Source organism: Passer domesticus, chromosome 1 (assembly GCF_036417665.1).
Source record: "Passer domesticus isolate bPasDom1 chromosome 1, bPasDom1.hap1, whole genome shotgun sequence".
Taxonomy (NCBI): domain Eukaryota; kingdom Metazoa; phylum Chordata; class Aves; order Passeriformes; family Passeridae; genus Passer; species Passer domesticus.
This window is the reverse complement of record NC_087474.1, coordinates 4,363,378-4,887,998: the sequence shown is the minus strand read 5'-3', so window position 1 is coordinate 4,887,998 and position 524,621 is coordinate 4,363,378. Positions and strand designations below refer to the sequence as shown.

Sequence of the window (524,621 nt, the reverse complement as noted above, 5' to 3'; positions counted from 1 at the left end):
TCCTGTGAGGAGAGGCCAAAGAGCAGCTCTGTCCTCCTGTGTGTGGCCTGTTCCGTGGGGTAATGGTCTAATTTTCCATCTCTCTGGCCTGGCAGTGTTCCTTCTTGGCCATTCCAGCTCCAGAGCTGCATATGGAGAAAGCCTGAGTCTTGGCACAGCCACAGCCTGTGGGAAGAGGGAATTGAGGAGCTGCAGGTTCTACCCTGTCCTTGCTGCTCAGGAACTCATCCTCCCGTGTGACAGCCCCCTCAGGAGGCACAGAGCAGCACATCCTGCACAGGCTGGGTCCTGGCTCCCTCACTGCGGGTGTTTTGGGCAGCAGGAGCCTCTGATTTCACAAGGGAGTTCAAAGTGGCTGAAGATATTTGATGGGAGACCCAAGCTCCAGGAAAAGCAGGAATTCAGGTACCCATCTCTGCCTGGTGCCTCCTACTCTGCTGGTTCATCTTCAGATTCCTGGTTTCAACCTTCAGAGATCTCCTCCTGCAGAATGCACAGGGATTTAGGCAGTCAGGATCATCCCAAGGTAAGAAGACATGATTTAGGCAGTCGGGATCATCCCAAGGTAGCAAGACATGATTTAGGCAGTCAGGATCATCCCAATGTACAAAGACATGGTTTAGGCAGTCAGGATCATCCCAATGTACAAAGACATGGTTTAGGCAGTCAGGATCATCCCAAGGGAGCAAGAAATGATTTAGGCAATCTGGATCATCCCAAAGTAGCAGGACATGATTTAGGCAGTCTGGATCATCATCCCAATGTAGCAGGACATGGTTTAGGCAGTCAGGATCATCCCAAGGTAGTATGCACACAGTATTTTTGCAACCACTGTGCACACACAAATCCCCTCAGCAGATCACCCAAATGGTGCCAGCAGCCTCTGGTGTCAAACCCTTCGAGACGTGCTTTTATTTAGGAGTCAGCATCAAGGACTGCTCTGCCTGCCATGAAACGTGCAATTATCTGCTCAGAGAGGTGTAATTGTAGAGGCAGATTTGGTGCTGATGGAAAAGGTGTGTGGTGACCCCCATGGGCTGATGCCAGCCCCTGCCAGTGGCCGTGTGCCCCTTCCTCCCCATGCGTGCCCTCCCATTACGGGCTCTGTCTTTAAAACAAAGGCAGGGATGACAACCTCGGCCCATTTTCCTGCATTAAACAATGAGAACAGCAAACACAGAGGCTTTCCATCACTTCTCCTCTCTACCATCAGTGTCTTCCTCCCAAATGAGTTTTTAACAGCTGTGTTGTTTCCAAGCACGGTGCAGCACCATTAGCAGCTTCCCATAACAACTGTATTACCTTTGAGCAGAGCATTACAGGGCTGAGCAGCGTTTCTTTCAGGGATGCAATTAGGCAGGTGATGGGGCGTGATGCCTGCTCAGCTAATTGATCGAGGGCTGGTCGGCTGCTGCCCCGTACCTACCAGCAGAACAATCAATGGTGATGATAAAAGTTTACTAAAAGAAATGGAAACGAGGGAACAGCGGGTGCTTGTGTGGTTTCACAGGCACTGCCCCCCTGTCTCAGGTGACAGGATTTCCCTGCCAGCTGTGCTGCAAACTCGGTTTGTGAAGGGCATTGGGGTACCACTCATCACCTGCTCCTTGATGTCTCCCTAGGCAGGACTGGAGGCTTGCAGCACGTCTGCAATGCAGGTCATCATTTTGAAGATGAATGAACAGATGGACAGGGCTGTCTCAAGGCCAAACGTGAAACTCAGAAGCCCTCGCCCTGTTTTGCAGGCTGAGCCACTTGATTGAGTTACTGCACTGATTTTCTCCCTTGTTTTCCTGTTGTAATGCTATTATCACCTGCTTAATAAACTGCACTTATTAATGACCCATTACAACATTCTGGAGAAGCAAAATTAGTTGGGAATTTCAATCTCTTGAAATTTTAACTAAAAAAATCCAAAAGGAAAACATTAAAGAGAGATGTTTCAGTTGCTCCCTTATTTGTAGGGGCCCCAAGGGTCTGAGTTGCCTTTGGTCTACATTTATTCCCTCATTTTGAGTTTATATTAAACAAGATATATTCCTGTAGCCTGTAAAGAAACCAAACCAACCAACAAAAACATACCCAACCAAATAAAACCTCAAAACAAGCTATGTATCTTTTTTTTTTTTTATTTTAGAGGGTTTTATGCACAGCAATGCAATTGATCTGGAACTTCTCTCATCAGCATGTGGATGACTGAGGTGTGAAGAAACTCATCATGTCACACTTTGACTGTATCATCAGTCCTGGTCAGTGACAGTTCACATCAAAAGAGCCCACTGGTGGGCTGTAAAGATATTAAAAAATATTTATGGATCAGAAAAAAGAGGTAAAAATTATTTAAACTATAACCAGGCAATGCATTACACCCTTCTAAAGGATTAAGGGCATTGGCTGGATCATTAACATCACAGTGTCCACAGTGGGACTCTGATTTTAGATATTAAACTTTTCTGCCGGCTGTAATGTGTAAGCATGTAGGAGAAAGGGAGAACAAGAACACAAACCTCAGCTCTGGAAAGTATGTTCTTTCTTGGCAGCAGCTCTGTTTCTGTGACATTGCATGTATTTAGCTGGATTTTGTTTTATTTGGCTTGATCTTGGAGGTCTTTTCCAAGCTTAATGATTCCATGATTCTGTGAAAAGAGGTGAATCAGGCATATGTAGCAGGGGGAAAAAGAGACTTGTATTAAACCATGGCTGGAATTTGTGGCTGAGTCATGGGAACAGTTTACAGATCAGCAAGGCAAATTTCAGAAGTACAAGACGCATTCATCCAAATCCTGTTCTCCCCTCTAAAAGTGTCTTGCTCACAACCATTATAAATGGAATTATTTCTGGTCAGGAAAAAAATGGGATGACCTCTTCCCATCTTATCAATCTTGTCCAATTTGTGAGACATTTGAGCCTAACTCCTGTTTGTGATCGTCTTGTGTTTCTTGTGAGGAAGCATCCACAGCTTCCCACCCTGAGAGGTTGTGGTTTCTGGGAGATTTTGGCAATGATTTTGGAGAAGCATTCCCAAAGATGTGCTGGGTTTTTCCAGCTTGGGCCTGGCTCAGTGCTCGAGTATGGGGGCAGCCTGGGACTCCTTTTCTTTCTCTTGCTTTTTGTCTCTGTTTTCCAACGTTTTTCGTGCTTATCTACATGTTTGTGAACAGAGTCACTTGGCAAGCAAAGGGACTCTTGCTTTGTAGTTTTTACAGCAGATTTTAGGGACTTTATTTGGTGCCCTTTTGGATGATGCTTGGGAAAACTACCAGTTAAAACCCCTCCCAGTGAAATGTGAGGTGAAAGGGCCAGAACTCTGCATCTTTCCAGCTCACAAATACCCCCTGACAAGCCACTGTCTGGGCTGACCCCAGCTTCAGACATCAGTTGATTGTCCTTCTCCTGACTTGAGGAGCAGCCTGAGAAGGGAAGGGAGATTTCTGAAGTGAAAAGTGCCCTGTGATGAGATAGGGGAGCTAAAGAGACACAAACTGCTCCTGGACTCCCAGCCTGTGGATAAGAAACTCCGGCTGACACTTATGAGTGAGAGGGGAAAAAATGCCTTAGACCCATGTGACACTTATGTAACTTCAGGCCTGGGATGTTTTTCTCACCAAGGAAGGACGAGTGTTGCCAGGGGCAGCTTTCATGATAAGAGCAAGCCAGTAACCTCTGAAAACAGAGAGTTCCCAAAAAACAGGCCTTCAGGAGAAGACAGAATGTTCCACATCAGGCTCGTGCCCCTCTTGTCTGCAGCAGGGTGCAGAGGCTGCTGGTGGCTCCCCAAACTGGTGTAAGTCAAACAACTGAGACAAGGGAGTTTTTGAGTGAAACAAGGAGGGTTTTTGATGTGGAAGATGCTGAAGAGTGGGAACACACAAGAAGAAGGGGAGGGAAGTGTGGGAATGGGGTCACTTTGGAGCACAGGAGACCTGACTTTGCTTGGCGAGTGGGCTCAAGGCAGTCATTTTTCTGGGAACTTCCTAAACCCAGAAGTTCCTCTTTATTCCTTCAAAGCCTTTAATTTTCCTTCAAGAAACAGAGTAAGAGAACACAGGAGGACTGGATCAGGTCCTGTCCAACCTGAGTTTCCCTCTGAACCATTTGGGATGGTGTAAAGATGTAGGTGCTTAAGAGAAGCCAATTAATACTGCACTTTTATAGATACAAAATATCTATAAAAGTGACACAGGCAGGGAAGGGAGGTGTGGAGGGTGGTCACCATGGGTTAAATGTAGACCTGGAACTGAACAAGTCTTTTCCCAGGGCATCCTCAAAAAGCTGCTGTTTGGTGGTGATTAGCTGGTGATGGTAAGAGTGACATGCTGCACTCAGGAGGTGACTGCCAGGCTGAGCCAAACCTTGCCCAGCCACATTTTGGCAATTTTGGACAAGTATTGACAACAGAGAGAGTTCAGACTGACTGACCACCTACTTTAGATGTTTGCTCCCTTGCTGGTTTTGTGAGAGCAGATGCCTCCACAGGGGTGGCTTGGCAGATCTCATGCAGGTGTCAATGGGTTCCTGCTCTGGTGCTTGTCTCCCCTCAGAGCTTTGCCTTCCCCCTCTCTCTCAAAGCACAAAAATCATCCCCACACTGGATTTCTGCATCCTTCAAACCATGTCCTGCAGCTCCTTCTGCTTCCCCAGCAGCGATGGGTTGACATTCCTTCTGCAAGTCACCTTCACAAGGACTGGTCTCCAAACTCCCCTGCCTGACTGCTTGGGTGCTGAAACACTATTTCTCTGCACTAGAGAGGTGTCTGGAGGCAACACAGGTAGCTGGCAGGAGGTATCAGAGAGGTTGAAAAAGGATGGAGCTTTGTGCTTTCAGAGAATTTGGTGTGTACCCTACAAACACTTCTCCATACTCTCTTCTACTGATGTTTAACATTAGTGTGTCCCAGCTTGTCCTGGGCAAAAAAGACACCCCAGGGCAAGGAGGGTCAGCAGGGTCGGTCTCATACAAGGGGTAGGTCTTGCCTCACAGACACATTTCATTCTCTGTGCTCTTGTTCTGCCTTGCAGTGGCTTCCCTGCCCTATCCCTGCGCATGCTAATGGATCCAAGGCAGCAGGAAAGCAGCAGTCAGGGGTGTCTGTGCAGTGACAGCTCTTCCTCTGTGAGCTGCACCTTGTCAGGCTAAAGTCTCCTGACCCTGGTGTGTGCTTGAATCACTCTCCTGTTCCTCCTCTAAATCCCCACCTGAGGTCAAGCTTTGAAAGAAAGGTCAGATCCATTTGAAGGCTGTCCAGAGAGGGGCTGAATCACTCAATCATGAGTCACTGAAAATTGAATTGATGCAAATGTTCATTTGACAACCTGTAAGTCTGGGGAGAGTTCCAGCCTGACCACAGGCTTTGTGCCAATGCAGCTGGGCTTCCCCTGGCTTGGAGGAGGTTTTTGCAGCAGGTAAACAAGGGGTGTGAGAGTCCTCAGAACACCAGAATTATCTTTTCATCCCAAAGCCTTACTCATGGCAGGAGGGGAATCTCTGCAGAGAGCCTTTGTCATCACTGTGTCACCGCCTGGCAGCACTCCTGATTAGTGACCCTGATTCTGGGCTGTTGGATTTTTTGTTATCAGCATCAGAGGTGCTGGGCACAGCGATGCTGGCTGACTTGAAAAGCAGCTGAACATTCCCAGCTCTCCTAATAAATCATTAACTACTCCAGAACCATCACTGAAGTGTAGTACAAGGAAATAAGCAATTACCTCGTGCCCTAGAGGAAAAGATCCTGTCCAGAGCTACGAAGTGTCTGGGGATAACAATGTAACAAAAATAATTAGGTGCTCTTTTGTGTTTGTTAAATTCAGGATTATATTCATAATTTTACTCCCCCTTCCCAAAAGTAGGGGGTAATTAGCTTTGGGGCAGCCTTACTGGCACTGACTGACCTTGCATGAGCACAGCTGTGACATTTTGCACTGACCTTTGCATGGGTCTGAATGACCAGAGCAAAAATAAGGAAAAGGAGAAATAGGATCTGTATTTCACAGAATCACAGGATCATTTAGGTTGGAAAAGATTTCTAAGATCATCAAATCCAACCTTTGACTGATCACCACTGTGTCACCAGGACCAAAGCCCAAAGTCCAATCATTCCCTGGACACCTCGAGGGATGGGGACTCCATCACCTCCCTGGACAGCCCATTCCAGTGCCTGAACACCCTTTCTGTGAATAAATCTTTTTCCTGGTGTCCAACCTGAACCTCCCCTGGCTCAGCTTGAGGCTGTGTCCTCTGGTCCTGTTTCCCAGGAGCACAGCCTGACCCCAGCTTGCTGCACCCTCCTGTCAGGAACTTGTCAGAACCCAGGACATCCCTCTGGGTGCCTTGGATGGCTCAAAATCCTGTCAGGGGCTCGGAGACTCTGGCAGGAAGCCAAAGACACTTGGGAATTCGATCTCAACCCATGGAGCAAATTACCAATTTTATATGAAGAATTACAAGTCACAAAAGTTTAAGTAGCCTAACAGTAGTTGTCACAGGGTGAAAGGTGGAATTTTGAAGAATTTCACTTTTGGGGTCTAGGGGACAAGATGGAGGGATTTGGGCATTGTCCTGTCCTTCTTCCTTCTCCTTCCTAGCCTCCATCTTCTTGGTGATGGGGGCAATCTGGGATTGGTGTAGAGTAGAAAGTCACTGTCTAACACAGGTGATAGGTATTGGAACATAACTGTAAATATCAAATATGCAGTTTATAGTATAAAAGACAATGCCAGCCCCATGGGAGGGCAGTGTGCCTCAGACTGACCTGCTGAACTTGGCAGGCCAGACAGAAAATGTTTTAGATAAGAAATAATAAACAACCTTGAGAATGACAGCCGAAGACTTCAGACTCCTTCTTTGACAGCTGGGCTGGGGAAAAGAGACTTTTAATACATCTGGGGGTCATCTTGACCAGAGGAGATCCCAAGGGGAGCTGTAGGGAGTGAGAAGGTCACTCCTGAGCCTCCTTTTCTCCAGGTGGAGCCCCCTGAGCTCCCTCAGATGCTCCTCATAGGGCTCAGTCCCCAGACCCTTCTCCAGCTCTGTTGCCCTTCTCGGGACATGCTCCAGACCCTCAATGTCTTCCTCAAAGTGAATATTTGCCACAGAGAGACAATGGGCTTCAGTCTTGTCAGTCCAGCTTAGACAAGTGGAAAAAGGGCAGAATTGAGGTTATCTCTGGGTGCTGCAGCAGAACATCAAAAGGATGCAGAGTCCTATAGAAACCTTAAAGAAAAATCTAGCTTAAGATAGGTTTCCTAGCAAAATACAGCCATGTCAGAGATCTACATCATTGTGACATTTGAAATGCCCTTTATTTTCAGGTTATGATTTAATGCAGACATAGGATGACTTGTTTTGTCAAAATAGAGTCCACTCAGAAAGCCTGAACTCCTCCTTTCTTTAGAGTGACCACTAAGCCTTGGGACTTTTCTTTGCCCTTTATCTAAAGAACAACTCTGACCTGATACATTCTGAGTTGCATTTTTCATTGCTTTTTAATTTTTAATTGCCTCCCAGCTCAGGAGGCAGTCAGAACATACTTTCAAATAAGATTTACTGTATTACTTGTGTACCTAATCAGACAATTGCTATGTTTATCTTAATCATGTATATTACTTCATTTATTTCAACACAGGCTCCCTTTGAATATAATTTCAAAGCATCATGACAGGCCTCCAGTCAGTAAAGAAGAGCTTAAAAGAACTTTTATGGGTGATATTTGTAATTAAAAATTAAATGAAACGCAGACCTCTCTTCCTAAAGATGCTAAACCCATATCTTCTTTATATTTGTAAAGTTTGCCTTTATACATATAAATAAATATAAATAAATAAATAAGAATAGAGGCTTCATAAAAGCTCAGTGGGTTTCTTATCCCCATGTTTTTCATGTTTTCTGACAGCTTTGGACTGTATCTAACTGTGTGGTTATTTCATTTGGGAACTGATAAATTGCTGCAAGTCAAACAGAAGCAGTTCTAAACTTTGGCCCAAGAGGTGAATGATATTTTAGGGGAAAGACTTTCCTGCCACTTTTCCTTGTGCAAGCTGATTTATTTGCTTTGGAGCAGGCTGCACTCACAGCATTTCCTGGCTGGAGTGGAAGTCCTGGGATTCCCATGGGGAGACTGAACTCAACATGCTTTCAAGACAAAAATTGTTAAAGACAAATAATTTGGACAAAGCTGGGAAAAAATACTAAATAGAACTGAAATCTCTGATATCAGCCAAGGGTAGGGGAAGTGTAAAATACCAAGGGATGAGTTGTGCTCTTTTATTCAGCATCATTTCTCTGCAAATAGCAAAAGTAACATTCCTGCAGGGCAGGCATGCTGGAGATGACTAAAATTTGAAGCGTTTAGTTTGCTTAGGCAGGAAAACAGGAAAGAACAAAGTTTCTCAGTGTAAACAGAAATTTCATGTCTGTCACACTGATTTTGTCCCAGAGAAAAAAAACTCGATCAGACAAACAGAACCTATGGGACAAAATGTGAAAACCAGAGAAGTAAAAATTTCCAGGCTCAGCCAGTTTATTGATTTTCTTTCAGCAACACAGAGATCATTTGCCACATTACCAGCTACTACAGATTTACCTTACATTGCAAAATAACTTGATGATTGACCTGGGGCTCCGAGCACCAGCAGCAAGGCAGAGCTGAGTCTGACTTTCATTGCAAGGTCTCACCCCAGAAAAAGCCCAGCTGACGTGGCAGAGGTGAAATAGGCACCAGTCTAGCTCTCTTGAAACCTAAATTCTCATCAACCAAAGAACAAAAAAAACCCCAAAAAATTAAAGAGAAATTCCAAAAGGAAGATAATTAAATGCACAGTCTCAGCCATGAGATCTTCACTTTCCAGGGTGCTCCTCAGTGAGGATGGGGTGGATATTGGTGGTGGCATAGGGAGCATCAGTCCTTGGAAGAGGATTGAGGGAATGCATGAGTGCTAAGAGCACTCTGCATCACCCCAAATTTACCTGGCAGTGAGCTTACACCCCCTGGGTCTCTGATTTGTTCACACAGATGAAGGCTTGGCTGGCTTGTGCAGGCTGAGGATGAGGATGAAGGAAAGGTCAATGGCAGTGGGCAGCACTGCCACCCTCACAAGACTCCTGTGGTCCTTGGAGGGACTTGGGGGGTATCACTGCCGCCCAGAGATACAGCACAGTCAGAATCATGCAAATCATCCAGCATCCAGCTCTGCTTTCACTTGTTTGTTATTGTCATTGCCATTACCCTCTTTTTGAAAGGGGGGGGGGGGGGAGGTATTCATTTTTATTTTATTTTATTTTATTTTATTTTATTTTATTTTATTTTATTTTATTTTATTTTCTCACTGAGCCTTTGGAAGGAAAGGGAAATGCATGTGGGAGGAGAGAGGGAGAGGTCCTGGCGTGGCAGTTACTAGAGACAGGGCTAATGGCTGGGACATTTGATAAATAATTCTGTTTAATTTAAGCCTCAGGAAATTCTAATCAAATTGCATCACCTGTGGTTCTGCTGCTTTTCCCCAGGCTGGAGACAGGGAAGAAAAAAAAGCCGACAGAAAAGCCCTGACCTTTGCTACAGCCAGCTGTGAATGGAGAATTTCCAAGCCTGAGCGAGCCAGGGGAAGTTGAAGGGAAGCATGTTCTCTCTAATAACCCTTTTCCTGGAGAGCCCAGGGGATGGATGCTGAGCCAAGGCACTGTCTGAAGGAGCCTGGGCAGCTGCTGGGGTTATCACGGGTACCAAGGCAGCCAAGAGCTGCAGGGGATGTGGAGAGACAGCTTTGCCTTGCTCAGTGGCAAAGCAAGTGGCACACGGTCCCCCAAAAAGCTCACCCCAAAATCAAACACCAGCTTTTGCATTTCCCTCCATCAGCTCGTGGGTAACATCAGCCTGGAGGTGAAAGGGAAAAAAAATTCCTTGGTGCTGCTGAGGTTATGTGCTGTAACATGGATTGGGCAATAATAGCCCATCCTAGAGCCATGGGGGCTACAGAACATCTGATTTTAATAGTTACTGGTCTTTTAAAAGGAAAAGCAGAGTTTTCAACAAGGAAAGGAAAGGAAAGGAAAGGAAAGGAAAGGAAAGGAAAGGAAAGGAAAGGAAAGGAAAGGAAAGGAAAGGAAAGGAAAGGAAAGGAAAGGAAAGGAAAGGAAAGGAAAGGAAAGGAAAGGAAAGGAAAGGAAAGGAAAGGAAAGGAAAGGAAAGGAAAGGAAAGGAAAGGAAAGGAAAGGAAAGGGAAGGGAAAGGGAAGGGAAGGGAAGGGAAGGGGAAGGGAAGGGAAGGGAAGGGAAGGGAAGGGAAGGGAAGGGAAGGGAAGGGAAGGGAAGGGAAGGGAAGGGAAGGGAAGGGAAGGGAAGGGAAGGGAAGGGAAGGGAAGGGAAGGGAAGGGAAGGGAAGGGAAGGGAAGGGAAGGGAAGGGAAGGGAAGGGAAGGGAAGGGAAGGGAAGGGAAGGGAAGGGAAGGGAAGGGAAGGGAAGGGAAGGGAAGGGAAGGGAAGGGAAGGGAAGGGAAGGGAAGGGAAGGGAAGGGAAGGGAAGGGAAGGGAAGGGAAGGGAAGGGAAGGGAAGGGAAGGGAAGGGAAGGGAAGGGAAGGGAAGGGAAGGGAAGGGAAGGGAAGGGAAGGGAAGGGAAGGGAAGGGAAGGGAAGGGAAGGGAAGGGAAGGGAAGGGAAGGGAAGGGAAGGGAAGGGAAGGGAAGGGAAGGGAAGGGAAGGGAAGGGAAGGGAAGGGAAGGGAAGGGAAGGGAAGGGAAGGGAAGGGAAGGGAAGGGGAAGGGAAGGGAAGGGGAAGGGAAGGGAAGGGAAGGGGAAGGGGAAAGGAAAGGAAAGGAAAGGAAAGGAAAGGAAAGGAAAGGAAAGGAAAGGAAAGGAAAGGAAAGGAAAGGAAAATACTTTTTAAAGGTTTTCTTCATTATATTGGTTAAACTGGCATCAGTGTCCCCAACTGCCTTACTGCAATATTTTGGAAATAGCTTGGACCTCAAGTTGGGAAAACAAAGCTTGGAAAGCAATGGTTGGAGAAAGGCTGTGATGACCTGGAAGATGACTGATATCCATCCTCACTCAATTGGCAGTAAATCTGAAAGGGATAACTGCATTTTGACCTTGGTATAAATTCTTCAGTTTCCAGCTCCACAGCACAGGGTTAGATTTCTGCTGTGCAGACAGAACTGGGCACACACCTTTTTTAGCTCTGAGTCACCCATGCAAGCTCTGCTCAGTTGAGAAGGGGCAGGGGAGATGTGGAGTAGCTCCAGAAGCAGATGCTGCTGCACAGCAGCCCTTGTCTCTCCTGCTCACACTGCACAGAATTCTTCTCTCTCTGTTACTACTGGGAAGTGGCTCAGCTGTAGCTGGGAGCAAAGAGGGATGCAGACATTATGAGTTAACCAGAAAAAGACATCCTTATTTTGGGTAAAGAAAAAAAAATAAAAGGGAAGTCTGGAGAGAGATTTAACTCTAGAGTGCTCACACAGCTTGAAAATGTCCCTGTTTGAGCCAGAGCTTCAACATTTGGTAAGTCTGGACAGTGAGGGGAATGATGTGGGAGAGCAGAGGGGATGTGTAGGAAAAGGGGACAGATTTGCAGAGGTGCAGCAGAGGGGGCCAGGAAACCCAGAAAAGAGCCAAGAGCATGCATGGCAAATCGGATTTGGTTGGGGGAACAACACGATGTGTCCCTGTTGGGGCACAGGAAGGAAAACCAGCAGGAATTACAGCACACAGCACACGCTCAGAATCAGCCCCGTGGCCCAAGGCAGTGCACAGGGAATTACTGAGAAGGGGCAGGTGAAGGGATATAGTTTTTGGGCCTGGGAAAGGGCAGAAAAATGCAGGAGCAGAGCCCTGTAGCTGCAGATGGCACTGTGAACCACCTGCAGAAGCTGAGCTGGGAATACCCATCCCTTCCATGGAGAGGAGATGGAGCAGAAACATTCCTGGTGGGTATCCAAGTTGTGCTGGGACCCCACCACCATGAAACTACTGCTTAGGGCACCCCTTCTGCCAGGAAGGGCTGAAACTGGGAGACAAAGGGTGCCTGAAGCCAAGTGTGAGGCACAGCTCTGTTTGTGGATGGGTGAAGCTTGTGCCAAAGCAGCCGAGGGCTCGCATCGAGTCCTGGCCCTTCAGACTCATTTTAAGGGATATTTTTTTCTCTGTTTAGAGCAAAAACCAGGCCAGCCCTCAAAGACAGCCCCATCCCAAGCAGATCCACAGCTGGCTGTCTCCTGCAATCAGATCAGGGCAGGCACAAGCCCATCCAAACTGCAGTGCGTGGGTTTTTGGAGGAGCCACGTGAGAGCCAGCCCTTGCCTTTGGGAGCCAATCACGGGGTGAGGAACAGGGTGACTTTTATTTTAGCAAGGACAGAAACAAGAAGACACCACAGTGATCATCTGATTTGCCTTTCTGCATGGTGAGGGAAGGTCATGAGGATGTGCCCAGCGATTCCTGCAGCATTCCCAAGCTTTTTTTTGTGAGGTGATGGGCACCAGCTGCAACATTTATAATTCCCTGCCTGCTCCCCAAGTGTGTGCCTACCCATAGCCCAAGGAAATGAGAGCTGAATGCAGATTTCAGGAGAATATCATGATAAAGATAATTAGACTAGAGCTGCACTGCTCATATGGATGGTTTGGGGGGTGCATGCCATCTTTTTGGAGGATGGAGCACAGGCTCAGGCAGCACTGACCCTGTCGTTTCCATGCCATTGATTTTTTTAAAGGAAACATTCAATTATAATCCCATTTAGTCTGGCTAAGGAGAAGCCTGTATTATTCAAGTGATGAAGAGAAAGTAAGGCTTCAGAAGCTTCACACTTTTTACAGGACTAACTGCTGCAGTTTGTGCTAGGACATAAATCCTCCTGGAAACCTGGATTTAACCTGGCTCACCTGGGTTAAACACTACAATATCCATCCTAACTTTTTATTTCCCTGACATCTCATGGACCCTGCAGCCTTGAGATGGGCATGAGGGAGCTGCACACAGAATCTGGAGAGGTTTGGTGCCTTTGTGTAGGACCAGGAGGGCTGAATGGCAGAAAGTTCCCTAGGCTGTCTTACAGGAGCGTGAAAAAAGTGCCACGTCTTCAATTCTGCCCTTTGCCAAAAAATTACAGGTCTTCCAGTGGGAGTTCTGCACACTCAGGCTTTTGTAAACTGTAATTAAGGAATTGCTGAACAGCAATTTTAAATAAGCAACATTTTCAATGTAGCTCTTGGAAATTGGATTAGTGATAATTCCTGTGTAGATTTAAGCATTTATAAAAATGTCATGCCTTCTGTGTAAGGAAGCCCTGGATCTGGGTTTCTTCAAGTGCTTAGACCTACATTATTAGTGGATCTTCAGTGGACAATCACAGGCACTGACCATTTATTTTGGTGTCTGTACACAATCTCTTTAAAAATGCAATCTAGTCATACCTGCATAAATTCCCCAAAAATAATCTGCTGATAAATGTCCCCTGAAGTCAAAAAATGCCAAATTTACATAGCCTTACATTCAAAGCTGAATTTACTTTCTTTTCTTGTATGTCAGACTACTTGAATTCTGAAACAATAATGGAGCTGGATTATTGCAACGTCTACATTCATATTTTAGTTGCAATTAAAACTTTCTGAAGCAATGCCCCCAGTTTATTTAATGAAACAAAACACTTTGTTACCAAAAAAAAAACCACCAAAAAACCAACAAAAGAAAGACTGTGCAAATACAATCATTATAATCCAATTCCAGAAGAACTAAGAAAAGGATCAATCCAGAATTCATTAAACACCTTATGTGTCAAGATGACCTTTAAGGTTTGCTGGTAATCTACATTTTTCAAATTTTTAGGGGCCTTTTTTTTTTACAGACTCTCAGAGCAAACAAAGCAGCACTGATCATATTTATTGCCTAGCAAATGGGGGATTTTCTCATCATTTTACATCTACATTTTTTTTATGCATTGGGATAACAGTTCTGGACTTCAGACTACAAGAGTCATGAGGGTGCCGTGGAAATGCAGGTTTTGTGAGCTCTTTTTCCACAAGAGTGGAGGAGAAAGAGTTGTTTCAAAGAAAAAAGCATCAGGGATGCATCTGCCACCCCAACCCCCCTGAAGGAACACACACTACACCTTTCTCATCCTTACCCCAGGGAGAAAGAAACTTTTCTGACCAGAGAACTAACTTGTCCCAAATCTGGAATCATCCTCAGGGGGTTTCCTGAAATCTGGCATCATCCTTGGGGCTGCTCCTGGGTGGAGTTTGGTCCCATGTCCTCTTTCCCCCGAAAACTAAACCATTTTGAAAATGATTTGTGTTTTACTGAGGAGAATTCTGCATCAATCTGTTACATTCTGGTGTCTCCCAGGATAGGAAATTATTGTAAAATTGGGTATTTCAGGTAACTGAATTCTAGATTAAATACAGAAGGCCAAAATAGGGAGACAAACTAAGGACAGGATTGCAGAAACAAGGCTGTTGCATGGGAAGTCACCCATCCAGAGAGAGGAAATGGTCTTGCTCCTGCCTTGGTTTGGATGAAAGCTCTGAAACTGCTGATACTGGTGACCAAAATACTGTCTTGTGGCCTGGTGTCTCCTGTGATGTGTGACACCCAGCCCAAAGCAGAATTTGCTGCTGGATCTCATGCCTGCTGAAAGTGGAGGTCTAGTTCTTCAGGAAGATCCTCTCTACTCCAAGGCATGTCCCATACCTGCATTTTTATGGGTAAGAAAATCAGATTTTTCCCATACAGCTGAGAAGTTGTGAGGCAGGGCATTAAAACCCAAGGCTCCTGGGCTTCTTTGAAAACCATCTTCCTCAGGATTCCCATGTGCCTCATCAGTCCAATGCTTGGCCACAAGAGAAAGAGAGAAAATAATCAATAATCATTTGCTTATGAGGGATGGGAAAATGGGATGGCATGGGGAGGCTTTGTCCATGGTTTCACATAAAGGCTGGGGCAGAGCAGGACACACATCCTGTCACCACATTTCTCTTCACAGAGAAATGCAAGGCACAATTCTTCCCAAGGATTTCTGAGATTCACACTCTCTGAACCTCAGAGAAAGGAAAACAATTCTTGTCTTATGTGCTGTGCCTGTGTTTGTGCAAAAGTACAATATGGAGATTGTTTACCCAAAGTGATGGTGTTTTGTTTCCTTGGCCTATCAGGGCCAAGTGTGTGTGTGTTGGCTGAGAGTCACGAGATTCTGTGCAGTTCTGTGCAGTTGTGTGCAGAGTTGAGTGCTTGGCAGATTCAGTTTAGATGTAATATAATATAGTATAATATGGTATAGAACAATATAGTATAATAATGTAATTAATTAGCCTTCTGATATCAATGGAGTTCACCTCATCTCTTGAAAATATATACTAAACACCCAACCAGTGCCGCTGTATTTTTCCTGCAGCAGAGACCTCCTCTGCCAGAGAGAAAGGGCCTGATTGACAGCACCAAGGGGCAAGACCTTGCTTTCCCCAGCAAAACAGGTACATCCCTCTTGTGTAAGAACCACCTGCCAAGCCCTCAGCTCTCTGCTCTGGCTATTAATAATCACTTCCCGTGGTTTCCACAGCTTTCTGAGGCGGATACTTGACCTCTTGTGATTGTGCCCAGACGCCCCACTCATGTTACAGGGATATCCAGCAGCCGTGGTGCTGGGGCTGGGCTGCAGCTCTCTGCTCCTCGCTGTCCCTGCCTGGAACCCGCTGGCCCCGCTTTCATCTCCGCCGCCCTTCCTCTCCTCGCTGCTCTGGCAGCTCTCCACTGGCCCTGTGCAGATTTAAACACCAGGCTGCACCTGTTGGTTGAGCTGTTGATTGGGAAGAGCCCCAGTGGAAAGTGACCCCGCGTGTCCGGCTGGGCCGTCCCTCCGCGCTAATGGAAGAGCGCAAACGCCACCGGCGTGTTCCTCCAGGCTGTTTGTACCCAGTGTTCCTGCCTTACTGACTGCCTCCTTGGGAAGGAATTCTGCTGCTTAACCGATTGTAACACTTCTTTCTTTCTTTTGTTTTTTTTTCCCCTCCCTCCTCTGCCGGTCCAGCAGCCTCAGGACTTGATTCCTCACATTTATTTGGTCACTGCTGTGCGGCCAGAGGTGACTTTAGGACAGTAGGCAGCACATCCTCATTCCACCATGTTTAAGGAGCTTGATGTCCCAGCACAGTGTCTTTCTTCAATGAAAAACAAGTGGGATTTATTCAACTCTGGCTTTCCAGGACCACTCTATTTACCTCCATACTCTGTTTTGCACAAAGACTTGCATTTTCCCAAGTAGTTTCCTAATTTTGTGGCTTCATATGTGTCTATGAGTGGGCCCCAGGAATGGGGCCTTCACAATGTGAAGGGTGTGAAAGAAACATTGGCTTGGGACCTTCACTCAAGCAGCAGAATTACAGAATAATCTGAGCTGGAAGGGATGGACAAGGATCATCGAGTCCAACTCCTGGCCCTGACAGGACACCCCCAGATTCACACCATGTGCCTTGAGAGTATTTTTCAAACACTTCTTGATCTCTGTCAGGTTTTGTGCTGTGACCATTGCCCTGGGGAGCCTGTTCCAGTGCCCAGCCACCCTCTGGGTGAAGAACCTTTTCCTGATATCCAGCCTAAACCTCCCCTGACACAACTTCATGCTTTCCCTTGCATCCCTTCACTGGTCATAGAGAGCAGAAATCTGTGCCTGCCCCTCTGCTTCCCCTTGTGAGGAAGCTGCAGACCATGATGAGATCTCCCTTCAGTCTCCCCTTCTCCAGGCTGAACAAACCAGCCTGCAGGAGTCCCTAAAAATGCCATATCAACACAGCAAGCTGAGTTCTCCTAGGTGGGAATATCCATCAGCCAAGAGAACCATAAACCTGGAACCTTGTGGCAGCCCAGAAGTCCCTGTGGGGGGAAGCAGGGACAATGCATTTTCCTTTCTGCTGTTAAAAACTCACATGTTAAGCACAGTCTCAGTCACCCTGAGGCAGCCTGTATCTGGATACTTCACAAGAGGCCATAAGGAGCTTTCAGAGGTCCCTCAAACAAGCCTCTTCCTATCTCCCATCAGCCAGCACCTTCTCAGGGTGGCTCAGCTCTGATAAGAGATGTCCTCATTCTCTTCGGGTTTGCAGTGTGACAAACGTATTCCTCCCAGTGCTGCTGAGGAGGGATGATACCACGGGTATTAGGCAACAAGGAGAGTGGAGAGGGAGGGCAAAACAGCCTGACAGCTGCTTCTCAAGTAGACCATCAACATCTATCTGCCAGGAAATTTAAAATAAACCAGGGAGTAGTTCTTTTCTACAACTTTCCTTCATTTTTCCACCGGCTAGCAGGCAGGATTTTGCATCCAGCAAAAATAAGAGGCATTTCCATGAGCTGTTTATTTGACAGGGTATTAGAGGAAGGTGAATGATTAGGTCTTGGGGGGTGTTAATGGGGCCATTTCATGCTGGGGTGATTGGTGGACTGATAGAATGGATTATGTGCCTATAATCATCATTTTTTGCTGCTGGGTGGTCACAATTTCCCATTGAAAATCTGCTTGTCAGGGCACCAAGACATTTTTCCGTGGGCGTTTCTTATTGTTATTTAAAGGTAAAAAAGTACTTTCAAAAGCACAAATTAAGCTTGCTTGCCAACAGGAAACAGATAAAGTTGGGGGAAAAGAAAAAAAAGGAAAAAGAAAAGAACAAAAAAAGAGAAGCCATTGGGAATCTGACAGCCCTCCCCACATGCAGCCACACTCCTGCAGGATGGGGGGATGCGTGGGCTGTCACCAGCCCCCACACTCTGCTTTGACGTGGAGAGCTGGGAATCAATCACTTTGATGTCTTATCTTATCCCTGAAGACAGACAGCAGGGCTTGCTCGGTGGCTGCAGCAGTGCCACTCCAAGAGCCCCTTTTGAAGTGCTGGAGCAGCACCCGAGCGGGAGCGGAAAAGCTGACACCAGCGTGCTTTGGGACACAGCCTCCAGGGACGTGGGGAGGCTGCTGCCTTTGTGCTGGGTGGCATCTCTCCTTGTCACCCATGGGTGTGACAGTGGGTGGTTTTTGGGCAAACGTCTCCCACCCACAGGTGCCTCTGCCCCGGGCACGCTGGCGGCTCTGCCGGGTTTTGTTCCACAGGGATGCGCTTGCTGAGTGTGGAGACGGCAGAGAAAGGCAGGGAGGTGTTCAAATGTTCCTCTGATTCTCAGGGCTGAGCTATCTCACTGGCATTTGGATATCCAAACTCAGCTGCTGACTCCATCCCCGGCAAATCTCTGAACTGGGTTCCTATCAATGCCCTTAATAAGAATCTTCTTCTACCCCTCCAATCTCTCCCTACACAAGTTGTTTCTTGTTCTTTCTGGTTTGTTCTTCCTACCATCCAGCAGACACAACCTCGCCTATGCTCCCACAGACCTAAAAGGCTAAAGTTTGCTCCAAATTTGCATTATCCAAATTTGCAGCAGTATTTTCCCTGGCCTGTGGCAAGCAGAGCCCTACTCTGCATTTCACCATCCTTTTTGTGTTAGCTGGCACACCTCTCTGCTTTTAACTTTCTCCTGCTTTGCCTTCCTTTTGCATCAGGCAGAGAAGTCAGATTGTGTTTTCAAGACCTCTCCTGTCTGTTTCTTTCTGCCTCTAATTCCCAGCTCTAACGTGCCCCACACCTTCTCCTTGTCACGCATAAAATTTTTGAACAAGCAACTTTGTGTTTCCCTACAGGCACCTAGAAATATCTGTAAAGTGCCCTCATTGCCCTCCTTTGAACTTGCCTTGCTGCAAGAGAGCCCTGGGTAGTAATTAAGTCTTTGATGGACGAGTATCATGGCCACGATGCTGACAGATACCACTTCATCATTTCCCTGTAATCCACTGCACCTGTTATTAAATGTTTTCTTTCCTTCAGCCTGGAAGCTCTTGTGAGGGTTTTTTTATTTGACGTTTTTAAACCCTAGAACAAAGATATCCTAGACTTTCTCAAGAGCTATAGGAACTTAAGTGCCAAATAAAAGAATAGTCATTTAGAGCTGACTTCTTCTATGTAGTTCAGAGTTGAGGATAAAAATCGGTTGAGTTGCTTTCAAAATTTTCTCCTTTATGCATCATTTGAATGGAATCCAAAGGCTCTTTTCTTTGTCAACGTGGCTACTTTGTTTGCAGTACCACTGTGAAAATTCCTTCCTTCTGGTGGGGGTTTTCTTGTTGGTTTTTATTTGTTTGTTTGTTTCTTTGCTTTGTTGTTGTTTTTGCTTGATTGCCTTCGTTGGGTTTTGTTTATTTTTTGTTTCCTTTTTTTTTTCCCAAAGAATTGAAGCCTTGAGGTTTTAACAAAAATCTTTTCCCTGCCTGCTCCCCACATCACTGCTGTGGTGCATCACAGTCCCTGTGTTACCATGCAGATCCTGAAAACAGCATATTGAGACATGACCAGCCTGGTTCACAAAGTATAAACTTCTGCCATCCGTCACCAGAAACCTCCTGAGTAACATTTTTTCCCTTGCTTTAAGTAATCAGTCCAAATGGAAAGCACAAAGCAAAGGAAAGCAGACTCTCCTTGGTTTAAAGAGAACAAAGTGCTGGGTCAAACCCCTGACAGACAATTGCTGAATGAATTTCACAGAAGGGCCCCATCAGCCTGACATCCAGATGAGATTCCAGCTGCTTTTTACAGCTGATCCATCGGTGTGTCTTGGTGCTGACACAAACCCTTTGCACCAGGAGGAGCCATTCCTAGGTCTTGTCCTATTTCAGAGAATAATAAAGTTGAAAAAGACCTCTGAGGTCATCAAGTCCAACCACTAAACCAGCCCAGCCAGGTCCACCACTAAACCATGTCCCCAGGCATCACACTTGCCCATTTTCTGAACATTTCCAGGGATGATGACTCCACCATTTCCCTGGCAGCCTGTTCCAGTGCCTGACCACCCTTTCAGTGAAGAAAGATTTCGACATCCTCCTTCCTCATCCACAAACCCCAACATTTCTTGCACACCCTGGTGGATCACATTGCCCATTTATCCAGCCCAGGCCTCCTTTATGAACTTCATCTCTGGTGATCAGCAGTAACAGCTGTCCAAGTGACATGCTGAATTAAATGTCTGCCTCCAGTACCCCTGCTGGCAGTATGAAATCCAAATTATAAATCTGAAGGCAAGATCAGGGCAGTGTCTCCTCAAATGTTTCTCTGTTGGCCCGGCTACACCTCATTTTCTCTTCATCAAACTGACTAATTTTAAAATGTCACATTTTCCTGGCCTTAAATGAGAGCATTCATAGCATTTTATTCCATTTTTTTTTCAATTTTTAATCCTATGGATTCTGAAAGTGAAATTGTTGAATTAAAGGAATCCAGTCCTGCTTCAATTTATATAGCCAAATATCAGAATATAATGCTGTGAGATGAAGTCACCCAGATCCCAATTTTCACCTGGCAAGAGTATTTGCTAGCAAATCATGGCTGTTTTAAGTTATTCTTACACTGTGGAGGAAAAGTGAATTGGTGGCAGGATTCCTTCAGGGGTCTGGGCAAAACTGATTGTATTTTTTACTAAATTGCTGTTTAACAATCCAAAGATGTTCTCTGTTATTTGCTGGCATGTGAAAAGACACACTAAATGGCACTTGGGGGTTAATTTTCATGACCCTGACTCTACCTCTCAACAAGATAGATTACATTTTCAATTCTATTCCTTGGTGTATAAGAGAGAATCATTTTGTAGAAAATGAGAATTGATCCAAATCTTCACCCTAAAGTCAAAATGCAGTTTTATTGAACAGAAAGGGGGAGGAAAAAAAAGAAAAAAAAAGGATGCATTCTTTAGAGGAGAGTTCCCTGTGATATCCTCCATGACAAAACAGCATGAAATGGGAGCAGAGCTGCCCCTTCAGTGGAGAAACCAAAGGCTGAGGAAGGACAGGCCGTGCCTGGGAGATCCAACTCCTCTTATGGGCTGGTTTGTGAGCAGTTTGTGTGCATCCTCCATGAGTTTTCTTCTCTTCACAGGATCTGCCTCCCTGCCCTTGGTGCCCCTTCCAGCCTGACACTATCAGGGGCCATTCATGGTGCAGATAAAAGGCCAAGGGGGTTTCCCAAAATGTGACATTTCCCCCCTCCTGCTGGAAGTCCCTGGGAGGTTCTGTCTGTGCTGCCCTTCATGGGGTGGAGGGAAGAGATGACTTTTGGGTGATGGGCACCCCACAAGAGGTCCAGGGGCATCAACAATGGGACTCAGCTCATGTACCCTCCTGGGGCCAGCTGAGAACAGCCTGCAAGCCAAGCAGGCTTGGGGACTTCTTCTGTGCTCCAGACAGAAGCACACATTTGACTTCTGGACATGCCCTGGGCCAGCTGTCACTTTGGGAGACATCATTTCATCGCCCTACTCCCACATTTCCTTGCTCAACTTTGGCTTTGCTGTGCTTATCTACATTGCTGGTCCTCCAGGAATGCTCTGGGAATCAGAGCCAGGTGTCTCTGGTGGGGTATTTAGGTCTGGTGGCATTTTATTTTCCCCTTCCCTTGAGAGATTCAACTTAGTTAAAAGCAACAAAAATGTTCCTAACCTTTCCCCTAGGAGAAAAATGCTGGAAAACAAGGAGCCTAAAGGGTGAAACAAGCCCAAATTTCTCCCTTTCATAAGACACATAAGAAAATCTCCAGGTTTTCCTTATTGTAGGGCTGAAGAATTTTACAGCCCACTCACCACATGGCTCTGAGTATTTGGGCTGGCACTACCAGTGCCAAGCTGGGCACGGCAGCGTTTTGCTCTCAACATTTTGTGTGCTGGCATGCAGCCAGGCTGGAGGAATCTCTGTAATCATAGGAGATGAAAATTAAAAACCCATCAGGTGCCCAACCCAGCAATAAAGCCTTCCTGCAGGAGGCAGAGGGCAGTGTTTGCACACACATAGTCATTAGCAGCACGAGCGGGTCAAGTTCATCCCTGGTGATTCTCCCCACGATTCTCTTTGGGGTGAGGGTGGTGGGGTTCTCTTTGGGGTGATGGTGGTGGTCCACTGTGGATTCAGTGAGATAAAGGTCAGCTTGGACGTGCCTGGGGAATGTTGTGGGGGTGGTTGTAGCACTCACCTGGTCTGAAAACCTGCCACAAGTCCCCATGGAGCCCCTTGGGACTGATGGCCACAGCTCCTCCCCTGGGACACCTGCATCAGGGAGCCCCAGTGGGTTTTTTCCCCATTTGGGGGAATTGCCCTGCACTGAGCAGTCAGAAGCTGAGTCACAAATGTTGCAGGCTTCACAGGAGGCAGCTGCTCACAGGTTCAGCTCTTTGGTGCTGTCCCTGGGGCACTGCTGGATCTGGAGAGGGGAAAAGCGCCCGCTGCGTTCTCCCTCTGGTTGTACTTAGTGAGGCTCTCTTAATGTTAGCCCAGTGCAGGCAGCTGATCCTGGAGAGGCAGGAGGGGGCAATGTGCCTGTGCCCATGCCCAGGAGGAGAATTTGATCTCCTCCCTGCCTCCCCCCTGCCTGCCACCTCAAAACAAACCTACAGCGTGGCAATGTGCCTCGCGGATTAGCAAGGGGAGCCCACGGCAGGGCCTCGCTTCTGGGAAATGACAGCGGCTCATGGCATGACAGGGCACTCACAGCCTCCCTTTGGCAAGAGTCTGCAGGTCTGAAATCAATACCCCTGTTCTTCCTGTGCCCCCTGCTCCCTGCCATCCTCTCCTGAGCCCAGCTTTGCCAGGGTCACCGCTCAGATCCGCCTCGTCCGGATGCTCCCTGCGACAAAACGCTTTCCAAGGCTAAACCTGCTGGCAAATGGAAGGAGAACTTTCCAAAGCTAAAACTCAGTCTGTGTTTACAAACAGGGCTGCTTTAGGAAACCAGTGAACGTCACACTTTCCTGCTGGTAGCCTCAGGGGAAAAATATCAGAGCTCTGAAGCGCTGTTCCTACAAAAGAAGTTTGTGTGTGCCTACAGAGACCACTGCAGTTTGTACCCATCTGAACAGGGACTACATAAATCTTCCCCAGGCCTCTCTTTGGTGTTACCTGCAAGAGGCAGCTTCCCCTCTCCAGCATAATTTCACATTATGGCAAAGACAGCAAAGGGAGACCCTGCTGTCACTCCATACTAACCATCCTGTGATTAAATCCATCCTTACTTTAGCTTCACTGTGCCACTGGAACTGAGTCAAGGTTTAATTTATCCCACATAGTTTACGAGGTCCTCATGAGCTCTCAGCAGAGGAGAAATGCATTCCCTGCCCGTGGTGTGCTCAAACAGCTGATTGAACATCCCAGCTCTGAGCTGAGCAGGATTTGGGAGGAGAACCCTACAGCAGGTGGTGTGTAAAGGGATGTGTGACACAGCCACAGGCCTGAGAAATGTGAAATTATCTCTGAGACAGCCTTTCCTACCCATCAGAGTCACAGCACTGCTCTCATTGAAGCATGGGAATTGCTGTTCTCCAGTTTGAGCCAAGAAGTTACTGAATGCTGAGGGGTCCGCAGGCTGCTTCCAGGAGGGATGGGAGATAAAAAAATGAAATATTGAAACATATTCTTGCATACTAACCATATATTATAATCACAATAGATTATAATTAATATTTAATTAGATATACTATACAATAAATAATACATTTAATAATAATTATCTCCTCCCCCAATTTTTCCTAAACACACAGCACTCTTCCAGCACCAGTGCACAGGTTTCTGCTCTGAATCCAGCCCTGAATCCAGGTTCTTCTTGCACAGTATAGTTCTCATCAGCCTCACATGATCCTCTGATCTTGCCCTTGTATGGAAAATCCCACTTTGAAAAGTCAGTGTTCACAAAGAGGAGTCCTGCTACTTTATTTGAATTAAAGGCACATTGTGCACTGGAGCACACACCCATGGGGTTTTCCCTCTCAGGTTTTAGAGGGTGCAGCCTCCTTTTATCCCAAACTCCCAGCCACACATTGCCTTCTTCCTTTCCCCATTGCTGAGGTTCCAGGAAGGCACAGCCTACCACATATTCTTCCCTTTAAACTTGCCCTTTTCCCCCAAAGTTCAGAAACTCGGGCTTGTACGGACCCTTTGTCAAACTGTCAAGGCTCTATAACAACCCTGTGGCTTGATGTTGGTAGAGACCAAGGATTAAGACCCATTTCAAAGTCAACACCCATCCCCTCACCCATGGAATTGTTTGTAAAGACATCAACACACATCTTTCCCATCACCCTCACACCCACCCCAGCCTTTGCCATCCTAATTACATTCATAGTTTTGGAGGTTTCCACTGTGAAATCCTGTCCAAAACTTTGCCCCTTTCACACCTCTTTGGGTTTTTTTGTAAGGAAAACTTCAAAGGCAGATCTGCGCCCGGTGGCCTCCTGTACAAACGTTAACTTTTTCAGTGAATCCATCTCAGGATTTCTAGTTTGCCTTCCTTCAGTGTTGTGGAAGTAAAAGCAGTCTCGGGTTTAAAGCATTTCACAATTTAAACTCATTCCCTCTAGAAAATGAATTAAACCCTTTTGCCTATGGAGTTATTTTAGCAAAATTTTTATCTCTCAAAATCCCTGGAGCAGTCATCACGAATTCAGAGAGTGATGATGGTTGGGAGAGGCTTGTGGGGCTTGGGGGTGGGGTCAGTGATATTTTCATGGGGCAAATTGTTTTCCCTTCCATGATGAAAACAGAGGGGCAGTGGGAATATGGAGGCCAGTGGGAAGTGAGGATGGTGAACGACTGCACAAGCAGGACCCAAGCAAAGAACAAGTCCCAAACTCCTCTGACAATCCCAGAGACGAATCCACTCCCAGTGAAGTGCTTACTTTAATTAGGTCAACATTTGTGGTCAGCCAAGCTTCCACTTCAGATGTTCTTCAAAAATCCAGCAAAGCTTCAGGCAGGGGAATTCTAACATTTGTAGCACAACCTCTGTGGTGCTGGGGCTGCCATGGTTGCTTACAGCAGCTCACATTGTTGGACACTGCTGGTCACACCTGTTGGGAGGGCTCCAGGGATGCTCAAATCACCTTGAAAAACACAGCATTTTCCAGGGTAAGATGTTTCTTGCTTCTATGTGTTGGTGAAAAGAAAAAAAAAAAAAGGAAAATATCTCCACTGGAGTGACTTCACCCAATCTGATATTCAGAGCTGGAGATAAGCCCAGGGGAGTGATGGGCCCCATGGCTGAGGATGTGTGGGAGCTCACAAGAGCTGCCTGCCCAACAATGCCTCAGCAGCACCCTGGGCACCAGCCTGGCAAGAGAGATGCTTCCCCAATGTGTGGGTTTCAGAAAAGCTGGATCCCCTTTAGTTCAAGGAGGAGGATGTCTTCAGAGCTCCCAAATCCACTTTTTAAAAATTTATTTTTATTTTCACTTTCCCCCCCAAGAGAGGCTCCTGCTCGGCTGCCAGCAGTCCAATACTAGCTTGGTGTGGCTCTCCTTCATGGGACACTGGGCAGGGAGGGCTCTGCAGCACTGGGATGTGACAGCTGGGTGGGAGCTGCAGCAGCCTGGTGGCAGAGCCTGGGGGCAGGACCAGGCTAAACTTCCTACGTGGCAGGAGACACCTCTGCCTAGGTGCCCTGGGACTCCAGGCAGTGTGCTGCCCTCAGGCACCGAGCAGCAGGAGCAGCAAGTGTGGTTATGGCATGTTGCTGCTGCTGCAGAGATTGAGGTTTACTCTGCATTTATCTCCTCACAGCAAAAGCCTCTTTTAGTGCACACTCAGAGCTTGTATACAAAGGTTTGTTTCTTAGGAAAAAAAAAAATCAAAAAAACCAAAAAAGCATCTGGTAAGAATCTGTTTGTTCCCAAAAGTCCCAAAGGGGAGCCCTTGTTTGTTTAGGTGTCCCTCTGTCCAAGAGCACTCTTCAGCTAGCAGGAGTGCTGCATGAGTTATCACAAAAAAGCTTTGTGGGAAGTCAGATCTGGGAAGAACACAATCCCCTACTTATTCTTGCCCAAGTTTTCAACATCTGTCTCAGTGTTCAAACCAGGCCACATCCCCTTTGAGCCATTCTGTCTCCAAAGATGGTGTTGGAGTACCCTGGCATGCCGGACCCCTGTGCCTCCAGGGATGCTCCACGCCAACATATGCATTGCATAGATTGGGATATTCTCAGCCAAGACAATAGATTTAATCCTTGGTGACAGTGTGTAAATAAAACAGATTTTAACATCTGCTCTTCTATTTTTTAAAACACAATGGCACTTCGTAAATAATACAACACTGTAACTCCCAGAAGGCTCTAACAAGTGCTTTATTAGGTGTCACGTCAGTGCCCCATTTTGCAGCAACTGCCCAGAACTAGATGTGCTATAATTCAGTTACACTGTAAGTAGCTACTAATGAGGCACATTATTATAAAGAGCCAATGCCGTGCAGCTAGACCGCAGTAAATATGGAGTAATTCCAGTGAAATCAGTGCTAAAGCATGGATATGCCCTTATGACATGAAAAACAAAGGATTGTTCAAAGAAAAGAAAAAAAAAGGAGGAAAGTTCTAAAGAACTGTGACATTTTGAGGAGGGGTTTGTGGAAAGCTCCTAATTCTTACTTTTTTGCCCTTCCCTCTTTTCCACTCAGTTCTCATCTGTCACTCATGTATTGAGTATCCTGACAAGCCTGCCTGATGATTAATGCTCCTGTTTTGTGGGTTTGCATAGTGCCTCCTGAGTACTTAGCAGGTCTTAGAGAGTTCAGCTCACTAAGCTCTCAGCTTGTCTGACAGTCCCAGTGGCTTAATAATGCAAAATCATAAACCAGTCTGCAACTGATTCAACTTTTCCTGTCTATTCTTTTATCAGGAGCTGCTACGTGGGATCTGGAAGACAGCAGCATAATTAGATGTGTGCTGACTGGGATTTCCCTCCAGCCAGCACAATTCTGACCTCCAGCTTCACATGTAAGCAGGGATTTTGGGGAGGTGGATTTTCTGGGGATAATAATGCCTTCTTCCCTGTAGGATGGAGAAGTTAATAAAGCAGCTTTTTGGGCATAGAAAAATTTCTGTCCTCTTTCCTGAAATTGCTCACTCAAATATGGTTTTAGAGCAGAGCTATATGCTCTCATATTATATCAAATGGGATGCAACATGGCTGCATGATGTAACTCAAAAATTACCTCACCCTCCTTAAAACCAGTCTTATTCATCCAGTTTCCAGCTGATAGATTTATTTTTAGCCCCGAATGGCATTACCTCCCATAGCAGACTAAGAGGCTCGCTTCTGATCTCTGCCTAATTAGCAGGGAGTGTGTTTGCAGAGCCCAGCCCTGGAGTGTGTGTGAGGACAGGTCACCTCTTGGGCATGTGTGTGGGTCCGTGTGCGTGTGCTGGCTGACAGCACACCCATCACACCCATCCTGCCAGGGGGTCACAATCCAATTTGCTGCTTCCTTTCGATCCCAACAACGTCATTACCTCCTGCTAATGTGGTTAGGAGGGAGCAGGAGATGCTCTGGGATGCTGGCTGGAGGTGGTGAAGCAGCACCAGAGCACGTGTGCAAACCCTGGGCTATGGGGGCAGTTGCAGCTTGCAGGGCACAAGGATGCTGACCATAAAATCAGGGATCCTGACCATAAAACTGGAATAATGCTGGAGCTGGGACGCTGAAGCACGTCCTGTGATGAGATTGCTCTGAGCAGCATCAGGCAGCAGCATGACAGCTGTGTAAAATTACTTTTCTGTTGTGATTTCTGCAGTTTAAGACAAATCAACTCTGATTCAGCAAAAAATAAACCTATGTGAAGCTTGAGCTGGGCTTCCCTAGGACTGTCCATGAGCTCCTGATGGGCAGATGCTCCCACAGACCCTCCAGAGACAGAAATGGTAGGCATCCATTTGGTCTTGCAATGCTTCTTCTCTCCCATGCTGGGACACCAAACTCATAGCAAAGCTGGACAAAACAAAAATTTTCCCTTATTAAGTAGTAAGATATTGAGTGGACTGGAAGTCTGCTAGCCTTCTTCCTAGGGGAGCACCCTCATTATAAAGATATAGGATCACACTTCACCTTTCCTGCCAGCCCAGCCCGGTTATAATATAATTATTTCAAAGACCAACACTGCATCAACAACAGGGAATGAAGTACCCAGCACCCCTTCAGCATCCTCTATGATTCTGTGGCCATGGAGCCCAGGAAATTGGTTCTTATATAATGGTTTGTGTTAGAAGGGACCTTAAAGATAATTTAGTTCTGACCCCTTCACCAAGGGAGGTTTCCCTCCTAATTTTGGAGGAAGAACCATGATTTAATTTTCCATAAATAATCAGCTTCCTCAGCTGTGGACCTTCAGGAGGAGCCTGAAGAACTGTTGAATTTTGGAGAGAGCAAAGTGTGATCTTGGAAGCATCTTTGAAGAATATCTGCAGCTGGTAGATCCTAATTCTGCTGTATGACCAGCTCAATGAATGAGCAAGGTTTAATAAACCTTTTAAAATTTTTACAGTGAGCAGTTGTTTCTCACTGTGTTGGGATATTTGGTTCTCCCAAGATGGGTGTGTTGGGAAGTGTTATTGTCAGACCCTGAAGTACCTGAAAATGCTAATTTAAAAAGACATAGCAGCTCTGAGCTGGAGAGCCTCCTGAGCCCTGCCTCTGCAGAACAAGGGGTTTTCACCTTGCAGCCCCAAGCAGCTGTTGAGGCCATGGGGATTCAGTGCAGAGGAAGGGATGTGCACTTTCATCTGCAGAAGGGGTGTGATCAGGTGAAAAACTCTGAGTGTGAAGGGCTTGGCTCTTTTGACAGTAGGAGCAACCAAATAATGCAGACAAGCAGAAATACAAAGAGTGTTTGTACTGTGCTCCAGCCACAGAGAAAGAAAAAGAAACCAGGTATCTGCTGTCCCAGCCCCTGAGTCTGGGTATAAAATCAGCCTCCTTTCCCTTTGGTGCAAAGGTGGACTCAGTTTCTACTTGTTCTATATAGGAGTTTGCTACACTTGTGTTTTAAAAACCATGTTTTCTCATGCATCTTTGTTACATAGCTGATTTTTACTCTTTTTCTTTTACAGCTTCTTTTTTTTTTTTTTTCTCAGCTATCTCATGCAAGGTCTATTTTTTACCCATTTCCTCTGGCTTGGCACAGTGAATCACTGTTCACACAATGCTGAATGAAGCCACTAATTAAATATGTGATTTTTATTAGACTGTAGACAGGCTATACTTACAAGATGGTGCAGTAAATGACTTGTTTGTACTATTCTTTAACTTATCTCCTGCCCCTACCCAACTGCTTTGAGTGCAAACATGTCTACACTCTCAAGGTATGATGGCAAATTCTCTCTGGATTCATACTTTTGTACACAGATCCACGTTCTTAAGTAAGGAAGCCTGGAAAAGTAATTACATGGCTGCTTGTGACTCATTTGGTTACCCTGAAGTAGCTCTGAGGCTTGCAAGGGCTCTCCCTGCTCATGCTGAGCTGTCTGCTGACTTTGCAAGGAGTGCACTGAAGGGAATACCTGCTCTGGCACTCACACACGTCAGTCAGAAAAAATTCAGGGTGGAAACATGCCCAGGAGCACAGTCTTATGCAGGTCTGAATCACAGAATCACAGAATGGGTTGGAAGGAACTTTAAAGATCATCTCATTCCAACTCCCCTGCCATGGGCAGGGCACCTTCCAGGTGCTTCAAGCCCCTTCCAACCTGGCCTTGGACACTTCCAGGGATGGGGCAGCCACAGCTTCCCTGGATAACTTGTTCCAGTGCCTCACCATCTGTCAGAACCCAGGACATCCCTCTGGGTTCCTTGGATGGCTCAAGATCCTGGCAGGGACTCGGAGACTCTGGCAGGAAGCCAAAGACATTTGGGAATTCGATCTCAACCCATGGAGCAAATTACCAACTTTATATGAAGAATTACAAGTCACAAGAGTTTAAATAGCATAATAGTAGTAGTTATAAGGTGAAAAGAGAATTTTTGACTATTTTTACTATGGGGGTCTAGGGGACAAGATGGAGGAATTTGGGCATTGTCCTGTCCTTCTTTCTTCTCCTTCCTAGCCTCCATCTTCTTGGTGATGGTGGCACTTTGGGATTGGTGTAGAGTAGAAAGTCACTGTCTACATAGGTGATAGGTACTGGAACATAACTGTAAATATTGAATACGTAGTTTGTAGTATAAAAGACAATGCCAGCCCCATGGGAGGGCAGTGTGCCTCAGACTGACCTGCTGAACAGACCTCTGCAGGCCAGACAGAAAATGTTTTAGATAAGAAATAACAACCTTGAGAACGACAAAGACTTCTGACTCCTTCTTTGACAGCTGGGTTGGGGAAAAGAGACTTTTAATACATCTTCCAGTCAGCTTGACCAGAGGAGATCCTGAGAACCAACCTCGTTGTAAAGAATTTCTTCCTAATTTTTCATCTAAATGTCCCGTCTTTATGTTTAAAGCCGTTTCCCCTTGTCCCATCATTCTGTGCCCATGTCCAAAGTTCCTTTCCAGCTCTCTTGGGGCCCCTTTAGGTATTGGAAAGGGCTCTAAGGTCTCCCTGGAGCCTTCTCTTCTCCAGGATGAACAACTCCTGCTCTCTCAAGCCTTTCCTCAGAGGAGAATGCCCCAGTCCTCTGACCTCCTTCTTGTCCCTCCTCTGGACCACACAGATGAGGTTCTCAGCATGGCTTCTTTCCTTTAAGCAGGAGCAAGGTGGCAGATTTCTGGCAAAGCTCTGGTTAATAATAAATCACCTTCCTCTGCTGGCCCTGCACACATGTGAGACAGCCCAGCCACCTCTCCTTTGTGCTCTGCACTGCCAATGTCTCACTCCAGACAGGGAGCTGAGCAGTAGCTCGGGGCACCCAGTGTTTTATCTACTGTAGTAAAAATTCATTTATCATGGCACCTCAAGGGGCCTGTGCAGCAGGTGAAAAATGGGTGGAAGTAGGCAAAGAAATACATGACTTTACAGTCAATCTTTCTGTGATGGAACAGATTAAAAGCAACTATGCAAGAAAATAGCATCCAAAATCCCAGCAAAAAAATAAAAATAGAGCCTTACAAAGATAAGAAATATGATGTTTGGGGGAAAAAAAGAAGCTTCCCTTCAGTTTCTTAGACAAACAGTCTTTTGTAGTGAGGATGTGTGCTATTTTCTTATGGCTTTTAAATTGGTTTCTTGATTTGTTTCTTTATCTGCTCCCCGAGACTTTCCTGATTAGTTGAGATTTCTGCACTCACTAGTTGATTAAATAATGAATACATTTGTTTGATTTGCAGTTGCTTACTTAATTAAAATTTCTTTTCAGCGCCCCAATTTCCATTATGATTTCAATTTTGCATTTAATCACTCTGTTGTTCTTTGCTGCCACCTCTCTTAATAGAGGTCTACTCTCCTCTCAGCCTTATTGCAAAGCCTGTCTCAGCTGCTCATGGGCAGAGAGAAAACTCCATTTGTGCAGTTGATTTAGACAGGAACTTGAAGCCTGGAGGGAGAGGGGGGAGGTTGAATTTGCAGGAATTTCCAAAGAGTATAGATGTGGTTTAGTCTAGGAAATTAATGAAAACTATTTCTATCATTGTCTGGTCAAGGTGCATCACATTGGCCTGTGGAAAAAGATCAGATTTTATATTTAACATCCTGTAGGCCAAGGCTAAAGGAAGGTTTCTCCATCTCATATTGCAGACAGAGTGATCACCACTGTTGGCCAGTGGTTTTGTAGCAGTGAGAAAATGTGTCTTTTACCAGAAAATGTGTGGTGAGCCATGAGCTTAAGGTTTTAGTGTCAATCCATCAGAGGATACTGCATTTTCTTGCCTTTTTTATTCTCATTTTCCTTCTTACCTGGATCTGCTCTTTCTTCTGTATTTGCTTTCTTGCAGCAGACACAAATTTTCTGCCCTGAACTTGTTTCTCAGTCTGAGCCTTTTTCTATTGTGGAAATAGATTTTCCATTGATCCACTGTTGGGATCACACACGAAATGGTTAATGTTGTGCCATCACCAAAGTTGAATGCCAATATCACAAACAGATTATTGAGAGTGAGGGGAATCCTATTTTTGATGCTGGTGGGGGCTGCAGACATGGGCACATTCCTCTGCATCAGTTCACAGTCAAAGGGGACCCTGAGTCAGGAATGTAATCTTGGTATTTCAGAAGAAAAGGCATCTGTCATCCCACACACAGCAAGCTCAGCATTTTTTTTTTTACAGGCAAGGCAGAAACATGGCATGACAAACCCCTCCCCAGGCACATGATAATGCTCTTATCATGGTGTTCTTGGAGAATAAAATATTTATTATATATTTTTACCATCTCCACAAGTATTGCAGTAAGAGTCATTGAAATGTGTAGCTGGAAAAACTGATCAGAGGTGAAGAGGGTACAACACAGAGGGATTCAAGGAGACAGGCACTGAGGACAACTGATACTTTGGGAAGCTGGGAGGAGGGAATGACCAGGGTTAATGGCTTAAATCCTTATCCACCCAGGAAATCCCTTTAACTCCACTGAAGTGAATATATGTCAGCTTAGAAATCACAAGAACATCTGGTTTATGTATTTGCAGAAGTAGGATTGGTTAAGGACTCAAAATTTTCTGTGCTTCCACATCTGCAGCTATTAATTCAGCAAGAAATACAAATGTATCCTTTAAAGCTGGCCACAAATAACTGACTCTTCTGGAGTTAGGAATTATTTTTGCCAACACCAAAAGCAGTAGGAACAGATCTTGTAATCTTGACAACTGTGTGTGATAAGTCTATGACAAATGTGCCTTTTCATTGAAAGTAGATGTCAGCTATTCGTAAAAAAAAGCCCCAAAAACTAACAAACAAAAAAAAAGCTCAGAGCTGAAAGAAACCTTGAAAATTTATCTTTCCTGAGCATAAGACTTCTGGGAGCCAGAATCAGAGCAAAAGCCTTCCTTTCCCTAAAAGCTGTCTTGTTTTTAGAGAAACACACAGAATAAATGAGTGAAAGAAAGCATCTCATCCATCACCTGTTTGAGGAGAGAGTAAAGTGTACTGAGGGAAGATGTTTTCAGAAAGGATGTAGTGGACCTTAAAAAAAAATACAAGATATCAAATGCATTAATCTAATTTGAACACTTATCCTGGACATTTCAATATCTCTCTTGCTCAAGCAGCAGCCACCCAAACCTTTCCTGCCCTGGTCTGTGATTTGAATCCATCCCAGTCACCAGTGGTAATGACTGTGAAAGTGGGTCACATGTGATTAAACATCTGACACTGCTGAAAACACCCATTTATGAATGATTTATCTGCTTTTCTTAGAGACAATGGAGTTTGGGAGTTAGAAGAGTACCTAGGTTTGGAAGCACAATTCACCTTGTCCTCTAAATCTGGTCAGATGAATTGTGTCCACAAAGTGAAACGTTCTCTGCATTGAGTGCAACAAGAGCTAAGCCTGGTGACATGCAGGAGCCTGGATGGCAAATGCCTGAAGTTGAAGGGAATTGATCTTGCATGTTGTGTGCCTCTGTAGTTTTTATGTTCTCTGTATTGATGGACCAGACAATGTACATCCAGGTCTTATCACTGGGAGGAAAATATACACATGTGCAGCAGGGAAAACAGGAGCAAAGACTGGCCACACAAACTGAACAAGGGGTTGTCTCCTCTTCCATTCCAAGTAGCATTTCCTTTAATATAATTTCTCCCAAGGTCAGGTACAAAAAGGTCCATTTGAAGTCTCTGATAAGACACAGGTGTCTCACAAAAGACAATTACGCCTCTCTTAAATTAGATAGCTCAGGTATGTGGGATAAATCAGACTCTGGAGGAATTTATCCCTCTCCACCCACTATTTATTAGGTTCAATTAATAATGTACAGTTTGGCATTTGCTGAGCAGTAGCTAAAGCAGCAAACTTGCTCCTGCCATTTAAATCTTCAAGTTAAGTTGCATGTAGGCTCTTGGTTAAAACTGCCTCCATAAATTTAAAAGCTAAAATGTAAAGAAAGAAAATCAGTCCAATGAGAGATTTTATTGTTTTTCTTAATTCTCTCACAATTCAACAACTTTCCCATTGTGACCTTTTGCAGCTCATACTGGTTTAACTTGTAGATTAACCACCTCTAAAAAGATAAATCTCATTTTGCCAATGAAAGGCTTGTCCCACTATAAAACATATCTGTAGAGCTGTTGAACATCTCTTGATGCCAACATCCCTGGGGAAGGCTTTTGACTTGGTATTAATCACAGTCTGAAGCACCATCAGCCTTAACATTTCAAATTCAATTAGCTCTTCCTCATGCAGTTCATAATTCAGGTGGTTTTGCTGTAAATCAACCACAACATAATAACCTGAGTCACTTTTAAGCACTCAGTGGACAAGTGTGTGTTCAGTTCTTCAATAAGTATTGATAGCAGGTTCAAGTCACAGAACAAATATTCAATTACACCCAGGACTAGCAACATCTCGAGTATTTCTGGTCAAGGAATTCATTACAGAGCGAGCACTGGAGAAGTTCATAATTGAATCATTTAAATGAAAAGGGGATGCTGATGAATGAAAAGAAAATGGGGATTTTGACACGGCAGCACCCCTGTGTCATATGGAAGGACCATAGCCCAAACCTGAAGGCATAACCCACTCACACAATGGTTTGAGTCAACCTGGAATTAGGGGAAATACTGGGGAATGTGGAGATGTTTAACAAATGCCTGACTGATGTAATTTGGACCCTTGGTTGTACAGACTATCTTGAAACCATCTTGGTAAAGCCTGTTCCTTGCACTGCACCACGATGGAGAGCAGCACTGGGAGGAAGCTGATGGCCTCTGGTGGTGTTTTGTGACGGGGTAAACTGAGAACATGAAATACTTTCACAGAGAGGCTGTCGTGGAGTTCCACAGGCTGAGATGTGGAGCGATACCGAGGGAAAGCCCAAATGCTGTGAAGGAGAGAAAAAACAGCTCGTGGCAAGAGGAGACATCTAGGAAGTGCTTGAAAATTACGTGTGACTGAGCATTAAAATCCTTTAAATGAACATTTGGGCTTGTGTTTACCCACTAAGGTTAACAACAAAGGAAACAGAGACAAGCACTCTAATGAGCTCTCATTCCCTGAGGCATGTGTTGCCTTTTTTTCAGGTAACAGCACCTTTCCCCTCTCCTGTGCTAATGATTTTCTTCTGTGTTGCATGGCAGATTTTCTTTTGCCATTTGCCCTCCACCTATTCACGACAGATGGTGTGATGTGCAGTTTTGGGAAATAGTCTAGGGTGCATGAACTGATATGCATTAGGCTCACAAATTCAATTGTGTCTTACCTGTCTGACCGAGGAATCCATCTACTAGAATAAGTAAAGAGCCAGAGAAAGGCAGCAGCTTATGTTTGTTTATTGTGTTTTTTAGAGGGGGAAGGGGGAAAGAAGTAGTTTTGCCTTTCTGCCGGAACTTTAAATCACATTTCAACAGAATATGTTGGGGGCTTAATGTCGTCCTCTTATGAAAGCACAGGCAGAGGGTCTGGGAAGTTTCAAGATTAAATAAAAGTTTCTTGTGAAAAACGCCAATCACTTGTTTTTGAAATTTTAAAACTTTAATAGCAATAAAATGGTTATAAAATAGTAATATAAGTAGAGTAATAAAATTAGAACAATTGAGATTAGGACAATATGAGACAATAAAAACAAAGAGATAAGGACATCCGGGTACCTTTTTCTGGGCAACACAAGCCCAAAAAAGGACACCAGTTAACAGAGGATTAACCCTTAAAAACAATCTTTCACATTTCTGGTCTAGATAAATTCAAGACATGCAGCAAGATGCTTTGCTGTCATGGATTTAGGCCCAAAGCCTGCAAACTCTGAAGTACTTAACTCACATGAGTAGATCACTCGATGCCTTTGTGTCCATTTCCGGGAGACAGGATAAGCATGTGCATAAATAGCAATAAATCAGGTAAAAATCAATGCTTTCCACCCTCTTTGGAGGGCTGTGCCTGCTCATTCAGTCATGATAATGATAATTCTAGTTGGTGCTCATCCTCCCCAGTTTTATCTCTGTTGTAGGAGGCATGGCTGAGGCTCAGGACAATATGTGTACACCTACACATGACCCACAGCTGACCTAGAGACTGATTAAAGCAGCATTGTGGGGCTCAGTATAATGTGATCATTAAAAGGCACAAATGTGGTAAAATAAGAGTATTAATCACTAGGAGAGGATTTGACATGTGAAAAAGTTTTTTTCTCCCCCAGATCATACAAGGCTGTATTGACAACAAGTTCACACTCTTTATGCCCTGGACAGACCTGTGCTCCTGGGGGATTGTTCCTTTCCTCTTGCTGGGCTGGAAGAAGAGTGTGTAGAGACAGGGTTGAGATGAGGTGAGTCCCTAAAGAGAAAACTGTAATAACTCGAGCCATCACCCATGTTTGGTACAGGGCTAAGCCAAACCATTTTGCCAAAGCAGGGAGCCAGGTGGGGACAGTCTGACCTCTTAGGCCAGCAAAATATTGCACAATTATTTGCACTGGGTTCAGAGAAATTGTATTATTGCTGTTTACACCCTCAATAATACTGCCACAAATTTATGGGAGGTCAGACCTAGAGCATCTGTTGACCAGCTCACAAATTCCCTTTTAGGACATATTTCTTCTCTAAGCACAAGATTTAAAAACATCTCTGGCACAGCAGCCTGGGTGGAGGAAGGCTCATAAATTGATGTATGTATTGTAAATACTCAACATTAGTGACTGTTTTCAATGAGCAATGAGATCTGGCAAGGAAAAACAGATGAGCAGTGTTGTAATATTTATTTGTCTATTTAAGCTGCAGCTCTCACTGGTTTTTTACACCATTCACCTCTTCCTAGCTGTCAAAATTTGTGGTCTGTGTTAAGACTTAAGCTCTAACTCAGATACTCATGTGTTCCCTCCTTCCTTCTTTGTTCACAGAATATGCTGGGTTGGAAGGAATCCATCAGCATCGTGCAGTCCAACTCCTGGCCCTGCACACAATGCCCCAAAAATCTCACCATGTCCCTGAGAGCATTGCCCAAATATTTCTTGAACTCTGTCAGGCTTGGTGCTGTGACCACCGCCCTGAGTTCCAGCTCCCAGTCACCTTCTGGGCAAAAAACATTTTCCTGATATTTAACCTAAACCTCCCCAACTCTGCTTTGTGCCATTTCCTCGAGTCCTGTCCAAAACTGAAAAATTCATCTGGGTCTTTGCAGTGTGCCACCTGCCCCAGCTTTGGCAGATCTTGGTAGGTGTTGGACATCAGCAAGTGCTGGGGGAAAAGTGTGCATGGAAGGCTCAGCTGCAGAAGGAAGAGTGTTGGAGTGGGAATGCAATGGAAGCATATAAGGTAAAAAGCCCTGAACTGAGGCCTTGCAATCTCAAGCTGCACTGTTTGTAAGGTCTCCTTTTCACTTTGACCCAGTGTGGAGGTCAGGATTGAAGTCTGGGATGTTCTTTTCTACAGTGTAAAATACAGAGCAAAAAACCAGTCACCTTGTTCCTCCTGCTACCTCTCCCCTCTACCTTGCAACAAATTTCTCAACGTGTTCTACGCAGAGACTCCTTCCTCTATGAGTGATAGAACAATGAAGGAAAAATTCTAATAAACATTTTCTTAAGGAAAAAATGGCAAAAGTTATTAAAATAGCATAATTTTAGATGGAATTTTCAAATCAAGCTGTTTCCTTGATAGTGAAACAAGAAAGATTTCTCTTTCTGCTAATCTCCCCCAGCTCAGGGAAGCACAGGCATAATTCCAATGGCACAATTTTTTCCTGCTTTTCAAAATTATGTTGCCAACATTTAAAAAAAAAAAAAAAGTCAGCTGAATAAAAACTTCTTATGGAGAGTTTTGGCCAAAAGCCAGAGGGGAATTACCAGTTATCCATTCAAATGGTTCTGTGCCAGACCAATCAGCATAAGGGATGTAGACCAAGCCCTGGCTTTTGAGGACGTTAAAAAAATCTGAAGATATTGAAGTGTGACTTTTTTAAAAAACTCTCTACTGGGGCATTATTTTCCCTGGTGATTAATGGTGTTCCTGTGACTCAATGCTTGGTGATGTCAAGACCTGCCCTTGTCCATCCCAGTCACCAGAAATGTAATGCAAAAGGAGGGTTAAGCCCAGAATTTCATGGAAAAGGGATGAGTACTAGGTTTAGTGTATTAATCACAGCAGTGTAAAGGATTGAGGTTGTGTGGAAGAGAATATTTTCTTAAGAGAGGGGCACCACAGTGATGTCCAGATGATTTCTCCTCCTTGACCCTTTGAGGGACCCTCATGCCCTACTCTAGAGACCAGAGCACATATATTGATACTTTCCTGATCAACACTTGCATTTGGGTCATTCTGCATACAACATTTCCTCAATTTCCTTCTCAAATCTGTGTCAAAATGAATGGAAAGATTTGGTACACCTTGAAGGTGTCCCTTTGAGTGTGACTGAGCTTGCACTTGGACCATGCCTTCCTCAGTGCTTGTGCAGGACTCAAATCCCAATCCTTTTATTTTATCACAGTGAGGAAGGGGACACTACCAAGAGTTCACCAGAAGAAATGTACCATTGAAATAATAATTATTCTGACCTTTTCTGCCTCCCCTGATCTGACATGACAACAGAGGTCTAAGATGGGCAACCTTTTTCATTTTCTCCATCTTTCAGTATTTTGATATTCTTACTCTTTTTCTTTGGGAACATGAAGCTCTTTACTTGCTTTCACCCACAGGAAAAAAAAAAAAACAAAAAACCATAAAAAACCCACATTGGAATTAGGTGATGGAATTTGGGATGGGGAGGTAAAACTTGGCCTTTTAGCAGATGTGGCTCCATGCTGCAGGATGAAGGGGACCAGGCACTGGATGGAGGTGCAGCCCTTTTCATCCCCTTTGCATGGAATGGTGCTGGAGAGACCCTGGCTCTCAGGGAGAGGGGTGAGCACAAGAAAACCAGGCCAATGTCAATTCTGGGAAAGTAGATTCTCTACAACATCTTCTTTTCCTTGTTGCACATCTTAACCCGTTTACTTATCATATGGTCTTGTGGGAACAGGCCTGTAATTCAAGCCATATTTATTTTAATTGCCTCTGGCTTTCCTTGCCATTTGGCACATGTACAAAATGAGGCAAGAAAAGCTTTTATGGGAGTAAAATTCTGTAAAGAATCACTCATATAAAAAACATACCACATGTTCATGGGGGGATGTGAAAGTTGCTTTGACCATGGGTTGTTTTGTGCCATTAACTTACTATTGTGCATCCCAGGAATGGGTGGAAAACCTTTCTGCTTCACAAAATCTCGCATTTGCTGTTCTACATCAAAAGCTACTACATCTTAGTACTTACAAAGGAGATTAGACAGTGCATTTGCCACAAATGAAATGAATCTTAGCAGTTTCATAACAACAAAACTGACCACACTTTCCTGGATGCTGGCACAAGGTTTGGGTGTTGATTTCTCCCAGAGATGACATGTTCCAGAGCTGATTTCATGCCCTGCATCAACATTTGGCCATCACCTACCTGGCACTAAAGACAATTATCTAACCAAACCACCCAATTTCTGAAGAACTTTCACGGGGAAGGTCTGGAGGGTGGCAAACCACAGACAGAGCCAGCTCCCATGCCAACTGCTCCAGCCCTGTGAGCATGGGGGGGTTTGGGGCTGGAGCCAAGCCCTTGCAGGCACACAGTCCTTTCGCCACTCCAAGGCACGAGCAGATGGAGAAGCACAGCCCTTTCCCAGCCCCTTATATGGAACAGATTTCAGTAAAGGAGATAATCCAGCCCGAAGGGGTTATACAGATAATACCCAACAGGCATGATGGAGACACGCTCAGTGAAATCCCTTATATGGCAGAGCTGGAAAGGCTCAGATCTCCCAAATATCTGGTGTATAAGGCAGCTCTGTAAGGGGTCAGACAGCAGGCACAAAGCCCCAGTGCAGTGACAGAGCTCATCTCCCAGCCACTGCCTTTAAAAGCTGATCCCAGAGCAGTGCAGCCTCTCTGCCTCCTGTAACCACCTTTGGGAGGGGATTAATCTCATTTCAGTTAAGGTGTCTACCATGCAGACACCTGCAGAAATGCTGCAAACTCCCACTGAGGTCACTATAGAGACAGGAGCACTTCTAGCACTGTTTTTCTGCCCTGGTTGGAGCCACACCATGGAGATCATTAAGTGTTTTATTCCTCTCTGGCTGTACCAGTTGGTGCCCCACCAGACCCAGACATTTTCCCTTAGACAAACAAACCCATCAGTTGCATGTGAAATCTGGCACAACTTTAGGTTTTTCCACCTTTTTCCCACCCCCACTTCAAAAATAATTACTCAGCCTTATTTTTCTGTTTGTTTTAATAAATGCGTTCTTTCATCTTCAAATAAATGAAAAGCACTTCATGTAAGTACTCCAGAACAAAATGACATGTTGTTAAGGCAGTTCATGAATGCTGTTTGTATCCAGAAAACTAAGCTTCTTGAAAGATTTTTTCATAAATATGAACTATTCTTTCCAAGTCAAGAACTTGTAAATTTGTGACAAAATTCCAGCCTTGTCAGACTCAACTCAAAACAGCTATTTTGCATTTGAAAGCAAAAAAAAAAAAAAAAACCAACAAAAAACCCAACAAAACAAAACGAAGAAAAAAAACCCCAAAGTGATTGGTTGTTACATTTTCTGACATACACCTCCTTTTGAACTTTATTATAGTCACTGTGCAGCTGAAGAACAGCTCTGGATATATCCAGCTTCAGAAAATCCATGGTGCTCCACCAAAGGATGTTGTTCATAAGCCAGACTCAGAGGGCCCAGTGTCAATTTCCCAGCAGGGAAATTCTCCTCTTCCCAGGAGAGGAATGCACCTTTCTCCATGATCCCTGTTCCTTCATGACTGTAACCTCTACCTTGTTGCTCATACACCAACATGAAATATGTCAGAAAGTGCTGTAGAAAGATATCTTAGGAATTGGTAATTTTTGGAGTGGAATCAGGATTTATATGGTCAGTTTTGCAAAAAAAGAGGTGTCAGAATATCAGGCTGGGCTATTGATAAACCAAAGTTTCTTCTGACAGTGGAGACAGTGTCCTCTTCAGCCTCTGGAAAGCTTATGCCCGTGTGAGATATTTTACTTTTTTTTTTTCCACATTTAATTGATAATTACAAGTATGGTGGTTTTGTAAAATGAAAAACCTGAACTGCTCTGAAGTTTCTGAAATTCCCAGGCTGAATTTTTCTCCTGGAGAGTGTCCTATAATAGAAAAGGAGCCAGTCCCTTGTGTCTCTGCTCCATAGGGGAAAGTAGGAGGGAACCTGGATACTGACTTGTTCCTGCCTGAAATTTCTAAAAGGGGGAAAAAAAGCTGAAAAGTTTCAGAACAGCTCCATAAGCAGTTTGCCTCGTTCCTCTCCTAATTGGATAATTTTCTGCTCACAAAATCTGTGGTTTGCACACGCTTGCAGGGGTAGGGTCTGCCCTGCTGCAGCTCGTGTTCCTTGAGCTGTTTATTTGTCCTTGCTTGCTGCTCTGCCATGGCTGCCTAGCAACTCCGTGGGATGAACCAGCTCCGTTTCATTTAGGTGTTAAATAATCTGAAGTGCAGTGATTTTTTTTTCCTTGCACAAACATCAGAGGACTTAATAACAACAGCAACCAAAAGCAGCACCGGAGTAATGATGATGATGATGATGTCCTAATATAATGGAACAAACTGATACCTGGTGTTTTTGAAACTCTGGTTTGAGAGGTTTTTTTAAAAGTACATATCCACAAAAATGAGCAAATTATTTTATGAGCCTTGCATTGGTAAATGTGGATGGATAGTGATCCATTCACTGCACACATTCCAGGTGTGCTCATCTAGGTCTTCATGAACTTCCCAAATAAATGTAAATGTTTAAGTTTGGCAGATGAAGTTTCCCCTTACTGTTGTGTCCCATTCCCGTGTGGAAGAAAAAACCCAAGAATGGTAGGTGTTTGTGGTTGAAAAAGAATGGGAAAAGCCAAAATGGTCCCAAAACAAAACTCACAGAGTTTTATTAGCAAACACTCAGCATGGAAAGTGGTAAGTTTTGCCCCTACCCTTTAATAATAAGAGGAATAAAAATATAAAAGAAAAGAGAGAAGAAAGAGACTGTGAAAGGGAGGTCAGGTAGGAGAGGAAAGGAGATCACAAGTCCTGGTTCCAGCAGTGATTCAGCCAACAGGGTGTCCATGATCCTGTGAGCACTGCCCAGGTTTCATGGGGGTACCTTTTCACAGGTAAGGTTTCCTTGCTCTGGGATTAGGTTTCTCACTTCTCTTGCAAATGCAAATGCAAATGCAAACGAAAATACAAATGCAAATGAAAATGCAGTCCATTCCCCTGGATCCTTCTAGAAATAGGTCAGAGGGTTTTGAGGGTCTTTGATGGTCCTAATGCCCCTCTACTTGTCTTTCCCACTCCTCAATCCCATTCCTGTGCTTGTGCAGTTCTGTGCTGTGTGGTCTCCATGGACCAGCAAATGGAAGTTGGTCCCAAGGGAAATGCTGTCCTGTCTCCTCACAGGCCCCTTCTCCATGTCCCAGAGTTTGAGACATGGCAGTGCATTCATTTCCACTCCTTGTTCCCCAGGGTCCAACACTTAAACCAGAAATTCTTGCTGCAAAGTATTGGGCTTTGACTTGTTAAAATTTGATTTGAAATTGTAAATTTTAATTTGCTATCAGAATAAAACCAGACTTAGAGGGAGAAAAAAATAACGAAAATACCTAACATTGCTCCTGCAGGGGAGGTGTTTGTGCTGCAGAGTCCTACCTGGGATGGACAGAATCTGCCAGGTAGAGATGAGGGACAGGAATGAATGAAAATAATATAGAAAAACCAAATCCACTGCAGTGTATGAGCATTTCATACTCCTGAATAGTGCAGTAATGCTGATGGTTCAGATGGTGCAGGGAAGGTTCAGTCAAGACAACTTTTCTACAATATATTGTGATGAAGACAGGAAACTCTCATCTTGTGAGGCTCGTGGGTGGCTGCTTCTGCTCACACTGAGAAGAGCAACAATTTGCTTAAAGGTCATGGCTGTGCCAGGCAGTGGGAATGCAGGCTAAGGTGGATGCTATCCTGGGACCTAATCAGCTCAATTCAGCTTGAAATTAATGAAGTTGCTACAGCAACCTGAGGTGGTGGCTGTGTTCAGGTGGATTGTAACAGGCAAGTTATTCCAGAGGTGTGGAGAACCAGGAGTGCTGTGGGAGAAATGGCAGTTCCCAGGGTCTCAGTTCAACCCCAGTGCTGCTCAGCCCCACACAATTCATCCTTCATGCACTGTTTGGATACAGGTGTAGTGCATCCAAGTGACTCCTCCTCAAGAAATGCACAATTGTTAACAGAACTGTTCACTTTTCCAATGAGTTGGCAGTGGACTAACACTGATGAGATAATAGAACTCAAAGCAGATCATGGCTTTGAGTTACAAGAAGCCTGAAAAATAGTTTTTATTTAATATTCTGCTCCCCCCTCTAAGTTTTCTCCTTTGCCAATACAGAGCAAAACCACCTATTCACATAGAGCTGTTGGAAATCAATAGTAAAGTCAAGCACACCTGTATAATTTCATAATAAGGTGTTTAAACAATCCTTCCAGAGGCAGAATCTACCTCAGAGCAGTGGTGCAGATCTTAGACTCTGCTCATCATGGAATGCAAAAAAGTGAACATTTCACAGGTCAGCATCTGTGTGAGAGATGGATTTTTCCACAGTAGTTTTAGACGACTCACATAAATGTTTTTCTCAAAAGAGCAGGTCCTCCTGAAAAACTGCTCTGTAGATGGAGGTCTTTGTGCCAAACTCCTTGTTAATCCTTTTTCCTTGTAAATATGTTGGCAGAGAATGCAAGTCCATTAAGACTCAATTTAAAATTTACAAATCCCTATTTATCTATAAATGCTCTTCCATCTCTATACCCATTGTTCTGTCATTGCCTGGTTTTCTGCTCCTTGCATAACATGTCATGCTGGAATATGGTTTGGTTTGGAAAAACCTGCTGCTCTGGCTTTTTGCAGAGCCTCTGCAACAGTTTGTATTACTTTAAAAGTGTGTTAAAACAGTGTGATGTCTCAGTTAAGCTTCTGCTTTTCCAAAGGAAATCCATTTATCTTTACCGTATTTCCTGCCAAATGGAAACATGAATTGTGCAGCCTGGGTAAGCCTCCTTTGGGGACAGCCCTTGCCTTTCCTTTCCACTTGCTACTGAAACGACAGCAAAATCTGCTGGCCAGCCCCCCCTCCCTTTTATCAGAGGCAAAATTAACTTGTCCCTCATGTGTTTTGGATTCCAGTCTAAATCTGGACACGGGGACTTCTGTGGTTGATGCTGACCTTGAAACAGGACACGTGGGTGTCTCTGAGCTCACCTGCGGCGTCCGAGCAGCTGAAAGGCCTCCAGGAGCAGAAGAGTTAACTACAGCCACCCCCAGCCTGCTTTACTTCCATTTGTCTCTGCTCCCTTTGGCTGAGAGACCTTTCTGTTCTGCTTTCTACCCCAATAAAATCCAAATCAGAGGTTTGAGACCCTGTCAGGGCTGTTTTGGGGGGAATTCAGTTCAAGGTGACTTCACGTTGACTTCACCCCTGCCCTGGGCTCCTGTTGTAAGTACAGATCCTCCACTGAGCATTTTGCAGGCTGTATTTATAAGTCTTTTACAAGGGCACTCTGCTGTTGGGTAGCCAGGAGAGTGGTTGCCATTCAGGTGATGATTTTTTAAATAATATCACTCAGAAGTGGTGAGATAGACAGCAAAATCCATACAGGGAGCAAGGGAGAGGTGGGTACCCTGTCTGTGTGCAGCCATGAATTCTGGTTGGCAACGTCTGTCCTGCCTGGCTCCAACCAGAAGCTTTTTCCCTCTTCCTTTTACCTATTTTTCTGTCCTCCCCAACAGCCCATAAATTTTCTGTTAAAAAAAAGCCTTTTTTTCCTGCAGTGCTTTGTCTCCTCCTCAAATTCCTGCCACATGTTGGGACTCTTACCCTTTCTGCAGTGAGAGCTGGTGATATCAGAGGCAGAGGACTGTGACCTTTAAGTGTGAAAAAGTCAGAGGAGGAGATAAGTTATAAGAAGGTTCCTGCATGAAATAATTCAGTGACAAGGTGTTTTGAGGGACAAAATAACTACTAATGCACAGGCTGTAATTTCACAGCTGAGGGGAAACCCTAAGTGATCTCCAAATAAAATGATAAACTAAAAAAATGGCTTTAAGACTCAAAGATTTATTTTGCTATCTGAGCCCTGTGCTCTCCCTGTGTACACAGGGATGTAAGGGCCTGAAACAATCCTGAATTAGAAGCAGTGATGATACTGCAATGTTTGAAAGGCCTGTTCTATGGAAAAGTGAAAGCCAGTGAAGGAGAGAGGATCAATGGTATACAGCAATAAAATATTGTAAATGAGACTGAAATAATTTGTTTACTTGCTGCATTTTGCCTAGACTAACAGCAGTGCATTATATCCCTCCAAATTTCACTAACACTGAAGAAACACGTGGACCTGCACATGACCAGGTCTCCAGCGAGCCAGAAGACTAAGGCAGCCCTGTGGATAACTTTGGGTTTGGAATTCTATCAGCTCTTCTGGCTACATCCTCTGTCCAGACTTCAGAGCCAGATTCTTCGTGCTGGCAACCTGGATCAAAGGCAGAGGGAATGTTTCAAATTTACATGGGCTTAGGTGGGAGGAAGATCAGAGCAGGCTCGTGACATGGCCAGTGATAGGACGTGAGGACATGGAGTGGAGCTGTGCCAGGGGGAGTTCAGTTTGGACATCAGGACAAGGTTCCTCATGTGGTCAGGGAAGTGGCCACAGCACCAAACCTGCCAGAACTCACAGCACAGTGCTCTTAGTCATGGGGTTAATTTTAGGTGGTCCTGCAAGGAGCAGGGAGTTGGGATTAGGGATCCTTATGGATCCTTTCCAGCTTGAGGTGTTCCATGATTCTACATTTTAGAAGTCCATCAAAATGGAGCTGCAGCTGAGCAAGGAGAGAAGGTAGTGCTGTCTGATCACCCCAAAGGGGAATGGTGTCCTCTGGCTTGGGGGTTATTTTAGAAGGTGCAGAATCAGGAAGCACATCAGTAAGGATTTTGTAATGTCCTCATAATGATGAAGGATGAGCCTTGATTTAATAAAAAGGAGGAAGAAGCTTTTGTGTTTAGGAGGAAATAGGAAGGAAAAAGTCAGTGTTGAGCTCCTGCATTTGCTCAGGTTTGTAGCTAAACCTCTTTTCAGAAACCCCCGAGGAGGAAATATGGAAATTACATTGGCTGGTCATGTGCTGGAGGCCCCTGACATGTCTGGGTGAGAACCGTCACAGAGAAGGTTTTCCAGAACAGGCAGATTTCACCCTGAATGCTGAGTCTTGGGCTCGGTCCTGGTGTGCTAAAACAGAGCTGTTGTCTGCAGATGCTGACAGGAAATTGCTCATTTTTGACAAATTAATGTCACATAACAGAAACATAACAATACCTGTGCTGTGCCAAGCCAGAGCTGTCCTGCCCAGGTCCCACTGTCACCTTGAGCAGGGTGGGCACACCGGAGCAGTGCCCTGTGACATCCCAGCAAAATCTCTGTGCTTGGCAATCCCTGGGGGATCTTTCATTCATTGCTTTGCACTGTCACATTTTGAAACCACAAAAAAACCCCAGAATATCTAGAGCATCCCCTGGTCCAAGCTCCAAAGCTGCAGTGCACAGACAGTGCACAATATCTAATTTTATTTCTATTCCACATGCCAATTTGATGGTTTATTTGACACCTCCCTAGTCCTTGGGTCAGAGGAGCCAGTCTCCTTCTCTATCCATGTTTTTCCAGGCCAGTCATGATTTTATAACCCTCTATCACATCCTCCTTCACTTTATCTGCCCTCTATTAAATCCATCTCCTCACAAGAGCTGTTCCATACCTTTGATCCTGCCTGTCACCCTTCTCTGCACCAACTCAGCAGCATCTTCTGGGCAAGGGGGAGATGGAAACCTGGTGAAGACTCCCCCCACATTTATGGAGCAGCATGTTGGTATCACTCCCAGCAATGAATGCCTAAAAGTCGTTTTGCTGCTGAAGACCACCAATTCAGCTGACATTTTCTCAGAATACCTGTTTCACCTCCCAGATTTCTTTCCTATGTGGCAGTTATTTCTCCAAAATAGAGGGGTTTTGCCCACCTCTGTCTGGAATTGCAGTGTGGTGGTGGCACAAGCCAGATTCCCAACTCAGCTGGGGACAAGATTAGAGACTTCAAAACTTCAAGTCACACGAACAAAGCAGCACACGTGGGGGGAAATCAATGTTTCTGTGTTTGCTCTGGGTACAAAAAGCAGGTAAATCACTGATTAAAACGACTGCTGCTAGCAGACATCAGGGGTGTGGATGAGAAGAAAGCAAATAACTCCATGTAGACCTTTACTCCAGAGCTGTGTAGGTGGGAACTAGGCATGATGGGCCCTGGTTGCTGTCCCCCTGCCAAAGAACTTGGGGCATTTATTGTTATTTTTAGCTTGTTTGATGAGGAGGACTTCCAGAAATAGTGCCTAACTCCAGAGTCTTCACAGGGTTTCTCTAGTGCAACTACTGCCTGGAATTCAAATTGTAGGGGGAAGCCCCAGTGCCAAACATGTTTCACCACCCTGCAGACTGTGCAGAACTGAAAAAAAAAAAAAACTTCTCAGAGAAAATGCTTTCCCTTCCCACAGGGCACAGGTTACCAGAAACCTCCAGGACTGTCAGAAGTTGGTAGCTGGAGCAGCTGAAATCTTCTCTGAGCTTTTTGCAAGCTCTGTAAGAATTATAAAATTCTTAAGTTATGTAAATAAATATCTTCCCTATATGTTGCTTGAACTTAATTGGGTGATGAAAATATTGTAAGTTTGTGCTTCTACAGCATCTTTCATGCAAAGATATCAGAAGTGCTTCGTAAACATTCACTAATTAAGCCATTAAACCATACAACACCCCACTGAGTCTGGAAGGATTTATAGGGATGTGTACAGTAAGAAGATTAAGTTTTACTCCTGGTAGTTTGGGAGGGGTTTTGGCTGAAAAATGGAAAAATAAATCCAGAAACTATTATTCTATAGAAATGACTTAAACATATAATATATAATGTTTTTATTAGTTATCCCAACTAATATATTGGGATAACATCAGCAAAGCAGAAACAGGCAGGTTGTGGGTGGGTAGTCTTGGGACCACATCAGTGAAAACCACACTGGGAGGTTTCCCCATATTTTCCCTACCCTGCACATGGAAGAAAAGTAGGCAGAGCTTGATGTCAGTCCCCTGAAGTTTAAAACAGCCCCTGCCCACTGGCACTGCAAAGTGCCTACACTTTGGAAAACACAGGTGCCCACACAGAGGGCCTCTGGCACCTTTCCCACATCCATCACATTAAACACATTGTGCTGGAGAAATACTTATATATTTATATGTTTCTATGTGCTCATAAGCTGATGGTGATGCATATATTCACCCCTAGGTTGGATCTGACAGCCCGGATGGGAGCAGAAGGGAGGATGGGGCTGTCACCTCCTGACTGTCGGCTCCAGGAGGATGAGTTCCTCGGGCCTGGGGAGGGGACAGATCCCACACTTTCCCACAGGATGCCACAAGAGCAGCAGTGCTGGGTATCAACAGCCACAACGGTGTCAGCAGACCCCACTCAACAGCTCAGGCTGAGCTTTTGGGTTCTCAGCCACTTCGGTATCACCCCGTGGCACGAAAGCTGTTGGGTATCGCCTCGGCCTGTCATCTGCTCTGAGCCAGGGTGTCGGGGCTGATGGCCGGGGGACTTTGGAAAGTTTTTCAGCTCACAGATAAACAGCAGCAAATGTTCTCAGGACAACACATTCTGGAGCCCCAATCTTATCAGGGCACTTAGGACACAGCCTGTATACACGTTTCAGGCCAGACAGTCAGAGCGCACACACGGCCATGAGGAGCACGTTGGAGGCTGCAGGCTTTTCTTGCTGCTTCTTTCTTTGTCTTGCCATCCTGCTTCAACAGAGAATGCTCTGCAGGGCTGTCAGAAGAGTGCTGAATAAAGCTTTGCAGAGATTGATGCCAAACCTCGTATTACTGAGTGCTTTTACAGCAAAAAAACTCAGCCAGTTGTCTCACGGGGGTGGTGGTAGAGAAAAGCAACTTAGGTCATCCACTCAAATTTTGAGGGGGGGATGTTGGACAGTTTTGAGTCCTGTGCTTCCTGCACACAGCTTAAAGGGTGCATGGCATGGCATTTGGGGAAGTTTGAGTTTGTGGCACTGCTGGTGTGCAGCCTCCATTCACTTTGCATTGCCCAGAAGAGGTTAAACCAGGCTGGCAGTGCAAGCGTGGGCTTGGGGCTTCTCCTATGGTTTGACCCAGCTTTGTCAAAGCAAGCTCAAACCTGCCTGCGCTGAATATTATAAACTTAGCCTCAGTCCTTGCTGTACATTCATGAGTGCTTGTGTAGTTTGTAAAAAATCATCCCACTGCTGTGACTCGGAGAGCACAAAAACACCAGAGACAGAAATAAGCTGTTATATTTCAACAAGTCTCATCTCATGGCTTTTGTTTGAGTACAGTCAGGGAGTTCAAACTGAAACAGAGGCATTGCAATTTGGGCTTGGGAGAATCAATGTGTTTCACACCTACATGCATGGTGTTACCTAAAACTCCTCCTCCTCCTCCTTCCTGTCTCTGCCTGGAGTCTTTGCTGCTGCTCAGTTCCTGCTGGCAGATCCCTGTGATCTTCCTCCACCAAAACAAGTTCCCCCGCTGAAATCCTTCCAGCCAAGGGATGTGATGGATGTGAGCCCACGCATCAGCTCCAGCTCCACGTTAAAGTCAGATGTGAACTCCAGGTGAACTCCCACATATGGTGAGAGATGCTGCCTGACGTCACATTCCTCTTTTCCACACTCTCTTCTGCAGCTTGGACACGACAGGTCTGCTCAGTTATGCCTCCACCTCCTCTGCTGGTTCAAGACAGAGCTGTGGTCAAGATCAGACTCAGCAAGGAACATTACTGGCCTTTGACAGTGACCAACCTTGAAAATAGAGACTAAGGCAACTCATTTGCAAGCAGAAGGGACAAGATTGTGAGGGGTAAAGGGTTCATCATTGCTTCTCAAACCTTCTTCCCAGCATTGTTTCCCCTAAATGCAGATGTAATTTTTGGTGAATGTTTGTAATTTTGGTGCTGCAAGCACTTTCTCTGAGCCTGCTTTGCTGCTGCTTGCAACCAAGCTCCTCTTGGGGCACCTGTGTGATCTGGTAAAGGAGCCAGTGGCTGAATAAAAGCTGAAAAATGAAAGGTCTGAAGAGTCATCAAAGCTAAGACATTGTACTTTGGGCTGATTTTTGTGTTATTCTGCTTGATTTGGAGTTGGGCAGGATGGCACAGACCCTCCAGCAGCGTTGTGATATTCCTGGGTATCAAAGGTGTTGCTGGGGATGTGTCTCTGTAACCAGAAAACCAAGCATAAAACACCATTAATTTTGTCATCAGTTTAGTTTAGTTATGATTTTCTCTTTTCTTCCCATCATCACTTATACTATGGTATTTTAAAATTTTCAGGTCCTTTTATCCTAACTGAAGCAACCTCCATTCCTACTAGCCACTACAAGCTAAGAATCAGATTCTGCCAAAACCCGTTCCTCAGCACCTAACACGAGGTTAGATATGGGTATAAAAGAACATAACTCACTTTTCCTTACACTTGCCTATTCTCTTCACAGCAAACCAGTGTAAACCTATATTGTTATCTTACAAAAATCAGCTTAATCCTGGTGTATTTTTAGCCCTTTGTCTCCTACTTTTTCATACTTCCCTGTCCATCATCTACCCTCTCTTTTGCCTCTTGAATGTTTGCAGAAATCCATACCTGCCAGGGAGTCTCCAAAGCCACAAGGGCTCCCTTTTGCTATGGCCAAGGACACTTCTGGGGCTCTTGTGGTCCTCAGCCTCCTCTGACTGGGGGTGGAAGGGCTATGGGGTGTTGCTGAGGGAGGTGGGATTGTTTGGCCTGGAGAAAAGGAGGCTCAGGGAGGACCTAACCATGCCCTAAATCTCCCTGAAAGAAGCCATAGTGAGATGTTTTTGTCTCTTCCCTCAACATGTTAATGAGTGACAGGATGAGAGGAAACAGCCTCAGGTTGCACCAGGGGAGGTTTAGATTAGACATTAGGAAATTTTTTTTCTCACAGAAAGAATTGTAAAGCATTGGCACAGATTCCCCAGGGGAGCGCTGGAGTCACCATCCCTGGAAGTGTTCAAAAATGTGCAGATACAGCATTTGAGGACATGGTTTAATGGTGAATTTGATGGTTGGACTTAAAGGCCTTAAAGGTAATTTCCAACATAAACAATTCTAATATCCTATGATTCTAAGAGGTCACAATTTCCTTTCATTACCAGAGAGATGGATATGCTCTTGCAGTGGGTGTTTCACATAGTTTTGTATTACTTATTTTTGATTTTTATCTTACCAAAGATCTTGCAGCAGGATCAGAGAGCTGAACACGCACACTGAGGCTTTTTTTATAAGGTCACTTGACATCTTCATTCCAAGCCCCTGGTATTATCTTGTATGAGAATGCACTTAAGATAAACATCTGTCTGAGACTTATCTGGGCTCAGATTATGTTCACAGACAGCAGGAGAAGAATACAGGGATTTAAAACTTTTCCTTCTGTTAAAAATTTGTTTAAACTTTACATAATCTGAGAAAGCAGAATGACAAACTTAATTCAACATCCAATGAAGTTGCTTAAAAAATTTCCTCCTAGGGTATGAACCGACCTTTTCCCAAATAACAGAATGCCAGTGGCTTCTGTCAGAGGCCCTCTTGAAAATGCCAGTTAGGTGTTTTTTTCTGCCATCTCTCCCCACAACTCCTATAGGAGCTGGTTTTCTCAAGGCCCGGCTGTGCTTGTCCTTGCAAAAACCCTGAAGGGAGCAGAGATGAAATCATTCCTACTTTACCTGCTGGGAGCTGAGACCTGGAAGGATAAATCTGGAATTTTGAAGCCCAGTGGAGCAATTTAGCTGGGCAGATAACAAACTCTGGGCATGAAGCACACGGGTGTAGACCCTCCTGTGTTTGGGCATGACCATGTGGACAGGCTGTCCTTGTGGTGACTGTGGTGAATTGTCACTTCAAGGGCAAGGAGCAGACATTGTGACTGTGGCTTCTCTAACACCACAACAAAAGGGGACAAAAGAACACAACATAACTCACCAAAGGGTGGACAGAGCCAGGGTGAGACTCTGCTCCCAAGGGGCCCATCTGAACTATTGCTGCAGGCTGTCTTTAAGTTAATGGAGAGAAATAGGTGTGTCAGGAGAGTGATCCATCTTCTCCTGATACAGCTGTCCGTGGGGAATTGCTCTCTGAAATTGCCTGTTTCTATTGGCTTCCAGTGGAGCTGAGAGATTCTGAGTAAATCCTCATTTTAGGTGAGGAAGTCAGAGAGGATCTGGCCTGGATTCTGCCAGTGACAACCACGCCCTGGAGCAACCATTCCCCTGGCTTTGCAGCACCCAGGGCACATCACCCCACACCTCAAAGCAGCTGGTAAAAATTGAGTATTCTACAAAGCAACTCTGTGGTTAAAGCAAATTATATTTCATGGGGAGACATTCAGCAGATTTACAAAACATTTACCTGCCTTCCAGAGAGTTTCCCCCTACCATTACACCTGTTGCCAAGCAAACTGGCAGAGTTAGAGGCAAAACTGTCCCACATCAAATATTCTGGGTTTACATTAATCTCAGTCACAAACAAACCACCAAAGGAGAAGAGGCTACATTGCAGTGACATAACCCATGGGCTGTGAGCATCCCTGAAGGTAAGCACTCAGCTATTCAGCCTTAAAAAGAGCAGTAAAGAAAAACAAGATCCATGTGTGAATTCTCTAATTCCTTTAAGATTTTCCACAACTTAATTTCATGAAGGCAGCTAAAGGGTTTCCAGCAGGAGTTGTAACAAGAGGGTAAAAAATGTCCAGATTACAAATACTGGCACAAAGTTTAATTGTAGGATTAAATTAAAAAATGTCCCATACTTCATTGTTACCATGATATTTTCTGAAAAATCTCTTTGCCAGGATTTTTTTCTCCTGGGAAGCTGAGAAGCATCAGAGGAAAAGAAAAACAATATTATCTGATTTGCTTCTCCTGTTCTGCTGCTTTGGAATGTGGCAGGTGCATCTTTGATTGGATCCATGTGAATTATTTCAATTTAATGACCAATCATGATCCAGCTGTGTTAAGGCTCTGAGGAATCATGAGTTTTTATTATTCATTCTTTTCTAGCCTTCTGATGTATCCTTTCTCTGTAGTTTAGTATAGTTTTAGTATATGATATGATATGATATGATATAATAATATAATATAATATAATATAATATAATATAATATAATATAATATAATATAATATAATTAATATAATATAATATAATATAATTAATATAATATAATATAATATAATATAATATAATATAATATAATATAATATAATATAATATAATATAATATAATATAATATAATATAATATAATATAATATAATATAATATAATATAATATAATATAATATAATATATCAGCCTTCTGAAACATGGAGTCAGATTCATCTCTTCCCTCATCCTGGGACCCTCACAACCACAACACTTCATGAGCACAGTTGCACCCCCTGTTCTTCATCCAGTAATGAGCATTACATTGGCAGAATTTATTTCACCCTGCTCCTCACAAACACAACCAAAGCAAGGGGTGGCCTCACTCCGTGTGGCTTTACTTGCATAGCTGACCCTTCCCTCAGGAAATCCCAGCTGGGGAATGGACAGATGTGTGCAGCTGCTGCACGGAGCAGCAGCTCTTGTCTGGCTGCATCTGCAAGAGAGATGTCACAGGGGCAGCAGCAGATGGGCTGCTGGGTCACCCTGTGCCACCCCCTCCCTGCTGAGAACAGGCTGCCCAGGCACCAAGAGCATCTCTGGGCTGGAAAGGCTCATTTTCCCTGGCTCAGGGGTGAGTTCCCAGTGTAGCTGGGAGCTGGGGGCACATCCCTGGGGCTGGGGAGGGGAGGATGGGAAGTGCTGTCAACCCAGGCAGGAATGAGCCCTGCCTTGGCAGCTGTCACCTAGCCAGGCTCCTCCAGACCAAATGGCACTGAGAGACACCATGCCCCCATCTCCTCAGCAGCCAGTGGGTGTTTGTAATACTTGTTCATGCTAATTAAGATCTGTATCACTGTTCCCATAATTATGGGCTCTGCAGGAGGCAATTCTCATGTCTTGTGAGGTGGTCCTAATTCCAGACACCCTATTTTATCCACAATAATTTAAATGCTGCTCTGAAGACAGGATATGGAGAGGGCACACAAGAGGTTTTTGTCTGTCTACTTTTCTACTACCAACATGGAAAAGATTGTTATAACAGCCCCAAATAGCAGCTCTTTTGAGTACACATAACTGTCCAAGGAATATTACTCTGTAGTACCTTTTTCTTGTGCTATCACCTCTGTTCTCTTAATTATTCTTAGCTGTAAAAATAGACATGCATTTGAAATGAGCCAGCCAGAACAGCCTGTCTGTTGTGACAGTCCAAATACTAGAACATGCAGCCAGTGGTGTGAGAGGGTTGACCTGAATGGTGGGAAATCCTTCACCTTTTTTGACTGGAGTACGAGGAAGGTTTCCAGATGAAGAAAACCTGCCTTGCACCTTGCAGCCATGCAGTGAGGTTTCTCCCACTGAGTGGCTAACAGCTCCTCATGTCTGCTGGGCAGGACACCTTCCCTAACCCCACGACCTCTCATCCTGCCAAACACAACAAATATGGGTCAATGGCTTTTGGAGAGGGAAAAACTCCAGAGCAATCCTCCACTGACGCTGAAATAATTCCAGTGCTTGAAAAGTGAGAGCAGCTGTGGCTGCTTCCACATCCACAAGCAATGCAGCTTGCTCATTGCCAGCAATCCTTAATCCTCTTTGAACTCCTGACTTTACATATCAGATGGTTGCTCCATGGAGTAATAGCTGTGTATTACTGCCCATTCACTGTAAGTATTTTACAGGGTGACACAGAGATGAGAAATGTATTCTCAGGAGGCTCAGGCACAAAGGTTACTGGATGCAAATCATATTTGTGTCGGCACTGGCACATGTTTACAAAACCAGGAGCAGGGTATCGAGTGTTAAAATGGGAAAAATTCCCTTTGCATCCTGTGAAAATGCTGGCAGCCCAAGGGCAGAGAGTGCCCGCGGGTGTGGCCATGCTGTACTGGCACTGCATGCTGAAAGTAATCATTTCAGACACCAAATAAAGGGGTAAAACTATTCCAGTGAGCAAAAAGAGGTCTGTCCTAGTTTGGGGAGAGGTGATGAAAACCTTTAGGTCTGTGTGAGAACCACAGATGATGGAGGACACTCTGTTAGTGCTTGCTCTTAAATTTATTTATTTTGCTGTAGCCTGTGTATTCCTTAAAGTCTTGGCTCTGTGAATGTAGTGATGAGATGTTTAAAACAATTTCCTCTGGAAGGATTTTGGAAAAGCAAATATTTTGTTTCACAGGGGAGAAAATGTCGTTCATGTTGTAGCTTTAAAATGTGACCTGCAGATACTGAAATGTCAGAAACAAAGAAAAAAAACCAGAGAATTTGAACTTTTTCCTTTTATTTTTTTTTAAATTTTAATACTGTTTCTTTCTCCCACCCTGCTGTTGGGGAAAGGAAGGGAATAAAAAGGGGGAACCTGTCATAATTTAGGATCATTTGTATTTCTAATTCCAGCAGTGAAGGGGAATGGGACCCCATGGAGATGGATGCTCCCCTGGACTGGAGTCACTCATGGCTGGGCAGAAGGATATTCCTAAACATATGGTTTACACACAAATTAAAAATAATTTTGATTTTCCTCAAAAAGATATTTACTCATTTGTTGGGGTTTCTTTCTTTTCAAAAAGTTGGTTTGATTTCTGGTGTTTGGTTTATTTTGTTTTGCTTGGTTTTGTTTTAATAAAATGACTTGGTTTCCTCACAAGACTGAAACTTGTTAATCACAAGCAAACACTTCTCAGAACAGATGGCTTCACAGCACAGTCAATTTCTCAGTGAAAGGGGATTTTGATGGACAGACAGTGCTCAGCTTTCCTTTTCCCTAAACTATCCCTGTTGTGCAGGAACACTGGCACGAGGGTTACATGGTCAGAAATGTTTCAGCTGTGTGAGCTGCATCCCAAGGCAAGCTAGCCTTGGAGTGGACACTAGGCTTGGGTGCAGGCTGATTTTAGTCCTTTGAATATATCTATATTTATACAGATATATTCAATATACCTATCTATATATTATATATATAGATATCTACAGCAAAATCCATGCCCATGCTTCAGGCTGCCAGTGCTTGCAGGGGTGCTGAGCTCTAGGGTCTCCACCAGGACTCAAAATCAGTGCTTGCCAGGTGATGTCTCTGAGCCTTCCTTCACACCTGCCTGCAGTGCTCTGCAGCTTTGACTGCAGAAGGAAGGTCACTGATCAACAGCTTTTTGTGGAAAGACATTTACCCAGTTCATTAATATTTCACAGAATCATCACAGACTCACAGAATGGTTTGGGTTTGGAAGGGACCTTAAAGATCACCTATTTCCAACCCCTACCTTCCACTAGATCAGGTTGCTCCAAGCCTCATTCAAACTATCCTTGAACACTTCCAGGGATGGGGAATCCACAGCTTCCTTCTCTGTGTTTGGGTCAGCCTGAAGAGCAACATGCAGGTTGAGTATTCCATCCCTATCCTGTCCTAGGAAAAAAGACTGGAAAGAAAGAAGTTTGCCCAAATCTGCTGCAGAAAGAAAAACCTGAAAGTATGAAGAAGGGTCAGGAGATCTGAGACCCTGTGCTGTCAGCTGAGTGTCAGTGTCATATTTTCTGAAAAATCCTTTGTAAACAATAACTATCTGATGGCTGTGGAATGTGGTCTGGAAGTTGTTTACCAACAGGTGCATCTTTGACTGGTCTCATGTGAGTTGTTTTTACTTGATGACCAATCATGGTCCAGCTGTGTTGGACTCTGTCATCAGCCTTTCCTTTCCTTTCCTTTCCTTTCCTTTCCTTTCCTTTCCTTTCCTTTCCTTTCCTTTCCTTTCCTTTCCTTTCCTTTCCTTTCCTTTCCTTTCCTTTCCTTTCCTTTCCTTTCCTTTCCTTTCCTTTCCTTTCCTTTCCTTTCCTTTCCTTTCCTTTCCTTTCCTTTCCTTTCCTTTCCCTCTGATGAAAACCTTTCTTCTACTCTTTTAGCATAGCTTTAGTACAGCATTTTAAATATAATATAATACCATAAGATAATAAATCAGCTTTCTAAGAAATATGGAGTGAGATTCATCTCTTCCCTTGTCCTGGGACAGCTGAGCAATTTATCACTGTCAAAATCCTTCCACAGCCCTGCTGCTAATGGCTCTTGAATGAGGAGCATGCACCAATAGCATCCAAAAGTCTTTCTGGGCTGAGCCCACAGTTGGGAGGCCTGGCCATAGATCACACCAAGGAGCAGCTCCACATCCCCATCCCAGGTTTTACCAAGCCTGGAGGGGCACGTGGGGACAGGCCTGTGTCCTGCAGCCCTCCCACTGCAGCTGGGCTTTGCCTGGAATGGAGATGACCCCAGGACCAAGAGGCAGAACAAGCTTTGCCCTCAGCTGCATGTGTAAAAATCCAAAAGTAGGACATTCTCCTGAGCTTCTGCCCACAAATCTGAGTCCTTTGCATAAAATACTGGCGGTGCTGTGGAAGAAGCAACCTGAAGGACTTGGACAAATTTTACTGATGGATGACAAATGACAGGGGTTTCACTAGCTAGGTACCAAGAATATGCCAGAAGAACATAATCCTTGTACTGCCACACAGATTTAGAAGTACTATTTTGCTCTGAATTTCACTTCCTCACATTTTTCCTGAATAATATGAAAATATAAGGTTTACAAAGGAATAAGGCAGTTTTCCAGAATACATCAGCTCCTCTCCTCATTTTCTATGCAGCCATGGTGTCAGTCATTGAATATAATCTGAAGGCAGGTGTGATCACAACAGCAAGAAATATTATAATTTTTTTTCCAAAGTCCATTTCTGAAGCTTACGATCCATACTGAGGCAAAAGGCAAATTAAAATGTGAATTTACTATTCAGATCCAGGGATATTCCTTCAGCTCAACACAAGTTAAATACTGAGGGGGTGCAATAAAGGGATCCAAAGCCAGAAGCAGTGAAACTGTAACTCATTAAAATCATTATTCACTAACAGGTTATCTGATGTCCTTACAGAGTAAGTCACACATACAGTAGAAGGATTTCTTTGATTAATGAAACACGCTAAAAAGTGAAAAGAAGCTGGAACTGCCAGGGCAAAGGTAACTTGAGGCTGCCTCATGCTGTGATACACCCCAGGGATACTCATGATTGTGAAACAGGGGGTTCCTTTCTGTCCTTTTGAGAGCTTGTGTATGCCTTACCACAGGACAGTGGTAGGAAAACACATTAAAAATAACATACATGGAGAAGGGGCTCACTTAGATGATCTAGAAACACAGAATCATCAAATGGTTTGGGTTGGAAGGGACTTTAAAGATCATCTTGTTCCAGCCCCTCTGCCATGGGCTGGGACACCTTTCCCTGTGCTGGGATGCTCAGCACCCCATCCAGCCTGGCCTGTGGGGCAGCCACAGCTTCTCTGGGCAACCTGGTGCAATGTCTCACTTCCCTCAAAGTTAAAAAAAAGGAAAATATTCTTCCTCATATCTAACCTAAACCATAGGCTTCAGGCTAAAGGACAAATAATGGGTTTGGGCATCTCCTTTTATGTGGCTTCTCTGACAGGGCTGATATTTAATCATGGCCTGTGCTGTGTGGCAGCTCTTCCCAGTCATTCCTAATGGGCTGGGCTGGAAGGGTAGGGAGAAGCTGTCAGTGGTGGTGTGCAGCAGCATAACCCAGATCCCTGGCTGCCAGCCAGCGTGGATAATGGACATTCACTCAGGGTGTTCCTCTGACAGACCCCAGAGAACCTTCCCAGAGCCTTTGTGGCCCTGCAGTTTGCAGCACTTCCACTGTACACAGGTGCTGCCAGCCTCTCTTGCTACCACCTCACTGTGGAGGACAAAATTCCAGGTGTTTCACAGTGTGCAGTGAAGTTCTCCCCTCCTCCAGCATCCACTGGCTTACGTGACCCTTGTTTGAAGATGTGGACTCCAGCCAGAGCACGGATGATTTTCCCTAGAACTGTGGATTTACTGCTTGAACCCTTTGTATGCCAAACCCCGTTCCTGCTGCAGTTCAGAGACATTGTGCAAAAGGGCTAAAATTTGTCTCTCTGGTGAGTTTCATCTGGAAAACTTAGCAGGGAGTAGGTTATAGCACATCTTGTCTGCAGGGATTGCCCCTGCACAGGGGAAAATCCCTCTTGCACAGCATCCCTAGGGAGCACCAAATCACACACATCAGTCCTTATCTCCAAGACACCAGCAGGTCCCTCCTCCCCTCAGAAGTCCAAGGGCTGGATGTTGACAGCTGTGCTCTGGAGGCATTGCAGAGCTGTCTGTGATAAGGGTGATGCCCACAAGAGCACGAGGAAGAGCTGCAGCAGAGGCCAGGCCCAAGTTCAGCAGGAATACAACCCAGGAGCTGATCAAACCTCAAATCTCGATGCCTTCTGCTCAGAGCAGGGCATGCTTCCTTCTCCTTGTTTACCCACAGCAGCAGCTGCCCAAACCCACATTTGGTGTCCTCAAAGCACAGCTGAGAAACCCCAGTGCTGGTGTTGTTGTGGTGCTGCTGTGCTGATAAGGGATCGTGAGTTTGCAGAGCACCCTCAAGGTGACAGCACCATGTGCAGCCCATCCCAGGGACATTCCCCAGCCACCAGAGTTGGCAGAATTTTTAATCCTGAGGCACGAGTGATGTGAGAAGGAAACTGGAGGAGACACAGGCTGCTGCTTGGACGGAATTGTGGGGGAAGTCTCCCATTCCCACCCTCAACATAAAACTCAAAACCGGGAGCCATGGAGGCTCTACATGCAGCAAACTTGGGTGGAGTGACTACAAACACTGTACTTGCTGCTCAGGCAGATCTAAGACAAGGTTTCATGAAGCAAAGGACTGGTCCAGGGAGGTGGGATTGATGCCTCAGGTTTTAGCTTTTCTATTTTTCAGATTCTGTGCTGATTCAGTGTGTAGTTCTGAGCTTCATATTAGGGGATGGTGAGCTCTGTGCACAGAGCAGGGAGACAAAACAATTCCTGCTCCAGCTGGGGACCAAGGACAAATGATCCAAATCTCAGGCCCAAAAGCATAAACAACGTGGGCTGAAGAGAGATAACAAGAAGGATGGGACTTGATGGGCTACGGCTGTAACTGGACAATTAACTCCAATATGCAAATGGACCAGAACTCATAAAAGTGAGAAACCCCACGACTGATTGTCCATTTTTTGCAGTCATTTTGGGTTGTGCTGCCCAAGGTGTATCCATTGAGGCCTCTTAAAAATCCCTACTTTATTCTTTAGCTCCATCTAGTCTCTGTTCTAGGTTAGCCTTCACAAGGCATCAGGATGTCCAGGGAATGTCCAGACATGCCCAGACCCAAAGTTAGGGAAGGCAGATTTGGATGTTGATCATGGTTGGCATCTTGACCACAGGTCTTGATACCTTCTGCTGCTCCCAGCCACTGCCTGCAGTTCCAAAAGCAGCTGAAATGCCAACACCAAAATGCCCAACCTCTCCTCCAACACCCACAGCTCTGTTTCTACACGTTGGTGATTGCATTAGACACCACCAAGTTTTGAATTCTTCTTCAAGGCTTTCAGGGAGCTGACACATGGAGATGTCAGATGTCTGTTCCCACAGGACATTCCACTGAAGCATTGCTGAAACAGCCTCATCCCTGAGCCACGCCAGCAGGTGCTGTGTTGAGCAGTGTCATGTTCCAGAGCTGAGACAGATGAGGATCAGGCCAGCACAGAATATTCAAATTAATGGATTTGGTCTTCAAGACACCCCTAACAACCCATGGTGCAAAGCTCTGTGATGCTGTAGCCTTTGCTGCAATCCAAAATATTCCCAGGGTACTCCTGAGGTAAAGCCTTAATCCCCTAATACTTTAGGGGATGCCTGCATGGTGTGGCTCTACCACAGCTTTCACTTTCCCCAGGTGTAACATCTATTTGACAATTTATTTTCTGAAAAGCCTCAATCATTTCAAAATAACTAGGCTTTTTATTTCTTTTTTTTTCCTTTTCTATGGATAATTAAACTTTGCTCTATTGAAAGGCTTTCAAAGAACAGCTGGCAGAAAATAAACCCTCAAACTCCAAGAAAAGAAGGAAGGGTTGCTTTTACAGAGTAATCTAAATTACCCACACTTCAAAAGCAGAGCACAAAGGAGGCATTTAAATAAGGGTCCTTTGTTCTGTAGTTGCTGTTACTGGACAGTGCTGCAAAGCCCTTTTTTAACTCAATATAAACAGCCTTTTAAAATCCAAAGAAGTCTTTAAAAGGCCATCAGATTAGGGCTTGAGAAAAATTGTTGCCAGATTACACTGAAAGTTTCTTTACAAGCCAGAGGGAATGTTTCATGGGTTTGAGTCTATTTGCTTTTATGATCCTCACTTTTCATTTCTGGCTTGCAGTCAGTCACAGAAGGTTTGCTGCTCCTTCCAGGCTTCTTCTGCAAAGAAACAAATGGGAAGATCTTTCCCTCCAGCGCAGTGCCTTGGGGATGCCTTGCCATCCTGCTGTGTAAAAGGCAGCATCACCATTTTCAGCCAATTCCTACATTTTTTAAAACCCTGCATGAGTTCACGTCAAGCTGGAGGAACAGGAGGAGGATAATACACAGGCTTTTGTTTGTAGAAAGGATCCCCCAACCTGGTGAGCCTCTGACCCTTTCAGTAGTTGTGTCCCCCACACGGCTCATTGCAGCAGGCAAGGAGCAGGGAATACATGTACAGCCACACAGCCCAGCTTGATTTAATTAGAGACGCTTTTAATTAAATTTTATCATTGAAGCTGTAGCAGGAGCATGCTTAGATAAAAATATAATGAAGATTTCCTTGGCATCAAAGAAGAAAGGTGTGACTTCAGCTTAATTACTTAGACCAGCAGAGGTAGAACTTGGTTGTATCTGAGAATTGGCAGCAAATTAAGGCTGCAAACAGAGGCATTTGCTGTACATCCTGTGGCTGTCCTGCAGCCTTTACTGGCATGGTGCCTGTGCAGTTTCATGACAGCTGAGATACAGCCCTTGTTTAGGTGGAACAATTGATTAGACCTACAATTACACTGTGATAATTGCTAAGAAGAGAGGCCTCTGCTGTAGGCAGGCAGGTAATAAATAGGATGTACTTTAGCATTAGGTTCCCTTGAAATCCTCAGACCAAGAGGCAGGTTTAGGAGATCCCTGAATATTGCTGAAATGGAACTGGGAAATGTGAATCTCATGGATTCTGGATAGCTGAAGTCCTTAATCTCTGTTGGAGGACACTGTTGCAGGAAAGGAGGTGCTGATGAATTTTCCCCCTTCCTGGTTTTCCTTCCAGAATGGGGATACTTCTCTGATTTGTGAGCCATTGAATGCTTGGAAGAAATGTCTAATTTGCCTCCTCATTGCCAGACACATCCCAAGCTCATCATCTTCTACCAGGAGGCAGAGAGAACAGCCATTAAACCCAGCAGTGAAAGAAGAAAATCACATGCACAATTTGCTGCCTCTGCCTCTCCCCTGGCACTCCAGGGTTTTAATGCAATTTGGTGTATCCCAGCCAGTGGTGCTTGGCTGCTTTTAATTAAAAAAAAATTAAAGGATTTATGTTGGGATTAAATGGGATAATTATTGATTGATCTCTGCCTTCTAAATTGAAAAGCATTTGGATTAATCAGCTTTTAAACAGGAAATCACTCGGTTCTGGACAGGAAGCCAACCTCAGGCCCTGCACTCTAGCAGGGCTTTATTTTGCCCTCTTCCTTTAAACTTGCTGGGAAATATTTTCCTTTCTTTTCTTCTTGCTTCATACCCAGAAGAAAACTGCTTTCATTGAGACAAGCTCTGGGTCACAAGTGCAAAGATCACCCTGCCTTGCAGTCCTGGCAGAGAACACCTGCCAGGCTCTGCAGCATCCTGATGGAGCTGACCAGGAGCTCTGACTCCTTCTGAGAGCCTTGTGCTGGGAGCTGGGCCAGCCACCTCCCTGGCAGGTCCAGGCAGGAATGAGATATTCCATGGAGGAGGGAGCAGCTTTGTACCAGCAGAGGTGTGGGTAGTTCCATCTTGCAGGCCAAGCAAAGCAGACACCCAAAGAGGCAGCTCAGCTGGAGAGGCTGGTGAATAAAACAGTGCAAAGCTGGCTCTTGCTCAGCTCTGGGACTGTGTGTATCTCCCCATCTGCAAAAGCAGCTGGAAATGAGATTAAGCAGGTGAGGAAGGTGGTAAGGCAACGTGAACTAAAAATAATAATAATGGCACACTCAAAATAATAATATCCTCCATCCCCAGCTGCAGAAGTAGGCCGCTGACCTAAGCACTGTGAGTTCAGGTTTCTACATTTATCCTGGGGCAGAGATTGTGTAGCTCTGTGGCTCTCATCTATACTTGGAGTATTCCACCTGCATGGAAACAAAAGTCTTCTTAACTCGCCTGAAACCCCAAGTGGAGAATTTGGAAGAGAAGATTTGCTATTTTAGGGAGTTCCAACAGGATTTTTCAGCCTCTGAATTAGAGGGTTAGGGTTAAAATTAAACAAATTTTTCAGTTCCAATTAGTCATATTTCCAGTGTTAGAACTTAAAAGCAGGTTTCAACTTCACCCTTTGTGAATGAGGAGAACAAAGTGAGAGCAATGTCCACATCACAATCTCGGTCTTTTCCCCAGATTTTCCCATTTTGTTTTTAAAATTTCTCCCTTCAAAACACTTTTATAAAGATTCCCCACATGGAGAGAGCAGAATACCCATCCAGAGAGCCTGCATTTTTCTAGGAAGCTTTTCTGCTGAAGTACTTCAATCAGTGGGATGCTGGTCCAGCAGTGACTCATGCAGACCTCCCCCACAGTGTCACCCACCAGAGGGAGGTGACCTGGCAGCAGGCTACACCCCTCTGCAGAGGGAAGGTAATTCACACTTGAAAGGATGATTTGAGTTTTTCAGCTCCTTAATAATTGGAACAAACAACCTTTCTTCCACAAACCTGGAGAGAAAAGCACCCATGTTGTGTCAGTCCCACTCTGCCTGAAATTCTCACCACCCTGGCCACAACCCCTGAATGATCCCTGCTGTAAATCTTCCTTAGGAAGGGCATACTCAGAGCTCAGCCCCACTCACAAGTGTGCCAAGAACTGCTGATGTGGTTATGGGAGACTTTATTGTCCCCTAAAACTCCCTTAAAGGGGAGGTTGTAGCCAGGTGGGGGCTGGTGTCTTTTTCCAGGTAAAAAGGGATAGGGCAAGAAGAAAAAGTATAATGCTGTACCAGGGGAGGTTTAGATTGGATATAGGAAAAATTTCTTCATTGATAAGGTCGTCAAGCACTGGAACAGGCTTCCCAGTGGAGTGGTGGAGTCACCATCTCTGGAGGAATTTCAAAGCTCTGTAGATGTGGTCCTGAGGGACATGGATCAGTGATGGACTTGGCAGTGCTGGGTTAATGACCAGAATCTGTGTTCTTAGAGATCCAGCATAAGTGGTTCTATGGTTAGGTAATGATGACATAAAAATGGATGAGGCATTATTTAAACTGCAAAGTCATTGTCTCATCTCAGGGTGACCAACTGGTGCATTTTCTAGAGTGGCCTTGTCCTCAGACTGACTTCACATGTCCTCAGACTGACTTCACAGTGCTCATGAAGAGCACTTCTAATGGACATTAGGAAAATAATGAGTTCCACCAAATATTGGCCAACCCAGCTGAGCCATTCAAGCTTTCCTGTATCACACTCTGGGTCTGCTTTTGAAGATGAGTACAAGGAAGAGCAGTTTTTTCCTACCTGTGTATGCAAACATATATGTACAAGCTATTTTCAGTATTTTCTGCTTACTCCAGGCCTACAAGATGGTAGAAAACAAACAGAGCTTTGTCATCCTTTTAAGGAGACACTATGCAAAAAAACTGAGGCACAATTAAATGAATCAATTAGAGAAGACAACAGACAGTGCTTTTATGCATAAGATTAATTACATTCAAAATATGTAAGAGCCAGTGATATAAAAACCCAAAGGGTAGATATCCTGCTTTGAATGCAGGCAGGGAAGAGTAAAATTCACTCCTCTTGCTCCCTTTTCCAAAGTAAACAAGCTGAGCAAGACTAGAGAAAGGGAATTTTTCAGAGTACAGAACCAACATCACCATCTTCTTAAGCTCAATCTTGCTAAGATCTTTTCAGCAAACTGATCTGTGCCATTGCCCATGGTGACAGCTAAATCCAGGTCTGTCAGTCAAAACCAACAGTCCTGAGCATCACCACACTGCTGTGTTCACCTGCCTGATGTGGGATTAATGAGAATATAGAGCCATATTTTTTTCCCAAGGATCACAGCAAAACATTAAGAGGCAATGACACAATTTGTGGCAAAACTACATGTAAAAAGAGAAAAAATCCCTGGAATAGTGATGCAGCCTGGAACAGGGTCCCAGGGAGCCTGTGCCATCCCTGTGCTTGCTGAAATTTGAAACTGAGTGGACAGGACTCTGCCCCACCTGATTTAAGATCAAATGATTGGACTGAACCCTGCTTGGGCAGAGCAAAGGACCTCCTTGGGAGGTCCTGAATGGTTTTATGATCTCATGGCACATTACTGACTTACCCAGCAGAGATCAAAGATGTAAACCAGGAATTTTGCTTTTGCCACAGGCGATTTTTCAGATACCTTTGGCCCATACTTTACATGCTTTGCAAGGTTGGGACTAAGGACTGTGAATTTGATCTGATAGTCCCCGGGCAGCACAGGAGTCCCAATGTCTGAGCAGGAGCTGATGCCACCAGGGACACCCTCAGCTCCCTGCTGTCTGGGGTTTCCCATGCCAGGCATGTTACACTGTTCTGCCTGAAAGATAACAAGAAGCATTAACAAACAGAGAGGTTCTCTGGTCAGTAGAAAAGGATATTTGGGCAGGAGAGAATAAAAAGACTGAATTTCTGGGTGATGCTCATGCCTTTATCAGGTGTTACTCATGTTAGGACACTGCCTCTTGCCTGAGGAACCTCTAAGACACCAAGATATTTGTTCCTCCAAGAGGCTGTAGCATTGAAAACCTCTTACCAGCTCTTTGCAGGCAGAAATTGGGGCAGGCAGCAGCTACTAACAGCTCTCCTGCCCACACCACTGTGACCTGCTTAAGCAGCTACCTCTGCATTCTAGGGCAGCCCTGGTACAGGATGACTACACAAAGGTAACCTTCACCCATCCCCTACGAGCCTCAGCATGCAGTTCTTTCTTCTCCTACCCTATCACTTTTCCACGACCTCAAACTCTCCCAGCAGACTGTCAGAGTTTTGAATGGTTTATTCCAGTAATGCCAAAAGCCCTGCAGAGTCCAGCCTCTCTCCTCAGCAGCTGCTGCTGTCTGGGACTGCTCAAGTCACCAGAGGGTGCTGCTGGTGCCCTCCAAGAGCCAACGTGGCAGCTGGAAGCCAAAGGTGCTCCTCTCCCCTGGCTCCTTTTCCCTGAGCAGTGATCTGTGTGTTTTCAGGCAGATTGGCCTTTTCTCCTGCACACTCCCTTTTTCTGTGGTGGTAGGCTGTGTAAAACCACCTTTCTCTGCAGTCCCAGGCTTGAAGCATCCTGGAGAGAAATGTGTGTGAAATCCTGAGATTTTGTTCATTCTCCTTCACAAAGCCACATGGCAGCCCTGGGTGCAAGAGATCAGTAAGGCTGAGTGGTTGAACATGGGTACACCTTGAGAGTGTTTTCCAACACCACACAGAGGAAAAAGAGAGGTTGTGTGCACATCTGTGCACGTGTGCTGAGCACAAGCACACAGAGAACCACTTAAAACCAGTGCATCAGTTCCATAGGACAGCAGAGAAGTCCATCTGGACCTTTTGGCTTCTCGTGCCTAAAGCTGTTGTTGTGATGGATTATCCCCACAGTTTCTGAGGCATCCTTGAATTTAGTCTTACATGTTTCTGTGCTATGTTTGCTTTCAGCCAAGTTAATCTTGGCTGTCACTTGAGTACAGTTAATGATGTTCTCTACTCAGAGATTTGCAGTTGTGCATAATGGGGCTGGAGTCCTTCCCTGGGCTCCTCACACTGCTGTCAGAGACCTTCTGTCGGGTGCACAGGAGTCACTGAGCATTTTGCAAAGGAGTGCCTGAAAATGAATGCTGCAGTCCTAAATGAGCTGCTGTATAATCCCTCTATCTGCCTCCGACTGTCTCAGATTAATTCTATTTGCCAGTCACTTTCTCCTCTCTCTAAAAAAGGGACATATTTTTAGCCTCTCAACAAATCTGACACAATGGAGTTTCCCTCGTGTCTGTTCTCACTGTCACCATTTCTAAGTGTTTTTTTTTTTTTTTAATTCTTCTTAATTTCTTGTAGCCCAGGACTGGGAATTTAAGATTTATCGTACTTGCAAGAGTCACAGCCTTCAAATTCCACCAAATAAAAAACAAGCAGTATGAGTTTGTAGAGTCACAGAAATGCTCTTACAAAAGACAAGCTCTGCGGTGGAGCCAGTGGCTCTCTCTTGCCCGTGGCTTTAGCATGCCCTGGACAGGCCAATTGTGGTTATATAATACTGGCTCTGGAGCAGATGCTGCTGTGTTTGGGCTGGGAGATTACAGCTGGCATGCACGACTGAAGGGAGCTTTCTGACAAATGCAGCCGCCTCTGTCGGGCAGGGATCGCAGCGAGGCAGCTCCGGGTGTCCCTTCCCTGCAATCCCGTGCGGCTGGGATGGACACAGGGACTGGAGGCTGTTGCAGGAGAAAACAGCCTTAAAAATAACAACAGGAACAAAAATCCTCCCCAGCAAATTCAGCAAATCTTGCTAAAGCCACGTGTGGCTGGAGGAGCACTGCGGGCTGTGACTGCGGGCTGTCAGGCACGGGTGTCTCGTTTGGGGGAGATGATCTACTGCACCCGGGATGGTTGAGGTGTCCCCGTGGCTGGGTGTCTGATTGAGCATTTCTCCATGCTCTGTTGTGATTCACCACATGTTTGGCCTATCGAGTGTCTCATCACCTTTTCCAGGGCTGTGACTCGGTGCTGTGGCATGTGCAGCAGGATGTCACCGCGGGGATGGGACAGCCAGCCCTTATCAGCGTGCTGGGGACAGTGCTGGAGAGGCTCTTACACCTCACTATCAAAAGGCTACCTAAACAACCCCAATCTGCTCTGACTCCATTCCAGGAAATCTCGTGAGCCATCTCTGGGTGAGATTTTTCCAGGTAGGAAGATGAGAGGGAAGCAGGAGAATCTCCAGCTGCTGCCCACAACAGCGCTGCTCCCCATCCCCACCCTCGAGAGCCTTTCCATGTCTGACTGATCAATGCCAGTCCCTGACATCCCCAAGGGGCTGCAAACGCAGCTTCCCAAGTGTCCTGCAGTTTGACAGACACAGCCATTGCTGTCTGCTGACTCCCAGCACATCCCTCCAAAATCCTGGGCTGCTACATCACATTAAAGTGATGGATGAGGAAGAGCTGTACCCAGCTGACTCAAACCTCTCCTTAGTGCTTAAAGGTTGCTTCACATCTGGATCCCATTAAAAAAAACTATCCAGTCTGGTTGCTAAATAAAGCTCATCCAGGTGTAAGACTAAATGAACAAACATTTCTAGTAACTGGTATTGTTTGGTTTGAGATATGTGCCACCAGTGGTGACCTTTACAGAAAAGGCTAATCCATACTAGGGATAGGATCCCACTGGATCCCTTTCCTCATTAAGTAAAATAATCATCAGACCACCTCCTACTCATCCCCATTTGGCCATTTCCATCTTCAGGCCTTCTGGTTTTGTTTTTTTTTTTCTGATATCTGGCAAAACCAATCTTTTGCTATTTCTACCTTTCTACCTGCACTTGGGACGGGCAGGGAGATGAGAGGAAGTGTTGCATTCTCATGGCTTATACCATGGGACATCCCATCTCTCCATATGGAACTGTGGGAGAATTCCCAATTTACCTCATTCATTTCCTAAACCCACGCTGAGAAGGGGAATTTCTGAGAAAGGAACTAAAAGGAGATCTGAAAGTTGTTCAGGTGCTTTAGATTTCATAGAATCACAGGAACATAGAGTCTTTCAGGTTGGAAGGGACCTCTATCACCTCATTCCTACTCCCCTGCCATGGGCAGGGAACCCTCTACCACTCTACCAGGCTGATCAAAGCCCCACCTAACCCAGCTTGAAAATTCCAGGGGTGGGGTACCCACCACTTCTCTGGGTAAAATTTACCTCATAATGTCCCTTGGGAAGGTCTCCCCAGGGGATTCTTCCTACTTTCCAGTCTCATCTGAGTAACAATCTCTCCTCTCACAGTCCTGAACAGTGACAGGTCAGATGGAGCCTCAGCCGAGGGAGGACTGGCCCTTGTTGGGCTGCAAACATGTGTTACCTCCTAATTAACACTGTAATTATTCCTTTTTTCTTGCCCTTCCACCTCATCTATGTACACACATTCCATCCATTTACCCACATCACAAAGGGCAGAGGATGCTGACTGATTCTTTCAAGGGTCTATTCTGCATTGTAACCCTTTGGTTGCATTTGGGTCTGGGTGCAAGCAATACCAGAGTTCATTTTAAGCCTGTTGACTTCCAGCAAGCAGGTTAGAACAGCACGGGGGTCAGCATGGGCTGAAACATGTCCCCAAGGCAGCAGATGAATCAGTGCACAGAGGGCTCTACCTCATGTCTGTGGTCACACTGCCATCAGCACCTGAGCTGTGCAATACCCATTTTCCATGTCCACACAATGCTGCAGCTCCTAGCAGGGGCATCACCAGAATAAAATCTTGGGCTCCAGCCACTGTCCAAACCACAAAGCCTCCCTTCTCCTGGTAAACAGCAGCTGTTTTCTTCCCAGAAGTGACCACACTTCAGCAATGGCTGTCGCAATGTAAATATTTTCTAACCCTCCAGAGACACGTGGGCAGGCTGCCTTAGGGGTTTGTGTCCTTAAAGTGTGAGATGCAAGTGTGGAGCTGGATGGTCACACGGGGTTTGTTCCTCCATACAGAGTGCAAGAGCAGGTGAACACATATTTGCTGTTTAAGAGCAGCTGCCAGCTGAATCCCAGCACAAATGATTCAGTAGTCACCTAATCAAGGATATTAGAGGTGCTGAACCACAGGAGGAAGAACAGTGACCTTTTAATGAGCCTGATTGTAGCAGAAGAGTGGCAGCTGCACGGTGCCATGGCACTGCTTGTGTCTTCAGTGTCTTCAGCCCAGCTCCTGTGGGAAAGCACAAGAGATGGGATTGCAAGTCATCATGACTCCAAGGCTGAGTCCCACAGACCCAGCAATACCCAGAGAGGCAATATTTCACTGTGTGGCTGGAAGGAAGCTGTGCAAGTGATTATAGAGATTATTGACATCACCATTGCCACCAAAATCCTCTAGGACAGTGGTCATTTTCTCAGGCTGTTCCAGGGAAAGCTAACATGGCAAAGGAGCCAAAAAAAGTTACAGCAGATTAAACAGGCTTGAGGTAACAGCTTTTAGTTGCTGATGCACTGCAGGATACTTCTCAACCCCCTTTTCAAATATGCATGAGGCTGGACACCGTTCAGTTGTCAATAGCATATTAAGAATATATACATTGAAGAAATATTAGATGACCTTGGTTCTTTGCATCAGCCACCTGGGACAAAGGCTGGTTTTGCTCAAGGCCAGGCTGGGCTTTATGTGGATTTTTAGGGAAGCAGGCTGGATCTGGGGCAGCTTTTCTGCCTCTGCAATCACAGTGCTGTGCTGCAGCAGCTCCCAGCTCTGCTCACTGCTGCATTAACAATGGAGAGGCATTTCCAGGTGCTGCAAAAACCCCAGTGGGAAACGAGGACTCCCACCTCCAGGACATGGCACAGTTACTACAGAGGAATTAAATTCTGCCAGCAGTGCCAGAGACATCTGGTGTGAGCTGGATGCCCAAGCCTGACCAAAGCTTGAAATTGCAGCCTGAATCTTAATGAAACAAAAGGCAGATAAAGGAACAGCACATTCAGAGAGAAAACTGAGGAGTCCAATATTGTGCTTGAGCACAATATTTCAATGTAGTGTCTTCAGCCAAAGCTGCCCTTAATGAATATAAACATAGTTTTGGTTCAGTCAAAATGTTTAACATAAAGTTGCCCAAACAATCTGAATTTGGGACTTTGTTCAACTATTGAAAGTAAACCATCTGTTGGCTGCACTACTCTCACTGAAAGTTAGGAAGAATCCTGGCCAAGAATTAACCAGTGTGGAGCTTCAGACCTCCGTGCCTGAGGGAGGGAAAGGGGTGAGGAGCTGTGGTGTCTCTGGAGAGTACCTTGGCATGGCTGGTACTCCTGGTCTGCCACGTGGACTCCCATGGCCCTCTGAGCTTCCAACACCAGCCACGGGCAGCAGGACAGAGTCTGCCCCAAGGCTGGAGGACATCCACTGCCACTGCTCTTCAGAAAACATCTTGAGAGCAAAAGGGGAATCCTCGACTTGTTTTCCCCTCTCAGAGGTCTGAGCACGCAATCTTTACAGAGATTTCAAGTGTCAGCAGAAAGCTCGCTCCTGGAACTTGCCCGCTGCTTCTCTGTGGCAGAAACTACATTTGCTCTGCATAAAAGCCTTTGCTAGCTCACAGCTGAGTGATCAGCAGCTTTTAATATGCTATGACAAGGACGGCTGGGTGTTGAACCTCTTGGCTCTGCTGCAAGATCACTTTTAGCCTGCAGTGCAGTTTGAGCCTTCCTGCTGAGTGTGGCAGGAGACATACCAAGATTTCTTAGATGCCTCTTTGCTGGGCACAGAGGGACAGCTGCTGTTGGGAGAGCTGCCCAGAGCACCCTTTGTGGCTCAGCAGCAGTTGTGCTGCACATGGGGAGAGGAGGAAAGTGGATTTACTGCTGAGTCAGGTGCATTTGTCTCACTCTGGCCTTGGGTCCTGGGGTGATGTTGCTGCCACACAGCAAAGTGAGCTCTCTCTAGCACAAGGAATATCACTGATAAATAAAGAGATTTAACAAGCAGGAATCAACAGCAAAACCAAAATACACTCACATCTTGGGTCATTGTCTGCTTAGGATGGCATTCTGGCCCAGCAGGTTCTGTCCCCAGCAGTGGTGACAGCAGTAGCCAGCTCGTGCTTCACATTCTCTGTGGTCATCTTCTGCAAGCCAGCAGATATTTGAACCCCACTACCATTAGATTTTGTGGTTATTTTGTAATGCAAGTGTAATTGAGCCCTTCTGTGGCTTTGGCTTCACTAATGTTGCACTCATTTTTTAGGGTATGAAATAGCTTACCTTTTCCATCCTCAGGAAATGAAGAACAGGCTTTGGCCCAGCAAAATGTCCTGAAAAGCCCAGGATGGAGATGAGGAGTCCTTTCCAGGTGACTTGCTTTCAGAAATTCCTCCTGGAACCACATATTTCCATGTATACACACGCATGAATATAGAGCTCTGCTTTTCTGGTTTTATTTTTTAAAATATTATGAGATTGGTTAGACTTAGTGGGGAAAAAAAAAAAATCAGCAGACATCCTTTCCTCAAAGCCCCCAGTTTCTAGGAGCTTACCAAGGAGAACTCTCAAACCAGCATCTATCACACTTTTTTGGTGGCTTGACAAGCCAGCCAGGTTTCTCACTGGGACCGAACAGATGGAGCAGCAGCCTGTCCTAGGGAACTTCCCTGGCTTCTCCCTGGCTGGAAGAGCCCTTTGTCAAAATGATTATTCCTATGCCACTGAACAAGACACAACCAGACGCAGAACTCAGTGCTGCCACACCATCATCCAGACTACAAAGCTGCTCTGAGCACTGCAGCACTTGCTCTCTCTGTGCATCCTGCTCGTGTTAACAGCTTGGTGCTGTCCCCATGCCACCCACATTTCATCCCTCTGCACCCTCATACCCTTCCCAATTTCTGATTGTCTCCCATCTCCAGCTGCCTGTTCTACCAACATTGCTGTTTCCAGCAGCCATTTCTCCTCCAGGAAGGTTTGGAAGTTTTGGGAGGCACTGCTCTAGCAGCATGCCCTGAGAGGTGAACAGGGAAAGATCCCTGGGACAGCTCTGATTTAGATCAGTCTCCCAGATGTGATTTTCAGGGTTCAGACCTACTAAGGACTGCTTCAGCTAAGCAGGTTGAAAGGTGAGACCCCACTCAGAAGGACTGAGTTTAGTCCTGCCATCCTATTAAGCCTCTGGGCAAGAAAAGCAGCCTGTGAGTGATTTTGGTATCCAGCAGGAATGTAACCTATATTGAGCTGGAAACACAATCCAAGATGGGGTCCATGCAGATTAACAAGCCTGACTGTCTCACTGCCCCAAAACTACTGATGAGTTAACAGAGGCCATGCTTTTATTTGGCTCACTTAAAAGCTAAAGACAGAGCAAAAAAACCCCAAACTCAATAGCTGGAAGTTAATGTATATCCTTACTAAGAGAAAAATTAGCAGAAAATTAAAGTTTGGAAGCAGCATAGGGCATCTCAAGTACTTTGGAGGTGGGAGGGGATGCAGCATGTTTCATTCTGGATGTGAGGTGTGCCTTGTGCCCAGGTCTATAGACAAAGCTGTAAGCCAGGGAACACTTTATTCACATTGAAGCCACCACCTTCTCCTTGCTTCTGTCAGCGACATGATGCCCTTAAGGAAATCTGAGCCTTGCAGACAGACCTGTCTGACCCCATTAGCTTGGGAGGGAGATGAGTGTTTGGAATGGAAAACTCTCATCCTGGATCTTTCAGAGACCAATGAGACAGAGCACCAAGGTGCAAACATGGGAGTGAGTCATAGCAAGCTGAGATGATATCAAAGCATTAATAACAGCATCTTCACAGTGCTAGGAAAACCAGCTTTGGTGATCCCATGGCAGGGGAGAAAACAGACTTACAGGGCAAAGAACCTGTTTGTGGGCCTGATGGAGAGCAGGAATTGTCCCTCCTTTAATAAAGGGATTTATTTGCTGAGTAGGTGATAACATCAAGCTGACACCCCTGGAGGGAGAGCATCCCAATTTAGGATAGCATCATGAGTATGTTTTGCCAGTCACTATGAAGGTATTTGCATGCATTTAATCCCCACAGTCAGCTGGTGTGAGAGTCAAAGCTCTCAAATTAGAGCTGGGTAAGGGCCTTAAGCTTCAGGCTTCAGGGATTTGGACACAGCTCTGAGACCAGAGCCGTGATACTTGCAAGCATCAACTGCCTACACCAAGAATGGAGAGGATTAAAAAAGCTCAGATTGATAATTGCAAACATCATCAGATAAAAAGATTGCTAGAGGATCATGTTTCATCTCATTCTTTACTCTGGGAAGGTTCTTTTAACTCCATTTGGAGTTTACTTCAGGACAGAATGCTGAGGATGGCACGTCCTTCTTGCCTACATGGAAGTGACAATATAATTTTACAGAAAATCCCCCACCTCCCACCAGTTCTGAGCACTTGAACTAAATTCCTTTCAGAGAGAGCTGAGGAGGGGAGTCCAGTGTGAGTATGAAGGAGTGTGCTTTGTCCACCCTTCTCAATACAAGCTGCAACACTGAACTGACTTGAGAGGGGTAAGGCAGCAAGTCATCCCTCCCTGTGTCTCTGCATCCTTATAAAGCAACAGCCTTACCAGCCCTGTTAGATTTGGACTGGGGCCATGTTTACCACCTTCTGGGGCCTGGGTAGTTCTCCACCTTCCCCCTGTCAGTGTCCAGGAGTGTTTCTATGCCAAACACTCCAAGAATGTGAAGGCTGACTAATCTTCAGGCTGATCTTCCCATCCTTCCCAGGGAGGCTGAGGTGAGAGGGGATCACAGCTGCTGGGTGGTAGGCTCACACTCTGGCTCCTGGAGCTGTTAAGACCTCAAGACCCTTCCTAAAAGTGACCTTTGCAGCCTTTGTGGGTGTATGGTTCCTGGCATATGCATACCATATGTGAAAGGCAAGATTTTCTTATGGTGCAACAGAATAGGACAAGAATGGGGTGAAAAACTGGAGCTTGGTGGTCACACCTGACCTGTGCACCCCTGACCTCAAGGGGGACAAAGTATCTTTGGCTGCACTAAGGCAGTCCAATGTCAGGCTCAGAATAGGGTCAGAAACATGATTTCAGCTGAGCATTTCCCTTTCTGGAAGGGAAGATGTCCTCCCTGAAGCCTAGAAATCCTCTGTGAGTGGGAAGTCAGGTGTTTTCTGGCCTCTGTTGTTTTCTCAATGAACAGTAGGATAATTCACTCAGCCCAGCTGTACTGCAAATTCCATTGCAAGGAGTTGCTTTATTCCCAGGCAGCCACTCCTGCCAAAAAAAAATTCACCATGGCTTGAGTGGCAAAAAACTTTGGCCTTAAACCAGGGCATTTTAGTTGTGGTGGTTTGGTGGGGTTTTCTGTATCCAGTAGTAACATTCAGCTCTGCAGCTCTGTGCCCTCCTGTAAGGAAAGGAGAGAAACAGCTTGGCTAATAATTGCTCATAGGAGTGGCATCACTGGGGTTGAATATTACAGAGGGGCTTTCCTCTGACAGTGAGGAGAAAGAAGACTTGAGTCCAAGTTCCCAACACAGCCATCAGTTTTAGAAAACAAATAACAAAATCTTATTTCCAGTGGATATATTTTCTAGCCCACCACATATTTTCTTTTGACTTACTGTATCACAGTGCTTTTTGATGAACTTTCTGGGAGGTGAATCCGACCATGGGAGCCCCACTGAGAGGACACACAGAGATTGCTGCCCTCTGCACCTTCTCGCTGCCTGGAGAGGAGAGAGCAGCGAAACCCTGGGGCTGCAGAGCTTGCCCAGCTCAGCCCTGCAGCATTTCTGCGGAGATAAATGATTCCTGGAGCAGCAGGCCTGCAGATAAGCAGTTATCTGTGCTGAGCACACGCAGAGGTGTCAGTCGTGGCACTGCACGCAGCCCTGAGCTGCTCACAAGCTGCATCACTGCTGATGCTACCCAGGTGACTGTCACCTGCTGTGAGAGATTTATGCCAGTGCCATCACCACTGAGCTTCCCCCCTTCACCTGCCCACCACACAATTCAGCAGCTGCTTCTAAAGCAAAACAAGGTACTTGCAAACTTCTAATTCCCACCTTGTCACTGCCATATTTTCTGAAAAAAATCTTTCGCCAGGATTTTCTCCTGGGAAGATGAGAAGCCTCAGAGAAAAAGGAAAACAAATTCTTATCTCATGTGCTTCTCCTGTGTTTTGCTGCTTTGGAATGTTTTTGGACATTGTTTACCAATAGGTGATTGTTTCATTGGTTTCATGTGAATTGTTTTTACTTATTAGCTTATTATGGCCAAACTGTGTCAAGGCTCTGGAGAGAGTCATGAGTTTTCCATTGTTATCTTTATAGCCTTCGTTCTGTGTCCTTTCTGTATTCTTTAGTATAGTTTAGTATAGTATTCTTTATAAAGATAATAAATCAGCCCTCTAAGAACATGGAGTCAGATTCCTTCCTTTCCTTCCTTTGTCTGGGAACCTCACAAATACAAGACCACCTTGCTTCTCCCATTATTTTCTCCAACTTTTTCTGAGAAGCACTTCACATCTGTACAGCTGTGGAGAGAGGTACAGGCAGGATCTTACCTGGAAAACACACAGTAAAATACCTTCCATCTCAAGTACCTTCCCATTGGATAATGAAGGCAATCCAAACAAAGCTCAGGGCACCAGAACTAAAACCATCTGTTTTTCAGTGTTTTGTGTCGTGGAATTGCTGGTCCTTGGTGGCAAAGCAAATACAAATTAATTGTTCCCCCTACAATATGAGGCATTTATATGCCTGTGTGAGGCACATATATGACCTACCTGTGCCTCTGTGTGAAAATGTTTTATCTTTCCTTAAAATATGACCTCTTTTTACAACCTTTCCTGCTTGCCATATTTTCACATCCTCCTCAGTTGATTATTTTTGAAGAACTCCTAGGAATTAATTTATCTCTGAGGCTTCCATCCCTCAACCAAACCAGACTGAAATAGGCCAAGGGAGAGACTCAGGCAGAGGTGGATGGACCCTGTGACTATTATTGTTACAGCAGTGGCCAGGTAGGTCCTGAGAGGCTCCTGCCCTCCTTTGAGAGCTGGAATCTTCCCTGACAGGGGTAAGCAGCTCCTTCTCCTAATGTACAGAAGAAACAGCTATTTTTACCACATTTCAATTATCTTTACCCCATTTCAACTGTCTTTACCCCACTGCAACCACAGGCTTTAGAGAAGACCCTGCACACGTGCAGCACAGTGTTGCTGAAGATCTTAGCACAGCTACAAACCTCCTCCTGCAACATCCAGGGCAATCCACCTCAAACCACAGCATCCCACTTCCTCACAGCGAGGACCTTCTCTGCTGCCTCCATCAAAGGTTTTCCAGCAAACCTGCCAGCAAATCCAGACTGCAACAGACCCAGCCAAGCCCCAGGGCATCCCTTCAGTCCCCACTCCTGCAGTAAAGAAAGGAATTTGATTGAAGCCCTTTCTCTGCCTTGTCTGGCCTGTGGGGTAAGGCAAGGACAGGGGGAGGTGATGTCCTCTCCTATTTAAGGTTTAGCATTGCTGTGGCTGCAAGTGGTGGCTTTTTTGATGACTTAAAGGGGACCTATAAGGAAGATGGGTATGGATGTTTTTAAGGGAGTTCTGTTGTGATAGGACAAGGAGTCTAAATTCTAAAATAAAAGATCGGGATTCAGACCAGCATAGGGAATAAATTTTTTACAGTGAGGGTGGTGAGGCACTGGAACAAGAGGAGCCTGCCACCAAGGGCTGAACTGTCCCACATTGCATTGAGCCCTGTCACTCTAGCTTTGTATCCTCTGTAGCAATTCTTATAATGAACACAGCTTGTCCCTGAGCTAAAAATGAAAATTATTTCATTTTTGCTTGGTCTGCAAGTTTTGAAAGAGAATTAAGACAAACTTGTGCAACTGGGACTGTCTATCTAGATTAAAAAAAAAAAAAAGTGTTAAAAACCTGGGTTCCCTATGGGAATTGCTAAATTCCCTTTAGTGTCAGAAAAACTGAGATTCCACAGAAGCCACAGAGGTTCTAAAGTAGAGCTACATAGTTCAAGTCACCTTTAAAATTATTTTAGAACCATGCATGGTTTGATCATAATTGTCTGTGTCTTTTTTTCTCTTGAAGCCCTATTTTTTTAAAAGAACATAGCCGTTAGAAAAACAGAAAGCTTGAAAATATGACCAGATCATATAAGCTTGAAATTTTGGGCATATTAAAAATAAAGTAATGGTAATAGTAATAATAATAATGAGAAGAAGAAGAAAATGAGACAATTCTTTAGAACTAATATTTAAGCCACTCTGCTGATGTTTGAACACCGCTTAGTGATTTCTAGGACTGCAGTTATTTTCTAGGGAAAAACCACCTCTAATGCTCTGACCTGGCTGGGACAACCCAATGCAAAGCACTGAAATTCCAGGGAAAAAACAACTGCAGCAGCAGTCTCAGAAACTTTGCCATGGCACAGGCACGTGGGCCAGGAGCTGCCCAAAGCCCTGTTTGTCAGCTGGCTAAAATAGCTCAGGAGGAGGTGCTGACAAACCCATGCCTGTGCTGCAGCCCAACACCTCCAGCCCTCGCGGGGTTATCGGTGACGTTCGACCGCGAAGCATTTTTCTTGCTGGCTGCCAATAGCTATTCCCCCAGGACTATTTGCTTTCACATGCTTTCCCTTTGACACGGCTGCTATTTCTTTGCAGCATGTAAACACTCAGAAGGATTTCCATGTTTGTTCTTCACCCAGCCTGGACGGTCTTTGGCGGCTCGGTGGGAGAATTGACACGAAGGAGCAGCCGCTCCGCGGGCGTCCGGCGCTTTCCCTCCCTGTGCTCTGCTCCTGTCTGCTTTCTCCAGTTATAAACCCACTTCTGCTCCAGTCTCCACACCCCTGGCACACAGCAGGACACTGCATTCCTGGTGCCAGAAACACAACTGCCATCCTACATGGGTTTCCTTTAGAGCCCAGTGGAGTCCTTGCACTGCAGAGCATTTATTCTTTATTTCTCCCCTTCCTACAGCAATGTTTTCTGACTTTAAAAAGCCTCTTTCAATCTCAAGCAAATTACTAATATGTGACTTTTCCTGAGAAAATTTACTGGGTTGCCTGTGCTGCTGTTAACTCTCTCTCTTAATTCTGACTTTTTTTCCAAAGGGATCTTGATATATAATAAGACAATTTGCATCAAAAGTAAAAACGAAGAGAAACCACAAAAAAAAAAAATCTCAAAATTAATTTAGAAATTGTAGGCCCTGACTCCAACCTCATGGATTGCACCTAGGCTTGATTTAATATATCTGCTGCTTTGCAAAATCAACTTTATTTTACTTATTAATGTAGTTAAGCTACAAGAGATTAGCTACAAGAGATTTAAATTGGATATTAGGAAGAAATTATTCATTGTGAGGGTGATGAGATACCAGAACAGGTTTCCCAGAGAAGTTCCTGCTGCCCTATCCTGGAAGAGTTCAAGACCAGGTTGCACCAGGCTTGGGGTAACCTGGTCCAGTGGAAGATGTCCCTGCCCATGGGAGGGGGGATTTGGAACTAGGTGATGTTTTAGACTCATTCCAACCCAAATAATTCCATGTTTTGTTTTTTTTTAAAAAAACTATAAAAATCCACATTTTCTGAGGAGACAGTCCTCCAAGTTCCTTGCTAGGGCTCGAAAACAAAAAATCCAATTGGCAAATTTTGGGATTTTTTAAATTTCATCCTGAAAACTAAAAAAAAATCTTAAATACTTCAGAAACTTTCCCAAACCTTAATGAAAATAAGGAGAGTTCTGTAACCCAAAGCAGCCCCTAGCACAGTGATGGGAATATATCTACAGAAGTTAGACAATTATAGTAAAAATCTAGATGTGAAAATCTTCCTGGTGAGGATTATGACACTGAATTTCCTCTGGGAATTTTGACCAGAAATTCTAACCAGGAATTTCTTTAACTAAGCTGACATATCTTCATGGAGAATTCTCATTTCAGCAAACAGCTCCTTCCAAACCAAAAATATCTTCCTGAATTTCAGACAGATTCATTCTATACATGTTGACTCAGAAGTCAAATTATTGTATGACATATTTTAGCAAATGCTTATTAAAAAAATTCACTTTTCCACAAGTCAGACTGCCCCAGGTTAATATAAAACATAATTATAAACCGATTTTTATTAAACTAATTCATATGTCTGACTGAATTTTTTCATTGCAGTTCAGACTAGTTTTCCTCATCCAGCTAATTCTACTGGGCAGGATGGGTTGAAATATCAATGTTGGGTTCATCCTCTAAATGATTCTGTTTGAAGAGAGACTTTTGAATCTGCTTTGAATTTATCTGATGTAGCTAGAAATTCTCCACTGATTTCAAGAAGCCTTTAAATCTCTGTAGGTTGCCTTCCAATGTAAGGTGAACTGGAGGGGTTTTCTTCAACAAACCTCCTAAAAAAGTCACCATGCATTTCCCAAACAGATATGTAGAAAAAGAGTCAGAGAAATAGTAACATAAATGTTGACAATATAACAGAAAAAATGCAGAGGAAATATTTGTTATCCTTATTTATTTAATAAAGAAACATAATAAACTTGAATTTTTCCAGGTACAAACAGCTTAATATGTCCTATGATATTGGCTGATATTTTCCTTGCTCTTTTTGTAGCTTGAGTGATTCATGTGGTAGCCTTTATTGAACAAATCAACAGAAAAAAATGGTAGCACTCACCATGCTTATAGACAGTGTGGGCCAGCTATTGAGTTAGTGTCTTAAACTAAATCACTGCACTGGGAGGTTGCATCATGGCTCGATTCGGATCGGCATCTCCAGTAACAAGGATCTACAAGTGAGGTTATTTGACATTTTTGAGGGGAGTTCTGCATACCATACAAAGAGACCATTCCCTCTTCATCCCTAAAGAAACACACCACAGAACAATAGAAAACCCAATAGAAAACCAACCTTCCAGTTACAAAGGTTTCTGAAAGCAATTTACAATTCAGTTTTAGAAAGTTGCACTGTAAACATCTAGAGTTAAGACCCTCTTTCAGATATTTTTTGCATTACTTTTTTTTTTAATAGAGGTTTTGGGTAAAAGAACCATTTGTAATTGCATCAGTACTATAGGGTCTCACAGCAATGACACTAAAATGTCCAACTCAAGGGTGAAATGACCAAAGGAAGGGCTCTTCTCTAATAAAATCAGTGACCAGCTAATTGTCTCTTTACATTCCTTTCATTACTGGGCCTGACTCTCTTAATAAGAACAGCAGTTGAATATTTTCTAAAATAAGCTGCAAATAATTAAAATATTGTTAAAGCAGCATAACCAACAACTCATTTTTGAGTGCAGGCTGGCGTTTTCCTTGGGTTTCAGACAGTTTACATCATACATGAAAAGAAATCACATGAGAAATGCTCCTTTTCCTCAGTACTTTTCCCTCTTTTTTTTTTATTCTAAAGCTTTGAAAGGAAAATAATTTTGCTACTTGTCAGCCAATAAATGCTTGTTCAGCAAGTAATGAATGTACTATTTTCTAATTAAACATTTTCATTATAGGCAGCAGCTTGTTGCTAATGATCGATAAATCCCATTGAGGAGAAAACATTTCAATCAGTAAGTCGTGTCCTCCGAGTGTCAGCCACTCTATAAACTCACAAGATACATATATATGTATAGATATACGTATGTGTGTGTGTATATATATATATGCATATAAATATAAAAATCGCATACTCTTTCTGGGTGATATGTACAGTCAGAATAACATTACAGCATAAATACACAGGGAATATAAAGTTTCTCTAATTTGAGAAGCCTTGAGCAATTCTGAGTTTTTGGGGGAGGTGAGGAGTGGGGAGGGGGGAAGGAATAAAGAATGTTTTTACTTCAAGGAACGACGAGTAGTCCCCTTAAGTTAGAATCTAATTACATACAAGATTTAAAGGCAACAAAATGCCCAGAGGAACAGCCCTATGTTATACACCATAGACATGGGGTTAAAAGGGCAAGAGAGCATGATTATAATAATACTTATATAGTATGGTTCATTCCCTTATAGCACTTTGCAATCAGAAAGTCTTACAACACCCCTGTGAGGTAGGTAAGTATTATTATTCCCATTTTACAGATGGGTAAACTGAGGCACAGATAGGTTAAATTATTTGCCTAAAAATCATGTAGTAAGAATCAGGAATAGACCCCAGGAATCCTGATGGCAAATCCTCTGAATTAACCAATAGACCACTCTCAAGTGAATGCCTGAGACACCTCTCAATGAATGGAGAGAATATATTAGCCCATATTTACACAGATACATTGTCATCCTTTTTGACATGTTGTCGTACATATTCTGACTTGTTTAGAGGACAGATAACAATGGCCATAGATAAACTTGACTGTAAGGTGTTGCTTTAATTCTTGTTGCCAACCCCATGTGGTTTTTTGACTCCTTCACAAACCGGGATGTAACTAAATGTTAATGACAATACACCTTAAATACATTCTTGATATCTTTGCTTCTCCAAGGTGAAAAAGCACAATTACTCTTCCTTTAAAGTGCAATGGCTCATTACAGAAATCTCAAGATTTTCCATGAAGTCCAACCAAACCCAAGTACAATCAGTCTGAAGGTGAAAAAGAAAGAACTTGTCTGTAATGATGGACATGTCTCTATATTCCATAAATAATTTCTCACATTCCATTGAGGCTGAAAGATAATAAATAATAATCTATGTTAGCACGTAAAAACCTCTAATACTTTTCTACAGCCACACATCCACCTTTCACCGCATTGTCATTTCTTTGGCCTGAAGCTGAAGGACACATCAACTGTAAATATTCCTTTGCCTACAGGAATGAGGATATAGCTATTATCTAGTAGATTTTTAAATCAGTTCCTGTATTCCTTGTCCTTCCCCAGAAATCTTACTGTACTATATGAGAAAATGAAAGATGGACCTTGAGTAGAAAGGATTCAAACCCTCAAAATTTGTGTACAAATGCAGAGGTAATTCCCCTCCCACCTTCTTGATCACTCTGTCACAGCTATTCTGCACAGCCCAGTTGGCATTGATTTATTATTGATACTATTAGTAGTATTCGTTTGGTTTTTTTTTTTTTGAGTAATATTGATTCACAGAGCTCCAAATAAGGCTGCTTAGCACAGTGTTCCTGGGGAAAATGTAACCTATCCCACTACCTTAACAGAAACTTTGCCAGCCTAGATGGTGCTTTGGATCACTACACACAAACGTGATGCGCTACTTCTATGGCGAGTTTGATTGCGGATTTCAAAGCAGATTCTTGAAACATACAAAAAAATTAGTGCTTTTATTAACAGTTTTACAAACAGAATCCATTATAGTCTAGTTTCCTGAAGGATAGAACAAACCATTTCTCTCATTATTTTGACATCATTTGCTTATCTGGTTTTTTGTTGTTGTTTTTTTTTTTTTTTTTTTGTGTGTGTGTTTCTGCTGATGTGCAGTTGCAAGTCCTAAGAGGGAGGGCTTAGTGTAATCAACAGTTTAAATGTTGCTAACTTGATACTTCAATTTGCAACAATTTTCCTCTTCAAGTGATGGGGATCCCACAAGTTTCTATTACCTTGACTCAGAGTTCATCATGAAGAGTGTAAGGATCATTAATCTCCATGGAAAAAGAGACTTCATTTTTTTTTAAGTAAAAAAATATCAAATATAATAAATTTATGAAAGACCATTCACAACATATACAGTAAGTGTTACATTTTGCTACAGCAGCTGTGATTTTTTTTTTTTCTTTTTAGAATGCAAGGTCATACATCGCCATAAGTAAACACACTAATATGAGTAAGACCTTAAATGAATGTATACAGCCAGGCTTTATCTGTGGATAGATATACACTGTGTTTACTGTTTTACAGTCTAGCCTATTCTTATTCACACCATTGATATAACAGCTATGACCCTGCAGAGAATCTTCCTGTGCATATATAAATATAAATATTGAGCCAAGTCAAAAAGAGCAGGGTCAAATGTTATATGACTTATTAGACTCCTGTAGTTAAGGGTAAAAACTCCACTGTTTCTTTTGCAACTAATTTTTAATAAGAAGGCTGCTTCAATCGTTGTGTAGTTACAGCATTACATTCTGTAAACAATGTTTTAAAGCATTCTAAACAAACATTTAAACAATTGATTCTTTATCCTTGTCGGGTGAGAGAAGACAATCTATAGCCTCATCGCTTTTGCTCACGTCCGTTATCTTCAGCTGGAGGTTTTCACTCGTGCCTCTGGTGACGCTGTCGTAGGATGGAGGGAAAGAGGTGGAGGACAGAGTTTCTGATTTGTCTATGGGCCTGCCGTAGTTTTCGTTCATCATGAACGCAATGAGACCCTCCTTCTCGGGCGCATCGTCCTCCAGGATGCTGCTCTCCAAAGTTCTGTGCCGGTACAGGTAGGATGCCTGCTTCATGGAGCGCCGGAACAAATGTCTCCTGTAGGCCCTCTGGATGACGATGGCGGAGACCTCTTCTTGTTTCCGCCTGAGCGTCGTTGTAATCGGCTCGTAGGAGATCTTGGAGGGATTGGCTGCCATGAACTTCTCTTCCATCTGTATTTTAAGGGCATCCATCTCTCCGGATTCTCCAAGCACCCTTTTTGTAAAAGCAAACAAAATATCCAAGCAATGGATCCTGTCTCCGCTGACCATGGGCAGGTCCATCGCTATGAGTTTGATTTTGTTTGGTTTCGCTATGCGCAAAGGTTCTGACAGCGCGTCTGCAAAGTCTGAAAGTGCAGAATACTCAATAAACTGAGTGGCTTCGGGGTCAAACTTCTCCCAGATTTCATAGAACATATCAAAATCATCCTCGCTTAGAGGCTCTGTACTTTCCTCAGTGGCTACACTGAAGTTCTCTAAAATAATGGCTATATACATGTTTACAACAATGAGAAATGATATAATGATATATGTGACAAAGAATAAAATCCCTACGGCAGGGCTCCCGCAGTCTCCCTTTGAACCATTTGCATTGGGAAGGTTTGGATCACAGAATGGTGGCCCAGTGTTTAAAATAGGACTGAGAAGACCATCCCAGCCAGCTGACGTGGTGATTTGGAAGAGACAGAGCATGCTGTTAGCAAAGGTTTGGAAGTTGAACATGTCATCGATCCCATACTCCTTCTTCACATAGGCAAAGTTAGCCATGCCAAAAATGGCATAAATGAACATGACCAGAAACAGCAAGAGGCCAATGTTGAACAGAGCAGGAAGGGACATCATTAAGGCAAACAGGAGAGTTCGAATTCCTTTGGCTCCCCGGATGAGTCTCAGGATCCGGCCAATCCGAGCCAAACGAATGACTCTGAAGAGTGTGGGAGAGAAGAAATATTTCTGGATGATGTCAGAAAGTACGGTGCCTTGAAAAGAAAAGAGACAGACAGCAAGTTAGTACATGGGAAATAATCCCAGGCTTTCCTTTTAAAGCAATCGGTCAGGATTATTGAGGAAATAAATGGAAAGTTTCCCAGAGTGGAAGGCTCACAAGGAAGAGAAAGGCATTGGTGCTTTTTCATGCCCATTTAATCCATAAGAACTTGTGAGACTGTAAGCAGAGAATGGTAGTGGCAGTCTTATTAAAGGAAAGCTTTTCTGTTGGTAATGAGAAACCAAGGACCAAGTCAAGACACAGATAACTGCAGCTTTTTGACCATGACCCTCCTAAGAAATTTGTCTTGAGTGCAGATGTCAGAATTTGTCTGATATGACATTTTTATCTTTAAAATAATGAGTCAGAAATGCTGATGTGCTTGGCCTGGTGTTTCTTTAGCTAGCACCAGAACAGTGTAGGTTTCTACTATGTATCCACTTGGTTGGTTGTTTGCTTATAAATTTTTCCAGTTTCCCTGATAGAGGGAACTAAGGGCTAAGGCTGTGCTAGCAAGGAAACGAGCTTTCACCCCTGTACTAAACTTCCTGCAGGAGCAGAGCACTTGGTCCAGCAAGTCTAATGCCAAGTCCATGGCTGCAGTGAGCCCTGCTGAGCTCCTGTCTCCCACAGGAAAACTGGCATGGCCCAAGACCTCTGATACTGAAACAACCTGGCTGGTCATGGGACAGCACTGTGAGCAGCACGACAGCTCTGGTTAACTGTGTGCTATGGGCATATCCTGAGCTCCTGACACCAAGGTTCTGGTGACAGCTGTGTGGCAGTGACATTCCTGAGTGACCCAAACCTGTGAAATCCAGGCTGTTCAATGCCCCCAAAGCACAGGTGGGTCTCTGAGCACCAGAGGTCTGCACTGGGATCTTGCAGATTCCCCAGTCCGCTACAAGGTGTTCAGAGCAGCAGGAGCATCAGCTGATGTTTTCCTAGCACAACACTTTTTCATTCACCTATTCCCTCCCTCAAAATGGAAACTTTTTTCCAGAAGAGTTGAATTTCTGAGCTCCTTCTCCTCACTGGATCAGTTGATCACCTTCCAGTTGCTGCGACTTCCAACTTTAGTGAAAACTCTTTTTCTAGCATTTCAGATTCATTTGACCTGCACTTCTTTAGCATCTAAATACATCTCCAGAACAGCAAATGGCACAAGTTAACAATAAAACTGTGTCTTTTTGTTTAATCCCTTGGATGTGTCAGGGTGCAGAGCTCTAGTAACAAAGCTGAGAAAAGTCAGATTCACTGCACTGCCCAAACCTGCCCTGAAAGACTATTTCAAACTTTTGTAATAAAAAGCAAATAGGAAAGCAATACCATTCCAAGTGTGCCCCTTTCATGTGTTTTTTTTTTTTATTTCTCTTTCATTGACTTTTATGCAGAACTGGTGTTAAGTGTATGTGGTGGCCAGTTTATGTTTTATCACCAGGTACCATTAAATGTAGAGTTTGATAAACCCCCTAATTTTTCTGATCAAACCACTTTTTGTGGTATGCTAGTTATAATTACATATTAAAATTGTGTTTAGGATTCAACTCTCTGAGTTGAAAGCATATATTGTTGCACAAAATTAATTTTGCCAATTAATTTTATGCCCGCCTTTCTAACCTTGGAGTCTGGGTGAAAATCCAGGATCACCTACCTACGATGGACAGAATCACCACCACAAAGTCAAAAATGTTCCAGCCGTTGGTGAAGTAGTAGTGTCGCAGAGCCAGCATTTTGAAGATGCACTCCCCAGTGAAGATGGCAACAAAAAGCATGTTGATTTTGTGGAGGATGTTCACTTTTTCTTGACTTTGGTCATCTGTTTCCACCATCATGGTAACCATGTTAAGGCAGATGAGAATCATGATGGAGACATCGAAGGCTTGTTTTGAGACGACATCGAAAATAAAACCTTGGTATTTGTTCTGGGGGAAAAGAAAAGGTTTAGTTGGGAAATTTGAGCCATGTAAAAATTATGTAATTGTCTCCTGATTGATCAGAAAGTAGAGGAAAACAGACAATATATTGCATCTGACTGGAACTTCATAAACTTTAAAGTGACGATGAGTATTTTTTGGATGGAGTTTCCAAACCCATTTCCTCCTAATGCTTTTTGAAACTGCTGTAAACAAGACACTGGACTGTGGCCATGAGTTTATTCAGTGAAGGCAGGTGGCCACTGGCATATGTAAATGGCACATGTAAATTGCAATGTTAGCCAATGCTGCAGAAGAGGGAATTTCGTACCACAGGTCACTGGACTTGTAAATATCATAAAAAATCAAAACACATAATTATTAAGTGCCTTTCATCTGGGAGCAATAAATCTTCCTATGCTGGAGAGTGGAATGGTGCTTATTCCAGTAAATAAACATTCAGCTATTACACAAAGTTCAACTGAATTATGCTGTTCTTACCAGTGGTCTTGGGATTGGCTTTTGAGGTTTCTTAGATCCCAGCTTTTTCATTGCATTATAATACTTTTTCTGCTCTTCTGTCATGAAGATGTCCTGGCCACCTAAGTATAGGGTGAGAACAACACTATTACTTTAGATGAAGAGAGCTTGCCTCTGCCCCCTTCCAAAGTTCAAGGATGAATCCTCTCCTACTTTATTTCCCTTTTAATGTAGCTTTCATCAGGTTGCACTGCTCAGAGGGAGAGTGATGTTGGTGCACAGAGGACACCAGGCCAGTCTGTGCCCCTGTGTCAAATTTTGTGCCAGAGATCCCCTCTGCCTGAGCTGCTTTGCTGCATTCTGTAGGGAATAGAGTCCCCCATCCTATATTTTCAGGATGTTTATGCTCTAGGGACACCAGGGACTGCCACAGCTGTGCCTTTGTGGAGGTCCTGAAGGTGGTTTCTGCAGATGCTCTGCCACTGCTGATCTCAAGGCTGCTGTGGCAAAGCCATTGCTGATAAATCTGCTCCTGGCTTTGGTCCCTGCAGCAGTCACAAGATGATGTGTAGCATATGCACTACTTATCTTTTTCTTTTGTTGGTTAAAATTGTCAATGATGACACCAATGAAGAGGTTCAATGTGAAGAAGGACCCGAAGATGATGAAAATCACAAAGTAAAGGTACATGTATAAATTACATTCCCATTCAGGCTGCTCCTCGCACTGCAAAAGGAAAAGGGAGAGTGTGAAAATGACACCACTTCTGCACACATCAAAATATTGATGCAGTCAAAACAAAGCTGTACATTGGAAACAAAAGTTACGAAACATGAGAAAAATACTGTAACTCCTGTGAGCAGTCAGCTCTCCTCTGAAGTTTACCACTGTCATCTGCAATGCCACAGTCACTTCAGCAACACTTCACAACACTGTCACAGCAATCACACTGCTCCAGAAAGTGCAACTCCAGAATAAATCCTACCAAATGTTCTCAGTCTGAACCCAGAAGAGGAAAATAATCCATTTCCTGATTATCCTAATGCCTGTATGAACTAATGGTACTTACAATAAAACAGAAGTATAATTGCAGTATAATTGAATCCTAATGAAAAACATTGCATTTTTAAGTGCAATTTTTTTAATGAGGGGTGAAATGGAATAAGGTCTGTTGCTGAAGAACTGAGAAAGAGGTGACTTGAGTCTGATAACCTCAAGTCACTTCTGCCATGTGCTCAGATTTGCCCCATCAGCTCCTGGTATGTAAACAAGATGCATTCCCTAAATGCCATATTTTCTTGTGGGTAATCCATGAGTTTCATTCAGCAGCAGGGAGGATACCTGTGCACATGTACCAGAATACATCACCAGCATGAGCTATGTTATGCAAAGGTACTTCTCTGCTCCTGTGGTGCCAGGAAGTTTTTCCACTTCTTATTCCTCCCCTTAGGCCTCGACTTTTGCCCTAAATTCAGCCTGTCAAATTCCTAGTACCAGACAGCTGCCTCAAAAATTAACAGTAAGTGCAAACCTGTTCCTCTAATACAATTAAAAGAAGGAAAGAACACTGTAGATCTTTCCATAAAAAGATAAAGAAACCACACATGGTGTAGCAAGGGAAATGCTTTTTTTTTTTTTGTTTTTTAAATTTATGGAAGCCTGAAAGCTGAGCAGGATGCAGGTAAGAACTGAGCTGTCACCAGTCACCAGCACATCTCAGTCAGAGCTGGAAGCTCACACCACCCTCTTTGTCTGCCAGGAGTTTCTCCACACTCCTCCAGTGCAGCTGCTGGCTGCAGAAAAGACACTTCCACACAGTGAAGGTGTAGGGAGGGTTAAATATTTGTCTCACAGGGCAATTCAACTTAAACCCAGCTCTTTTAAAGACATGTTATCAACAGAAGCTGGAAAATAAGGCAGTAAACAGGGAGAGGGGAAGAAATATAGAGAGCAATTTAGGTCTTTGATGGACTCAGACTAATTCTTGAGGTGCCTCTGTGTCATGGGAGTTCTGCAGGAATAGATAAATCAGTTGTGTAGGAATAAGGGCCACATTTACTTTAATTTCAGGGTCATCATGCTCCAGTACAGCTACCAACAATGAGGGTCTGCAATGTCCCAGACAGGGACTGGCACCCTGCATGTATTTAATTTTGTTGTGTTTGTTGTTAAGCATCATCAGTGCTGCAAAAGGCAATGGAACAGGAAATTATTAATTTCCTTGCAGAGACCTTACCTCTCTTGAATCCACTGCTGCATACATAATATCCATCCAGCCTTTAAATGTGGCCTGGAAAAAAAATCCCACATAAGACATAAGCATATTAAACAAGTACACCCTGAAATGATATAATCTCTGTGATGAACTTTCAAAATGCAATGTTGAGCATGTAATTCACAATTAATACATTGCCTGCCTTGCAATCTAACATGTGTCCTTGACTTTATGCTCATTTAGATATTTAAATTAATTCCAGTATGGTTTTCTCCTGGATTTTCTCATTTCTGTTTTTTGACTTTCTGCACTTGGAGGGATAAAAGAGAGGTTTTTAGTAGAGATTTTAAGAAGGAAAGAAAACATAACAGTTAAAGCTTTGGAAATTCTGACCTGAAAAACTTCAAGTAATGAAGAGATATGGATACACATAACATTAAAGAATGTTGTCTTGCACAAGCCTTGAACAGGTGAGATGGATCCCATCCATATCCTGCTGCAGGTTGGATCCTGCCCTCTTCTAAACCAGGGCAAATCATGACAATATTAAACCCCAGGGACCTGCATAAATCACAGCTGACTTGAAAGAAGCAAAGGCAATCAACACCTGCTGTGAGCCTGGCCCTGGAAACTCAATCTCCTTTACTGTTCAGATTTTCTTCTTATTAAGCTTTATGAAGCCAGTAGTTTTAATTTATTTTTTAAATAATTGTTTAAAGAAGAAAAGATTCCACAGAAGTCAGTGTCTCTCATTGGAATGTTCAATGCAGAAGGGCAGTGACAGCACTCCTAGGAGAAACACAGGGAAGTGATTTTTTACTATTCTGTAGCAAACCCACGACTCTTTGATCTCAATATGTGACTCCTATTAGGCACAGCCTGTGCCAAGCACACCTGGCATTAGGTCTGACTCTGGCCTAAGCCCCACTGCCTTTATTGGGGCTCTCTAGAACTGTTTCTCATTTCTCATTTGACTTCTGACCTATTTAGACCTACACTAACCTAAGTCAGAGTGAGCAGATAATGAGGCTTTTTTAGATTTATTCATTTCATCAGATTTACACTGACCCAATACTTTTTTACACCCTACTGACACTTAAGCTGAATTTTGCCCTGTTGTGTAGGCAAACAATTCCAGAGAATGGCAGCAGGAATTTGGCCAGGGGTAACCAAGAGAAACCCAGGCAGTTGGGCTGAGGTGGGTACATTCAGTGGTTTCACAACTCTCTGTTATCATATTAAATCCTGGAGGTAATGCTGCCTTCCCAATTCCTTCTGAATGCTACTGAGCCAAAGGAAAATGTACAAGAGATCAATGATATTTCTCACAAAAGTATACATAAAATAGTGTTTGAAAGCTTGCACCTATTCTTATCTACTGCCTGAAAGAGATTAACCCACTCACCCAAAGCAGAACCCTTTGGAAAATCTCTTCCATGGTGCTGTGTGTTAAAAATCACTTTAGATGAAGTATATACAGGAACAATCAGCAGTTTTATCAAAACAAATAATTATTTAAACCTGTCATGCTGATACTCCTTAGATATCCTAATATTTTCCTTTTTTTGCCATTCTCTTTCTAATCTGATGAAAGACTTTCTGCTGCCATTAGGGCTTTCAGCTCAAAGCTTTTCAGATTTTCAGGAAGGGTGCCTGGGATGAAATATGAAATCCTTTCCCAGTGGCACAAAATGATATGATCTTAGCCTGTACTTTTCTCCCACTTGGGAGGAAATCTTTTCTTTTGAGCAGCTATTTTACCCCTCAATGTGTACCACAGACTCCAGCAACTCTCCTGCAAGGCACAGTGGTTTGTAGTGATAAAGGATGATGAAGTGATCTGACAAAAATAAATATTAAGAGAATGAAGTGCTGTGATTTTCTGTTTCCCCCAGTTGCTGAGAAGCAAGAGAATTAAAAATCTGTGGGATATCTGGAAAGCTTCCCTGGACACTTCACCTGCAGAGCGTAACAGATACTGAGAATGAAAGAAATATAACACTGAGAAAAGAAATTATTTATCTGGAATTACTAACCACTTACACTCTGGATAAGGAAGTGACAAAATCTGTGCTTGAGTGTTTGTGATATTATCCTGCCTGGAAGCTATCCAGAGAAGCACCATTTTCTACTGAAACTGTCATGTGATGAGATTATCTACTGATAAACTCATCCTGGGATGGGATTACATTTTGTTATTTCACTGGTGGTTAGAGCTGCAATGCAGCAAATTAGTGGGGAGGAGGAAAGGTGGGATGGCACTAGTGCCCTCACACCAAATGGTGCCTTGAAGTAAAGCAAGTCTTTAAATCTGTAAGCTTTTGGGGTTCTTTTTCTTTTTTTCTTTTTCTTTTCCTTTTCCTTTTCCTTTTCCTTTTCCTTTTCCTTTTCCTTTTCCTTTTTCTTTTTCTTTTTCTTTTTCTTTTTCTTTTTCTTTTTCTTTTTCTTTTTTTTTTCTTTTTCTTTTTCGTTTTCTTTTTCTTTTTCTTTTTCTTTTTCTTTCCTTTTCCTTTTCCATTTTTCTCTTTCTCATTTTTTTTTCCCAGCAAAGGAATGGTTCAATAAAAATGTCTGCTTTTTATGGCTGAAACACTGGCCTTCACATTGCTGAAATGTTTCTTTGGACATAACTGCTAAGAGAAATTTCTGAAAGCTAAACCAGAGATTCTTTTGCACATCCACAGTGACAGTAACGTCAGGCATTGCAGTTCACAGAAGTGCAAGAGATGGTGTAATGCAGTAACTTAAGACACTCAACTCTGCCTCATGACCATTTTGTGTCTGATTTATGGGCTCAGTCAGGACTTCAAACCTGGCACGAGGGATTGCTTTAACTCTGCAGCTCCTGCTTGCTGTGCTGGTCTGGAAATGCTTCTTTTATCTCCCCACTCCTCACCTGGAGTTCCAAAGTGACAGAGTTAAGGGGATAAATTCAAAGATAAGTAGAATATAGTTAATCTAAGTCCATTCTGTCTAAGAAGAACTTTTCCAAACAAGCCAGATGCTGCATGAAGGACCACTTAATTCTTGGGTATTCTTCAATAGATGGCTGAAATTTCAAAATACCTTGCAAAAAAATATGCAGAGGTGATCACAGGGTGGAAGCGTGGGATTACACAAGGGAAATGCAAAACTGCTACTGGAAAGTTAAGATATTTGATCAGTTCAAATACAGATTTATAGAACACAGGTGCTGTGATACTTTAAGGAAATTTGGAATACAGAAAAACTATTCCTGAAGCACTGGTTGTAGCAAGACCTTTTTGCTGTTAGTCTTTTAGGAGTGTTAAATCACCAGGAAAGTGAATCATCCTTCTTGCAAGTCAAAAAGCTGTGATGACAAAGATCTTTGCCTCCCCCTGAATGAGGCATTCCTCTTGCTTGTAGACTGAGCAGAGAAATTACCTCTGTTATTTTATTAACCTGGTTTGGGACAGCCTGCTTTTAGTTGGAGGAGCTTGACATTTTGCCTTAATGTTTTCTCAAACTCATTAACCCAAAGTGGCAACTTCAGGACAGCACTATGGATCCCAATCAAGGTAGGAAAAGAGCAGAAGATATCTGAGGCAAAATTTATGCAGTTCTCAACTGCACTGTCAGAAAACTTTCCTCTGGGTAGATTCATATCCTAAAATTTCCACAGTAGCAACTTTCATTTCTTTCAAATAGGCTGCCGAAGAAGACAGAACATCAAGCAGATTTCTTTTACACATTTCCATTTGGATTTGCAGGCATTCCAAAGGAACTTCAGAGCCACTCAGATCCGTGCTGTGGCAGTTGAAAATGTCAGCAGCCAAAAGACAAGCCGCACTTGAACGCTCATGTTTTGGATCCTGGTGGGTTGTAACCCAAATGCTTATCTCCTCCTTGCCCTGCTGTGCACAGGGATGCACAGAGGTGTCTGACTCTCCAGAGGAGCTGGGCTGTCAGCTGAGCCCCTGCACTTCCCACAGGGGTTTGCCCATGAAATGTGACCCCTTATGGAGAATATTTGGCAAGGGGCACCTGCAACCGACACTCCTGGCAAAGGAGATCCAGATGTTTGGGCCCCTTCTTTGTGTGTGTCACCTTTTCACTTCATTGCCTGTGGTCAGCAGCAGACATAAGAGCTCCAGGTTCAGGATTAAAGCCAAAATCAATCCCCTAATGGAAACTGGCTCCTGCTCTTCCTCTGTGAAGAAGGAGCTGCCACCTGTCTTAGAAATCATACCTGATTTCCTGCTACAACCAGTTCTATTTCTCTCCTACCCAATACAGGATCATAAGTTTGAAAGAAAACATTTCCCCATTTTCAACTGGAAAAGAGCAGAATTAGTCCATTCCCTTCAAATGTGTGCTGAGATCCACCTTACAACCAGTCATGTTACTTCTGCCACCACTGATCCCAACAGATGTGACCAGAAAAGACTGCTTCAGGATATTCCTCAGGAAATGCCAACTTATGAACAGCTGAAGATTTTCAGAAAATTGGAGCTTGATTCTTATAAAAGAAATGGTGAAGGAATAGCTACCTCTCTGATGGAGTTTCCCCCCCCCCAAAAAAAATAGACAATTGTTATGTAATCAGAGGGATTAAAAAACTTCAGGTAAGGCACAGTATTTTAAACCTGGAAATCCTTGCTCATCTACATTGGGTGTTTAAATGAAAGACAAAGAAAACACTATTTAGAACAGAAAATCTAATTAAAGGCTTTCTAAGTGAAATAATCCACCCTGCATGGCTGAGCTGAATATCATAATTATGTGCAACAGATAAAAGCTCTCACTCTCAGCAAGTTTATGTCATGGAAAGAATCAAAAGTGGTTGTGCCCATTCCAAAGTTTCTGCTTTCCAGAGGGCATGAAAGAAAAGCTCAATGGACACTGATCAGAAGATCTCAGACTCAAGTGTTTGTGTACCAGGAACTGCACACATAAGAACAAGGATTCCTACCAGAAAGGAAAATTGCTTCATGGAGCTGTTCCATGCATCTGTGACAGAGAAAACCAGATCTGAGAAAAACAAACTCACTTCCTGGGAAGGAGAAGGGCTGGCAGATCTGATGGGGACCTGTGGGAGGCTCGTGCCCCTTTGGAAGAGCAGGAGGGGGCTGAAGGCAGTACCCTGCTGCATTGCAAAGCGTGGATTCTGTGGGTGACAAATGAATTAAGCTCCCAGAACACAATTTTTAATCCCAGAATTGAGGGATGAAGTCACAGGTGTTTCAAGAAATAAACCTCCCTGTCCAAAGATGTAGCGAGGAGCTTATTTAACTCTGCATGCAAAAATTGCAATGAGCAAACACTCCAAGTGCACATCCAGCCCCTGTCATCATTTGGCTCCAGATTAGAAACAATGGAAATAAGCATCATAACCACTACTTTACATGAGAGCCCTGTGGAACTGAAACACAAAACAATTTGTCTGAAATCACCCAGCAGTCCAGCAGCAGAGCCTGGACAAGGTGGAGTCTCCTGTGGTTCTTTCTGTTAGGTTGTCCTGTGTCAAAACACAGTGAATCTCAGTGCATGCAACCCATTTATCTATATTTTACATTTGATGGGGGGAAAGGTTCTAGGAGCAGCTTCCTTCTGCCTTTACAGCTCAAATATTGCCATCATCTTTGAACCTCAGCAGTCTCTTTTCTGCTGTGCTCTTGCCGCCTTCCCAGAGAGGCTGGGCTGGGGGCAGAGTCAGCAACCTGATCCTCACCACGACCCACAGTTAGATTCAATCTGAATCCTTATTTTAGCAGGTGGACACAAGGTGAGGAACTAGAATGAGAGGCACAAGTGTCCTTCTCAAAAATGGAAAGTGAGCAGAGGGACATAAATTAAGACTTCAGCTTTATGCAGTAACTTCTGCTGGGAAACTGAAGGCACTAGAACTTCATTTTTCCCCAGCAGGATATAGTGAAATCTCAGGCTGTTCATGAGGGCCAGTGCACTCTGTCTGCATGGACAGTCCTTCCTCCAGCACAGATTTCTTTTCTGGAAGTGAACTTCGCCCTGGATTACCATATTGACAAAAATGGTCTTTAATTAATCTCTATAGTCTAATCACTTCCTAGAGAACTGTATTAGTGACACAGCAGCAGAAACCCAAATAAAAACCATGAACTGCCATAATATCTCTAGGCCAAGTTCATATGCAAAATGTGATTTATTTACACTTGAGGAAAGGCACTGTCCTGATGGATAAGGCTGCAAAACCCAGAAAAGCCCAGAGATTAATCTGAGCTTTTAAACTGATGGTTTCAGTGAGAACCAGCAACATCTGCCCATGAGTTTCTGGCAGTCACACTTACCACTTGCAGCAGAGCCAGGTACCCAGCACCAACATTATCGAAGTTAACTTTAACTTTTGTCCAGTAAAACGTGCCTGACACATTGTAAAGTATGCAGTCACTCATGTTGTTAATAATTTTAGAGTCCAAAGGCATATCTCCTTCTGTCTTATTAATGCACTTCCCAAACTTCCCAGCAAAGAGGTTCACTCCCATGATGCTGAAGATGAGCCAGAAGATGAGGCAGACCAGCAGAACATTCATGATGGAGGGGATGGCTCCCACAAGGGCATTGACCACCACCTGGGGGAAGCAGGAAAGGGAAAACAGAATTAATGTCAGCACTTGCATGGACACTTCATTAACAAGATGTTGTGCACCCTTGATCAATGAGTCTGAACCCTCATATGGTTACAAGTGGATAAGCACTGACACTACCTCAGGAACTAGTCCCTCTAAAGGCTTCAAACACGACTATTTTTTCCTTTTGGTAATCAAAGAAGGAATCTGTTGGCATCCCACCCAAGGGTTGCTGCTTTTTCAAGAGGAATCTCTGAATTCAGAAGTCATCTTGACCTGTCAAATCTTTCTGGATAGTACACTTCAGTCAAACTATAATAATAATGTGATTAATTGGAAATGACTGGGGTGCACTAGAGTGACTCAAAATAGAGGAAAAAAGCTTTCTGAAATCTTTGAATCCACTCAGGCCTCTGTAGCCAGTGGGTTGTGAACTATAGCTGTGATAAATTTTGCTTAATTAAATAATAACAGATTGAGACATACTGTACTAAGTCAGCTTCCACTATCTGATCAGTATGCATGATTAAATGAGCAAAATCATTCTAATTAAACAAAAAAAAATTTTTTTTTCAAGTATAAAGCTGTAAAATTCCTACATATTAACCCAGGCAGGGCTGTAAACCCCTGCATAAAATCATACATTAAATGAAAAGCAGAAGGAGCTTTTAAGGTGTGTGAATGATGGCACTGGAAATGGACACCATGCTGAAGCCAAGCAAAAAAAAACAAAGCTCAGACCATCTACAGACCCTCCACAGCTGCCAGGTTTGAATGCAGTACTGTGATACCACCACATCACCCAGGCAAGGTGCACATCATTTACTGTTTTTGAGCACTTGTCCTGGATTGCCAAGCAGATTGTATTCTATTTGCCATCTGTATGGCAGCTGTCTCCTGTTCTGTGGGCAGTTTTCCTTATCTCTTCCAAACCCACTCCTCCTTTGGGACATCTGCTGACAAAAGGCTATGGAATGCCCCTGCATGGCTGATAAGAACTACAGCATCCCATTGGGAGATGATCTGCCCAGAGGGAGGAGCCAAGCATTCCTACCTGGATATAATCTTGAGTCTGGGACACCAGCCCAGCTTCTCCACTGGATTTTCCCAGAGGAGCAGCTGCCCCTTCCACTGGGTCTTCAGAAGAAGACTCCACCCTTCTACAGGATCCCTGCTCCAGCAGAACCACAGCTGACACTGCAGGAGGGCTGCAGCCACAATTCCAATTGGATTGGTACCAGCACCCTGACCAACAGGGTGTCAGGCTGTGTTCTGAGTCTGTCAGTGTTGTTTTGATTTACTGCATTGTTTATTTTATTTTTTTATTTTGTTCCCTAATAAAGCAGTGTTATTTCCTGCTCCTGTATTTTTTGCCTGAGAGCCCCTTAATTTCAAATTTATAACAGTTCAGAGGGAGGGGGTTTACATTTTCCATTTCATGGAAGGTACTGCCTTCCTTAGCAGACATCTGTCTTTGCAAACTGTTGGGGTTTAAGGTGGTTGAGGCATCTGTGCACATCAAACCTGACACTGAAGAATCAGAGAATCAATAACAGAATATCCTGAGCTGGAAGGGTCCCAGTTCCCAATCCTGCACAGGACATTCCAACAGTCACACCATGCAAGACAAGTTCTGAGGGAAGAACTCTATCACCAAATGTAGTTTTCCCCTTTCCTATACCAGACAGGTTTCTCCATGTTGACAGCCTTTGCATGGTCCAGGCAATGCTGCCTCCCAGATACCAGCCCCACAACATGAATTTCTCTCCATCCCTGTCTTGTGCTTTGGAGATTAAAATCTGATAGGAGGCCACTCAGCTCTTCTTCTTCTCCATCTACATTTCTGAAACTGAGACAAGGTGATATTGATCCATAAAAATTAAACTTTATTCAATTGGTGAATGTGATTATGGAAAATGTCAGCTCTTCTTTTCTCTTGTGTTAGTGTCCAATTTTCTGACAAGCTAATAACGTAACATTCACTTCTCCATCATTTTTGCATTGCTGTGGAAGAAAAATACCCGGAGGAGTGAAATGGTTTTCATGCATGTATAGCAGCAGCTTCCTCTACAGCACACAATACAAAATTATGTAGATCTTCCAAAACTCAGATTTATATTTTGTGCATTTATGAATGAAGCTGATTTTCACAGAGGAAAAGCAGTTTGACCAATTGTTTTGTTTTGTTTTTCTGTATAGGCCCATTCCTGATGACTTTTCTTGGGATTTTTTTTTGTTTTGTTTGTTTGCTAATTTTATCTTTCAGTTTTGGACTTCAATCAATTTCTAACCTCATCATTTTTAGACCAAATTTACCATGTTAACCAAAATGCCAAATAATTTCCAAATCAAGGGCTTGTTTGGATATAGCCTTGGCTCTTGTCAAAGTAGTTTTCATTTGCTTTTCTGCACAACAATTTTTTTCTTCAGTTTTAACCCATGCCAGCAAAAACATATCCATTTGTGTTACATGTGCTGCTGAACCCAGGTTTCAGCAGTACAAGTGGTGGCCATGCCCACATCCTGCTTTTTCCCTTCTGCTGAGTTATGTTCAATGGCCTGTAGATAACAAAACAAGACACGAGGCTGGAGCAAATCCTGCAACACCTCTCTGAATGAATTATTAACAAGGGGGTTCATTCTTCCCTTGCTGCTTCTGCTCTTACACCAGGGTGATGACATTTGTTCTGGTGGAAGCATTCTTGTTTTGCACTGACACAAGTGAGAGGAAGACCTGGATACATAAAGGCAGGCCATTATCATAAATTCATATTAAAAGTTGCACATGTTGCCATGGAAGGGGAGGAATTTCTGCTGCACTTTGGAATAGCAGCACATATATCCATGTGTAAGAAAAGGTTTCATATTTGTTGGCTTCCATCAATACCTTTACAGGTGAAACCACCTTCCAGGTGACTTCTTTAGGGACAGCCTAGAAACTGAGTCACCCTCTGCCCTAACTCAGAGTGGTGCAATTTATAACCTGTGTTTGGTCCCCAGCTCCCCTGATCTCACAGGCCACATCCTCGACCAAAGCTGATTCAGATTTTCAATCCAGAAATAGACTTGCATGATGAGTTAATCCTCCCTTTGCTCTGAGGGAGCCCATCAGACTCCCCACAGTGATTTCAGACCCAGACTATAACCCCCAGTGAAGCTCAGGCACAGCTTTTGCAAAGCCATCTAATTTACAGTGTCACGATGTCAAATAATGGAGGGAAAAAAGTATTATTAGATAATGTGCTCCTGGTGCCCTTTGTCCTCAGTTTTAGAAACAGTTGCTGCATTTTTTGGTGGAATTTGTTGAACTCATGATATCTGCTTAGATGTCTTCTCCTATCATTCCTATCTTCATTGGGAGGAGTTACCACTGCACATTGCTCTGGGTAATTAAAAAATCAGAGCTTCCTTGTAGCTATCATGTTTCTTTCAGATTTTTAATCACACTCACAGTTCCCTGCAGAGACTTTCCTATTTTGAATTCCCCCTTTCCAGCACTTTCATGGAATTTCAGTGTTGAAGCACTGCACTGTCTCTCTGTTTCCTGGGTTATTTCCCTGCATATTCTGGAATTCTAACAGTCACCTCATTTGTCAGACTGGCCCCAAAACCTGTGTCCTGTTGAACAGCCATCCTGATCCCTGTGTTCTCAGCTGTTTTCCAAGAAACATCCCCCAGAGTGACCTACATTCCTCCTCCTGAGGTAATCAAAGTATGTGGGTTTATTAAAATGTGTGTTGTACAACAGATCTATTTTTCACTGTGATCCAGATCAGCCAGCATAATTCCCTTATCTGTAATTTCACTTACACTGATTTTGAGTGCTGTCAGCAAAGATTTTGTATTTCCTTCCAGATGCTGTTAAAGTTCAGATTAAAGACAGCTCTCATTCTGAACAATCCCTCACCCTGAGATGCTCATCACCAAATTTACAGTGTGGTCACTGCTTACAATTACTTTTTGAGACCCATCACCCATTTTAAAATGTGTTTATTTGTCTTGGTACAAAGCTCATGTTTGCATCACAATATCTCATGGTATCAGATTCCTCTCTGAAATCCAAGGATTCTGTATCAGCACAGTTACTGTCATCAGCATAATTTGCAATCAAATCAAAGGCCCATATCAGTTTTACAAGAACTATTCCCATGAAATCATGCTAACTAGCATTAATTATGCTGTTTCTTTCCTGCATACATCTTGTAGCAGTCTCACCATGACTTCGCCCAGCATCATTTCCACATTAAATGGTCTCTCATCATCCCCCTCATCCTTCTAAAATACTGCCTGAAATACTGTAAATACATCCTTCTAAAATAACCTCCCTTGCAGGGAAGTGCCACCTCTGAAATAATTCCCTGATGGACACAAAATGAGGAGGCATGAGAGATGTCATTATTTGGGACAGGCAGATATAAGCTACTTTACACTCATGAGTGTAAAGCCTCTGGGTCTACAGTCCTGTCAGGTGGGATCCTGGTTTTTCTGGGGTCTTTTTCTGAGGATTAAGGGACAGGATGGCACCAGTTCATCCTTATTTTGCAGACCTCTCACAGCATAGGAGCTGCTGAGACTTGTGCCAAACTTGCAGAGCTCCCAGACTGTTTGAAGATGGGGAGAGAACTGAGGTCTGATGTCAACAGGTCCTCTTGGTCACCCAAGTGCTGCTCTGTGCCTTTGTCTCAAGGAAAGTTGTTCCCAAAATTTAGGCACAACATCAGTGAAATAAGTCTCTTACTGCAGTAAATGAGAACTTTCTTGCTCCTGTTCTAGCCCTGCAGAGATGTTTCAGTTATTCAAGAAGGAGGCATTATAATAGAACAAACTATTATTATTATTTTCTCACTGTCAGTGTTTGCTTCTCGACATTATCATTATTTAATCCATCACAGTGCTGGCAATTTTCCTGTGCATTTTGGAGCATATGAACTCCTAATAATGAAAGGTCTAACTGTCCCTAGTCTTGTTAAGTGTGGTTAGACAGTCTAAAACTAAAATGATTTGCTTTTCCAATAGCACGTATTCTCAATTATACTTTATCATGGTTTACAAGCTAATTCACCACCTCTGATAGCTCAGAACGACTGAATATATTTCAGCTGCAGCAATGGTACAGGAAAGAAAAGGGGATATTGAGTCAGGAACTGAGGGGCCTGTAAGAATGAGCATGCTGGGAAGGAAATTTGCTGGGCTGATCCATGTTAAGATCTTCACCAAGCCAGCCTCCTGCTATTCTCAGAGAAAAATGAGGAGTTTTTCATGTTACTTTTTCTCTATTCTACTAATGCTTTTCTGATGTTTTTGGCTCATTTACCCACTGCTATTCAGGTTTGAATCCAATTTATTTAAATTGATGTGAATTCATGAGTAAACAATTGTATGTCAGCTTAGAATACGCTGAGTTTTGCTTGGGCTTGTTAATCCACCAGTAAAAGCTAAGCCTTCATAAGCCAAGTCTAAACTGATTGGAGAGAATCTGTGCACAAATCACTCTGGTAGTCAAACTACTGCTTTTGCTAATACTGAATGCTGAAATAGTTCCATCTGTGAATGTTTAATAAAGACTTAGAGTGAGGTCATCAAACGACAGAGTGGGAGCTTTTATTATTGTCAGTAGTGCAACCTCACTTTGTGACTTTGCACTTTGCTTCTGTATTATTTGGTCAATTACCTGCAAAATATTGCCTGACTGCTGGAAAGATTGTGGTGATCAAAGCAGTTCAAGTTTGGGTGCCTGGATAAACAGAGCCTTTTTAATCTTTTTGCCTTAGTACTAAAACAGGTGGTCTGCAACAATACTTGCCTCATCTTCACCCATAAAAATAGCTAATCACAAAATCTTTGGAGCAAAGTGTTATATTGCCAAATCTGGTCATCCACAGACGAGGAAAAGAATGGATGTGGTGTTTTCCTACACTGCTGTATCACCATATTTCCTGGCTCATCTCAGTTGTTAGGTCCTCCAGCCTTCAGTCTCTTGCTGTGAGAGCATTGCAATGCAAATAATTCACTGCTGGGAGATCAGTGCATGAAATACACATTTAGTCACTGATGATTCAGACCAAAATTCTGTCTACAGGAAAGCTTTACCCTGAATATACATCGCTGTGAAATATGTAGCCTAGCAGAGAGATTTGGGATCATCAATATAATTTGACACAGAATTGTGTCACAGATGTGCTCTACCTTGCTATGCAATCTGCAAGGTTAGCAGTAACCTCAGCTCATACACAACACAGCTGTCACCACCTGCAAGTCATGCATGGTGTGAGGAATTAAATAAAGTGCTTATCTAAACAATAATTGATTCTTGTTAGCAGGTAGGCTTAACAAATAATCAGGTATGCTGTGGAAATATAGCCATGGTGGCAAAGGAATTCAGAAAAAGAAAGATATGGATGCACAAGATGGAGCAACAAGCACAAGTTGCATGATTTTAATGTTAATCCCAGCATTCCTCATTAAAACTGCAATCTGTTCAAAGGGGAAAAAAAATCATTCATTCATTTGCTTTCCCTATCTTTAGCATTTCTAATTTTTGCTTTAATTATTAGTGAAAACGTCCTCAAGAACTTTCTAATCACTCTCATTTTAACACATGTCAAAACAGGGAGCAAACTTTAGCTTGGCTGCTCCCCTGATACACCTTATAATGGAGAGGTAGTTGATAACCAGATGCTTCCTCATCTAAAAAGCTGATTTTTTTTAAGGTGTAGTGTGACAAGTTAGGCAGCAGGATTAGTTTATCAGTAAATCCACCCAAGGATAAAGATGTAATGATACAACCGAGACCCAGCAGGGATTTCTTTGTTGATAAAGCACCATCGTTCATTTGCTTTGGCTGACAAAACCACGAGCAGCAATCCCCAGTTTCACCTTGATCCACACAAGGGTGAGCTTTGATGGATGCTTTGTTGTGTCCTCTTACCCTCATCCCCTCAAACCGTGACAGGGCTCTCAGCGGCCGCAGGGCACGGAGCGTCCGCAGGGATTTGATGGGACCCATCTCGGAGTATCCAAGAGTGTTGGCAACCAGGCTGATCAAAGACACCTGGATGGAGACACAAAGTGAAAATTCAACCTGTTACAACACTCCTGACGTTTTCCTTCTCTTCTGGCTTTCCTCCCTGGAAAGAAACAGCTGGTTAGTGGGACAGGGGGGAAAAAAATCTTAAATGGGAGCTGTTACATTGGATGCACACAGAAGAAAGGATGATCCTTCACAAAGGGGATGAAAAAAAGATCACCATAACAGACCCACCACTCTGTGCTGTTTCCTGTGCACTCCCTGAGGTGTGTGTATGTTTCACTATCCAAAATACGAGCCAGGTAAGTGTTACAATTGACAGCTTTTTGGAACAAAGCACATCTAACCCTTTCCAGCAGAGATAAAGGATTTTGGTATTTACATTTAATCACTAGTCTTCAACTCAGTGATTATAAACAAGTCTTCTACTTTGCTGGCAGACATGACTAAAGCACAGACCTTAAAAGAATGCTGTGCATGGCTCTTCCATTCTGCTCTTATTCACTTTTTCTGGTTTCTGCACAGTCTCTAAGTGGAGATGGAAATTTGACAGGTGCTCAGTGTTGAGGCTCACACCTTTCAAAGACTTTATTTGAAATGAACTTCCTGAATCTGGAAACAGCATGGAGGAGTTCCTGTGCTCTTCATGTTCTCAGAGCTTTTGTAGTGGCCTAGTTGGTCAGAAATGTGGGTGGTATCAGGCACAGGACAGGATTCTGAATGAACTGAGTGGCAGTGGAGATTGTGAACATATGGAGCAATAGGGTTCTGCATGCTCAAATCAGTGTTCACAGCCTGAAATCTTACTGAGCAAAGAGTGAAAACAAACAGCTCTCCAACACTGTAGGTATCATGCCAATTTGCATGTATTAAAAAAACCCAGAACAACAAAAAAAACCCAACCAGAATCAATCACCACATACTATAAAACTATCTTTTCAGAAGGAGAAGCCTGTGTATACTACTTTCTTCCTCTTAATTTGTTGGGGTTTTTTCTCATTTACCATTCTCACAGCCCCAGTTATCACAGTATTGGATATCTCATACTCACCAAGGGGAGTGTGCAAAGCTCATCTGTGAGGAGTGGGTGCATTTTAGATAAATGTTGCCATTTTCAAGATAGCAGCTAAGCCTAAAAGCAGGCACTCCTCTACATTATAAAAAATAGGTGCTAGGAAACTCCAGCACCTCCTTAAACACTGACAGCTCTGGAGGGAAACCTTCCTTTTAATTTTAGGATGGGGTGATTTTTACTCTGAAGCCCACTGCTGGCTGAGCAGCCCAGCATCACCCACAAGGTCTGGGATAAATCAGGGCAAGACCAGCCTGGTCCCTAAGCCCCAAGGCAGTGTCCCTTATGGAGCAGCCTTTCTCCTGAATATGCATTTATTTACATACCAGTGCTGTCTGCACAGCTCAGCACTTTGTAAAAACTCACTCAATTTGTTAAATTATTTACCTGCTGATGGCTTTATTGTGTCATGTGGGTGGCTAAGGGCAGGAGGTCTCAGAGAAACCCAGCCTGAGCTGGGGTTTCTGCCAGGATAAGTCAGCTCCCCTCCTGCAGATGACTAAGTGGCACAGAGGCTGGCTGTCACCCTGGAACTTGTCACTCCTTAACAAGGTGTGACACAGACTCACCTCCTGTGCACAGACCCAGCAGCTGGGGCAGAACAAAGGGCTTCATAAACACTTCTGCCTTTTGGTGCTGAGTGCCCTGCAAGAACATCACACCAGACAGGCAGGCTGGGTTCAAGGTCTGATGTCTTGGGTCTCATAGACACTGAGGAGGTAAAAATCACCAGCACAGCCTTTGCTTCCATCTCTGGGAAAGTGGATCTGAACCTGTGACTTGAGCATGATGCCTAAGTCATTTTAGAACAAGCAATGCCACAGGGTTGACATGCTCCTTCCACCTGGAGGAGTGATGGGATTTCAATCCTGCTCACCCAAAGCTCACAGCTGAAGAAAATCTGTTTTTAACTTAAAAACCATCTTCAACTCACCAATGCACCCATTTTCTGCTTTCCCTGTTTCTTACCAACCTGGTTTACATCCTGTACCCTGGAGCTGCATTAACACAGAGTTCAAATTCTCCTTTTATTCACTCTTCCCACTAATTTAATGTTGCCCAAATAATGGTAAAGGGCTGAGGATTTGTCTAACAGCAGTAAGCAAATGTGCATTGTAGCTATATACTAAAGCCATTCAATTAAGTCATCTTAAAAGTCTAAAAAATAACTGGCATGAAGGAGAATACATGATAGGAGAAGCACTGTGGCCCATATTTCTGTCTTTGCTGGAAAGTTTAGTGCAGAAAACATTCTTAACCTCACAAAGCCTTGGAGGTTCCTGTCCAGAAAGGCTGAAGGTATCAAAAAGAACAGCTCAATGATTGCATGCTCAGAGACAGAAACCAAGCTCCATACACTCACATTCCAAGGGAAGCTCACTAATTTGTAAAATTGATCTGTAAAATCAATGTAGATATTTAAATGAAATTTAATCAAGTACAGGGTACCCAACAGCCTTCTTTGCTTGTTTCACCCATGATGACTGAAAGTCAGATCTTATCAAGGGTTTCAAACTGTTTTGGTTGGAGCATCTGTACAATTCCTCCCTCATCCTGGATTTGTGTTTCCTTAACTGCCCTTTCTGCCAAGGCAGAAGGCTTTTGGTTCAAATCCTGCAAGACCAGACTTGGATCTGAGTGGTTCTCATTTCTTTTTGAGTGGATCTGAGAGGGTTCCCATTTTCTTTTGAGAGCCACAAATGTCACCCTGAAACACATCACAGGTGGTGTTGCCCTGCTGACACAGATTTACACAGCATTAGGTATCACTGCAGAGGATTAGGTCATGAAGCTGTGTGATATTTGGCAATGATTTACAGGGCTGGAGTCAGAACAGAGTTTGAGACAACTTGTTTAAATGCTTGGATGTTGGTTTTGAAGGTATCCCTGTCAAATTTTATTTATAGGAGAATTACCAACGCAGGGACTTGGCCATTTGGACTTGATTAAAAGTGACCCAGAAGGTTATTTTTAGGAAAAAAAATCAAGCAGTTTTCAAAATTGGTGCTGACTGCCCCACATAATCACAACAAAAGGTGAAGTCAGCTATTTCTGTTATTTTTTTTTACTGTTGCAAGGCTGTGCAGCCCAGAGCTGCTCTAAAGTTCTGCTTTGCGCTATGCTCAGAATCAAAAATGTGCTGGCACCCAGAAAACACCTCTAGGGTCAATGTAACCTCCAGATTCAGAATAAGTCACACACACATTTCTAATCTGTTCAGTACCTGTTTGCAAATAGTTTTGTAGGTTTTTTTTGTAAAAACCTTCCTCTGAAGCAGCACTGTAATGTGGTGGAGACAAAGTGAATCCTAAGGATTCACTATTGCTTGGAACCATTTCCCATAAAACACCCAATTTGCTGTTGACCTTGAGCTTTCACCTCAACTTCACCTTTTTCACAGCAGGTTACAGGCAAGCTGTGGAATCCCTCATCCTCCTGTGCACTTCTTCTGAGCCAAGAAGATTTATCACAGCTCCCATTTCCCTCCAGCATTTCCCCTGGAGGTCTTCCCTGACCTCCAGATCTAAGAATCTTTCACAGCTTTCCATTTAACTTAATCACGGAACAGTTTCCCTGTGTTGGGTCTAGACTGTTCCTCATCCCCTTGACTTGCTGCTCATTTGGTGTCCCTGAAGTCTCCAGCAGGATGCTGTCACTGGAATTTTCTGCCTAACCTGAAGTCCAGTGGACAACCTGGCCAGCAATGAGGGTCCCTGAGGGGGAGAGAGGTCCTTATAAACCAGAGTGGGCAATCCTGCCTCCACAGACTTCAGCCTGGGGCACACAAGTCTCACAAACCTCATGGGCTAGAATGCCATTCAATTAATTTCCTACATTAACTCTTCCCTTTTGCATTCCCTGGATCATCTCAGCACAGCCAAGAACCCAGCCTGTCAGACACTTCCCAAAATTTATTCCAGCCCAAAAGAGTAGAAACCCTGAGAGAGTCAGCATTTACTGCCCAGCCCAATGGCAGAGTTTCCTAGCAAAGCTCAGCTCCTTGTGGATCCTACCTAAACAATTCCTCTTCTTGCTATCATAGTCAGGCAGAGAGGGTGGAGCTCTCTCTGATCCTGGAATTCAGGGAAGATTTTTGCCCCTGTCCTGACTTTCTTTGCCCAGGGATAGTTTTATCTTTGTATCTATAAGAATATTGTGTCAAGAAATATAGGCCTGTATTTCTATATTCTCACATATTTTTACATTCCTACAATATTCCTATATTCCCACATATTTCTATATCCCCACATATATCTACACACAAGTTTATCTGCATAGATTTTACGATCATTTGCATGACAGATGCCTGGAGCTTGGTGAAGGGAGAGATAAATGAACCCCCACAGCTTTTATGGTTGCCATTTTCAGTCTCGTTATCAAGGGAAAAATGAGAGCTCTTAATTCTGGTGCACTGGGCACTAGAAACACCAGCCCTGGGGGTTAGCAAACCTGTGGTTGGTGTTTTGAAAGCCAATCTCCTGGTATCTTTGTGCCTTGGTGACATTAGCTGGGGTCTGGAGTGTCCTACTCTATGACATTCATCTTTGTTTCCAGGGCAAAATCAAGAAGAATCAATTCATTTAGAGAGGGCTAGAGCACAGGGAAGGATCTCTGATGAAAGGTTAGCCTCCCTGATAGCTGTATAAATTATATAAATACATACATAATGTAACTATAATGAGAATAATTTTTGAATGCCTTAATAATTTTGACAATCCACTTCAAAGTCTTGTCTAGGAAACAGGACATTTTTTCAGTAATTTCCAATTTCTTGTCACAATTTCACTATTTTGCATAATATCTGTCATTCTTGAGGTAAGAAATATGACTTGTGCGTGTGTCCAGGTGGCACCTGGAGCAGTGTTAAATTCCCAGTGTGCTCATGCTGGTCTCACAGTCATTCACCAGTTACAGATGTGCAGCATTGTCTGACTATTTAAATTATTCACCATGAACACACAGAGATAAAATTCTACAATAATTTTATGTGCCTTCATTATCTGACAGTGACCTGAGCAATCAGTGTTGTAAACCAATGCAAACCCAGGAAAGCCACCAGAACAGAATTTTAAGGCGGCAGAAAAACAATTACAAAGTAGGGAGTGTGATAATGCAGCACAAGGAGGGGAAAAGACCTTTAATTAGAAGATCATAGAGGGTTTTTTTTCCCAAGGATTGATTGCATTTAGAAAGCAGTGGGTTCCTCCCTACATGAACCCATTTTAATATCATATTAGCATCCTCCACATACTCCCAATCCACAGGGGGTGACAGGGAGTCAAGGGCACAGAGTTTGGGAGCAGTGTTTCACCCAGGGCTGGTGGAGGTTCCTACAGCAAAGGAAAACTGAAATAAACTCTTTGAGCTGGAATAAAGGCTGCTGTTCTCTTTTTTTTTTTTTTTTTTTTTTTAATTCCTAAAAGCACATGATTTCAGATAACCTGGGAGCATCCACTGGACCAGGCTGGAAGCAGACAGACCTGAGCAGCACCTCAGGCAGGCACTGCCCAGCACAGACTGCATGTTTTAATTAACTCCTGGTCACCACTGAGGTGAATTAATAGCAGACCCCTTAAAACAAAGAATTCTGCCAAAACAACAAGCAAAAATCATCCTTGGATAATCATATAAATCCTAAAACCAACCAGAATCTCCACTAAATGCCCGCTGCTGCACGTCTGAGACCCTGTGAGTGTCTGTCTCAGGGAGAAGGGGAGACCTCCTTCCTGGTATGGGCAACAGCATATGCTTTATGCAGCCAGGGATTTCATCAAATTAACCTGCTTGTTCGGATTAGAGGGGAGGGAACAGCAGGGAAAAAAAAAAATTAAAAAGATATCTGAATGGAAGCACAGCAGCTGAGCTGAAAGCTCTGGCCACTGATTTAAATAAGCAGTTCCAGCTAATGCAGGCCCCTGGTGCTTTCAAATAGCTTTTTGTGTGCCCCAGAAACACCTGTCTCTCCCTCTCTAATTGTGCCTTTTATAAAAAATATAAATAGAAGAAATAGTGCTTGGATTGCTGTGCGTGCCTCTTTTCAATCCAGCCTGGCCTCTCCTGTCTTTTTTTGCCAAGGATAGGATCACTCAAGGACCTCTTCACTGTCCAGCATCTTTCTGAGCCAGGCCTGAAGTTACAAGTTTCTTCCCTTGATTTGAAAAGGAAAAAAAATCAGTCTTTACCTCAGATACAAGCTGGAAAACCTACAAGGAAATGGAACTTTGCAAACAAACTGAAACACATGGAAATACTTCTTTTGGCTCTCTGAAATATGGTTGGGAAAAAGGAGCTTGTAATGAGGTTGGCATTCCTTTCAGCATCCACCCTTTTCTGAGCAGACTTTTATTGTCATTTTATTTTTTTAAAATATCCCTTTGTCCTTTCATTCTGACACTGCATTTTCTGCCATACAGATGCCAGACTGTATGATTGTACCTGCCAATCCAGAAATTGCACATTATGAAAGAAAGGCAAAAAGTTAAAGGAAAGTCTTAAAAATAGGACACTAGAGAGACACTAAGGTGACCTAAATTCCCATCTCTGCTCCCTGTTTCCTTGAATTACAGTCCTCATGTTCAGGTAAAGACTAAAAAAATCCTTAAGGCTGCTCTGGGGTTGCTCCATGGCCTGGAGGTAAAAACGTGGCTGGAAATGAGCTATCAAAGGGCTTCCCTCAGTGCAGCAGTTCATTACTGCTCGTGGAGTGCTCTCATGTATCACAACATGATGGGCTACATGAGTGCCTGGATTAATTATAAACAAAAATTATCTCCTGGAAAGCCCAGTGCTACTTCCTATTACTCAGATTTAAAAACTCATTTCCTTCATCCAATCTTTTTTGTTGTTGTTGTTTCTCCAGGTCTTTTCCACCTTTTAATTTTTTTTTCTCCATCTACTACTCATACTAAGGCTATAAAATTCTGTTAATATTCCATGTTCTCAGCTTGTCTCCAGGTCCTCATGTCCAAGCTTTTCAAGGCAATGTTTCCTTTTCAGAGGGCAGCCTTGTTGCAAACAGCATGTGCCACTCTTGTTGGGTTAAATGCTTTTAAATAAATCATTCCTGCATCCTAATTGCTTCCTGGCGGTTTCCTGAAGAACCTCTTTATGTCTTGCTGTTCTCTTAATCTGTCACCTCCCCTACACCTGCTCAGGCTTTTCTAACAGCTCCAGTCAATTCCCAGGGCAGATGGCTGAGAATCAAGAATTAAACCTCAGCTAATTTCCGAGCGCGAGTCGACTGCGAGCGTTCATCCAGCGAGGCAGCAAACTGACTTATTGATCTGCAGTTCTCTCCCCATCACCATTTACAGATGGATTTTCAGCTTGTCTCAATTCACCTTTTTACTGCAAACAGGAACCTTTGCCACACCTTGACATCCTGCATATTAGCACTGGGTAGGAATCACAGAGTGACGGGATCTGCTGAGCTGGAAGGGATGCACAAAGATCATGGAGTCTCACTCCTGGCCCTGCACAGAACACCCAAAAAGTCACACCTTGTGCCTGAGAGCATTGTCTAAACTCTGTCAGGCTTGGTGCCACTTCCCTAGGCAGGCTGCTAGGGATTCCTGTGAATTTTGGGGATCACATGATGTAACTTGATCAGACAAAGCTTGGCCAAGTCCCAGGGGCTCCCTCCTCAGTGGTTGTGCAGGTGCAGATGCCTTGAAAAGTCTGGTGTTTCTGTCATGATTTAGAGCAAAACAATTTCTCCATCATCAGCTGTGTTCTACTTCTCATCCAGATGCTGTGTGGAGACAGCCTGGATTTAGGGCAGCTGGAGAGGAGAGACTTTCTCCACTAAAAAGATCTCCAAAGCCACCTCCTGTTTCATCCCAGGGAGCCTTTCTGATGCTGACTGCTGCAGTCAGGAGTGGACTTGGTTATTATTTATTATGTGAAGGCAGTGTTACCATGCCAGGGGTGATTCCTGACAGAACATTTCCCTGGGCCTCAGCCCCACAGACTCTGCTGCATTTCCATCCCAGCTGGTGGGAGCTGAGGTGCTGAGGTGAAGGCAAGTTTCTTTCTGGGCAGGATTAGGATCAACCCTACTTAGATATGACATAACGAAAACAGCAACAAAGTCAAACAAAAAAACCCAACAAAAGCCCCAAACCCAAAGAAAACCAAAACCCCAAAACAAACAAACCAAACCAAACCAAACCAAACCAAACCAAACCAAACCAAACCAAACCAAACCAGCAAACAAAACCAAAAGAGAAAAATCTGTTTGTGTTGCCTCCTCAAGGTGCTGTTCTGGATTTGCTGGTTTCCCCAAGCACTAATTTAATCAGGTGTTCCAAATCAATATGAAAAAATACCAAATTGTTGTGGGAAACAGGAAAGTCTTAGCTTGAAAATCAGCTCAGTTTAGTTGAGTTCTTGAGCCTGATTGATCCTGAATTTAATTGAATGTGCCCATATTTTATTAAATATTCCAGAGTGAAGAGGGACTCTGAAGAATTGTGAATCCCTGACTTCTGCCAGGAAGGATAATGGTACAAGTAGGAGTACATACCAAAAGTAAGAATGCTAATCTTCATTTGCCTTAGCTCAAACATCCCAAAGTCAGCCACACCAGGGCAGGAGGTCTGCACAAAGTCCCTACACCACCAAGGCACAGCTTTCAAGGTTCATCCCAATTCCTCTCATCTCTCCCTCACTAATAAAGAATCTCTGTCCCTTTGCAGGCTGCTTCTACACCTTTACGTCTTCCTTTTCCCTCTTCCTCAGGAGGAGTCGCTTGAGCTCCTGACCATCCTGGATGGTGGGAAGATGTTATTTTTGGTCTGCAAGCTGGGGTTTCAAAGATGCTGGTCACCAGGGAGAGGAACTGTGGGACAACTCCCCATCCTTCCCTGTCCCTGGAGAGTTTGTGAGACTCTGGCCTGTTAAACACAGCCAATGTGTCTCTCCCAGCTCAGCTCTTCCATGCAAGGGAGAACATCCCTGTGTATGGAATTTGGCAGCTCCACTCCCAGTGATGGAAAGGGCCAAGCAAGCTACATGCAAGAACTCCAGGATTTTATTAATTATTTTCATTTAAAGCATAGTCTTCTAAAAAAGGACATTGAAAAGTGCTCCATCTTTAAATAACTTTGAGAAATAAAAATGCTTGGTAAATCTAGCTCAGCGAAATCTGAATGGAGATGGTTTTTTTACAGAACTTTTGAAAGTTGAAAATCTGCTTTGATTGAAAATTGAAATTCTTCAGCATTTTCAGTAATTATTCATCTCCCAACCACTTTGCAAGGTTGCAGACAGATGGTGAACTAGGCTTACAGTGGACTTTTCTCCTCACCTCTGTTTTCCACACCTTTTCCTGCAGCTGCAGCATGTTTTGTCCTGTTGTGCCTTGTCTGAAACTCAGCTTGTGCTTCCTCTTGGCAAAGCTTGGGTTTTCCCCTTTCAGCATCCATGTAGTAACCAATATGAGGTGCAAACTAAGATAAGACCAGACATTTGGATGTTTTTGCATGTGCTGTGTTGAGATAAAGTGTGGGGTGGCAGCAGAGAGATTTACAGCCTCAACTGACCTGCTAACACATTAATACCACCTATCTTCATGTAGATTTTTTTCTTTTCACTTACCCTCAATTAGCCAATATGTAGTAAAAGAGCATTTTTTAAAATCTTTCCTTCTTTATTTTTATTTTTTATTTTTCTTTTCAAAACAGGGCTCCCTGGCTTCAGGAATCTCAGTCCTATTGGTTATTTGCGAGCTTTGTTTCATCAGAGAGGCTCAGAAGAATGTGCACTGAGACAACTTCAAAAAGTTGCATTTGCTATGAGGAACTGGAAAAAAGCTCATCAAAAACTGAACTCTGAAGTTATAATACTCTGTTGTACCCATGGACTTTTGACAGCTCACAGAGAACATTAATAAGTTCTCTCTTAAGATGCTGCTTCAATTGACAAGACATATTATCTTTAATTTGCCTTGGCTGTATTTTTGTCATTCTGCTCCTGTGTGCTTTTCTGAACACAAACTAGACAAAATTCACATGCTCCTAGGGTAATGTCCCAAGAATACAAATTGGATTTCAGTGCTGTTTGGGAACGACTCATTACAGCAGATTGTGTAATTACTGGTACAGCAAACAGAAATCACCTTGTTAATCAACAGGGAATACAGATGGAAAAAAACAATTAAAGTAATCATAAGCCATCAATATTTACTTCACACAGCAAGTTTTTAATTGTCACTTAAAGACAATCCGACACAAGGGCATAATTTAATTCAATTCAGTTTTAACTAGGGAGAGAAAGACTGTTTCAAAATGTTCATCTCAGATTCAAGGATATTAGCTGCTTCTTAGCTTGTCTGACAATGAGTGAAGTATTTGAAGCAGAAATCTTAGAGCAGGTGCTTTCCAGGAACTATCTTGAAAAATGTAATATCTTCATTTTTGTTTAAGTGTTCAGGGAATATGATGGTGCATTTAATGCCTGAACATCCATGAGCAGATCTCAAACAAGCAAACAGGAAATTTGGCAGCAAACAGGAAATTTGGAAAGCTGCTCAGTGGGGAATACAAATCTCTAGTTACCAACTGAGCAGCTCCAGGCAAACACCAGAAACATGCTGTGTTAGAACAACTCACAAAAGTTATTGAGGAGAGTGAAAAATACACATAATTTCATTTCCATAAAAGCATCTACAAAATCCTGCCTAGTGGATTTGTTGAGATGCCTGGCCCTCAAATCCATTGCTGAGCAGTGCTGGAGCTATTTTGCAGACAGATCTACCACCCAAAACTCTTGTGAGCCCCTCCCTCTACGGCAGGGGAGATGGAAAAGGGGTGGAAAGGACAATTTTCATCCCTAGTGAAGAGAAACTAGTGGGGCATCAGGGCAAAAACTGAGAATAGGAGATGCTCTCCCCTCCCTGCTGCAGGACAAAGTGCAAGGATCACCCATTGCTGGAGATGGCTGGAGGGGAAGGAGGCTGCCAGCATTCCTAACAAAGCAATTGTTTAGGAAAATAACTTTCTCTGCATGTGAAGGCTCAAAAGACAGTACAATCTTAGAATTGGTGGAGAAACCCTCACCTTTGAAACCAGAGCACGACAATCAGGCTGGGTTTTTGTAAGCCTGGATTGAGACTAATTTGGTCAATTGAATTGAACACAAAAGCTGCAATGGAGATGATGGATTTGTGATAATGGACTTTTGTGGAGTGATGACATTAGTCCAGGTTTAAGAGGATTTCTCTGTGAATACCACAGGCAATGAAACTTGGCTGTGACTTTTTTCCCTGAGTGTTCTTACTAATGAGTTGGGAGTTCACACCTCTCTCCCATGAACTTTCTGTGACAGCTTCTCAGGGGTTCCAGCCTCTCACTTCTGCCTTCAGTGCATGAACAGCAAGTGAAGAAGCTGTTGACTGCAACACCTCCTGACTCTGAATGATGCTAAGCCCAGACTGATGTCTTTCCCAAACTGACCATGCAATGGAATAATCCATCCGCTGTCAGCAGAGACTGGGACATAGCTCAGAATTAATTGGCTCAAGCTCAAGCTAGATAAGCTCAAGATAATATTTATAGGTCAGAGGAAACAATTGAAAGGAACATCAAGCTTGACACCAGCCTGCACAGCTGGTGGAATCTCTCTGCTCCTTGTTTCAAAGCTCTGTCTGCTTTGCAGGACAGGCCTGGTGGAGAGCAGCTCCCTCAAACATTCACTTTGGGTGCCACTCGCCTCCAGCCCTGGCCAAGTTCAGACTCCTCGCTTAATCTGCTTTGTCCAAAGAGGTTCTGATTGCAGGGATGCTTGGAAAATATCTGTTCTTTGTGGAAATACTTGCCCATGCATCCTAGGAAAGAGGATTGTGCATATATGTCATTCCTGATGGCGATGTTGATGTCTGTCTACACTTCTATCTGTCTGCACAGATAAACCACAACCTGTCCTTCCCTCATGTGAAAAGAGCTGTGGGTTGAGGGCTCACCACTGCAGTTCATGAGCACAGAGAGCTGATATTTGCACTGTAGAAGGGTGTTACTTTCAGCAGTACACTTCTTTTTCACAGGTAACTCGTATGGATGTACATTGATGTTGTTTGCTCAGTATGCCCAAATTCCAGCAGACATCTAAGGCATCTTCCCCAGGTGTCCTGAGCTGAAATGAGCCTGCATTTTGTGGTTTGAGTAACCCTTTTTTTTCTGCCAAAGAAATCTGTAGCAGAGCTGTTGATAGGACTTTATTGCATTGCAATGTATGTGAAAGCACTCTGCTACACTAGCACACTTCTTTGAGATCTGAGAAGCCCATTACCAGAGATCATCCTTTAGGGATTCTACATCCAGCAAAAATAGCTCAGTTTGTGGATTACTCTGTATTTTGATGTTTAGGCATTGCAAACCAGAATTTTCTTTAGTAATCCACAACTGTCAGATGGAGACTCTGCTGTTCCACTGGCCCAAATCAGTGTCAAAGGTATTTCACAAGGCAGGATATATAGGAAAAAAAAAATCAGCAGCAATATGCTTATAACCCCTCTGGGTTCAAATCCTATTTAGAAATAGTGAATACATGCAAATTTTGAGCCGGTTTTATGAATTATTCAAAACAGAAAATAGATTCAGAGTTGCATTTGTACAATGAGAAAACACAGATGAGAGATGGTTTCACATGTCCAATCAAAAATCGACCATTGCAGCTTGAATTTTGAATACTGATACCAAACCACTAATGAATAATTTGCAGATCAGGAATTTTTAAGTGAATAATTTTAAACAAATAAATTTGAGAAAATCAGACAAGTGGTTCATCTGCTTCTTTTGGAGCAGCTAATTCACCCATTCACTGCCTTCTGCAGCTCAGTTGCAATGATTTGGTTCTCAAAGCACCAAAAAGAAAATGTAAATTGAAATAAAAAGTGTGCTGGAAAAATTATAGGATATTACTCTGCCAATTCAGAGTGGCAGGGTTAGCAATAGGGTAGGAGAAAAGCATCTGTTAAACCTGCTAAAAATATAGCACCAGGTTCTCATAATCTGCACTGGGAAAATATTTTTAAGAGAAGAATAGTGCAGGGGGAAAAGATTTTTACACTGAAAACCCTAAAGAGCAAGTGATGGCCTAGAATCAATCAACAACCAAAAGAACTCAAGAGTGGAACTTTTTGGTTGGACTGGGAACTTGCAAAATGAACATTTAAATGTGGGTGGAACGTTTAAATGTGGGTTGAGAAAATAAAACATTTTGGGTCACTAAGGAGGCTCTGGGGTTTATTTTCTGGGGACAAGGGGAGTCCCAGGGCTGGTGTCCCCCCAGTTTTATGCCACAGGATGTGTGACAGGATGGTGAAGCCCTTTTCCCAGGCCATCTGTGGCTGCTTCTCCAATCTGCCATTATAAACTACACCATTAAAAGGCAAACATGCACCTAATTTACATTTGGACCTCGTGTTCTTATCTGGTTCCTGTTCCAAGGGGGGGTTTGCACATGGAGGACAGAATTCAGCTTAGTTTGTGTTTTACTCTCTTTGGTGTTAATGAGATGTTATTCTACAGGTGTGTGACTAATTTCAGACTGCAACAGAGTTCCAAACTGCCTCAGTGAATTGATCCTGCACAGGGTTGTTCCCATCAGGAAGGCCTCTGCTTATGGTTGTGCCAATATTCATCCCTCATCCAGCCCTTCTAGGCCTCAGAAGCTCACTGAACAACAAATTCATGGAAGCCCATCCAGTAGTTTTGGTGAGTCCTATTAGTCCCATTTTGGAGATGGAGAAACAAGAAAAGAAAAGCTATGTCACCTAAATCACAGTAAGAAAAGTTTTCAGAGCTGGGCTATAACTTAGGAACAGGTAGATTCCAATTTTGTGGTTAAATAATTAAATCAGACCTTCCTCTTCTGCTGGAGCTAATCTGAGAAAAATGAGTGCCTTCCCTTTAAAAGGTTTCTAAGCATATATGCAAAGAAGAATTTATGACATACAATTTATGTAAAGAATTTCCTTTTCATAAATCAATTTATTAAAGCTCTGGAGAAGCTTCCAAAGGCTCTGATCCAGCAGTGCACTTAAACATGACCATAACTTCAAACAAGCAAATTGTCCCATTGAAGTGCTCTCCTGGGCTGGGGCCAAAGAAAGTGCAGATCTTCCCAGGAGTCAAGGTTCAGATGTAAAATGGGGAAAAATAATTCCTCTGAAGTTTAATAAATTAGATAATCATGGCAAAGCTCTGCCAGCCTCCCACATCAATACCTCAAGGTAATAAGAAGTGTCCTCAGGGAGATTATTGCCTCCTCATTGATACACTGAGAATAAATGTTAGACTTCATCTGGAGGACGTGGTGCTGCTGACTTTTCCAAGATTTGGCAGATCCCCCATCAATTCAAAGTGAATCTTTGAAGGATCCAAATCTGGTACTAGCAACACTCCTGGGGCATGAGATTCCTTTTGTTCAGACTTCTACGGATTATCCTTAAATCAGTAGAAGTAAGCATGGCGGTATTTCAAGGATTTGGAGTATTTTGCAATGTTTTGAAGTAGTGAAGACACTTTGCCAAGAGGACTTTTCACACCTTCTCCTGGACTCCTGCACTGGTAAATATTTGGGAGCCAGAACTGAACATACTGTTACACACTGCTGGCAGCCTGGCCGAGGAGCCTGCCAGGGACAGCTCCTCTAATCTGCTGAAAACTCCTGTGCCCTGGTCACGTGCAGAGCAGGCTGAGGAAGCTGGACCTTGTGCTAGCTGGGAGTGTGGAATGTGGGAATCCTTAAATGTCATTTAATGTGGCAAAAAATGGTGCAATTAATCCCTAAAAGTAAACTCTCCACAGCAAAAAAGATCCTTTAAGCAAGTAATAAACAGATATACTATAGTAAAGCTGTGAAATGCAAGGTAGTTAATAAATTACATAGTTACAGAAGTTTCTTTTTAGTTGTACCAAGATGGAGAATTGTGGGAATCCATAAAATCAGAGGGTTTTAGGAAAGCTCCAAAAGGCATGGCTCAGAAACAGCAGAACTGCAATTAGAGCTATATAAAGTTATGTGAGAAGTAGAAAGTAAGAAAAAATAGAACAATGGTCTGTGTATTAACGCTTGGCTAGATAACTCCCTAAACTACAGAAATGTCTATCTAACAAGATATTAGGAACTTCTAAGCTTAATAATGGAGCTCTGTGCATAGTGTTTTAATGCTTACAAGCAGGTATTGTATTCAAAATAAGCAAGCATTGTTTTAACCAAAGGTAAGTGTGCTTATAGTGGTTGAATAAATCTACTGTCAATATGCTTTTGCTTTGTGTGATTGGTCAAAAAACTTTTAAAGTAAGTTGTAACATTAAGTTCTTTGTCTGCTGCCAGGGATGTGAGCTGCTGGCATCTTCCCATTGTCATTACCATGTAATGAAACTGATGGTGGAAAATAAAGAGCAGCTCCTCAGTAGTGCCAACCCATTAGTGATTCTGTACATAAACCCATGGCCAGCAATAGAATTTGATGTCAAATGCTGAAGGAAAGGGAGAATTCTTGGGGATGGGAAGGGGATGTGCCTCAGATTAGCAGGGTGACACATCCACGTCACGGCTGACGGCGTTCCTGTTTGCTTTGGGTCCTGGGGATGCTCAGTTACACATCCAAACCTCCTCTGGGCTCTGCCTAGGGTTGATGCTCAGAATCAGAGTGACAGCTGTCATTTCACAGATGCAAAGCTGCCAAGCTTAACAGCCCTTTCCCACCCACAGCAAAATCCAACACGAGAAAGTTGCAGTTCCAAAATGATACTCACGTCCACAATCAGGAAGTCCAGCCAGCACCAGGCGTTGGTGAAATACTTCTTGAAGCCATAAGCCACCCACTTCAGGAGCATCTCCAGGACAAAGATGTAAGTGAATACTTTGTCAGCATATTCCAGCATGGTTTTTATGTTTTTTCGATCTTCAAGGTAAATATCTTCAAAGGCCTGGAAGTACAAAGGATTGGTTAATAACTGCTCCTGAGCCCTGTTGGAAAGCATGGGTGTTGCACTGCAGGTCTGTATTTGATGAATTATCACGTACAGTCTGTGATTTCTGATGTATTTTAACATTACAGTTAAAGAGTGTTCAGCAGAAACAGGACTGACTCCGACCTGAGAGATGTGTTCAGCTTTGCCCTACAATGGACACAGGCTTGGTTATCCCTCTCCAGCCTCTACTGGCTGTAATGGCTGGACAACTTTTCAGTGTAGGAAGAGCTTCTGCACCCTGAATTTGGAATGTGAACCCATGAGCAGAGTGCTACCCCAAAATGCCCAGATTTATCCTGACTCATCTCCTGTTGGCTGTGCCAATGCTCCCCAGCTACCTCAGATGTCCCAGGGCACAGGATGTCTATATTTAGGAGGCAGAATATGACCCTTGCATTTAGCCAAATAGATCTTATTGCTAATGATGACAAATTAGGTTATTAACCTGCTTGTGTTATGGAGCACTGGAGTTCCCTGGCTTCAGTTCAGCCATCACATTTCAGGTGGCTACAGCTCTCTGCCTCAAGAAATGCTCATTATTATTCACTTAGCAGAACAATAATGTTTTAAAGGTCAAGGTATCTATCTCCCCATCTCATCCCTCTCTCCAACTAATCTCATGCAGAGCATTATAAAAAGAGTTTCAGTGTCTGTATCAAATACGAGTGAGCAACTGAATAACCCCTTTAAAATATTTAAGATCTAAACCAATATGCTTCCCAAAAGAAAGAAAATAAAGATGTCTCATAATTTAGCCTTCACTTTATAACATAAGTCAAATAAAAGGCAGGATCCTGGTGTCAGGTTTGCCAATATGCAGCCTGGGCTTCTGAGTCAAATTATGGTCTGCTTCCCCAGCTACTTTTTGCCACTGCTGTTACACAAGCTGCTCCTAAGTCCCAAGCTGTGACATATTACTCTCATCCCATCGTGTGACCCAGAGCACTTGGCAGCAAGAAACATAATTTGAGATGGTCTGTGCTAATCATCTGAATTATCTGCATTTACATATTTCCAGATCTGTAGCTACTTTCTGAGAAGCTTCAAAAAGTTAGCAAACACCCAGTGCCTGGAGATACAAGAAGTGTGGTACTTGTCACTCAGGCAGTCACATTGCTCTTTTGCCTGCCAGGGAGCAGTAATTAAACTGACAAGAAAGCTTTGGCAGCCCGTGCCAAAGCTTGTCCATTTGTCCCCACACTTTGGGGTGACGTTTTCGCTGCAACCCTGTCTCCTATCTTGCCTTCAAAAATGATATTTCAAGGGTGTGAAAGAGCTGTTGGAGAAAGCCTGAAAACAATGCACAGATTGGAGTTTATCACTTCTCGTAGGGGCTCACTCACTTTGTCAGATGACTTGCTGTACTTTGCAATTACTGCAAAAATAACAACAAACCATTTAAAGTGATTTCCTCCTCTCCCTCCTTTGCTCTCCCTACTTTCTACTAACTTGTCCAAAAGTACATTATGTTTTGTCTACTAAAAGCACACTGTCAGTCAGGAAGCAGCTTATTAAGGGATGAAAAATGTGCTATCTGGACACTTCTGGACAAGCTATGGATATCACCCAAATGACAAAATTCTGGTGCTTTGCATTTTTTTGCAGTGACAATGGATGAAACCTCTGCCATATAAAATATCAAGAAGGTTTTTTTTTTTTCTGCTTTGCTTTGTGTGTTCAAAAAAAAAGTTAAGCAGGATACCTTCAGTGTTATCCAAAATTACTATTAAAAAGCAGGCTTCCAGTTTGGGTGCTTATGGCTTAAAATCTTAAGAAAGGTTTTTGGATCTTCTGCAGTAAGCTGAAGATATATTTTGATGGTTTAACCACGTACATATATATATATTGGCTTAAAGATATATAGCTCTTCTCCCTTAAGAACTTAGGGTGTCCTAGAGGTGCAGCCAGATGAGCTCAGTTTTTGGAAGAGAACAACCCAGAACACCAGGAAAAAAATTTTGTGTGTTGCCTCCAACATCTCCAGTCCAAATACTGAAGCATGGTGCTGATATGTGAGAAAATGCAGGATAATTTGCCCTTATACAGAACTGCATTGGCTAAATTGAAAGCTGCAAAAACTAAATGAATGCATGCAATTTAAATTAAATGAGCTTTATATTGCAGTCTTCAGTTATCTAAGGCACTTTTAATTACATATGTAAGGAAGTGTATTCATCTAAAGCATATTATAGCAAGCGACATTCCCCCTCTAAAATGTATTCAAAAATTAACATTCTGATGCTCAAGCTGGTGCAAAAACTGTCAGAGTCCATTCATTTCAGCAAAGCTGTGACAATTTTCAGAAGCCTACTATTTACCCAAGTTTTTCAGCCTCTTATTTTTCATAATAAAATAAAACCCCCTGGGTGACATTTCAGCCTATTTCTGGTGGACCAGGAGAACAGTCCATTTCTTTCCTTTTTTGCATCAACATTTATGCATTTCCACCTTCATCTCTCCCTTCGGAGACTTTCTTTGAGCTACATAAACTCAGTACTTCTGTGTTTTTTCCTCTTTTTTTTTAGGCCACTGATAATTTGTGCTGCTCTTCTCTGGAGTTTCTTCAATTAGCCCATGTCTTTCCCAAAGTGCAGTGCCCAGAGCTGAAGCCAGTGCTCCAGCTGAGGCCTCCTTGATGCCAACTGGAGTGGAAGAATGGGATAATTTATACAGTTTGGGATGGTGGGCTTTTGTGCAGGGTTTTGATGGAGCTTATTCTGTTTGTTGCCTGCTTTGTCTCCAGTTTTTTTTTAGTAAATCTGCTCCCTTACAGCCATTCTTCATCTCACCTTTCTACCTGTGATTATTCCCCATGAGGGGAAGCAGGCATCTTTCTAAGATGATGTTTGCCTTGCTGCTTAAGGCAGATTCACCCACTTGGCTGGAGTCAATCCTGACCTCTGGAAATGCATGGATGACCTGTCCAAACATGGCACCGTCTGAAAATTTAATAAGTGTGTCTTATTCCATCACAAAGGAGATGACCACCAGACTAAAGCCTGGAGAACTCTCAATAGACATCTCTGCTCTAGGTCAGGACAAAAACCTGGGAGAAATCCCACCAATTCCAGGGACATTCCTGACATGCAAAAGAGAAATATAAATGCATCCTTTTGAAGAGCCCAGGGCTGAAAATACACAGAGGATAGTTCCAAAATGAAGTGGGATTTCAGGAGGAGAGGATCCCCTATCAGAGTCCTGGGCAATGACCAACCAGTGTCCATGGACACATCTGGGCACAAGCAGGGTCTGTGCAGGGAAGGTGCTGAGTGTTAACCTAAGGTGCATTCAAAACAGGAATACAGGCACCCACTAGCTCCATGGGTAGCACTGATTCACTGCCCTCTGTGGCTTTTATAATTTTGATTTGCTGGTTACAGAAAGTGCTAAAAAAAAAAGAGAAGAAAAGGAGAAAACAAAGCTACCCCTGGAGCAAAATGCAAGCCTCCAGATGGGAACTCTCAAGGAGAAGCAGCTATGGGATGTTGAAGCAGCAGCGCTGGCAAACTTCCTCACACAGACTTCCTCAAGGATTTTCTTTTCAAAACATGTGCAAGTCAGAATTTTATGTCACAGCAGAAGAAAATTCCCCACCATATGGTAGTGGCAGGTGAAATAGAAGAAAAGCTGACAACTTCTTTTAGCCCCAGACAAAATGCTTTGCTTTGAGAAATGACCACTAAGGGTTCATAAGATCTTAGAGACAGCTAAACTGGAGAACACTGGAGACCCGTGCCCACTTTTAAACAGTTAGGAAATGCTGTCACATTTACCAGGGCTCCACTGCTCAGCAGGATCATGAAGATTATGAATGTTTCAAACCAGTTGTGCTCCACAATTCTGTAGCATGTCTTTCGCAGCCTCCACCAAATTTTGCCTGGAAATTTTGTGATGTCCACTGAACAGCATGGGAAGAATCGTACACAGACTGTAAGAAATAAAACAAAAACAAAAGAATTGTTTTAAAAAAAGCCTATTTAATTCTTAAAGCTGCAATAAGAAGCTGCAAAGCAAAATTTCTTTTAGCAATAAACTGCTGCACAGTGTCTTTCCTTCCTCTTGCTTTTCACAAAACCTCTCTGCTCTGCCTTCCATTTCCCTCTCTCACTCCCCTATTAAAAAACACTCAAAATCACTTAAAATGTGTCCCAGGGAGTTCTCCCAATGATTTTTGTGATAGAGAATATATTGGCCATGAGTCACCAGTGCCCTAGGTCATTCAAAAAGTGTTAACTGAGCTCAGGCAGCACTTCTGATCAGGACTAATAACTCTGGGAGGTTATTAGTGATAGCTTCCACATCCTTTTGAATGGAGGAAGGTTATTTTCTTGCTAGTATAATACCACTGGAATTACTGATTAAAAGTGGCAATCTGATGAAAGAGAGATGATGAGAGGAGGTGCTACAGTGCAGATGGGACCAATGTGCTGAAGAGACTCAGGCAGCAAAAGCAGGAGCAGATTTTGATCTCTTGGACTCTCATTAGCTTAAATAAGGCTTTAGAACAATCTTGGAATTATACTGAGGCAGTTAAATCCCCTTTGATGTCACAGAAATTTAGATATCTGCTCCATAGCAGGATCCCCAATGATGCTTTGTAGCACTTTCTGACCTCAGTGACAAATAGTGTGTGATAGCTAAGTGCTGTGCTGGTAATGGGGCCCACATAAGGATTTCTGATAAGCAAGACCATGGCATTTTTAGTTTCCTTAGCAACACTCATTTGTTGTAGCAAAAAGATATTGTCATTGGTAACAGACAGATCCATCTCTCCTACTTCAAAAACACCATGTGCATTTCCTTGTGCTGGGCAAGAGCTTAAAATGGTGTGAGAGGACCCTGGGAGTCAGGAATTGTCCTGGACAGTCAGTCTTACGTCAGACAATCTGACTCAAATGTCACATTTGCTGATGAGAATGACCCTCAAAAACTATTTTATTTTCAAAGAGCAAGCTTCTTACCTTCCATTTATTCCATGTATTGTATAGGAAGAGACTTAACTATGCAGGTTTATCAGCCTCATCATGAGAAAAGAAGCCACAGGCCAACTGCTTCTATAGCTGGAAGGTGGCCAAGGTCACCACCACATCTTGAAACACAGAGCCAGTGGTCAGAAGTGACAAGGGAGGATGGATATCTTACCATGGTGATGCAATTAAATGTTTTTGTGAGTAGAAATAATATTTAGGGGAGGCAGCTTGGGGAGGAAAAAGGGTGAGTGCCAAGGTTACAGAGAGAGCAGATGCTGCCAATTCAAGGTGGCACAACTGAGGTGCCTGAGCTGCCTGTGATGTGGAAGGAGATCAAGTGCAGCTCCTGGGATGTCGGGATTCCCAAGCAGCTGGAAGTGGGGCTGTGCTGGCACAGGGCTCTGCCAGGAGGAAGAGAGCTGCTAAGTCTGCTGTGGCGCTCCTGGCATTTTTTGTGAGTTCTTATTATCCTAGATCCCTCCTATGCAGCAGCAGAACTGTAGGATACTTCACAGAGGAATTACCTCCAGAACTTTCCCCCTCACATTTCAGAGATTTTGGTTAGGTGTGGGCTCTTGGCTGTGCTAGCTTTTGGTGTGGGACTAAAAGGACAGTAAACCATTTATGTAAAGGTAATCAGAGCACATAACTACTTGTTCTCTAAATGCCTGCATCACACAGACCCACAGCATCTCCCAGTTTACCATTGTATTCTGAAACTCAGAGAAATTCTGGGCTCAGTTGAAATACACTAGATTGTCCAAACTTTTTAGAAAGGCATAATACTGGGAGAAGATGGAAATGTAAGAACCAGCTCTCTATCCCTTTGTAGGTCAGGTACCACTTCAGCAAAGGCAGGAATTATCCTTCTAAGCACTTCAATCCCAAACACTAAAGAATCAAGGCAAGCGATAAAAGGACATCACATTAGTCACTACTTTTTGTTAAACCCAGTACAATGCTCACAGCTGGCAGTGCATGTGGGTTGGGGTGTATTTTAGGAAGTAGGTACACAGAAAAGACTTCACAAAGCAGATTCTCTGCTGAGAGAGGCCCATCAGGAGAATCCCACCAGCACAACATGACCGAGGGCACTATCAGCTGCATCTCAGCAGTGCTGCCAGAAATCTCTTCAACTACTTCTCACCCCACAGCCCACATGGTCATCACCACCTTTCAGGTGTCTGGCTCACTCTCTGGGCTTATAATTCAGGGAGACTGCCCAGCTCATTGTCACCCCAGCTTTGAATCAGGAGGATCAAAGGCTTGGGCTGAAATCTCTCATTTATCAAATGAACAGCTTAATGAGCAGGTTGTTCACTCTTTAAGTGTGGATTTTTGTGTTAAGCAGAAATCTCCCTTTGTAGCCAGTAGCCACTGGATGCATCTATCCTTGCATCTATTTCCTTCCTAAAACTAATTTCAATTTGGAAAAAAAAAATCAGCTTTTTTTTTTCTTACTTAAAACATTATACAGAAACATTTCGCTCTTTTCTCTCAAGTTTCTACCTAGATGGTTACTTGGCTTTTTTATCTCTTAGACAAATGCTTAGGCCCAGCCAGTAACAGGCATGACATGCTCTGCCATGCTCCTACCGAGTATAAATGCCCTGTAAATACTGTTGGAAAAGGTTAGAATCTCCCAGGAAGCGGTTTTCCCCACTGTAAGAAAATTGGATGAATCATTCCCTGGAGGAGTTCCACTACACAGGGAGCCTACATGATTACCTGAGCCCAGGCACAGCTAAAATTAGGGATCACCTTCATATTAGAAACTAATGAGCAGGGCACTGTGGGTTCCAAAGTCACTTCATTTGTGATGGGAAATACTTACAACGCAGTTAAACCAGGTTATTACTGATTCAGTTGGCTTCCATGTGATAGTCTACAAGTACAGAGAGGTATTTTTAAAGACAGAAAGCCAGGTAGCACGACTAATTTTTTTTTTTAAATGCTCTTTGATTGCTTTCATGCAATTTCAATCTGAAAAAAAGAGTCCTAGTTACTGACAGTAATACCTTGAAAAATCCAAAATAGCTTATCAGATGAGTCAGCCTAAAATCACAGTGCTATTAAATCCCATGCTTTTGATTGGGCCCAATTCAGAAATGTTTAGACCAGATTCTGCTACAATTGCTATGTCAAGCATTACTTCCGTGAATAATTGTGCTGTCTGCAATTCAGATGAAATGCTTTTAACTATACACAAAGAGAAAAAGGAAAGAAGAAAAAAAAAAAAACCTGACCCCAAACAGGTCTTTTAATGAATTAGCAGAAACCTGTTTCTATTTAAATTTTGTGATTTTCCTTCCTGGCTGTTCTTTCCTGCCTTCTGGACTCTTTCTAATGCTGGTAGCCTACAGCTCTGGTCATTTTGACCTAAGCTTACATGTTGATTTAGAAACTTCACTTAACCAAACAGAAAAAGTTTACTTGACCTTGGTCTGTAGTCTAACACTTTGTTGGGTTTTTTCCCCCACTTCTATGAAATCAAAATATCAAAATAATTTTGATGCATCTAAGGCATGACCTGGAGAGGGTCTGAGCAATGCTAACTCCAGCTGTTCCTATAATAAGACAGGTGGTCAGCAAAGCCCAGCTTTGGTGCACTTTTATCCACACAAGGAGAACATTCATTAACACCTTTTATCACAGCAAGTGTCAAGGCAGGAATAAAACCTCTGGCATTTCTTAAGACAGTTACTCATCTTGCCTAGGTCCAACAGATTTGTGCTATCCCACTGAAATCAGTGCTGGGAGGGAATTGGTTGTGCAGAAGACTCTGACCACCTTGTAATTTTGCCAGGGCTTAGTTTTGCCACTGCAATTCGTGTTGGGCTGCATTGTTTTTGTGAGCAAACTGACTCATTTCCACCATGGTCTTTTGGCTGGTGGATTACTGCTCAGCAGAACACAGAAGAGGGGAAGAAGTCCCCCACAAAGGGTTGAATTATTTGCTGGTAAATCTGTGAAGTTGTTCTGAGCTGCATTTGTGGTCAAGTTGTCCAAGAACAATGTCTGTTTTCAATTGACATTCGGGTATTTCATACCATTTCTCATAAAGCAGAGGCCTATTTACCAAGAAACCTTTCCAAATGCATTAATACATCATGATATTGTTTACTTTTTGGTCATATTTCATAAAAAGGGAAATAGTCCCTTCAGTCATTAGGGTGTCCTATAGCACGAACTGAAGATTAAAATGTATCTTAAAAAAATAAAAAAAAGAAGGAATTTAATGTACAATGCATTCTGTGTAAATATCCCTTTTGTTCCATATTCACATTTTCTAGCCTGGTGCACTCTAATCATAGAGCTCTTAGATTTGATTGCATTACCTTGGTGCATTGGGAAAAAAAAAATCTCTTTGTAAATGTGGGAGTTATACTGCAAAACCTTCCTCCTCAATGCCTGACAGCCAAGCCTACTGATTTTAGGTTTATGGGCAAAGAATTTACAAATCCATTGCTTGTTCACACCAATATATATACTTAAGTTTTCATAAAATTATTATTTTTGCTTTGGATGGATTGGGCTGCTGGTTCTCTCAATAAACCAGGAACACCAATTCATTTTTTCCATTCTGTTGTCCAGCAAATGTGGTACCTTATGTTCAAACCACAGCAATTTTGTGAGTGCCTTTACACAAGAGTTCTCAATTATTGGGACATTCATTTTTAGAACAAAACAGTATTTTTCTTAGCTTTGAACAGTGGTTACAGCATCGCTTGGTTTGACACAAAATACAGCTTCCTAGGCATGAACTCAAGCAGGCAGGTACTCATAACATGGGTTATATATATATATATATATATATATATATATGCCAAGCTGAGTTTCTACCCAGGCTGCTACATGGGTATGCACAAATAAGGGAGCAAACCCAACTGTACCCCTTTGAAAGACCCCAACTTTCTCCCCATGCTGGAGGGATCATGATCTCAGCAGACTCCTATTTAACCCTTTCCTCATCTTCTGGCTCCGCTACTAACTCATGCAGAGGGGTTGAAATGGGATGACCTTTAAGGTCCCTTGCAACCTGAAGCATTCCATGATTCTGTGACTGCGCAGAATCTGGGTTTTATAGTGTGAAAGAGAGATTTATGATCACTGTCTCCAGCGTTTGGGTACCTGAGACACATCAGGAGATCTGAGATTTTACTTGTGTGCTACAACTGGGGGCTGGCAAGAGGGCGTTTGACAAAAGCACAGCGAGGTGTTTTTACCCTTCAAAGGGCTTAACAAGGGTACATTTCTTGTTTATCTGCTGCTACTCTCCTCAAAACACATCATCAAGGAGTGTGACGCCTTGGAGCAAAGGCAGTGGGCAGCCTGGCCTACCACTGATGTCATCTGTGCTTTGAGTGAGGGGGTGGATGATTTTTAAATCTAGAGGTCTTGTCCAACCTGTGTTGATTTCATTCTGAATGCGTAATAGGCTGCAAGAGTCTTATGATGCCTGAAAATTGTATACAACATAATGCCAGCACGCTGTTCCTTGTGGAAAAACACAGAGTATCTCAGGTAGGACAGCCAGAGAGAAGTGATACTTTAAAACTTGGGTTTGTTCCATGATTTTTTCTTAGGATGCCAATGAGCACATTTTGTTGAGTTTGGCTTGGTTTTACTCAGCCTTTAAAACTCATCTAGTGGCAGTCCCTGTAACTCTGTTCAGACTTTTTCTGTTTAATGGTCTGTTTTTTCTTTTCTCTTCCCTTTCTTGCTTCCAAACAGCCGCTATCCGCGGTTGGGAAGGGCAGGACACAGATCCCACCACTAATCAGAGCAACTTCGCTCGGGCACATGGCATTTTCCAGCTGAGATTTGGGCGTTTCAGGAGCGATAATGGCTCCTGCCATGGTCACATGGAAAGATGGTTCCTCGGTGTCACGAGCTGCGACCAACCACGCGCTGAGCGAGGCTGCTCACTCCCTCATGACCCTCTGGTGATATTCCCTGGAAACCTCTGCCAGCGGGCTGTGCCCGGGGAATTACGCCTGAGGGCTTGGTGGAATCTTTCTCCTATTAGGGTCTGGGAGAGAGGAGCGCGCTGTGGGCCGAGGGCTCTCTTTGGATGACCTTCTGTGAGACACAGAAGATAATGCCCAAAGAGGGAGTAAATTTTGCTGCAGAGAACACATACCGATGGGGGTAACAGCACTGGAGTGCTGCAAGGCATCTGGAGGAAAAAGTACCCAAATAGCTGGCATTGGATAAATGTTCCTTTCCCATCAACCAGAAATGGTCTCTCCATTTCTATCAGGTTCTTCCCAGCAATACTTGCTCGCTGCCAGGGCTGTGACCCTACCTTGCCTTCACTTTTCCTGACCTAAGAATGTTCCCTGTTGACCCTAATCAAAGCTATTTTGAGGTGATAACACATTAACAAGTCTCCCCAAGAAAAACGACCTATGGCTTATCTGGGTCACCCAACTCCCGGAAAACTGTGACCTCAGCAAACTTTCAGCAACTATTTCAAGAACATGCATTATCTTTGTTGCCTTTGTTATCTGAAAAAAAGGGGCCTGAATCTGGAACATATTTGTTCAGGACATAACCTATGCTGGATGCGTTGAGAAATGTCATAGTTTGAATTTAGATAGCTAAAGAAGTTAAGAAATTAACCCTTCCCCTCTCCCTCTTCTTTTTCACATAATCTCCTTTTTTCAAAAATATTAACTCTCATACTCCCAAACATACCAAATATTGTTGTATCTCTTTATAAAAATTCAGTAAAGACAGCAGTAGATAAACCTGCACAGTGCATGCCCTTCAATATTTTCATTTTAGTAGTTTAAACCCTTGCCATCTCAGCTAATTACTGCTGTTTGTTGGCTTACTTGATTTTAAACTAGACTGAAGTGACAGCTGCATGAGGTTTAATTGCAAGAGTAAGTTTGGGCAAAAGTATTGGAAATAATTAATAGCAGTTGATTACAGAAAACACTTTGTTTCCCTGCATAAATTAAACCTAATGTTAATGTCGTCGCTGTAACAATCATTTGGACTTTCAGTTTATGGCAATTTGGCTTGAAATTTTATGATCAAATAATCACGTTGTGTTTGTGCATTTTTGCCAAATCCACAAGCAATGTGATCACATTTAGCCAAAAAAGTAAAGTCTGAAAAATGTGCATGGATAACACGTGCTGCACAGGAAAGGAGAGCAGATGTGTTGAGGAGGATGTCACCTGCACCTGCAGGTGTCCCTGGACAGGAGAGCAGGCTCTCCTTCAATTCCCATCTAGAGCTCAAGGCCCAGCTGGCTGCATTCTGGGACAAAAGAAAAACACCTTAACTTGCACAGGCACTGGTGAGGAACTAAGAGAGATTGGGAGTAAAAACAAAATGCAGGACCAGGGGTGCTCAGGAGGAAGAGTGAAGGAGCCAGAACCTGGGTGGAAGTAACCCAAGGCAAGCTTGGGGTTCAGCCCACAGTGCCTTCATTTCTGCACTTTTCTGCTGCCAGGATGATCAACAGGCTTCAAAGCTGGTTAAATACTTCAAAGCTGGTTAAATACTTCCAGTGATCCATCTAGAAGAGCCCTGCTTTCCACCCTGCATCCCACAGACAGCACTGAGGAAGATCTGACAAACTGGGTTGGTTCCATTGTGGTTCTGAACTGAGGAATTTCAGGTAGGTCTGGTTTTTAAGGGAGATCAAATTACAGAGTGCTGCTGCTCTGGGAACCTGTTGTGTGGTGTCTGCCTCGTTTCTTTTAAAAAACTGGATGGTGGTCGTGGCCAACCACAGTTTCAGAATTTGTAAACTGGCATTTGAACAGCACTGATCTCACAGCACTGGCTTGTTTAAGCATCTGTAACATAATCACTTTGCAGAGCACAACAGAGATTGCTGCTCACTAGCCCCATTAAGAAATATATTGTGAAAGAATGAAAACACCAGATCTAATTTAGAAATGTTATTGCCTGGGCCTGAATAGTTACACCATGCTTTCTTCCGTCAACTGCATTAATTTTTGGCTACTGCTTTTAAGCAGAGCTGCCAAAAAAATGTTTAGATCCTAGGGACATTTGTAAGCCCTGCAGGGCTCCCTTACCTCATTCAATCATCTTTCTCATAGATATAGAGATGCACATTTTTGCTGACTTCAGGGGCATTCATATACCCAGCAAATCATCTCTGTCTGATCCCATCTGAGCTGCTCTGTTTTTGTTTATAATAATGCTTGAATTTTCAAGGGACTATTCTTACATTCAGCTAACCCTGGTTTTCCCAACCCAGATTTATAGGAAAACAATAAATTGACTGAGATAATATTTGGAATGGAACTCACTCTGAGAAGAAATAACTTCCGATGCTATTTACTTTATATATTTATTTTAACATAGATCTTCTGATATAGCTGGGTTTTACATCTGTGTTTTGGAGCATGCTGGTGTTAAAATATTAATAAAATGATGGTGAATTTCAGTATTAAAAGAGAGATGTAAATGTGGTCTGTTGTTATCTAATATAATTATGTTAAATGTCCCTTACATAGCAGTTCTCTGACTAGATGAAAGTTACTGGATGTGCTAATCTTGACACCCTTTAAAATAAATGGAAGACAGTCCCTAAGACTCATAAACCTTCCAGACAGATTCTATGAACTGCCTGGATACATTTAAGCAATGGAAACATCCTGATCTGGTCAGTTCTTTACCAAATTTGATCATGCACATATATTGGAAGGCAAAAATCTTCATTGGCCAAATGACAAAAATCAGCATTTGAAAAACAAACCAAGAAACAAACAAACCACTCTTTATGGCACAAATTAAAATTTTACAAGTCTAAGGCTTTAGAAACTGTGGAGCATTTTAGAGCATGCTCTTGGTTTGTCTCACCTTGGAAATCCAAAGACTAATGGTAACAAGGGATTTTGAGTGCGTGTTTGGAGCATTATAGTGCCTAAGAAACGAGGTGCATCCAGTGAAATACGACTGCAAGCAACCAGAGCAACATGGTGAGAAGGTCAGAAGATGTTCAGTAGGAGAAAAGAAGGTTTCTTGCCCCAGCATTGCAGTGAAACATGCAGGTTCTTACCTTCAGGGAAGCAATCTTCAGGCTCCATCAGCTCCTCAGCAAACTCAGGGATCTGCTCCAGCAGTTCTGCAGGATTTGTCAAATCCACTGTGCTGCCTTCAGAAAGACTGATTTCATCAAGCTTGTTGTCAACAAGAGCAAAGATGTGGAAAACAAATTGATCAGTTGCCCTGAAGGAAATAGCTGTGTTGTCATTCCACTAACCAGCACCCCAGCTGAAGCCACCACAACAGAGACATTGTCATGCACTTCCCAAGGTGCCCCTCCTTGGTGACAGCTCTGCCTACCCTGAGACCAGGGACTGACCCATCAACAACAACTTAACACACAGAACTTACTTTTTGAGACAAAAGAGAAGCAAACCACAGGAAGAGAGTGAACAGCCATTGAATATTAATCACAGAATCTTAGAATGGTTTGGGTTGGAAGGGACCTCCAAGATCATCCAGTTCCAGCCCCCCTGCCACGGGCAGGGACACCTTCCACTAGACCAGGTTGCTCTGGTTAATGGTAGGTGGAACCTTGGAATGATGGACTTAATCTGTTTGACATCCTGAAGGCTCATACCTTTGGGTGGGGGATACCACAAGTGGGACCTATCTCCTGAAATGCTGAAGGATGCATTGGATAACCTGCCTTGAGTTCCTGTCTTTTGGGCCTCATTCCTGAGGTTCCTCACCCACAGCTGGTGGGTGAAATCTGCACCTCCTCAGTCAGGACCATGCTCTGCTCCTGCTGACAGCCTCTCCTCCAGCACCCAGCCACAGCAAGCTAAAGTACAAATATGTTGAGAGGGCTCTTCCTCCTGTCACATCCTGTGCCTAATTTGTTCTCAGCACACGACATAGCCCCTTGCCTTTCTGTCACACCATTCTGATCTCCAGGTGATGTAGGAGGAGGGGCACATGGCTTTTGGAAGTGTCTCAAGGGCTCTACCATTTGCCTGAAATATTTGACACCATCATCTTAGATGCATTGTTTAAACTCAGTGTTTCTCAGATCCTCCTCTGCAAAATGGGGCAAGAATATTCCCACTCCCTGAAGCATTGGTTGTCTCATCTATTTAGAGCAGGAACTCTCAAGCAGATTTGGGCTAAAAAAAATTCTGGGGAATATATAATTTTCAAAATCTGTTTTGAAGGCTGAACTCATGATTAAAAGACATATGATACACGATTCAGTAAGTCACCCAAATATGAAATAGACATTTAATCTCAGGTTAAACTTTCCTTTAACAGAATCAAGACACTTTCTTTAGAAGAAAATAGGAAATGTCTCCCCCCCTATTTTATTTTGCTAGCTAAAATAAAGGATTTCTATTTTGTGTTAATCCAAAATTAAATTTTACTCTATTTCCTTTTAGATTTTACAAGCTAAATAGCTTTGCCACTAAAGTGAAAGACCTGATATTTGCCCAGTCCTGCTCACAGTTTGTTTCTGGATGTATTAGAACATTATCTGGTGTAAGTGGGCAATACCAAAACTGGTATCTTCTATGGGTCATGGCAATGACAAATAGCTCCAAGCAGGAGAGGTGTGTCATTTCTGAACTGGTTTACTCTGTTCTCTGAGCTCCCACTTAAAAGTTTTTGTGCTTTATCTTGCAGTACTATTGCCTTCATTTTAAAAAATGAGGGCAATAATACTTACCCAAGCTTTTAAACAGCCTGTGAGATAGTTATATGAGAGATGGCACGTAGAGATAAAGTATTATTTTCATAAGCATGATGGTGATGGAGTAAGAGACTAGGCACAGCTTTATATATTTATTATTAATGTGAAAATGGGTCCTCTGTTTTCCAGCATACACAGTCAATGCAAAATTTATAGCTGAATTCAGAGAAATGCTGAACCTGGGGTAAAATGGGCAAGACTGAACATTCCAGCAGCGCTTGCAAGCGGGGGTGGAAGCTACTTGTTTGCAATTAGCTGCAGCATCCAGAAGGTCACAGTCTTGGCTAGGGTTTTTAATGCTGTACGGAAAAGATCTGCAAACAATTGAGAGGAGACCTTTTAAAAAGAGAGAACAGAAAGAACAGAACAGGTCCGAGATACGGATAAAGCTTCTGAAAAGCCATATTCAGAATGCAGCTGTCGTATAGAGCCCATTTCCTACAGACTCACAACAGTGTGTGATGGTGGAAAAAAATGTCATACCAAGTTCTAGCACAGTCAGAACTTTATGATGCTGTTCATTAGGGAATGCATTTAGTCATTATGTGTTCTGTTATGAAGATGTCAAAACAGAGATCACTGAAATAGTCCTAAATAATATGCAGCTGTAGGATGTAGAAAATAGGGGTTCCAATGGGAAGAGAAGCTTTGTTGGGTATAATTCTTACCAATAGCCAGAAATCAAAGAAAACTGTGAGAGTAATGTCAGCTTGATAACATTTTCAACTAGAGAGCTGGATTTAGCAGAGACAGGTTAGGAAATTCACAGCACAAAATACAATGAAATTATCATAGACTATTTAGTCATTCATCAGGAGGAGTTTCCAGGAAATATTAGAATCCATCAGTGTCAAAGGGAGGTGGGGAGCATGCAAAGCAAACAGAAAGGTTTTCTTCTGAAAAGCCTTCAAAGAAGAAGAGGCAATGAACATGGATTCAGAAAACTGTAGATTAAGGTTTGAGGGTCTGAACAGGGACTAGAAAATGTAACCAGATGTATGAGAGAGAAGGAAAAGATTAGGGATAATTCTGGGAAGGAAGCAAAGGTTACCCTTTGCCAGAAAGGTTAAAGGGTTTAAAAAGGTTTTCATGAACTCAGGAAAAAGTCAGGGACACGAGCAATTGATGAGGGGAATGTAGCTAATCAAAATTCAGTTGTCTCAGAAAATCAACACGTCATAAAATCATCCAACAAGGGGATCAATAACAAGAAGGGGGAGAGCCTGTTAGAATTAATATAAATGTAAGTAGAGAAATAGCCAGAAAGCCTATATATACACATATACAAACCAGCAGATCCAGGCAAGGCACGCTGCAGAGCATAAAGAGATCCAATAACCCCAGTTAACACATCATTAGCAATCAATAGTGAATGCTCATGGAAAACTGGAAACGGCCCAGGAGAGCAGCAATAAGTAAACACAACACTGAGCTGAGAGGGGAGGAACAGGGAATAATCATGGGAATCACAGATCACTAAACACTTGCTGCAGCCTGTGATTAAAGTAAATTAAATAAAGACAGAGAGGGGAAAAGGAGAGAGCTTACTCAGAGTGAAATGTCATAGACATGAAGGCAGTGAGGTGGTTCTCCTGTGTGCTAAGAGAACTCTGCACAAACAGGGTGAAAAGAGCTCAAAAGAAGGCAAAAAGGACAAATACAGAATCTCCTCCTTCTTTCTTGGAATAGGGGAGTGGAGGAAGTGTGCCAGGCAGAGGAAAGGGATCTGTCAGAGACCCCTTTGGAAGATCTTCCCCTGGTGCATAAATTCATGCTGCAGAAGGCAGTTTTTAAAGTGTTTGTTGATGGAGTGACTGTTTTAAGTCCCTGGACAGGGCTTCCACACCCACTGCTTGTGCCTGTAATAGCAGCAAATTGATCTGAAAGTGTTTTTCAAAAAGCCTTTAGCAGTGAGATGCTGAAATCTCATCGAAAGTTGATGTTTGCTCAAGGCTTAGCCCTCTTACCTCCCTACTTCTCTGCCTCACCTCTGAAAATCAGAGCCTTAATCTATCAAATTGACATATGAGATATAAACCTTAAGAAAACAGTTGGATGTCTGTTATAGAAAAGCCTACTTTTAAAATAAACTGTAATTGGCTCGGGTTCACCTATTGCTGTGTGGAGAAAAGCCATTCCAAGGACCCAAATATAGCACAAACTTTCTCTTCAGAGGAGGAAATCTGTGGGGATTAGGGTCAGCATTATCTTCACTAAAGATACAGAGGAGGTCCTGACCGATATAATCCTCATGTTAGCTGATAATATTAAATTGGAGAGAGAATTGAAATCGAGGAAGCAGAAGGGAAAAGAGAAGGGAAACGTGGAGTGAATACAGCAAAATGAGACATGATTTAAGAAAGTACAAATAGGCAAGATTCAGGAAAATTTCAATGGACATTTTGGAAACCTGGAGTAATATTAAAAAAAAAATAGATGTGATTTTGCAGTGGGATATAACGATGTAGAAAACCATATGAAAGCATCATGTCTAGATAATGAAATATTATTTCTTATTTTACGGTTCTGTAGAAATTGTATTTGGAATATTGCACTTCCTCCTTGGCAAAAGAACTCATAAAAGGAAGAGTTGAGGGAGTTGCAAAGAAAGACGTAAAAAAAAGTCAGATAAATGGCTCAGAGGTATTAATTTACAAGAAATAATGGAATGAAAGAACAATGGTGCATGACTTCAGGGGGTAAACCCAGGCAATAGGAAGCAAGCAACAGTCAATTAAAGTAAGTGATATTAATTAATACAAAGAGATTGATAGATAAAACTGGTAAAAGACTGTAATGAAATAGCACTTTAAAAGGGGAAAAAAAGAGGTGAGAAAAGGCTGGTATTTAAGGAAATATACCCAGGCATGAGATATTTCTTTTTAGCAAGTGAATGATTCCTTTTGGTAAATGAAGAAATCTAAGTTGCCTGATCCATTTAAAGCCAGATTCCACAAAGTTGTGTGAATATTTGATGGGTCAGCATTTTGGCAGAGAAAGCAACCAGTCCGTACTCCGAAGTCTTCTCCACCCGTGACACCAATGATTTTATTTCTGCAGTGCCTTTCTGATGATTGATATAGAATGAATTTTTAATCATATAATGGACCCTTTACTGACACCAACAGTGTTTTACTCGGAACACATCCAGCATTTCCTGTTACTGGCAATCACTGGAAGCCCTGCCTCTTGGCCATACCAAATCTGTTACTCCCTTGCGGTTTTTGGCTTTATTTGGCCAGTTGCAACTTCTTGGGACATTCATCAAAAATATGACGAGCGTGTCCTGGCGTGCTGGCACCAGGATCACTTCTGCACAGAGGGACCTGTCATGTCCACACGAGATCTTCCAAAATAGCATCCTTTGGGCTTTGCTCTTTTGTGTCGGCATTCATAGCCTCGCGTGAACTTCCGTTTGATTTCAAGTCATCCCTGGATTGTTGCCATGTTCCTCCACCTCTTTCTAAGCAGCTGCAAATAGAACCAATTATACTCTGCTACAGAGAGGTGGCATTTGTGTCTCAGGACCCTTTGAAAGCTGAGGGAGGAAATGGGGATTATTTCTTTGTCACGATGTTGCTGAATATATCGAGGTTAGAATGTTCCTGACTTATCATGACATTTTGTTATAGCACTAAAAAAGGAAATAGTTTTCTGGCCTCTCTGTTAGGATTATAGGGTCCATTTGTCTTGAAAAGATATTTAAACATCAAGGATACCTAATCCGCTGAGAGAAAAATGCCTGACATGGTCTTCTAATTCTTCCTGGTTATAATGCTTCTTTACATTGTTTGAAAGTTTTGTATTTCTTTGCTAAATATACATACTTTTTTTCCCCCTGAAACCAAGATATCAAATATTTGAGTCTCCTTCCTCTAAATTCAGAATGTTTTCTTTCTGAATATGAATATGCCAAGAAGTACTCTGGTAAGGATTGCCCTTTAAAGAAATGCTTCACGGCTGGAGGATTTCTGGTTCCTGTGAGTGGAATTTATCTCACCTAAGAGTGCAACCTAAGTGCTCCCTTTATAGTTAATGGAGAGAAATAGGCACTTTTATGAGATCTGACCTAATGTAAATGCTGATTTCAGCTGGAGACACATTTACCTGCCTACATTGACTAAACAGAGGCCTCAGATGACAAGTCCAGATGCAGATTGTCTACATTTAGTTCAGTAAATTCCACCCATATGCCAACATGGATCAGCAGGCTTGGAGAAGGGGAGCCCTGGCTCTGGGATGGGTCTGTTTCCTGTTGTCCTGTCAAGATTTCTTCATGGGATTGCTCCTGCTGGGCACAAACTTGCCAGCAGTTTTATAGCAGAACTGAGAAAGGCGTGATGTGTGTGAGTGCTGTACCATCCTTTCCCTTTCATTAATTTTCATCTCACACAACAATCCCTGGTTCCAGTCTCAAGCAGCTGTGGAGTTCTCCAAACTCCCAGGACATTCCAAACCTCCATTTCCTGATTTCAAAGGGAGGGAATCCATCACTCTCTAATAATAAAGGCAATGTTATGTCAGTAAAATTCTAAATCTGAAGGGGAAGAACTCCAACAAGTCAGTAAAGAGGATACAGGCAATTACACGGCCTGGAGTCACTCAGTGTACAGTATAAACACATTATTTTTGATATTTATGTTACAAGGACAACATCATCCTACAACTTGAAAATAAATGTCAATGTGCACACATCAAGAAACAATTAATGAGCTGCACTTTGGCCAAATCAACTAAATAATACCAAGGCTTGCTCTTTAGTTAGTACCTTCACATCAGCTACTTAAATTGTTGAACCTTTGTTGGGTGTGTGTTAAAAGGAAAAGAAATGTTAATCTGTGACAGAGAGCAGATGCCCTCCAGTGAACTCAATACTCAGGTCTGCCAAGTCAGCAGATGACATTCCTCGAGCTGCTTTTCAGTGGGAAATCACACACATATTTTCTCCTAAAATGAGACATTAACATTATGTATGATTTTGTGGTTGTTTGGGTTTTTTTTTCCCCAAAAGCCTCTTACAATTCCATATTAATTTATAATGCATGTTTTCCAAGCTTTCCAATTATTTTTATAACGACAAAATCCTCTCTCTTCTTTCCTGAGACTTTAATACCTATTACACGCTATTGCTTTCCTCCCTTGACAAACATGTATTTTTACAAGCCATAAACCCCACATAAACCAGTGGCATGCACTATGGAGCTGGTGCAATGAATTTCATGCAGTATCAGGTAGGAAAGTTGTTTGTGTTACCTCTTTTGGCCCTACTGGAGGTGGTGGCTCAGCCTTCAACTGCTTATCCACGTGCAACTCACTTAACTCTTCATAAATCTCAGAGTTCTGACTCCGGACGCCTGGGCTTTGGCATCGCTGCCCCCTCAGCTGCAGCTGCTTTTCCTGCTGGAAATAATCCTAGATGGGTTTATTTCCTTTTTCTTTGATAGCATGCTTATTTCTTAAGGAGAACTCTCCAGCTAGAAGAGAAAACAGCCTGGACTATTCTCATCAGGGACAACATCTTAAAGAAAATGGCAAGAAATTACATAACACATGTTTATGTTGCATATTTTGAGCTTTAGCAACTTGGATATGCCAAGACACCTGACTGTAGAAAATGGACATACAAACAGACCAACTTTTTTTCTGAGCTTTTGTTGCTGAGGTGGGAAGAAATTCCCTTGCCATCTCCATTTTGAGCCTGGTTTTGAGACATAAACTTCCTCCAGTGACCTGAGACGCAGAGAGAGGTGGCTGCCAAATAACCAAGGAGTGTACTCTGAAAATTCACAATCAGATGGTGACACTCAATGTAAAAGCTGGACAAAGACACAAAGGGCAAAACCCAATATTGTTCTATGAGTCTGCTTGAATCAGTGTGAAAAATCCCCTCACCCGGAGAAGAAAAGACACACATTGCAGAGGAAGAAAATGCAAAGTTCACTGGAAAAGATAAAAGATACCTGAAAATAGATATGGAAAAGCTGCAGGTAAACACGCAAATGCATGAGGCTTCTATTCAGCAAAACACTTAAGGCTACTTTGCACCCACTGAAGCACACGGGGCTCAACCACAGGCTGAAAGGAGAGCACATCTGAAGCACTTCCCTGAAAGGGGATGGACTCTGGAAGCACAGCAATAATTTTTTCTCTCAGTAAACACATTTGACTAGACCTTGTGCTTGCTCTTACGCGCGGTGCCATTAAACCCAGCCGCTTCTTCCTGGGGTGGTGATTGTTGCTGCTGAGCTCTCAAGAAGTTCTCCCAGGACTAATGGCAGAGGAAAGGATGTTTGCAAGGCTGGTCCCTCCCTCTGGAGGCCCAGGTGCCCTGTTTGTGAGGCTTTATTGATCCACCTAAGGCAGGGATTTCACTGAAAACTCCACAGCTCATCACAGCACTACCACTGTTCGTGCCATTACTAACACAGCTACTAAAATATTAATAAAACTCTAGCAGGATTCAAAGGGCTGCGCTGAATTGCTTACAGAGGGACTTCCATGCTGAGAAAAAAATTACAAGCATAACTGGATTTCAATAGTAATTATTTAAACCTATTTATCTTTCACTTGTCCAGCTTTTTTTTTCTTTCCCTTGGCTTGACTGACATTTAGTGTTATTCAGGTATTAAGCAAATTTCCCTTCCCCAGGGAGCCCCAGACTACCTGCCTCAGTTTTAAAGCCACATCACTGCAGGAAGTCCCTCAAGAGGTAGCCGGAGCAGAAAAACACTTTATTTCAAATGTAACTATCTGAAAGACCAAATGACACAAAGGAAGCAGCTGGTTAAGCAAATTGCTCTCTGTAGAAATACTTTTGGACTGTCATATTCGTACCAGTCTTTTCAAATGTCATTGTGTGTGTTTCTGGGAAATTAATTTAAAATCAAATTACTTGTTTCCTGCTTCAGAGGGCATGTGGTCTAAAATATATTATAACTTTAATAAATCAAATTATGCATGTCCAAACCTATACCCTCTGCATAGGAAGGTACTACATACAATTTTTAGTCACACATTAGCACTGATCTGGCCAATAACCACAGAGTTACAGGTATGTCTCTGACAAAAAGTAACACTTTTTAAGGCTTTCCAACAACATTTATCTTTGGAAATAGTTTAATATTCAGGAGAGAATCCAATATGGAAGGCACAATACACACAACTAAGGCACTCAGCCATAAAATGTCCTTTTTTTTTTTTTTAATGCAATGTGCATACAACTTAATACCAAGTAATCTTAATGGCATGATATTGGTTGTAGCACTGGAACAGCAAAAACAATTGTTTCATGTTGAAAGTGCAACACAATCTGAGGTGACGTCTCAAGCTCATTTATGCTGAAAGGTTGTGCACTCAGATTCACTAGAAACCGTGCACTGTAAGAGGACAGACCCTGTAACTCAGCTGATCCGATAAATATTCTAATTGTTAAGCAAATTATTGTGTTAAGCTAGAGTCAAATACCAAACTTACACCAATTCTCTGTTTACTAATCCCTCTGTGTGGTACCAGGACTTAGCAACGCTTTCATAGACTCAACTCCAGGAAATTTGGACCTGGCTTCTTCCCAGAAATCACACTTGTACTAAGTATCCAATGAGTTAATGTTAATTAAAACTGATGAATATATCCTGGCAAAATATTCAATGGGGGCATCACGCACATGTGCTCAGACAAGTATTTGGTTCATCAACGTGTATTTTCAGACTTGTCCTCTGAATTTATAACCTGGGATGAAATGAGTAAGAGAAATAGACTGTTCCAAAGATTCTGGTTATGCAGACTGATCCCAAAAGGAGTGTTAGGGAATCAGCTGAGTTTTTGCAAGCAACCAATGACAGCACTGGTGAGCCATTCTCTTGAGATGTGACAGTCTCACTTCCAGCACACAGCACCTGAAAATCAGCAGGGACCTGTCTGGGGAAAGGTGCCTTTGGTTTATGTTGTTTTACTTTGGGCTGTTTGCTTTTGTTCTTATTCCAGATGATTTGTTCTTCTGGTGGCAACGGCAGCAGGTCTATCTCCTGTACAGCTTCCCACCGTGGGTGGTTTACATAATTTATGTTTAATTTTTGTATCAAGTGCCACGTTGCCAAGGCAATACACATTATGTTAATATTTATCAATTCAGTCGCTTTCTTCATTACTAAAGTAAAAACACTGAATTGTACTAAAACTTTGTGCATGCAAAGGGAGGGTTGGGAGCCCAGGACTGACCTCAGCATGAACCAAAAGTTTGCTCACCTCTGCTCTGACATGGGCCCTAAAAAGAGGTGATCTGCCAACACCATCCCAGTGATTAGCACATGGAGGGGGGTGGACACTGCTGTCCCCTCTCACTCTGCAGGCCAGTTGCAGCACCAGGAAAACAGCTACCAGACTGGAAACAGGGCATAATCTGGGTGACACCTCAAGAGTGCAGGTGCAGGGACCCACGTAGTTGTTAGCTGACACAAATAAATGCAAAGGCTCCACACTGCGTTGTGTGTCTGAAAAGCACAGATCGGCTAATTGTTCCAGGCTCAAAGGGGGATTAGTGCGAATGCCGCTCCTCTGGAAGGAGGACTTGCTGCTGGCAAAACAAGGCAAATACCTGTCATCAGCATGGATTCACTTTATTCCTTCCCTGTGGAAATATCATTTTTTCCATTCTGCGCACACAAATTTAGAAAGAGGATCCCAGGACTTGGCTTTCGGGTGGTGATCGGTTCAAATGGGTTCTCCTGATGCTTCTCTCACTCCCTAGATCATGACCCTGTCTTGTGACATTTGTTCCCTGATTCTCTGGCCCTGGCTGTTGTGAGAAAGATGTGCAAATCCTTTGATAGCAGGAAGCTTCCTGTCCCAAGCAGGTGGGGAGGAAAGAAATGGGAACTGGTTCTGGGGCCCTCCTCCCTTGATATTGCTACTGCAGAGCCAGCGAGCAAAAATGATGTGGATGGATGAAGTTAATTATTTTACTATTTTATGAGAAGGATAAGGGTTTTCCCTTTGTCTGGTGAGACAGTGCAAATGCAAACTGCCTTTTACTCAGACACAATGCAATGGGAATATTTGATGTCATGTATCCACTTCCCACCATACTCCTGCATCCAGCTGCTTCTTTGAAGCCCACTTTTGACACACTAATAGGAATTCAGGGGTGTCTGAGTTCTGCAATCACATTCCAGGAATGGGCTGGTCAGGACATTTCCAGGTACAGACTCAGGAGTGGAGGCTATGCCAGGGGGATCCTCCTTTACCTTGGGATGTTGTCCATCAGAGGAGCAGCAGAATTCTGACAGCAGAAGAATCCATTAATTAATTCATTAATGAGTGATGCTATGACATTGAGTCTCCTCAGGAAATCCAGCTCCTTTAACAGATGACAACACATTTTAACCTGCAAAGTTTCCTATACCCAAATTTTGGATACCATAAGGGGAGGCAGGGTTTTCCTGTATAGTAAACCCAGTTCAGCAGTGTGACAGGGATTGTTGCAACAGGGCTGTTTACTCTGTAAAGTGCTTGTTGATGTTTGTGTTTCTCCTTGCAGACAACTATGGATTTCACAAAACTGCCGTGCCTGGTAGCAATTGGCATCCTTTCTCAGCAACAGTTTGCATCTACTAACTGGCACCCTTCCTCTGCAAAGGAGCCAACAAGTAAATGATGGTGAAAACTGAACTGTTTATATACTACCTCCACATAAGTGGAGAAGCAAGCAGATTGCAGAGCTGCTGAAAGACGGTGAGCTTGCATTACTGCCTTGGTGGCACTTGTTCCGTGTGTAAAGTAAACAGGAGCCTGCAGTCTGCAGAGCTGTCAGGCTGACAACTCTCAGATATGCTGAATTCAGTCTTTCTGAAAAGCCTTGAAAAATCTGAGCTGAAATGGGAGAGAAATAAATAACCACAAACGGGAGAAACGAATCGTTGGTTCTTATTACCAGATCAGATAATTTATGATCCTGGCTCTTCTCTTTCACAAATAAATGTAAATCCTTGTAGCACCAACAAAATCAGTGCATTTATCTTTCTGCATGAAGAAAGATCACCAAATATATCAGGAAAATTCCCTTACTTCCATAATATGAGAAGGGGAAGATTAGTATCACTTATTCTGCTATGAATAAAAGGCTGGAGAGCAGCTGTCAATTTTAAATGTGCACATTTAAGAATCTCTCTAACCTGCTTTGAAGATTTGCTTCTGTAATGCAGAGTTGCCACTACTCAGTTTAATGGGCTATCACAGGAAAACCTGGAGCAATACCACACCAGAGCACGAGGATTATAGCTGAGACACAAAAAGGACTTGTGCTACACTGTGTTCATTTCTAAGAGCATTTCACTGGCCGACTACAACATTTTCAATTCCAATGTAAAGTGTGTCAAGTCCTACCTTAAGCTGACACACACATGTATCATTTAAGTCCTGCACATTTTTCATAGAGGGGACAAAGCCAGGAAAGTCTAAACATAATTATTTGGGACTGGTAATGCCCCCTCCCCATCCTATGCCACTTGGTCCATCATTCCACTTGAGCAGGAACAGCCAGACACCACAGCTTAGTACACTGATTTTTGTTCCATTTTGCAGCATTTATCCACCCCTCCCTGTCATTTCTCTTGTCATTCATCTATGCAAAATCCAGAAAGGGAGTAGTAAAACATCAGAATTAGAAGGTGCTGCTCACATTTGCTCTGTGAATTGATATGCATATTTTTTTTTCACTTTCTTGATGACTCAGCACTGTTATAAAAATCCCAATCACTAACACATATGTAAGAGCCACGTGGACAAAACAGATTAAACACAATAGTCTCTGAGTTCAGAAAGAGCAGAGTTTTTTGCCCAGCCCCTGGGCAGATGATGCCCCCAACCTGGAAGTCTGTAGGTCCCAGGTGATTTTTGTGTGTGCTGTCACCTGTCAGAGTTAAGGGCATGGAAGTCTGAAGTTACACCTATGCAAGTTAAACACAGATCTTATCCTCCTGTTTGACCTAAGAAACACATTTTTTCCCTAAAAAAGTCACAGGGTATTTGTAAGAAAACTCCAGTACCTGCTCTAGAAAAATACTGCATCTGTGAGTACTTAGCTGGATAAAATTATCCAGCCATTACAATTCAGGATGTCCAAGGCTAGGGCTGGCCAGAAACCACAGTTGCTCAGCAGAGGATGTTAACAGCAAAAACTCCCCTGGAACCAGCCTGACCTGGTATTTTCTTCTATTTTGAATAAAGGTGAACTAAAACTTTGCCAGACAAACCTCATCACAGCCACTAACTGCTGGTCTCTGCATGGGTGTTGGATGTTTTGCAAAATGTCATCCCTCAGAAGCAGCAGTTCAGCAGTGTTCCTTCTTGGATTAATCCATACTATTTTAAGCCTTTGAACTCTGGCTGCAGAGGAGCAAGGCACGTTTTTTCTAATGGCTTCTGTCTTCCTGGCCCTAGATCTTTTACCACACTGAGCAACACACTGCCCATAATAAAACAGAAATTCATTATTCCAAGGGTCGACTCTTAAAACTTGTCTGAGAGGAAGAACTTGGCAAAAAGATGGACTGCCAAAGTTAATTTATACTGTTATCAATTCAATAGGCTTAAATAGGCAGTGAAAGCGTTTCATAAGTGTTCATTGTTCAGAGTTCAAGCTAATACCTTCTGCTAAATTGCATTTTGAAGTTTAATCACAATCTACTTTATGTTTCTTTCGGTAATTGGGATTTCTCCACAGTATAATATGAAAACTCAAACTAATGGGCTTCTCTGATGGAAGAAGAATTTTGGAAATTTCAAATTTTGGAAATTTGCCTTGGAGTGCAGTCAGTGCGAGTGCCTGAAATAACCCAGAACCTTTCACCCAATTAAAATGTTAATATTTTGATCATTAAGAAAGTTTCATGTTATTATAGGCAACAGCAACAAAATAATCATTATTTGAAGTGCTATTTTGCAGTGTAATTAATGGGAGCAGTTTTACCCCTCCAACACACACACACTGCCTCACACGGCACGGGAGCTGTTGGGGAACTGGCTGCTGCTCTTTTTGCCCAAAACGCTAAATGTCAGCATTTTCTTTATCAAAGGGAGGAGCAGTGAGAAATGCTCATTTCTGGTCAGCCTTTTGCTCCGGGGAGGGACATGGATCCTGGGAAATGGCATCCAGCACGCTGTGACTGACGGACGCGCAGTCCCGCGGCCGGGCACTTGTCCAAACGCATGTTGTCAACTCTGCTGCGCCTGATTTCGGCTCTTCCCATGCCAGCCTGGCTTTTTCCCCCCTCCTTTCTCTCTCTCCTCCATCAGCTCCCTGTGCTTCCTGCACCTTAGGCATTATGCTGTGGAACAAATATGCCCAGATACATTTGCCTGGCATGGAGAGCTGAATAAGCACCCTAAAACCTCTGTTTGTGGTGTGAGTGCTCCAGTCACGTCAGCAGAGATCTGACACGGGAGTTTCTGCCCCACTCCACTGCCACGAAATAAACACAAGCACCTTTCTACATGCAGAAGCCCAGATGAGGACACAGGTGCTTTAAATCTGCTGCTGGAATTTACAGTCCCATTTCCTTTTTTCTAATGCCCTTGCTGCTATTCTTCTGATGACAATAAATCCAGAAATGTTCTCTTTTATTGCCAAAAATAATTAGCCAATAATTGAGTTCTACACAGTTTTCAGGAAACACAAAGCAAAAGATACGGCTTAAAAAGTGATAAATCCAGGCAAATCGTGTACAGAATAATAAAGAAACCCCCCTGTTATCTTACTTAATGATCAGAAAAATATTGGCCCAAATAAAGGTGACAAGAGGGATGCTGTAAGATTTATTGTGTGCAGCATGCATGTACACACGTGGGCTCACTCTCCTCCCAGTGAGAACTGGGGAGTCATCAGCAGGATTCAATGGTATTTTACCTAGTTATACTCAGAGAGAACGTGTCCTACAGACTGGAACTGCAAACAGGCAGAATATAAATACTATTTGAAAAGGGCATTAGGGTTCCTGACAGCAAAGTATATTTCCTGCAGTAAAAGGCCGAAATTAATGTAGCCTGTCAAATAACCACATGGCTTCATAATATCTCTGATTTATAGGTGTTAGAATTATTCGGAGCATAAGATATTGTCACAAACAATTCTATAACAAAATATTTGTGCACTGGCATTTTTATAGCAATTTTTCAATAATTTCAGCTACACTTACATCAACCTGGAATAATCCCACTGACTTTTACAGAATCCCTTCAGGTTTAGAAGCAGGTTTGTAATGAACAGGAATTGTACAATAAAATTTCCACTGTATACAAAGGAAACAGATGTGGGTCCACATGCAGATGGTGAACTTTCTGTTACCTGAGAAATTTCATTCCTTTTTTTTTTTTCATCTTACAAATGATGCATCATAGCTAAAATAAACTTACAGGCTCCCTGCAGAAATTAGCTGTAGTCCTTGACTCAGTGCTATGAGAAAGCAAAACCATCATACTTTACTGGTCCTTTTTGACCTCAAAATTATGAATCTCTTCCTGGTAGAAACTCAGAAGAAAAGCCATCAGAAACAGTTTCACCTTGTCAAATGAAATGAGTTAGTAATTCTGAAATATATAGGGGGAAGAAGAGAATAAAAGCTCGGGGTTTTGATCCATTTCAGGGCAGTATAGAGACTGCACCAATGGAATAGAGACCAAGGGGCAGCCAGCTCTGTCTTTGATGTGCACAGAGGCAGTTACTCATCTACAGCTGGGAACCTGTTCTCCCTGGGAAATGTGTTTGGTCAAGTCCAGACAAGGGTATATAAGGGGTAGAACTGTCAATTGAGAAAAAAACCCATATGATTGAGAGAGCAAAGTGTGCTCTGGAGCAAAGAATACCATCCAGTGTGCAAAATCCAGGTACTGACCAGCCCTTGGGTCCTCTGTGCAGACCCAGATCCAAACATCCCAAAAATGACCGTAGAGCTGCTGCTGTGCCCAGAGTAGTCTAGGAAAATCCCACTGAGAAAAGCATTTTTTCTAATGGCTTCTGTCTTCCTGGACCTAGATCCACTGAGAAGTGGAGCTGTGCAGGTGGGAAACTAGGAAAGCCTGAGAGGCAGTGAAAAACACAATCCTGCAGGAAATATTCCCTGTCAGGGCAGGGAAAGGCGAGCCCCAGGAGACACAGCAGCAACTCTCTGCAGTTTCAGGATTCCTGGAGCCAGAGGTGAGCCTGAGGCAAGGTCAGTCCTCCTTGGGATGGCACAAAGTGGCTGTGGGGGGAGTGGGGGCACAGCAAGACAAGCCAGGGCTCACGGGGCGTGCGTGCCTGGAGCCCAGGCTGGGCTGGGCAGCCGGGGAGTGCTGGGTCCAGGCAGGCGGGCAGCACTTTGTGGATGACCCAATTAGCCACTGCCTCGGAACAAATCAATAATGGCATCTTCTGGAGACAAGCAGGCAAGTGCTGCTGGCTCGGCAGGGCGCTGCAAGTGCAGGCACAAAGGTGTGATCTCTGAGGAAAATTGGTGTCCAGGCCGGGTTCTGTCACTGCAGAGGGGCTCAGTGTGAGACGTGGCCATGAGCCACAGGACTACTAGCCACTGCAGAGTGGGTTTTCTCCTCAGTGGCATGCTGGGTGGCCATAAATAAGAAGTTTGAGTAAGGCAACATATGTAGTAACTCAATTTAAGGAAGGGCAGAAAGATGTAACGACCCTGCTGGACTGACTCAAATGAGAAGGAAAGGGTAAAGCCATTTCTTTAGGTCGTACAACTAAAATTTCCTGGCTGTAGGAACTCATGGATGAACAGAAGGATCCAGACAGTGAGCCCAAAAACCTGAGTGCCCGGCAAGTCTCTCCTGTTGAAAAGCAGGCTGAGTTAATATTCAGGCAATGCAGACAAAGCTCCACTCAACAAAACCTCACTGAGTCTGTGGTAATAGGTACAAGATAGAGTTAACTGTAAGTGCAGGATATCACATTTTGGGGGCTGATTTAGGACACCCAGCATTACTCATCTGGAACCTCCTTTAGGTCCATTTATCAGGATTCCTCTGAACCAAGAAGTGATGTCACTGTGAAAAAGGCACACACTGTTCTGGGCTACAGCTGTGGGCCACTTGAAAGGGAAGCACAACTAAAGCAGAAGTTTTTGAAGATAAAAGCTTTGCACTTAGATATCTAATCTAAGTAAATGGTACAAATGTAAATGTAAATGGTACAAATTTGTAAATGGTACAAACCCCTCTGATGTCTGAAACTTTCAATGTAGCTAAATTGCAGGAAAGTTGTTGTAGAATCCATTGCATTAGTTGGACTGGACTGTATCCACTTATCTCATCACCTTGCTGTCCCCATAATCTATTTCTTTCTTCTTCAGGGCATTGAAAGGTTATGCCACATATGAAAAATGGTCATAAAGCAATTACAAGACATTCTGTGGAGACTCAAGATGGTAACTTCCACATTTTAATCATCTTGGAAGCCAAAATGAGAACCCAAAAGAACCTTGAGAAGATGCAGCCAGTACATTACTGTGGTTGCTGCTGAGCTCTTGGGAGCTGTTTTCCTGCTGGGAAAACCCATATTTTACACGTCAAAGACGGGGAAAAAAATTGAGAGTTATTCTTTTTCTCATTATGAGGCTAAAATCATTAAATCCTTAAGCAGTCTTGAGGACTGAGAGGGAGAGTCCTCCCCAGCACTACGAACAGGTCAAGGAGAAGGGGTTAGATAAAGACACAAACTAAAATGCTGCAGTGACCAGCAGCAACACACATATCACACAGCAGTGACAAATTAATTTAGCTCAAGGCAGCACTTTATCAGCCTCACTCCCTGTTTCTTGTGCCTGTGCTGACTTTCATTGTTCTGCTTTTCTTTTGGATCCTTTCCCTGTGGGATGTGTGGGCTACAGGTACAGGTACGTGTCCCCTGGCTCTCTGAGCTGGCAGAGCATCTCACTTGCATCTCAGTAATCAAAGGAGATTTGGGAGCCATCAGGTGGGCCCACTCCTTCAAAACCCTCTCAATGACAGTGCCACAAATTGGCAGCTTTCAGGAAGATGGCTGCTGCCAGTGCAAGCTTTGATAATAGAAATGGCAGCTGAAATTTAAACTTAGACATTTCTATTACTCAGAGGAAAATGTGCAGTCACAGAAGGTTTTCTCATCATCTGAAATTTCAAGCTGCTGTGTGCAGTGCTCTGGGGCCCATTTCTCATAGCCACAATGGCTTATTTTAGAGTAGCTTTGTGACTTTCTGGGAAGAACCTGGGAAGTACCCTTTCCGGTACAGGAGCTGTAAGCTGAGATGATCCTCACCCTAAAAGACCCCACTGAGATCAATAACTTTGTGGTTCTGCCCAAGACCAGCATTCCTTTAGCCTCTCTCTTTTAGACTGGACAACTCAGACAGATGGAAGCACAGGATATCTGGTCTGGGATCTTTATCTGACAGAGAATTTGTAAAGAGTGTGTAAGAGTTGTGTAGGTTTACTAGCTATGCACTGCAGAGGCATTCATCCACATTATCCCTTTTTATGCATCTCCTGTCACCTCCTCTTCCATGCTCCAAAATCCACTTGCAGGAGGAGGAAAACACGTTCTGGCAAAGCTGCCAAAGGGCTGCTCAATTCCAGGTCAGCCAACAACTTTAAAGGGAAGCAGGGTACTTTGTCTTCTCCTCAGAAGTAAATGTACATTTACACATTCCCTTTGTACATACTAAAATATTGAAATATGTAAAAATATGGATTGTAATTAGGGGGAAGTTGGAATAGATTTGAATGCTTAGCATACCCTTGGCATTTCTTGTTTGGTTTCTGCGTGATGCCCTCTGCACAAAATGATACTTCACCCTAATTGTGCCCTCTCAGTGCAATCATGTAAATTTTGCTCTTGTTCATGTTGTTCTTCCTTTGGGAGCTCTAATCTGGTTATCCTGGACATCCTGGAGGGGAGGAGGTAAGGACACCCATGGAGCTGGGGCTTGCAGGATTAAAGTTTCTGGCTGTGAGTGAGGAAGTTTACTCCCCACAGTCCCAGAGGGATGTCCTTGATAAAAGGGTGAGCCCACTGTAAAGTCCCACAACTCAATATCCAAGGAATTGGGATTTCATATCAGCTTTCAGATATGATAATTTCTCCTGCAGTAACCCACATGTGGATCAAGAGAATTTGTCTCTGAGTCCAGAGATCACACATCTTTGCAATGGGCACCAGTAAAAATGACAGATCCTTGAATTTGTTGGCATCTGCTTCTCATGGCTCTGCTCCTTTTGGAGATATTTACAGCTGTGCAAATTTATTAGGGTTTTGCAGAAAAGCAAATGCAAAGCTCATCACACAATTATAATTTCTGCTGTTAAGCTTCTTCCTATTTTTGTTTATTTATTATGCCAATGTATTTTGAGTTTTTGAGTCGGAACAGCCTTGTACACACTCATTTTCCCCTCTAGGAATTTGTTAAAATTGCTTTCTGGATATATGAACTCTCTGCTTATTTGGACCTTTCCAGCAGTAGACCCCTCAGACCTGCAGATAAAAACTGCAAACCATTGATCAGGGCTCTGCACAGGGGAGCAGCAGTGACCTGCAGCAGCTGTTTGTCCAAGCCTGGAAAGCACCAGTGACAAAGCTAATTAATGCATTTCTCAACTCCATGCCTTCTGTTTAATGCACATGCCAGCAGTGAACCACATTATTTCACTGCAATCCAAATATCTCGTGGTAATGTGACAATGCTCCTCTGATGTTTGTTGAGAATTTCATTAATAGATACAGTGGGAAAGCAGAATCTTGGTTTGCTTCTCCTACTGGGTTTTGTTTCCTCCTATTTTGTTTCACTCTGAATCCCCAATATTTCTATTACATGTGATGATGACGTTTCAATACTGTTGAAACTATTAGGAGTTTTCTTAATATTTCCAAATCAGCTTTTATCCATAATATTGTTTCAGTGAAATGCCTCTTTTTCTTTATCACCTCTTTCTCTCATGACTCTAATATATCTTACTAAAGCTCTAATTCCACATTTGCAGTATAAAATGATGGTAATCTATTTCTTCCACTAATTTACGCACACAGTGCAGCTAAAGAGAAATCTGCATTTCTACACTTTTAAAGCACATTAAGACATAAAAGTCCCAAGCCCTCCGTGCCCTATGCTGGGATTCATCCTGCAATTGTGAATGTTACTGTTTATCTTGAGAGAGGAATGACACAGTGGTGCAACACACACCCCTGAGCATGCACAGGCACACACTTCCAGAGCTCAAAATTGCAAAAAACTCTTGCTTTCAGTGTGAAGAAAAAAAATCTGAGAGTGTTTGAGATTGTTACCATCTGTCAGACACAGCAGAAAGGGGTGGGTATCTTTAAAGACCAAAGAGAAAAAAGAATCACCAAACACAGAATTCTATAATTAAACATATTATACACTATTATCCACATATACACTAGGCAATATTTACAGATCACCTGACACTAAGGAACAGCCCTGGTTTAAGCTGGGATAAAGTTACTTTTCTTTCCAGTAGCTGGTATAGGGGCGTGTTTTGGATTGAGAATGAGAAGAAATGCTCAGTATATAAATTAGGGGAAAATCTGGCCAGGGGTCACTGCTTGGGAGCTGCCTGGGCATTGATCAAAAAGTGTGAGCAAATGTCTTGGGCACCACTTGTTTTGCATATTCTAGTTCCACTATTATTATTAATATATCTTTCTTTTCTTTCCTATTAAACTCTCTTTATCTCAATTCATTTTTTTCCAGTTCTCTTCTTCATCTGCTGCATTCCTATTTCACTTTTCAAATGTTCTCTGCTTGTTGGTTCAAATACAGCCAGGGAATAGAGAAGGACTTCAAAGAGAAAAACTAGATATTATTCATACTACCACACTGATCCACAGATCATTTCAATAAAATAGTCCCTAAACAGACACAAAAAACCCACCCTAAAGGTGTTTACCAAAAACTGAAGACTTCTCTTTTTGTTACCTAGGTTTCTGTTTGGACAGTGGAGCTTGTGATTAGGTTTTCTGACCTCTTGCTGTTCCACTCCCCAGTGAGATGATCACTGTGAAAGACTTTTTGGTGATGCACTGACACTAAGGAGATTTACACAGCACAGCAGCAGAAATTAACCTTAAGCAGCTGATTTGTGCCCAGCTCCTGACACAGAATCCTTCCTTGGAGCTTTTTTAGGAGTCCTTCCTTCTCTAACAACTCTTTTGTTTTCAAACTTTCTTCCCCTCAACCATGAGATCGAGGATCCCTCCTGACAGCTGGATCTGAAGCAGGAGCTTTGATCCAGTGCCTGCTGAACTCCACTGGTTTCAGGCAGCATCAGAAGGTGCTGGATCAAGGCTGGAGTGTCTGGAAAACATTAACTAGATATGGTGTGTGGAGCTAAGTGATAAAGCTGGTAGAAAAGGGAGAGGAGGAGAAGGAGACAAAGAAAAACATTCCCATGAAGATGTTTCTTCTTCATTTCTTACAACACTTCAAACTGCACAGGATTTTTCAGCCTTTAATACTGAGTGCTCTGGAAAAAAATGGAAATCTGCCATGTCACACCAAAGAGGAGGTGAGTAACTTTTTCTTGTCAGAATACAAATCATAACACATCTCTCTTTTTCTGGTGCCTTGTCATATCATCCTCTGTCTTATTGTATTTTAAAGAGAACTACCTGGCCCTCAATTCTTGTTGCACAAATCAAACCAAGACAGAGTCCATTTTGAGAAAAATCCTCCACTAACCTAAGATTTGTTCTGTAGCATTCCCATGATTCAGCTGAAAGGCAAAAGAACCAGTCTGCTGTGTGAGAAAGGATTTGATTGCTCTGGTTAGAAGAATTAATCTAGACAAGCGCAAAGAATACAAAGAAAGGAAATTTCTCTTGTTGGAAACTGAATTTTGCTCTTGGATATGCATCTGTAACTTCTTCTGAAGTTAGCAGCATATCAAAGGCAGGATTAGGCCACAGGACATTTGCATCACTAGCCATGGATCCAGACCAAGGGTGGGAATAGAGGGCATTTAATAAGCTGAAATTAACAAATATTTTAATTGCCTACCTGCTCCATTTCCGTAAAGGTGCTCTGCTCCTCATCCTCCTCCTCGATATCCGACTCACCCATGGCAATAGGAACACAAATGGACAGGTCAGGATTGGTCATGAAATCATCATCCGTAATTGCTGGGTGCTTCTCTCCGCTTTTATTCACTCCATCCTCAGCACGGCTCTCCTTGTGGTTCTCCACGTCTTTGCCCAGCTCAGCGGTGCCGTGGCTGTTCACGCAGTTGTTGAGGGCTCCTGGGTTCTGGGCAGCGAGTTTCATCATGGCCTTCTTCTCAGCCGTGGTCTTGGGGTGCCGGAGGACGTTGCAGCAGAAGGTCCAGGCGGCTTTTTTGGCGTACTGCAGGCCCCTGTTGATGCGGGCGAAGGCGAGCTGCAGGTTGTTCATCTCGCCATCCTCGTCCGGGGCCGAGAGGTTGTCGGCGCTGAAGGAGCTCAGCAGCAAGGCAAGGAACAGGTTGAGCACCTGAAAGGAGTGGAGGCAAAAGGAAATCGGTGAACTTTAAATGTGGGGGGCATGTGTTTGTGTGGAAGAGGTTTTACAGCGACTTCTGTGGGCCAGAGAGAAGTTTGATTAGAGGATCCGTGTTTAAACCTGAAAGAATTTTCTGCCAGGGTCATTGTCATAGAAACCAAGAAAGAAAGAAGAATAAATAAGAGAAACCTGAAACTGCCTATTTCAATAAGCACTTTGTCTTTCGTGACCAATGAGTAAAGTTTCTTAGTGAACTAAAAAAACTCATGAGTAAACTCGTGAGTTTTGTAAGAATGTATAAAAAGCACGCATGCTGTAATAATAACAGGTTTGAAGCCTTCTGAAAATTGAATGTGTTGCTTTGTGTTGTGACTGTCCCAACTAAGACATGTTTCATCCTAGAAACAGGAGGGTCTGAGTTTCATCTCATCTAGCCCCATCATGGAAATCCCTCTAATTACAGGTGGTTTCATCAGGAAAAGGAGTCTGCAGGCATTTTCAAACACATTGACCTCAGGTGCAAAAGTTTAGCATGGACAATAACACAAACTGACATTTTCTTCCTCCCTCTCCACCCTCAACATCCCAAACCATGTAAAATAAAACGTAAAACTCAGAAATACGATAAAAAAAAAACCAACCCAAAACCCAAAAAGCTCTGGGAAGACCTCACTGTGGCCTTTCAGTGCTTAAACAGGGTCTATAGGAAAAATGGGGACAAACTTTCTTGTAGGATTGTTGTAATGGGACAAGGGGAAACAGCTTTAAACTAAAAGAGGGGAGTCTCAGACTAGATTTAGGGAAGAAATTTTTGAAGATGAGGATGGTGAGGAACAGGTTCCCATCACTGGAAGCATTCAAAGTCAGGTTAGATGGGGCTCTGAACAGCCTGATCTAGCTAAAAATGTCCCTGCTCACTGCAGGGGTTTGGACTAGGTGCCCTTTTAAAGGTCCTTTCCAACCCAAATTCTTCTATGATTCTATGACAATGATGTACATAGGCAAGGGACTTCAACCACATTGTACATTTGGAAACATTTCTAAACATTTGTATGCATTTTCACAGACAGTCTTGTTTTAAATGTCCTCTGGGCCATGAAGGAAATCTATTGTGACTGTGAATAAACACCTCTGAAGTCATATAGCTTCAAAAACTTCTGCCTCCAGGCTAAAACAAGCCATCACAACCAGATTACTGTGGCCAAATCTGAGCAAGACTCAATCCCAAAGCAGGCTTGGTCCTGAAAATGCTGTTACTAGTCAGGAAAAAAAAAAAGCTATTTAAAGATTTTCTGAGGTGTACGAAAAGATCCAAACTGAACTTGAGGTTGTGTGTTACCTTCCTCTTGTTCTTGCCACTTCAGAACTCTCTACTTTTGCTGGCAGTGTGTGGCAAAAGTAGACACAACTAGGCATTTAAGTGACATATATTTAATGGTTTAAACCTCTTTTTACACCCCTGCCCCAAATAAATACCATTATATCCAATAAATAAAGCCAGTTTCTTCACAAAGGCCATCCCCAGTAATATATCTCACAGGCTGGTCACCAGCTGCTGTATAGTGAACATTACATCTGCTCATGGTCTGAGAAGAAGTAAATTACAGCTTTTGTGCTGGATTTATCAGGGCAAAAAGCTCACACTGGAGGTGGATGCTTGGGATGACAGGAACAGGGCAAAGGTGACTCAAACCAATATCTGCTAAAATATATTTACCCCAAAACAAACCAATCCCAAATTGCCTGGTATCAACTCAACTGCTGCCTGTGCCAAGTGGGTGGGTGACAGCTCTGGGTACCAGCAAGGAGAGGTCAGTGCTGCAGCCCTCCTGCCATTTACAGCAATAAAATGGACTTTGTGCAGGTATTTTCTCTGTGATCTCTTAATGCTACCAGATATACCTGTAAGCCTCCTAACTTCTCTCTTTCTGATAGTACTTTAAGTGGATAACACCTGCTAGACCAACATAAACAGCATAAAAAGTACTTCTATTGAACTGGGCCTTACCAAAGAACCACTATCTTCTGCTATCATCCCCTTACCCTGTTCCCTCTTACTTCAAATATTCAGAATATATGGGATAGAATTCTGAAAACCTGGTCCTAATCACTCTGATGGCACTGTGTTTGAAGTGCCCTGTCAGTGCTGTTTTGTAAAGTGCCCTTTGCAATCACTGTGACTGAAAACAAAAGCAGCTGGTGGCACAGCAGATGCCCCTGTCCATTATGAACCACTGAATAAACCATTGCTGCCCCAGCACTGCCCTGCTCTAAAGTTAAGTGAGATTAAAGGTAATTGTTTCTTAGCTGGCCCACCACACTGAGAGCTTGTGTGGGTCTCCTCATCCCTGTGGTGGCCTGGTGGGAATCAATTTTTCCTTTCACACCCCACTCGCAGGTACTGCGGGTGATGCTGTGTGAAACCAGAGCAGTGGATGTGCAGCCAAGCAGGTGGGAGCCCACCAGGGAAGGAGGCACTGACAGATCCCCTTTAGCCATTTTCAACCCAGTTTGACAGCAGGATGAGAGATAACCACACTGCTACAAGTGTCCTGAAAATAAGCATGTGTGCATGTAAGAGGGAGCAGCTGGAGGAAGGGAGGGGATAAAGGAATCCAGAATAAAAATCTTGTGGACTGCATAGGTACAACTCATTTACCTTAACAGAGGTGTGTGCTGATGCTGGAGGGTATCTGAGATGCCTGCACCAGACCTACAGGAGGTCTGTGTCCTCCCAGATCTCCAGGCTGCCATCCAACCATGACATCCCATGTGTTGCAGACTGGCCAAATTTAGGGGACTGAATTGCTCATCAAGGATGGCAGCTGCCTCCAGCCTTAGACACCAAACCCTGAGGGTCTAATGGTGCACCTAAGCCTCATTTCAATCAAAAATTCATCTTGTGGACAACAGAGACTGACCAAGCACAGGTGACCAAGCCAGGGCTACGTGCATCTGCAAATATGTCTCATGCCAGCTGACCCTTCCATGCCCAGGTCACCCTCAGGCCATTGCCCAGAAGGTCACGCTGTTCTGGGAGATCTCTGTCCAGCTGGAGGCCAGGAGGGACACCTTGCAGTATCCCCAGAGGTCCCCAGGCAAACCTGAATAAAGCCCTAGACCTCTGTAGAGTAGTGGTAGCCCAGATATTTCCATACATTAATATCTCCTTATATGCCCGGGAATTTCATTATCTGAAGCTGAATTTCATCCTTTTCTTCATTAACTGCTGCTCACTAAAGGTTTGGAACATCTTGATTCACTTTTCTATATTCATTTCAGACATGAAGCTACATATATACATTAGATATGTTTGTCTAGATACACCTGCAGGTAAATGTAATAGGTGGTAGCATTCTCAGTGGTGTTATTTACCATGGATTATTAAAGCAATCTTATTTTCTTCCCAGAAATGCAGCTGACATTTTGCACAAAGAACCATTTGCATTTCATGCTTTTAGCCAAAAATAAATCTCAAATATCAAATGCTTTCTTCATGAGCAGGTAACCTCAGAGTTGCATTGCTGGGCATTCAAACAGAATGAACTGCTGAATAAGCACTTTATGTTTACTTATTCCCACATTTCATTGTACACTGCATTTTCCAGAAAAAAATATATGCCTAACCCATGACACACAACATTTCCTGTAAAAGGTTACTAATAATACCCAGTCCTCCTGGCTGCTAACACAGTGCTTTCAGTTCAAGTAAAAGCAAACTAAAGATTACCTCAGTTTCCAAAAGCAATGGCAGAGTTCTATGTCCACATGGATCCCCTTAAAAAGAAATCTGCTTTCCAGTGACACTGAACTGCCAGACTGTAAAAGCAGGTCGCTTTTTTGAGGTTGGGAATCAAATGACAGATGCACTCAAAGAACCCCAAATTCTTTTAGTATAATTATGTTAAGCTTTTAGCCTAATGACAATCCAGCATGCTTTTGTTGACCTTCTCACTTGTAATGCCTTTTCCAAAGCTCGTGACTCTGGCTGTGCCAGTATAAGGCACAAATGATCAGATTGATCCAGCCTCATGTCAGGTGCCTCCCTGAGGTGCTTAAGCTGGAGTTTTCCCAGAATGTCTGTAGACAATGGAGACAGTCTGGCATCCCAGGGGATGTTGAGGAATGAGCAGTGCCCACCAAAGACAAAGCAAACTTGGATTTTGTATCTCAGAGCTGGATTAAAGGTAGATGCAGGTCAAATAAGCCACATGGAATCACAGAGTATCTCAAGCTGGAAGGACCCATAGAATCATCAAGTCCAGCTCCCTGCATGCCTATCTAAAACTAAATCACATGACTAAAACCATTGTCCATTGTCACACTCAGCAGCCCATCTTGGTGACAATCACACTCCAGGACAGTGGTGACCAGCCTTTACAACCAGGCAGCTTTCCCCAGGGCAGGGGGAGCTCAGGGTGTTCCAGCCCCAGCCCAAAGAGCAGCACAGGGTGACAAGCCAGGCACTGTGCAAGGTGCTGCACCAGTTCTGTGCTGGCAGCACAGAGTGAAAAGTGAAAAGCACAGGGGTCTGGAGCTGGGAGGCTGATTCCAAGCTCCCCATCCATGGGAGGGAAACAGGCTGCTGGAAGCACCCATCCTCCCCAAAAAGCTCCAGGCAGGGAGACACATGTGCTGCTGTGGTAGGCTGCAGTCTGGATATCTCAGCTCCTTTTGTGTCAACACAGTGCAAAATCAGACAATTTCTATTCAGACGACACCTTCTCATCAAATCCTGTTTGAAGATGTATCTGCAAAGCACTGCTGCTGAAGTTAGAATACTTTTGGAATGAAAGCATGAGGCTACTTCTTCCTTTCCCTTCCACCTTTTTGTTTGCCTTGATTTGGCAAAAGTGGAGCAATATAAATCTTTATGTATTTAACCTTCCATCTGTCATTCAGTCAGACAGTGTGCAGGCCTCTTGAGCTCCTGTGAATTGACTCAGCACTGCATTCACTGCCCTGGACCCTCACTGGTGTCACCCAGCAGGAGGGGAAGGGATTTTACACCTTGTTTCCCTGGGGAAGAGAAATCTCCAAGCAGGTTTTGCTGTAACAACAAGGTCCAGAGCAGAAAACACCCCCATCAGTGAAATCTGCCATGCAAAAAGGAAGCCATTAATCCAAACTGAAACCCTGTGACAGCTCATTGTCACTTCTGTCACTCAGCTGCATAGGAAAGGCCAGACAGTGCATGTGAAGTACCTGCCAGGATCATCAGCTACTCATTTAATACTTTTTTCAGCTACCCATTCAATATTTTTTATTGTGGATAAAACAGGGCCCCTCTACCTGCAGTTCCTGGTAGATACAGACCAGCAAGAAGCTCTTCAGGCACTCTCTGACCAGTGAAAATATCTGATTTTCTTCCTGTTCATGGATGGCAGTGGACATCTGCACTGTTCTTTGGCTAGCACAGATGGGAGAGATGCAGTTTGTTCTTTGGAGACCTTCTAGCAAGCCTAACAAAACAGGTGCCAATTATTATATTTCTGTTTACTGCAGCAGAATCCACTAAGCTGCAAAGAAAAACTGCTCAGAAAGGGGATTTCCTTGCACTAAGTGTTGGATCTAAGTTAGAGATCTGCAGTGATAGGTCAGTAATGTAGTCAGTCTCTCTGGAGGATTATTTCCTTCCTTGGAAGTGTATTTTCCAATCCTTTGTACATTTTCATCCCAGGGCAAAGTCTACTAAGAGAGAGTATTCCTACAAAAAGCAATTTACATGATCAGTTATTTTCTATATTCCCTTCCTATTCTTTCAGCTATTTGTGTTTGGATAAGAAGCTTATATCCTCCCAGCCCAGTCTCCCTTTATCCTGCAGTCAATCTCATAATCCCATTCTTCTGATATCTTAGTTTCTCGCTGTCAAAATGATCATGATACCACAAGATTGGCAAGAGGTCCCTGCGGCCTGGGGGAGGGAGAGCACAGGTTGGAGCACCATCAATCTCCTTCCTTTTTCTTGCCCAAGACCAGCTAGGAAAGCACATGGAAATGGGGATATTAATTTCTTGTCTTGCAACCACACAACTTCCCACGTGGAAAGTGTTTGAACCCACGAGCAGGACGGGAGCTGCAGGTGGGAGGGTTGTGGGGCACTGCAGCACCACTGTAACACCAATTCTTCCAACAGGAACATTTTTCTCATCTGTTCTGTATCAGTCTCACCCTTATTAGGTGAAAGAACTGGTTTGTCTGTTTAAATGTAAGAAAATGAATTTTAATAAGAGCTAGGCAGCAAATACAGTCTTATTTCCCAAGTAAAATTTCTGAACTACTTCATGATGGTAATAAGAGTGGATGTTCTCCTTAGGAAAGAAAAAAATGTAAATAATATGATAAGAATAATTATTTCATATGCAAAAAGTGGCTGTAATTTCAGAGATTTCATGTGAATGATTTCTATTTACCCAGAAAAGGGAGAGAACAAGGCTGAATTTTACCTCTGGCCTATGAAGAACAAGTAGGGGGGATGATGCAGCTTCAGCCACCTTCAGGAATGGGGTGAGTTGAGGGTGTTCCCCCTACCCTGAATGGTTTTGTGGTATTTACAATACAGCTGGGGGTTTTACTGACCATTCTTCTCTTCAGGTACTGAACTTTATGTTTCCCTGCAGTTTTGGTGTGTCTGGTGCAGCTGTTTGTCTCTGAGCAGTGCAGAGAAGTGATGCTGGATGCCAGCTGTGCTCGCCTGCGTCTGATGGGGTGGGGAATGATCACCCAATTTCTCACTGCAGAGTTTAAAGGGGTACCTGTAATTACTGGGGCAGATTCCTCAGCCCTGTTCTCTTCACTTTGCACAGGAGGGACCAACCTCTGCCTCTCCTCATGCCCAGGTCCTGCAGCACCCCCCAAGCTGGAAGAGCGAGGTGCCTGTGTCCTTGTCACTTGAAACACAGCCCTGGAAACATCAATCTGAGGTAACCTGTGCATGTTTCCAAGACTTTTTAATTTGTTATTCACCTACGCGCTTATAACTCTACAGACAAATTGTACCACTCCAAATCTGGTCAAGAACTATTGAATTTGGATTTCTTTTGTAGCTGATGGCTTTCAGTGTTTTTTTTTTTTTTTTCCTAAGTATGTTCCTTAGAAGTATTAGAAGATGAGTCTTTGGAAACCAAGTGTTTTCTGATCTGAAATTCCAAGTCTCCAAATGTTATATGTGAGGAGGGAGAGATGATGAGTGGAGTCAGATAAATTCTTCCCACTACTGGAGCCACAGCATAAAAACAAACATGTTCCTGCAGGTTTTTCATCACATATCAAAACAACATTAATTCACCAGAGTAGCAAGGACTCCATCAGAGCTGCTGTGGACTTCTCAAACCACTGTCAGATAAAATGTGCTGCAAGACAAGTCCAGTTGAAAACTTCTCACAGCAAAACCAGCTGTGTTTGTGATGTTAAAGGCTCAAGGTACCCCAAAAACACCAGGGAAACTATGGAAAGTTTATTATTTGCAAACCAAGAGACAATTACCCTTCTGCTAAATCAACAAAAGAGTTTGGCTGTCCTGCTGAGGAGGATGTCAGGACAATCAGACAGCAAGACAGACTGCACAGTCTGGGGAGTCTTTGCTACTGCTGCTCCCTGCAAGGAGTGATGATCAGTGAGAAACACCTGCATTACCCTGGAATATTTTCACTGGCTGCATCAAATAACAGCTGCTCTACCAATTATACAATGACTAGATATAAGAAAAAACCCTCTAATTTTGGATGCTTAAGCTCTGCAGTTTCTACCTGAACACCACACCAAGCCTAACCCTAGGGGGCTCATGTGGAGGACACTGCCCAGTCCAGGCAGAGTGGGATCCCTGGAGTCATCCTTTTACAATTCAGATCCTGACATCCTTTTACAATTCAGATCCTACACCTCCACAGAGAGGGGGACACTCAGTTGTGACCAAGGACTGTGCTAAGTTTTGCCCTCAGTCATCTCAAGGCCATCGTGCCCCCTGGGCAGTCAGGACTGGAGATCAAGAGGTAATTCTCATTCACACATGGCAGAAAACAGCTGGGGAAAGGTAAGCCACAGACAACCAAAAGGATAAAAACCCCACACGTAAACAGAGTAAAATTGAAAGAAAACCAGTGATAATGGACAAAGTAAGTCATAGCTCCCTGTAGCCAATATATTACAACTAAGGAAAAGTAGCATGAGGGTAGGCCCAGAGGTTCAAAAATTAAATCAGACAGTCAAGAAAGAATCAATATTATCTTTCCCCCGCTTTTTTTTCATTTCAGGAAGAACATGGTTTCCTTTAAAAATCTTCCTTTCTAATCCATTTCCCATGTTTAATATTATAATTTGGGTTCAATCACAAAATCACCCTTTCCTATTAAGTGAAATGTGAAAAGGATACCTCTACAGTGAATTTGGGAGGTGTAAGGAGGTTCTGATTTGGTGCATTTTCCAAGTGCAGATTCCTGGAAGGGCAGAACAAAGTGACAGAGCTGCCTGCCAGCCAGGAGGCCTTCTTTCAGAAAAGCTCCAGAATAGATTTCTGCCAGTAATTTTGCACAGTATGAAATCCCCTGCCTTCACAGCACGTGGCTAGGCTTGTGGTTTTCACAGACCTCTGCTGGAGAAGCCCCATGACTCAGAAGTGGGACAAACCCCCACATTTCATTCAAGAAATGGGAGGATTTAGCAGCAGTGGTGCCAGCTACATCTCCAAAATGAAAGCCATGCCCTGCAAGGTGGGAGGTGCTGACACACACACCTCACTGCTGTCCTAAAAAGTGACCCATTTCATCTGCCAGCACCTTCTCCTGTGTCCCAGAGTGTCCTCAGTGGTCAGCCTTGGGTCTCTGGCTCAGCTGTGGCTAATTCTTAATGCTTCCGAAATTCCCAGGGAGATGTCCATGGGTAAGAAAATAAAGAGGAGGATGTCCTTATCCTACAGAATAAAGCTGGCTCTGAGCTGTGCTTTTCAGAGAAATATTACTAGAAACACAAAAAAAAACCCCACTCCAAGGAGGATTGGCTACCAGCATCCTTCAATCCAAATCCGTGCTCCACCACATGATCAAAGCAAGCTCATCGTTCCAGGCAAGATGACCACATCTCTGACTCCCTTCTTATATCAGAAAACAGAAAGGCACTTTGCTGATGTGGAATGAGATGATCTTCAAGGGCCCTTCCAACATAAATCACTCTTTGTTTCTAGGACAATGAAGCCCAGAACTAAGCAAAATGGAAGAAAACATATTTCAGGTAGAAGATAATTAAAGGAATGACAGATTTGGTTCTAGTAATATTTAGAACTAATTTAAATGTGAGTCTGGTTAAGAATGACCCAAACAAAACAGGAAAAAAAAATAACACATGAATCTGGAGTCAAGGAAATAGAACAAAAGGGACTTAAAAAGTAGCAAAGAAACAAATATTATAAGAGAGATGAAAAATCAATAGGTTTGGTTCTCCTTTCCCTTGTATTGTTTGCAGTAATATAAAATTTATGGAATAGATCTATATCTATTGGAGATTCTCCTCAGTAAGTGTGGGTCAGTCAGTTTATTGAATTTTGAGAAGTTTAACACAGTAAGACACAGATGAGTGGAATTTCAGAAAAATGAAGAGATGTGGAATGGTAGCAGGAGACCAAAGGCAGGACCCCTTTGCAGGAATTTCTTACTGTTCAATAACACCTCAAAAGGCAGGAAATTGGCATCTGATCCTGTGTACTACATTTATTTTCCAAATGCATTATTCAGCATTTTTCCTTGGGAAGCCACAGACAGTGTTGCCAAATATGTGCTGGGTGGAGAAATCCAGATATGAATGTGCACTGTACATGAAAAGACAAATTCCAGTGTCTCTTAAATATCATACACCTGCTAAGAAGGTTAAGTCTGTCATGACTCACTGGTTGTTTCACATATTCTTTTTAACAAGATATTTCTAGAGGCAACTGTTGGAATGAACAGCTCACTGCTTATTTTTGGTGAAGGAAAAAAAGTATTTGTAAGAGGGTTGTTTGTTTTTTGGTTTGTTTTTTTTTTTTTTTTTTAGTATAAGATGTTTAGGAGTAATGAATAATGTATGAATTTTGTACCACCTGGTCTATTTTAGCATTAAAAACTTGCCTTTCCCTCAGCACATGTTAGGAATAATTCTGTTGTCATTACCCTTTCAATGACATCCAGACAACTCACACTGTGACATTAATAAAAAGAGACACATTTAGTTGTACCTACCTTTGCACACTCTTGCCCAATTAAATTTGACTCAGTGCCTTCTAGATTTTAATAACTACCCAGTTATTAGCCAAAACTTAACCACTGACAAACCCCTACTTACACTATTAATCAAGGACACATGTAGTACAAAAAGTGGGCAGGTTTACCCTACTAATGCCTACTACACCAACAGGGCTGCAGTTTTCCAAATAATAACTTAGCTCCCCTTCAACCCCCTAGAATAAAACCAAATCTCAGCAAAGAACCCACTAGAATCTTCACAAGTAAAATATCTATGAGGACATTATACACACATATGGTGTATCTTATTAAAAATATTTCATCTTGTCAGGAGTTCATATAATGGAGTCAATGCTTAAACAACATTTTTAGAGAAATATCTTTGATTTGGAAACACAATTAGAACAAAAGGCATGAGGATGGTTTCCAAGGGGTTGGGTCAATTGAATTAATATATTGCCATACTTCTTCATATTTCCAAGACACCTCACACCCATAAATGTTAATGGAAGATAGTTTTGTGTTCCCTTACATACACGCCCATGGAAGAGCACTAGCATTGATAACAGATTTTATTTCTCTCTGATATATCCTAGTGACTCATTTATAGATCAAGAAGCAATATTTATAATTCTACTGATGAAAATCTGCACTAAATGCCAGAATCTGTCACAGTCCACTAATGAATCTGCTTTGGATTATTGCTTTGGGAATTCCTTATGTCAGAAAAAAAAGGAAAAAAAAAAACCTTAGTCCACTTTTGGTTTTCATCCTCCTTTGAGCTGCATCAGAAGCAAAAGCTCACTTCTCTTCTGTATGCCAACTTCTACTGGGATTTGAGCTAGCTGTGTTTCCAAATATCTACCTTTCTGCAGATGAATATTGCAGGGAAAAAATTGGAAGATTTTAGTATATATTCAACATGAGCACCATATAGCACCTTGAAAACACCCTTGTCCCCTAACAGAAGATGCAAGCTCAGATTTAGTCACCAAGTGCCAAGACTCAACTCTTCAGAAGAAACAACGGAGCCTGTAGCAGATACAGACTCTCATAAATCTGAAGTGACAAAAAGAAGCAGATTACTTTTTAAAGTAGGTTTTGAAAGTAGTCACTCCTCCCATCTATTTTCAGGTGCATTTCCCTCGCATATCTTGGGCAAAGCAGCCCGAAACCTCCCAGATTTGAACAGAATCCACTCAATCTACCATAGAATGGCATTTTTGAAACCCAGCAGTCTTTGATGGCTCATCATAAATACAGTGAGATTAATTTCCCCAGACTTTTTAGCACCAGCATCTGGTGCTATACATGGGAGTGGGATATACCTACCCAATAAAATAAATTATAGTTATTTATGTGGGTACTGATAAATCATACAGCTTTTAAAGCCTGGAGTTTCAGGCAAAAGCTTTGTATTTCAAGTAACCCACAAGAGGATGGAGGCTTTCCATCTCTGCTAGGAGCCATCAGAGGCAACTGGACTGATTGATGGTTAGTGTCAGGATTTATTTTTTTTAAGCATCAGATGATGCCATCTGTTTCTGGTGGACATTTCTTTAGCCCTGAGGATGTTTAATACTTAAGCACATACAGCCAGATGCTTGCCCAAAAGCATCGACTACCTGAGTGCTCTGCTTCCCAGGCACTTCTCAAGAAAGGATGGAGAATGGGGAATACAAATAGCTAAAATTGCTTTGGGACACACAGAGTGTTCAGGTAGCTGGCATGGAAATGATGAAGGGAGAAGCTGGGGATGTGCTGGGGTTTAGCTGCTTCCCTTGGAGGTTTGGGCTCTCCTGCATCACACCAAATCTTCCCGCTGCCAGCCGTGAGAACAGATGAGTAGGAGCAAGAAGGACAGCAGTGACATGCTGACAGTTGTTCTGACACCACTTTCTTTGTATCCCCAGCTGAGCTAATTGATGGATTCTGGGCTGCTCTCCTGCAGAGCCACATGTGACTCGGGAAAGGAAACTTGCCTCCCTTACATCCGTGCCCGAGCTGATGAGACAGACTCAAATGACACTTCCACTTCTTGCTAATGATCCCTTGGGCTCCCTGACTTCTTCTGGACCCTCAAACTCTCCAGCCCTTGTTGCCAGTATTTCCCAGCTCTCATTATGGCTCCTGCAGCTTTCTGATCAATCCTCCTCCTCCCTGGTGCCCCACGTGCCCTTCGCTTGCTGCTTTGCAGATTTTGTCTGTGCTGATGATGACTGCTCCTGACATGCCTATTCCTGCCTGTTTATCTGCTGGCCCTCTCAGCTGATGTAACCAAAACACAAATGCATATTTCCAGAATGTTGGGAGCTGCTGAAAGGGCAGATAAGGTGAACAGCAGCATCCAGGACACAAGCATTGGGGTGCAGAGAGAGGAGAGGGAAGGGAGTGTTTGTGTGAGACTTGGGACAACCTGAACTCTCTTCATATCTCCTGTGGCTTCCCTGCTCCTTGCAAAAAGCTGGTTTTCCGCAGCTTTCACGTAGTTGCATCTTATCCTCTCTTCTTTCCATTGTGCCAGAAGTGGAACTGAAGGACCCCAAGGAGAGTATGTGCTTAGAGGCAGAAGTACAGCATGTAAAGCTCGAGGACACTGCAGACCTCTTCTGTGATTCAAAAATTAAAAATCTGAACCCTAAATGTTGTAATTTGGGCTGTAATACCTTCTTCTCAAACCTGATTTAATTTCCAGCAAGCAGATCTAACCTAGTTAGATTTACAATTAGAAGGCACACAATATTTTAAAATTCTATTTCATTTATATTAATAATTAGATGCAATACAAATACTACATTTTCCTCCAAGGAGATTAACCTTTATTCACACAGTGGATGTCTTCAGTGGCCCCCATGAGTAAGTCATGTTTGTCATTAAATGCAAAAATAATTACTTGATTCAGGGCAGCAAGTCTTGCTGGAACCCTTGAGTTAAACATTTCTCTAGGGACAGACAGTAAAACCCACAAAAATGGGGCTTTGGTATTCTATATTTGTATATAATCTGAAAAGAAAATAAGGAGATAGTTGGAAAAGTGCTATCATATGTCATCAGAGTTCCATTTTCATTCATTTATTGACAAAGGTAGTTTGAATTAAAGAGGCTGTGTACTTTTTGGGGTAAAACAGTCCTTCATCACCCTTTAAAAAGTTTTATAGTCTTGAAATTCCCTGGTTTAATGCTTCCTGTCTTTTAGAAGTGTTGGGGTTTTGATGTATCTTCCCTCAGTGACAGCCCTGTCATGTCAGGCAGAAATACAAATCTCCATCTGAAGACCACCTTTGACCATCCTAATATGCTTTGGTTGTCTGAGCTCTTGAAATGTAAAATTGTAATCCACTTTTACCCAGGCCTGTAAGATGCTATTTTGCTATTACTTCTGGTTTTACCACAAGGGATAATGATAGTTCTCTGTACCCATTTCATTTAAACAAAGAGAAAATCTGACATTACCATAAGCCTCTTTCAAGCCTAGACGTGATCTACTGAGAAATTTGCAGTGATGGAGAAGCATCAGCATTGAGTGAGACAGGACTTTATGGATACTCCTACACTAATAAATTAAATGTGCTCAGGGATATTTTTCTGGCACTGAGGGCAAATGCAAAAGAACATCTCAATCTGTGTTATTAAACTTCTTCATCCTCTGCCCTGACCACAATATTCCAGCTGGGATAGACCTGTGCAGCTCCCACACAGCCAGCCAGCTGATGGATTCCCCCGGGGTGGGCTACCAGTTCTCCTTCACAGGTGGCCACATAGACTCCCTCTTATGTTCCTCAGTTAGAGATCTTGGTGCTCAATTAGTGACACTCAGTAATTAATTCTAGAAAACAGTTTATACAGAAGCAAAGCCTCCATGCTGAAGACCATGCAATCCAAATATCAGCCCTGTCTCACACATTTACACACTACATACTACAGCTGCCTCTTTTGTGGTTTTTTTTTTTTTACTCTAAACATTGAACTAAAGGCAACTTTAGCAAACAAAGCAAAAAAAGAAAAAGTATTGGATAGACACATGGGACCCAGACACCTTATATTGCTTAGGCTCTGTTATTTAGGAAAGTGATTCAGGGCAGGGAATTGCTGTGAATTTTTCCTCACACATTAAGCTTCACATAATGCTGTAGCCATTTTCTCTTCCCCACCCAAACAATCCTCCCAATCCCAAATCTCTCTCTTGCACATCTGTCAGGCCAGGATCTGTACTAAATAACCTTTCATCTTTCTTGCCTTTCTCCTCCTTCAAGGCCATTGTTCCCATCCAGGTTGTATTGGTGGTCTCAGGACAATGTTCTCATGGTCAGGAGGGAAACTCTTGTAAAAGAACAGGATGAAGTGGAAGTGCCAAGCAGTTCTGCATTGCTCCCATTCACAGAATCATCTCCTGCTTTGGGCTGGAAGGGACTTTAAAAATCACCTATTTTCAACCCCTCTGCCATGGGCACAGAACCTTCCAGCAGAGCAGGCTGCTCAAAACCCTGTAACTTGATTTTTCTTTCTTGCCCAGCTGCAGAACTGTGTCTGTTAGAACAGCTCTGGTAAGACATCTTATCAACAGATTTTGTCTGTTGAAGAGGGAAATGGTGGTGAATGACTTGTAATGAGGTTCTTTTGGTGTCTGACCAGTTTGAAAATCCACTGGTTTTAACCTGATGGAGGTTTAGTGGGAACAGAACACCTCTTAATGGATCTGTCCTACATGGAATTGTAGGAAATGCATGTAGGCAAGCACAAACCTCTTCCATGAAAGAGTGTGACATTTCCATATTTCTGCCTGTTTCATGGGCCAAATTATAACAGAAAAACACACATAAAGGCTCCCTGAGATGTGGAAGCAGAATAGAAAGACAGGTTTCAGGCACATTTGACTTTTTCAGAGAGAAGTTTCCACTGAGTTTAACCAAAGTGGTCACTTCAAATCTCATCCAAATCCTGCTGAGCAGCTCTGCTGCCAGGCACTGAATTTACCACAGGAAAACACAGGACCAGAAGGTCCTCTTGGGTCAACATATCCAGCCACATGGGGATTTCTACAACTGTTTGCCTCCTAGGATGGCAGGGACAGAAACAGGTAATTTTAGGGACTATTTAGCCTGAGATATTTAGATTTTTGGGGTGGTAAGATATTTTATGACTTCACAGACTCCATTAAGCAGATCTGACTATAAAGGCGCCTCCATGTAATTATTTCAGATGTAGATGTTCACAGTGACTGATACATATACTCTCAAACATTTTCTGTTGGTAAGCTACTGGATCATAACATAAATATTTAAACAGGGCTGAGTGCATGACCTTACACTTTGTATTTCATAATTCCATGCATCATGCATTAATTCAATAATGGTTATGCAATCCTGCCTACAGGATAGTGTGATACCCTAGAAATTGGTGGTGCTTTCTACCTTAGTGTTCTCAGAAAATGTCATCAATATTTTCCTGAGTGAATGGACAGCAGGGAAAAAAAATAAAAAGGCTAGGACTGATCTAAAGGAGGAATTCCATTCTTATAGTCTGCTTTTAAGGAAAATTCTTAAGGTGTCACTGTTTTGGTTATAGACCCTACATGTTTACATGCTTGTGACTCCAGTAATGCAAGATCCACCATGGAAATGCAGCAGTGATTTGCCAGTTTGTGGTGGGTTGGGGAACAGGGATGGATGTGCCATGGATGCACTGGGATGTGTGAACGGGACAGAGGTGAGACAACAGCAGCCCAGAACTCAGCCCTGAGGGCCAGTTAATGCACTGCAGCTCTCTGGATTTAACACTAAATGATGCTTTTTGGCTCACACAGCCCAGCTGGAGCAGGAGCAGAGACAGTGAGGGCATTTCAGGCTCTCCTTCCCTTGGTGGCACTTCAGGAGAGGCTGGCAGGGCCCATACTTCATCCTGGTGGCCACCAGAGGGTAAAAGTCTGGCTTGGCCAGCGTGTGTCACACACACCCAACGAGGTTGGGAGGTTGTCCTGCCTGTGATGGAAGTGTCACTTTTATTCATGCACGTTGTTAGCACCCAGCTCACACAGCTGTCCCCTGAGAAGTGGCTGGTGTCACATCAACCCTCACCAGAGCAGGGGGCACCAGGACCTCCCTCCTGACCCTCATTCTTCTACATCCACCTCAATAATCCCTGTCTTGGTGATTTTCCTTGTTCACCTCAATAACATAAATATACATTAAAAATACATTAAGCCCTTTTGAAAACTTAACAAAAAGCATAATTATTCACTTAGCTACTTCAGAAACTCTCTTCCAAATGAGAAAGAAATTCTTATGATCTGTCTGGTTTGGCTTTACCTTCCAAAGCAGCCTCAATGACTCTAAAATGCCACCTTGCAGTAGCAGCACAGCTTTATTGTGCAAAAGGCAGTTACACAGCAGAGTTTTCCAACTATATCGTAAAGTTTAGCTCCTTGAAGATGATTCACTCATCAGCTGACCAGACTTAAATATAGTTTTGTGTAGCATTGCACACAAATTGTCCCAGACATTTTCAGGATATATGAATACTACCCAAAGACTAAGGATATACTAAAATTTCTTTCAGCAACTGGACTGCTCTATAACACAACGTTGCCCAGGGCACTTTCTAAGTTTCCCGGCTTTCCTTTCACCATTCCTTTGAATTTTCATGTTAGTGAGGCTGGATAAGACCTGCAAACTGAATCACTGAACATACCACGGAATTGCAGTGGTTGTAACAATTTCAATACCAGCTTGCAGACTTCACAGGAGTTCAGGTGCAAGTTTGCTCCACAATCCTCAGCCTTGCAGTTGGGAAAGTGACCACAGACATCACCATAAGGCAGATGTGACAGATAAAAGTATTTAATTTAGATGCATGTACAGATATGCTACACCAAGATTTTCTGCAAGCCTCCAGATACTATGGAAGCATTTAGAGTCCAAATGAGATACAAGCTCAGGATAGTATTCTTTATTAGAACTGACTCCTGAAACTCAGAGGAGGAAAAAGGATCTCAGCAAGCTTTTTGCAAGTTTTTCTTTGCTGGCACACACGGCAATGGAGTTACAGGTAAAAGTTTTTCACATGAGTATTTCTATTTGAAAGGGCTCATGGTGCTTTTAAGCTACCAGAACTTTTGGGTCTGATGATGTTATGAGAGTGAGTTGGTGACTTCAATCCACTTTTACTGAAGAAAACAACACTTTTGCTGGTGCTAGAGATGTCAGATGGCCTCCTCTCTACCTGTTAATTGATATCTTGGAATCTCCATGTTGGCACTGGATGAATCTCATGATTCAGAATCTGCTGTTCTTTCACCTATAAATTATTCCCTTCTTTTTTTTTTCTATTAGTGACCCAAACACAAGAATTATTCTTCTTTATCAGTCTTTGCCACATCCTTACAGAGCTGTTGGCTGAAGAGCAAAGCTAGCAATTTTCTCTTTCAGCTGACCAATAACTTCAGCTGCTCCATGCAGACAGAGTTTTTCAATATCTGTTTTTACATCTGGGACAGGCTTTTTTTTTCAGCACTGAAGGTTAAATATACGTAGCTAATGTTAATGCAGTCTCTGCTGAGACAGATTTCATACTTAGCAGAACTTGTGCACACTAATGAGTGTTAATATCTAAGGGTATCAGATGTTGCTAATTCACATCTTTTAATAATCCATGAATATTTCAAATGTTAACATTTTCCCCAGAACTTAACACATATTATTTCCAGCTTTCATCATCATACACAGAACACATTGCTTAATGGCAGGGGGAAATTAACATTCTCGATCTCAGGCTACACTCTCCTAAAAGATATAATAAATAATGTTTTTTCCTAAATAAAGAAAGTAATATTCTGCTCCATCTCTTCTAATCAAATTTAATTCCAAGAAAAATGTATAGAAATAGTAAGTCACAAAAAACCATAAATAATTTCTCACTTTATGAGTAATTATAGTTTAGTCTTTTGACTTTTATTTTAAAAAAAAACCTCAAAAATATACTTTGCTCTTGCAATCAACATTTTTATGTAAAAATAACTGTTAAAATTTAAGTTAATGTAAACAAAGCAACACACTTTGCTTTTCTACAAGCTCTTTCAAGAACTTTTCTACCCCAGCAGCTGAGAACCAAAACATTGGTGACTTAAAAACAAAACAACCACTAAAAGCAATTGGTAGCAAAAAACCAACTTTTTTTTTTTACAGCAGCATCTTCTATTAAATAACTCACTACATAAACAGTAAGGCCATTAGAGCCACAATGTCAAAGATGCTCTGTAAGCTGAACAGGCAAAGCATTTCCACAATGACTGAAAGCCAGCAAAGCGCTCCTTAAGATGTCAACAGGGAAATATAATTCAGTCTTAATAGGTTCAGAGCTTATGTAAGCCATGCTTATGGGATAGTCTATTAAAAAACCAGCAAGTGAGCCAGTGACATTACTGTAAATAAAACCTGCAGCTTCCTAAAACATGCAGGCTAAGGACGTTCAAAACTCCTCTCAAAGACACTGTGCTGTGGTATGGTTTGTGTGTTCTGGGCCAGAAGTGAAAGGAAGTATAAATATGTCCCAAAACAGGGATAGTTGAGGTGTGTGATACACCTGTACAAAAAAGAGATCAGGAAAGCCTTCAGCCCTATGAACAGCATAAAATATAACATCACTGTGATCAACCCACGTGCCTTTAAAATATAAAATCACTGTGACCAACCCATGTGCCTTTCTTCTAGTAAAACATCTGCTCTTTGAAAAAACCCAGCAAGTCCTCATTCCCAACTAGTAATGCAGCTTTGGGATAGGAGCAAACTGTCTTGGTGACAACTCGGTACATTGAATTAAAATTGTAGAGCAATGCGAGATTTGCCATTTCTGGATTAAAAAATGGTACATTTGCACGTGCCCACCAGGAAAAGAAGAAAAGGAAAATAAAAAACATCTTGAGAACTCACCACCAGGTTTCCTATCACCATGACCAACAAGAAGACGAGAAGGCACAGTGGCTGCCCAGCTACTTCCATGCAGTCCCACATGGTCTCAATCCACTCTCCACACAAAATCCGGAAGATGATGAGGAACGAGTGGAAGAAGTCGTTCATGTGCCACCGTGGCAGGTTGCCAGTGGTGCTTATCTTCTTCACATTGTCCAAGTAGCTTTTCCCAAAAAGCTGCATTCCTACCACGGCAAAAATGAAGACGATGATGGCCAGCACGAGAGTGAGGTTACCAAGGGCACCCACTGAGTTACCAATGATTTTAATGAGCGTGTTTAAGGTCGGCCAGGACTTTGCCAACTTGAAGACTCGCAGCTGTGAACAGAACATAAACAACAGTGTCAGCTCACAGGAGCATCAGCCATTTCAGCCAATGAATTATTAAAGCGAGTAAAACGTGAAAGATGTTAAATGCTGCAGTGTGTGTGGTACAAGGTGATTTTAGCCATAACTTCCTGTTAACCTCATTACTTCTATTAATAAAACATCAGCTGGGCTTCTCAGATGAGAATTAAGTTTTCCTGAGCTATGCTCTGCCTGGTTAGATAGACATGGTTTTAATGGCACATTCCCCCACTGGTGGGGAAAGGATGGAGGGATGGCAACTATTTCTTAGTATTTTCTTTTGTGTTGCTTTTCCTCCTCAGAATAAAAATCCTGGCAGGCATCTGGAGGAAGGGATTTCAGGTTCGGTCCCACAATGAGAGAAGGAATTCCTCTGTGCTTCAGAGCAAGTCTCAGTCAGATGTTATTAGCTGTTAGCTCTCAGGGTGAAAATCACCTCTGTGCCGAGGATCACGCAGTCTGTGCACAGCCCACGGCCCACTTAAGACCTATTTTAAGGATGTAAAAGGTGCCTAGCACTTGTGCTGTGTTTTCAGCTCAAGGTCTAAATTAAGCCCTATTGAAGCAGGATTGCTCCAAAAAACTGGAGGGAGACAAGAGAGTGATGGAAAGTTTACTATTTTGAGCAACGCAGAGAATTTTATGGGGGAAAAAAATTATTTTTTTTTGGTAAATGTAACCACAAGGGCTTATTTTCCTGATCTTAAAAATTTTGAAGCCATATCATGGCCAGAATAATTAGCATGGACATCCTGGTACATGAAGTGCAACACAAATGTCAAGCTGGCAAGGGAAGTACTTTCCTGTTCCAGAATGTTGCCAGTCTCATTAATAGAACACCACTGTCCCCGGCTTAACAAAGGAGCTGACAGCTAAGGAGTTCCCGTGAAAGACAGATGCTATGTTATGCTGATCAGTTCTAGAAAAAAAAATAATTCTCTCTCTGAATAATTCAAAGACATTTTCTTTTGACAACATCTAAAAGAACAGTGGCATGTTTATAACGTAATTTAGAATAACAGCTCCTAAAACAACAAGTTATCAGCTCTTGCATTTCTTGGGCTATCAATTTTCTAGTGTCTGTGCTAACAGGTGTACAGGTATAAAATGGCAGATCTTTATTACAAATTGGAATTCAAATATTGTAAGTGTGCTACAAGTACCTGGCACAGCTAGAAGGAATCAAATTATGTTCTCATTTACCCTGATGTAAATCTGGAACAATTCCATTTATCCCACAGTAATTAGTGTCACATACTGTTCACCAGCTTGCAGCAATTATAGGCAGATGCATTTTTAAGAAAATACGTTGCATTCATGTCAGAGTTTATATGTAATTAAAAAAGATGGTTAAGAACAGAACAAGACCATTCATTACCAGTCGAAAGGAGCGTAAAACAGACAGGTTTCCCATGCTGGACAAACCCAGTTCCATCAGGCTTAGAATAACAATTATGCTGTCAAAAATATTCCAGCCCTGTTGGAAATAGTAGTAGGGGTCAAGGGCAATTACTTTGAAGATCATTTCTGCTGTAAAAATCCCAGTGAAGACCTGCAGAAAGAAAATATGAAGTCAAACTAACCTTTTAAGCACAACTCCTTGATTGTGGAGTTTCCACTGTCACAGGTGAACCCAGCAGAAAGCCAGACCCATTCTACAAACAAATACTTGGTTTTTTTATGGCTGACTCTTTATCTCTATTACAATTTTGTCTAGTCTTTTCACAATAATACCTGATACTGCTCTAAACTTATAATGACACCTGACTTCAGGATCTGGATTGGAACATACAATTCCATCTCCTTCTGTCATCTGAATAATCACAGTGGTAAAAAAAAAGGGACAAAAAAAAAAAGGTGTAAAGGTGTCTTTTATAAAGGTTAAATCTATATATTTCAGTGAAGAAAGCTAAGTGAATGGAGAGTGTTAAGGGCTATTTGGGTTGCAGTGTATCTTGTATTTTATCCCTTTTTATTTTGCTCTTATTATCAATAGAAGGGCAATGCACGCCTCCAGTCATTCTGAGGTTATTGCTGGCAGCAAAGACGATTAGAAACTCTAATTTGAGTCTTGGTGGGTCTGGTTTTTTTTTTATTTTACAAATAGTCATAGCAATTTTCTTCTCATTGCATCTTGGGAACACATTGGTTATTTATGACCCAGTTCAAATGTCATATGTTGGAGCTTCTAATTGGAACATTTTTCTTTAAAACAACATATAAATATTACCTATGAGGCAGAGGGAGCAGGGAAAGGAAGGCTGCTGACAGCAAATTCACTTTTAATAGATTCCTGTAAAGTATCCCAGAGAATCAGATTCTGTACTTTTGCACACCCCGCTTCAGTAATGTTTTAAATGAATAGTGCAATGCAACAATCAACTTAAAATGACAAAATGTGGGCACCAAGTTTGTCATATACTGTTTTATTTTAATGTCGTATCCTAGTACAAGCTAGGAGCTTTGTGTTTCTGGAAAATTCTGGAATTTCTGAAATAGAAATAGATACATTTACAGAAATTGATACCTTTAAAATTAAAATACACAGTTTTCTGTAAAACAATCAACATTAATGCACTTTGTTGGTCAAAATAGAGGGGGAAATCCAGAGGTCATGTATCACTAATATACAGTCAAGGAGAAATGTTTTCCTTCCAAGAAGCTGAATATTTGAAACATTAGCCCAGCAAAACTGATCAACTCTGAGCAACAGAGATGAGACACCCACTAAGACGTGAAATGGAAGGAGTAAAATCATAAAAGTATGATATTAAAGAATAAAAATGAATTATCATAGCCTAAATTTGAGGAGACCATGGCTTTGCTCTGTAAGTCTTCAGGAATTAATTGTTCCAAGTGGCCATTTTACACAATTCCTTATGGAAAATACCTTCTGTTTGCCCTTGGGAGAATGATATCTTGGATTGCAGCAATACCTTGGGACGGAGCAACTTCCCATCACCACCTCATACCAAGAACACAACAAACAACCTGTCTCATATTTCTAATTAGCAAAGAACTTCTGAGTCACAGGGGTTAGAGATACCAAAGATTCCCACCATAATGCTCGAATTTTTCCTGGGACAGAGAGCAAGACGAAACTGGATGTCTGTGAAATTCTATCCAGGGGACCGCCTTAAAAAACTACGAGACCACGCTGCACACATTATGCAACCCTCTTGCTGAGAAAATGACTCAGGAGGATCACTTTCTTTGCCTGAATCATTTTAATCAATAGCCTTCTGAGAAGGAAATGTCACAGCAAGGCAGCAAAATGTCTGAGGCTTCCTGGAGGCATCAGGAGTCGTGTGTGTGTGTACCAGCCACAAATTCCACACAGCACCTGCTCCACTGCACCTGCACAAGGGGCTGGGTGTTTCTTGTGATAAAGGCTGGAAAGAAAACAAGTGGCTTAACATCCCACTGGTGCTAAATATGACACTGCTGATGTGGAGCACTTTGTCTTAAAAAAAAAACCCAAACCAAACCCTTTTATCTGTCGTTTCAGCCATTTAGGCTTTAATGTTGCATAATGGTACCTCAGCTTCTAAAGGAAAACAGAAATTGAGGGAGTCTTGCTCTCTCCACTCATTTTTTAAGTGGTGGCACTGCGTGGGCAGATGAACTCTGCAGACGTGCTCGCCTGGACTTCTGATCACATTTGAAAATGTTCATTCCTGTAAGGGATGAACTAAAGGGGAATGAAAGTAGCAGATGCTGAATGAAGTAGATGGACAATCTCAGCAGGAGAGCCCCAGTGACTGGCAGATCCAGAGAAAGAAAATCCATATTCCATTTTCATTCTTTCATTTCTCTCAGAAAATCTGCTCAGAGTAAAAAAAAAAAAAAAAAAAAAAAAAAAAAAAAAAAGAAGAAAGAAAAGCCAAAGACCTGCCCTGTTTAATATTTCCCCTGTTTAATGCTAGCATAATCACTCAAAGAGGGTTAGATGTAATGGGAAGACAGCCAGGCAGGCAGTGTGGGGGCAGAGGGGGGGCTGCCAGTCTGCAGCTCAGGGGATGCAGTCACCTGGCAGCCTGCCCTGGAGCTGGGACTCCCTTCCCTTTCACAGGGAATTGCAAAAAATGTCAATTTTCATTACAAATGACTTTGCAAAATCTTCCACGAAATGGAGTTACCTTTCTCTGACCTGCTCTGCTCACAATTAATCCAGTTATGCGGGGGTTTAGAAAAGCTGGTGAGGGTGAGCTGAGACAGGCTGGGCTCTCACAGACCCAGGCTGGGATCTCAGGAGAAGGGGAGCCCCAAGCCATCAGCCTGCTACAAAAAATGCAGGCAGGCTGTTTTGCTTGCTTTACACTTTAGCAAAAGGAAGAGAAATAGCTCTAGGCAGTGCTAAGAAACTCACAGTGAGATTTTTCTTCTCTTTTTTTGGCAAAATTTTGCAAAATTTGCTTTGTGAAATTTCTCTCTCTGGAAAGAAAAAAAAAAGTAAAAAAAAAAGGCATCTCTCTGCAAAATTTCCCTGTTTGCAAAAATTCCTGTCTCTACGGATTGTCTAATTTCCTGATGGCACCTGGCACAGCCCTGCTCAGCCCTGGCAGGTCTGCAGGAGCTGTGCTGGCAGGAGGGAAGCCAAGGGCTAAAGTTTCACTGCCTGTGGTCTGCAAAGGGGAAAGCTGATCTGCCAAAAGCAGAGTGAGCAGCAGACACCTTGACTGTCCCAAGTGCCAGAGAGGGAAGTGGCAGCTTTGCCACCTGCTTTGATGGACGCAAAGGAATTTTTTCAAGTCATCTTAGAAGGCCACAAATTGTTGAGCAACAAGAAGGAATGCTGGCTGCAAAGTGAAGCTGGGTACAGTCCTGTGAGATGATCTCCAAGCTATCCTTACCTACTGCTTTCTGCAGAGGACAAGAGCATGGGTTTGGAGCAAGAGAGACTCAAAGAGATTTCTGCTTAGCACAACAACAGAGGGAGACTTGCCAAGACATATCAGATGAAAAGCTGGAGACAGGTCCCAAAGCTTAGGGGAATACCCTCAATCTGCCCATGGAAGCCCAGAACTAGAAATAACAAGGACCAGGGTAAAGAAAAAAATAAAATCTATGTTATATCCCATATTCTAGGGCTGATACAAAATGCCTGGTTATTGCTACTACCCACCCAAACCTGCCAGCATGGGAAGCTTCTCACTAAAGGCAGGTCTCACATCTGCAGTGTCTCTGTGTGCTCCCACTGAGGTCAGTGGCTACTGCAGTCACAGCCCTACAGGCCACTCTTCACCTTATCCAAAAGTAAATGTCACTGCAACCTCACATTAATGGGGCTTGAAACTGTCCATTTCCTTCCACTGACTTTAAAAGGAGACAAAGACAACTGGCACAGACTCCTACACTGTAAATACCTAAAATTAGGTGACATTAATCCAGCTTTGAGATACTGCAGCCTCTGTTTTTACAGAAATAAAGGGCTTTTTAACCTTTCCTGTGAGCTCCTCAAATGCAAGCTTGGCAGCATCCACCTTCAGATTCTCCAGACCACTTATGTTCCTATAGGATATCTCTGCTGCTACCACTACATTTTAGGGGCAATCCCACCAAGCCATAGCTAGGTGGCCTGTGCCTTTTCTAATTGAGACTCTTCTACAATTAAAAGGATTCTAAACATTAAATTTTAAAGCAGTAACACATGGCAACGTTTAAACATAACTTGAGAAAGATGACTGAAGAAAAAGATTCCATTTTGAGTGGCCCCCTGGGCCACAAATTGTATTACATTTCCCTTGGAAAGTCTTTTCTGCTGTCCCTGCAGCTTGACTGTGGATTGTCCCTCTGCTTTTCTTTGGACAAGTGTGGTCTCTGTTTGTTTTGCATCTCTACACCCACCTGCTCTGGCTTGTATATTAAATTTCCCTCAAAGCATTGGCCATGTTTTGCTCCCTGTCCCCTCTGCCCTGGGGTTTTCATAGGACCCAGCACATATAGAAGATGGACATCAGGCACCTTCCAACATAGATATCAACCCATGATCAAACACAATTCCATTTCCCTCCAAGATCTTGCCTTGCTTTTTTTCCTGTAAGTTTCTGTTTTAACATAAAAGTCACTATTAGTCACCACGAATTGCTGCCTTATGGGTGCTCTACCAGAAAACCTGAATAAAGCTCATTAACCTTTCTCTTATCTCACTTCCTCAAACAGATATCTAGCAGGAACAGCCCAAAACCATGGCTTTAATGGTTACTAATAACATCAGAGAATGTTAGCTTGATAAAAATAGACACTTGTTCTTCATTCAGTTCTCTTCAGAAAGAGGTGGCTGCGAGGACTTGCTTGACAAATGCAAAGCAATGCTGGCAGTTATCAAAATGGGACATTCCCAAGCAATGGCCAAAATTTTAAAAAGCAGGAAATTCACCCCTCAGGTGGCACTTCAAGTTCAGGCTGACTTACCAAATTGCCTATGTACAGCATGTGCTCAAACTCCTTGGTCATCTTGTAATGCTCCAAGGCCATGAAGAGCGTGTTCAGCACAATGCACAGCGTGATGGTGAGGTCGGTAAACGGGTCCATTACCACAAACTTGACAAATTTCTTGATTAAAAGCCAAAGTGGGCAGCAATCCCAAATGAGGAATTTAACAGCAAAGTGGTTCCAGCAGGGAGGACATTTCTGGTGCGATTCCTCAAGCTCTAAGTCACAAGCAGCAAAGTCACAGTCAATTCACACTGAGTTATACGACAAGAGAACACTTAAAATTACTCATTACACAGAGGAAGGCCCACAAATTACCCCAAACTTTTCTCAAAGATAAAAATATTCCTGTCCTAACAGGCTGGCAAATTACACACTTTGGGGTTTTAGCCAGTTGACCTGCACTTAGCAGACAGTGACCTGTTCTGAAAGTAAAAACCTTCTAAAAATGTCACTGGCAAAAAGTGAGAATCACACTGAATATGTGAAGTCTAGTATTATATATAGGCTTGGATTCTTACTCTATTTTCCATTTTGCCAATTTCAAATGGATAAGAATACACTATCTTCATTTAACTTAGATTGGAACATATATTTTTCATCCCTTGGTCACATTTTCAAAGTATACCTTTTAAAGCAGATAAGAGATAAAAGAGCTTAAATTCAATATTTAAAACTGATTTAAGTACTTGAGGACCAGAGTGTCACTGGTTGTCAACAGAGTTTCTGTCCTTGATGTGCAATCCAAAACAGCATTAAATATCTGATATCTTGACAGGCCCACAGACAATATCAGGGAGCAGATAAGCCAGTTTCAAAACACTACTAAAAATGTGCTTTCTAAAGGTGCTCTTAAATATTGCCTGTAATACCACTTTTACATTCTCATTTCACCTATGCAGAAAAGAATTGAAATAGTTTCATAAGTATAATTTGTGTTAAATGGTGAAAAAAAGTCAAGAAAGACAGTTAATGGCTAAATGACAATGATCAGCAGAATTGCTTAATGCCTTCCTTTTCTGATTCCTTTATGGGCATGGAATGCTGTATTATGGTTTTAGTCTATATAATTAGAAGCTGCACTGATAACAGGAAAACTTCAGCCAAGGCTGTTATTTCAATCAGTTCATAAACAGCCTCCTCTCCCAAGGCAGGAAGCATTTGGGACAAGGGGAAATGGCCCCAGGCTGTTCCAGGGGAGCTTCAGATCGGATATTGGGGAAAAAATCTCTTCACTGAAAGAGTGGTTAAGCACAGATGGAATCCCCATCCCTGGAAGCGTTCAAAACTGAGTGGACGTGGCACTTTGCAATATGGTTTGGTGGCATGGGGGTATTCAGTCAAAGGCTGGATTTGCTGATCTTGGAGAATTTTTCCTCAGATTCTGATTCTTTATCCAATTTTCTTCAAAGGACAACACAACTGTGATATTAAGTGTCTTCCATCAAGATTTCAAAATACCAAATGGTGTCCTACCTGCACAGGTTTTGCACACATATCTACACTGCTCTAAGATCTTTGGGAAATCAAACTGCTCCCAAAAAATTACTCTTTCCAGCCTCAAAAGAGAGGGTTAACAGGTAAACACTGAAATTATTTGAGAACCGTGGATTTCAAATGCAAATTTTATTTTTTTTTAATTTGCCTTTGAAAGCAATAAAGGCTTTAGGGCAATCAATTCCTTAAGGATCTAACTTTCCAGGTAAATCTAGAACACATGGATCTATATCCTTATTCTTCACAACATAAGTCCCTTTAAGTCCAGGTTGCTGCTAAAAGGTTTGGTTTCACCCTCTTCAGCCTCAGCCACATGTTATTTCTCTGTCCTTTGGCCAGGTTTTGTTCTCCTGGACCTTCTGGGTGAGCTGAAAACCAATCACACAAAGTGCAGGAACACAGCAAGGGAAGGAGAAGTGTAGGACTGTCATCTTTTGGCAGTGATGTGGCATTAAAATGGATTAAATCAATTAATAATCCACATCCTTTCCCAGTAAATATGATATTTGGAAAACACAAGATATTTAATGCTTTTTCTAATATCTGCAAAAGAAAATGTAAAATTAGCCTCTGTTTTTTCTGCTACTGTAAAAAATGATCAGAAAAATACAACCAGCACTGTGATGGTTTTTCTCTTATTTTTACATTTAAACAGAAATAGGTCCTTTCTTGTCTGCAAGGCTTTGTAATGTCTGGAAAAAACAGACAGTTGTTGACTGCCCAAGAGCTAAGAACAGAAACCAAATAAGTGAAGGGGAAGGGATTTCTGGACTGGCTGTTTCAAAGTTTGGCACAATTCTTACAGCCATGAATATGGTTAAATCCTGTGATATATTTTATTCTGATCTGACATTCTCTGTTAACAAGTATTCAATTTCAAAGACTAATCAAAGTCTGGGGGTTAGGAAACCTTTGATAAGTATGTCTTCTACATAGAATCACAGATTGGAAAAGACACTTAAGATCACTGATTCCAGCTGTTACTTCTTGAGTGCCAAGTTCACCACTAAACCACATTCCTGAGTGCCATGTCCTCTGAGTTATCCTAGCCTGGATGGTCTCTATTTCTGTGGTATAAAGGAATAGAAAAATACCATTAAACAAACAAGAGCTCCAGAAGTCCAGGCCTTTTAGGCATTCTTAACACATTACAAGAGAGCAAATCAGTCACAAAGCTAATTGCTAAAAACCCCACAGAAAACAAATAAAACCTTTGCAGAGTACATTAAACACTGGAATACACCAAAGCAATTATTTCCCTATTAACAACACAGCTCTTTATTCATTCAAACACAAATACATCTTGTGGCCACAATACTGCTGAATATGACCATGGGGAGGGTAAAAAACTGAGGAGGAGGAAGGGCTTTGTGGTTTCACACTGGGCAATGTCCAGGTCCTGTCTGTGAGTCCCTATCCACCAGTCACACAGAGAATTAGGCTGCAGGAGAACCTACAATTTCCCTTGCTACTGTGCTCTTGACTGACATTTTTCTGTGCTCTTAGGCGCTACCTTCTCTCTCATCTCTGTTTGCAGTGTAGGAGCCATGAGAAATTGCAGGAAGCCCTTTGATGCTACAAGTAAAAAAAAGATTGGGAATCTGGGGGTCTTGCTCTGAGTTGTCTTGCTGTCAATAAATTTGCCAGAGGAAAATGCAAAGTTCCTGCCTATGGAAACCCAGAGGAGGAAAATCCTCCTGCAGCTCATGAGAAGAGCAGTGGAAGAATTGGTTGAGAAATACTTGTGTGGTTAAATGGTCCTTTGAGCACCCTCAAATTTCATGGTGGGACTCAAACACACAGCACGCTGCAGTGTCCCTGTTGTGAGAGACTCAGAGACTTTCCTCCCCCCTAATTTGGAGGTTCTGCACGTGGCAGGCTTTCCCTCAGCCCCAGAGAGATGAGACACCAGCACAGGTCACCCAAAACCAGGCTGGTGCTCTGCTGCCCTGCACTCCAGTGAGCCCTGTGTGCCTCTAACACCACGACAGCACAGAATCTTAAATTTTACAGCTCCAATTCTGATTATATGGCATTTTTCCTGGATTTTTACAAGTCCATGGGTAAGATAAAGATTGTGCTGCCTGTGTTATAGGGTTTGCAATTACTACCCTTAGTGCCTTCTTTCAAAACGATATCAGGGCATTTTGTGTCACTTTTTCCTGCCTTTGAACACAGATGTGGTTTTGAGCTGGGAAACTGAGGACGTCTCTTACCTTCCAGGGCACTGGTGATGATGCTGACAGCACTCACTGCCCTCTGCCTCTGAAAGGGCTCGTCTGAGTGGTCCACTGAGGGCCGGTGGGGCATCAAAAGCTGTTTCTTGCTTGCCTCGTCCGAGGGGGAAGTCTGTTTAAAGGAACACACTGGATCAGCACAGTGAGACCAAGGCAGATACTGGGTAGAAATTTCAAAAACTGCCTAAGCATTGATTTTGTCATCTGAAGAGTCTAAAGCACACTGACTTCTGAGTTAAAGGCATGCTGGTGGGGCACAGCTTTCGAAAATGGCACTTTGAGCAATTTTGGAAAATTTGTTCTGCCCTTCACCTTGATGTAAACTGTGTGTGAAAATAAAGGAAGGCTCACGATGCCAGAGGAATAGCAGTGCTGCTTTCCCATGCTCTTGGCTTGTGAAAGAAGGCCTGCTTAATTACAGTAATTAATCCATTATTTCTGAAATGTGTTAAGTATTTAATTATACGGCTAGAAAAGGAAAAGGGCGTGGGTAACAGCTCCATTGCAGACCTCTGCTATCATACCAAGCAAACTGACTCCCCAACACATGTTTTTCCTTGTTCTGAAACACTGCCAAATCTCAGGAACATATTGTCATTGTGGTGATCTTTGGTGTTATGGATTCTGAAGCTCCATAATTAGGGGAGAGACTTAGCTTCCTTTTCTCAGGAAAAAATAAATAACCTAACCCTTGTTCTCATGTTTCTCAAGGAAAAGCATAAAAAAATATCCCAAAGAAATCAAATACCAGAAAAACAGAACTCCCAAACTGTCTTTGTTTAATGTCTCATTTTAAATTAGTTTTATGCTTTTTGTAGGCTTGGGTTTCTGAAGTCAGACAGAAATACAGTATAGCTGAAGACACACACTGCATGAAACACTTTATATTGTCAGCTCACAGGAGCAAGATGTTAAGGCTTTTATTATTACAAGCTCCCACTTCATATAGAGAACAAATCCCACTTGGTTTACTCCTCCAGATCTCACACAAGTGGAAAGAAAAGTGGTTGAGGTGCAAGAATCTGGGAAATTCAGGTTAAACATCATTCTCTGTCAAAGACCTCCTGGTTGAGACCCTCAGTTTCCCAAAATAAAAGTTCAACAGCCCCTGCCCTGGTCCTCAAGCATCCAGGCTGTGAGGTCTGAGACACTGCAACAAGACAGGTGTAGCTGGATGGATCTTGATGGCTCTGGTGTTATAGCTCAAGGAAACAGGAAATGAGAAGAAATCCCTACAAAGATGAGAAACTCTGGTTTATTCAGATAGCAGAGTAGCTGCTTTAGTTTCTCCATGGACAAATGAGCTACAGGAATTAGATTCAGTCTTCTGGATCTTCTCATCACCTGGGTCTGCCCCCCTGATCAGCACCTGGAATGCAAACTGAGATGTGCCAAAAGCAGCAGCTCCACAGCTCTGCTGTTTGTGCCCAGGGACCCAGGGTCCCTCTTCTTCACCATTTCTCTACCAAAATGCTCTTCAAGAAAAGCAATTCCACAAGAAAAGCAAGAAATAAAGGTGCTGAAGCTCTACAAACTGTCTTTCTGGACTGTGACCTCTTCAGGGCAGGAGATATCCCAGAAAAGGGCAAAGATGTTTGGCCACTGCTTGACAATGAAAATTATAACCAGGATGCTGGTCCCAGGTCACTTCAAGTACTGCAGTTAAAAACACGACCAGAGAAGAGTAAGGACTTTGAAAGCAAGCACTTAAAACATTAGCTGGGCCACAAAAGCAGTAATGCTTCAAAATAGCCTTTTTTCCCCCCTCTTAAAATGTCCTTTGAAAGAAAAACTCAACAGAATCTGCTCATTGTCCATTGAGTTACTGATTAAGTCATCTCATAAGGAAAGTTATAACCAGAAACTCTTCAAAGAGAGTCATGCAGAACAAGAAAACACTCTCTCCTTGGCTTAGGAGCCAGGGAATACCAGGAATGCTGTTTCAGATGCATTAGTTTGCTTGATTTCCTTCACCTCAAAAACATCCAAAAAAACCAATGAAACAACAAATGTTTTATTAATGAAGAAAGCATCCACAAAATTGCATAATCATTCACAGCAGTTTGGAATACATAACAAATACATGGTACTAAAAAGAAATAGCTAGACAGGGTGAAGAAAAACAGGAGGGAGACAAATTTTAAAGTAGAATAATTATTAAAAAAAAGGAAAAGCAAAGAAAAAGAGGAAAAAAAAACCCCAAAGCATAAGTTAGCCTCTGTAAAATGAACCATAAGAAAACCCCAAATTTCAAATCTCTGTGCATTATATCAGTCTTTTTAAGCTCTAATATCTCCCCATCCTATCTGACCTAAAGCATAGGATGTACCAGTAACATGTCATCAGACAACCTCGTTCCCAAGAGTCCTTTATCTGAAAGGCACATTTTACCCACAAGTGCAAAGCGGTAGAAACCCAAAAGAAAAACATTCACAGGCTCATTCTTCCTATTTTATTTTTTTATATTTAACTAAACCAAGCCCCTGTTCCCTGCCAGCCCCCTGGCACCAGACACACAGCAGAGTTTCATCCCCAGAGCCAGGACACAGAGTGTGGCAGCAATGCCACTGGGCAAAGATTTGCCAACAGAGCAGTAAATCCAGCACGTAGTCACTTTGTCACTTACTAGGAAGAATTTTTCCAGGAAAGAAAGTTTCCATCCAGGTGAATAGTTTAAAATTACTAAAGCTGCTTAAGGAAGGTCATAAGTTTTACCCCAGGTAAAGAATAGTTATGTGTGGGTTTGGGTTTACATTATTATTATTTATTTTAGAATAGAGATAGCTGAGAGTCACACCAGGAACCAGCAGCTTTGCACTGTGAGACAGAAACAATTCCAGGAACTGGACAAGCAGGCATCATAAAGGCTATTATCATCTCTGAGGAAACACACACAGGCACAGTTTCTCATTGTACTTATATTTCTATAGAAATTAAGCCTAGAATAACAGCAGTCCCCACAGTTATGCAAGGAGTGTCCCTGGGATCCAGATGAGAAATCACAATGGAGTTAAATATAGGCACCTCCAGCAAGAAAAGATTATTTGTGTTGCCCCCTGATTGACTGGAAAAGTTCCTCCTTTGGATTAGCTAAATTCTATAGAGACAAATATACTATCCAGTAATTTACATGTAAATGAGGATGCATAACAGAGATATTTTCTTCTCACTGCCTACAGTTTTGATCTATGTCAAAACGATTATGTGAAGATGGGCTTAAGCATAGCAGCATTTTTAAAGACCATTTTTGGGAACCAGGACAGGTTTAATTTTCCTTGTACACTTCAAAATTTTTCAAGCAGAAAAAGGTGGGCAAGCCACGCCATGAGCAATGGACCCAGCAAGGCACCAGCACAAATATTTAATGGAATTGGAGGTGGCCATAATAGAGCACAGAATTAAAAAGAAACCACCTAATTTTGGGGATGCTTGACTATTTAAAGAGATGCACCCTAAAATAATGCAGTTTGAAATAATTGCACCAAATCTGAGTGATTTACACATAGAATATACATAAGCAAAGTTTGAAATATGCAGAAACAGAGCTGTGGTGACAACTCTGTGTGACAGCATCAGAGGGAGCTTTTATCCACATAACCTGTTGGAGGATTTTTGGATGACTTATTCTGTTGACCTTTATTTCTGAACATGGAAACTGCTAACACTTTCCCTTTCACCAGTCCTGTACCAAAGCAAGAAATGAAAGAGAGAAATTTTACCTCAGGGTGATTTTAGGATGAACATGAAAACCTCAAACCAATGTGGTCAGCAAAAGCTTTTTATGCTTAGCTGAAACAAAAAGCAAGGTCCTTTTTTGTTTGTTTGTTTTTCTTTTTAAAATAATATCGTCTAAAGATAAATTCCTAAATCCTTATTTCAGTCCCTTGATAAACAGCTTGGCCACTCTCCAGGTGCTTTCCCTCCTGCCAATCTAGCAATGCTCAGCATTTCAAGTTTCCTAGAAAAGAAAGCAGAAGTGTGACCAAGAGGAAATTCAGGAAATCCTATGTGTGCAAGAGGGGGTCCCCAGGTTACTCCAGCCTCATTTTCCATCCCAAAACCATGTCACAGGCTGCCCTGCCCTGCTCCTGGACTGATGGGAAGCTCTGGTGAGGGAGTGCAAAGCAGAGGGGATCACCACCTAACAGCAGTGCCCACTTGGAAACCACCACTCTTTCAGTCCTGCATCCATTTCTCTTCCACTTCCCACCTCTGGAACAATTGTAAAGTCAGGTTAAATTAAAGATCTTGTGATTTCCCTGGACTGTCACAGGAAAGGCTGCAGCTAGATTTAGTAGGCAAGAAGGGATGGTGTTTTGTGTCTTCCTTAACCCTCTAGAAGTTCTTGACAGCCACAGATGAGATCTCACTCAGCCTCGTCAGAATCCATGGATAAATTGAGCTCCAGGCAAGAGCTCATTAATTAAATCAAATTCTGCACAAGCATATCAATACCTTGTGAAGGGAGGTGTTATTCTAACCTCTTAACTAAGAAATACCATGACACAACAGAGCAATGCAAAGCCACACATAAATTCTGCAGGAAGGTGCAGAACCTTTAGGTTGTCATGTGCCCTGAAGTTACTTACATAATATATAGACTTTCTCTAAATAAGGAAAAAGCCAAAATGTCACCCAGCAATCAGCAGGAGCATAAAAATGTAACATTTTTCAAAACTCTCAGTTTCAGGTCAAGACAAAACCAATTAGGACTTCTAGCATAATCACCAGGTCCTGCTTATGTCTTATTTACACTGGGGTAAGTTTGATAAAATCAGCAGCTGCACCACTTGAAGAAAGCTGGTGGGAGAACAGGACATCCCTGAGTAAGTCCCCTGCATTTCCAGAAGAGTTCCCAGGACTTGCCATGGGTTTCCTGGGACATGCTCCCTGATCCCTTCAGACTAGACCACCTCTTTCTCTTCCCCTCCAGGTGATGACTGTTGGACCCAGACCTGGCTTTGTGAAGGGTTTTTGCAGACCACACTTTCATACTGCACTACTTTGCTCTCCCTATGACCTCTGCAGGCCCTTTGGCTGCGACCCTCACAGCACTGAACCCTCTGTGCAGCTCCCCAGGCTCTTTTTAACTAAGAACTAACTTTCTAAAACTAAAAACAACTCCTTGTAGGAACTCTTTCGTGGCATGGGGACACTCATGGGTGTGGCAAAGTGTGCAGAGATGCTTCCTGTAGAGGATAGGATGTCCTCCTCTTGCTCAGGCTGTGCACTGAAGCCCCTGGGGACTTTCAGGACTCATTGGCAGGTGCCACTCAGCATGGACCATGCTGACCACAGTCAGCAAACCTGATGGCCATCAAGACTTCCCCAGCTGGTGGGACTGATGGGCTCTAGCACCATCCATTGGGATAACCTAAAATCCTCTCTTTTTCCTCAGCTGGATTTAGGAACTAGGGAGAGGAGATGGACAGTGCAAACACTTGGTTTCTCAGGGAAACCCACTCATCCACACGTGCCAAGCAGCCAAGGCAATCTGAAGGGCATTTGAAACTGGATTTTTTTATCTTACATGCTTTTCTGCAGCCAGGTGCCAGGATGTCACTCCTCTGAGTCACCAGCCTGAGCAGTGGGATAAACTGCTGCAGCCACTTCTCTCTTGGGAGAGGGCAGCTGAGCTGCACAGATGTTTTCATGTCAGCTCAGCTGCCACCTGCAGCCATTCCTGTGGGGAAATGGCCCCTGGCTGGGACAGGGGGTAGCAGTTACAATGGCACAAAGGCATGGAAGTTGTTCATTGTGGTCCCAACCCAACCACTTTGCCTGGGGTAAACTGCTCAGGGTGAATATTGCTAAAGCTGATCAGGCTAAAATGCTCAGAAGTGGTTAGTGACTGTTTGTGCTTTCCTGGAGAAACCTGAGGAGGACCCACTTTGGAATAATTTGTGACAGCTATGGGCTAAGTCACTGTTTGTGACTGAAGGCCCACAGGTTGAAAATTCAAAACCAGAGATGGTCAGATCTTGTTTGATGTTTGCTCTGTCTTTTAAATCAGAAGTGCTCCTCCAAGCTTTCCCCAAATCAGAAATCAGTGATCTCTCCTCTTAGTGGCAGTCTGATGGGTCTGTGTTATGTTCAACTGGTACTACTCAGCATCACAGAGTGACCTAAAAAAGTGCATCCTCAAAAATCTAATGCTGTAAATTGTGTTTTTTTCCAGCTCCATCTACCCAGGTGTTCCATTTGCATGAGCAAAGCCACAGTTGCACCTCAGGAAGCTGCAGGTCAGGGCTTAAGCCATGTTACAGTGATGCATTTTCATGGACTGGCCCTTCATTTTATTGCTCATGAAAGATACTACAGATAGCCCAAGTGGGTCCTTTTCCATAGGCTCACACTTGCTCAAAATAAATAACAGCAGAAGGGTCAGTGAGGTTAATGAGGTAACTGCAACATCTTTATTTCTTTCCACCTTCCCCAGGAAACTTATGAAGAGACTGTAAAAAGAACCCAGAGCTTCTAACAAAGAACAAAATTCACCTACAAATTTTAACATGAAAAAGGCGAAAATCATCAAATGCAAAGCCGAGAAACATGCTGATTTATCTCCAAGCACGCTGAGGGGTCAGATTTGCTGTTTCCTTCTGCCTGAGCCACAGCTGAGGCTGCAGTTTGTGCCCAGTGCTTACAACCCCTGCAGAGAATACATCTGTACAGCAATGGGCCCCTCGCCAATCAGCCTTCAACTCCAGCTCACATTTTCTGGATAGATTAGATACCAAACCTGTTTTGCAAAAGACACAACATCCTTCACACTGCATCACTGGATGAGCATCTGTCACTGTAGTGCCTGGGTGCTGTTTCCTAGATGTCCAGGGAACCGCCAAGTGAGCTCACCCACCCCAGCCACTCAATTTCCAACATCCATTTATTCAAAGGGCAGGAAGCTGAGGAATGAAAATAAATGCCAGCAGAGCTCAGAGCTTCCCTGTCACCTCAGGACCCAATCCTGTAAAATACTGATATTTTCTGTGAAGGGTTGAGTGCTCTTGTGCTTTGCTAAGCTTTTTCTGACAGCTGGGACAGCCTGCAGAGCTGCTTTCCTTACAGAGAAAAAGAGGACATCCTCTGCTCATCTACTGAGGTCTTACAACTTTGGTTCAGAATTTTTTTTTTAACAGATGCACAAATTTTCTTCCTCAGCTCCTTTAATACACTTTTTTCCCCCCCCACAAAGTTAAATCCAGTAAAACTTCCCTATCTACAGCATTTCTGCTGCTCAGCTGTTTGCAGAATTGTCTCAGGACTGGTCATCCTTGTCCACAGAGAGTAAAAGTGAGATTACCAAAGTTCTAAGTGAAGGAAGATGTGAACATCCAAAAAAGCAGCAACAGTCTCAAAACTGTCAACAAAACAGATAATTCTCACACCAACCAGGTTCCCACATGCAGCCTGGCCCCTTCTCTCATGGGTGGTGTGAGAGTCTATTTACAGAACCACAGGGAATGCCCAGATAGGTGAGGAAAAAAATTCAGTCCAAACCCTGAAAGGAATAAAGCTGCTTGGCTCCAGAGAAAAAAACTGCTTCTTAATTTACTGATAATCTGACACCACAGCTGGGATCCATCACACTCACCTTTCTCTTTAGGAGATACCTTGGCTAATACATGTTATAATCACATTTGGTTTTTTTCCCCCACCAACATAACCTGGTTTTGGCACCTTGTTACTCTGAGTGGGCTTTATCTCACCTAATGTAAGACTTGTGGTTAAAGTGAACAGAAAAAGGCACTTCCAAGGAAAGAGATTATTCTGGTCTGGTTTTGATCCCTAAAATGAAATTAATCCTGCCCACACTAACTGTAGTAGTGACCTCCACAATTTTAAAGACTGTTGAGAGTGATGAGCTTCAATGCAGATTATCTACATAAGAAAAGATAAATTCCCACTATCTCAAACTAGCAACCTCTCCAGATTGCTCTGCCAGTGTAGCAGCTATTTCCAAAAGCACCATACCATAGTGTTGCTCTGCAACAAAGATGCTGACAATCTGTACAAGGGCTGAAATCTGTTGGTCATCTGCTCATATTTCCTGGGTGTTATTTGAACTGGATGCTAAAGCTTTCCAGGAACTACCTCGGGACTGAAGGAACAGCCCTCCTCAAGTAGCCCAAGAGAAGACCAGAAGAGGTCAGATGCAAACAGAGACCAACCAGCAAGAGAAAACAGTCACAGATGGCAAGATTCACGGAATCATTTAAAAACCATAATTTTCTATCCACCAGACAATGTCAGGTATTCAAAAGTCAAAAGAAATCAAGTTTAACACTGTCCCTTCAAGAAAAGAAAGTCTCTGTCAAACTCAAGATTTAGGTATTTGCCTCCTGAAGAGAAAATCTCACCAGAAGGCATGAACCTCCCTGATGAGGCACTAGGCACACATTTCTCAGTGAATTAATTCATTGTCTTCCCACCCTGCCTGGAATGGTGGGTCCGGGTTTCTCTCTGTAGACTCCATATGGTGTAAATAAATTACAGCAATCTCCAACAACATTTAGAAGGAAACGAGAGCGCGAATCACGAACAAAAGTTATAAAGTACTCACCAGGTCGCCTGTCCCAGGCTTTTCCATAATAACTGGGGGGAGCAGTAACCCTGCAGGAGAAGTAGGGTCTGGGTTGAGTGCCCCGGTGCCTCCTCCTATCAGGGAAACCACACCATTGCAATCCACTGAGCTGTTCCTTTTGCCCGTCTGGGTGTAGTTGGGAGTAGTAGGGTGAGAACTATGGCTCACTTGACTTTGCACGCTTGGACGCCTCCCAGATCTTGGAATTAAGAGAGAGCCCCGGTGGCTTTCATTTTCCCCAGCGATGCTGATCTCATCATCGGCAAAATCTGTCTCGGAGCAAGTGTCTCTGCCACGGAGTCGGAAACTGAAAACGCTTCCGTGGCTGGTTCTGCGCTTCACCAAGTTTGCACTGGGACCATAACTAATGCCAAGGAGAGTCTGGAAACCCCCAGAAAGGAGAAAGGGGAAAGAGAAACAACATTTTGCAACACGTTTTTCAGGAGCGAGGAAGTTCTGGGGGAGAGCAGTAAGTTCCATTTTAAACCAAGCGCTTCAGAGAAAGAGAGGCTTAATTACAGGTATTCAGACTCCGCAAAGTTAAGAGGTTGGACAGTCATTCCTAGCCCTCAGGTATTTGTCAAACACTTGGCAATTAAAGATGTACTGAAATAGGAAGGGTCAAGGTGGCATTCAGCTCACAGCGTGATACTTCCTTTGCTTCTACTCCCCCCCATGGGACAAGTGCCAGAGGACCTGGGAAGGCAGCACAAGGAGTGGAAGACAGGAGCAGGGAAGGGGATCCAGCTCCAATCTACTGCATTATCACACATCTTCATAACAGCTAGGGAAGGAACAGTGCAGTGGGGAAGAATAGATAAAGAAATAGGGCAGGAAATGAACTGCAGGGAAAATGAGAAGAAGAGGGAAGAAGAAGAAGCAGAATACGACGGAAGAAGGTGATAAAAGAAAAAAAGAAAAAAACCAAAAAACAAACCAAGAGCAAGAAGAGGGATATGGTTTATTAGTTTGTAAAATGATTATCTCAATGCACATGGCTGCTAAGGGCTAGGTAACCTCAGTACACAGCAGTCTCCCTCACTTAAATATCAGCCTTGACGATCCACTCTGACGTCAGTTAGTGAGACTGCAACTCTGCCAGAGCATCAGCAAGATGTAGCCAAGGACTAAACACACCTAAAATCTGGCAGAACAAAATGGATCTTCAGAAAATGTGTAAGGAATTCAAGCCTATCCCTTTCTCTTCTCTCTAAAGAGGAAATTACTGGAGTAAGAGCATTTAGGCAGAGCATATTTTTGAGTTTATGCCTGCACAGAATTTCCAGCTTCTTCAGAACTTTCCCATGAGCCAAGTATCTATGAAGAGAGGTCAGACTGCCACAGCACCCACAAACCAGACAAATCAAATGAAGCCTGATTTCACACTGTGCTGTAGCTTACACCACTGAGTTATGTAATGATGCTATTTAGTGACACTGGTACATGGAGGAGTACAAATCCCAGGCTCTTTCTAACTAAAAACAACCCTTTTGGATTGCTACCAAATTTCAGCTGGTCAGAAATCCATGCCTGGGTTTCCATGGCACAGTCATTGAGACTGATTTCTGATGGCAACACACTTCCAGCTGCTAAGATAGCATCTGAATGATGACTCAGCCTTATTCCCTCCAACCATGCCAGACACAGCCTTGCAGAGAAGATTTACTATCAGCTTTGAAATGTGTCTCCCATGCTTCTCATGCATATGACATCCAGGGGCGAAAAGTGAAAAAAAGGGATATTAGTCTGAGAAATAAAACTGAAAATGCACAGCTCCAATCCATGGTGCTTCTGGCACGTGGTGTCCTGAAACCCATCCAGAATGAAACTAAAGAGCAATTCTGGGTTTAGAAAAGGTGCAATTTGTAACGCAACCCTCTTGACCAATGAGACAGCAACACAAACAATTGGATTAAAAAATGCATGTCATCTACAGAAATCCAGCTCTGGGTAAATTTTGTGAGCTGGGGAGTCATTAATTGGTCACATTTACTTACACCACTTAACATGTTTTTTATGAGCTTTTTATGGTTGCCAAGTATCCCTAAATTCACTGACAACAAAATAGAAAAGGACTTAGCCCATTACATGGCTATTCAAAATAACAAAACAAACTGATTTAAACTTTGCCCTCAGTTAAACAAAGACAAATTATCTGGAGCTATTTGTGATCCCTTGATACATACACCATGGGCAGATTCATATTCATGCATGTCAGGAACATTTACATAAAACCTTATTTAATAACACTGTCACTCTGTTTTTCTTTCCTGCAATAGAAAGTGGAAACAAGTGCCACAAAGTTTTGACTTGGAGGCAGCTAGCAAAAGAATATAAAAATGTTAATAATGTCTTTTTATAATATTTTAAAAGCCCTCAGAGACAAGTTTCCTCCTTTTATCCTCCTCTCTTTTATTTTTAAGCCTTGTAGGTTTCCACTAAGATTTTTTTTTATCTCTAGTAGGGATAGGATAAATATAATCAGATGAATGAAAGAAAATAAACCAGACTGAGGGTAATCTTGAGGAAGGTAAAAAAAGGAAAAAAAAATTGAAAAAAAACAGGTTCATAAAAATGTTTCATGGGCATTTTAAATTCATTTAAAAAATAAAGTGGTAATATGTTTCCTTCCACTGTTCTAGCACAGACTGTATGCTGCATCTGCTATGTTAATATCAGTTAAGATATTAAATACCTGTTTCTTCTGAAAGTTTCAGTGTAAATTGCCTTGCTCAGAGCCTGGCTTGTCCAGGACAGTACAGCGAGGAACAAGTGATGTTTCAGACCATGGCTTACCATCCTCCTTTGACCATCATCATAGTCACACTTGGGATTCTTTTGGTCTTCCCCATACTCGTCTGTCCCCAAAGATTTCTTTTTCTTTCTCTTATTTCTTCTTTCTTTCGCACTTTTAGGTGACATTTCCAATGAGCTGAGTGACATTGAATCAATTCCTTTAGCTGCTAGTGCCTAAATCAGAAGATTGCAGAAGGTATAAATATTATTATTTCAGGAATTCAGTGAAAACTACTACTGCTCAGAAATTACTTTTCATTTTAAATTTTAAGGTTGTACAGGAGAGACATTAAAAATTTCTGGAGGTAAGTAATCATAAAACTTAGGAATGGCTGCATCAAAGGATGGTTTTTATGTGGAGCTCCCACACAAGACTGTTTGACATATCATGAAGGAACAGCCTGTGTGCACACACCGTGCGCACATCTCTGGACTAACACTTCTGGTGCCAGGCAAGGAAAAATCTCAAGCTGGGGAGGCTCAGATTAAAGACCCCCTGGACCTCAGCCCCTTGAAGGGCTGGGCAGGAGGGCAGCCCAGCTGGCTGCTGGGATTTTCCCTGCCCTGCACAGAGGGATGCCAGGAGCAGCAGGCAGCTCAGCTGGCGCGTTTCTGTAAACACTTATCCCGATCGCAGCTGCGACCAGAGATGCAAAGAAAGAGCCATGGGCTTAACTGGAGATAAGGCAGCCTTTGCTGTGCCATGTGCTTCCATGCTGGGCTGGCTATCTGCTGGGATCTCTGCAGGAGCAGGCTGATAACACAGCAGCTGCAGGGAGCCCTACAGAAGCCCAATTCCAAAGTCTGAGCACCAGAACCACAGCCCTGGGAGCAAATGAGCAGCCAGGAGGAAGGATGGATAGGAGCTGGGGGAGCTGGGACCCTGTCCCCAGCACAGCCAGGAGGGGTGAGGGGACTCTGGACACAGGGGTCAGGTTTGGAGGTGCTGGAGAACCAGTGGTGGCCACATCAGTGGCCTGGAGACCAGCCCAGTGCAGAGCCCCCAGCTGAAACACCTGAAGAGAGTGAATTGTTAAAAAAAAACCTCTCTGGTTCCCCAGAACAGGAGAAACAGATGAATCCTCAGTGCTATTGTCTGTAAGCCACTAGAATCAAACAGGCAATCATCTCTCCACTGCAAAATACTCCCTTCCTCCCACAGGCATCAGTCCAAGGAAAGTGAAGGCACTTAACAGCCATGTAAAGAATCAATCATGTATTTCAAGGAGTAGCAGTAGCTCTATCAAGCTGAGAGCACAACAAAACTTAATTCCTGTGGGAAATATCTTTCATAAGCAAGCTGCTTAGAGCGGAGAGGAGGAGGGCTCAGACACTGGTCTAGGTTGTTTTGGTTGGTTTGTTGTTTTTGGTTTTTTTTTAGTCAATTGATTTAATTGCTATGCTGAAGTGCTTTTTCTTCATAAAGATTTGGCAAGTCTTTTGGTGTTAAGCTCAGATTTAGGAATGTGTTAGACCAGTTGTATAAATTGACTGATAGTCCCCAAGCAGGTCTATATTTCTGCTTCCTTTGTACTGCACATTATAAAAGCTGGCCTGAATGGTTTTGTTTTTCCTTTTTGATTGCTGTCATATTATGTTGATCTGGAAAATATTGCAGTTTATGCTACTAAGCATGCTGCACTCATACTGCAAAATAAGCTAATTTTTAGTTTGAATTGTTTCTGCATTCAATACCTCTCTCAGATATTGAAAAAGTATTTAGACTGAATTGTTCTTCATGGCATGGAGGACCACAGAATCACAGTACAGCTTGTGTTGGAAGGGAGCTTAGAGTTCATCCAACCCCCCTGCCATTGGCAGGGACACCTTACCAGTTTCCTCTGTGCTCCATCCAGCCTGGGTGTCCCCATGTCCTGCCTATCTACCTGCTCTGTTTGGGTTCCTGTGGCTGGACCACGTCCTGTTCCTCAGGCACTGCAGGCCATAACCCACTGCAACAACTCCAGGGGAAGGAAAGGTGTAGGTGACCAGGCACACCTGGCAAGGACATGGGATGGCTGCAGGATGGGAGGAAAGCTTAGTTCACATGAGCCCTGACATGAGGATTATGCAAAAGAGAGCTCTTGGGGCAAGAACTTAGTGGTACAGTGAGAAAGTCAAAACCAAGACCTTGATCAAGGTTTGAAGAACCAGATTAAAATCAAGTAGTTCTGACTGGGGTGAGATATCTCAGCAGGACATCTGAAAGCTCCATGGTGCAGCCACCCAGTTCCCCTTCCTAAGCCTCTCCTTTCAAATGTCTACTTTGAGACGCCAGGAGTTGATTTGCAGAATTACTGGACTTCATTAGTGAACATCACAGACCCAAATCATCCCACTCCTGAATTTCCCTCCCATAAAACTAGGATAATATTCCAGGAATATTGCAAATACAAAGAAGCATTTTTGAAGCGCATGGAGTCTGAGCAGTGGCAAGAGGCCCTGAAAAACCTTGGAGCATATTAGTCACTTCCTCTTCCAAGCAGGCTTTGACTGCCTGAGCTGGGAAGTCTGCTCAAGCTGCCCTAAGGCAACAGAACAAATGATGAGAAAGCAAAGAGCTGCTCTCCAGTCATGTACTGTCCACCCTTTGCACTGAACAGGGCACAGGGAAGATGAGAAATCGTTGGCTGAAAAAAAAGACTATTATAAAGCATACAGACAAATGGGAAAAATTCAGATTTTCAGGGGCAACTTAGTTTTTTTGACACATTATGCTTTCCAGGCTTAATGTTCCTTTTCTTTGTGTACACACAGGCTTAATTGAAATCAAAGCCTTCAAAATTAAATTCTTAAATATCTTTAATTATAGTTGGGGCTACCGAAGTTGACTGTTATTAGGAAGAGCCCAGCTGGAGCCAATACACATGAAAATTTGTACAAAATAGGTACGAGCTGGAGCTCAGTTTGTTCCCTTAGGTTATGGCAGAGTTACTCTGTTCAAAGTGGCTGTATATGGACTAAATTGCATTTACCTATTACTTAAACTATCAAAGAGGATCTTTAAAAGGACTTAAATGATTCATAAGCCTCTACTAGCACTTTGTCAAGAGTGAATTGCATTTTCTATTTTCTTTCCAAGGATTTAAATGGGCTTTGGATTAGGCCCTGAAGCCATTTGTACCCAAAAGAAAATTATGTATATTAGTTTATATTGTGTTTCAAGGATTTATTTCTCTGAACTACAGTGCTACGTGTTATTTCAGACTAATTTTCTTATTGTCTTCTTGTTCACAGCACCTAAAATGTTCTCTTCTGCTGTTTAATAAAAGCTTTCTACCCCACACAAACCACATGCAAATTAAATACTGTTATTAAGGCTATAAGGCTACATCCACCATTTGGCCTCCCTGGTTTGTTTAAATTTATGACATAACATTAAATCCATACCCTTTGCATAATTTGCAGATCTTAACCTCAAGGTCTGCCCGTTTACTTTTCCAGGAATGAAGCTGTATGTGCTCCAAAGAGGTTAATCTACACCTTTACCTTCATTATCAAACAATTGGATATTTACAGCAGGTTGAGCAAGACAGTGAAGAAAACAATGTGTGCTAAAGGGGTGGTGGAAGGAGGTTCAGCTGGGGCTCTGGCTGAGCTACCAAAACAGCTGGGTTGTGCTCAAATGCAGATGTAGTTTTACCATCATTAAAAAAATCTCATAACATCTATATGAATTTTCTCTGCTGGCATACATGGCATGGTTAAACCAGTGCACTTCTGGATATGTAAGCCCCAAATGGCCCCACTCCTAACAGGTAGAACAATAATTTTTCTTTCACAAAAAATATTTAATAACTTTGTCCAGTACAATAAACATTAAACTGCTTTCAAGCAAACTCTTACTTTGCTTATCACACAAATGTAAAATAAAGAGGACGTGAATCCCAAGGTAACATTTGTTCAAGTCACCCAAGGCTAATCATGTCACATAGTTCACTGACCTCCTGCTCTTTCTTCAACATCTCCATGGCTTCCCGAAACTTTCTTTCCTTCTCCTCTGTTTCAGCAATAGTGGCTTGGTTCTGCTCCTCATATGCCATGGCCACAACAGCCAGAATCAGGTTGATCAGGTAAAACGAGCCCAGAAAGATGACCAGCATGAAAAAAAGCATGTAGATCTTCCCAGCAGATCTGAGAGTCTGTACGTGCAAAAGTAAAATTAACACTGCTTTACCATGTTTTTAAAAAGAAAAAAAAATAAAGAAGGGGTTCCTTTTAAAATTAGATTTATAATATAATTGAATTCAGCCTTTGTTAATAGTTCAAACAGAAAGCCTTTGATGAGAAATGACAACCACATACAAGGAAATAATCTCCTCACCAATAAATTTTTATACCTTAATCAAAAATTGTGTGCCTTGCAGTGAATTAATTTCTAAAAGAATAATGCTTTCAATGATCTTCTCCTGTACCAAATATCTCTGCTGGTTTTTTTTAGAATAGATATTAGAGTCAGTTGCAGTGAAAAATTTCCCCACAGTTCAATCTGGCTTTATCTAGTTTGTAGAAATCACCCAAGTGGGATTCATGTTGGATCCCTTCAGATGTGTACAATCCAGGTCCTTTTTGAGGGAGAAAAATACATGTTTAGGGTGCAACTCAACCAAAAATCATTGAGACATGTGTCAGGATGAGAAAAACCAAACCTTGGGCTCAGTTGAATGTATCCCCTGGTTCTTCACTACATTTATTGGCATAACTGGAATTTAGGGGGACAGCTTATGTGTAACAGATATGTCGCATGCTCAGTGAGTTGATACTACTGACAGAAAACCCTCTGTGATAGTATAAGGTCAAATAATAAAATGGAGTGATGTTCATCCTTATTTCCTGTGACAGTTTCTGTCTTCCAGAGCTGTACACGTAGCTCTTTACCAAGCAAGTGAATACAGCTGCTTAAAGAATCTTCAGTTTCATTGTTTTACATTTTCTTGAAGTGAAATTGCATAACTGGCTGTATTTGAGGCTGAAATCCCCCAAATCTTCAGTGGTGTTTACCTCAGTACCTTCAGAGTGGTTCTGTCAAAGTTATCCCCTGACTTCCATATGATCACCTTCCAGATTTGGCAGGTTTGAGATGCAGCAGCAAATTGTCAGTGGCTTCATGGACAGAGAATGTAATTCAGTACCAAACTGGCAGATGTAGTTCTTTAGGGTTTGCACACATTTCAGGAAATGCATGCTGCAATGAGCATTTACTCAGAGACCACCTTGCACGTGACTGTGAGTTGAGTCTGGATCTGTTTGTGCCTCTGTCTGTCAGGTGTCCATGATGAAGAGCTTGCAGCAGAGAGAACTGAAATGCGTCACATAGTTTTGCCATTTTCTGGATTTGTGTTCATCACCACGCCTTGCAAAACCAGGTATCACAAGAACACAGGTGCTTCTCTGGCCTTTTCTTGAGCTGGACTCAAAATATTAACTTGTGTTACACCATCCACCAAAAAATCACCAAGTGGTGATGTGGTGATCTTCCTTAAGTGGTGAACTTCATTTAGAGTCAGGTGAATTAGTGTCTTTCTGTCAATACCACTTTTTCTCAATTTCCCCAAACACCCAGCCTAATGTCTTCAGACATCATCCCTCTCAAGAAAATAATTAATTATTAGAACTGATTTTCCTTCTCCAGAACATCTGACTGTCCTTCTCTAGAACGTACACAAAGCACGGTTTACCTAATAACCAGCAATTCTTTCTTGCCTTTAACTGTTGTATTGGCCACTATAGCAAGATGATGTCTTTATTTTTAACAGTAATAAAATGACCTCATACCTGCTGGTAAAGACGTTCCCAGTAATCTTGGGTCATAAGACGGAACAAGGAGAGAAAGGCCCAGCCAAAAGTATCAAAGCTTGTGTAACCATGGTCAGGATTTTCCCCAGCCTTCAGACATATATATCCCTCAGGGCACGTGCTGCAAAACAGCAAATACAATCTGTGAGATGCCTCTTAGATGGCCTCAACATGGAGAAACTGATTTCCAGGTAAATATATCCAAAGCCCTTGGTTAAGAGCACAGGTCATCCATGGTAAGCTCCTTCACTGGGTAAAACCCCAGGAAACAGGTGATATTACTTCACAATACCCAAGGTCTTGGCAACTTTATTTTTCATATAAACAGGAAAATAAAAACCATAGTATGAGCTGCAATGGCAAATAATCACCTAGCACCTCACAAATTTTGAATAGACTGGAATTAGGTGCTTATATATGATTCCTCTTGGCACTTATTCCTAATTAAAAACAAAAAACCTGGTCTCTCCTGTTACAGCTGCAGGTAACACTGTGATGGTGAACCTGCTCTTTTGGTTACAGTCTGACACTGGCTGGACACCACCAGCCTGTGCTATTGGAGAACCTTCCTGATTGCTTCCTTTGCCTGACCTCACTCACCCCCCAAAAGGATTAAATGTTTAATCTAAGAAACCCAGCCCTTTGTTCCACTCACCGACACAGTCTGGGGTCATGACATTTTTTCTATTTCTGCCAGGAAATGCTTTCCTTGTGTGTCTTGTAGATTACTGTATTAAATGGCATGCAGATAGCATGACTTTCACTGGCTCTCATTAACCTTTGAGGCTCTTTACAAGTAATTTTCTAGCCCCATATGCCAGGAGAGATAAAAAGTGCTCTCAGTGGTACTGTGTAAGCACTGAACTGCATCATCAAGTGAAACACAAGGTAGAAGAGATCCTGGGTCGAGGTTCCAGCCTCTTTCTCAGAACAGATTAGTCAAAATCCCCCACAGCTTTTGCACATCAGAAGCCACTCTCCAAAAAATAAGGTATGACCCATTAGAAACTGAAAACATAGAAACATGCAAAGACTTTCTTCTGCACGTATCCTAGGAAGAGAATATGAGATCAAGTGCCCTGGAGCCTTAAGGTATTTGGGAATTTTTTAGGTGAGACCATCTAAATATCTGGAGAAGCAGATCTCAGCACAATGTGCAGTTACACCAGCTCTCCCTGTTCTCAGAATTCTTCAGATAGAGATGGACCTGGTACAATTCCCTGCAAATTCCAGCTGCCACAACTGGGGATGGTTTGGAACATGAGGAATTTTGGACATGTCACCAGTCATGTAGATTGTATAGTTTTAAGCTTCATTTTCTCCCAGAAAAATATCTTAGAGTTTCTGAGCTTCTCAATCACTGCTACTTTTTTTTTTACCAAAGCAGAATATTGCCAGAAATTGAAATGCAAAGCAGAAATACAAATAAAGCAAACTAATTTTTAAAATGCCAGACAAAAAAAAAAATTATCCCTGAGAAAGCAGAGTGTGTCTCACTGTGAAAACCGGTGTTCTTTTTCTTTAAAAACTGTAATTTTCATACAGATATGAAATAAATTTTACAGCACAGGATAGCTGTCTGTATTGCATGTCAAAATGAGAATATGTTTTTATATAAATCTATGTTGTCTGCCACCACCATTAGACATTCAACAGCACTTTTAGAATCTTAATTTAATATCAGAAGTGAATCACAAATTTTAAAGTAAGCCTGCTTTGAACACTGATAAAAGGAGTGCTGAAGCATTGCAAAATGTGTGCAGATCCTTGTTTACAGTAGTTTTCAGAAAAAGCAATAAAAAATGAACAGCTGATGTTTAGTGAATTAAATGTTACACACAAGTGGGGGTATAATAAGTGATTCTGTCACCTTAGGTAGAGCCAAGTTAGCTTATACCAGTTGAGAATTCAGATAATAACAATTCTATCTCACAAAGAAAGAAAAAGAGTCCCTCCTAATTTTTGCCTGCCAGTCTAGAAATGCCTCCTTCTAGATCTTTCCTAGTTGAATACCTATTTTTTTCCTAATAAGAGTCACATTTCAATAAAAATACAGTAACAGTACTGAGTTAGAAGATAACAAAATGCAGAAATCTCGTATTGTTTTCCCCCTAAAATATGCAGATGCACAATGAATGTTTCTCATATATCCATGTCCTTTTTTGAGGCAGAATTTTCACTAAACCTCCTCTCTCCCAAAGGCAGCATCTGCTGTCACTCTGCTGCAGAGATGTGAGATTTCTGCCTCTGATCTGCTGCAGCAAAGAGCCTTCACAGCCCGTGATGTGCCACTCAGCTGCTCAGGAGCTCTGAGAAACGGATTCTCCAGGCTCCTGAGGAGGAAATTCCCTTTGCTGGCTCCAAGACCTCGTGTCTACACAAGACATGAACACTTCTGAAAGGCTGATTATTTCTGCCATGGGAAAACGACTTAACTCACACACTGGGTGTGGTTGGAAACTTGGTAATCGTGTCCAGAGGTGCAGAGCTCTTTTCTTCACCTCTCCCTAAAGAGAAATCCTGAGTGGCTCCATTGATCTGGTCTTATTGTTCTTATTTTAAATCACTAATGGCTAAAACAACCAAATGCTGCTGAGAGAAACTTTGCTGGTGGTTATTTTAATGGTGGACTTCAGCCTAGGCAGGGCAGTCATTTGGAAATCAGGCTTCTTCTAGAATAATAATAAGAATTTTTACCTAAAATCTTGGGCAAAATGGAAATTTTGCCATTAATATAAATTATTGAGAAGGGTGAGATTTTCCTCTGAATCTCAATTAGTAGGGAGAGTTTCCTCTTAATCTATTCACCCTTTTGAACAAGAGCCTGGGAGAAAGGGGACATTGGGAGCATTGGGATGAATTTTCATAGGAATTTCTGAGCACGTATTAGAGGATAAAAAGTCACTTGGGTTCACTGCCAATGTTGCTTTCTAGGGAAACTTTTGATGAAGAAGAATTTTCAAGCAAGTGCTCAAAGCACTTTATTTTGCTTGGGAGTCTGTAGGACATGGAGATGTAACCCCTCTGACTGTGAAAGTGAGCAGTAGTACCTCAGAGGAATATTTTTTGATTACAATAAAATTAGTATTATACACATAAAATACATTTTTTTCATTTTTCATTCTGTCCTTATGGGTCATTTTCCACTGTCTGACCCCACAGTGAGTGGTTTAACCCCAGCTGGCAGCCAAACCCCACAGAGCTGCTCACTCACCCCAGCCCCAGTGGGATGGGAGACAAAAATTGTATGAGTAACAGTGAGAAATCTCATGTGCTGAGATAAAGACAGCTTAATAGGGCAGAAAAGGAAGAAAATAACAACAACATGAATAATTACAATAATAAAAGTATTGAACTACACAAGTGATGCTCAGTGCAGCTGCTCACCCCTTGCTGACCACTGCCCAGCAAGTTCCCAAGCAGTGTCCCCCAGCCAGCTTTTCCCACTGTTTATATACTGAGTCTGGAATATCCCTCTGGCCAGTTGGGCTCAGCTGTCCTGGCTGTGTCCCTTCCCAGCTCCCTCTGAAAGTCTTTCACTCAGTAGAAGCACTTCTTAGCAACAACTGAAAACATCAGTGTGTTACCAGCATCATTCTGATCCCAAATCCAAAACACAGCACTGTAACAGCCACAAGGAAGAAAATTAACTCCATCCCAGCTGAAACCTGGAAAACACACTTCTCTAATATTTTTTTCAGCTTTAAGAGCATTCAAACAAGGTGCTGCAGCATGCGAAGCATGAACCCCGGCCCAAAAATGTTGTTAATGTTAGCTTACACCCTTATTATGGCAACCAGACACTTGAGACAGAATTTCCTACTTGTCAACTCCTTATTCCTGCTCACCCTCTTTCGTGGCCAACAGAGAGATAACCCACAGGGTATGGGAATGTGTTAAAAACACTGAGAGGAAAACAAAATGCTGCTTCCCAGAAAAACACTACAGAAATTTAGGTGTAAGGCCCTCACATGAGAATATTATTCTGCAACTGACACCATTTCCTTTGAGGATTTTTTTAAGGAGCCTCAGGATTTTACTGAACCTTCCTCCATGTATGACATTAAGCCTACCCCCTTTGGATTTTTTACCAAACTCTTCAGCTTCTTTTACCTCAGGGAAGCATTTGAGAGGATTGCACTTTCCTCTGATGCACAGGGATGGGCAACAAAAACAAGCTACATAAATATACCATCCTCCACAGGAGTGCCACAGGATGCTGTTCAATTGATCACAATAAAATTAGTGTCATTGATTCAGAAAAGTTAAAAGCAGCAGCCTACCTACCTATCCATCAGGCTGTAATCACCACTGCAAGCTGGCATTGGTACAGGAAATTAAAGGACATAAGAAACAGCTTTGGTTTAAATAACACAGGCTGGGAATGCCAGAGAGCTGTAGCTGAGGGGCATAATTACAAAATGCTCTGTCTCAAGAGTTTAATCTAGGCAAGCCAAGCAACCTGCTGATCCCGGCTACAGCGGCCAATAGGGTTGGGCAATAAAGGAAGGTTTGTAAAACATCCATGCACTGGATTGCAACATCCAGACCCTGAAAATACAGGGAGGGTTTTCCACGTGCTACCAGGAGTCAACACCAATGACATCTGTGAGGTGGAGACTGCACTTTCCTTGGGTTTAGCTTACAAAGGGACACTGTGGCTTGCTCATTACAGAAGCAGTGAAGCACATACCACAGACACAGCAAAAATTAAAAAAACAAACCCCTATTTTGGTAAGAGTCCCTTAGTGTCCCTGCTTAGGTCACACCTTAAGCCTAAGAATGCAGAAATCAAGCTGAAAAGTGTGTAGCTGATATCTTTGACATGTGGCTAAATCCTGGGGGATGGGAATAGCCCTGGTGGTTGAAAATGAAACCCCCAAGGAGGGCTTTGAAAGCCTGGCAGCCTTTGAAGGACAGACCTCCTTCACAGTAGATGTTCACAGTAGAGTCTTCCTCAACCTGCCTCATCCTGCTAAGTCCACAGACCACAAAAGAGAGGCTTAGATTTCCTTTAGACTACAGACCTGAGTATTTTTCCCTGAACTTTCCATATTTTCTCCTTTCCCTGGACTCTGAGGGAGGAGACAACAGTCAAAACAGAAGAACATACCGTGGGGAACAAGGATCCCTAGACTTTTGCTCTTACCCAAAAAAATGAAACTACCCATTCTAAAAGAGGAAAATATTTTTAAAAATGAATGTTGTAAGGGTAACTGGGCATGTAGGAGAAAGGGGCCAAAAGTCAGCAGCACTTCAGCCAAAGCCATTGATGTCAGTGGGTGCTTGATGCACTTGAAAGCCACAGGTTCTTCTCCTTCCCCTGCTCTTTCTTGTTTTGTAATATTAAAGACTAATCACAGTTAGTGTCTGACTTACAATTCCCCACTAATTATCATCTAAAAGCCAAAACCTGACTTGCAGCGCCATGCTTTGTCTGACCAGGAGCTCCCAGCAGCTCTCACTCCAAGCATCCAAATGGACAGAGAGAATTTGAAGGACATATTTAAAAGCAAGGGAAGGGGTGCCAATTGTCTGAAATGATGGAAGTGCAAGCAAATTGAACCATATGCTGCAGGGAAATGGTGAAAAAAAAAGCGATGATGACAAAGAAGAGAAGAAATGCTCAGAGTAAAGAGCAACATCAACCAGAAGCTGAAACTGGAGGAGAAAAGAGAAGGAGGTGCCCATGAGCAGGCTTGCTCACAGGCTCAGAGCACCTGTGCATGCTGCTGACTCGAATCCAGGAAAAGTTTCAGCCTCCCCCACTGGCTGCTGGCTCAGGCAGAGGGAGAAGCCGTGGGTTCAGCCCGCGACACCAGAATGATTCCCTCTCCTGCAGCCTGCCTTCCTCGAGCTCCACTCTGCAGCCAGGCAAGCAAGATCTTATTTCTTCTGTCTCAATCCAGTGGCTAGACACCAGAGCTTCTGTCTAACCCACCAAACAAAATGTAGGGCAATAATTTATCATCATAAACATAATAGTAGATTACTGCCTAATGAAGGCTGTAGCCTCTAGTAAGTCTGCTCCTCTCATGTGGCTGATGAGCTTATTACAGCTTTGACTAAGAGGTAATATTACCCCTCCTTAAGAACTGAGTGGATTTGGATTTAATCCCTACTGCTGCTGTTTGACCACAGACATGATCTTCCAAATACACCACTGATCCCTAGGAATGGGGATTGTTATTATTGTTCCTAAACCTGTATAATTCCTCAAGCCATGCCCATGGCCCTTGTAGCACCTTTGAGGTGTCATACTTGCTTTCTGTTTGTTGAGGTTTTCTCACCATGAGCAGACCATCCTCACTCTCCTGTCCCTGTAACCAGCTCAGAGTAAATGGAAAAGCTTATGTGATTTACATCAGGATCTAGGTAAATTCATTTAAGGTGTGCTGCATAGCCTGAAGGTCTGAAAGAAATGCACTAGTATTGCTTGATAATCTGGGCTGTAATTACGTTTTTAGCTCTAGCAGTTTAAGCAACACAGTTCTTGCCAAAATACCCTTGCTTTGGTGACATTTGAAGAGGACACATTTGGAAATTGTGTCCCCTTCTTCACTCAAGCAATCTTTATAGGCTCTCTCCCCTGTGAGTTCAGCTGCACCACATCAGGCTGCATTTGGAGAGGGCAATGCACACACCAATCCCATTAGGCACATGCCAAAGCTCCCAGTATCCCATTTCCTGGAATGGACCCATTCTGCAGCACGTTAAACGCTGGCAGACCATGACCTGCCTGACAAAGCTGGGTAGCTCTGACATGACTTGCAACCAGGGCTTTCCCCTGAACTGAAGATTTTCTCTCTCTTCTCCAAAAGTTACTTCCTGTTTCTATTGTACTCTGCTCCTTGTAAGCACAAAACAAATTCTTGCAGTACATCAAAGGGGAAAATGCAGCTGGATAAACAAAACGAAAAGCAACAAAAAAGTTCTGTCTGATTAAATGAAGAAAATCCAAATTTCAGGTATTGCTGTTGCTTCCCAGGAGTGTCTATGTGCAACAGCTCTGCCCAACTCATCCACAGACTGTACCTCTGAAATGCCCAACCTCTAAGCCAAGAGAGCTCTTCTCACCCTATTTGTCCAGCATCCAGCACCATATGGCCTGAATCTAGGACCTTCTTATAGAAACCAATTAATAACAACAGCAACAAAACCAGCAATAATAGTAATAACAACACAGATATAACTTGAGGCCACTTAGAGCTGCAATGGTCCCAGTTGCCAGCAGCAGAATAACAGACTCAGCTGTGTGCACCTTTCCTTGGTGCAGCTGGGGCTGTGCTGCTGGATGCTGTTTCACATGTTCTGGCAGACACACATTTTTCCAGCTCTCCCCTGCCAAGTTCTGGGTGAGAGCTGCAGTAGCACTGGTGGAAGCACTCTCCTCCTCAGCACGGAGCATGTTTCCTCTCCACCCTTCAGGGGTGTGATAAGCCTTTACAAGGGGCTTTAAATCAGTGCGTGGAGGATGCATAAAGGCAGGGGAATGTTACTGCAGCTCAGAGAGATCAAAGTGCTGCATCGCTGTACACGTAACAAGTGCTGACTGGAGGGTGATGGGGAGAGACTGCCACCAAAACCCTGCTTCTGGTGCTCATGGAGACTATGAAAACAGGCATCTGATGCAATTTTACATGTGGGTATTAATTACCTTAGCAAAATGTCACAACACAGAAGAAAACAATGTTTGTTTCGGTGGTTTTTTTCCTGATAATGCCTTAGAAAGAGTTAGGACTGACACAAAGACTTTGAGGAGCACTACAACACATGGTCATTCCTTCATCCCTTATATGCAATGAGCTCAGTGACAGAATTTATCAAACCATAGAGAATCTTGCCCCACAGTGTACATTATTTTAATGTATCCTGTTAAGAAAAATCAAGGTCATAGTAAGAATAAAGGTAGCTAAAGTTTCTATAGCAACAATTACTAGGATGCAGTTGCCAAAGGTGTTTTCTTGTTGTTCCTGAAGTAGATTTACTGGCTGCTTTTTCTTTCCTGTTCACTAGTCCTTTTTGGTAATATCAGTTCAGACATGATGCAAATATGCTTTCATTGTCAGGATGATTTTGTAGACTATTCCTGCCCATGAGCTGAATACACAGGACTTATCGTGTGTAAGGGGGAAAAAATTAAGCAGCAGCCTGATCCAAAGGGGGCACAACTGACTTAAAACATGTACACTTTTCTGAAAAGCTGGCTCCTTGTTGTAATTGCAAATGAGAAAGTGAAAAGAAGGAATTTAAGTTTCTCTTTTGTGTCTGTTTACTTTATACATTGACAGCATCTTGTCTCTTTCTCCTAATGGACAAATTTCCTTGCTGTTTCTATTGCTCAACCAAACCTTCAGGCAGGAGGGGAAATAAAAACAGCAGCCAAAGCACAGCAGGCAAACATCCCTGTGAAATTACAGCAGGATGAAGGTGAAAATGCTTTAGAGCTGAAATGTATCTTCCTTTCTTACAGGTAGATAATTCCATGCTGCTGCTGAAGCCCCAGTAAAAGTCTACTCTGTGGAGAAGCAGGGGACTCTGCAGTGCTGTCAGCTCACCAGAGTGAATGGGTAAATGCCATCAAGAAGGGACAAGCTGGAATTGCATGGGAGGGTTGGTGTGGCCTGACAGGAATGTGTTCCACACTGGGAATCTGCTCTGGTGGTGGTGGTGTGCTCCAGCAGGATGCCTCCTGGAATATTTATATATATTAATATATATCTATATATATTAATATATAAATATATAAACATGTATACATACATCTATATTTATATATTTTATATGTAAATATATACATAAATGTATATTTCTATATAAAGAAATACATATACACACACACACACATATATATATTTATAGGAAGTATGTTATGGTGCCTACTGTTACCTGCTGCTCTGCAGCTTTCACAAATCATGCTCCACTTGATGCCAGGACTAGATTTCACTAAGGAAAGAGCAGTTTCCACCTTCTGCTCCTACCTAAGATCTCCCAAATATTGTACTGGATCTTTACTGAACCTTCCTTGAGGCTGAAACAAGGCGTTCAATGTTGGATAAGATATGTAAATTGAAAAGCAAATTGATAGAATTTGTAATCCTTTTTAAAAATCAGACTATCTGAGCTTTCTCCATTTATTTTAAACATAAAATTGAAAATGCTGAAATTGTAAAGACAAACAATTTGTGTGTATCCCAGTGCAGCAACATCCAAAAGAACTACTAAATTTAACCTCCAAATGCATCTAAAAACATCAACAACTGCAAATGCACTACTTTTTTGTTGTTGTTTTTGTTTGTTTGTTTGTTTGTTTTTGTTGCTGGGTTTTTTTTTTTGTTTTTTGGGTTTTTTTTTTTGTTAAGAGAGCCTTACTGTTAGCACTGCTCCCAGTCTGACCAATCTGCCACATAGACCAAAGCATTTTTCTATCAGTGTAGTTTTCTGAATATGCTTGTTGTGAAGCACCAAGCAGGTGTCATTTTGAGCCAAAGAATATCTTTGATCACAATCATTTTATTTTCTCTCTTCTCCAAATGTTGCTTCTTGTTTCTATTGTACTCTGTTCCTTGTAAGCACAAAACAAATTCTTGCAGTACATCAAGGGGGGAAATGCAGTTGGATAAACAAAATTGAAAGCAACAAAAAAAGTTCTGTTTGATTAAAGGAAGAAAAGTCAAATTTCAGGTTTCAAGAAGAAGATTCCTGAGGTATCACATGGGAAACCCCACAGACAGATTAGCCCTAAGAAATTTGCCATCTCCCTGACATTCCTACCATGTCTCTGCAGCATGGTTTTTAAAGTAGATGCTTGAGGTTGATTGAGCATATCTAAAAATGCAAATAAATGGTTTTTTTCCTGCCTTTGCCAGGTCAAGTACTAGAGACATGTTTGCTGCAGCTGAGTGACATACATCTATTCAGATCCCTTCTGAACTGGAATCAATATTACCTAGATCCATTACCTCCTGCCTTATTGGCAGCTTGGGTGCTTGTTCAGAAAACAGTCCCTCCTAGTAATGTAATAAAGCCCCCACCTTGGAGATAATTAGATTGCCTGTGATATAGAAACCACTGATGATCATTTCCCTGCTGATTTTGGCTTGCTACTCCAGCTCAGGTTGCAGTCTCCATCACTACATGCTCTTACATTAGACCACTTGAGCCTCATCACCTAACAATTGCCATAGCAGATTTATTTGGATTTTTTTTTAACTCTTCCATAATAACAGCAACCAGACAAACCTCAGAGTGTCATTAACATGCTTTTAAAAATGCACTGAAATGGCTTTTTCAATTACCTCAAGATTTAATATCCTGGCCACAACACAGATATCCCTGACTCTAACAACAAATCCTTCCAGGAGAGAACACATGACACTGCCCTTCCCTGAATTTCCTTTGGGTCCTCAGCGTGTCCCAGAGGCTGATGAATTCAAACTGTGATCAAAAGCACACTCCACAAATGCTGTGAACACTCAGACATGGCCTTGCTACCTCTTTTTCCTTACCACACCTTCCTGATGCATTGATGGGTTCCCAATCCAAGAGTCCTCACTTGTCATGAATTTAATTCCTAATAAATGAGGGAAGAACCACAATCTCAAGCATCTGCTTCCTCTGAAGTCCCCTCCCTTGCTCCTGAGGTGAAATCTGCCCCAGAAGGTCCCAACCATGCAGATTTTGGTTTATTGTTGATCACTCTTGCTCTTGGCTTCAATCATTGAAGGGTGAGAGAAAACAAATCCACTTAGATAGGTCAGCCTGTAAATGATGCTCTTCCTGTCCCAACAGGTGGGAATACATGACTTTGCACATCCCCTGGGGCCTGAGGATCATCTTTCTAATTATCTTCATGCCTTTAAACAACAGCAGTGGATGACTGGCAGCAACTCTGTGCAATGTGTAGCAGATGAGACAATACTTGCTAATTCTGAGTTAAAAAACCCCAGTGTAAGTAGGAATTTTTATTACCCATTTTAGGCATTTAAACCTTACCCAGTGGTATTAAATACTTAACTAAAACAGCAAAAGGCTGAAGAAGAAAGAAACGAGGCATGAAGGGAAAGTTGGTTTCCCTTGATGTCACAAACATTGACAGTTTTGATGTATTTATCAAAACAAGTACAAGAACACTCAGTTTGAAGGTGTCATTTTCGTCCTCTTATACTCAAGAACTTCAAGTTCTCCCCTGGCTGTTTCAGGCTGTAACTCTTTTGTGGGCACAGTGCCTCTACCAGGGGTTTTCTCCAACCATGGCTTTTTGCTGACACACTGCAATTTATTAACTTTCACAGGAAAGAAAGAGGGTGGGTTTGCTCATTTGCCTTGCTACAAACTAACCCTTTAATCCACACAGGTTCCCAATATATAAATACTCCATGGACATTGGATTGGTATTTAACTTCCCACCAGCTGAACAATTCCAAAGCAGTAGCAATCAACTCTTTCAGCACTGCCCATGAGCAGCAGCTTTCCACCACCACATCTCAGGTCATCAGTGAGAACAATGAACATGACACACAAAATATTGCTGGTGTGCAGAGCACTTGTTTTTCCCAATATTGGTTTGTAAAGGCTGAGGTTCACCAGCACAATGGAGATTGCCAGATCCTGGGATTCCCGGGAAACATCCCAATAGTCTTGGAGTTCTGCCTGAGCCTGGATAAACACAATGTATTACAATCAACAAAGGCCTTAATTAATGGATGCTGACATTGTACCTCCCGAGGAACAAACAAAGGGGAAAGCATGGCCCTGTGCCCAAGGATTTTGGAGTCTAACTCAGGCAGCAATACAGATCAGACACACCAGGCCTGCAGAGGGAAGGCTGACACTGAGCTTTCCCTTTGTCTCATGTCAATACAGATACAGGCAGTGGCAGCACAAAGCTAAACATCTCTCCCTGGGACCTGAGGGCTTTTCTTGCCTTTTTGTCCACAAGCAAGTTCAGATTTTATCTTCCCTTCATCTCTCTGCAGACACATGCCATTTTTTTTTTTGACATTAAATTCCTTCTAAATGAAACTTTTGTTTTCTTTTTTTATTTTTTTACAGTCTTCCACATTTAGTTCTACCAGCTCAGAACATCTCCCTCCAGAAGTAGATCATCTCACCTCCTCCCCTCTCTTGGCCTAAGACACCCACCTCCCTGGTTCAAATGCTCTCATATTTGGCTCAAAAACTCCTCTGTCCCACTACTCCAAGGTATTTTCTACCTCTTCCTACGACTCCTAACAGCTTGCAGTCTTGCATGGCTTGTAATTTCCTCTGACCACAGAAGATCCCATCTCCTTCCATTCTGTCTGAGCTCTTCCACTTCCATCAAGATCATGAGAAGCTGTCAAATAAAATCACTTGCTCTGACTCGCTCTGACAGTGCACTTGGACCCTGGGGATGGGAGGCAGGAGGAACCATGGGCAGGGATATGAATAAAGTCCTTTATGCAGAGGGTGTTAGTGAACCCCTGGATCTTTCCACTATCTATATAATGAGAAAATGAAATACATGTAGTCTACAAGCTAATCAAGTACAAATGTAGATCACAATTCAAACCTGAGTACCTTCCCACTTACAAAACATGCTATTTTTGGGACATTTGTTGACTTGTTTATCTTCCTTTGCCAAAAGCCAGGAATTCATCATCAGTTTCAATCCCTCCAGGTGCTCTGTTTCATTTACATTAAAATACTCTCCACTCAGCCAAAATTTTACTTAGTTTTCACTATTTTTTACTGAGAAATTCAAATGTATTGAAAAAGAACTGTAATAAGGCCCCTAAAGATTTCAAACCTGAGTAAGTGACACATAGAAACTTCTCCTCCCTGCAGTTGAGAAAATTGTATTACTATGCACAATATTGTCATTATCCTCTCTCCTATTACGCCTAGACCTAAGGAAGTTGAAATAGCTACTTCAGGCTGGTGAAAAGTGGACAGAACTAGAGGAAAATGGAGTAATAATAATAATAATAATAATAATAATAATAATAATAATAATAATAAAGGCAACAAAACCAGACCAGAATTGAAGATATTTTTAAAGTACTTACCCAGCATCAGTGCTGTTGCCACACAGTAACACATCTTCTGTACCATTTTTTATGAAATAGTTCACTGCAAGAGAAATTGAGACATGGCTTTTTAATAAACACATTCTGGGAATGATAACTTTCAAAAATATTATCCAACAACCAGCATATTCAATTGGGACAGCAACTGAAAGATGAATGGCAGGCTTTTGCTTTGTTTTGCTAATTTTAACTTCTATAAATTGGAAAAATGAATATATTTTTTCAAATCTCTGCAAGCACTTGCTGTTTGTGTTCCAAATCTGACCTGTTGAATAAGGTGATGATGGGCTGTGGGCAATGTTTTTAGGAAATGCTATTCAGCCATGTCTCTCTGTTCAAACCAAGAACATCGTTACTAAATTCTGTAAATGTAATGAAACCAAACCATATGCTAGCCTGTACCTTTTAGTCTATACACTGATGAGGCACATATTAATTGAAGTTTGTGGCAGAAATTACTGACTCATAGGTTAAAAACGTAACCAGCTATAACTCAGAATGTAATAATATTAACAAAGCAGCCCACTCCCTCAGTCTGGTGGATTCTGCTCAACATCGGAAACACACAGTATAAGGCAAAAGAAACAAAAATGCACCCTGCTAAAGATCAAACAAACAAGGAAGTATTCACAAAGACAAATATTTATCACTGTCGTCATCTGTACAGGCAATGGAGAGAGACAGAAACTTCTCAAGGGAGCCTCAGAAGAGTAAGCTAAATTTAAGTGCTGTGGATCATTCCCAGGTTGACTCTCAATAAGGCTTAAGGAAATTAGCATCTCAAGGCTAATGAGAGACTTTGCATACACACTTCTTCTTCTCTCCCCAGCCAACCAAGTCTAACGTGCAGAGTAACAGAACAGGAGGCCAATTTCTTCTCAAAAGGATGAGCAAAATCAGTGTTCCAGAGGGAGCGTGAAGAAAAGGTGTTCTAAGGAGCATTTCTAAAACCTGTATGGTGGCAGGGAAGAACAGATAAAAGCATTGCTCTAGAAAACATAAAAAATGCAAACCAGAGGTGTGCAGCTCACTGAGGAGGGGTAAATAATCTGGTGTGCTTTGCTGCAGCAGAGAGGATGTGATCCCCTCCTGGCCAAGAGACGATGGTGGCAGCCTTGCCTGGTAAGGCTTTGTGAGCAGAGGGGCCTCTGCAGATGCTGCTCACAAGAGGTTCCCCATTCCAGGCTAACCCTGTGTTGTGAAATGTTTTAAAAATCAAGAGTGACAGCTTACCCAGACGGGCTATGCAGAGAATGCTCAGTGGCTCAAGCACTGAACAGATGTGCTGTGGCTTTCTCAGTAAGCTGCGAGCAGTGGAAAAGCCCTGCTCTGCTGCATGCCAAGAGGGAATTACTGCCCAGGAGCTTGTGGTTACAGGGGCACGTGATGGTGTTCGCAAGTTATCAGAGCACAGATCCTGCTCACACTGGATGCTTTTCCACTTTGTCTGTTCACGTGGGCTTTCTAAAGAAACACCTTGTGTGTCAGCAGCACTCGGGACTGGGTATGGTTGAGGATTGGTGGTCAATCCCCACAAAACAGGGAAAGATGACACATCTGCATCACCTTTCACCCTCCAGTTCTGCTGGGCAAGGACTTGGGCTCTTCTCAGGACAGGTGGCATCTTATTTGGGATACACAGAGTCAGTGACACAAACACATCAGACCACTTTCTCTCTGAGCTAGATGGTCTTTAAGGTCCTGTCCAACACAAACCACTCTATGACTCCAGGTTTGATTGAAATTCTGGAGTACAGTGTTGGTTGAAAACCAAAACAATACTTCATGGTCAGCCAAATCAGAAGACAAGAACAGTCTGAGCACAGGATTAAGGACAAGGATTCTCTGCGTGCAAACAAGAAACCTGAAATCTCAAAACCAGACAAAATACTGTTGTCTGCTGTTGACTTAAGTATTTACACTTCTAAAACAAGCAGCAAGGCAGGTGCCAAAAAGTCCCATGAGATGCAGGCTGAGGAAATGGCGTGTAGGTGCTGCTGGGAGAGCACATCTTCACCACAGGGTCTGTGCAGGGAGAGCCACAGCCACTGTGACAAACCTCGGGCTGAGGAAGAGGCGAGCTCCCGATTCCCCTCTGATAAATGAAAGGGGGATTAGAGCTTTACACCCAAGGAGACAAATTGCTGTGTTATCAAAAATGTGCACAACAATCAATCTTTCCTTCAAAGCCCGTTGGTTTGGGTTTCAATCAAGCCTGCTGGGCAATCAGAGAGCTGCAAGAAGCAAACAGGCGTCACTCTTGCTTTAAAGAATGAACACCCTTGGTACCGTGTTAACCCACGGCCTCAGCTTCCCATCAGTTAACTCTAACCTGGGCAAAGAACTAGGAACTCCTTTTTCATGCAGAGCAGGATTTTCCCTCTGAAAACTGCTCAAACTGAGCAATGCCGCATGAAAACACAATGATTTTTCATTGCCTTGGAAGATTGAAATTAATTTTTGCTCTGTTTTTCACTGAAAAATATCAGCTTGTGGGGTGAAAATAGGAAAATAATATGGAAAAGAAAACTGAAAACTTCTTTTTTATGTACTTCCTTTTTGGGTTTTTTAAATTTTTGAAGTAAAATTAAGCCAAAACCATTATATTTGTAGCAACTCTGTGTGTGTACATAAACTTTATGCAACATGCCATTCTTTCCAAAGATAATGCTAATTTCCTTTTTTTTTTTTTTTTACCAGCTTTACTAAAGTGTTGGTGTCACAATTATAGGGTACATGTTTCTTTTTAGGAATTTTTCTACAGGAGTTTCCAGAGTAAAGTAACTACCTGATCATATTAAAAGAAGTAAAAATGGTCTGAATAGCAAGGTCTCCTTCAGGTCCTTGTTCTGCCTCCCACACTTCTCAAAGCAATTAACAATGGCCATAATTTTAAAGTCACTATATGCAAGTGGGTAAAACCACAATTTTTCCATGTCTATTCTTGCAATATCATCCTTCCAAAGTCAGTTCCTCATCATTTTCTCTGTTTCATTCTACATTTTTTCTGAGTTCTCAATATCTTTCAGGTTTCTGCATTGCTCCCTCCTACACCAGATGATTCTAACAGAGTAAACATTCACAGTGTCTCCACTTGTCAAATTACCAGAGGGAAAAAAAAAAGCAAACTTCCTCAAAAAAAATCCAATTAAATATATGCTCCAGCTTGTGCTTTCCACACCTTTATCACACAACTGAGCAGAAAGCCAGTAGGGTACATAGACTGCAGGGTAGAAACCTTCTTCAGTTCTCTGTGAAGGAAAAGAAAATTTTCTCATTCAGAAAATTGAAAAATGTTGGAGTCAGATTAGAAAACACAGCTTCTGTCTCCAGTTTCTGCTCCTCCTTTGAAGGCCCTCCTGAAATGTTACTTTGACTCATCTTACAACATATTAATTCCAATTAAAAATAAAACCACCACAACAACCCCATATATTATCACACTTTCATAAAGAGCAACATTCAAATATCATTAGTCACTGCCCAGAGAAGAGTCCTCTGGCTGACTTTCTAACAAAAACTTCAGGGAGGTGTTTGTTATCTCAGACTATTTATTGCAGCCACACGGGCACTCACTGCTTGGAGACTTTCTCCCGGCGCTGGGGCTGGCACGGGGCACTGACAGCCACCCAACGTCCCCATTCCAAACTTAAAATGCAGTTCAGAAAGCTCCATCTCCTTACAGCTGTGATATGTGGCACGGAGGGGAAATAGACAACAGCCCCTCCTCGCCCTTTCGCCCACTGGCGCAAACGCGCTCTGCCTCCCGGTAATACGCGATAATTAAAACCAATCCTTGCTGCACTTGCTGTGTGCACACTGTGCCACACACGGCGAAGCCTCTAATAAATGAAATTGAGTCTGAAGATGAAAAACATGCCTCACAAAAGCCCCGGAACAGGCTGTGTTAAGGGTGTCATTAGGGGAGAATGCTTTGGGGGAAAAATGGAACTGCCGGTTAGTTCTTCCCGGCTGAAAGGGGTTGTAAATAATTATAATAATCAGTTGCTCTCCTGTTGCTCAGCCCCTGACAGGGGATCTGGCTCTCCTTTGCTGTCCCCTGGAATTTGCTGTTGCTGACCCTTCTGCTGAGTTTCAGAGGCTCTTGGGTGCTCTCCTCTCCTTGCTTCCTGTCCTCCCTCTTTCCCTGGTAAATCCCTTATAGCCCAGCTCTCTGATGCCTCCATACCCTGTAACCTCATGGAAGGACATTTCCTAAACTTCAGTTCAAAAAGGAATAGGAGAAGTTACAGCCAAGATGGTCGGGTGGGAAGAGGGAGCAGAGATCAAGGGGACAACTTTATTTACAGCACTGGCAACTGCATGACTTTGTGGTAAACACAGTCTGGAATTCTGGGCATGAATTGTCCTGCAGGAGATATGGAGGGGCTGGGAGGTTGTAGAAAATAATACAATCAGGTGGTAAGAGCAAAGTGGTCTCCTTCAGTTTGAGTCTCTCTGGTAGGCTCCTGTTAGTGCTTCTCCCCACTCTCCAGACAAGTCAGAGAAACAATTTCCCTGCCAGGCTCAGCAGTCGCCTCAGCACAGAAAATGTCTCCAATTTTGACAGTACAGCTTTTTCCCCCTTTGTGAAAAAGCCACTAAAAATATCAATCAAGCCCTCTTGAGCTAGATGGCTCCCGTGCACTAGGAAGAGGCTCTGAAAGCCTCAGAGATCCACAGTACCTGGTTTGTGCTGCTCACATGGTCTGAGGGAACAAAAAGCACATCAGGAGAGGAGGAAAAGCACATCAGGAGCTTTTGGAGGTGCGCACTAGAGGAGAACAGAGAATTTAAATGCTCTCAAATTGGCTTGGGGACCTTGCCAAGCCTAGGAGCATCCCCAGGAAGACAAGGCAGGAGACAATGACTAGCAATAAACACACATGCTGGCTTTTAAACATCTTCAGATAATCTCCTTCTATGCCTCTGTGCCTCACCAGTCACTCAGACCCCCACTCTTAGGGCTGTAGGGTGCATAGTAACTAAAAGCATATTTAGTACCACTTGTTTAGACATATGCTCCACATGAATAGGCAGAAAAGTGCTGAAGTGTGCTCTCTGGAAGTTTCGTAGAGGTTTTCTGTTTTGTGGAATTTTTTTCGTATGTTCCACACAAAAGAATTAAAATCAAAAGCTGCTACAAAGGTCAAATGCATTTGTGATTCCAGACAGATGATGGAAAAGTAGAAAAAAACCCCCCGACTTCTGCATTTACTGTGATAAAGAAAACAAATAAATTGGATCAAAAAATGACTGGGAGATAGAAAACATAGGTTGAGACAAAAAGTCAGTGTGCAGGATCTCTGTGGGCTAACAGAGGGCTGCACCTGCACTTCTTTGTTACATTTATAAGAACAAGGGAAAGAGAAGGTGAGCAGAGAGGTAAAAACATCTCCCATACACAGTATTTTCCAGGTAAATAAAGTCTAAGGCATGGACTGAATGAGGAGCACTAGAGACACCTACTCCACTAAAAAAAAGAGCAGAGAAATGCAAAATGGAATATTAAGCTGTCAGAAAGTGAAGTAAAGCAGAGAAGGAGAAAATCTCACCTATTCATAACCTTGCCAGCCCTTAAATTTCCTGTAAAAGTTCAGATAAGAGAGATGGATTCTTTTTTTGGTAGGGTTTCTTACTCAACACTTTTATATAATATGAAGCTATGATGAGAGAAAAATGTGTAATACTGATATACAGGAGGGCAAGGATGAAGTAATATGGACAAGGGGATCAAGCTCAGCCAATTTGCAGATGACACCAAGCTGGGTGGGAATGTTGATCTCCTGGAGGGCAGGAAAGGCTTCTCACTCTCTACAACTCCCTGACAGGGGTGCAGCCAGGTCAGGCTCAGTCTTCTCCCAGGGAGCAAGTGATGACAGGACTGGGGGAAACCACCTCAGGTTGTACATGAGGACATTTGGATTGGATATTAGGAAATATTTTCTCATGGGAAGGGTTACCAGGCCAGGGAGGTGGTGGAGTCACCACCCCTGCAGGTGTTTAAAAGATGTGTGGATGTGACACTTGGGGACAGGGTTTATTGGCGGATTTGGCAGTGCTGGGGTAATGATTGGTCTTGATGATCTTAAGAAAGACCACTTTTAATGCTTTCAATAGGGCACCTGCCAGACTGGAAAGTATTGAGAAGTAATGAGAATGACTGGGAAAATTTAGGAAGAGCAGCAATTGAAAAAATGGGCATCTTTTATCCTAGAAAAAAAGGTGACTATCACAGTGAAAAATAGCATGTATTCTGGAAAAAGAGAACAGGGAGCTTTGTGTGCTCCTAGTGACAAGAACATGATAACAATGTTTTTTGCCTTAAGAAAATGGAAGGGGGAAAAGAAAAGAAGAATTTTCAAAACTAAAGATAAAGGAAATATTTTTCACTATATTTCCCATTTGAACTGCTGAGGTTGCTGCTGCAGGCTGCCCCTGTGGACAAAACATTCAAAGGAAGATTTGTTGCCTGTGTAGATAAGGATATCCTGAGTTACAACAGTTATTGTTAATAGAAAATGAGAAAAATATCTATACTTTGAGCTCTACTAATCATTTGCTGGAGCAAATGGGACTGTTCAGTCGCAGAGAGAGATGCTGCTCTAGGTATGCCAAGGCCAGATTGAGCCTGGGAATTCCCATATTTTATCTCACACTCGAGGGAGTTCAGCACTGATGGAAATTATCAGGAGAAAATATATTTTATTTATTCCTTAAAACCAATGCAAGAAGAGTAAGCAGCAATACAAATTATTCTCTGCTCATGGAGCACCTGGGCTGTGTGCTCAGAGGTAAAAGCAGAAGATGCTCTTGCCTTTGCAATGCACTTTATTGCTGACCCTGGAGCATGGACAGGCCTTAATGGGCACATAGAAAGTCCTTTTAAATGCACATCACTGTTCAAGCCAGGTGGTGTTTTAATTCTGTAGTTTATGAACAATTTGAAGGTGCAGGAAAACTGAAAATGTTTAGTCTGAATTTCCCATGGCAGACCTTTCTTCAAGTAGCTCTTTCTATTAGCAATGATGAGAACAAAAGGTGTAAATGAGGTAGGAATCCTCTTGTTTCACAAAATATTTCAAATATTTACAATATAAGAGCATCATCTTTCACCACAAGGCTGAAAAAAATCTTCGTGGATGGTCAGGAAGAGACAGTATTGGATTCAGCATTATCAATTCCTATGTTTTTCTGATCCTTGCACTTCTGATGGGGTTTTATTTTTCTATTTAGCTTAAAAAATTAAAGTACACAGGTACAATGCCCATGTTAATAACGCATCAGAGCGTTAAGTTTTGAGCATTGATGAAGCTATTTATCAATAGACCCACAGTACTTGAACAAAGCCACAATATTTACAGTTAGAGTAATGTCAATAGATTCCATGCTGACAAGCACCATCTGAAAGCCCAGAGAGGTTCCTTGTTTTAATCACTGGTTCATTCACAATCATACATAAAAAAAACACCTATTCCAGTCCCAACTTGATTTATTGCTTCTCTCTTTCCTCTCACCTCCATAATTATTCATCAAACACTCGCTGTCTTCTATTACCACCTCAGACAACGCCTCAAACACTCCAGCTCTCCCCAAGCTGGCCATATTTATTATATGACTTGGACAAAACTCTTTTCTTTACAGTTCCTATACAGATTCAAAGTACCTGTTCATAGAGCTCCATTTCAGTGGTTCTGGAAACAAAAATGATTCCATCAGGTAGAGATAACAATGAGGAACAGAGCTTAGAGAAGATACCCACAGCCTCATCTACATGCAGATGTACATTTCTATATATTTACACATCTATGCCTCAGCATCTGTTCCATACAAGCCTTTGGTCCCTTCTCAAGTGCCCAAGAAGACCATGATTTGGATGTGTATTCCCAAAACTTCACATACTCTATACATCTTCCTAAATACAGAGCCTGAAGCAACCCTAAGTCTTCTGTGTCTAACTGGAGGTGACAAAAAATATTACATTAATCTTGATCTGGATTTCTTCTTTGAAAAGTTGTTTTGTTTTTTCCACCAGATCGCTGTTAATCACACAATTTGACTCCAGGAGAAGAGAAAAATCACTGCCATGAAATGAATGCCAGAAACTACTCGAGAAGAAAAAAATAACAACCCTGAAATACCTCTTTTAAGCTATAAAAATAGTAGCTGATTCCTCCCACTAAAAGGCTCATAAAGGTTGAACATTCATTTATTTTACTTGTTAATCTTTTTTAATGTCAATTGCTTGGACAAGACTATCTAACGGAAATTACAGGGTTGCTCTTTTTTACCTTAAAAGACTCCGATTTTGAGAGGAAAACGTATATAGAACAATTTGAAAACAAGCCTCTTTCAGAGTGTCTTAAACAATGTATTTAGTCTAAAGAAAAAGAAAATGCTGGGCTTTAAGACTATCATTCTATAAGTGACTTTATATAATTTAATTATAGTTTTAAAGCATTTTTTCTTATGCTTTCAGCCCTTACATTAAACCCTGCTCAACAAAAGGACTCAGATTTCTACTTACTGACTAGTCAATAATCCATTTTCATAATGGAATACATAAATGACGTTAAAGATTCTAAAATCACCAGCTACATGAACCAACTACACCCAGTCCATTGGTACTTCTCTAAGTCAGTGACACATCTGACATCTCATAGCTTTTAATCCGTTCTAACTCCCATGTTCATGAAGCTTCACTTCATCAAAAACGTCTTTAATTAAAACACCACAATCCAAGACAGGCTTTTAAGACTGGTATTTGGAGCTGCTTTCCTAGAAATCTTTACAAGTATTGAAATTAGGCTTATGGTTTTTTAGTCAGCTGGTATTTCTAAACTATTAACTCTCCTAATGATAACCAACAGCCTAATGACTTTGATATTGATATATCGATCTCATAATTTTCATAATGCTGTGGATGTAAACTATCATTATTTTCAACCTTTTTTTCCCCATCTATTTCATTTTTTATATACAATCACTGCTGCATATAAAACTCCAGTCTTCCAGGTTTGTTATTATTAATGTCTAAAAATAATCCTCCTTGGGCTTATTGATCACAATCTCTTACCAAATCTAGAACTGCAGGTAGGAAAATAATTACCTATCAGTAGTCACCATTTTCCCAGATGAATGATTGTAATTTTACCACTGGCACTTGACATGAAGAATTTTTTAGCCTGATTTTATCTGATGCTCAGCTGTCTCTCATCCCACAATCCATTCATTCAAAGAGTAGTTGCACAGAGGGAACTGGGAGACCTGATGAGCTACTTCTCCCTTAATCTTCATTTTCCCCCCTCTCTAGGTTTGCAGTGGTAAGCATTACTCATTGGAGACAAAGACAGAATGGAATAATTTTTCTGATAAGCCTTCCTCTTAGAAGTTCCTGTTTAAATTTTGAGTCATTTAAATGGGTAGAAAGAATATAAAAGTTCTCTTGTTCATCCCAAAGAGAGGTGCCCAGCAAAAGGCAGATTTTAGACCTGAATCTCCACTGTGAATTGAGGAAAGACTAAAATTTTGTCTCATCTTACCATGACTGCTGTGCCCAGTAATTAAACTGAGACACCAGAAGCACCTACAGTAACTTAGCAGAAGTTTCTTCCAGAGAGTTAAGCTGTTAATGACAATGCCTGGACACTTCCTTTCTTGATACTCTAATCCGGAATATTTGCTCACACTTTTATATTCTAGGACTTTGTATGTCTAGTGTTTAGTGAACATAAAGAGGAGCCAGTTTGAATTTTCCCACTGGATCTCCATGCTTACAATTTTGCCTCTTTCTTACCAAGTTACCTGGCACTTCCTCCAGCTGCAGAAGCCACTGAAATGATGGCAAGAACAAACAAAATGCTGGGCTGACAGGCAGGAATTCCTTATGGGATTTGGTGTGTGATCATCTCATGGCAGATGGAGGGGGAAACCCAACAATTCTCAAAAACATCAGCAACCTTGCAATGCAGGATTGACAAGATTTATAGAAAAAAAAGACTTTCCTTGAGCACACTGGTAGAACAGGAAAAGACCTGTAGGTCTTGAGTATGGAGTCAAGGGAAGGAGTTCCAGAAATCTAGGGTTGTGGTTGTTATTTCCTCAGGGATAAACCAAAAATCAAGAGCTACCACATAACTGTGGTTAAGCCAGTGATGACACAAAGTTTATAAACTGAGTTTTTTTCCCCCGTATATAAAACCAAAATGAGAGGATCGAGAAGAGAGGTGAGAAAAAAAAATTCCTGCCTGGAGGCTGAAAGCTGATAAGGAAAGATTACAGAACTTTGTCCAGATATGAAGTAAGTTTTGAATAAAAAAGCAGACCTGGAGCTATCCCAAGCCATCCCAGAGACACAACCAAAATGTCCTCTGTAGCAAGTGCCCACAGCACACAATTATCTCAAACTAAAAATGCCTTTGAAAGACTCAAAACCAAGTTTTTATCTTCCTTCACACCTCATGACAAAATCTCTCAACTATTTCCTCTGCAGCACCAAGCAATTCTTCTTTCCATTACCCTTTTAAGGGGTTTCACTGATTTCTGTTTTTCATTCATGCAAAAACAGTTATAAGGCACAGGAGGAGGCTGATGCCATTTCAGAGGTTCCCTGCTATGCTTTAAAATATTAAAATGTTCTTAAAGAATCCAAAGCAAATTTTTGCTTTTCAAGAAGAGCAGAACTATCATATCAGCCCATTTTAATTCTCCATTTTGGTGTTCTGACAAACAGAATTAAGAATTTCTCCAATTTAATTTTCAGTGGTTTGCATTCCTTTATATCTTTACATCCCCCTTTTTCTATAAAGTACTATTATGGATCTCTGACAGTCCTTCAGGTTTCTGTTTTCTGGGTTTTTTAGATTAGTATCCCTGCTCCAAACTAAATGACTCAGCCACATTGGTTTGGAAATCTCCAAAGAGCTCTTGTAATTGTCTGTGCTCCCTTTGAGTGAACTCTACTATCTCAACACGTTGGCCAATTTTCTTCTCTAGTTCTTCTTCAGAACAAACACTGACATGATTCTATTTCTTAATATATTCCTCTTTTTATCTAATTTGGTCTGCCTACACTTTAATCTAACTGTATGTATTGCTTAATTCCCTGCAGTACTTGAAATTCGGACTGTTATTAAATTGTGGTCAGTGCCTCTCCTTTAAACGGTCACTTCATTTCACCATAATACTTATGCAAAATGAAACACAAAGCACTATCCCATCTAGTCACAAAATGAGCCAGTCCTTCCATTTCTGAATCACTTTAGTGCAATAGGGGATGTTAAATGAAAATCCTACTTAATATTTTTCTCTCTTGCCTAATAGCTAAGCCTCCTTTTGAGCATTTTGAGGAAGACTTTCTTTGTACTTATTCAGAGCCCACTACTTTTTTCTCTTATAAAAATACTATTCTTCTAGGTCTTCAGGGGCCTGCTGCATTGCCTCAACACTTTCACAATTTTAAAAATTTCTGTCTATCCAAAGTAAGTGACAACTGTTTGCCATAATGGACCATGTCTTCATTTTCAGATATTATGAAAATACTAATTAATATTATTATAATTACTTCCTAGTAATACAACATGGTCAAAATTTAATTCACTTTAATCCATTATCTCTCCAAGTTGGTTGTCTTTGTAATAGGCAAATGTCTTCTAGTGACAGCAAGTATATTTGCATGACCCTCTTACCCATTACTGGATTTCCTATATGGATTTCTGGGAGTGTCTGCCCTCCTCCCCACAGCAGGACTACATAAATAAACTTGCTCATGGTATGAGCATTTATGAGCTGGAGCAGCTGTACAATTCCCCACATTTAAAGCAATGCTGCAGCTGGCCCTGACATTATCTGTATTTTAACAGACTATCCTGTATCACATTTACCCCATCTCCATTTCCAGAGAGCCAGACTATCTTCACAGCTCCATTTCTTCCTTTCACCTTTATTGCAGGGCTTTATGCTTCCAGCCATCACTGTTTATCCCTCAATGCCTCTGTGAGAGAGGGAAAGCAGCTCCTCACACAGGTCTCAGCTATCTCTGGGTAGAGGAGCCCTGAAGTGCCTTAATCCAGCACAGGTGCAAAAATATCTTTATGAGCTCCTCACTGGAAGCAGGGGTAGCATGGATGGGATGACACTTCAGCAGGTTCCACACCATCCAGCAGAATTCCAAGAGCTCTTTCCCCTTTCAGCTGATAAGGCTCTGATACAGGAGCATGAAGAAGACACACAGCCTGATGGTCAGGGCCAGTTCCAAAAACAGCCCTCACTCAGGCAGAGCTTTGTGACCTGTCCTTCCTTAATGCTGCATGGACCACATCATGCCTTAAAGACACCCATGGTGAGGAAAAGATTTCCTTAAAAATTTATTTATTTGGGGATTTTTCAGAGTAATAAAGACTGAATTGATTTGTTTTACCTTTTTAATTTTTTTTTAAGGCCATTAACTCAAATGTTGAAGTTTTTCTAGAAAATGCAACAGCTATAAATTGTCTTCAGAGAAACAGCATGCAAACCAGACCAACACATGCAAAGTTGAAATTTTCATGTGAATGCTCAATTCTAGAAAACAGAGTTTAAAAATATATAAGACCCCCTAAAACTGTGAAAATCATCATTGAGGCAGTTAGGACTTCATAAAAAAGCAGCAAAACTATTTTCAGCATGAACTGTGAAGGCACCATAGAGATTCAAGAAAGGTACCTCGGGCTTTCAAAACCACATTGACATCATGATGAGCCAGTAGTCACATTTTGCTGATTCACGTACAGATCTTCATCAATATAATTTAAAAGAAAAAAAACACAAACCAAACAAACAAACAAAAAAAACCCCAACAACAACAAAAAAAACCCCAACCCAAAACAAACAAACAAAAATCCCCAAACCTCAAATGACTAGAAACTGGATTACAGGCCAAAGACAAGCTTACCTGGATCATTAAGAAATTCCTCTGAGTTGTTCCACATCCTACCATCCAAGTAAAAGGAGCCATTGGTGAAGTTAAACATGGTGAAATCCCTGACACATTTGTGTCTCAGGTTGCCCATGAAGAGCTGGAGGCCTATGAGGGCAAAGACACTCAAGCAGAAAACGGTCAGGATCATCACATCTGCAAGTTTCTTAACAGACTGGATAAGTGCCCCTACAATGGTCTTCAGCCCTAGGGAGATAAAAGCCGAAAGTTTATAGACTGAGAGACTGAAATGTGTCTGCAAACAGCTGCTTTTCATGATGAAAATCTCCATGGAAAGGGAAATCTGAAGGGCTTTGAGTAAGTGTTTGCAACTGGACGTCAGAAACGAGAGACAAGTGATCACTATGAATGTCTAGTTTGGCCTGCTTTTGGACAAAAGTCCTGGAATTGCACAAACACTGGTTTAAAAATGGAGGGGAAGAACTGGATGGAGGGACAGTGAGATGTGAAACTATCCATGGATAAAAAAAATACGGAATGTTTTACACTTTCATGGAGCTGCAGTAAAGGCGGTAAAGCCTAAATCCCATTGAATTTTGAGAACGTGAATTGCTTTTAAATCTCTCAGGTGATTCTGATAACTTTATCCCTCACATAAACAGATGAAGAGGTATGGAAATGCTGTTTATTCCCTGATTATTTTACATATTTTAATGCCAAATCCAACATGCTGTCCTCATATGAATAATTCCTCTGCCTTCAATTCATTTGCTTAAGACAACAAGAATTTGGGATTAGAAAAAAAGCCAAATACAGGCAATCAAATAAATGCAGTGGAAATTATTTGAGTAAAACAACCTGAGGCTCCAACACTACCTGGGCAAAGTCAATCGTTTTATAGTATGCTGCCAAAGTAGATAAATAATCCCATTGCATAACACCAAAGGCTTGGGTCACACAAATTAGCTTCTCTTTTATTATTTCACCCTGTAACACCAGATTCAGTTTATTCTTCCATAAATATTCAGATAAAAATAATGATACAATTTTCTCAAGTGACAGTTCTTGCTTTTGAAGTGTTCCTGGAGATCAGCACTGTTTGAGCTGATTGAATATTACATGACTCCAACAGAAAACCCCATTCCTTTTTAAAAAAAGACCCTTCTCCTCTAAACTGGTGTGCTGCAGCTGGACATTAATATCAGCTGCGCATTGGTGGCAATTTTGTAATTTCTTTCCTATTTATATTTAATTAATTCTGGCAAGTAGTAATAAATGCTTCTGATAATCTGTGTCACCAGTATGGCAGCAATAAGAAAAATTTAGTTAAATAGAAAAAAAGAAAATGCAAAGAGGAAACAGGAGGAATTCTCCTGGGCAATATTCAGAAGCACATTGATTTGTTCACTGAATATGAACATACACATTAAATCTCAGCTCCTTGGAATTCCACCCCAAGAGTTTGGCAGCCACAAAGGCTGAGCCAGTGCTGTGTAATTGGAAATAATGTGAAAATGTATTTCAGGACTCATAGAAAAGCAAAATTAGCTTTTGGCTTTGCTTAAAAATCCCTGGTTAGATTGAGGGGAAACCAGGGTTTCTCAGATGAGGATGAGCTGCTGGAATGGCCAACAGGTGCAGTAATCCCTAAAATACTCCACTCCGGCACAGGATACTGCTAATCTGTGAATGATATTAACATCTGTAAAATGGCCTGTTTAACCAAAAGGCACCGACCCATCAGGTGTGGGGAGCCCACAGAATTCCCAGAATGTCTGGGTTGGAAGAGACCTTCAAGCTCATCGAGTCCAACCCAGCCCCAACAGCTCAACTCAACCCTGGCACCCAGTGCCACATCCAGGCTTTGTTAAACACACCAGGGATGGGGACTGCACCACCTCCCCAGGCAGCCATGCCAGAACTTTATCACTCTTTCTGTGATTTAAAAAAAAAACAACTTTTTCCTGATTTCCAGTCTATATTTCCCTCAGTGCAGCTTCAGACTGTGTCCTCTGGTTCTGTCAGTTGCTGCTCTCCCCACTAAATTCTTTGCTTGCCTCTCCAAAATTAGTTTGTGGCATGGTAAAGAGGATGAGGTTAGACAGCTCCCTGCTCTGCTCAAAAATAAAGCATAAATTGTTGCAGGACAAACATCAGGCAAAACGCAGAAAAAGGTTTTACAAATGAGGTCAGTTCTACTCAGATACTTAGAAAAAGGCTGACTTTTAATTTTTTTAACCCATCTGTAGGCTTGGCTGTCTGTTTTCATGCCTAAATAAAAATGAAACCTCTTCTGCTAATCCAGCCTTGAGTAAATTTTTTTACCTGAACAGGAAATAATTTTATATATAGCCCAATTCTGAAAGGACTTCTGTGGTGTCACCCTTGCCCAGCATTGTAAGACCTTTAGGACAGCTAGGTCTTACACAAGTAGTGAGGTGTAAATAAACTAGAATTTTAAATTTTTTTAATCTAATATTCTGAAATATTTTCAGTGATTCTTATCATTGTTTGTCCTTTGAATGCACAGATGTTTCTTCACTGAAGTTGGTTAAACTTGGGAAATTCAAATGCAAACTGAGTCTTAAAGAAAAAAAAACCTATAAATTCTTTTACTGTCATACTCGCTATGAAATCCCTGCAGAACATTTATTTGTTTGTAATACAAATACAAACTTGGAGTCTGTATTTGTAGCATCTAAGGGCACTAATTGATCTTACTCATATGGGCAAGGGCAATGGGAGTCCTAATATGAATAAGGATAATATTAGAGAAAAAACCCTACAAAATTCTAGTCACGAATAAAGACATTCTGTTTTCAAAATCAGGCCTCAGTATTGCCAGTTTCAAGGTCATTTCATAAAACATGTTTTTCCCAGATTACTTACTGGAGTTTTAAATAGAATAGCAATTCTATATTCTTCATTTTACAAGTTCATTCCGTGCAGGTATCAAATAATTTCTTTATTGAATGGGTTTTCTGCTTTATTCCCGTTTTGTTTTTTTTCCCCCTCCCCATAGCTTACAAGCTTCTGAACAATTTAAGAAGATGATACTTTAGTAATACAATTTCTGTAATTAAAGACCATTTAAAAATAACTTGTACTCTGCCTCCTGTACCTTTGTTAAAACTTTCCAGGAAAACAATTTGGAGAGTGTTATACTTACAGCTGAACTGTTTTTTCTCACCCTTTAAAACCAAAATTTTCTCAGAAAATTAAGTAGCATCCATCAATTTGGTTGACACAACTAAGTGCCAAGGCTAAGGAAAATATTTAATTCATTGCTCATTTAAACTATCTGTGCCTCTAAAACAGAAGGGCTGAGGGGAATTAAGGACACTCAGGACTTCTTGCAGGTGCTCTGCATCTCTGAATCAATCCCATGTTTTGTAAAAGCAATGCTAGATGTATTCAAATTTAGAGCACAGTTAAATCTTCTGGAGAAATAATCCTTCTTTGAAATAGTGCCAATGAGAGCACTGCAATATAGCTTAATAGAAGATATTATTTATGGGGCATTAAAGGCATTTACTTAATTCTTGCAAGTCAAACATCAAACCAGGCAGCATGCAGGAAAAAACCTGAGGATCTGATCCAAAACTGAGTAACATCTACAGCTGTTAATGACAATGGGTCTATAGATTACTCCCTGTGGAGTAAATCAATAACAGGCTTTTTCTGAATCACTGACTTCTTTCCACACCTCTGGGCCAAATCCTGCTTGCATGACATGAAAAAAACCACGAGATCCAAAATCAGAGGAATGAGGGCTGTGTAGGCAGCCTGACATCCGCAGAGAGCAAGGAGAATTTGGCCCAAATGTTCCTGTTAAGGCAGGTAGAAATTATCACATTCAGAGGTTAATCAAATAATCGTTTTTCAAATGCAAATCAGAAACCATAGAAAATGCAAGCAACACCAAACAATGAGAAATGGCAAGATCCCAAAACACCATCCATTCCTTATGTGAGATGTGAGGAAGTATTAGCATAATTCAGTATGACATCCATACCAGATGTTGGCAATCACCTACAGAACATCAGACACGTTCATGCATAGTCTGGAAACAAGCGGGAAGAAGAAGAAAAGTAAAAAAAAAAAAAAACACAAAAAAAAAAAAAAAAGAGTGAGAATTGCAGCAGGGTTGTCCTTATCGAGCCCATTCCTTTCCCTGAGGATACATCTGTGTCCTGTAAATGTCTGCACGAGTCACAGGCATGTAGGGAGAGAAGGGCTCACTCTTGATGAGTGTATTTTCTCATTACTTACTGAGACATGGGGCAGCAAAGAGTTTAAGAACGTGTTGGCAAACTTGAATTGGTGTCAGCATTCCTGCAGGCTGGCTTAGCGTGGAAAAGTGACTGACAGGCCAGTCTCCAAGAAAAACACAAATATGCCATATGTTCTCACCTCTGGGATAGCTACTTCTTGAGTTAAGTGATTTACCCACCAAAAGGGTGACATTTATCTCCCTGCAGCAGGATTTCAGTGAGACTGAAGCAGTGAACAGGGGTCAGTCTCCTCCACACAGTCTTAATTCTTGTTCTCCAAGCTCTGTTCTGGCTATCACAGAGGCACTGGATAACATTCACAGCACTATTTATAGCCTTTAGTCTCACACTAACTTAAATGGGAGCTGGATCAGGCCCCAAAGTGCCTTGGCCCAATTTTCTATGAGGTCACCTTTCCCTGGTACCCTGTCGTTTTGTGTGAGATGTCCGCGGTGTACGCGCCTGCTCCAGAAAGAGCAGGGGAGCTTCCCTGGATACAGCTGCACACAGGCAGTGCTCAGAATCCTGGGGATGATGATGAGGATGATGATGATGATGATGATGGACTGCTTTTTGTGGTCTTTTGATGAAGAGTGTGTACCTCAGGGTTTATCTCAATTAGTACTTATCAAAAACATTGGTGATTTCCATGAGGATGAAATATGATTCAAGACCCTCTGCTGTTGTTTCTATTGAGCCCACTGGGATTTGGATGCTCTGGTAATGGGATGCTAATGGGAGACAAATGAATGGCTTCAGTGGGTTGTTCTGTTGCTGACCATGGTTCCTATCTGGCTAGAAAAACAAATGAATCCAGTTGCCATGGGAACACGCAAGACGCCAATTAGTAAATCAAATCACTGAGAGTTAAAGGTTTTAAAATGCTCCCATAGAGAAAATGTTACCTATTTCTAAGCACCTGAACCTGTACAAAGCTTGTTTTCCTCTCGATATCATGGGCAACTGGAAAACAGGAAGAAATGGGTGTGTTCAGGGCAGGAAAGGGGAAATGGAGGGGTTCCATGAAGGTCCTCTGGCACTTTAAGGGCTGCCACAGGAGGTAAGGCACTGACCTGATGTCTTACACAGCTCCAGGGGAAAAAAGAGAGATCTGATAAAGCAAGAAACAGGGAAGCTGCATTCAGAGACAGGACCTGCAGGTCTATGCACATTTGGAGCAGGAGATATTGGCAGTCTGGCACCCAAACTGAGCCCCAGCCCTCCAGTGAGAGGGAAGCTGGCTGGTAGATGCCAACGTTTGTGTTGTTGGGTCTGGATCTGAACCATCCACCTGGGACAAATCTTCTAATAACAAAAACAGTGAGTCACTGGAACAGTTCCTGGACTTCTCAGGAAGACCCTGAGACCTCCACCTTTGAAGGGCTGCTCAAAGAAGTCAGGCAATAAATACCAAGCCATGCTTGAGCTGTGCTAAATGCAGCCTTAGGCCAGGGGAATGGACTCTGAATTTAGGAGATCTTTTTCAGCCCTCTGAGCCCATGTCCCCCTAAAGATCCCTGTGCCTGCCTGAGCACTTAGAGCCAGACATTAAAGGTAGGTGAGATTTTTAAAAGCACTAATTGTCAGCTTTACTGACTCCCTCTGGAGTCAATAGAGAAACTCATTGATTCCAAGTGAAGCAGAATGCCTTTGAAAAGCAGCCTCTAAGTGCTTTGCTGGACAGAAGCCTCGCACCACCGAGGACTTGGCCCGTGGCTTTCTGTAAACAATTTCACTGAGCACGACAAGTCCAAGCATGTTTGTGCAAATAGAAGTACCTGATGGAAAAGTGATCAATTTTATTGAGGCAAAGATATTTCCAAAGGAGAACACAACTTGGTGTTTTTCACCCGAGACGTGAAAGAGGAAGCAAAAATAACAAGCACCTTCTCCTCTCTATAACAATTAACCCCAAAATCTCATGAAAGATGTTAATGCTCATCATCTTTTCATTTTTAAGCCTGCTGGGAGAAAATATTTCACCTCAGCATAAGCCTATGTTATCATTAAAAACTCAGACTGATCTCCAGAGAAACCACAGCATCATGTCCAATATATCTTTTACAATATATATGCCTAACTGTAAAATGAAGTGACTCCTCTGAAATTATCTGTTAATATTAAAAAAACCCACCTTGTCTGTTTTTCACTGGCAGCTATGGCAATTTGTAGCTCTCCACATTTGTAATTTAATAGTCAGGACACAGGTAATCTTGATGATAAAATCAAAGGCCAGATATTCTATTAGCATATCTACATGCAGTTATGTCACCAAATAATTCAGGAACTTGTACATAAAAATGCAGTTATCAAAAAAACTAATCAAATATTCAGTCAGAATGAAAAAAGAGAATGTGAGTTATTATGCATTACTTTAATAAATAACACTCCTCTTTTTTTTTTTTTTCTATTAACCAACAAATGGAACAACTCAGTGTTTAATATCACTGAAGGGGTTTGGTGTATTTGAATATTTTGAATCTCAGCACTCAATTTTTTCCCCCACTAAGTCATATCTTATCATTTGATGTAAAACAAGTTTCATCTCCTCCTCTGATATAGGACAGCAGAAAATTGTTACATATATAACTCAGAAAAATTGACAGGCTCTGCTCTGAGGAGGCTCAAGCCTGAGACAAGATGTAAGGTGAAAGGTGTCCCCTGGAGACAGATGTCCCTCCAAGTCAAGTCTTCAAATTGCTATCAGAGGAATCCAGAAAATAAACTCTGCCTTTCTCTCTGAGTAGCCACTGTCATCTCACAGGACCTGTAAAGCTGTGCTCAGCCCTGTTTCCAAATGAAAATAAAAATCCTATCTCAACGGAAACCCTTTTACAACGAACTTAAAAATCCCCAAAAATCTCTGCTAATAAATTGTTCTTTATAATTTAAAGACAAAAATTAAGACAGGTACTGGTTTCGTACATAATGAATCTGTTTAAAATCTGATCACCTCCAATGAAAAGTACCTTGCTTTCCCAGTAATTTCCCTATTTTTCATTACTGTGATATTGGAATGAGGAACCAAACTCTAGACCCAGATATATATTTTTTTCTTAACACTTCCATTCCTGAATTCCCATTTCTAGCTCCATGTGGTAATGAGCTTTAATACATATCCCTGTAAGTTTACTACACACAATTTGTTTAGATTGATACTATAGTGTGTATAATAGAGTGGGTGGAAAAGCCTTTCTAACCTTAAAGATCTGTGAGTGAGAATCTGAGGAGTTCTCTCAATGTTTTGAATATTTTTAACAAGTAATTGCCAACATCTGTTCAGGATTATCACAGATAGGATCTACCATGCATGGTTTTTGCTATCTTCTCTACCTTGTCATGCAGGTTGGAGATGTTAAACACTGAGGCTGAATGAGACCTGTCCATAGATAATGCTCAGCAAGAAAGTTTTGTTACATGGTTAGTCCTCAGTGGACTCAACTCCGCATAAATTACTTAATAATATTTTTGTTTTAATAGTAAGAGATTATATAAAGAGCTTCTTTCACTACCAGATGTGTAGTAAAACTGATTTTTCTTCTTTTTTTCTGAGGGGGGAAGAGGGGAGAAATCATATCCTTGAAAATATGAGAAAACATCAGTTGAGGAAATGCTGAACCTACCAAAATAAACACTGAAATGTTTTCCAATCTCTTCAAGGCCCAAAATTTCAGCAGTGTTTCTATCACATGCAAATGGATAAACACCATGACAAATTAGGCTATCTGTGCCTGCAGTCTTGAAACCTCAGCTCATAGCACAGATTTAGATTCCTCTATCGATGTGCTCTTAAACATGAATATGCATTTTGAGGTCATTAACCTTCCATTTCTGAAAATCGATATCCAAAGGTTTTAAAAGATTGCCATCTTCATAGGGTTCACAGATGAGCACTTTATGTATGTGATTCATGAGCCACTGTTCTTACTGCAGCACTTGTGAGCTCCGCAATTTTGGAGGCACACTCATTCCTTCTGCCCACAAAAACCATTTTGGAAAAAAACACGCAAGAAAAAGTGTATTCTATTGACAGGTCACATTCCCTACATTCCTCCATTTCCTGATCAGTATCTATGGTTAAGTCTTTGGTAATTACAGTGTTTACTACTGGAAATGGCATGTAGGCTTTAACTGCAGCCCGAGTGTTTAACCTGATTTTCACCTGAAATGACTGAGATTGTTTTCAGCGCCCGCAGTACTCTGAACGTTCGTAAGGCTGAGACATTGCCCAGGTCCACAAATTCAGTTATGTATCTGTAACAAGGGAAAGTCACACACAGACAATGACAAAACACCAGCCAAAAAAACAACAATCAAAGGGACAAAGAGAGACAGAGAAAGAATCACTTGTAGCTGAGAGCCAAAACATAAGGATCAGGGCGTCTTACCTGGGATTACTGAAATAGTTTTTAAAGCTCTCAATACCCTGAAAGTCCGAAGAGGTGAAACACTGCCTACATTCACAAATTCTCCTACATACCTGTAGAATTAAGTCACAGTTATTTGGAATTATACAATAGAGTATGAGACTTGTCTGAATGTAGAAAGCATTCATACACAGTGGGAGTGAACGCAGCCAAATGAGAGGTGCATCCACTTTTCAGGCTGTTTCTTTGATGCCATTTGCCCCGGGTTTTTATTAGTGCACATCATTTCAAATGCTACTTGAACTATTAAACTCTTCTATTAGGCATCCGTGCTTTAAAACAACTGGGTGAACTCTGTTATTGTGCTGTTCAGCCATAAATACTTTAAAGATTTTACCATCATGTAGTTGAACAAAAAATAAAATTCTTTACATTATTGGAAATATTAAGAGTTATTTTGCTGCTTCAAATATTTAAGCAATTTTCACATAATAGCTTCTGAAAACTACATATAGGACAACATAGCAAAATAGTTCAAACATTTCGATTGGGTTATTTAGTTTAAGATGCTGTAGTTCTGTGGTAAGCAAATTTTGGTTTCAAGAGATGCTTTAAATTCTATTTTGTTTTATATTTCAATTTCATGCCCTTTGGCTGTGGGAAGATGGAGTCTAAATGAATATAACCACCATCCTACTAAAAACTCTTTATTATTAAAATACCAGTCCCAGCTGTTCCCTGCCTTGCCTCTTTTGGTCATCCTGGAGACTCATCACATCCATGCTAAATGCTCCCAGGAGGGAGCATTCCAGTCATGGAATGAGCTTCATTTAATCAGTGTTGTACAAAATTATTTCCTCCCAGTCAGAATGCAGAAAAACCATAGTCACCACTGCATCTTCAGAACAAAAGAGATCTTGGACCCTTGAATTTTACTTCTAAAATTCTACCAAATTTCATTCAACTGCCCTACTTATTTGGGGCCTTTGTTTCTAAATGTTACAGAAAAAAACTCACCTGGTTATTTTAAAAACCCTGCTTAAGTGGCCTTTGTCCAAAGGCCCCTGGGGAGGACAAAGCAGCCTCTCCATATCTACTAATTCCAGATTATAGCCTGGAAGAACAACATTGCTTCTCTTCATAATCTCACAGGGGAGTCTGGGCAACGATTCACCTGTTCCTTCCCCAGCTTTACCCTGTGCTTCTCTCCCAAATACTTCTTCAGCATGAAAGATGGAGGAAAAAAAAATAATTTGGGGAGAAGCACTAGGATGGAAATACGGCTTTGCTGACCAGAGAGTTGTAAAAACACATTAGAAATATTTGATCAAGCATATGAAGCAGATAATACTGCTGTTTGTAATAGTCAATTAGGATTTATTTAGGTCATTTTTTCAATTAAAATGCTGTTGATCAGTTCTATACCAGGGAGTGAGAAGTAACTGGAATTCCTATCTTGAATTTTCCCATTAGCCATGGGATTGCTTATTGTCTTTAAGATTTTGACAGGGCACTTCCCAACCCAGAGCTACAGCTGCTTCTCCCTCACGTGTCCTAGAAAGAGGAACTCACTAGTCTGGGAGAGAGGGATCTAAACAAGGGCAGTTTCACAATTTCCTTTGAACCCACCCCTGACCCGAGAGAGGGTCACAAGCCATGGCTGACAGCAGAAAAGCCCCAAGGACCTGCAGCACTTCTTATTCTCCAGTGTGCAATTTAAAATGACTCTCTGTGGCCCAACCTATGCTGTTTCTGCCCAAAAGACAAGACAAGAAGCTATTCTGCAACAACTCTAAAGCAAATTATGGCCCTCCCACTGTAACACCTATGAGTGAAATAATCACATTTTCTGTTAGCTCAAAACCCTCGGTCCATCTGAACCTCACGGTCCCTTATCAGGCTCCTCCATTTTGAACTCCCAGCCCATCTTTGTCTGCAGATACAGAAATACCTCTGGCAGCACACAGGCTACAAGCAAAGACAACACCAGAGTTACCTGTGTGATCCATCTTACTTTAAATTACTTGCAAATTGGATTTGTATGAAGGCTAAATCGTATCAGAATAGATTCCATTATCCAAGTCTCTGTACTATCTGCTGCTTGCATACTTGGGAAGGAGGTTTCACTGTACACAGGAATATCATATTGCAGCCACTTTTAACTCTCTCACTGCTGCCATGGGCTCAAGGAAACACTTTTCCATTTCTTTTTTTTATTCTAGAATGCTATTTATTTTCCATTCTTAAAGGCTTAGTATAATATACCTTAAAGTAAGAAACAATAGGAATGGATTCTGGTTCTGAAGAGATAGTTTGGTACTAAGAAAATAGTTTGATATTAAGAAGTTTGATAGTTCACAGCTGTAGGTTCCCATGTTTTAGGGATGTTCTAACTAAGATGTGAAATATCATTTGGAAAGAAAATCAAAAGATAGTTAGGAAAAAAACCACAGAATCCCAAGCCTCTCATAAGAAAAGGATTTAAGGATTTTTCATGATCCTTGGGCTGGAGCACTGAGTAGCCATCGAAGACTAGAAATAGAGAGGGATAAACCCACAATCTGTGGGCACCAAATCCTGGTTTCTACCAACAGAGTAAAAAATTCCCCTGTGGGTTACTGTCCACCTCAAGGACTGTGCAAACCTTCTCATCTTTCCTGCTCCCTACGTCCCAAACATCCAGAGATGATGTAGAGACAATTTAAGGGGTATTCAGGCCGTGTCCCCCACTGACTGTTCAGAACTGAATTTCAGTCTGAGATGCCCAACGTCTGCCCAAGTTGACAAGATGAGGTGGAGCAGATTCATGATCAAAGCTGGAAGCTGTGGCTCCTTTTGTCCTTTGCTCCTTTCTACCTTACTGTCAGAAACCTCCTTCCTTCTAGAAAAGTGAGAACCTGTGCACAGAAGTTCTCCACGTTGTGCTGAATTCTAAGACCTACAAATGAACTCACATCCTAACTCACAAACAGATGGATGATTATATCCTGCTTTTTCCACCTGCCTGATGGACAGGAGACAGGAGAGCAGGATGGTGACTCTGTGGTGTCAACTAAAAGTTGCAGGAGAATGGCACTCAGCAATGCTTGAGGAAAAAGTTTAGCTGCAAAAAATATCCAGTGTGTGCTGACCTCCAAAAGATTCTCTCCATCTGCACTGATTTGTTTTTTTAAAGGCTTATCATAGTGGCCAGATGTCAGTTCAGCCAAATCCATAGGAATGCAGCAACAGATACCAGGACCTGGCCTAGGGCTGGCTTAGATCCAAAGCCTACTGAAATAACCGGGAGTGTTCCTGAGGAAGTTCACTTAGGTTTTACACACCTTCATGCTTCTGCTGCTACGAACGACAGAATTATAAAATATCTCAAGCTATGGGAAGGGATCTATAAGGATCAAGAGTGCAATTCCTGCCCCTCACAGGACTACCTAAAACTAAACAATGACAAAGAGCATCATCCAGAGTCTCCTTGAATACTGATCTTGATCCCTGTGCCCTAATGGAGTTGTGCTTTCAACTTCAGCGTTTTAGCTAACTTTGGTTGAATATTCTTTCCTGATTTTGGTTCCATTCAAATTTCACAGTCCCTGGAGTTCAGCTCAGATGGTGGTGTTAACACACTTGAATCTCAGTTAATGATGTGAATTATGGGAGTTAAAGATGGCAGCAAGAGCTAACCTAAACCCAGAACTGAATACAGGTATCATTAAGCAGAAATAAAAACCAGAGTGATCAGATCAGATCCTTCTGTGTTTAGGAAGTGGAGCCTTTCAGGCACTTCTATGAGCTTTCAGTTCAAGATGGCACTCTTGTGTTCTTTGCACAATTTTATTTTGTGACTATGAAGAAATCTGGATTTCTGTCCTAGCTGGAGTACTGACAGTGTCAGACCTCTGCCTTTGGCTAGAGCTGGGGCTGACCCTAAGTCCCCTGTGAGTGCTGGCTGACTGCTTCTCTACCCCTGTGTATTTTTAGCTGTCTGGATGTTACAAATCCATCACCTTCTTCACAGCAGCAGAACCCCACATGTCCTCAATGAACTCTAACAATCTAGGCAGAAGCATACAGCTGAAGGGGAATATAATGGTGGGGCCAAATTTCTATTTCCAAGATAGATAAGTTTCAGAGTACTACAAATTAATTCTCTATAGTAAAATAATAATTACTTTCCAGGTGAAAAGGGTTTGTGAAAAGAGGGACGTGAAAACAGCCCTGATGATGTGATGGATAGATAGAGTATAAATAGGGATTTAAATACGTGGGTATTCAGTCACACTTACAACACTTTCTATTCAGGGGTCTGGAGCTTCCCAAAACTACATTAGATAGGCAGATATTATTACAGATATTTTACAAACAGCTCTCTCTGTGGAGCAGTGAGAGAGTAAATAATTTCTCTGAAATTGTGTAGTAAATTCAGAGAACAGAACTGAGAATTCCCACTGACTTCTTCCTCTGAAACCACTCAGGATAAAAATCCTCCTTCCTAATACACTTCAGCCTTTTCTCATTTTCAGTAAAATTTGAGTGAAGCAAAAAAACCCCATCCAGACAACCATTTAAAAAGTTCTATTGCATATAACTCTCTTGAAAGATATAAAGGAGCGCTACTTACGCCATAACAATAACACTGAAATCCAGCCAGTTCCATGGATCCCGAAGGAAGGTGAATTCTGTCATGCAAAATCCTCTTGCCAATATTTTTATCAAAGACTCAAAAGTGTAAATGCCAGTGAAAGTGTACCTGGAGAAGAGAGTGGCCAAGGAAGAAAGAGAATTAGCAAGCAGCAGACGGCTGAAACTGCAGGGGCACAACTCTGGGGTTGCTCATGTGAGTCACAGCTGCAGCACTGGGCTGTGCATGAACAGCCTTATGTGTGGACCAAGGAACAGGTAAGGAACAACAAAATACTGGGGACGGTCTCAGAATGAAGATAATTTCCAGCACAGGGTGTCCCTTGATGAATCCTCACTCATTAAGTCAAGCATGGACACCACGCTACAAAGCTGGGCAATGTCACTTCTGAACCTCTGCCATCTCCAGTGGACCAAGAGTGGATTAGGGAATCATGGAATGGTTTGGGTGGGAAGAGATATTAAAAATCATCTCCTTCCAACCCCCTTGCCATGAGCAGGAAACCTTCCACTAGACCAGGCTGATCAGAGACCCATCCAATCTGCTCTTGAGCACTCCCAGGGATGGGAAGTCCACAAGCTCTCTGGGCAACATTATGCCACACTCCTTGCTTTTCCAATTGGAAGGAGAGTGGTTGTTTCATTCATACCTCTCATCTCTTCCTGCTCAAGATATTTTGGAGATTAAAAAAATGTCACCATGTGTTTTTATCAGCTAGAAAGGGTAATTCTCCTTCAACTTCCCTTGTGTTTCACTATCCCTGGCAAATCGCACCAGCCTTAAGAATTAAACAACAAAATGCCCTCACTGAAAAAGAATTGAAAAACTCCCACCTGACTACTGTATGTAGTCATTTTTACCTGCCTGACTGTAAAGGAGACACGAGGCTAGTTTTTTTTTTCCCCCTGGTAAATTAAGTTATTACCAACAGCCTCTTGACTGTGGCAATCTGGGCTAGAACACAGATCTTACCTTTCATAATAAAGATGACACTTGTAATAAAATTTAGCCAAATCTCTGTGGAGGACAGTAATGCCTCTGATTTGTAGCTTTCAGATCTGTGCTCACCTAGGGTTCTACCTGCCATCAGAGACAGAGTTCAGGGCATACAACAGCTCTTTTTTAATGTTGCTGCCCAAGACATCTAACCCAATGGACTGGATACTCTAAGCCATATCTTAACAAAATAAATAAATGTCTAGTGTCTACCATGGGCATTCCCTACCCCTTTTCTCCTAATGAAGATGCAGATGACACCAAAGCCTATTAAAAAACTTCAAACATCTCAAATCCACTAAAACACAAATCTCATAAGTCATGATGTGAAGGGCTGTCACTGGAAACACTGGCTTGTGTTTTCTGTTCAGTGCCTAAACATCAGTTGGTGCCATCACACATTAAAAAAAAATTGTAACAGTTCAGATTCCTGTTTGGTAGTAAAAAGGTGTGAGTGACTGAAGGTGGCAATATAAGGAAGAACATTGTTCATAAAATATATTCAGCTGTATTTCACTGAACTGCAACTGGTCAAACACACAGATAGTGGCAAATCTCATGATCTCCTGCCATCATGTCACACAGTAGTGCTACTCACGTGTTATAAAATCTCAGTGTGTTTCATCTTAAAATAGGGATTAACAGGACAGTTTGGGTGCAGTAGTAGGCATTAAATGTATCTCACAGCTCCTCTCTGACCATGTACCTGAGCATTATCCTGTACCCAACTTTTTCACAGCTCTTATTTATCTTTGCTCTGGTATTTCGAATATAGGTCACCCATGTGACAGTCTCTTTAAGCATGTGTATTTAGTAATACACACAGAAAACACATGCAAATAACTAAAAAAAATACTTAACAGTACATAAGCTCATTAAAATGATAAAGCACTTGTATTTATTCAGCATGTCAGATGGGTTTAATTGATTGTATAATCATCGTCTAATTCTAAATGGATGGGGCAAAGTCCTCCAGCAATTGAACAGCTTCTTTAACAACAAAAGTCAGCATTCTTAAAAAAAATTTTAGTGGGGGAAAGTTGAATTGATTATTTTTTTTTTTCAAAATGGTAAGGAAAATGCTTTAAAGGAAGATCTAGGACACATATTTGAACAAGGTTATTCTTCTATCCCTTGTGAGTCTCTGAAACAGCAGAACAAAATGGATTAAATGTATCTTCTCCAAATCCAATATTAATCAATTTGAATTACAGTTCATTGGGTTATTTTGCTCCTCCAAAGTACTTGACTTTGATTTCATTCCATGCACTTGAGGAGGAAAAGCTGAGAGATATGAGGGGACACGGGGGAAGAGGAAACATAGAAGGATTCACTCCATGCTGCATGGGTCTGTCTGCATTTCTGCTCTATGTTTTCTGCATGCTCTGCTTGATGCATTGATAAAATCATCCACATTCTCGTGCTTGCAGAAGAGAATATTATAATTTATAGTATTTCCCTCCAGAATGTTTGAATTTCCAGCTGTACACCAACTGGCCAAATTTTGATGAGATCATCATGTGGATGAGATGTCTGTGATTCAGCAGAAAACATCATGGCAATGGTTATGAAAGTTTTCAATAGGAGAAGGACAACATCAGGGGAAAGGACAGCCACAGACATACTTGAAGGTACCACACTACACATGAAACATCCTGGGATTAGGATGTTGTTGTGATGGGATGAAATATTTGGTTCAGTGCTGCCTATAATTAGTAATTTATGGCCTAGAAGATGTGTCCTGCATGATTTTATGGAACCTAAATAAGGGCATTTTACTGTCTTTTCTTACAGCCCTGAGTAGACCAACCACCAGGCTATGAAGCAGCAGATGGCATTTATCATATGTCAGTCAAAAATAAAAAGTGTGTTCTGATTGGTTCAATGAGCCAAAATAATTGTTTAATGCACTGTAGGTTGATTAGCTTGTGCATCTGGTATCTGTTTCTAAAAGGAATATTTATAAGCATCTTAAAGAAATCAAGTGGGTTTTCTTTTCACTGAAGTCCCTTAACCTCTTTTAAAATTAATTTAAAAACCCAAAACAACAAAAAATAACCCCCTTCAAGCAGCACCTTTGATATTTTTCCTGAAGGCTTATCAAGCTAAAAGACAGGAATTCTCATAGAGGTATTCCCAGATAATTTGACGCTCATAAAGTATTCCTGCCAATGATTACAGGGGAACACTTCTCATCCTGTGCTCAGTCCAAAAGAAACTTTTTTTCTTTCACTAAGTTTCAGATCAAGGACAGAACTCAGTTCAGGAACTATTCTCTGAAATAATCCAACTTAAGCTCCATCAACCTATTCTGATGTGTCCAAGCACCAAATCTCTTGCATGGGAACTGTGGAAGGCTGACAAATTTCAAACAGGGTTGTCCTCAACATTTGATTTCATCCAGATGTAGCATAAAAGGTGCCTTTGGCAATAAGCATGAGATTCATGGACTGAAAATGTTTAGTTTGCTTACTAAGGGAGTTTTCACAGGCTGGAACAACTACCTGGAAAAACATTTTGAGAGGGCAGACACCACAGTCAGTACTACTGGAAAAAATGAGACAACAGCAAACAAGATGCAAATAAGAACACAACAAAAGGAAGAGGAAGGATGAGGTGAGGATGGGTCAGCTGTAAAGGATACTTACTCAACATATTTATTCCACGATGGAGTCTCTGATTGTGCCATGAACACACAATTAGTTAAAATAGTGCACATAATAAACATACTGAACAATGTAAAGAGGCAAATTAAGGAAAATAATGCATTTGATACAAGACTTCATAAATTTTTGTCTTTTTACACAAGATGTGACAGTTCACTCACAATTTGCAAGTTGCTTCAAGAACAATAAGCATTTGTTTGCAAGTGCATTTGGAGACAAATAATTATATAAACATAGAAAAATGAGGGAGGCTTCCCTGTTTTTTTTTTTTCTTTACCTACATCTTTTAAACATACTTTATACAGTAAACAAATGTACTGACTCTGCAGTCCTTTGAAAGCACAATACCCCAAATTTACAGCTGTGTTGGTCAGATGACAATGTGCAGAGGTGCACAACTTTGTATGAAAAGAAGGATTAGTCTCATTTAAGTATCCACAGAAAAACCTGTGTCTGCAAATTCCCACTTCATTTTTTATCCTGAAACATTTCTCAGGCAGTAGGGGAAAGTCACAAATCTGGTCTTTCTAATCTCTTTAATGGGCTTGAGGTCTCGCTTTCAGTATAAAGTTTCACCAAAAGCAAGTATGAGTTTCAGAGCACTAATTTTAAGGCTTGGTCTGCAAACCTGCTGGGCAAATAGGCAGCCTTGGTCTGCAGGGCTCTCTGCCTCTGCTGAGGGACCAGATTCCCTACTTGGAGCCTAAAACAATCCTCCCAGTTCACACACTTTGCTGCTAAGCTGAAACCATAAACATAAAAAGCACCCTAAATCAAATTCCTGAAATTGAAAACATAATTCACTGGATGGCTCTTCTAAAAGCACATGCCACTTTCTGTAAAAAAAATTACACAATCTGATGAGATTCTCCTGCATCAATAACTGGTCCCATGCAACTGGGAAAATGTAAATATAGAAGATAAGGCAAAGGCAAACAGCCTGCAACTCAGTCAACAGGCAGGGACCCTTCCCAGGCAATATAAGTAAAACCCAAAAATAAATTTATTTTTCTTTTTTTTTAAAATGATTTTAAAAAAAAGTTTGGTTTGGTTTGGGTTTTTTCACCTCCGTAGTTGATTCTGCTTGTGGTACTTTTTGTTTGAGAATAGTGATTGAAGGGTTTAGTTTCAAACCTACGTCCTGAAATGTTTGCATTAAATTTATCCTCATGCAGAGCCAAAATCTCTGCTGAATACAGAGTGGAACGTTTTCCAATGGGCCACATAAGCAACTGCAAGGTTAAATTGGTCGTAACCAACCTGAGGATTCCCCAGGGCCACCACTGAAGGCAGTAATTGAACTCACAGGGACTGCTCATCTCACAAACATCTTCCACTTCTGGGCCAACACCTCCTACTGAAGGGCTGGGAGGGATGCCTGATACCCACTCATATTTGCTCACATCAGCTTCAGATCTATTTCTGTAAGTTTTGTCATTCTTGTTAACATAATTATTAAGTTCCAGTAGCCTAGAAAACACTGGATTACTTTTTCAACTCCAGTGAAATGCTGTGGATGAAGCACAGGAAACCAGACAGCTATCTTCAGACCAAGTAAAAAAAATAGCATATTTCAATTCCAAGCAAATAAACTCCACTAGTGGAATTTAGGGCCACTGGTTTGATCTCTTTATGCCTGTTTCCTTGTGATACAAACTGAATCTAGCAGCTTTCCCAAATGCTCACTTGCAGGCAGGTGTCATCACCTCCTTATTCAAGCACCAAAGAGAACAAATCAGAGAACACAGGTTGAAAACGTAAGGGTCAGCTCTGGGACAACAAACACACTACAAATTCAATCTGGGTTTCACCATCAATCTGAAAACTACAAAGAACATGAAAGAATGAAACATTTCAGCTGGTTATGCACCAAAGTTAGTGGTCTGTGTTAAAATTAGAAAGAGAAAACAGAAATCCCCACGGAATGAAAATTAGCATTTCTACCTGAAATCAAATGCAATTGTTTGCATTAGAAAAAGTCCACGATGATGATCTACTCAAAAAGGACAAAGCAAAGAAGATAAAACTGAGATAAGCTGTATTAGCAGCATTGTCTATTCCCTATCTTAGAACTGCTATTAAATCAAATTTTCCAAAGCCTACAAACTAAATATACTAAGCTACTCATCAGGATCCTTTCTGCAATAAATTAAACCTATTATTTCCAATTTGAGGTTACAGAATAGCCTTTGCACAAACCAATTCTAAAAGTTATACATTTTATCTCCTAGCACAAAGATATTGAGTCAAACGCAGCATACTTCTATTCTAGACTTCATTATGATGGATAATTGTTAATTAGCAGACTGAATACTAGAGGCTCTTTAGGTGATCATTGCCAAATTACATATAATATGTGCAAGCAAAGGTTAGTCCCAATGAATAGAATGTATAATTGGTGCTTCACAAGATCTCATTTTGCCTTATGGAAAGTGTGCAAAATAAGATGGGAGGAAAGCTGCAAGCAGAAAATATGGACAAAGATTGGAAATTCTGTAAGAAGATTTTTTTTCTTTTTCTGATGTATCAGAATCCATAATTCTAGCACCAAGGAAGTAATTTTTGCCAAACTCCCAGCCCGGTTCAGTGGTAAAGTGACAAAAACTAGCTATAAAACCTAGAAAAACTAGAAATTAGAATTGCTACAGATTTTATACAGGCTAGCAAACACCACAGAATGGTCCTTGGCTTGCAGACAAGAAGAACTAAGAGGAGTCTTTTAAACAGAGGGCATCAAAGTAATGTTACCAGTGTTTTAATCTCATTAAAAGGTGGAGATAGTTAATAAAGATGTTAATAACAGCTAATAATGATGCAAAGGCAAAAAGTGCTCATCCCATTGGGGATCCAATCCTGCACTCCCCATGTCCTCTGGGACAGGAATGGAGTAGGGCCACCTTCTGGGCAGCCATGTGGGCCCTGAACCATCCACGAGGCCTCACTGACTCTGAATAAGAGGAGAAATACCTAGAAGGGCTTTAAAGATTCATTATTAGTTGTAATAAACATTACTAGGAGGCTGTGGGAGTTTCTCCCCTTGGAAGGGTGTATTTTTGAAAGACTGGACTTCTCAGTCTTGGCTGGATGAGCAGTGAACACAAAGCATCTATCCTCCCAGACATCTCAGAGGAAGAACTCCACATACAGCTACTTAACCAGGAAATGTGACCCCTCCCCAGCTTCTTTATAGGGTGATTTTACTCTGTCCTCTCTATTCTGTTCCACTGTTGGCGTTCGTGGTGAACTCAATGGCTGGAAATTGAAATATGGCATCCACTAAAGAAGCTGCTACAGATATTTACGTGACAGGGCACCATTTGCTAATGCTCCTTTTAGGCTTTTGCCCTGGGGAAAATAAAGATTGCTTGATTACAGTCACGCAAAAGGACAGATCTGGTTCCCAGGTCCATGTCTGGGATATTATCTGCTTCAGTACTTGTGGGTTTGGGCTCCTTTCTGCCTGGGATATTGACTGCCTGCTCAGCCACTTGGCCTTTGTATTTCAGGTTGATACAAAAGGGCTTTATTGACAGAAAACAAATCAGTGCCTAATGCAGGATCTCCGTTCTCACTGGGACTGGAGTTGTTGTTTCCTGCCTGTGCCTGCCAAAGATTCAGCTGCTGGATCTCTCAAAATTATCAACTCAAGGTGATGATTTCTGTCTTTCTGGAGCTAAACTTATGTTTGCATTGAGACCTGCCACTCCCAAACTCTTACACTCCTTATCTGACCATATTCCTTTCCTGACAGATATTTTAATGCCTTCCTCTGTGGTCTTTATCCTTGGAAGTAATGTGGTAAGGATTTCTTGCTTATTTATCTTCTGTGTGACTGCTACCAAGGGCATGTAGCTCCTCTGCTACACATTCCTGTGACCTCTTGGCTTCACCAGACAGTGTAGAAAAAAATGGAGGAAAAGACAGAATAAGCCACCAAAGCTGGAGGCAATACTCTCAACTTCTTTCTAAGAAGCTCAGTTTTTCAGATTCTTCCCTTAGCCATACCTGGGCAAATGCATTGACCTTGATTAACTTCAGCAATGCTGAAATAACTGTGCCCAAAAAGCTTGCTTGAGCTCTAGGTATGCAGCAGCATGTGCTGCATTGTGTGCACACATAATCTGATCCACCAGCTCATCTCTCTGCAGAATTCTGCAGTGTATTCTTAGTAACCATAATATCTTGGCTGATAACACATATTCATTTTTGCACAGATTTATTGCAATCAGAAGCTTCACCTGTTTTTTTCCTTTTGATAGTGGATCTATAGTATCACCTTTTTTTTCCTCCTCCCTGTATGGAGTGGAAATCTAATTTATTTCCCTGTTTGTTTTCCCTGAAATTTGATAATTAACCAATGTTTCTAAGATGCTGCCTAATTAATATTTATTAACTCTCTGTGGTGGACAGAGCAGATGAGGGATTTCCATCACTAAAGCATCCTGGAATGATCAGAGCAGCATGTGAAGTCTTTGAATTATCACTGCCTGGTCTCCCACGTGCACCCTAGAGAGAGCAGCCAAGTCATGAAAAAAGGTGTGTTTTTAGTAATGTTCACACAAAGCTGAACATTTGGGTCAGTTTGGCCTTCCAGAGAAATGTGACTGTGTCAGAATATAATGTTTCTGGGGTTGTGTGAAAAAAACAAGCCAAAACCAACCACTGCAGCCTGTTTTGCATGACTTCAGAACCAGAACTACAGGAAATCAGGCATTGCCCTTTCATTGGAAGGTCCAACAGGACAGCCTGTGCCTTTTATCTTTGTTGGATAAAACATCCAAATAAACAAACTAAAAAAGAATCAACAAAACCATTTTTGAAATGTTCTGTTTCAGGAGAAAAAAAAATCAGATCTGAACCAGTTCAAAATTAAATCATGTCTGCAGACAGTGTCACAGAGTTTTACCTCTGGGAGGGATTGCTGAAATGCTTGGTAGGAAAGCTCTCCATCAATGCAGATTTCCCCTGGTTGCCTTCCTTTCTGAGGTACTACACCCACTTTCCCTTCAGTAATGATGATCAGTCCCTTCCCATCTTTTAATCCTGAGTAAACTCACCAGACTCTCCAGTGCAGTTCACATTATATGATTCCAGCAGTATGACACAGTCACTTTTATAGCTCACATAACAATATAAAATAAAACAAACCGAAAATCCAAGTGCATTTCTGCTTGTGCATGCAAATTCAGCCAGAAGATTTAAAACAGCTTAATGAAATAAAATGGTTTCTGACTTCCATCCATCTGTGTTTAAAACCCATATAAAATACATGAGGAGGAAAATCAACAGAAAGGATATGAATGTACCAAAATTTTAATTGCTGCTCTTCTGATTGGATGGAAAGGACTAAGTATGTACAAGGCAGGAGTGGCACTAAATCGAAAGATTGTCTTCCCTTTGTTCAGTACTATAAATGTCTGGAAAACAAAACAGAAAATGAGAACATTCAGTATTTGCATTTATGCTCAGCTTTTCCAGCCCACATCTCACTGGGAAATTCCTGCCAGCATCTCATATTTCCCCCCATCTCCCAAGACCCCCAAAATCCTTCTCACTTGGTGAAAAGTTTTGTCCAAGGCCTTCCCTACAGAACTGACTGTCCTGTTGCAATATCCCAAGTATTTTTTCTTTCTTCAACCCTTAGTGGATCCTGTGCCATCACCTCCACCATAGGGCTGGGAAGAGAGCAGAATCACCTTTAAAAACAAGAAAATTACATGGAGACTAAAATGTGGGGGAAGAAATTATGTGATGCTCTTCTTCCCAGGTGCTGCAGATCTCACTGTGTTGTTGATCCAACTTCTCTACTTTGAACACTTTATTGCTCTCAATTCTGTCTCACCAAGCCAAAAGTTGTAGGAGGCACCTTTCCACACTAGGATCTGACCTTGGCACTGAAGCACTCTCATTGTGCTCAGGTTAATATGGCCAGAGAAAAACAAGTCTCTGAGTTATCTTAAACCCAAATAAAAGTGAAATGGATGCTGACCCAATTTGCAGAGTTCTGAAGATGCCCCACCAGGCACAGAGGAACTAATATTCACTCAGAGACAGAGAATTGAGAAACCCAATATATAAAATCTAAGCAATTCACACACCTTGAGTCTAAAAACTTCATGGCACTAAAACTGCAAATCTATATCCTGTTGCTTATGCCCAGGGATAGCAGGCAAATTAAAAGGTAAATTAATTCTGCTCCTTCCAGGTAAGTAATCTGTTTGCCTTTATCCATTTAACTTTTATTCTGTAGCTCTAGCACCTACATCTACACTGTTTTAATTGAAGTACCATTATGGTCATCTTAATTCATTGTTTACAGGAAATAGCATAGTCCAAAATCAGGAACAGCAGTACCTGAAAAAACTGGAAGCTGCCTAAAAATACAAAGGGCTTCCAAGCTTTATTTTGTCCTCTGTTTTGTGAAATGCTTGGAAAGGGGAATGAACTGTAGTAAGCAACCAGCCCAGCTCTGCTGTCAACAGCCTTTTGACAGAAGCTGTTTGCACTGCTGTGGCTTTGGTCCAGCCTGCACGTGATCCCTCATCAGGTGATGCTCACTTTGGGACAAAGTTCACCATTCTGCAAAGCGCCAGCACTGCACATGCTGCTCACACCTCCCTCCTGCTCTGTTTTGGTCATCTGAAAGGGAGTTTTGCTCTTCCTCAGCAGGAGCAGAGCCGCTGCTCTCCAGGAATGGCTGCAAAGGTGCCTCCTGCTCTTGTGCAGAGTGCTCACACAAGGCTCAAGTCACCCAGCAGCCCTTAACATTAAGGGGCTTAAGTGATAAACAACAGACCTGTGAAGTCACAGCTCATGCAGAAGGCAAGATAGGGCAGATAAAAACCTCTGGCTTAAATTAACTCAGCTACTGCTCTGCTCATTTCAGATATTGTAAATTCATTCTCAGGGTTATCTGAAAACACACAAGTTTAAATCATGCTTTTTATCCCTCTTTGCCTTCCTGCTTAGATGTTTTCCGGGAGCCCTGCCCATGCCAACATTCTGATCCTTAATCTGGGAAAGAATTATTTTTACTTTTTGCAGAAAGATAACAAGCAGAGCACTCAAAGCAGAGGTCACACTTCAGCAAAGGCAGAGGAGCAGGCTGGTGCTCACCTTACGATCATTGTAGAAAGGGTCGATGTCCTCCAAGGGCTCCCCAATGAGCTCTGGAGAAACAGTCCCATAGATATCAGGCAGCTTCTTGCAAGCTTGCAAGTCAAACTGAGGCTGAGGTTTCTCTTCCTCGCCCAGCTGCTCCCTGTATTCCTGCTTGGCATTCCTGGCGAGCTTCTCTGCAATTCGCTTCTCGATGGCAGCCAAGGACTCGGGCGTGAACCGGTGGAAGCTGTTAGTACCCGGTGGTAACAAGAAGTCAGCCATCTTTTCATCCTGCTTTGTCTTTACTGGTCTTTACTCCTAGTAGTGGAAACAGCTGAAATTAAAAAAAAAAAAAAAGTTATCAAAAGTTAGCGGCGCAAGGAAAGCAAGAAGAACAAAGCCAGCAGAATGAAAAAAACCCCACCAGACTCAACACCCAGGTAACTCGTTATATATTATCAGGAAGCTCTTCATCTGTTTTTATGTGGTTAATAGAACATCAAGGAAAACAAAAATTACCAAAATTGTAATTTCAATAAGAAATCACATATGATCAAATCTAAACAGACTTCATATATAGACTGTAATATTCTTCAGTTCATCAGTCATTTGGGATCCTAAATCCAAACTAAGAAGTAACTTCGATTCACACGGGCTTAAATTTCATTGAAGGACACAGAGATTCAGACTCCTAACTCATTTTTGAAAATTCAGCTCTGGGAGTGGATGAACAATGTTCCTAAGATGACTGCAAGGCAGATCTAAATCAGCCAATGTCTGGCCACATGATGCAAAATCTAAAAATGCCCCAGCTGTTCTATTCCAAATTTAAAGAGTGAAGGGTCAAGTTTAGATTTTTAAATCCCATAAAAAAATCTTCACAATCTCTGTCTTAGGCTTCTGTAACATAATTTTAATTTTCCTTTGGGATAGGAAATACCATCTTCAAGATACCTCCTCAGGACTTTTGAGCATTTTCTTTTCCTCCACACCCTGAAATCTGAAGGATGATGGAAGCTCAGATGTGCCTGGCAAAGCTCTGGGACCTTCATGAAAGCACATCAAGCTTCCAAGATGCTGAACAGCCGCTGCTGCCAGCTTGTCATATCTGAAAACCATGCTCCTTTAATCCAAGATCAATTTGAATATCCAGGAGTTGGACTCGATGATCCTTGTGCTTTCCAGCTCAGGATATTCTTTTATTCTATGATTCTAACCCAAACCTGTAAAGTTTGATCATCTTGTCCTGATGGTACTTCAATGTTAACACTTCCAGTCTCTGCCTGAATGAAAACAAGTAAGAGTTTTCCCATCTCTTCAACTTACATGAATAAAACCAAGCGTGAAAAGCACAGCCGAACAAAAAGCCTTCTTGTATCTGCACTAAACAACACGGATAGCTGTGAAAATTAATGTAAAACTACTGTTTGAAAAAGGATGAAGCTTATCCCTGTTCTAGCAGCCTGCACAAATCCATCCAAGTTCACTGAAGCCGCATATTGCAATTTAAAGTCACTTTAGAGGCATGTTTTTCCAGTGAGAGAAGCCCTCACTCCACAACAATTAAAACTCATTTCACAGACGAAACACAGACCTTGTACTTTTGCCACCACCAGGCCATTCATACTCAATCAGAATACACTCTGGTGACACACAAAATAGTAGATTTTGAGGTGGGCTACCCTCTTTCATTCAGCAACGTGTGCAGGATCCCACTCTTTGTTCAGCCACAACGTTTGTTTTCTGCTTTCAGATGGAATTTGTCTATTTACAATGGATAGTTCCAGATAGTTTGCGTCTATTAGGCTCTGTGATGACAGCATTTTTGTTAGCAAACAAGACTCTAACTGGACTCTGCATGACAAATAGCATATTTATTGACTCAATTTCTCTGAGTAAAGGACGCTTTCAAATAACTACTGTCTCTCCTGTTCTGACTTCATTTTAAAATGAATTCATTAAATTGTCATTGATCACAGTCTATCGCACAGGAATGATTTACTGAAGCTTGTACATTATGCTCTGAATTACAGCTGGTTTGAACAAGCAGGGCTAAAATAAATTATCCTTCCTGGAGTTTGGAGTATTCTGACATTCTTTTTTTGTTAGATTTATTCTTCTTTTTCCTTTCTCCGTCCCCTCCATGTCATTTGTTTTACCCCCTTCCTCCTGAAAAACAGGAAACCAGAAGATTTCCCACAAATCGAGTTTCCTACACCCAACACTTTGTGACTCAGCAAATAGAATTTCACTTCCTATAAATGACATCAATACAGGTGGCCAGAGAATCCTCTGAGATTTTTTTTTTGTCCTTTCCATTTTTGTTTCTCCAGAATGAAACCTGTCTCAGTGCTGAAGGGGACAACAAAAGCCAGTGGCTGATCAGGACTGCTGGAAGGGCAGAGAGGAGGTCTCTAAGCTGGAGATGAGAATGTTGTGGGCTGCTAGCTGAGGTCCAGATGATCATGAGCTCTGTCAAGGGAGTGAATGGGGAATAGCTGTTTGCTTTTCCTAATAATATGAAACCGGAAAAACTTCAAATGAAATCACAGAGCAGTGGCAAAAGGTCCATAAATGATTTTACACACAAGTTGCTGCCTCTGACTCAGGAACTTGGGTGCAAGCAAGAAAAGCTACTTATGCTTGTCCTATCTTAACACTCTTCCCAGTCTAAAGAAACCTAAATGTGTGCTTTGTCCACACAGTCTCAGACTTCCTTAAAGACTTCCAAGAGAAGCCATTCTGGCAACAGAACTACTCAATTTTTTCCTCAAAAGAGAAACAAACAGATTGGGGATGGTGAAGGAGATAAAGCAGCCCAAAAAACCTAATTGGCATCAGAAGTTTTAATTATTTTTTCTAAAGGGAATTATTTTTGCTTAAAGCTCTCTCTCATTAGAAAATTGAATCAAATTCAAACTGGTCAAAACCAGATCTTTTCAATTTTATCTACAATTTCCAGAAAGGTGGCTGCCTAGAAAGAACTGGAAAATCCCACACAAACTTCATTAGTGTTTTTGCTAGTCATCTATTTAATTTTTCTTTCTAAAAACGTATGTTTCAGCACCCTTACAACTGAAAATTTATGACATGTTTTGTCTTCATATTGTATATAAGCTAAAGTTCCACATTTTAATATATATATATTTAGCACAATTCTTTTTCAATTTCATATCCTTTCAGGAAATGGACAAGATAATTTCATGGGTCCTTTCTATGTCTAATTTGTTTTAATCTGTGAATTGCAAACATTTCTACAAATAGCCGGGGTTAGCCCAGATGTTTCTTAAAAGGGTAAGAAAGCACCACAAGTTAAAAAGGGAAATCATCAATGACTGAATCAAAGAGCTGGAATGCCATTTCTTAAGAGATAATAGCTGCTGTGATTCACGTGTTTACAATATGAGCCTGGATTTTTCCATTCCTCACAGGCACATTTTTGAAGTACAAGGCTTCAAACACATTGTTTCTGTGATATCACCACGCACAGAATGAAAATTTCCCTCTTGCTTGGTCAGTTAGCATCGGTTGCTGCTGATAAAATGCACTGGTTATGTAAACAAAACATGCATATGAAAATAAAGCCCCAAGAAGAATTCTTTCTTTGGTGTGGCAAGAAGTGAGAGCAAACAAATTAGGCATTGCTAGCACCTGTATTTATTCAGAAAGAAAAATGCTGATTTCCATTGCAGTTTTGACCTTAGTGTCACGGGCTTCAGCCACTCCAATTCAAAATCTCTTTCAGGTTCTCAGAACATCACTTGCATGCCCTGAAAGTCCCTCTGTTGTATCAAGGACTCATGAGCTTATATTTCAGGCCCTTGGCAATGGTAATAAAGGAACCAAACTGGAAGATCAGGGTTGTGAAAGTGTCTTTTAAAGGCTAAAGGCATCAGACATGCTCATTTTGAGCAGGACTGTCCCCATCTGCTGATTTCTGTGATGCCACTCAGGGAGCCACTGCAGACCACGGGCTGGGGAGAGGAGTGTTTGCACTGCAGTTCTGCTAGCCCAAACTCTTACAAAATACTAATCCCAGAGCCCTAAATTCTCCTTTTGTTGAAGAAATGTTTGTGATTAAATAATGATTTTGCATTGCTAACTGCTGTGGTAACAAGAACAGTCACGTGGATGGGTTTTCTTTCTGTCTGAGACTACATGGAGCACAGTCATCTTTTCCCCCCACACACTCCTTTTCCAGATAATCTCTTTGGCATTTTTCTTTGACCTGCAGAGCACAGCAAAACATGAGAATAGTAGGCTAGGGAAATAAAGAACAGAGCAATGACACATCTAATGTAATGTCACTGGTCTAGATTAATAAATTCACATGCATAAATTTACACATAAACTCAAACACCTAATCAGATTTAAAAAGATGACAAGTTGATATGGGATCGCATGGAAGTTTTATTCCAGCCAAGAAGTAATAGCTTCATGGAGAACTGTTTTTAATTCAGATCAAATAAAGAAGTTTTGCAAAAAGATCAAGAAGCTAAAGGAGTCTAGGTGACTGAGGCACACTTCATAATTTTACTGACAACAAACAAACAAACAAACAACCTTTTGAGACTTAATTCACTTACAGTTATATCATAGTTCACATTCCACAGTGAGGAGGTGTCATGGGAAATTCTCTTTTAACTGAAAAATTTCATTTGCTGTTAGCACACACTTTGGGGGCCTGTGTGCTCACATCAAGGCAGTCCTCAAAATTTTACACAGCACACTCGTTACTTCTGCTTAAGCTGATATTTGGTTTGTTTATTTTTCCTCCAACAGGCACAATTTTTTCAAGACCACAAACAATGCTTGTTTTTGCAGCACTTGTTCTTAACACATATCCACATCTCCAGCTGCTGTAGATCAGCACAGCTCTGCCCAGGGAAGTCACACCTGGGGAACTGATCTCTTAGGACCCAGACCATTTGGCTAGAAATGTTTCCTTTAAAAAGAGCACCTTCACACCAGAGCATGAAAACCAGATAGTGTGTAATTGAGGTATTAAACTAATGGCCTAGAAGGTAACCAAGCTTGCTGGAAAACCCTGAGCTTTTTGCACCCTGTGAAAGCAATCTGCAAATGCTTGTCCATCCAGAAACATTTTGTTGGGTGAGCTCCAAGGTGGAGGTGCAAAAAGGGCAGCTGGAGAATCCAGTGCCTGGTGGGGACTCCCATGGCTGGTCTGCAGGGGAAAACGACGGTATTCCACAAAAATCTGATAGAAATGGCTGAGGTGTTCAGCTCTTAGGGCTCTCCTAGGCAAAGCACAGTGTTGACACCTGTCCAAGCTGACACAGGAGGAGATGTGAGCCAGAGCTCCTCTTGCTGCCGTGTCACAAGGCAAACCTGCAGGTTGATGTGACATTGTGTAACACATTTCCCAAAACAAGCCCTCTTGTTCACCGTGGATGCTGACCAGGGGCAGAAATAAATACGTAAGAGAACTCACTGCATTCAAATCGTAGGGAAAATCCAAACCAAAACAGCACAAAATGTCCAAAACAAAACTTCAGAGTCACAGACCCACGGGGCCTTTTGTCACAACCAGCCCTGCCTAGGCAGTATCTTCTTTTAAATCCAGTTTAATGGGTTTTGCTGGCTGCTCACTCATCAGAATCATGGCATTCTGACATTGCCAATGACTTACTGAAAAAATAAAGTCTGCAGAAAGCCAACATGTGCTAAAGGAAATGAATTCAGAATATTTCATCCTGATATTGAAAGGGTATTTGGGGATGATAAATTTTTTTGCCAAGAATTAAATGCTGGCACTAAGTCTTCCCTTATGATAAAATAAATATTTTTAGTGAGCTAAAAATATTCTGCTTTCTTTGCAGGTGTCTTTATTTCGAATTACTTTGCAACCAAATGACATAAATAAGCAAGAGGGAAACAGCACATTATAGTTACCAATGCAGATCTCTATATTTTGCTGAGAATTATTAATTCTTTGCACCCAATAGGTTTTCATGTCTATTTTAATTAACTAGAAATTGGCCTCAGAGTTATTTTACTACGAACTATACAGCCTTCATATCCAGGGAAAGATTTCTCCTGTGCTACTCTGAACCAACAGAGCTTGGAAAGAGTTACCAAGAAAGAGGGATTCTTTCAGCTCAGAATGCAGTCACTACCTTTTGAACAAGAAATAAGAAATCTACAGGAAAATTCCATGTTGTGCCAAACATAATACACAGTGCTCACACCACTAGGTGCTTTGAATGCTCACATTAATAAAATATATCAAATCTGGTCCATTTTATTCACAGAGTGTTTTGTAAAGACATAAAGACGGATAGAGGAAGCTGTAAAACAGCTATTAAAATATATTCTGGTGCCATTATGGGATGGTTATGTCAGAGAAAGAAGGCAGCTTTAGGCTAGACAGCAAAATCTTGGCTGCATGCTTCTAGGGAAGAAGGAGCCACGTCTGGAGAGCTGTCTGATGTATTACCACAGTTATAGGTAAGGCTTTCCTGATCCCCTCCCATCTAAGTTATGGAGACACATTTCATCAGCAGAAAACAAACAGACTCATAAAAGCCAATCATCAGAACTGACATGTTTACATTAAGAGAGATGGATGAAACTCTGTAAGCAAAGCCAGGGCCTCTTTCACAATGGTAGCACTGAATTAAGAGACAAACATGACATAACAACTAAATTTCATTTCTAATAGTGAATAGAGCGATTTAGGTTTTCCTTCTTTCAAGGGACAGCAACAAAAAGAGGCTGTGGTGAAGGGTCAAGAAAAAATTGGATGTGAAAGGCTGGGGGAGACAGACCCAAACCACACAAAGTTAAGCTGTGGGAGGTGGCAGGTGCCCCTCCTGCCTCTGGCTGATATGAGGTGAAACCACAGGTCCTGCCAGTCTGCATCAGCACTTTGCTCCAAAACCACTTCCTGCACTAAACTCCACCCTATCCATACACCTCCAACATACCCAGCTTCCCATCCTTCTATCCTCTATCCTTTTCCTATGCCTTAGCCAAGAAAATTCTCTCCTCCTCCCACCTACTTTATTGCAGACAAACATAACCTTTTCACAAACCTGTCCTTGCCCACAGCAATAACTCTCGAGTGACATTCACACTGGTTCTGTGAGATTTTGTCACTACTACTTTATTCTCCTCTTTGTTCCATGCAAAGCATCTCTGTGATGGTGGATGACCCTGGAAAAGGATGCTGGGTCTCTGTCTGTGTTTTTTTGGATAATTTTCAGTATTAATGGAGCCCCAGCTACTGGCAAACATTTTCACTGCTTTGGCAACACAATACAAAAGAGAAAAAAATAAAAAGGCACAGATTTAGAAGTGCACTGGCAAAATTATCTCTTTAGGTAATGGTGATGGAGACTCAGGAAGGATAACAGAATCTATCAGGGAGTTGATGCTTCCTGGAATATATTGAAGATTTGATTCATTATTCAGTGCACTGTAAATTTGACAATACTATTTGGATAAAGCTGGTGGCTCTTCTACTGTGATGGAAGAGATTTCGACCCCCTTTCCCCCCCCGAGAGACAGAGAGGGATTATTGCTGTCCAGAGGGGAGGGATATTCTGCCTGTTTGCGATTGAAAACCGCCTGGGTTTGTTTGCCAAGTTTAGGAATCAGAGTTAAGAGCTTACATGGGTTCTGGGGGTGCAATCCTCAGCTCATGTCAGTCCAGGGGAACATTTGGTGTGGCTGCAGTAGGCAGTGGGTCAGACCCCTGGCATCAGAGAGGCTGAGTTATTTGTCTTCTGCCGTTCCTTTCAAAGAAGTTTACTTCAGCCACTCGGTGTAGCTCCATGGAAAAGATGCAATGGATGCTGGTGCTGACTGACAGTGATTTGATTTGAATTACATAATGTTCTAAACCATTATGTAAATTAGTCTGACAGAAACATGGAGGCAGAGCAGCCAGGGATTTTTCATTGTTTTTTTTTTAAATATCTAGTAGCCTTTTAATGTTATCACCAAGACTGCCGCCTTCCAGCTACCACATTTTGCTGGTAGGTTAGCTGAATTAAACTTTATTTCTCCTGACACTAACCAAAACCCAAAGTGCATCTGAGCAAATGATGAGGAGCATTTAAAGAGTGGTAAATGTGGATGATTTTAGAGGTATTTGAGTGAGTCACATTACCAGGAGTGGTTTTGGCTATGTCCCACTGATGCCAATGAGACTCACACTTCTGAGAACCCCGTGGCAATCCCAAGCATCCCTCCCATTCTCCCTTGTACAATTTCCTCATCTTTTCACATGGGAAGATTCTTTCAGAGTAAATAACTTGCTGCACAAACAATTCTATTCCAAAAGTCATGACATTTTCTGTTAATTAGCAATAATATAATCATCCAAACAAAACTGCTGGGGACATTGCATTTACTAACAGGCTACATCCAAACATGCATTTATGTGTCACCGGTGCATGCTCGAGTGGTTGGTAATTCTCAGCTGGGCCTGAGGCACAATGCACTGGAAGGATACAATAGAGGCCCAGTATTGCAAACCCTGCTGTGGCTCCTTGCTTAATTTAGCTTATGGGACCAAACAGTCAATGAGCAAACCAGAAAATAATACATCAAGTGGCCTGTGAAAGGGAAGTATCTGATGATGGTATCAATGCACAGTGTTTTCTAAATGGAAAATGCACTAGCTCCATATTTTGGGAACTTGCTTGCACTTCCTGTAAGAAAAAACCCAAAACAACCCAAAGAACATTATTCCTAAAAATACCTTTTTCATTACTTGGTTGGCCCAGAAAGCCAAACATGTCCTGGGCTGTATCATGAGAAGTGTGACCAGCAAGTGGAAGAAGATGCTCAGCTCTGGTGGGACCCCACCTGGAGTGCTGCATCCACATCTGGGACCCCCAACACAGGAAAAACTTGAACCTGTTGGAGCACGTCCAAAGGAGAGCCACAAAGATGGTCAGAGAACTGAAGCACTTCTGTTATGAAAACAGGCTGCAATAGCTGGCTAAGAGAAGAGAAGGCTCCAGGGAGAACTGACAGAACCTCCCAGTGCCTGAAGCTGCTCCCAGAAAGCTGGAGAGTGGCTTTAGACAAGCACATGTAGAGGTAGAACAAGGAGGATTGGATTTAAAGGAAAAATGAGTAGGCTTAGATTTTATATTAGGAAGAAATTCTTCCCTGTGAGGGTGAGCAGGCCCTGGCACAGTCTGGAAACTCCATCCCTGGAAGTGTTCAAGGCCAGGTTGGACAGGATTTGAACAACCTGGTTTAACGGAAGATGTCACAGCCCATGGCAGGGGGTTTGGAAAAAAATCATCCTTAAGGTCCCTTCCAAATCAAGCCATTCTGTGATATGATTGTGTGATTACTAATTGCAGTGATAAACAGCAATTCCACTGAGAGATCATCCAATATTTTGACCTAACCTCTTCCTACATACATATAAATACTGGGGCTAAGAGTCTCCAGATGACATTATGAGTTATACCATCACCTACCCTGACAGGGTCCTGAAATGTTGCAGAATGTACTGTTTGTACATTTGGATTTTCTTTTTGTTTATTCAAGACAATTTCAACTAAAAATACAAATTTCACAAGGCAGTGGAAGATTTTGATCAGATCTGTTAATTTTTAATCTGCCATGTATGAGTCTAATGATTCAAGTACTGCCTGCTCCTCTCTACATCCATCGTCATCCATCCTAAAGTTTAGTTCCTAAGCTTAGACAGGGCAAATAATGTATTCTAGATATTTTTTACTAAATATATATATATATATCATGCAACTCTTGTGAAATAGCCTCATATTCTCAGAATAGAATGAATCAACTAAAATTTAGCTTCCCTGATGGATTGGAATAGATTAGCCAAACCAAAGAAGCTCAGGATGTTACACATTCAGGGAGAAATAGGCACTGCTAGGGCATGAGTCATCTCTCCTGTTTCCAATGTCTACTTCAGAGAGATAAACTATGCTTTAGACCCTAGCAAAGCTTCTGGTGATTCAATTTGTTTATTGTGACGCCAAAATTCTGGTGTTGATATGTGCCTGTAGGTACCTGTGAACTCTGTGTCTACATTTGCCTGTTTGCTTTTCTCTGACACAGCAGGGGCACCTGGACTGAGAGATGTCTCCCCCCAAAATTCAGACCACTGTGGAATATGATGCAAGGTAGTTTTAATTCTGCCTTGACTCTTCAAAAATATAGACCAGCCACCTCCAGCCACATGATGGCAAAGGAATGGACCAAGGGGCTGTTCCATTCCAGTGTGTGGCAAACCCCAACACTTCTGCAACAACTTTCCAGGGCACACAATTACTTTAGAACACAATACAGATCTTCAATTTTAACAAATGGGATACATTTAAGTAGTCAATGACAACCACGTTGTTCCCAGAAACGGGGTCACACAGGTTATCCTGATACTCTCAGACTCACCACAGACTCACAAATCTAGAAAATATTTAATGTCTTACATTGTGTTTCTACAAATAAAAGGGGTGTTTGAGGTCTGGACTGTGCAGCTACATGAGCAGAAGTGGTTTTGAGGTAATATTTTTTAAAAGTAGAGTAAAATGTGGCCTAGTGGCACCCTTGACTCCTGGGGGATCACAAAAAACCAATTCAAAACAGAGCTGAAAGTGCACGTTTGTCCTAGCTCACAGCCACTTTCCTATTCCAGTCTTGGGCTTGTCTTATAGATTGTAACAAAACATATCATGATTTTAAAAGCAGAACAAGTGGGGTGGCACTGTTCCTCTCTCCCCACATAAATGTTTAGCCTGGTTCCAAAATACTCTTCCCTGTCTCTACCTTCCTTCCACAATTATTCGCAAAACTTCTAACTCTGAATAGAAGAGCTGTCTCTAGACCCCAGCTCTCTCCAGCCTATCTCTACTGTCAGACAAAGAATAGAGAAATGAAGTGGAGGAAACAGGAAAAAAACAAATTTGCATGGCATTTCACAGATTCCCCTTGTCCCTGTCTCCAGGATATATTTCACACCCTCCAAGGGCCTATTAACCATCTTTTGTGTATTAAATTGCTTAATAGCCATCTGTGGTGGGTTGATCCAGTCTGAGGAGGATGGAGTCAGAGAGCAGCTTGGTGGGCACCTGGCAGCCAGACAAGGTCAGTCCACACCATCCTTTATGGAAATTGTGCCTCTCCCTTTTCTCCGAGTCACTGAGCTGCAAAGAAGTTGAAGGATGTCCTGGAAGACACAGTCACAGCAGAGCAGATTGGAGCTTTGCACTGCAGCCCTGGGCTTCAGCATGACTTAGAATCACAGAACCATTTAGGCTGGAAAAGACCCCTGAGGTCACCGAGTCTGACTTCTGCCTCACCTTTTTGTCCCCTGTGGGGATGTTGCTGGCAAAGGGAGCTGTGCAAAACACCATCACAAAACTCCCAGGAGAGCCTGGAAGCCAGCCCTGAGGCCCAAGCAAGAAGAACATCAAGCCTGAAAGATCAGACCATTAAAAGCATTACTGATCCTCTCAATTCTTACAATTTATGATTCTCCCAGATGAATTGAAATTAAATTGAATACTCACATTAACAAAGTAATGGGAAATCCCAGTTCACATGCTTCACATTTAGCCTCACAGTGGCTAAAAAAGAGTTCTGCTGATTTATCTTAACTCCTTTCTCCTTACATACCCAAAGCACATCTCAGTGCCTGGCCTACTTGTATATGTTATTTAGGTATTGCCTGGGTAGGACAGACATCACTGCCTCAGTGCACACAGAATGATCCCAGATCTGATGGTTTCAGAGTGCTCTGCTTCTGGTGGCTCAGATGGAGAGCAGAGACACAGGCCCTGCTCTTCCAGGCTTTGTGACATGACTGGTGATGCCATCAGCACCAACCAGCTCAAATCTCATGTTTAATCTCACACAATCTGAGTTCTTCTTCACAAAACTGCCTCCAAACCCAGGGCCAGGGCTGTACACCACACTGACCCTGCTTATTCTCACACTTCCATCTTCATTTGGAGGCCCTGGCTTAAACTGGCTTTGCTACAAACAAAATAGAAAAGTTTTACCATGCATGTCTGAAAATAGAATTGCAATCATCTATGCTTCCGTTACTTTAAAACTAAATTTATCAAGAGATTATTCTTCTGTGAGGTTTAGCACATAAGATGTCTTATGTTTTAAAGTTCAGTCATTTCACAGTTATTTATGAGCAGAAAATCTTATGGATTAATTTTATAAAGAAGCACAATGAGTTTGGGGATCAGAACTCCTTTTGGTGTAAAGGGTCCCAATAGCTCTGCAATCCATCAAGACAGTTTTCAGCTATTTTTGTAATATTGTTTGTTGTGTTCACAGATAATGTGCAGCTGAGCACCAACAAGGTGAAATATCAAAGGTTATAGTTTAGTGTCAGAAAAAAATCTTCCAAGTAACAGTTAAGAGCCTGATGACTGAATAAGGAAGGGGGAAAAAGCCATATAATCCTCTAGGGGTTTTTATTTGTTTAGTTTCTGCATTAGACAGTTCTTTGAGTGCAATTGATTTTGTAGTTTCCTCTGTAGTTTCCAATTAATCATCCTCCCTCTTTGTGAGGATGTTTTACACAAAAACAGGAGACAGGAAAACATTTCAAAATAGGGAAATGTGCTTATAAAACCACAGCACTGGTATGGATATGCAGAAGTGAAGGTTCTGTATGAAACCACCCTTTGGAGGGGAAGGGGGAGCAGCATTGCCTGCCGTGTGGAACAGCTGACTGCAAATTTCCTATTGAAACTCTATTTCTATGGAAAAATGCTTTTCCAATAGAGCAGCGTTTAAGTAAAGAGCATCTACTTTGAGTTACAAATTTCTTTCTGCAACAAAGAAGCCTCCAAACTGAAAAGGGAACAGATTTATCAGAGGAAAATCACCATTTTTCATAGGGGGGAAAAAACCCACTTTCTCTCCAAGAATGATGGGAAACAGGCCAGAAATCACCCTAATCACATCCCATTGCTGGTTCACCCACTGGCTTGACATTCCTGTGTTTGTGTTTTTTAAATATATGAAAAAATTGGGAATTTTACATAGTCATCATAATCCAAATATAAAAATCAATTTTAAAATTACTTGCTTTTCAACAAACACATTATATCTCTTTAAATCACAAAGCAAAAAAAAATGACAGTACCTATTCAAAGCCAGGAAAACATGCTTTTCTTCTAGAAGACATCATTACAGCCTCATCCAAACATGAAACTTTTGATTGAGGACAAGGATCTTTTGGAGCTTTGAATGAGTAACAACAGGATTATTACAAAAATAAATAAAAGATGAGCAAGCTGCCACTTAAGCTATGGATTTCCCACTGCAACAGCTTCAAAACTTTCTTGAAACACAACAAATTAATAAAAAAAAAGGAGAGGCAGACGATATGGCTCTGTCTAACTGATAGCATGAAAACATCAAGCACTTTGATTCAGATGAATAAATAATGACGGCGTGTTATCCAGGAAACAGCGCAATGCCAAGTCTGTTTGATCTCAGACCAACTGTTGGGTAAAAGTATTCTGAAATGCTCTCCTGGGCACATGGGCCAGCTGCATCTCAGCTCTGGGACTTTGATTATTTAAATGGGGGTCTTATTAAGAGAAGGAATTTTGTCCTAGAAGAAATTTTATACCATGTCACCTTCCTGAGGGGAAACTCCAGCGTTACTCTGCTTATTCAGGAGGCTGGGGCTGTGAGAGTGGGGATTCCAAGCACCCTCTCTGATTGCTCTCCTGCATCCTAAATTGAGATGCAAGCAATGGGAAAACAAAACATGAGGGAAGCTTGTGAATCTTGTCTCTTGCATTTCAGGGCTGCCCCAGAAAAGCCTGGAAATCATCCTCCCTGCAGGTTCCAAAGCCCACACCATGGGATGTGAAGCCCCAGGAGCATCTCCTCTCCCTCATCACTGCCCTCATTTCATGGCTGGGAGCACATGCCAGCCTGACTGAGGTGAACAGGGGTGCAGAACACCCGGTGTACAGAGGGTGGAGAACAGGACTGGGGAAGGACATACTTCCTTCAGAACTTCTGGATCTTCTCCTAAGGTATCCCTGTGGCTGAGACACCATGTGGTACAAGGAAATGTTGTGGATCTAGAAACTCTCCCCTGACTCCAGCTGCCCTATAATTTACTCTGTTTCAAACTGTGCTTCCAAGCCTCAGTGCAACCCCTAAATGCCTGAGAGATCATTTAATTGCAGTCCACTTCAGACAGCAAAGTGCTGCCTTCTCCCAGGTCAGTCTGACACAACTCACCTTCTCTCTAAGGGAGACTCCATCATCTCTCAGATTGGCCCCAAAATTCCACACCCAGCTCTTTTACAGGAAAAGTTATTTCCCTGCCTTTTCAAAACATAAAAAAACCCTCAAAGTTTACAAACATGCACTGCCCAGGCAGGTGCTCTTGGACGTGCTCAGCTTTTTTTCAGTATAGTCATTCTCTCCATGAAACACTGCACTGGACACGTGGTTCCTTCCCTAATAAACAGGGCTTTGGGACCCTGACAGCTCAGCTGAGGAAAAAAAAAAAAAAACCCAAGCACTGAAGCAGGAAGTAAAGATATCTGAAAAATGCTCCAAAGCTTCAGCTTCCAATAAACATATGAACTATAGCAACTGCCAAGAATTATGACTGCATGACATTACAACCAGCTCCTTGCTCTTATTAAAAAGTGAGCCCGGGCATCCGATGGGCAGATGGGCAGCACCACACAATCTGCTCTGAGCCACCATCTGAGCTTTAATGGATGCTCAAAAGTTGCCACAAAGCAAAAGTTTTCACCTTCAGGAAACACGTGAGCTCTACAAACAGCTGGATGCTGGGATTTGGTGGTGTGTGTAGACTGAAGTGAGGAAATTTGGAATTTCAGACTGTTTTTTGTATGGTCTGGAATGTGATGTCTTTCAGTCTTCCTGCTACAGGAATATAATGGGTCCTGATTGCTAGTTTTAAATAGAGGAAGGTAATTTGCACATTTTTTGTAAGTGAAAGTTAATTGTCTTGGAAAATGTTAAACTGATGAACTTCTTTATTTCCTGATGAGCATGAGAGGTGACAAAGTGAGACCCTCGGAAGCATAGCAACATCACCAAGATACTCCATGCAAATCTTGAGAGATCACCTCTAGCAAGATGAGGATTATTTTGCATCGACAGTCCCTGATTTTACAAAATGCCAGCTTTCTCAGTTGGGATTGGGTGCAGGATTGCTGAGATCTTTCTGTGACCACACCAACAGCCCTTGCTCTCTGTGCTCATAGATAATAACAAAGAGATGATATTTTGGAGACTGTAAACATTAAGCTGGTGCTAGTCAATCAAAAACTCTTTGCACTGTTAGGTGCAGCCCTGAGCCATAAGAAGAATATCCTGTGTCTTTTCAACACTATTTCTGAGCTATATATCCTCAAATTCCCAAAGCTATATCTGACCTAAGGTGGGATAGATGGGCAGAAGGATGTGGACAGGAAGGAAAAGAAACACCATGAGCCTTGCTGTGCTGTGGGGTCCAAAATAAAGATGCAGCACCAGCATCCAATTTGCATTTCCCAAATTTCTCCTCTGGAAATGCACTTCAATTGTGTTGGCTCTTACCCTGAGTAGTGCTGCTATGAGTCTTTGTTGGGAGTGCTCAGATTTTCCCCCTGCTTTTATAGATGTTCTTCCTTGCTGTGCTTCTTAGCAGAAGAGAGAAGCATAATTTATTAGGAGGGATGGTATTTTGATCTGTGACCATCAATAAGTCTGTGGCCTTCAGATCAAACACCATTATCAAGACATCCATTGAACTAGAAACAGCATTAGAGGGGAGACAGCTAACTCAGCATTAATCAAGAATTTATTTTCTTTTCTTGCAGTATCTGAATATTTCTGATAGCACCAAACCTCTGGCAATTCCAGGCAAACCCATACTGATTTATTAAGGGGGAGCACGCAGGCAAGTGAGTTGTGACACTGCACTACAAGCATTACACACCAGACTGATAGAATAAAAATTCCTAGGATCTGCTATTTTCATGTCAAAATCCAGAAAACTGTGAAAAAATCATCTAGCCACAAAAGTGTCTTCCACTACCAGCATCAAAATTCAGACAAGGTACAATATACATTTAGACCAGCCCAGTGTGCTGGACAAACCCAACAGTAAAACTTTCCAGTATAACCAGCATCCTTGCTTCTCTGCCTGACCACAGTTAAATCTTCATTTTAACCAGCATCTACAGCTTTCTAAACCTGGAGCTCAGACTGCAGTTGTGCTGGTCAGCTGTAAGGACAGCATCCTCATCGCTGCTCTGCACAAAGAAATTGCAGGTCTGGCTCTTTCCGCTTTCTTAATATTTATGCATCTGGTCTGGCAGCATCCATCATCAGGGTAGCCTTAGCTGGTGCCCCAGAGGGATGAAATAATGGCAATTTCAAAATGAGCCACAAGATGAACGGGAATGAGGAGGGTGGGAGGGAGCTGCTCTCAGGAGTCTGTCAGGGTTAGGTTATGTCAGGCAGTACCTCTTGTGGCACAGGAAGAAAAATAAAACACCACAAATCAGCAGCAAAGGAAAACAAGGGGTGTGAGCCTGTTCTAGCAGGGGGTTGGGGTGGGAGAAGAGCTTGGCAGAACCTTGAACAGGATAAACATTGCCAAGGGATGAGGGCCTGGGTAAAGGCATGCCTTGTAAGGGACCCTGCAATCTTCAGGCGTGGGGATGAGCCGCTCCTGGAGCACAGACCATGCACCCACATCTCCCACAACCAGCACAGGCAGGGGCAGAAAGTCTCTCTTCTCAGCCTCTGGAGAGCAAGTCACCAAAAGGCAGCAGCTCTGCAGGCCCCAGGAGCAGAGGGAATGCCAGATTTCAGCTGGGAAGCTGCTCTTTGCCATGGAGCTGCTCTCAGAGCTTTTCCTGGCTGCAGGGGGACAGGGGGTTCCCCCCAGCTGCACACCTGATGGAGCAGGGTAAGGGCAGCTTGGTCCCTGCAGGACAGCAGGGTGACAGAAAATGGCCCTTTTTAACACAGAGCTTTGTTTCACACACCACATAAATTCCCTCCTCCCAAACTCCACAAGGAGGAACTTGGCTGAAGTTCTGCTGCATCGTCAGGGCTTTAGATTAACAGAGACAACAAAGTAAATTACTAATCCCGAGGAGCAGGCAGGGTATCACGCATTCCTTCACCATGTTAAGTGCCCAGCTGAGGGGGAAGGGCAAGAAAGGATTTCCAATCCTGTACAAACATTTTGAGCCTCTAAATTGAAGCCAGCCCCAAAAATTCCTGTTGCTATTTTTTGTTTTTTGACAGTAGCACCAGATGAAATAATTTTGCACTGGACAAACATGCTGTGGATTGACAAAAGGCAGAAAAGCGTGAGGTTTTTTACCTCTTCCATCAGTGAGATGAAGGCTTCCCATCTTTCCAAAGCTTTTTCCCTGCAGCCCATCATCCTCTGCCTCCCAATACAGAAAGTGCAGCTGCACCCTGAGCTGGGGTGGGACACACTCAGAAGGTCTGAAAGCCCAAACAGCACCAGGTGAAACCTTTTCCTTGGCAGGTGTGAACTTAATCTAGTGTCCATCACCTCAAGCAACCCCTTCACTCACCACCTCACCCAGATTCCTCCAAATAAGAGTTCAAAGCACTGATTCTGAGCCATCAAACCTCTGGTCCTTGAGAATGCTCAGAAAATACTGGAACCCCAGCCCTGCTGGTGCAGGGGGACAGGACAGTCTCTCCAGGCTGCCAGCTGGAGGTCATTCCCCATCCTGCTCTTCAAAGCCACCTCGTGGGCCCCAGCAATGCTTTGAAGGACATCCTGGGACAACAGGGATGTCACAGGAGCAGGAAGGGGGGAGGAACATTAGAGCCCAGCTGCCTCACTGGATTTGTGTATGGGGGTGGCAGGTTCACAGATAGCTATTCCTTTAACTTTTGGATTTCTGTGTCTGTTTGAAGGGCTGTACCAGCTGTGCTATATAACCAGAACACAGAAAATTGGGCTAGAAATGCCACGATAACCAGAACCCCAAATCCTAACTTCATACCTTTTCTTCACATTTCAAGATCCATCTCCAGGAACAAACCTATCTTTAGCTTGAAATTAAATTCCAAGTCTTAATACCTGCACAGGCTTTAACTCTTTTTCTTCTTGCAACTGATGCTAAATATTTTCCCAGCCCTCTTCTCTCAGATTAAAGGCTCCACCAAATCCAACCCCTTCCCAGCACTCCTCTGGGATCATGGGATCACAAGCCACTGAGTTTGCTCTGAGATGTGCACAGGGATCAAAGGGTCATCAGATTTGCTGTGCATGCAGAGTGGCATCCTCTTCCCCAGAGCCAAGCACCTCGTGGGCTTCCCCAGCTCCCATGGTCTGCACCCACTGGCAAATTCTAGGCTGCAAAATGCTGTCCATTGTGGAAGGTGCCAGTCAAGGGTGTATTTGAGGCTGAGATAGGCACAGCCTATTTTATCTACACAACTGAAATATTTCCATGTTCACATCTTAACTGAGAAGATGCAGCGGAGTCTTCATCTCCTGCTCAAGGATAAAAAATGGCTTGCCTTGTCTCCCAGGGGACAAATCCATGGGGCTTGTCTCCTGGAAGCTCAATCCTGTTTTGGGCAGGGTGGTCAGGTGTGGGTAACTCCAAGCCACTTCTCACACACACCAGATTTCAGCTGAGACAGGGGACTCAGTGGGAAGGCTCACATCAGTGGACTGATGACATTCAGCATTGCAGGTGTAATGTAAATAAACAGTCAGAGGAAAGGAGAGCATCATTTCTTTTTATGCTGCACCAATCCTCTGTAAATACTCAGAGCTTTTAGTATTAACTACCCCAGACAGTGAAAAAAAACAGGATGAAGAGAGGACATCACAGGAGTCCTTGCACTAGTTGTTTGGTTTTTTTCCCTTTTTAGCCTAGTTTCCTGAGGAAAAAAAGGCTTATCTGGTCATGCTGTCTGTCTTTTAATCCCCTCTAATAACTTTTGAATCCATTGGCCAATTTCAACCACACTTGAGACAGATGTAGTTATTTCAGACATACTAAACTGATGGTATAGAAAGGGAGAGCTAAGTAATATAAATCAGTGGGAGCTTGTGCCTCCAACCCCTTATCCATTCTGAGAGCTGGAAGTCAGCATGTCCATAGTTTAGGAATGCAAAGGAATCTTCAAAAGCCATTGCACACATTGCCATTTAGCCCCACAAGTGGTCAGGAAGAAACCATGGGCTTGGAAGGGTGAGTTAAAGGTAAATGAACTAGACCCATAGGAAATCATGTTAAATTAGTTTTGCCACTCTCAAAGCAATGGGAGTTTTATTTTTCCTGTTTAAGGATAATAACCTCAGAAAAGCAGAACCAGTGTGTCTGTGCAGAGATTAACACTGTGGCTTCCTCTCTCATCCTTTTCTGCCTTGAAAGAGTGAAAAGTAAAACTGAAGGAAGTTTTCCTGAAGGAAGAGGAGGAAACCACCACAGATAACATGAACCAATCCCTTAAAGCAGGGCCAAGCAGAATAACAAGACCATCAAAGCCACTCAGCTCTGCTTTTGGTTCAGGGGCAATAACTTCCTGCAAAGCTTCTGTCCAGGGCAGCAAAGAGCAGTGAAACACTCCCACAGGAGCCTGATGGTTGGGTTGAAATCCTGCTCTCCCGAGAGCAGCATATGGTGCACGAGAGCTGCAGAAGCAGCCTCTGAATTTACCCACACTTTTAGTTTTATTTCCCTGCCTACACACCGAGGATCTGCAGCTAGAAACAGGACCTTGGTGCCTCACCAGGAGGTTCTGTGCATGCAGGCACGATATGATGAGAGCAAGTTGTAAGCCAGGAGCAGAAATATGCTCCCAAACCCTTGTGCCCTTGCCACAATTGGATGCAGGCAAGCACGGGACTAACAGAACTTTTTCCCACATGGCAAGCTCAACATGTTTCAAAGCTTACACACACACACCAAAAAAAATAAAAAATCTAGCTCAGCTGCTCTATATCATGAGAAATGGCTGATGTGCCCAGCACACTGGCAGACTGCCTGGCTACCAGCTGTGGTCTGACTCCTAACCCTGCTAAAAACAGAGGTCTGCCAGTGGACACAGTGCCACAGAAGCTGCAGAAAACAATGCCTGCCTTTGGATGAGCCTGAGAAACCACGATCAGGGCCAACAAGACAAACAGAGCTGGGGGTGAGACTTTAGGCAGCTGGGCTCTGTTCTCTGGGGATAGCAATGACCTGGCATCCTGGAAGTGGTAGGAAAACTCAGCCCTGGGCTCTGCCTGGAGGGCAAGAAGTTCAAAGGACTCTAAACTGGCCTGTGGCCAGGCTGAGAGGAGTGTTTAACTGGGTGCCTGTAAGATGCATTTCAAACATTCCCCTAAAAATGCCATTTCCATGTAAGTCCTAGCGAGGCAGGCTTGCTCCACTCCTCTCCCAGTTAAGGAATGCAGCAATTATGCCCACAATGGCAGATCATCTCCCTGCTCCAGAGCCAAGCTGCTTTCCCATCAGCCAGCTCTGATTCTGGAGGCAGCTCTCACCTCAAAATCACCACCTGACAGGCAAACTCAAGCTGCTGGCTTTGAAAATTGGAAGGACAAGGCTTCAGGTGTCAGGAAGGCCAAAACACACTTGGAATTGCTTTTTCTGGGTTGGTAAGTGCAGATGTGAAAGGTCAGCCTCCATGATCTCTGGGAACCTTGTGCTCTATTTCTCTCTCCTGCCCTCATGAGCACTTCCATGCAGCCTGTATACACAACAAAAACTCCATAATTATTAACCAGCTTGTGATTTTCAATGTCACATATGCTCAGCCATCTCTAAGATTCAGGATTTACTGTCTGCATTTCCTGCAAGTCTTGTCTTGAAGGCAGCCCCAGGGCTGCTGTCAGGAGGCAAGTTAGTACAAACTTTTTCCCACAGGAGAGTTCACCTATTTGCTCTTCCCTCATTACTGTCACTTCTGTATTCCTTCATCCTGTGAACAGATCTGTTCAGGTCAAGATGCTGAGAAAAATCTGGATTGCAAAGTCCGGTATGGTTGGTTATGTAGTTCCACCATGAAAGCCAATGACTACTTTGCAATCCTTTTCCAGAAGGTGCAGCTTGCTTGTCTCTCCTGGAACTGACAGGAACCTTGAGGAAAATCAGATTATTTTACCTCCAATAAGATAAAACAGACTGAAGTCCAGCACAGAGCTACCTCCATGTGATTTAAACAAAAGTTTTGTGGGCTTTTTTCTTTGTCATCTTGACTGGCATGAGTCCTGTGGGTCAATTGTGACCTGGAGGATTATTTCTGCCTCTAGAGGAGTTTCTTTCAGGTATACAGAAGATATGAAATGGAGATCACACACCAAGTTCATTCAGGTCTCCGGCACTGCAAGGCTGCATTATTGCAACACACTCAACAGAACTCCAACTTTCAAAACTCTTTTGTCAAAAATATAGTGAGGCAATCTGCCTTCTGAACAAATCACACCACTTGAACACATTACACATGAAATACACATCTCACTGCTGATTCACTCCTGTGCATCATTCAGCAGGAAAGTCCTTAGCAACAAACTCCAAGAAAGATTTTAGCATCAGCTATAACAGTACTGATGCAGCTCTCTGTCATGAGCTGAGCTTTGCCCCTAAGACAGGCCCTGCCTCTGGAATTCACACATACTGTGAAAAATATCTCCCCTCAATCTTGGCTGAATTCAGAGTAGGATAATTGATGTCTTTCTATTCATTTACAGCTGAATGCAGATTTCTCCTTAGCTCAACTTTTGAGCTGCCATTTGAGATCTGGAGGCAGCTGCTCCTGTGTCCTCCCCTGCCAAAAAATAAAAACTGGTCCTCTCTTAGCCACAGCAAAACAAACCTCAGCTGCAGGGTGATAGGTGTCTTTTAAATCCTCGTCACAAAAATAGCAGATAATACTTGAGGCTTGACTTTGCACATGGGCTTGATCAACACCCAGTTCAGAGGAGGTGGGAAACACAGCCATGATGGTATTTCACATCTTCACTTTTTCCTCTCCTGTCCAAGCAGAGCAGCACCTGCACAGGCAGGAGCTGGTGCCCAGCCTATGTGCCAAGAGGAGCTGCAGCTCCCTGCACTCTCAGGTTCATTGCTAATGCAACAAATAGCCTTGGGTGTGCAGTATTGGTTGTGACAAGCTGGAAGAGTTCCATGCGTCAGATGATGAAGTTGTTCTTGCTACCAGCAGGTACAATTGTCTTTTCTGCTGAACTAGCAGCACACTTTCTCCTCCATTTGGTCTTCACTTTTCCCCCTCTTTGACTACTTTTTAAATATTTCACAGATGCACTCTTGTGGCTAAGTTCTCCGGCACATTTTCAGCAGTTTCGCTGAGCGTGCATTTTCAGAGCCTATATGGGGGTAGGATCACGGTTAGAACCACTCATACCAACATGCTTTGAATGCCCTCATGTTCCTACAGCACAGTCTTGACGTGCACAGCAAACTCCATGCAGAAAAAATGCTGGGCAGACCCCAGGAGAGGTACATTCTGAGGGCTGGAGATCAGTGCAGACCTCAGAAGACAAAAGCTTTTCTGTGTTTCATCACCTAAGCAGCACATTTTAGCCATCCTGCCTCAGCAAAGCACATGCTGAGAGCACAGATGCTCCAAGTTCACACAGCACCAATGCAGAGGCACCTCCTGGCTATGTCTGGGGTCACACAAGGCCACACACGCTGTGCTCTTTCTCTACACCTGATTAACCATGTGAGGAATGCTCACACTGCTCCTGACCATGAAAACAATGAATCCAGTGCTGTCTCTTGGGGTGGGAGGTGCTTCTGCTTGGAGGGAAGCAAAAGCAAGGCGATGGGGAATGCTCACCTAAGCAGAATTCGAGGCAGGAGTGGGAAGGATTTGGGAAAAATAACTGAATGGTGGTGAAGAGAGAAGTTCCGGAAAGATATGGGTGGAAAGATCCTTCATTGGGTCCCTGGGACTGGAAGTGGCTTTCCGGAGCTCTCAGTAGAGATTTGAAGAAATGGACAAAAAATTTATTTACATTATTAAATGCATGGTGTAGGGACAACACTCTGGCTGTGTCATTCCTACAACACTTTGGGCAAGCAATTTGCCCTCAGTTTTGCCCCTGTAAAGTAACAAAAACTGTGCCCTGTGTGGTGAAAGGATGCTTCAATTATTTCTGTCCAATTAAATACCTTTTGGTGAGGGTTTTTTTTTGTTTGTTTTGCTTGGTTGGTTTGGGTTTTCTCTTTCCAACTATCTCATTTTCTCTTCTTTGAAATCCAGTGCCTCCTTTTTGCAGCCCAGTTTGGCAGTGTCATTGAAAGCCCAGGTACCTCACTCAGACAACTCAAGAGTACCCAACAACTCTCAGGGTGATCTCCCATTCTCCAGAAGACACAGGCTCTCCTCCCTGGATTGCTATTCCTCTCCTCCAAAATTCTTATTCCCTTTGCCTCAGCTGCTGCAGCCCTTCCTTTGGAGGTTATCTCAGGCCAGCCCAAGCTTCCTCAAGGCTGGTTGAACTGGGAGGAACTGCAGAGCTTCCCAGCCCAAGTGGATCAGTCTCCAAGGAGCTCTGTCTGACCCTCACTCCAGCCCTGTGGTCACTCTGTTCTGCCTTCACCCATTTCTTCCTCCTGGAGAAACAAGTGAAGTCTCACAGACAATAAAACCCAGGAGCAGTGTCTGGACAATCAACGACCTGCCCCTAAAAAATATCACTTAAAAATCATGGCAAGCAACACAAGGTGTGATCCTCTCCTTTAGCCTAAATCTAAACACATGTGCTGGTGGTCACAGAACCCAGAAGTAAAATCACATTGTCATCCAAAGATTTCACCTCTGTGATACAAATTTTTTTGCCAATTCCAATATAGAATTACTACTTTGGTAACAAAGGAGAGACATTCAGATTTTCAAAATACAGACTAGGTCTCTATGAGTTATTCAGGCATAGAAGTCACTGCTCATCAGAATAAGATTTTCTCAGTCTGTATTTAAGCATTTCAGAAAGAAACTGGCCTTGCAGCCAAGATGTTATTGCCTGGATCAGCATTATATACATGGAGGGGGGGGGAAAGTAGAAAGCTCTACTAAATGTAAAATGCTGATAGCTGTCAAGAAACCTTGTAAAGCACAACAAACAGCACACAATCACTTCAGCAATTTGAGGCTGTAGAGTGGGAAGGAAGGCCAAAACGAGGAGCACCAAACACACACAAAACATAATTTATGTTGCTAAATATACCACTGAGGGAAATGCTTATAGGGCTAAAGGGATATTGTTAAGACTCATTATTTTGGCTGCAGTACTCCCAGGCTCAGCAGCGCAGGGAGAGGTGAATCCCAAAAACCATTCTTTGTCCATTTCTAACTTGGAATCTGTTGGATTTCTCATTAGGAGCAGTGGGGGATGACTCACAGCTCACCACATCCCCTGCACACCAGTGCTTGAAGTGCTCTGTGTGCACAGAGCAAGTCCACAACAGAGCATTAATAAACCCATGGCCTGTGTGGTGATGGGGACAACAGGGGTGTCCCTGCCTCCATCACCCAGCACTCCACAGGATCCAGACTCCAGCACAAGGCAGAGCATGCTGCTGGCCCAATTTCCCAGTCCTCCCAGTCCTCAGCAGTGTGATAAACCAGCTCTCCCAGTGCAGGGGATGGTGTCATGCTGAGCACACCTAGGTCATGCAGTGCACAGCCCCATTAGAGATCCCTGGACCAGCTCCAAATGAGTAAAAGCATCCACAGCAGCACATAACGATAGTAGGTCAGGTCCTAGAAGCAATAAAACCACATTAGCAGCATGTAAAACTATGCTAAGTAGCCTCTCTGGTTTTGCCCTGAAAAAAAAATAGCCTCCTCCAGTAGCTCTTTGCTGCAACCATTTACAGGAGCACCCAGGATTCTTTTTTAGGTGCAAAGCAAAAGCTCTCAGGGTTTGGGCTGCCCCGTGGGTACAGTGGGATGGGAAGGATGATATGGACCCTCGACAGCTCATGAAATCAGCCACAGAGAGTTACCACTGCTCTTCAGTGGAGATTCCTCATGCCTGGGTTGTGACTGCCTGCAAAGTGCATGGGGCAAGAGGATTTGGGCTGCTGGAAGAAGTGATGCCTCCTTGGGGTTAAGGACACTCCTGTGTCTGAGAACCCAGGAACCCAGCTGAACTTGAATCCAAGAGTAAGACTCAGAAAATCTCCAAACTATAAATACTCAGCTTCCCAAAAAAAAAGTCAGTGAAGCACAGCTTCCCCACCAAGACACGTTTATCACTATTATTATTATTTATCACTGCAGTGATAAATAAGATAAATAAGCACACAAGAAAGGCATATGATCTCTGCAAGAAGATTGTTACAAAGAGCCTAAATTATTTTGCACACAATCCGTATTTCTTCCAAGGGGCACAACCCTACAGCTGATACTGGGATGAAAGGGAACCCAGCAGAGATTGCACTTTTATTACATATTTCTCCATCAAGCAACTGATTAAAGTTTGCATTCCAAGTACAGCTATGCTCTAGGCTTAAGAAAAATCTTCTCATTTGAAAGTCATTTCCCTCCCCTGCATCTGGGACAATCAGCAGCACGAAACAGAAAATATTAATAAATAAATATGCATCAGCCCAGAGTTCATGTTCAGTCACAGCCAAGACTTGTGTGTCTTGCTAATGGACTCCAGCATCAGGAGGTCTGAAAGACTGAATTCTCATACTTCCAGCAAATTAAAGAAAACCTCACTGTTTTGCAGGGCTTCAGCTGTGAGTTGGGAAGTTATCCTTCCTCCTCACAGACCTTGGTGCCCAGCTCAGTGATCCAGGGCTGTAGCTCACCTCCCAGCCTGGGTTTTCCCACAGAGCAGAGAACTTCTCCCAAAGTCCTGAGTGTTTCAGCCCAGCAAGAGTGTGCTGAGGACAGAGTGCCCCAATGGTGCTGTTTTGTTGCAGTCTCCAGCTAAGGATGAAGACAAAGAGGAGCATTTCACTGCTCAGCTGCAGAAGGACAGTGGCTGTAGGATGATGATTCTGGTTTGGACCCTGGTTTCATTTCTCTAAGCCCCAGTTATGTGTGGGCTGCCAGCAGAAACACAGAAGAAGGTGGCATGATATCACATACACATTTTGGGGGGAGGAAAAGAGGGTATTTGTGGTTGCCATCATGATATTTTGTGGGAACATGTATCAACTGTCTTGTATCAATATCGGGAGGTTTATAACCCCTTTAGTCTGTCCCTTAATAAAAGGGATGCTTCGAGCTTGGGTGATGTGAAGCAGATCTGTTTTGCTGAGGCTTTCTGCAGAGAAAGAATTTCACCCTTAATGAGATGCAGGGGAATTTCCCCTTTCTTATTTCCCCAGTTCTCTCCAAATATCAGCTTCATCCTTCCAATCCTGTGCTGGCCATGTTGTGCAGAGCCTGTGCACTCTTCCTGGACACTGAAAGAGCTCAGAAAAGTTTTTACCTCCTATCCCATGACAACCAAAACGCTGCACACACTCCAGAGTGCAAAATGCTTTCTTAAAAAAAGAAAGGAAGTCAAGAATAATATGATAACACGTAACACAGGCGCTTGTGTTAGAATAGAAAGAATCAGTGGCAAAACTGCAGCTAGAAAAAATGCTGGCCTTTTTAAGGGCAAAAAGGAACTTTTCAAACACATAAGGAACAAAATGTATCCCTTAAGTACCGTCAGACACAACAGTACAGAAAGGGCAGAAATGTTCAATACCTATTTCTGTTCTGTACTGGGGAAAAATCCATGTAATGGAGCAATAATATGCTGAGAATGACATTTTGCATTTAAGACTGATAAAGATGTACAAAAGGAGTCTCAAATACCCTGGTTTCTTTAGCCAGACTTTCTATATCAACAAGTTATGATAATTGAACCCAAGAGTTCCTACAGATTTGGCCAACATGTACTCTGAATGTCAGTGCTGCTGGGATGCTGTGGTGAAGCACCAGAAGAAAACCACAATTGTGGCAGTGTTTTATGTGGATAAACAGAAAGATGCGAGGGACAGAAAACATTTCTGCTTTCTGAGGGAAAAAACAGAAGAGCTGATGCAGGGTTTGGTTAATCAGGGCTCAGGGGACAGTGATAGAAACTGATGGGAACATTACCCCATTTTGGTTCTGATGTCCAAAGCACAAGGGTTGTGCTGATAAATTAGAAAGGTTTAAGGAAGTATCATTAAAGACAATTATGGACTGGAAATCAGGCTCATAGTAAACGCTGCAAAGAGCTTGATCACACCAAAGGAAATGGAAAAAGATTAATTAATCACAGTAGTACCAGCACCCTTGGACAAACACAGCTAAAACATTACTACTCCTCTGCTTATTACAGAGTACTTTGCACTCTGTCAGAATAATATAGGAGAAATCCAGTGGTCAAGAACTGGAACAAAAGAAATATTAATTAGGTGTAATGTGCACACTTTAAAGAAAATCATTTAACTATGCTTTACCAGAGACTAATAACCTACCAAAGACTGAAGGATGAAAAATCCATCCTGCTCAATTCCTCTTTTCTTGACAGTACATGCTGTAGCTGAAAAAATACTAATTATGAGGAGCCCTCTGCTATTCTGGAGACAGAGTAGATGATCACAGTTTTATTTCATGGCTTTATAATCTCTAAATTATGGAATTGAGCCTAAATTTTCCAGTCTTTTCCAAAACCATGTACTTGGGCTTCAAAACACCGCACAACACGATGTGCACGGAGCTCTGCTATAAACTGTGATGGGAGGGAGGAGGAAGCCATCCAGACAAAAACGAGCAGATGCAACAGCACAAAATAAACATCACTGCAAAAATCTAGACAGGCTCGGGGTCCCTTGGTACAGAAAGATGTCTCAGAGCTCTGCTCCCTTTCTGCCAGCAGGCTGCATTACAGACAGGCGAGCGTCACCCCGCCACACCACCTAATTGGCACCCGGCCTTCCAGGGAGTGGGAGATAGTCAGCCTAAAAATAGGCTGTCCCCTGTTTTGGCTCTCCCCTCCCTCCATCCCCCCTCAAAGGCACAAGGCTGGCAGTCCAGGGAAAACCATCCAGAAAAGCGGCAGCCTCAGGGAGGTGCTTCTGGAGAGGGAGGGTGAGGATGGGGAGCTGTCAGGGTGATGCCAAGCACAGCACAGGGGGCTGGTCCCTGCCTGCCCTCCTGCTTCTGCCAAGAGTGATTTCCAGCATCTCTAGCACTGGAGGTACAACCCAAGCCCCAGGTCCCACTGGAGGTGTGGGGACAGAGCCACACAGACTGTCCCTGCACTCCAGGATGGTGTTCCCAGCCGACTCACTGCTGGAGCAGAGCAGCTCAGCTTGGCTCTTGTGGCAGATCCCACAGCAGCTCTTTCATTGTTTCCTGCTCAGAAACTCTCTTCAGCCACCCCTTTACCCTGTGAAGGCCTTTTCTTCAACAATCCATGCAACTTTTGTTTCAAGAAACCAGCACTTGCAGGCAGCAAAGCCTCACAGGGCAGTTTTTAAAAGGAATTTCATTGACACTGGAGATCCTCACAGGACTTTGATGAACCCTAGAACTTTAGTCTGACATTTACATGCCTAAAACTCTGTATGAAGCCCAAATTAAGACATCTTACACTCTGTTATTGATGCATTCTCTCATATGCAGCTTTACAAAGCTCCAGAACATCAGCAACATTTCAGAAAGCATTGGTTCTGCTTTTAACTGGATATGACAAGTCAAAATCAATTAGCGATTGATCTCAATACTGGTTTGGTTTTTTTTAATCTATTTTTAGCCTGCCATTCAGTAACCAAAGTGAAGAAATACCATCAATGAAGCGAAGTTGCTTTGCAACAAAGCTTTCTCCTGGATTATAAGACATTTTGGGAAGTTTCTAAGCTCCTAAAGACAACAGAGTAAATAACATTGCTTATTGAATTCTGCAGAGTGCTCTAACAGCAAGACTGATGGACAGCCTAATACATGCTGTAGCTGCTATAAGCAATGACCTCCCATGCTATTCACAACTTTCACATTCATTAAAGTTGTAGGAGCCTCCTGGAAGAAATCATAATCATGTACCAGGCAACCACTCAAATATTTGCAATGCTAGCTGTGACTATAAAACAAACTTTCAAACTGGCATTGGGAAAAAAATATTCAACCTATTTGACATCCCACAGACCCAAATGTGTGAGATGCTGCTTTTTGAGTCCTGCCCTGGGCTACATGCTCCTGCAAACCAGCATGCATGTTCAGCTGGCACAATTTAAAATGAGCATGAAGTGATCATGCTCTGCATTCAGGGTGGGACCCCGGACCACTGAAGCGAGAGGAGAAAATTCCCTTGCATTCCTCCAGGTTGTTGCTCAGGTTGTTTCCTGCCTGAGCAGGACTTTGGGCTACTGTTGGGAAGGGGTAACACAACAGGTGCACAGAAGTTAAGGCAGGGTTGATCCCTGGCCACCCCCAGGGACCATCACACCACAGAAACAGTGCAGCTGGCACCAGCCCCACCTTGGAAAACAAACCTCTCAAGCCCAGGGCTGGTTGTAGGCAGCTGCGTGGCTGTGCAGTGCTGGTCAGCACAGAGTTGCTATCGGCCCAGGGATGAGAAGCTGAAAATCAGAGTGTCCAAAGGGAGTGCATGGGATGAAGGACCTCCCTGAAAGGGCTCAGCCATGAAATAGCCTCTGTGTTTTGGGGCATGAGGGCTGCTGAAACTGATGGGAACAGCACTGATAATCCCTCTAAAATGTGTTTTAAACTACCTTCTTCCCGATCCTAGCAAACAAACAGCCCTCAAAAATAAGGTCTCTAACAGAAATAAAGCTTCTTACTTAGAGCATCCACTACAAACCAAACCAAGGTGCCAGCTTGCCATTCAAATACACCATTTTCAGTGCTGTGATGCCAGCTTCTGTGTTTTCCCTGGCTCCTTGTCACCTTTGAAACTCTAAAATAACGCTGCAGAAGTTCCCTCCTGCTCCTTTCCTCCTAGAGGCCGCTGGGCCAGCAAGGACACTGCAGAGAACTGAGCACAGCTCATTATGCTCTGCACAGGGTCTGCCTGTAATATCCTCACGATGGTTCCAAGCCTCTGCACTGGGTCTGCCTGTGACACCCTCATGATGGTTCCAAGCCTCTGCACTGGGTCTGCCTGTGACACCCTCCCTCATGATGGTTCCAGTCCTCTGCACTGGGTCTGCCTGTGACACCCTCATGATGGTTCCAGTCCTCTGCACTGGGTCTGCCTGTGACACCCTCCCTCATGATGGTTCCAAGCCTCTGCACTGGGTCTGCCTGTGACACCCTCATGATTGTTCCCAGCTTTGCACCATCCTTCATCCTTTGGGGTCAGATCACCCCATTTCTGCCCATCAAGAAAAAAGGCAGCATACATCCATGGCACTCCCCAAGCAAGAGCCTGCAGACTTCATGCAATTGTCAGCTCTGAAACCACACCTGGGACACCAACACCCTGCGCAAGACGCAGGGAAAGAAGCACTTTGATCTGCAGAGGGTGGGTTTGGTTCAGCAGGGAAGGCAAAAGCTGCTGCAGAGCGAGGCGAGGAGGAGGGGCCCGAAGGTGGCTCTCAGCCACCTCCATGCTCCTTTGATCCCAGGGCCATGCTGGCTGCAGGCCAGTCCCTGCTGTGGGCTGTGTTAATCTGTGCTGGCCATGGGTGCCTCCCGGGAGGCTCGGTGGCAGCTGGAGATTACCGGGGTCAGGGACACCCTCCATTTTCCCTTCCTCGCAGCGATGGGCAGGGCAAGGGCTGGGGGAGAAACAGCCACAGCCTCAGTGCACACGAGGCAGGGGATCCTCAGAGAGATCCCTGCTGCCTCTCGTTCTGGTTTGCACCAGCTTCTTGCAATAGCTGGGCACACATGTCCCATCTGACACCACAACAGGCCAAAAATGGGGAGTATGCCACTGATGGAGCTGGAAATTGCATTTTCAATATCCTTCCTCTATTCCTGATTTTTTAAAGATATAATTTTATATTATATTTTTTATAATATAAAAGAAAAATAAAAGTTGTCTTTTACATATAGTTATTAATCCCTATCTGATGCAGTGCCAATACAGTCAAACATCCTCCCTGCACAGAGGAAGGCTCAGCTGCAAAGCCGTGGGGCAGAATTAAAGGAGGAGACATCACCTTTGTCCCTCTGTCACCTCCTCCAGTCTTTCAATAGGACCAGGCTCTCTCACAGCTCAAGGCACCCTTGGTGCCCGACCCCTGAAACCCACTCCTCCTCAGACACAAAGACCTATCCACAACCTCCTGAAGCCAATGAGGGTTTAGAGCAGGTTTGGATCCAGTGCTGAACCCACATGATGAAGCGTTTTCAGATTATTCCAAAATGCACTGAGACTCCAGGGCTTTGTTTGCAAGCTCCCTTTAAAACAATGCAATTACAGCCTACACCTGGAATTACCTGTTCTCACAGACCTAAGTGGTGGAGGTGAAGCAGCCACTGACCTAACAATGGGACACTAAACATAAAATAGAATATAATATGGAATAACACAATAAAAACTCTGTAATGTATGTGGCTGGGTCACCACACAGTCACTTTCTGACATGTGATGCTCCTTTGAGCCTCTCTACTCTCAACCCAGCAATATTCTTTAACAGCACTTGCAAAAGACAACATCCCTTAGTCCTGAACCTCTGAATCAACTTGTCCAGTGGGTTCAAAAGCTACAGACAAGACAGATACACACTGGTAAACCAATGGACAAGCCAAGCAACAAAAGATGAGTTTAAATGGCTTGTGCAACTAATGACTACATAGAAAATCATAATTTCCAGTGCAACAAAGGCATTATACTATCATTTCTTATAGTTAATAAATCCAAGTACTAAAGGGATACACAAGACATTACATCTGGCATAATAGTTAATTAAAAACCACCTAGGAGACAGCTTTAGAGAATTCCAGAGAGGGAATGATGTTTTGAAATGTAACGTTGGATCTGAAGAAGTCAAAAAGAGCTTTACCTTTGGCTTCATCAGGCTCTGGATCAGACCCTTAAAATAGTTCTGGAAATTCTCCAGAAGACTTATTTCAGCTACATTTAAGCTCTGTGCTTTGCAGCTATTCAGTAATTTTCTCTGTTAGTGTTAAACTGTCCAGGGGACTTTTCTGCTCGTAAACAAATCCTCCATCTCCCTTCTGTCGCTTTTACATCGACACTGCATCACTGACTTCAATAAACAGCCTCCTGATTCACCCTGTTATGAGACACTGAGCAGAATTAGGCACCAGAGATGTGTCTAAAAGCCTTGGTTTCAGGTTCTGAACATCACTTAGACTAATTAATAAAAGAAAACCACAGCCCAGAATATTTCAATGTTTTTGGATCACAGCCTCGTACGCAGCCACTTGCCTTGTTCCCAGGAGCCTACAACCATCATTTTGGGGTGTCTTTTAAGTACTGTTATTATTATTTTGAAAGTCTTTTATGCCATTCTCCATACCTGTGTAAAAAAAGGTGATGTGTGACCCAGTGCAGTGTTCCCAGGTTCTTTCTGGCCTGTCCTTAGAGGCAGCTAAAAAGCTTTACTGGGTCCTGACTACTGAGCACACAACACTCAGAGCAAAAGCCACCAGCCCAGCACTGCTCAGGTTTCCCAAGACAGAGAAAAACCCAAGAAACTTTTAACCAAAAGAACAAATTTTTCCAGATGTAACAGCACTTGAGGAGCAGAGCTGTGTTTCACAACTGCCAGAAAAAGCAAGTTGTTCACGCCAGGACATCCGTACACCTTGCAGGTGCTTGCTCAGGCACCGTGCGGACGCCACAAAACTTTTGGAGGTAGTCAAGTTGAGCAAATTCATAGAAAAGCAAACTCAGTATTGCTCAGGCAAAATTTCCACCACGGGCAAGGGAACTCAAGAACCCAGGGATTTTCCTAGGAAAGTTTCTACCCCAATTTCATCTTCCCATGAAGGAGGATCCAGTTCAAAACTGCCTGAATCCAGCAGGTACAGGAACATGATGGACCTACAGGAAATTTGTTCTAGAAGCTCTCAAGTACTTCTTTAGCTGAAGTACTACTACAGAGGTGTCATAAAATGATGGAGCAAGAGGATGAAGCACAGAAAGGATTTGTTTAGTCTTTATCTTCCCTTATAATTATGATAATTCCTTTTTCTTAATTATTCCTTGTAGCTATGACGTATGGTTTCATAACAACTATTTACTTTTCTCCCTTTATCTAACAGCTGTCTGCTAAGAAAGATGGAAAAATGAACCAAACATGTTAAAACCAAGAGAAACTATTCATATGCCATGTATAATTGCAGGCTATATTTAAGACTTTGTACATTATCTTTCAAATTATATTTAGTTTCAACAGGAGGGGGAAAAATCCCCCTTACTTTCTAAAATTAGCAACAGAATTTGTATATTGTTTTCAAATCCAACTGCTCTTCCTCAGAAACTTTTGCTAGGGAATAATTAATATCTCTAGACAGGGAATCTGCCTAGATCAGATGTATTTTGACATTGGCCCACTGACGGTCACCCGGAGCGAAAAACGGGGGAAGTCCTCGGGGAAAGGGCTGTGCAAATCTGGATTAGCTCTGCTGAAGTCGAACAAATCGATCTGGATTTACGCCGGCAGAGCCGAGGAGAGGACTCATCCCTCCGTTCGACGGACGACGGCAAGGGAAGAGCTGCGAGAGCCTCGGCAGAGCCGGGGAACTCGGGGCGATCTCCCGAGGGACCCACGGCTGAATGGGAACTCCAGCGGGCACCGAGCCGCACCAGGCCCCCCGACGTGCTGAGAACAGATAAAGAGGAGGGGGGGAAAAAAATAAATTAAAAAGTTGTCAAGATACTTGCAGTGCTGTGCAGACCCTCTCGCTGCAGACACGGCTGGCCTTTGCCCCTCCGGCAGCTGCGGGGCACAGCGCGGCGGCGGAGGCTGGCACCCGGCTGGGGACAGGGCTGGGGACAGGGCTGGGGACGCAGCCGAGGCGATGTGCCGTGTCGGAGGCTGGGGACCGAGCTGGGGAATGCACCGGAGGCGATGTGCTCGGCCCCGGGGAGGGAGAGAGAGAGAGGGCGGCCGCGTCACGCCGCGCTGGCTGGACTAATATGGGGAGCAGCGAGAGCCAGCAATGCGTCCGGAAGGAAAGGACGAGCCCTGTAACACGAGAGCGAACCGGGGCACAGGCACACACCCGAGGGGCTTTGGGAGGGTCTGGGGCTTCCAAGGGGATGGCACCGGGGATGCATCCCGGGTGGAAGGAGCAGGAACGAGTTTGGTGCAGGGGGGTCCCTTCCCCGCAGCACTCAGCTCTATTAAACGCGGCATAATTACCCTGGTATAATCAGGCAGGTATTTTAAAGAGGCTTTAGTGTGATTTTATAATTGTGCATTATGTAACGCGCTAGCAGCGTGTCAGGCCTCAGACAACACTAAGTGCCTGTCTACAGGTCAGGCTGTAACACTTTAATGATGCTCCTCTCTCCTCTCCCCAAAGCCTCCCGCTAACATTGCTCTCCCTAAACCTCTGCCCACTTCTGCTGGCTGCATGACTGGTTAAAACAAAAACTTCTTAACAGAGTTGCTCCTCTTTATGAGCTTTACACCATGGAAACAGGGCTTTTTTTTTTTGCCTTTTTTTTTTTTGTTCTTTATCATCACTTTCTTTAAAGTTCGTTTCCCAGTGTCTGACCTTGCAGCAGGGATGCTCCTCGGAGGGCTGGAATGGGCTGGCAGTGGGGCACAAAATCGGAGCTGGTTCCTAGAGGGGGGGATTTTTTCTCAGGAAATAACCAGAACTGATCCCTCTGTGCTGTCCTGTTTTGGTTTCCCAAGACCAAGTTCTGTTAAACCTGAAGCAAAGCTTGTTAGACCCAACTTGCTGCAAGCCAGCCAGGAGCACCAGTGGCGTATTCAGCCTCTAACTAAACTGTCCATTTTAGGGGGTAAAAGTTACCATTTCATTATGATAAGGAAAAGAAACATAGAAAAATCCCTTTAGAACTAATAGAGTCTTTAAGAATGGATTTTAGCTTAAAAAGTTAGTCTCTATCTTCAGCTATTCGATCTTAAAAAAAATTGCCCATGAACAAGTTTTTCTATAGCTTTGTATGACACAGATTTTTTTTCATTTCCTCTAAACACTTAAAATCAGCAAGGAAAAAAACTTCAGGCCCAGTTCCCACCTCCCAAGACTCCTTGAAAACCCTAAAACCTGGCTTAGTGTTCACAGTCAGCCTTCAAGTGCCATGAATATTGAAAAAGAACTCATTTCTTCCAACAAACCTTAATTGTGCCCATGGTCTGCATTCAGTCACCTAACTTTTGTACACTTGAAAATAAAATCAGTAAAACTTTTTTAGATATTTAATACTAGAGTTGGATTAAAAACTAATAAAGTACAAGTTGCAGATATCTTTCAAACAGTAACTTGGAGGCAGAGCAGTTTTAGTGCCTTAGGAATCCAGAAAGCTTTAAAAAGAATCTACAACCTGTTGGCAGGGCTCTCAGCATTGCAGGAAAAAAACAAAAGTTTAGCAAACTGGGAAAACTCAATTCAAGATGAGAGATGAAATAAACAGTCCAGTGAAGTATGGACTTATTTCTTCCATGACATAAAAGTAAACTTTTAATTTTATAATTAAATAAAAAAGGGTAAAGGGAAAACTTGGAGCTTAGCAGCATTTTTAATTTTTTCTGTTGTTTTGACAGAAAAATATACAACAGTATTATTTGATGTGCCAAATCTCTACATTCAAAAAGCTCTTGCAATATGATGATAAAAATAAAACTCAGGCCATTCTTGCTATGCAGAACAGTGATTAACAACGGCTTTGTTCAATACAAAGAGCAGCGAGGCATGTTTTTGCCATGAAAGATAAGGGATCTTTTGACAAAATTTTGCACTTTAATGACTCACAAGGTGACCTCCTGGTGGAAGGCTGAGCTACACCTCCTCAAAGGTGGGAGTGTGAGAAGAGAGAGAATTTTTTGTGGTTCTTTTGCCATCTTTCATGGGAAGTTGCCTCTGTGAAATCAGACTGATTGGAAACCAGAAAAGGAGGAGTACAAGCAGTGGTTGTGACAGCTGGTACTGCATGAATTTAACAAAATCACTCTGTCCTGAGCCAGCTGAGGGACTGGGACAGGGGATAACTGTAATAAATGTGTTCTTATTCTTCTCCCAAGCTGAAATCTGGGATCTCACTCACTACAAGTGGACAGCCCGGAGCTAGTAACACCAGCTCCAAAATTATTGGGAAATAAATAAGGAAACACAAGCTAAGGGAAAGAAGATACATTTATAAAGGTGAGCAGATCACCTGCAGCTGCATTGAAAGGAAGACACTGTGTGTGTAACAGAGCAGAAGGATCCTACACAACAAAGTTTCTGAACTACCTGGGTCTCTTCAGTGACACAAAAACTGCCAGAAGGAGAGAGGAGTTAGGGACATTCCAGTTCTGGAAAAGTTTTCTTTTCCTCATTATTAGTAACTCTAATTACTTTGAAAGAAGAGCAATGAGATAAATCCTGTAGAGCTAGAAATGTGACCTGATTTCTTTCCTGATTTAGAAACTGTCACTTTGCAAGAGAAACCCAAAGAGACGGAGCCAGGTCAAAGTGGGCTTCTCAGTTTGGTCTGCAGAGTAAATAATAAACCAAGATCAATGGAAATATAGCCAGGGTTTCCTTTGGGTAGGTGTTCATAAGGACAATCCTATTTGAAGGAGAAATAAACGCATGTTTATCTGAACTGATTGCAATCATCCATGGCACCATGGAAGAGATATTCACTACAAGCAAACAGAAATATACCCAACATACTTCATGTGTTTTGCTCCAGGTTAGATGGTGAAAGGGAGAAGCAATGACAGAACTCCAACTGTAAATTGCTTTATACCATGATTAAGGCCCTACCTCAAGACAATGTGTAAACACAAAGCAGAAATTCAAGTGGATATTTAAGAGTGATACTGCTTGTGAGTTACCAAAGTTCTATTTAAGAGAACTGAGAAATTAGTTGTTGTCACCTTTTAACAATCAGGGCTATAATTTTCCAGAGTAAATCATCAGAGACAATTTATGAGGTAGTAATTTTCAGGAAGAACTGAGCACCCACCCTCTGAAAACAACAGGTCCCTTTTATGTTTTTCAAGTTGAGCTTTCAAAAACTAAGGCACTAAAGGTGATAACAGATGACAAGAAGTTCCTTCTGAAAAGCAGAACTAGGATTTCCAAATGACCACCAACATGGTTTAATATGCCACCCAATATGCTCTTTACTCCCGTACATGCAAAAAGGATTCCTTCAAGAGCAGAAAAAGGTAAGGAGAAGTTAAATCAATCCCTATCTAACATCATAAATAGGATATTTAAAGAAATTAAAAGTAGCTGTATTTCATTAATCTCCCAGTCAGGATGACATTTCCTATCAGTAAATTTTTAAACATAATTTTGACAACATGTTTAGATCAATAACACAGCAACTACTCAACCTTTTCCTGTCACATGTAAAGGTCCCGGGAGGTGGTAGCTGGTGCCACAGGTGTTAGTCCATCACAGCAAGAACCGAGGCCACTTTCTGGTTCAAGCCAGGAATGAAATGCTCTCAACTCAGTTGCAGTTTTAAAGTCTGTACCCATGGGCTGTCATTCAGAGTCACAAAGTCTCGTGGTCTACATACCCCCTTCATGGTCAAGGTATTTAGGCTACATACCCAATGATGCAACTGAATACCTTTGTGACCTCTGACGAATGATTGAGGACATGAAACAGGATCCGTTCTGCCACACTGTACAGAGCCCTGGCATGCTTTAAATCTGCAGGGCTCCTTGCAGCACAAACCACTTCTGTGTGAGAAGTCTGGCTTTAGAAGCTGACCCTTCATGCTTGTAAAACCCTAAGAGCCTCAGACAGAAGAGCAAAGCTGCTCTATGGATGATTCAGAGTGAGCGGCAAGAGCTGAGAAAAACCACGTTACAACATCCAACTCCAGTCATGAGCAAGTTCAGTAAAATATTAATCTGTGATTATTTCTGGCAATATTGTGATCTGCCCCCTACCAAAGTTACATAAACACTACTCAAGGCTGAGAGCTTTTGGCACATTAATCTAAAAATACCACAACTTCCATTGCCTACATGTTGAGACATTCGCCACAAAAAGACACAATATTTTTTATTAAGGATCTTCTGTCTCTGAAGCTCTCTGTCAACCACATTTGCCACTAGAAAAGGCTACACCAGATTAAAAAATATTAACAAAACCAGTGGACATCACTCCAATTCCAGCTGTATCATTCCCATCCCATCCTGATGCTGGGCTCCCCTCAACTTTTTTGGAACTGTGTCTCATCAAGGCAATGCACCCAAACCAGCAGAAGTAACGCTTCCAAAACCACCACTTTCTCGGTCCATTGGAATAAGAGGCCTTCACTCCTCACTGCCTCACAGCTCTGACCTTTCCAATTCTCTGCCACCACAAGCTTATGGGATCTGCCGGATCCATCTGCGTCTCCACCTGGTCTGCTTCCCCACGCCAAAAGCACGGATCAAATATACGTGTCTGAAAACACATCCCTGCTTTTTCTTCATGCCACCCGGGGGGGAACCCCCTCTGCGGCTTAAGACGACAGGAAGCCTCCGAGACCACTTCTGCCAAACCCCGAAATCCCGGGAAATTGCAGCAAAATGAACTTCAGCACCTTGGACAGGACACACAGACGGAAAATCGCCGAAATCGGCTCATTGGCCCCGAAAATGCTGTGCCTGGACATGACCCTCTAGGACACATCTGCGGGCCTGTTTATTTTTAGTATTGACAAATCCTCTTTGAATCACCGTGTTTATTCCACCATCCACCCTGTGTTTTGGGAAGAGCTGCTCGCCAGCCCGGGAGAAATCGGGGCCACCAACTCCAGATCCAAGGCTCGTCTGCAGGAGCAGCCCCGGCTGTGACTGGGAAAGCTTGGCTCAAGCACTCGCAAGGCTCAGCTCAGCCTTTGCATGGCAAAACGAGACCTGTTGCCATAGATGTGCCTGGCTCGTGTGCTTATTCACTTTTCAGAAGCTCATCTCCACCTCCTCACCCAAATCTCCAAGAAAAAAATAAAATGGAAAGGTCTGATTTATTCCCATTGCAGCCACACTTCGGTTGCGTAAGTTTTGCTTTAATTTAGCTTTTGTTCTCTCTCACGGTGCTCCCAGTATGTCACTGTTCCCCTCAGGGCTGCCTTGATAAAATCATGATCACCTTGCTGGAGTGCAGCAGAGCTCTCCCCGATTCACTTTTATTTACAGGAGCCAAGTCAAGTTTTAATCTGTGCCAGATAAAACTCCAAATTTTTTAAGCCAATGTGTTCTACAAACGGAAAGACATTTAAAATATACCAGTTCTTACAACAAGTAATACCAGTAACACCCTTGCCATACAGAAGAACGATACATTTTCCCTGCCACCACAGAAATGACCAGTCCAGTTCATTTCTTCCCTTCAACACCTGCCACTAGATTCCCACTCCAACACATCTGACACCAGATAACATCCACTGAACAATTGCAGAGTATTTTCTGCGCTGTTTGTTCTTCCCGGCACTTCTGGCTGCGGGAGCAAGGCGGAAAGTAAACCGAATCTCTGCCAGAATTACCTTTAAACAGCAATATCTATATTATATGATATCTAGCAGTATCTATACCTACATGATTCTATATTCTCTGCTTCCACAGCCCAGCGCAAGCTTTGCTGAGCTAACTTCCCTCCGCTCCAGCCCGGTCCCTCTCTGCCGCCCGGCTCGGACGGGACGGTCGCGGTGCCGGTGCCGCCTCCAGGGAAACTTTGGGTTCGGGAAAACCCCGGCACTACTCATTCCTCCTCCGCGACACGCTCCGAAGCGGGCATCCTTTCCGTTTCTTCCTTTTTTTTATTATCGTTTTATTACCGAGCAAACCAACAAACGAACAAGATAAAAAGAGAGCAACTTACATTGGTTTATTTAATTTTTCCTGCTAAACCAAGAGTCCCAGAGCCACTTCATTGTATCCACAGAGTTTTAGTCCGCGAGCGGTCCCGTCCCGCGGGGAGGAAGGGCCCGGCTGCCGTGCGCGGAGCGCGCTGCCCGCCCGCCGCCGAGCGCGCATGGCTCGGAGCCGCCGCGCCGTCTGTGCGGCTGCCGCGGGAGCGGAGCGGAGCCAGCGCAGCCCCGGCCGGGCGGGCGGGCGGCGGGGGGGAGCGGGGAGGGATGGAGGGAGGGATAGAGGCATGGAAGGCGGGAGGGGATGGAGGCACGGAGGGAGGCGCCGCCCGCCCCGCCGAGCGCGGCCGGGGCGGCCCCGCAGCGCCCCCTGGCGCCGGTGGGGGCAGGGCGTGAGGGGAAATGGCGGGCAGGCAGCGGGAGCAGGCCGGGAAGCGGAGCAAGGCTGGGGGACAGGCAGGGGTTAGCGGCGAGGAAGGAGGAATGATGGCAGAGGAATGGCGGGGAGGAAGGAAGGATGAGAAGGGGATGAGAAATGGCACCGTGAAGCGGGATGATGGACTGCTAGAGGCATAGGCTTGCTCAGTTTGGCAGCGGGAAGGGCGGTGAGGGAGCAATGTTAACATAGACTCGTTTAGTTTGGAAAATACCTCCAAGAGCATCAAGTTCAACTCTTAAACCAGCATGGCCAAGACCGCCACGAAGCCTTGTCCCCAAGTGTCACATGTGGTGCCATGGTGTAGGGAGCGAGGTGGGATGAACACAACTGGGGAGAAGAAAGGTGGGATGGGGAAGGAGAGGGGGAAGCTGCAGTGGAAGCTACAGTGCCATGAGGACCTTGGAGAAAGAGAAGGTTTAATCAGGGCTGAGGGGATGGAGGAGAGCCACTGGCAGCAGAACACAGCAAGGGGCACTTCAGCACACACAGGGAGGTGTGAACAGTGCCAAAGCTGGACTTTCTGATCACCCCCAACCAAACCCCGATCCTCCCAAAACCTAATAAATGTGCACATCAGCTGGGAGTGACCCAGAGCCCCCAGCCTCAAGGAACAGTGCCCAGGATCATGGCTACAGCACTGCAATTCTGGTGAGTGAGAACAGCAGCTTTCACCCAAAATAAGCTGCCCAGCAGTGACAGGGAAGATCATGAATGGATAGACATAGATGAAGAGAGTACAAGGATTTTCCAGCCACGTGAAGTATTCATGGCAGTAAAAGTGAAAGAAACTTCTGAAAAACCCCTCAAATTACTGAGGTAAAATAGGACAAGCAGGAGGCTGGCATTGCTTTACAGCCTCAGCGATGTTTTGGGAAGTGTCTGCTGCCACCCTGGAGAGTGTGCAGCTGTAAGACATACTCAGGTGACAGCAGCTCAGGGTGGGAAAAGAGCAGATCATTGAGGGAAAAAACTGAGGGGCTGCAGTGGCTCTGGGAAGGCAATTGTTCACTCAAGAAGAGTGGACAACTGAGGAAGAGCAGGTGTCCACTCAAGGACAAGCTCATGCTCAAGGGAACTGTTGACTGAAGGATTCAAAATATGCAAAAATTCTGGAAATGCAGGAAATGATGGAGTGGATCATAGGGAAGACCTGGGTGAGGAAGAAGAGAGAAGGAGCTGAGAAGAGGGAGTGGAGGTCAAAGACTGGAAAAAGACTACAAACAATTGGAGACAGAGGGGAATGAAGACCAAAAAAGGCAGAAAAAGATGGACCTGGGGAACAGAGCCCGTGAAAGCTTAGAGCAGCACAGAAAGATGTGAGAGACAGAAGACAAAGGAAGACAAATCCTCAAATGTTAACCTCTCAACATGAGGCTGAAGAGTGGCTGCTCAAAGGGAAGCAGGTTCTCACGAGGACCCAAAGAGATTACGGGGTGGGCACATCTTCAACCCCATGAAGGCAAATGCTGAGTTCTTGGCATCTCAGCTACTGTGCCAACACATCTCCGCAGGACACCTCTAAATTACAAGAGAAACAACATATTTTCAGTGATATTTAGTAGATTTCCAACATCTTATTTAAATTCAATCAAAGAAAGAACTCACACCAGAGTGAGAAAGCTGTGCAAGGATGAGTGCTGGGGTCCCACCGCTCATCCCAGCTGCAGAGCTCTGCTGGAAATCCTCCACACTGGGATGGTCACAGTATGGTCCCACCCCATCAGTGCTCTCTGCACCCAGAAACATTTCCAGTTCTTGGGCAACAGAACCAGCATCCCTGGTGGGGGATATTCAGACCTTCAGAAACACAGAGCCATGATGTCAAAAAATAGCATTTCTTGCCCCATACAGCTAAAAATTATTATAATTGTATATTTAGGCTTATACAGAGAGAAGACACATGAACCTACTCCTGCTTCCTATGAAGGAGGAGTAAATTTAATGGCTGGACTCAATTTTCTTGGAGCTCTTTTCCAGCCTCAGTGATTCTATGATTCATAGACTGCAGCACAGTGCTCTGTGCTGATGACACAACAGGTGTTGGTGTGTGTTTTGGGGGTGAATAGAAAGTCTGAGGGAATTTTTATTTTATATGAAAATATAAATATATATTTTTATATTATATATGAAGATATATTTTATGTAACATATATTTTATATATAATAAAAAATTTATACTATTATATATGGACATTTTTTATAGTCTCTTCCATCCCATTCTTACTTCACTCAATCCTCTGTCCTCCCTTCTTCCTTCAGAGCTGCAATAGCAGAGGTCTCAAGGTGAAGAGCAAGCAGCATCTCAGTGTCACAGATCTAGCAACACCGCCAGGGAAAGGAGGGAAAAGCCACAAAATTCCACCTAATGTCCCATCCACTGGTTCTGAAAAATTTCTTTTGCAGTCCATAAGAGAATTCTGTAAATATTTAACTCTACTGCTTTTTTTACAGAGGAAGGAAACACTGTTAAAACCTTGTTGAAGCACCAGGATGACCGATCTGTTTCATGTGTCTTTACAAACACAGAAATTACTTATAATACTAGCAAATCCTCAATCCTGTGATAATGAAATCAGCTCAGTCTGAATTCAGCTTATAGAAAAAAAAAAAAAACAGCAATATTTACAAAGGGAATAAATCAGATTAATAAAAGGTAGGAAGAAGTATAAGAGAAGGAAAGCTACCTTTAAAATTTCTTCCATGGCAGGAGCAGGACTGCTACGGTTCCCTTGTTTTCTACCCCCCAAAAAAACAATCCTTTCCCCAACTTTTCAAGCATTTATGTCTCTTTGGGTTCCTTTTTTTTAAATTGCTCCCTTCAGAAGACACAGAAATGTAACCCAGGAGCCCACAATGACAGCAGCATCTCCAAGTCCCACAGCAAGTGGGGAACACCCTTGGCACAGGAGACCTCCTGCTGCAAACACTAATCATGAAGTAGCCATGCTAATTGGACCCCCATAGACAGGCTGAGCAGAGACAGAAAGTTTATTAAAACCATGCTGCCTTGCCAATATCTTCCTCTCTGCAAGAAGCAGTCAAGTAATGCTGGCTCACTGAATGCCTGAAAAAGTTCAGGCAAGTCAGCTGAAACCTAATAAATGTGCATGCCAGGTGGGAGCAAGTACCAGCAGCAAAAAAATACTGTGGGAGATCAGTTGGTGTCCCCTTTCTCTTCACTTCTCTCCAAAAAAAAATATACCTTTTTCCCCCCAAAGTGAGTACTGCATTCTTAAAGAGTTTATAGACAGCACTGCTGGTTGCAAAAATCCATTTGTTCTCCCAAAGATGCTCGTAGAGCCTTTATTTTCACTCAGTGACATTTGTCACTGCCTTTTAAAGGAAAGAGTCTGAAAAATATGCAGTTCATGAAAGCCTGAGCTTGGGAAAAAGTTTAAAACATTCTTTTTTTTTTTTTTCTTAAGCAAAAAAAAAAAAGGTTAAAAGTCCCTTTTTCTTGCAAAATTCAATTTGGGGAAAAAAGTATTTTCCTTCACAATTTGAAAAGTTTTTCCATGCCCTCCCACCTTGCTAGCACTCAGTGAAGTGCTTTTGCTTTCCACAGACCTCGACTTTTATAAACCCTTTTACTACCTGGGATAAGTGCTGTGAGAAGCTCCTTTAGCACGAGGTGCCATGAGGCTGTAGCGCATAAAATTCAGTTTAGCCAACACTTCCCTCTACTGGGAAAGAAAAATACTGTCATTTGTTTTAATTCCTTTTGAAATAAAGGGAGAGACCATGGTATCAAGGGGGTTTTCTGCCCAAAGATGAGAGATTTGGGGGCACGTGGGATGAAAAAAGGGCAATCACCAATACATTGCTCTTTTATTTCCCAAGCAAAAAAGGCTTGGACGCCCCATATTGATTTTTCTTCAAGGTCACCCAGAAATTCCTTTCACTGATGGTTTCCCAGCCCCACTGAGAGGGAATAAACAAACCAGCAGGGCTGGGACCCCCCATAACCCCACAACAACATGCTAAGGAATAAACAAGGTCAACCCACTATGCCAAAGACCCAGTGTGGATCACAGCAGGGATGATGTTAAAACTTCATTGTATTACACACTCTGGGATCTGGGTTTATTCCTCCCTCTAATGAGAGCCCTGATTCCTCCTCATCCCCCCCACTTCACTTCCAATAAGCAAAGAAACCCAGCTGCTGTGTCAGGATACATCTGTATCAGTCTTCAGCTTCTGCTTTTTAATTAAGTGTATCATCCTCATGGAGCAGCTCTCATCAAGCATCCACGGGGAAATCCTGTAACGCCTGGATAAATTGCTACATTTGTTCAATCAGACTCAAAAATATAACCCTAAAGTGAGCTTATCTAATTTAATGGGGGGAAAAGAATTTTACAGGCTGGCAGTGCCTCTGTCAACGACTGTGTCCAAGTGTAAAGAAAGCATTCAGTGCTCTGATAGACATAACAGCTCACATCATTAAAATAAAATTAATTTTCCTCTCCCTGAAATGGCTCACCTCTCAATCCCTCCAAAATTAGGCCACTTTATGTCTAATCAGAAGACAGCTGCATCTTAATTTACAGGGGAAAGAAGGTTATGCTGAGCTGAATTATGACCCATTACTGTGCTTTTCCCACCTGTGGCCAGCACAAATATTTGGTGATTAGGCAGTTCAGAGAGCAGAGGAACACAGCTTCACTAAGAAGGGAAAAGCATTTACATGGAGTTTCCTGATTAGCAGGGTCAGAAAGGCAGAGCTTGGCTTTCCAGAAACACTTTCTGTGCTTTTTGGAGGAAGAAAAGATATCCAAGCATCCCCTTTCTCTACACCAGATAAAGCCTCCTAAAAGGGGATGGTCACACTCTGAGCCTTTGCAAAGTGCAAAGTCAAAATTTATTCCTTTTTGTGCCAAAAGCATGACTTCAAGACAAATCTTTTTACCCCTTCCACCTCTCTAAGGGAGCATTAGAACTAAAACCACCTCTGACAGAGTCAGAGTAAGCTGGTTGATTGATTGGTTTCAAACACCTGCAACCTGTAGTTAGAAACAAGCCTTGAGAAGCATCTTTGAGGCACAGCTAACAAGAAAATCCCCACAAGGACTGCAGGGAAATTCAAAGTGATAGTTTTCTGCATTTAATACCATGAACCCTGTTTTTTTCCCTGCAGTCCATCATGCCCTCCCTGCTCCATTTTAACACTAATTAAAGGCAAACTTCCTTCCACTACATTTACTTAATATTTTACATGAGTCATGAACCATTTCCTTTTTATTCTTTAATTTGAATCTCCTTATTAATTTCAATGCCTATTAGTTTGTATTCAGACTCCACCGTTTCAGCTTCTGGGAAGTGCTTAAAGTACAAAGACCTCAGCAATAATGACCACAATGTTTTCCAGTGCAGAAAAAGTCCTGGGGATTTCCTTGGGACTGCTCTAGGCCTCTTGATGCTCACATAGGTCAGATCTTGGGCAAATTGTGGTCACAAGTGGTTTAGTGACTCAGAATTTCTGAAGAAACTCGACCAATCTGAGGCAAATTAAACTGTGCTCTTCTCCTGCTCCTTTTCTTGTAGAGTTTCCTGTAAGGACACTGCAGGACAAAGATGATATAGAAATCTTTCTCTGGTGCTCCTCATTGGTCCCTTCATCCTTAAGTTTTAAATCCAGGGTTTGTAGTCTACTCAGCTGCATATCCATGTTATTTCATTTGCACAAGTGCCCACAGAGCATAAAGATGTGGCACTATTTTCTTCTGAAAAGAGGAGAGTGTGAGGACAGCCAGGAAAATGACCACACTAGGTTAACAGTTGGACTCCCATGATCTTAGAGGGCTTTTCCAGCATTAATGGTTCTGCGATTCTATGACTGAATTCAGGGATTATCATTATTATTTTTTTCAGCATCTTTAAGTTGATCAGCCTAAGGAGCTCCAGGTGGACATGAGGCCTGCCCTTGAGCTGTTTTAGCTCTGAAACTCTTAGCCTGATACTGAAGAATCATTTAGGTAGGAAAAGACCTCCAGGATCATCAAGCCCAGCAGCCATTAACCTAATACTGCCAGGGCCACCACTAAACCCTGTCGCCACATGCCATACCCACATATTTTGCAAACCCTTCCAAATGATGGTGACTTCACCACTTCTCTGGACAATGTGTTCCAATGTCCGAATGCCCATTTTGTAAAGGAATTTCTCCATATATCCAATCTAAACCTACCCTGATGAAAGTTGAGGCCATTTGCTCTTGTGCTTGTTATCAGGGAGAGGAGAGGGAGGGAGCAAGTAAGCATCACACAATCACTTGCTCACTCCCCTAACAGTGGCATCAGGGAGAGAATTGGAAGAACAGAAGTGAGAAAGTTCATGGGTTGAGATAAAGACAGTTTAATACAGAAAGCAAGAGCCACACACACAAGCAAAGCAAAACAAGGAATTAATTCTACACTCCCCATGGGCAGGTAGGTGTTCAGTGGTTCCCAGGAAAGCAGGGCTCCATCGCACACAATTCACTTGTGAAGACAAAAACTATCCCATTCACTATCCCTCCCCCCTCCATCATTCTTTATTCCCCCCTACTTTATACACTGAGCATGATGCCATATGTTCTGGAACCCCTTGGTTAGTTAGGGTCAACTGTCCTGGCTGTGTCACCTCCCAGTTTTCCCACTCCCCCACCAGCAAGGCACTGTGAGAAGCAGAAAAGGCCTTGGGTCTGTGCAAGCCCTGCTCAGCAATAACAAAAACACCTCCATATCACAAAACCTGTTTCCAGCACAAATCCAAATAGTCCCATACTATTTACCATGAAGAAAATTTACCCCAGGCTAACAGCACATTCCACCCCTTGTTCCATATCATTTGCATCATGGTCAGCTGATAAAATACTCAACACAATTAACCTTGACTTCCCTTCCCATCCTTTAAAGCAATAAACAGATGAGGTATCTGAATGACCAGACCCTAAGACAAGAGGACATGAACTTCCAATTCTTCACACAAAGGGCATGAAACCTGGTCTGAATGCACATGAGCAGGATGTGTGGGGAGCCAAGCAGAGCCCCCGTCATCTCACTGGAGCCCTCTGCTGTGAAGAGACTTCAGTCCCAGCAGTAAAAGCGGGAATGTGAGCCAGAGAGTCTTATCAATGGTCAGAGTAGTTTTCTTAACAAGGTCTGCACAAAAAGGTTCTTTGTTTTCATTTAGTCCTCAACCTTGGGCTCTGTCAGTCACAGTGGTCACTCAGGACAGGAGGAATGGTGTGTTGAGCTGAGTTACTGGGCACCAAATCCACCTCAGGCCAGGTCACTCTGCTCTTTCACTGCTTGTTTAATGCTTTTCCTCCACTGGTCCACCTGGCTCCTGGTACAGTGATTCCTGTAACATGCATAGTCCCCTGTGGCTGCACAGAACTGTTCCTCACCATCATCTTCACCACAGATTTCAGGGGCATCTCTGCTTCCCCACCTCCAGAATGGTGTTCCACTCATGGGAAACAGCTCCCCACAAACTTCTCCAACAAAGATCCTTCCCCCAGGAAGGATTCTTCCCACAGGCTGCAGTTCTTCACAAGTGTGATGTTCTCCACAGGATCACAGCCTCCTCCAGGCATTAACCTGCTCCAGCATGGGCTCATCCAGTTCACAGTTCCTTTGGCTGGAGCTCACACTTGGAGTCCCAGCCTGTCCAGCTCAGCAGCACAGACACATCAGTGATGCCCTGGCCATCTGCCAACCCAGGCAGGGCTGTTATCATCACCAGGGCTCTTATCAATATGTGCCCAGGCACAGCAGAGTACCTTGACCAGCAATTGCAAAAAGGAGCCACTAATGAGGCTCTAGTACACAGCCAGACAAGTGAGCCCCACAGCAAGCACAGGAGCCTGCCAATTAATAGCTAAATGGCAATAACAGCTATTAAAACAATCTAGCACATTTCAATCAAATCTCTCATGGTCTCTAACCCTTCAAGCTGCACACTGAGCATGACAAAAAGCCTGTTGTGGTTTAATCCCAGGCAGCTACTCAGTCCCCACCAGAGGATCAGGGGGAGAATCAGAAGACAAAAAGTGCAAAAACTCATGGGTGGAGATAAAGACAGCTTAAAAGGTAAAGCAAAAGCCACACACATAAACAAAACAAGGAATTCATTCAACACTTCCATGGGCAGGCAGGTGCTCAGCCATCTTCAGGAGATCAAGGCCCCATCACACATATTGGTGACTTGGGAAGACAAATGCCATCACCCCATTTTATTTAGCGAGCATAATATCATATGGTTTAGAATATTGCTTTGGTCACTTGGGGTCAGATGTCCCAGCTGTGTCTCCTCCCAACTTGTCAAGCACCCCCAGACCCCTCAGCAGTGTGGCAGTACAAGAAGCAGAGAAAGCCTTGGTGCTGTGCAGGTGCTGCTCAGTAATATCCAAAACATCTCTAGATTGCCAACACTGTGTTCAGCATATCTAAAACTAAATCTAAAACCGAGTCCCATACTAGTTACTGTGAAGAAAATTAACTCACCCCAAACAAAAATCAGCACAATTCACCAGCTACATCTTCTGTCTGAGAAGTGAAGAGTCAAACATTAGCAATCACATCTTTGGGCTTTCTGCTTCTCTCTTTGCCAGCAACCTGCAAACCCCTCACCCTGTCCTGCTTACTCCCAACTCCTATTTTTATATTTCCATCACATCCCACCACCAATTTCTCCCTCATCTCTCTGTGGAAAGTAGTTTTAGACTAGGCTAAATCTGGCAGCTAATGCAGCAGGCCCAGTTTCCTCCTGAGAAAAATTACATTGAAGTCACCAGGTTCTCCAAGCATCCAGAAATTCAACCTGTTAAAAGTTGAGTCTTTCAAATATTTGTTTTGCTTCTTTGGAGAAGATTTTATACAAGGCTATAACTACTGAAGGCCATCAGCTGTTCATATTTCATCTTTAATGCAATATCCTTCCTCTGACAAACACAGCCCTAAAGAACCAGATGCCCTTGACTGGAAGTGTCCCATTAAAGCACATCAATGCCACACTGAGCCACCACATCTTGCTTTTCCAAGCTGATCCCTGTGAGTGCAGGGTCAGACCCTGACGGGGTGTTGAGTATGCTCCTCCGCATCAAGCAAAGTCCAATTTTTTTTTTCTCCTCTGCAATATCTCAGAGAGAGAGTTTATTTTATTTACTCTTTTGTCTATTTGCAAGCATTGATTTAGGGGGTGGCTGCAAATGGGACAGGACTGGGGCTTCTGCCAGATTTTTGGGGGGAATTGCTCTACTCAGTACAAACACAGCCATCCACAGAAAATAACACAAAACTCTTAACATTTGACTCTGGTCTCCAAAAGAGTTGGGAGACTGCAACGGCCCCCTCTTTTCAGGGCATTGTGAAGCCCAACAGCAAGAATGCAAGCTGGAAAAAACTTCTCACCACCTTTTAATTCTCACATATTACTTTTTCTGACTGATTTTCACTGCTTAGCTCTTTCTGTATTCATGTTCATATAGAAAAAAAAAAAGGACAAACAGAAGCTAATTTCCACATTGTTTAAATTAAAAGAAAAGTTGAAGAGCAAACATAGGTAAAACACAGGCAGGAACTTCTGAATGCAGTGACAATGGGCCCCATTTTCTTTTACATATGGGGTAAATATTCAACTACTTTTCTAGTAAAAATGAAACAGGTAAATCACTCCTGTCAGTCCCACCCCAAAACCATACCACAACTCCAAATGGGTCCTTTCACACCACAAACAGAATACTAAAGATAAAGAAAAGTACAACAACAAAACCGATCCCATAAAACAAACAGGCAAACGAATGCAGATATTCTTTTGGAAAAAAAATAAAGATGCAAGGATAAATTCTTCAAGCTCACAGACATGGAAAGCCTAGCTTTCAACAAGCACAGTAAAAGTTTCCCTAAAAATAAAGAAATATATCTATATCTGCACTGCTACATTGTTAGATATGAATGCCACTACTGGTTTACAGCACAGGTACCAACAAACTCTAATCCTTACTCTAACAACAACCAACCAAACAAAACACAACAACCTTCTCTCCCCCAAAAAATAAAAAACAAGCAAACAACAAAAGAACCACCCCAAAAAACAAACCAATCAGCCCAAAAACAAAACATCAAAAAACCCTACAAAAACACCCCAAAAATCCCACCAACCTCCCCCAAAACAAAAAACCAAACAAAGACCCTCAAACAAAAAATAAAACACCACTCAAATGCACCTAACCTACCCCCTCCTCTCCTGCCTTATAAACAGTTTGTTTCCTGATTGTTTATCCCTTTCAGCTGTTGCCTGATGGATGAGCACGTTACCCCTTTCCTTGGCACATCCAAAAAAGCTCCCAGCTGTTGGCTCCTGTTCTTCAGCTCCACCCAAGGAGGTGAATATTGGCTGCACACCATCCTGGCCATAACAACCATGCCAAACTCAGCTGTGTTATTGGCTTGTCAGATTAGGAAGACGTTGACAAGAGCCAAAATGTTGTTTGATTGTTGAGAAAATGCATGAGTGAGAGGTTTTAAGAGCTCCTTCCATTCACATGAAAATAATAAATACAGAGGTGATAGTGAATCACATTTTCATTGAAGGTACATTGTAGCCTTCATGGTAGCATTAAAGGTGTATCAAGAACCAGTGACTTGGCACTAAAGTCAAGCTAATTTAAATGAAGAGGTAAGCTTGTGATTTTAACTGTGAGGCTAATTAACTGAGAAACAAATTACCAGGTGGAAAACATTCTCCTTGATGTCCTCAGGTCAAGAGCTGGAACCCCAGCAGAACAAATTACTTTAGTCAAAAAAAGACAAGCCCACCTTTAATATATTTTTCAGCACTGACCTGCCTTTCCAGTTCCTTTCAGTGAAAACACAGAAAATACCTTTCCACTTTCTGGTGTTACTCTCCCAAAACATAGAAATATATAAAGTGTCAGTTAAGGACCATGTCAATCAACTTGATGGGATAAGAAAACACATATTGGAGTATTGGATCTTGCAGTTGTGGGGAAACTTGTGCTTTTCAACCAACAGGGTACAAATGACACATTTTCCATGTGCATCTTCCTGTGTGCAAGAGGCCTGGTCCATGGCCATGGGACCATGGCAAACTTCCACAGAGAAAACTCACCACAGGAAAACTGCAAACTGCACCCTCTTGTAGATTTTGAAGGGAGGGTGCAGCCTGTTCAAAATAAGCCTTGCTCAATATTCTGGTTTAACCCTCACATTTATTCCCCTCTGCACCAATACCCCTCTCAGGAGCAATCACATTTCTTGACTTTCAGTTTGCAGGCTTGAAGAATCCAGGATTCCAATTTTCTTTCCAAAGGCTTTCTAACTTCCTGTCTGTTGTAGAAGACCTTTAAATATTGTTTGGTTCATATGAATCTTCCTTGAGCATCTCATACCAGCGTGTGCAGAGGTGCAGCCTCACCAGTGCCTCCTCTTTGCCTCAGCACCATCTGTCCCCCACGGGCTGTGTCTCAGCTGACAGAGCTTCACTTCCATTTCTGTGTTTCAGGATTGCACCACGTTACACATCCCAGCCCTTCTGATCCAGGTCTCCACAGGGATCTGCTGTTCCCATCCCCTAAAAGCACACTGCCCCCATTTGGCCCACAGTAGAGCACTTCATGCTCTGTTCCCTTATATTTTCTCAGGATACAAGGGGATAAGATTTGCCACATTCTTATTTCTTAGAAAATACATTTCAAACTTTTTTAATTCAATTTTCCACTTTCCTTCAAATCTTTGATTGTTTCCCCTCCAAAATGTGCCCCACAGCCGTGCAATATACTGAGTTCAGATCAGCAAGTCTCTGCTTGAGCTGCTTGTTACCTCCTTTTCTAATGTGAGTATTACATTTAGGTTGGATTTTGTGGATTTTTTTCTCTCCTGCAATCTTTCCTGATTTGACAGGTTCTCACAAAATCCTTAGAGAAAGATCTGCAGGTCCATGTGCCAGTTCTCAAAGGATTTTTGCAAAGGGGTTGTTCTGGAAAACCAGCTCCATTGTTTTAATTCCCTTCTGTGTGCATCCATGGATTTACTCACATTTCCATTCAAACACTTCTTGTTTGCCAAGGAAAATATAATTCCATATTGACAATAGTCTTCACCAAAAATTAAGGAGATTATTTACCTGATATTTATTTTATATATAGATGGATAAACTTTAAAGCTATCCAAACCCTAATCCCTGCCTCATTTTAAACCAAGCTTATATCTTCTTTACTTTTTCTTCTTATTTCTTATATAGCAAATGATTTACTTATTACTGTTTCAACTTTCTATTCATGGTGTCATTCTCTTTTACACTGGAAATTCTCACTCATTTTGTTTTCTGACCTTTAAACTGCAGCTTTCTTTAAGCACAACCCTCCTCCCCACTCTCACCCCTCCCCAGCTCTCTACTTCCTGCTAATGCTTTTTCAGTATTAGCATTTTTTTATCTGTTCAGGATTCACTCTCTGTACTTGAGAGAGATGTCCCAATTTATTTTTTTTTTTTTACATTGAAAATGTCATTTTGATCAAAAACCACTAGGAGGAAGCATTCAACAAGTTTCCCTGTCCAGATGTAGATCCCAGTCTTAATTTTATTAAATTGAGATAGTTTTGAGCAGGAACTAAGGGGCCTGCTGGATCACAGATCCCCTTGAAAGTGCTGTGGCACCTTGAAAATATCTGTAACTGTTTAACTTCCAGTCAAACTGGCTTCTCTGCTCCTGCTAAAATCAGTTTTGTGACTCCATCCTCTGAAGAACAGAAACCACCTCTAATTTACAAGTTAATTTCCCCCGACTGTTCTATTTGTCGTTTAAACATTTTTCTCCTTTCCTCATATTTTCCCACCTGCCTTTTTACTGGGAGTTACGATGCATCCTCTCAGCTGTTATTTATTCTGAAAACACTAAATTTGAATCTCTTCTCATATCACACATTATTATTCATCCTAGCATTGCTTCCCAGCGCATGATCTAGTTTTAATTCACAACTGTAGAATTGCAAAGATCCCTGGTGAACAGGAGGAAAAAATGTTGCCTTTCTTTCAAGCACAAGTGGAGTTTCATGCAGCTCTGTCAATTTGCCCAAGAGCTGAGAAACACTGATCTAAATTATTCACATGGTTCAATTAATGATAGTCTCAATGGTAAAGTCAGTTTAGCTTATGCTACAGGTCCTGAAGAAAATATTGCTGAAGAGAATAGCTTCTTATTCATTAGTTTCTTTCTTTTTTTCCCCTACCCCCTTTAACACTTTTGACCAGTTTGCAATTATTAAAGGATTTTCTATTACTTTGATTTCCTATGAAAATGTGTGTGGTTTAGGTGGTAAAATGAAGCCCATTACAGAGAGGTACAGATATTCTGGAATGCTCATGTCATTCATTCATACATTTATTGTTCTACGTCACTATTAAAAGAACAAACATGTTGTTGAGCTCATGTTTCTCATGGGCTGGCAGAGGGAAAAGCTCTCAGCCCTCAAATTATTTTTTTTTGTCTTTATTAATTAATCACCTCTTTAGAAATGCAATAATTTGGGGTAAAAATTTTAAGTGATATATAGTTTATGGAAGATGTAACTGTTAAAGAGATCAGGCTGTTAATGCAGCCTGGATTAAATAATGACTAAAATCAAATGAAATATTGCTCTGAATGACCAAACAATGAAAGCAATTCATCTGGAAATAAGTATATCACACTGCCACTGCAGAAAAGCATGATGTTTGTAAGGACATCAGCAGAATCCAAAATTAGGAGGCTCAGAGGAGAACCAGAAGGTTCTCTTATTTGTTTCCAAGGGCACATTTTCTAACTGCCATGCTTATATTCAGAATTTTATCTCCCAAATGGTTGGGACCTCTTTGTAGCCTGGAAAATTTTCTTGTGGCCCTTCTTTACATGAAGAGGGTTTATGAGAAAGATGGAGGGAGACTTTTTATCAGGGTTTTAGACTAAAGAGGGTAGGTTCATCTTTGACATAAGATATTTTTGCTAAAAGGATGGTGATGCCCTGGCACAGGGTGCCGGGAGAAGCTGTGGCTGCCCCATTCCTGGAAGTGCCCAAGAGCAGGTTGGACAGGGCTTGGAGCAAACTGGGATAGTGAAAGATGTTCTGCCCTTGGCAAGGGGTGGAACTGAATGGTCTTCAAGTCCCTTCCAACCCAACCCATTCCTTGATTCTGTGACTAAAGAACATGGCAAGGGAACTGTCTTCCCTAAAATAGGATCAGCTTTACTCAGAGTTTCTGCAGAAGGTAAAATTCATCCTAGAGGGTACTTATCATGTCCTACACCAGCAAACAATTCACTTAGGGTACCAAATGAACTTTGGCATCTGATCTCCTGCATTGGTGGAACTCTGGCTCCGTTTCAGGGTGGCCTTTCCAGAGAGAAGGACATCAGTGATGCTTGTGTATATCTGACCAACAATTAACTGCTCTTACAATAAAAAAAAATACTTCTCCTGGCACACAAACTGGCAAAAATGAGTCACACCACATTTAGGTATGGATGTGTTTAATGCAATCTCCTGGGAGGATGTGATACCAGGGCTGTTCAGTGCACACCCAAATCCATGAGAATGATGCATGTGGCTCATTACTGCTCCTCAATGCATCCTGCACATCTTGGGAAGCTCACACTGAACAGGCTGGAGCTGGGAAACACCATCCCACCAGTGCCATGTAGTCAGCTCCTCAGCTGTGGTTGTTCATATGCTGTGAAAGTGGTTAAAAATAATTTTAGCCAAATAAATCCATTTATTTTCATTAATTCTTTTATAGTTGTTAGATTTATTTTTTATTTGAAGGAATACAGCCCCTGGGTCCTAAAGGCACAGAGCTGTTGACTTCTCTGGTATAACACAGTTTCACATTAAAATCTGAGGGAGTATTAGTCAAAACTAATTAAAGGTGCTACCATTTCAGGAATGGCTAGGGAGAAGTTAAGGGAATACCACAGATGAAACTAAAAGGTACTATAAATATTTATTTGCATCAGTCTTCAGACAATATTAACTCAAAACAAAGTCTCAGTGTAATTTACCATCCATAGTAAAAGAGAATTTCTGTCCAAAAAGCTCACAATCTGAAGAGGTGGAAAAGACAAGAGAAAGCAATGCAAGACATAAGAATATAACTGCTGCCAGGGAGAAGGGGCATTCAAGAGAGAAGAAAACTTGCTGCAGGTTGCAAACAAGTGCACAGCAGGTCCCAATCAATCACTGGGTACTTTTCTGGCTGAAATCAGTGTGGAGGGAAAAGCTCACCTGAGCCTTGCCAGAACCTGCCAAACCCAACAGTGATCACAGAGCTGCAACCTTGCAACTATGAAAAATAAAAAGCATCGTAAACCTTAAAGATATTAGTGTACATAAGAAATTAAAATGTCAGGGGTAATTTGTGACTACATTAGTACATGACAAAGGGAAACACAACAGTCCTTAGACAGTAAAGTTCATCAGCTGGACATAACTCCAAAGTAAATGTACAGAGGACAAAAGAGTAAGTAGTGTTTGGGAGTGTGTTTTTCTGAGAAGTATAAAGACATGAAGATAAAATACTTCATAAGGAAAATGTGGTGAGATGAGAAACCATGAGAGCCCATCTACACATGTAGTTCCATGAGAAGTGGAATTTTTCATTACATCCTTAGGCTTACATTAACCCCAGACCCAAGTACTTCAACCCAGATTCCCTAATTGCCTACATTACTCATAATTTGGTTTCTTCTGAGCTTTGCAGGAGAGAGAAAGCTGGTTCTCCATCAGAGAAACACAGGCAGGAGGGAGAAAGTCTCCTACATCCAAAGGGACACATCCATGGTCATGGGTGATGTTCATCACCGTGACCAAGGACATGGTGGGTCCCATGTGGAGCTCCCTGGCCTTGGTTTCTGGTGTCTAAGGGAGTGGCTGAAGTAATATTACCAATTTCCAGCCAATGTTATTTGTGTTTCTCTTCTCTGCCACATTGTCAAGAATGAACTTGAACAAAACTCAATCTTTAGGAGAAGTTTGAGGAAATTATGAGATAAACACAAATTTTTATGGGGTGATTGATGGTACAGCTGCCTTCACCTCACTGCCAGAGGAAATCGGGTTAAAAAAAAATAATCCTCACAGGCAAAACATAAAGCAAGGTTTTTCTCTGCTCAGTATGATTTCTGTAATACTAAGAGTTGTATTGTTATTTAATTAAACCTCAGTAACACAACTATGATAACATACATGCCATGGTTTATTCTGTAATTCGATCATATGGGAAGAAGTCCACTACACTGTGGAATATCTGTGGATCATGCAGGGTCTATGTTTGTGGTACATCTGTCCCCAAACATTAAAAAAAAAATTTAAAAAATCATCAGTGATTTGCTAAACAGGTTTATAATGATAGTAGCAATTCGGAATGGAATAAATCTTAGCACTTTTCCATTCCTCAATTTATACTCATATTGACATTCACTTTCTGTTCTCCAGAAGATCCATTGGTGCTTGGACTTTTCTCTGCTTCCTGTACAGAGGAAATATCAGCTGAGGTTGCCTGTCACTGCTGTGAACATGTCACAGCACCCAGGTACTCCGGGACCCACTTTGCATCGATCAAACAGATCCAAAACCTTTCTCTGATTAGGAAAATATTGAAGAAAACTGAGCACAGCAGAGCCAAGGGCCACGACTCTCAGCTGCCATAATCAACGGACCTGGTTTCATAGGGAAGCTGCCTCTGCTGACAAGTATTTACAATATCATCTTCTGTGAAAATTTAAAAATATTCTTAACAGCTCTGTCACCAATTAACTACTTAATGTCTGGAGATTTTTGATTGTCCATTTCTCCATTCTCAACCATGAGATTGCCACTACTCTCTCCTGTGACACTGTCATACGACGGAGGGATGGACACCGAGGACGATGTTTCAGACCTGTTAGGACTCCTACCATAATTTGCACGCAGCATAGATGCAATGAGTCCTTCTTTTTCTGGAGCAGCATCTCCCAGAGTGTCCGAGCTCCCAGTTCTGTGCTGGTACAGGTAGGAAGCCTGTCTGACAGAGCGCTGCAGCAGGTGGCTCCTGTAGGCACGCTGGATCACCATGGCTGATGCTTCCTCTTGCCTGTGGCTGAGCGTAGTGGATATTGGCTCATAGGATTGTTTTGATGGATTGGCAGCCATGAATTTCTCCTCCATTTGTACTTTCAGAGTATCCAGCTCCCCAGAATCTCCCAACACCCTCTTGGTGAAAGCAAACAAGATATCCAAGCAGTGTATCTTGTCCCCACTGACTAGAGGCAGGTCCATTGCTGTGAGTTCAACTTTGTTTGGTTTTGGTACACACAAAGGCTTGGGCAGAGCATCTGCAAAGTCTGAAAGTGCAGAGAAAGTTATGAACTGAGTTGCCTCAGGATCAAACTTCTCCCAGATTTCATAAAAGATATCAAAGTCATCTTCCCCTAAAGGCTCTGCACTTTCCTCAGTGGCAGCATTGAAGTTCTCCAGAATAACTGCTATGTACATGTTTACAACAATGAGAAATGATATAATGATGTAACTTACAAAATAAATAATACCTATGGCAGGTTTACCACATTCACCCACTGTACCATTTATGTTTGGATCACAGAATGGTGGCCCAGTGTTTAAAATAGGACTGAGAAGACCATCCCAGCCAGCTGACGTGGTGATTTGGAAGAGACAGAGCATGCTGTTAGCAAAGGTTTGGAAGTTGAACATATCATCAATGCCACCTTCCATCTTCACATAGGCAAAATTAGCCATGCCAAAAATGGCATAAATGAACATGACAAGAAACAGCAAGAGGCCAATGTTGAACAGAGCAGGAAGGGACATCATTAAGGCAAAGAGCAGTGTTCGAATTCCTTTGGCTCCCCGGATGAGTCTCAGGATCCTGCCAATCCGGGCCAAGCGGATGACCCTGAAGAGTGTGGGTGGTAAAAAATGTTCAAAGGCTTTGCCAATGCTGGAAAGCAGTAAGGCTGAAAAGGAGAGGATAACAACTCATTAGAACATCATATTTTTCCTTAACTAGTAAAGAGGCTGGAATGATAACATATTCACAGCTCAAAAATATCTGATGTGTGTTTACTAAGCCCTACCAGAATAACTTTTAGGAGAAGCTGAATTGAAATAACAGTTGTTGAAATCAGCAATTATGAACTACTTTCTTCAGCCATCAGAGGACAGTCCCTGTTGCACAAAAGATGACAAGGAACTTTCTGGGCACAACTTCAAATATCTGTATCAGTTGACACTTGATGACTGATGGTTTTCTTTGACTCTGGTTGGATGAATATTTCAGCTAATTCAAGTTATCTTCTACATTTGTCTTCAAATACACTACAAAGCTAAACTAAGAAAACAAATTATAATGCAATGTCATGGTTATCATTTAGGTAATAAAGGCATGACATGTGGAAGCAAACAGAGTGATGAACATAGAAGATGTGCATGCCACTCTACAATGGCCTGTGGTTCATTCAGGGACAGAGCTACACATGGATGTTATCTTTTCTTTGTTTCAATGAAATAAATGACACCTAATAGCACTAGAAGAGGCTTGTCTCTTCTAAGTGCAGCTGCTTTGGATAAATTTTTCTGTATTTACAATCCAGAAATGTAATTTCTCAAGGAAGAGCCATAGTTTTACTGAAATCTTACTTACTCTAGGCACAAGTCATAGTAAAGAACTGAAATATCCTTCTTGCCCTAAATGCCTGTTGCTGGGGCAGTACTAGCCCTGGGAATAGTTAAATTGGCAGGAAGCTCAAATTTGCAACCTCTTTACCCCATTCTTCCACTGCAATCCTTTCAACTAAAAACTGATACATTTTTGGTGATCTTTTCTATTGTGTTACAAAGTGAGAACCCTTATTGTCAGTCAGCAATGCCTGAATTCTACAGGCTACAATCTAATTCCAGTCTTCCTACTTTATACATATTCCAGTATTCCTATTTTTCTATATATTTCAGTCATCTATAAAAACCACAGATGACAAAACCCAACAACTGATCTGATTGAATATTTCTTAGTTGGTACTAAATCTGTGACAATGGAAATTATCATGTAATATGATACTGCTATGATGAGTTATTTATTCTGTATTTCAGATGAAGAAAAAAAACCTAAAGAACCGTTATAAATATATACACACTTTTACTAAAGGAATTGTCTTGAATCTCATTTAATATTATTTAATATAATCTTGAGGGGACTTGCTTATTTTTTCCTTAAGACTTCACAGTATTATGACTTACATTTCAATGACTATTTGCAGTTAACAAAATTTAACTATCTTTTTGTTTCAAAAAATAATAATTTATATAGTAAAGAATTTTCAAGACAATTTTACTTACCAACAAGTGACATAATAACAACAACTAAATCAAATATGTTCCAGGCATTTGAGAAATAGTACTGCCTCAGAGCCAGCAATTTCAGCACACATTCTGCAGTAAAGATGGTAACAAAGAGTATATTGATTTTGCTGAGGATGTTTGTCTTCGTTTCACTTTGCTCATAGGTTTCCACCATCATTGTGACCATGTTGAGGCAGATGAGACCCATGATGACAACATCAAACATCTGGGATGTTACAATGTTGAAAAGGAAACCTTGGTATCTGTTCTAGAGGGGGAAAAAAAAACTTCTGACATCAGTTATGAAAATAAGGAGTACTCATCCATACATGCTTCCAACATTTCCAATTCTTACATTGCAAAGTCACTCAGCTACAATGATGTGGGAGAAATTGGAGAAAGGCAGAATACAAAAATGACATTAAAAATCCATTCCTATCCTGAAGTGTTATCAGTTCCAAAGGGAATATAAAACCCAATAACATTTAGGCAGAGAACTCAATAAATATTTAACCTGTAAAATAATTCAGTCATCTTTTTGGTGTGGAACTGACTTTAGAGCACCGTGTGAGTATCAATGTAAAGCCAATAAGAATATTTTATATGCAATATATAAATATATACACTTTCCAGTGAATTAAATTTCATTTTTGCAATGCATTTTTCCAGTGAAGAATTCAGTTTACCAAGGGTCTTGGAATGGGTTTTTGAGGTTTCTTGGATCCCAACTTTTTCATTGCATTGTAATATTTTTTCTGTTCTTCTGTCATAAAGATATCTTCCCCACCTAAGTATACAAAGAAATGTCACTGTTATTTGGTGAAGAGCAAAACTACTGTACTGAAAATGTCTAAAATTCTGGAAACTGACATTCCTTCCTTTTTTACACTTTGCTGTTACTGGCTCTTATTTCATATCATGTAACTGTGTCCACAAAATCAGTGGCACAAACCAGCCATTCACAGAGTATAAGTCTTGGTGTGAAACTCAGCTCACTCAAAAGGCATGCAAACAAAAATCATGGACAGGATCAAATCTTTCCCTGGGCTTGCTGAATATCCAAATCTTTCCATGGGCTTTTGTGCTGGGCTTGCTGAATATCCAAATCACATAGCAGACCGCTTTCTAAATAAGGAGCCTCCTGTCATGCTGAGTTCCCCAAAAGGACTGAAATTTTAGGAGGCTTTGAAATGTTTGGGGAAGATCTAGGCATTCAGGTTACAAGGAAAAGAAAGGAGAAAGTTATTTCTTGTAACTTAATTATTAAAACTCTGGTAAATGCCAACTGAAGTTTTAGATTCCCTGTATAGGACCTTGTTCTCCAAAGCACAACCAATACACTTATCTTTTTCTTTTGCTGGTTGAAGTTGTCAATGATTACACCAACAAAGAGGTTCAGGGTGAAAAAAGACCCAAAGATGATGAAGTTCACAAAGTACAGATACATGTAGAGATTGTTCTCCATCTCTGGCTGATCATCTTTCTGAAAGAAAGAGAAGCAACTTAAGAAAAAACAATACAGCAACATGGGCCCAATCGAGAATAATCTTCATATTGAAGCTCCTCTCAAGAATGGATTCCAGGAGGAACTAAGATTTACAGCCTTACTGCTAATTGCCACAAAATTAAATTAATTAAATCTAAAACTACCAATAGTGCGTAACACTATTTTGTTTGAATATTCTTGACATGACTTCCACAGCCATTGCAGAAGCACTAGTTCAGTTCCTTCCAATAAGGACAGGAGCTGTAAATTTTTCAGTACATGAAAAATCAAACACACTACTTAGAAGTCAAATTCCAAGCTCTTGCCATTAAAATTCCTGGCCTAGACTTGTTGTCTTTTTTCTCTTCTTAGCAAAAAACTTCTATGATGGCTATTATGAATAAAAACAAAATTGGAAGAGGAAAAAATAACTTTTCAAATTGAAGAACAAAGCAGAAAAACATTAAAACACACATATAAAAAAATCAATATATGAAAATACTATTATTAGTATTTTCATATTTTAATATATTATTTCTATTTTCAAATATAATATTGCTAATATTATAATATTAAAATACTTTTAAAATTCTTTTATTCCTTTGAACTCCTGATGAAATGAAGACATCCTCTACATTTCAATTTCTTTCCTTACTAAGTCATACCACTTTGTTCTGTTTAAGTGGGTGGATCTAGAGCTGAAACACTTTTCCCCATTGCAACAGATGAGATTTAGGATACGATGAGTCATTTGCAGATTAAATGTTTACATCATCTGACAAAAAATAATTACTGGCAGTATTTAGCACTGACAAACAGATGTGAAAGTGCAAAATGAATACTGCATTTGCAGGAAGCAGCAGCATTCCCAAAAAATATGGTTTGAATTAAATGACTGACCTCTCGTGAATCTACTGCTGCATACATGATGTCCATCCAACCCTTAAATGTTGCCTGGAATGAGAGATTATGGAAAATGTGTTGAACTTCGACCTTAAAAGTCTTCACATAATTTGCTAATCCAAATGACAGTGACTGGATCAAGAGCCTTTGCTATGTTCACAGGCACAAAGCACCCAGCTCCGGCTGCTGCTGTGTGTGGCATTCTCAACCTCATTAGGATATGAAAGCTCTCCAAGGGGGAGACAGAACGCTTTATCCTAGGATTCTGACAGAGCAAACCTTCACCAGCATGGCACTAAAGGCCATACAACCCTCATGTCTGAATACATCCACATTTTGACAGAAAAGGTCACTATTTGCCCCAGAATTCCTTCTGAGATGGAAGCTCTCAGAATTATGAAACTGCTGGAGCCTGCTACGGCACTTGCCCACCAGATGTTCCTTTATCACCTGGAAAGTCATGGCAGGGTCTCATCTGTCCCCCTTTCCCCATTTGTGTGCATGAACAGCCAGCTACAAGTGTGGCTGCATTTCTCTTCACAGAGAAAAGCAAGGCACAACTTGCCAAGGTTTTTATGGGATTCACATTCTCTGAACCTCAGAGAAAGAAAAAACAACTCTTATCTGCTGCACCTCTTGTTGTTCACAAGTGGAATGAATTGTGGAAGATGGTTTACCTGAAGGGAATTGGTAATTGGATTCTGGTGTGAGTGTTTTGATTCATTGACCAATTGAATCCACTTGTGTGAGTGTCAGGATTGTTGGCTGACAGTCACGAGATTCTGTGCAGTTGAGTTGGGTGCTTGTGCAGATTCAGTGTAATATAGTATAGAATAATATAGCATAATAAAGTAATTAATTAGCCTTCCGATATCAATGGAGTCCACCTGGTCATTTCTCCCCTTGGTCGGGGTTGCCCTGATTTACAGTACAAGGGGAGAGCAAGCTGCAGGATATTTCACTCTTTGCATCACCCTCAGAGATGAGTTAGGAATTAACAAAAGGTCAAGCCCATCTGATAAGAGCTGGCTACTGAGGACAAGCAGCACTTACCACCTGAAGAAGGGCCAGGTAGCCAGAGCCAACATTATCAAAATTGACTTTAACATTGACCCAGAATATTTTTCCAGTGTTGTTATACATGCCACAGTCTGTTTTGTTCTTGATGTTGTTATCTAGTACGGCATTTTCATCTGTCATATTGACACATTTTCCAAACTTCCCAGCAAAGAGGTTCACTCCCATGATGCTGAAGATGAGCCAGAAGATGAGGCAGACCAGCAGAACATTCATGATGGAGGGGATGGCTCCCAGGAGGGCATTGACAACAACCTGTGATGAAATGGGAGAGGAAAAATATGCTTCAGAAAAAGGATGAGACCAGGTATCTGTAAGCAGCCACTTAGTCATCTCTGCAAACAAAAACCTGATGTTTTCTATGTAAATAGTCACAGTCACAATAGTCACAGCTGGCAGGGGGACCTTGAACAGTATCTTTAGTATCTATTAGGCTTTCAAAGCAATAGTTGATATTTCTTGGTCTGCTGTGAGACCCTACCACTATTAAAATGTAAGTCCACCCTTTTTTATTATTATTTCGCTTATTTTTGGAATAGGACAGAGTCCATTTGTCTCTTTGTTTTTGATTTTATTAACATAAAACTTCTGAAGTATTAATCCATGAGCACTTGTGCAGAGGACTATTTTTAAGACTGTCAAAAGTAGTTCTTAAATGGACCAGTAATAATTCTCCACTAGTAATTTGCCTCATTTATTTTGAGTGGATTATGCTTGTGTTTGGGGTCTATAAGCATAAGCCAGGTGCATTTCCTGTGCAACCACAGAAAAGTGGTCCATGCAGATTGTAAATGCATGCTAAGACATAGAAGATTGCTTTGAAAAAACTGGGGAAGGGAATGGTGGAAACATTTCTTTTGAGTTTAATAGTGAAGGCAGTGAACTCATCTGTGAGGTAGCAAAGAAAAACTTGATGGACCAGCAGAAAAATTAAAAGGCTTTGTGAAGACTTTTTTAAGACTGTGCCACACACATTCTTCATAGCAAGACAGAAAATATGACATTACCTGTTTCAATATAAAAATTTACTCCAGACATGGAAATTTTGATACATTCTGCTAATTAATTTAATGACATTTCTCTCTGTCTTCACAGTGTCAGGATTGCAACCACAGAGTTTTCAGTCTCACTTGCAGAATAAAAAATAATAAATAAATGTGTTCTTTTGATGGGAAAAGAAAATCTAATGTTCTACAGACAAACACTTTTGTTTTCTGAAGGAACTCTATTTGAAACAATAATTTGAGCAAAGTACTCTTTAATAGGCTACAGTTTTTGTAAATCCAGTAAAATCTTTCAAAATTGAAGTGACTCTTTCCTCTGAGTTAGCTTGCTATCAGATTTCAAAAATTATAATTGTGCTCACAGTTCTTATTCTCTACTTTATTTTTGCCTACCTCAGTAAGACAGGAACACAAGAATGTCTGAGCAGCAATGGAACAAATTTCCACCTAGACCAGATTTAATTTCAACAGTACTTGGATCAATCACTCCAGGAAAGTCTATAAGAAATGCCCAAATACAGAAGAGCACAACCAAGGGTCTCTTTAAAAATTTATTTTATAGTTCCTAAGCTGAACTCAGGGTGAACATGTGAACTTCATAAAGACACAATGATGAGTCAAACCTGTTATGTGCTCATCAGTTCTGACAAGCTTTGCTTTGCAGTCTTACCCTCATTCCCTCAAACCTTGACAGCGCTCTCAAGGGTCTCAGAGCTCGCAGAGTCCTGAGAGATTTCATGGGGCCAAAGGTGCTGCCAAAGAGGTTTATCAGAGAGACCTGAGTGGGGAGACAAAGGAAATGTATTAACAACATCCTGTCATCCGTTTCCTTTATTTCTGTTAAAAGTAAACCCCAACCAACAAACAAAACCATGGTTTCTGTGCCAGGAGTACAACATCCTGACACCGTTGCTACAGGGGTTAAGGTCGGAAATCTAAATCCAGGAAATAATCAGGGATTCTGTGCTAATGCTGTGTAGGAAGAGCAAGGGCAAAACTCACATCTACAATAAGGAAATCCAGCCAGCACCAGGCATTGGTGAAATACTTCTTGAAGCCATAAGCCACCCACTTCAGGAGCATCTCCAGAACAAAGATGAAAGTGAACATTTTGTCGAGAAATGCCAATATCGCTTGAATTCTTTCTCTCTTGTGTATATGGATATCTTCAAATGCCTGAAACCATAATAGATATAGAAAAATAGCAAAACCAAGAAATTAATCTTGCACATTTAAAGTCAAGCAACACTGAGACCCCTTCATCATTAAGTTTGTTTTAATACAGATCTGAACAGCATTTGTTACTCAAATCTATGCCAGCTGATGAAAGTGTAATTCTCCCTGTGCCTTCTCTTTCTTTTTCTCTATATAATACAGCCCTGTGGATGCATCCTTCCTGCACAATGAAATCCTGGCAGGATAGGATAAAAATATATACGTATTTTTAGAAAAGTATATAATAAAGTTTATATATTGAACAGAACTAAGTATTTTTTCCCCAAGTATTAAAAGTCATGTGTTTGTTTTAATGATATAAAATCTCCTTAATATTTCACAATTGTGACATAACTTCCTGAGAAAAATCTAGTATACAACCAGAAGAGAAACAGCTTTTGAGATTCATGTATTCTTAGCTTAGCTTATGCTCTCTTATAATTTTTAATAATATCAATAATAGATTTGCAATCATTAAAATGGTGAATAAACAACTGCTATTTGAAAACTCTTCCCTCTTTATGAGTTGAAAGATATTCAGTTTGTTTGTTGGTAAAAACAACTTCTCTGGGTGCAAATTAAAGCAAAAAATTCCTTCATGAACACATGAAACTGTGCTACACCAACCAGGGCTCCACTGCTCAGAAGAATCATGAACACGATAAAGGATTCAAACCAAGAATGTTCCACAATCTGGTAGCAGGTTTTCCTCAGATCCCACCAGGTTTCTCCTCCAAACTTTGCAGCACCACACAGGCAACACTGGAAGTACCGAGCACAGCCTGAAAGTGAGAGACAGCAATGAGTGCAGGGAAGGAAGGCAGGAGAATGTGAAGGCATGGCCAGGAAATTTCTGGGGATAGGAAAAAGTCAATGGTGACAGTTATTGCATCCTTATTGTTGGTTTTCCCTGTTTTACCGAGACAAAAAAAAAATTGGGATACCTCTAGTTTAATTTGCCTTGCAGCTCCTGTTTATATACACAGTAGGTAGAGCCCCTTTGGACAACTTTCCATTATTTCAAGACATTTCTGAGACAGTGGATAGGCTCTCACTGGCCTGCTGTTGGGTCACACAAAACTTCAAGGCCATGGGAAAAAGTTTTGATGACACAAAAGTCCTTCTCAATTTCTGCACACTCTTTGGAAATGCTGTATGAGCTGAGGTGCTCATGAGATGAGATGCTGTAACCCCAGCATAGAAAGCCACCAAATTTGTCAGGATTGATACAAAAGCCAGTGTTGTTACATATTAGGGTAGGAAGAAATTCTATAAGCACTGAACACACCCTAGAAAACTTGCAAAGCTAGATATTGTTGGACAATTTGAAAAGAGTCCTCAGATTATTGGATGATATTTAAGGTCCTTTCCAACCCAAGTCATTCTATGATTCCCTCTAATCACCACCCTACAGAAATTCAATTCATCTTAGCAGCTTCTTTTGCTTATTTCACTCCTTTGTTTTAGATTGCTTATGAAATGTTATTCAAGGAATACTTTTACTGCTGCAAAGTATTAATAAATCTGATATGCCAGGTGACCATTGGCACGTGAGAGGTGATCCCACACCCTTCTCTTATGTCAAACCCCCAGAGTGGCTTGGTTGTGTCAAACTGAGTGAAATTCATCTCAATACAATACTATTTTTCAGAATGGGGTCTATGCCACTGCCCATATCTCACTTGGAAGCAACTGGCTTTTAGAGGAAAGGGTTTCATTTTTCAGGTGTCTCAGTCTCTGTGTTGACTAGATAGGGACAACTATTTAGCTTTTTTTCAGATAACTAAAATTAATTGAAAATAATCTGACCCTATTGGCTCAGCATCACTAGAGAAACAAGATGAGTTTTCACTGATCTCATTTCCATTAGAGTCTTACCTTCTGGAAAACACTGTTCTGGAGTCTTGAAGTCTTCAGAAAATTCTGGAATCTGTTTTAAAAGATCTTCAGGATTCATCAGATCCACTGTACTGACTTCAGAAGAGCTGACACCATCCATCTAGCAAGCACAGTAATATCAGTTATTGATTCTTTCTAACTTGGGTCCAAATGAATAAATTAATCCATGAAAAAATAAAACTCAAAATTAAAGCTTTGGTACGCACTAATACTACAAGTATTGTTGGTAATGGAATAAAACTTTTAATTTTAAAATATATAAGCTTAGAAGTACCAATGGGTGCATTCAAATAGAGGCCAAAGCTCTATAATTACAATATCTATCTACATGAACCAGATGTAACTGCCTAATCAGCTGGGAAACTGAAGAGCTTTTAAATTGCATATTAGTGAATGTAGCTCTCAGAGCAGGAGACATTACTTGGGTTAAAACCATGAAACATCCTACTTCAAAGAAATCAAGGGATTTATGGAAAGATGCATTTGCACAGGAGACCCAGATAAATAAATCCATTATCATGCCAGGAACTGAGCACCCATGACAGTATTTAGGAAGTAGAAATTGGAATCATACCCTGTATTCTTCAGTTACAAAGCTTTTTGCCCCCGCCCATTAAACCAAAGACAATGTTATGAGTCAGCTGTTTGTTAGCAATTACTTACTCTATGCTTTTGTTCTTTCATGGTTCCATAATGCTGCTTTTTACTTCTTTGAATGTATTCTACATTCAACATTATTTTAAAATCACTGTAAACTGGTAACAACAATCTTTAATGACATAGAAACTAATTTCAAGCATTATGTTTCTTGAATCCAAGATACTTAGGACACAAGCAGACTTGATGGAATTTCCCACATGGAAGCTTATCTCTCCTAATTATTCTTTTTTTTTTTTTTAATTTTCCTTTTTCATGGAGTCAGAATTTAATACATGGAACATATCAGAGAGTATTTTATAAATTATTCATTATTACTACCAAAGTTACATAATAGTTTTTTCCCATTTCTACATGTTCTCTTTCCTATACTATATATTTTTTTTTCTTTAAAATAAATACCTAAAAAACCTTTGATTTTGCTCAAAGAATTCCAGCTCCAGTATTGGCTCTTGTTCTGTCAGACCAGGTACTGCAAGTTCAGAGCTGCTTCTGGCACTAAACTTCTCTCTGGTAAATCCCTGAACAGAAATGTGCCTGTTTTTGACCAGTATTGGAAAATTAACATCATTAAAAAAAAAAAAAAAATGTTACCTCTTTTTCTTCTGGTGACGAGAGTTCACTCTTCCTGTCCTTTCCAAGAAAAAGCACACTGAATTCTTCAGAGGAAAATCCCGATCCTTTACTCGAGCTGCCTGAATTTTTTCCTCTGTCTCCCCTTTGTCTCAGGTGATTTTCATCCTGAAATTAATCTTTGGATTAGAGGGGCTTTCTCTTGATTTTAAGGGAATGCACAAGTCAGAGGTGAAAAACCAACAAGCTATAAATTTCATTTAAAGTGGCAATCTTCAGACAAGAGTTGTAAGGATCATTCTGAGTCTCTGATTTTACCTACAGATATAATTTTTCCCCAACAGAGCAAATGAATGCATTTTAGTCATCCATTCAAAACTTAAATGAGAATTCTTACATAGGAATTAAGAGGGAAATTTAATGTGGGAAATTGTAATACCAGAATGACAATTGTTATTGAAACAGAACTGAAAAATTCATAGAGCACAAAGAAATAGGGTAAAGATATGATGTAGTATCAAAAATATGTCCTTAGTAGAGCCACTCCATACTTAATCCCATGTACTTATAATAATTACTACATACTACACACAGCAAGGAAAAATACAAAGTAAGGATCAGAGCTATCAATTCATATTCTGAATCCATGATATGCAGAACACAGTATTTTTGCTCTTTTGTGCAAATAATACCAAAACAGTTGACATTATGCATAAATATTTACATTTAAAAATACAAGTTCACCAAGGACTGCCACAATTACCTGTGTGTGCACCACAGCACATCAGCTAGAAATCCTGCAAAAATCTTCTTTTAAAACTATGAAAGAATCTTGATTTGAAAAGGCTCCAAGGATTTACCCTTGCTGTAAATATTTTTACTTTTGGCTCTAGTTCAAAACTTTGTAATGCTGGAAGTGGATCAACATCTCCCACATTGTTCTGGTAGAAACACTTCTCCCACCCATCCCTCCCCCTCCCCTCATCTTTCTCCACAATTCTACTGCTCCAACACAAATGAAGAAATCCATTACCTGCTTGCTGCATTCTGTGTCAGTAAATGTGCTCAGTTTATCATCATCCTCAAAGCCCTCACTTGTATTCTCTGCCTCAGCAATAGGGACACAGACAAACACATTGGGACTTCTAACAAAATCTTCAAGACCTGGGCACTTGTCCCCGTTTCTCTCAATCCATTCATTATTGTAATTCTCTTTACGAGTTTTTGGCTCTTCACTCTTGAACCCAAGTGAGTTCTGTGCAGTCAGTTTGATTTTCTTCTTGTGCACTTTCTTTATCTGCCTGAGCTTCCTACAGCAGGCGTCCCACGTCACGCTCCTGACAAAGCGGAATCCCTTGCGGATCCGAGCGAAGGCAATCCGGAGATTGTTCATCTCTCCATCATCCTCTGTTGTCTGGAGACTGTCAGCACTGAAAGAACTCAGCAGCAGTGCAATGAAAAGGTTGAGAACCTGAAAGCAATTGAAATAATAATGTTAAAAAAATTAAAGTCCGGAGACTAGCATTGGAAATTCTGAATTCTAGCTTTGAAGAATACAAATGCTACCAAAGTTCTGTCTCTCCTGAGCAAACCAAAACAAGGTGATAAGGAAATGACAGCGACTGATCACATTGTGGTTGGTGAAACCAACTTCTCTACCAGAAATTTCAATGTTCCCATTCCTCTCTTCTCAAAAAAAAATGTAATTTAATCTACAAGAGAAAACAGAACTGTGTGCCCAATGCATTATTTGTTGAAGCAACTTTTCAAAGGTTAAAGCAGTAACATTGACTCATGTCCTGTCAGTTTTGTAATTGTCTCATCATTCTTCAAATTAGAATTAAATCAGGCCTCTGTGGAGCTACTTCCAAAATTCTGTGAGATCAGATTCAGGCCCAGAAATTTCCTCAAATCTGCCACATGATCACAAAAATCAAAACCAAGAGAACCTCAAATTTTTCATTTTTAAATACCTTCAAATAAAGGAGTTTTTAAATCTCCTTTTTTTTTTTCCTTTGTTGTTGCTTGCTTTTAAGGCAATGTGAGAATTCAATTTTTTCACTAGTATTTGGGTTACTAATGGGATCTGTGTATCTTAATTTTTGTCATGGCAGAACTGGGCAGATAACACCCCCAAGCCATCCAAGGACCACAGACAGTGGAGAATATCAGCTCTCCAGAGATCAATTCATCCCATCTGTCTTAGTTATTGATTTCAGGCTGGAATAAATCTCAGTCCCAGATACCTCTCTCTGCTTCCTTGGACCATAAGAAAGCCTGGACAAAAAGTGGGGGCTAAACACTTCATTGCTTGACAGTTAACATTAAATTGCAATATGAATCTCCCTCACAGCATTTCATCACTGTCATCAATCCTTGCAGTGTGGAACAGACAGGACATTAAATACATTTTAGGATTCAGCCACAGAGCAGAGATTTCCCACAAAGGTCTGCCTAGAGTTTAATATGTTCAGAATTTTTTTACAATTAAGAGGAGCTTGGCATATGAATGAAGGACATGAGGAACAAAGTTCTAAAAGAAGATATTTATGATTTGGGCATCAAGAAAGGACAGCACAGGACCAAGGAAGGCAGGCTGTCCCTTGTGTCCCAGCATAGTGTGTTGAGGCTCTGTAGGTTATGCCATTGCAAGATCTAGCTCTTGGATATAAATGTACTTTGAGATGCCTAAAAATAATCCTGATTTTTGTGGTAGCACTGTGGATTCTGCCATTTGCTAACAAAGAATTCAGTACATGCATGAGGTCTTAATAAAACAAATAAAATTGATTTAGAGAGGGACTTAAGCACTTATTAATTAATTCAGGCAGGTAAGCCATAAGCCTCACTGATTATTTACATCCAAATCCCAAGACGTGGAGGAACTTAGCTGTGTATTTACTGCAAAGCTAATACACCACTTAGCTGTGGTGTATTTACTGCAAAGGTGTTTCTTGTCACATTGTCACATGGAAAGGTCAAGTGGTGCTGTGAGCGAAGCTCACAAAATGGGGAAATGCAGACAATGGCTCAAAGGTGAAAGGAAAAAGAGGATGTCACAGACTGTAACATACACAGGTAACTTTCCCACCTGTTTTTAGGGGAGCTACCTTTTGTTGTCAGAACAGCCATTAACTGGAGTCCACCACAGACAGGGTGAAGAGAAGAGCACATTGTGCAACTTACCACTAGATTTCCTATCACCATGACCAGCAGAAAGACAACAAGGCACAGTGATGGTTCAGCAACCACCATGCAGTCCCACATGGTCTCAATCCATTCTCCACACAGAATTCGGAAAATGACGAGGAAGGAATGGAAAAAGTCCTTCATGTGCCAGCGTGGCGTGCAGTCTTTGCTTATTTTAGTGCAGTTGAGCACATAACTTCTCCCAAAAAGTTGCACCCCTACTATAGCAAAAATGAAAATGATGATTGCCAGGACGAGGGTCAGATTACTCAGTGCTCCCAGGGAGTTACAAATTATTTTAATTAGAGTGTTTAAAGTTGGCCAGGACTTTGCCAGTTTGAAGACCCTCAGCTGCGTAGCAACATAAAACATAGTGTTAGACATTGGTAGAGATAACTCATCTTTGCACCATGCAGATCCTACAACAACCAAATTACTGATATTCTGAATTATTCCATCATTGCAACATTTGTGGCACATTAATACTTTTTAAAATATTTATAGATTTTTTTTTGTCTTGGCTGGCAACACTGCACACATAAACGAATCACCTCACAGAGGACCAAACTAACTTGAGACCCTGATAAATGCAGGCAGGTGTCCATGCAATTCTCTTGATGTAGATTATGGTGCCTACATGTTTTAATGTAAAACAAAGGACCAAAAGCTCAGGGACTGCTGCCATAGCACTATGAAAAGAGTCTATATTTTGAAAAAGCAATTTAAATCAGTCCCTGGTATATGAAGTGGATACCTTAGTATAATTTCACATCTCTCTTTAAATACTGTTTATTTCTGTTGTACTCCAACACTTTTTTTCCCAATCTCCTGTACGAGTTTTTAATTATTTGCATCAGTTTTATAACATCTCCATTCTGGAATATTTTTTCCTTTGAATATTTCTCAGTGAATTCAAAAGAAATACACTTCTTAAACTCTGACTCTAGCATCACTAGGAGTTTGAGTGTGTTTCTTAAAGCCAAGACGAGGCAGTAAAAATAATTGGGCTAAAAAAAAAATCATTTCTTGCCTCCTAACTGCAGAAGTATTCTCTATGAAATTCACAAGATAAAGTTTCATACAACTGAGCATGCGTGAAGCATTACCAGTCTGAAGGATCGTAAAACTGACAGGGTTCCTCCTTTTCTCCTTTCTTTCTTGCTTTTGTGTTTGGGGAAACTCAGTTCAATTAAACTCAGTGTGACAATGACACTGTCAAAAATATTCCAGGGCTGCTGAAAATAGTAATAGGGATCTAGAGCGATGATTTTTAAGATCATTTCTGCAGTGAAGATTCCTGTAAAAACCTGTGACAAGGAAACAGTAGCATCAGCCTGAAAGTAGCCAAGAATTTATCTTATCTCTAGGTCACCTTCCCTCAAATACCATTCATAGACAGGTTCATAAAACCCATGTTTATAAAGTCCTGGTGCACTTTTAATTTAAATGGAAGGATTATTTTCTTCCTTTTCAGAAGCATAACAAAGTGTATTAAAAAAATCTGGGAATTGTTTGTATTAGAAACAAAGTTTATAAATGCAGGGTTAGCCATTTTTAATTTTTACTGTTACTTTTTATGTTTCAAATGAAAACACACACCAGCCAATTAATTAATCCTATAAAAAGCCACATAGCTGAGAATTTGCTTACCAAGTTTCCTATTTTAAGCATGAATTTAAAAGTAGGTGACATATTGTTATGCTCCAGTGCCATGAACAGAGTGTTCATCACAATGCAAACTGTGATGGTGAGATCAAAAAAAGGATCCTTTATGAAAGCAGCCACTTTCTCCTTGATTCTCAACCAAAGTGGGCAACAGTCCCAAATCAGATACTTTAAAGCAAAGTTCTTCAGGCGTGGTGGGCATTTCTGCTGAGCTTCTTCATGTTCTAAATGAAAAAGAAAATCCTTCTGTTATTACTTATCACTGAACAAGATGGTGAAATAACAACTTCAAGCATTCAAAAGACCAGCAAAGGAAATCTCTCATCTCTCATAGAGCCTCCCTGCACTTTTTACCATTCATGTGGTTCTAACATCAGCTGATAAACGTGAAAATAAAAACTCAGAGAAAATGCCAAATTCTTTTGTGAGCACTTCCTTCAGAAGCCTTCGGAAAGGGTTTTATTTGTCTTAGATTGGTACTACAACCATCTGGCAACGCAGATATTTGTGATGCAGGGGCCTCACCAAGAGCTTCTCATGCTCCTGCAGGACAACAGAGCAGCTACAGCACTTCCCACCTTGTCCTCACATGGGTGTCTGGGACAACAGCTGTGTCACAACCAACAACTTTTGGTCTCCCTTGACCCTCAAGGCAGTTTAAAGAATCAATGGTAGATATGAGAATTCTGACTCTGGCAAATCCAAATTTCCTGAAGTTTGGCCTTTGGCCTTTTCTGTGGGAAAGGTCACACCCACCACTTCCCAGCTGATGAAAGTTCAACATATCTCCATTTTCCTCAAGTAGAACTTGGGACAGAAGCTGTTTTGTCTTTGTCATTCTCATCTTTTTAATCAAATCTAAATCTCATAGCTTTTCTTTCTTCACCATTAATAATTAATTAGCCCTTCAAAATACTTTTGACCCAGCTTAATTCCTGTGCAAATTCATTGACTACCTGGAACTAGCTTTAAATACGAGCGTAGTAGGAATTACTCATCTGGTTTTCAGGGACCTGGAAGCTTTTCAGAAATAGATGAGCTGGGTCTGACTCATATCCTTTTCTTAATTGGACCTGCCCTTATTTCTTCCCTCTGTTTAATTTTCATTTCTACTCCCCAAGGCTCAATACCTACATCTGCACCCCACACCACTTAGTCCAGAGTGATCACTTTGACTCAATCCTCACTCCAGGCCTAGCTCTTGTCTTCCACTAGAGCTACAAGTGCTGTTCCCCCTCAGTTCACAGCTGAAACTGTGCAACAAAACCCAGATCTTTGATGAATTACACTGCAAGGCAAAGCTCAACTGGATGTGTTGCAACTGTGATTCTCCTAGGAAAAAAATATTTTAAAAAAATTAAGGAAGGGGACCTTCCTGTCACAGATACCTCCCTGTTCAATCCCACACTTGTGTCCAAGAACTGGTGGTAGAGCTCCTCAAAAGAGCCAAAAGAAAACAAAAGTTACTCATCCTGAGTAACTTGGACTGAAATTTTTCAGCAAGATCTGCAACAAAACTACCAGTCATCAAAATAATTGTCACTGATTAACTCCCACCAAAAATTTCCTTGGGAAGGTAAATTAAAGGTATTCAATACAAGAACTGCCACAACTAATTTTAGTTGCATAATCTTATTAATTGTTGAATTCTGCATGCCTGTGAATCCTCTGAATTCTGCCACTGACACATCAGAAATCAGAAAAAAAGTGTCCCAGTCCTGCAGGTCAGACGATCAGAAATATCTTCCACCCATTCTCACCCCAACCCTCTTCACTCTCTGTCCTACAAAATGAGCTTTTACAATAGGTAAAGAACATGTTCCAAACACAGAGACTGTGTAACACCTTTTTTTCTAAAAGAAGTCCAAATTAACAATGAAATTCCTAACTACACACCTACAAATCTCTGCTAACCTTTAAGAAATATGTTTTTTTCTTTCACGGCAGACTTACTTTAGGGTTGAAATAAACTTAATGAGGAACCACTTACCCTCCAAGACACTGGTAATTATGCTGACTACACTTGCTGCCCTTTGTCTCTGAAGAGCCTCATTAAAGTACTCCACTGACAGATGAGGAGGTAAATGCATCATGCTGCTCTCATCATGCACAGCTGGCTGCTCAGAGAAGTAAACACGATTAGGGAGATACCACAGGGGTGAAATGAGCCAGGATGTGATGATGGGTAACTGTGAGAGTTAATAGGAACAATGACAGGCAGCCAAATAAATGTACATTTTTACAAGATGTAATAGATGGTGAGATTGAAGGCCCTGCTCTCTTATGGGGCTGCAGTGAATGGATCCTGCAAGCATGTGACATGGGGCAAGCACAGCCTTGGAAATGAATGTATGAGGGGAAATAGGCCTAAGAATCATTCAAAAAACTAATGGAATAGGAGAGCAGTGAAGGATAAATAAAGGAAATTTGGGAACTTACAGGCAAAGCTGCTGCATGATGCTAAAGGGGCTATGAACAAAAAAAAAATATTTAAAATCATGGGTATTATTGAAAATTACACCCCTGAGCAGCATTTGGGATGAAAAGGGTGACTTGTAATTTCAGCACTAGGAACCTTTCAAACTATGTTACTGCAATTAATGAATAGCAGAAACAAGGTTTACAACAGGAAGACCAAAGTCTAATTTTCAGGAAGCATCAGACTAATTAAAAACCAGTTTCTACAGACAATTGAAAAATTCCCACGTCAGCATGTTTGAGTTCACATCACTGTTTAAAAACCCTTAAAACAACAAAAAAACCCAACCCTGCCGCTGATCGACAAAGCACCGTATAAAGCATATATTTAAAATATTATATTTTTCCTCACCAGATTCCCCTTTCCCGCATCTTCCATGACTGGTGGAAGCACGGCTCCTTCAGAGGACACAGGATCTTGGCTGTGCACCCTGCTGCTCCCTCCTCCCAGCCCAAGGTGGTCGTCCAGGCTGCCCCCCTTGCCGCTTCGCGCGCAGTTTGGGGTGGCGGGGTGGGAGCTGTGGCCCCGTTGGCTTTGCAGGCTGGGCCGCCGTCCCATCTGCACCCCCGACAGGGACCGGCAGCGGGGTTTGCGTCCCCCAGCTCCCGGGGTGTCCTCGTCGCCCAGATCCGCTCTGGAGGCCACCTCCACCGCGGGCGTTTGGAAGTTGAAGACGCTCCCGTGGCTCAGCCGGCGCTTGGCCTGGCTGGAGCTGGGGCCGTACACCAGGCCCAGGAGAGACTGGAAGCCCAGGAAAAGCAAAACAGAGAGAGCAGAGTAACATCGTAGAGAAAATCTGGGGGAGCTGTAAATTATTAGAGCTTCACAACGTTTACTGTCGACCACTGCAAGTCCAAAACTCCTAATTGATTTAGATTTTCTGGGAAGGATTATGTTTAGATTCTCAACGGCAGATGATAAAACTTTATGAGCTGTACCAGCTATTTTTGAGATTGCTGGTACAGCTCATAAAGTATGTATTTATGTAAGTATTTTTGAGATAATACTTATATTTTGTACTTACATTTTAAGTATGAAATTTTATACTTACATTTTAAATATTTTTTTCACAGAGAATGACGGCATAAAAGCTAAGTTCTGGTAGTCTTTCACTTCTTTTTATTTCTTTTTGTTATAGAAAATTTATTCAACTATCTTAACTTTGCTTTCATCCTTCATTTATAACACTTCGTTTTCAAATTAATTTTTTCATCTAATTCTTCTTTATCTCAACATTTGTTTATTTTAAAGACTTAAGAGTGATCTGTGTTTGTAATGGGATTTTGTTTATGCTTTCAAGCCATTAATTTTAAATCAAAATTAGAAAAGATGTAAGGATCTCAGATTCAGATAATAGATTACCAACTTTCGTTGACTGTCTGGGAGCTGTGACTTGGGAAGTTCTTCTTCTTCATTTTCTTCTCTCCCCAATGACTTATTTCTCTTTTTCCTATTGCTCCTTTCTTTGATTTCTTTGGGTGACAGAGAAGAGGCTTCAAAGGAGCTAAGTGACAGGATATCAATCCCTTTAATACCCAGTGACTGAAATTAAAAAAAAAAAAACAAACATGGATAATAATTTTGCTGGGTGCTTTGAGTAAAAGCAGAAAGAAAACTCTTCTATGCTCTATATTATTATTTCCTGATAACAATTTGTCTTTCACAAAACTCGTTAAAAATCTTCAAATACGTGATAATGCTAAAAGAAAGAGGAGAGAATTTCCCCAACATATGGAGCACTGAACAATTTGCTATTTGTAGTGTGTTATATGATTACAAGTATTGGGCCTGCCAGAGGCAAAATAATCACATTATAGCTCCTACTCCTCCATATGGCAAATTTGCTTACAATAAAAATGCTCAGTTTGAAAATAATGCAGTGGACTATTTCCTTGCCCCAAAAGAAATGTTCAAACTGTAATAAAAGGCTTTCTTTTCACTGGGGATCCTTGGGACTCTATTCACAGTGTGGAGGATTTTCCTTCCAATGCTGAATTTAGGGTGATATTTTTAAAACAGAGGAGTATCTTGTTCCAGAAGCTTCTATGCCATTTAAGTTACCAAGAGACTTTTCATTCAACTACAATAGCTTTTGGCTCAGATGTTAATGCAGCAGAATTACTGTATGTTTCTTTGATCAGCAGCCCAAATGACAAAATAGAATAAAAATTAATTTTAAAAAAAGCTAAATTTTCTTTTGGAAGCTGCTGGTTGAAGAAATTTTATGTTTTCCAGATTTAAAAATACTGCTTTTCTTAAAGTAACATCAATCTCTAATGCTTTTTATCCAGAATAAGAGTCATTGTTTCACAGGAAATATTGTTCACAGCTGAACAAGGAGTTGTTCTGCTGCTCCAGGAATCACTAATTTCAATAAGTTATCACTTGGTCCTGTTTCCATGAGTGGTTTTTATATACAGCCGTACACAGGGAGCAATGCTTTTTCTTGTCTGGATGGGGCTCTGAGCAACCTGGTCTAGTGGAAGGTGTCACTGCCCATGGCAGGGGCTTGGAGTGAGATGAACTTTAAGGTCCCTTCCACAGAATTCACAAAATTCCCAGAATGACCAGGTTGGAAGAGACCTTCAAGGTCATTGAGTCCAACCCAGCCCCAACAGCTCAACTCAACCCTGGCACCCAGTGCCACATCCAGGCTTTGTTAAACACACCCAGGGATGGGGACTGCACCACCTCCCTGGGCAGCCATTCCAGAACTTTATCACCCTTTCTGGGAAAAACTTTTTCCTAATATCCAACCTATATTTCCCTCGGTGCAGCTTGAGACTGTGTCCTCCAAACCTAAACCTGCCCTTCCATCCTAAACCTGACCAAAAACAGAACAATGAGACAAACACTTGCAAGTGAATAATTTACATACCTCTTGTTCCTTCTGCAGTAATTCCATAGCTTCCCGAAATTTCCTTTCCTTTGCCTCGGTTTCAGCAATGGTGGCCTTGTTCTGGTCCTCGTATGCCATTGTTACTACAGCCAGAATCAAGTTGACTAGATAAAATGAGCCCAGAAAGATGACCATCATGAAGAAGACTACATACACCTTCCCAGAAGCTCTGAGGGTCTGCAAGCAACACACCCCAGAGATAAACATTACCACAAAAAGCACCAGGTAGGCTTTCAATGTGTCTCTGAAATTCCTCAAAAGCACTGAGTTTCCTACACCCAATGCTTCAGGAAGCTTAAATGGAATTATAAATTTCTTTGCTATTCTTCCCAGTTTTCCTCCCTCCTCCGATACCCTCAAATTGTAAATCCTATGAAGACAGTGGAGGAGGCATTTTTACATTTTTGAAGGACAATACAGAACCCTTTTAGGACTTTTTTCCAAGAGTAGGGTGAAAGAGCTGGGAAACACTTCAGCATCCCTTTTCCAGGAGTTACAGGCAGAAGGAAGGCACGTGAGCCTACCAGGACCATGCCCTGGAAGAGTACACCATAGGTTTTGGACATTCCGAAGTTAGAGTGAGAAGAAAGGAATGATGGGAGCAGCTATGCAGATTAGGTTATTCCATATAAGGTGCTGTTATGAATCCTACTTTCTGATTGGTTACTCTTGTGTTCGATATAAGGTATGGTTTCTGTTTCTCTTTGTTCTTTGGTTCCCTGCCCTCTAAATAAATTTGTGTTTGCCTCATTTTGTGGTCTTCTGGAGTAGCTCTCTACAGCGTACAGCTTATGTTTTTGTCGTGCATTTATTGTCAGTGCACCTTTTATTTTCCTTTATTAAACTTTTATTTTCTAGCACTCCTGTTGTACCTGTCCCTGTTTTAGTTACTGCCATGCTCCCAGCCAACCCGGTCCTGGGATTGTGCCCGCCACTGGCAACGAGGTTTTGTCCACCAACGCCCTCACAGATGAATCATTGATTGTACATCCCATAAGACAATCAAGCTGACGTTTTTACATTTTAGAAGGACAGTACAAAACCCTTCTAGGACTTTTTTCCAAGAGCAAAAGAGCTGGGAAGCACTTCAGCATTGTTTTTTCCAGGAGTCACGGGCAGAAGGGAAGATGTGGGCTCAATGACTTGCAGCTATTGCTTTTATTTGATGTTTCTTGTTCTCTCTACACATTTTCTGCTTCAACTAATGAAGATGAGTTCTGAGCCATGCACAAAACTGGTACCTGTTGGTACAGACGCTCCCAGTAGTCCTGGGTCATCAGGCGAAATAAGGAGAGAAAAGCCCAGCCAAATGTATCAAAACTGGTGAAACCATAATCAGGATTTGGCCCAATTTTACAGCATTTATAGCCAGGAGGACAGTCCCTAGAATTAATAATAAAAAGTGGAGCTCTTATAAATGTGCAGATTTCAAGGAAAACTTCAGCTTTATGTAGGAGTTCTGATTATGTTTCAGGTCTGCAGTTCATTAGAGTGCAAAAAATTTTCTACTCCTGATAGTACTGGCTGGAAGGAGAGATGGAAAAAGCAGCACCCATAATCCAGAATGCAGAAAAAAAATATACAAAGGAACAAGACAGGCTGGAGTGGACCACCATCCCAGGACAGCCCCCTCATCACCAATCTTCATCCCCTGCCCCTCATGGAAAGCAGCCACATCTCCCTCCTTGCCCAAACCTGCCCTCCAAAATCCCTGTTTTGTTTTTTCAGTTTAATGTTCATGAGCCCTCACAGAGAGGAGTGTCTGTCCTGTGCTATACCCCAGATCTTTCACATTTTCTGTTCTCTCATACATCCACAGAGAAAAGGAAGACAACACTTCAGGGAAGTCTAAAAGACTAGATCTGAATAAGCCAGCTGCAAGTTCATACTTCATTTCCTACAAAACTTAAATTATCTGACTGTTTGCTATACTTTGTTTTCTGTGTTCCTGTTTCTGCATTCAAGGAAAGCTTGGAATTTCTGCTTTTGCCTCACATGACTGAGCAAATACAAGAGCACTGAGGCAGAGAAAACTTCCAAGGAAAGAATAATCTTAAGTCACTCACCCAGCACCAGGACCACACAGCAAAATGTCCACAGTACCATTTTTCCTAGCAAAGTCATCTATTAAAAAAAAAAGGGGGGGGGGAAATTAAACCCAGAGCACTTTCTAGCCTGAATCCTCTATCATTTAATATTAGTAGTGATGAGTAACCAGTGACCTGTAAGAGCAAGTGCACAGGTTTCCCATGCTCACATTAACTGCACCAGATTGCAGGATGCCCTGGCCTCATTTATAAACATGCATATGTGTATGCATGAATTTCAGACTGAAGGCACTCCTTTAATGATGAATTTTTACAGCTATTATCACTTTGGCTACGTCTCTGTAAAGGAAATTAAGAATTCTGTGGCTCAAAGAGAGTCACGGAACCCCAGAGTGGTTCAGGTTGGAAGGGACTGTAAAACTCATCTCAGTCCACCCCCTGCCATGGACAGGGACACCTTCCACTATCCCAGGTTGCCCCAAGCCCCATCCAGCCTGGCCTGAGACACTTCCAGGGATCCAGGGGCAGCCACAGCTTCTCTGGACACCTGAGCCAGGGCCTCCCCACTCTCTGAATAGAGAATTTCTCCCTAATATCTAATAGAAATGTTAAACCAATCCAATATTTGTTAAAATATTTTCCAATATTTTAAAATGTTGGCACAAACTGGCAGAGTTCTGGCCCATACAATTACCCCTCTGAATGTGTGCAAACATTGCTAGGAGTAGAATAGACCAGTTCTGTTTCCAATGAGCAATAAAAAAGTCCAGTTCTGAGGGGGAAGAAAGAGTATTTGGTTGTGTGAATATCCACCACTGCTGGGCCTAACCCCACCTAGCTGAGAAATGCAGATTTATCCATTAGGTTGCTGGAGCTGTGCCCTTTCTGAACTCTTCTCCTATTTCTCTTAGCATTAGTTACTCTGTTATCAGCAGAATCAAAGTAAAAGCTTTAGCTAATAGCTAATTATCTCCATTAAGGTCTGGATTTATTATCCCAGATGTAAGGGAGGTCTCACATCTCCCTGATGCTTCTCAAGCCTCTCCTGTGCTCATCAGATAAGTCAGCATGATTCAGAGGCACCAGGAACCTTTGATATCAGCTCTGCCATACCATGTAAATACCCCATAAACCAATTAATCCTATCTGAGCTACTTTCCACTGGAATTTTGCTCAGCTCCACTCCTGAAAACTGAAAAAAAAAGGTTTTTAAAAAAGATTCAGTGATTGAAGTTCAGAGAATCACAATAACATATAGTTCTCCATGTGGGAGATGGGAACTTCCCACAAAATCAGGAAGAAAGTAGTCCATAAAACTATATTAAAATAGTTTTATAGAAAACTGAGCTTACAGGGCTGCACATCCTAAATCCTATAAGAAAGTCATCTACCAAGCATTAAACCTGTCTGGGCTCTCCCGTTATTTTGGCATAGGATTTGAACAACACAAAGGTTGTGAAGCAGCACAGATTTTATATTTCTCTGTTTTCTCCGTATCATTTCCTTTGTACAGCTTCAATGTTTTGCATATACTAAATATAGATCCTTTTGGTTCTTGTTCTTCAGCACAGAAAATCGGGATTTTTAGCCCAGCTTTGTCTTATCCATGGTCTCTGCTATGGTGTTCTAGTCACTGATTTATTCCTGTTCAAGTTTGCTTTCAATTACAATTTTTACAGCATTCCGTACATGTAAATTATTTGGTTTTTATTTGTAGCCTTTTGGTAGGAACAAGGAAAAAAAAAAAGGTTTTACTCAAAAATCTTTTCTGTACTTTCTTCCCCTGGACCGTGAAGTTGTTGAAGAAATCCTGTCTGAACAAATCTCCAGCACAGAGTGTGGACAAACAGCAATTCTGGGTGACTTTTCATGTATTTCTAGAGTTCCCCTGGGAAAATTCTTCTCTCCCTGTGCAACTGCTGTGTTTCTGAACTCAGTGGGAGAGATTTTCTTCAGTGATGAAGCTTTCTTCATATTTCTGGCTCAGACATTGATTATTTTGAGTCTGTTTTTTTCACATATATTGAGTCTTCTCCTTTAACACAAGGGTTTGCTTTGCTATTCTGAACTGCATCTTACAGTTGTTCCTCTGAGAATGCTTTGATGCATTTTCAGATCTCTGCTCCATGGTTCCATCACCAGTCTGAGCCAAGGTGTAAACATGAAACATGTACTGCAGATATCTCAATATAAGACATAAAATAAGATATATTTGATGTCAAGAAGTAAGTAATTTGTCTTTTCAAAAAATTCCTCTGCTTTAAGCTGAGGAGCAGTTCTCACTGAGCAGGAAAATGAAGATGCATGGGCTCTTCAGCCTGTAGTAAAAGGTGAACTTTGGGGAATTACAACAGAGAACGAGCTAATGCATGTTTCAGTTATTGTCATATCATTCAGGGAAACAGATCTGGATGTTACTGGAAAATTTGGGAGTGCTTTTTCTTATAATGAAGGGAAGGAGGGCATTCCTGGATGCCTGTGAGCTGCTCTGGCAATCAGAAGGCCATTGTCAGGTAGTTACTCATCAAAACATAAATCAAAACATCCTAATTCACAGCAGTGGTTATACATGTGTGAATGGGTGTCTATTGCATCATCTAAAGAAGAATTATTAAGAAAAAAATTACCTGAATCATTAATAAACTTTTCATAACTTTCCCATGTTTTATTACAAAACTCTGTAGTGTTCCTGATACACTTTTGCCTGAGATTGCCCTTAAAAAGCTGGAGGCCTATGAGGGCAAAAACACTCAGGCAGAAAACAGTCAGGATCATCACATCAGCAAGCTTCTTAACAGACTGGATAAGGGCCCCTACAATGATCTTGAGCCCTAAAAAGACAATATAAAAAGGAAAAACAAGATGAAAAACTGAGATTCAAATATCACACTTGATTAGAGTTAAAACAATGTGTAGAAGCCAAAGTGTAAGAATTATGAGATAAGTGAGTATAAGAATTTTGGGATATGTGCCAAATATATTTGTATTACAAGTATATTTAGGGTGAGGGTGACTAATATGAGAGAAATATTTTTCCTCCTTTCTTTGACCCTACAGTTTTAATTAATTTTAATCTCTGAAAAACATTCATGCAAAGGTGACAAACCAGAGATAGTCTAGTTTTCTTTATCCATGCATAATTCCATAATGATACTTCCAGCACTTGTTTGTGAAGATAATATCCAATCTGAACCTCTCCTGGCAGGGATTGATGATGTAAAATCATTAGTGGTGGTAAGGTCCTTTGAATATCCAGAATTCTTTCTGTGGACCCGTAACACACACATCAGCTAAAAGCACACTCTGTAAAACTGACATTATAAACTCTGAAGTATCTTGGAAAGCACAATAAAAACAAACTATATTCAATATTCTTTCTAACACTTGATTCATTCTGACTGGGACAGATGAACTGAGACACTTTTTGTGTGCACAAATTCAGCTGTGCCTGCAACTTGTGAAAGACACAGGGGGAAAAAAAGGCAAAAGCCTTTTTGAATGAAGCAAAGAATGAGTTGTAAGTAGGAGAACGTACTCAGCAAGTAAGATTTCTCACCTGGGACTACTGAAATGGTTTTCAGAGCCCTGAGAACCCTGAAAGTCCGGAGGACTGACACACTCCCCAAGTCACTGAATGCTCCCACATACCTGTAAAGAGCAGATGTGAAACACCAAGTGCTTGGACAGAGTTAACAGGGCAGTTATTTCCAGTGGTCATTCTTGGATGTCAGTCTTTCCAAGTATTAAAAAGATACATATCAAGGATTTGTCTGAATAAAATAGAAATGCATTTCTTCATGATTAGAGTTTCCCTCTGAGGTGGCTCCTGGCTTGTGCACAGCTGCTTTTCTGTGAGCATCTTTAAACAACATTCATTTAAAATACTAAGGTACCACTCAATATTATGAATTTACAAATGCTGGCTGAGCTGTTTTGATCTCCCTTCTGTAGCTGCATTTAACCAGTATATAGAAACTTGCTAATTACCAGAAAATCAGGCTTTAACTACAATTTTTGGAGATGGAGGTGGATTTTAATCCACTCTTCCGGTGTCTATACTCATCACCCTTACTGCAAAATTATACTTTCATTCATGGGGTCAGCAGGTCTGTCTTTACACCCAGCTCTTACATTTCACCAGTCTCAACACATCCATTCACAGATACACACCACTGGGAATATCTTGCTCTGCACAGCTCTGTTCCCTTCTTGAAAGACTAAAACATTATCGTAATACAGGGAGTGCTAAACGAGGGGAAAAGTCAATGTTCTAGATAGTTTCAGGTGCAGTTAGGAGCCATGGGCTGGTTTTTAAACCACAGACAGCCTTTTGCACCACAGCAATGAGAATTTCTAGCACAGAGAAAGGAGGCAGGTAATCCATATTTTATTTGCTCCCACTTACGCCATGACGATAACGGTGAAATCCAACCAGTTCCAGGGATCCCGAAGGAAAGTGAATTCATTTAGACAGAATCCTGTTGCCAGTATTTTTATCAATGATTCAAAAGTGTAAATGCCAGTGAAAGTAAATCTGAGGAGGGGAGAAAAGAGCCAAAGAGCAATATTAGCACTCAACAGAAGAGGCACAGTCAGACTATTTAATGTCTGGGCCAGCAAACTGAGACAATGCTGGAGAGAACAAATTTCTGCTGGATTTCAGTGTATTCCATCAGTATACACATGAAGCTGGAGAAGGCAGCTGACTGCAACCTGGACATGGCTATTAATGTGCAACCCATGACACACTTTTTGGCATACAACAATTTTTTCCCAATTCTTTCATGTGAGACCCCATAATTTCAGAAACACCAGACTCCCAGTTACTAGCTAAAATAAAGATCCAAATTTCTATCTTCCTCCAGTTTCAACTGGCCTAGTGAATGTGTGATGTGTTGTGTTATTTCCTTTGAGCACACAGCAACCATTTCTGTGTAGAATATTTAAAACACTTAGAGGAATACAAGAGTAGAGGGTTTTCAATTCAAGATGGCAATTGTTCTTATTAGTGGGAAATTATCAGTAAAAGCTCTTCTGGACTTAACTGAGTGCACTTATAATTTCAAGGAGGCAGCGATATCCCTACAGAATTCAAAAGGCTTTCATTTGGTAGTCAGCAAATGCACTAAGAAATTATATGGATGTAATGCTTCCCTTTTTATTTGGAAAGAAGTATTCTGAAATTATTCTTGAAATGCATTTGAATGGTAGCTGATGTCAACAGCAGATACAGCTCTGATCCAGCCTTTAACTCTCTCATAGGTAGAGAAGCTCCTCAGCATCTTCTGGTGTTTTATACCGTGCAGAGTCTTGTTCCTGCTTGCATGACACTTTGCCATTCCAAGCTGTTTCGGTGCCATTTAACATTATATAGTAAAAAGTACTTTTAAACCTGTTTTTAATACTCAGTGTTTAGGAATCTTCTCCTTTGTGTTACGTGTTAGAATTATCAGTATTCATATTCTAATGTTTTTGCCAAAGTGAAAAAGTGACAGATGAAATAGTCTCTTTAAAAAACCCCAAACCAACAAACCCATGGCATTATATGTTTCAAGACTGACTGCAAAACATGGATTTATTGTGATTTAACATTGCAGGTGTTGGCAGCACTGAAGATAAAAGCTTTCCATTCTAACAGCACTCTGCAGGCCAAGTGCTTCTGACAGAACATTTTATTAGAGCAAAACTCAGCATTTCAATATAATTAGCCAGAATTTTGAAAGACAGCAACTCCCATGTGCTAAATCAGCATCAGTAACAACAGGAAATACATCTTGATAGAGAGTTAATAATTACTGAATAACTTCAGAAAGTGGGAAAACTGGAGCAGCAGAACAGACATGAAGCCAGTTCAACAGTGGAATTTAATCTGCACTTACTCTCTCCTATAACATCAAAATTATTGTATATATTGGGCTTAAAGACAAAACTTCCTCAAATAAAATCTAAATTTAAAAAAAACCCTTAAGACCAGGAACTTTCCTTTTTAATCTCCCACAAATTATCTCAAGTGAAAGAGGCAAGTCTCAATAACTCAATACAACTACATAAATAAAAAAAAATATACATACCCACAGATACTTACTCAACATATGTGTTCCATGAAGGCGATGAAGACTTGGATGACTCACTCAGGGCCATGAATACACAATTAGTTATAATGGTGCACATGATAAACCAGGTGAACAATGTAAGGCATGGGAGTGAAGGCAAAGAATATGACATGGATTCAGAAATGTAACTAAATATTGCATCAGTCACTGGCTGACAGTATCTGGCTTTTTGTTTAAAGCACATGCAAGAACAGCATGCACAGGTATTCAGTGATTTTGAGCCATGCTAGGTGACAACACACTACTGCTGTTATTCAGGGATTTCTGTATTGATTACAGATCTGCTGCTCTAAGTGTTTCCAGCCTGGAAAAAATCCCCTCAACCACTTTAGGATTGGGTGGAAGGATGAAATTTTGGTTTCATTTTATGGCTTACAAGTTAAACACTTGCCCAATCACACAGGTGGAGCCCAAACCTACCTCAGACCTGGCAAAGCTCTTCTCTTCCAAAGGACAGCACAAAATCTGACAAAGTGATTGCAGGAGTCTCAAACAACTCCAGATCATAGAATCACGGGATATGCTGAGTTTGAGGGGACCCATCAGGATCATCAAGGCCAGCTCCTGGCCCTTTTCAGGACATCCCAAACGTCACATCATGTGCTGGAGAGCATTGCTTCAGGCTGGTGCTGTGACTACTCTCTTGGGGAGCCTGTGCAGTGCCCAGCCACCCCTGGGTGAAGAACCTTTTCCTGATATCCAGCCTAAACCTCCTCTGGCTTGGCTCCAGCTGCTTCCTCAAGTCATGTCACTGGTCACCAAAGCAAAGGGATCAGGGCCTGCCCCTCCACTGTGCCTCACAATGAAGCTGAAGACCACAGTGAGTGTCCCATCAATCTCCTCCTCTCCAGGCTGAACAGACCAAGTGCCCTCAGCCACTCCTCATGTGCTTTCCCCTCCAGACCTTTCACCAACTGCACAGCCCTCCTTTGGATGCTCTCTGACAGATTAATGGGGTTTTTATATTGTGATGCCCATGTTTAGCCAACTCTAGGGGCTTCCCGTGTGCTGCCTGGGACCTGCTGGCCCAGAGAAGAGGAGCTTGGGCAGCTACCTCATGTGATGACTCCAGAGCTCAAGCACATGGACTCTGGAGCTGGATCTCATGCCTTGTTGTACCACACATGTGGGCAATCCATAGGGTAGAGGAGTTTGGGAAAGACATCCATCCTTGCCATTATCCATCATCTCCATCCTCACAAAAAAAAAATAAATCCTGGCTTTAGCTGTAGGCACGGTCCAGCTGTTAGAAGGAGCTGAGCCACTCATGGAAATGCCAATGTCAGCCAAATTCTGCCCAGAGAAAGCCCCAGATGAGAGGCATTGCTGTTCCAGGGATGTCTGCACACTGCTGTGATGACAACCTCGAGCCATTGAAGTTACCTCACACCACAGAGCCAGGAGATGGCTGGAAATCTGAAATCCACACCGGGACATTACAGACTCCACTCTGGATCTGATTCAGTCTGAAGCCACAGCTCAGGTGTCCTTCCCCAGTGCCAAACTGGAGTAATACACTTGTGATTCCCACCCCCTAAATTTGATATATGATGTGGGATCTATATTACCTTTATATTCCCAAGGCATTCCCTGCAACAGAATTCCTGGAAAGATTTACTTTCATATACCTCATGTATACTTTTTGAATCTTATTTCCCAGAGAAACTAAGTTTACATGAGTTTCTTTCTATGTGTTTTCCTGTGTGTGCTTGCCTATCTCAACCTTTTCTCTCAAAACTGGCCAATGGTTGATCAGCTTTGGCACATGAGCTGAATTTAATTCCCACATTTGGCTAAGCAGAAGATGAAAAAGAGGATGGAAATCTTAGCAATCTTCTTGCTTGGGAGAGGCATCAGAATGAGATACTTGTTTATGACACATCAAGAAATCAATATCAGAGCTCAAAATACAAACCTGTAGAAAATCAGGCTTAATAAGCAAAATACTCACAAAACTTATTTCCAAATATCACAAGAGCACCAAAACACTAATAATATCTAAGGTGATTCATAATTAGAATCTCTCTGTAGTGAAGAAAAGACCAGACTAACTCAAAGCTATAAAATACAAAAACACAGGATTATGTAGGGTTTTATAATCAAAAAGAGTGAATAAAGCTGATAAAAGGATATGAATGTACCAAAATTTTAATTGCTCTTCTTCGTATTGGGTGGAAGGGACTGAAGATCCACAGGGCACGTGTAGCAGTAAATCTGTAGATTGTTTTCTGCTTGTTTAGCACTATGAAAACCTTTTAAAAATAAACAAGAATTTATCAGGAAGTTGAACACAAAACTTATTTTTGTGCTATATCCTATTGCATCAGTCATAAGCAAGAGCTTGAATTTCACTTTAGCCTGGTTAACTGGAAAGGCTGAATAAATTTTCTATCCTTTCATCAGAAAGTTTAACTCTCAGGCTGCAAAATATTCCTTAGAACAAACTTCTTTTTTCAACCCTGTGATTTGCAAAGAGCTGTGCACATTACTAATCTTGCCTATGATTATTCTCTTAAAATAGAACAAACCCCTCATTGAGTCAAGATATACAAGAGGTGCAAGGAAGAACTGCAGCCTTTTCCTTTATTTGCTGTTGTTGACAGTGATCCTCTAGCTCTTAGGCTGTAGAAATTAGTTCCATGTCTAACCTCCTCTCAAGCAAAAAAGCTTAATTCCCAATGGATTAGTTTCCATTTCTCTGTTTGTTATTGAAAATCATATTCTTCAATATGTCACAACTGGAATATGGAGCTTGAGTTAGAAAATTGTAAGGATTCATCAACAACCATTTTAAAATAATCTTTATACTTAAGTATCATTTATTGTATATGTAAGTGGAACATAAGCATTGAGATGGAGTGAAACACGTTCAAAAGTGTGGAATTTACGAAAATGTACAAAATTACTATAACTCCTAATTATTATAATTTCTTTCTAAACTCCCCCTTTCTTCCTTTATCCAGTTTATTTTTCTGCTTCTATTCTGCTTCAAATCTTAATTGATTTCATATGATTCATTATTAAAATTTAAAGTTAAGCTTTTTTAAAAAAGATTACAGCACAAAAGATTACAGGTGTGCCAACTGCATGCATTGTTTAACCTAGAAAGGGATGAGGGTTTGTATAAAGGGATGGAAGCAAAACTCTTTGTCAGATTGCCCACAGAAACTTTCGGCAATGCAATAAATTAATTAATTTAAATTGAAAATAAAATCCAAGTATCTTGGTTGGCTCTAACCTTGTGATCTTTGTAGTAGGGGTCGAGATCCTCCAGTGGTTCCCCAATGAGCTCTGGAGGAGGATTTCCATAGAGAGCTGGCAGCTTCTGGAAAGCTTTTAGGTCAAGCTGGGGACGTGTCTTCTCCTCAGGTTTCTGCTCTGTGGTATTTTTTTGACATTTCTTTTTGGCAGCAATTCTCTTTTTGATTGCTGCCAAGGATTCCTGAGTGAACCTGTGGAAGTTGTTGGTTCCAGGTAGCAAGAATTCAGCCATTTTTTCATTCTTCTCTTCCTGTCACTGATTCTGTCCAAACAATAGAAACAAGTAGGAAGGAAGTCAAGTTACTCCAAAACAGACAAGTTATGGAAATGGAACAATTCTTAGCTCAAGCATGGCTAAGAACATCAACTTTCTAAACCATCAGCTTCTACAAAAATAAATTTTTAAAAAAATTAAAAATAAGAAAATACATGATAAATACTTTTTTCAGTGAGATGTCGTCTCCGTATTTTTTTGAATTATATGCACAGATAGGATGTGAGCAAACCTCTATAAACTTAAGAGGGTATTTGGAGCACTTAATGTAGGATACACATTATCCTAAATGCTCTTCAGCTGCTCAGGGAAAAAAAAAAAAAAAAAGCCAACAAAACCCTACTCTTCTGGTTCAGCCCAATATTTGGAAATGGGACAGTAAAATTCATCCAACTGCAACATCAAACGTGGGGAAGTTGTCAGCAACAGGAGGATCAAGCATTGAATTAAATAATGCAGATGGGAATACTCAGACAGAAAGTCCATCCTGGTGGAGCCAGCACAGGAACAAGCAGCATCCAAGAGGATTTAATTTGTGACCCACAGAGCATGGAGCACAGAAATGCTTGATCTGACAGAGTTTATATTTTATGCCTTCCTCTCAGAACAAAAATATTGAGAATAAGCTAGAAAAACACTTTGCATTTTTGATTGAGAAATCTGGCCAGGTTTTGGATAGAATTCATCCACTAAACACAACATGAGTGCATGCTCTGCAAGGAGATTTCTCCAAAATATTTTCTTTGATTATGACCTCTGGGAGGACATTGTTAATTCAGTAAGGGGTCAGGGAACTCCTGAGCCAGTGCAGCCCCACCTGCACCCTGTGCAAAGATCCCACCTGGTCAAGGGCTCTCCCTGTGCTGAGCAGGCACAGAAGATCACCTTAGAGGCACAGTCAGAATTTTTCATTCAGAAGCTGCCACCACCCCTTCAAGTGTGCTTCAAATTTCCCTCCAGAACAGCAGTGAGAGCTTAATCTTGAAATTTAAGTCCTCCTGCCAGACAACCTGTTCTTCCACCTTTCCTTTCCATCACTACATGGAACACCCCAGAAAAACACAGCCTGAACCAAGAGGCTTTGTTTTACTTTGTAAACAATTGTTCTGTATGTGCTGACTTCCTGTATCTTCCCCTGTCATGCAATGCCTTTTCATTTCTCCCCAGATACAACATGATTTCAGTTGACCTCCCATTGCTGAGCTGTAGGAAACCATTGCTGTGAGAACAACAGCTGGAGGCCAGTGACAAACTAACTGCAGTGAAATTGCTCCATTTTTGCAGTCTGCCTGCCTCTCCCATTAAAGCAGCACAAGAAATTATGAATATGAGAAGTAACCCTTGCTCCCAGCACAAATTAACATCATTTCTGGAAGAGAAATAGGACAGTCAGGCAAGAATATTCATTATTCCATACTTTTCAATATCAGGTTAACAGTCTGGAAGCTGTGTGTAGTGTTACAGCAAAAGCAAAAACTACAACATCAAAACAAAACTACAAAACAACAAAAACTACAACTGACAAGATTTCAAGCCTTCATCTGGACAAAGCAGTGTTTGTTTTGTTGATGTTCAGAGTAATTCAGATGTTGTGGTATCAGTAATGGGAGCTGTGAATGATGCATGAAAAGATGCAATTTCTGTGCAATGCACAGAGGGAATACAATAATTACTTTATTAGGCTTTGTGCCAAATTTTCCAAACATACCCATCCCTCCACTTCCACAAAAGTTTACCTGATCTCAAAAGTTGACCATTAAAATTCTGTGTTTGTTGCAGATTTCATTGTGGTTTTATGTCTTCCCTTCCAAGAAACCATCTTGTAACCTTCCAGAAAATAAACTTTGATTCTCCCACCATTTTCCCTCAAGACCATTTCTGGGCAGAGGAGATTCTAGGAAAACAAGAGGTTGCTGGCTAAGGATGGGAAATTAGAAGGAAGCACAAGGGCACATAGAGCCTGGAGTCCTTTGCCAGAGCTGGAGAGCAGGCAGGGAGATCTTTCCCGGTGGTTTTATAAATTGCTTCAAACAATTATGGAAAAATTAATTTTTCAAACATTATGGGAAAGAAACCAAGCCTTGAGCTTGTTGTCTCACATGTCAGCAGCAAAATTTCCATGAGAACAGCTGCAAGCCATGGAGCAAAAGGCTAAAACTACACTTTTCATCCATGGGCAATTCTGAATAAATCAGCCTAATGCTGAATAAAATCTAACAATTGTTAGAAATTGAGTAATTGGGGGAAAAAAATGTCCCTGATTCATTCAAGCATCTTTAAAAATATCCCCAAAATAATTTCTGTTCCACATAGTCTCAGGGAGGGTGGCACACAAAAGACAGTTGAGATGTGTTTAATTTTTATGTGAGCAGGTGTCAATGGAGCAATTTGACCTAAAGTAGAAAAAAATGTTAATTCAAAACCATTTTTCTCCTTCATGTCACAGAGGAAACAAAGTACCATTTTGGCCTTTTCTCAAGACTTGAAATACCTACAAAACAGTGTGACATTTAATATCTCTTGAAAATGAAAATTTTTCTTATCCTTGGAATTCCTGAAGACCAAACACCAATAATGAAATCACCATGATCAAAGAATAATTATTTAAATTAAAAAAAAAAAACCAAAGAAACAAACAAAAAACCCTTTCATTATTTTTTCTATCAGCTGTCAAACATACTTTCTATTCATTATTTCTTAAATACCAAAATATGTAGCTGGTTATATTTCCAAAGTAAATAAAGATGCCTTCTTCCAAATTTGTTTTCCTCTTTAGGAATACTCTTTGTGAATAGACTGGGAAACATGGTTACTGTCAAAGACGTTTTCTCTCCTTTAATTGTGATAACAATCACCCCAATTCAATCCTAGTTAATGAACAAAATTGTTCTCAATTACTTGCTTTTTTGGCTTCATCATCTGTTACAAAAAGAGGTGAAAAATGTTGATTATTCCTGTGTTCAGAATGACCAAAATAATTAGTATGATCAGAGTGGCCAGGATTACCTTATTTCTTTTTGTTTGGTTGGTTTTTTCACTTGGCAGATTGTTACTATGCTTCACTTGGGCTGTGTTGCATTCTTTCTACACCTAAATTTCTAGAGGAGAAGTCAAATTTTTCTAGAACTAAATAAATAAAAAATGTTTCTGTAGAACTGTTCTACTCTTTCCCCAAAAACGTTTCTGTGTTTTGAGGCAGATGATTTAATCAAACCAAGCTGACATTTTCTTAATGGCTTTTAAGATATGTATTAAAATACACTTGTATCTTAACAGGTGTAACTTTTTAATCAGAGAATAATTTGAGTTGAAAAGGAACTTAGGAGGTTCCTCCAAATGGGTAAATCATGAGGTCAGGGCTTTACCCAGACAAATCTCCAGGAACAGAGTTGGCACAACCTCTCTGAGTAACCTGTTCCAATACTTGACTGTCCCAACGGATTTGGATCCCCCTTGTTTTGATTTATGCCTCTTGCCTCTTGTCTTCCCACTACACAAAACTGTCACAATAAAAAGGAAAGAAAATACTGTATTCATAGAAAAACTGAATGGTTTGGGTTGGAAGGGATCCTTAAGATCATCCAGTTCCAATCCCCTGCCATGGGCAGGGACACCTTCCACTATCCCAGATTGCTCCAAGCCCCATCCAGCCTGGCCTTGGACACTGCTAGGGATCCAGGGGCAGCCACAGCTGCTCTGGGCACCCTGTGCCAGGGCCTCACCACCCTCACAGGGAAGAATTTTTCCCTAATATCCAGTTTAAATCACTTTCAGTTTAAATCCATTGTCCTGTCACTCCATTCTCTAGTCCCCAGCCCCTCTCCAGCTCTCCTGGAGCCCCTTTAGGCGCTGGAAGGAGCTCTAAGGTCTCCCTGGAGCCTTCTCTTCTCCAGGCTGAGCAGCCTCAGCTCTCTCAGTCTGTCTCTTATTTGAAAGGTAAAAGGCACCCCCCAAAATGCCATAAGGACAGTACACATTACCCCTTCTTCAGCCCATTTAGTTACTCCTCCATTGCAGCCTTCAAGGAACTTCTCCCAGCTCTGATTTCCACCACCCTATGCAGCTCCACTGAGATTGCCAAGGGAGGCAGACCCTACACCCTCCTTGAGATCAGCAAAACTGTGAATGCAGAGCAGCTAATGGTGACTAAACACAGAGGCTAACATAGACACATCGAGAATATCAAAAATAAATGAAGCAGATTTTTCTCGCTAGTGTGAGATAAATCCCCACTCTTCAAACTGGGATTTACAGTTTACTGTTCTGGGCTGGGGAATGAAGGTAGCAAACAGTGTGGAGATTCACAGAATAATTCACCTGGTAAAGCCAGTTAGCATTCATCCAGAAAGCCCCTCTGGGTGGGATTCATTTCACCTCAGTGCAGACATCTTGGAGTTACACAGCTACAGCTCCACGAGCTCCCACGCTGCCTGCTGAGACCCCTTTTCACATTTATTTCAGGAAAGAAATGCCAGTTGACTACAACTGATGACCTGAGATGTCTCAAGTGAGACGAGATAAATTAAAGTCTTTGCATCCATTACACCTACTCTTCTCACTGCCCCTACTAATGGACACCTGCTAAACTTCCAAAGATTGGTGATTCTACAGTCAGTGGTGGGACTGGGCAAACATCATTAGTCACCAGCACACTGTGAACACATAAAAATTCTATGATTGCCTAATATTGAATTGTCTCATTAATGATTACTTCCAGCACAAGCCTTCTTAGCAATTAGTGAAGCGTTAAGTCACATTTTCTTTTGCCTGGTAAGGGGGCACTAATTTTCAGCTACTTTGCCATCATAAATAATTTAAATCTGTGCAGAGATCACTTTCTGTAAGTGCTTGAGCAGTCAATTGACAAGTTGTCAAATGGCCAGTTGCAAGCACTGAGGAAGCAGAGAAACTCAGTGGCAGGACAGGAGTGAACCTGAGAGAAAAGAGCTGAAAAGCTGTTAATGACCATGGGTGAGTCCATTGCTGCTGGAGTTAGGATGAGTTAGGTATAATCACCTGGCCATTAACATCAGCCCATGAACTCTAACTGGTAGCCTTGGTGTCCCCAAGGAAATAACCAAAGCATGGAAACAATCTGTTGGTCATCGAGAAGCACAAAAGCCTCCAAAAGTGACCAGAACAAAACTGTAAAAGCCAACAGCAAATGTGGCAATGTGATTTGCACTGAGTCATCATCATCCAGGCATTCCCTGCCCATCCCTGTCCCTAAGGATAGGGGTTGTAACCAGAAGACAAGGAAAGATTGGTTGGAAAGTCCATGAGCCAACATCAGGATTTGGAATTATCTCTCCAACCTCTGAGGAGCCCGGGGAGTGGAGAAGAACCCAAGGAATCCCCACAGCTCAGGGCTATGGCTGGAGCTGTCCTACAGGAAAGTTAATTTATAAAATTTCATGTATTTGTGGTTAAAATGTGATAATATCTGAATCCACACATCCTCCACACTCTAGCTTTATATGGTGGCAACTGCACAAAGAATTGAGATAATCTCTTATTGAGGTTAATTGAGATAGTCTCTTTCCTCTGCTGTTATCAAGGAAACTGGTCAGGTGCTGGTGAGATGGCAGGGAAGTAAACCTCAGGTGTGAGGTTTTACAGAACAAAGTGAAGAAACAAGTCAGGACCCAGCCCTCTCTTAACTTGAATAAGAAATAGAATATATATTGATTTGAGAAGTGTGACCAGACAGTGTGAATCACTCGCTTTCATCACTCTGAAGTGGGGAAGAGGAGCAGGAAAAGGAGAAAGGGAAATTCATTCATTTCACCAAGCTTGGCAGGCAGGGTCCTGCCCAAGGATGACAGTGGGAGGAAGGAGAACGTGCTGCAGGTTACACTTGGCTGCCAGGAGAGGGGCAAGCTCTGGTTTTCAACCATATATTTTCTACTGAATCATCTGCAGATTTTATGGATACCCAAGCTTTGAAGCAAACAGGGGGACTCTGAGTTGTCTTCACCTCTAAGGAATGAGAGCTATGCTCTTGCTGCCTCTGACATCCATGAGCTAAAGCACATCCATGTGGGAACTGCAGATGTTAACTTAAGGGTTTTTTGCTTTTGAGATTTAGGTTTTTATAGGTCGGGCTGACAATAAGTCAGATTTTTTTGTGTTTCCACATGTAAGCAGTGTTTCAAAAGTGATTAATGGTTCTATAAACTTATAACTCATATTAAGATGACTTGATTACTACAAACAAAAGTTATATAAAGTCATGGTTTGATTTTGGTCTGTTACCATTAACAGAAAGTGGTAAATGCACCAGAAGTATCACAGACTTGCCATTTTGTCATTTTGAAGATTCCTTTAATTGTGTAAATTTTCATATAGAAAGGTCTCTCAGCAGCTAAATATATCGAGGAAAAAACTTAGGAACAAGTGCAAGAGAAATATTTCTCCCAAGACCATAACAAAATTTAGCTGGTCCATGAAAGAAAATCTGAAAGAAAATCCCTCATCCATCACAAAAACACAGTGGAAAAAATGCTTTTAACTATAAGTTTTGAAAACAGTTATTTTGAATGCACAATCTCAATTCTAACTTGGATTGACAAAGGTTTAGTAGTTCCATAATTTAATGAAATATTCAAATTACATGGTCTTTTGTCTGACAGTTTTCTAAATATATTAAAAAAGCATCTAATCAGAAGTAAGTTCTGAACAAACCATTTGCATTAGGTGTGTCATTTAATAGTGTCACTTAATAAGGACATACATAATGTCACTCAGTTCCTCACTTTTCCTTATTAAATTCACTATTTGTCCTTTTCAAATTTTGAAAACTTGAATTTCAAATTTTATTGTTTTGTGGATATTGAAAATAATCTGAGATCAAGTCAAATGATTACAAAGAAACCCAAAATGTAACACAACATAAAATTAAAACCTTTGAGACATGGAAGAGGAGCAGCACCTGTACCACAGGAGGAACCTCCAGAGCATCTAGTTTTCCCAGGTCTCACTTATTAGTTTATTTTGCCCCACAGTTTATCATGATAAAAGCATTCACAAGGCACAGTACAGCATATTCCACAAATAAAACAGATGCAATTCTGCCTTATTCACACACACACACAAATCTATTTAAAATAAGTCTCAAAAAGTCTGAAAATCAGTCTCTCATTCTTAAGTCTCAAAAACCCAAATGTTAGTTTGTATCAGAACAATATTACTAAGCATAAACCTATGTAAGAGAGAATAATGTTATAAAACTTAAGGTTATTGAAATTTTTCTGTCTTTGCTTTGAAATAAATATTATAACTAGAAGATCTGATGTTTGTAGATTAAATATACATGTCTGCAATTTTCATGCTCAGAAAAAAATCTTTCTTATATGCCTATTCACTTTTGTAGGATTCTGTTTTTTACCTTAGTTAACTTATTATAGCAAAATAACAAGTCAAAAACACTGGGGAAACTCCTGTGCAAAGGAATAAATAAATACTCACTCCTCCCCAGTTCCACTTTTTTTCATGCCACTCAGGAAGAAAAATTTGCTGCTCAGGTTTTTAAATGATTTTTAGGCAAGTAAAAGGTGACTGAATCCTATAGAAGAGCCTACCACAAACCACCTTTTTTTTTTTCCTACGAAGAGAAAGTGCAGTAAACCACAGGACTTACATTATTTTCCATCCCTCTAAGTGAAGGTTCAAGGAGTCACTTCTTTCTGTGCAAGAGGAGCATGATCTCAGCCCAGCTGGAAAAACCTCCCCACTGGCTTTGCCATCCCCTTGTAGTGATCCCTCACCACTCTGGAGATGCTGCTCCTCCAGGAACTCTGCTATTTGTACATGGGGGTGTTGAGGGAGGTGTCTGTGTGAGCCAGGGAAGGAGCTGGAGTGATTGCACAGGGTCTCCTGGGAGAGGCAGAAGCCTCAGCTGGGGAGGCTCCAGGCTGAGCATTTCTCTGTGCTCTGGTTTCATCCCTGGGTTTCTGAGAGTCTTTCGCAGAAAATCAGCAGTGAGGCTGGACAAAGTGGGTGGGAAACACGGAGGAGGATGTGTTTGTCAGCCTCACAGTGGGAGATGTCTGCACTCTAACACTGTCTGTTAAAGGTGTTGGCCTTAATACTTTCTTTGATTATCTCTGTTTCAATTCTCTGCTTTAGTCCAAAAATATACAAGGGTGGATCTCTAAAGTGGATTAAACAACTATGACTGAAGCTGGAGTGGAAGACTGGGAAACCTGGTGCTGTTACCTTTCTCTGTGTGTGTGTGTGTAAATTTATGTGTGTGTGCATGAACATTTACACATGTATAAAGGAAATGTCAGTGTATATGTAGGATTTATATATATGGGTTGTTCAGGGTGTATATGGTTGTTCTGGGGTTGCTCAGCCTGGAGAAGAGAAGACTCCAGGAAGATTTAGAGCCTCTCCCAGTGCTTAAAGAGAGCTGGAGAGGGATTTGGAACAAGGGAACGGAGAGATGGGACAAGGGGAAATGGCTTCACACTGAGAAGGGGCAGGTTTAGGTGAGATATAAGGATGAAATTCTTTACTGTGAGGGTGATAAGGAGCCTGAACAGATTATCCAGAGAAGCTGTGGCTGCCCCATCCCTGGAAGTGTTCAAGGCCAGCTGGATGGGGCTCTGAGCAACCTGGCTAAACCATACTATGATTCTGAGATTCATGTTAATTTTATACATATGAGGATTTTAACAATGTGTAGGACAGAAGCCTGGGAAAATTCACTCACTCCTGAGACCTGCAACTCCTCCCTGGATGAAGCCCCTGTTGGGTAGGATGGGAGAGATCTTTGTCTTTACAGCTGTGCCTGCTCTCCTAGAAAAATGGGACAGGGCTCATGCCCTGGCCCTGGAGTTAATAGCACAGTAAATTCCTGCCCATAAAAGTAAGTTTTCTTATCCTTCAAAAACAGGGAGGGAAAGCAAGAGCCCACCTCTCTAAGGAGGAACTCCAGCAATTTTAGAGGGTCTCCCTCTCCTGCAAGAGAACCAGGGTTTCTCTTTTTTTTTCTCCATGTGGTTTGCTTAGGGACAGAGAGTGTGATCTCATGATTAGTCTGGTCCAAAGGATCAGTATTTCTGAATTACCCTGGCTGATGAACTTTTGAGACAGAAAGATGTCGTCTCTGCATTAAGCATTGGCTGCACAAGAAAAGGATTAATTATTAGACACTACAGAGAGAAGCTAAGAATGATACAATCATTACAGACAGTACTTCCCTTTCAGGATGTCAGCACTAGTTAAAATGAGGTGAATCCAAGGAAAGCCAGCTGACCTCTGGGTGGAATTTGTGATGCTGCCTCTCCAGCAAGAGAATGCATTAAAAGAGTGAGCACAGTTCTGAAAAAGAAGGTCATGGTGCTGGATCCTTCCCTATAACAAACACTCTCAGGATCAATAAAATAATTTGTTAATTCTTTCTTATTTAATACTTGGCAGCTTTGAAGTAAAGGCTGAGGTAGAAGAGAAACTTTCAGAGGAAGAAGTAGTCCTGCAATATCCTGAGAAAAATTCTATTTTTTTTCTGTTGAATTTTGGCTTGTTGCTGAATCTTTAAAGTTACCTTATTTCAAAACACCCAGGGCTGTGAGGAAGGGGGGAAAGAACTCATGGTGAAACACCAGATCTCTACCTTTAATGTGCTGTGGAAAATTGCTGTCTTTTGTGCAGAGCTTTGCTTCATTAGGCTCTAAATTTAATGAGTGTTGCTGTAGAAAGTTAAACTCTGTTTAGGAGGCTTTGGGCAGGGCACTGCACAGAAAGTTTGATTTCATTGGAAGATGCACGTGTGAGATGGTGAGGAAGACTATCCACAAATGAAATTAGGAAATTTCAGGGCAGGTTAAAGAGATAAAACACTTACTAATCCTGCTGACTTCCAAATTGGCACCACTACCCCACTTCAAAGTGGGATATCAGGTACAGAACAAATTCAATTCATATCATCTCTTGTTCCCTCCAAGCTGTCTGTCATAGCTCTAATATAGCTTTTAAACCATCTGACATTAATTTTATGAAGTGTGAGCTGCTTGAAGCTTAGGTATCAATGAAGGTGGGTTAAGTTCACCTCCATTGTACAAATATCTGCACCATTCATAGGAAAGAACAGACAATAAGGGTAGATTTTAAAATATATTTATGCCGCCCAAAGAAATACATAGATGCCAAACTGGATTTTCAGTGAGGATGGCATTGCAATCAATGTGACTTAAGCTCCTAAACACTTTTGAGAATGAGACCATAAAGTGTCTCTAGCCCCAGTTACATAGACAGCTTTCCTATCCGTCTCCAGTGCTAATTTCAAATTACATTTAGCATAAGTTTAGAGATTTCACCCAAAGCTCCTTACATTTCACCCAAAGTTAGAGATGAATAGCATACTTGAAGCAGCAGCTGGACTTGGCCTCCTCCCTGTGAGTTAATCTCCTGTACTTGAGGGGGAAACAGAACCTGCACTGTCAAGAGGCAAGAAATAATTATTGTCACCCATGGGTGAAGAAAGCAGGAGGGCTTCTCATGTTTATCTCTGGCTTCCCCAGGTCCTTGTGCTAACCTCGAGATGGCCCAGACTGAATCAGGGATAAGATTAGCTCTCAGTAATTAAAAACATCCCAGGGTGTTTGTGAACTGAACTTTCTTTTTCAGGTTCCTTTACAGGTACATCCTTGTGTGCACTGAGCTGTCCAAGCCCACTGACTGCTCGTGGTGAGGAGGTCACTAAATCCTCTCTGCCTGGTTTATCCCAGGGGCTGCCTGGAAAACAGGGTTTTTGTGTTCTCTGTCAGGTAAAGTAGCTCTGGGTCACAGCTCCCTGCAAAAGGCAGCAAATGCATGAAAAATGCAGAGTTGTTGAACTGCAGGAGCTGAAAAAAATTTAGTGGAAGGTGAGAGAAGCAGAATTCTGGGCTCCCCTGGCTGTGCTGATGCAATCTGCCTTGGGAATAAACTGGAATTTAGAAGTGTCCATCTCCTCTTAAATGTGTGGGGAGAAAAGAGACAATCCCTGCTGGACAGGGAAGGGTGAGGAAACTTTGGCATTGACTTTTCCTTCCCTGTCCAAAATTAAATCCTTATTTTTTTCCCACTGGACTCAGGGCAAAGCTGTTTGAGTCCCCTCTACCCCATTAATAGGAAAAGTGAAGAATCTCCACCCCCAGCAAATTCAAGTCCAGAGAGCAGCTGGAGGAAAATAAACCTCAAGCTAAAAGAAACTTTAAAAAGTAGAAATGTGAATGCTGCCATCACAAAATCTAAACCTTGCTAAATGAAGAAGAAAACCAAAATGCATTCCCCATTTGTGAAGAATAAATATGGAAATAGTCCATTAAAAAATAAGGTGCTTAGAGGGAAAATATGGAGAGGTATTTACAGAGCTGAGAGATATCTGCATTCACAAATGATACAGAAATGGCTTAATGGAAGAGGGCAAATATTTGATAATGGATATTTGAACTTAAGAAAAATAATACTTAAAGACAAGTGAAATATTCATGTGGTGTGTGCTTGCTATTAGAAAAGAATATTCATGAAGTGTAAAGAAGTTTAAACTAAAATAAAGCTGCTCAGCTTCAAGTGAGAGTCAAATTTTCCTTCAGTTTTACCCTCCACAGCTTAGCAATAACTTTGAGGTAGGGAATGGTTACTTGAAACCAACACAAAATAATTTCATTTCTTGGTTCTTTTAAAAATAACTACCAGTTTATTTCTGTGTGATTCCTGACGATGCTGTAATTGATATGTGTGTACACACCCATCTGTTATGATAAATGGTGCTGTTTTATGGACATTTAGGAAGTAAGGAATGGAAGGTAGATTGTGAAAAATTATACATGAAAAGAAGCAATCAGTATCTCTCCAGGTTTCTACAGAGATTTCATCACTATAGTAACAGAAACACAATGGTGACTACAATAGGAGCTTTAATTGGGAGAAAGGGGAGAAGTTTTATGAGTGATATATATTTAATATATTTCTGAACTCACAACATCACCAGATTTGGTAAAGATTAATTTCTGGTTTTTCCTGAGAAGTTAGACATGATTTGGAAATCTCAGCTGTAAAATCCTTTTACATTTCACATTCCCCTTCTTTTAAGGATACAGTGTGGGGTTTTGTTTGGTAAGTGACCCTCATTTTTCATGGCATAAGGATTCATCAATCAGAGCCATTTCAACTGCATGATGTGGGAGAAAGAAGATGAAAACAAAATAGGAAATGTTAATGTCTAGTTTGTAAAAACAGGCCTGAATTCAGATCATCTGGAAAAGGAAAAATATCAGTGTTGTGATGTCCTGCCTTCCCTTTTGGCTATTTGGGATATTCAATGTAGAATTACATAGTCCATAATCAAGAGGAATCTTTCCCATTCTGAACAGTGTCCTTCTAACTAAAATAATAAATTATAGCTTTTTAATTGAAAGCATTGTAATTTCCAGTGCCAACCAGCACAGACTGGAACAAATTATTTTGCAACTTTGGTGCAAGTAATATTTCAGTATAAAAATTATGGGAAATTTAGAATTGCTTAACTGACACAGTAATGATCACCTTATGCTTTTTTTCCCCCTTACTAGGATGAGGTTTTTATGATAAATTTTCCATTTTTTGGAGATGTATTGTTGATTTTATTTGGTTAATGAAATCATGGTATGAAAACTCAATTCCCAAATGCTGCCTGTCAGCTCAGGAGTTATGTTCACCTGTGCTTGTTGAAGCTTTTCCATCTTTTGAGATTTTTTTAATAGCACAAGAGAAACTGAGACCTCCTGGCCAAGAGGGGAAATCCCCATAAATTGCTGTTTATGGGATGAGTATTAACATATGTGGGATTTGTGGCCCAGTGAGAACTGAGGGAATGATGCTGCATGGAGCTTCCAGTGATTTATGGAGGCTGTTTACTGCACAGAGATTAGAATAGCTTTTATCATACATTACACTGCTATTTTGCTTCAAAAGAATAGCTGAAGCCATTTTCTGACCCACATAATAGTGAAGTCTTAAATGGTATAAAGTAGCTAATTGGCATTTTTGTCAAAATAAAAGACCTAGGATAAAGGAATCTCATTTCCTTTTGTCAGAGGATGAAATTATATTTAAAAAAAAATTCACGATGATGTAAAATTCAGACTCTTTTGTATGGATAATTGTTATTACAGAGTAACAGGAAATTGCTTTCTCTGTAAGTGTGTATTAAAATCATTCTGTTACACACAGTAATCTCCAGCTTGCTAAATGGTCCGATGCACGTTTCCATCAGGGAAATTTGCTTATCACCTACTCAGATGGAAAAATATGGATTGCTCTTCTCTCTCTCCTCAGTGGCCTATCAGAATAATACTAAGAGAATTAGAGTAGTGAAGGAAATAAAGTTGTAATATTAATATTCCTAATATTGCTTCATCAAGGAGCATTAGGTGTCTCTGGAAATTTCCCTCAATGTCCCAGACACTGGATATTCACATGTTGAAAAACCTTCTTTTTTTATACCTAATACATCCTTTTTTTTTTTTGAATGAAGAAGCAAAACACAAAAATTTGATTATCTGAGGTAAACCAGAGGCAGCTTTAGGTACTTGAAGACATCACACCCTGGAATTAAGGTCCAGATGGGTGAGAATAAACCACAGCCTTCAGGAGAGGCAGATTTTAAGGACCTAAACACAGAGTACAGTGGATGAGCTATTTAATACATAATAAGATGATGGACTAAAGCATCTGTTTGGCAGAGTGTGGTTTTTCAGAGACTGTATTATTTATCAGACAGGAAGAGCTGAAAAAAACCTGAGTGTCAAGCACTGTCTAGAACAGAGGTCTCCTCTTTTACAACACAGAATAATTGTAAAGGAAAATCTAAACTGCACAACCCCCAACAGATCACCCTTTATTCTTTCCACCTTACCCGGAACAGAAGAGTTTCTCCCTGCCTGCTCTTTTCAACAGTTTTCTGCAGGAATTTTCACTTTTTTCTTAGTAATCTTGATATTGTAATTCTGCACCTATGACGTGTTTCTGTGAGGCCTTTTTTTTCAGCTTCTCCACCTCTGGTTTTGTGGTTTCTTGTCCAATTGTGACCTTGCTGGCTCTTGTAGTCTGTGGTAGAACAGAAGTGAGTGTATATATTTTTTTAAAGTATTTTTTCAATTTTTGTACATTTTCAGTCTGTCTTTAAACTTCTTGTGTAACAGGAGTGTGAAAAGAGGTCAAATTCATGTTCAAGGCATCAGTTCATTACCACAAATCTTTCCAGTGTCTCAAAACAGCTGAAGAGCCCCAGCCAGTGCTGCTGGGTTGAATTCAGCAGGTTCATTCCAGGTGGGATGTGTAAATCCTCTAAATGAGAGCCCAAATACCTGCTGTGCATAATCTACCATTAAATCTGGGAACAGCAGCATAAATGCTTTGGGAAAGGAGAAAAGTTTTGTGTACAAGAAGACACCCTAATCAAAGGATAATTCTCTGGGTATCTGCAAACTGTTATGTCCTTTGAGCCACAAAGTTTAATTTGCTATATTAAAAATAATTAATTACCTTTTAAAATATATGAGAATGTTTCCTGTCTTTGTTTTTCTTTTTTTGAAGTTATGCTTATGTGGAAATTAAGACCTTTTAAACATCAGTGATCAAGAACTTTCTTTAAAGAACAGCAGGAAATGACTAATACAAATATACAGTGAAACCATCCAGTCATTTGCACAAAGGAATCTTCCTCCAGCTCTTTAATGGACTAATGCAGGCTGGATTGTAATGGGGCTAATTTGCTCAACACCTACTTAAGGAGAAGATGCTGGGGTGCCTGATTTTTCCCCTCTCTTGGGTCTGAAAAAGCAATATATTGCCTACATGAAAGCATCTGTGACACTTTGATAGATGCAGTGAGCTGCAGCCAATGCATAATTGGATGATGCTAAGAGAAGTGTCTGAAATTGCCTCTCAGAAGCCAGGCTTTAAAAGTCTATCAGATTCAGCAAACAGAGTGGGAAAAAATGTCTGGAATTTGTTTCATCACTCATCTCACTCTCACCTTTTCAAGCTGAAACTGGAGCTTTGAGTTTGTGGCAACAGGAAGACACAGCTTGAGGGTCAAAGGGATTTTCTCCTGCTATGAAATATGTAATGTTCAAATCACCTGCCACAAGTGATTTTGTGTCAAAATAATATAAAAGCAGGAGGAAGCAATAATCTGAAATAGCATCAGTGCCTCAGCTGTGTAAGTCATCCTAACATTTCTTCCAAGATTTGAACCTCACTGTCCTACAGAAGAGAAAGATCAAGGCTCCTGTTGTCAGTACCCGGTATAACATACTATGGACACATGAGCCTATTTACACCTATAAATGCCAAAACTGGGTTTTTTCTTCCCAAATAAATCAAAGGCTGTGTAGCTGTGAGCATACTTTTATGTTATTAGTATTTTTATTCTTATATACATACAAGAATGCAAGCAAGGGTGCCAGAAATGAAACACATTCAACAAAAGATTTGTAGAGGTTGGTTTAATTCTCATATATTGTCCATCAGGTTTTCATCATAAAATTTCTTGCAACACATAAAATATAAAGAAATTAAGGTTGGTAAAAGGGAAAATATGGAAAAAGGTGAGGGGAAAGGGAAAGGGAAAGGGAAGGAAATGCCTATATTTATCCACAAGCTTCGTACAACATCCCACTCAGTTACTGACCCTACTCAATTCTGCTAAAACTAGATTCAGTTTCTTTTTCTCTGAGTGTGAGGTTGACTTTTGATATAAAGGATCTTTTCCTTTGCAAAATATCATCAGTTCACAATGCCAGAGCTGGTGCATCAGGGTTTACTTTTTAAGGTAGTAAAATCCCACGGTTTTCATACACACACACAAAGGGTCCATAGGAATCCTTACAGCAATGTTATCTCAGTAGATAAAAACTTTTATTTGTGAGATGTTGAGGCCATCAAAAATCTTTGGTTTAAAATTCAAGCAAAAGCTAAAGGTATGGTCTTAATAGCTGGGTTTGATCACATGCAAAAATCTCAAAATTATTGGGATTTATGGGAACATGCAAGCATGCTCCCACCTTTCACTTACAGTGCTGGGCAACTTAAGGACTCTCTTTATTCGTTTTTTGGGGTACATGATATATAATCGTGTGATTCCTAAGTGTTTGGGAAGGACAGACTTGACAAGATTCCTGGGGATTTACTTTGCTGCCTGGAGTCTGAGGCCATTCAAAGCCTTTCCTCTCTACTGGGGTAAAGGACATGAAAATTCAACTTTGAATTTAGGAGAACTGGCCCTAGAAAAAGGCCACCAGCCTTACAAACCCAGTAAATTCCTCTATACTCTTCCACACCATAGAAAGATGGAATTAGACAAAAGCCTTACAAGCAGGATGGAATAACACTTGATTATGCAGAGAAGCAGGTTTTCTAAATCAGCTTCAGAAATCCAGAAAGTGTTTTGTGAGAAAATGGCTTTTACTCCTCACTTACCATTTACAGCCATCCTCTGCTTTAACCCAGGAGAGATGGGCACTGTGGCCACAAAGCCAGGTTTGAAAATGTGCATTTTCCACTGGGCACTGAGCACTGGCATGAGAGGAGTGGGGCAATGAGGTGGCACCAGGAAATGAAAGCCTCAGCCGACCCAGCCCACTGTTTCCCCTTTAATACAGCTGAGTGTGGCATTCAAATCCATTAATTCTCATCACCAAACCTGGAAATATGGAGACAGGTTTCAATTTACTTCTTATCTATTATTCATGGTGTGCTATGAAATGTTATGGAGTTAATTTAATTGCACTGCAATTAAAATACCTGTTTCTGTGTACATAAGTAAACATGCAAAATTTAAAATCTTAAATGATTGTTGTCACTGTTTCTATAAGCATTGAGATGAGGAAATAGGTTCTAAAATAATAATTTCTGCTTTTACCATCGCCCTGTCTTTAACAAATGGAAAAGCTTTCCTCTAAATGTTTGCTCATTTGTACTCTTGACCCTGGATAATTTCAGAAAGAAGAACAGCCATGCCTGGTTCTCAGAGTCCAATAATCCAAACAGATTCTTTCAGCTGTTCCAAGCAAGGAGCATGAGATGTTTAATGTCAAATTGATTTATTTCAATATATTTGATTTTACTTGGGATTTTGATTCACCTGAATGATACATAATATGCTGAAATCTGTTCCCCTCCCACTCCTCAGGCTGCACTGAGATCTCAGAAATGCTCATTAGGGCTCAGCCTTGATGAAGAGCTCCTGGGCTGAGCTTGTCAGGAACACTGTTGGGCTCCCAGAACTTGGGCTGTCTAATGAGCTCCTGCTTTTTAACCAACAGCCTTGGAAACTTATTTACCTTGCCTGGATAACAGCCCAAGTGGAACAACATGTTTGCTCTTGAACTTTCCAAGAAAGTTACCAACCCAATTTTGTCCAGGACAGAAAATCATTATGACTGAAGGCAAAACTCTTGCATCCCTCTAAGTGAGACCCTTTGGGCTCTCCTGGTCACAGAGGGCTGTGCCCAGGATCTCCCCCTGGAGCTTGTGAACTCTCAAGGTTGCTGTGCTCAGAGGATCACTGCTGAAAGCTGATGATGGAGCCTGGGCTGACACTCCCACTCCTCAAGGCTCAACAATTCATCCTCTGAGAAGATGCAAAGGCTTCTGCCCTGAGCACTTCACTGAACCAGAGTGGGAATTTTCAGCTTGTACAGACTCCTTTAGGTTTGTGTGTGTGTGATTGTGAATATGATACACAAATGTGCCAGGAATGGAGCTCTCTTGGATCCATGTAGTCCTGAGTAGGCCCATAAATGAGTTACTCTTGTGCTTAGAGAAAATTCTATAATCTTTTGTTAAATTGTTTAAATTAGGTTATCAGCTAAACCCTGCTAAATTCAAATATTGTTGAAACCTTTAGGACTAAACTGTTGGTCAAGTCCTGGGCTGAGTTTGGCAGGATGAGCCATTATGAACCTTGTGACTCAGTGGGAGGATTTCCCTTATTCCTTTTTATCCTTATGCTTTCCCAGCCTTACTCTCTTCCATCCCCAGCCTTCACACTGGTCATTTTAGACTGATTTTAGTTTTAGACTGCTTGATTTTAGATTTTAGCCTTATTTTTCTCTGTGTGCTTTAACCACCTCCTAAGTAGTAGAGAGAACCTTGCTAATGAACTTCATCATGCTTTCACTTTCATATTGAACCTGCTTTTGCCAGTGATTCTTTGAGCAGCCTAAAACACTCATTTATGGCAAAATCACAGTGCAAATATAAGGTTACACTTAGCAAAATACAGCAACATAAGACTTCAGTCACAATACCTGTGTGAGCTCCATTGCCCCTTTGTTGGTAGATTCCCAGGTGTATTAGAAAGTGCAGCTTTCACTGATTTTACCCAATCTTGTGCCAAATTTTACTCAATCTTTACCCAGTTCTCTCTTTCCTATCCAGATTTTTGGGGGTCTGTATTATTGGCTACTTGTTAAGGGGTAAGCCCCCAATCAGGAGAGTAAGGAACATTAACTACTACCTATCATATTTAATATTCTGGCAGCCATGGGATTTGTCTTGTGCAGAGCTGAAAGACAAAACAATTCATAGAAGGAAGCTGAAGATAAGTGCAATGGACATAATGGACATAAGCACAAGTGTTTTATTGAATGGGATGTCAGAGAGCCTGAGAAATGAGTGATGGGCACCAGGCATGTTCAGGAAGGAAATGTCATTCTCTGAAGATGCTGTGGTGAAATCCTGTTGCTGCTGTTTTTATTGAAGCTTACTGTTACCTCATTGAAAGGGGGAGAAGTTTTCTGTACTCTCCGTTCAGGATGGGATTGGAGGGAAGGAACAGCTGGAAATATTTTGGTGAATTTCTGTGCACAGATGTTGGAGAAACTGTCTTCTCATGCAAACACAGATTTCTGGCTGCAGCAGTTACAGGCTTCACTGGTAGCAACAGCAAAAAATATCCCAGGTGAAGAACACAGGGATGGCTTTTTATTTGCCTCATCGTGTCTGTGTTATTACTTCAGCCACAAGCACAAAAAATAGATAATTTGAGTTAGGGTATGAAATCTTTGCTGCTGAATTCTGCAGAGACTACTGAGACTGGTAGCATTACTAAAACACTGCCTCCAGTTCTTCCCTCTGCATTTCAAGAAAGGTATGAATATATAAAGGAAAACTTAGAAAAGAGCTGCTCTTTCTGGTGACCACTTTAAATTATCCCAAAGGACAAATTCTACCCAATGTCTGGGCAGCAAGATAGGGTGGCTGTTGTCTGTAATCTAACCTATGGATATCTAACTTTGGAATGCTCCTTCGCAAACCCAACTTCCCTGGAAACTGGAGAGGAAACTGCAATTGCTCTCAGTCTGCCCAGAACTAGAACAGCTCTGCATTAAGGTAAGGACTGTCATTAAAATCAGCTTGGCCTGCCTTACCTTAACTCCATGGAACCACAAAGCAGATAACTGCAACAGATTTGCCCAAACAGCTATTTTTTCCTGAGGAGTTGCCAAAACATCTCTATTGCTCTTTCAAAAGTCTCTGAAGATCAATAAAACCACTTACTAAGTTGATGCCTTCACACATTTTCCCTGGAACTGGCAGAGAAAAGAGTCACAACTTGTGCCACCACATTCGGCTCTGACACTGCTCAGTACCTTCATCCAAATATATTTAATGGATGAGGGTACTGAAGAAACTTGCAGAAAGAAATCTGATACGTTGTAGATGTCACAAAGACTCATAATTTAGTTTCCAGGGGTGGGCAGGTGAGAAATCTCTTGGTAATTTGCCATAGACTAGAGAATACAAGTGCATGTCCAAATAGTATCAATTTATGGACTCCCAGGTTGTTAATTAAAGTGTCTATTTAAGTTTGAAAAGCATCTGGCTGCTGTCAAGCTTGCTTTTAGCTGGTGGTAGCTGATGAAAGTATTTAAATACAGTTCCTGCATCTTTGAAACTTTTATCATAAGTATTGAATAATTTGTTTTACTTCCAACACAACAGATCCACGTCTAGCCATGACCCTGACCTCTGCCTATAGCTCTCAGGTTGTTTGGTGTGCTCTTCTTATGGGAATATTCACTCTAAACATGAATTATAAAAGCATATTTTGGGATGTCTTCCTGCACCACCTAAGTTGTGAGGATTTCTCATGTTGAGAGAGAATGTTCAGCTCCCTGATGGCTTTGGGCAGTGACATTGCAGATGACACACTTGTCAAGCACAATAACCTCTGGTAGGTTCAGGGATAAGATGAAATATGAGATTCTCTTTCTGGTACCTTTCATAGAATCACAGAATGATTTGGGTTGAAAGGGACTTTAAAGATCATCTAGTTCCCACCTCCCTGCAGGGAACCTTCCATTCGAGGTTATTTATTTTCAAATAACTTATTTATTTACACATGGGGTCTCTTTTGAGCCCTGAGGAAACAGTGGGTAGTGCAAACATTGCAAGGTGAGCAGTCATGAGGAACTACAGAAAGTAAAAGGACAATTTCCACAAAACCTTGGGGGGAACCTGCTCTGAGGGATACAGTGCTACCACAAAAGTGGAAAAAACTCTTATTTCCCAGGGGTTTGTTTCATTCTGTTTCCACACAGGGACAGTGACACATGGAGATGTAAAACAGAGATCTGCACCAGCACTAAGGAGGCAGTGCTGGTTTGTACTCTACAGCTGACCCTCAGAAATTCCCTGGGAGCTCCACATTCACAGTATTTGCCCACTGGACAGATCCAACATTCCTTTGTTTCTGCTGTTCTCTGATTTAAGTATCAGACTTCACAGACAGAAAGGAATATTCTTCCTCTGTGTTCCAAGCATTCCTGAATTTCTCACAGAGTTCACAGAAATCCAGGCAGTTTTACCTGGAGGAATTCACAGTTCCAGATTAACAGAATTGTTAAAAGCTCCCACCTGTTCACTGCTTTAACTCATCACCATTTACAGACTTATTAAAGGAACTCTGCATTCCCTCAGGAGCTGAACTGGCTTTTGGACAAATCCAGCAGGAAGAAGCTGCAGCAGATGGATGTCACCATTCTCCCTCCAACCCTGCAACAGCCTGCTAAGGCAATTTTAATCCTTAAGCAATACTAAAGAATTAGTCAGACTTTTAAATTATCCCCATGGAGAATTCAGGTGGTTTTGTATGTTGCTGAGGTGACATAATCACTAAGGATGTGTTCAGGCCAGGTGTGATTTTGCCAAAATGTCTGCCTCTGCAAGAGAAATTAAGTGTTCATCTTTGAAGTATTTCTAGGTATGGACAGAGAACCCGGTGTTGCGTTCAAAGATTTTTAATTGCAAAGATCAGAGTGATTAACGTTTAAAATTCTCTTACATGGCTTTTCCAGTCTTTCCTTCCTTTCCAATATATTTTATTATTATTATTAATATATTTATTATTATTATATATTTTTATTTTTACCCTATTTCTAATTATTCTATTCCAGTATATTTTATTTTGCAAGAACAAAGCAGTCTTACCTCTTCTCTAAAAAACATTTCATTTTACAGTGCTATAGAGAAATGCTTGAACTACCCCTCTGGAAACTCCAAGCACAGAAGAACAATATATATATTTTTTTTTTCCCCCACAACAATTAAGGTCTATCAGACACCAGAACAGTCAGCAAACAACCACTTACTGAGACCTCTGGCTAACTTGAAAGCCCAGGACGGGAAAAAAAGACTTGTGACACTTTTCTTCTGAACAATTTGGAATTAATGTAGTACCTGTGTGCTGACGTGGGCGAGTTTCACCTGCTCCACTGAAGAGTGGCCACATCCCAAACCACAGTAAATGCTGCCATCTAATGGAGCCTGATCACTGAACAAAAGCTGTTGGCTCATTCCAGAGCTCACTCCAGCTCACACTGAATAAAATTTATAGTTTCACCTGACCAGCATCACTGTGCATGGAACAATCCAGGCGGGACAGGAGACAGACCCTCCTGGTGTCCCTGCATCCCACTGAGCCCCCAGTTCTCCTGAGATCTCTGCAGATTTTATTTTTTTTTATGAACAGAAGCTGGTTCTGAAAGCAACCACAGAATCATTAAGGTTGGAAAAGACCCCCAAGATCATCAAGTCCACCCTTTGATTGAACACCTCCATGCCCGCCACGTGCCACATTCACTCATTTTTTGAGCTCTTCCAGGGACAGGGACTTGACCACTTTTCTAGGAAGGCTGTTCCAATATTGGACCATAATAAATCTAGTTCAGGTTATACTATATCTGAGCTCTTTAACTCTTAGCTTGCCTGTGCCTTTATTTGTCCCAAAAATAGCTTCATTATGACTAAATCTGTCCTATTTTAGGAGTATTTAAGAAGCTAAATGACAGCAAAAATTCATTGTCTTATTGTTCTTTATATTCTTGGCCTGAAAATGATAAATCTTTTCTGCCTCCCTGTGAACAGCAAAATATTTTCAGTTTTCTTGTGCTAATAGGTGGCTACTTTGGGGAAATTATATTACTGTTGTTCTACCCCTCAATAATAGGTTATCTTGTAATAAATGAAATTGAAGATACTTCTTAGAAAATAGACAAAAACATGTTAAGCATCTGAAGTCTTTATTGGAGAATCTAAACCGGTCATATTCCAAATTGAAAAAAAACCCAGTAAAATATTATTACACATTGTTCATACTTTTTTTTTTTCAGAATCAATGAAATAAATGCTTTCTCTAAATTTAATAAATGCTACCTCACAAGATACACCATGAACTTCTTTTCAGATTAGTAAGTAGTGCTTTCTAGGGATAAAGTATAATGATGGAAGTTTATGTACAATTATTCCTTTCTGAAAACAATATCTCCTGCACAATGCTCTTTGATTTTAATTGCGATTACAACAATTTTCATACACTGAATGATACAAAGAACAAATCATGTACAACTTTCAGGCACAGGCAACTGAGGATGATCTGTTAAATCCCTTAAGGTGTTTGTGTAAAGACACCTCAAAAATTCTTAGAAATAAACAAATCCATTCAAAGATATAAGGAAGAGGATGGTACCAAAACCATCAAAATTGGAGGCTGATTATGCCCAAGTGTCTTGAGTGAGCTCTTTCACAGAAGTGCAATTCTTACTTAATTTTGCTACAATAAAGCCTTTTTGGAAAAATTGGTTTTCCCTAAAAACATATACCTTATTCTATATCCTTGTGCATTTATAAATAAGTGCTTACAACTGATCTTTTACAGACTTCTTCTGTAAGCACATGAACTAATATAAAAATGACAGCTGAAAAAAATAACTCACCAGATCCAGTAGGTGAGGAAAAAAATTCCTGTGGTTTGAGATTTTCCTCTAATATTTATGACATAGTTGTTCAAGGTTTAAGTGCTTTAAGGAGCATTTGCAAATCTGAACAATTACAATACTTGAAGGCTGCTAGTATTATCCTAAATGTAGAGTATTTGTGGGATCAAAATATGGTCTCCATCTGAAAATAAGTGACACTGGTTTAATTGGAAATGCTGCAGCCAGGGGTGACCTCATGTCATTGCTTATTGCTGTTTGTCTCAGCAAAGCCATCATAACATAAAGGGAGAGATATGGAAGAAGCAGGACGTAATTTATCTGCCTTCCTGCCATGATTTTCGTTCAGCAGTGATTCAAGAAGACTTTGCTTGTCCTGTATTTCCCGTTCAAAGACAGCACTGTTATGTTTACAATGGTATAAGGACATATTTTGAAGAGAACGTTGTCTCAAGTACCTCCTGAAGGCCCTTTGAATAACAGAAGCTGACACTTCCTCTTGTTTTCTTTTAAGGGTAGAAGAAATTGGGCTGTAAGAACTTTTAGATGGATTTTCAGCTGCAATCTTTTCTTCCATGTTTAATTCAAGACTCTCCAGATCTCCAGATTCTCCCAAGACCCTTTTAGTGAAAGCCAGCAAGATATCCAAGCAGTGGATCTTATCTCCACTGACTATAGGGATGTCCATGGCTATGAGCTGGATTTTGTTGGGCTTTGGGATGCGCAAGGGGTCTGCCAGAGCATCTGCAAAGTCTGAGAGAGCAGAATAATCTATAAACTGCGTCGCCAGAGGGTCAAACTTTGCCCATGTCTCATAAAACATATCAAAGTCATCCTCACAAAGAGGATCTGTGCTCTCCTCAGTGGCAACACTGAAGTTCTCTAAAATGACTGCTATGTACATATTTACAACAATGAGAAATGATATGATGACATAGCTTACAAAATATAAAATACCAAAGCCCTTATTTACACAACTTTTTTTGTCTGTCACTGTTCCATTTAATTGGAGAGCACATTTATCAGATTCCTTTAGCACAGGGGCCAGAAGAGCATCCCAGCCAGCTGATGTGGTAATCTGGAAGAGGCAGAGAATGCTACCAAAAAATGTTTGGAAGTTGAAAATATCATCAATCCCACCCTCTGAGGGGAGACAGGCAAAGTTTGCCATGCCCACGATGGCATAAATGAACATAATGAGGAAAAGCAAGAGGCCAATGTTGACCAGGGCAGGAAGGGACATCAGCAGTGCAAAAAGAAGAGTTCGAATCCCTTTGGCTCTGCGAACTATTCTCAGGATTCGGCCAACCCGCGCCAAACGAAGGGTTCTCAAAACCGTGGGGGAGAAGAAAGACTTAAACGCTTCAGAAACTCCAAGGCCTTGGAAAGGAAAAAGAAAACATAGTGCTGTCAGGTCAAGTTAGTCAAATTAATGTCTGTTTTGTTACATTCTGTGTTTAGGTGTCGGCAGTAACGCTGATCACATTACACTGGTCTCAATATAAACGTCATCAATTCTGAAACTGCTCAGGTAAAAGCTGAGGTAAAGAAAGAAAGATTGTAATATATTTCAAGATAAAATTGTAAATATTTTAATATCAAGACTTCTGCATAGCTTGGAAGCTGCATTCTTCCAAGTTTTTCTAATTTGGGGAGTGAATTTATGCATTCATTGCCCAAGTACCTAAAAAATCCTTTAAAATCCATTCAGATCTTGTGCTGGAAGCTCTGGGACTGCCTCTGAGCCACTGTCTGAGTGCTGCTTCTTCTTTAGGCTAAAGCCTAAATGTGAGACTTTGACTCATGCTTGGCACTCAAATGAGATCAGAGAAGAGCAAGAAGAAAATAAGGAAAATTGTCTCTCAGTGTGTATCCCCCATAGCACCTCATTCTATGACCTTGCTATCACAGCAATGACACAGTAACAATGAAAACTATTACAAACAGAAGAGTTAAGAAGTCATAATTTTTCTGGGTTGTACAGGATGGAAAAAGGCTGCCATGCTTAGGCAAGAAGCAGAGAACTCAGCAGTTTTTCTTTCCCATCCTTTATTATATGATATGACCTGAGCCTGAGTAGGAAGAACAGACAAAATAAACTTTACAAGAAACTAGAGCTGTATATGACTCTTTGCAGAGTAAATGATAAGTATCTGGTCTTATTTAAAGAGCCAAAAAAATACAAGCCAGTTTTAATAATTTTTCTCAGTCACAAATAGTGGTCCAGGTTTAGTATGGTGTTGAGCAACTAAATTTTCCTGAGCTTTCCAAATCTGCAACTGGGCTCTGCCTTCTTAAGGGGAAGTCCTGGAAAATCAAATTAATCCCCATTTTTGAGGCAAATGTATTTTTAACCTGAATTTTCTTTTCCTGTGAAAACAACAGCTAACATGACAACATATAAATTGAAAGCATAAAATGTTAGACAAGAGTTTAAGCACAATAACTTTAGAAAGATGTTAATGAATTAAATTAATATTTTGTTAATTCCTCAATGAAAATCATACTTAAAAATTCGAAAACTCTGTTTACCTTTTAGTACTCTGCAAAAATATAAAGGAAAACAAAAATGCATCCTTTTAGAAGGAATCACTTAGCAGATAGTCTGAAATAGTAAAATGGATCTGGAATTTGTTTATCAAACATATGTAGGTGGTTACTTCAAACTGGAATTTGGCTTAATATTGGTAAGACACATTACTTGACCTAGTGATTGATACTTACTCACTATTGAAAGGATCACAACACTGAAATCAAACACGTTCCAGCCACTTCCAAAGTAGTAGTGCCTTAAGGCCAGTATTTTTAAGACACATTCTGCAGTGAATACAGCCACAAAAAAATAGTTGATTTTATTAAGAACATTCTTGGTGCCTTTGTCGTTGCTTTCTGCCATCATAACAATCATATTTAGACAGATGAAAATCACAATGGTGATGTCAAAAGCTTTGTGAGATACGATGTCAAACAGCAATCCTAGGAATGCATTCTGTGGAGACAAGAAGAACTACTTAATGCCATTTCTGGGATCCAGCCTGCATTAAAATATTAATCAGTAATTTGTACTTAGAAAAGAAATTTAAGATAACATAAATTAACAACAAGCTACTAGAAGCATTTTTTGGTGATTTCTTTAGACTCTCAAAGAAAACTCACCATATTTTCAGTATTTTCAGGCATTGTGCAAGCACATTGGCTTAGAAAAAAGTATACAGCAGGAAAACATTCAGAGTACATTGTGATTGCTCTTTTAATAGAAATACTTATTGAAGCAGATATTTCAGTATAAGCAATTCTAATTAAAATGTCATAAGCAGGAAAAACTCTGAGTAGTTACTGTGCAAAGACAGGCCTGGAATTTAATTTAAGAAAATGTAAGAAATAAAGCACAAGATTATTTAAAAGCAAATAACAGCCATGGGGCATGTACTGCTCTCTATTCATTCTAACCTGCAATAATCCAATCTAGCTGCAGAAGCAACATCATGCAAATTAAATAACCAAGATCATGTTATGAATATCAAATACTTTAATATGAACTGGTTTAAAAAGTTTGTACATTTGAGTAGGTGATAAATAAGTGGTAAATTTCCTTAATTAACACCCTCAAAGATGACTGTGTTGGATGGAAATTTTAAATAAAAGAGAGTAAAATCTAAATACTGTATTGACTGAGGAAGATGAGGAGCTCTAATGCAAAGCTTATTTCTCAATTCCTGGCTACTGAGTTTAAATATAATGCTCTTTATATCCTCTGTCATATTCTTCTTAAGGTGGTCTCACCGATGGTCTTGGGATGGGTTTTTGAGGTTTCTTGGATCCCAGTTTTTTTAGGGCATTATAGTACTTTTTCTGTTCCTCAGTCAAAAATAGATCTTTCCCACCTAAGTAAAGAGAAAAAAATGTTGTTCAGATGAAGCCAAACAAATACCAACAAATTTATGTTAAAGACAGCGAGTGACAGTTGTCATCAGTGGGACCTAAGAGAGCACAGAGACCAAATGTGTCTTCACCATTTCTCCTTTTCCCCTTGATCTTTAATCTGATCTGGGTTGATCATGGAAGTCAAGTCGAGGCAGTGATCCCAAGTCAGTTCCCTCAAGTGTGAGAGCCTTTTCAAAGTTTTGCAAATCTATTTCCTATTTTTAAAATTACATAAGATTCATCAAGAAGTAGAATATTTTATGTTTTTGGGAAAGGCAGAAGCAGAAGTAGATTGCTGGACAAGCAAGTAAATAGAGGATGATGAATAAGAATTTTGGGACCAAGTTCTATGGGAAGTTCCTGGCAATGAATTTCTTATTATCATCCACACCACCTGTATTATTGAGCAATCACTTGGAACCCAGTAATCAGAAATCACTCATCATAAAAGCACTGAGTGATCAGCATTTTGTACAACAAATAAATAACAATGTTCAGCAGGGCATCTGCAACTGGAATCACTGCAGCAAAACCTCTCAAAATTCTGCTTAACTTGACTACATGGAATCTCAGTGAAATACCCAAAGAAGCAAAAAAGAAATGAAAGAGAAAAATGAAAAAGAAAAAATATCAGTTACAGCATGTACTAAGAAAAGTAAAAAAGTGTTACATCCACATAAACTTCTATCAAATGTTAAAACTTATAAACTACTTAACCATTTTATCTATTGGGATTATTGTAACTGGGACTTTGTTATAAAAGAAAATTCTTACAGTGAAGTTGGACTGCTGTTCCTCAATCCCTACACATCCTTTCTCTGTCCAAATTCAGAGAACAGAAGAATTTCTTACGGATTTTATTTCTATTTTTCTCTACCAAAGGCAGTAATGCTTGACACTTGGTTTATAAGTCAGCCTATGGAAATAATGACAAATAAATAAATGACAGTAGAAATTCTGTCTTCCAATGGGAGCCTTGACATTTTAAACCTCCTGTTGGGGTCTGCTTTTCTGGTATTTTTTCAATGAGCAAGATGCTTATTTGTTGTAAGACTTCCAAGTGGATTAATTGACCCAATTTCCCTCTTTATTCTGGACACTTTAAACCCTTAAATGAATCAGGAAAGAACTCAATTGATAAACAAGCTTGGCACCAGGAAGGTGAAGTATTCCAGGGAGGGATGACTGTTGCTTTTCTTTGCTGCATTTTCCATTCTAAGATTTTGCCTTCCAGTTCTTACTGAATAACAAGAACAGGGAATATAACAACTAGGAGGAGAAAAGTGGAAGCAGTCATTGCTTCATGGGCTTTAAGCAGCCTTTAAATTTCTACACAGCTTCCTCCTGGGGTCATGGCCTGGATCCCAGTGCAGAATTTTTTTAAAACCTCACTAAATTAATCTGTAGGTTTATTTTGTAGATGACTGACTTTTTAAAGTGCAGCTAGTTTTAGAAGTTCTGTTGACAAGACCTTTTCAAGGTTCTTTACCAGGAAAGCAGAGGTGACTTCTTCCATGATTCCCTGTTTCTTCCATGATTGATTACCCTGCTCACATTTGTGAGGTGTTTACTCTCAGCAAAAAGGGTTTTTCTGTTACCCAAAGCAAATCTTCAAAGCAGAAGAAAAGAATTCCACTCTCCTGTAGCAAAGTCTAGGTAACTTTTTTGACTTCTCATTTCTAATGCTACTCACTCCTTCTTCCTCGTCCTCTACTCAGAGCAAATTCAGGACTCAGGAAAATAGAATTCACAGGTAAAAACCTTAAGGAAGAGGGGATTCCTGTTTTCAAAACTTGGTTTGAAATGTTATTATTTTAAATTTATCTAGTCAAACACTTATTTCAAAATGTCAGACCTCTAGATGTCAAACCAGCATTCACTTAATCAAATTGGGAATACAGGAGACCATGGGTTAGCTCATTTAGTACTTATCTTTTTCCTTTGCTGGTTAAAATTGCTGATAACCACTCCAATGAAAAGGTTCAGCATGAAGAAAGATCCAAAAATAATGAAAACCACAAAGAACGCATACATGCGTAAGCGTGCTTCAAACTCGGGCTGTTGATCAATCTGTTAAAAAAAAAAATCAAACCAGAAAAATAATATTGGTAAAAATGAGATAATCTCAGCTTCAGCATTTCCAATTTATTATAGCAGATATTTTTATTGTCAGGAGGGATAAATGATTTCTGCACATTTATAATGTAGATGTACAAGTAGAACTGTCTTGCTCTATCTTGTTACTGTTTGTAAAGATAATGAAAAACAAAGCCAAATCCTGCTCTAGCAATTTTTTTAGTAACAAATAAACAGGTCCAATTAGAAGGGATCCTATGAATGCCCTGATTAGAAAAACAGCTCAGATTAAACCTAATGGTGAATTCCCTCCTTCGGGATGCTATCCCAGGCAAGAAGCAATTTAAGCCATCCATACAAGGAATAATATTGTTATTTAGCAGCTATATAACTACAGTCAAGAGTACAGTGAGGGAATGAGCAAAAAAAAAAAATGCAAAGTCTACTAAATACAGAAAAGTTAAAACTCACTGCTAGTATGAGAATGAGAAACATGACATGCAAATGGGCAAGAAATACTGAGGGTGTCAAATGTAGGGAAGAAAAACTTTCTCAAATCACTGATAAAGCTGCAGGCTGTTTCAGTTCTTCTGCACGTGTTCAAAAAGGAAGAGAATTTGCTTCAGAGGCACAGCCATATTCAGTTTCCAAATCAGACTTGTACAAAATTATATATTAGCTTGCCCTCTTTTTGTGTGGTATCACTCTATTGTGACCAGTTTCTTTTATCTAAGTTTCAGATACTTGGTACTCCAAGGATTATTGTTTGAGCTTATAGCTGGATGCACTCATCCACTTGCATTTTTGACCTGGTGTTGCAAACAAAGCTGAAAAATTAACTTTATAGATAAAAAAGGGAAGAAGGAAAGGGGAAATTTCATTTCAGTGACATACCTCACGTGAATCTACTGCTGCATACATAATATCCATCCAACCTTTAAAAGTTGCCTGAAAGAAAATGCATTATTTGTTACAACTAAGAGAAAAAATAGCTATTGCTAATATAAATGTGTTAATAGTTGTGAAAAAAATGAGAAGTGTGCTATAAAAATATGCATCAATTCTAAGACATGCTTGGAAGTATGATTCACTGGAGTTTATTACAGAGAATAAATTTTCCTGAAAAGAAAACAAATGTCATGATTCATGTCAAATGCTTTAATGCTAACTCCTGTTAACTTGAAATTTTTGTAAAAACAAAAGAACACTAAAAGTTTCAGCTTAACTGGCAAATACAACTTAAAAGGAAAAAAAAAACCAATTTCTAAAAAAACAGCAGATGGCTTGATCCTGCAATTTTTATCATAGAACATTCTGGAGGATCCAGAGCAAAGAACATCTAGAAAATATACAGGGATAATGGAGACTTTTTAAAAATGCCTTTCTCTGCTTTGTTGTGGTACTAGGGAGCTCAGTGAATTAGCACCCCAACACTTCAGGATTTTTATAACAAAAGAAGACACAGAATTCTAAATAAATTGGTCCACGAGTATTCTTTCTTATCCACTCTGAAAAAACAAGAATAAATTTAAATACAGTAACAGGCAGACTATTTCAGGCTTAGTTTTTTAATCAAAATTAAAACAGAAGTGAAACCTAAAACAAAATTGAAAAGCTGTGAAAGAGTTCTTGATTTTAACAGAAGGCTGCATGTGCCCAAGTGTTCTTTAGGAGGAGGTGAGCAGCTCTTAGATGAGGAAAATATTAATGGAAGCTAAAAAATCCCCAGTTTCAGTGAGATAAACAGAAGCATAGTGGTGTGCCTTGGTTGGGCTGCTCAACCCATTCTTGAGAAAAACAAAAATGAGCATGTTTTTATAGAACTTACCACTTGGAGAAGAGCCAAGTATCCCATGCCAACATTGTCAAAATTTACAACACTATTTGTCCATGTCCCATTGTTGGAAATACAATCATTTTTGCCACTAATGAAATCAGTGCTATTTTTTTTGAGTGTGCATTTCCAAAATCTGCTTCCAAGCCATTTGACTCCTAGAACATTAAAGAGGAGCCAAAAGACAACGCAGACGAGTAGAACGTTGAAGATGGAGGGGATGGCTCCAAAGAGTGCATTCACAACAACCTGAATGAAATTAATGAAAATAATTCATTAATTGAATTCAATAGATCACTTTTTCCAGAAAGGCACTGATTTTTACTTCTTCTTCTATTGAAATCTCTCACCCATATAAAAACCCTCCCTATATCTTTACCTTTATCCCTTCAAATCTTGACAAAGCTCGTAGAGGCCGCAGTGCTCTGAAAGTCCTGAGAGATTTCAGGCTGGTCCCAGAGGAACAAGGTGAGGAATCTTCAGAAACAGAATTTTGTCCCCAGGAAACAAAGGACAGCTGTGTTCATTGAATTGGAACTGGGATCATTAAATGGCATACAAAATTTTATTTTATCTATATTAGTAGACAATCCTAAGATGAAAGTTACAGTATATTTCACCACTAAGTCAAATGAAGAAAATACACATTTAAAGTTATCACAATATAATTTTACCTCATTCTTTTCTAACATATGAAAAAATGGAATTAATTCTAATTTGATTTTTTAAACAGTCCATATAATTTTGTTTAATGTTGGTATAACAATCAAATTGGTAACTATGATACTTCCATATAGTACCAGACCAGAAAGGTTTATTCAGATTAAATACTCCCATTTTCTACATAGTTATTCTCAAAAGTGTATACAGGAATTTGTTATCATAACTGAGGATGGGAATGTCCATCTGGTTCATTTTAGATAATTTAAATAATTAGGTTTTTTCACTGTTCATGATTTGTCTCTTCCTTCTTGTTTGAATTTGCTGCCTCATTGTTCAGCCATTGGATATTTCCAAGCTTATCCTCTGGTTTGGACAGCTATTTACATTACAAAACTGTAACAGCTCAAGTATTCTTCACAAATAGTCACAATATTAGATCTTTCTGTTGAAATTTCCTAGTGCTTCATGACTTTCAATGCTGACTATCCTGAGTCTATCAAAAGCTACTCTGATGTCACAAGTCAGCAGTTTAGACATCCTTATTTTAAAATATTTAGTTTCAGAATAGTCCCAGTGTGATGTTGACAAGAAAAATATTTCATTTTTACACAGCAAGTTTATAATATTTAACATTTTCTACATTCAGAGCAAATGTATATGTATTGAACACTGCACTTATCTCACTCCTGGTGATTCCAGCATTTCTCTTTAATGCTGTGCAAAGCAAAAGATACCTTTAATTCCCTGGTAAATTAAATTCTCTGATTTTTCCAACCATGCTTTTCAACTGTCTTTAAATTTCTTCTCCTTCAAGGGAGGAACTCTTTATTTTTTTCTCTTTCTAAATGCCAAAATCACAGATTTAGTTTGGGTTGGAAGGAGCCTTTAAGATCACCTAGTCCAGAATTGCCAGTAGCTTCACATTTTCTACTGTCCTAATCAATTTATTTTAATTTTATTTCTGATCCCTAATTGAACTCTGTCTCTACAACTGAAAAAGGTTTTAGAACCATCATGGTCCTCAATGATGGTGATACCTAATAAAATTTCCATCACCAACTTCTTGATTATTGGTGACAATTTCCATTTAAAGTCCTAGGCACTTTTGGATTGAAGTTTTTTTAGCTTTTGGAAACTGTCTTTAAGACTTGTATCAATTCATAATCACAATTTACAGGTATTTCTCCATATAAAAAATACCAAAAATTTAAATGTATGACAAGCTGAGTATAATACTTACACACACAATGATGAAGTCAAGCAAACACCAAGAATTTGTGAAATAACTGTGCAGACCAAAAGCTACCCATTTCAGAAGCATCTCCGTAAAAAAGGTGTAGGTAAATATGATATCAGCATAATCTAGGATAATTTTCACTTTTTCCCTCTTCTGCAGGTGAACATCTTCAAATGCCTGAAATTTCAGAATTCAGTTTTAAAACAGGTCAATAGTTTTACAGAAGGTTATTTTTGAATTGCACAAGAATAAATAGTTTGGCTTGTTATAACCACTCCATATTAAATTATGGATGACCACCACTTATTTTTACACTTAAAAGTAAAAAGGTAAAATGTAAAATAAGTACAATCTCATTTTCACACTGATTGAAAAATCTCATACTTTCAAGTTTTTATGTTCAACACTTCAAAAAATGTCTGACCAGGGTCAGTTGTGGCTAAAAAGTTTTGGCTTCCCAAGGTAGTTGACAGTTTTGAAGGGGTTGATCAAAAATTCTTCACAAAAAATCCTGAATTGAATACATTAACCAGGGAATTAAGAATTAACCAGTGTCTGTCAGACTCTGACCTTCCAAATGAGTCTTCTTGAGTCATACTGCAGAGTTGTAATATAGACATGGAAAAATGTGACAAACACCTCATCTGGAACTGCTCATTCCTGAAGTTTTTCAGCTAAACCTTGACCTTGAGGTTTTAGAGAAATGTTTCTCTGATTGCTGTCATTCACATCAGTGTTTGTTCATGTTTAAAGTATTTGCTGCCTTGCTAATTTATTTTACATTTTATCATGTTTCCAATCTATCCCCAATTGCTTTTAATACCTTGCATTATTTTCTCACCTAACCTTTGGCAAGGTCTGCAATTTACTTTCAGACACTTCTCTCTTGCTTTTCTGAGCATTTTCTGTGATCACCATCACATTTAATTTCATTACAAGCCGTAGACATGTGTGGTGGTCTGGTGCTCATTCATACTCATTCAGAAAATTTCATATCAGTAAACTTTATAAACAAGCAAAAAATGGACAAGTCCCTTTTTGCAAGAGAACAAGCATATCTTAGAAATGGGAAAGTTCTCAACACTGCAAATCATCTTTGATGGCAAGAAATTGTTATTGTTTTGTTATATTGCACCTGGGTACCAACTAACTTTTTTTTCAACATTAAAAATAACTCAGTTTTCCTTCCTTCCTTCCTTCCTTCCTTCCTTCCTTCCTTCCTTCCTTCCTTCCTTCCTTCCTTCCTTCCTTCCTTCCTTCCTTCCTTCCTTCCTTCCTTCCTTCCTTCCTTCCTTCCTTCCTTCCTTCCTTCCTTCCTTCCTTCCTTCCTTCCTTCCTTCCTTCCTTCCTTCCTTCCTTCCTTCCTTCCTTCCTTCCTTCCTTCCTTCCTTCCTTCCTTCCTTCCTTCCTTCCTTCCTTCCTTCCTTCCTTCCTTCCTTCCTTCCTTCCTTCCTTCCTTCCTTCCAGCTCCCCATGAACACACAGGAGCCCTCATTGGAATCCCAGGTGTCTTAGGTTAGAAGATGTGGCTGGGGTTTTTATTCTATCACCATCTGTCAGAGCTGGGGCAGTTCTCCTCTGTTCATGGGCCAGCTTTTTCTTCATCTCTCCCACAGCCAATCCTCCCTCCAGGAGATCTCTGCTGTCCATGGCCACTGAGTGTCCCTGCAGGGCTGATCAAATTCCAGCATCCCATGGGGAGATGCTCCGCCCAGGGCAGGAGCCAAGCATTCCTACGTGGATACAATCTGAGCCCGGAACAGCACAGCAGCCTTTGCCCACTGCATTCCCAGAGGAGCAGCTTTCTCCTGCCCTGCATTCCCAGAGGAAGAGCAGGCCCATCTCCAGCAGCCCTGGAGCTGCAGAGGAAAACTGCAGCCTTGTGCAGGATCCCTGCTCCAGCAGAAGCACAGCTGGCACTGCAGGAGGGCTGAGCCCCCATGGGATGGGGCTGTGCCACCAACCTGACCCACAGGGGGACAGGGCATGCTCTGACTCTGGCAGTGGTGTTCTGTATCACTGCATTTTTATTTTAATTTTCCTAATAAAGAACTGTTATTCCTATCCCCATCTCTTTGCCTGAGAGCCCCTTAATTTCAAAATTTATAATAATTTGAAGGGAGGGGTTTTACATTTTCCATTTCAAGGGAGGCTCCTGCCTTCCTTACCAAACACACCTGTCTTTGCAAACCAAGGCACCAGGGAGTTCCCCTGGAGGTTTTGTCAGGAGAATTTTAAAGCATACAGTTAAAATCTACAGTTCAGGGAACAACCTGAATGTAAAGTACAGAGAACTGAGTTTAGTTGGCAATTCTGACATCTGCCACATAGATCACCTTCAGACTATTTGGTTATGTTCTTTCTGCATTATATAATATTTTATTTAACAAGTTACTCTCAGTAGACAGTGAATATACTTTCAAATAAAATAATTCTTCCCTTAGTCTTCAGTAGAAATTGAATATGATCAGAGTAACAATGAAATATTACCTCACCTACCAATTTACATCCACCTTCACTTTTAGCTTCTGATCATAATGTTTGGATGATTTTCAATCTACATTTTTACTGAGCAGCTAGTTTGCTTTACAAATTTAGAAGTGCTATTTTTTTTCAAGCTTTCCCAAGTAATATCAGACTCTGGTTTAGCTTTGTAATTAACACAAAAGTATAAAGAACTATTTTCAATGAAGAACTGTGATTCCATATGCTTAAATCCATCTATTTAAATATTTTATCCAAGTGGAGGACAGCATTATAATTTCTAGAGGTTATATTTATTACACTCTTGTCTCTCCCTGGGGAAAGGAATGTCAGAGCAGAAGAAATCAATTCAATACTATTCCTTTACTAACAACAATTAATTCAAAAATGGAGAAATGAAATGAAATTTACCAGTGCTGCGCTGCTCAATACAATCATAAAAACCATAAAATATTCAAACCCGCTATGGTTCACAATTCTGTAGCAGGTTTTTCTAAAGTTCCACCAAGTTCTGCCTGGAAACTTTGTGATATTCACTACACAACATGGGAAACACTCAACACAACCTGAAAAGAGAGAGAACAGCATTTTGGCTCAATGGAAAATGTTGAGATATGGATTTTAAAAGTATGAAACATCTAAAAAAGGCCTTTTGCATATTATAGGAAGAATGTGCTCTTTTATCTATGAAGTGATGCTGTTATTGAAATGATCTGAAGCTAAAGAAAGGTTTTTATGCCAAAAAATCTCTTTTAAAAAAGCAACACATAACTGGAATAACAGACTTTTATAACTTATAAAAGATGGAATAACATCTTTTTATGTCCTTCTGCAGAAAGGCTTGTGGGCACAAAATAAGCCTTTACTTCTATCTAAAAATGTGTTTGTTTTCTGCATTTTTTAATCTTTTCTTTTTAATTTTGAAAAGAGATGTTGCCTTACTAGAGGTCAGTAAATTATTTTTACTAATTATTTCACTTTATTGCACTGCAGAGACATTGTATCTGGACTCTGTTTACTGCCCTGTGCCAGAAACACTCTTTATTAATCTGGAAAGGCAGCAAGATTGAACCAACAGAGTCTAAGGAGAAGTTGAGGTGATCAAAGGCAGATATCCAAACTGGAATGCGCAGGCAAACAGTTCCTGCTAATCTGGACATGCTCCAAATGGATATTTTTGAACACTGGTTCATTTGGCATTAGTGCAATACCAAAAAAAAAAAAGGATTCCTACTTTCTACAAAGCAGTCCTTAGGCAGCTGGGAGTTTTTAGTCTGGGAAAACATCTCCAGAAGAACCACTGGATCCACAGTGCTGGCTTCAGAAAAGCTACGAACAGAATGATATTTCTGCAAAGGAGAAGAATTTAAGTATTAAAGAATTTAGGAATTTAAGAAAAGAATTTATTTGCTTTTCATTAGTAGAGTTAACAAACCTAAAATAAATTAAAATTATCATCTCCTCTCCCTCCCCCTCTTTTTGCAGTATATAAATTATCTTTTTGTTGCTGAACTACCAAAATAAATTATAAATACTAGAAATAGCCAATCCAATGGATTTTTGTTTCCATCACTTTATTTTAACAAGTTTCTTGATTTCTTTCAGTTATCTACAGTGGACATGAAGGAAGGGAACTGTTAATAAAGGATTATATTACAACGCAGTTTTAGAGAAAACTCTGATTTCTTCAGGCCAGTCCATTTTTAGAGATACAAATCATGTCTCAAAAGTCTTGAAGAGGGGAAGGAAGGCCCAGCATATTAATACAAAATGATAAAAGTTATAATTACCTCTTTTTCATCTTTCTTTGGGTGTGTTACTGTGAAAGCATTTGCAGTTTCAGAAGTCCCAGAACTCTGATTGAAGCTGTTTGAATTCCGCCACTGTTCTCTGTGTCTTAATTTGTCTCCCTGCATGAAATTATGCAAATCAGTTGATTTTCCTTTTTTTTTTTTTTCCTGACAGTCATTCTTGAAAGGCAAAATGATTTAACAGATTGTAAAACATCCATGAAGTTTAGACTCATATAATCACAGAATTATTTGGGTGTTTGGTTTGGAAGGGGCCTTAAACATCATGTAGGTTCAATGAGAAGACATCTTTCACTAGCAAGTTTTGCTTTTTACAAATAATTAAATAGTTTTCCTAAAATGCTTGTAAAAGATTTATGCTTCCAGTTATAGGCAGAAGGTCTAAGTGATCAGAATCAGTTCTCAGTCCTTCTGACACTACAAATTCCTAGAAATACCAGATTCCACTGCAGCAGGGAATGAATTTCTGACATCAAATGCTTATGGGCAAGACATTTGAAACAGCCACAGATAAATCTAAGGTGATCAGCAATTTCTGTTTCTTTGAGAATAGGTCCTAAGAGACTGCACTGATAATGCTTCCTACTATGACCAAAACCATACAAAATGGATCCTGGCTGTCCACCTAGACACTGACCATGTGCTGATCCATCCAAAAAAAGATCCCTCCAACCCTAACAATTCTGTGATTCTGTGAAAAGAGTTCCTATAGCTCCTGCTCCGTATATGACAATCCTGAGTGGATGTGACAGACACCTGAAATATCTCCAGTATCCCTAAATGCCTCTGTACAGCTGTCATGGCAGAAAGACTTGAGCAGAAAGACTTGAGCTTTATCTCACTCACATGCAGAAAGACTTAAGTTTTATCTTGCCTAACACAACAAAATCAAGAGATATTGTGGAATCAAAAGTAAAGAGGAGTCAAAAGTACCATGGAGGTGAACATGTGATTAAAACCCAGCCCCAAAATACTAAGAATTTATTTTTTAAGATATAGCTTTTGTTTACATTCCCTTTGGGTTCCATGCAATTGAGAAGCAACATATAATCAACACAAGAGGCCTGCCTTACAAAAAATCCAGGTGTAAGGCAAAGGAGACAGAAAGAAAGAATGTCTTGATTGAACTTTATCAATTGACAGAAATAAATGGAAACAAAACAATCAGAAGCAGAATTTTGGCTGTCATTGAGGAGAATGATGAAAAAGTGAATATTCAACATATATTCAACACTGAATAACCAAGAATATTTGGTAGCCCTTGTACTAGAAGAAGAAAGTAAAATAGGAGAAATGACAGAAAGGATAATATTTACTGTTGAGTCTTTGAGATTGCATTTACAGATGCAAGTCACAATCATTTTTCAAATATCAGTATTCCTTACCTGTTTCCTGTATTCTACAGCTGTGTGCAAAATGTGCCCATCATCACCTTCCTTGGGGTAAGCCTCTGCTGCTGTAATGGGAACACAGGTACTGTGGCTGGTCAAAATGTCTTCATATTTCCTTGCTAGGGAGGAGTTCTCTTCCATATGGCAGCACTCTATATCAAAGGAGCTGTTGTCTATGTATTTCCTGACATCTGTCATGGCATAATTAGTAACCTCTATGCCCTTCCCAGAAACTTCTTCCAAAGTCTTCTTTTTGTCTGTTCTTCTGAGGCTTCCCCTCATTCTTTTGCAGCAGTGATCCCAAATTCTGTCTTTCACAGCCTTCAGGCTCTTGTGAATCTGTGCAATGGCAATCTGGTATTTAGTCCCTTCTCGAGGCTCCTCTTGTCCCTCTGGGCCATCAATGTTGAATGAACTCAGCAGCAAAGCAATGAACAGGTTGAGCACCTTAAAACAGAGCAAGTTGGAGACACTATTGCTAACAGAAGAGACACTTCAGAGAGCCTCAAACTTGCTTTCATTAACCACTAATAAATAATGAAATTCTTTACTATTACTCTGGAATATTGTTGTGGCATGATATGGCTCCTTCTATAAGGATTGGCAGGAGAATAAAGGAGGGAGGTGAGAGTTTGGGTATACCAAATATATTTTCATATGCTTTGATGTCCATACTGTATGAGGAGGCAGACATGTAGAAAAACAGTATGCAAAGATGAATTTTAATTACGTCACCATCAAAAAGGATCTGGTATAGACCAACAAACCAAGCAGATCAAAAATACTTGTCTGACAGTAAATTTACATTAGATCTAATATAAACCCACAAATCTGGGATCTGTAAACTTTTGATAATATAGGGGCAATGTGTTAAGCATTAAAAGCACTCAACAGTTTGGTGATTTGATCCCATCAATACAAAAGATTAAGACATCTGACACCAAATTATTATAAGCTCTGCACTTCTATACTCTGGATAGAAGGAATAATTTTATTTTGCTTCCGTGTCTTGTGTGAGAAAGGGAAAGAAAAGGGAAAAGGGAAAAAAGGAGACAGAACAAAGTCGTATGTCAAGTGACACCCAGAAAAGAGAATAAAGTGAATACTTTTCAAACAGTTGAGTTTTCCTCCTAAGAAAAAAGTAGCTGGATGCATTCAGTAGGGACTGAAAATTGACTTGAAACTCACCACCAGGTTTCCTAGCACCAGGACGAGCAAGAAAATGGTGAGACATTTCCTTTTTCCAGCCACTTCCATGCATTCCCACATAGTTTCAATCCATTCTCCACATAATATTCGGAATATAATGAGGATTGAATGACTAAAATCTTTCATATGCCAGCGTAATTTGCCAGTGGGGCTTATTTTAGTGGAATTTGTAGTATAATCACCGCCCAAAATCTGCATTCCTACTACAGCAAAAATAAACACAGTGATTGCCAAAACCAGGGTGAGGTTACTCAGTGCACCAAAAGAATGTAGAATTATTTTCATAAGAGTATTTAAGGCTGGCCAGGACTTTGCCAATTTGAAGATCCTGAGCTGTAAATAAAACACAAGGAAAAAAGAAAGTTAAAACAGCCCAGATAGCACAGCACACAAGAAAGCCAGACCCCACATTTACCATGATGTCTTTACTACAGTAGTATCACTATTTTTTCCCCAAAGAAAGCCTTTTAATTGTTTTGATGCAATTAAAATCACTCCAATTAAAAGCTCATGTTGTTTTACTACTTATCAATAAAGATAACAGATTTAACATATTCATCAGTAAAATCATATGAGGGTCTTTCACTGTACAACACATGCACTTTTAAAAAAATAAATTATTTTTTTATTTTAATAAATAATTACCAGCCTGAAAGGTGACAGATTTGTTCCAAAGCTCGCTAGGCCAATCAAAACAACCAAGCTATCAAAAATGTTCCACTTTTCCTGGAAATAGTAGTAAGGATCTAGAGCAATGATTTTCAAGATCATTTCTACAGTAAAAATCAGGGTGAAGACCTGGAAAGATAAACATGAAATTCAGAAAAAATGTCACTGAAAAAGTCTGTCTCCCTATGGAAGTGCCCCAGTATAAATACAGGGTTATAACTCAATTTTTAATCTAATATAGGCTTAACTTACCTGGTCACTTCGAGAAATCAGTCGTTGGTATACTGGATCCATGCCAGGGTACTCCATAGCCAGGAACAAGGTATTCAAGATAATGCAAACCATGATCAGGAGATCAACAAATGGATTCAAAATTACCAATTTCATCTTCTCTTTGACTGCTCTCCAGAATGGACAACAATTCCAAATTAGATACTTCTGAGGGAAATTTTTCCAAAATGTAGGGCAGTTCACTTTTGACTCTGTCAGACAAAGAGGGAACGTGACATATGAATAATCCTTTGCAGAATATCACAGAATGAAGAAAAAGACAATAATTCATTGAAAAGATTGAAAAGGCAATCTCACATGAGCAGAATGGCATCATTGAAAAAAATTGTTTAGCTCATTCTGCACAAACTAATCACAGACTAATAAAGGTCAGGCAAAATTTACCCTTGGTAATTGCGAGTTACAGGAGATATGAGAATATTTATTTTACTGAAATTTACATTTGGCAGCATAATTTCCCCTATTAAAGTAATGGTGCTTGTGACAGTTTGATCTCTCAGACTGAGTCACACAATCACCACAGGAAAAAGAGGAAAGAATGGCTTACTTGAATTGTCTGTTAGAATTGTGGCTGCACTCATTAACCTCTGTCTTCGGACAGGATCATTGATAGCATCCATTGAGACCTCATAGTCCAGCAGGATCTGCCTCTTTGGTTAGAAAGACAGAAGATAATATAACAGGGGAACATGAAGATATAATGATTGCAATACAAATATTACAATACTTGCAGTACAAAAATTATATCCAGCATGAAATAAATAATGCCTTTTCAAATATACATTTTAGTGCAGATTTAACTTGCTGAGAGAACATAAAACAAACAAACAAACAAAAAAAATCAGGTGTTTGAAGAGAACATTTCATCAAAATCATTACAATATTTCAAGAATTTTTTTTCTTTCTGAAGATATTTAATTAGCAATAATTTTTCCCTTATAAAAGAATGATAGAAACATTAACAGGGGGCAAGTGAAATGAATCAATCTGTCTTTCTAGTGAATAATAAAAACAATAGATAAAAAGAACACTGACCATCCATTTGAATAAACTATTGGCTATTTAACTATGAATTCCTAATTATTAATAAATAATCATGTATTAATATGAAAAATAGTCACAGAGTTAATACAAATCATTGGGATTTTTATCTCTATTAATCCTATCAAGATCTAACTAATATTGAACTGCCTAAAACCAGGAATGAGACTACTTTTGTTTTCATTAGAACTACCAGATGACAAGGAACCTGACAGACTGGGAGTGGACAGACTGACCACATCATAATGCACTGTACTTTAGTATTCCCTCTCAGCACAACTGAATTTGCATAATTTTCTTTTTTGGGAAGGATAAATGAATAAAAATATATCATAATGTTACCTCAAACTCTTACGATATTATGATTTTTACAAACTTACTCTGTAAAACTGTTATTCAGGGAATGAAACTGATAATCCTTGTCCTTAAAAGTTTAATAACAATTATTTCTCTTTGTCACTCTGATATTTTAATGAAAATCTAAGCAAAACTTAACTGATAGAGCTGTCAGAGAACAAACCTATAAAATGAATTGATACTACAGTGCTAAAATGCTCATTTTCCCCTCTGTTTTTTTTCTGAATCCAAAAGGCTCCAAAGACTCTTGTACTCATGGCCAGTGTAAGTCAAGTCACCCTTAATTCTTTTATTCTAAGATCTGGTGTTTCAGAAAACCCTGAATAATTTGCGTTCCAGCCTGACTAAAGCTCTCAGACTTCTTGCTGAAATTCACAGCTGTTGGGGAACCTTCAGTGTTGTTTCTGGAAAGGACAAGGACATTGACCCACCCTGAACTGGTCACTGCTGCTCATTGATCTTCAGCTGAAGGAAATAACTGGGCATGAGAAGTCCTCTGACAAACTGGGATTTAAAATAGGGATGTACACTAGAGAAATAATGTTTATAAACTCATTCTGTCCTACCAAAATGCTTCTACACAATATGCTTTTCTCTTTGACTTAGCACCTTTAGCCTCTTTTTGTGATGAAAGTAGAGAGGACATTGTTTGGGGAGTCCTCAAACAGCAGAGTTTGTACTGCCAGTAGTTGTCAGAACATGGAATAAACGGCTACATTTGCTGCAGATTATTCTTATTTGACTAAAGGCAAAAATCTGCATTGGAGAAGCTCACACTGCTTGGATCATGCTTTAGGTTGTCCTAGAGATCTTCAGAACTTTGTCATTCCCTGGACACAGAGAGGGGAAGGGGCCTTGGAAAGGTCTGAAGATGTTATTTCTGAGATATAAAAATCCATTACATTTGGCACCCACCAGTGCAGACTTTGTAGCCTTGCAGAAGTAAGGTCTAGCAAATAATCCAAATTTATCTCCTGTCTCATACATCTTCTGCAGCACAGTCACAGACTTAGAAGAATAAAGTTAAATAGGAATAAACAGCCATAAAAAATTATTTTTATACTTACTGAAGATATGACACCTATTATGAAAATACTTTTTTTTCCTGAATAGGTGCAATAAAACACTACCATGGGCTGTGACACAACATTTCCTTTAAGTGCAGCAGAACCAAACTAGGTCACAAAATTGAATTATATTCTTAACACAGCAGGGGAAACATTACTGACTCTACAAGAAGCAAATGCTTTACTAAAGGAGATGACAGGTGGCTGCCAAGTGGGTGATTTGGATTCCTTCAGCTCAAATATAGAATTTATTATAGCTAGGATTATGGAATTTAGAAGAAAATCTGACCATGATGACTGTCAGAATGAGAATTGAATCAATTTTAGCTAGGATTATGTGTCTGAGAAAGACTCCCCTTCAAGGATACTTTTCAAACAGATGGAAGTTGGAACATTATTTCTCTTAGTTCTGTATGGGAAAATTTTCATTTTCAGTGAGATGGGTGGAACAATTCTGGTGTTCTCTCAGAAGCAAAAGAGAATCTGTCACAGGATGAAACCAGTATAAGAGCATGAGAAGCTTTCTTTTTAGATATTGTTGAAAATAATTAAGCAATATGGATAATTGCCTGAGAATTATTTTGAAAGAAGATTCAGCTCAAGGTTAAAATATCTAAATATAGGTATCTAAATGAAGATGTTGACAAAGAGCCAGAGAAAGAATCAAGTTGGGATGGTCTTCTAGAAGATACAGTATTTTGTCAGTGCCAAAGGTACTGTGGAAAAAAAATCTCCAAAAGCAAAGAATGAATAATGAGTCTTAATAGAAGTTTATTAATGGACTTAAAAATGAGTGGTGAGCAGAGGAGCCAGAAATCACTGCAGTAAAGAAGATGTGAAACAATATGTGTGTGATTCAGCCTAACGTTTTAGATATCCATGTTTAATTTATCCATCTTTGCAATGCATTTAAAATCCCGGTATATGGGAGATATATGTTTCTGATAAGTTTGATTCACATAAATAAATGTTTCTGAAACCATTTGAGATGGTCTATTGAGACATTTGGTAGTTGAGACATCCACAGTGGCAGACATGGCACGTAACATCTGTGCCCTTCCATAGAGGAGGTGAAAGCCAAGACACTGGAAAAGCTCTAATGTCTCTAAGTATCAATTTGTGACCTAAAAAATTAAATCTCCATTTGACTCTGGGAGTTTAGAACCTAAACCACATGCAGAAACTTTAAAAATCCCAAAAATTCAAACCCTGGACACAATCTAGTTGCCTAAATGTAGGAATTTAGCAATATTTGAGGTGCTGTAAGGTTTATGAGATATCCACTAAGTGCTGGAAGGTATGCCACAGGTATCAGAGATATCTAGAACATCCACCATGTGCAAGAGCATGTAAACTGGCCTAGACCCTAGCCTAACTATTTAGGTCAGAGAGTGAGCTGTGTGTAGAAAAGAATAATAATTAAAAAATAAAATTAAAAAAAATAGTTAAGTCTTTAGGAAAACTCTTAAACATAAGAATTTTATACATTTATTTCTGCTGTACAGAGATGTTGACAAATCTTACCACAGCCCTCAGAGCACAGGTCTGTGAGGTGCCATAAGTGTACCACTGACAGCCACTTCCACCTTCCCTTTCAGGTGCAGGTAATGCTGGCTCCCTCTGCTCCCAAAATCTCATCCTTGAATTGTCATATCACCTGCAAATCTAATGAATGTATTTTTTATTTCAAACACTTACAAGCTTCTTGTGGCAGCGATCAGGCTGGGAACGAAATATTTGCTCCTCATTTTCCTGGTCATCTGAAATTAAGTTTTGCCTTGAAGTAGGTGTTTCTTTATTACTTTCTTTGCCTTCTGAATTTTTCAAGTCAGCAACTGACATTTCAGATCTAGCATGCAAGGCCTTAGTGCTTTCTTCCACAGCCAACATCTGTAACGGGAAAAGCAGAACATCTGTCTGTTAGTTCAAGGCAAATACCAATGCATGGACTAGGATCATATACAGGTAATTATTATGCTATCTGAATTATTTGCACTGACAATTCCTAGGTTTCAAATGTTAAACTGCCATCAGAAGACAGGAGTACAAAATGCTATTCATAATTCTGAAAGACAAAGAAGGGTTACCTGTGAGCTACTCTAACTAAAGTCTGCCCTTGTCACTTTAAATATTGCATTTTATATCTGATTTACAAAGTATTATGGCTTATCCTTTCACTTTCTTTTTCTTGATTTGAAAAGGACATTGAGTCCAAGACAGCAGTAGACTAAGGCCCAAAATTAAATCCTAAAATGTTAAATTCTCCTAAATCCTAATCCTTTTGAAAGAAAAATAGAAAGAAGAAAAAAGAAAAACAGAAGTAAGAAAATCCTAAGCAAAGCCTGGCTAGGTGGAATGTCAGGCACAGAAATATTACAGAGCTGTCAACAACTGTAGAGGAGGAACTTGGTAAAATGGTGATGGATAACACTTTAAAGATGAAATTTGACAGTTGCTAGAGAATTTGTTTGTCTTCTTACAAGTCTGACTTTTCTGACTGGTAGCAGTAAATCAGAGATATTTTTTATTTAATGTAGAAGATAAAATGTATCCACTCATGCTTCCTTCCTGCAGTAATATCAGGAAGGGATACCCAGAGAAAGGAATTTTTGGGCACAGTAATAATGGTACTGTACAAGAACAGGGCAAACTATGGAGTGCAGCATTCATACAATGCCATGAAAGTTACTTTCTTGCCAGAAAGCCATTCCTGTACAGTGTCAGGTCTGCAGATCCTAAAACTTCGTATATTTTAACTTGGATTCATGATGAGTTTTTGTATCATAGGAATCTTTATGTATGTAAACATATATATACATGCATATGTGCATTTGTAAAGACATAAAGAGAAATGAAATGTCAGAAAGTATTGTAAGAAGCCCGTGTTTAATTCCAAACATTATTTCCCTAATTCACAAACAGCAGAAAACAAAAGGAACTACAGATAATATATGATAATTTACAAACCTGTTCCTTCTCTATAATTTGTCTGGCATCCCGAAGCAGTTTTTCCTTTGCCTCTGTTTCAGCACGGGTTGCTCTGTTTTCCTCTTCATATGCCATAGTTACCACAGCCAAGATCAGATTGAAGAGATAAAATGAGCAGAAGAAGATGACTGCCATAAAAAAAAAGATGCAGGACACTCCAGAGGTACGGATGGTCTGTGAGGAAAAGGTAAAAGTGGTAATAAATTCCAAACAAACTCATATTTACAAAGCAATTTCAAAATAACATTAAACAATTTATTTTTTTATGCAATACAAAAGGTTAATACACTGCAGTGTTTTCAATGAACAACAGCAGGATCTGCTTCTGGTCTAAGTTATACATAATAATGTCATGTACTGCAGAAAAGAATTAACAAATACATTCTTAAATAAATCAAATGTCTTCCAGCAAATCAGGCAAATGATCATCAGAGTTTAAGCTATGAAAAGACAAATTCATCTGCAAAGACATAACAGGTGGATTAAATTAATCAAACTCAACTATAAAGATGAAAGCTAGGATTATCTATACAATTATGAAAGATGTTTTAATTACAGAATCAGAGACAACATTTAGACTGATCATCTTTTTCTTTTATTTTTTTAAAAGGTAGCAGAAGAGATGGTTCAAAATTAAACTCTGAGACATTAAAACTAAAAGTCACGTGATGTTCAAATGTCACAAGACGTTGCCTCCATTTAAAAAAGTCACAGTTAATAAAGGCTGATGGAAAAAAGATTTAAAATGGGCCAATATGAAAGGTACATAAAAAAGCAGAGAATATTGTTCCTGTCTGGCAAAGGCACTGTATAGATGTAAGGGATCCAGGAAGTTCTCCACAGGTATTTTTTCATCATATTTCAAAAAAAATCACAGAATTGAGAAGTTACATTCAACTCTCAGAATCAAAACATAAAGTCCCCAATTTTTTTTCACCATGTTGTCAAAAATGTACATTGAGCCAAAAGGTTTGGTGAGGTGTCAGCATTTAAAAGGAAGATGAACAGAGAATGTGACAAATCCTCACATTCCCTGCAGTAGCAGAGAGCTCCATATCCCAGTCCTTGGGTGGTTACATACAAATTTAACTCTTATTTAGCTCTTAACCACTGACCTGAGTGTGTTCTCCAATAAAACTATGAGCATCCACAGCAGGGTTGCTCCCACCCAACATCACTTTGCAGAAGGTGCTACAGCTCAGTCACTTGACTCTACTTCCTTAATATTTACATTAATTTTAGAAGAAAATTGATGTCAATAATGTTAAAACTAATACAGACTTTTCCATTGGACATAAAGCTCTGAATTGCACATCTGAAGTCATTCCAGCAGGTAAAAAAGTACCCACTTGTCTGTAGAGACGCTCCCAGCTGTCCTGGGTCATCAGCCGGAACACAGAGAGGAAGGCCCAGCCAAAATGATCAAAACTTGTGTAACCAAAATCAGGATTGTTCCCAATCTTCTCACAGGTGTAGTTTTCTGGGCACTCACTTCAAACCATAAAAGAAATGTTAAACAATATTTATGTGGAGATTCAATTGAATCTGAAAGCATCCAATACACAGTGACAAATAAAGATTCATTCAGTTTGTCTGAAAAGAGGTTTCATTATTCACAAAAACATTCCTGCCAGAAGGGCTGATTCATATCTCATCATTCCAGAAAACCATTTGTCTAGTAAACAAAACTAGACAGAAACCTTAGTTTGAGATGAGACAAAAACTCTCACTGGTGTAGGATATGTCTTAACAGAGTGGGGAAAAACGGAAACACCTTTACTTTTAAATAATTCACCAGGATGAGGAGAGGAGAATTTATTAATGTCTAAAAAGTCTTTAGTAATCTGTTCCCCTTCTCATTTATATCATTCTACCTTATCATTATACTCCCAGTAATTAGCAACAAAGTACAAATAAAATTGGCTGCATTCTTGTACTTCATTCCTTTTCTGGTGTGAAATTTGTGGTTTTTAATTTAATAACACACCCACAGATCCATTTCTCCCTCCTGAATAATCATCACCATTCCTTTAGACCAGAAATAAAACCACAGTTCATCTGGAGGAAAAAATTAAGAAACTGCTAAAACTGCTTTGTCCACTTACTTGGGATCTGCAGTGTACCCACACAGCAATATTTCAGAAGAGTCTTTCAATCTGTAGCATTGCTCTAATGAAAAAAAAATCAAATAATCATAAAATCAGAAGTTTTCATTTTCTATAGCTTTCTGTCAGTAAACCAAACATTACTGCACTTTATAAATACTCTGATGGATCAAACCTCTGTGAAAGATCCTTTCCCAACAAAGGGCATACAGGACTGATGCTCAGCAGATCTCTCTCTCTGGCAATTTAAAATAAATAGTAACAATTTGCTGCACTAACAATGCAGCCACTAACTAACTAACTAACTAACTAACTAACTAACTAACTAACTAACTATGTAAGATTTTATTTGATCTTTAATGAAAATAAGAATCTGTATGAGGAATAGACAAAATCCATGTAACACAGAGTAAGTGATGGAAAAAAGTCATTCCCTCTGCAGTACCCCTAAAATTAGTATCCCTGTGCAATGCAGAGATAAAGAAGAAAATGCTTATAGAAAACTCAGTCCTTTCTATCTCACAGATTGCTGATCTTTCTCCATATCCAAGATTCTCTAATCTCATATTGAGTTGTCCCAGAGACTTCATACTACTACTTGTGCAAATGGAGGGACAAACTTTCTTGGCAGAAATACATGCAACTATACATTAATATCCCTGTGAAAAATTAATACATACATAGGAAGACACACAGATTACGTAAAGGGAGAAAAGAAAAACATTTACCTTCCTCATTTGGTACATATATCTTGGGATCCTTACATAATGAGTCACTGTACATAGTTTTGTTGAGGACACATTTGGATTTTAAGTTGCCCATAAAGAGCTGGAGGCCTATTAGTGCAAATACACTCAAGCAAAACACAGTCAGGATCAGCACATCCAAGAGCTTCTTCACAGACTCAACAAGAGAATTTACAATGACTTTCAGACCTAGGAAAATAAGATCCAATAACATGGAAAGTGAGAAAAGGAACGTAATGATGTTCCTCTATGACAAGATATGACAGCTGCAAGTTTGTTAAAGACAAAGGAAAAGTATTGATGTGTGGCTTTTACACTAAAATTAAACACCTTCAATGTTTCATTAATGCTATAATTTCATCAAAAGATCAAAATATATTTGCAATTAGATGGAAATTATAAACTTAATATATATTATAACCAAGAGATACATAGTAATTTATAGATTTTCAAGTCAATTTTTGCAGCTGGACTCTGAAATCATTCTTTGGTACCCTAATTAAGGACACAACTTACAAAAATATTGAATATCTGGATGGTATGTGCAACATACTGTTGAAAGTGTTACACACAATCCAGACAGTGGCTGTGGTCAGTAAGGAAACAAATGGAAGTCTCTCAAATTGTGAAATCAGCATTCTGGGAAATAAACCAGACAAGGATTAGCTAATGAGGTAGAACATGAAACCAGAAATATGGTGGTTTAGATATATTATGTTAAGAAAACATACTACAGACAGTGGGCTCTTCCAGGAAGACAAATTAAAGAGACAAAGGCACTGGGCTAAATAAAAATGTATGTTAGTGATGCGACCAAAAAAAAAATTGCATATTATAAATTTGCTTTTGTCAAAAGCATTTGAAGGAAAGATGATTTTTAAAATTTGTGTTAGGGTGGTGCTGCTGAGGGTGCAAAACAGTCACACCTTGGGATCACAGAAAAAAAGTGACCAGAGGACTGGAAGACAAGAACAGGAGTGGAATTAGAATTTACATTCTGGTGAAGCAGAGAGAAAATCAGTAAGATGTGTTGTTCCTTACCTGGTATTACTGAAATAGCCTTCAAAGTCCTCAGTACTCTGAAAGTTCGAAGAACTGAAACATTGCCAACACTATGAAATGCAGTAATGTACCTGCAAAATTAACCCACACTCAACTGAATGACAAAGATGGAGCTTTTCAAAGCATTTGCTTATGGAGCAGGCAGTAATGAATGCACTGCAGAAAATATATCCTAAGATACATGCCTAAAATTAGGAATTTAAGTCCATTTCTAGGTATGGATATAATGTAAAGGGGCTTTGGAGCAGTGCCTCTGAAAAGAAATACAGGAAGCTCCTACTTAGTGTGGATTTGGAGGCTTTAACTTTGGAAGAGTTTATCCATCAAAATGTCAAATAAGTATAAAGCTGCCAATGTCATAACCATACTCTTACACTGAGACTTCTCTCGTGAAAGTACATGTTGCTGCTATCTCAAAACAAAATACACACTTCAGGAGAAGGAAGCTGAGCAACAGTAGATTTATAATGTGATTATTCTGCACCACATGGGTCTTCCTAACCTTAAACAGTCAGTGGGAACTTGAGCATTGCAACTTGTTTCAATTTTAACATTTCAACAATTAGAAAATTTCATCAAATTAGTATTTTAAAGCATTGCATAGTCTATACAGATTTTAACAGATTACCTCAAATTTTCTAAGACTTCTTTCATGTGAGAAAGGACATGAATTGTGACTCACCTCATGACAAGCTCATAACTGGTAACAGAATTCCTTAAAAAGTAGTCTCAATAAAAAAAAAATCTAAGACAACAATGGTTGAAAAGGCAACCTCCCCCTCAAAGTATGACTTTGTCAGCAGCAGATCAGAGCACATTGGCTTTGCCTAGTCTGAAAGACTGAATAATTATCAAGTACCCTAAGCAGTAACTACACTTGAGTTAGCAGTTGAGCTAATTTCTAAATAGTTTTCTTTGTTCCACTATAAGACATGGAAAAAAACAGATAGAGGTACTATATTGTAAAGCTGACCATTAATTAATTAGGGGTGCAGATAGGGAAAAAGGACCATAAATTAATTTTTTCATGCAGCTCTTGGACTGTCTTGTGATAGTTGTAAGTATCAGTAACTATCTGGTGATAGATGCTGATGCTCAACAGTATTCAAGCTCCTTAGTAGGTCATTGTTACCCATAAGAATAATTGTTCATATACATATAGATGTGTGTGATGACATCTGTGTACATATAGCCTATTATTTACAAATGAAGAAAAACCTACATGTAGTGTTAGAAACTGCTCCCTTCTTTTTTATTCTGCCACCTGACAACTTCATTTGGTGCCTTTAGCTCTCATTGTAGGAAGAAAAATATTAGTTATTCTCTTTTTGTCTCTGTGCTGTACACTTCAACTGTGCTCCTGCTCTGCAATTGTCTTTTCATGCGAGATTTTCTCTATGTAGTTTTTTGATATGTGGAATTACAGATATACATATTCACTGTAGCTTTTTTAATTCTGACATATTTTGACATGTGAGGTGCAAAACTACACAAAGTCCTGAATTTAAACACAGACTACACAGAGAAATAATGTATGTTCTGCTTCTTTACTTCTTACCCACAATGTCTTCATTTTCTACCTCCTTCTCTAAGCATGACTGCATGCTGGAGTGGTGTTTTTACAAAACAATCTGTTTAAACTCAAACAGCATCTTCCCAACAAGTGGAGGCTATTCCAGAGCCCATGAATTTGTTAAAGCAAGGTGTGTTCTTCCTTGAGCATCATTTGAGCATCATTTGAGCCTGGAATTTCATCAGCTATTTACCAAGTAATTCAACACCTTGTGACCCATTTTGGACCCTTCTCAAATTAATTTCATCTGATCCAGAGTACAGCTAAGACAACGTAAAGAGGCAGGCTTGGCTTGGGCTGTTTATGCAATTACCTCTTGACAAAATTCAAATAAAGACTAAATTGAGAACAATCACACAGTTCTAAGATGAGTTTTTAATTTAGGCCTTATTTTAAAGTATGTTTTTCTCATTGCAGACATGCAAAATGTGATTCAAGCACAGTTTAGCAGGGAGGATGCCAACAACTGTAAGGACTTTCAGCAACACCAAATGTTATTTTCTCTTATTTGTCCCCTGAGTGTAAAAGAAAAACTGAATTTTACTTACATTACAATAATAATAGAAAAATCCAAGCAGTTCCATGGATCTCGAAGAAAAGTAAATTCATTCCAAACAAATCCTCTTGCTACTACTTTAATCAATATTTCAGCAGTATATACAGCAGTGAAAACATGTCTGAGAAGGAAAGTATATATTAAAGTTACAGAAATAAAAATACCAATGAGACTGATACACATTCAGGCACATTTTTATCTTTTCTCTTAGTCCCTGCATGGAGATAAAGGTGGAAAATGTGAAGCAAAATAGGACAGGTTGCATTACTTTCAGAAGCATCGTGGGGACAAGATGTCCTCCTGAATTTTAGTAAATTTTCCATCTATATCTACAAACACAAACACTCACATAAGCATATGATGCTATTTCTGGATGAAAGATAGCTAACATTTCCTTAGGAAACATTTTCAAGACTGTGTTTATGTTCTAAAGCAGGCTAGGAAATTTCAAAGCCTCACCATTCTGGCAGAACAAGAACAACAAAGATTTATTTCAGCCTGTAAAATTTGCACATTTTATAAATTTATTCTGACAAATACACTAGAACTGAAAGAAATCCTACAGAAAATTAAGTTATCACCATGCTTACCCCAAAATAAAAGGAATTAAAATTACAGAACTTCTGAGGCTCCAGGCACATTTTCCAGATTTAATTCTGGAATATGTACTCAAGTTACACTGGATACAGTGCACAAGTACCAAAAGAAGCAAGACATTGCAAATAATTGGCTTCTTGGTGGGAACAACTGACTTAGGAGAGTCGCCAGGAAACAGAGGAAAGCACAGAATGAATATTTACTCCTTTATAGCTTTTACATGAGGCAACATTCAAGTTATTACTGTAGAATGAGAGATATTAAGTTAAAATCTTGATGCACAGTCTCTCAAAAAGATTTAATCCTCAAAAGGAAAAATGGGCTCCTCTGTTACACCAGATGGCAAAATTAGGCAAGACAGAAAAAAGGGCACATGGTGAGAGCCTCTAAGAAAAGGCACTGAATCTCCACAAAAGACTGGCTGATATAATAACAATCCTCAGCCTTCCTCAGGGGTCTATCTGAGAATTTTCAAGCCCCAGAATTAGACCACCACATAATTTATTTAAATTTTTCAGTCCTGCATGTTAGTATCCTTGGAAAAATAGTGAGGTACTTACTCAGTCCAGCCGGCTTTTACAAGAAGGTGAGGGATAGTCATGGCCATACAATTGAGTAGCACAGTGCATGTAATAATGCCAAGAAAAACTGTGAATAGTAAGTCAAGGAAAAAACCTCTGTATTGTACAAAATGAGGTTCATGCAAGCTGCTGATTTTCACACACAAAAACCTCACAAGCATGCAAATAATAACTTTTCATTTGAATATGCTCAGAACTTATGATGTGTTTTCTAAAGAAACTTATAACAGAATCACAAATTTTCCTGAGTTGGAAGGGACCCACAAGGATCACCAAAATCCAATTCCTATCCACAGGACCATCCCAAGAATCCCCCATCAAGATCAGACCTTCTCAGCTGGGTAAAATTCATGTTTTAAATATAAAAATTAATTCTCTGCATGTGAAGATCGTTTTGGAAGTTAGGACTCTAGTGGGACATAACATATTTGACATGTTCAGATGTGTTCACCTTAAAAGACCAATTTCCACTAATTAATAATTCCAAATAAAAGTAAAAAAATAGCAGAAACAGAGGAACAGAATGACAGAAAATGGCACAGAATATTTTAAGATTCACATCATGAAACCAATGAAAGGATATGAATGGATCAGAATTTTAATTGCTTTTTTTCTGACTGGATTAAAAGGACCAAATATAAACAAGGCAGGTGTGGCAGTAAACCGGAAAATAGTCCTCCTTTTATTTAACACCATAAAAGTCTATTAAAAAAAAAAGATTCATAGTACATGAAACATTTAAATGAATTAAAAATTACATGTTCAGTTTTTCAAGTCTGCATCTAGAGCTGTATGTAACTGCAGTTAGGAGCACAGCTTTCCTTTATTCTTACTTGGAGCTGTGACCTGATTATACACATTTTGAAGGAAAGCAGCTCTACTGAAGTTCATTATTGCCTGAGAGGAAGAAGCCATAATGGGAATGAATATGAAGAGCAAGTAATCATATTCATTTGGTCAAAGTAATTAAATTACTACTCTGGGACTGTAACAATGGTCTTAATACCTTACTCTTAGACAGTGTTACAGGCTACAAGAGATTATTTACAAGATGCAGATTGTGTAGCACTGCCAAAATCCTGGACAGTCAAAGCAAAAATTTTAATTTTGAAATATCTCTATGTTGTCACATAACACTGTAAATTCCCTCTAAGCTACCTTAAGGTCCATGCAGCTCAGCACATTTGCCATATAGTAAAAAATGAAATCTCTTGAATGAAAAACACAGTTTCCTGACTTTAATATAAATTTTTTCAACTCAATCAACCTCAGTTCTACTCAATAGTATCACTTTGATTACTTTGAGAAAAAAGTATCTGGAAGATCAAAGTCTAAAGCACGCTCTCTGATAAAATTATTAAATTCCAATACCACACATTGAAACAGCAACAAGGACTGGATGGAACCTTCTGCTCTTCAGATCAAGTCTTCCTCGACAGTAGTAATAATTTAATTTAAGTATTTAATTTATAAGGGATTCCTAGACTATCTACTTTATACACTGTTATAGTCAGCATCACCAACCACTTTGGAATAGCATGATGTATGTGCAATATAAATATGAAATAATAAAAAAAGCCAGTGAGACATAAAGTTACAGAAAATTAATTTAAGACAATGAAAATAACTAGGTTTGCTACACAAAGTAATGCAAATATCTAAATTGCCTCCCTTAATTTGTATAGTATTTGTATTTCAGTGAAAGCATCTGCAATTCCAGCATAACCGACTGTTGGGCAGGCACTGTTTATGCAACAGGGAGCTCAGCCCCACAGCCATCAGAGAAACTGCTCTGGAAAACAAAGCATCACTCATCCCAGAATGTATTTACTAATAAAGTGCACAAAACACATATCATGTTTTCATAATTAATTTTGATTCTTGACAGAACTTAAAATACCTCTTCATTCTATAATGAAGAGCATACCTTAGAACTCCCCCACAAAAGTTGTCAATAATGTTAAAATTCTATCTACAGAGCAATCAAACCCCAGCACCTCCTGAATAGAGTTTTTACTATCCCTTAAGAGCTCAGCAGGCAAAAATTTAAAAAAAAAAAAAAAGGTTTGGGAAGTTTAAACCTTGTGATCACTGTAGTACGGATCAAAATCCTCCAGGGGTTCCCCAACCAGCTCTTCAGGAATGTCCCCATACAGAGATGGCAACGTTTTGCAGATTTTCAGGTCAAGCTGAGGAGTAAGTTTATCTTCTTCAGCTCCTTGTTCCTTAACTTTGTTCTTTTTAACTCCTTTGTTCTCTTTAACTTTGACTTGCTCCTTTTTTTTGTTGGCAATCCTTTCCTCGATTGCTGCCAGGGACTCGGGGGTGAATCGTCGAAATCTGTGAGCTTCTGATGGCCAAAACAAGGGATCCATTTTTCCTTCTGAGTGTTTATTTCCAGTACTACAGGTAACCTAAGAAAGAAAGTTCTTGACAATTACAGAATACCAGAAATTACACACAGCATTCATATATATTAGATATATAATTTTTTACTTCTCTGAAACTCTGTGTCAAAATAGAATAAAACAGAATAAAATAGAGTAGAATATGAACAGACTATTTCAACTGAAAAGAATCTACAATGACCATGCAGCCCAACTGCCTGACTAGTTCAGGGCTGACCATTGTAAGGCCTTGGGCACTGCCCAAGTGCCTCTTAAACACTGACAAGCTTGGGGCATCAACCATCCATCTAGGAAGCCTGTTCCAGTGTTTGACCACCCTTTTGGCAAAGAAATGTCTCTTCATGTCCCATGTAAACCTCCTGCAGTGTGGCTCTGGACCATTCCCACATGTCCTATCACTGGATCCCAGGCAGAAGAGCTCAGCACCTAATTCTCCACTTCTCCTCCTCAGGAAGCTGTAGATGAGGTCACTGACAGCCATGAGGTCACCCCTCAGCCTCCTTTTCCCAAAAGCAGAGAAGCACAAAGCCCTCAGCAGCTCCTGTCAGGGCTTTCCTTCCAGCCCTTCCACCAGCTTTGGTGCCCTCCTCTGGACACACTCAAGGACCTTCTCATCCTACCTAAATTGAAGGGCCCAGAACTGCCCACAGTGCTCCAGATGAAGCCACACCAACAGTGGACACAGCAGGACAATCACCTCTTCTGACCAGCTGGTCCTGCTGTGTTTGAGGCACACAGGATGTAAGGCAAAACCAAGTAGAAGTACATCGATTTAGAAGAATGAGTAATGAAAAAAAGACCAAATAAAATCAACTACTTAATCTGGATCTACCCTGTGTGATTCAGGTTACAGAAGAAATACTTTCTTCCTTTGCCTTTCAAGCTTGGAAGCATCAAAATCACAGCTCTATCACAACCCTGACAATCACCTAATTGTTTCTCACTGTACATTAAATTATCAGCAGCCTTGCGCCTCAGCTACTGCTCCTCTGTACTTCCTGAAAACAGAACTTAGTTCCACATGTCCCATCTCTAAGGCTCATCAGATCCATGCCCTCCACACAGTAAGGCCAACACCAAATTCAGTTCAAGGCTTCGTCCAGTTGCATTTTCAATTATTCTGCTTGAGGTTTAAATCCCTGACAAAGAGGAAGGGTGGCAATGAGAAGCACTGAGGTGACAAGGCAAATACTGCAAGTATTCAGTTACTAATGCCCAAATTTACCACACTACTGTAGATGACAGCAATTTACATGACACCAGTCCTCATCCACAGATGAAGAACATTCTGACCCATTACAGAATGATTTGTCCTTTGTAACTTACATCAAAACCAATTACTTCCATTTATTAAACCATTTTGGTCACTGCCAAGTCTTTAAAACACTCTGCATTTTTGATTGCTGAGGTCCATCTATGCTTCTTGTGAGCTCACATATGGACCATGTTGGAGAATCAATACTCTCTTGCAATTACAGCTGTCATCTTTAGATGCAAATATATTTATTTTAAAAGAATATGAAAGCAAGAATGATTGTGCAATGATTTTATTGGGGTATATGGGACTTGGGAGCAGTTTTTTCCCTCCTCTGGGACTTTCCAAGGATGTTGAGGATCTGGATCAGGAACCGCAACTCAGAGAACAGAATTTACCATGGTAACAAAATGCAAGTATATAACCAAAGAACTGTTACTTTGCCAAACCACACAGACCCATTTCCAATCAAAAGCTCAAAAGATAAATTGAAAATCAATATTTTTTTTTAATTTGCAATAATTCTAAGAAGATCAATTTTATCTTCAAAGCAGTTTTAAGGACAACGGAGAAACTCAGCTTTTAGGGAACTACATCAACTGAAATAAATCAAGCAAAGAAAATGGTTTTAGCAAATACAAATATCATTTTTGTATTAAGGATTTCAGAGCTGAATTAAAAAAAAAAAAAGAATGAGACAGAAGCATTGATCAAGAGATCAAGAGCAAAAAGATGCAACACATTCCTTTCAGCAACTGTGACCAGAAGTCATAATTGGACAAACTTTCATGGATATTTCTGAGAGGATTTCTTCAGCAGACCTGTACCAGAAATGCACTGTGCTCACATGGAACAACAGACTTCCTGGCCTTTGATCAACTGCCAAGTATTTCTGGATTGTGACTTGGGTTAGGAAAAAGGAAGCTAAGAACATGTGACTGAAAAATCCTTCTAATACAAAGGACTAAAATTATATTAAAAAGACAGAGTGACTACTTGGAATTCCTGAAGGTCAGCTAAACTCAGCCACCTACCATATACTGCTGAATTAATCGAATTTTTAAGGCAAGACACTGAGGTAAAGTGTTATTCTGAGAAATAATTTCAATTTTTGCATGGGACACGAAAGCTTCCCCAGTAACCAGTTCTGGGAGGGAAGATACAGAACAAGTTTTCTTAGTAGTAGGCTAAGCACAAGATTTATTCTAGAAACTGAGAGAAGAAATTTGTGTGTGTGACTACAAGTTAGTGCAAAGAAATTGTAGGTCAATATGCACTATGCTAATATGCTGCTGAGGCAGATCCAAGACTACAGATCTGTTGATTTCCAGTATAGCAAATGAAAGAAATTTGCATTTAAATTAAATTAAGAGTTGGAAATCCTACAACAGGTTTTGATATCTCTGCTCCTGCAGTAGAGACCAGTCCATCAGCAACAGATACAAATGCACTGGTACCTTCAGTTGCTAAAGTACCACTTTCTACAGGATCAGGGATGCATTAACTCACAGGATCAGGGATGCATTAACACATTTTTCTTTTCAATTAAAGTGGAAATGACTTGGTTTTCTCATCTTGAGAGGAACTGCATTCAGTGTACAAAGCTAGGCATTGTTTGAGGTTAGTCTCATTGGCTTAAAGGTGCTGCAAAAATGACACAGAATATTTTCATGTCAAAACCCAAGGAATTCCAGATACACTGATGAAATTTACTGAACAAATGACCTGCAAGGTACTAGAAGGGGATGAACAAAGAGTCATTAAGTGAAACAGACACTGGGCATTACTAGAAAACAATTTGCTACTAAAATTTCTTAAGATAAAGGGCTTTTCTAGAATAGCAAAGCAATGCCAAAAAAATGAGTCTATTAATAAAATGTTTCAGACACATAAATTACAAAGAGCTTGCTGGGGTACTGACTAGTCAGTAGAGATGATAACTAACTAATTTAGACTTTTGGACAGAAAAGCAAAATACAAATTCAAGCCTTTTATACAACTCTTTGATTTGGCTCCATTTGTATGAATTTCAGAACTCTTTCCAGCTCCCTAAAAGCACAGAGCTCCTTTTAAATGCAGCCATCAAACTATTGACCATAAGATATCAACAGTCCACAAAAGTAGAATTGAAACTGATAAAACTGCTCAGTAAAATACTATAAAAGTTAGTAAGGAGCATTTACGAGATGTTTCTCAAAATAGGAAAACTAGTAGGAATGTAAATATAAAAATATCCTTATTTGTGTTTCAATCTAGTTTCAGCATTGATTATAACAATTCTGAGTGCCAAATTACTCATATCAACTCCCTGTCAAGGGCCACCAACTGAATATTTCCTGTGAGCACTTGGATCTGGAAAAAAATAAAGGGTAAACTAACTGTAGTTTGGTTTTAGTGTGCATTTACTATAGCCTTTCACACGGGAATAAAGAATAAACATGTGTTCACCTCTTTATCTGAAACAAGAAAAAAAAAAAAAGAGAGAAAGCAGCTCACAGCAACACGTTATGAGACAGGACAGGAATTCCCTGTTTTCTGTTCTGTACCTTGCCAAAAGCTTCTGCTATCACTTACTCAGTTTCAATAAGCAGAAAATATTTCTGTTTGTGATCACCATTTTCTTCTTCAACTGCCAGTGATGGTGAACAGATCTAACAGATTTTAGTCCTTAGTAAAATCCAGTTTGGACATTTTAGAGGACTACTGCTGTTTCTAAAATACAAGGCCATTTCTTTCCCCCAGCACTTTGTCCCCCATTTTCCACTTCTCACTTTGCTCAAGGAAAAGTTTGTGTTGGATGGGTTGCATAAATATCTACCAGTAGCAGTTTTCTGGGGGTTTGTTTTCCTACCAGTGCAGTTTTTCAGTGGTTTTTTTTTGTTTTGTTTTGTTTTGGGTTTTTTTGGGATTTATTTGGTTTTTATTTGGTGATGTTTGGTTTGATTTTTTAACGTATGTAATAGACGAAGTTATTCACAATATCAATATAATATAATTCATATAGTCACTCATTACTTCAAAATTCAGAAATCTATGCAATGGGCTAGACTGTGCATTACTTAAACATCCTGAAAAAAATCACTCACCAGTATTTTTGTGAGAGAAACATTCCAGACTTGTGTAGGTAAAGAAATTTTAATATGTCAAGTTCAGTGTAACTAAGATTAGATAATACTAAAGCAAATTTGAGGAATACTCTGCATGAGATGATATAACAAAACAGTAATTAAAATGATAATAATTAATAGGTCAATAATTAATAGTAATTAATATGACAAATATATAAATGTTCAGTAAAATGTTTCACTGACACATGTAAATTATAGGAAGAGCTACATGTTTACAGCAATTAGTGGTTTTAAATAAATGATTTTCTTACATAGATGCTCCCTGTACCTAAATAAAAGCACACCTAATACTTGTAAACATGTCTGCACATATTTTATTCATATACAGACACACACACTTGTATACATATATCCCCAAATATTTTGATCGAATAGACATAGAATTAAATTAAGATAATCAGCAATTGAGTTTTCTCTAGTACACAAATATTTAGCAAAACCAAAATACTTACAATATCCCCTTCCAAATATAAAAGCCTTCACACAGATTTCTGAGGGTAAAGCTGGCTGGTTGTTATCTCCAAAGAGACAGAAAGTCTTGCTTTTCTCACCTTCACCTTTCCATTCCCAACAACATCATTTCTCCTGAGCCAGCTCCCATCCAGAAAGTTTTCTTTGTAGTGGGATGCCTGTGGGAGGGATGGAGGGAGGAGCTTGGTTGCATTTCTGAAAACAGTAAATGAAATTTTGTGCTCTCACTGACAATACTGTAAGAAAGGGAAAAGTGCTTGGGTGATACTTTTGAAGAATAATCACCTAAATATTAATCAATTATTTTATTTCTGCTGAAATCATAACTACATTTATTAAAAGCAAAGATTTTTTTTTGTTCAATAAATAGAAAATGTATCTGTAAAATGGTAAGAAAGCAAAAGGTTTCCTATTTCACATTTCCTTCCATGCTTTTGACCATGCAGACATGCATTAAATATTGGCACAAAATTTGCCTTTCATTAAAAGCTTTTGGTTAGAAATTAGAGCATATATTACTATTTTTCATTCGTTAATTTCCGCTTTTTATTATTCCCAGGCTCTGATGTACGTTCATTATATTTTATGCAGACAAAATCTGAAATTCAAATATACTATCTGTCATACACAAGACCAGAGCCCAAAATACATTCAATGTCATGTCATAACCTTCAATAAAACATACAAACCTTGTTTGAGCAAAATTAAAATCACAGCATTTATTCTCATATCTGAAATTACTTATTTTTTTTAGAAGTGATGTATAAAGCCTGCTAGCAACAGGTACTGCACACTAACACACACCCACATTCATGGTAAGCCCTAATGGTAAGTACACTTATTTATCTTAATTACATCAACAGAACCCATTACTGTCTGAAATTTATTTTCTTCTTTATTAAGTAGCATAGAAACCTTTCCTATCATCTTTCCTGATGATAAGGGAGTTACTCTGGGTTTTGCTGGAAGGATTCTACTGAAGGAACTACGCTGTCCTTAAAAGCCAGGCAGCACTAATGCACACAAAGAAACAAACAGTGATTAAACATTTTTCTGGCTAGGTACAACTGCAGATGGTTTTAAAAGAAATAAAACGCTAAGTGTTCTGTGGTGCAAGCAGCAAAAGGAATATTAAGATCCAGTGTAAGTTATTTTTCTAGAAAGCAAGATTATGTTCTCAAGACAAGTTCAATTAAGAGAGCAGAATTTGAAAGATCACTCAAGCATCACTCTATAAAGGCACTATAGCTGCTACATTTACAATGCTGTACCAGCTAATACCATTAAATGCAATAAAAATCCCTACCTGCATGTATTTATTCTGCTGTGTCTTCTCCATCCATCTGCCCCTGTGAAAAATGGGACACAGGGGATCAACACAGAAAAAAAAAGAATTGCACTCCTTCTGGACACTGTAATGTTTAAAATCCAAAAAGCTAGAGCTCAGAGAACAAGGTTTTTTATCTGCAGCGGCTTAGGACTTGCAGCTAACCACAAAACACTCACACAAGTTACTTCTCTTGTGCTACGGTGGAAAATTTCCTTTCTCCCATTAGGAAGACAGTTTCTTACAGCGGGAAGGGGACAGAAAACCAGCCTCAGAGTAACAACACTCTCTTCTTCCCTTTTTCATTCATTATTCCTGTGGAAATAGGAGGAGGAAAATTGAGGAAATAAAAAAGCTGACGTTTAACAAGAAAAGGATAATGTTTTTTATATAAGTTACTAAAATTAAATTCATTACAGAAATTACTGTTAATTTATTCACCATGCTCTTGACGTGGATCTGTTTCCTCCATTAACTGCAAAGTACAGCACTTTTCTTTTTCCTTTTTATTGCCAGAGCACAAGACAAATATTTCTTGTTGGTAGCATTAGCACACCACCATTAGCTTAATGACTAAGAGTGTACAGATGTCAAGAGCTGAAAAAACCAGATTTTTGCATAATTAAATGTATCTTGTAACTGTGCCATAACTCTAAACATTAGTTGCTACTTTAAATTATGGATCAGAAATGCAGTCATGAAAGATTTTCAAGATTTCATGCACACTGCGTGACCCTCTCATCCTCAGGTTCCATCCAGTCACTTCCATCCTTTTCCTGTGTGACTGAGACTTTCCCTCAGTAACTTGCCAACCATGGAACCCCTGCTGTGGGACACCTGAAATTAAGATTGTAAAAAAATCTCTTTCTCACAACATTATCCTCCAAGATACTTCTGTATTATTAAGATGCTGTGTCTCAAACTGGCTAAAATCACAAGCTGGACACAAGATCCCAAATGGATACAAGAGGGAATGGAACAAGAATTTCAAACAAACAAGTCATTACCATCAGTTGATGTATCTGTAAATCCAGTCCTGAAATTTGTGCACTGACCTCTCCAATAGTCTCTCTGTATGATTCATACAAGCACAGAAAGTTTGAGTAAAGTGTGTTACAGAGACAAAAGAAATATATTTACCAAAAATTTAATGGAGAAATCAACATTCTTTTACTTACAAGTTAAAAACATCCAGTAACTTTGACCATAACAGTTGGAAGGAAAATTACTTGAGCCTGAGAAAGATATTTCAAATTTTCAAGAAATGGCTCCTGCAGAACAAAATCATACAATCTGTAACTAGATCATTTCATCCACTGAAAAGAATGCTATTGAATTTGATATAAAGTATCATTTTGAGTGTTTTAATTTAGGTCAAGATTCTCACAGAGGCAAATCACGACTGTTAATTACAGAGTTTATAGTTATGGTTCATTGTCCATTAGCCAGAACCAACCACAAGTGAGTCTGAGACAAACACAACAATGCCAATGATCTCCATTAGAACCAGCAAATGCAAATCATCCTTCACACAGAAAACCCCAAAAACACAAAAATTTCAGCTGTGCACATAACAGCAAAGAGATGTGAACACAGACACCAGAATTGTCTCCTGAAAGCAAAATCTCAGACTCTGGAGAGCAGGGAATGGAAATCATGTCAGAGGGAGCACAGGCAGGTTTTGAGTTTTGTTAAAGATAGATCCACCACAGGAACAGAGGTTGTCTCTTTTGGACGTAATAAAAACAAACACAAATCAAATCATAGCAAAAAGCTTTTATTAAGAAAAATCAGATATTATTTTTGTCTCCTTAAAAATGCATGGAAAAAATGTTACCAAGTAACTTTAGAGGTAAAATTCAGAAAGTTCCACTAATGAGGAGGAACCGTTTAAACGTTGTAAACCTGAACACGTGATTGCATGACAGACAGAATTTTTCAACATAAAACCATAAAGACTTGCAGATGAATGAGAGCTTTAATACAGGATGGCTCTTCAAGTTGAAATTCAAATTAGCCAAATGTAGACCAATAGAATGGCACCAGTATTTAACTGCATGGATCATTCTCTATCGAAACAGCTTGTAAGCACCTGTGGCCTTCTCAAATACTCAAAATCATTGGTGTCTCATAGTGGCAGTAGACCTTTGTTTTTGCATCCCCACCTTGCTTTATGTACACAAGGAATTCACAGCAGATTTTCGTAGGGCAATAATTCATTATAACACAGATCTTGAGCAGTGTGATACCTTAAGTTTTAGCTTTCATATTTTCCAGATTCTGTACTGCATTAGTATATAACTCTGAACTTCATATAAAGTGTTAACAAGTTCTCCTCACAGATAGTCAGACAAAACAACCCTTTTCCAGCCCCAGAACCAAAAAAGTACAAACAGGCCCAAAAAGTACAAACAGCAGTGAATTGAGAAGAGCAAACTGGGAGGATGGGACTGCATAACCTGAAGCCATAATTGGACAATTAACCCCAATATAAAAATGGACCAAAATTTATGAAAGTGTAAAAATTCGTGACTCAGAGTCCATCTTGGGTACATCCTGGAGAGAGCCATGGCCTGGCTCTTGTACTGCGCAAGGTGTATCCTTTGAAGGCCTTTTAATAAATCTCTACTTTATTCCTTTAGCTCTGTCTAGCCTCTGTTCTAGGTAGCCTCTTTAGGCATCAAGTGCAACAGTTGCTAACTCTGATGCTAACAGCTCATAAATTATATTTCTTACAAATTTATATTTGAAAGGTCCTTCACTGCTCAGCAATAAAATTTCATACTCCTTGGTAATTCAAGGAATATGAAAGAGAGAGTGCATTGGAGATACTTGCAATGAAAATTATCTGCAGAGATTTCTGTTTACTCTGGCTGCAGCTTCAGAGAATTTGCAATCCTCCTTCCTGTCTGTAGCCAAAACTGGCACACAGGGAATGCAGTGTCCACAATTTGGGAAGCACTATAACCACTGAAATATCACATTAAGAGTGATCTCTAAGTAATGCCCACACATTTATTACAATGCAAACTCAAATGCATCCTTCATGGGCTGAACTAATTCAGCTGCTGGCCAGAAGCTTCAGGATTCCCCCTAATTTCGAGGGTGACTAATTGCAAGACATAAAGGAGGTTCCTGGAATATCTTATAAAACATCATAACCCTGAAACAAGAACAAAAGTGAGAGGGGACATCAAGAAAGAAACAAAAGGGGGTGGGAAAATACAGAAATACATTTGCTTTGTTACACTTGAATACAGAATAACTAAATATTACATACACAGTAAAACAAAACAATACATAGAGAAAGTAATATACAAAATCTCCAAAGGCACAAGTCTGGAAAAAAGGAGGGGCTTTGGCAAATTATCTGTGAGATAAACAAAATGTGCAACTCAGTCTTTTTTAGAAAAGAATTTAAGAGTGTAAAGGACATGCTGTATTTATCAAGACAATAATTTGCATGATTGCCATTTCCCTTTTTTCATACTGCACAATGAAATAAGAAATTGACAGACATGAAATTTGGTATTTGGTAAATAGCTAATTGACTTTACAGAACAACAGGAAATAGCTTTTATGGTAAGTAGACATTAAAGGCATTGTTACACAAAATAGCTTTCTGCCTAATGACCTAATGTACACTGAAGAAGCCTGAAAATTATCTCAGTGCCTGAAGTTCAAGTTATTCCGTTTCTTCTTAGTGTTCTGAAAAACAGTATTAGTATCTTTGAAACATTTTACATTTCTCCAGAGTCAGATGCTAAGAGCAAAATACTGCTGTTACAACCTCTGAAAGGTTTCCAGCATTTCTGATGCAGTCTCGTTAACACAGTTTATGAAGGCTCCCCTTCCATGGTATGGGCCTCCAAACACAGCCATGAAATGAGAAATGCCAAGAGCCCAGCAAAGGCTGAGATATTTGATTTCACACCTATTTCTTACTGTACCTCCCTGATGATTTAAGTCTAAACCTCAACATGTCAAGAATGCAACTTGTAAAGAAACTAATATGGAGATGTTTTTGTGATTGCTGTGCAAGGCTTACACTGAGCCTGCTCGTCCTGCTGCCACACTGGCCAAAGAGGCTGGGGGTGCACAGGAGGTTGGGAGGAGACACAGCCAGGACAGGTGACCCAAACTGACCAAAGGGATACTCCAGACCATGTGACATCACGATCAGGAAAAAGCAGAGGGAAGAAGGAGGAAGCGGGGGACATTTGGAGTGGTGGCATTTGTCCTCCCAAGTCACTGTTCCACGTGATGGGGCCCCTCTCTCTTGGAGATGGCTGAACAACTGCCCAACCATGGGAAGCAGGGAATTAATCCTTTGGTTTTCCTTGCTTGTGTGCATGGCTTTTGCTTTCCCTGTTAGACTGTCTTTAACTCAACCCCAGAGTTTTCCAGCTTTTACCCTTCTGATTCTCTCCCTGATCCCACTGGTGGGGGAGTGAATGAGTAGCTCTGAGGGGCTTTGGGAGCTGGCTGGGGTGAAAACCACAATTCCTTATTCACCAAACACTCCACCCACTGAATCCATCTCTCTCCAGTTCAGATGATGCCTTGAGAAGGCTGACCTCGAACAGAGGCTAGATGGAGCTAAAGAATAAAGCAGGGATTTATTAGGAGGCCTCCATGGATCCACCTTGGGCAGTGCAAGAGCCCAGCCAGGCCTACACCCAAGAGGAACCAAAATGGTCACAAAATGGATGACCACTCACGGGATCTCTCACTTTTATAAGTTCTGGTCCATTTGCATATTGGAGTTAATTGTCCAGTTACAGCTGTAGCCCATCAAGTCCCATCCTTCTTGTTTTTCTCTCTTCAGCCCACGTTGTTTATGCTCTTGGGCCTGAAATTTGGATCATTTGTCCTTGGTGCCCAGTTAGAGAAGGAATTGTTTTGTCTCCCTGCTCTGTGCAGAGAGCTCACCATCCCCTAATACGAGGCTCAGAACTACACACTAAAGCAGCACAGAATCTGAAAAATAAAAAAGCTAAAACCTGAGGCATACCAGAGAGAAGGATGTTGTGAGGACCATGTCAAGGGCTTTACAGAAATGACATCCAGAACCCTTCCCTTGGTCACTCCATCACAGAAAGCCACTGGGGTGTTCAGGCAGAACTTGCCCTTGGTGGAGCCGTGCTGGCTGTCCTGTGTCACCTCCCTGTCCTCTGTGTGCCTCATTGCAGCTTCCAGGAGGATCTGTTCTGTGATCTCCCAGGCACAGAGGGAAGGCTGACAGGGTGGGAGTTCCAGCACTCTCCACCATCATTAAAGATGGGCAAAAATGCTTCCCTTGTCCCAGTTACCGGGGACTTGCCCTGACTGCCAGGACTTTTCAAATACTTAGAGAGAGGCTTGGCAACTACAGACAGATCCCTCAGGCTTTGGGATGTATCCCATCAGTTCCCTTAGAGTTACATACATTCAGGTGTCATGAATCTGATTGTTACTCACTCTGGGAAGCATTTTTGTTACAGCAGTGGGAAGATTATGATTTAAGCTATCTCCTAAGACAAATATTAAATATTGTATTTATTGTTTTTTGGCTTTTTTTAATATAAAATGAAGGCTTGGTTTTTTTCAGTTTAGACGTGCTGGGTTCAGGCTAATGGTAATTGCCAAAGTGTTTCAGATGCTTCTCATGCACAAAGTATGGAGATTAATTGGATTCTGGGTTGGAAAAGAATGAAGCAAAGTGAAGTTTTCCCTGTAAGTAAATACTGAGCAAAGTGCCTGACTACATTTCACTATACATTAGCCCATTAAGAAGCAGATTATTTCTTCTCATAACAGTCATTTTCATGCATACACTTGAGTGACTTTTAGTCTTGTCTTAGAGGTAGTGAAATTCTGATGTTAATTTTGTGCTGTTCTTTGAAGAAATGAAGCACTAATTGAATTCATAAACCCCAACCATAATTTCATTATCCATAATCACCAACGGATTATTCATTTAATAAAGATAACACTGTGTCTTTAAGAGCAGTCAGCATCTTTTGTACATTTGATTTGAAATTGACTTTGTTTATAGACAGAGAAGTTTGATTTTTACATTTCTATGCAATTTAAAAATGGGGTTTCTTTTTAAGTATATTGTGGCTGCTATTAGTGCATATAATGCAGTGTTTGTTCAACTTGTCAGGCCATTAAATTTAAGGTGAAAAAAATGTACAGTGATGCCTTTGTATCACAGAACCATTGTGGTCAGAGGAAATCTCTGGAGATTGCCTGGTCCAACAAAGATCACATTTACTAAGGGTAGCTAAAAATATAAATATCATAATAGTGGTAATTTTCTGGTTTCTCTTGTGTATTTTTACCAAACCTGAACTAAAGGCAATGTTATATAAAAAACATGGTGGGTAATGATTTTTTTGTTATGCAGGAAACCTTCCAGCCTTTCATCATGTTTGTGTCATTTCCTAGTAGGAAAGTGGCAAGATGAGCTGGTCTATAACATTAACTGTTTGCTTTAGGTTTTGGAAGAGAAAGAATATGATGTTTATATGAGTCTAGGGATTATTTTTCGATTTCCGTGAAAATCTGATCTTCTTAAGCCAGATTGTGAATTTCTGAGAACACAGCAGTGAGCAAACTGCTGCTGAGTCAAAAAGGAAGTGGTGAAGAGCCAAACAGGTCTCAGGAGTGAAGCCAGGATGTTGAGATAGGGAGAGAAGGAAGAATGGAAATGCCCAGAATGTAAGCATTGAGTGAACAAACCTTGTAATGAAGAGCAAGTAACGTAAGTAAGAGTGGAGAGATTAGATTTCCTTAATAATAGTGACTTCTAGAATGCTGTGGAATTTCCCAGCTTCCTCTGTGTGCTGCTGCATTCTCTCTCATAAGGCTTGACAGTCACAGAACTAAAATGTTAAAAAATTTTAGAAATAGACTGTAAGAATGATTTGGAGCCTGAGAAGTATTATTTTGTCCAGTGGAGAAAAGATGGAAGGAAACACGACAGCATGACAAATAGTTAAGAAGAAATATGGAACAAACTCATCTTCATGTCCACGAGGAGTGAACCAAGCAGTAACAGGCTGAGTCTGCAGCTCAGGAAATTCAGATGAAGCACAAGAAAACCCTATTTTGGCAGTGAGAACAGTGAAGGAATAGAATATGTCGCAGATGAAGGTATTGGAATCACCATCTGTTGCAACTAGGGACTAAACAGATATCTCCAGGAATTACATCAGTGGGGTTGATGCTGTTTTGGAATAAATGAACTAACTGGTTTTAGGACATTACTCCCAAATACATTTTTAAAAGATATAATTATACAACTACAAGTAGAAAATGTTTTGTATAAAAAAAGGCCTCTCAAATCCTCCAGGAAAAGCTGTAATAGGTTCTCTACTTGGGATAAGAGCTACACAAATTCAAGATATAAAGACATGCATTTTAAGATCAGATAATCATGGAAAAATTACCCAAAGGAATGGTAGATTCTACATAGCTTGAAACCAAAAGCGTTGTAGGTTATATATAATTTATGGCATGACTCAGATGCAACTGTTTGAAAATACTGTATTTAGGCTGTGCTTTATGGGATGTGAAACTTGGTGATCTAAAATACAATCTAAATGTTTTGTGTGACTAAAATCTCCTGAGATATCATATTCTACGTCTGCATAAGCAAGGCATTCGAGTAAAAAACTCCACAGTTTTAGACTCCATCATGTCCAAAATCTGCTGTAAAAGCCACAAAAATACATTAACATGACAATGTACAATGAGCCCAATGTTTGCAGTGGTTCTCTGGAAGTGGTGTGTCTGTAACTGCAACTCTTGCTGCTGGATTAAAGGAGATAAATTACTATTGCAGCATTAATTTTGTCTTAAATTTAACTTAACCTAACCAGTAAACACTGGATTCTAGTTCGGTTATTAGGAATAAATTCTTCCCTGTGAGGATGGTGAGGCCCTGGCACAAGGTGCCTGGAGAAGCTGTGGCTGCTCCTGGATCCCTGGAATTGTCCAAGGTCAGGCTGGATGGGGCTTGGAGCACCCTTAAAGCTGGATGAGCTTTAAGGTCTTTTCCAACCCAAACCATTCCATTATTCTGTGAAACACTGCAGTGAAGGAAGGGTTTTGGCCAAGGCAGATCTCATTTCACAAACTCCACCTGCAGCTGCGATGAGGACATGCAGTTCTTCACTGCTAGAAAAACTGATCTGTATCAAAAGAAGCAAAGCTTCAATCAGCAGAAGAAATAAATACCCTTATATTCTACTTAGCCTTGCAGCCAGCACTGAAGAATAGGAACACCTGAATGCATAATTTCCTCCCTAACCCTTATATTTCATCTCTCACAGCATTCTTTTTTCACTGATTAACTATTAGACCTTTACTGATCTACCACAAAGAAGTAATCTAAGAAGTCTAAGAAATGGTGTGCTGTCGCCCTGATTTTTTAAGATTTTCTAAGCCTTCTGATGTTTACATTCTTGTAGCAAACTTTCTCACACACTTTCTGTGAATAACTTCTTGTTTTGCATTCTTTTCTGGAGGAGGAGAAATTTGATGGACTGTTGGTCTGTCCAGTGTCATTGGAGAGGTGGCACTGTCACCCTCCAATCCACTGTCACTTTTGGAAATCTATAAATGTTGGAGTCAGAAAATAAACGTCCCTTTTTACCTTGAGAACAGCAGCGTGTTCGTGTCATGGTTTTTTTTGTGTCCTGTAGTGCCAGTGTGCTGAGAATAGTCTTGCACACAGCTCCTCACCCAGAAGATACAGAAGGAGATACAAAATATTCTGAGCTGGCAGAGACCCACAAGGATGATCGAGTTCAGCTTTTAAGGGTGCCCCACATGGGGATCAAACCCATGGCAAGTTATCAGCACCATGCTCTAACCAGCACCCCCACTTCTTAATCGACAAGAATATCCCACACTGAGAAATCTCTGGCTATTATTAATTAATTATTAATGAAGTACAGAACCGTCTGATTATTACTGGCAGCTAAAACCGCTGATTTTGTTTATTTGGTTGGGCCCTTTATTTCAACGTAATCCTTTCACCACCACTCGAAACGAAGCAAAGCAGGACGAACACACCGCAGGAGCACCAGGAGGCGAACAGGGACGAAGAAGGGGAAGGGGAAGGGGAAGGGGAAGGGGAAGGGGAAGGGGAAGGGGAAGGGGAAGGGGAAGGGGAAGGGGAAGGGGACACACCCGACCCGCCCCGGGGCCGGGCTGAGGCGGCGCCTCATGAGGCGGCAACATGGCGGGCACGGCGTGAGGGCGGGCACGGCGGCCACGCCCCCATTGGCCGCGCCCCCTTTGGCCACGCCCACCCCGCCGCTCGCCTATAAAAGCCTCGCGCGGGCCGGGTGAGGGGCCGGCACTTCCGGTCGGACATGACGCCACAGTGTCAACATGCAAGATGGCGGCGCATCACCGGCAGAACACGGCGGGGCGGCGGAAAGTGCAGGTGAGGGCGCGGCGGGGCCGGCACGGCTCGAGGGGCGCCCGGAGCCTCGCGGGCCGCGCCAGCGGCCGCAGGGTGTCGGCCTTTGGGGGTTTCTATGGCAGCGCCGTCGCCGCGCTGAGGGGAGACAGCGCCGCGCGCCCCCGGGGTCTCTCCCGGCCCCGCTGGCCGCCGTGGCGGGGGCGAGCGGCCGCCTGAGGCAGCCGGGGCTGAGCTGCCCCCGCTGCCGAACGGGGCCGGGGTCTGCCGCCCGCGGGAGCAGCTCGGAGCGAACGCGGCGGGAGGTGAGCCGAGAGCGGGGGAGCGGGAATGGCCAGCCAGGGCTGCGGGCTCCTGTCTCGGCTGTGCCCGCTGCCAGATTAGATATTGGGAAGAGATTCTTTGCTGCGAGCGTGGTGAGACGCTGAAATCGTTTTCCCAGTGAAGCTGTGGGTGCTCCATCCCTGGAATTGATTTCAAGGCCGGGTTGGACTGGGCTCTGAGAACCTGGTCCAGAGGAAGCTGGAAGGTTGGAACTGGGTGGTGTTCAAGGTCCCTTCCAACCCAAACCATTCCACGGTTCTGTGATCTGCTTTGCATCGTATTTCTGCTCAGTTTCTGTAAAACACTCTGTGCCTTTGCACAGAGCAAGGAGCAGGGTTTTTTCTTCTCAGATTTCAGAAGGGTTCCTTGCCATCTCCAGGCAGCATTTGTTGAAGGAAACCCATGGCACAGGCAAATGGGTGTAGACTTTCTCAGCACACTTGAGGAAGAATTAAATTAATTAAACCCTGTGGTTTGGGCTCACGTGTACCTGCAAGTGGATTGTTGTAGCATTGGTGGAGACTGGAGTTACCAAAGTACGTATAAAATGTCAAGACTCTAACAGTTAAACTCATAAAAATGGTTTTATTTTATGGTTCTCAATGCTTTTTTAATTTGTGATACTGCCTGCCCTTTAGATGTTTTTACAGCTTTCACTATGGAAAAGATTTAGTGCTTTATCAATGTGCAAAGCAAGTGGCAAGTGCCAGTTTCAGCTGTACCTATCCACTGGGATCAAATTAAATATTGATTAGGTTTGAAATAGCATTAGGAGCTTTAAAAACAGAGGTGGGTTTGGTTTTTGGATGCATTGTTTATCATGCAGAGGAAATGGGCATCTTACAGAGCATTTAGTGTTTTCTGTGGTTAAGGGAAGCACTCTTTCAATTCTGTATAAAGAATTCCCTTGTCTTGACAGAAAAAAAATTGAATATACTTTAAAATATAAAGAATGCCAATGCTGTGAACAAGTTTTTGCAGGTTACACCCCTAAGGAGGGGGATTTTATTATACCTTCATATTTGTTTGATGCACTCCTATTTATGAACTGTTTCCCTGGCAGCAGCATGCATCAAAGAGCTCCCAGTTTCCTTTTGTCACTACTACTTTTTGTTCTCCAAGCATTGCTTAGCTCAAAAGTTTGTTTCTGCAGGTGGTTTTGTGCTGGTTTTTCATGTTTTGTCTGTTCTCCTTGTGCTGTGGGGTACTTTTTCACCTCGTGTACTAATGACCTGTGATGTACACGACACTGCTCTGTGTCTCAGCAGTGCTCTGTGAGTTCAGATCCAGACTGGTTGTGTTCCCAGAGAAGCTCCCAGCCCTGGAAGTGTTCAAGACCAGCTTGGATGGGGCTTGGAGCAGCCTGGCATTGTGAGAGATGTCCCTGCCCATTGCAGGGGGTGGAATGAGAGCATCTGTAAGGTCCCCTCCCACCCAAACCATTCCATGATAAACATTTATAAAGTTTGACTAGAAGCTGGATTTTTTTTTTTTGACTCTTATTATTTCACCTGCTTGGTTAGTGACAGGACTTTGTTCAGGTAAAGGAGTTTTAAGTGGCTGTTTCATCCATCAGCTGCAAATGGAAAAATAAAACCACTCATGATTTATTTTCATTCCCTGGCTGAGCATTTAGGGTGCATTTACAGAGAGTTTTTGAGAGAGACAGAGGAGAATTTGTTCCAAACCTCTGAGGATGGAAGGAGAGGGTTTTACAAAAGACACTTCTCAGGCATGAAGGAACTTGATTCCTTACATGGCAGGAGAGCTGGTTGAAGTTTATGGAAATCAGAACTATTATGAGCTTGGATGCACCTGTTCTGCTGGTAAGCAAAGCCGTCCAAAATAGTCAGTTTAGGTGCTTCTGCATATAATTTTAGTTTCTAATGGTTTAATCAGGGTTTTGGGCCTCAAAATAAATTCTATGAATAGAAAAAGAAAGGAATTTAAATTCTTTAAATGGGAGTCAGGCATTTGAAGTGTTCAGTGGCTCATGTTTGTGAAGCTTAGCCCTGCCTTTCTGAAGGTTGCAGGAGTGAGGTTGAGTGATTTGGGGGGGCAGTGAGGATGCAGGGGTGTGTCACACCCTGATTTGGGGAGGCAGTGAGGATGCAGGGGTGTGTCAGATCCTGAATTGGGAAGGAGGGAGGATGCAGGGGTGTGTCAGACACTGATTTGGGGAGGCAGTGAGGATGCAGAGGTGTGTCAGACCCTGATTTGGGAAGGAGGGAGGATGCAGAGGTGTGTCAGACACTGATTTGGGGAGGAGGGAGGATGCAGGGGTGTGTCAGACACTGATTTGGGAAGGAGGGAGGATGCAGGGGTGTGTCAGACCCTGATTTGGGAAGGAGGGAGGATGCAGGGGTGTGTCAGACACTGATTTGGGGAGGAGGGAGGATGCAGGGGTGTGTCAGACCCTGATTTGGGGAGGCAGTGAGGATGCAGAGGTGTGTCAGACACTGATTTGGGAAGGAGGGAGGATGCAGAGGTGTGTCAGACACTGATCTGGGGAGGCAGTGAGGATGCAGGGGTGTGTCAGACCCTGAATTGGGAAGGAGGGAGGATGCAGGGGTGTGTCAGACGCTTCTGTTGGCCGTGTGCTGCAGCTTTCAGATGTTGTCCTGGCAGTCAGGTCAAGGTGAAGCATTCCCAGCAGGGCCCTTGGAGGAGCTGCCTTGCAGGGGTTGCATTGTAACTGCTCTCCCAAACTTGCTCCCTGGCCAGAATAAATTTACCCCCAAACTCAAAAAACACATGAAAACTTTGCCGTGTAAGGATCAGCATCCTTATACGATTGCATGAATTTTAAGCACTTTTTATCTTTAAGTCTTGTACAGAACAAGAATCTCATTCTCCATCCCTGGGAGTGTTCAAGGCCAGGCTGGATGGGGGTTTGGGCACCTTGGTCTAGTGGAAGGTGTCCCTGCCTGTGGCAGTGGTTGGAATGAGATGGTCCCTTCCAACCCAAACCATTGTGATCTTTTTGAACTGATTTGTCATATTTGTGCACTAATTTTTGCACCTTACTAGATGTGATACCTTTGTTAATTTTATATTTTATATATAATAAATGTAAAAATTATCATTACAAATATATTTATTTCATATATAATGTTTAAGCAAACAAGTAGCCAGTATGTTGATTCCACTGTAAAAGGATAAAATGAGCTTCTTAATGCCTTCCATTACTTTTGTTCTGGAGCCTTCATAAAAATTCAAATAGTCTTCTTAATTAAAAGCCATGTTTTAGGGATACATGTGCTCTGCCAAGATAGTAAAGCAATGTTGGTTTTTTTTTTCTTGGTATTTCACTGCTGCTTATCTCATTCTTGATGCAATCCAGATCTCATAGAACCCTTCCATGATTTTGAGAAATATTTTTTTTTAATTGCTCACTTAGAAACAAGGAATGAGTGTTCTCAGAGCTCAGCTGGTTACTATTTCCTCCGTGTGGTTTGGTGGGCTGTTTTAAAAGCAGATTTTACCCATCTGTGAAGATAAAGTCTGTTATAATGCATGTAATATAACAAGGGTAACGTGATCCCATGTCAACTGATACAAGTGTTTCCTGCATGGATAAGTGTAAGTCCTGCAAGAAATTCATTTGGCTTTGTGTGCCAAAATATATCTGTGGGCAGTAGCTTTATGTCTGGAGCTCTTAGGTAGTCATTAAAATGATTACTCCTGATCCATTTAGGCTCCTGAATCCCATAAACTCCTTATAATGAGTGGTTGTTTGTGCTGTTCCACTGCTGCTGTGGAAGATTCTTATTCTGGGAGCTTATAAAAGCTGCAGCAGTGTCGATGGCAAAGCTTTGGTTGTCACTAGAATATTTCACATGCCACAAGCCCTGCTCCTCCCAGCCCATGTGGCATAAAGCCACGCTGATCTATATCCCAGTTTTTGTGTCTGTGCTTTGCCCTGGCTCAGTGCTCTGCTGGAGGGGGCACAGCAGGGATGTGCTCCAGCCTGTCCTGCACGGAGCAGATGGCACTGAGGTGGCAGAGCCCTCGCTTCTGGGGGTCTGCACACCCCTTTCCAGGCAGAACCCAGTGCTTTATCTTCAGTGATAAGGCCTGTGTGCTTCAGGAGCAGAGGTGAATTTTATCACAGCAGTTTCTCCTCAACCACAATTTCTCTGCATTTATATTGTTTAGTTATGTTTGTGTACACACAGGCTTGAAAATATTCTTTGTTTTTATTTTTGTTTTGTATACTTACTAAATCTTCTAATATTTCTTCAGTCTATGCTAAGTGTCACTCAAAAACCCAACCAAACAAAGCACTTTCTCAATTTTTTCTCCCCAAATAAGAACATAATGGAGAAACACGTGTGGGTTCTCAGCAATCTTCCTCTGTTCTTATTAGTGAATGTTTTGGTTTTGTGGGCTTGGCTGCATGTCCACCACTCTTACACAAACTTCAGCTCTTTTACCCAACTTGCTGTTGCTTTTATTGATACACTTCAAATTCCCCATGCATTTCAGCTGACTTTCAACAAATAGATTTTGTGGAGCCCTTAATTTTTCCCTCTATGTTAGTATGGAATAAACACATTTAAGTACAAGCCTGGATGCTTCTGGTGTTACACCTCCCTTTCCAGAGGGTTCCATGTGGTGTGCAGCAAATGTCTCATGGGGTTGTTTTTAGTTCAGCCACATGTGCTGTGTGTCTTGTTCTAGTTTTGTTAATATGCAAGATGTTTATTTCAGCCTCAGTGACTGGTTAGCAGGAGTGGACCATTGAATATTTCTTTTTTGGCTGAGCAAATAAATTTATTAAGTATTTTCAGTGTAAACAGCTGACAGTTAGTTGGATATCATTAGATCTCCAAAATGAGTTGGAGAGTCCATTTTTTGCTGTAGCCCTTTTCAGCTCACACTGTTTTCAGGACAGATGGTTTTCTTTGTCCTTAGCCAGCTGCTCAAATTGCAGTGTTCATTTGGAGTGCTGATGTTGTGTTCCATCAACTTGCTGACCACAGAATAATTTTCCCTCATTTTGATTTTCTTTGTCTGTCCTTATAGTATTAGAAATCTTTAAAAAATTAACTAAAGAGTCCATGTTTAATTTGGACTAGAATTACTTTTATGATTGAAAAATATCTGTCACAGTTTCTCCATGTCACATGGAGGAAGTTACTATTACCTAATAAAATAAGGATTTCTTTTTCTTCTTACTGCTACTCCTTCAATTTTTAAGACAGTTTATCAGGACTAGTATACTATTCCTTCTCTGGACAGTAAATAACACTTTGTAAAATTCTGAGGAGAGTCAAAAATAGTTTGTTGAATTCTGTCCACAGTAGCAGTCACTGATGGGAAATTTTGTATCAAGCTCTTTTTGTTGTTTTGTCATATTTTTTTACATCAAAGATCTCCTGTATTTACACCACGAAGAGGAACACAAGATTTTTATCTTGTTTGATTCAGTTGTTACAGCAGTTATTTTCTCTAGTTTGTCACAGGGAGAAAGAAGGATGATGTTGGGTTTTCTGCTCAACTTCTGCTGAGATCTGGTTCAGATCTACCAGGGAACAATAACACTGGAACAATATAACCCCTCTCTTTATCCCAGTTTTTTTAAAATAAAAACAATACTTGCCAAGAGATGTTTGACTAAATTAACATGTGGAAGTCATTAAAGGCAATGGAGGACAAATTAACTTTGACTATTTCAATACTGGTAATAATGAGAAATGATTGTCAGTCTCCTCTGATTCTTTTTGTGAGGGAAAAACAGCATTTGGTTGAGCTGACTTTAATTTCATCAAGATTAATGTAGAATTATGACTCAATTTCCAAAGTCCTGTGAAAGTTTTAATCATATATGACAAGTACCTTATTTACTAAAGTAAGCCATCATTTGGGGATTTTTTTGCACTTTTAAATATTTATGGCTGTGTTTTTCTTGACTTCCTTTAAACTAAAAAGAAGTAACATCATTATGTGCAAAAAGCATCAGCATTATCATGCTTAGGTGACTAACATAGTTTGACATTCTAACTTATGAGTGGAATGAAGAACTCTCAAATTATACCTGAAAATATAACAAATATGGGAGGTGACTGACAGAGGAGGAACAAATCCAAAAATTGAGGATTTCTCAAAGAATATCCTGGTAGCATTTGGGAAAACAGGTGAAATGCCCTGCTGATCTTGAGCCTGATACTGTACCAGGAAAATACTGTTCTCTCTAATGAATAACATTCAATTTGATCTACTGATGTCTAGGTTTGTGTCTTAGCTGCTCACATTTAATATTTTTAACTGAGTGCTTTCATTGGTTTTATTCAGAGAGTTTGACAGCAATGTGAATTTGATGGGCATCCCTTTGCCTTGTGTTTGAATAATTTTAAACCTTAACTTTTGTACACATAACCTGTGTGGGTCTTTCAGCAATACAGCCATGATATGATTAAGGCCAGGTAAAGAGTGGTTCATGGATCTTGCTCCCAGCATCTCATAAAGAAATAATGCTTGAAGTGCTTTAACATGACACTTCTGCGTGGTTGATGGTGTCTCCTTTCAGCAGCGTCTCTGGAGCTGTGTGTAGGTGGAAACTTGAGCATGGATAGTGAGAATGCTATGGATGAGTCTGGAATGGGTGAGAGAAGCTGAAAGCATTGGAAATGAGGGCAATCTAAAACTGGGAGGAAGAGCTGTGGTAGTAAAAGGGCTGAGAGTGGCTGACAGAAGGTCTTAAGAGCATTTGGGATATAATAATACACTTTTGTAAATGTATTGTAGATATATAATTATGTATTATGTACATCACATTAATAATTGTAGTGAAGGACTTGTGGAATGATAATGGAGAGTGTTGAGACAAAGCTTCAGGAGGCTCTTAATTGTGATCCTTCAGTGTTGGTCTGTAGAGCTGCTGCAGCTGTTTCTCAACCAGAGAATGGCACTGGACATGTGTTTTCTGGATGCAGCAGTGCTCTGGCTCCTCAGTGCTGCCTGAGGATGGGATAATTTGATGGAGGTGTTTCCCACGTTCACAAATGGACCTTGCAGCTCTCATGGTACAAAATCTGAGCTGTAAATATACTTGTGTCAAATACTACTACTGTGATAAGGACCACTGAGCATCTCAATTTGTTGGATCTATTTTGTGTCACTGAGATCTGATCTGGAAAACATTTTCTTTAACACAGTTACTGGGGTGAAAAATAGCTTTCAGATCTCTAGACCAAGACTATTCCTTATAAGCATTTTCAAAACACGGGTGCTTGTGTATCCAGAAGATTCCTGTTTTGAGCAGCTTTGATTACACCAAGCATGAAATTTTACCTTGTTCTGATTATATTTTATAGAATCTGGGAAGCTGCATATCTAGCATCTTTCCCTACTTTTTCCTCAGCTTTGAGCTTTTTTTTCTGAGGGCTTTCCTCAGAGTAGTGTGTAAATCCAGAGATCAGGAAAGTCAGTGCAGTAGATCTGAAGAAACTGCAGTGTCTTAGAATTGTATTTACTGAACACCAGTAGTGGGGACTGCCATAGCCTTTCAGGGTCTCCTGAAATTTCCTTTTAGTTGTTCTGAACAAATACATGAAATAACCTTTACACACACTGCTGTCAAACGTGGAAGGAAAGAAACTAGTGGAATAATTTATCTGAAAGAGCACTAAGAGTTTGAGTTTCTTATTATATTGGTAGGTAGGTAGTTCTTAAAAAATTGGTTTAAAAATAATAGTGACACCTGTTGAATTTGAATCTGCAGTCTGTCAGTACTTTGTAAGCCATGGTGAACATATCCTCTCCTTTGTGAGGCTGGGAAGTGCTGGCATTGCAGCTATGGAAACTGTGGAACCCACTCGGGAAGTGACACACAGACTCAGTGTGTTCTAAGATCACCCAGAATGTGCACACACAGCAGGGAGTTGAACTGAGGATTCTCTGGGTCTAACTCAGCTTAAGTTGCAATGATTGAAAGAATTTTCTGGGCTCCAGTTCTATCACTGCTGAATCTTCTCTGCGACTCTTCCCCATTTTTGGGGACAAAAATGACTTTGGTGGTGCTGATAACTCTCAACTGAAAAAACAATGCTTGTAAAACTCTTCATATTTTCTACTCAAGAACCATACAAAGATGAAATTAGATGTTCAGATTTTATGGCCATGTCAATATCTTAATACCATAATTGGATTTATGCAAATGTGTTTCAGGTTTCCTATGTGATTAGAGATGAAGTGGAGAAGTACAACCGGAACGGGGTAAATGCACTTCAGCTGGACCCAGCATTAAACAGACTCTTCACAGCAGGGCGGGACTCCATCATACGGATATGGAGTGTCAATCAGCACAAGGTCAGTCAGCACAGCCTTCCTGGCTCTAAACCTACTTTTTTTCCAAGTTATCCTGCTGGTAAGCTGCCTACAGAGTTGTACCTGATGCTGTTTTTTAACAGGTGCCAATTATTGTGATCACAGAATCCTTTTGATGTTGCTTGTACTGTGGTATTGTATGTGGCATTCACATTCCCTGAAAAATTCCTTCACCCAGGATTTTTCTCCTGGGAAGCTGAGAAGCCTCAGAGAAAAGGAAAATATTTCTTATCTCATTTGCTTCTTCTGTATTTTGCTCGTCTGGAATATGTTTGGAGATTGTTTACCCACAGGTGATTGTTTCGTTGGGTTCTGGTGTGAGTTGTTTTGACTCTTTGGCCAGTCAGGGCCAAGCTGTGTCAGGACTCTGGAAAGAGTCATGAGTTTCATTATTATCTTTTTAGCCTTCAGTAAGTACCCTTTCTGTGTTCTTTAGTATAATTTAGTATAGTGTTCTTTAATATAATATAGTATTATAAAGTAATAAATTAGCCTGAGGACATGGAGTCATTTGCATCATTCCTCCCTGCCATGGGGATCTCTGCAAATACATTAATTGTACATAACTGTGTGGTTCTCACAAAAAGGGTTCTGGGGGAGTGATTTCAAACAACTCTGCACTAGGAAACTTTGAATCCATATGCAGGTTAAAGAAGGTACCACGACAGGACGTGATAGTCACAATCTTCTCTATTGGTGATGAGCTTATTTTTTCTTAATTTGCAGCAAGACCCTTATATAGCATCTATGGAACATCACACAGATTGGGTAAATGACATTGTGCTCTGCTGCAATGGCAAAACATGTAAGTACTTAAAAGTTTCAGAACTGCAGTATTCAGAAACTGCATAGAAGTAAATTATCTGCTGCTCTAATTATTTTGCATCTTTTCTTAGCGTGTAAAATTAATTTGTGATGTATATTTTAATTTTGGTAAATAGTGTAAGCAGCTGTTTTAATGAAAATTGAAATGTTATATAAATTGTTTTAATCTCTTTTGAAAAACAAATTAGAGTAGTACAAATATGCTCTAAAGTAATATATAAGCCATTAAAATTTAGTCTTTATTCTTTCCAATTTAGTGATATCTGCTTCTTCAGATACTACTGTTAAAGTGTGGAATGCACATAAGGGATTTTGCATGTCAACACTAAGGACGCATAAGGTGAAAAACATTATCTGTAAATACTGTGTGTGATCAGTGCCCTTCTTAAAATTATTAAGATGTGGACTTCAAAAGCATAACATTGATTCATATTGTTACTTTTATTTTATTGTAGGACTATGTGAAAGCCTTAGCATATGCAAAAGATAAGGAGCTGGTAGCATCTGCTGGGCTGGACAGACAGATATTCCTCTGGGATGTAAATACTCTCACAGCACTGACTGCCTCAAATAATACTGTCACAAGTAGGTACCTGGGGAGGGGAGGCAAATGCAATGCATTTTATTGAGTAGCATAATCTGTGAGGTCGGTTTAAAACTAGGGATGCCTTTTTCTATCTGTACATAAAAAATGGACAAGAAATTTGAAGGGGGGGTTTGTATGCATTCAGTCTATTTGTTGTGTTATGTAATAGCTGGAAATCTAGAGCAGCCAACAGTCATGGCATTTAGGATAGAGGACAAGTCTCTTTTGAACTGTTCCTCCTGAACTGTGACATACTGGTTTCTCTGAAACTTGACAGAACTTTAACTTGAGAAGATTTTAACCTCTAAACCAGCCTTTTATCGAAATGTTCTGTTAGCTTGTTTGTTCCTACATTTTCTGTGATTTGGGGTTGGTTTTTTGTTTGTATAGATGCTGAAAAAAACAGGAAGTACAGCTCCTAAAGCAGGATTTGATACATTTGTCAAATCTGTGAGAAGAATAGTTACTAGATAAGCTAGACTAAAAAGCACACAGAGAAACACAAAGCACTGATTACACATGAGGATAACAGACTGAGATCTGACTGACTAGAGATTGGAAGGCAAGGAGAAACTGGAGATTAATTCTCAATGTCACCCACATCTTTTAGGAAGTCACCCGTCCTGCTTCTCTCTCCCAGAAATGCATTACATAAATTGTGAGATCTTTCCTTTATACAGCAATTCCAACACTGCCTTGTTTAGACTGGTCAGGGTAGAGCTGGTTAAGTTGCTCTTCTGGGAATTGTCACACCAGTCTTTAGGTTCAGTTGGGTTTAAGTGAATAAAATAGATATGGGTTGTGGCATCCTGGTTTGTATTGGCTGTTTTACAGTTGATTTTTTGAGAAAAATCCAGTGTGACCACAGTGTACATTGCTGCCTGTTAGGTAGGTTGGAAAAATTGTGTTCCCAGTGATTCATCTTTCATTTTTTAGTTAGTTTAATGGACATTTAAACAACAACACTGGGAAAGAACAGAACCATTTTGCACACTGCCACACTTCAATTTCCTAAATAAGCCTATTGCTTCCTCAGTCGTGGGTTAGTAATGACTCCAGGAAAATCTGCAAAGCTAAAACTTGGAATTGACACACATATTCCTAAGACATTTCAGGAATATGTAATTCTGTAAGTAAGAAGCAGTTGGTGTGGGGGTTTTTATTTGCTGTATTGGGCTGATTTCCAAAGGTGTGTTTAATTTTATAGATTTGGTAGCTTCTGAAGCCAGAGGTGCATCTGCTGAGCAGAACTGTCAGTTTTTCATTTGTTGTCTAAAGAACTTTTTAATTCAAGCATAGCCTTGTGCTGACATGTCTGAGTAGTTTTGGAGGAGACATGGCTTTAGAGAGCTGTGTTGCACTGCAGAATCCTATTGGGATAGCACATGACTAAAGAGATCTACTTTATATTTCCCAGAAATATAAAATCCTTCTATTTCTTCCTTTTTTACTGAAAATAGAATTATTTTATAGCCAAACTTTGCTGATAACTGTAAGTTTAGCTGTCTTCTACTTCAACAAAGTGTTTTTGAAGGAAGAGTTTATTTGTGAGCTCACAGGAAAACTGAGTTGTGTGGTAATAAAGAAACATAAAAACATTTCTTATACACTGTAACAGTGATACAGAACCTAAATGGTTGGAGTGAATCAGAAATGGGGAGTACTGAGGAGCTGGTGCTTGTTTTGAACCCAGGATTAAATGGAAGTGGAGATATTGCCTCTAAGGTGACAGCGAGAAATTTGCATTTCTGGAGTAGGAGCACAAATATTTCGTAAGGGAGAGGAAGAGGAAGCAGAGGAGTTTTTTTCTTTCATTTTAGTGCTCTCCAGTAACTGTTTCTGTTGGAAAGAACACAATGTCCTCACAGAACCTATTTTCCTGAGTCCTTTCAAGCAGTATGGATTTTTCAGAGTACAAATGAATATTGTGCCTGTGCATTAGTTTTCTATCTGATTACCTACCTACACAAACCAGCATTAATAGGAAGCCTATTTCTAAAGAGTCTCTCAGTCAGCAGAGATGTAATTTAAATTAAGGGGAGATTTAGCTTTTGAGAGGTAGTCCCTCCCAGAAGGCAGTGGAGTTGAGCTTTGTTTTTCTTCTGGCATAAATTCTGCTTCTGTACATTTAAGACTCTCCTATTCCTGCTATCCAGCTTCTGATAACTTTGTATATTATCCTTTCCTAAGTTATGATTGTTGAACAGTGTGCCAACCTTCAAGAGTTTTCAGTTCTGTATCTTGCTTTCAGCTGTTCTCTAGGGACAGTGGAAAACTCACTGTATTTTAGCTCCAAATAATAGATTTAATTTGACAGTTTACATTTGGATGCTATAACCAGTGGCTAAGAGGACTCTGAAGTAAAGCTGCATAATTCTATAACAGGGTTGAAGAATATCCTGAATTGTAAGGGACCCTCAAGGATTATTGAGTCCCAATTCCTAGCCCTACATTTTGGACAATCCCAAAAATGTCACCCTGTGCCTGAGACTGTTGTCCAAATGCTCCTGGGGCTTTGGCAGCCGTGGGACCATGACAAAGCCCTGGGGTTCAGTGTCCCACCACCCTCTGGGGGAAGAACCTCTTCATGATTTTCAGCCTAAACCACCCTGACACAGGTTTCTCCATTGTGACAAAATATGGTATTAAATTATGGTATTAGATTACAAATCCTGTGTTGGAAACTTAGCTCCATCATAGAAATAAATCATTGTGTGAAGTTTCACATTTTTACTGGCCATGCAGTTTGTTGCTATTCTCAGCTTTCTTGGCATACTGATGGTATGGATTTGAGGCTTGATGAAATGCCCAATTGAGCTCTCCAAATAAATTATTTTCATTTGCTGTGTCTGTGCTTTTCTGAGTTGAGGGACTGGTACTTCAATCTCCAAAAGAGGGTTAGGCTGGTTGGTATAGAATTCCTCAGCTCTGATGGTAGGTGTGATGCTAAGGAGCTGCCATATGGTTTTCTCAAGTGCAGAGGTAGCATCCCTGCTCAAGTAACACATTTCAGTGCTGCAGTGTAACTTCTCTGCACTTCTGCTGAGCTAGAAGAGCCTTTAATACAAAATGTAGAATTTTACTGTTACTCAGTTTGGAAAAAATCTACACTTAAATCCAAATGCTGTCTGTTACAAGATCACAAAGAAGTGTCATATTCCAGTGACGCAGTTGAGCAAGAGTAGTTTGATGGCCCTGGCACAGAACTGTGGTGCCAATGGTCACTAAAATTGTAATCACCATAAATCTGAGGGGTTACTTTGTTTTTATGCAGCAGTAGATTAAGAATTGGAATGGGGTTTTCCCAGCACTACGCTGACTATAGCCTTTCTTAAAGCAATTCTATATATGGGGCAGAGTGGCACTATTTTCATGAGTCAAAGAGTATTAAAATACCAGTTTTGAGTCCATAAGTATGTTTTTCAAATAACAGCATTAAAATTAAAAATGTGAATTTTATTTTGAAATAGCTTCTTCCCTGAGTGGGAACAAAGACTCAATCTACAGCCTTGCAATGAATCAAATGGGAACAGTTATTGTATCAGGGTCCACTGAAAAGGTAAGCAAAATTTGGAGGGGTTCATTTCACTTCAGTTTGATTTCAGTATAAAGAGACAATTTTATTCATTTTCAATGTCATGTCTGTAGCAGCTTTTGTGTTTTCAATAGTGAGGGCAGACACTTCTCTTAAGTGGGAGTGTAAGTGTAGGATACAAATCCTGCCTCAGACTGAAGATGTGATGTATCCATAGAGCTTGAATACATAGGGGAGACAATCAGATCATCTTGTGTAACCCCTTTGTCAGGGATCATTACATTTCCCCACAAGAGCTCTGATTGTGAGGGCACATGACTCAGATGATTATCAAAACTGAAGCAGTTGCTGCAGGTAGGAGAGAAGGTGCTAGCAATTTGCAAGATGCCTGCAGGAGGTGGGAAATGAAGTGAGCTAATGAAGCTCAAGTGCTCCCAAGAGACAGCCCTTGCTCTTTGTTAAGGAAGTTAAAACAGGCTTAAGTCTCTGAGTTAGTTTCTTTTGTCTAATCTGACCTTGAGAGAATTTTATTTCCAAGACAATGTAAACCAGAAAACAGGATACACCAATGAAGCATCTGAGAGGACTCTCAGAAGCACATTTTATGCCCACATCACACTGTCCTGTTTCCAGTCACTTCCATCCTTTAATTTCTTTAAGACAGGAGAAGCCAGAGCAAATTCAATTAAAATCAGGAGAAGATCACATCTGTATATTAGAGCTGCATGAGATGAGATATAGTTATATCTGTCTTGTTCAAAAATATATTTTCAGTGATGATTGTCCAAATGTTTGGAATAAGGGCTGATTAATTTGGAAAGCCTTAATTTCTGCGGAGGTAGCACATTGGTGGGAAGACTGCTGTTAATGTCATTTATCCACTGTCTGTTTCCATAGGTTCTAAGGGTGTGGGATCCAAGGACTTGTGCAAAACTGATGAAACTCAAAGGGCACACAGACAATGTCAAAGCTTTGTTGTTGAACAGAGATGGCACCCAGGTATGTGCTTTAACCTGAAAGGCAGTTTACAGAGAGCAGAAATTTCAATCTGTTTCAATGTAATTATTTAATGTCATAGATTATAGATATTTAGTGGTTAAGGGGGGGAGGCTGATGGGTGAAAGTTTTAATTACACGTTCATCTAGGTGCGCAGTAGGTTTACATAAAATACTGGCAATCATGACTAGAGTTGTTACCCATTTAGTACCATTTTAGAGGAAAAATATAAATATATAAATCTTTTTTATGGGGAAAAATACTTTGAAATACTTCAGTAGCTGTTGATTGAAGTGTGCTGGTCGTTGCTCAGTGTCTTTCAGGCAGCTCTGACGGGACGATCCGCCTGTGGTCCCTGGGCCAGCAGAGGTGCATAGCCACGTACAGAGTCCACGATGAGGGTGTTTGGGCTCTGCAGGTCAATGAAGCCTTCACTCATGTTTATTCAGGAGGGAGAGACAGGAAGATTTATTGTACAGATCTACGAAATCCGGATATCCGGGTGCTGATCTGTGAAGAAAAGGCACCAGTTCTTAAGGTAATTGAGTTTAATTCAGAGATTCATACAATTCTGGGGTTAGGAATGATGGCTGAAGATCATCTGGTCCACTCCTCTCCCTTGCCCAAGAGCACTGGAACTTGGAACCTACATCAAGATGGGTTTTGAGTGTCTCCAATAATAGAGAATCTACAACTTGTGCCAGTGTTCTGTCACCCTCACAGTATAAAAGGATAATTTTATGTTTTCTCATGAAACGGTGGCTTGAGGTATTAATTGATTAAAGAATTCACATTTGGCTAACAAGTGTTTACGGTACCACACCTTCAGCAGATTGGCTCTGTCTCATAAATTACATTTAGGTTTAATTGCCTGAAGAAGATGGATGCCTGGCAGCTACTGAAAATGTGCAGATTGGAATATTACTGAAATTGAAAATGCTTTACACGCAGGAAGTTGGGTTTATCAGGCTCTAGTACATTTTTAAGAAATTGAGCTGGCGTTGCCAAGGTTTTGTGCAAAAGTGGATTTTTCTTAGCAGCAGCATATGTGCACAGGACTGTTTTAGAATATTTACATACTCATGGGAACCAGGAGTAAAGTTGTCGTGGGTTTTTTTTGAACATATAAACATGATATTTGTATGCACAAGTCTGACTCTTTCTGAGAGGCTGTTTTTGAATGTTTTTGCTGTCTCTAATGACATGACTTTGGAACCTGCAGGTGTGTAAAGAGTGTGCAATTGAAACATATACAAATAGATATGAGCAGTCTGGTTTTCCTTAGGAGTGAATTCTAGCTTAGAGTGTTAAGATAAAATCCTGGATATGTTAATTTAGTTCTGGAAAAGTCAGGATGTGAGATTTCAGTTCAAAATAGAAAATTAACATGCTGGTCAGCTGTACAGAGGTCAGGAGGAGCTTCTAATCTTGGCTACATTGATCTGAGAAATGTAATGTCAGAGCCAAATGTATAGAATTCTGCTTTTTCATTAGTATAGAACTTCTTACATTTTCCTATTAACCATAGGAAGTGTCTGAATACAAAGTAATTGAGAAAATAGTGTACTTGGGAAACTGTCCATTAGGCAAGATTGCATCATGCTGGAAGTAACTCTGTGTTAATACACACTGCATCTATTATTGCCCATGCCTAGAATTCATTTGTTGAATATTTGTAATAATTCCTCTGGATTTTTGGAAGTTTCATCTTAGCTACTTTTTGTTTAAACTTTGTGATTCTACAGTAAACTGAAATTAGTGCTGTTTCTGAGAGACTTGCCATGATAGGAATAGATCTGTACAAGACAACACTAATTATCAAAGGGAAACTAAGTTAAGCATGACTGAAATTTTGTTTCATTATTTAGATGGAACTGGATAGATCAGCTGATCCTCCTCCAGCACTTTGGGTAGCAACAACTAAATCCTCTGTGAATAAATGGGTAAGTGATACATTTTACAGTCTGTGAATACAATTGAGTAGTCATGGGACTTGCAGTCTTTGTGGGAACTGTTGGGCTGTTGCTTTCAATTTGACTGGGATGTGCTGTGATTTGTAAGCTTTCTTTAGAATAAATCATAAAATACTAATATTAAATTTGCTCAAAATGTGTGAAGCTTTGAATTACAGTCTTTGCTCTGTATTTATGATGCATTTAGAAATTATATTCCTTGGAGCTGGATAGTTAACATCTAAATAGCAGCATGGGCTGGCAGTTGTTACTCACAGATAAAAGCAAAGTTTATAGATAATTATGAATGTGTCATTTTTCTTTCTTTAGACTTTGAAGGGAATCCATAATTTTAGAGCATCAGGAGATTATGATAATGATTGTACCAATCCCATACCACCCCTGTGTACACAGCCTGACCAAGTTATAAAAGGTAAACAGCTGTTTTGCAGAGGACCTTGTAAAACCTGTTATCTTTAGCACAAGTGATGGAGCTTTAAGATTGACTCTGTTTTTTTAAAAACTTGATACTATGATTTCAACCAGAACAATGTGGTTATTGTCTATCCACTGTTGATTACAGTTAAAATAATGTTTAAACCTTAATGGTATCCAAGGTTTACACAAAAAAGTGAAACCAAAGAATAGCATATGTCATGTCCTGCACTTTAATTTCATATGATATTGGAAAAAAATTACAGTAGTAACCCTAATTCTTGTTTGTTTTCCAGGGGGTGCTAGTATTATTCAGTGCCACATTCTTAATGACAAGAGGCACATATTAACCAAAGACACAAATAATAATGTGGCATACTGGGATGTCTTGAAGGTAAGGATGTAATTTCAGATTTTCTACTGTTGGATGATTAATTATTTTGTGCCACTTTTTTATATATATAAATTTTTAATGTTTGAGATTTCTGTGGTAGAAAGTCAGTCATCTCTGTGTCTCAGGATATGATGCAAGGTTTGCCTTTAGAAAAAGGAGGGGGCATTTCTGAGCTGTTCTGTAGCTTTCCCTGATGTGAGGTTGATATCTGCATTCACCTGAATTCAATCCAGTATTGACATCTGCATTCTCCTGATGTTCACACCCTTGAATTTTTTCCAGGAAATAGTAATGTGTGTTTTGATGGGGTTTTGTTGCAAAGAGGGTTTGTGTTTGCTGGTAACTCAGGAAGGCAGGAAAAGGAACAGAAGGAAGCCTGGCTCCTGCCTGGTGTTGCCTGGGGAGACTTGGTGTGACATTTCTTTATGTTGGTTTACCCAATGATTGTTCTGAGGAGTGGGGAAAGAGTGCAGAGAGAAAGGACTCAAATCCCACATCAGTGAGATAATCAGCAATTTCTTCTCTGGCAAAAGCCTGTTAAATTCTAAATATTTTCTTCTTGAGCTATGGAGTGCAGCAGCCAAGATCAGTAATGAGGTAAAGCATGCTCAGCCAACTTACTGAGTTGTTGAATGAAGCAATAAATAAATTAAGTTGGAGGATGTAGATTTATACTAAAAATTATCTAGATTATTTTTGGAAGAGTTTTCTTTATTTCAGTCTGTATTTAAGTGTGCAATGTTAGATCTCAGGACCAAAGTCAAATGCTAATGGTAATTTTTACTTTCATTCAGGTTTTTTTTTCCCTTAGTAAGGCTGTGAGAAGTGTCACTTGATATATGTTTAAATACATACTCACTGTAGAGGGGTGAGATGCTTTGTCAGGTCAGAGTGTTGCTCCCTGCACTTGAAAGCTGAGACTTTATTGAAGATGCTGGAAGACTTGAGGAAGGTTTTCCTGAAGCTGCACCCTTCAGTCTTTGCTTCCTGTATCTTTTCCTGGATTTTGAGGGAAAAAATGCAGTCCTTAGTGTTTGCCTAAAACAAGTATTTCAGAATGACTCTGCAAGTGGATTATAATAATTTGGATTTTAACAGAATTACTTAAAGGACTTTTAAAGTAAAAGTATGAAAAAACCAGAAATAAAGCATCTGCACAGAAATTCACTCACTGCTGTTCCCATTGCAGTAGCTGAACTGAATTTGTTGCTTGATGTGCTGGAAATACTGGTGTTTGATGGAGTACTGAATATTGGTGCTGATGGGGAGAGAAATGACAGGGGCTATTAGAAGACAGCAGTCTACTCTGTGTAGGGAAAATATTTTCCAGCAGTCTGAAGTAATATTTCCAGACTTCTCTATTGGCTTGATGCCACTACCTCAGAGATAAATGAAGAATAAGAATTACTTACCATATAAATCACTGTTTGACTTTTTAAAAAAGATTTAACCTTTAACTTGGAGGTTTTTGGACTGCAATGCTCAGGGAGAGATCATCAGTCACAATCATTTTCAAGTGTGTATGAAAATCAAGAAAGTCTTGAGGTGTTGATATGACTCAGTACTTGTGCATTTTCTTTGGTGAACAGGCGTGTAAAGTTGAAGACCTTGGGAAAGTAGATTTTGAAGAAGAAATTAAGAAGAGATTTAAAATGGTTTATGTGCCAAACTGGTTCTCAGTGGACTTGAAAACCGGGGTGAGATACAGCTCCTACATCTGTTGCATTAATGTCATATTTCATATTTTTTCATATATTGTTTGTTCAAAAAAGGTTTAGTTTGTTAACCTCAGAAGAACATTCATTGCTTATTTAGTGGATTAAATTTATTTTCAATTAAAACAGCAAATTTTACCTCTTTTTAATAATCGGAATAACAGATTTTTAAATTATTTTTTTACTTGAGGTATAGTCCACCAATACCAATTATGAATTAATACAGTTTGGTAAAGAAAGTGTGCTGTCATGCTTTCAGAAATTCTTTGATTTGTAGGAGCAAATTTAGAATGTAGAATTTATTACGTAGAAATTTATGGACTTAGTTAATCCCAAATAACTATTACATTCCTTGTGGTCTTTTGCCAACAGATGTTGACAATTACTTTGGATGAAAGTGACTGCTTTGCAGCCTGGGTTTCAGCAAAGGATGCTGGATTTAGCAGTCCTGATGGTTCTGATCCAAAATGTAAGTTTTAACTAATAAAAGTGTTTTATTGTAACAAAGAAATCAGAGTAAATTGCATTATAGATGTTTTGAAGTATTCCATTGCCACCTATGTCAGTATCTGGTTGGATTTTGAGGCTTATTTTCTTAATACTAAATTCTGTAGCATTTTTCCAAATAAAAGATTTCCTTTTTTTTCTGAAACAGCCATGTTCAGGGTTTACATTTAATTTTGTTTTAAACCTTTAAGATGAAAAAGTGAATAAGTAATTATAACCTAATGTAGAGAATTCTAAAGCACAAGAGTGATCCAACAGCAGGGATTCTAAAATCAGCTTTTCCTGAAAGATGGAAACATGCAGCTCTCAGATTGTGACAAGCAGATTTCTGTGCCCATAAATAGTTTGCTTTTGGAACAGACCTGCTCAAACTCATGGGGAATTTTCAGCTGTGGATCAAATGGACAATATTACATTGCCCATTTTTTTTGTGTGATTGAAGTTCTGCCTCACTGTGTGTTGACAGTAAACCTTGGAGGGCTTCTGCTGCAAGCACTTCTGGAGTATTGGCCTAGAACACATATCAATCCAATGGATGAAGAAGAAAATGAGATAAACCATGGTTAGTATTTTAATATTTTCCTTTTCTTTACTTGTCCATGCATGGTTTGTTTATATGTTTCTTAAACAGATACATTTGTTGCCTTACACCTATCTTTTTGTGCATTATAGACTTCATGTTTTCTAGCACTCCTAAATTTGCTTTGCACCAGGAAGTGTGTTGTACTTCCAAAAGTATCAACAAAAATCTTAGGTCTGTCTGTAAAAAAAGTAGGTGAATAAATTATTCTGAAGTTACAGAAATATGATGAAAAATAATGATGAAACACAATTCCTGGCAAACTGAGGCTTGACTTGGAAAAGAAACACTAGATAATGACAGCAAATAGCAATAATTCAGTTATCCAACACTAGCAAGTATTCTCTTGACATAATTCCAGTTTCCTTCTAGGTATTGTGAACAAAATAAAAGCTTTATTGGAAAAAATACAGTCAGTGCAATAATACATGAAGTAGCACCTTAGAAAAACTCCTTAAAGTGGTGTTTAAGGTAATAATGCTAAGTCTAATCAGGCTTTAGATGAAAGCCATGTAAAATACAAGGTAGAGGCTGAATTTGGCAAAATAAGAGACTCTAATCCCGAGTTGGAAATCAATTCAACCCAGGTCAGTTAACTGAAGTCTCATTTTTGGTGATTAAGAAATTACTTTCTATAGCTAGATGATGCAATTAAGAAAACTGTGCATTCAGCATATCTCACTGCTTTGTGACAGGACTGTGGCAAGAACTAGTTGCTTTCTTCTTTCAAAACTGGCCTCCAAGGAGGTTCAGAGCTCTTGGCAGACTTTTCTGGATCCAGCTGCTGATTCTCAGACTGTTGTGCATTGGCAGTTTGCAGCTTAGAGCCAGACAAGGCTTGAGAAGTGTCACTCACAGCTTCTGTGCTGTTGGATTGTTGATGCTACACTCCTTATTCCTGTGTAGAGTTGTGGATTAGTGAAATGTTTGGGGTACTCCCAACAGAATGTTTTCATTGCCCTTCTAAAAGTAAAAAATCAGGAGACTGGCACTGAGCAGTGACTTGAGAAGGTGGAATGTAGCTGTTGGACACTGGCATTTTTGTAGAGATACAAATTTAAATAAACACAAGCTATGTGCAGTGTTGTTCCTTTCAATTGTTCAGAGAAGTGTTAGGAAAAAATGTTTCAAGCTACAGGATTTTTCACTTGCCCTAACTTTAGTATCATGTTTACCCTTGCAATATAGATTTTCTTTCTTTTGTTTCTTTGCTTGCTACAATTTCTGACCTTTCTTTGCCTACATATGTTTCTGGTTAGAAAGCTGAGCAATCATTCATCTCATCAGTCTGTGCCATTTCAATTTCTTAATGTTGCTTGAATTCAACATCTCTTCAAACACAGTAATGAGGTACTACAGTGTAATGGAGATGATTTTTCCCAAGTGCAAGTCAGGCATCCAAATTCTACATTGTTTCAAGACACCTACTGATTAGAAGCTGCACTGTTCAAGAGGTGTATAAATAATGCTGATTTTTCTTTAATCTTATGCTATATGGAATCAGGTTCTTCAGCCTTTGAAGACCATACTGCTGTAATTAGCTATAATAAAATGAATTTGTAACAAAGGAAGTTCAAGGCACTGTGAGTCTGAGCTTTCCTAGTACATTGTTTTGACATCTGGCAAATCCAGGTAGAAGAGCAGTGCAAACAACCCTTCAGAGTTCTGTACTGTCACTCTAGAGGGAAGAATAGTCTTGTCTCTGCAGAGTCTCTCTTTAGTTGATTCCTAATTTTAGTATTGCTCAGTTTGACAAAAGAAATGGGGAATAAAACTCATAATTGGGTTTTGACTCCTGGGCTTTATTTTCTGTTTTTCACAGGCTTTTGAAATAGTCCCTCCACAAACCTGTATTGATCTTGTTACTCTCCAGTGGTTTTTTATATACTTGCTGTATCTTGGAATGGGGGATTTTCTTCGTCTTCATGAAGCTTGTGATCTTATTAATTTACAAAATGTATCTGCTGTAGATGGAATGGGTGCCCACTTTTAAGGCCTAGTGCAGATTCACCACTGTTTTATGTGTTTTTTTCCAACAGTGAATGGAGAGCAGGAGAACAGAGTGCAGAAAGGAAATGGATACTTCCAAGTGCCACCACATACACCAGTTATTTTTGGTGAGGCTGGAGGACGCACTTTGTTCAGGTATAAAAACTTAAAAATACAACCACAGTGGCTGAACAATCCTTTTCTTAGTGCAAGCAGGAATGTTATTAGAAATGTTCTTTGGATCTGTTCTGTGCGTTTAAGACATGCCCTTGAAAGGCAAAATAAGCAGCTGTTGATGATGATTTTATGATGATTTGTCCAACTGAGCATGTGAGTTTGAGCATCAGCAAGGTGTGGGGTTTTAAAGCAGTAGGAATTGTGTATAGTCCTTAGTTGTGTGTGAAATTTCTGGATGCCCTCTTTCTGCAAACTGATAAATTAAACTGTTCTAAAATGAAATTGTGCTGCTTCAGACTCTTGTGTGTTGTGCTGACCTCTGCGGATGAATTACTCAATAGCTGCTACTCACTAGAGAATTGGCTTCTGCTCCCAGAATTAGTTGATAAATCCAGTAGAAGGTCCTAATCCCTGCCATAAGGTTCTGTATTGCAACGTGTGTAATGGTTACCCTTCTATGTCTTCTGCTACATTGAAAAACCCAACTGTAATATGTGATACATCAGAGACAGTTTAATAGTGCTGCAAAACAGGTGCTGAGCTTGCAAACACTGAATTGTTTGATATTTACTGACATAGTGGATTTTAAATTTAAGGTGTGGGACATGTTTGATTTGTTGGTTTTGTTCTCCAGGCTGAACAGGCCCCAAAATGCTGTAACTTTTGGTCAGTGAAACAGGAAACCATTTTCTGCTTGGAAAATTGACTTTTTCTCCTACAGTATTTATGTTGTACCTGGGGCTTAATATTTGCCTGCATTCTGTTCTGGTGCATCTTCCCTCTTATGCTGCTGCTCCCCAAGAGAACACTGGAGAGACCCCATTGAAGGGAGCAAGCCATGTTTGTGGGATCTAAAAGGTGGCTTGCAGGACTCTGACAAAATACCTCATTGCAATTTATAAAATGAAATGTGGCTTTTTTGCATCACTGCATGGGCACATTTCCTAAAACTGGTTTTATTCTTTTCTTCAAGTGAGGGCTTAGCAGATGCTTTACATGCAGAGCTCACTTTTGTCAAGGAGAGAATTGCTTTATGCCAGGTGCCTTTCCCCTTCTCCTGACAGTTCTGTATTTCAACACAGACATAACACAATCCAGAGCAAAGCACTTTATATATTTTCTGTGTCAAAGCTGTAGTCTGAGATCCTACTCGCTGTTTCTGGGATCTGTCTTCCTACAGCTCCTTCTGCTCTTTACAGAAAATAGGATCATGAACTTACTGGGAAAGAGATTATCTAACAGTGCAGGCTCCCTGCCCATTAAAACTTCCCTTGAAAGCTTTTTAATGCAAATGGCAATAACTGTTATTACAATAAAGGTTATTTCTTTGTGTTTCAGGTTGTTGTGTCGGGATTCAGGTGGTGAAACTGAATCCATGCTTCTTAATGAAACTGTGCCACAATGGGTAATTGACATCACTGTGGATGTGAGTATTGGGTGTATAAGTTTGGCCTTTTTTTAAAGTTTTTTTTAAGATGTACTACAATTAACTTCACAGTATCTGAAATTACATTTTAAATTTTTGCTGTGTTTGTATTTAAAATAAGTGGTTTCAAGGTCTGTAATCAAGACCCTTTGAGATGCATCATTTTTGATGTGTCTAGTTAAAATACTTCTTGCTCAATTTCTTTTGACAGACTGTCTTAGATAAAGAATTCAAAGTCCTGTGCATAATTGATATCCTTTCCTAGTGAGGAACTCAGGAATAGAGAATACACTTCATATTGCTGCTGTCTTTTGATACTATCTAATTGCCTTTGAAATAAATGATAATTTATATTCAAAAGCTAGATGATCTGTGCATCATGTAAATTGAAGTGTCTCAGGAGTATGAGTAATTTGGAAGTTGGCTGTGGTGGGAATGCTGATTAGGAATCTCTCATGAGTTTTGATAATTAGGAGCTGAATATACTTCACATAGCAGCTGCTGCAAATAGGAGCTGATAATGGTTCATCCTAAATTAACACTTCTGAAACTTGTTTTCTTCTAGAAAAATATGCCCAAGTTCAATAAGATTCCCTTCTACCTCCAACCTCATTCATCATCAGGGGCAAAAACTCTAAAAAAGTAAGTAATGCAAATATGACTATCAACATTAAATATCCAAATTGCAGGAAAAAACCTGCAAACTTAAGGAAGAAAAACCAATAACCAAAAAAAACCCCAACAAAGCAATTCACTGATTTTTCCAGAGAATTTTTCTGTGCTTGATGAATTTGTAGAAGCTCATAGTTATTTAGTAGCATTGCTCTGAAACAACAAGTTATATCAGAATACTTAAAAGAACTGTGGATGTGGGTTCAACAGACAGTTGTACAAGTTTATGCTAAGAAATGTCTAAGAACTAACTAGTGAAATGGGACTTTGTCTTTTGTGCTATTTAATCAGAAAGCAGATTAATTTATAGATTGTTACTCTGTTCAGAACCACAGCTTTGTTTCCTGTTGCCAGCTGAGATGAATAATTGCTTTTTGAAAGGAAAAGGGATAAGTAGGGAATGCAAATTAATTTGCCAGTCACATGAGCTGTAACTGGGAGCTGGGTTGGTTAGAAATCAATGTAGATTTTTATCTGGTCTTTTGAATATCTCAGCTTATTTTCTGAGTTTTTTTTGCTGAGTGACTCTTTGGATAAATTGCTGTTGTGATCATGGCATTCTGGATGGTCCTGATAATTTACTACTAGACAATATAGAGATGATCTCTGTGTAGTTGCATAGTTTACTACAGCTAAGGAAGGTGGTGTGAAGATAAGAAATGCAGTTTGTTTCTGAAGTTTTTCCTGATAAACTTCTCTAACTCCTGTAGAGACCGGCTGTCAGCCAGTGACATGCTTCAGGTGAGGAAGGTGATGGAACACGTGTATGAGAAAATCATCAACTTGGACAATGAGTCTCAGACAACGAGCTCCTCCAACAATGAGAAAGCAGGAGAACAAGAAAAGGAGGAGGACATTGCTGTGCTAGCAGAGGAGAAGATTGAACTTCTGTGCCAGGACCAGGTAAGTTCTCTGTGATCAAAACCAGGCTCTAGCAGTGAATTAGTTGTGAATTTTTGACTTCTGAGCTTCAAATATGCCATAGATTATCTGTTACCTTTAAAACTAAGTAAATGTTTTGACATTGTTAACTTAGTGCTGACACAAGTTTGACAGTTGCAGATAAGCAGATGAAGGAATTTTCATAATAAACCTGTTTAATTTGGTCTGGCATGGGGCCCTTACAGGGTCACTTGCTCATAGTCAACAAATGGGCTTAATACAGAGTTGTATTTTTAGCACTTTTGGAATGTTTTGACTTCTGCATTTTTGGTTTCAAAATTGGTCCAAAACCATTAATTGCCTAGTAAGTGTAACTGAGATTAGGCTCTACCACTGAGGAGGTGGTCATAATCTGAAGTTACATGTTACTCTGCTAAAATCTTTCAGTAATGCATTGAGCTCAGTTGCTAATCGAAAAATCTGAGCCTTTGCATGGCTCCTCTTGGTATCAGTTTTCAGTTTGGTTTTTTTAAATTTCTGTCAGCAGACTTGTGGAGTAAAAGCTGCCTTTTTGCTGTGTAGGTTTTGGACCCCAACATGGACCTTCGAACTGTAAAGCACTTCATCTGGAAGAGTGGCGGGGACCTGACGCTTCACTACCGCCAGAAATCGACGTGAGGGCAGCGCGGACCCAGAGCGGTCACTACTGACTTGACCTTGCTGTGCTGGTTCCAAGAGTAGTTCTAGAGCAGCCCTGAAACCCCTAAGGTAGAATGAGACTTCTAATGCCTCAGTATGGACAGGAAGCAAACATTTAATTGAAGTGACTAATAGACCTGTAATATAGAGGAAAAAAAAAATCTATATGACTTAAACTAAAGTCTGTCCTAGTCTCAGTCAATGAGATGGGAGGTCCCTGAGTGGTTTGTGTTGTGTGAGGTGTACAGAGAGTGGATGATAACCCAGTGCAGACTTTTGCTTCCTCCTTTTTGCTTTTGGTTTTTTTTCCAGAACATAATCCCCTCATCTGCTCATGCTCGGTATCAAACAGGTTTGGCCGTATTAGTCACTGTTCACAATGTAATTAAGAACTGCACACAAGGTATTTTTAGTACATTCCATTCATAAAGTTCCAGCAATGATTTCTCACAGATTACTCAAGCATTTCTACCACTAAAAGAAATTTGGAAAAGAAAACACCAGAAAATAGTTATTGAATACTTGAATCAATGGGCCCATTTAATTGCAAACCAAGGGTTAACATGAGAATTGTTTTAATTGCTTTAGAGAGCTGTTGACATGCAAGAACAGAACACTAGAAAGATATCAGAGCAATGTGAGTCCAGTGATGCTGTGCATCATAATAGAGTGAACGTGCTTTGCAGCAACTTAAAGATTTTTTTTCTAAATATATATAACTTCTTCCTGCACTGTGTCCTAGGTGTTCTAAAGACACACCAGTCTAATTTTTGGTAACTGTGCTCCAAAAGTATGTGACATTTTGTTAAAACTTCAAACCATTCTGATTATAACTTCATATGTTTAATGTTAAACTTAAACTTCTCAGCAGATTTCATATTCATGGCATAAAAATACTGATTCTTCTTTTCTGAGGTTTTATATGCAATTGTTCTTTTGTTAGAGATTTATGCAGATCTTGTTTTCACTGCTATTTCTAAAAATCTGTGACTGTCCTAGGCTCATGGTAATCTTTTATAGAAGTTTAACTTATTGGGGGGAGGGAGGGTAAGGGCCTTTCAGCTTTTTGTGAGGAAAATGTGGGGATATCCCAGAAAACCATTTGTAGCCAGAGCAAATTAGGAATCCTCGTAGAGAAATGGTTTAAAAATTACTCTTGTCTGAAGCAGAAGCACAAGTGCCTTCAAGGGGCAGTATATTATTGGAGTTTCTTCAGGACACAGCCCTTCCTGTATCTTGTGATCAAGATTTAGGTTGAGGCCTAAGGAAAGTCCCAATAAATTATATTACTGGGATTGTATTGGTCAGACAAAAAGTAAAGTATTTTTCATCATGTTTTATTTGAAAAAATAGTCAAAATATAGTCAAAATAGTCATTCCCTTCTGCACTTTAAACCCAGCAAAACAAGTTCATTGCTTAGACAAAACCATGGTTCAAAATTCAGCTAGCATGTCTTTTCCCATCTTTTGAGAATCAGGTTCAGTTTTCTATCCCCATTTCTGTGTATGCTTCATTTGACACAATTGTGCTTTAACTGCACATTTTTAGTGCTGTTTGTGAATTAAATGGTTAAACAGAACTGTAACTTTTATTGGTAATCTGTCCTGACTTGTATTTATTACTAGCAAGGGTCTTTGTCTGTTCCAATAGGCACTGTTTGGGTTATGTTTTGTTTCCTGGTTGTCTTCCTGTCCTATTGTATACATTGGAGTTGCTCACAGTAATTTTTTGTTTGAAATCAGCCCAAGGTTGTAACTTTCCTTCTGTTTTTTCTTTCTAACCATCCCAAAACACAGTAACAGGAAAGATTAATGGAAGAGTCTGCAATGCCAGAAGGGTAAATGATGTTTCACAGTTGTATAGAATAAAAGGCTTTAGTTAAAATATTTTCAAGTTGTTTTGTGTACTAGACAAATTGTGCAGTTTTGGAGCTTGAATTTAACAAAGGGCTTCAGAGTGCTTTGAAGCCTCAAGTAATGCAATGGCTGAAGAAATGGCAATGCCTTAGCAGAAACCTGTGAAGATAATCTTGTAATGTGGTTGGATGTAAGAATTTCTGAGGTGAGCAGACCTTCAGATGTGAGCTCTGAGTCCTGTTGAGGCGAGAATGTCACATGGGCAGTGCTGCTTTTGTACCATGAAAGTATTTTGTGCTAACAAGTGACTTGTGCCAGTTGCTTCTGAGCTGTCTGGGTGTGGAAAGGTTGTAAGAGGCACATGGGAAACCAAGCTGGGTTTCCTGATGTTGAAAATGCCAGGACAGAATGCTCAGAGCTTTTGCAATGGGAATTGTGAGCTGAGCTGCTCTCTCTGGGCACACAGTATAATTCAGTGCCCAGGTGTGCTCCCACATTCCCAGCTCTGACTTACTTGGTGTATAAAGGGAGAGAAGGATTTTTTTGCTACTACCTTTTAAATTCTGTCACCTTTTCTGGAGTTGTGCTTTCTGTAAGAGTCCTGAAGGCAGAAGGAGGAGAGCTTTGAGTTAATTTGAGAGTCACATAACCTGGGAATGTTGTGAGCAGAGAGTTTAAGATTGCCAGAATCATAGAGAAGGCAGCAGGTTTGCAAAAGTTATTTAATTTTAAAGTTCATAATGGGAAGGAGTTGTAAATCTAGTGTTTAGTAGTGCAGCCTGTCTTCCAGAAAAGCATTTAAATTTTGTATGACAGGTAATTTTTTATCCTCTGTAGATGGGGTGGGGCTGAGAACAGGAGAGCTTGGCTCAGAACTTGTAGCTGAAGTGTAAGTATCATTTTAGGATGAGGAGAACTGCTTGAAGGACTTACCAGTTACTTTAAGAAACACTTAAAAAATATTCAAAATAAGCTCTAGGCAGAAAGGTTGTGGACTCACCTTCCCTGGAAATGTTCTAGGCCAGGCTACATGGGGCTCTGAGCATCCTGTTCTAGTGGAAAGTGTCCCTGCCCATGGCAGGGGATTGGAACTGGATGAGCTTTATTACAGAATAATAAATGGTTTGGGTTGGAAGGGACCTTAGTGTGATTCTACCTCTTGGTCTTGGGATTTATGAGTTGGATTGTCCAGGTATTCCCGAGGAGAGGGGCAGCCAGGGGCTGGCAGGGCAGTTACTGGTATACAGACATTACACCAAGCTAAGATTTTTCCTTTCACAGAGGTCCTGTTTGATTCCAACTTTATCCCTAGAAATGTATTGAACTTGACATTTAGAATCAATCTTTAAGCACATAATCTTGCACTGTGGATGTGGTGCTGGCTCCTGAACAGAGCCAGGTAGAGTCCCCTCCCAGCTGGATAACAGAGCTGTTGGGAGCACACACACACTTAACAGGAAAGTGCTTGATTGAAAGAGTGCCCTGTACTACATGGAGGTTTTTCTGTAGAGCTGTGCAAACACCAGCAGAGCAGAGGTGCTGACTGGAGCCTGGGTGGGACGTGTCTGATCTCTCTCTGAGGACATTGTGACACTATTCCAAATGTATTTTTCAGGGGACTCTGAATGTTTAATTATATATTACACATGTAATATGTATGTAATATGTAATAATGACATATTAATTACATATTGTAGCTTAGAAATGTAACTTTGAGCAAACAGTTGAAATTTTGCTACAGCAGAAGCAATGCCAGTTGAGTGTTTCATTAAGGCAAAAGCCAAGAAGGAGGTTGTGTGGGCAGTGCTCAGGAAATGGAGCATGCTAATCAATGCAATTAGTAATCTGTAGCTGCTTTCTCTTAAGAGCCTGTTCTTGTGTTACTGCTTGGAGGTGAAAACACTTGTCCAGTTTTGGGAGAAGATGGAGAATGCATGTGGAAGTACATGATTTTACCAGTATGTGTGAGTGATGTGATCTCTGCTCAGCAGAGATCCACTTTCCTGCAGCATTTCTGCAGCTAAGTGTTGCTGAGCAGCCTCTGCACAGAGCCTAGAGCAGTACAGCAGGAGCTTCAGTAGACCTGCTGTGGAAGTTTAAGAGGGAAAATTAAATAATCAATGCCTGAATTTGGTGTTAGAATAGTTCTACTAGTAGGTGCTCAGCTTAAAGACAATAAATACATCCATATTCACTCACTCAAGTTCAGCCAGAATAAGTTCAGCATCCATATTGCTGTTAATAATGAGATTTGCATGTTTATCTCTATTTCCTTATCATGATCTTGGGGGTTTACCATCATTCCCAGTACAGGGTTATGCTGTATGGAAGGTTCCCATGGATCAAATTAGCCTCACTTGGGGCAGGGCTTGGCCACCTTTCTGTGGCCTTTGTTGAGCTGAGGTTTGAGCACCCCGTGGCTCAGAGGGCTCTCCTGGCTCAGCCCCATCAGCCCTGGGTGCTGTGGCCTTGGCAGGAGCAGGGCTCAGTGCAGATGGGCTTTGCCCAATCCTCACTCTAAAGCTTGAGCTGCTGGGAGCCTCTGTGGATTGAAAGTCTGCCAGACTGTGTCCTCAGGCTCAACTGGTAATTCTAGGGAGCAGCTCAGCTCTGGCAGCTCATCCTGTTGTGTCTGGCCATACAAATCACCCTGCTGCTGTAATGTCTGAGGTGACCTCCTTCTCCTCCTGCCTTTCCTCTGCCCTTCTCCTGATGCTGCCCAGATAATCCTGCTTGTGTCTGCTGCTCTCAGGTTTAGAGAGTGGAGAAAGGTCACATCCAGCTGCTGCTTACCTGGAAACATGTTTGGGACAGCAGCAGGCTGAGTGGCTGTTTGGTATTGGCTCTGAATCCAGCCACCCTCAGGTGCTTCTCCTACTCTATTTAGATTTTATTTTGAAATTAAAATTTCAGTCATTTTTCTCACTTTGCACCCACAAACAGGAGTACTCCCCACTTGCTGGGCTGCAGCTGTGAGGGAGTATCCAAGTTGGTAAGAGAAAGGAAATTTGATGAGGAGGTCCAACTCTTCACCTCATTTAGCATTTGAATGATCAGGTTTCAGGTTTGGAGAACACATTCTCTGGCTCAAGGTTTAAGTACTTGGCTTTCCAAACCCCTTCCCAGAGCCAGTTAACATAACACACAGGCTGGACACAGACTGAAGGAAGTTTAACCCATTTATTATGGTGACATTTGAAATCTAACATGAGTTTTGACATTCCCTGCTCTTAGATTTCTAAAAGGTGTTTATGGTACAGAGTCACTTAAATTACCCTCTCATGGCCATTTTTGAGAAAGGTAAAGGACTAGAAACAGTCTTAAATAAACAACATGAATAAAACACTACCTAGGTGTCTTCAGGCATCAGACTCCAAGATCAAACAAACCTAGGAAGTTTAAATTACATTTAGTTTTAGTGTTTGGCTGTTCTCCCTTGTAACAGTCAGCTGGGGGAACAAAATAGGAAATTTATTTTAGCAACATAGGAAATAAAACAGGCCCACAATTAACAGAGCCTTTAGCAGACTAGAATCCAGTCAATTCTACTGCCTTTAGTTAAAGCTTGGTACATTCTTTAAAGCAACGGGTGCTTTGACAGTCCTGTTCAGAACTACTGTACTTGCAGTATTTCAGACTAACAACAGATCAAGGACAGGTTTCTTTGTCAGGGTGGACTCATCTGAAGCCCTCACGTGCTGTGACTTTGCCTGCACCCTTTGGCTGAAGCTGAGCTGTCACAGGCAGACCTGTGGGAGCCTGAGTCCCCCCTGCATCAGTACCAGATTTCAGCCCAGTCAGCTGAAAATGCAGTGACAGTGCACAAACAGAGCAGGAGCCAGGGCAAAGGAAATCAGGCAATATTGTGCTAAATAAGTGAACTTTAGTTTATAACCTTGTACTCCATTCTCTTCACTTACAAAGGGTTTTCACTGCAGTAGCTCTATTATTGCCTATCAGCAGCTTTGAAACTCCATGATAAATCACTGCCCTGAGGATTGTAAAACCATCCATGTCTTCCATTGTTTATGTCATGCTTTCCATTACATTCAGAAGTGATTTGGAGACAAATGCAAACAAAAATAAGCTACAAAAACCAGTTGCTGGTGCTGCACAACAGTCCTGTTTTATACTTAAAACAATTTATATAAAAATAGTAATGAGTAAATAGAAAAGCACAAGCAAAGGCAAACTATTTCTTGGTCACTACAGGAGCCAGGACATTCAATCTTCACCAAAAAGATTCATCACCCCTACTTTAAAATCATCTTCAGCTTATTTCATGTAACTACCATCATTCCCTCCCCCCTCACTGGTTATTTAACTGCAAGTCCAGCACCTGGTCCACTCAAGAGCAGAAGAGAATGACAGGACCCACCACCATGGCTTTGTCCCATCTGAGGCTGCAATTTCAAGCCCCATTGTATTTCTTTCCTAAAGAAGGTACATAAAGGACTGTTGCAGAGAAGGGAATTAAACCAAGAAAAATAAGAGTCTAGTAAGAGTACTGGAGCAGTAAGTAAAAGTATCTTAGTGTAAGAAATGCCTTGCAAGTCACAAGAACAGTCTAACCAAGGTGTACCATTAGAAAAGCTTTCTAACAATTCAAAACTATAAATATTTTTTAATGCCATCAAACATACTGATAAAAATCATCACTAAGTCTCACTGTTCAAGCACAGTGCCTTTGTAAATACATTCAGAAGCACTTCTAGGCAAATGTGAATTCCAGAACTTGACATTCTGCCAGTGTCCAACTTGTTTCTGCATCAATTTCTGTATTGATTGGGTGATTTTGGACAGCATTCAAATTCTGAGCATAGATCAATCCATTAAACAGTGATTGGAAAAGACAACAGGATGTGTACTTCATCTGATTTCTTTTCTAGTATTGTCTACACTAACAAAATAGAGTAACTGTAATTCTTTCAAGATCAGAAAAATATTCCAAGCTGTAGCACTGCAGCATTCAGCAGTCTGTAAACAGCAGCAGGGTCCATTTCACTCAGGATCTTGTGCAGCTGCTTCTCCTTTCTGCTCACTTGCTGCTTTGTGCTCTGGGGTCTCTGGAGCAGTGGTTAATGAGCCCTCAATGCTGCTCACAAGCAGCTAGGACTCCTGGGTATCAGCATCAGTTCCTAGTGTTGGTTTTGAAGAAATGTCATGAGGAAGATCAAGAGAAGGTAAAGATGGAATTGATGGCAGGAGGTCATCCAGTGTGGGCTGCTTGCCTGATCCTTCGGGATATGGGGTTAAACCTTCAGGGTCCAAAGCTGAGGCATTTTCTGGGAAATTGAGAGTTTGTAAAAAAACAAAACAGATCAGGTAACAGACAGTGCCTCAGCATTTCTGTTTAAAGAGACCCACATGCTATAAACTTAAGGAAAAGCACATTAGATTTTCCATTTCTAAACCTGATTTCTGCTACTTTTTCCATCCCATTTTTGCCATTCTTTCTGATTTGTATTAAAATTTGCCTATTTCCAAAAACTGTGATGATGTTAAGTGAGCATGAGTTGGTGCCATTCCAGAAATAAGACCCAAAGGAAATCTTGACTGCACTTACCAAAATAAGCAGAGGCTTCACTATTTGGCATTGTTTCAGAGCCTCCAGGAGCCCCTGCTGCTGGCACGTTGAAGGAGGCAGATGGGGGCAGGCTGGACACTTCTGTTAAGCTTGTGAACTCAGAAACTGAAATTCCAGACATATCTAGAAATCCTGAAGGAGAAAGCAAGCATTAGTTAGATGCAACACAAAATTCTAGATTCAAAAGGACATGCTCTATCCAGACTGAAGTCAGTGAAATCCCCTTCCTACTAAATGCAATAGAATTTAATTTCCCTGGTACCCAAATTCTACAGCTCTGAAATCCAGGAAAGTAAAAAACCTCAAGGGAAAGCACCACCAGTGCTCACAGTTCTGAATTTAAACCTCTAGCTTGTTTAAGACCGTATTAGTTTATTTAAATGTACTCTAAAAGGATTGGTGAAAAAAAGCACCCAAGAAAACATACCTGGATCCATAACCCTCTGGAGAGGGGGAGGAGGAGACAGGGAGCTTTCTGGTGAGTAACCACTCATTTCCTGCTCTGTGGAATGATCCAAGTTCATAACTGTTTCAGAGCTGTCATTCTGAGACGTAGGTGCCAACAATGGAGTCTGGAATAAGACAGCAAGAAGTAAAAACATTGTTTTACATCAAAAGCTTCACCTTTAGCCAAACCTCCCATGAAAGCATCCTGCCTGTCTCCACATGCACCAGTTCAGAGAGAAGCTGTGGTGCTGAAACTGAAAGACAAATACACTTAGGCCATGTTCCAGCTCAGCCTTTTAAAGCCAGTCTGTTCTCAGAACTTGGTTCTTGGAGGTGTATCTTTCTCCTAGTGAAGAAGGTGTTCCAACATGATCCTCATTGCCTGGCACAGCTGTAGGATGCAAGACTTGAAAATAGGGAGAAAATACCTGGCAAGAATTTGTATCAGCTGACACTGGTGATGTTGCACCTGCTCAGCAGCATCAGCTCCTCCCCTTCCCTTCACCCAACTCCATTTCATTCAGCAAAATTGAATGCTGTACTCAAACATTCTGTATTACCACTGTCCCAAACAGCAGAAATTTTTGAAACTCCAGAGAACGTGGCAGAGATTGGAATTTTTTTTTCCCTACCTCTGTGTAACCATTAGTGGATGGCACAGGAGTTCCAGCTTCTGGTGAGGGTGAAGGTGATTTGTTTTCTGGCTTTTTCTTTGATGTCATGGACTGTGTTGGAATTCTGTGCAAATAGCCATATCCAATACCACATCCTAAACTGTACAAGAGGAAAAAATCAAGACACAAAAAAGGTGCTCTTAAGAAAGCTAATATTTTAAATTTTGACTTTTAAAAACAAGAATAGTTTATGTCTTTTATCTATACCAGGAAATACCTACCTGCAAGAATTTCACTTAAAGAGTACTCAAGGAACACTCTGCAATCAGCTTTAAGAAATGCTGACAGCTTAGCTTTCAGTGAATTATTTCATATCTTTATAAAATATTTAATCTGACCTGATGTGGGTTTTGTTCTTGCTTTAGCTGAATGTTTTGACTATGAGAATGCAGATAATGGATCTGCTAGTGGGGAACTCAAGACAGTTCTGCCATTTGATTCAACTTGAGCAGGATTAGATCTTGAATGTGCCCAGTTCCTAGTTCTAAGCTGGTTTTTTTAACATAAAGATTAACAGTTTTGGGTGACAAGTGTGAGGAAACAGGGCTTAACTTGGAAGCACCAATAACTGATAGCAGTAATACTCCTAACATGAGTTCATTTACAGCAAGTGTAAAACCTGTCATCAAGAGAGATCAGTACCTTCCTTCTCCACCCCAAGCTCCATTGGGAGTCACAACTACCTCTCGGATGGAATCTGCCTCAGTGTTATAAACCATCAGCTTCAGTGGCTTCCCCTCGTGGGATTCAATCAGGGAAAAGAAATCCTCTGACTAGGAAAAGAAAATATAGAAAGTAGTAGTTAATAAACCCATATGTGCAAGTCAACATTTTACATAGTTACTCAGTGTGAGATATTAAACACTGAGAGAGAGAAAAATCACCAATTTGATCTTTAGTGGCAAATTCTCTTTATTGTCAGATTAAAAGAAACATAACATTTACCTTAACAATAAAGCTTCTGTCATAAACATCAACCCTCCAAAATCCCTCAATGCCACCCCCCATGTGTTTGATGAGATTTATACCAAACCCAAATCCTACAATTAACACCTGGCAGGCACAAAGACAATCAGTGCCTGCTGGGAGGAACGTGCACCCCACCTCCTGCAGAATCTGATCAGATCCAACGACGTAGTCAGTGTACGGCTGCAGACCGGCCAGAGCCGCGGGAGACGAAGGCTCCACGTCCTGTGAGACAATGACAGAGTCATCTGCACCCCCAGCAGGACAAACTCCCAAGAGCAAAAAGAACTAACTCCCAGAGCAAGGAGTTAACAATTTGTTCATGGGGTAAAAAAAGTTCTCGAATAGTCTATGTCTACCTGTGACATGCTGTAAAGCATGCTGAGTAAGAAAGATGTAGAACGTGATGAGTAAGAAAATGTTACCACTTTAAAATTACATCTTCTGAAGATGCTGAGAAATTGCATTTACTTTAACAACCAGAAAGATAAACGTTCTTTCCTATTCAGTTCTACTCTTTCAGCTCTTCCTCTTAATTTTAAAATAAATTGTTGGTGCCTTTTATAACATTAATGTTACTTCAGTGTAGCTTAGCCAACACAGAGACACCAGTCAGGCCAGAATCTTTTTACTTTTGCCATTGATTCTTCAACATAAAAGGAAAAAAACCCTTTCCATCTATACTGTTTGGTCTGGTTGGGATGGAGTTATTTTTGTCACTGGGAGCCCTGACAGCCACCCACTCCTTGTCCCTCCTCAGCTCAGACAAACCTTCAAGACCGTGTTCCCTTCCTCTGTGTGGCTGCATCACTACATTTCACATTTCTGCTAAACACCACACAGTAAAACAAGGTTACACAGCCAAGAACGAGCCAGGCAGAGCTGCTGCTCACCAGAACGTGCCAGACGTGCTCGTTGGCTCCCTGGAAGCTGCAGAACCTCACGCTGGCTCCAAGGAGGCCTTGTCCTCCCCACATGTTACTGGGGATCACCTCCACCTCTCGGATTTTCATTGTTTTGATGTTGTACACCTCCAGCTTCACTGCTTTCTCAGCATTTGCCTTCAGCAGGTCTTTCAACATATTGTTTTCCTTGTTCTGTAAAGCAGATGCAAGATTAACATTATTTCCAGTTGCACCTGTAACATATGTGGCAGAATTTGAATACAAAGAACCAAAACTATCTAAGTGCAGGCTCCATGGCTCACAAACAATCCCAGCAATTTCCAATTCAATTTTCTTTTACTAGAAGGCAGTCAGTACTGTCAACACACATCCCTTTACATAAGTACTTCCTGTTAGTCCATTTCATCACTGGCATTCCTGTCCTTCACAACTGCTATTAAATAATACCAGCAGTATCAGATGCCAACTGTGGTCTACAATGAGCAGCAATATTTCACTTCATGTCTCTGAGCCCCATCCCTCTTCAACAGCCCTTCAAAGTCACTGCACACTGACTGGGAAAGAATAGTTTCATTTCTGTCATGTTAGAAGATTAATGATCTTCCCCCAAAATCTGCCCTTATAATGATCACTTACAAAAAAGACATCTCCTCTCATAAATCCAAGTCAAACTTAATTATTTCGGCTTGAATGTGGTTAGAGTGGAGCATACAAGGCAAAGCTTTGAGCCTTTTAAGTAAACTAAGAAAACCTCAATCAAAACCCAAAAAAAGCCATCAAACCAAAACTCAACTCTTCTCTCATAACACACAGAAACTGTGTTCTTGGTCTCAGAAGTAGACACACTGATTCTTTTCCACGTTTTATCAAATGTTGAAACATGTTTGTTTAAACAAATGTTGAGCTCTGACTACTGACTCACCAGTTCAGTATTCACCTTGTGGTAAATATGTACAAATGAGCAATAACAAAAACATTGTGTTAACCTGCTAAGAAGTCAAGGTGAATAAAGGTATAAACAAAACTTCACCTTCAAACCTGGATCTAGCCAAAGAGACTTGGAACCCCTGCAAGTTTTACTTTACTTTTAATGTCCAATGTGAAAAGTTTCTCTGCTTGTGACAGTTTATGGTTTTACCTTTCATCATCACCCACAGTTCATGCAGGGTGGAAAACAACACTGAAATCATCTGAGACTTACGAGCCTCGTGTGTCCTATGGCAATGATGAAATCAAAGAAAGGCTCCAGTCCTCCTTGTTGGGCTGGGGAGTTCTCCTGAACCTGCAGAACACAGATTTCATTGTTATTCTACATTTCCAGTTACATAAGTGAAAGTGTTAATGTTTACACTTGATTCAATATTTACTTTTGAGGTGAGCCAGAGATAAGGCACCAAATGACCACCCTCAAGCAGCAGTGCATAATTAGGCTCTTACTTTTATGTGACTATGAACAGATATCCAAACCAAGCTGTAAAAAGCTGGTTTTGACCTCCATACAAGACACAAATGTTCTAATTCAGAGTGCACAGCCTGCAATTATTAAATACTGAATACTTTGCAGAAAGGCTTGGTTTTCAACGTGCTGCTGCAGGATTTTCTGCTATGGTTCTAACAACCTGAGCACAGTGAGAGTCCCCGCTTGCACCAGAGCCATTTTTCCATGAACACAAGTGACAGCTTCCCACATTTCCACCCCATTGGAACAGGAATATTTACACAAGCACACACCTGCCCACAAGTTCTGGTCAAGAAAACTGCCAGCACTTACAAAAGATTCCTAAGAAGTAAGAGCTGGGACATCTCAATTTCATCAGAACCGAAGCTGTCATAGAAGAGATGCCATCACTAGAGAGAATGCTCATAAAACACATTCATACCAGGAAAAACCCCTCCAAAAGTCTGCAACTACATTAAATCCACCCACTTCAAGGTGCACTGACAAAGCAAGATGGTGTTAAGGAATCACTGCAGACCTACTGAGTTTGCTCTTGACTTCTGATATATCTGACTCCTGAGGGCCACCTCACAATTTAAGCACAAAATAAAAACCCAGGCATCACCTAAACTGAGAAGTTCATTGCTAGGAAAGTTAAATCTTATATTTAGCCTGGTGTTACCAAAATGCTGGATACATCTTTTTACTCTTTTTTTAATAGATAAAGTTGTATTGGTATTGGGGCTTTTGCTGGCAGAACTGTCTATAAAAGTTATAAAAATATATTTAATAGCACACTTACTTCAGTAAAAGCTTCTAAAGCAAGAATAAGAATAAAAATCATGCTTTATTTTTAAATAGTCAAGACTGAGCACTGTAACCACAGCTGGAGTCGAAGCATTAACTTTTATCACAGCCCTGAACTGCATCAAAAGCAAACGGGCAGCTTTATAATGCTGCTGAGAAACACAGAATGCAGATGAAGTGGAAACAGCACGTGGCAGCAACGCTGCCATTCTTATTGCAGGGAGGGAAAATGCCACTAAAAGAAACGATAACTCATGCAAACAGCTGCTGCCTGCCCATCCTTAAACTTCCTGATAGGCATTCACACCGCTGTAGGTGCGAACAGTCTGCTGAAGAGAGGAGTTACAGCAGAACTCGCACCTGGGAGAGGCAGACCCGGGGGAAACACGGCTGGAAAGGGGATTAACCCTTTAATTAACAGGGCGCTGTGGAGATCCACAGGGCAGGGAGCGGGGAAAGGAAGGAAGAGGGAGAGAGAAGAACAGAGAGAGATGGAGGGGAGCAGGAAGAGAAGGGAAACAGGGAGGGGAGCCGGGAGAAAAGGAGAGGAACAGGGAGAGGAGTCGGGAGAAAAGGAGGGGAACAGCGAGGGCAGAAGCGCTGTTGTATTTTCGAGCTACTTGCAGCCGCACGGGCTCCCCGAAGCTGCTCGGCACCCAAGTCCCGCCGGGTCGGGCACCCGCAGGCACCGGGAGCAGCGCGCCCGCCCCGCCCCTGCCGGCGTGGCAGCTCCGGGCAGGAGCCGCCGGCTGCGAGCCGAGCCGGGCCGGGCCGGGCCGGGCGGGCAGCGGCAGCGCGACCCCGGCGCCCGCGGCCCCTCGCGGCCCTCCCAAGCTCGCTCCCCGCGTCCCCCCGCGGCCGCCTCACCCCGTGCACATGGAAGCCCTCGGCGCCGCCGCCGGGGCCCTCGGAGCTGGAGCCCAGCCCCATGGCGGCCCCGCCGCGCCGGGAGCCGAGCGGAGCCGAGCGGAGCCGGCCCTCAGGCGGCCGCGGCCCCGAGCAGCGCCCGCAGGCCCGCGCAGCCGAGCGCCGAGCGCAGCGCCGGGACACGGCGGAGCGATGCGGGAGAGCGGCTCGACTCGGCGCCCTGGCGCGTGACGGGCGGGGAACGCCCCCTAGCGACGGAGGCGGGGCGGGAGAAGCGAGGCGTTGCTGCGGGGGGCGGGGGCGTGGCTATCGTGGAGAGGCGTGGCTTGTGCTGAGGGGCGTGGCTATTGATGAGGGGCGGGGTCTGTGCTGAGGGGCGTGGCTATTGCTGAGGGGCGGGGTCTGTGCTGAGGGGCGTGGCTATTGCTGAGGGCCTTGCCCAGCGCTGGAGTCCCAGAGTCACGAAATCGCGGAATTACGGAATTTTTTTAGGTTGGGAAAAAGCTCTGAGGTCATTGAATCCAACCTGTCAATGAACACCACTGTGGGGACAGCCCATGGCAGTTCCATCTTCCCTCAAGCACCTCCAGGGATGGAGGCTCCACTGCCTCCCTGGGCAGCCCTTTCTGGGAAGGAATTCCTCCTGATGTCCAACCTAAACCTCCCCTGGCATGGCTTAAGACTGTGAAAAAAATCCCAAACTCGCCCACTGCTGTTCCCATTCTAACAGTCTTTAAAAATCATCCTGTTAATATAATCCAAAAACAGATTATTGCTAATTTTTTACCCATATTGTGTTTCTATTCCTTTCCCTCAACAGAGAATTATGCTCAAGAACAGTGTTTCTACCAGCTGAGACAACTTTTAGCATTAATTAATACTACTAAATCAATAGTTTTATTGCTGTTTTATGAGTGGTAGGCTGTGGTATTTCTAAGTAGGTAGGTATTTCTATTTCTAAGAGGTTCTGGTATTTCCACCCCTCTGAAATTTCATGTCTGCCCCACTGTGTTCTACTTAGGATGGATCCTTCTGATTCCGCCTTTAACTCATGAATGGAAAAGTTCTGAACACTTTCAAAGTAGCAGAATTAATTGGAAGTGTTTTTTTATTAATATTGTTAAAATGTTAGTCGTATTTCCTGCATGAACATTTTCATTTCAGTATAAAAGTACTAATTTCATTAAAACTCCTTGCTAGTACTGCTGTCACCTCCAAGATCTCATTTTTCAAAGGACCCATCCACATAATCTCAGTGGTTCAAGTCTGATGCATAAAAACAGAAAAAAAGGATAAAGAAAAGAGCTGCTTTTTCCATTCTGTGCCTTTGCTTCCAAGTGAAATCTTACATTCCCTGTCACCTCAGGAGCTATTTATGCTTGAAAATCCACACACTTTGGTTCATATTTATCCAAAGAAAGCACAGGATATTCTTAGGGGCCTTTTAAAGTCACTTTTCTCTGGAGTTGTCTCTAAGCTGTGGCTGCAGATCTGTGCATCACATTCACTGAGCAGATGGGAAATAAAAGTATTGAGAAAAAAAATTATGCCAAATGTTTATCTGTGGGATTTTTATGCTGTGTATATTTGGGAACCTTATCTCATGGCTGTATTTTGTATTAAACTGCTTTATTTCAGTGTCTTTTGTAACAGGTGAGCCAATGAGGAGCTGCAGTGTTGGCCGTGTAATTGCATTTTTACAAAGAGAAATGAGAAACATTTATTCAGACTTACCAAAAGGAGATGCCAGAGGAGAGAGTCTGATTCCAGCACTAAATTAGTATTTAGGAGATAAAAGACCATCACAAAAAAAAAAAAAAAAAAAAAAAAAAGAAGAAGAAAAAAAAAGAAAAAAAAAAGACAATAGGAATTCTTTGCATTTGTGTTTATCACGGAAGGCAGTGAAGATGTTCCCATCCCCAGCCTTTCTTTGCATTGTCTTGTGTTTTAGGTGGAGGTGAAAGAGCCCATGAAGGGAGAAAATAAGCAGGAAATTTTCAAGAATAGGTAGCACTTATCCCATCTTTCTGGAGGAGCAGGGGAATGAGCTGGCACACCACAAGCAGATGTTTTGTACTGCTTACTACAAGGGCTGCAGGGGACTGGGAAGTGCTAAACATCCAAATTTTTAACAAGGTGTCCTGGTTTGGAAAGCCAGGTGTCTGCTAAGGAAGGCAGGAGCCTCCCTTAAAATGGAAAATGTAAACCCCCTCCCTCTGAATTATTGTAATTTTGAAATTAAGGGGCTCTCAGGCAAAGGTATGGGAGCAGGAATAACAGTTCTTTACTAGGGAAGAAAATACATTTTTAAAAAATGCAGTGATACAGAACACCACAGCCAGAGTCAGAGCAGGAGCTGTCCCCCTGTGTGTCAGGATGGTGGCACAGTCCCATCCCATGGGGGCTCAGCCCTCCTGCAGTGCCAGCTGTGCTTCTGCTGGAGCAGGGATCCTGCACAAGGCTGCAGTTTTCCTCTGCAGCTCCAGGGCTGCTGCAGATGGGCCTGCTCTTCCTCTGGCAATGCAGGGCAGGAGAAAGCTGCTCCTCTGGGAATGCAGTGGGCAAAGGCTGCTGTGCTGTTCCAGGCTCAGATTGTATCCAGGTAGGAATGCTTGGCTCCTGCCCTGGGCGGAGCATCTCCCCATGGGATGCTGGAATTTGATCAGCCCTGCAGGGACACTCAGTGGCCGTGGACAGCAGAGATCTCCTGGAGGGAGGATTGGCTGTGGGAGAGATGAAGAAAACTGCCCCATGAACAGCAGAGAACTGCCCCATCAGACAGGAATTGAACACACACACCCATTTCCAACCTAAAACACCAGGAATTCTAGCAGAGATCTGAAGGGGAGGTCTGCAAGCCTTAATAAAGTAAGAGAAACTCCAATAATTAATATTTTAAGTGGGTACTTGAGTATTAAATTCTTGGGAAGAGCCAACATGGCTCTGATAAAGGAATTCCCTGTCTCACACATCTGGAAATACACAGAAAGGAACAATCTGCTGGCTTTCATTTGAAAAACTCCCTCATCAAAGCTTTACCAAAGTTTTTTTAAGAAAACTAAGCAGGAATGCTTTGAGTTATATCAATGAGTGGCTAAAAGATAAATAGATTATGAGAGTGAATGATCACTGAAAGAAAAAGCATTATCAAAAACCCAAACACTGTTTTTCCTCATAATCTAAAAGCCTGGAAAGAGAGATACACACTGAGATGACAAAAGGTGCAAAAATATGGATATGCTTGTCTTTTTTTTAACTTCTGCTTTTAGATTTTTCTTGTCACAAGTTCCAGCAGTCTGAAATTTGATGATCCATTAGCCCAGTGTTTCATCCACCTCTGCAGGTTAAATGTGGAGCTGTAGAACAAAAGAAATCTGAGGGTGATTTGGTAAATGTAGGCATGTTTTAAATAGTGTTTTATCTAATTTACTAAAGAAACTAGCACCAAAAATAGTGCTGCTGTAAAAAAATTACTGAAGAAAACCCTAATCTGCCCCATGCCACTCTTTTGCAGCAGTTTTGTTTGTTTGGAAAAATACTTTAGCTCATGTTTATTCAACACTTGAGCATATTAAATTTGTCAGCTTAGCCAGGGCCCAGAGACTCCAATAAATTATTAAAGAGCAACATTGCATAGCAGGATTTCTACTGACACATTGTGTCTTCTCACAGAGAAAAATCAAGTTTTATTTTCATGTGGCTCCCTCAAGGATGATTCTGTGCTGCACTAAGGATTTAATTTAAATGGCTGCATGGGTGTTTCTGGAACATCAGCACAAGAGTGTTTCAGACACTAGAGAAGAAAGTTATTTATTCAATTAGAAATAAGAAATTTTAGGAAAACAAAGATCTGTCAGTGGAGAATTATATATATAATATGTGTGTGAATATATATGTTGTATATTTGGTGTGACTTTTTTTGCAAAAAATATTTAATTTTTTAAAAATATACTTTCTAAAGGAGAAAACTTACTGCTTTACTTTCCCATCTGGAAAATGATGAACAATTTTGCTTTCAGCACCAGAATCTGAAAAGCCTTGCACGTGTGTTTCAAGCATTAGGAGGATTTTCTTTCTTTGTTTGAGTGTTGTTGCTGTTTCATCACTTTTAATAATTGTACACATTTAGCAAATTTTTGGTTTAGTCTTGGAATTTGAATATTTCAGTTTTTAGATTTTGAGGCTGGCTTAGAGGTGGGGAATCAAAGAAACGGGAAGAATGTGGGATAATTAATTATATTATACAAGAATGCTTTTATAGCTAATGGATAAAAATGATGAAGGAATTGACAGAAGGCTGAAAATGTCTCCTGGATCTTGAGGGAGGGAGTGTATCAATGGTATTTCACCCATAGCAAGGCAGAAGGTCTCACTATTTAAAAAATAAAATGAGATCATTAGACTTTTAGCCCAATATGAATAAGTGTTAATATGCAAAATCTAATGTATACTGTACCTTAGTTTGTAATTATCTAGATTACATTTCTTGTTTACTATGAAATCTGGGATAATTTTTTTTATAATAGATATTTCTATATTATTCCAAAACTTTTTCAGACAGGGAATAAAGTTTATTTGTTTCTACAGAGGAAAATAAAATAATGGTTGGGTGTAACACTGTTTCATCATGTCTACTTACATGTGGTTGTAAATTTGGAATTACTTTGATGTAATTATATGCCAGAGGCAAGGAAGCTGGAATTAAAGAGCTTTCTGAGCAGGTTTTACTGAGTGTTCCACTAAGAGGCAAATCCTGACCTAATGACAAAAAGGTATAAGGACTTTAAGATTTTCCACTTCTCCCTGTGTTTTGTTGTTGTTGTTGTTTTGGTGGGGTTTTTTTTCTTTTTTTGGTGTGTAATTATTTTTTCCTCATTGGTTGTCTTGTACAGGTAACAGTCTGCTCAAGTTTTTGCATCTAAAAGAGTTTCTGAAAACAGGCAAAGGAGATTTTTTGGTCCCATGTGACACTGAACAAAGTGGCATATTCATGTCATAAAAACTGGTAAATCCTTAACTGGTGGGTAAAAATTATCAAATTTCTTAGCAAACTCTTTTTGAAATTCAAATTTTAAAATTTTTATTCTGTTAATTGTGTATTAGACAGTGAAAATAGGATTGTATTATTGGTAATAAATAGCTAAGATTAATATTTTAGGCATTCTCCAAAACAGTTTGTCCACAGAAGATTTTCCTTTTATAATAAAATCAGTCCATGATAAAAAACCAGGTAATTGATAATGAGAGGTTAAATCCATAACAACTGGCAGGAAGTCAAAAATATACTGTGGTTGTTACAGGGCTTTAAGCCACTACAAATACTTCAGTGTTGTGGCATTTCCACACAATGATATCTACATCAGGTCTTTGCTTTTGCAGATTTGAATTTTGAAAGAAATGTCATTTATCATTCATGGCAGTGGAACTAAAACAATGTCACACAGAGCTGGCAGATCCTGCAGAGAACTGTACACTTCAAATGCTTATTTTCCAAAGCTCTTTGTGTGCTTGGCACTTACAGCTTGCCTGCAATATCAATCTTTTCTAAAGGTTCCTGTGTAAATGTGAGATGTGTGCTGACTGCTCTACATTTAGATCTGTAGATACAGTATAAAAAACTGCAACTGAGCTAGGTTTCTTTTTTCAGTCAGTGGAGAAAAACAGGCAATTCTTGACTGTAGCTGTTATTAAAGATTTCTCAAGCCTGTTGTGCAAGTAATTTTTCAGTATGGCTGAAGGATTGTGTAGTAGAAAGATTTTGGCTTCTTTCAGAAATGTTTTACTATAGAACTCATGAGAAATTATAAAGGAATAACACTCAAAATCTCAAAGGATTCATGTTTTCAAATATTTTCAAATATATACTAAAAACAGTAAGCTTCAGAAGTAAGCTTGCAATGCAGAGAAACTTCTGTGAATGAGTTTCATTAGTTAAGAATGATGAAAAATATTAATAAAATATTAGTTCTTCATTATCTATGCAAAATATTTATGCAGTAATACACCTATAATAAATTTTAGGATTATGAAATAAGTTGACCCTAAGCAATGTTGTGGTCAAAATACTTGGGACTAAGAACTCAACGTGACAGAGGACAATAGTGTTTACAGGAAGTCATTATTTAAAATTAAAAGGAAGAGCACTTTGTAGATCAAACCAGTTTAAACTGAATTTTCTTAAGGAGATTTATTTCATCTTCCACTTGTGCAGATGTTTTGCAGAACCTTTATCATGTGAACAAGTGAATTTTGTCCTGAACAATTATGTATCTGATGGAGTTATCCACTTCACTGGCAAATATTTTTAATAAATCTGTCACGATCTTCAATGACACTTAGTTATACCTCTTGGAAGGCATGCACAGGATGCTCATAAATGGGAATTCTGACAGTGATTAGACAACATTTTCATATATGCATCATACATAAAGAATTTAAATCATCATCACCTTGTTAACAATATCACCTCGTTAACAATATCTCCTCTTCAGAACCTGTAAAGCATTGAATCTTTTAACCTTGGAGAAGCATAAAGAAAGATAATTCTACATTTAAGAGTTGCCAGGCAGAGGCAAGGTCCAGTTTTGTGGATTTTGTTGTTCTGGTGTGTTTCAAGCTCCCTCTTGTATTCACAAAAGAGAATTTCCATTTCACAGAGATAAGGTGTTGATGGTAAAGGAAGCTGTGGTTCTTCCAAATGCAGAGCAGTTGTATTCATTACAGTTGTACAGAGCATTATATGAGTTTAACATCTGATTTTTCTCATGGCAAAGCCTTGCAGAGACTCCCCAGCTTATTCTTTAGTCTCCTTTACTGTCCTGGTGCTATCAGAGCTGCTTGGGTTGGTAGGCAAAGGTATTTCCTGAGCAAACAGAGCCCTTGGAAATGTTCCAGCATTTAAGATGGATGCAGGAGCTGCTCAGCTGGGTTGGCAGCAGTCAGTAAAGCAGCCATCAGCACACTGGGATAACTGGGATTTTGGGAGAAGTCACCTCAGAGCTTTGGGAGTGAACGTGAAGTTTTGAGTTGTTGAATTGAGTGCTCTGGTTTGGACCAGGAAAAGGAGATTTCGAAGTATTCTTCCTTTCACATAGACACAAGTGAAACTGCTCTGAAAAACTTCCAGGAATTTTTGTGGTTGTTGCTTCATTTTCTTGCACTTTTCATCATTACTGCAGGTTTTTGAGACACAGCAGAGGACACAGAACCCTGACCTTCAAAGCAGCCTGGACCATTTTTTTTCCACCAGAATTTGGCAACACTGATTAATGTCCAGCACCATCAGCACCAGGACTGAGTACAAGCTGCTGAAAGTTATAAAGATACATAAATCTCTACTCCAACAGATAGTAAAGAAAGTATTTTTTAAAATCTCAATAATTATCTCACTATACAAGGTGAGAGAAATTGTTCTTTTGGTGTCACAGCCTCAAAAATATAAAAAAGGAAATACTGCCTAATTTTTTCAAAACCATGGAATTATCATGAGGTCATTCTTAAATGGTATTTCTGGCATTAAAATGGAATAACAACCAAAAAGGGACAAGAATTTAAAAAGGAAATCTAGCCATGTTAGCAATTTTTGTACTTATTTATCCATTAAATAAAATGTATCAAATTGAAAAATACTTTAAACTTCACATGTAATACAATAAATCATCAGAAGAGAGCATCATATTACAAATATAAAAATCAGGTCACACTCAAGAAAAGGGAAAATTGCTCGGGTATAGTTTTCTACTCACAGTAAAAGCCAGTTCTTAAAGCCCATAAAGTATTGGTATGGAACAACTCCCATTTACATTTGTGAATGTTTGATTCTCAGGGCCATTAACTGGCAGAAAATTGCATTGAATTAAGTATGAATTCCATCTACACTTTTACTGAGAATTAATGATATGCAACACATCACAAGCTTTAATGTCTTGCAGCTTCATTTAAATAGAACAGCCATTAACATTTTGCAGGATTGCTCTGATTTTCAAAGAGAGGCCATCTCCTTGTTATTTGTACTTGACTTCCTCTGTGTTTCCTCTACTTGTTTATTCATGATAGAAATTATGTTAGGCCTGTCACTTCAGATAATTAATGATGCACAAGGAAAATCAGTAAAAAATACCCTTGGCTGATTATTCATAATTACTCTGATACTGCAATAGTTGTGCTAATGGGGAAATCTATCTTTGATTTAATTATAAAACTAGATTGAAATTGTTTTGGAAAAAAATTGATCTGCTCTGTTTCTGTCTTTTATGATAGAACTCAATAGAGAGAAAATAAGAGGCTCTTGATACTTATTACAATTGTTATCTAAATACTTCATTTTTAATTACTTCTTATTTTCTCAGACAATAATGAAGTTGGCTTATTTTTAATTTGGGTGATTGATTGTCAAGATGCAATAACTGTTTCTCCAGTCTACACACCAGCTCACTGTTTTTACATAAAAGCACCAAGCAGGAAATTGCTCCATGAGATTGGTTTGCATCACTAATTTTTTTTCCAGAGAAAGTCATAGAAAAGGAGTAAAGAAATAAAATTATGAAAATAAGAGATCTGCATCCCCTAAATACTGTCTCTGTAGGACAGAAAATATATTCACTCAATACACACATCTAAAAAGAGAAGAAATTTTGGGTTTTGCAGGTTATTGCCACCAAAGTGGTGACACTGATCCATCCATCCATTACAGTGTGACACCTGAGATGGGTTTGGAACTCTTCCAAAAGAGGGGAAATGTCCTACACACTTTTTGGGATGGTAATATTAGTTCATTTATTATCTATTCTGGTAGAATTTAAAGTAAACAAATTTGGAATATTGTTTAATGGCAATGCATGCTTAGGGCTTTATATTTGTTCATCTCCTTTCCTTTTCACAAGTTTTTGTATTCTAGATGAGGAGAGATCTCATGTTTAAGAAACAGAAATACGAACAGGCAATAATCCTTTACCAGAAAGTTGTATAGAAATGATAAATATATAACATTAAATAAGCTTGAAGATTGTTATTTTAGTCAGATTTACACTCCAAGTTAAAAAAAAGCCCAAAAACGTATGAAAAGATAAAAACTCTTTTTTCTTAATTTCACCTAAAAATCTTTTCGTTTCTGGGTAAAATCCAGGATTTCACAGGCTTTCTGTAGTGTGACATGGAGAATTAATAGATTTGACAGTTTTGGAAGAGCTTTCTACTTCTAGGAGCTGGAGATGTCAGCAGCATTTAAATTCCTCTTGGCTCTGTAGCTCTGCCATTATTTCTTTTAAAAACCTTACTGTTTTCCCAAGAGAAAAGAAGTATTGCTCTATCTGATTAGTTACAGACACAAAACAAAACAAAATTAAGTCTGCATGATTTAAGTCAATATTTAAGTTTTTTCAGATCTGATATAATCTGAGTTTTTGTAAGGTAGCAATAAAATGTGCTTTAATGCCTTATAATTTTTAGGTAACTTTTCAGCCCTGAAAATATTAAATTGTCTGAGAAGTAGTAACCTTAATAAAACTAGAAAATAATTACTTTTTTTTTTTAAAGCTTTGGAATGTTGAAGAAAAAATAAATTTTGGAATCTGGCTATAACTACTTCAAAGGACTCTACTGCTGGTAAGGCATGTGAGGGAATGTTTGTGGATTTGGGATTTTCAGAGCTACACCTCTGTGCAGTTTGTGTGATGGCTCTAAGGCGCAGTTTCTAACCCAGACTGTAACTGGAATCTCTTCCCATCTTTAGTGATTTCCTCGTGTTTGCCCAGGGTAGCTCCCTACAGGCTGGGATTTGTGTGAGAGTGGATGGCACAGATCTTTTATCCTGCATGGGACTGGCAGCGCTGGATGAAAAGCACAGTAAAATGTTCATTATTTAGATGTACATCTTTTTTACTTCTGTAAACATTGATGTCCAAAAAAAAGCCCCTCAAGAACTTGCTGTGCTGAAATGGGGAGTTCCTGCTCCTCCTCCAGCCTTAATTCTCTCACAGGTTCTCACCTGCCTCTAATTCTGCACCTGATTCAGCTTTCTAAAACAACCAGCAAAAACAGAAATACGTTTTCCCTGGCTTAGTGAATCAAATCCTTTCACCCCCTGAGAGGAAAGGTTCTAGAGCTCAAGGCAAGTGAGGGATCTGCTGCAGGAATAGAGTGATAACAAGTCACTCCTTTTTGCAGCAACAAGCTGTTGGAGGAGCTCAGCCGTGCCTGTAACATCACCCCTGGCACAGCTGATCATCACTTGTGAGCTGTGTCAGTACCTGGAAATGGAGAGCCACGAGCCACTGCCCTAAAGATCCTCTGATAAATAAATTATCCTCCCCAGCTGCTTCGTGGGATTGCTCCTTCCAGTCGTTAAAGGAAATGTGGTTCTTTATTAACACCGAGCTGGATTTTGTTTGTCATCATCACAGCCGTGCAGGTGTCTCTTTGTGGATGGTGTTAAACAGCTCAGTTAACCCATAAAATCCCATGCTCAACAAAGGGGGCTTTGTGCACTTAGCAGAGTGCAGGGGTGTGCTGTGATTTCAGGGTGAGAGTGGGAGCATCAGCTCAGAGATTCAAGGGAGAAGTTTGGAGAAATGCAGGCATCTGTGTCCCAGGGAGAGATTTGGATTGGCAGCTTTCCAGCAACACATGCCATTGACAGAGTTTAAATTTATTTAGTGCCTGACAGCAGTACTTCATTAATTGCAGAAGCACTCCTTGTCTGAGCATATAATCAGAAACAAGGTACTTAAGCTGTCATGATTCAATGGAAGAGTTGTGGTACTTGGGGAAAAGTAAACAAACTAATTTTCCTCCGAGGCTGACTTCTTCCTTGGCAGAGTTTATATGCTTAGTGCCTGATTTGTCTCTTTTTTAAGTGGTTGATTTTCCATTAATCTGTGCATCAGAACTGGCAAGCACATGATCTGTAAAACTGTAAGAACTGTGAAGCTATAAATGGCATGTGAAGGATGGCATATGTATGAGAAAACCTGTACATTCATCAATATATTGTAAAAAGTTAGACATCTATCTGAAAGAAAACCATGCACTTATTGTTTAAAAATTTATGTGCAGATCTATGCTTACTGCAAATATTTCCAAATTCTCTTTTTTTTTGTAAAATAACTTTTCTATTTCATGGTGCTTTATATAGATAAATATGGAAACTTCATGTTGAGAAGATTGGTCAGCCTCTGTTTTTTTCCAGATAGGCTCATGGACAATCTAATCAAGCTCTGGGATAATTTGGGGAAGCTGGAAAGGACAGAGAGCTATGAACAGTGTGCTTCAGATTTGTCCAGATCCTCTGGGGCTTTGGCTCTTCATGTGGAACAGGACCACAGCTTCTCTGACAGATTGTTTATAACTTCTGGAAGTGATTTTTCTGCTCTGGTGAACTTCACCACTCCTTCCATTGTTTGGGATAAGGCTCCATTCCCAAGCTTTGCCTCTATCAAATCCAACATTTGTACATGCAGGGCTGTCTATAAGGAAGGTTGGCTTCTATCCTGAAGTTTTTCTGTGCATTTTCATTTAACTCTCAAGTGCAGAACTAATTTGTCCAGTCCTTTTTCAGTGCTTGAAGCAAGTTCTGACCCTTTGAAAAGGACTAATTTGGTTCACTACTTCCAAGGAGTTATCTGTTATTCTCCAGGGAGAGAACAATGTGCCACGGTGTCCTCAGCTGCTTTAAACTCACAATGTTCTCTGCTTCAGTCACTGTGAGCTCTTCAAGAACAGCATGAACCTGGCAGTACTGACAGTACCCCGTGCTTTGTGCTTGAGGACCTTGGCGTGGCCTTTAACACCAAAACAGGCATTTGGAGTTTGTGTTCCAAGTGTCAAAGCCATTTTCTCTTTCCTTTCCATTCCCACCTTTGTGCATCAGCAGATGTTCAGCGCAAAGCTGTCAGCTCTGTTACCCCAGAGCCATAAGTGTTCAGCATCCTACCCTGGAGTTGCACAGCTCAGTTCTCCTGCAATCCTTTTCCTTGGATTTCTCAGGGCAGGAAGGAGATCCCAGTCAGGACCTGCCACTGCTGCAGGTGAACAACTTACCCTAAAACACCAAAACCCATCTAAAAATATTTCAAGGGCAGAATTCCTCATAGCTGTTTGCTACTATTAAAGAATAAAGGAGCTGGGAAACCACTGAGGGTTTGAGGAACTTGAACACAGTAATTCAAACACTGTTATTAAAGTTTGCCATTGAAAATCTTCATTAGGATATTGGTTTACTGTCTTCTGGCCTCAGTCAGGTTGAATTATGTTGTTTACCATGGGGCAGAACCATGACCATGAGTAGAGAACTCTGTTGCTCAACTGCTTTGCAGCATCCAGATTTTTTTAAAATGTGATATTGCTCATCACACACTTGAGGGTGAAAAGATTAATTGCAACACTTTGCATCAGCGTCAGGCTTACAAAGGAGGCATCTGAACAGGGTTTCAGCTGATGAATAAATAATTATGAGTCTATTAGTAACCAAATGGGTGACACACGTTATTTATTCCTGAGTCCAGCTGGCAACAGACATCTCACGTCCATGTGGTTAAACTCTTTTATCTCTAAACAAGAGTGTGGGCAGCCCAGTTGCCCACTGGAATAATTCCTAGCCCATATTATGCTCTAAAATGTGACCAAGTATTGTCTGGGACTGTGGTGGCTGACATGGGGCAAAACCACACCAGGAACTGTGCAAACAGTTTCACAAGAGGCAGCAGAAGGAAATGTCAAGCCTTGGGCTCTGGTGCAGTTTAGTTCTCAATGTAGAAAGAGATCTGAGTCTGAAGATATGTGTGGAAAAGTTTCCTTGGAGCCAACTGAACCTCTGGATTAAACCTTTGGTTTGGGATTGGTGATGTTGAAAATGCTGAGCATGGAGTTGGTCAGTGCACCAACTCTCCTGAGCACTTCATCAGTTCATCAGCATGAATATCCCTCTTTGTACCAAGTCCTGGGCTTTTACTTCTCCATGGCAAACACGGAGAAAGGATCTATCAGGATGCCTTTCATGTTATCTTTGCTGCTCTAGTTAACAGTCAGGTTTGCCTCTCTGCCTGGTTGGAAGGCTCATCCCTTTCAGTGATCTGAAAGTTCAAAGTTTGTCATGTTTGGGAATATCCCAAGGGCCTACATAGACAAAATCCATCAACTCCACACAGTAACAGGGAATTCCATGGCTGTGACATCAACAGATAAGATACTGCAAGGTTCCCATCTCCTTTGCCAGCAAGCACTTACCATCAAGTTTAACAGCAAGGAACTCATTTTCCACGAGCTCCAAACACACCAGTGAAAGTGTTGAATTAAAGTGCTGGCCATGAAATGGGGAGTGGGGGAAGAAGGAATGAGGACCTGCACCCTAAACAACACAGCTCAAGCAGGACCAAGTGCAAGGACCAGAGCAGCTCTCCCAGGGTACATCCCCAGATGAGGCTTCTCAGGTGCTTTTCCTTCTCACTTAGCATTTCCTCCAACTGAGCAGTTTCCAGAGCAGCTTGACCCAAGCTCTCAGCTCCACTGTACCAGAGCTGGCCCTGAGCACAGACAGCTGAGTGCCCAGGGCTGGGAGGGCAGGGCTGCAGCACTGGCTGGTGCAAACACACCCCTTGCCAAGTGGGGTTTACCCCCAGGGATTCAGCTGGTCCTAGTCTGGCCAAGGATTTCCTGGTTTGGAGGTACCCAGTCAGTCCAAGAGTCCTGTCCTTCCTTCCAGCCCTTCTTGTACTCATTTCAGGCCAGGCCTGCCATCCCTGGCTCTGCCATCCCTGATGTTGGTTTTCCTGCTGGATAAGAGCACCTCTGCAACTTCCCTCCTTGAGCACATCCAGAGGGGGCAACAAGGCTGAAGAGGGGCTGGGAACACAAACCCTGAGAGGAACCCCTGAGGGAGCTGGGGGTGCTCAGCCTGGAGAAAAGGAGACTCAGGGCTGTCCTCATCACTCTGCACAGCTCCTGAAAGGTGCCTGTGCTCAGCTGGGGCTGGGCTCTTTCTCCAGCAGCACTGACACAACCAGAGCACACAGCCTCCAGCTGCACCCAGGGAAGTTTAGTTTGGATATTAGGAAAAAGTTTTTCACAGAAAGAGTGATAAAGTTCTGTGGCAGCAGCTCTCTGGTCACAGAGAGCAACACACAAATTTCCCAGGCATTGCCCTGGGGAAGGCTGTAAGAACAGAGAAAAGAATGATAAATAATTCTTATCTTCACTTGCTGCACCTGTTGTTGTGCACATGTGGAATGTGTTATGGAGATTTGTTTACCAAAGGGTGGTTTCTTAATTGGCCAGTGGTGATGGTGATTAGATTGAAGGACCAATTGGTCTGTATTGTGACTGTTGGTAAGGGCAATGGTTTTTTTAATAAGTATAGTGTAATAAAGTGATTGATCAACCTTCTGGAATGATGGAGTCAGTGCTAATTATTACCCAGCTGGGGACCTGCAGTGAAAACATTCTGGAATGGCTGCCCAGGGAGGTGGTGCAGTCACCATCCCTGGCTGTGTTTAACAAAGCCTGGATGTGGCACTGGGTGCCAGGATTTAGTTGAGGTGTTGGGGCTGGGTTGGACTTGATGATCTTTAAGTCTCTTCCAACCTGGTAATTCTGTGAATTCCTAGCAAGGGAAATCTTGATCCTCAGGCAAAAATAACTTTACTGTGCATCCAGGTACACGTGTTCTTCAGCTGCAGTCTTCTCAGGGACTCTTGTTAGTTTGGCTGGAAATGTGGCACTGCAAATATAGAGAAGCTGCAGATAAACTACTCCAGCCAGAGACAACAGAGTCACATCCACGTGTGGAAGCACTCAGCTTTTTTCTGCTCTTTATGTTGAGCTTCCTGTTATTGGCTGAAATCCTGTTGTCTCAGATATGTTTTTGTGAGTATATTCCTGCATCCACCCATTGCTTTGAGGCCACAAGTTGGTTTGGTTTTTTTCCAGAAATTCTGATGTTGAGAAGAATGGGTATGGCAGAGCATGTGCTCTTGTATTTGTGAGGTGCCCCGTGGCAGGAAGGAATGATACATCTGACTCCATGTTCTCAGAAGGCTAATTTATTATTTTATGATCTATATTATATTAAAGAATACTAAACTAAACTATACTAAAGAATACAGAAAGGATACTTACAGAAGGCTAAAAGATACTAAAGAAAACTTGTGTAATTTTCCAAAGCCTTGACACAGCTTGGCTGTAATTGGCCATTGAGTCAAAACAATTCACAGCAGAAACCAATGAAACAATCACCTGTTGGTAAACAATGTCCAAACATATTCCAAAGTAGCAAAACACAGGAGAAGCAAATCAGATAATTATTGTTTTCATTTTTCTCTGAGGCTTCTCAGCTTCCCAGGAGAAGAACCCTGGGCAAAGAGGTTTTTCAGAAAATATGACGGTGATATTGTGCCTTTCTTTTTTACACCAGCAAATGTGATGTCAGAAAGACGAAAGGAGGGAAGAGAAAGGTGCCTTGATGCTATTCCCTGAGCATACAACTGAGATAAAAATTTGTCAGTCTTGAGTGCATGAATACACACTCAGGAAAAGCACAAATGTACATACTGACAACCCACTTAGATACAGAATATTAATTTCTAGACATTCTTTTTTTAAACACCTTTTCATTAAAAAAATGAAATTGCAGAATTTCTAAAAACCTCCATGCTGCAAGAGTAGGAAGGCATCAGCTACAGAGCAGGTTGTAGCAGTTTAAGGTGATGAATTTCTAGTCTGGGGCAAGGTGTGATTTATGAGATGATTAGAAAAGTAAATGAGTAACCACCTTGTTTACACATGGGGAAGTCAGGATTTATAGACAAAAAAATGCATTTTGCTTTATATTAGTCACTATTTGAGAAACTGGGAAATGCCAGTGTGAATTTAATGTTGTTGTAATTGAGACAAATAGAAAGAAGAGGAGCAGCAGGGTGTAAGAGAAAAGTGATTAAAGGAGTTTTGTCCTTGTTTGCAAGAGGGCTCATATCATCTAAAGACATTACAGGAATATTATGTAATGGCTACTACAGACAGAGGAGATGTTGAAAAAGCTCTCGGTCTACTTGTAGAATTTTTTTTAAAAATTAGTTAAAATAGTCTTTAGATCTTTTCATGTACATTCGTTCCTTTTACAAATTGCACATAAGATCCTGATTTGCTTTTCCACCTTTTTTAATTCACAGTGAATAACGTATTCTTTTTCACTTTAAACAAAAACCACTTAAATTAAAAAGCATATTGAAATACTATATATGAATGTTTTTACTGCTTTTTCCATGTTGAGTAAGGACTCAGTAAGCTGTTTATCTTGTACTTTTTCCTCTTTACTTAAAGTGAAAGTGAGCTTTTCCAGTAAGCACAGTGGGTGAGATTCTGATGTCATAAATACTAAACTTTTCCTTTAATTTCAGTGGAGTTAGGAGTGTTTATAATGTTCCACAGACTAATTTTTCTAAAGCATACAATTTATTTGCTTGTAGAAAAATCACACCCATAACTCTTAAGGGTTATGAAAACTGTGGATTTCAATAAACTACTTTCTAGTGCAATGGTTACTTAAATACTGGAATAGGAGATTGAGTTATACACTGAAGGTTCTGCAGAATTTGGAGCAAGCTACTCTGCTATTAGAAGTAAATAAATAAGACATTATTTCTCAAGACTTTTCAGTACTGTGTGGTGCTTAAACAATTTGAATTATTGATGTTTTGCTTCTCTCCTTAGAATTTTCAATGCAATCAAATCGATATTGAGAAATAACAGTGTGAAATTACAACTAACTGAGCACTTTGGTCTGACCCAACAAAACATTTCATTACGAGCTGCAAATGAACAGTTAATGACTTCAATGGAGCTTTATGAATGCTCAAAATTAATCATCAATCATTAAATATATTAAAGCAGGTAGCAAGTTTTGCTGCCTAAAGGAGCCCTTTGACCTTGATTTGATGAGCAGTGTTTTGGATAATTAAGAGTCTAACCATCCTAATTCTTCATACAGCACCCAGCTGAAAATGTTATTCCTGGAAATTGTATCATTGCCTGTACCAGGGGAGACAGTTTTCTTTGTGTATCTTCTACTCTCAGAAAAGCTGAAATCTTTTGTGGGGTTTTAATGATAAGAACGTTTGATTCATCTATTCCATCTAGTTTGCCAGTAATAATATGTTCCCCTAATATAAAGATTTAATATGTAGCTTTTATATTTAATATATAAATTCATTTTTATGAGATTCTGTCTGTAGGAATTCAGGTGCACAGCTGGGCCACTGCCTTACCACCCTCAGGGGGAAGAATTTCTTTCTAAATATCTAATCCAAACCTCCCCTCTGTCAGTTTGAAGCCATTTCCCCATGCCCTTGTCAGAAGTCCCTCTCCAGCTCACTTGCAGCTCCATTAGGTGCTGGAAGGTGCTCTAAGCTGCTCTTTTTTTTGCAAAGAAAACATTCCAATTATTTTCACAGTGACCCAAGTCTGTGTGATACTTAAAACACAGTTCCAAGGCCAGAATTCAACTCAAACAATTAGCAAAAGTAAACTGGGTATTGTCAGATGCTGCTGATGAAAAAGTGGGGTGTTTGTTGTTATTCATCTCCCCACTCACTGAGCCTTAGGCACTGGTTTACTTTCTGAGTAGAACATGTGCCAGAGCAGTCCTGAATCCACCAAATCCCCAGAATGGTGCACAAAGGCTTTAAATAAAACCAGTAACTCTGCAGCAGTCTGTGTTAAGAACATTCTATAAGGCCTGACACCTCCAGCAACCTCCAGAACCTGGGATTTCTCCTGCCCAGCTGCTGGAACCCCCAGTGGGAACACCAGAACACCTGCTGGGTGATCTCTCCTTGCCTCCAAGTCACAGAATCAAGGAATTATTAAGGTTGGAAAAGATCTCTAAGATCCCCAAGTCCAACCATCTGTCCTGCATAGCCCCCTTGAGTACCCCAAATCCTCAAGTTCACTTTCTTTTTTCCTTGTTATCAGTTGCACCTTCCCAATTAGCTCCCTCCAAAAAAGCTCTGCCTGTAGTTAGTTCTTTAATGGCCCATCAGTGCTTTTTTAGACACTTGTTCTTCATCCTCACCCTGTTCATTCCTTGTCTGTCAGACCTGTATCCCTGTGTTTTGTTTATCCCTTTCCCTTTTACTTGTGTGAACTAAAAATCCCTTGATCTTTTAACTTTATTGAGTCAGACACTTCATGTCCCATTGTCTTCAAAAGTCTGTCCCTCAAAAAATCACTCTCAGAGCAGTGTCTGTGTGCATTAAAACTTCTCTGCACCTGAGCTGCCCTATAAATTTATCAGGCAGCAGTTCTGAACCTCAGCTGCCCAATAAATTGATCAGGGGGCATTTCTCATGAATGTGTGTGCCCAGGGTGTGCTGAAGTGGGATGTTACTCAGCCGATTGCCCTCTCCATCAGACATCACCTTGTGCAACAGCAGTAAATATGGATTAGGTGTCTGTATTTCCTGAGAGCAACTTTAAATCTGATAAATGTTTTAAACATTAAAGTGAATATATATTTATATTTATATCTGGAATTCAGTTTGTGCTTTAAGGCCTCCCTGAAGGATGATTTCATTGTTATTTCTGTGCTCAATGACTCGCACTGGATCTCATCAAGTCCACCCAAATATCCTCATTTGCTTGTACAGTCCTGGAATCTTTCCCCACAACCCTTCCTATCCCCCACAACCCCCTTATGTTTCCTATCCCTCCTAAAATAATCTGCTCACCTAGGAAATGATTCTGTCATCAAAATATTTAATCCTGATCCTCTGTGAATAAGGACAAAAGGCTGTATAGTAATTAAAGAGTGCTAGATCATTAATTATTGAAACAATTCCAGAGCTCCAATTAACTAAGCAGTGTTAGAGCACCAGCTCAGATATTCTGCTTTTTCTGGACAGAAAACTGTTAACACACTGGCATAACACAGGTTTGCACCAGCCCGTGCTCCTCATAGCAACTTTTACACATGGTTTGGAAAGCCAGTATGGACAAGGGCCCAGAGGCAACATGGATGAGACCTTTCTGTTGCAGAGATAAAAGGGTTTTGCCATATGGACACAAACAGGGCTGCTTGAGTTGGTTTTGTGGTGTTGGAGCTGGACGCGATGATCGCTGGGGGTCCCGGGGGAAATGCTGACATCCCTCAAGACCTCTGCACTGAAACAATGCCTGGAGAGGAGGAATTCTGAAAACAGCTGTAATTCATCATCCCCAGTGTAATTTATTTCTCCTTTGGGCATTACAACACAGCCCAGCATCAAAGGCACAGCGAGGATGGCGTGTGCATGGCTGTGGAGGACAGATTATGGACAAACAACTGCTCAAGATAAATGCCTGATGTCCAAAAGGAGAATAAACAAGTGCATTCTTCAACATGTAGGGAACACATAAAGCCTTTGGAAAAATTGATTAGTGGTAGGAAATGAGTGAGTTGGCCAGGCCTAAGAGATGATGAATGCAGTGAAGGTGAGGGAAGAAACAGCTTGGGTAGGAGGCCACTTTCTGACCTCCTACCAAAACTGACTGGGAGCTAAAAATTACCTGTGATGTAAGGGGAAAATGGGCTCAAGGACTAAAAAAGGGGTCTCAGTGCTGAAATATCACACTGAACTTTTTATGGCTCCCACTAAAATAAAATGATTTGTGAAAGAGGACTGTAGGGACTATATGGAAAAGGTCCTGGATCATGCATCCCATGGAGAGTGGATCCCATTAGCACTTGCTGTCTTCTCCAGTTCATTTTCTTAACTCTCCCTTTTTTACTTGACAGCTGCTCTCTGACCGCAGCTCAAGGTGAGATTTACTTCCCACTCACTGATGGCCTCTGTATCTCAAGAGGATTTCCCTTGCCCATGGAAGCCAGTCTCTGGATTTCCATCAGCTGCAGGCATTTCTTGTTTCCTTCCTCTCTGGAAACAAAAAGTAGGGCTGTGTTTATATTTATATATTATCTATATCTGTATCTATGTCTATTTATATCTATATTTAACTGCAGAACTAATGCATCCACTATGCTCCCTGATTGCACCTTTAACCATTCCATGGATATAAATCATGACATTCCACAAGCACAAAAATATAAGGGGCTGCAGTTAATGGGGATATAAAAAAAGCTGTGGTTTCTGACAAAGATCAGTTCATGTCACATGGGGCAGCAGAAAGCTGGACTGGCAAATAAATCTCTCACAAGAGAGATGACACAACATGTGCACAATAATACAACATATGCACCCACAGCCTCTTGAGCCTGGGGCTGCCCTGCCTTGTTTTTGACTTGATCTGAGAGAACTCCAAATTTCTCAGGATTTTTCTGCCTCGTGTCTCTGTGGGAACCATACAGTGTGGAGGTGTTTGTGTAGCCTTGGGCTCTACATTGAGCAGTTGGATTTTTTCCACTGAGAGAACATTTTTGATCAGTTTTATGAGTTATGGGTATAGATAACTCCATCTATCCCAGATTTAGACACAGCTTCTTGGCAGATATTTTAGTATAAAAAGACATTTTCTTGGAAAAAAATGCAACCATTTCATTAAAGATGTTTCAGTTTCTGGTTCTTCTCAGTTGCCTGGGTAAGTTGCAATTTATTTGAGCTGGGAAAGGGTGAACCTCTTAACCTCTAAGTGGTGATGATTAGAGCATATCAAATTTTTTTTTCTTTTCAGTTTCTGTGCTAGGCCAAAGCCTAATGTGGAAGGGTTTTCCTCTATTGTGGGAGCATTATCTCCCTGGGAAAGGTTTGGGAATTTTCTGAGGGAGAAAAACCTGCAACCCAAAAGAAAAGGGGATGTAGCATGGTGCAAAAAGGTGCGGTTGGAGTGTGGGAAACAATTTATATGAGAGCTTTGTATCTTGAAGACCTTTTATGGTCTTTTTCACTCAGGGAGGATGAAAAATTCACTCCAGGTTGGAGAGTGGCCACAGTGTCACCATGTGCAAGCCTCAACCATTCCACCTTCCAAACCTGGCTGTCTGTGGTAACTCTTGCTGTTTAGGAATCTACACAACAAACTGCTCTCCTTGCTTTATTGTGTTAGGGGCAATCTCTGGGACTGCCCTGAGGGATGTGCTGGCAGGGTGAGTGACTGGAGCCCAACCAAACAGCTGGAAGTGGCAGGTAATGCTGGAGTCTAATACTTGAAAACAAGCCTTACATTTAAAATAAAAATTTTTAAAAAGTGAGAAAATAGCAGCTTCCACTGTCCAAAGCCACACAGTTTCTGCAGAGGCATGGCATGGCTTGGCTGTAAAATATGTTGTTGTTTGATCCAGGTATCACTTCAGATTTCCTACCCCAGCGAGCTGGGGTCCTACACCCACATTTGTGGTGGAACCCTCAGCAGCAGCAAATGGGTCGTGACTGCAGCACTCCCCACACACCGGTGTGGGGAGGATAAAAACTGTTCAAATTCCTGTTCTGCTCCTCATTCTTGCTGCAGGTGGGAGCCAGGCCCTTCTCCTCCTCAGAGCTCCCCACTGGTGCCTGCGTTGCACAGCTGGACATCTCCCTGCTCACTTAATCAGGGGAGCTGGAAAACTCTGCTGGCTTCAGCCTTGATTTTACATATTAATCGCTGACTTCCTGGGAGTGGAAATCAAGCTGATTGCTGATTTGCATAAGAGGAGGACATTTGCATGAGTGCGAGCATTCCTCATGGGTTTGCATCCCGAGAGACCTGCACAGAGATGGAAAGATGGAACAAAAGGGATGGATTTTTCTTGCTCTCAAGCCCTGACACCAGACACCAGCAAGCCAACACTCCCCTTTAATTGTTCCTGCCTTTAGTGATTGCACTTAAAATAAAGTGTAACTAGCTGGTCCTTCACACTCTGCTCCAGAATTGTGCAGAAATGGAAAATGAACCTTCCTGTTCAAGACCAAGCTCAGCACTGCAGTAGCTGATGCTGCACCTTCAGTTTCTTCACCAGCAAACTGCAGGCAGCATGTGCCTGATTCATAAAACTGCTTAGAAACAGAATTTAGGTTTGAAAAGCCTTCTAAAATTATTGAGCCAGTCATTACCTAGCACTGCCAAGCCCACCAGTAAACCCTGTCCCCAATTGCCACATGTACACATCTTTTAAACACCTCCAGGGGTGGTGCCTCCACCACTGCCCTGGACAGCCTGTTCCAATGCCTGACCACCCTTTCAGTGAAGAAATTTTTCCCAATACCCATTGGCCATTTCCTCTCATTCTGTGCTTGTTACCTGGGAGAAGAGACCAACTCCTGCCTTGCTAGAACTCTCTTTTCGTGCAGTTGCAGAGAGCAACAAGGTCCCCTCTGAGCCTCTTTTTTTCCAGGGTAAACACCCCCAGCTCCCTCAGCTGCTAATTCACCAGCTTCCTTGCCCTTCTCCAGACCCACTCACAGCAAATTTGGCTACAGTGTACTGAAAATCCTGTGGTGGAGGGTGCTTTGGAAATTACGACACTGGTGGAAGGTCTGCGTTGTGCAGGAATTGCACTGCAAAGCACTCAGTGGGGAGTAGATTTTGCACCAATTACTCTGTGATTCATTTCCAGGCCCCCAGGAGCATCCTACCAGGTGGCTCTGGGTGAGCACAACCTCCTGGAGGGGGGTGGCACTATTGCATTTGGGGGTGACCCCTGTGGCAGAGAGGAAGGATGAATCTGACTCCATGTACACAGAAGGCTAATTTATTACTTTATAATACTGTATTATATTAAAGAGTGCTATACTATACTAAAGAATACAGCAAAGATAATTACAGAAGGCTAAAAAGATAATAATGAAAACTCGTGACTCTTTCCAGAGTCCCCACACAGCTTGGCACTGATTGGCCAAAGAGTGAAAAAAACTCACACCAGAATCCAATGAAACAATCACCTGTGGGTAAACAATCTCCAAACACATTCCAGATGAGCAAAACACAGGAGAAGCAAATGAAATAAGAATTGGTTTCCTTTCCTCTGAGGTCTCTCACTGCCTTTCAGCTTCCCAGGAGCAAAAAGGGCAAAGGAATCACGTTCAGAGAATGTGGATGCCACACTCAGTCCCTGGAGCTGCTGGGCCAAAGTGTGCCCCTCTCTCGTGTCCCCTCTCCTATGCAGGAGTGGCACAGCACAAGCTGCAGGAGGGGATGCTGCCAGTGTTGGACCACAAGATCTGCTCCCAGGAGGGGATCCAGGCAGAGGACACCGTGCTCTGTGCGGGTGGAGATGGTGTGAGGGCAGGATGCAGTGTAAGAGCTCTTATAATCAGAGGGGTTTCAAGCTGCCCTCTTTCTTTTTCCTTTCTCTCTCACCTTGCTGTGCCTCATGTTCTGGTTTTGCCAGAACTGAAGTTCTGGTTTTGAAAACCAGAAGAAAACCAGAATTGGAGTTCTGGTTTTGCCATTTCTCCACCTGCAATAGCTCTCCTGCAAATCCTGGCCCCTTTGCTGCTTTCTGCTGAATATCTTCTGAACCAGGCCTTCTCCACATTCCTCCAGAGACCATCGAGCAGAGAGAAAAACCTCCAGACCCTCAGGATGCACCCCTCCCCTCTGATTTTGGAGAGTAGATTGGCCCTCTCTCAGCAGCATGTCCCAAGGACCAGATCCTGGGGACAAGGGTGAAACTTTGGCACTTGCCTCTGTCCTGACCCAAAGGGTGAAGCTACAAGGGGGTTTGTCCTCTCTTCCAATGCTGCTGTGCTGCTGCACCCGAGCCAGGCTTTGCTGCCTCCTGCTTGTCACCCTGCTCCTTTCCATCCACTCTGTTTACAGCTGAGCTAGCTGCAAGTTTGGGCTACATCCCACACCTCCCTCTGGCCCAGCTTAGGGGGAAAAAGAAGATATTGTGAGGTTTCCATTATCCCAGAGGATCCAGGTGGCCTCAGCATCAAGGCAAGGGGGTTTGGCACGTGAAGTCAAGAAATACTTGTTACCTCTTCCTGTATTCCCTTCACTGCAAAGGTGGCTTCTAATAAAAGCCAGGCAAAACCCTTAAAAATTGTGGGAAAATATATTATATATGATTATGTAAATATAGGAATATAATATAGAAACATATAGAAATAAAGCAGGTTGTACAATTATACCTAATGCAGTTACAGATAATTATAGGTCTGTAGATGTTCAGTGTAATTTTTTGTGTGTGTGTGGCAGGTTGTGAGCCCAGGAAGAGCCTTTATCTTCTCACATATTTTAAGTCTCTAGTGCTCCTTAATCCTATCCAGATAATTTGGCTGAATATTTCCTTTCCTTCCTCCAGTCCAGGGAGACTCTGGGGGTCCTCTCCACTGCTACAGGGATGGTCACTGGGAAGTCCAAGGGATGGTGAGTTTTGGGTTAGTTCCCTACTTTAACACCTACCAGAAGCCCACAGTTTCCACACGTGTCAGCCTACATGGACTGGACCTGCAACATGAGTTGCTTCATGCCTGTGCATCCCCCCTGAAAGCAAGGAGTTGGCCAGAGGAATTTTTCATTTATTTTTCATTCAGGGTAATATTTTTTTGTTTATTAAACCATTAGAAGTGGAACAGGGAGATCTGGGGAAGTCTAAAACCAGGATATTTGATGCTGCTTTTGGTGTAGTCAAACAATTTTAAGGGAGCAGCTGCTGCCTCAGAGCTGAAATGCTCTGCTGAGGGCCACAGACAAAATTCAAACCAGGCAGGAACTGGGCTCCATGTCCAAAAAATTATCATCACCATTCACCCAGACAAAACCTTGCTGCAGGAAGCCATGGGAGGAATTAGCTGGATGGGAAATGCAGCAAACATAAAGCATCTCTGAAAGTGCAAATCCTGCAGTGCTGCACTATCCACACTCAGCTTTACATTTGGGAATGAACAACGAGTTCTTTTCTCCGTAAATAATGACTGGCACAAGGAGCAGCCTTTTCCCAGGCACAGGGGATGGTTTTGTGGAAAAGCCTCTGTAAATTGTGGGTTCTGCTGGAAAGAAAAGTGGGGAGAGGTATTTTAAATCAGTGTGGGGTAGAGGGAGGCCACTGTTGTCCATAAACCTTTTTGGGTGGGAATAGGTTGTTAGAGCATTCCTCTGGCTCATCTGGGAACAAACCCCTCTTCAGACCATTCCCTGGGATGGAGACATGCCTTATTCTGCCTCTCTGCTGAGTTAATCTGCTTTTTTGATTTCCAGGCAATGCAGAACAATGGAGGTTTCTAGAGAAGGATCACTTGGTGCATGAATACATGAAATAAAATTAAGTACCTGTGCTCTTTAACCCTCCTTTCATCCCTTCTGCACTCTGTGGGCTATTAACAGCAAGATTTGGCTAATATTGGTGTAATAAAGTCTCAGTGAGTGCAGCCAGTGACATGTTGGTGTGTTTGCTCTGCCTTAGGCTCCAGGTCCAACCCTGTCAGCAGGGAAGGAGGCTCAGGGAATTCCCAGCGTGTGACAGTGCCCTTAACCTGGGGCTGTCATTTTGGCACCAAACCTGCAGAAAATTGTCATGATGGATTGTTCTCCTTGAGGGGCTGCCTTAGGTTGGAAATGGGTGTGTGCGTTCTATTCCCATCTGTCAGAGCTGGGGCAGTTCTCCTCTGTTCATGGGGCAGTTTTCTTTATCTCTCCCACTGCCAATCCTCCCTCCAGGAGATCTCTGCTGTCCATGGCCACTGAGTGTCCCTGCAGGGCTGATCAAATTCCAGCATCCCATGGGGAGATGCTCTGCCCAGGGCAGGAGCCAAGCATTCCTACCTGGATACAATCTGAGCCTGGAACAGCACAGCAGCCTTTGCCCACTGCATTCCCAGAGGAGCAGCTTTCTCCTGCCCTGCATTCCCAGAGGAAGAGCAGGCCCATCTGCAGCAGCCCTGGAGCTGCAGAGGAAAACTGCAGCCTTGTGCAGGATCCCTGCTCCAGCAGAAGCACAGCTGGCACTGCAGGAGGGCTGAGCCCCCATGGGATGGGACTGTGCCACCACCCTGACACACAGGGCTCAGCTCCTGCTCTGACTCTGGCAGTGGTGTTCTGTATTACTACATTTTTATTTTTATTTTTATTTTTATTTTTATTTTTATTTTTATTTTTATTTTTATTTTTATTTTTATTTTTATTTTTATTTTTATTTTTATTTTTTCTTCCCTAGTAAATAACTGTTATTCCTGCTGCCATATCTTTGCCTGAGAGCCCCTTAATTTCAAAATTATAATAATTCAGAGGCATGAGGTTTACATTTTCCATTTCAATGGAGGTTCCTGCCTTCCTTAGCAGACACCTGTCTTTGCAAACCAAGCCAGGAGTTCCATAGGGATAACCACACCAGAGGCAGGGGTGGTCAGCTCAGTGCTCCAGGTCAGTGGGAGCAGAGCAGTGTGTGATGCTGCTGGCACCAGTAAAATGCTCCTGTCCTGACCTGTTCTCACAGCAGCCAGCAGAGGTTTTGCTTGCAGAACTGGGTTCTCTTCATATTCCCAAACAGCTTCAGTCATAAAGATACTCCTAAAGAGAGCACTTTCCTCAAGTGTATTGGCAAACTGAACCCATGGAAAGCACAATCCATCCAGCTTGTTCTTAAATTCACTCTGTGCAGGATGATTTTTTAAGACTGAGTCCATAGAAAAGGGCATTTCTGGTGCATGTTCTTCTAGGCAGGAAGCAATAAATTCTGTGTAAAACAATCCCCTGTGCTGTTAGGTGTGCAGAGGCCCTTATTCAGTCAGCTGGGCAAGCCTGTCTGCAGTGAATCATATTTCCAAATATTAAACACACAGCAGAGCTGGTAAAGGGGGGGAAGGGGGAAGACAAAGGAAAACATGTATGTGAACAATAAGGCAAGATTTGTCTTTTGATGGTCTGCAAAACCATCCCTGGAAGAGTTCAAGGCCAGGTTGGCTGGGGCTTGGAGCAACCTGAGATAGTGGCAGGGGTCCCTGCCCATGGCAGGGGGTAGGAATGAGGTGACCTTTTTGGTGTCTTCCAAGTCATTTTATGATTCTATAAACTACAAAACCATCCTCTTGGAAAACACAGGGAATCCCACAGCCTCCCCTCTCTCCTTTTTGCTGTGTGAGATGCGCATTTATGGATGAAGGATTTTGATTTAGCTCTTTAACAATTTTAAACCACCTATGTCCTATCTCTCCTAAAACCTGCACACACCTGGGGCACAGCACTATTTTAGCAAAATCCTCTCTCTTTGGGGAATGCACAATTCTCCTCTCCAGAAGCCACTAGAGGGCATTGGCCAACCAAGGGAATGTCACACACGGTTATCACCGACTGCTAAAGGAGTTTTTTGGGCCAAGAGTGATAACGTGCCATGTCTCAGCCTTGAACTCTGCCCTCTGTGTTTGCTTGCAGACCCACAGATAAGCAATGACACACAGGAGCTGCTTTTCACCCCTGTTTCCCAGAGCTTTGCTCTGCAAACAGTTAAATCTTCCTTATTATGGCAAATGAAAATGAAACCAGGGGTGTTTTCTGAAGGAGCAAAGTCCTGGCTGTATTCTTGGCTCCCAACTTTATTACACTGCACTTGGCAGTGTCTCCTGGGTGCTCAGTAGTTTGGCAGTTCCCCTCTTCTCTGACAAATTAAAAAACCCTGAATCTCATTTTTCCCACCCCTTAATGGTGCTGAGTGGCTCTTGCTCCTTTTAAGACAGCATGTGTGATTTCTGCTGCTACACCATAGAATCCCAGAATGGTTTGGGTTGGAAAGGGTCTTAAAGTTATCATCTAATTCCAGCCCCCCTGCCATGGACAGGGACACTTCTGAAAGAGCCTGGGTGTGCTCTGTCCCAGGAATGTCCCTTCTAAGAACACTCAGCAGCCAAATGTCAGGAGCTCGCTGGCACCTGAGACCTTGCCTGACTGTATTCAAGTTTCTCCTTCAAAAATAAGGAATTAAAAAGACACAAGGTCAAAGATTTTTTGAGAAATGACAGCTTACAAAAGGAGCCTCCCAAACAACTTCCAGAAATTACTCGGATGCTGAGAAGTGAAGTATTTCTGTGCCTGATGCCTGGGCTGGGGGTCTAACCCTGTGTGCTTGGTGTGAGGGGGGTTGGGATGTCACAGGGGGTCCCAATTTCTCATCAGCCTCTGTCCCTGGCCAGGGCTGAGCAGAGCTGGGAATCACTGGGGATGTTCCTGCTGCTGGGACCACACCAGGAGTTTAGGGAGTGTGCACATGCCTTGCCACAACCCAAACCCCCCCAGCCATCCCCTGTTTGTCCCCTGATGTGACAGCAGTGACAGGCTGTCCCTGCTTCTGCCCTCAGCTGTGCAATGACCCCTGTGTTCTCCAAGGGAATCAGCTGCTTGGAAGCTCTGGCCACAAGCTGCCCTGAAATCCAGGCTGGACATTGCTCCTTTAAATCCTTCCTCCACACAAACAAGTCCTGGACCTGTTCCTACAACTGGCAGGAGGAGAAACCTCAGGCTGTACCCACAGGAGCAGGAGAATCAGGTGCTGGAGACACACAGCTCTAATTCAGGGTCATTATCACGTCCCCGGTGCCAAGAGCAGAGTTTTCTTTCTGTGTTTTGCTGACAGGAACAGCTTGTGCTGCTCAGCCATGATTTATTGTGTAGGATAAGAGGGAGGCAGGAGCTGGCAGCACATGGTCAGGGCATGTGTGCCTCTCCTGTGCCTCCTTTCCCTCTCACCATCCAAGTGCCTGGCTGGAGCTGCGTGTTCCTCAGCTCTGCTGGGCAAAGCTCTGATCCCAGGAGCCCACCTTGGAAAGCCTGTGGAAAATGCAGAGCCCCAGAGGATTTACTGTGTGGAGATCATAGGTTTAACAGCAATATAATATCCAGTGGTACTGGGGAAACACAACTGGGCAGTGTTATAATGCTCATAGGAATGTCCACCTCCTTTCCCCCAAAACTGAGAGGTGAGGGTGCAGCTGAAGCAGGGAATCAAGCAGATTTTGGAAAACTGGTGCTGCCCACGTGTTTATGGAGAGCAGAAAAAGGAGATAACCGTAGCAACAAGAGAATTAGTTCCTGGGGGCTGGCTCTGCCAGGTGTAGGGTGCTCTGGTGAGGTGTAAGGCTGGCTGCAACACTTTGAGATATTTTGGGAGGGGAGGCTGCTGATGCTGTGAAACAGGGGATGCACAGATCAGATATAGGGGTCAGTGCCCTTAGAAAAGTCTGAGAAAGTTCTATCCCATTATATCCATCCCATCCTTCTGTGTCAAAGGGTCACAGCTCTCCTGAGGTCCCTTGTCATGTCACCACCCCCATGGGGATGTCTTCATACCCTCGAGCACCTCAGCTGGCCCAAAATGCAGCAGAGCTGGGGAGCTTTCAAGTCACACAGAGCTGAGCTCGGCAATAGGGCCCCCAGCCACACCATGGCTGCAAAAAATGTTCTGGTGACAGACATCTCCTCACCCAAATCCTACCCTGGCACTGCTGTCCTTTATCAGGATAACCCCAAAATCTCTGCAGCTGAAATCACTCCTTCACCAATCAATTCTTGCTCACTAGCAGCAAAAGTGATGGATATTTGGGAGTGTGGCTACAAGGGGCCCTGTTGCCTCCTGACAGCCATTCAGCCTTAATTACCAGAGAGTGCTTTGGGATGCTCTGACTATGAAAAGCACTTAGGTACCATTAAGTTCCCATCTCTATTTACTCCAAAGTAGTAGCCAAGTATTTATTTCCAGGGTAATGTAATAGATAATAGTTTCCTTTGCAGAGGATCTCAGGGGAGCAGGTTTGTTTTGGAGGGAGAACCTTGAATGTTATTAATTCTGTAATGTTTTAGCCCAGCATGTGGCTCATGTGGTCTGCAGGGAACCTCAAGTTTTTCAGCCTTCTCAGCTGGGCTGACTAAAAGCCTTTGTGTTTGTGACAGAATATTTCAGCTCTGTGGTTGCAGGTATTCTGGTTTTGGTGGGTTTCATGCACCTACTGATGTAATGGAGTCAGGCATGTCCAGCACATTTTGTCCTCACTCAGCTTCCCTGGTCAAAATAGAGGTGCATCCATCGGGGGTGGGGGAGTTTGAGCATTTTCCTTCTGGAGATGGTTTCACTCAGCTGAGGATGTGTGTGCCAGGCCAAGCCCCAGGACACCCCATCTCTCCTCCAAACCCCAGTGGGCCATTTAAACTGTATTTTGTTTTCTTTTACTATGATATCTTAGTGAGATATGTGGTGTGTCTGGTCCCAGAGAGGAGGACAAGCATTGCCCAGGAGCGATTTGGCCAGCTGAGAGGCTGGGAGGAGGCAGCTGCCCAGTAGATGGCAATACTGCCATTCATTCAGCAGCAGGCTGGGAGGGGTAAAACAAACTGATGGGATTGTGTGGATTAAGCAGCCCTGGAAATTCCCAATGGTTGCAGCTGTGGAGGAGAATCATAGAGTCATCTCCTGGTTTGGGTTGAAAGAGACCTTAAAGATCATCCAGTTCCCACCCTCTGCCATGAGCAAGGACACCTTCCACTAGACCAGATTGCTCAGACCTTTGTCTGTCCTGGTCTTGGACAATTCCAGGGATGGGGAGTCCAGAACTGCTCTGGACAGCATCTCACCACCCTCGCAGGGAAGAATTTTCTTCCAGTATCTAATCCAAACCTTCCCTCTTTCATTTGAAAGCCATTGTCCCTTTTCATTTTAAAACCATTGACCCATCACTCCATGATGTTTTCCCAAGTCCCTCTCCAGCTCTCCTGTAACAACTTTAGGCTCTGGAAGGGGCTTTAAGATCTCCTGGAGCCTTCCCTTCTCCAGGTGAACACCTCCAGCTCTCAGAGCATCCTCATGGCCCGGAAGCAGCAGTTTATCACAGTTTCTCTGCCGAGAGGAGTTTACCTTTCCCTTGAACCGTGAGGCCAGAGGAGTTTCTGGGCTGGCTGGGGACGGTCCCTCTGCGAGGTGCTGCTGTTAGAGCCGTGCCCACCCTGCTTTCACAGAGCTGCGCCTCGGAAGGGGTTAAACCTGCTGCAACCCACAACTTTCCTCGGCAGGGCTGCAAGCAGCCAGCTGCCTGCACACAGACCTGTCCCAGCCCGGCGACACCCAGCTGGCACTCCCGCCCCACTTGGCACCGAGCTCCTTCCCATCCCCGGCACCGCTGATTCACCGACCCCGAATAAACCCGCTCTCCCCACCTTGCCTGGGGCTCACCACCCTCTTTATTTCCATTTATTTCCCTTTCCTTTCCCTGTTACTCATCGCTGGGTGCCGAGGTGCCAGACTCCAAAGCGTTCTGTCCCCTTCGGGGTGGCGGAGCTGCTCCGGAAAAGGGATGAGTCACTCGGCGACCCGGGGACGGGAACAGGCTGTGACGCCAGCCTCGGTGACTCCACAGCTGGCGCCGTGCGGGAATGCAGAGTCCCGAGCTTTTCTCATAAAATGACGGAGAGGATGGACTTTAACTCCGTCAGAGGAAAATTGAAAAAAACAAAACAAAACAAAATAAAACAAACAAGCCAGGAGCTGCAGGGCAAGGTGAGGGCAGGGGTGTTGGTCTTGTGCTTGCCTTGGAGGCAGGAGATTTTGAAAAAAAAAAAAAAAAAAAAAAAAAAAAAAAAAAAAAAAGATATAGATATATATTATAGATATATATATATAATTTTTTTTTCTTTTTTTCTTTTTTTTTTTTTTTGTCGTTTGGCTGATAGAAGGAAAAGGGCAGGTTTGTAAACCGTGTCTGAACCAGCGTGACACTGCAGTAGGTAAGGGAGCCTTAGATCTTCTGCAGAGGCAATAAAAGCATCTCAGGTGATGCATTCCCGGGGCTTCCAGACCCCTGTCACTGCAACAGGCATTTCCTCTGCCCATCCAAGAGTATTTTCCATGGAATTCAGCAGACGTTTGCCAGAGCTGAGGCTTTAACTCAGACCTGGAGGTCAGCTTGGCATTCCCAGGGAAGGGGCACTGCAGAATGGCCAATTCATGTTCTCATTTGAGTTTTAGTCTTTCACTGGGATGGAAAAAAAAAAAAAAACAAACAAACAAGGTCCTGCACCTGGGTCAGGGCAATCCCAAACACAAACACAGGTTTGGTGGAGAATGGCTGGAGAGCAGCCCTGGGGAGAAGGACGTGGGGGGATTTGTGAAAGGCTGGACACAATCTGGAGATGTGCCCTGGCAGCCCACAAGCCCCAGCCACATTGTGGGCTGCATCCAAAGCAGCCTGCCTAAAGGAGCTGGAGAGGGACTTTGGACAAGGGCACGGAGTGATAGGACAGGGAAGCTGGCTTTAAAGTGACAGAGGGCAAGTTTACATTAGATATTAGGAGGAAATTAATTACTCTGAGGGTTGTGAGGCCCTGGCACAAGTTTCCCAGAAAAGCTGTGAGTGCCCCATCCCTGGAAGTGCTCAAAACCACACTGGGTGAGGCATAGAGCAACGTGGTGAAGTGAAAGGCATCAGGAGAGGGGTTGAACTAGGTGGTCTTTAATATAATCCCTTCCAACCCAAAGCATTCCAGGACTGTGATTCCCTGTGGGGATGCCCATGGCAGAGGCCGGGTGATGGGATGCAGCACCTTGGGGCTGTTTCAGCACTGTCCTTTGGGGGTGATGGGTCCCCTGGTGATGATGTCTTGTGCCAGGGCATGACACAAAGTCATCACCATGAGCCAAAAACCCACCAGTGCTGCAGCTGGAGCTGTATGTTGGGAACTATTCTGCTCCCAGTCAGAAAATCAGTAATGTAAGAGGGAAATACAGAGATAAACCCCATAAAAGAAAAAAAACAACCCACAAACAAACACATCCCTCTGGGTGGGTAAACAGGCTGAGCTTCACTGTGTGCTGCAGAACCTCCATGGATGAGCCTCTTTTCAGTATTTCTGCTTTTACAGCCCAGCAAATAATTTGTAACAAATAGTTTATTCAATTAATTGAGCTTCTCTGCTCTGGGGGCAGATGGCAACCTTTAAAAATGGATTCCCAATGGAAAACTAGACAATGGCATTCTTTGGCCAATTTCCCTTGCTTTCAGGTCAATGGCAGTGGTTCTGATTTATGCCTGTGCTGACAGCTTCAGACCCATGGGAGAGGTGTGCTTTTCCCCATCTAGATTCCTGGCATTTATTCATCTTTTTTCCTTTGTACCATGGGCTGCTGCTTCACATGCTACTCTCTCCTTTCCATGCTGTTGCCATGACCAAGAGTATTTTTTCTGTTTCTCCCAGGGGCACAGGACCATGGTGATGCTTCTGGCCAGCTGCATCCTTCCAGGTCCCAGGGCAGCCATGGGGCAATGAGAAATGGTTTGTAAACCAGGAGGGAAAGTGGTTTCCAGGCTTTCCCAAGATTCCTCCTTGGCGATGTCGATGCTGCCATGACTGTTGTCTATTGCACCATCCCTTAAGAGACAAGCAGCCACCATCCACAAGCCCAAGAAGTTTGGGAAAACTACATCCCATGCACTGATTTTTTTACTTTTTTTAGGGAAAAGAGAAAAGGTTATTGTGTCACACAAAGGACATTAGTGAAGACACCGCCATATTCAAACAAAATTCTTTTATTGAAAGTGTAATGGAAATTTCTTCATATTGCTTTGATGAAATGAGAGACAGCAGCTGTAGACAAATATGCTTTTTTTATAAACAAATGCAAATGGATAAGGTAAAAATAAAGCATTTTTTTAACTTGTACCTTTAAGCAACATAATCACAATATATACACAAAGAAAGCTAAAATAAAGCTATGTTGAAACCAAAGTGTTTCAACCAATACATTAGATAATTACAGATTGTGTCAATAAATACCCAGTTTTTAAACTGTTTAACAGGCAACTTTTTACACAGATACCGAGAAGAAAAAAAAATTATATATTTACAATTCAGTGCCCTGGGGGGAAAAAAAAGAGAAAAAAATATTTTTTTTCTTTTTTGGCACCAACACAAATAAAAAGAATAAATTACTGAAAAAAATCCACAAGGCAGGAGTCAATCCCAATAATTCATTTTAAAAAAGTATGTGTGTGTGTGTATATATATATATATATAAAATATAGGCATATATTTTATATATATATATATATATATATATGCAGAGAAACCTAGGAATGTTACAAAACACATTAGTGCCAATAAATACAGAACGCTACCAGACTTTCAACTGTCAGTATTTTTGATGCAGTCTGAAGGATGAGGAACTACTACCTAGGAGATAACCGAAAAGGGGAATTTTCAGTCTAAAGAAACAATGACGACAATGAAAAATAATAATAATAATAATAAAAATAATAATAATAATAACAATAATAATAATAATAATAGATATATCCAGGAAATCCTCCATCTGCCAGTAGTATTCCTACAGTCGCCCCGGGGGCGATGCCTTGCGGGAGGAAGCAGCGGCGAGCGCGGGCTCAGGAGCCGCTCGCGGCCGTGGGGAGTCAGCTCCACTTCCATGTTGACTGGCTCAATACCAGAGAAGATGTACAATTAAATAGCAATAATAATGATTTTAAAAAACCCCAAGCAACCCACGTTTCGTACGCCAGAAGTTCCCTAAATTGCCGGCAGGTTTGCAGTGAGGCACCTGTCGAAGAGCAGGTATCCAAGAGCACCATCCCTGTGGTCGGGGTTAGAAACAGTTCAGCCAATGGAAAAATCCTCAAATCCATGTTTCGGGGTTGGTTCCCTTGTCTGTGTGTCTCTGCAGCCCCAGAAGTTCCCTCCAGCTGCTCCCAGGGCAGCAGGGCTGGGGACACCAGAACTGTCTCCTCCTCCTGTGCTGGTAATGCCAGGAATCACTCCCATCACCAAATTTTCCAAGGGGGAATTTAAAGCCGGTAGGTTTTAAATCCGTTTTGCTTTTTCCATACCACTGGTATAGGCACTTAGTGTATCACTGATGCACAGATTTTTTTGTCCAGTTACATCTCATGGCCAAACAGTGTCATGCTGTCAGACTGGCTTAAATAGCAAAAGGCCAAGGCAGCCTCCAGTATCCATCCTAAACACAAAGATTTCTTTCTTTTTTTAAACCAAAAGCCTTCAGTTTTTCAGCTTGGACTTCAGGTCTCCAAAAACTGTATTCACAGGATAAATAACAAAAAAAAAAAATTCATATCCATTTGTTTTTCTGGAATTAATCAATTCACCTATATAAAAATATAGTACAATCAGTGTGACCCACTGGATTTTGGAGCTGCAACATCCTCGGTGCTGGGGAGTCCCAAGGAGCACTTGGCCACTGTTGCTGTTTTGGCTTTGCTCTCCCAGAGCCCCCCATGAGGGCTGCCAAGGTCCTTATGGTTCCACCTCCCCACCACTGCTGACAGTTCCTCTGCATATTCAGGCACCATAACTGATAGGGAAAGATCTCATGGCCAAATCCATAGGAAATTAAATAAATTATAAAATAATTTACAAAAAGGGGTTGGGTTTTGTTTCGTGATAGTATTAAATGTTACTACTTAAATAGTTGAAGGTTTTGCTTGCTTTGCTCTCCACAGTGGCATTATGGAGACCAAACACCATTCTCATGTCTACAACAAGGCTGGGAGAAACCAAGGGGTGTTGCACAAACTCTTCCCTCGTCCCTCCCCTCCCACACCACTTCTGTTCAGTGTTTTTAGAAATGTGAAGAGAAGACCAAACAGCCAACATCATTCAGACTCAGAAAAACCAGGGTCATCTTCCTCTTGAAGACCTTATTGCCCTTCCAGGTCATCGACAAACCACAGTGCTATTCACGTACTACAGGTAGAAAATAAATAAATACAGATATATTATGCAAAAAAATATGATTGTACACATAATACATCTGAGGTATTACCAATTTAAATAAGGTTTCATGCTAGTTCAAGCTTCAGTGGCTAGTTAAATTCTGGAATTTGCAATAAATAGATGAAGAATGATTATGTATATAGTGTATGGATCTCTTCTGTAAACCTTGTCAGATTTAAACGTAAGAGTGTGTTGGGCCGACTCTTACGCAAACCACAAATTTTCACAATAAATACAGCTTCAAAAAGTTGCCTTAAAAAGTTCCTGCAACACTGAAACGTTTCTAGAAGGGGCTGTATGGACGACTGGCAACGTTAGCGAGGAGATTTTCTCAACAAGTCTTTTCGTACAAAACACAAGGAAATTCTCATGTGAAAGTCTTTCTCCCTCCCTCCCTTCCCCATCCCATCATGAAAGTTTAGAAATTTTTGCACAAACAGCAAGAGAACTGATTGTAGCTGCAGTATGTCAAAACGTTCATGTTGTATAAAGACCAAAAATAGTTAATTTGCTTAGAAAGTCTTCTGCTGTTGCTGTTTTTTCCTCCTTATATTTGAGTAGCACACCATCCCTTCAGTGAAAGTTTGCCTGTCCAACTGTTCCTCCATTTTCCTTTTGGCATCAGTCCTTGCCTGAGCCACATCAGTGTTTCACACCTTCACTGTCTCCATCAGCGATGACTTGATGGCATCCTCCAAAAGTTGATTGTCTGTGAAAGGGGCCGGGGTTTCAGGGACGGATTCGGACAAACCAATGAGGGACTCCAAGAAACAGGAACCCTGATCTCCAGTTTGTGGGAAGCCAGGGAAATTAGGCAACTGAAACTGTAACGCTGAGAAGTTATCCAGGTTCTCATACTCCTTTAAGGAGTTGTAAAGAGGTCCCAAGTTATAGTCCGAGAAGGACTGGAAGAAATCCAAGGAATCAGAGGAAAGGCTGAGGTCGGCGTAGCTCTTGGAGCAGGGCTCAGTGGAGGAGGAGGCGCAGCAGGACAGCCCATCGCACCTCCCCTGGGCTGCATCCTCCAGCAAACCCCCGCTGTCCTGGTTGGCATTCTCATCCAGGCACTCCGAGAGGTGGGACAAGTGGCCAGGGACAGGCTTGGCCTCGCTGCCGTGGTCCTCGATGAAGAAGTCAGTGGGATGGAAGCAGCCAAGGTCATCCTGGCCACGCCTGCTCTCTTCCTCCGCGTCCGAGTCGTTGAAGTGGAGGATGCGCGCCAAGCCGTCGTCGTCCACGTCCGACTGGGATTTGTCAGAGGGGAGGCTCTCGTAGGGCTCCTCCAGGTCCTCGCTGGGGTGGGAGGAGATGGAGGAGTCTGTCATGTCACTGCTGCAGCTGTTCTCCCCCAGGGCCTCCAGGTCGGGGCTGAACTGGAAGGCAGGTGCCAGCGGCACCGCGCGCTCCTCCAGCGAGCCCTTCCCTGCCGCGCATCCCAGCGCAGGGAGCCGCTCCCGGAAAGGGGGCTCGGCCTCCGCCACCTTCTCGCTGCTCTGCTGCTGCTTCTCCAGCTCCAGCTTCATGATGGTGTGGATGAAATGCGTCTGCACGCGGGCCTGGTTGAACTCGATCCTGCCCTCGGTGTTGCCACAGCCGTCCTTGGTGCAGCCGCAGGGGAAGGAGGTGTGATCCATCTGGCAACAGGGAGAAGCAGAGGGGGAGGGTTAGGATTGAAGCCAGTGGCATAAAACCAAAACTGCCCATGACTCCTCTGCCCTGAAAAACTAAGTAACAGCTGAGGGGTTTAAAACAGTAAGAAAAAAAAAAAGACACCCTGCTCTTTTGAAGAGGTGTCATAAAAAGTTGGATTTCAGTACAAGTGAAGAAAAAAGATTCTAAAAAAAAAAGCAAAACAAAATAAACAAAATGTTCCAAAAGGAGAAATAAGGGAGCAAAACTGAGTTTTTTCTTTATTGCTGTTTAATGATTTCACTATCTGATCTACAGCAGCCACTAGAGGGGGGCTGTGACACACACATGGAGCACCCATGTGCACCCACCTACGCCACCCCCAGCCTCCAAACACGGCACCGAGGGAGCAAGCAGCGCCCAGAATAGGGAATGAGGTTCCCTAAATACAGCTGGGCAGGCACCCGCAAAAAATACCCTGAAAAATATAACTCACTAATTGAATAGAGGGGGATTATCCCGCTGTGCAGGTGGCCTGCACAGCTCCGCTGTGGGCTGACGCTCAGCTGACACTCCCACGTTTGCCTGAGCGCACTGGGATTTGTGACACACACCAGAAGAAAAAGGAATTAAAAATAAAACCTGGGGGAGGGGGAGAAAGCGCAGCCTCGTGTGAGGAGCAAGGAGCTCTTCCTTGCAGACATTCCCACGTGGCCCACCTCCAACAGGAGATCGAGCAGGTACGGATCTCGTGGGGATGTACAGCGGGGACATTCTCATTGCAGTGTGGGGATGGCTGAGCGTGTGATTTGGGAAGAGAACACTTTCAAGCAGTGCCTGCCTTGCAGCCTGAAGGGATGCTCCAAGAGCTTTCCTCACCGCCAAGCACAGGTGGGAGCAGATGGATTTACAGGCTGCTCCAGCTCTGTCCAACCTGCTCACCCCCCCGGCTCTAACGCACAGCTGGAGCCGCAGCATCCCCCACGCCCAGAGGTGAGGCTGTACCTGACATTTAATGCCTGCCAAGCTGCAGCTGCAGGTCTCGGGGTCGCAGACCTCGCGGCAGTCGCAGCCGCAGTCCTCCCGGGACAGGCGGATGTTGTGCAGCTCCCGCTTCTCCTCCTTGTCGATCTTCTTCACCCCCACGGCCTTCAGCAGCGCGCGCCTCTTCTTGGCGGGGTAGGGCTGCAGGAAGAAGCCATCCTCCAGGTCCACGCTGCTGACGTCGATGTCGTCGTCGGAGATGTCCTCGATGGTGAGCTGGTTGGCCTCTTCAGACTCCTTGGTGCCGTTCATGGTTAGCTGAGGGCACAAAATGGACAAAGCTTTAGAGGCTTGGTTGGGACTCAGAGCCATTGGAAACAAGAAAGGAATGAATTCTCCCCCATGGTGGTCAACCTCAGAGCCCACAAAGACCTGACACCTGACTGAGGATGTGTCCTGGGATACCAAATATCTAAATTAAATTAAGAGACCTTGGGAGATGCCAAGAAGAGTCTCAAGTGGATCCCAGCACAGAGAGGTACTACCAAAAGAGCAAAAATGTCTTCTGTGTCTTTTCACTTTTCAAAGGTGGAGAAGTAAATGAAAATCCCCCTCTGGAGTCTATGTTTTTTGGAGACCCAAAGTGAGGACCAAAGGATTGGTGCCCCCAGGTCTCAGAGGCTCTTACTAAGTACTGGCCAATTAACCAACAGCATCCACCAGCTCCTCATCAACCCAGCCCCACGCTCCTCACTCACCTTCCATTTCAACGCTTCCAACTTCTCCTCTTTTAATTTCTCTTCGAGTTTTCCCCGACGGACGTTTTCCTGCTCCTTTGAAAACTCTGCCAGCGTGAACTGCCGGGAGGAGCTGTGTTTGCTCACCATCCCCAGGGTGCAGCCCCCACGGCTGGGCACGCTGGTGAAGCCCTGGCAGCGTGGGAAGTAAAACACAGTGACCCGGTCAAACTCCACATTGTTCTTCTTTAGTCGCTTGGATTTCTTCAGGATCGACGTGGCTAAAAAGGAGAGAATTGAAAAAAGGAAAAGCACTAAGTCGGTGCTGCCATGCTGCAGATGGAATAGAAATATTACAAACAGGCAGGACTTGTAATTACCCTCTCAACAGGGACACACTGGGACAGGGTTACAACATTGCTTGGTATTTTAGGAGCTAACACTTCAGAGGTGGAATGAGGATGGAAAGGAAGCTAAGCCAAGCCCTGCTGCATCAGAGTCACTGATGAGATTCACCCTACAAGGTGGTTGCTGCTTCTCCTTCCTGCTTGACTTCCCCCAAGAACATCCATTTGCTTATTCTTCACATGTGGCAGAGTATAATGAACAAGCAACCACCCACCCATCTTACACGTCTATCTCTAAATCCACTCTGCCCCATGCTCAGGGGCCCCTGGTCTGCACCTGGGATGCCAGGGCATTGGTATTCCTGGTGCTTCATGGCTCCAGCTTTTGTGGCAGGGCAAAAAACAGCCCAAATAGCTGTTTTTTCTGGTACTTCCTTTCACCATCCACTGGGAGGAACTCTGAATCTACGGTTTATTCTCAAGAGACTCATTTGAGAGCAGCTGCAAAGATGTTAATCTTTGTGCAGGTGATCCCCGGGTAAACATGGCAATACATGACTCTGGTTTATCTTAAACTGCTGAAACATGCTACACATCACTTAGAGCAGAGCCTCTCCAGAGATACCTGGCCCTGCACAGCTGCATGTGCAAACACAGTAGATGAAGGGGGACTAATTAGTCAGGGCAGGTTCAGAGTCAGTGAGTTTCCACGAGTGTGGCCTGCCAAGAAGGTAAAGCCAGGCAGAGTCCTGTGAGTGTGGCAGGAAAAGAGCCAGCTACACCCAAATTTGTGGTGGGGAGGTATTTCTGGTCCCATTCTCTGCTAGTGCAGGGGTGCTTTGGTTGCCTCCATGGAAAAAAATAACCCAGAAAGGATGGGTGACTGCTGCAGAGCTGGGATCAAGCCCTGCTCTTTGGGAGGCAGAGCCACAAGCAGCCCTGCAGTGGGATCCAAGAAAAGACTGCAACAACCTGAGGGACTTGGCTGGTTTGGTGGGCCCCAAAGGCTGTGAAAGTGCAAGACTGGACAGTTAACTGCACCCACATTTCACAGGTCTCACTTGCCAAAATATCATGTTTCAGTTTCATGTGAAGAAAAAAAAAGAGAAAAAAGAAGCGTTCACCCAGCTGTGTCAGCAGCTTCTGCTCAATAGCTGGGGGTTCACACTGGGCCCTGCAGTCACTCTGATCATATCTTTGCACTGTGCGTTGCATTTTCACAATAACCTTGACTCAATCTCCTAAAACACGAGCTCTTTATCAGAAGGCAAGTTAACCACCACGATCATCTATCGGCCGAGCTGCTGCACTTTGGCATTTGCTTCTCTCTCCCTGCACCCCTCCTCTGAAATTGTTTTCCCATTCCTGACCCTTTTCCAATTGAGCCAGAGAATACAAAAAGTTCATTGTTTTGTCACAAAACCTGGGAAGACAAGCAAGAATGAGACTCTTTATTATTACAAGACTTCTAAAGCCTTTTCAGACCACTGCGTGTTTGTGTATGTCTGCTAAGTGGACCTTAACTGCTATATACAGTGGGTGTTCAGTATAATTTACTAGGTTGGACTATTTCTCCTCCATGAAGATGTTCTTCTATTGTACTTTTTATTTTTCCCTTCACACGGCAGATAAAGGCTTTTACAACACTGCCTTCTGTGTGTTTTCCTAAAAGCTCTCAAAACTTAACATTGCTGGGAAAACAAAATAGCTTTTATCTGTGCTAGCAGCGCAGGCAATGTCAAACGTGTCATGTTCTTTGGCAAAGTACCCAATTTACGTAGGAAACAAGTTCTGAAATGGTAATTACGCTACTGGTTAATCATTTTTTAAAAACAGCATTACAGGCCTTCACTGTCTGATTAGGTTTTGCCTGTGAAACAGCTTGACAGGGGATTGAGGGTTGGTGGCACGGTCCTGCAGCACAGGTTTGGAGGCACCCACATCCTTGGGTTTCTCTTCCTGCAAACCTGGACTTCAGCAAAAATATTCCAAAGGAATAATAACTACTGGAAGGAATGGCTGAGGAAGGTCACTGTGAGGAGGATGGATGATTATAAACCCGTGTCCTGACAGGTAGCAGGTGCCACAACCACTTCTAGCCATAAAGGTGTGCCCCAAGGGGGTCTCTGTGTGGTGGTGACCCACCACCACCCTACAAAAATCCCATGCAGAGGCATGGCTGATCCTGGGAAAGCCAGAGGTACTCACGGGTGAAGCTGGATATTAAGGCAGAGCTGGGCTTGGGCTCTCCACGGGAATTCTCCTCATCGGTGTCCCATCCTGAGGATGCTGAGGAGGAGAGGGGGGAGCAGGAGGAGGAGGAGCAGTAGGTGCTGTCATCCCCCAGCTCTTCATACTTCCTTTTCAATACTCCGCTCATGGTGACGCCGTTTTTGTCATATAACTGCAAAACAAAGGAGAAAAGAAACATGAGGCCAGGGAAATCTTGGCAGTTTCTGGTGATGAGCAGGACCCTGCAAGGCTTCCCCATCAGATCCACTTGGCCATGCAGATGTGATTCCCAAAAAGCGCTGCCCCTAAAACACCTCACCTTACTACACTCACTGTGCACACCTGTGAATTTCTCTCCCACTTCACAACACTGCAGAAGGAACTGACTATCCCAGACAAGAAACTGCCCAGAAACCAATCCAATCAACACAAATGTCATCAAACAGTAAGTATTACATTTTGCTTACTAATTCTTTTATGTTCACTCCTCACCCAGATCGCTTTCTATGCAGTTACAGCTTTAACGTCTTGCTAATTACAAAAATAAGCCAGTTTGCAGAAAACAATCTGTTGGCATGATTTACTTGCTACAGCCCCCCGGGGAAACAGACTTATTAAATGAAGCACTGAAATACAAATATATCAACTGTGTAGAACAGCCCTTCTCCTCACGGTGCCTTTCATAGTCAGTCCCCCATTCAATAAGCTATTCTTGTTTAGGCTGGGTTATGTATCAAGCATAGAAGCAATTAAAAACAACGCAGCTAATTAAAAACAAAGGAGCTCTGTACTTGCCTAGATTCCTAAATTTCCTGCATGCTTTGCCCCTGCTCATCTTAAAGGAAAAAAAATAATAAAAGAAAGCGAAAAATAACTGGTTTGCATCTTTTAAACTTTGCTTTTATAAAGTTTGTGCAAATTTGTGAGACAAAAAAAAAAACCCAAAACCCACAAAAGCTGCAGCCTTTGCCTACAGTGTGTTTGGGCAATGCTCTCAGGCACAGAGTGGGACTCCCAGGAGTTGGGACTTAAAGATCCTTGTAGGTCCCTTCAGCTCAGGATATTCTGATTCTAATGGACATCAGCACCCACCCAGCCTGGAGTGCTCCTGCACTGATGATGCATTATTCCACCTTTGAGACTCTGGCAACACCACCAAGGCCACTCAGCCAAAAAAGCCCAGGGGCTCATTCAGACACAATGAGGATATTTTAATTGCAGTAATTTTGCAAGGAACCTTAAACCCACAGCGGTGTCTTAAAAGCAAGTCCCAAAAATGTCCACAGCAGCATGGAAAAAATAAATATCTATACCTGAGCTTGCCACTGCAAATCTCTGCAGCTCCCGCTGCTCCTGCAGAAGCCACTGGCAGCTTATTTGGGAGCCAGTGAGCCACCCCCAGAGCTGAGAGCCAGGCTGCTGCCTGAGGGGTGGCTTGCTCTGACCCCATCCCACCAGACCCATGGTGGGAGAGATGCAGCCCCAGCCCAGGAACTCCTTCCAGCAAGGAGGGGAGAGCCCCAGCAATATGGGATGCTAGCAGCCACCCTATAACACACAAAAGCTAAAGCTTCCCTAGAATTTGGATCATCTGGGACAGCAGACAGCCCTGGGATGGTGACAGTGCAGATACAGGGGTGCCAGACACCCAGTCCACATCCCCTCCCACCACACGAAACTTCTCCACCGGCCAAATTCATTCTTTGCAACCCAACACTTTCTCACCCCGCTTTGCATGTCTGAAGTTAATTTAAGTCTCTGAAAAAGTAAAAACAACACAAAAAAGCACCAAACCTGCCCTTCTGACAGGCCTGAGGAGGCAGCACAGACACCACACTGGTAGCAGAACCTCCCCACCACGGGATTTTCAGTGTCCCGACAGCACCAAGCAGTGTCACGTTGCAGGACAGGAGCACACAGTTCCTTCCAAGTCCTGCACCAACCCTCTCTAATTATGTTTACCACCGGCTTCCCAGGAGACAATAGTCACCTTAAAGGTCAAAAAAGTCCCTGGCTGAAGCACTTCCCTGGCCGGGAGGAGTTAATAATTCGTTGCAAGGCGTGCTTACAGGGCCAGTGCGTCCCCCTGAAGCTGGGGAGAAGTGTTCCCTCCATCCCTCCTCCTCCTCCTCAACAGACCTGGAGCTGCAGGTGGTTTTGCCACAGAGGGGTTGTTGTTTTTTTGGCCTTAATCCAAAATAGATGCAGAGAAGGTGGATTTGGCCACCCTCCAGCCCCAGCAGCACATGTCCTACCAGACACCTGGATTAACCCCTTTCCTGCTTTTTCCATGGCAAAACTGAGCTCGCAGGTGGCCACAAAACAGCAAATAACAAACTTTTTATTTGCTTTATTTCTGTGTATGTGCCTCCTGCTCTGTCTCATGTTTGCTTTAAGAAACAACCAGGAGCAAATAAACTCTCCAAATCCATGGCAGGGGTCTGAATCAAAGCCTGGGCTGCTTTTTGTTTGCAGAGGTTTGCAGACCCCACTGTCCACCTGGAACAGGTGAAAACTTTGCAAAAAAAAATCCCACATGTGGCTTGAAAGAGCAGCAGCTCCTGCTGCAGAGAGAATGCTCCACAGGACAGTGAGGGATGACAGTGAGGGATGCCACTATAGCCAAGGCAGGGAGGAGCCAGCTCCCTACAATGCCTGTAGGACACATTTCCAGCAGCAAACTCCCTCAGAGAAGCGATGCTGGCCACATCCAAGTCCTGTGGGAGACACGGCAGGCTGCTGGAGCAGCCAAGGTCACGCTGCTGAGGCAGGGGTGACTCCCAGGGCTGGACCAAAGATGCAGCAGCCCTGATGCTCAGGTCACCTGCCAACCCAACAGCCCATCAAGGCTGCACCACATCCCCCAGACCAAGCCCAGAGGGAAACCAGAGCGCTCTCCTCCAGCCAGTGAACCCAGCTAACAAAAACACCAAGCCAGAGCCAAGGCAAGCTGTGCAGAAGATGGTGCAATTCTATTTATTTATTTTTTAAATACTATCACCAGCCAGGAGGATGAAGGGAGGTTTGTGCAGCTCCCCATCTATGAGAATGAGCCAAATGGATAGGGAAAAAACCCCACTTTTGGCACGCTGTCTTCTTCAAGACACCTATTGTTTTGTTAATGCAAAGGAGGCGTTGTGCAAACAGGATTCCCAGCTAATGGGAAAAAGCTGGTGAACCTGCTGCCCACCAGCGAAATAAAGTGATTTTCTCCTGTTACACCTTCCCCCTCATTGCTGATTTATGGCGCTGATGTTTTCCAAGCCAAATTTTCAAATCCTTCTCAGGAGAGATGTAGTGGAGCTTCACCCATCAGTGTCTGTTTCTACCCTACCCCAAAAAATCCTCCAGATGGGCATTTTACTGTCAAAGCCAGGATGATCCTCTGCTCCCCTCCTCACCCTGGCATGTGGAGACAGAATTCACACCAGCAATTTGGATGCTGCCTTTTAAAGCCATGTCACCAAGGCCACTGGTCACTCAGCCAAAAAAGCCCAGAGGCCCATTCAGACACAATGAGGATATTTTAATTGCAGTAATTTTGCAAGGAACCTTAAACCCACAGCAGTGTCTTAAAAGCAAAAATGTCCACAGCAGCATGGAGAAAATAAATGTCTATATCTGAGTTTGCCATTGCAAATCTCTGCAGGCACCACTGAGTGCAGGATTTTACCACCTTCTCCTTCTCTCTCTCTCTCTTTTTTTTTTTTTTTTTTTTTTTTACATAACCTGAAATAAAATAATCCTATCTTCCTTTCAGTTGCCAAAAAAGACATTCTGTTCTTGGCTAAGACTTCTTACTCATCTATTTTACTGAAAACAGCTTTTGGAACAAGTACATAATGCAATGGATCAAACCCGCAGGAATTCCTCTCTGGCACCAGAACTCCCACTATCCTGGGAATACTTTCTAACAAATATTTAGCCCAGATGTGCATTCCTTTCTTTCTCTCTCCCTCCTTTTTTTTTTCTTTTTTTTTTTTAAGCATTAAAGTTTGGGTGGGGGGGAATAGGAGGGGGCAGTCCAGTTGGGGGGAAGGGAATCCAATCTGCAAAGTCCCATTTCTGGCACCCAACAAGTTGCAGGGTAAAGCCCTAATACACTGGAATGCAAGGAATTAATGTTTTAACTATCCTCCTCTTGGACGACGTCTCAACAGTAAATATTTCGAGTAATTTAGATTTAAGAAGGTTTGGCATTTTGTTTAGCCAAGCGCAGAGGAAGGCAACTAAAAAAACCCCTAGCAGTGTCCAGTCTCCAGGAGGCTGCACCAAGAGGCACCGTGGCTTTGGGCAGAATTAGGAGATGTTTCAGTGCTGTATTTTGGGGCTGTAGATGTGCTTTGAAGCGTCAGGCAGCAGTGCAAGCAAAGCAAAGGAAACTCCAAAGCCACTCCAGCAGCTGCCTTTGCTTGTGCCACAATTCCCATGGTGTTGCAGGAGAACACCCAGGAGCAAGGATATTTCAGATTCTGGGGGGTTGGTCGGTGAAGCATCCCAAAGAATGGAAGGATCCCGATCTGTGCATGAGTTATTGAAAGCAAAGTTTCTTTTGCCAAGCGATTTAGGGAACACCAAGGAAACAACAATCCCTCTGACCCCCCCCCCAAAACTCAGCACAGCGCGCTAAAAGTATTTGTTTTCCAGTGACTTTCTGAGCTGCTTTGCTGACTTTAAAGCTCAGCCATCTGTTTGCAGCCCGGGAAAAGACAAAGTGGACTTATTCCAGCACACCGAGGTGGACTCTTCCCAGCACACCGGGACGAGGGCTCGGCTGCTGGGAGCGAGTTCAGGACCGTGCTGAGCCGTGAGTCAGAGCGGCTCCCGCTCCCTCCCCCGGAGCCGCAGTGGCTGTGCAGGTCTAGCAGGAGTAAATATTAGTTTAAAAAACACCACCGCATATTTTAGCCAGGTACGGCTCCGAGGGCAGCTCGGGGAGCAGCGCTGGGGGAGTTGCTGGGGTTAGTGTTTGTTTGCACGCTGCCGTTTCTTGTGGGCAAAGAGAATCCCACAGAATTCTGTGTGAGAATCCCCAAAAAGTGCCGCGGAGCTGAGCTTCCCGCTCAGCAATCCCAGAGATCTGATGTCCAACAGCAGTGGTGATCCCAGTAACACCTCAGGGTTATTTAATGATCGCCACACTATCAGCGCTGATTCATTGCTCAATCATTTAACTATTTTAATTCTTTGCATATTTACTTAAGTGGTTTCCCCTGTGCCGCCGTGACAGCCTCCCGATGACAGCACTTCCCAATTTCGGGGCTGGCTGGAGCCAAGGGGAGCGGGATCATCCCACCAGGAGCCTCCAGGGGACAGTCCCACGCGTGTTCCCAGCCACATAAAGCTGTGCTTTCCAGTTCAGACCAGATTATTTTCACCCAGCTGGGTCTAAGGTTTCATAACCTTGCTCCGGTTAAAAATAGCCTCTGCCTACTATGCAACAGCAAAACCCAAAGTACGTCGTGCTGCGGAGTGGGAGCATGAATCAGTCCCTAGCAGCACGAGTTTATGCTCCTGTCAGAAACTGAACAGGCAAAACACCTTCCCCGGAAGGAGCAGCAGAAGTGATTACTCCATCTCCTAATTTCTGGAAGGCCACAAAGGAAAAAAAAATAAAAAATAAAAAGAAAAAAAAAAGGCTTGTCAGATTTTTCTACCAAGCCCTTACTTCTCGCTGACAGCTTGAAAGGTAAATAAGAAATTTCAGCAAACACATTAAAGGTTATCTGACACGGCCCAAAATGAAAGGAGGCTCCGATGTACTCGGCGCAGGTTGTGCTGTAACAAACAGGAAAACAGCGAAGCGTGCTTTGTCTAGGAAAATCCTCTATTTGATCACACCTCATGAATAATTCACACCAGGTTTCCATATTTGTCCTCCTGTAGGTACACGCTGTGCGTTACCTTCCCTGCTATATATACGCACGCATTTCCTGCGCTGAATTATTAAAGCCTTTGCCGGGAGCTGCGGAGCCTCTCCAGGAGGAGAACAAACCCAACCACCCTGAAAATAACCCCACACACACCTTGAAGGGCTACCTCTGCAAACTGCTCAGCAGAGCAAAACTAAAATAATTTCCACGAAGAAATAAAGTAATAAAATCAATTAATAATTGGTGATCAATTATTGACAACAAATGATAAGACTTAACCTGGCAGTGCTGGGTTAAGGGTCGGGCTCGGGGATCTGAGAGGGCTTTTCCAGCCTTAAGGATTCCCTCATTCCGTGACTTCGAGGTTTGTAAACGGCCGTGAGGGTTTTCCCTCCATCCATCCCACCCAGGCTTTGGCATTCCAGGCGTCAGTAAGGCTGAGCTGCTTTAGGAAAGGGCTGTCCCCGTGTGTCAGCCTCTTCCTACAGCGACATTATGTAACTCGGAGGTGACAGACACTTTTGAGGATGCCGGGGGTAGAGGAGGGAGTGGGGGGGAGCAGGCAAAAAAAATTATAAAAACCTGAGAAAACTTAGTAGCTGGGGGCGGGAGACGGGGTATCCTTTTTTTTCTTTTTTTCTTTTTTTTTTTTTTTATCCCCTCCTTTTTTCCAGGTGGGCTGTGAAAACCGCGATGTCTTATTTCGGGAGGCGGGGGGTGTGGGGGTGCCCCGCTCCGTCTGTCCGCCCGTCGGTCCCTCCGTGCGCCCGTCGGTAGGTGTTGCTGTAGCGACGGGAAAGCATCCCCAGCCGGGCGGATTTGGGGAAGAGCGAGCCGGCAAAGCTCCCCCCGCCCCCCCCCCAACCTTTCTCTCAACATCAAAAAATTGGAACCGCGGCCGCGGGGATGGAGCGGAGCCTGGACTTGGCGGGGCAGGGCTGAGAAGGCAACTCCGCGCTACTCCTAATAAATATTACAAAGCCCTTCGGGTGCCTGTAGGGCAAAAGTGCGGGGGGCCGGCTCGGGGGCGCAGCAAACCCCCACCCCTTCCGCGGAGAGCGCTGCCCCGGCGGCTCCCGGCGGCTCCCGGCGGCTCAGCCGCAGCCGCAGCCCCGCCGGGCTGCGCTCGCCCGCGGGCAGGAGCGGCGCGGCCGGACGGCGCCGGGGCGGCGCGACCGCCGGCAGCGGGCGGGGGCTCCGGCAGCGACCCCCGCCCGGCGGGACGGCCCCGAGCCGGCCGAGCCCCGCGCTGGGCAGGCACCGAGCGGACCCCGCTGCTGAAAGGCGAGCCTCCCCCTGGCCGCCCACGCCGTCTCCCCCATCCCCATCCCATCCCCATCCCATCCCCATCCCGGCTGCCCGCCGCGCTCCCTACCTGCGGCGGTGTCGGCGCGGCGGCTCCGGCTGCAGCGGCGGTGCCTGGCGCGGCGCCTCCCGCTCCGCTGCCGGGGCCGGGCCGGGCTGCGCCGCCCCGCGCTGCCCTTTTCCGTCAGTGGAAAACTCCGGGCTCTGACGCAGGCGGTGACAGGAGCGGGGCCGGCCGGCCCGCCCGGCTTCCTGCCCCCGCCGGGCGGGGCGCTGAGTCAGGAGCGGCGGGAGGCACCGCCCCGCATCCCTCCGCACCGCCCCGCATCCCTCCGCACCGCCCCGCATCCCTCCGCACCGCCCCGCGTCTCCCCGCACCGCCCCGCACCGCCCCGCATCACTGCGGGTCCCACGGGGGAGCTGTGTCCCACAAGGGGTTGGGGAGCCACAGGGACAGTGTGGATCCTAAAGTGGGTCTGAGTACCACAGAGGGCTGGGGACCCCAAAATGGATTTGGGTACCGTGGGGAAGCTGTGTCCTATAAGAGGTTGGGGAGCCACAGACACGGCATGGACCCCAAAGTGGGTGTGAGTAGCACAGAGGGCTGGGGGACCTCAAAATGGATTTGGGTCCCACGGGGAAGCTGTGTCCCACAAGGGTTTGGGGAGCCATAGGGACAGTGTGGACCTCAAAGTGGGTGCAAGCAGCATGGAGGGCTGGGGGACCCCAAAATGGATTTGGGTCCCATGGGGAAGCTGTGTCCTACAAGGGGTTGGGGAGCCACAGGGACAGTGTGGATCCTAAAGTGAGTGTGAGTACCACGGAGGGCTGAGGGACCCCAAAATATATTTGGGTACCATGGGGAAGCTGTGTCCCAAAAATAGATTTGGGTACCACGGGGAAGCTGTGTCCTACAAGGGTTTGGGGGAGCCACAGGGAAGGTTGGACCCCAAAGTGGGTGTGAGTAGCACAGAGGGCTGGGGACCCCAAGTGAGAATCCAAATGGATTTAGGTCCCAAAGAGGGGTGTCTATACTATAAGAGCTTGGGAAGTCGCAGGTACCACTTGGACTCCCAAGTGGTCATGGGGTGCTGGGACCCCCAAAATGGATTTGAGTCCCTCGGGGAAGCTGTGTCCCACAAGGAGCTGGGGAACCACAGGCACAGCATGGGCTCCAAAACATATTTGGCCACACAGGAGTCTGGGGACCCCAAAGCAAAGGGTGTTGGCTGCTTCAGAGCCCACAAAGGGTTGTGAATCCACAGGGAAAAAACTTGGACCACAAAACAAATTTGGGTACCAGAAGGGCTTTGGGTCTTACAAGGAGTTAACACCTACATGGCAAAGGTTGGACCCCCAAAAGGATTCAGGCACCACAGGGGACTGGGGACCTCCAAGCAGGCTTGGAACCTGAAAGGGGTTTGGACCTTTCAGAGGGTTTGGGTCGCTACAAATGTTTGGGATTTGGGAGCCATAGGCACAACTTGAACTCCAGAATGCATTTAAATACCCCGGGGGGCTTGGCAACCTGAAACAGGTGTGACCCCAAAAAGGGTCTGGGTGCTTCAAGGGCTTTGGAGCCCATGGAGGATTGGGTACCCACAGGCAAAGCCTGGACCCTGACACACATTTGGGTCCCACTGGCGGTTTGAGCCATGCAGAGGTTTGGTGACCCCCACAAGGGCTGGACTCCAAACAGATTTGAGTCCCACAGGGAGCTTGGGAGCCACAAGTAGGCTTGGGCTCTGAAAGGGATTTGGACCCCACAAATGACTTAGATCTCTGCCTGGATTTCAAAGGGCTTGGGGCCCACAAGGGGCTGGGGACTCACAAGCAAAGCTCAGACCCCAAAAGAGATTTGGGCATCACAGAGGCTTTGAACTCCACAATGGTTTGGGACCCACAAGCAGACTTGACCCCTGGAAAATGTCTGGACCCCACAAATGGATGGGGACCCACAGGCAAGGCTTGGATCCCAAAACAGACACCACAGGTAATGTGGGACCCTTGAGAAAGGCTTGGAGCCTGGAACAAATTTGGGCCTCACAGGATGGTTGGTCCCACACACATTAGGGATCCACAAGCAGGATCCCCCACAAGGAATTTGAGCCCTATAATATGTTCAAGTTCCACAGGAGGAGCTTGGGCTCCACACTGGGTTGAGGTCCAAAAGCAGGGCTTGGCCCGCAAGCAAGAATTGGCCCCAAAAAGGATTTTGCACCCTGGTGGTTGGGATCCAGACCTGGGAGTCAGGTTGGATTTGCCTTGCCTAAGAAGGTGGATGATGCTGGACTGGGGTATGTGGGATTATTCCCATGCTCTCTTGTGGGCTCCATAGCTCTAAGAGGCTGTCCTCACAGTGCTGCAAGCCAGAGTGCTGACACTTCTTTCCAGGAACATTATTTTGCTTTTAAACCTCTTGGGATGCCTCTCATGGGTTTCTTATGTTTGTTTGTTTGGGGTTTTGTTTTGTTTGGTTTTTTTTTATTTTTATTTATTTGGTTGGTTTTTTTGTTGTTGGTTGTTTTGGTTTTTTTGGTTTTTTTTGGTCGTTGTTTGGGGGTTTTGTTTGTTGGGTTTTTTTTGGTGGTTTTTCTTTCTTTCTTTTTTTTTTTTTTTCCTAATACATGTGTCTCACAGGAAGTGGTGCCACCAGGATTTTCACTTCTTTCTCTGGTGTGTGTCAGTGATTCCTGTGGGCATGACATCCCTGCTGGTCACCCCAAAAGGGCGAGGGTGAGCTGAGAGCACCCTCAAGCTGATTTTCCTGCTGGTTGCTTCTTCTCCCTTCTCCTCTCCAGGTGCTTCACCCCTCTACCTGTGCCTCTCTCCCGAGCCCATGAAACAAGAGCTGGGTGCAGAGGCACGGGAGGGACGAGCTGAGATTTTTCTTCAAATGTCAGGGAGGCAATCCATAACTGGAGGTGGTGCCCTGATGACGGGTGGCTCCTGTCTTTGAGGCACAAGGGCCTTCCTGAATTTACCAGCACACAGCCCTCGACGGCCAAAGGAGCGGTTTCCCTGAGGTTTCACTTACCATGTTTGGACACGGCCGTGATTAATATTTCCTAACAGGAAGATGTCATGCATGCAGGCTTTCCTCTTCGGGGTTTGGGTCGAGGGTGGCCAAGTTCAGGTTGTACACTGGCTCCTCACTTCCTCCACCTCACGGGCTACACCCTCCCCGCCAACCCCGCAGTCACCCTGGGCTCAGCCCAAAACTGCTCCTGGCGCCAGGGAGGTGTCACCACACAGCCCCTGGGGATCCAGAGAGCTTCGATGGGACTAGATCAGGGTATAATGTCACCTGTCTCTGCTCAGTGTCTGTGGGATGAAGGGGGGGTCACTTGCTGGCCTCCCCCAGCTGAGTTTGGCATGAAACCCAGGGCATGGGGGAAAGGGGATATCCTGGAAAAGAGCCGGAAAAGCTGCCAGCAACCCCCAGCTCGCCCATTTTCTCTTTTGCTTCTAATAGTTTTAATGAAACTCTGAGATAGGAGTCCCACACAGGGCAGAAATTATTTAGCAATTCAGTCAGGCAATGAACAATTCTGCCTCCACACTGCCTGGAGTTGTGTGTGTGTGAAAGAGAAGAGGATGTTGAAACAAAACTGATTTTTCAAGTGGAGATTTTTAATTTATTTTTTCTGTAAATTAACCTAAAAGTACTACTATCAAAAACTGGAAGCTTACACAGGAGGATAAATAGCCCTCAACCAACCTAAGATGTTTTCCTGTGTTGAAAGAAACAGGTTAAAAGAAATTTCTCAGTTTGACTCAACATGTATTTCGTTGCTTCTTCTCAGAGCCTCATTCCTGCAACAAATTAATTCACGAGAAGGAGAGAGAGAGAAAAAGAAATCAGTTTCTCTTTACCCTGAGCCAGGTTGGTGAGGTTTTTAACACCTCTCAAGGAGCATCCTCCTTTCCCTGCGAAGCCGGAGCAGCTCGCAGCCCCTGCGCCCAGGAAAACCCTCTCTGCTTTGGCAAGGGCTGCTGGCAGCAGCGGCCTGGAGCTGCTTTCCCTGGCTGGGCGCCACTGGAGCTGCTCCGGCGGGAGGAAATTCCCCGCTGACCGGCCGCGGCAGGGATAAGTGCCCTGGCACGGAGCAGCGGCCGCGGAGCGAGCGCAGGGAGCGGGGAGCCCAGCGGGAAGGGAGCGGGGGAGGATTCCTGGTACACGAGCAGCGAGATAAGAGGTGTGAGCTGGACGAGCTCGGGATGTCGAGCCCCTCGCTGCCGGTTTTGTGCTTGTCCTGCAGCAGGAGAAGCGCTTTTCCTGGGGTTAAAAGGCTCTTGGTGCTTCAGGATGGATAAATCAGGAATATCTGGGCTTGGAGATAGGAATTTTTTTCCTGGTTTTAGTTCTAAAAAAGCTTATCAGCTGTATCTGGCTGTGGTGGTGTTGCTGGGTACTGTAACAACCCGTTCCAGAGTGACAACACGGGGACATGGGAAAAGAAATCCTGGCTAAACCAGCCCAGCTTGAGCAGTCAGGTGTCCAGCATCACCCCTGTGCCCCAACTGGCCTCCTGACCCTGGTCCTCATTGCTTTTACACCAACACAGCTCCACCATCTTCTCCAAAGTTGCTCCTCTTTTGAGCTGATGCTCTAAGACAGCCACACCTATAGGATTTAAAGCCCTGTGTGCTGTTATAGACCTGCTGGGTAATTATTGATGCATTTACCAAAATGTGCTTTCTTGATGCTGTCAGTCCTTGGTGGAGATCAGGTCAGGGTAATTCAGTGCCCTCCTACATCTACAAGGCTCCCTGTAAGCTTGAGAGAGATGCAGGATGCGACCTGTTTGCTGGTGAGCACTGATATAATGGTTAGATTCCTAACAAACACACAAAAATCACCACCCTGAGAGAAGAAGTGTTGATTTAAAACACGGGCATGAAATGGGAATCGCGAAAGCGCCGCGTCGTTTCAGCGATGTTTAGCGGTCACGGAAAACGAGGATGACAAAACCCCACATTCTGCAGGCAGCTGGATTCAAGTGGGGCACCTGTGTCCTCAATTAACCCAGCTCGCACTTAACCTGGGTGCCAGCAGAAAGCCTCACACCAGGGTTTGGAGGTGGGAGGCACATGAGTGCTGCGCTCCTCGCTCCTTGACATTTCGCGAGTTTTAGCGCTGAAGCCTCTCAAGTGGTGGGACCGCTGCAATTTCTCTTTTCAAGGGTATCGCTCTCACACAATAATTAAATCTCTGGCTTTCAAGCATAATTGCCAATGACAGTGCCTCCGAAATTGCTTCTTTATGCTCGACTGTTCTGTCTCCTGGCAGAAACAGCTTCTGTAAAAATAAGCCGGAAGAGTTGTGAGTGGCAGCGAAGGCAAGAGGAAGCAACACAAATTCCATCCTTTCCCCACAAAGGACAACAACTGTCCCCAAACACTGAGGTGGCCCAAAACCTGCACAGGCCTGGGTGCCTAACAGGCCCAGGAGGAAATGGTAGCTCACAGCACAGCTCCATCATTACCAGGCCTGTTGGAAAAATGCAATTTTTCAGCACTAGGACCTGTCTCCTGCTCCAGGTTGGTAATTGGTGGTGTTGGCTGTGAGCCAGGCAGCACTCACAGCTCTGTCTTGAGAGGACAAAAACCTCCATTACTTTATGCTCTCTAATTCTCCCAAGGTGTGCTGCTGTCTATCAATGGAGTCACCATGAGGTAATAGAAATTACAAACCTCCCCAGACTTATTTGTCTGAAAGAGTTTCTTGTAAAAATACTTATATAAGTCTCCAGAACCGTGGCACATGAGAATGGCAGAGAAGAGAAAGTTTGCAAATTAAATTGCAACAAAAGGCTCTTTATCATAAACTATGGGGGAGACTGGGCAGGAGGGTTATTTCACTGCTGCTGGGCTGGCTGGGGACAGCATTTAGAGGGAAAAAGCAATTTTGGTTGCCTGTTTGTCACTTTGCAGTGAAGCTGTTCTAGACCCCAAGCTGTGTAGGGTGATGGGGTTGGCCAGATGCCACTGGGGCTCATTTCCTACCCTTGCCAGTGTCTCCCTGGGAGCTTTGGTAAGCCCCTGCCCTGTCACTTTGGTGGCTCGCAGTGGCACCATCACAGCTCCAGTCTCACTTGCTTTGTCTGGCTTTTGCCTGCCAGCCCCCACCAGCCCCTGCCCTCCTTGCAAGGAGCACCCTAAACCTTCATCACAGCCCATTCTTAACCAGCAAAACCCATCCAGAGCAGGGGTGTTTTCCCTGATGTGATAGACAAGCTCTGGAGGAAATACCTGAGCTCCCTGCCTCCAGCAAGGGCTGATGAGTTGAATCCGGGTCTCAGCATGATCCTATTTTCATGCAAAGTCAGAGCAAATGGGCTGGATGTGAATGGGAGCATCGGGGCACACCTGCCCCCACGAGTGCTGCTGAAGCCTCCAGCACAGGAGCGGCGGCTCCCTAAGAGTGAAGAGTTTTAGAGCACAGAAGTCAGGATCCAAATCCATTAAAAATAACAGTATGACTAAAGCTCAGTTTTCGCCTCTCCTCTCTCAGTTTTCTCCTTTTACAAGCCCACAGTACGGGGCAGTGGCACTGCTTCCCCTGAGCAGCTCTTATGATGCTTGAGCTGGACTGAAACAGCAGAAAAATCCATGTGAAAATTATATATACAGACATGTATCTGTGCATCTCTTTATATTTTACCTGATGGACAGAACTCACAGCAAATATCCCAGCTGAAAAAAATGTTTCTTCTGCATCACCAGGAGCTGGAGCAGCATTTGGTTGCCACAGTGGCTACGAGTGATGCTTCAGTGCTTTTTCTTCAGTTCCAGAGCTCTAGATGATGGTGCTTGTTTAAAACTGGGAGCCTAAAAAGGACACCAGGTCCACATTTGTGTGCTGGTTTTATCTGTGAGCTGTCATTGTCCTTCTGACACTTGCAGGATGCCCAGGGTCAGTGGGTTTTAGAGTCAGATCCTGGCGGCATGAAAAACGTGCTCTGAAAAGGTCAGCTGTGTGGAATTAAGTACAGAGAGCTAATTATTATTTGTCTTGGCATGTTCTGTATGGGTTTGGTGGCAGGTCATGCTCCCCAAGTCTTTGTGGTCAATGTTGGGGACTTCTGAGCCAAATTCTCATCTGCTGTGGAGCTCTTTAACTCCCAGCAAGGCCACTGACAGAGCTGCCATGTCCAGGGGTCTTGGTGCTCCCAGTGTCACTGTGGCACCCTCTTTGTTCCCCGGAGACAGAATCCTGGCTCTTACCTCACTTTTACCAAGGAAACTGAGGCACAAGGGTGGGCACAGGCCTGAGGTTTTGTGGCTGAGCCTAAAGCAGCTATGCCAAGCTGATATCTGATATCAGTGCAGGGGAAAAGCTCCAGAAACAGGGACTCTGGATGACCCCATGCCGGAGCTCAGGGGTTTCTGTAGGAATCCTAAACCCTCACTGCAGGCATCTGCTGAGCCCGGGTTCTCAGGAAGGACAAACACCACCCTGGGAGGTGGAAGCTGCAAGGGGAAACCCCCTGTATATTTTCTGGCAAAATATTGAGACTTTGGTAATTTCATTGCCAGACAAAAGAGACGACCTTCAAAACCTGGAGGCCAGACCTCAGGGGACCTGGGAGCATCCACCTCTCCTCCCATCTGCAGCCATGAGCCCCTTGCATCAATTTTGCTTTAGTAACTTGTGACTGATCTGGGCTTTTCCTCTCCAGCTTCCCTGCAAACGCTGCACTTACCTCGAGGTGCTGTTCAGCTCTGGCTCCTCTCCATGGAGCAGTGGCTGCTGTGCTCTGAAAGGTTACACAGCCCTCAGCTGCTGCTGCTGAGTCTGCAGGAGGTGATTCCTGCTGCACAGCCAGCGTGGAGTGGGATGGAACGGGGCTGTGCCCCCAGGATGGAATGGGGCTGAGCCCCCAGGATGGAATGGGGCTGTGCCCCCAGGATGGAATGGGGCTGAGCCCCCAGGATGGAATGGGGCTGAGCCCCCAGGATGGAGTGGGGCTGAGCCCCCAGGATGGAGTGGGGCTGAGCCCCCAGGATGGAGTGGGGCTGAGCCCCCAGGATGGAATGGGGCTGTGCCCCCAGGATGGAATGGGGCTGTGCCCCACCATGGGCTGGGGCTGTGCCCCACCATCTCAGCACCCCCCGACCTCATGTGGGGTGCAAAGGGCAGAAATTGGGGCACAGGGAGAGCTCCTGCCTCGCTGGGGCTGCTCTGCCTGAGCCATTACACTCCTTGCTGTAAATTAAACCCACAAAAGGGGTGGCAAACACCACGGTGGTGGTGGCAGTGGGATTCAGGTCTCATCTGGTGGGCGGTGCTGGGCTGAGCTGGCCTCGTGCCCTGCATGAAGGGACATCTCTCTTTTTGGGATACTCCATCAGGCATATGAACATCTCCTAAATCTGCAGTGCTCCAGTCCTGGAGGACAAAACTTTCTGGTTCACATTGTGCCCCTTTAACCCTGCAAAGATTTTAGGGAGCCAGACAACACAACCTGCCCCCAGTGCAGGATGATTTGGGGTTTGATGCATCTCACCCCACATGAAGGTTATTTTCTCCAATCATCCTGTAAAACTGAGGAGCTGCATTTATGCTTCTGCCCCTTAACTTTCCCCAGAGTGAAAAGGAAGATGTAAGTTGGAGTGCACACACTTACAGATACACTTATTAGCATAATGTGTACGTTGTGGTGACATCTGTGGTTGGTAGAAACCTCTGCAAGACAACAGGGTGAATGATTGGCACCTCACTTAACTCGAGGCAGAGGGAGAAATGGAGATGAGCACTGTCCTGTTGAAGCTGAAACACCCATAAACTCATAGGAAATAGGAGCAGCTTGGCCAGTCCAGCTTAAACCAACCCTGCTGCAATTCAGAGAGGATTAAGGAAGGGAAATAAACCTGATTCTGTTTGGTTTCCATTCTGGTTTTTTGAGTTCCTAAATCTTTGCACATACAGGATTTTCTCCTAAACTGTGGCAGCTGCAAAAATGAGTTCTCTCCTCCAAGCAAAGCCAAGATTGCCATGTAATGAACGTGACCCCAGGCTGCTGAGAAAAGGACCAAAACTGTGGCAGTTTCCCTGCATGGCAATGTGCACATGTGTGTCCAGACATGGGATTTAGGGGAAGGCTTTGGTAAGCCAGCACTGACTACATGCAGTCTGGGGTGCAATGAAAAAAGCAGGCTTCTTGTTTCATAAAACACTATTAATTTTATTTTTGAAATGATTCTACTTGGGTCAACAGAAAGAAAAAGGTGGCAAGAATAATATAAAAGCTGAGGTTGAGTTTAATTCAGAAAGTTAATGTTGCAGAAGGCCTGAAGTAGTTTTTCAGGGCTCAGCTTCTCCCCACAGGTGTGAATTTCTGTTCAACCATGGACCCAAGGAATCCCTGCCCTGCCTGGCTGAGGTTGTACCATGCACACTTGGAGAACACCACAGCTTCAACTCCACAGAGAAACACTGCAGGGGAGAAATAGTTCTTGAAGTCAAGCATTATAATTTACTAACAGGTTTATTAAAATCTTATTAGAAGATTATTTTTTAAAGTCCGTTTTACACAGCTGTTGTCCTTCTGCTGCTGTCTAATCCTGGAAAATCTCAGTGAATGAGTCATTTGCACTTACTATCTATTACACCCTCTTATTATACGCCTGAGTGTGTTTGCATTTTCTTCAAATAATATCACTAGAGCCACAATGGTGCCATAAAATCTCTCTCATCTCCCCTCTTGGAGTCTCTTTTGCTGTTGGAAGAGAGGTGTCACCTCACCCAAAGGTTTTATGGAATTGTTCTGGGGTGCAGAAGGACTCAGGGAGCATTTTGTTTGGAATTAACCTATAACTTCACTCCCCCAGTCCTGATCTTTTAGTAGCAGGCTTTTAATGCGTGCCTTTGGGATTTGGTAGATCAGAGACATATTGTGGAGGGTCGAGGATCTGCAAAGTGCATTCCTGCTTTCTAAAGGTGACCTCAAGCACCAAATATTTGTGCATCATGACAAGGAGGAGATCTGGCAGTTGTGCATCAGGGATATCTGAGGGTAGTTTGGGTTGTTTTGCTTGGTTTTTGGTAGCTGAAGGCTGTTGAGTGTTAAATGTGGCCTCCAGAATGGAACCCTGCATTGCTGCCTTGTTTGGCCCCAGGAACATGATGTTCCAACTTCCATGACCATTTAAAAGAGGGTGAAGGAGAACCCAATACAAAAGCATCAATTTCTGGAGCAGCGTTGGTTAGCAGAATGTTCAAACACTGCCACAACAATAAAACATAATATTGGTAGGTACAGAGTGTGCTTTGGCATAAATTTCATTCCGAGCTGTGCCCTCTGCCTCTACCAGTTCTGAGTCTCACCATCACTTTGTGATGCAGCCCCAAAAATGCCCAAACATTCCCTCAGCCCATCCTCATCCTCCCCTCACCCACCCAGGAGGACTGAGAGGGAGCAGGGACATGGGTGGAAGCTGCCCTGTCATCAGATGGGCTCTCCCAGGTTGTGCAAACCGTGTTCTCCTGACATCCCAGAGCAATCCTTTCCTCTGGGTCACTTGGCCAGAAGTCAAGGGAATAGTATTGCTCTGAATATAACTACAGGAGAGGGGGAAAAAATCATATTCAAGGTTTAAAATCACTTGCTGCAGGGGATGTTTCCATTGGCAAAGTCGCCAGAACCAGCACAAATGATTCAAAACATTTTGTTAAATGAAATTCTCAGATGATGTCAGAGCTGAGGCTGCCTTAGCAAAACCAAAAGAGAAGGAAGGTTGAAACCAAAAAGAAGGAAAAAAATTATACCATTTGACAGGGAGGGATTAGGAGCTTAAAATTATTTTTATAGGCTATCCAAATATTTGAAAGCTTGGAAGTTCACAGTTCCAGTGCTTTAGCTCAGCTCTAGAGTCCTGCCAGCCCCTTAGTGCAAGTCACACCGTGCAGCCAGCTGGGCTGGACACACTAAACACACAAAGCCTATTTTCTGTTATCCAGCCCTGGCTCCCATTTCCTATAGGCTCACCAACAAATCCCAGCACCTTTCCTGCCTCGGTTTCCCCCTCTGTCAAATACAGAGATTTCTATTCTCTGCTATAATGTGCTTTGAGATTTGGCACCAAGAAGAGCAGGGAAGCCTCTCCTCCTGTGTGGGTCCCTGTAAAAGAGCAGATTGATCACTCAAAGACAAACAGCAGCTCTTTGTGTGATTTTTTCTTTACACCATCCATTTATGTGGGGCACAGAAAACCCAGGATGAGGCTGCTGAAGTGCTGTTTTCTTTCATGCCTGACACCTGCCTGCTTCTCCAGGACCGTGCAAAATAATCACATCTTTGTCACAGCTCGGCTAACACACTTCATCTTTATTGATTAATAGCTCATAATCCTATTTTAGTGAAAACATAACATGCCCATGGCCAGAGGATTCAGGTATCACCAACAAGGAGATTACAACCTCTTAGTGTGAACACAGAGAGTGAGATGGACTGTCAGAACAAGAGCACTTGTTAAGAGGAAAATCAATAGTGAGCTATTTGGGGAGGGAGAAAAACAAATCCCCACCACCACAACTGCATTAAACATAGGCTACAGGGCTGCAGCTTTGTATAAGCCCAAATTAAATGTGACCATAATAAACTGTTTACTTTCTTTGGGTTTACCCAGCAGAAAGGAGATTCCAGCTTGCTGTAATGCCTGTGCCAGTGCAAGTGTTGGGTGTAGGTTGTGGGGATATGGTTGCTGTAACTAAGTTTTGCTGGAAAATACTTCCTTATTTTCCCCTCCTTCTTTTGGAATTGTAGCTAATTGTAAAGTGTTGGGGCTGTAGCCTTGATTAGTGACATCCTCACTGAGGAGTCAGTTGCTCATGAGAGTTTGGAGATGGGGTGTCCTGCCTTTTCTCTCCCCTTCTTTTACCTTCCCTGTGTTTTCACTTTGTTAAAATCCCAGGGTGAGACTGAAGGGATTCACACCAATCTTCACATCTTTGATGCCCAGGCAGTGCTTACCTTCTCATCCCCCACCATTTGCCAGCTTCCCAGCGACTGCTTGTTATTGCATGAACACCCAGCCTGGAGCATCAGGGAGGGACCAAAATCCTGGGCTTTGCAGGCAGCCCATGATGCACAGAGCGCTGGTTTCACCCCTGCCTTTCAGGCAATGCTGCTGCTCTTGAGTTTCCTAGCAAGGGTGTGTTTAAGAACGAGTGACCCCACAGCTTTGCTCCTTCTCTGGAGCCAGAGAGACACAGATTTAACAGTGAATAATGAAAAAGAACTAGATTTCCTTTGTTACGCAGCTCATTGAATGAGGTTTCCCACATCTGTAGAAGTCACCACATCTTTTATGAGATTTGACTGTCAGCAAGATGTTATGAATCCCAGATGTTAAAATATGGATTTATTTATAACTCAGAGCCTATAATAGAGCACTCAAAAAGATTATATCCAGCCCCCCTCCTCAAAAGATCTTCCTGAAATAAAAGCCTTAGCTTTTATTATTTTTAAATTATTATTGCCATATGATTTATCTTGGGTATTACCTCATTAAATGTCCTTTAATTGCTGTGGCTTTAGGGCTGGTGTGCATTTGGTTATGGGGAGCATTGGGCAAGGAGAGCTCAGCAGCAGCTCTCCCATCCTGAGTGAGATTGTTGCTGCTCAGAGGCTGAAGGGCAGCGTGGGCAGAGGAGTGGCACAGGAGAAATTCAGCCCCAGGAATTCCTTGGAAAAGCCCAAGGAAGGCACAGCCAGCTCTGGGCACCTGCAAAACTTGGAGCTGGAGGTGTCAGGTATCCACTGCAGCCCCAAGGAAATGCTCTGGTCAATAAAAAAGCAGTTCCTCACAGCTGGTGACCATTACAGCGTAGGACATGCCACAGCTGCTACTCTGCCGGAAGATGGAAATGTTTTTGGAACTGCTTTTGGAGCATTTGTTCCATTAATGCTCTCTCCCTCCCTCCTCCTACCCCTTGCTTTTCAAATTGCTGCAAGAAAAACCTGCAAGTGGAAGAAGAGGCGCCCTCCATGGGCACAGGATACGTTGAGGGCTGGGGTGCAAATCTTGCTCTGAATTCATTCTCCAGCAGCAGCTCCGGGTCCTAAAGGGAGCTTGAGGTGCTGGGAGCTGTGCATTGCACACAGCAAGAGACACCCTGCCACATCTGTCCCACGCTGCGAGCAAACAGGACAGGTCTGGAGGGAAGCTAAAGAGCCTCATCCTCCACAAGAGGAACAGAAAGTCAGTGATTTTCCCCCAGTTCACACATGGTGCTGGTGGCAGCCTCAGGAATCATGAACCAAGTGCTTGAGGTGCTGAGAGCAGCTCTCCTTCCCATCCTCCCTGCTCCTGACACCTCTCCTGCCATGGCACCCCTGCTCCCTTCTCGTTCAAGGACCCAGATTTTGGAAACCTGGTCTTCCATTCCCTTCCCTTTCTTTTTTGAAGCTAGGTCACCTCCTGAGGCCAGTTAGGAGAGTGGATCCAGGTCAGAGGTGGCAGAGGGTGTCTGGCCAGGTGTCACCATGCCATCAACCCCTTGGGTGCCACCACTGCAGCCTTTGATCAAACCCTCTGTCCACACTGCAAAGGTGTTCCAGCTCTTAAAACATTTCCAGCCCCTTCCAGCTTGCAAGTGGTGGGCTGGAGCAAGGCTGGTGCCTGGAATCTCGAGGTCTCCAGGCTAAGGGCCAGCTGCACAGGGAGCCCTGAGCCCTGCTGATCTCAGCTCTGCTCTCCTGCCTCTCCAGTGTTTCACTGTAGAGGTGTTGCTCTCTACAGTCTTCCCCTGGGCTGGGGCAGTTTGGTGTTTTAAAGGCAAGGCAGGAAGGAGGATGCCTTGAAATCCTACTTGGAGGTGGGCCTGTTGCACTTTGGGATCTGCAGGGCTGGAAACCTGAACCTGATCTGCAGCACAGCAGCGATGGGCTGAGGGAAAGGCAGGAAATTGGCTGTCAGTGCTGACACTACACAAATCTCACAGGGCTGTGAGGAGGAGCAGCAAGTGGGAAACTGGGAGGAACTACCTGGGCTTGGCACTGCCTGGCCCCTGGGATATGGTACAGAGAGGATCAGAGCTCTGGTGTAAATCAGCACAGCTCCTGAAGAGAAAAATCTTTGGTGGGAGCTTATGGGACACTCACTGGCTTGTAAATATTTTTCTGGCACATCAATTTGTGCGACATGAGATTTAAAACCTTCATCACCCTCACGTTTCCCATCCTGCAGAGAGCTCTGATCTGAATGTGATGTGCACCCCACAAGGTTTGCCAGGAGTGTGATGTTGCAGAACTTGTGAAATGCCTCTCTTAACCACAATATTGTGCATTTTCCAAGCCACATACCTATCTATTACAGAGTCTTTCGGATGGAGCTATAGACAGCCTGTGGGTCATGAGATCCTGACCTTGGTGTGTTTTTACTCCCTTCTTCTCATGAATTAACTCCTGAACTATTGACTCTCTGCTGAATGGATAGCAGAGTTCAGCCACATTTTACATACAGGCTGCTTTTCCATCCTGTATCTCAACAACTGCAAACCCCAAGGACGAGTAAATACTTCAACCTCAGCCATAAAATTGATGTGTTGCAAACTGAACAAAATGGGTTTAGTAACTTACAAGGCAGATACCATCAAGTCCATAATGAGCCAGAACTGAGTTTTTCAGTCCCTCAGCAGTGAGGCTGGGATCAGTACCCCTTTGCAGTACTCAATTTATGCCTTACACCTTCCTCACTGAAAGCAAAATCCACCTGTGGTCTGTCAGATCTCAGCCTCATGAGTCCCCCTAAAAGGAAAAGATTGACTTAAGAATCACAAGGTTTTCATGGAAAATCTTCAGCTTTGTAAGTTCTGCCTGTGCCTTCTGGTTTTTGAATCTGTAGACGATTCCCTGGTAGGTTAAGGAGCTTTTCTCCACATTTAGAAAGGTCAAAAAATCATCAATAAAACATAAAGTTCCCAAGATCTTGTGAAGCACAAAAAAAAAAAGGCAGTAAGAGCACAGATATCCAAATTACCTCGTTAATACACCAACAAGCACACTCTGCTGCTGCAGCAGGAGGCAAATGGGCAGGATAAATGGGGCTGCAGCTGCAGGTTGAACCCCTATTTTGTCATTAAATAAGGAAAGGGCCCTAAAACCTAACACATAACACTGGCATCTTTAGAAGCCATGCAAGTTATTTCTACATTGCACATCCTACTATAAAGAGCCCTTAAGAAATCAAAATTTAAAATCTAAAAATAGAGGGGTTCAGTTTTCTTAGATGTCTGATGGAAAACACAGTTTAAGGTCTGGTAAAGAAATTCTCCTTATTATCTGAAAGTTGCTTGACTAAGTATTGAAATAGCTTCATGTATTCCCAAGGCTTCCTAGCCAGCCTGGCTCTGAAAAACACCCCTCTGTGCTCCTCTGGCATTAGAGATGAAAAGTGTGAAGCTTTTCATGCTGAATCTTCATGTCTAACTGAAAATGAAAACACAACATCCATCTCCCCACTCCAGAATACAATAGAGGCAGTGGTGGCATATTAATAAATATTCTCACTAGAAAAAACCATGAAGAAAGAGCGGGCTGAGCCCCAGGGCAGAATGTTTGCAGTGTCTTGGCAGGGCAAAGTCACTGATATGCACCCCCAGAGGGGAGCAGAGCAGGGCTGACCCCACCTGGGGAGGCAGGGAGCTGGACAGAGGTGTGGGATGGGTTTGTCTGCCTTCCCAGGTGATCTCCATCAGGTACAAGCAGGGCAATGACACTCCCCTGTCCCAGATTCAGCTTATCAGGAGAGGCTGAGGATGGATGAACTCAGCTCACAGCCAGGCTGCCTGTGCTTGTTGTCACCTTCTCTGCAGAGATCAAAGGGGCTCCTGCTACTCCAGGCTGGTTCCTGGGCAGTACTTGAATGAGGCTTGGCAGTAGGTGCTCTGAATGCTCTGGTAGCTCCCAGAGCCTGGGCTTGGGGTCAACCACCCTCCAAAAAGCACCAAGATGCTTCTCACTGCCTGGCATCGCTCTGGCCCATGCTCAGGCTCCCATCTGGGCTCTGCAAGGGCCAGGGGGTGCGACCTCATAGGCAGGAGCCCTCTGTGGGGTGTTCTGAAGGGTCAGGGAGGAGGTAACTGTAGATATGAGCCATGGTCTTGTCTTTATCTCTAGAGCCAGGTGGATCTGGGTCAATCTGGCCCTGCTTGGTTTGGTGCTATAGCCACACCAAACTCTCTGACTGGAGTTCAAGATGGCCCCTAAAGGCTAAAAAACATTTACTAAAAAGAAAAGAGGCAGCTAAATTACCATCACATTTAGGCAAAATGTCAGATATGGCTCCTAGTGCCTAAAGCCTTCCTTGAGCTAAGGCCAGTCACAATGAACTCCCTTCCCCCCCCAACAATTTTTAAAAACTGATGTCTTGGTTCCTTATAAAACTTCAAAGTAAGGAAATAAAAAGGAGAGAGGAGTGGGGGAGGTGAATATTTCCCCAGGTTTTCTCAGGCAGCCCGTGTGTCTCTGAGCAGAGATCAAGGCTCTGTGTTTGGGATGTCAGACACTTGCCTGGGATTTCAGCCTGGCCCAGCCACAGATGTTCTGTGTGCTCAGCCCATCCATACAGAGCATTTTCAGCAGCCTGACAAGCCTGGGATATTCATGTGCTGCATAAATTTTTTTTTCCCAGGAAATCCTATGAGAGTCCTACAAAGCGGGAGTAATAAAATATACATGATACATCAGTGTTCACTGAACAAATTAGCCTTTGCTGCACTTCATCTCACTTCTTGCTCTTCCTCTGTCCTGGCTGGAGCCTCTGTCTTGCCCTCCTTAGGACATGGGGTGTGCTCCTGAGCCTGTATTGTCTCAAGGGTGCTCTGGAATTCCCAATTTGGGGGAATTTTTTGGTTGTCACCTTGCCCCACTAAAGCTGGCTGGGGTCTCTGCAGAGGGATTGGAGATTTAATTTAAGTAAAATGGCAAAAATGTGGCTCCTGTGCTTCCAGGCTGGATTCTGCACTTGAATTTCCATAAGGGCAAAGTGTGCTAGGAAAAAGGGAGAAGGAATATAAATGGGAGCACATCAGGGAGGATGTGCTACATGAGGAGCATCTGGATTCATCTTGCAGGGCTGTTTTGGAGGTTAATTTTCATGTTTGAAGGAGCATTGACATTGAAAATGCCCTCTCAGAAGGACAATGGAAGGTTTTAAGACACATATACAAGGCAAGGCTCATTGAGATTGGAAAGCAAATTAGAGTCCTCCCCAGCAGCAGCAGTGGAAGAAATTAAAACTAAGAAAGAAGGTTTAGATTGGCTTTCTGCAATAAATTCTTCTCTGTGAGGGTGACAGGCCCTGGCACAGGTGCCCAGAGCAGCTGTGGCTGCCCCTGGATCCCTGGAAGTGTCCAAGGCCAGGTTGGACAGGGCTTGGAGCAGCCTGGGATAGTGGAAGGTGTCCCTGCCATGGCAGGGGGTTGGAAGTGGATGATCTTTAAGATCACTTCCAACCCAAACCAGGAGATGATCCTATGATAACTCTCTCAAAAGATGTTTCCAGACTTTATTTTAACGTTTTAATGTAAGTTTGTTTGCATCATTTGCCCATAATGAGTCACTTATTTAATAAAATTAGTTTAAGCAGTAAATATAAATATCTAATTTTTCGACTATTCAGCTGAACTTCCCTCCAAAAACATCTGAGCTGGTATTGCAATAGATTCCCCCTCATTTTTGGATGCTCTGTTGACACGGAGAATTTCTCTTTTCTCCCACAGCAAAGCAGCTTTGTCGGAATCACTGCTGAGATTGAGAAAATAAGAAAATGAATTAAAACCACAGCAGCTTGCATTCAGGTCTTGTTTGGGACTGAGTGAAGAGGCTGGGAAGGCCACTCTCAATGCCCACTGTCAAGTGTCCTCTGTCCTTGCTCGGAGCCCAGCTGGCAGGAAAACTCCAGGGCTCTGGAGGCAGCGCTGTCAAGCAGACATGTGCTGTGACAGAAAAATAGGTCAGAGTCATCATGCTGTGGTCTGATTCCCTGTGTGTAGCCAAAGGCATTCCTGTGACTGAGTCTTTAAATATGGAGGAAAAAAAAAAAATGGGCATGAACCTTAGAGATTGCTGCAATAAGCAGTGTGACATTTTGGCAGCGTTTGGTCACGGGGCCTCCTGGAAACAGCCAAACATCCCAGGAATGGCTGTGGGGAAGTGCCTGGAGCATTTTAGCCAAGATGAAGCTCCTGGGCACGAAGGAGAGTTCTTCAAAGGCACAAAAGGAAACCTAACTCCTCTTGAATTTCATGCTTTGGAAAACCTACCTAGCCATAGTATTTTTTTTTGCTTGACAGGCAAACTTAGGCTCGGGTTTCTCCTTTTTAAAATAAGCTTGACAAACTAATTAATTTAAAAATCCAGCTATCATGTTCTCCTCTTGCACGTGACACAGTAACCATTAAGGCATTAGGAGATAAATTTATCTGAGTTCAGAGGGAGGAAGTTCCAGGTTGGACCTGGTTTGCATTAAATAGTAGGTCAACCTGGTGAAGTATAAAGGTAAGCACACAAGTAAGTCTCACCAGGACTAGGGAAAGCATTAATGTGATTAAATATGTCATTAAGTGATGACTCAGAAGAGCCAGACTAGAGGACATGGCAGAAATACTCCAGATTTATTTCCTCTATTCTCCTGTTTGAATGAACACATCCAGGGGTTCAGGCACACCACAGAATCCAGGGAAATCCTGCAGAACCTGAAAGGCAGAATGACAAAACACATGGAGACAATGTCCATGGCCTGGCAGGTAAAGACTGACCTGCAGAAGAGCTGATTTTGCTGTGAATTTTCCATCAGGTGATCACTTTGGTCCTGGCTTTCCATCCCAGGTCCAAGAGGCAGAGTAGGTTACTTCATGGTCCCTTAGGTATCTCCTGAAATATGGGCAAATATAGATCTAATAGATTTACATTTTATTAAGCTTTATTCATTGTATGACCTGGAGGAAATAATTCTTGGGTTTATCACTTAAATGTATCTAATTTAGGAAAAAAAAGAAAAAAATATGTCATTAAGAAAATAATTCTATAGATGGAAAATTAAATACTAACCTTAGAAATTTTTGTGGGGGATTGACAGTTCTTATTATTAGAAAAACAAACAAACAAATATTGTTTATAAAGCAAATTTGTCAATCTCAATTTTTTTGAAGTCCAATCTTATTATGCCCATGTCAGAATATTCTTCTGTCATCTTTTGATGCCCTACCAGAATCAAGCTACCCCTTAGGTGTTTCCTTGCTTTCCTGTACATCTTGAGGGCCCTTTAAGCCTTTCAGTGCAAGCCAGATATATATTTAAATCCTTTCAACAATCCTGTGACTCTCTCCAATTTATTAACACTTCTTCAGTTTGCCCTCTAAACCCCTGGAAGGTATTCTCCAAAATTTTTCCTTCCTGGGATGCTGTGCTGCACACTAAATGTGAAGAGAAAATCTTCATTGCTCAGAAGATAGATGTACAATATATATTAAATATTGATTGCCTGCAATGAGAACAGCAACCAATCCAGGGTGCCACTACCCCAATCTCTTCTTTCCTTGGCAGTTCCCAGATTTCCCCATCACTTGCAGACAGTAATAACATGTTTTTCTCCAGAATATCATTAAAAGAGGTTGAAGTATAAGACCCAAACAACTCTGCAAAACACCACTAGAAGCACAGGAGCTCAATGAACTGTCTCCTGTTGCAATTAGAGTTTGAGATCTATCAAATGTCCAGTTCTTAACAGATTTTATGTATGCCAAGTGGATTTAATCAGCTTAAAATACCTTGTGCTACTGATACCTTTATAAAGTGCCAACTCTATTAGCACTGTTGTCCCTATCAACAGGGAAAAGGTAAGTTTACTTTGACAGGATCTCCTTTCCATGGACCAGTGCTGATTGGTATTGACTACATTAGTGTCTTTATTAATCTGGTACATTTGAACTGATGTACTTATCAGCAGTTTATTATTGTGCTAGAATTGATACAGTCTCCAATTGTAACTCACAGACACTCTGGAAATAATGAAATTCAATACTAACAGCCCTCAGGCAGCTTGGTGAAAATCCTGGGGTTCAAGTTATCCATTTAGCTTGAGTCACTTGCTGCTTAATGACCACAACAAGTATTGGTGGAGAGGAGGTATTTAATTTTCAACACACAATAAGACTCTGCCACTGGGCTGGTTCACCAACACAGCACAGAGGCAGTCACTGAACAATTCTTCCCTCTGTCTTTCTCCTCCTTTATCAATATCCTACAACTTCTTACTCCTCCTTTTCACTTATTGTTAAAATAACCTTTTCTTTCCTCTGAATGTTTGGCTCTGTCAGTGGTCACCCAGACATTACCCTGTAGGTAGTGCATATTCATTCTGGGACAAAGGCAAAACATGCTTCACTGAACTTGTAATTATCAGTCACATTTTTCCTTAAATTATTTCTTTTAACTTTTGTGGCCTGTAACTGATATCAGCCTCAGGAATCTGCCATTTTTAGCAGCTCAATGTGCATGTAGTGTGCCCACATTTGTGTGTGTGTAGATGCATGTTGATTTTCTCCTCAATCTGCTGTTTTTTGTGTGTGCAATAGACAATCTGCATCCTCCCAGTTCAATCCCTGCTTCTGTTTAATTCAGGCAGTAAAGGAGTAGCTGGAGATGTCCTAGGAAGATAAAGGAGCTGGGCTCAGGAGCTGTAAAAGCCAAACATCTGCTGGAAAGCAGGACACTCCCCCCATGGCAGGAGCTGGTGCTGGATACCTGCCAGCTTCTCCTGCTTTCCCACACCAGGATTTTTTCAGCTGTCCCTGCAGCAGCAGCAACTTTAACTTGGAGGAGAGCAGAAGGACTCAGAGGTGTCTCAGAGGGGCATTCCCCACTTCCCTTGTGCTGCTGGGACCTTCTTAAACTCCTCAGAGCAACTTTTTTTATTTCTCTTTTCCTGAAGAATATTCCTTATTCCTGAAGAATAAAACACTTGTTACATGACTAGGAAAGCATCTTGCTTCCATGGAGGAGGAGCTTCAGAAGTAGACCAGGTCAATGACAGGTATGATATAAAAGTTCAAGGTGCGTTGGCATGGTTTCAAAAGTCAGTATAAAGGAACATCCTTCCTTTGGGAAAAGCAGTGCTGGGCTGGACAGTGTTGAATAAAGACCTCATCTGTGCAAAATACCTGAAGGTGACCACCTGGATCACTGGGATCCCTCTCCAGGCAGCAGCTGTAGCTGACATACAGATAGTGCAGCAATATTCAAATTAAATGGCTACATTTAGATTTTTTTGTCTGTGAGCTGAATCTCATCCCCCCATTGTAGGAGTGTGCCCCATGCCTTGTTTCCAGCCACAGTTTACCCTTGAATTCTCATATCTACACCCTGTTATTGTGAGCACAACCTTGCAAAGATCTCTGCTAACCAAAGGTGTCCCACCACCACCTTGGTGTCCTCTCCCTTCTCGTGCTTTCCATGGGTTCCCCATTCCTGTTTATTTTGGAAAAATCCACATTTCTCAGGTGTCCCAGAGCAGCCCTGTGCTTTCAGCTGGGCTTGGATCCAGCCCATCTCTGTGGGACACCTAAGCTGGCACTGCTTGAGCTTGGCCTTAGAGGGCTCAAAGCGTCGATATTTGGCACAATGAGAGGGGACAGCCCAGAGTTTTTGATGTCACTCAATGAGTGTCCCAAGAGCTTTCCTAAGCCATTGGGTGTCATCAGCAACGTCAACAAGGAAAAGGTCAGCACATTTTGTGGGCAGATCTCTGACCTCCTGGGCAGATCATGATTTCCCAACGCTCCCGTGCTGTGACAACAGTGATACATTAACTTGATAAGCTTGTGCAGGTTTGGCCTGAGGAACCTCTCCAGATGTTGATCTCCTGCCATTCCTTTTCTTGTCAGGCCTGGGAAGAAACTGAGTTTTTTTAGAGAATTCTGTTGTAGCTGCAGAACGTAATTGGCTCTGCTGCAGAGCAAGCCAGGCAGAGTGAGCTGTGACTCTTTTCCTTCCTTGCTGGCTGCCTGTCTGGCATCACTTTCCCTCATAAGCTGGGCTCTTAAGTGGAGACAGTGCATCCAAGGTAAGGATATTACCTCAAACCTCCTCTCTATAAATAGGCCTGGCTGCTGCCCCGAGGTTCCTTGTTCTGCTGTCAGAATATGGCTAAATGGCCACTTACAAATTCCAACGTGCTTGATGTGGAGATTACAGCTGCTATCCAAAACAAAGGAGCTTTCTCTCTCACAACGTGCTGCTCCCTTTATGAGGCAGTTTGGAAAACTCCAGTCTCTTGAGAGGGTTTAATCCATGCCCTGGTGCTTCTTTTGTGTGAGGACAACGCAGCTTCCTCCAGATCTAAATGAAAACAGGACCCTGAGTGTCTGTCAGAATATGTTTGGTGCCCTGAAAATCACAAGGGAGGAAAGGTCTGATCCCTGGAGGCTCACCTATGAAGCAAAATGAAAAGGTGCAGAGTTATTTCAGCACAGCACAGGATGGGGAGTGCAGGGATG

At 41.9% G+C, this 524,621-nt stretch overlaps 6 protein-coding genes and 4 long non-coding RNA genes across 33 annotated transcripts; 3 read left to right on the top strand and 7 right to left on the bottom strand.

Annotated features, from left to right (window-relative positions):
• Window positions 1–48,267: 48,267 nt before the first annotated feature.
• On the bottom strand, window positions 48,268–52,715 carry LOC135286900 (uncharacterized). The gene is made up of 3 exons (XR_010350893.1): window positions 52,524–52,715; window positions 51,346–51,441; window positions 48,268–50,318 (listed from the first exon to the last, which is right to left on the bottom strand). It is a non-coding gene; the product is annotated as an uncharacterized LOC135286900 (long non-coding RNA).
• A 30,413-nt stretch (window positions 52,716–83,128) lies between these two features.
• LOC135304434 (sodium channel protein type 5 subunit alpha-like) lies at window positions 83,129–291,995 on the bottom strand. Of its 8 annotated transcripts, none has more exons than XM_064426839.1 (28): window positions 291,755–291,995; window positions 251,813–252,131; window positions 249,996–250,113; window positions 244,679–244,769; window positions 241,014–241,142; window positions 236,194–236,285; window positions 227,773–228,003; window positions 214,821–214,884; window positions 201,751–201,892; window positions 199,920–200,117; window positions 195,976–196,149; window positions 193,159–193,560; window positions 184,575–184,707; window positions 180,841–181,079; window positions 175,805–175,978; window positions 174,040–174,396; window positions 154,427–154,894; window positions 139,641–139,787; window positions 132,714–132,834; window positions 123,467–123,621; window positions 119,475–119,648; window positions 103,542–103,664; window positions 96,335–96,616; window positions 90,069–90,122; window positions 88,417–88,558; window positions 87,854–87,954; window positions 87,091–87,361; window positions 83,129–85,428 (listed from the first exon to the last, which is right to left on the bottom strand). In XM_064426839.1, the coding sequence occupies exons 2-28, from the start codon at window positions 252,077–252,079 to the stop codon at window positions 84,194–84,196; spliced, it is 6,084 nt and encodes a 2,027-aa protein (XP_064282909.1). In that variant the 5' UTR covers window positions 252,080–252,131; window positions 291,755–291,995; the 3' UTR covers window positions 83,129–84,193. The 8 variants fall into 8 exon arrangements, with proteins under 8 accessions (XP_064282909.1, XP_064283156.1, XP_064282993.1 ...); XM_064427086.1 differs by lacking the exons at window positions 236,194–236,285; window positions 291,755–291,995 and adding exons at window positions 236,420–236,511; window positions 289,270–289,496; XM_064426923.1 differs by lacking the exon at window positions 291,755–291,995 and adding an exon at window positions 269,160–269,347.
• A 160-nt stretch (window positions 291,996–292,155) lies between these two features.
• Window positions 292,156–302,380, bottom strand: LOC135304243 (uncharacterized). 6 transcript variants are annotated; one of them, XR_010365758.1, is made up of 5 exons: window positions 296,338–302,380; window positions 294,867–295,865; window positions 294,407–294,565; window positions 293,788–293,979; window positions 292,156–293,700 (listed from the first exon to the last, which is right to left on the bottom strand). It is a non-coding gene; the product is annotated as an uncharacterized LOC135304243 (long non-coding RNA). The 6 variants fall into 6 exon arrangements; XR_010365732.1 differs by having other exon boundaries at window positions 292,157–293,700; window positions 295,777–295,865; XR_010365698.1 differs by having other exon boundaries at window positions 292,157–293,700; window positions 294,867–302,380.
• A 6,013-nt stretch (window positions 302,381–308,393) lies between these two features.
• LOC135304181 (sodium channel protein type 5 subunit alpha-like) lies at window positions 308,394–350,058 on the bottom strand. Its single transcript, XM_064426421.1, has 28 exons — window positions 349,933–350,058; window positions 341,997–342,281; window positions 340,892–341,010; window positions 338,731–338,835; window positions 337,051–337,179; window positions 336,202–336,293; window positions 335,273–335,476; window positions 332,664–332,721; window positions 331,839–331,980; window positions 330,577–330,774; window positions 329,061–329,240; window positions 328,050–328,439; window positions 327,210–327,339; window positions 325,205–325,443; window positions 324,661–324,861; window positions 323,552–323,905; window positions 321,399–321,836; window positions 320,387–320,533; window positions 319,115–319,235; window positions 317,864–318,018; window positions 317,024–317,197; window positions 316,692–316,799; window positions 314,994–315,272; window positions 313,938–313,991; window positions 312,893–313,034; window positions 312,238–312,338; window positions 311,549–311,819; window positions 308,394–310,170 (listed from the first exon to the last, which is right to left on the bottom strand). The coding sequence occupies exons 2-28, from the start codon at window positions 342,249–342,251 to the stop codon at window positions 308,975–308,977; spliced, it is 5,982 nt and encodes a 1,993-aa protein (XP_064282491.1). The 5' UTR covers window positions 342,252–342,281; window positions 349,933–350,058; the 3' UTR covers window positions 308,394–308,974.
• On the top strand, window positions 314,662–317,454 carry LOC135304389 (uncharacterized). The gene is made up of 3 exons (XR_010365814.1): window positions 314,662–315,011; window positions 315,167–315,324; window positions 316,420–317,454. It is a non-coding gene; the product is annotated as an uncharacterized LOC135304389 (long non-coding RNA).
• A 14,792-nt stretch (window positions 350,059–364,850) lies between the features above and the next one.
• Window positions 364,851–409,700, bottom strand: LOC135303774 (sodium channel protein type 5 subunit alpha-like). Of its 9 annotated transcripts, XM_064426022.1 has the most exons (32): window positions 405,575–406,136; window positions 405,404–405,467; window positions 404,838–404,993; window positions 404,576–404,711; window positions 404,376–404,418; window positions 403,150–403,227; window positions 397,889–398,221; window positions 396,392–396,509; window positions 395,787–395,877; window positions 394,622–394,750; window positions 392,480–392,571; window positions 391,421–391,627; window positions 390,693–390,756; window positions 389,937–390,078; window positions 388,567–388,761; window positions 387,298–387,489; window positions 383,682–383,784; window positions 383,096–383,325; window positions 382,820–382,972; window positions 382,154–382,507; window positions 380,960–381,412; window positions 379,554–379,673; window positions 378,998–379,112; window positions 378,175–378,329; window positions 375,283–375,456; window positions 373,759–373,896; window positions 373,374–373,628; window positions 372,440–372,493; window positions 371,398–371,539; window positions 369,329–369,429; window positions 368,270–368,534; window positions 364,851–366,925 (listed from the first exon to the last, which is right to left on the bottom strand). In XM_064426022.1, exons 5-32 carry the CDS (start codon window positions 404,406–404,408, stop codon window positions 365,787–365,789), a joined length of 5,625 nt encoding a protein of 1,874 aa, XP_064282092.1. In that variant the 5' UTR covers window positions 404,409–404,418; window positions 404,576–404,711; window positions 404,838–404,993; window positions 405,404–405,467; window positions 405,575–406,136; the 3' UTR covers window positions 364,851–365,786. The 9 variants fall into 9 exon arrangements, 8 of the variants coding, with proteins under 8 accessions (XP_064282092.1, XP_064282319.1, XP_064282025.1 ...); XM_064426249.1 differs by lacking the exon at window positions 404,838–404,993 and having other exon boundaries at window positions 403,051–403,227; XM_064425955.1 differs by lacking the exon at window positions 404,838–404,993.
• Window positions 409,701–413,734: 4,034 nt separating this feature from the next.
• Window positions 413,735–446,983, top strand: WDR48 (WD repeat domain 48). 3 transcript variants are annotated; one of them, XM_064425563.1, is made up of 19 exons: window positions 413,735–413,838; window positions 422,311–422,451; window positions 423,196–423,274; window positions 423,552–423,634; window positions 423,750–423,879; window positions 427,351–427,439; window positions 428,313–428,414; window positions 428,726–428,950; window positions 430,281–430,355; window positions 430,695–430,797; window positions 431,096–431,193; window positions 432,783–432,890; window positions 433,281–433,377; window positions 433,882–433,977; window positions 436,035–436,140; window positions 437,500–437,587; window positions 438,153–438,229; window positions 438,970–439,162; window positions 439,724–446,983. In XM_064425563.1, the coding sequence occupies exons 1-19, from the start codon at window positions 413,791–413,793 to the stop codon at window positions 439,817–439,819; spliced, it is 2,034 nt and encodes a 677-aa protein (XP_064281633.1). In that variant the 5' UTR covers window positions 413,735–413,790; the 3' UTR covers window positions 439,820–446,983. The 3 variants fall into 3 exon arrangements, with proteins under 3 accessions (XP_064281633.1, XP_064281785.1, XP_064281717.1); XM_064425715.1 differs by lacking the exon at window positions 413,735–413,838 and adding an exon at window positions 414,097–414,119; XM_064425647.1 differs by lacking the exon at window positions 413,735–413,838 and adding an exon at window positions 421,980–422,193.
• On the bottom strand, window positions 444,859–453,601 carry GORASP1 (golgi reassembly stacking protein 1). Its single transcript, XM_064425836.1, has 9 exons — window positions 453,389–453,601; window positions 451,478–451,558; window positions 450,265–450,468; window positions 449,510–449,596; window positions 449,048–449,178; window positions 448,364–448,505; window positions 447,712–447,856; window positions 447,264–447,416; window positions 444,859–446,982 (listed from the first exon to the last, which is right to left on the bottom strand). Exons 1-9 carry the CDS (start codon window positions 453,449–453,451, stop codon window positions 446,807–446,809), a joined length of 1,182 nt encoding a protein of 393 aa, XP_064281906.1. The 5' UTR covers window positions 453,452–453,601; the 3' UTR covers window positions 444,859–446,806.
• Window positions 453,602–453,791: 190 nt separating this feature from the next.
• LOC135303530 (uncharacterized) lies at window positions 453,792–466,925 on the top strand. Its single transcript, XR_010365022.1, has 6 exons — window positions 453,792–454,329; window positions 458,281–458,408; window positions 460,567–460,785; window positions 462,923–462,991; window positions 463,553–464,107; window positions 464,574–466,925. It is a non-coding gene; the product is annotated as an uncharacterized LOC135303530 (long non-coding RNA).
• Window positions 466,926–486,769: 19,844 nt separating this feature from the next.
• On the bottom strand, window positions 486,770–502,392 carry CSRNP1 (cysteine and serine rich nuclear protein 1). 2 transcript variants are annotated; one of them, XM_064425396.1, is made up of 5 exons: window positions 502,185–502,392; window positions 494,913–495,108; window positions 492,379–492,638; window positions 491,642–491,938; window positions 486,770–490,641 (listed from the first exon to the last, which is right to left on the bottom strand). In XM_064425396.1, the coding sequence occupies exons 2-5, from the start codon at window positions 495,082–495,084 to the stop codon at window positions 489,658–489,660; spliced, it is 1,713 nt and encodes a 570-aa protein (XP_064281466.1). In that variant the 5' UTR covers window positions 495,085–495,108; window positions 502,185–502,392; the 3' UTR covers window positions 486,770–489,657. The 2 variants fall into 2 exon arrangements, with proteins under 2 accessions (XP_064281466.1, XP_064281393.1); XM_064425323.1 differs by lacking the exon at window positions 502,185–502,392 and having other exon boundaries at window positions 494,913–495,150.
• Between the last annotated feature and the right edge of the window lie 22,229 nt (window positions 502,393–524,621).

Coding starts and splice junctions, on each gene's coding strand:
- LOC135304434 (XM_064426839.1), bottom strand. CDS start 252,079: ATGGCTGACTTCTTGTTACCACCGGGTACTAACAGCTTCCACCGGTTC. Junction 184,708..193,158: donor AGCCTGGGACAGGCGACCTG/GTGAGTACTTTA, acceptor TCCTTTAAACAG/ACTTCCCCCTCGGACGAGGC. Junction 139,788..154,426: donor CCTTTACGGAAATGGAGCAG/GTAGGCAATTAA, acceptor GATTATTTCCAG/CAGGAAAAGCAGCTGCAGCT.
- LOC135304181 (XM_064426421.1), bottom strand. CDS start 342,251: ATGGCTGAATTCTTGCTACCTGGAACCAACAACTTCCACAGGTTCACT. Junction 316,800..317,023: donor TGGATTTCCTTATTGTAGAT/GTGAGTTTTGCC, acceptor CTCCCCACTCAG/GTCTCTCTGATAAACCTCTT. Junction 311,820..312,237: donor AACCCATTCCAAGACCCTTG/GTAAACTGAATT, acceptor TTCCCCCTCTAG/AACAGATACCAAGGTTTCCT.
- LOC135303774 (XM_064426119.1), bottom strand. CDS start 404,408: ATGGAGAAGACACAGCAGAATAAATACATGCAG. Junction 394,751..395,786: donor GTAAAAGCCGGCTGGACTGA/GTAAGTACCTCA, acceptor TTTCCTTCTCAG/ACATGTTTTCACTGCTGTAT. Junction 392,572..394,621: donor TTTTCTATTATTATTGTAAT/GTAAGTAAAATT, acceptor TTAATTTTGCAG/GTACATTACTGCATTTCATA.
- WDR48 (XM_064425563.1), top strand. CDS start 413,791: ATGGCGGCGCATCACCGGCAGAACACGGCGGGGCGGCGGAAAGTGCAG. Junction 423,635..423,749: donor CAACACTAAGGACGCATAAG/GTGAAAAACATT, acceptor ATTTTATTGTAG/GACTATGTGAAAGCCTTAGC. Junction 431,194..432,782: donor CATACTGGGATGTCTTGAAG/GTAAGGATGTAA, acceptor TTTGGTGAACAG/GCGTGTAAAGTTGAAGACCT.
- GORASP1 (XM_064425836.1), bottom strand. CDS start 453,451: ATGGGGCTGGGCTCCAGCTCCGAGGGCCCCGGCGGCGGCGCCGAGGGC. Junction 450,469..451,477: donor CCATAGGACACACGAGGCTC/GTAAGTCTCAGA, acceptor TCTGCTTTACAG/AACAAGGAAAACAATATGTT. Junction 446,983..447,263: donor TGAAGCCTCTGCTTATTTTG/GTAAGTGCAGTC, acceptor TCAATTTCCCAG/AAAATGCCTCAGCTTTGGAC.
- CSRNP1 (XM_064425323.1), bottom strand. CDS start 495,135: ATGTTTCTTTTCTCCTTTGTTTTGCAGTTATATGACAAAAACGGCGTC. Junction 491,939..492,378: donor TGGAAGCGTTGAAATGGAAG/GTGAGTGAGGAG, acceptor TTGTGCCCTCAG/CTAACCATGAACGGCACCAA. Junction 490,642..491,641: donor TGGCAGGCATTAAATGTCAG/GTACAGCCTCAC, acceptor CCCTGTTGCCAG/ATGGATCACACCTCCTTCCC.